This window comes from Apostichopus japonicus, chromosome 8, assembly GCF_037975245.1.
Source record: "Apostichopus japonicus isolate 1M-3 chromosome 8, ASM3797524v1, whole genome shotgun sequence".
NCBI classification, from domain to species: Eukaryota; Metazoa; Echinodermata; class Holothuroidea; order Aspidochirotida; family Stichopodidae; genus Apostichopus; species Apostichopus japonicus.
This window is the reverse complement of record NC_092568.1, coordinates 17,750,320-18,302,204: the sequence shown is the minus strand read 5'-3', so window position 1 is coordinate 18,302,204 and position 551,885 is coordinate 17,750,320. Positions and strand designations below refer to the sequence as shown.

General features: G+C 37.4%; 23 protein-coding genes, 1 long non-coding RNA gene and 1 pseudogene across 56 annotated transcripts; 10 read left to right on the top strand and 15 right to left on the bottom strand.

Moving 5' to 3' along the window:
* Positions 1 to 3,024: 3,024 nt before the first annotated feature.
* LOC139971338 (cation channel sperm-associated auxiliary subunit epsilon-like) lies at positions 3,025 to 24,024 on the top strand. Of its 3 annotated transcripts, none has more exons than XM_071977692.1 (30): positions 3,025 to 3,215; positions 4,259 to 4,313; positions 5,123 to 5,214; positions 5,845 to 5,926; positions 6,263 to 6,336; positions 6,503 to 6,605; positions 6,722 to 6,840; positions 6,989 to 7,084; positions 8,445 to 8,582; positions 8,907 to 8,979; positions 9,349 to 9,460; positions 9,779 to 9,846; positions 10,055 to 10,186; positions 10,679 to 10,829; positions 11,410 to 11,493; positions 11,774 to 11,943; positions 12,718 to 12,791; positions 15,701 to 15,788; positions 16,165 to 16,281; positions 17,321 to 17,404; positions 17,546 to 17,683; positions 17,993 to 18,087; positions 18,419 to 18,464; positions 18,627 to 18,706; positions 20,742 to 20,841; positions 21,162 to 21,245; positions 21,528 to 21,688; positions 22,368 to 22,552; positions 22,812 to 22,900; positions 23,240 to 24,024. In XM_071977692.1, exons 1-30 carry the CDS (start codon positions 3,130 to 3,132, stop codon positions 23,270 to 23,272), a joined length of 3,009 nt encoding a protein of 1,002 aa, XP_071833793.1. In that variant the 5' UTR covers positions 3,025 to 3,129; the 3' UTR covers positions 23,273 to 24,024. The 3 variants fall into 3 exon arrangements, with proteins under 3 accessions (XP_071833793.1, XP_071833792.1, XP_071833794.1); XM_071977691.1 differs by having other exon boundaries at positions 3,026 to 3,215; positions 11,407 to 11,493; positions 23,240 to 24,023; XM_071977693.1 differs by lacking the exon at positions 10,055 to 10,186 and having other exon boundaries at positions 3,026 to 3,215; positions 11,407 to 11,493; positions 23,240 to 24,023.
* LOC139971339 (cation channel sperm-associated protein 1-like) lies at positions 22,437 to 33,369 on the bottom strand. Its single transcript, XM_071977694.1, has 13 exons — positions 32,768 to 33,369; positions 31,366 to 31,607; positions 28,848 to 28,961; positions 28,281 to 28,419; positions 27,457 to 27,548; positions 26,793 to 26,942; positions 26,279 to 26,342; positions 25,817 to 25,895; positions 25,012 to 25,081; positions 24,745 to 24,823; positions 24,092 to 24,206; positions 23,576 to 23,611; positions 22,437 to 22,574 (listed from the first exon to the last, which is right to left on the bottom strand). The coding sequence occupies exons 1-12, from the start codon at positions 32,974 to 32,976 to the stop codon at positions 23,594 to 23,596; spliced, it is 1,371 nt and encodes a 456-aa protein (XP_071833795.1). The 5' UTR covers positions 32,977 to 33,369; the 3' UTR covers positions 22,437 to 22,574; positions 23,576 to 23,593.
* Positions 33,370 to 35,239: 1,870 nt separating this feature from the next.
* LOC139971058 (adenosine receptor A2b-like) lies at positions 35,240 to 41,434 on the bottom strand. Its single transcript, XM_071977224.1, has 2 exons — positions 40,809 to 41,434; positions 35,240 to 37,151 (listed from the first exon to the last, which is right to left on the bottom strand). Exons 1-2 carry the CDS (start codon positions 41,204 to 41,206, stop codon positions 36,518 to 36,520), a joined length of 1,032 nt encoding a protein of 343 aa, XP_071833325.1. The 5' UTR covers positions 41,207 to 41,434; the 3' UTR covers positions 35,240 to 36,517.
* A 10,694-nt stretch (positions 41,435 to 52,128) lies between these two features.
* LOC139971063 (trace amine-associated receptor 6-like) lies at positions 52,129 to 59,105 on the bottom strand. Its single transcript, XM_071977240.1, has 2 exons — positions 58,072 to 59,105; positions 52,129 to 52,734 (listed from the first exon to the last, which is right to left on the bottom strand). The coding sequence occupies exons 1-2, from the start codon at positions 58,488 to 58,490 to the stop codon at positions 52,143 to 52,145; spliced, it is 1,011 nt and encodes a 336-aa protein (XP_071833341.1). The 5' UTR covers positions 58,491 to 59,105; the 3' UTR covers positions 52,129 to 52,142.
* A 1,795-nt stretch (positions 59,106 to 60,900) lies between these two features.
* On the top strand, positions 60,901 to 146,994 carry LOC139970844 (uncharacterized). 3 transcript variants are annotated; one of them, XM_071976880.1, is made up of 17 exons: positions 60,902 to 61,075; positions 63,937 to 64,134; positions 64,804 to 65,046; positions 65,566 to 69,171; positions 70,020 to 70,294; positions 71,338 to 71,471; positions 73,178 to 73,345; positions 75,230 to 75,677; positions 76,110 to 76,332; positions 77,555 to 77,674; positions 79,687 to 79,863; positions 80,190 to 80,273; positions 81,900 to 81,983; positions 83,314 to 83,409; positions 99,655 to 99,703; positions 100,936 to 101,069; positions 101,656 to 102,719. In XM_071976880.1, the coding sequence occupies exons 1-17, from the start codon at positions 61,013 to 61,015 to the stop codon at positions 101,800 to 101,802; spliced, it is 6,249 nt and encodes a 2,082-aa protein (XP_071832981.1). In that variant the 5' UTR covers positions 60,902 to 61,012; the 3' UTR covers positions 101,803 to 102,719. The 3 variants fall into 3 exon arrangements, 2 of the variants coding, with proteins under 2 accessions (XP_071832981.1, XP_071832982.1); XM_071976881.1 differs by having other exon boundaries at positions 60,903 to 61,075; positions 73,181 to 73,345; XR_011794233.1 differs by lacking the exons at positions 99,655 to 99,703; positions 100,936 to 101,069; positions 101,656 to 102,719 and adding exons at positions 117,824 to 117,927; positions 146,961 to 146,994 and having other exon boundaries at positions 60,901 to 61,075.
* On the bottom strand, positions 114,338 to 140,791 carry LOC139970849 (uncharacterized). Its single transcript, XM_071976892.1, has 3 exons — positions 138,891 to 140,791; positions 117,134 to 117,549; positions 114,338 to 116,671 (listed from the first exon to the last, which is right to left on the bottom strand). Exons 1-3 carry the CDS (start codon positions 139,237 to 139,239, stop codon positions 116,561 to 116,563), a joined length of 876 nt encoding a protein of 291 aa, XP_071832993.1. The 5' UTR covers positions 139,240 to 140,791; the 3' UTR covers positions 114,338 to 116,560.
* A 7,695-nt stretch (positions 146,995 to 154,689) lies between the features above and the next one.
* Positions 154,690 to 169,179, bottom strand: LOC139970846 (uncharacterized). 5 transcript variants are annotated; one of them, XM_071976883.1, is made up of 14 exons: positions 169,041 to 169,179; positions 167,758 to 167,844; positions 167,124 to 167,228; positions 165,669 to 165,786; positions 164,751 to 164,792; positions 163,558 to 163,638; positions 161,464 to 162,983; positions 160,684 to 160,862; positions 160,061 to 160,128; positions 159,265 to 159,317; positions 158,312 to 158,467; positions 157,753 to 157,908; positions 156,659 to 156,820; positions 154,690 to 156,062 (listed from the first exon to the last, which is right to left on the bottom strand). In XM_071976883.1, exons 2-14 carry the CDS (start codon positions 167,836 to 167,838, stop codon positions 155,868 to 155,870), a joined length of 2,916 nt encoding a protein of 971 aa, XP_071832984.1. In that variant the 5' UTR covers positions 167,839 to 167,844; positions 169,041 to 169,179; the 3' UTR covers positions 154,690 to 155,867. The 5 variants fall into 5 exon arrangements, with proteins under 5 accessions (XP_071832984.1, XP_071832988.1, XP_071832985.1 ...); XM_071976887.1 differs by having other exon boundaries at positions 168,934 to 169,056; XM_071976884.1 differs by lacking the exon at positions 169,041 to 169,179 and adding an exon at positions 168,921 to 169,040.
* Position 169,180: 1 nt separating this feature from the next.
* On the top strand, positions 169,181 to 195,509 carry LOC139970847 (uncharacterized). 2 transcript variants are annotated; one of them, XM_071976889.1, is made up of 22 exons: positions 169,181 to 169,398; positions 170,690 to 170,775; positions 171,387 to 171,551; positions 172,561 to 172,643; positions 174,165 to 174,242; positions 175,399 to 175,453; positions 175,928 to 176,026; positions 176,784 to 176,903; positions 177,659 to 177,768; positions 178,158 to 178,239; positions 178,661 to 178,733; positions 179,614 to 179,677; positions 180,875 to 180,985; positions 183,281 to 183,488; positions 184,882 to 185,013; positions 185,400 to 185,538; positions 186,526 to 186,605; positions 188,678 to 188,710; positions 191,194 to 191,346; positions 191,830 to 191,932; positions 193,029 to 193,235; positions 194,664 to 195,509. In XM_071976889.1, exons 1-22 carry the CDS (start codon positions 169,326 to 169,328, stop codon positions 194,807 to 194,809), a joined length of 2,400 nt encoding a protein of 799 aa, XP_071832990.1. In that variant the 5' UTR covers positions 169,181 to 169,325; the 3' UTR covers positions 194,810 to 195,509. The 2 variants fall into 2 exon arrangements, with proteins under 2 accessions (XP_071832990.1, XP_071832991.1); XM_071976890.1 differs by lacking the exon at positions 188,678 to 188,710.
* Positions 195,510 to 196,142: 633 nt separating this feature from the next.
* On the bottom strand, positions 196,143 to 204,919 carry LOC139970848 (uncharacterized). The gene is made up of 6 exons (XM_071976891.1): positions 204,761 to 204,919; positions 202,697 to 203,655; positions 201,728 to 201,859; positions 200,133 to 200,349; positions 199,039 to 199,171; positions 196,143 to 197,957 (listed from the first exon to the last, which is right to left on the bottom strand). Exons 2-6 carry the CDS (start codon positions 203,457 to 203,459, stop codon positions 197,739 to 197,741), a joined length of 1,464 nt encoding a protein of 487 aa, XP_071832992.1. The 5' UTR covers positions 203,460 to 203,655; positions 204,761 to 204,919; the 3' UTR covers positions 196,143 to 197,738.
* Positions 204,920 to 205,575: 656 nt separating this feature from the next.
* LOC139970780 (citrate synthase-lysine N-methyltransferase CSKMT, mitochondrial-like) lies at positions 205,576 to 207,890 on the bottom strand. 4 transcript variants are annotated; one of them, XM_071976767.1, is made up of 3 exons: positions 207,559 to 207,888; positions 207,114 to 207,328; positions 205,581 to 206,380 (listed from the first exon to the last, which is right to left on the bottom strand). In XM_071976767.1, exons 2-3 carry the CDS (start codon positions 207,220 to 207,222, stop codon positions 205,692 to 205,694), a joined length of 798 nt encoding a protein of 265 aa, XP_071832868.1. In that variant the 5' UTR covers positions 207,223 to 207,328; positions 207,559 to 207,888; the 3' UTR covers positions 205,581 to 205,691. The 4 variants fall into 4 exon arrangements, with proteins under 4 accessions (XP_071832869.1, XP_071832870.1, XP_071832868.1 ...); XM_071976766.1 differs by having other exon boundaries at positions 207,681 to 207,888; XM_071976768.1 differs by lacking the exon at positions 207,114 to 207,328 and having other exon boundaries at positions 205,576 to 206,380; positions 207,559 to 207,692.
* Positions 207,891 to 211,697: 3,807 nt separating this feature from the next.
* Positions 211,698 to 298,972, top strand: LOC139970832 (uncharacterized). Of its 4 annotated transcripts, none has more exons than XM_071976856.1 (27): positions 211,698 to 211,877; positions 231,909 to 233,649; positions 234,908 to 235,199; positions 237,817 to 237,971; positions 251,326 to 251,514; positions 255,094 to 255,169; positions 256,720 to 256,818; positions 257,755 to 257,858; positions 264,117 to 264,274; positions 265,058 to 265,164; positions 269,541 to 269,761; positions 270,551 to 270,598; positions 274,396 to 274,541; positions 275,105 to 275,219; positions 276,160 to 276,297; positions 276,872 to 276,987; positions 277,879 to 278,009; positions 278,279 to 278,719; positions 279,327 to 279,469; positions 280,095 to 280,714; positions 281,544 to 281,718; positions 282,593 to 282,661; positions 285,905 to 286,139; positions 287,206 to 287,334; positions 292,395 to 292,575; positions 294,755 to 294,836; positions 295,451 to 298,972. In XM_071976856.1, the coding sequence occupies exons 2-27, from the start codon at positions 232,384 to 232,386 to the stop codon at positions 295,583 to 295,585; spliced, it is 5,571 nt and encodes a 1,856-aa protein (XP_071832957.1). In that variant the 5' UTR covers positions 211,698 to 211,877; positions 231,909 to 232,383; the 3' UTR covers positions 295,586 to 298,972. The 4 variants fall into 4 exon arrangements, with proteins under 4 accessions (XP_071832957.1, XP_071832958.1, XP_071832959.1 ...); XM_071976857.1 differs by having other exon boundaries at positions 211,699 to 211,877; positions 294,758 to 294,836; XM_071976858.1 differs by lacking the exon at positions 270,551 to 270,598 and having other exon boundaries at positions 211,699 to 211,877.
* LOC139970841 (uncharacterized) lies at positions 238,631 to 251,318 on the bottom strand. Its single transcript, XR_011794231.1, has 2 exons — positions 243,503 to 251,318; positions 238,631 to 243,386 (listed from the first exon to the last, which is right to left on the bottom strand). It is a non-coding gene; the product is annotated as an uncharacterized lncRNA (long non-coding RNA).
* A 1,347-nt stretch (positions 298,973 to 300,319) lies between the features above and the next one.
* Positions 300,320 to 300,715, bottom strand: LOC139970526 (ribonuclease P protein subunit p20-like). Its single transcript, XM_071976304.1, has one exon. It carries the CDS (start codon positions 300,713 to 300,715, stop codon positions 300,320 to 300,322), a length of 396 nt encoding a protein of 131 aa, XP_071832405.1.
* A 41-nt stretch (positions 300,716 to 300,756) lies between these two features.
* Positions 300,757 to 343,087, top strand: LOC139970833 (eIF-2-alpha kinase GCN2-like). Of its 4 annotated transcripts, none has more exons than XM_071976863.1 (38): positions 300,757 to 300,773; positions 301,977 to 302,128; positions 302,990 to 303,102; positions 308,619 to 308,721; positions 309,244 to 309,417; positions 309,999 to 310,186; positions 311,102 to 311,268; positions 312,462 to 312,613; positions 313,445 to 313,555; positions 314,063 to 314,280; positions 314,659 to 314,767; positions 315,521 to 315,621; positions 316,476 to 316,588; positions 316,813 to 316,952; positions 317,105 to 317,238; positions 317,779 to 317,939; positions 320,480 to 320,588; positions 321,533 to 321,617; positions 323,850 to 324,050; positions 324,461 to 324,626; positions 325,083 to 325,174; positions 325,831 to 325,932; positions 326,368 to 326,655; positions 327,165 to 327,359; positions 328,700 to 328,749; positions 329,000 to 329,168; positions 330,011 to 330,187; positions 331,272 to 331,442; positions 331,754 to 331,888; positions 332,174 to 332,287; positions 332,984 to 333,112; positions 333,649 to 333,738; positions 335,195 to 335,283; positions 335,477 to 335,627; positions 336,364 to 336,429; positions 339,132 to 339,179; positions 339,446 to 339,567; positions 341,946 to 343,087. In XM_071976863.1, the coding sequence occupies exons 2-38, from the start codon at positions 302,027 to 302,029 to the stop codon at positions 342,001 to 342,003; spliced, it is 4,893 nt and encodes a 1,630-aa protein (XP_071832964.1). In that variant the 5' UTR covers positions 300,757 to 300,773; positions 301,977 to 302,026; the 3' UTR covers positions 342,004 to 343,087. The 4 variants fall into 4 exon arrangements, with proteins under 4 accessions (XP_071832964.1, XP_071832962.1, XP_071832963.1 ...); XM_071976861.1 differs by lacking the exon at positions 300,757 to 300,773 and adding an exon at positions 300,911 to 301,061; XM_071976862.1 differs by lacking the exon at positions 300,757 to 300,773 and adding an exon at positions 300,942 to 301,061 and having other exon boundaries at positions 301,980 to 302,128.
* A 491-nt stretch (positions 343,088 to 343,578) lies between these two features.
* LOC139970834 (eIF-2-alpha kinase GCN2-like) lies at positions 343,579 to 415,545 on the top strand. Of its 5 annotated transcripts, XM_071976868.1 has the most exons (24): positions 347,524 to 348,149; positions 350,114 to 350,274; positions 386,420 to 386,532; positions 386,740 to 386,873; positions 387,321 to 387,454; positions 388,307 to 388,431; positions 390,099 to 390,204; positions 391,178 to 391,262; positions 391,841 to 392,041; positions 392,706 to 392,871; positions 393,328 to 393,419; positions 394,177 to 394,278; positions 394,713 to 395,000; positions 400,685 to 400,882; positions 401,838 to 401,887; positions 402,310 to 402,478; positions 405,508 to 405,681; positions 406,980 to 407,258; positions 407,934 to 408,062; positions 409,469 to 409,600; positions 410,871 to 410,999; positions 411,564 to 411,653; positions 412,855 to 412,943; positions 413,123 to 415,545. In XM_071976868.1, the coding sequence occupies exons 3-24, from the start codon at positions 386,499 to 386,501 to the stop codon at positions 413,175 to 413,177; spliced, it is 2,961 nt and encodes a 986-aa protein (XP_071832969.1). In that variant the 5' UTR covers positions 347,524 to 348,149; positions 350,114 to 350,274; positions 386,420 to 386,498; the 3' UTR covers positions 413,178 to 415,545. The 5 variants fall into 5 exon arrangements, with proteins under 5 accessions (XP_071832966.1, XP_071832969.1, XP_071832968.1 ...); XM_071976865.1 differs by lacking the exons at positions 347,524 to 348,149; positions 350,114 to 350,274 and adding an exon at positions 343,579 to 347,517; XM_071976867.1 differs by lacking the exon at positions 350,114 to 350,274.
* Positions 348,156 to 363,573, bottom strand: LOC139970840 (general transcription factor II-I repeat domain-containing protein 1-like). Of its 9 annotated transcripts, XR_011794225.1 has the most exons (6): positions 359,496 to 359,511; positions 357,652 to 357,826; positions 353,151 to 353,302; positions 351,879 to 351,956; positions 350,819 to 350,986; positions 348,156 to 349,632 (listed from the first exon to the last, which is right to left on the bottom strand). XR_011794225.1 is itself a non-coding variant. In XM_071976876.1 (4 exons), the coding sequence occupies exons 1-4, from the start codon at positions 362,834 to 362,836 to the stop codon at positions 349,600 to 349,602; spliced, it is 279 nt and encodes a 92-aa protein (XP_071832977.1). In that variant the 5' UTR covers positions 362,837 to 363,281; the 3' UTR covers positions 348,156 to 349,599. The 9 variants fall into 9 exon arrangements, 2 of the variants coding, with proteins under 2 accessions (XP_071832977.1, XP_071832976.1); XR_011794229.1 differs by lacking the exons at positions 357,652 to 357,826; positions 359,496 to 359,511 and adding an exon at positions 363,324 to 363,573 and having other exon boundaries at positions 351,922 to 351,956; XR_011794226.1 differs by lacking the exons at positions 357,652 to 357,826; positions 359,496 to 359,511 and adding an exon at positions 363,370 to 363,566.
* LOC139970837 (uncharacterized) lies at positions 359,954 to 362,273 on the top strand (annotated as a pseudogene).
* Positions 413,785 to 426,677, bottom strand: LOC139970838 (protein ZNRD2-like). The gene is made up of 4 exons (XM_071976873.1): positions 426,509 to 426,677; positions 424,582 to 424,739; positions 424,061 to 424,145; positions 413,785 to 422,492 (listed from the first exon to the last, which is right to left on the bottom strand). Exons 1-4 carry the CDS (start codon positions 426,525 to 426,527, stop codon positions 422,089 to 422,091), a joined length of 666 nt encoding a protein of 221 aa, XP_071832974.1. The 5' UTR covers positions 426,528 to 426,677; the 3' UTR covers positions 413,785 to 422,088.
* Positions 426,678 to 427,733: 1,056 nt separating this feature from the next.
* Positions 427,734 to 443,013, top strand: LOC139970839 (rho GTPase-activating protein 22-like). The gene is made up of 2 exons (XM_071976874.1): positions 427,734 to 428,402; positions 429,870 to 443,013. Exons 1-2 carry the CDS (start codon positions 428,184 to 428,186, stop codon positions 430,086 to 430,088), a joined length of 438 nt encoding a protein of 145 aa, XP_071832975.1. The 5' UTR covers positions 427,734 to 428,183; the 3' UTR covers positions 430,089 to 443,013.
* Positions 434,876 to 450,185, bottom strand: LOC139970836 (uncharacterized). Its single transcript, XM_071976872.1, has 6 exons — positions 449,377 to 450,185; positions 448,729 to 448,813; positions 447,907 to 448,064; positions 447,071 to 447,137; positions 445,179 to 445,240; positions 434,876 to 444,667 (listed from the first exon to the last, which is right to left on the bottom strand). The coding sequence occupies exons 1-6, from the start codon at positions 449,548 to 449,550 to the stop codon at positions 444,398 to 444,400; spliced, it is 816 nt and encodes a 271-aa protein (XP_071832973.1). The 5' UTR covers positions 449,551 to 450,185; the 3' UTR covers positions 434,876 to 444,397.
* An 867-nt stretch (positions 450,186 to 451,052) lies between these two features.
* Positions 451,053 to 461,523, bottom strand: LOC139970951 (kelch-like protein 28). Its single transcript, XM_071977036.1, has 5 exons — positions 461,321 to 461,523; positions 456,871 to 457,847; positions 455,639 to 456,082; positions 454,404 to 454,612; positions 451,053 to 453,835 (listed from the first exon to the last, which is right to left on the bottom strand). The coding sequence occupies exons 2-5, from the start codon at positions 457,791 to 457,793 to the stop codon at positions 453,672 to 453,674; spliced, it is 1,740 nt and encodes a 579-aa protein (XP_071833137.1). The 5' UTR covers positions 457,794 to 457,847; positions 461,321 to 461,523; the 3' UTR covers positions 451,053 to 453,671.
* A 7,336-nt stretch (positions 461,524 to 468,859) lies between these two features.
* On the top strand, positions 468,860 to 480,840 carry LOC139970957 (2-Hydroxyacid oxidase 1-like). 2 transcript variants are annotated; one of them, XR_011794268.1, is made up of 8 exons: positions 468,860 to 469,503; positions 470,724 to 470,875; positions 471,984 to 472,239; positions 474,730 to 474,878; positions 476,560 to 476,651; positions 477,396 to 477,525; positions 477,988 to 478,057; positions 478,999 to 479,067. XR_011794268.1 is itself a non-coding variant. In XM_071977047.1 (8 exons), exons 1-8 carry the CDS (start codon positions 469,370 to 469,372, stop codon positions 479,067 to 479,069), a joined length of 1,086 nt encoding a protein of 361 aa, XP_071833148.1. In that variant the 5' UTR covers positions 468,866 to 469,369; the 3' UTR covers positions 479,070 to 480,840. The 2 variants fall into 2 exon arrangements, 1 of the variants encoding a protein (XP_071833148.1); XM_071977047.1 differs by having other exon boundaries at positions 468,866 to 469,503; positions 477,396 to 477,557; positions 478,999 to 480,840.
* Positions 480,841 to 490,860: 10,020 nt separating this feature from the next.
* Positions 490,861 to 494,464, bottom strand: LOC139970865 (SAYSvFN domain-containing protein 1-like). Of its 2 annotated transcripts, none has more exons than XM_071976913.1 (3): positions 494,304 to 494,464; positions 493,392 to 493,546; positions 490,861 to 492,609 (listed from the first exon to the last, which is right to left on the bottom strand). In XM_071976913.1, the coding sequence occupies exons 2-3, from the start codon at positions 493,512 to 493,514 to the stop codon at positions 492,253 to 492,255; spliced, it is 480 nt and encodes a 159-aa protein (XP_071833014.1). In that variant the 5' UTR covers positions 493,515 to 493,546; positions 494,304 to 494,464; the 3' UTR covers positions 490,861 to 492,252. The 2 variants fall into 2 exon arrangements, with proteins under 2 accessions (XP_071833014.1, XP_071833015.1); XM_071976914.1 differs by having other exon boundaries at positions 494,230 to 494,462.
* A 3,550-nt stretch (positions 494,465 to 498,014) lies between these two features.
* On the top strand, positions 498,015 to 503,280 carry LOC139970864 (E3 ubiquitin-protein ligase TRIM56-like). The gene has a single exon (XM_071976912.1). It carries the CDS (start codon positions 498,789 to 498,791, stop codon positions 499,935 to 499,937), a length of 1,149 nt encoding a protein of 382 aa, XP_071833013.1. The 5' UTR covers positions 498,015 to 498,788; the 3' UTR covers positions 499,938 to 503,280.
* A 3,980-nt stretch (positions 503,281 to 507,260) lies between these two features.
* LOC139970835 (S-adenosylmethionine-dependent methyltransferase Rv2258c-like) lies at positions 507,261 to 538,785 on the bottom strand. The gene is made up of 4 exons (XM_071976871.1): positions 537,899 to 538,785; positions 517,656 to 517,864; positions 512,720 to 512,842; positions 507,261 to 510,063 (listed from the first exon to the last, which is right to left on the bottom strand). Exons 1-4 carry the CDS (start codon positions 538,243 to 538,245, stop codon positions 509,504 to 509,506), a joined length of 1,239 nt encoding a protein of 412 aa, XP_071832972.1. The 5' UTR covers positions 538,246 to 538,785; the 3' UTR covers positions 507,261 to 509,503.
* Between the last annotated feature and the right edge of the window lie 13,100 nt (positions 538,786 to 551,885).

Here is a 551,885-nt window from a genome sequence, read left to right as displayed (position 1 = left end):
ATAGGCTAGTCAATTCAGGGAGCATAAAGTCCCTGACAAGGATAAGTAAAGAATTATTCCCCTTGGACAATAAATTGAAAAGACTAACGATCCTACTGAATTTGTATTCAGCTGCTACCTACCGTTTTCGGAGATAATTCGAAGGTCAAACATTTATTGCTACAACAAGTGAACTACGTCGAAGCAAGCAGGAGGTATCTCATATTACCATGGGCGGCGATCCTGGGGGGGGGGGGGGAAGGGGGGATATATCCCCCCATGAAAATGGGTGGAGGGGATGTAATACACCATATCCCCCCCCCCCACCAAATGCCAGGGATAAGAATATTTTCATGCCTACATTTATGCATCATCGTTAATGTACGGCTCTTTTTTAGCTTCATTTCTCGCATACCATAAACGCAGTGCGATCGTTTCAAATAAAGCGTCTTTATAAAGCAAGAATAGTTGACTGTAGGCTTCATTGGCCCTATAACAACAAAATGTATTATTGCGCCCACGGTATTGTATAGTACATATATGCACCCTCATAGCATTCAGAGCAACGAGGTAAATGAATCTGGAGGATCCATGTCAATTGGGTGCGCGCGTACCATGTATGGAGGGTCATGTGATGTGTTCCAGGGTGGTACTATACTGATATTTCTCTGTAGCAGTTCGAGAACAGTGTTAGTGACTTCGTGAAAGATTGGTCGGTTCGGACATGGGAGCTAACGGCATAAGAAGGTACTGGTACTTCAGGCCTACGAAATAGTGCTAATATGCTAACGTTCAACCTTATTCTCTTGAATGAAGGCAGGCTTTCTACATAATCTTACTTATTAATACAGCTCTAGGGGCAAGCTTTGTCTCATATGGCCTAACGTTATTACTACACGCTATAAGTGAGTGTAGAAATGGGAAATGTGGGGAAATGTTTAGTTCAGTGCAACCACGGAATTCTCCATGGAACAGAGCCTAATGCTGTTCGACGGGAATATAGCTATCACGTTAGGCTACAGGCACGGTTATTGCTAGGTAACGGGTGTCGTCTGCTGCTCTAAGCGCGCAAACTCATTTACGTACTAGTTGGGTGAAATCATCATGCGTAATAGGGAGAGTAGTATATTAGTACCACCCTGGAACACATCACATGACCCTCCATACATGGTACGCGCGTACGCGCTTATTTACTGTGTGATAGTTTCTCCAGATTCATTTACCTCGTTGATTCAGAGTTTGTTAATCCCAAAATTTTCTTGTACGCTTCGCGCCAACTCATGGTGGCGCTACGCTTAGATAGTCAACAAGGTCATATCCCCCCCCCCCCCCCCACTCGGAAGTACGGATCGCCGCCCATGCATATTACGGATTACAAGCCAGAACACACACAAACAAGTTAAAAACATTAAACATGCTTTAGTATAGGTAATAAAACAGCGACACTGTCGATCGCATGGGTACAGATTCGATGAAGGGAAATATGGGTTGAGAAGGGATCAAATTGTTTGGTTTTCGTACCCATGCAGGCTCTATCTCGGCTGATTTAAAAACAAGGCAGTCTACAGCAAGCTACGGTATATGCTACGGTACACACCAGTGGCGTAGGAAGGTACTTTTGAGTGGGGGGGCTGAAGACTGATGGCCGGCCTGGGGGAGGGGTCTAAGGGGAGGGGGTGTCCCCCTCCCCTTTGGAATTTTTTGGCATTTCCAGGTGGCCTCAGATGCAATTTGGTGCAATATAGCACACTTCAACACCCACTCCATTTTGTAAAGAATTTTGCATTTTCACCTGGCCTTAGATGTAATTTGGTGCTTCAAATGAGATTTTTTTCTCATTTGGAAATGAAAAAGGGGTTTTCTGACTTGCGGAGCGGGGGGGCGGAACGATACTTCCGCCCCATATTTTTCACTGGGGGGGCTGGCGCCCCCCAGCCCCCCCCCCCCCGGTTCCTACGCCCTTGGTACACACGCGTGTATACACCGTGTGATAGCTTCTGTCTCTTCGTTCAGAATATGTCAAAGATATGTCAGCAACAACTTACGAAATTATTATCCAACCGTGATCTCGCTTGACTTATTTGTATGTGTAAAAGAAATAAGTAGGTTAATTGTAATAAATATTTACGTGTGATAAGATTTAAAAAAAAAGGATATATATACATTGACCTCTTTCTGATACAATTTTAAGAGGAGAAGAAATGGGCGACTTGTGTAACTTAGTCATTGAATTGGATTAAATCTTAACAGAGATCATTAATTGGGGGAGCACGGCAAACTGGTTTTATTTCGATCGCACTATATCTTTGCGTCAGACGACACAGAGACGGTTAGATTCACAAAGTTCATCAACATGTCATGTCTTTGGCTTCATGGTAAAAGTAATGGTGGCCTACTGCAAATAGTTTTCATAAATTATGACGTAGACCGTTGCCAAGACCGCACAAGGCATGCATGCTGGACGTACGTATGATATACACACGCGCACGCCTAAATTACAAGGCCTTGCGGTTGTTAATCCGTTCGCGCCGCCTATAGACTAGATGAAGAACTGTACATGTTGTTACGTGTAAGCTTCGTGCGTGCAGACTAGACATAAGCTAGACTATACACAGTGTTATGTATTTGGTCGGTGTAATTGTCACTATAATACGGCAGGGGAAAGCAATTTCTCTTCTTGGTCGTGAGTTACCTATATCTGATACAATTTTAAGAAGAAAAAAAATGTGCAACTTGTGTGTTAATAATTGAATTGGCTAAATCCTAACACTAACAGAGATCAGTACTAGTTGGGGAGCACCAAACTGCCATTCTTCATGTTGTATTTTGATTATACTATACTATATCTTTGCGTCAGACGACACAGAGAAGGTTAGATTCAAAAAGTTCATCAACGTGTCCTGTCTTTGCATCATGGTAAAAGTTATGGTGGCCTACTGCAAATAGTTTCATAAATTATGACGTATACCGTTGCCATGGCAGCACAAGGCATGCATGCTGGACGTACGTATGATATACACACGCCTAACATTACATGGCCTTGCGGTTGTTAACCCGTCCCTAACGTACTATACTAGACGACTAGATGTAGAAACTGTACATGTTGTTACTTGTAAGCTTCGTGTGTGCAGACTAGACATAAGGTAGACAATGATCTGCCACAAACTAAACAGTCTTATGTATTTGGTCGGTCTAATTGTCACTACGGCAGGGGGAAGCTATGTCTCTTCTTGGTCGTGAGTTACCTAGCGTTAATAATAATAATACTTTTAATAATAATAATTCTTAAGCGTACGTTTACCGTAGCATAACCTAACTTGGGCCTAGGCTACATAGGCCTAGGCTTATGTTAGTTCTATCTTTAGCCTAGGCTAACGCAAAACAATAAGTGGCAAGTTGATTGCCGCGATGAGCGTAGAACATTTCGTCTTGAGACGTAAAACTCTCAAGTAATATCAAATGAGATTACCATAAAAAATAACAGTACTTGATTCCAGGAACTGACAATTTGTTTTCCGTTAATAACATGCTATTTTATTTGACAAGAAACAGTTGTAACTCGTAGACCAGACTATATTGTATACTTAGCCTAGCCTAATTTGTTTGGTTTGCATTTCCAACGCATTTTGGCCAATGTGCTAAAAACTTTGCTGCACTAAGCAAAAAGTTTTTTCTTCTAATGTTAACATAATAATAATAATAAAAGTCTTTTCACCTTCTTGAAACCATATCGTGTATAGAAGCGCATAATTTAGTGTGACCATTGTATACACGTACATTATACAAACTCTTTAATATACTTCTCAACAGTTAAAAAGACCCCCCCCCCCCCCAAACAAAGAGTCGGTTTCGGGGAATAGATTAAGATACACATTTACTTTTGTGGCCAATAAACGGCCTAAAAACCGGATATACAACTGGTCTGTTGTTAGAAATACTTATTAACAACCATGCAGATAAAAAAGTCTAGAATTTCCAGCCAACCATAGATATTATTCAGAATGGAATTGAAACCTGACAAAGTTTTTGAGAAGTGTCGTTCGTATTGCTTTCTATATATCCAGTTATTGTAGGCTAGGCCTAAGATATATCTAAATAATAACGGTCCCCTCAAACCGACCTTGAAATCCCCGATCAAAATGTTACACGAACGAAATACCCGTTAGCTAGGTTAGATTCAGTTCATTTACTGTAAAACAAAATACAATAGCCTATATGGAATCGGGATTATTGATTTAAAGAAAGGTAAACTTGAAAGCTTTTCTTTCAATTTTTACAGAGTAAGTCAGGAAGGGTCATCGGATTCCCTTTTTGGGTTCGACACCCGTAGTAAAGTAAGTGTTAAACTTTTTAGTTGTGTTAATTTCTTTTAGAAAATGCAAATGTGAAGATAACAAAGTGCGTCGATATTATTTAAGTGGAGAAAAAAATCAATCTTTTTGCCGAAATCAACGCAAAAGCTCAAAGGGCTACAGCAAATAATGACTTTAGTATCAACAGTCATTTTAATATGATATGGAAATATATTGTACAAAGAAAGTATATGGCATTGGTACAGATGACATATTTACGAAATGGCTTGCACCCGCAATGATCATATTCCCAGCTCTTCAGAAAGGACGAAGTGGTCGGAAGGTAACTAGAGCATTTTATAGTTCCCAAGTCAATAAGTAAACATTTTATTTGATATCATTCTTTGGTGCTATCTTTCACAATCAATATAACTTTGAATGGATTAACATCAGCAACTAGGCCCGAACTGAATAGCCAACGTCCTCATTGACTTTTTGGTATTTAATGGGCACTGAATTCCACACTTTAAATTACATCAAGGAATATCTAAAAACCGGAATCAACAACGAAACCTTATCAACACTCCCTTTTTGGGGGCTAGATCATGATATATGAAACCTTAGTTCGATGTATTTCAACCCTATGTCATTCCTTTAGCGTACATTGTCTGTTACCTAAATATGTGTTGCAAAAACTTTGCATAACATATGACAATACATACAGTTAAAGCTGTCTTATTGTATTTCTGAAATAATTATTGGTGTATTGTGACTTTTAATAAAGTTAAGAATTTGTTTAGTGTTTGGAATTAAATATACAGAAACAAAAATCCCCGATTATTCTGTTCCAGGTGACTCTACGTTTCCATGAAAGGGGTGATGCCCAGTTGTTTGAATTTATCGAGTGGATCCCACCTTCATCGTGTGCATTTTCATCGACAAAGTAAACTAAAAATGGTTCAGTTACAAGTAGATTTGCAGTTTCTTTGGTTTATTTCATAATTATTCATTATTATTTTGTAGTAACGGAAACGTAACTGTTAGAATAAGATAAATTAAACGCTTTCTTCCATGCAACAATGAGCCCGGTGTTTAGAAGTTTCAATATCCTTCCTAATTTAGACTAAAGTGTGTATTTATATGTTTAACAGTCACGGAACACCTGCAGGTAAGTGTTGATGCTACAGTGTCATTCTGAAGGCCATTAACGTCCCTTTTAGTAAACCAACTTGTGTATCTCAGGTATTATACCATCAAAAGTATATCTGGCAACGCAGACTAGATTTGTGACATCATTAATGAGTAGCGTATTTTCGGATTCACTATTCGTCTTAGTTTAGGCACACGCACCTGCCGCTCCTCTTTTTTAGGACATAGGTCTACATAACGTTTAAAATTAAGTTGCAAAATTGTAGGCTAATGGAAGATATATAGTTATTACACTTATTTGATTCTTTGTGTATGTAACAGCCTCATCCCATATATGTATTGTATCTTTAATGTGTTACAATATAATCAAATTAAGTTATTTGTTCATCTTGCAAAGCTTTGCTTTAATATTCATTTAACACAGCAATACGGATTCTTATTTAACATGTCCAGAAGGAAGTTATGATATTTCTGTCAAAATGAGGAGAAAGGATTCCAACGACACCGTAAGTATCAAATCAAAAAGGTTGAGTCAAAGATCAAATATCGTAAAACTATTTGAAAATTTTAGTCTTTTGAATTAATATTAAAAAGAGAGAATTTTCATCAGTGGGATTTTTTATTCACTTCCTCTCCACCCCTGACGAGAAGGTTAATATAAGAAATTCTCTGAATCACGCGCTCCATTTGAAACGCTTGACACGTAAACATGTAAACTGGCTAAAGCAAATTGTCGTGAGATTAAATGGATTAAAAACTTCGAATGTATTAACAAAAGTAACCCAAGCTCTAGCATCACTCATTTCGTCATGGGCGTTTCCTTTTCATTCTTTTTGTTACAGATCACAGAATCTAAGTTTATTCGTTTCTTGGACCAGCCGTTTTGCTATAAGTGGAACACCTTTACAGATTTAAGGTAATCTAGCAGTCGGATAGTTTCTCTTTAAGTTTGCTGTGATGTGTACTTTCATTTTGCAAGTTCATATAAGTGGGGCGGCCTCTCATCTCAACACGTAGACATGGTTACAAAATGTTGGTATTGCATTAGATAAAATCGGTGTTGTTACATTTTTTCTTTTAAGTGAGTGGACCAATAGAGGCGAGGCCAGACTCAGAATATGGGTAACGGATCCAGTGTATCAAGGCAGTGCTGAAAGTAATAGTTTAGCCAAACATCCTTCACAAGTAAGTAACAATTGCCGCTGTGTGCTGTGTCTTTATCATCTCACAATGTTCACCCCGAAGTGAATACTGAAAGTAGTGTACTAATGGCATTGCATTTCATAATATATTTATCACAGCACTCTCGAAGACTAACAAATTTATTCCAAGACAGTGGACAAGAGCCAATTCCGTTGGAAGTCTTTCCGGAAACAAAGGACGAATTGCAGTGGAACAACGTTTCGTACAGTCTTAATGGGTAAGCTGTACTTTCAATACAAAGTCTATTATTGATGTTAACTGCTTCATCTCATCTTTACGAAATATCACATGCTCTTACCCCATTTTATGTTAGGTAAACCATGAGAGCAGTTTCATGTTATAGGCCTATTTACTTTTATCTAAAGGTATTGGACTGTTTCCATGAACATTGGCGAAAGACTACAGTATATTGTAAGGATCGAAGGCAAACCTGGCTTAACAGTGAATGCGTGTCTTATTCGGTAAGCATGTAACCACTTAAAGCATTATTTAAATAAAATAAAGCTTTAAATATTATTGTAATCCAGTCGCCACAAAACTTCTTTTCCCCAATATGTGCGCACAGCCTTCCATGAACGTCACGATAGGTGTTTGTAGTTAAATATGGAAGATGGAAGCAAAAACATATGAAGTACTAGTAAAAAACAACATACAAGAAGTACAGCTTTAAGAGAAATGAAGCTCAGTATGTCTGTGTATTTTAAACGAAATGTTAACTTTTTTTTGCAAGACGAAAACCCATCTATGATAATTAATTATTGACAAATATTACGCGTGAAGTAAAGGTCTAACACGTCATGTCTTACGGTATTACAATCAGAGAAGATGATCAATTACACTTCAAGGAAACGAACGTCTCAAAGGGGATTATTAACTTGTACGTGTTCTAAAAGAGATATAAGCGTATTTTGGGGTTCATCATACAACAAATATTTTGAAAATATAGTTAGATCTACTTCAACCAGGTAGAAAAGATTGATCAAATGAGCAACACGATGTACTTAGAAACGATAAATCAAATTTAACTATGGAATATCACGTTTCCTGATATACCATTTCCGACAAATTTATGTTGAGCTCACAATCGATGATCACACTATTTCTTCAGATAAGTTCCTTGGTGTAATAATCGATAATCACATTACCTGGAAACCTCATATTCAGAAAGTTAAAACTTTTGTTTCTAAGTATATAGATGTCATCCACAGAATCAAGTCTTTCGTTCCTAAGAGTGTTTTGCTGTTTTTGTATAAAACTATGATCTTACCCCACCTTCATTATTGTGCTATTTTCTGTTTATCCGTCTTCAGTAAATAGTCTCTTTCTGCTTCAGAAAAAAAGGGATAAGAATTATTTGCAACACTTCCTCTTATCACCATGCCCTTATTTAATGAATTAAAACTCTCCACAATTTTTTTTATATTTATAACTTCCAATTAGGAATGATCATATTTAAATGGCGTGAACATTTATAGCCTCGTAACTTTTCAAGTTTGTTTACCTTTACCGAAAATATCCATACATATCGTACACGAAATAATCAAACTTTATATGTACGCTCACCCACTCCTCCATGGCTTATTCTACTATAAGTTTCCATGGTCCCAGATTTTGGAATTCGCTTGACGCTAAAGTTGCTTCTACTAGGTCACTATTAAGTTTTAAGAATAAGTTAAAGAAATATTTACAAGAGTAAGATATTTTTTCTTAAGTAAGTCTGTGTTGTACTCTTCTCTTCTTCGCTTTCTCCTCCGCGGTTTTTGTTTCATAATGAAATGTCACGATGTAAATAATAGTTCCCTTTTTTTCTCTCGATTACAGACCTACCAAGGTTTCCATTTCAATTCCCAAATTCAAGACACAAATGCCCTCGGAAGGTAACTTAAAACTGACAGGGCTTCTTGACTTGAAAAAATCTATAAAGGACCCATGTGCAATACATGTGGTAGTATCAATACGGTTCGTATAATAAAACTCTGGATTCATTGTGATCAAAAAGTAGTTTCATACATATATGATTTGCAGACTTATATCCAAAGTAGTTCTATTCGCGCAAAGTAAACATTCAAAGGGTCGTGATAAATATCAGTCTTAAAAATATAAAAGATTGGCTGAAAAAGATAAATAATTTTACTGGTAAACATTATCATTTCGTTATTCAAGAGTTTCCACCGCATAGTCGTCCTATGCGAAATGTGATGAGATAGCATTTATATGCAATCAGCGAGTTATCCTATACCTACACAGCTGGAACGATCTTATTTTTTGTTCGTTCTTTCACAGAAATATCGTGCTCTTCACGCAAAACGGATTTCTTACGACGTCGGAGGTTTACGTAAACAATACATCCATGTCGGTAAGAAGTTGGCACAGCTTGCCTTGTCCTCTGAGAGTCTACTGAATGTCTCCACTGTTACTGTATGAATATCTTATCAAAGCTTTCTTGGTTTTATTAGATTAATGTCGGGCATAATGGAACGGAAATATTTTACTTTTATGTTATCTCCAACCCCGAAGGATAGATATTGACAAAACGACCTGTGGGGTGATAAGAAATTTCTTTTTTTCATCATATATTAGCAGTAGTATTTATTCCTCTCTGGAGTCACTGTCAAAGGCTACACCGAAATTGAAAACAAAAACAGCCAATATATATTTATCTGATTACTGAACTCTTATCCTAAACGTGGAAGCTTTCTTTTTCTGTGTTTTTTTCTCTCTACAGGAAGGCGACATGCTTGTTGATGTTGCATTCACCTTGGATAAATTGTACTTTCTCATGACGTCTGGTCAATTGCTTTATATGACAACAGATGGTACTTTCCGTTCTGTTAAAGGTAAGTATTTATAAATATAATGATATATAAATAAGTATATATATATAAATATATACACACACACACACACATATATATATATATATATATATATATATATATATATATATATATATTACATATATATATATATATATATATATATATATATTTATATATATATATATATATATATATATATATATATATACCCCATATAAATACCCCACAACACTAGCACAGAGTGTAAAAAACAGCATTGCATTTCTGATATATACCGTAATTAATGTATTGTTTTAAATCATGTTTTCTTCATTAATTGCTTTTTGTTTATTTTAGGTGTGAGGTCTCTTGGTTTGACATCAATTAGATCAATCGAAATATGTCTTCCGTCGAAGAATTTTCTTGTAAGTTAATCAACTTAATTTACCCTATTATTCATTTGAAGATCCTCTGGTTATAAGAACGGTGCCTATCTTTCGACTATTTGCTTCTCCAATTCGGAATGGAATTATCCTATTACCAGTATTACTGTTGAAAAAAAGTGTTCGTTTCCTCTTTTCTAACAAGCACCAAAGTTTGTGTCTTTATTATTTTACGCGTATGTCCTTTAAGCTCAAATCAAGAGAAATGCTACTGGCCTGGAACGAAATGCAAATTTACCTTCTAGAAGATGGAGATACATTTCATGAGCTTCTTGTTCCTGAGGACTTGACACAGATCTCTGCCACTGGCGAGCGAGTACAGGTTTGTGTAATGGTTCCCTTAATCCGATGAGATACAACTTGCCCATAAATTTATGTGACAGAATGTATCGAGTCATCATTCAAAAATAAATAAAACAAGCTGAACACAGAAGGCATGATATAAGCCAATGACATAAACACTCACATACGTTACAAAGCAACTTATCAGAGTTTTGTCGTGCTTAGCTAACGCCTGACTCTCGTGACATCTGTTAATCCTTGTGCCAAGTTACATAGGTTATTTTATAATACAATGTTAGATTCTGTACCAGTTTAACAACAGAATAAGAATGAAAACAAGAAATGGGCTCATAACATGTTTCATCTAATAAATGGCTGTCTAAATGTGCTGACAACTGTAAAGGAATTGTTCTAATTAATCGTTCTTATCCAATGACCATTAATTTACTTAAGACAATTAATATTGAGGTCAATAAATCATTGTGACTAGAAGATAATCGCATGTCATGTTATACGTCTTTCTCCTTTGAAGGTTTTGATTGTGGATGCAGATTTCAGTGCAAATATCGATACTGTAAATGTGATGCTTCGAATTGGCAACTCATCAATTGTTGTTCTTTGCTACAACTTAATCAGTCAGCAGTGGACACGCTTAGGATTTTGGATTACAGATTTATCACTTCGTAAGTAGCTACAAACAAAATTACGAATGAAATATAGAGCAATATGCTGTGACTATTTCTCTCTCTCTCCTGTAATATATCAAAACAAACTATGAATAATTTATTAACCTTAAAGATCTTCGCAGTTGTTATTGTATTAAGCTGTTCATTTATTACAAATATACTGCTTACATGATAAGTAGCTTCCAATCGAACGATGGTAAACTATCTTGTTCCGTTATTCGTTATAAACGTATTTTTGGGTTGTATTTATTGCAATAACGCGTAATATTTTCAGCACATGTACAGCAAATATGACATGTAATGTTTCTTAAGATGGCGAAACATGTGACAAAACTTGTTATACCTAAACGACATGAGGTTAGTAGGTTCTAAGTCTTATTTGTAAACTTTGTTTCCTAAATTGTGGTTAACCAAAACAAGAAAGTTTGCAAGATATTGGTGATGTTGTAAGATTCTTTGTAGAAATTTCCATGGTTCGATAGATCAGTCACGATGTTTCGCTTTTAATCAGTTTGTTAACGCATTTCAGTTGAGAATACATGATTAAAAGCTTCTATGACATTATACTTTACAGAAGACTTCCAAATGAAGACCTACAGTGGAACTGTTGAAAGCATCGTCTTTTGGAATGAAGAGATGTTGTTCCTTAGCGAACGTAAAGGTAATATACTCCATACCATAAAGTTAGGCCAATTCAATAGAGCAAACATTTGAACTGAGAGAAGTAATACAAATAAGGCTGCCTGTAATCATTGGAAAGTATTTTGATTGCCTGTCTGTCTGACAAAACAATTTCTAAATCCGAATTCTAAGAAAGTCAGATAGTTGCACATTAGAAGAATAATTCACACCACTCTACGTGACTGCACCTATAAACTATTATTATGGTAACCGATGACATTTGCATTCACAACATATTAATTTTGTTTTATTACTTTCAGGTGAAGGAAGTAGCAGCTTCACTTTTAAGGAACGACATGATGTAAATCACAGTAAAACTTATTTGGATAAAATAGAAAATGTTGAATTTTGCGACAATAGTCACGCGTTCGTCCAAATGATAACAGGGATCTTGTACTACGGTACCATGGAAGATAGGGCTCTGCTAGAGGTAATATTTTTTACGTGAATTATCGTAAAATAAAATAGCAAGCATAATGCATAGTTTTCCGTGTTCCAGCATTTGTCATTTAAGACTGAGTATGAGTGTTTACTATTATTAGAGGTGAACACATAGTACGTGTTTTATTAAAATCGAATCGCTTCTTTTCACATAGGATACGAAATGCTGGATTAAAAAAAAAACTAGTTTTAGTCCCTTGCATTGATTACAAATATGATGAACGAAATATTCAATTGATAACAAAGACTAACACTTTCTTTGCAAAGTGAATGGTAGCCTTTTATACACTTGTGAGTAAACTTTAAAGTGACAAATATAAATGGTGAGTCTTTTGAAATTATGTAGTTTCAAGGATACACGCATCAAATCTTTTCTGTAAATTGATCGATGTTACATTATTAAAATCAGTCACAAAATTCATTTTTAATCCAGACAATTTAAAATCACTGAATAAAGTATTCCATTAAATTGTGTTCTTCGGGCAACATTTTCCTCCACTCACGTCTACCCCCCACCAACCCTATCTTCACTGCAGCAAAAACGCTACTGCACCTTTTGGTTATGATACCTGCCTTTGCTATTTTATATACAGTCGATGGTCCGTCCGTTCATGTATATAATCTACATAAGTCTAGAGTCTTACCAAAATTCGTTCTTGTCTATTTATTACATGCCTTAATTCTATGTATTTAAATGTGTAAACACGTCTTTTTTGTATTCACCGAGCGTAATCCCTACAGATTTATCATAATACCCCCACAGATATCATCGTTGCCTCCAGATCGATTTCTTTATTGTGACGTGTTGGGATCAGTACACTCTATTTTTGCTCACAGGGAAGTAATTTCATCTTTCAAGCTTTGTTGCTACTAATCGTGTTGACCTGGTATACTTCATTTCGGAGCGTTTGCCAAGATGTTCAATTATATTGTGACGGAATGTTACAAGTTCGATACGTTTATGCTCTCTGTTATCGCAATTTTCTCCAGTTCCCAAGAGCGAAACAATAAATAAGGCGTAAATTTCGTGTTTGCAAGTGAAATTAATGAGATCGTGAAATGTGTCTGACACACAATTGCAGGGGCGTATCCAGGATTTTCCAATAGGGGGGCGCCAGGCATGAATGATCGCCGTCCTGGGGGATGGGTCTAAGGGGAGGGGTGTACAATTTTTGCTTTCAAAGAAGGGCTGAAATGCAAAATGGTGTCATATGCATGGGCGGCGATCCGTACTTCCGAGTGGGGGGGGGATATGACCTTGTTGACTATCTAAGCGTAGCGCCACCTTATGGCGCGAAGCGTACAAGAAAATTTTGGAATTAACAAACCCTCTAGATGGCCGGAAACGGCACTTCCCGAGGTTTCCAAGCGGCATATACCCAACTTTAAAATAGGGATGTCATGTCCGAAATATCTCATAATCAGGATCCAAAATACTTTTTTTTTTAATTTCGGGTGTTATTTTGGGAAACTTGCCCCTGTCAATCTTGTTTCAGGCGCAACGTTAGAATGTTCGAGAGCTCTGTTATATTATTCGATGAAGAAAATGGCCTCATGCAGGCTATTATAGGCCTATACACATGCAATACACAATTACACATAGTTACATTCCTAGGTACGATTGCTAGGGCATCCAGGTGAAACGTGTATTAAGCATTACCCTGGTTACATGAGATTCTCAGCTGTTCGAGGGAACATGTACGTGTGTAGGCCTACTATAGGGCCTATATGAATACTATGAAGGTGCATATATGTACTATATCAATACCGTGGGCGCAATAATACATTTTGTTGTTATAGGGCCAATGAAGCCTACAGTCAACTATTTTTGCTTTATAAAGACGCTTTATTTGAAAAGATCGCACTGCGTTTATGGTAGGCGAGAAATGAAGCTAAAAAAGAGCCGTACATTAACGAAGATGCATAAATGTAGGCATGAAAATATTCTTATCCCTGGCATTTGGTGGGGGGGGGGATATGGTGCATTACATCCCCTCCACCAATTTTCATGGGGGGGATATATCCCCCCTCCACCCAGGATCGCCGCCCATGGCCATATGTGATCCATTTTTCGACCTTAATAATAAGCAACATTTCCAGTAAATATGGACACAAAATGCACAATTTAGTATGGCTGGCATGTCATTTAGTGTTTATAGTGATAATACAAACACAATTACCATCTATGTTTCTAAAACTATTATGCCGCCGAACTTCGCCAGAACCTTTTTTTGGCAAACAAAAAATAAAGCATACGGGAGGGGGGGGGGGTTGAGCGATCACCGACATCTCACATAAAGGTCGTCATCAATTTTTTTTTTTTTTTTTTTTTGCTAAACTTTTTTTTTTTTTGGTGACGGCCAATAGGGGGGGCGCGCGCCTGTTGCGCCCCCCTGGATACGCCCCTGCAATTGTCTGTTCCGTTCCGTTTTTGGTTTTAAGGTTGTAGAATTCGCTAACAGGAACAGCCAATGGTTGTATCTGTTTATACCTCTCAGCCCTTAGATCGATGGGTAACTTATTTATGAATATTTCACGGCCGGATCAAGAGGCACACACTTACAAAACAACTAATCTAGCTTTCAAAACAACCAATCTACTACGTTTAAAAGCTCTTATTGTGGGTGAAATACTCAAAACATCTTGATATGTTGCTCATTTATGCATTGCAAATGTCTTAGGAAAAACGAACAAATAGACTGAAATTGAGGTTTGATTTGGAATTGTAACGACTTCATTCAATGCAAAGACCTTCTAGCCTGATATAATTTGGTTTTGGTTAAAAACGCAATTAAGGCAGTAGCCTGTGATCCTGTAAGTTAAGTCTGTATTTTAAATATACAAACGTCTACATATTTGGTGATTTCAAATATCAAAGCTTCATAATGGAGAGTAATCACTGCATGCAAAATTGTGAAAAATCTATAAAAAGTCTCGACTGTACTCCCATGTTTCTCCTGGAAACGTTTAAATGTTTTAATGCCCTCTGGAGGTACAATGTCACTATTTGTGTCTTACACAGGACGAATCGCTCTCAGTTACAAAAGCCACGGATTTTCTATATAAATAGCAACGTATTAACCTCCCTGATTTAGAGTATAGGCCTATGACTGCAAGGTTTAAACGGCAATCTAATAGACAAAACAGATACTGATTAGAAATTGCATTTTTACTGCTAAGAGTCTGTCTTCATAGAAATATACTATTTATGGTCAAACGTTTTGATTCTAATGCGATTTTTTACCCGAGGCAAACTGACGAAACATAAGAAACGGAATGACCTGGCGACTTGAACCGACAGCTATAACGGACTTGATAATCAACAACTTGAGCATAGGATTGGAAGTGAACATGCAAATGATTAGAGAACCTATTACTAATAATAGCCATATTTCATTATTGTCTTGCTTTTAATCGCGAATTTAATTGGGAATATACGCTGCTTCGAATTAATAAAAATACGGTTCTTCTGCTGTGAGAAATTAGACTATGAAGAATCGTCAGGGAAGTATTGGTTTAGTTCGTCGGCGAATACTCTGTCACTTTCTTTTATAATATACAACTTAGACAGTAATTTCAGTTTGGTTTCAAGATACAGAAAGTTAAGAGCTTTTTACTACTTTCGGTATGTATTGAACGCAACCTTGTTATTCATATAATATAACTGAAGCAGGAACACAGCATATAACTTTCGCAGTTTTTTAACATGCCTTTAATTTATTATCTCTTGCATTTCTATTCAATAGTGCCAACTGGACATCGAAGGAGCTCATCCTTAGAAATGCAGAATTGAATTCAGCTTTTCATTCGATCGACGGAGAGTTTTCCTGCCTAGTAAGTTGTTTACTGCTTGAATCTTATAAACGTTTCTTTGTGTGGTTATGTTCTTAATATATCCCTTGAACAATTTAAATTGAGATGAATGAATTTCAGTTTCATACAAACAAAATAAATACCTTTCATGGAGATAAAGTCACATTGTTATATAGCATCAACCTACTTTCAAAGACAACGGGACACGTTCATAACCAAATTATCTGGTTTTATACGTGACAAATTCTTAATGCAAGGAACACGAAACAAGAAAAAAGCTTTAAAACAATTTTACAAACTTCTTCTCCAAAAATAGAATAACGGAAGGCTGTATACGTATGAGATATATCCTTGAGATTCTGTTGTCTTCATTCTTTTTTTCTCTTCTTTCTTCTAGTTTATACATTTTGAAACGATGACGGGATTAAAAGCGCTTTACTACATTGACAGGAATGAATCCCTTTTTCTGTGGTCTCGACTCACTTACACGACAAGTGTGTATAATGACATTAATGTAAGTCATGAAATGACAGTCGATGAAACTATGCTGGAAATTCTACGTTTTCTTCATTTTCTTCATCGTTAAATAACAGATATGTAAGTCTAACGAAAACGCCACTATCATCCATGGTGAGTATCAAAACAAATATTCAGAGCATTGATACATAATATGTAACTGACAACAAGAAACATTTTACCAGTAATTGTTCCTGAAACATTAATGATCAACGTGAATTCGAGTAATAGATGCGAAACAAACAGACAATTGAGTTATCTTGATAGTCAATTTTCGGAAGGAGTGTTTTAGCTTTATCTTGGTCTCATGGGAGCGATTTTCTCGTGCTCAAGTTTTAATAAATAATGAAGGTGTAAATAGGAGTTCTATAGATTACAAACATTGGACGAGACATCACTAGGAAATCTTTTTAAATACGTATTACTCTTGTAAAGGTAGTTCAGGAGGAGTTTAAAAGGTAAAGATCATCAGTAGTGAATGAAAGGTATAGTCCTATATTGGAGAACTACAAAATGAAGCTTATGAATCAATCTGACTAACTCAACACTACATTACCAGTCATTCAATAGTAGTCCACGTTTAATGAATATTTATCGAGTCAGTTATATAGTTAGAAGTATTCAACATTTGTAAATGCCTTTCTGACTTTCGTAACAGACTAATACGGACTCAGTTGTTTTATAAAAAAAGTGTCATTTATGTGCATCAAACTATTACTGTTGAGAGTAGTGGTGGTGTGGGGGTGGTGGTAGGGCGGGGGTTGTCACCTTAACGTATTTTATGTAATATATTTGACATCTTTATTACCCTCACAAAGTTATACTATTTCATTGCTTGTGTTTAATTATATCCTTTACTAGTATTATGGAACAAGTTTATGTGGTGAAACCACGTTCACGTTTTATTCAATATTACTTTGTTCAATATGCTAGTTGTAATTTGTATTTCTTTGACAACTACAGCAGGTATTTAATCAAATTGCTTCGATTGACTATGATCGCACGTCTTTGGACGTAACATTCTGCTTGTGTTTCAGGTTTTCAATTCAAAAGCGAAATACATTTCTGTAAATGAACGTAGCACAGTTGATTACAACCATGGAAGAAAGACATTAAATAAGGTTCGTATATATAATTCTCCAAGATGTACACATCAAAGTGAGCGTGAATAAATTTTAATTTTTTGGGACAGTTTTTGAAATCGTCTCCGAATCGATAAATTCTTTGCAACGTTTACATTTCATGTTTGGACACTCCACTAGTCTATCGTCATCCAGAGTTCAGTAGATTTTTACCAGTCTAAGGATTATAACGACAGCTTACAAGACGCGACGGGTTTGTTAACTATTCAAATGAAACCACTGAAAGCTGGCGTTGGATGCTTAACAGAGCGATCGATGGTAAGATGAATTAAATAATTTAATTATAAATCTGTTGCTCTAGATCTTTTACCTAATTTCTCGTGAAATGCGGTTCAAGAGGTCGCAAAATGTAAATTACATACGTGATTTTTTTTACAATAACAAAATTGTATATTTTAACTTTTGGGATTGTTTTTAAACGGCATTTGCAACATAGCCTGTTTTTAATGGTTTATACAGTGTTTGAGCTAATTTGTCATCATTCTTGTAATTTGTATGAAGAATTTCGAGGAACAGATCTGTTCATTTCTGATATTAACATTTGCGAGATGTTGTTTTCTGCTATAGACAACGCATGTAGCAGTTGGTTGTCCACCTGGTAGACACGTAAGAGTTCATAAACCTGTCCAGTGCACGTCTTTTGGGACTTTCATTCTTCCCAGGTAAATTCACTGCTTTTATTGGTTTTGTTACGTTGTCTTTATTATTTGTAAGCTAAATGTTGACTATAAGAACATATCATACATCATTCAGATGGGTAAAAATTATGGTACAAATTAAATTTTTCATATGTACATGTTGTCATACTGTATGTGACTCAGAATGTTAAACATATGTGACTGGTCTTCGGTAGATTACTGGCGAACCGTTATAGTCTTACACACTGTATTAAAACATTTTTGAATAAAAGTCATCACATTTTGATCATTCACTTCTGCCATATTTTAGTAATAAATTCCACCAATGAAGTAAAACATTTAATTCCCTTTTCAGTGGTTCATCTATTGATGAAGACGGCAAAGCGGTTCTTGAAGCAAGGGTAAGCTAGTCATTTGTACACCTAACTCTGGACAAAATGCCCTCTACAAATAAAGGGATATGTACTGCATTTCACATATGTTCGAGATTTTTTTTTTCTTAGTTTACTGAAAATTATTAAATTGTATTTTGATGATGTTTGATACTACCTCTCTGTTTGCAGGAAGTGGAGCTAGACACGAATGAATATGGGTGTCCTTTGATGAGTTCTCATGACACAACTTTCAAACCTAATTTGCTTTTGTGAGTTCCCTTGGCACTTCTTCTTAAGTGTTTTTTTTTTACTCCTTTAAGTAAACCGTTTCATTTTCCCAAATATGTGTGTGTTTACTTGTTTTAGTTCTGGGTCAACAAACACATACAAGAATTAAACACAACGGTGGTACATATCTTGCTGTGTACGTATGTAAATCAAGGATAGGCATTTTGCACTTGACAAAATCATATTTTCGTTAAATGAATTTTCCAACTGCATATAGGACTTCATTGTCTTTAGGCTATATGTGACTAATGAAAATATGACAAGAAGAAGAACGTTGCATACGTAGACACTTCAAAACTTTATGTTACCTAGTAACAATGAAGGTATATCGAGTTTCGTGTATGTCTTGTTTTAAATTGTACGTGTTGTTGGGAATAATGGAACGGCGTATTGAGCGCTTGTTAATTTGCTGCGTGTAGTCATAATATAGTAGTATATCTATGAAAAATGTATTAATAGTTTAGTGAATTGAGAACCTTCAAATCTTTATCATGTTTCTAAATCCCTTACGGCAAAAGGAAAGAAGGTACTTTTTCAATAAATAATAATATGATGTATCACGGGAGATGCTTAATCATACCGTGTTTGTGAATTTTGGCATTTTGCGATCTTATCACACTTAAGAACATCGACGTGCGCAAACTGCGGAAGAAATAATGCTAATAAGACTGATATTTGTGGGCAGGATAACGCAACTGAAGCTTCCTTATACATCCGCGTCATTCAAAGCAATAAGTAAAGTTATTACTACTTTACCTTTGCCTATCCAAGTCATCACTCCATTTGAACCTGAAAAGTCATGGATCATAATATCAATTAAAGTGACAGTCCAGACTCCAGGCTTATATCATCAGAACATTAAATTGACATGGCAGTTTACTTTATGTCTCGTAAGGTTTTCTCTTGTCTGATATATTAGAAAAGAACATAACATATATTTTCTTACATATGAATTTCACACCTCTATATATTGTTCTTTTTTTAGTATTTGGAAGTTCTTATATCAAATAATAGCAACGTTGCTTGTAAACATTAATTTCTGAAAACATTTTTCGTACGCCGTTTCAAAATTCTTGTATGATCATCCATTGGGTACGATGACGAACAGTTAATTGAGATCAACAATTACGAGAGCACCATAAGTACACCGCTTCCATCTTCCTTTATAGGATCCTCAGTGGTAGCCTATACGACGGATTGTTCGTTGAGTTAATTAATTTTAGAAACACCATAAAGTCAACGTTTTCAATATTCCATTACGATCCTCGACGAAAAACAGTTTATTGTGATCATTAAGTTTGGCACCATTTAGTACGCCGTTCTACATTAACTCCTTGTGATCCTGTATAAAAGGTATAACGACGAACAGTTAATTGTGCTCATTAAGTTTGGCACCAACAAGTACGCCTTTCTACAGTTACTCCTTATGATCCTATATAGGTATAACGACGAACGGTTTGTTGACATTAATTTTGCAGGTACCATACGTACACCGTTTCTACGGATCTATATGATCCTCAATAGCATGATAAACAGTATAAGTACACCGTGTCTGCATTTCGGTGTATCCTTTACAGGTATAATGACGAACAGTGTACTGAGAATGTTAATTTTGAATTACCTAAGGTGCACCAAGTTTTCAGTATTCTTTTACACCGTTTTAATATTCATTGATGATCCTTTTATAGTTAAAATGACGAACAATGTAGTGAGATCATTAGTTTTCAGAGCAGTTTTACAGTCAGAGTTGATCTCTTGGTGGGAAACAACCCCCCGCCCCTACACACACATCATTTTCCCTTATATGATCCTCTATAGGTATGATGATCACGAACAGTTTATTGAGATCATTAATTTTGAAGGCACCTAAAGTGCACCTTTTCGGTATTCTTTGACACCGTTTCAGTATTCCTTTATGATCCTCAATTTGTTTGATGATGAAAAGTTTACTGAGAAAATTAATTTTAAAAGAACTTGAAGTACACCTTTTCAATATTCCTTAATGATTCTCTGTAGGTATGAAGACGACCAGTTTATTGAGATCGTGTCAGTCGATTACATCCTATACGAGCTTCAAAGAAGAACAGACTTTACGTACAACGCAACGCAAAAGGAGGTATTTTTTATGATGGGAATGTTGCGGTTGTGTACGTCAAGTATGTATCTTTGCATTATACCAATAAGGTCAATGCGGCAATAGCAGGGCGTAATGTTCTTCACAAAAAGCAAAGACTGATACATTGAATTTCAGTACCAGTCTAATTATAAGATAATAAATGGAATACTAGATAGATGTGTATAAACAAAATCAACGTAGGTCCTCAGCGTGTTAAATACAACTCGATCAACGCCATAAACGCCATGTGATTCATGATCCCGATAATCCAAATGTACTGTAGACAAAATTATGTTGTTTCCTTATTTCATCTCATCCAGGTTGGCTGTAGACGTCCTTGTCAGACATGGAGTCACATGAAAGATTCAGTTGGCGAAAATTCTCCTTTCATTTGGGGACCTAGTGTGAGTAAATCCTTCAGTAACAATATACAAGGTGATCTTGCGGATCTTATGTTGCGTACACACAGATATCCAACAGGGAATGGACGTTTAATTGTTTTTCTGTTGTTTAATTTATTCTTTAACTTCACGAATGTAAGCTAACATATATTTCATTTCTTGCTGTCTGGAGTGTTTTAATTCTGGCACATATAAATGTCGTACATTTAACAACTAGAGCTTGAAACACGAAATACGATGGATAGTCTGGTCTCTAAAAAATAACGGTCTTGTTAACCTAAACAGAATTATCGGCGATGTTTTGTTGACGATGGTACCTTGGAAGTGTCATTGGATTTACCTTACGAAATATTAAATCAAACAGGACTATCGGCTTTGGAATGGACGAAAAACGAACTAGATCAACTTTACATTTTCCATCTCACGGTCGTTGAACCAAATTACAGGTTAGTTAATTGTTTCCTGCAACGTCACTTGTTAACGCCATAAGGGGTTACTTCATTTTAGGGTTGAGGTAAAATTATGTTTTGGCAAATTATATAAGTTACAATTCCCACCGAGTTCTGTGTGTTACATGACCTTGTATAGTTATTACAAACATCAATTCAGGGCTATTTGCTTTACTCGGCTTTCGAGAACGACTTTTAGTCCTATAGGTTTGTACTCATACTTATCCTTCAGAGAAATTTTATTTTATCGTTTTCGTATTTCATGGCGTTATATCTTACTCGGAACATTACAAGTACGCGTATAAACGTCAGCCACATGCAATTGCATTGGTTTATGGAACAATCGGAACGATTCCTTAAAGTTTATTATATATAATAATGTCATAATATATATATTGTGCCGATCCTAACAAAGATCATTAGTTCTACCAAGGTTCAAGGGGGTGGACTCTGTTAAGATCTAGCGCGATGGAAAATGAAAAAGGAAAATGACAGGTTCAAGTTCGTTTTGATGGTTGTCCTTGGAAAGTATTTTTGTCGTAGTATACTGTAAAGTCCTTAAACTAACTCACATCTAAGACACCTGTCCAACCTCAAACAAGGTTCTAGAGTTCTCTTTCTCTCGTGTATGTAGCTGTACAGTATATCGCTATGCAGGATTATCATTTTCTTCCAGCTTCTGTTCACTAAACACACAATTTGCAGTGGTGGTCCAAGGGTCGTTGGTAGGCACCCAGTCAAGCAATGAGATGACGCTTTTCATCTTCGTATCATTTACTGCGATTACTCTTTCGTTGGGTATTGCTTCCTACGCATTTTTCCGGAAAGAGCACATGGCGGGATGGAAACGGAACCAAGCATGTAAGCACAACGTACATATTCTCTGTTTGAAATAAAAAGGAACGAACGAATAAAAAGTACTACTTAATATGCTCACAGCAAAATAAATTTGACAATTTCAAAATGAAATGTTTCTTGCAAGCAGAATTAAATGTTCTTCAGATTACAACCACCAAAACGAGATTATTTGTATCGATGTTGGTTACATCTAATGAAGATTCTTTGCTGACGGAATTAAAGGTGACATTTCAGACTGACGGAATTATTACGTTTATTACAGCCGAGCAAGAAGATACGGAAGGATTTGAAGACAAAGAAGACGAGGAGGAGATGAGCCAATCTGAAGAAGAGCATATGGCAGCCAGAAAGGTAGGGAAAATTACATAATTTATTTGCGTTTCTTAATATTTACATTACGCTTTTCGAAAGAGCAAACAAATGTATGTCTTTACTATCAACAACACCTGTGTTTATCATGCAGGTTATACTCTCAGTCGGTTTTATCTTTTCTTTCAAATTCCCTTGAACGAAAAACGTTTCATCCATTTACGAATGCGGCTGACAACCTTCAGAAATATATGATAAAACACTTTAATTACGGACTTACACATATCTCTTATTAAGTTATAAGAATCGGAGCTGAGACGCTGAGAGGGTGATATTGCTAATTCTTCTTTCCATTTTTTTTTTCAATTTTGCTTTGTGCAGCAACAACGAAGGCATACTGTTCTGGAAGGATAACTACAATATCTTGAAAGAAAGCTGAAAAACGAATACTTAACGGTATGCAACACACCCCTCGGCCCCACCCCGTGGAGCCTCTGCCTTGACCTGTGAGAGATTCCATGTGTGAATATAATTCACTTCGTTATGTTTAATGTATTCTTTTAAATTGTTTTAATCTATTACATGTTAAATATTCTATACATTATTAAAAGAAAAGGTTTCGTGGAAAGCCCATCAAGTTTGTTGTGACATTAGAATTCCGTTTAAGTTCATGTCTCCCAGAAACTCGACGAACGTTTTATATTCATTGAAACTCACCTATTCATAAAGAAACTGCTATGCATCATCGAAAGTCTGTGAAAACGAATATATGTTACAGTGACATAAATTTTCTGTCGATCAGTTACGCATCGCATCAGTTAATCGCTTGCGTGCAAACTACTGACTCGGCATACTGCATACATTTATCCATAATATGCATAATATTTAATAGCTTTTAAAAAAACAACCGCCATGGAAACCATCCTGTTTTTATAAGAAAGTACATATTTAAAGAAAAAACGTATGTTTGGAGGCCTGTTGATGTTTTGCAGTTTTGAGTCGTTAAGATTTTTCAGTTTGACACTCAAGTGTTAAGGAAAAAGAATCCGAGAGATTGTTTGTTTTTAAAATTGATTGCAAAAACAAATTTGGGGGGCATTGAGTCCTTTAGTACTTTCCGAAGATTAGTTCTCAAATTTCACTGACAATGTAATACCACCTTATGTACTACGTACACATGTGTTATTTGATCTATAAATAAAAAAGGAATAAATGATTATTAATCAGCTGTACCTCTTGGACTATGTCTATCATTTTGTTCAACGTGCCTTTCTGATTGCGTAGAACATGGCCGGTGTATTCCAACGAAGCAAGTAATCCCAGAAAGTGTGTTAGATACTCCCTCTCGCTGTGCAAAGAAAACGAATTTACATAAACGTTATACTGTAAAAGTTACACAGGATATGGTTTGAGTTGATGGGCTGAACGGTCAAGATGAAAAAGCAATCGCAACCGGCCTAATTAAAGTCGTGATGGAGATACTTGTGATTAACAAATAGCAAAACAGTAAGCTCAAAATGAAGCAAGCAATCTCAGAAAGTGTCAGGTATTCCCTTCTCGCTGTCCGAAGAAAACGAATTTACATAAATATTATACAGCAAAAGTAGCACACGAAAAGGTTCTATATTGTATAGCGCGCAGAAACTGGGGTAGATAATGTTGTTATCTTAAAACGAAGTTGATTTTGTGCTTTCCTACAATGTTAATAAGAAGGTATTTATCTGTTCCTGTTTAAAATAGGTATCGTATTTAGGTAACTTGTTAACATTGCATAGTAACTTTACATAACTTTTGGCATGAAATTATGAATGGGTTCATCTGTTGATTTAATCAATGTATCAACAGTTTTTAGGATAATTTTTCTTTTTAAATTTTACATCGCTCACCTGGTGGTGTATTTATCTTCAGGGTAGTAACTATCTATTGTTTTCTTTAATTTCGTTCCTTCGTAAGACGGTAAGCTTCCTGAAATAGACATTTAATTAGAAGATATGTGAAAGGTATTTGTATCAACGTTTATCTATAAGGTGTTGTCAAGTCAAGGATCTGTCAAGCAGTATAGGTTATGCATTAACTTACCTCTTTAAGTTTCATTCTATAAATAATATGCATACTTACAAGTCGAAGCAGTAAGTCAATATCGAGTTTCTCACCAATGCTGGTTTGTTCCAATTTGATATTCAGTAAATCAAAGCCTGGATCTTCCGGTTCGTCAATTGTTTTCTAATAGAGAAGAGATTAAAGACGAGACTACGAGATGGAACTGAGTAAGCCTCCAAATATAGATTAAATCGGCTAGCATCCCCTCCCGTAAGAGTTTGATTTTATTATGTACGTCTCAAGTTTACTATGCTTGAATACCTAACTATGGATTGCGATCTTTGAGCAGTTTGTTACAAAGTCAAAACCGGTGTAGTTAAGTATATGAATCCATTAGAAGAAATTTCAGCATGGATCTTCTCGAATTGACGTTAGCCATGAAGCTCTTGATAAGAATATAGAGTATTTGAAAACTCGATTAAACCTACCGTAGTCATAACTGAAGTCTAATACAGTATCAAACAAATGATAGTTTTTTGTTTTTTTTTAACACAGAAAACCCGAGCGCATGTCGTAAAAGAGATCGATTTAGACAAAACGATATAAAGTAACGAAAAATTAAGCAAAATACTGTATGTGAATATAATGACATAGCAAAAGTGAACCCATTTACACGTGAACACAACGTCACTCATATCACTCAATATTAAGTGCCACACGACAAGCGAGCGACAACAATTAGGCATAATGAATAATGTATAAAGAAATGATAACAATAACTTCCGTTGAGAACAATATAATTGCTGATACACCTTTATGGTTGGGCTATAATCTATACGGTAAGTCAATAAATTACAAAACGTATGCGTAGGTTATAGCAATTAAAACTGAAACGGATGTGAATGTGTGATACTTCACCTTCTTTCTGTCCGTTTCGCTTGCACTTGAGGCTTCTAATGTCAGTTGAAAATTATCAACCAGCACTGCAACAAACAAACTGTGGATACAGGAAATGCTATACCGTAATTGTCAATTCGTGGAGGGAGCTTGCTCTTTCCGGTTATGTTTTGAGGTAGAAAATGCTCTTCGAAAATATAATTTTGGAACTGTTTACTGTAGAGTATGTTTTTTTACGTCTTCATGTTAACATTAATAGTGAAAAAATAACTCTGACGGCCTCCGTCGAAAAGTTAAATTGTTCATAATTTGAAGAAACCAGAATATGTTTCGATGCATGCATACAGCAATATTATTAAAATAGACTCAACAATACTGAGATATTTAACCTGTATGGCTATAGTTTGTAGATTACGTTCTTTCTTTTAAATCTATAATATTAGCCTTATGAGTAATATAATGTCTTCCTTGACTTTGACTTACTTTAAGAAGATAAAGTACTCTGTCACGATGTACGTCAATAAGAATAGAAAGATGTGCTCATTCGCTATACGAAATATAAAAAAAAGGGGATTGTGGATCAATCACAATGTCGCCATTGTATACTCGCAGTTCAATGTTGAATTCATTCGCGCCTTACAAAATACATATACATTCTAATTGTTATACATAGAACACGTTGATTAAATTATTAGGATATCAGTCACGATCGATGATTCACTTTTGTGCAAAGTTAACGTGCCAGGCAGTACATCACTATTTTTACAAAAATAATTTGTGAATATACTCAATAAATGATAGTGTGAGTATACTGTGTTTGCAAATGTTAAGCTTCAAAGCGTAACAGGAAATTGCGGAATAATGATCAGAAAGTGTTAACCCATATATTTTGTTGTCTCATCCGATATGCATTATATTTTAAGGCCTAAGTGTGATTATCTGTTATAATGTCTACAATAAGTTTGCAGCGTCTGAAAGTCGACTGTAGTATATATACCTGGATCCTTAGCTACGGCATCGGTGTAAATGTAGAACCAATCGTCCAGTGTTAACAACTGGAATAGTGTCAGCATCGCTGATACGATATTTCCAAATCTCTTAGGGTCCACATCTGCGTACAATCCTCGGCCGATCACAGCAAACATGTCTTAAGCAAACATAAACGTTAAGGTCGTACTCCAAACCACTCACTTTACACGAAATAACGTACACGTTTACAACGTTGAGAGATTTAAAAGCACATCTTGAGTCGACGAGTAAAGAAACAGTTTAAAGTTTAGCGGTTCTACAGTTACATTTTAACCAATTTGAAGTACACGTTGATGGACTTGGAAAGATGAAGTTTCCCTCTCAAGTGTTAAGTGGTAGACGTCATATTGAATGTAGGCGAAGCGTTTCTATTATTTGGCCCGATGTGATAGCAAATGCTTCATGAAGACGTAAAGGCAATATGTACTTTACAGGCGAATCTGTCATGTTTTTAATTAATGGTCTACTGACTGTGAATTGACGGAGCATATATACCGTATCATGCTTGTGAGGACAGTTTTATTTTATCAAAGATGTCGTATGTAAGGAGGGCCATCTTTGCGACATGCATGGAGGTAGGCCTATGTAGGTGATGACAATAGTAATAGGATTGTGGTCGTGCAAAAGGATACATAAAAATAACATGCTGACCATAGTTATGGCTCCCATTGACTGCACTGATTCCAAACAGGTATTCATGATCACCTGAAGACTGCGAAGAAATCTGACAAATGGAAACAAAAATCTTCCAATAATTACCAATTTGTGTTATCAATTCGTTCGTCTTCGCCGTAATCTTTACCTTCACGATAATCATATTTAACATCTTCATCATCTTCATTATAATATTCCTCATCATCACCAAAACTATCAACACTTTCATCATCATCATCATCACCATGATCATCATCTTCATTATCATCATCATCATCACCATGATCATCATCTTCATCATCATCATCATCATGATTATCATCATGATCATCATAATCATTATGCTATCATCATCATCATCATCATCATCATCAACATCATCATCATCATCATCATCATCATAATCATTATGCCATCATCATCATCATTATGCCATCATCATCATCATTATGATCATCATCATCATTATGATGATCATCATCATCATCGTCATCGTCGTCGTCGTCATCATCATTATTATCATCATCATCATCATCATGATCATGATCATCATCATCATCATCATCGTCGTCGTCATCATCGTCGTCATCGTCGTCGTCGTCATCATCATTATTATTATCATCATCATCATCATCATCATTATTATCATCATCAGCATCATCATCATCATCAACATCATCATCATCATCATCATCATCATCATCATCATCATCATCATCATCATCATCATCATCATCATCATCATCATCATCATCATCATCATTTTTCACATTACGAGTCGCACAGACACGTTAATACTTACCTTACAGTTCGGAGAACTCTTAGAGCCCGCAGTGCTCTCATAGCTCGAATCATACCAAGTACGTTTAGGATGTTGACATCATTCCCTAAAATCGTTGACAAGCCAAAATCGATCAGATTCACCACAACTATCGTAAAATCTGAGAAATAATGAATGTAAATTTTTGAAAATTACGAAAGTGATAACGAAAAACCCAACCAGCTATGAAATCAAGGTGGGTCATACATAAATATCCGGTTTTGGTGAATCACAGCATTATACAAAGAGGATAGTATAACTATAAATCAATGTGATGCTTTTTGGAGTTACGATGTCCGTTTTTTATACATCATATTCTCTACTAGCAGATGAAGAAACTATCTTGGCAAAAAGTGTTTATTTTATAAAAGTGAGACGTATTCCTTGAATATAAAGATGGAAAATTTCCATACCATTCATATCTGTTCTTTTTTCAGAATTTTCTGTGCTTTACTTCCTAAAAGTTGTAACCTTCGCGTACTCTCACGTGTTTCCAAACGAGTGACTTTTGTCACATTATCTTTCGTACGCTAAATTTGTCTGGCTTACCCATTATATTCCATGATTCTTTGAAATATTCCTGTCTCCATACATAGACCTTCAGAACACACTCCATTAAGTAGATGACAAGAAATATGTAATCGAGAAACTCGAAATACCAGCCTATTGGGAATAATAAAATTGAAATATGGTTTACGACCGTCACTTAGGCATTGTGTCGAATACAGAATAACAATTCTATGATTATCGATAGAGACAAATTATATGGAAACCACATTTAAGTGCAATGTTAGTATCATTTATATGATAAAGTTTCTCTTCTTGCCAATTTTGTGATAGGCTACAAGGTTGTTGCGTTAATCTATTTATAACTACAAGAACGACGAAATAGGTGAAAGAAACCTTAAAGTCCGATTCTGGCAACGTGCCAAAAAAATGTTAACAAACAGGTGTTACACAGGGGATGAGCTCACAGTTGTTGGGAAGGTACCTGGGCAAATTCGCAGCACATGTACCGTGGTACAGTAGTTGGGTATAGGGTTAAACACTGCAGTTGTACAAATGTACGCATAGTGCACGCTATTCATTGTTAGGCAGTCTAGAAACGAGGCTTTGCTGAACGTTGTTTGTTTCATAATATCGGAAGTTTTGTAAGTTGCACTTTTTAAAGATTGAAAGACAGATTAAATCTCTTTTCATTTTATAACATAATATAGCTACTTTAACTTGTCATTTTAAAATTTTCATCAGTTTCGTGACAATTTTAATAAAAAAGTTGGCAGTATTTTGCATCCTCAACTGCGTTTTTTTTCATCGCCAGACATCGCAAAAAATGGCAACAATTTTCGGGGGCTTTCGCCCCCAGGATCCCCACGAGGGGTTCTACCCCATGACCCCACCATAGCCCTAAGACGGGCCCCTGGACACCACGCCTTAATGCTCGCACGTTACGCGTGCTAGGCAGGCGAACACCGGCGGGAAATCGGCAGTGTGTTCGCGTGAAATTGAACAAGGTTTTCCAACACTGCTGAAACTGTGCAGTTACTGTATGCATCATGTTCAAGGTTTTCACGGAGGCCTTTGAGGAAATGAGTGGTTAGTACAGTGTATATATATAATATATGCTGCACTAATGCTGTGTGTAGGCCAAGGTTCACGAAGGTCATTGGTTATATTCGCGCGCCGTAGACGTGTTTTTAGATGTTACGGAGAGTCAGGTTTCCATGGATATTAATCGAAAATGAATCTGAGTTTAACTGACGCTAAAGAAATGGATCGTCTTGGGCAGATTAACAAATCATTGCAAGTATAAATAAGTACAGGTAGCTCTGCTGTTAAAAAGAAAAGTTCAATATCGGTTTGCTGTTATCGGCAATTAGGCAAAATTTTACCGATACCGATATGCTGCCGATTTACCGATACCGATATGCTGCCGATATTGCAAATATCGGCCGACACCGATGTTGAAAACGGTTATGGTAGCAACACTAGTATAAATAATCATAATAAACAAACATTTTCTAGTTAATACATTGATCGCCAACATTTGGTCCGTTTTGTGGTAATTTTAAAACTGCTATTCAATATTGGGGAACTGCTATGCAACAAAAATATTGTATAGCAATTGTCAAAATTTGTTGCTATGCAATTTTTTGGCCATAAGTCGAACACTGCCTGTGTGTCTGGTTCTTTACTGTGTATTGTATATCAGCCCATACCGTGAAAACCAACATCCAACGTATACTTTTCTGTAAATTCTACCACTTCTTGAAGCTCGCATAATATAGCGTTTTTCGCAACATTTTCTTTCAGACCTTACATATTAGGTAAAGTCTTCATATGGACACGAGCTTCAGTACTGTTCAAATTGTTATCCCTGCAAGGGCACATAAGGCCTACAGAAATAGTCATATGCACCACAGACCTCACCATATGCAACATATGGCCAAAAAATGTTCCGGGATATAGTATAACATATAATCATTTGGTTACTGTCACTTCTTGACCCACGGAGTCAACACCCCCCCCCCCCTCCTTCATTTCCCAGACCCTAGCTTTGTCAATAAATACTTTGTTTAAAGGGTATGCAGCCTTTAAAAGTCATGTGTGATAGTTGGGTGTGTCTAAATGTTATAAAGACCAGACGCAGCTATGCCGAGTAACCACATTCTCATGAATTGGGTATAGTTTAAGGAGCTTACTTGTTTCAACTGATGCTTTTCATATATCGTTGTTAACCAGAAGCAAACCAATCCGTTATTACAAATACCCTGTATCTATATGAGTTTGCGTATCCAGTTTTCTCTCTTTCCTGAGTGCTACATCATAACCAATAATGTTACGATTTACGTCATGGCCCACTTTATGCACTATTCATACTTCTTTTAAAGCTAAACTCCTATAGCATACAAGAAAAAATAATGCTAGAAAGAAAACTTCACAACGATATGCAATAATTACACCACTAAGTGCTGCATTGCATTATCATAAAACTGTTTAGCATTTCAGGTAAATCGACCAACTCTGGATGAGATACTTCACGAATATATAGCTGATATATTATTACCTGCTCTCACGGCAACCACATCATATGTTAATGCACAAAGAATGGCCGTATTCAGGATAATAACCGTCAGAATGAAGCCATTAAAGCCAACAGACTCAGTCAGATTATAGAGATGTATTCGAAGAGGTCCCGCCGATTCTAGAAGGCGTTTACGACGATTCTCTTGTTCAATGCGTTCCTTTGCGTCCTTTTCATTGATGTTGCTGGCCTCATATGCATTCGAATTTATCATGGATGGTTTTCTGGAAGTAACGTGAATGTTACTACTTTTTTATTTTTGTACGAATTAAAACTTGTTCTACGTAGGTCATGTAGGCTAATATCGTTGGTTAAGGTCATGTATATCGCTTAACCAACGTAAAAGGCTGATGCATAAAATAATGTGCAACACCAGTTTGAAGAAACTGAACATGCTATAGATGCTAACTAATTCTGTCATTTTTCTTTTTTTACATGAATGAAAGGAAAATGTTCATTTCCGGGAATACTAAATACGGTTTTGGGGGGTTGCAAGCAAACATAGTATTTGATATTATCTGATTACTGGACGATTCAAGTCTCATGCATGCATATGGGGACAAACTATTTCAATCTATATAGTCTACCACTGCGCCGTTAAGTATATTTCTCGTAATTCTTTTAATACAACTTAACAAAGAATTGTAAATCCTTAACCCCCACCCATTGACCTCAGCCCGAAGATGTAGTCCCCTATATTATTGCACAAACTGCTTAGCCTATCTTAGGACTATAGACATAATTATAAAGCCCCTTCGCTACCCTAGAAGTTTAAAGCTTACCTCATGTGAGCATTGGTCCCATAAATATTTAGCCAGGATTAGGATTGCTCCTACATGAGATGGAGGAGCCCATAATATGTCCATAGGCCTATTTGAAACAAAACGTATACCTTTACAGCAGGGTTGTCCAACCTTTTGCAGAGGAGGGCCACATGGAATGATTATGATGAAGGAGGGGCCGCATGAACCCTACGCTCGATTTTTTGCCCGAAGCCTAAGGCAACAAAATATGAGCATTGCGCGCGTAGCGCACTGATTTATTTTCCTTCCTGTTAAAACAGATGAATAAAGTCTAGCCGCCCCCCCCCCCCGTCCGCTGAGAGTGTCACACAAACTGACCTGTATGCATTTTTTTTACCTAGAAGGTTTGATTGATTGCTGATATAGCTTCAAACTGTTATCAATAAATCTGGACACCAGAATTTCGCACCGTAGAGCATCTCTGGCGGGCCGGACGCAACCCTGCGGCGGGCCGGACTGTGGCCCGCGGGCCGTAGGTTGGACAACCCTGCTTTACAGAATATGTCCAAACTCACCGTCATACCGACAAAACCTTAAGTATTTAAGGTACGCCTATCCTACATCCTATATATAGCCTATACCTTTGACAGTAATCGTTTATTGACCCCACTGTTAGGTGCTGAGGACCAAACACTGTTTCCCTCCTGCCACGTTTGAATGAACTGCTCTTTTTATGGTGAGTGTTTCTCCGTTTTAACTCTGTCTTGAAACTTTGTAGTATAGCATCACTTTCGCCACGATTAATGAATTCATTATTTGAGGGCCGGTTATTTCTCTCGGTTGGTTCCATTTTACACGTTGTTGATAGAAAGGTAATGGTTACGATATGCAGAATGTTTGTTCTTACTTCATGTGTTTGTTTATAATATGCCTAGTTGACGCTTTACACTATGTTTCAACAGTTCAACATATGTATGTTCACTATTGCGTCAAAAAAAGAACGGCGCTGATGATACCTTGTTTTCAAAACGAGTGGCGCATTGCCTTTATATGCGTGCCTGCATTGCTTCATGGGGCAATATACGTTCGTGTCACGTCATCCGATAAGAGCGTTTACCTAGAACTGTAACAACTTGAAGCTTTCTTTCACTGACTTAATAAAGTTAACTTGGGCGTTTACACTGCGTAAATACACCAGTTTTGTTGCTCTTTTGAAGCTAAAAGTGTAACATAGCGCAACAACAATCTCTCTTAAACCTACACATTGCATGTTTGCACAGTAGATTTTGTATAACGCCGAATGCGCTGGATTGAAGACTCCGTCTTACGCACAATATGCGTGAAGCCAGCATACACGCGCGCGTCTGCAAACGTACTTTTGACAAACACGATTTCTTGCAGCGCGTTTGTATGAAGTCAACTTGCGCGTATACGCGCGGATATTCAAGTGACATGGCTGTTCGTTTCGTGAAACTGCTTTGTCGTATTTCTAAGATGGCGACCAAAACTATATTTTCCGCTTAGTACAGAAAACGAACTGTAAGATTAGGATAAAACAAGATCCCAGTCACAATTTAGATCTTAATTTCGATTTAATGGCAGGGAACTAGTGTTTCTAACAATATAGTGATGCATGTAGGAAAGAATGGTTGGGAAATCATTCCAGAATATCCCGATTTATTTGCAGTTACGGTGTACCTTATCAGTAGTGCATATAATAGTTCAGTTTCCCTTATTTATTTTGGTCTTTTTAATGGTTTTCTTAGTTTTGTATATTTTCATGTTTTTCTTAGATATATTTTGTAATTTGTATAGGTGACAACTTGAAAAGGATCGATATTTGAATAATACTGCTTGCCCGCTGTTTTATTAGCCATAAATATTTTAATGGGCATCATTTGCAAACAAGAAAATATTTAAGTAGGCCTACAACATCAACAAAGTAAATTCACAATAAAGAAAGAACCATAGCAAAATTCAGAACGTGTGGCGCGCATTGATGACATTATAAGACTTGCACGAATCTTCAGAATTGAGTGTGAAAAGAATCAATATTTAATCCAAACCCTCGCAGATTTTGCTGGTATAGGTCTTTGAGAGATTGAGAGAGAGGTTGAGCGCAACTTGTTATAGCCTATATGACATGATTCTGATATAACGTTGCATTATGAACGCACGTACTTGGCAATATTTTGAAGCCGGGGTTGATTGGTAAACTTCCTTACATTGAAAAGGAAAGGATGCCAGAAACAAACAAAGAAAATTGACTGACAAAAGAAAATGGCATTACAAGCAAAAATGAAGGACACCAAGTTAATAGTCGCGTTATGAAACAAATTATTCTCATGTTTTCTGATGAATGTATAATACATCATTTCAATGTATGTGCACAAATAAAGTTTTCGTGAAGCTGTTTACAATCTTTGTGAAACATGAATTTAATATCAAAATATGTAACAGGATGATACTCACATACAAAAAGAGCAAGTACTTTGAGCTATAGTTACAAACTTCCTTCCAGCTTCTCCGAATATTATAATACAAGCCCAAGATACCTAACATAGCCTTCCGTCTGTATAATAAAAAAAATGTTCAACTTCTAAGACCATTAGGCCAGATCCCAGTTCTAAAGGAACTGCTTTCTTTGGAGTGGGCTATAATTTAATTTTAATAACCAGGAGCGATCTATCGTAACCTGTGTGAAATGAATTCCAGTTATGACACGGAAATAAATTGCATTAACAATTGACAATAAAATAAGTTGCTTGGAATTTGGTGTAGAATCGACGAGATAAGAATTCAATGGATTTGTTGTGAGACTAGCTCTATACGGGACTTCTGACTCAAGGTTAAATTACCATAAACTCCGTTGAGGACACACTGTAGGTGAAATCTGCTCTCAAAGTACTGGTAATGCTTTGCAGCTGATCACTGATGGATGTTGTTAACTATGCTTGTTAACTAAAAGAAGGCGGATCATTTCCGACATCGCACGAATCATGAAGTGTGACGTCATTATTCAGTTACCAATCATAGTATTTGATCCGCGTGACGCAGGCGTGAAATACCGACCCGAGGGGTCGCTCGAAACTGTGCAAGGTAAGCAATAACTTTTCCAATACATTCAACGTTGATTAGTTTTTTTTTCTTCGCATTAATGAGGGAATATTACGTATAAATAGTTTACAGGCACTTACGTACTGACGGCATTCATGCATGCAGTTACATGAAGTTCAGCAAAACGTTTCACTGAACACTAGGTTTTTAAGGACTTTTTTGGGGGCGAGGGGGTAGTCTTAAATTGTCATAGTCCAAGAAATTGAGAAGAAACATTTTGGGTGCTGGTAATGCTTTTTATAACTATTTCAGGTATCACAATATTCACCTTTAACATATGTTAAATCTCTGGAATGCTCCGTTAAGACTAAATTGACGATTACTTTGGCTCCTCAGTGCTGCAGGCCTATATGTTTATGTTATAATCCCCATGTGTTGTAAAATCCAAATAACTCAGTCAAAAAATGTTTAACTTCATATGTAAACAACAGAAAACCCTTAGACACATTCAACACCATTGCAATTGAAAAATTTGTAATACACTTTACAACAAGTTATTTGAGGTTATTTTCGTCTTTTATTTATTTCCATATTAAGTTTTGGGTTGCATCCGACAAACTGACGTCATAGTCTGTGTGTTAGACTGAGGTATTCCAACCGCTTTAATTGATAAGCCTTAGATGTTTAAATTAGCAAATCTCATTTTTAAATCAAAAGTGACGTGGAAGTACACCTTGGACTTATAACATTTGTTTTAACGGTCTTCAATATACCGTATCGAACTTAATTTATGTGCCAACCGTTGTCCTTTAAAGAACAAACATACCACTTTATTTTTCGTACAGAAACGCTACAATATACAGTTTATAAAAAAAAAACTGAAAAAATTAACAATCGTTATGGCGTTACAGGAACGGCTATAAGTACAGGAGAGGTAAGCACATGAGCTTGTGAAATTTAGTTTTGTGGTAGCTTTGAAAGAATTATTCTTAAAGTTAGGTTAAAAATGTGCAACACAATGTTCGTCAAAAGTCTGTTTATCAAGCTAGGGTAATGCTTCAATGTGTGTCTTACATATCTGCATGTGATGATGTAAAGTTAATATTTCAACTTAAAGGCACACACCTTGCAATAGTTATTCCTTTGTCTTCATCGATATATACACAGCAATAATCAATTCTCTCAAAGCTGTCCTGAAACAAGCGGAGGGCCACAAGGAGACCTCTCCTGCACACACCGCTCCCAACAAGTTCATCCGTTTGAGTAATATCATAATAACGGTGTAAAATAATATTTAAAAAAAAAACAGGTCACAATGTCCTGAAATTATGATTTCATCGATCAGTTTTTGTTGCTTTTATAGCTAATACATGCAAGTACATCCCTCTTACAACCTTTCCGTATGCATGACTAAATTCTGGGTACCGCCAACCATATATGATTGGATTAACCATTGAATTCGCAAATAAGACCATTTCGCTGAATACTCCGAGTGCAAAGAGGGAATTAAAGTTTCCGTAAACTTCTAAAAATAGCTTCAAACTTGTTGGTATCCAGCAAATACCACAGACCCCTACTACGATCGCCGTGGTGGCCGTACTCCTTAACGCTCTCAGACGAATTCTACTTTCTTGCGCCCTTTCGACCCTCGTCGTTGGGTTACTAGTAGCTCGTTTTCGACCAAGATTCTGAGCGACGTAATATATTCGAATATAACAGAGGCTCATTAAACCAAAGTAGGTTATAACAGAAAAGCCCAAATACAGATAAAAGGAATCCTGCGTTTTGCTGTAATTATTGTTGGCACAAATGTTGTATGCTCTTTTATTATTCGTAAAGAAGACACTGAGTACAATTTGAGAGCAAAAGTTTCCAATGCAAAAGATCCAGACGATAATTAGTAACGACCGTACTCGCTTCCTTGTGACAATTACGGGATATGATAGCGGTTTAACAATTGCCATGAACCTGAAGGAAGAAAGGAATGAGAAATATATAGAGAATGTTATACAATATCGGGCAAAAACAAAATGTGTTAATACTCGGTAATAACCATATTTCAATATAAACGACACCTGTTAAACTAGGACAACTGTATTTGTATACAAACACTTGTCATTGTAGTGCGTGAGGGTCAAACTTAGTTGTTCATATTCAATGAGGGGCTTTGTTACTGCAACCCTTTTGAAGTTATTTCGGTCACGAAGAAGCAAGTTTGGCGTTTGGTCCTTAAACGTATAGACTAAAGCTAGGCTATATTATGTAATGTTAATAAACAGTACTCTAGCTAGCATGTGACTGCAATATAAACGAAGAAATGATGACTAAAATCACCAGAACTAAGCCGTCAATCACGAATCACGCCTGTTTCGGATGTGACAGAGAATACACAAGAGTCCTGGATACTGATTGGTCAAATTGAACAACATGTTAACGTTACTTTATCCTCTCCTAGTTATCGAAATTTGACGAACATACGGAACATCCGAAGGCCTAATGGACGATTAATCTAACGAAAACACGTTTGTCTATAGTCTATTGTTGCAAATGTAACACCCTCCGGTCTAAAAACTGCTTGGTCGATTTCCTGGCCCTGGTTTATCGTCATCCAAAACACTTAATATATGACATACACGATCATAGTATATAATGCTATGCCACAATAATAACGTTTCAAGTACCTATGTTGCAAGAGCTGAAGTTTTGCAGATAGCGCCGAGTCGCTGCGGACAAATACGATTAAGATTTGTTGCTTTGCAGCTTTTTTGCAGGATGCAAGTTAACTCAAATGCGTTCAAATGTCACCTGTCTTGTTCAATTCGAGAATAACGAACCAAAGTAGAGAATTTTACGTATTGTTTGAAGAAGTATGTTACGCAAGGAGATCTATATTATTTACGTGTGCAGAATTAACTGTTCGCCGCCACAATTCTTTGCAAATCTGATTCTGGATTTTTGCCTGCGTAGCCAACCTGTGAATTTGCTATGAGGAGTGTCTGTTCAGCTGGCATTCACCAGCCAGCCATGTAGACGATGGAGCGGTTTAGTAATCCCAATATTGTAGCGCACATGCGCACTACAATCATGATAAAAGGATAATTTAAAACTACAAAAATGAAAAAAGGGAACTTTTTGTAGTTTTTGCATTAAACTGGGGGCGGGGAGGGTGGACTGGGTGAGCAGTTTAGTTTCTCATGCATGTCAGTTTGGTTTTAAAAGCAAACCAATAGACATAATAAACGTTATACGCTGAGATATCGCATGCACTTATCACTGTATATGAGAAACGATCCATTTTGTCAGCACAGTATCTCAAGGATTAATCACTTAAAAATGTTGATTTTGGCAGATAATGCCCATTTTGTTGGATTTGCTAAGGTACCGTACCATTTTGAATTAAGCAACGTGCAATCGATGCATATCCTAACGTATATTGCGGCATACATGTGCGACTGTGGTAATTCGACTATACGAGCAAGCAAGGAGGCTGAAATTGCACAAGCAGTACAAATAGTTCCTTTGGTTGCTAGGCAAACCGATTAATCCGGATTATCGACCGGTATAAACAGTTATTTCTTTAATCCAGGTTTATCGTTCGATCATAAAGCTGGATTATCACTTAAGAAACTGCCGGTTTCATGTAGTGATAATCCTGGTTTATCACTCGCGAATCCAGCTTTCAGTGATTATCATTCGGTGAACTCTGCTTATCAGTGATAAACTAGGATTATCAGTGATAAACTAGGATTATCACTGAGACAAACCGGTTTCTCGAGTGAGATTTGCAACAAAATGAGTAATTGTTCATTTAAAATCATAACAATTTGCAACAGCTAGAAATATTCCTTGCATCTAATCAGTGAAGATTTGGTTGCAATATGACAAAATGAATATTTGTCGAATGACATCAATTTCACAATGTGCAGCAAAATTGCATCACTATAACATATTTCACCAATTCAACATTTTGCAACAAGATGATGAATTACCCTCAGAAAGATAACATTTTCAATCATTTGTAGCAAAATGATAAATCGATTACGTAAAAGTCGCGTCAATTCAACATTTTGTAACAAAGTGAGTAATTCTAAGTATCTCATCATTTCAATATTTCGCAACAAAGAGATGAATTGCAGCAAAATTGCACAAAAAGATCTCAATATTTTGCTAAGGATAAAGGATATCTCTTCCTCTTATTATATATCATTTCGACAACATGTAACATAATGTTTAAATACTCACTAATATAATAATGTGTGTTATTCATCACTTTGTAACAAAACGTTATATTGATCGAGACAAATATAGGACATAAATTAATCATTTTTCTACAGAATATCAAATCGCACAATTTCTCAATGAGCGGATACAAGTACATGCATGACAAGTGAGTATTCGTCAGTCAATTGTAAAATATTAAATATTTATGTCGACAAACATGTTGCCGAAATAGACATGAGTCGAATTCAACACTTTGCAGAAAATACCTGCGTTAATATTTGAACAATTCGACGGCACCATAAGGTATATATTTGTTATCATGAATGTGGGGACGGAGATCAACTGCAGTTAATCTCCGTCCCCATGGTTCAACCATGGTTCAACCTCAAAACGAGAATCATGCATGTAGCTGCAATACGTCAAATGAATAGTTTTTAATGTATACGTAGCCGTATATACTGAATAATAACCAGTTACTGCTGTGTTTGAATGTCAAATAGTATAACCACTCTTTGGTGAGCAAATTTTAATTTTAATCCACACAACCTCAACGGAAAACGGCTTAAACAATAATTTATTGTGTAATTTCGAGGCACTTTCATGAATTATTTCATCTAATTTAACTATTTATTGGAATTGTACGCCAAGCAGTCAACTTTAATGCATGCGCGACGTTGGGAAAATGATCAATTATTAATTTCAATTATTTTCTTCCAACATTTTGAGTCAAGAGTGTTACATTAAGGTTAATTGAGTTTATTCTTGCGGGAACTGATCAAGTCTGTACTGACGTAATGAAATAGTTGAAGGACAAACTTAAACCACAGAGCAAAATTAGAGAGATTGTCATTTACCGTTGTCCTGTATAAAAAGAACATTTGTGACTTTAGCATCGCGAAGTTACCGCATATACCATCCTACAATCTATATAGGCTTTCGAGACAAGAAGTTTGACATTTAATGCAAAAGCAGAGAAATATATAATGTACTAAAGTAAGCGTTGTCTATAGCAAGCGTTGCAAAATAATGTTGCATGTGAATAGGAATTCGCCCTGAAAACATCCCTTGTGCTGACTCCAAGATACAGGGTAAATGAATAGCAATGTTTCTGATAACTTTTTGGACTAGTGCTTGCCACGATACGCTAATCGTTCAGGTTGAAATAAATTCCTCTTATAATATTCATGTCTCCTTTCGCATTCCCTTTTACCGTACCCAACCAGCTTGCCCTCTCATGCTATATGTCCCTTTAACAATTGCAAGTTTATACTAACCCACTGACCCACAAATAGTGATATATAGGAATTAATTTAATACAAGAAAACAATTTATTTACCTACTTATATATCTCTCTCTACCGTTATAATTGGTTTACCCCGATTTGAATATATATTATTGACTTACCTATCAAGAGCTATCATGAGAAGATGAAGTAATGAACAACCTCCAAAGACAATGACTGGTAGAAAGAAATACCTCCTGGTTGTACTGTAACAGGTAGCGTTACTCAAGATAAGGCGAACTGTTAAATTCAAGGGTAAGGCTACCAATCCAGTCAGGAGATCGGCGATTGCTAAACTCAGTAAGAAATAGTTTGCAGGACATCTTCCCAATCTGGGTTCCTGAATGAATGCTAAAATGACCAGCACATTTAAGGCCAATATCGCAAGCCATATGCAAATATACAGTACCAAGTATAAACACGTTCCCCATATTTTCATAGCAAGCGCTAACTGGATGAACTCCGATTCGTTTGAAAACGCTGTAGCGCTGAATACGACTGCAGTAGTTGAATTTAACATTATACCTTAACATCGACATGCCGATCCTGTCCAATGATAAAACTGTACGGGTGTTAGTTCCATATCCCCTCCTTGGAGAAAATTAATCGAGCTATTAAGAAATATAGGTTTTGTGTTTATGAATACATAATATATACATATATATGTATATAGATAGATATAAATATTCGTATATGAGTGTTATCCGTTACGTACGTTGGAGAGAAATTTAATAGAGCAGATACTATTTATATGCGACTATATCTTACTGAACAACAGTTGCTGCGGTAAAAGAGGTGAATTATTGAGTTTCCATGACAACTTATGAATTGTTTGAACGTCATTACTTTCTCAAGTCTCAGTCTTGTGTCATGATTGGCTTATAGGATAACAGAACAACCGATTGTTCTGTTCATGTCTATTTTACTTTTACTAAAATAACATACCGGTACATGATGGATAAAATTTCCTAAAACGTTTTCACTGTTTTAATTTTTTTATTTTCTTTTATTGGCGAAAGTAATACACGTTTCAGATAACAATCGGAAATTGTGTAGGCGTGACGACAAAGACGGTGATTTTTACTCTCATATATGATATATATGCCTACTCCTGACACATGTGTATTTCGCTTATCGCCGACTTGTAAAACCATACTCTAAGAGATGTCAAGATTTTGAAGTTAATTATGAGAAAAAAAAACATAATTATAATTTTCACGACTAAAGGAGGTCGTTTTATTATGGGTCACGTAGCCACGTATACTTCTTGGGAAACTCCTCCCCCGTTAACCCAAAATGAAATTAGCATTACCAGCCCCCACCCCAACCCCCACCACCAATGGCAAACAGAAAATTACAGACATTCCTAGTGAAATGCAGTACATAAATATATTCTCGAAGGGGGAGTGACACCACTCCCCTTAGACCCCTCCCCTGAACGCCTTAAAATCTTAGCCCCCACCCCTACCCCATCAGTACAAAACCGGTGTAGCTGTGCCGCTGCCCATAATGTTTTCTTTGGATATGTAAACATGTTCGTGTAGCTCGAAGATATTATATATATATATATATATATATATATATATAGGTACTGAATAAGCTAAAAGCTTTTTGCGGTAAATATATGTCGACCATAACAAAGCTACTCTTAATTCCGACTCTAGTTACTTATCCACGGCCCAGTGCATTTCTGTTTGTCATGAGTCTAAAACCAAAGCAGTTTCAAAGGTTTTCTCAGTTTATTCGCATATGTAGAACAAAGTTGTCACTGCAAATTTCACCCGTTTCTTCGTTATTTTCCTAGTCAAGTGAATAAATTGTATTATTTTGAGTTTTCATTGTGAATATGAACATTTAACAACAGACCGGAGCAGGACGAGTTCGACTACCTCAGCCCCCCCCCCCCCCCCGCCACCCCACCCCACGTCCGTCCAATTGGTGTAATATTAAAGCTGAGGAAATAAGTATAACAGAGAGAGATGTCAATAACTCGCTATACAATTAAGTGAGGCATAGGTACTATTTAGGATGTGTATGTGTATATATCACACATGTCTGTTTATTGCACATTGAACATACCAAAAGAAGGAAACACTCCAATCATAAAATGTTATTATAATGAGATAAATGTCAGCCAACCAGTAAGGAATTAAATTACAGTATTCCATAAAAACAACTAAAATTATCTGATGGTAACAGAAAGAATTGGATGGGTCTTTCGTAACGTGCTATAGAACACATTTAATATTTATTTTGTTATTTTCATCTTACTTTGCTAATATAAATCATAGAGTCTGATATAGTACATAGCTGCGCTAGGCTGAGATTACATCTTTGTGATAAGCTCTGAAGCTCCCAAGGGTTTTGAAATGAGCGGGATAATGCCTCGCAGCCTGTATAGTAGCAAATAATTCAAACTTACTTCTTTCAAGGCTTTTGACTTCTAGTGACGTAAATGTCATGAGGGAAAGCGGAAGAAGAGATTTCTAAGAAAATACACAATTAGACGAGTTGTTTATGAGACAAAAAGACCAACCCTGCATGAGTGAGGGGGAAAAAACCCATTTGCAACACACTGACAAGCTGCGACGTTATATAGGGTTGTCTATATTCTTCTATATAAGAACTGATCAAGGAGCTCGAAGCCAACTTCTAATTGTGATCCACACGATGATATATATTCATACCCTTGTTTTTGCATCTCACCGAAAGGTAACGGGCATGTATTCATTAGAATATTGCACATAAAAGATCCTTGCCGGAGGAGTCTAAATAAGCAGCTTTCATGCAACCGAATAACAACGCGAATGCATGACATGGATTGGGGGGGGGGGGGGGGTTATAGAGTACGCTGACCGAATTACAACACTCCGGAATTCTATTGGTTTAATGGAATCTACTTTAACTTGACCAATGTCTAGTATAAATAGCAATCTACAAATATGGGATAAACATCCTTCTTCATGAAACTCAAAATTTGTAGTTATTAGTTTCTTCCAACTGTTCTTCTGGTTAGATGTTATTTTGTATTACATACATGAAAAGAATTTCCTGACATTTTTGACGGCCTTGTCAGTGCATTTCACAAGTTATCAAAACTAGTTGAATAAACACATTCCTATAAAATAATAATAAAATAAAATGAAAAGAAAAGAAAAATCTCATTTAGTGAGGGCGTTATATACTTTCTTCATGAGCCAAGATGGATCTTAACAATATGGGATTTACAAAGGATAGTCTAAACTCTAAAGGAATCAAAGGAGTTTTCTGAATCGTTAGGCGAAAAACCCATCCTCATAACATTTTGTATCCCGAAGTTATGAATTTATGAATTATTTTATAGGCCTATTTTGTTAATGCATCTGGCAACAGTAGAATGGATGATGTCATCAGGACATATATCCGTTATTATTTATCAATCATTCATCCACAGAGGGAAAGAATATTTCAAAAACAAACTGACATTTTAAAGAAATTCGAGGTACAGATAACTTACTGTGATCCAACTTCCTGGAGGAGTGGAAGGTTGCGCCAGTCAAAATAGCTTACGTTCAATCACCTATCACCAAGGAAGTGAGCGCAGCAGAGTTAGCAGCTATGATGCCCTTAATTAACTCTTTAACTGCCACACTCAACTTTAGTCGAATCCGAGACAGCAACAGAGACAACGACGCCATACGTTAAGTGTAATACAACTACATTTCTAATATAAATTTAGATCAGTATGTGAACATCAAAGTGAGATTTTTTAATATCAAAGTGAGAATTGTTAAATCATAGTGAAAACAAATATACAGACTAGACATGCATTTGTCTGCAAATACGCAGTATTGTAGTGCGCGTGGGGTGATTGCAGTTTTAGGAAGAATGTTTCGGTTGTTCATGGTGTTGGCTTTTTAGGGGCGGACAACACACCAGGGTGTATATAGTCATATTGTAGGGGCGCTCGTGAAAGCCGTGACATGCTCAGAATAAGTTGGCTTCTCATGTACATCATAGTGCAATATTCTCTACAGTACGAACAAATTGAAATATTCACCGTCACCTTGCAAGAACTTGTTTTGGTATAGATTTGAAACCATGAACTTGGGCGGGGTGGGGTTGGGAGGGGGGTAGCGACGTCGACATGTTTTTGCCATTATATGGGTATTTGCAACAAGTTAACGTACTAGTGTTAACGTATTTTAACTAGTGATTAGTAATTTACTCACGGGCATATTAGGCTTAACCCTATCGTCGGTTGCACTCGGCCTACGGTTTCGTGCGTCGCTTGGGATATACCCCCCCCCCCCGGTTCGTGCGTTTTCCTGCGATAAACTAAGGCACTTTATTAACCCTGTTTATTCATACAAAGCGCTAAATAAACATTACTATTCATCTCAGAGTGCATGTTCAATTTAAAAAAAGAAAAATTAAAAGAAACATAACCAACAATTATCTCGAAAGAGTATCTCGTTTTCTTTATTTTTATTATAGTTAAAAATCTCAAAACAGTGTACAAACGCAAATAAAATAACAAAAAAGACACTAATTAGGCTAGATACACTGAACAACACTATACGTTGTTCAAAATAAGGATCTGACGCACGGGCATATTGCGACTACACGAACCTGTGTGTTCCATAGAAATTTATACATAGAAGCCACTTCGGGCTTGTCGCTTGCAGCAAATTGAAGATCAACCGCTCACACAAAAGCGTCAACCTGCTACTGTACGTAGAGTCTTAACGTTAGGCAATGACTTGCCCCATTATTTTTTTCCAGATTGTAAGAAATTCTGATTTTTTTTTTTTAAATACACAGAACTGTGAGCCACTTCTAAGGGTTTACGTGTGCGGGAATGGAAAACGAAACGGAATCTTTATCATGTTTCTATTTTTAATAAAAACTTGGTTCACGAAACAGTTTCTTTCTGCTCGATCTGTACTTCTGGGACGTAACAGTGCCTACCTACGGAAGTCTATTGCACGTTTCAAGGTTCCAAGTTATTGAAATGTGACTTTTGTGTTCACATAACACATAAACAACTCATAGAATGTGACCGAAGTTTTCGTCGATCAGTATTGGATAACCGCAAGACTGCGTCTGTCCTTTGGCCTAGCTATAAGTTAACTAGTATACTGACGACTACAAGTCTAACCATAAAGTTATCGTTGTATTAAAGCTAGAGTAGTAACTAGGCCTATAGCCTAAGCTATATCCAATTGCTAGGATAGTAAAGTAGAATTCAACTCAAATAATGGTGATAAAAACTTTGTTGGAACTGAGATGACAGTCTGCTGTTGCTGTTTGCTTATGTAAGCTCCCCAACAAAGTCCTGCAACTTGGATCCTATACCTACCTGGCTATTGAAGCAATGTGTCGATGCACTCCTGCCAATTATAACCGCCATCATAAACCAATCACTGATTGAATCAAAGGTGCCGTCTTGTTTTAAGCGTTCTATTGTTAAACCACTGCTCAAAAAGCCTGGTATGAATAAAGAAGTGTTTAAAAACTACCGACCTGTATCAAATTTACCTTTTATATCCAAACTTTTAGAAAAAGTTGTTGCAATACGCCTTCAACATCACTTAAATGCCAATGCTTTGCATGATAATCTCCAATCTGCATATCGCCAGTACCATTCAACTGAGTCAGCTTTACTAAGAGTACATAACGATATTGCTGCAGCTCTTGACAAGAGGTCCCAAACAATGATGGTCATGTTGGACCTATCGGCAGCCTTCGATCTTATTGATCATGAGATCTTATTTAATCGTCTCCAACATACTTTTGGAATTGCGTCAAACTCATTAAAATGGTTTAAATCATATTTTAGGGACAGAATGCAATGTATACAAATTGATAATGTTATATCTGATGAGAAACAGCTAAGATTTGGGGTGCCACAAGGATCTGTACTTGGTCCTTTGATATATTGTATGTTTACCCGTCCAGTTGGAGAAATAATTCAGCGCCATAACATCAACCATCACTGTTATGCTGATGATACACAATTGTATTTGAATTTTGGTGCCCTTGAGTCCTGGAATGATGTATCTTTAAAGGTCCAAGCATGCCTTTCAGATATAGTCAGGTGGATGCGGGTTAATTGCTTGAAACTTAACCAGGACAAAACTGAGTTCATTGTATTTTCACCAAAATTTCAGGGTAATGCTTTTCAAGACTTGTATATAAATATGGGACCTAACACCATATGTTCAGTTCCTAAAGTAAAGAATTTAGGTGTATATCTTGATCACAATCTTACCATGGATAATCAAGTTGACTCTATCTGTAAGTCCTGTTATTGGCAGATCCGGAATATTGGCAAAATTAGAAGGTATATCTCAGATGATGCATGTAAGACTTTAATCCATGCCCTTGTGACATCAAAACTGGACTACTGCAATGCCCTGCTATATGGCCTGCCTCACAAGCTAACCGATCGCCTTCAGCGAGTTCAGAATCGCGCTGCACGGCTTGTGAGTCGCACTCGTAGACATGAGCATATTACACCCGTATTACGTGACTTACATTGGTTGCCGATTCATTGCAGGTTCAATTATAAGATTCTGTTATATACATATAAGTCACTTAATGGTTTAGCCCCTATCTACCTCTCTGAATTAATGCATAAATACAAGCCTACTCGATCTCTACGCTCAGAATCCAAGTCCTTACTTACCAAACCTGTCATTAAAACTTCTACATACGGAAACAGGCGTTTCGATTACTCATCTGCGACATTATGGAACAGTTTATCGGAGGAAGCTAAGTGTGCCAAAAATATAGATGAATTTAAAAAACTAGTCAAAACCTTTCTATTTAGATCTGCATTCCATTAACTGTGTTTTCTATACTATTTATTGTCACATTATTACTACGCATTTTCCATTTTGCGTTTTTGCGTTTATAGCGCTTTTAAATTTAAAATTGTTGTCAGATTTATATATATTTTAAATTTTAAGAATTTGTTTGTATCATTTTCGCTTTTACATTTGCAGTTTTTATACAATTTATTGTCAGTTGGTATTTAACAAATTTTCTACCCTTTTTATACCTTACATTATCGATTTATATATTTGTATATCATGATTGTTTGTATTTTACTGTAAAGCGCCTTAGAGCAATTTCTGATTGGATAAGGCGCTATAGAAATTTTGTATAATAATAATAATAAATAGTAGGCGTAACTGCTTATTAAGAAATTGCAAACTAAGAAGCCTATCATGCAACACGACAGAGTCCTTGTATCTTCCAAGCAAATGGCGATGAAGATAAAATGTTTGTGGTAATGGATGCATCCTTTTTTTGAGGTTAAGAAGTGATAAATTGTATTTCATGACAACTTAAAGTATGCACATGTGAGTCACCTTGCATCACAGAAGGCATCTCAGAGTCGCAATATGGAGATTAATTTACAACATGAAAACATATATTACAGAAGAAAGAGACTATACTTGTAAGCAGACAACAATGTACTGTGGCAGACTGCTCAAAATGCTGCAATTATAGGCCTACATCTATGATGGTGCCTTGTTCCATTGTAACTTTAATATTCTTCAATGAAAGCATGCACCTTGTAAAATCAGCATTGTTAAGTGACATATTTATAAAAATAAAAAAAACCTATATAACTCTTTTATTTTTGGTGGGGTGGATATTTTTAGAGAGGATATCTATTTTTTCTTACAAGTTAATCTTTTTATTGCAAGTATGTTTATACTGTACCAGTTTCCACTGGGACTATCTGATACGTCCACTGAAAATAATCAGAAAGTATACAGAGAAATACATTTTCGGACGTCTATCCAAATTCGTCTTGGGGGTTGACCTGTTTTCAAAGCACCTGCGTCATCAACAATATACACAGTGCTCAATAATTGCATCTTGGTTTTTTTCATTACTGCGAGGTACCTTTCAGTAAAGCAAGTTTTTAAAGATCTTCCACTGAGCTTCAGCTTATGTAGCCTTACATTGCCATAAAACTATTCAAGGAATTTTTTACCTCAACATGATCAAGTCGACTTGCAGTGTATATAAGTCTTTATCATTCACTAAGCATTTGTTTGAGGTGGCTATATGACTCCATTTGAATATGAGCCCCCGATCCCCAGCAGTCCCGTAGCCAAGCTTGGCCCAGGGCCATGCCCCTCTACTTTCAGACTCCCATCCAATTCCCGTAATTTGTCCCACCATCATGTGAACAATAGTCTCACAAGTAACAGCACATTAGTATTATGCAACTCCTTTAATTATTGGTGCCCTTCCATAAATTGACGGTGCCCCTCCAACTCGGAGTACCTTCTCCCGAGGGGTTCAAACATTTCTGCAAAGCCGTCTTCCCAACATTTCGGTCTAATCGAAACTAGCATGGTGAACGACTGATATAGACCCACGGTTTGGGCAATGTGCCTGTTTTGGGTGTACCAAGATGGCGCGAACGATCTTCCAAAAGCCGCAAAGTGTATTGTTTCAGCAGGTGCGATGTGGCTTCTATGTATAAATCTTTGTGGTGTGTTCATCGAAATAGTGAATTGACATAGGTCATTGTGTTCTACGGATACGTAGGCTATAGTACACTATATTCTGAGCTAAGCTATATGTTTACGACCGTAAAACACATGTGAACAAACCCATCAAGAACGTTCGTAAACAAGCAGTTGACCTTTTGCAGTAGGCTACAATGGCTTTGACATTTGATCGGACGGAAATATGTGAGAACCAGAACATGAAACATTACTTCCTTTGGAAAATGAAGTTTTCTGTTCCTTGAAACATGCATTTCTTGCTGTTGTATTCCCGATCAGTAACGGCAAGCCGTAGGCCTTGGCTATAGCAGTTAGACATAACGTAAGTGTTAAAATCGACAATGTTCAGACATTGGCTTGCAAACTTATAACTGTCTTTCGTTGGTTCGATTCCTTGGATCGCTGCTCTCAGAATATTTGAACATTGCTTCTTTTGTTTATTCGAAGCCTATACAATAACGTTTAATACTATTACTTACGTTAAGCCTTTTTGTTTTGTTCCGATGGGGCTGCTTAACGCCATCATATGACTAACATTAATGCCAACATTGCTAAATGAGGTTATCGTTGTTGCTCGCACCCTATATGGGTACACTTCGAGCTGAAAGTTAGCTTTCTTGGAAATTCTGGTCATCATTTGGTCAAGGAATATTTACACCGAGGAGTTATTTGTCATATACTATACTTGATCTTATTCGTTTCATGGAAGTCATTCGTTTGCTTTGAATTAGCCTAGGCAGCTTGAATGGATCGGGATTAGGCTTACCGAGATACTTCTTTTGTCTTGTTTCATGTCTATTGCTACTTATATTAATCCGCCGGTGAGTTTACAGTGCATTATCCATCACAGACTGTGTTATCCGTAGGTTAATGCACTGTCAGCTGACGACAACAGACCAATCAGAGTCGAGTATGAATGAACAGAGAAGATCTCTGAGAGTGCCACACCACGCAGCACTGATTGTTTGTCTCAAGCTATCCTCATTAATAAGGAAATTACCGCTTGGGAATTCCTCGTACATGATCGAAAAGCGATTTCAGAAAACGTTTGAATGCTTCATTTTATTGCCAATAAACGGACCGTATAGATATCAATCATAAAGCTGAGAGGCCTGTAAAGATATTAAAGCCATTATTAGGAAGCTATTTCTATCGCTTAAAAGCTTTTCTTTTTCTTACTTTCTCTTTGTTTTGGTGGGGGCGGGTGCTTTTGCTATATATATATTGTATAAACGTAAACAGTTACACTGTGAAATCCTTTAAAGCGGATATTCCGCATGGTAAACCCGAATTATCGACTTATGCAAAGAAATTTTCTTTTCAGTAAATTATCTACGCATTGTATTTTTCATGCACACACGGAGAGAGATCACAATATTATCAGAATAAAAAGTATTAACATATATTATCTCAGAAGGGGATAGAAAGTGATTTCCATTTAAATTACGACTTGTTTGTGATATAATGAGCGGAGACGTGCTTGTGGCAGCTTTGTCATCACAAATTACCGGTATAAAATCCAAGTATTATATATATCTGAGATATGGATAAGACAGAAGAAGTCATTTAATATGATGGTCTGTTTGTTCGCTTTTTTGCAGATAAGGATCTGAACTTGCAGCTAGGTCAGAGATTATAAGATACAGTGACAATGGCTCAATTTAGGATTATCACTGAAAATGACACGACTCGACTCGACTGTTTCTCAAGGCACGACCTCGGAACTCTGTCCTTGTAATGTAATCCCATGCGTGGAAGTGATGGTGGGGTGTGGGGTTGTCACATCCCTTGCCTCCAGTGAAAGCAATCAGTCTCAAATCGTTGCAAATTCCGTCTCAAAATTGGAGCCAAATTCAGCATGACCATACGTATACATCCATGAACGTGATGGTAATAAAACAAAACTGAAGAAGTGAAAATTTCGTTCTCTCTGTTTCTCTATTAATTTACGTCATGTACACATTTTCCAGATACTGATCATATAAAGGTTCAATTCTTCTTTGAAAGGGTTTTTTTTTTCCTATAAAATCGATTCAAGATAACAAAAACTATATTTTCAAATACTTCAACTGAAATCCTCATGATCTCCACAAGGGCCTAATTTTTTTAAATTCATTATTAACTAATTAATTAATTATTATTATTATTATTATTTTTTGCAGCTTCTGGGGAGTCCGCCCACCCCTTTCTGTCTCCTAGCCAATATCAGTGTGCAGATGTATAATTATTACAAAAGAAATTGCCTCTTTTGCCGATCTCGTTCTACGACCCCTTCAAAAAAGGTTAACGTATAGACCCTAGGGAACAGTGTTATGAGCATATTTATTAAACACCAAAGTGGCTTTACTGTACCATCTTCACTGACCATCGCTGTTATCTCAGAATACACTGTTTCCCTTTATATGCATTGATTAACCAGAGCCGTTGAATACGATGTTATGTTAGGGAGGTTTAACTTATACACAAGTATGTGTGGAATTCGAACCCTTGGACGTGTATGTCCTAAACATACTAACTAAGCCTGACCAATTTGTAGATTCGTATTCGAATTACCTTGTAGCAGAAAGCAGAAGCTTGCTCCTTGACTTATAAACATAACCTATATAGCCTACCACATTTCTCATCAATCAACTGCGGAGCTGATATACGTATTTTGGGCAACTCCTTGCTTACAATGAAATGGAGGTTAACGACAAAGGCAAATGAATATATATATAATTGAAATGGTTGTGAGTTGAAAAAAAATCCAGAACAGTGACAAAACTTCCAGCCTCCACCGGGATCGAACCCGGGCCTCCGCTTTATATGCGGACACCCTTATATATATATATATATATATACATATAGTGATATATATATATACATATAGTGATATATATATATAGTGATATATATATTTATATATATATTTATATATATATATATATATATATATATATATCACTCGGTTACCCGGCCTCTCAGTCTGGTGAGGACGATACCGTACGCCCGTCTGAATTCCGGTATACGGTATCCATAAATGACAGGATTTATCACCGAATTGAAATACAATACAATTTCACAGATCATGAATAATAGCAGAAAGCCTTCTTTGTTAAACGAAGAATAAGACCTACAAATATACTTAACAGTAGTCGGTAACCAACAAATACCGCACACCGAGACCACTATCGCGGTAGTTATTGTTGTTGAAAATACTTGCTTCCTTCTATCAACATCTTCACCTTGCCTTCTCTTCGCGAATTTTACAGCCACCACGTAAATACGGGCATAACATAACACCATAAGGAGGAAAAAACAAAGTATCAAGCATGCCACGAACAATTCATAGGCCTTGGCTGCGCTGCCTTCGCCTAATTGGAAGCTATCACATGTAAACGTTTGCGGGTCATCCTTCGTACTGAGAATCCTGGTCAGGAATGTAATGAAACAATTTACTAGGACGATGAGCCAGAGAGTTAGAAGTAGATTGTTGATACATCTCAATGAGATGAATCTGCGGTGTACGATTGGTTTACACACCGCGATATACCTGAGAAAGCAGACGAAAAGAATAATTATTATTATTGTTATTACCCCGTTATATAGCGCATAATCCGAAAGTTCTATGCGCTTGTATTTAACCCTGGTAACTTGTCACACCTACACACCAAAGTGTGCACAATTCAAACAACCTCTCCTGGGGCACCACAGTGCACCACAGCCACGTGTCCCCTGGGGGACTTCCCATAGGGTGCAGCCACAAACCGGCGCACGCAACTATATTTACAAGTCACCTCGCAAGTCCCCATTTATACACCTGGGTGAAGAGAGGCAATGGAGATAAAGTGCCTTGCTCAAGGCCACAACGCAATCATCTGGCCAGGGCTCGAACCTGTAATCCTTAGATCACAATTTCACTGCCTTAACCATTTGACCACAACGCCCTCTGAATAATAATAATAATAATGAATCTCAAACTTGATATTGTCCTTTGCAAAAGAGATTGTATCGCACATGAGATGACGTCATCACATTACGAAAGTCGTCATATTCATAAAAATGAAAATGGGATTAACTCGGTGAAATGCAGTAATCATGCATGGAAACTACTATACTACAGTGAAATGAAAATGATCTATTTGCTTTTATGCTTAATAGAGATAGCAAGCGAAAACAAATTAAGGTAACGCAACATTTCACGTTGATTTGTTTTCTAATAAATTTTTCATTATTATACCATACTAAAAATCCCATTATAATGCCGTTCATTAATACCTTGACTAGTAGAGTTTCATCTCAAATATTAAAGTTAACGTGCAATTTGTTTTCTTCAGCTTCCCTGTATACATTTGAAGTGTGATAAATATTAATGTGAACAGCGTCTTTGCCACGAAAATGTTGAAAGACTGACATGATATTAATAATGTGTAAAAGTAAGTTGCCCAGACTTTTCGATCCTAGCAGGATTTTCTTCAGAGGCTAAGTGAAAAGTCATTTGATGATATTAATATCATTTTAATGATATTAATAACCCGGAAGTGGTAAATTTTTAATTTTTTGTGGGGGTGGGGTGGGGGGTATAGCGTATACTTTAGAAAAAGAGCAAATAGACCCATTGAGTAAAGTAACGGTACACTCAAGTGAGTAACGTAATTTTTCTTTCTTAATAACAAATTAAGAGGATCACATCACCAAGTACCGTATCCTACAGTTGTTGTTGTTTTTTGTTTTTATATTTTTAAGCAGGAGCAATACGTTGTATACTAGACTATGCATGAACATGGATATATCGAAATCAATTAACCGCGTGACAACGAAAAATGCGATTCTCCGAAACCACATTCATTAATGAAAGACACAGAATGGCGCAAATGACAAATAATGCGTTAACCCTTACGTTTCTATAGCAACACACATTCGAGTGATCCTATTGCAGGTTTATTTAGCCACGACAACTCCGGAAATCCGCGTTTTAAGTGAGAATATATTGAAAGGTATAAAAACATATATTTAAATGTCTATGTAATTTATGATAGTGAAATTTCATGGATACTCATGTGAACGAGATCATCATAGAATAACAATAACATTTTTTTTATGTATAGGCATATATATGCCTAAAGGCACATATGTGGTTTATCTCCAGGAATTGTTGTGCGAGAAATGAGGTGACTTTCCTATAGATAAATAAATAAGCAGCTTGCGGACTATACCATATATAGCAGGAACTTCTTAAAAAGCGAATATTTGTCCATAAATAGATAAATAGTCATTTCCTTCCTGTTTTTCCTTTGTCTGAAATGTGGAAGAACCTCTGTCACATATCTCAAAAGTGAAGATCCAATATAAATGTCTTGAATTCAAATGGCAGACCCTCTAACTTCTTTATCTGATCATCCCACAATATATATTTTTTTTGGCAACTATAGATAAGTAAAGTCTTTTTCTTTCTGTGTTTCTTAAACGTGCTTAGGAGAACCTCCGTCACATTTCTTCAAGAGTAAATTATACAATGTTTGTTAGGCTTCTCCGTGTTGTAAACATATATCATTATAACGACAATAAGACGTATGAGCTTTACTATATAGTGTGTTATATACTGGGCTTTGTCTAAAGAACAAGACAGACCATATAAAGATATATGTTTACAACACGGAGTAGCCTAACATACATTGTATAATTTACTCTTGAAGAGATGTGACGAGTCTCTATCGACGATACCATATCCACCGACTTAGCTAGAACAAGAGTTGCTTGGTCAAATGAATTTGCATACGTGACTTGTGACTTATCTTAACTCCTCCATATTGCTAACACCGCTCTCTCCTTCCCTCCTCCTCCTCCTCCTCCTCCTCCTCCTCCTCCTCCTCCTCCTCCTCCTCCTCCTCCTCCTCCTCCTCCTCCTCCTCCTCCTCCTCCTCCTCCCCAACCATCGCCGTTTCCCGAGAAACAGAGTATACTACTGCAGGGTTTAATTTGTTGTATGTATTTTGTTTCCCTTCTTTTTTACTACATATTTTTATAACATTATTCAGTAACGACTAACAAAGCATTTGTAGAAACAGGACATATCGTTTATATCTTTGGTTTGAGTTTGTATATTTAATATTCATAAATTGCTATATATCAGATGATAAAGGTATTGTTACACAGTTGGTTCTTGTCGAAGAAAAGAATTTATAATAAGAATTGCAGCTTGCAGCATATGGTTGGATAGCTCACTTGACGGAGCACAGCAGGACTCGACGTCTCTGATGTTTCCAATCAGATCACGATATATCATATAATATTTAACTGGAAAAAAATTATCTCACACAATATTCTTGGCGACTAAACAACAAAGTAGTGTGAAACGCTTGAATTTTTTAGTTTCAACATCAGCTATACGACATGACTATAATTCAACTATAGCGATAAAATGTAAGTCCGATCACGCATTTTCCAAATCCGATCACACTTTAGTTAATAATTCAGTATATTGAATCAAATTCTGTTTGTAATTTCTCGTACGTGTTATATGCCAGAGAAAAAGCATAGAAGAACACATTGTAGACACATTGAAGGTGTCAAACCATATCAAGACACACCTAGAGAAGTATACATGACTAATATTAAACTATATATCACAAGATATTGAATTAAATATAGTTTTTGACATAAATTATACCAGATGATTACGATTCAACTATATATAATTTAAGACCATCCAATATCGAGCAGGCAATGTGGCTGATGATTTGACTATCTGATTTATCTCTATATTTTGAACCCTTCTCTCATGATCTTGGTTATGATTTGGTGTTCAAACTATAATCAAATTAATCGAGAGGGGGAGGAAGAAATAATAAACAAAATGTTCGTGTGGAGAATCAATTAGTTTTACGTAATTTACATCGCGGAACAAACATCGTAAATTTTTCGCAACTTATATAAATTTATCGAAGTAAATATAAATTTATCGCAATTTATATAAATTTATCGCAGTTAATATAAAATCCAATAAATTGCGATAAATTTATATTAACTGAGATAAATTTATATAAATTTAAATAAATCTATATAAATTTCGATAAATTTATCTTAACTGCGATAAATTTATCTCAATTTATATAATTTTTTTTTTGGTTCAGTGATCGTAATTTATCGCTTAAATCGAACTTACATTATAATTTACATCGCGGAACATATTGTACATGTGCGCGCAATATAGGCCTACTATACACCGTATCTTATTCACTGATGATAAAAAAGCAACGCAGATGGAACATGATCAGGAACGGAGATCGAATGCGCGCAACTGCATGATCACCAACTTGTGAACCGCAGATTACTGTATATGCCATAAAAGAGACCACACGTGATCATCGATCGGGGACGTGAACGCATCCTTTAGAAGCCACATGAGCACTGCCAGAGGTAACGGAAGAGATTTGAGGGGCAGTGAGACGTGAGGTAAAAGGGGTTGGGGGGGGGGCTGTTTAACAAGACTTTTACTCAGAATTGATGGAGCACGTGCACCTCGCCCCCTGTACGGCATTCGCTGTTATCAGCAAATAGCCATTGTACGTACAGGAGTAATGCACTTTTCATTTACTACAATTGTCACCTTTAAGGATAGTAAGGATAAGGGAACATTAAATTTAAGACAAGAGACCCATTTGGTAGGAGGGGAGGAGGATTTTAAGAACAAGGATGTAATTGGTAGATGTCTCATAAAAATGAGGGGAACGTGTCCCCGGCGATCACTCAGTATAGTACCTTACATGACTATGCCATTGTATTCTATCAATAAGGGAGCTCTAGTTCCCTGTTTCTAGGGTAGCCAATGCTATTTCAAATGAAAACGCTAGTGGGATACCCAATGCACATGGCTTTAGCAGTTTATACTGTTAATCAGTATTAACTGAAGTGTGTTATAACACCGTCTCCTATGTTAGACCAGTCAGCAGATGCTACTGTGCACCCAATGTACATAACTTGATCAGTTTGTACTGTGAATAAGAGACAATCGTTAATCAGTATTATAATACCGTAAGACATTTTAGACCTGTCAGCAGATGCTACTGTGCACCCAAATGTACATGGCTCGATTAGTTTGTACCTTGAATAAGAGACAACCCGTTAATCAGTATAAACTGAAGTGTGTTATAACACCGTAACTGTCGTAACACATTTTAGACCTGTCAGTAGATGCTACTGGAGATAACTTACTATAACAGACAAATTCATTACTCAAAGGCTGTTACAACTAATGGCTGAAAAGGAGTCTAAACAACTGTCCCTATGTTTTACTAGTAATTATACCTTGTAAAGATGGTTCAAATTGCAGATTTTAAGCGTTTTGCAGTTAAGTGTCACCCACTCCTGTTAAAATGTGGACGAAATTATCGGCGAAACCTTTAGAGTAACCTGGTTAGTCCAGTCAAACAGTATGTATATAGGATCGTGTGTTTGGTATTTCTGTTTGTAAGTCCTTCTCAGTAGAAGCTGACCATACTGTAACACGTGTTACGAAATTATTGCACACATCACACCTTACCTTTACTTCAACATGATAAACCCATGAGCATCGTCTGGTTTGGGAAAGAAAGAGGTTGGGTGAAGTACACTAGTTATTGTATCAAAGTTGACACTCAGGGCTGTTCATACGGATTTCTACTCCCCCCAAAAATTACTCAAATTCTTCAAACTAGACTACAAGTACGACAAAGGCCATACGGGAATTAAAAATATGCTATAAAGGAAATGCCTGATGTGTTAGGAGCTTCAAATGCCATGTCGTTGTGGTATTACGGTTCACCGGTCGACACAGTGTGCCTAATTTGTCGGAGGGTAAGGTCTTAGCCATCAGGATATATTTAACTTAACTTAATTGGATTGTACCTACCTTTCAACCGCAAGGAATAAAATATGTGCCAAGGAAAGACCACAGAAGAAAAACCCCGGAAGAAACATCAAAGCTCTGGTAGCGGATGAACAGGTCAGTGACGACTTAAGTATACGGCCGGTGACATGCAGAGGTAACCCTATCGCACCCGTAAGAAGATCAGTCACAGCCATGCTAAACAGTATCATATTTGTCCCTGACTTTCTAAGGGAATGTTCAGTTCGAAATGACTCCACGACTAAGAGATTACCTAAGATGATTGCGATCCAGATAACGAAATTTATCATCAGATAGGAAACTCCTGCAAAGATTGGTACATTAAGAGAGACAGAGATCTCGTTATCCGGACTTAATTGGCCCGCGATGGTTGAATTACCATGAGTGGAAACTAGAATCTTGTACCGCGTAACGTTTTCCATATTTTTATCTGTATAGGTTTGGTGTTACCCTGAGTGCAGGAGTAACCTATTTATATATAAACTTTTACTCTATATCAGATATGTATATAGTTATAAAAGTCCACCCAACAGCTGACGATGTAGAATAGTCCGACCTTTGAAGGTCTTGACCCCAAAATCAAATTAAACCTACCGAGTTGACTATACCTCGTCTCATAACTTGTTACTCAATGAAAACATAATTATTCGACTGGCTGCATGCATGGTGGAGGTCCAACTTGAATCAACAGCTATACAGATCCGATATACTGTACACAGAGAGTTGATATCATCTCTAATAGTCCGACTCACCCATGTTGCAGTGTGTGCTTGTAAATTATACCCACTGTCGATCCATCCCTGTAATTAGACGTATTATTGGATAACTCTAATTCCATGGATATCTATGATATGCACTCCACTTGATAGAACGATGGAACACGTGGAACAGATGGTGTTGTCAAATGCGATCAAAAATACCCGACAGACAGATAGGGTTACAGCATTCAAGAAGGATACACCCAGACATGTACGTGTCTATCTCCCTCTGATTCTCTCTGACTCTCTCTAAGAGATATAGTTATGAGTGTACTTCCGGCATCATTGTACAATGTGACGGATTGAAGTAATTGAGAAGCCTATTAAACTGCTGGCATTGTCAATCAGAATATACCGATATCGGTTTTGTGGCGTGACATGATTGGGCTCTGATTTCCAAACAATCAAGTAACAGTAGATTGAGGTATAATGATGATGATATGAGAAGCGTTTTATAATGGAAAAATGAAGTTTAAAAAAAAAAACAAGAAACCATATATAAGTGGAAGTAATACAGAATACTTTTTGATATTCTAGTGGTATATACGTGCCATGTAGCTATTGATTAAATTTGAGAGAATGAGGGTGTACATGTCGTTGTGAGTTTATGAGATTAGAATTACAGATGTAAATTAAGGGGACTTTTAAATGTTTTATGTATTTGCGGGTGAAATATTGGGAAATTACACGCATGAATTAAGAGAGTCGACAACTGACGATAAGCTTTCACCTAGGCTTCTAGCTCAAATTATAAACGGTCATGGTGTGGGTATAAAGTTGTAAGTGCCACGATAGTCCAGCCATCATTTAGTGCTGTATAGGACATGTCATTTGTAAAAGGTCTATATGTGACCTACAGCGACCATGAAAACTGGCAAATTTGCATAAGTCAATGGATCACGCATGGAGCAGTTCTTTTGGTACCGACACCTGGATCAAGGGCGGCGGAAGCACTTTTAATCTGGGGGGGGGGGGCACCGACATCAAAGGGTACTTTGCAGAAATTCGATTGGACTGATGCAGCCTTATATTTAGTACCCTTTATAACTCTTATTGTATTATCTTATTTGCGTATACACATCACTCCATCAAGCCCCCCCCCCCCCCCCCTCAAGGAAAATATGCATATATACTAGCACTGCAATATCCAATGTGCAAATTTTGAAACAAGGATTATGTTAATATCTTAACAAATTTTTCCCATTCGAAATAGCTTAGAGTTTGACCCACAGAAATTCATTAAAAGTTAGGTGCGTAGCCAGGATTTGCAAAGTTGTATGCACGACTATCTGAGCGGAGCGCCACCATTGGTTGGCGCGGAGCGTACAAGAAAATTTTTGGTTTTACAAACCCCTCAGATGCCCGGAAACGGCCCTTCCCGAGTATTCATTCTGGTTCCCTGGCCTCTTGCTAACTCGAGACACCTCAATTTTTATGTAGAAAAAGGGCACATTTTTAACCTGAGGAAAAGTGGGGGGGGGGGCACGTGCCCCCGGTTCCGCCGCCCTTGACCTGGATGAAGTAGGGAAAGCAACTTAGTTGGAGATTATGGCTTCAGCACTAGGCAGAACAGGGAGAAAAAAGAGTCGGAATTCTAAACGTAGATATTACACATACACGCATGTATATATAGGCAGACAGGTACACACCCACGGACACGCACACACACGCACACACACACTCAATATTAGTCATTCGACCCCTTTAAACTAGCATCCCCGCGTTAATGCGCAACTACCGTTTGGAATTACAGGAATTAACCTTATTATGTGTCAATTACATTAGTCAAATCTTAGACTTGTAGCACGTAGTAACTGACTTTTGTGTTTTCTTACTTTCATAGATGGTGCTGCCCCTGAATCCCGTAGCTTGTTGATATGGTGCAAGTTCACAGGATTAAAGGTGTGGGGGGGGGGGCTGGGGGCTTTGCTCAATTACTGGAGCGTGCTTCCACGAGCAAGCGTTGCGATCATAACACAATTTCTATGGATCATAATCACAACCTTAGGTAGAGCTCTTCTAATGTATTTGTGTACAACCCCCTCAAATTTCAGCATCATGATTTTTCTACTCGCAGAACTAGCCCATGTACATTTTAGCGAAGCAAGACAATCACGAGTGTAAGGCAACCCGAACCTGCTCCAAAATGCTGTGATACGTCCACATTGCTCGAAAAGAACGACAGAATGAGCACTGGTGGAAAGGGGAAGGCCCATAAAATATTAGCGGCGTTATCTGGAGAAGAAAAAGTACGTGATTATAGATACATTTCATTGTTGAGAACCGTCGTACTTTCACTAGTTTAGGCTGCAATAGCGTACGACTTACGGCCGACTCGCAGTAACGTTAGGCTAGTTCAGTTTTACACGTAGGATAGTTTCACTAAGACATGACATCGCGCAACATTACTAATAATGTCTACAAACGTCCACGAGATATTTTACATATATAAAACGCTACCGTATACACAAAAAGACTCACATGAGTCTTTGGCTCATAGGTTGATTGCAGGAAGTAGTTGTTGATGGTAGTGTGAGGAAGCATGGTGGGTTGAGTATAGTTGCAAAAATTTGCAACTCCTCCATCCATCTCTAGTCTAACTAAGCCTGCACAGAAATCACAGTTAAAACATGTTTCTTATGCATAGTTGACTTTATGAAGCTTTGATTCAGTATCACAGAGTCATTCAGGGTTGAAGAGATTGACCTTGGAATATTTGTCACATAAAACTAAGACCATTATTAATGTATCGTGGACTGAATCAAACAGACACGTTTTGTTATCGAAATAAAGTGAGCACAATCCTAGAGATTGCATATAACAATGCTTACTGCAAAGCCAGGTATTCCAGTTGAGGGGTATATTGCTATTGCTCCTATATTTATAGCCTGGCCCTAGTGCACTAAGTTCAAAGACCTAGGGGCCTAGCTAGGCCAAACTTCTTTCAAATTAATTCTGCATATTGTTATGCTTGTGGCTGTTTGCTCGATCTTTGGTGCAAAAGGGATGACATTCTTGCTTATTCAACTGACCTCGGTCACTTAGCTATACGATGCATAAAGTCATGAAGGAAAATTATTTTTCTCACAATCCAACGAGCAGATAGTGAAATTGCACAGGTTTTCAGGATGTAGCACTTGTACTAGAATAGTTTATAGTACTTAACCAATATTTGCTAATAATATTATGCTCAGTATAGGGCTACCTTATATGTTTGGTCGGAAAACAGGTCACTGCATCCTGGGAAGGGATATCCCCCTTTGTTTTCTTTGAATTTTTAAAGCGTGAGTTACATAGCAACTGGTGGCATACGTATTTACAACAAAATTGATCACCAGTTTAGTATAAAGTGTAAAAAAAATTCCATGCAAAAGGTAGTGAATTACTGTAATATGTTTTAGCCAAAATAGATTGACTATTAAATTTAGCAAAACCTACTTCGGTAGACTTTTTTTTGAGTGCCCTCAGTTGGTGATTGAGCTGTTGTGTTTATGTGTTTGAAAATGATCGTAAATATCAAGCTTTGGAGAAATTAAGTTTGAGGGTGGGATAATATATTTTGTTGCCAAAACTATATATTTTGTTGATAAATCAGTATATGGTAACCCTAGATCAGCATCTCTGAATAACTATTGTCTTTACATCAAAAATTATTGCAGAAGTGTAAAAAAAGAATGCTAGGAAATGTGGCCTGGCTTATGTAGACATGCTTGCCATCCTTAATTTCAAATATTCTGTTCAAGATAGTAAAAAAATTCTTTTTTTAACTTGAATGTCACAAATAATTTTGTCAGAAAGATAGCAAGTGAGCAATTTTTCTGGCTGTCTCTCTTCAATAACAAAGTTGTACCGTAATGCGCATTTTGGCAAGAATCGGTTAAACTACCGTAGCATTGCACTAAGTGTTCATTTACAAGACGATCAGAATTGATTATACACATGCAAGTATGCCATCCACATTTAACTGATGATCAGGTAACTAAGCAGAGCAAAATGGATAACCAAGGTTGGGTTAATAAGTACAAGAGTATTGCTTTATTTAAACCAACAGTCAAGTTGAATAAGAAAGAGTGCCATCCTTATTTGTAGGAACATCAAGTTAGTATATAGCAACCACCGTGTGTTATATGCAAGTTAGGCCCTATTACAGTTTTACCTAAATTCAGCAATGTGTTGGCTCCATCATATATACTGTAAATAATATATCATTTTATAGAAAGTTGACAAAACACTAACATCTGAATATCTGCTTTTGCAAGTATGCTATGACTGTCAATATTGGCTCTCAGTCGTGTAGTAGACCTACACCTATGTATTGTAGTCATGATTCTATAACCACAACTCATGGTACCCCTCATTGACTCATTAACCAATTGACTCAGCAAACGGAAGGTACTTAGCTCATGGAAGGTACTCAGGAAATGGTAGGTACTCAGGAAATGGTAGGTACTCAGCAGATTGAAGGTACTCACCTAACGGAAGGTGCTCAGCTGATTGTAGGTAATCAGCAAACATGTTACTCTGCTAACGGAAGGTACTCAGCAAACAGAAGGTACTCAGCAAACTAAAGGTACTCAGGAAATGGAAGGTACTCAGGAAACAGAAGGTACTCAGCTAATGAAAGGTACTCAGGAAACAGAAGGTACTCAGCAAACTAACAGTATTCAGGAATTGGAAGTACTCAGCAAACAAGGTACTCAGGTAACGGAAGGTACTCAGCAAACGAAAGGTACTCAGGAAATGGAAGGTACTCAGCAGATGGAAGGTACTCAGCTAACAAAAGGTACTCAACAGAAGGTACTCAGGTAACGGAAGGTACTCAGGAATTGGAAGGTACTCCGTAAACAAGGTACTCAGGTAAAGGAAGGTACTCAGCAAACAAGGTACTCCGCTAATGGAAGGTACTCAGCTGATTGAAGGTAGTCAGTACACAAGGTACTCTGCTAACGTAAGGCTCTCAGCAAAGGAAAGGTACTCGGGAAATGGAAGGTACTCAGCTAACAGAAGGTGCCTAACTTTACACGTCATACCTTTGACTGCAGTGTCCACTGTTTTAGTCACTCTCACACCAAACTTATCCATAAATACAAATATTTTCTGCTTCTTTCAGGCTGCCAACAAGAATCAAGAAGACGACAGATTGAGAAGTCTCCAGGCTCAGGCCGCTCAGTGGCAACACCAGAAGCAATGGGAGTCAGTATCTCAACAGCAGTGGACCGACTACTACCAACAGATGCAGTATTACCAGCAGACTTACTCCAGCTGGCAGCAACAGCAACAGACTTCACCGTATGCTAGCCTCACTCTGGTGAGCAGAATCTGTTTCTGGTCTACTAACTCTGACTACCACTGTACAATCAAACTTGTTAACAGGCATTAGAAGTAGCAGCAGTATGATATAGTGTGCAGTAGTACTGTAGTAGTACATGACGAATAAGAAATATTAACAAGATATGTCATATTTTTTGATAGTCTAGTTCAATATTGCAACAGCAACAGACTGCACCGTATGCTAGCCTCACTCTGGTTAGCATCCCACAGAATCAGTTTCTGGTGTACAGTACTAACTCTGACTACCACTGTATAATCAAACATGTATATTAACGGGCATTAGAAGTAGCAGCAGTATGATATAGTGCACAGTAGTAGTAGTACATGACGAATAAGAAATATTAACAAGATATGTCATCTTTTTTTTAGTCTAGTTCAATATTGTATCGATAAATGCAAGAAGTGGTTTGCTCATCTCTGAGCAATGTATAAGAGTCAAAAAAGAAATTTAAAAAAGCCATGCACTAAAGGTGTGTTTCCAAACCACAAGTTGACTTCATCTTCTCATGTTGTGTAACTTTTGTGTGATAGGATTCTGTCGTGGGTAGTATGTTTAGACTCGTTTTCTTTTGTTAATAAAACAGAAAAGTTACAAACAAAAAAAACGAAATGTTCTGTCATTTAACATTTTGGTCACCCTCTGTAGGACGAGCTCCAGTCAAAGAAAGATGTCTGTCAGAAGCAGCTAGACGATTGGCTCAAACAGTTCCAGAAGTGGAAGGATGATCACAAGAGCCATCCGAATCAGGATCAGTTTGTTCAATATGAGCAGCAGTGGTCGCAGTGGCAGAAACAGATGCAGACGATGCTACAGGAATTGGACAAACACATCAATGAATTGACCAAGCCTGCGTCGGCAGTCTCACAGGCTCTGTCAACCAGTGGCCCTGTAAGTAACACAAACATGCAAATCTCAAATAACTAGAAACCTGTCCTATCCGATCTTATGATGCTTCACTGGAGGTGGAGGAGGAGGGGGGGAGGGGTAAGGAGGGAGTAGATGCTGTGGAAAAGGTCTTTATTGAAAGTTTCATTTCATGAGCGAAATACAAATTTGCAGAAGGCATGTGTAGGATTAAAATCTTTGCGACTGTTTTTCGTAAACTGGAAACATATATTATAGATATTTTTCTTATGTTAATGGGGTATACCCATGGTGATGGTCGTTAAAAAAGAAATGTCAAATTATGTTAAAAAGCAAATTGCTTCTTAACAGAGTTTTCTTGCTCTTTACTCCCGCATTGGTGGCTCTTTGCATTGTTTACGAGAGAGTACAGTGTGTATGGTAAAGATAGAGTGAAACGAACCACCTCTGACGTGCATTGGAAATTTGAACGGGATATTGAAAAAATGCCCTTTTGAATGTTCATCAATATCAATGATGTGTGTTGTTCTTGTCATGTTACAGGGACATTTGGTTGGGGCTGCATCGATGACAAGACCAACATTTACAGGCAAAACGGGTGACGCTAGTCAGAGACCAGGTGCCCAACAATTGTCTGATCCCAGACTGAGGATGGCAGGAATAACTCCTGGGTCTGCTGAAAGGGAAGGTCCAGGCACTAGAGGGTTTGATGGCCCACACCCTCCAGGGTTTGATGTTTCAGGTCAAAGAGGCTTTAATGAGCCTAAAAATTTTGATGGCCCAGGACCAGGTGGCTTTGATGGACCAGGATCAAGAGGATTTGAAGGTCCAGGGCCTAGAGAATTGGATGCTCCCAGACCTAAAGGCTTTGATGGGCCTGGACCCAGGGGCTTTGAAGGTCCAAGACCAATGGGATTTGATGGTCCTGGTAGAGGCTTTGATGGCCCAGGTCCCATGGGTTTTGGCTTACCAGGTCCAAGAGGATTTGAGGGTCCAGGTCCAATGGGATTTGATGGACCAGGCCCAAGAGGATTTAATGGACCCGGTCCTAGGGGATTTAATGGTCCAGGACCCAGGGGTTTCAATGGACCAGGACCCAGGGGATTTGATGGACTGGGACCTAGGGGATTTGATGGACCAGGTCCTCAAGGTATTGGTGGACCAGGACCCAGAGGATTTGATGGACCAGGACCCAGAGGATTTGATGGCCCAGTTCCTCAAGGTATTGATGGTCCTGGACCCAGAGGATTTGATGGACCAGGACCCAGAGGATTTGATGGCCCAGTTCCTCAAGGTATTGATGGTCCTGGACCCAGAGGATTTGATGGACCAGGGCCCAGAGGATTTGATGGACCAGGGCCCAGAGGATTTGATGGACCAGGTCCCAGAGGAATGGATGGACCAGGTCCTAGGGGCATTGATGGACCAGAACCTAGAGGCATTGATGGACCAGTCCCTAAAGGCATTGATGGACCAGGCCCTGCAGAATTTGATGGTCCAGGCCCAATTGGCATTGAAGGACCTGACCCTAGAGGATTTGATGGACCAGGCCCAGGAAAATTTGACGGACCAGGTCCTAGAGGCAGTGATGGACCAGACCCTAGAGGATTGGATGGACCAGGACCCAGAGGATTTGATGGACCAGGTCCTAGGGATATTGATGGACCAGACCCTAGAGGAATGGATGGACCAGGACCAAGAGGATTTGATGGACCAGACCCAAGAGGATTTGATGGACCAGACCCAAGAGGATTTGATGGTCCAGGACCTAGAGGATTTAATGGTCCAGGACCTAGAGGATTCGATGGTCCAGGACCTAGAGGGTTTGATGGTCCAGGACCTAGAGGATTTAATGGTCCAGGACCAAGAGGATTTGGTGGTCCAGGACCTAGAGGGTTTGATGGTCCAGGACCTAGAGGGTTTGATGGTCCAGGACCTAGAGGATTTGATGGTCCAGGACCTAGAGGGTTTGATGGTCCTGGACCTAGAGGATTTGATGGTCCTGGACCTAGAGGATTTGATGGTCCTGGACCTAGAGGATTTGATGGTCCAGGACCAAGAGGGTTTGATGATCCTGGACCCGATGTTTCTCAGACAGACAGATCGGATAAACCCAATGTTGGAGGACGTGATCAGGGTAGAAATAAGAGGAACAATCCAGGAACAGCTCGCAGAGGGAAAAAACAGAAGGGTGGGGGCAAAAAGAAACTTCCGAGTCTTTTGGAGATGGATCCTGTAATTCCAAAACTGACAAACCAAGGAAAAGGGGAAGAAGCCTTGGAAACACCTAATTTGCTGGGAAAAGGTGAGACAGAAGCCAAGAAGTTAGAGGGTCTTAACAAGGATATGGTGGATGAACCTGGGCAAGGAGAATTAAAAAATGAAGGAACTAAAGATGTCGGAAATCCTCCACCGTCAGAATTTGTCGAACCAGATCCGAGAGGAGTTGATAGTCCAAGGCCAGATTTAGACTTAAGACAAGATCCAAATGGTAGTCCTAGACCTGAAGAATTTGATGGCCCCAGACCACATGGGTTCGATAGCCCAGGGCCAAGAGGATTTGATGGCCCTGGGTCAAGAGGATTTGATGGACCAGGACCACACTTTGATGGTCCAGGTCCTGGAGGCTTTGATGGTCCTGGTCCCAGAGGTTTTGATGGTCCTGGTCCCAGAGGCTTTGATGGTCCTGGTCCCAGAGGTTTTGATGGTCCTGGTCCCAGAGGATTTGATGGTCCTGGTCCCAGAGGATTTGATGGTCCTGGTCCCAGAGGCTTTGATGGTCCAGGCCCTATGGGCTTTGGTGGTCCTGGACCAATGGGTTTTGATGGCCCTGGACCAATGGGCTTTGATGGACCCGGGCCAATGGGCTTTGGACCAGGTCCAGGATTTGGTGGTCCTGGACCAAGAGGGTTTGATGGACCAGGACCAATGGGATTTGATGGACCAGGGCCTATGGGCTTTGGACCAGGTCCAGGATTTGGTGGACCTGGCCCAATGGGATTTGATGGCCCTGGCCCAATGGGATTTGATGGACCTGGACCAAGGGGCTTTGATGGACCTGGCCCAATGGGTTTTGATGGACCAGGACCTGGACCATTTGATAGGCCTGGTGGTTTTCATGGGCCTGGTATGAGACCTGGCCTTGATAGACCTGGTCCAGACCATTTTGAGGGCCCCAGACCTATGGATGGGGATGGCCCACATCCTGGAATGCGCGAAGGGGGAGACGGAATACCACCGGAGATGTCAATGGGTTACAGTGCCGCAGAGATGATGGCGATGAGTGCTGCAAATGCAGGCAGCAGTGTTCAGGTTTGGACGGCTGATTTTGATGCTCGACAGAATCAACCGTTATTCCCATCAGCAGTGGTAGCAGCAGCCTTTGACTCTGACGCCAAGTCTACTCCAGCGACTGTAAGCGATGCTGCCCCAATCAAGAAACCTGCATCCGAAGAAGAAGCCATGCAGTCGACTGTGGAACACGAAAAGGCCAAGCTCGAGGAAGCCAAGGAAAAGACCTTGAAGGAATTCAACAAGAAAGTAGCGGACGAGCTGAAGATGATCAGGGTACAGCAGCAGCAACTCCGAGAGCTGCAAAAGATGATATCAGTGACAAAGGCCAAAACGGACAGTCCGTCATCGGCAACGGTCACCCAGACCACGGCTAGTATCTCGACCGGTACGAGATTGACTCAAGCTGTCAATGCCCCGAAGACACCCGCAGCTAGACCGACCGGCAAGTTGATCAAATCTTTTAAACCAGCTCCCGTAAATGCTGCCAAGACTTTTCCCAAAGTATCTAATACACCGAAAGCCAAGCCGCCCGTGAAAGACTCTAAATCCGACGCCAAGGGTAAAAGTGAGAGGAGACGATCCCCCGAGAGACGGCGATCCCGGTCTCCGGAGAGAAGACGTTCCAGATCTCCGGATAGGCGGCGTTCCAGGTCTCCGGACAGGAGGCGCTCGCGATCCTCTGATAGAAAGAGATCGAGGTCCGTGGAGAGGCGCAGGTCCCGCTCAATCGATCGGTACGATGATAAAAGACCCAAGTACGATGACCACAGGCGATCTCGGCCAGAGAATCGTCGTAACGAGCGATCCGGTGACAGATTGCCATGGAAACAGCCAGACTACGGTAAAGATAATAAGGTAAGCCCTACTTTAACTTATATACATATATTTATATATAAGCATTTGCTTTCAACAAATGAATTTGTAATTCATTTAGTACTAGTTTATATCTAAAGGAATAAAAAAGTGACAAAAATGCTTGCAGAAACATTAGGATATCAGATGGTGGTCATTGTTCATTGCCATACCTACTTGGTACAACTATACATGAACACATACTGTGTTTATTTGCAGAACATTAATAATACCTTTTTTTAAGCTCAAAGCTTCAATTGATGAGGTCAATCTTCCTGACAGAAAATTGTATCAACACTGTCAAAAATTGATCCTGTTTGCTCAGTTTTTGATCTAAATTCTCAGGTATTTACTAGGTTCCTATGGGAACTGATAGATTGCGAGAATTTTTAGCTGTTTCTTCTATTGTCTGAAATATGCCAATTTCGAGATAAATGATTAATTTTGCTGTTGATTTTGGTCTATTTAGTGTTCAAAATTTTGTTGTTTAAAAGACCATTTGTCATTTGCATGCATGATTTGTCTGTATTGGGTTGTAATGACTGTATAACTACAACAGCTGAGCTTACAATAGTATGTTACACCGCTTGGATTGATTATCGCAGCTCTGTTAAATTTTCCCCCTCAACCCCCCCACCCCGAATGGCATTTTCATGTCTCATTTGTAAATCTATGATTCAAGTAAAACGGCAAACTGAATGTTTGACAGCATACGGTTGCCTCTGTTTCATAGTTGTGTGGACACCGTCAATGCAGCCAATCTTTGGTTGTTTTTGTATGTGCGTACGGTTCTTAATGGTAATTAGTCATTGACCACCTATTTTTACGTCTTCTTTACCACGCGGTTGCAGGACAACAGAGACAGGAGATCACTTAGTCGGGAGAGACGATCCAATTCTTTCAAGGAAGGCAGCTCCGACAGATCATCTCATCCAAGGTTCAGGGAGGAAGAGAGAGACAGAAAGGACAACTTCAGGAGAAACAACGGTCCGAGCAGAGAGCGAGAAATGCAGCCCAATCTACCACCGAAAGGAGACGGCAGACCTCGTGAAGAGCAGGCCGGTGCGTATTTCAAGGACACTTACACGAGGGTGGATCAGAGCCCCGTGGATAGGAAAGAGGACCCGTAAGTTCATTTTTTGTCTGTATATATTAAGTAAACTTTAGGTCAACTTTCTTCAAAGAAACATGATAGCTTGAAATTTGGACTAAAATATGAATTGACTTAAACTTAAATGTTAAATGATTAAATTGCAAGAATTGTCTTGTATTTATTTTATCCCCAAGAATGCAAAATCAAGTACCCACTCAGCAAACTTAACTATGTGATAATCTAATTTGGAGTTACAGAGAGCAAAGTCACATTTTGTCAATTTCTTTGAACGATATTAAAGGCATTGCAGACTGCGTGCCACGCTCTGAAAAAGTTAACTTTCCGTTTCTTGCAAGTGAAGTTTTCTGGTTGTCGCTACAAAATGCAGACAGTGGTGAAACTTGATACCTTGTTATCTTTAGCTGGACCTGAGATGTCTATAGCTGTATCGTTTGTAGACTGTGCTGTGGGTATTGACCGCAGCTGTATGTACTGACTGTACACTTGTGTCTAATTACCGAAGGTAGCAAGCTGTGTGCGTATTTTCTGGGATCGATAGTGGTGTCTAACACTTCTGTTATACCTCATTCGAAACTAGGTCAGATTACTGGCATTAGATGTTTCTTTTTGTGCGTGTCTTCACACCCTTTAAATATGTTGTAGTCAAGTCGCTGGGGAATATAATCATTGGTCATTTTACTCACTACCATTCCTTGGAATTGAAAAGAGCAAAGATATTCTTGACTAGGACCCTGATCGAAACTAGCGAATATTTACAGGGGAAAACTGCTTGTTCTATTTGTGATTTATTGGATAACATCGGTTGAAAGCTAGTGAGGTACCTTGTTTTGATCAATTGGTATCTCATTCTGCTCAAAATTTTCACAGAAACTGCTGTAAACATGTAAAAGGCTAGATTCCACTATATTTGATAGTTTTTAAGATCTATCAAAAGGAGCCATTTCTAATGCAGTATGAAATATTAAGTAACAGTTTGTTAAATTAATAATATTTTGTTTTAATTGAGATGGATTCCTATTTCTTCTTCTTCCATTTTTGGTTGACATTTCGAACAGGAAATTCACAGAAGATCCGCTATCGTCTCATTTAACGGTCCGGGAAGGGGCCACTGCCCCGGTGGTCTTTGATTACGGCCATGCACCTAATGCAGAGCACTTCAATAACAGTATTGCAGAGATGACTGCGATAGGTTCGTAGCAAATGAAGCATTTCAATTTCTGAAAGTATTTTGTGAAATGAAATGTAACCTACTGCTCCGTATGTATTGCGATAGGCCATCTAGATACGAACATAACAGTTTGATTAAGGTTGCTCACACAAGTTTAAACCTTTTCATCTTTAACTTTCTTGATGATGCAAATAATAATGACTGTGTATTATATATATATTTTTTAAATCAAAATTTGCATTATTAACCATATTCCCATTCATAAGACATAGATCTTTAAAAACAGTTTTTTTATCAGTGCAGATTGCATTTCTATAGCACTCTTAATTTTTGGAGAAATCACACTTTAAAAGAGCTTTGGGTCATTAATTTAAAGTGACTGGACTATGCAGTCTAATACACAGACAGTTAGGTCAGTTCCTCAAATGCAACACAAAAATCAATGTGGGGAAACAAGAGACTTTTATGGCCTAAAATGACATGTTTAGAATGTGTTACAACTTTTCAAGGACATATGTTGTTGAAATGGCATTCAAGGATCTGTTGTTTATATGAAGATGAACGAACATGTCTCTGTTGAGTTCTTAGAACAAATTATAAAACAAACAATTAAGCATTAAGGTCTACACTGAGGAGCTGATGTCATCAATGATTTAGCATTAAAGGAGCATTCCAGGGATTGAGCATATTTTAAAGGATAATATCTCCAAAACCATAATAGGTTTAGAAACATTAATATCGCTGAACAATTTGGATTTTCTTGCACTAATAACACATCACAACTAAAAATTCTGCCTTATGTGTCATCCTTTAATTGGAAGCTGGATTCTTCAAACTAAGATATGCATAGCTATATTCTTTGAGATACGGGTCTAAGTACATCATTAAGTTAGATATGTGAAAAGCGACAGACTACTATAAGGTATTATGCATCTGCTGTAACACCAATATAACAACTAGATACAAGAACACTCCTTTATTTATGAGGTGGTAGATGTTACACTGTTTGTTCTGTTTGTAGTAATTCTTTTGTCAGGTAATTTATACACACACACGTATATATATTGATAGATGAAATCCGGCCCGATAAAATCCGGCTAGGAACCTGATTTGCCACCACACACGAGAAATCAGCCACATAGTTAACATTATATGGTGGGTCATGTGAGGTGTCCTGGTGTGGCATATATATATATATATATATATATGTATATATATATATATATATATATATATATTTATATTGTTATATATATATATATGTATATATATATACATAGATATATATATATATACATACATATATATATATATATATATATATATATATACATATATATATATATATATATATATATATATATATATATATATACTATTATACATGTATATATATATACATATATATATATATATATATATACATACATATATATATATATATATATATATATATATATATATATATAGGTATTATTAATGGTTCATACATTCATCATTGGTATTAACACTTTTGAGGTTCCAATTTGATGTTCATGAACATTTGTTGATATGGGTAGAAAATATTTCTTTCCTTTCATTTGATATTGTTGTTGATATTGATATTTATCTTGTCATATAAATGAAGTATATAGACATTTTTGTAAATTTGTTTAATGAATAGAAAGAAATATTTTAGTAGATTCTGAATGATTTTCTTCTTGATTCATTTTACTCATTTGTTCTAGCAGGAGAAGATGAGGAAGAAGAAGCCAGCTGGTCCAAGTTTTCCGAGGCGGCAAAAATCGAAAGCTTTGATTACGGCCATGGGGCCCTGCTTGATCCGGTGGGGAGGGAGTTTGATATGATGACCTTTCTTCAGCAGAGAGACAAACAGTTTGGATTCGCACCTCCTGGTACGATATCTGATTTTATTCTGTCTTTGAAATACCTTCACACTGAAGGTTATTTTTGTTAATCGTGCAGTGTTTTCTTTTATATCAACTTGTTTTCTCCGGAGAAAAACAAAGCAGTCCTTTTGAGAGGTTTTATACCTTAAGTTTGGTGTAAATTGTTTTAAATGCTGCTGTTGAACTGTTGTGTTCCTTTTGGCTGAAATGGTGTTTAGACATTCTCTCATTAGACTGGCAGCTTATTTCAAAGAAATTGAGAGTCTCGTACAAAGAATTTTTATTTGGGTCATGGATGATTCTTTAAAATTAATGTCCAGAGATCACTTTTGTATGTTAGATTCAGTATATAACTTTGATATTTGTTCCATAATTGTGTGATAAGGAAGAGAATGTTTCTTTTTCTATTCTATGCTTCTAAAGGCTGCCAGAACCCATTCTTCTTCCCTGTGAATGTGAAAGAGAATAAATAACATCAGGAAAGGTAGTGTTATGGATAACAGCCAAAAAAATACAAAGCAAAACAAGAACTTAGATTGTAGTAATTGCAATAAGCAGAGAGTTTTTTGTTTTTCTTTGTCAAAAATAGCAGTAGTCATTAATAGTTAATAGTTTCCTTTATAGTCAAGGCTCATGCATGGTAGGCATAGCAGACAAATACCCAACCATCTTTTTCGATAAGACAAATATAACTCCATTAAAAAGATCACCTGTTTAAAAGTCATATGCACGACTTGGATATTAGTTGACAGATGTTGAATAGTTCACATATGAACTATGCACATAGGAAGATGTTGGTATAGGTCACATCTAAACCATATATATATAGAAACATGTTGACTTATGTCACACACATATGTATATATCTATATATTTAAAGAGGGGCTTATATTTGGCTTATATGTCACCTTTAAACCACACATACAGAAAGATGTGGACATGAATCATATATAAGTCAGGTGACGTAAACAGGTGACGTAGATCACAAGAATGAAGACTTGATCAAGTCTAACTATGACATCATCATCCAGCCAACTGTGTTTCAGTATATTTATATTTTCACGCTATTTATTACAACCTGTATTTTCCGTAATGTAGATGGATCTTGCAAATGTTGAGTCTAAAAACATTTGGACCTCTTTACATGACTTAATGATGATGATGATGATGATGGCATTGGTCACAGTGTCATCACTGTGAACATTTAACCTTCAAAATAATATGGAAAGAAAAACAAAGAGATATTAAAAGGTGTTCAGATCCAAGTGGAATTACGACTATCACAGATTTACAAGATGGCAGCTTCCAGGCATGACTTTTAAAGCAAGGATAATCTCGCAAACGGAAAAATATTTTTCTTATCTGTTTGGGAGCGTTGTTCTTCACAAAGATCTCTGGTGTGTTTGGATAACTGTTTGGTTAAGTTTCCCGGTTAATGTTTAAATGTCAGTCAGAATGTAGACGATATCAAGCCAAATCACCTTCTTTATAGCATTATTATCTTCTCAAAATACATGATGAAATTTCAGGCAAGCTATTTGATGGGATGGTTTAACATTTTAGTAATGTGAGTGAGCAAGAAATCCAAACAAGATTTTATCATTTTTATTCCTTCCATATTTGCATGAATCATTGGAACCCTAGAGATGGAAATGAAAAGACCTTAAAAGAGGAAACAAACTTAACAACATGACTTTGGGTTTTAAAATATGCTAGCCGTATTTTTCTAGTATTAAAAACGTTTTCGTGTGAGCAACTTTACGTGATGCATAATTCATAGTGAGAGACGTATGGATAGAGGACACAATTGCAGTTGAGGGAAACAGCAAGGGTTGGGAAATCAGTTTCATTTGTTATAACACTTTCTCTTCTCTTTTCATGATATAATAGAGTTTCCAAAAGAAGAGCCCGAGGAGATTAAACGAGAAAGAGAAATAACCGAAGCCTTGAAGGCCTCGAGAGCTCTCACAGCCAAACCACCACCTCCACCACCCCCGGAGCCATCCGATTCCCTCGATCGTTACGGGGGGAGAAGTATCTCGCAAGACAGGGATCGCAGGTCACTCGACCCTTACGACATCCAACGAGACAGGCGGCCGGCCCCGGAGAGGGATTACCAGAGGGAGCGAGACAGGCAGAAAGAGGAAGATTGGATGCGGGAGAAGGAACGCGAGAGGGGCAAGGATTGGGACAGGGAGCGAGAGAGGGATAGGGATAAGGAGCAAGACAGAGACAGGAATAGAGACTGGGATAGATCGAGAGATAAGGATAGAGGAGGAAGTCACAGAGATCGAAGAGAGGATAACCGAGACGGCAGAAAAGACGACAAGAATTCTGGGTAATTAAGAGACTACTGGTTGCTACAGAGAGGAATTGGGAAGAGAGGTGGGGGTGGGGCAGGGTTGGGGGGCGGGGTTGGGTATAGATCACGAGGGAGATTGGTACAGACAGGACAGAGAGTTTGAGATAGGGGAATAAGGAAGGAATGAAAGTGATGAAGAAGAGCACTGAGATGTCAGGAAAGATGACCAGAATTTGATGTTAATTTCTGCTAATTCATATATGACCAGGTCTGGCAGTCTTGAAAATATGAACATGACCGTTCTTTTGGGGTAGTTTTGGAAGAGGGAATGTTTCAATGAGATCTCATAATGCTGTGAAATATGTCTTATAAGTGCTCCTCACTTGATCTGTAGGGTTCCATTACGTGTATCTTTTAGACTCTCTATACCTTGTTTTTTTGTCTTCTTCTTCTTTTGTCTTCTCATAGAAGCAGACAAGGTCGAAGTAAAAGTCCTGAGGGGTCTAAAGGGAAGAAACCTCAACCGGTGCCGGCGGCGTTGTCAGATAAGGGAGGCAAATCAGCCAACGATTCGGTCAGCGTAAATGATATATTGGAGAAACCAGGTAGATTCAGCAGACCACAGAAGATCGCTATCATTCTGAGAGGTCCTCCGGGCTCGGGCAAAACATTTGTAGCTAAACTCATCAAGGTGAGATGCTGTTTTAATAGTATGTGCTAATTGTACTTAAAAGGTCTGGAAAATCATTTATAACTTAACTCATCAAGGTTAGGCTTTAACTATATGTTAAACATACTAAGAGGTTCGACTAGCTGTAAAAAAAGTATATATATATTTGTGGCTAAACTTATCAATGAAGGTATTAAGAATTCTGCCCTTGAATAAGATATCCTATCATAAGCAAGGTATAGTATCAACACTTAGATATCACACTTGAGCTACAAGTAAATGTGAGTCAGGGCAAATTTTGAATGGTCGTCCGGGGTCGGCCAATTTCTGTTCGGACAACCATAATCAGCTCTGGAGGTTGTCTGATGAACGACTGGCCGTTTACGTCAAGTTCAGATTGCAGTTGTACCTAAATACCCTCAGATAGGTCAACTGACATTCCAAGGTTGGCATTCTATTTACCAAGCTAACACATCTCTCCTACAGTGTGCATATTGGTCATTGTTATTTTCCTACATTATCTCAAACAACAAAATTTGCTGCTCAGACAACCGAAGAGTACGGCCCGGTTATCGGAGGGACGACCAGAAAAAAGAAGAAAAAAAAAACCGTTAAAATTTGCCCTGCAAGTGGTGGTGTATCAACATAATTCTAGCATAGGCTGTTGTCCCTTCATCATGTTTGTTATAAAAATTAACCAAACCACAGATCAGGGATGAGACCAGTATGAAGCTTTGCATAAATTACAGTACCTCTCATGTTAGTGTCTCTTGGTATCTATCGATCATGTTTATAAACCGACATAAAGTTTAGATACAAGATACAGTCAGAACTGTGCTGTAATGATACCAACCATCCTTGTGTCGTTCAAAGACGAAACCAATGAGAATCGAACAGAATCGTTTAGCTTGTTACTATTTATAAAGGATCAATTTGGTGAAAAATTCTGAAAGAGTTGATTTCATTTCAATTTAATCAATGGTACATTTAGTAAAACAGATGATCAAAGGCAAAACATCCACATTAAGTTTTCACTTTTTTAACCTTTATTTCGCTACCCCCCACCCCCCCCACCCCCAATAACTGAAATGCTTGTCTTTCCAGCGTTTCAACAGAAGGCACTGTCATAAAAGATCTTCTTTCGAGTATTACACTGGCTAGGTTAAGAGACTTGGCAGACAATTCGACAAGTTATTTTCCATTCTTTAATAAATAGTCTGTTTTTCTCCCTCTCTCCTCATAGGAGAGCGAAGCCAAACATGGCAGTCACACTCCCAGAATGCTCTGTATCGACGACTACTTCATGACGGAGGTCGAGAAATCAGTCAGAGATCCAGAGAGCGGCAAATTGAGCAAGAAAAAGGTATGTATGATCCTTCGACTTCGTAGCAAATATGACAAAGTTGTCACCAATTTCAGGTGGCATTTTTTTGTAAAATCTTCTTTTATGAAATAAATTGATCTGCTCTTTGCTAATTTCTCCGTACTGCGCCTTTTTTAAAATTTATTTAGTTAGTTTTTTTATTGCATGGAACGAAACAACTGACTTAATACGTTTATTTATTTTCAAATCTAGTTCATTGATGCATTATAGAGCACGACTCAAAAACAATTTATGTTCTGTGTCTTTGACTTGAGTTGCAGTTTGTTTCTTCGGCTAATGCGAAAGTATCAGTTTATAAAGATAAATTTGTAGCCAACTTCAGTTATGTTGTGATAGCTACCCCTCTGGTGTCTAAGGTAGCTACCCATCAGTGTGTAATAGGAGCTAACCACTGGCATGTGGCGGTAGCTAACCTCTGTTATGTGCTGGTAACTTACCTCTGGAGGGTACAGGTAGCTGCCCTCTGGTGTATAATGGTGGCTGCCCTGTGGTGTCTAAGGTAGCTACACATCTGTGTGTAATAGGAGCTAACCACTGGCATGTGGCGGTAGCTAACCTCTGTTTTGTGCTGGTTACTTACCTCTGGAGGGTACAGGTAGCTGCCCTCTGGTGTATAATGGTGGCTGCCCTGTGGTGTGTAAGGTTGCTACACATCTGTGTGTAATAGGAGCTAACCACTGGCGGTAGCTACCCTCTGTTATGTGCCGGTATTTACCCTCTGTAATGCAATTAGGGTAGGTGACACTAACGTAGAACCAACCTCCTCTGCGCGCAATCTGGGAGTTATTTTAGATAGTCAGCTAACTATGAGGGAACATGTTAATAACGTCTGTCGGAACGCAACTAACGCCATCAGAAGCATCGGAAGGATTAGACATTATCTCGATCAGGATACAACTGAGAAACTGGTTCACGCCTATGTCACCTCGCGTTTAGACAACTGCAATGCCCTTCTCTACGGCCTCCCGGACTCTGAAATCATGAAGCTGCAAAGAATCCAGAATACTGCAGCTAGACTGGTGACGCGCACTAAAAAGTATGACAGCATATCTGAGATCATGAGCGGTCTTCATTGGCTTTCCATCCGCCAAAGAATTGCATTTAAGATCAACCTGCTCACATTCAAGTGTCTCCATGGACTTGCTCCTCCATATTTAACTGACCTTATCACGCGATACAATCCTTGTCGGTCACTTCGCTCTTCATCTCAGAACCTAATCAAACCCCCTTCTCGCCGACCACGCACCGCCTATGGGCGCCGATCATTCGTAGAAGCCGCTCATACAGAATGGAACATTTTGCCACAACATATCAGGACTGCATCTTCTGTGGACAATTTTAAAACCAAACTGAAAACTCATCTCTTTACCCATTAATTCATTGTCTATATTTGTTAGTGCTTTTTTATCCATGGTTATTGCCTTTTGTGTGCTATTTTACTTTTTATCATTCGGTCATTTGCTTCTTTAGCTGTGTGTTTGACCTGTATTCTTTTTGTATTTTTTGACCTTTTTATTTGTAAAGCGCCCTGAGACTTCTGTTACGGGCGCTTAATAAGAACTGTTTATTATTATTATTATTAATGTGCCTGTAAATAACCTCTGGATTGTAGAGGTTGTTGACCTCTATTGTAATGTGGTAGCGACCTGCTTATTGTCTGGCACTTTATCCCAACTTCAGTAAAAAAAACAGAGGAGAAGAACCCTAGCCAAATGTCAGTTGAGTGCATAAATTCATTCATCTACTAGGTGGTAACAAACAACAGATTGTCCATTAACACACAAATACAAATCAATACACTAGTACAGTAATACACTAGTACATAATAAACTAATACAAAAACACAAATACAAAATAATATAAACTTTGGACATCCCTGTTGACACTCGCAGGTGCTAGAATACGAATACGAGGCACTAGTACAATAATACACTAATACAAACAAATACAAACCAATATAAACTTTGGACATTTCCTGTTGACACTTGCAGGTGCTAGAATACGAATACGAGGCCGAGATGGAATCAATCTACCAGGCCAGCCTCTACAAGAGCTTCAAGAAGACCATCGAGGACGGATTCTTCGATTTCATCATCGTAGACGCCGTCAACGATAAATGCTCACAATTTGAGCCCTTCTGGAGCTTTGCCAGATTAAAAGGATTTGAGGTTTGTGCAGTTTCGACCATTCCTCACCCACAAATATATAATTTTTTAAGTTTATTTTTCAGTTTAACATATTGGTGTTTTTTTTACATAATACAGCACCAGGGTGGGTGCTGGGAAAGGGTATTCTCTGCATAGGTAACCATGCAAAGGTACCAACAGTGTTGACAGTGTAGAAATTAGATGTTTGATAGGATGTGATGTTCTCTTTGCCTATGTTTAAAGCATGCCTGATAGAAGGAATTGTTTGAAGTGAGTTTGATCCCATCTTTTGTCAACAATTTGTCAGATTTTGATTCAGGATCTGTCTTTTGTCTCTGTCTCTTCAGGTGTTCATTGTCGAAATGAAGGTCGAAGCTGCAGTGTGTGCCCGAAGAAACGTCCACAACAGAACAAAAGAAGAAATCGAACAAGTGAGCCGCCCCCCCATTCCCCCCCCTGCCCTCCTCCTCCTTCCCTTGGCATAGATGTCAGTTATTGTTTACCAGATTTGCTATTTTCTTTTTTGCCCTTCTTCTGTTTTTTGTTCCTTAAAGAAGCTTTCTGTATTTGGTCTATTTTTTTTTTAAATATTTTTTCTTGCAAACGTGCCAAGTATTGCATAAATATGAGGCTCATAATTGATCACACTAAGACCACCCCCCCCCCCCCAATTTTTTTTTTCCACCAAGTGGATGTTTATGAGCCAGCGATTAATTCATTTGATTCCAATTCTCAAGATTTCTTCCTTGATACACATTTTCATATCAGCATTAATCACATGCAAACAGCAAATTCTGGAATTTTTCTTCATTGTCTAGTTTTTTCGTCCTTCTTTGATATAAAAACATGACTAGCCTAGCTAATACATCAGTACATTTTAATGGGAATTTTTTGAAGTATAGAACAATATAGTCCCAAAACAACCTGTCAACAAAAACCCCCCCAAAAAAGCTGCTATAAAGTATAATCTACCTTAGAAGAGTTTACCTGTCAGATAAACTGACTTACTTACATCTCCTTGTATGATGTCAGTAAAATGACAGGAAGACTCTGGATTAGTTGTATTCTGCAGAATTGAGGCTATTCTGGTAGGTGGAAGGGGGGGGGGGGAATTGTTCTGTGTATGATGACATTTCTATAAAGCAAATATGAAACTCAGTTGTCATATGGATTCGGCTGAAGGCATCGTCAGATTTAATAAACCGCTGCATTTCAATTGAATTATGATTATATTCAATATAGATGGTGAGATTAGATGCCCAAGTATCTGTTTGTGAGCTCCATACTTCCATATGTGACATGACCTTCTTTACAGATATGGAACACTGTATCCCCTTTAAAGAAGGTATAAAGGGTGGTGGGAAATTGTCACCAGATCGTACCAGTTTATCATGTTTTTTTGTCCTTTTCATTAACCCTCAAAGTCATTCCCCCCCCCCCCCCCATCTGCACAAAAGACGGATGTGTGAATATACAAGTGAGTTAAGTGTAGCTAAGTAAAGAAGATTTAAATTTATGTGGTCTGCAAGTTATTGTTGGTTGTCAATTCTGGATATACCTAAGAACCAACCACTGGCAGTAAGATTTGATAGCATTGTTTAAATTTAATTTAAACAATGCTACTTGCAGTGCTTTCAAAACATTACCCTCTGTGACTTCTAGGTGATGTTGTATGCCCTGCAAGCATTGTGCAATGGGGAATAATTGAGTGTTCATACTTTGAGAAACCTTTTCTTGAGGTTCGTGCATTTTGCTTTTGATAAAATACTGAAAATGACGTGGTTCCTCACACAGAAACCTATAGCGTTATTATAATTTCTCCACTAAACTTAACATTTGGCAATGCAAATACAAGGATTACCGCGTCCTTGATTAATTTTGGAGTTTGTACACTCGGAAATAACCATGGCTCAGTCTTATGAATATTCATTTTGAATATATTACCCCCAATTACCCATACCCTAACTAGGAAATATTCTTTCATTCATGAAAATTGCACTGTCTATCAGATATACCCTTACAGTTGCTCCTAATAAGGTGTACGATTCTCTTCACAGATCATAGATGAATTTGAAGAAGTTCCCAGTACCGTAAAGCGATTAGACGTCAGATCCATGTTACAAGATGCAGCTATAACCGACGTAAGTCTCTGATTAGCTCCTCTCTGTTGTCCTCCTTCTTCTCACTTCCCTTTGGCTCAGTAAAAACCACTGCCCCCCTTCCCCACCCTCCCCCGGCCCCATCCTCCCATGCTACATATGTCTACAACTGTTTTTGCGTAAGAAACATTGACGAAGTAGAAAGAGGAAAAGGTTGACATGTGCGATTACGTTCTCTTCACATGCAGAACTGTGAGACTTTCACACAATGTTTTAATACGTTACCTTTTCACTGAATTAGTTTTGTTACTTTTTTTCCGTTCCTTCTATCAGCCGTTTGCTGTTTTTAGTGAAATTTGGCATGAGTGTGTGTAATATCAATTTCCTCTCCTATTATTTCTCTATCAGAGTAAAATCTTTAGAATTACTTTGACTCGGAAATTTTTTCTTGCTACCGTTGTCATTTAACCACACGTTACATCGCAAATTGTTTTTTATTTTTGTTAATAAGCAAGACATGAGAGAGTTGACAACTGTTTCGAACGTTAAATTTCTGATGTATGACAAAAGGAAAACAACTTAAAAAAGGCTGTAATCCATTTGAGCGAAATGTATATCAATTTGATACGGTGAATATGCAATGTTGTTATTTTCTTCTTGTGAAACCAAGTCACATGTATATCTCACTAGGGTTCACTTGTAGGGGGTTAAATTTATGTAAAACATTCGATAAGAAATTGTTCTTTCCCAAACCACATTACAAAGTCAAAGTGAAGTGCAAGCTCAATGTTTGGCTGTCATTTTGTCATGTTTGCCCCTTCGGCAAAATGGTGAAGTTGTCAATATGAACATGGAGCCTAAGCCAAAGGATAAACTTAAAAAGTCATGTTTATATGTGATAATAGCTTGAACAACAACATTTTGAAATTTGTGTATTTGGGGGCAATGCCTAACAAAACAGAACTGTAATCAGTTTACTGTTTCCTGTGAAATTAAATGTAAATAAAATGATGGAAAAATTGACTGGAAATGTCAACAAAATTAAAACGAAAAAATTGAAAATTGCACAGAAGTTATGAGCTGGAACAGGATTGACCCTCAGCATTGTAACTTTGACAGTATTACAACTTTGACTTTAATTTTTCACAATTTTTTTTTTTTCTCAAAGTGTCTCATCTCAAGTTTTATTATTAATTTACTCATTTATCTTTCTGTGAGATTTTGTAGACTACTTATAAACTTTAAATGCAGTTCAGAAAAGACACAGACATTGGGAAAATTTTTTAAATAAACACAAACAAGGGGAAAAGGGGTCCAAAAAGTAGAAGAAACATCCAAAGTTAAATATCTTGATGGTTGTTATTATTTTCAGGTCGAGATGGAAGACTTTGATCCAGAGGCAGAAGAGGCTGCGAGAAAAGCCAAGGAGGAGGAAGAGAAGACCCGGAAAGAAGAAGAAGAACTAATGGTAAGATACGGAATTGTTTTATTTGGAGTGAGATCCATCTTTAATAGCATGTCGAGTGACTAAATCAGACATGGCGATAAAACAGATAGTCTCGCTTGCTCACCTAACCATCTTGGGATGTGACAGAACTAAGGATCTCTGCTGAGGTCATGTCACTCACTGCCTGCTCATACATATTAATGTAATCATGTTGTAAATATGTAATTTATCTGTAAATACTGCGGATTATTTGAGTCCTTGCGAGAGGAGCTCACTGGTACAGTTGGAATGAGTTTAAAATTTGACTGTAACTATGCAATTCTCTGGAAAACACAAATGCTTTGGTGATCCCAACTGCGAGACTTTGAACAGCAAGAAGATCTGATTGTAAGTATGTAATCATGTATAAACACAAGATGTTAATAATAATCCCTTTCTGGAGATCAGATCAAGAAGATCTGATTGTAAGTATGTAATCATCTATAAGCACAAGATGTTAATGATAATCCCTTTCCGAGGATCAGATCAAGAAGATCTGATTGTAAGTATGTAATCATCTATTAACACAAGATGGTAATAATAATCCCTTCCGGGATCAGATCAAGAAGATCTGATTGTAAGTATGTAATCATCTATAAACACAAGATGTTAATGATAATCCCTTCCGGAGATCAGATCACGAACATCTGATTGTAAGTATGTAATCATCTATAAACACAAGATGTTAATAATGATCCCTTCCGGGGATCAGATCAAGAAGATCTGATTGTAAGTATGTAATCATCTATAAACACAAGATGTTAATAATAATCCCTTCCGGGGATCAGATCCCTGGTGGCTGCAACGAGATCGAGAGTGTCTATCATAAGTGTGAAATCACGTGTATTAACACAACAAATTAATAATGATCCCTGTTGGGATCAGATCACTAGGCGCACTTACATCAGGGTTATTTGATTTAAGTGTGTAATGGTATGTCAACACAATATCAGGATTATTTGATGTAAGTGTGTAATCATATGTAAACACAATTATTTGATGTAAGTGTGTAATCATATGTAAAAACAATATCAGGATTATTTTATGTAAGTGTGTAATCATCTGTAGACATAAGAGGTTAATGAATATCACTTCGGGGAGGTTAATGAATATCACTTCGGGGAGTTCACTGGCTACAGTCAATTCGAGATTATTGGATTGTAAGTATGAAATCATCTGTAAAGTGAAGAGGTTAAAAATCGCTTCTACAGATCAGTTCAATGTCTGAACTTTTATCAAGAGTATCTGGAAAAGCAAAATGGCTACACTCACATTAAGAGTAGCTGTTGTAAGTGTGAAATCATCTGTAAACACAACAGATAAATAATCCCTTCTGGGATCAGATCACTGGCTTCACTTACATCAGGATTATATGATGTAAAGTGTGTAGTCATATGTGAACACAGTATCAGGATTATCTGTTGTGTGTAATCTAATGTAAACCCAACAGATTAATAGTGATCCCTTCTGGGATCAGATCACTTGCTGCACTTACATCAGGATTATATGATGTAAGTGTATAATCATCTGTAAACACAGTATCAGTATTATCTGTTGTAAGTGTGTCATCATCTGTAAACACAACAGATAATTGATCCCTTCTGGGATCAGATCACTGGCTGCACTTACATCAGGATTATATGATGTAAGTGTGTTATCATATGTAAACACGATATCAGGATTATCTGTTGTAAGTGTGTAAACCCAACAGATTAATAGTGATCCCTTCTGGGATCAGATCACTGGCTTCACTTACATCAGGATTATATGATGTAAAACCAGTGATAATATGTAAATACAGTATCAGGATTATCTGTTGTAAGTGTGTAATCTTATGAAAACCCAACAGGTTAATAGTGATCCCTTCTGGGATCAGATCACTGACTGCACTTACATCAGGATTATATGATGTAAGTGTGTCATCATATGTAAACACAGTATCAGGATTATCTGTTGTAAGTGTGTCATCATCTGTAAACACAACAGATAATTGATCCCTTCTGGGATCAGATCACTGGCTGCACTTACATCAGGATTATATGATGTAAGTGTGTTATCATATGTAAACACAATATCAGGATTATCTGTTGTAAGTGTGTAAACCCAACAGATTAATAGTGATCCCTTCTGGGATCAGATCACTGGCTTCACTTACATCAGGATTATATGATGTAAAGTCAGTGATAATATGTAAATACAGTATCAGGATTATCTGTTGTAAGTGTGTAATCTTATGAAAACCCAAAAGATTAATACTTGACTGCACTTACATCAGGATTATATGATGTAAGTGTGTAATCATCTGTAAACACAGTATCAGGATTATCTGTTGTAAGTGTGTAATCTTATGAAAAACCAAAAGATTAATAGTGATCCGTTCTGGGATCAGATCACTGACTGCACTTACATCAGGATTATATGATGTAAGTGTGTAATTATCTGTAAACACAGTATCAGGATTATCTGTTGTAAGTGTATAATCTTATGTAAACCCAACAGATTAATAGTGATCCCTTCTGGGATCAGATCACCGGATGCACTTACATCAGGATTATATGATGTAAGAGTGTGATCATCTCTAAGCAGGAACTATTGATTCCGTTCTGAGGTTGCTGCACGTAATAATACCATACGTAACTGTTGTATGAAAACCATATAGAAAGTCATCTGATTTGGATGTTATGCAAATCACAGCCTGTAGCTAACGTATGTTTCTGGATTGTAAGCATGATGGTACCTAGAACACACTGCGCTTTAGTGATCCAACGTGGGAGGAGATCACTGCCTGCATTTTGTTTCAAGAGTAATTGTAAGCACAGAATATTATTTATATCCCCTCTGGGATTAGATCACCAACCGCAGTGAGATCGAGAGTGTCTGATATAGGAACGAAAACCCTCCATAAACACAAACAGATTAACCGATCATTTCTGGGATCAGATCACTTGTCGCAGTGAGATCAAGAGTGTCTGATGTAAGAACGAAACCCTCGATAAATACAAAGAGATTAACCGAGCCCTTTTGGGATCAGATCACTGGCCGAACATGACCGGAGAATCTGCCGTTTGAAATCATCTGGAAATTCATTAGATACCCTTATCCGGATCAAATGAAAGATCCTTTGCTGCCCTAAGACTAAGATTTTGGGGGTTTTGTCAGTATTTATAATATAGTAACATAATTATTATTTGGGGAAAGCACAACAATTTTATGGACCCCACCTGGGGTCAGCTCACCGATTGCACTATGGTTATCTGTCAATGCAACAGATATGTGATCCCACCTGGGATCCACTCTCACCTGGGATCCACTCCCACCAATGCACTTACACTATTCGAGTGTGCTCGTTTGTAGTTTGCAAAATATCTGGAAGACCCAACAGAAGCATGATCCTACCCGGGTTTTTACCAGCGGTATCTATTGTATGACATAATCTTAAGAATCTCACTCTGAGAGAATCACATTATATTGTCACATGTGTTGTTCCCCATTACTGTGAAAAGCTTAAGTCCCAGTTTTATTACTTACGACACACTTTCAGTATTTCTTTAGGCAGTTGAGAAATATTCTGTTTGCAGTTTATTCTTATTTTTGGGATAGTGGTTGTGTTGTTTATTACAAGTTGTCATGGTGACATATTTAACTATGAATAAAGTAGTCTCTTCAGAGTTCACTCAATGTGATTCCATCAATATTTGCTTACACTCTTTGCTTCACTGTCAAATCCCCTTTAAGATGGGGGGAAAAAAGAGTAGTTTTCATAAAAATATATCAGTATTTTATTTATTTCTGAATGTAAGATTAATTGAGAGGCCTGCGTGCATTGGTTGGAGTCGTGGGTTTTCTGTTGTGGGCGGGGAATGGGATTGTGCAATAATTTGATTTTAAATTTCCAAGGTGTGTATTCAAGCTAGGTGTGCAGAGTACATATACTCAATTGAAATGGAAAGCAAACGTACTCAGTTAAAGTAGAAGAATGCTCAGTAATATTTAAAAAAATATATAAATTTAACAAGTATCAGACTTTATGAAGCTTTGTTTGATTTGGGTTATTTTGGGGGTAAATTAGGTAAAATGATAAATTGGTATAACCCCCCCCCCACCCAACCCCCATTCCCAACCCCAAAGCTGGTATTATATTCACCAGCCTAAACATCTCTCCTACAGTTTATATGTTGGTCATTGTTATTTTGCTCCATTTTTTGACAACCAAAGTTTGCTCTCCTCTCCGACAACCAAGATGTAAGGCCTGCTTTGTCCTAGTGAAAACCAGAAGAAATCCTTACAGAATTTGGTCTGATTAAGCCATTCCATTTATATTCTCAGGCCCAGACTTCACCATCAGTAATTATCCCAGGATTTTTATATTTGCTTTTAATTTTTTTTTCTTTGTTTTTCTCTGTTACGCTTTCTCTTTTTATCTATTCTAACCAAGTTTTACTCCCATTTTGCTTTCTTACACCTGCTGGTCATAACTCTAAAAATGGGATTTTTATGAGCAGACATTACCTTTGTCTCGTGTCTTCAGAGAAGATATTGGTTAGTGGTATAACCATTTAGAAGGCTGGTTTTGACCCCCCCGGGAAGCCCCAGGGTTTCAAGAAGAGAAACGGTTACTGGTACCTCTATATCCCTCTAATTAGGTTTATTAATTTAACTAACTTCTACTCGTTTGCAACTATCATAAGTCGAACTTCAGAGAATCAGGTCGTTGCTTTGTTAATCTCTTAGCCGTAAAATAAATTCGGACGAAACTCGGTTTGTCTTTAAGCCATGGTCTGGGAAAGTGGTTTTCAAGTGCTCATGCAGGATTATATGATCGACCATGAGTTATATTTGCAGAAATTGGTCATTTTCTGTACTTAATGGCATAGTTTCAATATCTTTTCATTGTATAAAATAGGTTGATAGCCTAAGGGAAAGTTGAATGATATTTAAACTTTTTAACTCGGGTCATTAGAAAAAATGGATTTATGAGACTGTTATTCGCTTTAGTTCATGATGTTGTCACTAGCCAACTTAAGGCCTGCTTGTGCTTCTTATTATCGGTTAAAGTATAATGCAGGCTCTTATAAGCATGTCTACCAATCATTACCTTGTATCTTTTTAAACCTGACTTGACATGGTCATAAATGAATATATATATAAATTTATTTCCTGACATCTGCTAAAGCATTTTAAAGTTTCTTTTTGATGTTATAAAATGAGTCAGAATGAGGTGTGTTTTTTCTTTCTCACAAGATTACAGTGATAACCCAGTGGTGAGTTCAAGTGTATAAATAAATGCAAGGTTGTAAATCAATGCCATTGTTTGTTACATTTCTAGTTATAATCTGTGATAGATACTTACTAAGCAGACCCTATAATAAGGTGTAAAGTCAGTCCTAACATTTATTTTGAGGTTGATAACAAATGTTAAAAAATGTTGTTTTATGGGAGGAAAGGACTGCATTATTTGTCACTTATCTGCTCAACCGTAGAGTGATCTCAACCAATTTGCCTGCCGAATAAGTGTAAAAGCAAGATGCCATGAAAAGTGTGACAGAGATTTGTAGCTCATTTTTCTTTCCTCACACCCCCCCAAGCCCTCCATCGGAGAGGGGGGGACATGTTTGACAGGGGCAATTGTCATTAATGCTTTGTTAGTGTGTAAGTGGTGCATGTAATAGTTTACACAATTTGTAAGTATTAATATTGTCTAGGCTTGTAAAAACTGCTAATGTTTGATTGTGAAATTTATGCAAATCATGTTAAATGGTGATATAGAATAAGGAGTAACTTCATATTAAATTGAATGGGTTGTCTTTGAAGCTCTGAATATTTTTTCTTGTTTGTTTGCTGCTCAAACAGCAAAGTAAGTCCGTTGTCCAGCAAGTTTACGAAGGGTACTTTGTAAGTAAAGGTACATACTGTGTAAAACATAGTGGTACATGGACTTTCCATATTGTTATCCAAATCGTAAAGTAGGCTGCCCAACCATGGTTCCTGTGCGCAAGTCGGTTGTACCTGGACTTCCATAATTTTAGCCAAACCTCAAGGAAGGATATCCAACCATGGCTCATAAAAGCCACTCGTAAACAGAGTTTATTTCCTGTGGGCAAGTTGGTAGTGCCTGGACTTCCATATGGTTGTCCGGACCGCAAAATAGGCTTTCCAACATTGCATCATAAAAGCCACATGTGTGTAAACACAGTGTATTTACTATGCATAAACTTGGACATGTCTGAGAAACGCACACTGGACTGTTGAGTATGATAAAAAAGTAAAAATTACTCAACGTTGACCGATGTATAGGAATAGGTATGACTGGTCGTTTCACAGTTAGCTTGGTTTTTTTGTCTGATATCACACGTCCCTCAAGGGCAGTTCTCATCGTCTGCTGCCAAAAATGTCTATGTCATCTCAGATCCCAGGAACATTCTTACAAATCGACCCCAGAGAAACTAGGATGAAAGTGAATCATGCTAGTGTCATCTGATTAGATGAGAATTTTTTTTTTTTTTTTGTAGTCTCTCTCACCCTCACCATAGACTGCAGTGAGTATCAAAGAAGGCCCAATGTTTTTTAACCAGTCATTTGTATGGTGTGAAAATTCTACAAGTTCTCTTATTTTTTAAGAAAATTTTTTTTTACTTAAAAGATGACTTATATTCATTATTAACAGCTTCACATCTCAACCCACTTCTGTCAATATTGAACAATGTTCAAGTTTTATTTATATCCAACGTACGATATATACCTTGTACGATATGTAATCAAACTCAATAGATACATCAGTGTATCCCAGATAGTTATTTGCTGCTGCTCATATTGTTTTAAGCTGCTTTTTTTTTCACTTCTTCTTTTTTAGTTCCAACTGCAAAGTTTTTCCAACTCTTGTACCGAAAATTAATCAAAATAGGATTAAAATGGATCTTGTTAAAAGCAATCGCCTGGATTTATTTTTTTCAACTTAATTATAGGTTAGTTAGTAAGTACTGTAATTAAAGAAATTGATTCAGTCGTAATTGTTTCCTTTTATATTTTTTTAATTTTTGTTCGTCCAGACACTTTTCATTAATGGCTTAGCAACGACAGTTTAAAAAAAATCATAGAAATTTTCAAATTTGCTCATTCATTCCCAAAAAAAAGAATTTTTTTTGTTTCTTTTTTTTAAATCAAACTTTGCTAGTAAAGCTAACACCGAGCTCTATTGATTATGAGATTTTAGTACAAGTCAGCATAAAAAAAAGTTATCAAGATCAACAGTAAGAGCTGCCCACATGTAGTTTAATACAGCAGTTTACATTGATGATTTGAATAGGCAAATAATGCATAATTTATCTCAACCATTCATTTAAATGGGATAATACAGGGAATATTTGAACCTGGATCAGTGTACGTACATACTGTAGTAAATAGCAAAAGACTTACATGTTTTAGAAGACAAACTTGATAACTCAAATAATAGGGAGGAAGTTTTTCTTTCACTATTTTATTGGTAAGGAGACTTCACATTATCTCTGGATTAAACTTTGGCGACATTTACGAAAACTATAAATTATTCTCTACGATGCTGAAGGCTGAAAGATATTGCCCTGATCAGACGTTATCCAATTGTCTCCTGCGGATTGTGTTCTGTAGAGCTTGAAGCTGATTGGTTGATCTGTATAATCACTTTGTCATGGAAGTTTGGAAACAGATACAGAAGTGGTAATTGGAACGCAGAGGCGTGTTCGATTTGTTTTACCCATTTAATACGATATAATGACCGTTTTTTTCTGAAATTAAAGAAATACTTAAAACATGATGAGTGCTTGTTTGTCTATGATACTGATTCATTACTGTATCAGTTTACCAACTCTCTACAGTATCCAAACGGCACTTTTCTGGAAATTAATATTTCACACAAAAAACAAGAAAACCTCATCTTGAAAATGTTCGTGAAGAGATGAGTAGGGATGTGCAACGTATCGTATAGCTCGTAAGAATCGACCTTTGTCCTAAATAATCGATCTATATAATTCTATGAGATTTAATTCAGCCGTCATTTTGTCAGAGAAACAAAGACAGATTGATAGATTGGTGAACTGGTAGGATCTCAGTTGATTCTTTGATATTGGACACCATAAAAGAGGAGATTGGAAACAAAAAAATTTCAGTTTTAGGTATCGAAGGGATGGGCCTCTCCGCCTATAAATCTGAGATGAGGGACAAAGTTGAAATAATTTTCATGACTTTCCTTTTTATAATTTATATATGTAAGACTCAAAACAAAAAAAATTCAAAACCATTGTATGATGCATCTCAGCATTTGTTCTTAGTGAAAGAAATAATTCCAAATTTATCATCAAAGGCTGTGTGACCTTTTTATTTTTCTTGCAAAATTTTTGAAAAGTAAAAGGAAAGGGCTTGCAACTAAAATTACAATATTAAATTGTTAGTTTGCACAGTTTTTTTAAGTATTATAGATTGCTACATGTTTATCTATTTGTGCATTCAGTCCTTCACTTTGGTGTTTGCTAGAATTGAAACACAGATTCCACTTTCAAACTGAAGATCGACAATCTATTCTTCCTTCATTTTAAATGTATAATTTCACATTTTAATATGTACATGATTACCTTCACTTATAGATTTAGATTCTAAAATGCCCCTAAAGTTTCAAACTTTATATCAAAAATATTTTTTTAGCTGTAGCATAATCCTCCAAAATGTAAGTCCTGTTTACTATTCAAATTGTCTGAATACCAATAGCCCATCTCCCGCCTGCAGTGTATAACCATAGTAAACGGCACCCTCGTGTAGCAGGTTTACCTACCACCCCCCTAATTTGCATTTAAAGTTCGGGCTGACAAAGTTGATTTTTTTGAGGTTATCAAGTGACGAGGTGCATTCTTAGCTGGTTTTTGTCTTTTATGAGTCAGAATGAGCTCTACATCATTGTCTTGTAAAGACCTCTGAAGAATGATGTTACATTCGGTTCTATAGTTTTGATGTAGAGTTAAAAACTAACTGTATTGGTATGAAAAATGGTCATATAAATTGTAATGAAATGCAACCGAGATGTTTAGACGTACATTATCTAAAACTCAGATCAAAACACAGAGCCATAATTACCTTTGTATCATTTTATACTGACCTTTGCACAGAACAATGCAGTAATAAAGATTAGTTGGTTAAGTTTAAAACACAAGTGCATCGGTTGGGGTGATGCACTAAGGTTCATTAGTAATGAACTGAGGTACATTATCTTAAACTCTGGTCAAAACACAGAGCCATAATTACCATTGTATCATTTTATACTGACCTTTGCACAGAACAATGCAGCAATAAAGATTAGTTGGTTAAGTTTAAAACACAAGTGCATCGGTTGGGGTGATGCACTAAGGTTCATTAGTAATGAACTGAGGTACATTATCTTAAACTCTGGTCAAAACACAGAGCCATAATTACCATTGTATCATTTTATACTGACCTTTGCACAGAACAATGCAGTAATAAAGATTAGTTGGTTACGTTAAAAACACAAGTGCATCGGTTTGGGGCGATGTACTAAGGTTCATTAGTAATGAAATGAGGTACATTATCTTAAACTCAGATCAAAACACAGAGCCATAATTTACTTTGTATCATTTTATACTGACCTTTGCACAGAACAATGCAGTAATAAAGATTAGTTGGTTAAGTTTAAAACACAAGTGTACCGGTTTGGGGCGATGCACTAAGGTTCATAATAGTAATTAACTGCAATGAGGTACATTATCTTAAACTCAGATCAAAACACAGAGCGTTAATTACCTTTGTATCATTTTATACTGACCTTTGCACAAAACAATGCAGCAATTAAGATTAGTTGGTTAAGTTTCAAGCACAAGTGTATCGGTTTGGGGCGATGCACTAAGGTTCATTAGTAATGAAATGAGGTACATTATCTGAAACTCGGGTCAAAACACAGAGCCATAATTTACTTTGTATCATTTTATACTGACCTTTGCACAGAACAATGCAGCAATAAAGATTAGTTGGTTAAGTTTAAAACACAAGTGCATCGGTTTGGGGCGATGCACTAAGGTTCATTAGTAATGAAATGAGGTACATTATCTTAAACTCAGGTCAAAACACAGAGCCATAATTTACTTTGTATCATTTTATACTGACCTCTGCACAGAACAATGCAGCAATAAAGATTAGTTGGTTAAGTTTAAAACACAAGTGCATCGGTTTGGGGTGGTGCACTAAGGTTCATTAGTAATGAAATGAGGTACATTATCTAACACTCAGGTCAAAACACAGAGCCATAATTTACTTTGTATCATTTTATACTGACCTCTGCACAGAACAATGCAGCAATAAAGATTAGTTGGTTAAGTTTAAAACACAAGTGCATCGGTTTGGGGCGGTGCACTAAGGTTCATTAGTAATGAAATGAGGTACATTATCTAACACTCAGGTCAAAACACAGAGCCATATTTTCTTTGTATCATTTTATACTGACCTTTGCACAGAACAATGCAGCAATAAAGATTAGTTGGTTAAGTTTAAAACACAAGTGCATCGGTTGGGGTGATGCACTAAGGTTCATTAGTAATGAACTAAGGTACATTATCTTAAACTCAGATCAAAACACAGAGCCATAATTTACTTTGTCTCTTTTTATACTGACCTCTGCAGAGAACAATGCAGCAATAGGGATAAGTTGCTTGAGTTAAAAAAAACAAAAAACTAGCATACTGTACTTGTTGGAGCGATGCACAAAGGTTTAATAAATGGGACTGAAATGCAACCAGACTGTTTAGTCTCACATTAATTCAAGACCCTCTAGGGCCAAAACACAGAGTGGTAGTTTACTGTACGTAGAGTAAAAAAGAGCTGCTTTTTTCCTATTTTTGTTTTGTTTTGTTTTCTATTCTATTCTTTTCTTTTCTTTTCTTTTATAAAATGTGTGAAACCCAGAGGTGAAAGTACAGGAAGTTTGTGGAAGGCTCAGCTTACACACATCTTTTTTTTTTTCTTTTTTTTTAATTCCCTCTTTTCGTCACATTTGGGACAAGTCAGATAGAATATCGTAGCCTATCCTATTGTAGTAGCAGAATATAGTAAACCAGCTATTTAACTTAATCAAAAGCGAGAGAAATGATAACATTTCTATCTCGAGTTATTCCTCCCCCTGTCAGTCCATTGTATCGTATTTTAAGTCACCTTTGCCTTACATACAGATGTCTGTAATGAAATCCTTTATTAAGTTCCTTTCTTTTCTTTTTTTTATTCCAATCTTAGGGCTATTTTTGTCATTTTCTTGCAATTCCGTTCTACTCTGCTATCAATCCTTCTCGATTCTCTTCTCTCCGTTTTTTTTTATTTTTACTATTATTATTTTTTTATTTCATCGGTATGATGACCAAAAAAAAAAAAAAATTGACTGTATCCGTAGACAAGATGGCACCAGCACATTGACATGATCACTCCATACAATCCCGTAACGATTGGCAATGTTATCGAAATAATATCCAAATGGAAGTCAGGAATAGGTCTTTTGTAAAAACAGAGGAAAAAGAAAACGCTCTCACGTTAAAAGACAATTCTAAAATTCGTCATTTGATGGGAGGCTTAGGGTAGGGAGAAACAATTAAAGGAGGAGTGTCTGGAGTGCCTTTCCATCTTGATTGATGAAGAGGGAACTAAACCACTTTACCTTTCTGGAGGACGGAGTTGGAGGAGCTATCAACAGTCGTCCTCAACGACTTGCATTACACAGCAATAAAGCCGGGGGGGGGGGGAGAAAAAGAAGAAGCAAAAACACATTAAAGTAATATCACGGAATTGGTTGTAATCGACAAAATTCCCTCCGATTTGGAACACTTGACACGTGTGTTTAAGAGGCCAAAAAAACTATCATCCTCTGATATTGGTTAATGATTTGAGATTAGAGCTATAAAAAAAGATAAAGATATAAAACAAATTTATAAAAGGGGGGGGGAAGCAAAAGGAGGTATGATGTGGCTATATGTCCCTCTTGTATCTATGAAGCCAGAGGTGTATGGTTGAAACATTTATGAATTGTTTCATGACTCTGTTATTTGGTATAAATCTAACAGTACATCTAATCTGTACAGTTACAATTATCAGGGTAGTAGTAAAACAAAAAACTCATCAAGTTTATTTCTTCCTTTGAAAAAAATTGTATCAGGAGTGGGAGAGTATAGCTAAAATTAGAATAATTTTGCTGACAAGGGTACAGTAGGAGAGAATTTTCCAGGGCTTGGCCACTTGTAGCTGCAGTACTAATCAAGTCAGTATTTCACCAGACAGTCCTAAAAATCCCTTTTCGTAAATTGAGTCCTTTTTTTTTTTGCTGTTTGTGATATCACATGATATCAAATTCAAATTTATTGTCCTATTCATTTCTTCATTGTCTATTATATCACTTAATGATTGATTAGTTTCCCTAAAGAATCATTAGTTACCATGCTTGTTTTTTTGGTCTTTGATACAGATTGATCACAAATGTAACCCAGCAATTCTTGTATTTGATATTTATCTCAATTTCTCTGTCTAGGCCATAAATATATTCCAAAGATTACCCTTTATTAATAGACAATGATTAGAGAATATTTTGATTTATTTTGGAGCCTCTCGTTTCTAAGATCACAGAGTCGTGGTCGTCGAGATAATCTCTTTAGTTATTTAGCTTTATTTGTCTTTTTCCCGAAAATAGACACTTTAAGCAATCAAATTTATGGTGCTCGGAATGAAACAATGTACTCTACCACACCACCGTTAAGTTTCGAGAAAGTGACAGCTGTTGATTTATATTTACCGGATCGCCCGACCCTCTCATAGGGTAGAATTTTTCTGCCGGTGCAGATACGGTTACATACAGCTTTCTCGGAGACGTACCCTCAACATTTGCGAAGGGTTCATTTTCCGAGTCTCTCTCTCGTTTAAACGATTCATAAATTCAAAGACAATAATTATAAATCAGACAAAAGACCGGGATTTTTAATCATCGTATGCCTTCTATCAAGTCCTCCTGGTCACTTGAAAGAATATTATGGGTATCGAATCGAAAAGAAAGGAGAAGAAGAATAAGAAAGAAGGGGAAAAACTTGAACAATAACTGAGTTATTTGTCAGCAGTAAATTATCGGGATAAGCATGGGTACCCAGATCAAGATTACAAAAATAAAGCAAGTTTTGCTGGTTTGATATCCCTATATAAGTGGAGCAATTCTCAAACATCCTGTCTGTGATTATTTACTTATAGAAATGTTGTTGTTGAGCACGAATTTTTGCTCCCCCCCCCCTCAAAAGAAAGGCATCCTTAAGAGAGATACACTACCAGACTTTGTATAAATTCATGAAGGGGGATGGTGGTGGGATAGGGCCATTCTGACACCTTCTTGGGGGGGGGGGTTGAAGTGGGGGGATTTCATGCTTCCACTATAGGACTGAAATCTTTTGGTTTTCCCATTGTTTGTTGTTTCATTTGGGGGGGGGGGGGATTTATCTCATATTTTCATTGTGAAAGAAGTCATATCCCGATTGAATTTGAAAACATTGCCAGTAGTATTAGATAGCATTAAAAATAACTTCATTATCTTATCAAACATTTATCTTAACATTTTTGTTCCACCACTACCAAAGAAAATTATCATGTTACATGAAAGGTAACATGTTTATCGTTTAAAAGTACATCGTATCTACGAACAACATGGTTTTTACTGGTTGTTTAGAGAAAGGTGTCAGACATCCTGATGACTGTAAGCAAAGCAACATGAGCAGATTGGTTGTTGAACATGTTGACTATTAGGACAACATCATAACCCTGGGCAAAACATGGGCAGATCGGTTATTGGACATGTTGACTATTAGGACAACATCATAACCCTGCGTAAAACGTGGGCAGTCAGTTGTTGGATATATTGCCTATAAGGTCAACATCATAACCCTGGGCAAAACTTGGGCAGATCGGTTGTTGAACATTTTTAATGTTTGGGCAACTATATAAACTATGAGCAACATGGTTATATTGGGTTATTTTTTAAGTTCTCAATCAACATGGTGATGTTGGAAGGTTAATGTGTTTGTTGTTTCTAATACAACTTTGTAACTATGTGCAACAGGGTTGTACTTGTTGCTTGCAGTAAGGTGTACTGTCAACCAACTTTGTAACTATGTGCAACAGGGTTGTAATCGTTGCTTGTAGTAAGGTGTACAGTCAACCAACTGCATGACTGTGATCAACATGGTCAGATTGGTCGTTTAGTGTGTTTACATTTAAAGCAACCTCATAATTATGGGCAACATGGTCAGGTTGGTTGTTTATTGTTTTCCTTACTGTTTAAGCAATGTCATAAGTGTGGGCAACATGGTTATACCGTGTTGTTTTGTCATTCGCTCATGGACAGTCTCTATGGCCGACATGATCGTTTAATATATAGTATGATTTCAGATTTAACCTCATGATTATGAGTAACATGGAAAGATTGGTTGTTCACAGTGTGCAAAGCAACTTAATATTGCAGGCAACATTCTGACATTGGTTGCTTATTAAGTATGAAGACTACATCTTTATTATAAAAGGTGGGTATTAACATGATAAGATTGGGAAAATTGGTCGTTAACAAATTATTGTTGGCAAGGTACAGAACAACATTTAGATTGGTTGCATGGGTGTAGAAAACACTAACTGCATGCATGGCTGGTCGGCACTCAAAATACAAAGGGTTTAGGTTTTTATCAGTAAAGTGATCATTCAGTTTGTATTTTATGGTTTTTTTTTTTTTAAAGTATTATTATAAGTAAAGAAACTAAAATTTGAGATGAAAGTATCTGATTGTTAGTATAACAGTTCAAATACTGTAGGTCTGGTAGCAGAACAACTATCAGGGGTTGCAGTGGTATTGGGATCAATTTGAATGTGGGTTAATCTACACAAAGCTACAGGTAGTATTAGAATAAAATAATCCATAGGAAACAACATTAGACCCTAGAACTGCATAAGCTTTACACTACAGTATGTATACTCTAGGCTAGAGCTTTCTCAAGATGCTCGCTGGAGTCACTTGCAAAGTTCTGAAGAAAACAAAGAGGGCCGTCCGGGAGCTTACCTTTTATGGATAGAGCCCCCCAATTAATGCCTTTAACGAAGAGATCCAAATTAATGAGATAACTATCCAGAAAATCACAAATATTCTGCTTGATTATCGGAGAGAAGGTCTTTTAGCCCAGCATCAAGGTAAACTTATTTTATGATACGGGTAGTGTTGAGGTCGTACCGATATTTAAGGATGAGGGCACCGTAGGTTGTTGACCCCCTAGAAACATCAGGGGGGCCATCTAGCATACTGTAGGTATAAACGAAGTTGTGGACAGATGAATAACAGTTGTTGTAAGTTTTGGTGTGATATATGGTTTGGGAGGGGTGGGGGGGGGGGGGTGGAGGAGTTGATAGTAGAGTTTGGGTTTGGTATAATTAGATCTTGTTCTATAGTGATATGTATTTGTAGATGTAAAATATGTGTTAGTTTTATATATGTTTACTTACTTATAAGGCTAATTTGTCTTAAGATAAGATCTTTAAGGGGATATCATTTTAGCTGCTTAGCAGTCATCCTCAGTATTCTCTGCTTTCATTGAAGCAGTTGGCTGCTGGGATTTTCTGCGGTAATATTAAGTAGGCTATCTTTTGTATTGGAGTTTGGGTATTATTATTTATGGGTATTATCAATCGGGTATCATCGCTTAAAACCAAAATAATAACTGATAAAGGCAGTAAGGAAGCCGGTCATTTCCCCCCGTTCCCACGCTCCTCTTGATAAACTCATCATATTTGGTGTACATAGATAGTCAATCGTGTATGTCAAAAGTACACAGAGGAGACCCGGGGCCCCACGGTGCGGGAAATGCCCAAGGTGACGGTAATTTATTCTAGGTCTTACAGTCATAATTGAGACAAAGTTCACTTCCTGCTGTGGTTAGGTCATGCGGCCTGTAAGTGCGATCTGCAGTGAGAATGGACTGATCACAACGGTACCGTCTGTGAGGAACTGCTGCATTAAACAGTTTGAGAAATTAGAGAATAATTCAGCAGAAATTAGCAGAATAACAACATAAACTGGTCGGAAAGACAAAGCAAAACAGAACAGGCTGAACATGACCTGACGTGAAAGTCTCGTAAAAGTAGAGTGTCCGTAGGCGACCGGACTGACTGTTTATCCTGACCTATCTTTTCATTTCCATGCAGGCATCGCTCACCAAGAGTAAATGGGAGAGTGCCTCAGAGGAAAAACTTGGTGAGTTTTGATCACGTTTTACCGAATAATTTGCAAACGTTGGGTCTTCCCTTCGTCTATGGGGACACTCGCTTTCGAGTACCCTTCATTGATGGGAGGGTGGACACTGGGGGTGGAGGACCCAGTGTGATAATTATACAAAGCCTGGTAAACACGCAGAGAAGGTGAAATAGTCTTGACATAGTCTTGATGTGATTCTGCGGTACTGTGTAGCTCATGTCAGAGTTTCAAATGTTACAGAGTTAAAACAATGAACCCCACCAGTGCTATTGTACAGGTCTATTCAAATCTGGCTTTATGCAAATTGAAAATATATTAATATCTCTGAACTGAAGTGTAGTAGCGAAATGATTGAAGAAAAAAAACATTCCATTCCTTGGATGTCAGTTTAATATGTAACATTTTATAAACTGGTGATCAGCATTCAGGTTGGGTAACATTTCATAATTTCTCATGGCCTTCATGAATAAATCTCTCTACATTACTGTGAGTATGGATGGATATTGCTAAAGATAAATAAAAAAATTACAAAAAAACATAGGAACATATGGGGGCCTTTGTTGACATTCTTAATATAAACATCAATCAAAACCACAAGGGATGTTTTAAAAAAGAAAATGTATTCTAAATCTAGTTGTACATGTCGTGATATAGAAAATCAAAGTGGGCCTCATACCTGGAAAGGACGACAGATGGGAATATGGTTTGATTTAGATCTCAACTCGAAACTTGAATTCAATTCTTAAAATAAAAAAAATTCAAGAAAGGACGCATAACACATCAGAAATTAACACCACTTCAAAGTCACCGGTAAAAGACCCAGCAGACTTAAATTTCCAGTTGAACTTTTGATCATTTTGGGGTCAGTTGGAAATGAAAACTTTCTAAAGAGGACTTACTGAAAGTAATTTTCAGTCGTGTCATCTCCTACAAGGTATCGCATCTCAAAATGCTATGCGAAATGATCAAACTGCTATACGAGTCCAGATATATGTGTAGCAGTTTGCTGTTTGCTTTTAAACAGGAACCGTAATAATTTATAGGAGACAAGAGTTCAGAGCCTTGAAATCTTCTACAGGAAATTTGAAGAGTAGATTTTTCCCTTTTACTATTCTTGAGAAATTCTGTTCATGTTCATTTTATATTGAACATACTATTGAAGACATTTTCAGAAAGGATGAGATTAAGAACAAAGTTCGTTCCTCTCTCTCTCCCTCTCTCTCTCTCTAAAGACAAACTGGACGGCATCCAGCAGTACAACAAACGCAAGAGATCAGAATCGGATACTCCCTCCCAAAGTCTGGAGGATTATTTAACTTTAGAAGATGACATCATATCTAGACCTTTAGAACCTGGCAAGAAAAGGGTAAGTTTTTTATTTAAGAATTAGAGCAATCATGAATCCATATGAACATTCAACCAATCCTTATGATTATTCATTCAATTGTTCAAACAAAGATAACTAACCATGCCGGGGGGTAACATTCAGCGAAAGTTCTAGATTGAAAGGTGACATCATTATGACTTGCATCTGGATAAATCGATTGATTATCGCTGATTAATTAATTTGCAAATCGGAATTCACTTAACTCACATTATGTTAGCATTAGTAGGTCTGCCTTTACTGATTTTGAAATAAGGTTTGTCTTTTGCCACATTTAAAACCAGAAAATCTGCCTTCAACTTAGGCAATATATTTTTAAGCCAAACATCTTATTCTCTATAGGTCATCTGTAATGGTTGTTTCAATACAACATATGTCAGTGATGCTTCTATATTTGAGGCTGTACATTCGATGGAAGGTCATTATTTCGACTAGGTACAAGCATTTTAGATAGCAGCCATTATGAAGGCAGTACATACAGAAATTATCTAATATTTGCTCTAAATAAAGTCCTTTTATTAAAATTAGTAACCAAGCTTGACCTTCTTTTTTTCTTGTAACCGTGCAGGTAAGGTGGGCCGACATAGAAGAGCGCAAAGACCAGGAACATAAGAGGGCGCTAGGTTTCGTCATCGGCCAGACCGCCTCAGATTGGGCCAAGATAACCGATGACAGTTATGCAGATAAAGCTCTTAACAGAACAAAGTACATTTGAAGGGTCCAAGACAAAAAAAAAAAAAAAAACCAAAGGCAGGTTTCACTATGCAGGAAGTTTTGAATGTCAATCTTTCTACACCAGTCACAGGTTTTGATAGTTATGCATCACTTCAGATCAACAGTGGATAGTAGGAGTATGCTGTTTGCTTTTAAACCATTAGAAACTGTATATACAGGAATGAGTTTGATACACCTGTTATAAAAGTTCATGAGAATGAATGTGAGTACATTCATTTCATGTGACTCCCCAGGAATGGATGGAAAAATTGAAATCATGAATATGGATGAGGAGGTGGTGGTACATCCAATGAAGTCTGTGAATTAATAAGTCAAAGAGAAAAACAAAATAATACAGCCGGTTGCGGTTTTCTTTCCTGCAAATAATCATCGCGGTATTGCAGGCTCGTGTCGGGTTTTTAATTGTATCCAACGACAGCATCCACGATGGAATGTGGATTTAAGTTAATTAGAAATGTCATTTGCTTGCATTTTATTGTTTTCTGTAAATATTCTAGTCAATTCCATTGCTTTCTTTTGTCCTCCTCTTTTGTTTCCCCCCCCCCCTCTCGTTTCGTGTTTTATCGATCTCATGCCGACGACACCAAGTTCTACTTTTTTTTTAAACATTCTTAAAGATTTCTGTTGCACTTATTTGTGATAGTTGTATTTCTCTAAACAGTGACTATTGTTGATGTAGCAGCTCATATTTCAATTAAATGTTACAATGAAACCCAACAGAAGAGAAAGTATGATCTATGTATTCGACATGACCTGCATCTACCTGTGTTGTAATTTGTCTACATTTTTCGACATTTTACAAAAAGAACGTGTCAGAGGTTTTTGTCGTCATATGCGTAGTTTACACTCTTAGACGTCACAAAGAAATGTATAGCATTCCACCAAATTCAGTTTACACATTTAAAATGATTTGATATTGTTAAATGACTTTTTCAATGGCCGTGGCAGTGATTTCCTCCTTCACTCAGAAAAAAAAGGGCTCCATCTGGAAAAATTCTTCCCCTCTCCCTCCCCTTTCCCCTCTCCCCTCTCCCCTCCGAGAAGGACCTTTGATGTACAGAAACTTTCAATAGAAGCTTCAGTAGTAAACTCTAAGCCTACTTAATAACAACAGTTGTTTAGTGTTGTATAAATGTTGTTCATTTTGTGTTTTGTAAAAGTTTTTAATGAAATGTGTTCAATTGATAATTGTGCAAGCATCAGTTTTTTTGTGAACAATAAATATCTTCACAGACAAAACAAATTTGTTGATATTTTGGTCTCCTTTTTTCTCTTTTGTTATTTTGTTGTGTTTCATAGTACTTAAATTCTATCCAATAAATTATTCTGTTAGGTCGTCTGGTGTTGAAATTTTCTTTGCCATGTTCCCTCCAGGTTCCATGGAGCACACCTTGTCTAAAGTAGTATGGATGTATGTATGTATGTTATGTATGTATGTATGTATGTATGTATGTATGTATGTATAAATTTTAGATCCTCCTGCAAGCAGGAACTCGTAAAGAAGCCATCATTGGCTTATCAAAGCCGAAGCTGACCGAAGTCAGTCTCTTACATTCATATTTAACTTCCATGATTATGAATTGTCAATTGTCAACAACTCTGTTACTGGACGACATACATTACTCTTGGAGTGACTTGAACTCGGGACCTTATGATTGAAATGCACCGGTGTTAACCACTGAGCTAACACTCCTAGTAGACTGGGGTAGTAGTAGTATTATCTCAAGCTTTGCAGTCCATGAGTCGTGATGTCCTTTTGCTGTCATTGCCTAACTAATAAACGAAATATTTGCCCCATTTATTTACAGTATCATTCATTACACAAGACAATGAAAGGGCACCAAAATAAATGTTAGACAAAACGAAAGAAGTTTCCTTTATTTTTTGGTAGTTTGTTGTTATTTATGGCTTATTTTATAATGGCATGTGTTTGTCATCTCTTCGTATTTTTATTTTTCCTTTTCAAAATTGCAATTCGAATAAGAATCAACAATTTAATATTATTTGGGCACAAAGGGGATAAATCCCAATATTTTTATTTTTATTTTGAAAATAATCAACCTTCAAAATGTACACCTCTTCGTGAGCTTCCAGTTCGATATCCATATTTATGTATGTACGCGCGGTGGGGGGGGGCGTATGCGGAGTGTGTCGAGATGTGTTACAGCGCCGAAGATGTGCGCGTGTACTTAACGTGTTTGTGTGTAAGAAGTATAAGAGTCATCAATCTAGCTCCCAGGCTCGGTTCACATGTTGGTTCACAGCTATACTGTATCACACAGTTACCGACTGTTTCGTGGGGCATGGTCAGAAAAGTGCAAGGACCCTCCACTTATGCACACAAGCGCCTTCTTTATTCGTATGAAAGTAAATCTCATCTCCCAGTTGTTCGTTCTACTTATTTTGCTCGCATTTATCTAAGTGAACTTACTGCATTACAGAATAAAGTTATACACTACAGTATATATCTATAAGTCTTCTGAACCGAAAAATGCGCGCCTTTTGTTATTTTCTGTCATTGAGTGTTGTTGTGTTTCCCTTCCCTTGTTAGTGCTAGCAGGTCTTTAAGAGGCAAACCCAAACAAGATTCTATAGTTAGAAAACTGGTGCGAGTTGATAATGTTTTGAAAAGGCAATCATTCCGTTTCCAGCTCATTAATTTGGTAGCGTCGTTACGATTTATTAACAGGCTGTAATTCATGGTACGTGGATGTCTTATCTTATGAAGATTAGCATTGGATTTATTCCTTAATGGACTATTGCCTATAGATACCCTCTCGATGGTGGTTCCACTTCATCTGAGGTGTCTACATAAACAACTGCTGCCCTCGCTTAAGGGTTTAATAATCTACTGCGATATATAACCATGATATAAACAGAGGCTGAAGTACGTATATGAAAATGGGCTTTATTGTGGCCTATCATTGTCGGCGGGGGTTGGGGGGGGGCAATATGTTGAACGTATCGGAGAACTAAGTGAAGGGGAATTGGGCAGCAAAAATGTGTAGGGAAGGATCAAGATCCTTCCGAAAAGATGAGTAAAATTGGGGAAGGGGGTAGGGGAGGGGGGTGTAAATTCTGTTAACCTCGGTCTTCAGAAAGTGATGGCATACGGTATCTCCTCCCCCCCACCTCCCCCCTCTCCCATACCGTACATTTCGTTGTCTCACCTGTGACAATAACTAATTCAGTTAGATTATACATGGTGTTACCTCTGTAGTAAATTTCTGATCGGCTTTTCAAAACCTTACAAACAAAATTGAGACAACCAGAGTTCCAGGGTTGTATTTTTTCCAACAATTGGTCCAGCCAATACTCACCTTGATTTATGTGACATGTTTTTAGGACTCGTTTGGACGAATGTGCGTCACTCATTACAAACTTTCGGTATCATATAGACCTTTTAAACAACCTCAGTTCCGAATAAGTTTCCCATTTTTGGAATGTTCCATCGCAGAACGGACAGTTTTCAAGTAACAGTAAAACAGAGCGCAAAATCGAAAGTTTCTCAAAGAGCATGTCTTAGGCCTATGATTGTAACATATAGAGACGTCTTGGTCCAACGTGCTTCAAGTATCCTATATATGTATTTAACATTATAAAAGTCCATCTGAGAATTACTGTGAAAATGAGAAGCACCAGACGGAGGTGAACGTTAAAAGCCAAATAAAATGTTACCAAAGAGAGGCTGAGTATATATTATCATGATTTAGGAAGGTAGCGGTAAGGTCGGTTGGGGGGGGGGGTGTTTAAGGGGTTCTTCGATATCAAATCAGCCGATCTAGATTCCGCATATACAGTACCAAAAACTGCATGAAAAGCTTATTTTCATCACTTACGTCGGTAGGGGGGTGGGGGGCTCATTAAAGATTTACACATCTTATTACTTCGATTGGTTTACTGTGCAGCCGTTCATACCCAATTGGGCCCCTGTACCTGTCGCGATACAAGTGCAGTATATAGTATATATGTTAAATCGGGTGTCTCGGATAACGAAAAATTCTTCTGTATTTTTATTGTTTGCCTTAACTGACAGACTTCAATACTCGTTCGTAATACCTTATACTTCCAAATCTCTTGCAGTCGCCCGTGCCTGCGCATAATTATTCTCACCTCGCAAAATATAGCCGATCGTTTACACACACAAAAAAGTGCAATGCGCAAAATCGATCCGATTGGTATATCCCCAGCGCTCGTGTTTCCTTCGTGACGATTCGGTCGCTTCCTCTCGGTACCAATCGGCCAAACCTATCAATAATCGTAATTTTCTTTTCTTCAGACGTGTCGTAAACGATACATTTATATCATATCATTATTCACCTTCAATTTTCCGCTCTAGTGCCCTCCGGTGTCTACACGTGCTGTCAAGTTTACATATACAGGGTGTAAATTACTTAGGACGTTAACGACAAGCATGCCTCATAATCCTGTCCATAAGAACCAAGACAAGACATATTTTCCGAATGTAATTTTCCTGTCAGTGGAGAACGTCATTTGTTTTGACGGCTGACGACGGGAAGTATCGGAGAATAACAAGAGAGGTGGGGCGGGGGGGGGAGGGGAGGCCGGCGAGATACCTCTACCTGACAAAAAATAGGAGTGGACAAAACCAAACATGAAAACGTGTTAAAGAAGGATATTATAGTTATTATACAGATAACAACTTCACCAAAAATATGTGTAAAATACGACTAGCCCATGATAATGGATGCTAAATAGAGGGCGCTCTAAACTTAAGAAGATAAATCGTGCTAGTGGTCAACCCATGCATATAAAAAAAACGTGAAGTTTAACCCCAATAAATAAATGAATGTTACCAAACTTCATGATGGAGTATGAAGGATATCGTTTTGAATTTCGAGGGCGGTATGCATGATTTTACTGATCCAAACAAAATAAGAGGAGACAACATTCAGTGTACTTCTGGTCGCTTTTATGTTTTAGTTTTTACTTGGGCTATAGTGCCAGAAATACGTTGCGCCATCATCACAAAAATAATTAAGTACAGAATTAAATATAGAATGGTACGTGAAATTGGTGTATGTTAGTCCAAAACGAAGTTGATGTAGTTAGCTTTAGTTGCACGTATTGCGTTGTTGATTTATTGATGTATTATTTGTTTCAAGAATGTTGTTTACAAATATAGCTTATTTAATAAAATTGCTCTACAAAAGTTTACGTTTATTGCATACACAAAAACAAACTTTTAACCTTTAGCATTGTTATGAGGTGTTGTCATGTTTATTTGTCACATTTACCGCTCCTCCAGCCCCCCCCCCCCGTCACCCCCTCCCCCCGAGGCTTACCGTACCCCCATCCGCTCAACTGCTCCAACATCACAATCACATATATCGTTCGACATCCGACACACGCGCCGTAAGAATCGATATCGTTTCGGACGGAATCTTATCGTGGAGCGGATCTTTCTTGATATCAATTGTTGACGTTTTGATTCTTCTTCTAGCCTTTTTGTCTAGGTTTGTCAGTCGTTTTCATCTGTTTTCCTGTCCAATTCAGATGAATATGTGACGTACGTGATTATTAAGGAGAGGCAGGCCCAACCGTCATCATCGGCTTATTGATCATAATAGAGATGAAAATTCCCGCCCACCCCACCCCCACCCCCCCCCCCAAAAAACAGCTAAAAAAGAGCAAGTCTTACGACTTGAGCTAGTCTTTCGACTTGAGCAAGACTAACAACTTGAGCAAGTCTAACTATGACATCATCAAGCGACTTAGATTGCTTACGATGACTTGGTGAATTCACATTTGTTTTTCTTTTCTATATATATGACTTAATATTGGCATTGTCTTCGTAAAAAAAAAAAACACTTGAAAATATGAACGAAAAAAAATCAAAGGTAAAGCGGAAAGGCTTTCTTTCCTATAGAGGCATTATGACGTCACGTGGTGACAAAATGGTATAACCCCCTGACACGACGTTTGAATCATGACGTCTCGAAATCGACCATGATTCTAATCAGCTATTGGGGCGATGTTTTTCACAAGGATCTTTTCATATCATATAACGTAAAAATGACGTTTGTGTTTGCTTCTCACTTGATCATAACTTCCTCTTAAACTTGTTAATGGTTGCGTCAGCCCTTGAGCCCGATCACAATGCACCTTATTTGCACTTAAACCAGTCATATCCTGACAATTCATTTAAAGACGCCTAATTATTGGGTTATATATAACAGCTGAGCTAGATAATTCCCAAGTCTTTTTTTTTTTCTTCGAGGCTTTTCCCTCGAATTCATTCCGATATCTCCACGGATTCCCAACGTTTCCCAACGTGTATTTGATCATACGCTCGTTAACATGAGAGCGTTCATGTGTCTTCACCGATTTGATTTCATGGAATTGTCCGATATACCGACATAAGATGAAACCGATTCAAACCATTATGGAACCTCTTGTGCAAATATCATTCCTGTTTTTATCTTGTATTACACCAGAACCTGTTAGTTGAGGGTGACTTTTTGGAGGGGTGTAGTTTTTGCTCTCTCTTTCTTTCTCCGTTCTCCGAAACAAGATGCTCAAATCCTCCATACAGAACTGTTTACTGCAGAGATTGGCCCCCCGAAGAATCGGTGAAATTATCCCGGCAAAGAAAAGCGATGATGAGAGCTATAGGATAGGATTCAAATATCCCTCGCTGGTTTGATAATTGGTGAAAGGACTTGCTTATAGCGGGGTTCTATGACTATATCGATGGGCAATCTCTCGCGTTAAATGGGACAATTGTGTGATTCTAAGGAGTATCACGAGGGATGATTATTTTTCGAATGGTGAAGGTTAGACAAGTGCAAGTGCTGACCTGGGAACTGGCAAAGCTTACATGCATCTAAAGAGACACTATAGACCCACAATTAGTAAAGATGACGGTAACGTACTGTAGTTATGGGGGGGCGGATCTGCTGAGATTGAGGAGGGGGTGGGGGTCTCCACTGTGTGGCCATGGAGCGCTCGTAGTAAGCTTAAATTTTTTCACCTCCACCAACGCCCCTCACCCCGCGCTAGAAGTGGCCATGTATATCAATAATATTAGCGATCTTAATATAAGAGATTCACTGCTTACATAATTATTTCTCTATACTGGCTACGCGAGCCGCTGAAAATTTGCCCGTGGGCTGTACTTTGCCCACCTGTGTTGCAGACGTTTCGTGCAACTCGTGTATTGACGTAACATGTGCACGCACGTGACAAAACATCGCGCCCGCGTAGTTTATACGATTCGCTGTTCTTTGATCAAATTTAAATGTTTCCTCGTATGTGCGTTTTCCTTTCTCCCACCTCGTGTCTGCAAGCCCCCCCCCCCCCTGCCTGCCCCTATTTTTTGTAAGGCGTTACTCTTTCAAAACCGTGTCTGTCATCACGTCTCGACTGGATTACATGTTTACAACATTCTCATCAATCGAATCCCGCCCGTCATCAGTATACTCTTACATTGCTTGTCATGTAATATACTAATTCAGTTAATCAAAGCCGCTATTTTATTAGACGCAATGCAGGGACGGCTATGGCTATCTAATCTCAGTTTGCTAGTATACCTGCACCCATTACATGCAATGCATGCTCCGTATACGGGCCCGCAGGCTTTCGCTGCATGATAGACTCGAGTGTAAATGAACAATGACTGAATATTTACATCGTTTTAGGCAATAATCATACTTGTTTACCTCATGACGGGAATAGCTTTTAGCGTATGTTCGAGACTGTAACGCAATCGTTTATAAGGTTTTACTAGTTTCGTATATTACTCCTATATTGCTTGCTTGCTTGACTAATTGGATGCATTAAAGGTACCATAAATAACGAATGTCGAACTTGTGCGTAGTTTCATTAACTTTGCAACGAAACACTTTTATGGAGGTAGTGATTAGAAAAACTTCGTTGACTCTATATACGGTGCGTCGCCTAAATATGCACTAGTATAACATCGCACGTACTTGCATCGTATATTGCTATATGTTTTGTTACTCGCCGTCGTTCGTTCATTTTCCATACCAGCTATTAAATCGCTCCTTCTCTCTCCGAAGTGTACAAGACACCAGTGGCGTCACCAGACTTTTCAGTCTGGGGGGCACAGGGGGGCACCAGCATTCAATAGGGGGGCACTTAGGTGGATACGGGTCGCCGTCCTGGGGAGGGGTCTAAGGGGAGGGAGTTCCCCCCTCCCCTTTGGAAAATTTTCGCATACGGAGGATGGGCTAGATGCAAAATGGGGCAACATTGATGCTAAATTCGATCTGAAGATATCTCCAGAAATTGCTATTTTTGAGGTAATGATTTTAACAACGCGCAGAATTTTGCAGAGGATATGAACCACATGCTGTCGATATTATGCCTAACCCTATCAATAGAACCTACATTTGTTGAATTAATGTGTGCATGACCCCCGAGGCCCCGACTCCTTTCTTGTCCTTCTCGTTTTCTCCCATTATCTATTAAGATGGCGCGGGTTACGACTTCGATACCCGACGGTCAAGGATAAACTTTTTCATTTTTTCGCAGCCCATTTGAAGAAAATACGAATTACTGTGCTTCTTTGTCCTTATGAAAAACCAACTCAGATGATGGGAGTTGAATATAACAAAATATATATATATTTTTTTACCAACCCAAATCTCAGATGGGGGGAACTCGGGGGGCACTAGGTTTTCCAGAGGGGCATGTGCCCCCCTGGCCCCCCCTTCCTGGCGACGCCACTGCAAGACACAATAGTGCTGTGTAATAGTTTTCATTTTGCCTCTCAACCAAATATTAGTGAAAAATGGCAAATTTTGCGTTTTTTCCCCTTCAAATTTCATTGCACGGAGGAAAATGAAAGGTCCTGCAAAAAGTATTTTGACCGGGGGGGGGGGGCGTATCTCTAATGGTCTTCCAATTTAAGATAAGTAGTAACTGAAATTTTTTCAATCCACCTCCCCCCCCCCCCATAAAAAAAAACATTGATTTCAACCATTTCATGTTATTCAGTCCGACTGAATGTTGAGTATAGGCCTACACATCGGTAAAACATTTGTGTTACCATGTTTTACTCCCTAATATTCGTCTCAGTATAAAAGACCCCAATTGTAACGCATTGCGAACCCACGTAATTCCTACCCGTACATATGATACAGGGTCAATTGTCAAAAACACCAAAAAAATTAACAGCAAGTTCGAATTTAGCTCATTTTCGTATTTATATTTTAACCGATTTTGGCCGCCAATTTGGCTGGTTGCGTCACACAAAAAAAACTGGCAACCCTGGTCAGGGAAATGGGAATTTAATCGAAACCGTATAAATAACAGGAGTTTTAAACAAAGACTTCAACAATAGGATAAACCGACTTCCCTGCTAATTGGCTATTCTGTGTGAATGCTTGTTCAAAGGTGTTGACCAATTAGAGCGGCACACACATCTTATCTATACTCGAGAAACATCGCGGTTTACCAACACCTGAACAGCGAGTATACCGTAGTCCGCTGCTCAATATTCCGCCGTACGGACTCTGGAACATAAATCTGCTACTTTAGGAAAATAAACAGTATAACAAAAGTGTGAATGATAAATAGATCTTAAAAGGACCTAAATTAACATTGTCACATTGTCTTATTTTGTTTGTTTTCGTTTCGATTTACATTGAGCAAGCTTCTGTTTTATGAGCAAAATTGTCAGAAGGTAACCTATTTTTATTCAAAAACAAATTTCAACGGAAGTTACCACTCTTCTTAGCCGAACATGTTTCCCTTTGTTTTCTTTTGTACCCCCTGCCCTTCATCCCTGCCTTCCTTCCATCCCTTTCTCCCCTCCCCTCCCCCATCTTCCCCTCCCCTCCCCTATCTTCCCCTCCCCCTCCTTTGGCACAATGAAAAGCCTGATACGTGCGTTGTCTATATATACCTCACACCTGCGATATACCATGTTATTATACTAGTTTGCTATCATGACCTCCTAGTTGTAGTAGCTTAGTGAGGCAGTCACGCTCGTATATCAACGCGTAATGTTTATACCTACCGTGGACCTTTGCTTATTGTCTCAAACACCATGCTATAATAAAAATGTCTCCGTTTGAAGGGGAGAAAAATGAGGATAAAAGCCGGAAATTTAACTTTTCTGAGGTTTTGTTGATTGGACATTTGTTTTCATTGGTGATATGCGTAGATTAGTTCAAATAATTATCAATTCCGATAGAAGCGGCTTTCATTTGTTTGCATAGTAGCTCGATATAGCGTCAGTATTCCGAAGCTGGAAAGTTCGTTTCCACTTAAAATACACAATGTTATAGACAGGGAGAAACCTAACAAATCTAATTTTTCATATATCTTCGTTTCCCTCGTTTTGTTGGTTTTGGTTTGTGTGTGTGTGTGTGGGGGGGGGTGGGGGGTAAATGGGGGGCGGGCTCCAAAAGTTAGTCACGGCTTGTGTCAGTTTTATGAGAGTGAAATCTAAAGACAGTGCGTAACAGCGTGGTGGAGGTATGTAATCCAGGATCATTTATACCGGGTGCATGGAGTTTGGACCCGAGTCATTCTACTTTATACATGTACATGTTATAGTGAACGTTTTGATTGAATGTGATTAAGTGATTTATGTCATTCTTAGGTTGTTATCGTTTCTGTGCTTTCCTTTCTAACGTATTAACTTGTATACTATGTCATGATGTCCAACTGAGAATGTTATGATCAAACAGTTTCCTATACGTGAACTCCCGGATGAAGGGGTATCAGCCTATTTTATATGATAGTGAACGGGCTTCATATACACCGCCCAGATTCGATTCCACGGGGTAGGTAGTCAAGATGCAGGTATTCAGTAAAGGCTAGATACAGGTTGTCCGTATAGACTAGGTGCAGGTAGTCTGTGTAGACTAGGTGCAGGTAGTCTGTATAGACTAGGTGCAGGTAGTCTGTATAAGGTTGAATATATTAACTTTTGCATGCATATGAGAACAATTTTCATTGGAAGAACGTATTGTACTCTCAAATTTGCAGTTTCGGGAAACATGAGAATCAAACAATGATTTTTTTTATCATGATCATAATGTATTCGATGCGCGTATAATATCCGAAGTCTGATTGAAAATCATGAAATTTGTAGAACTTAAGAAAAAAAGAAAACAAATGTCGTTTTACCAATGACGGGCCTGTATTTACCTATATATATTGTCGACAGCGTGTGACCACGTGACATGCGCGATCGTTTGTCACGATTCTTTATTAATTACGTTCAATTTTCCTTCAACATAAATCTTCCTTTCATTTTTGTTTTTTCTCCCTTCTTTAATTTTTGTTTATGTCAGTTCGTCTGGTCTGTGTTTTTCTTCTCGCTGCGTGCATTTATGTACATAAATATATCATAATCATAATATAAGAGGCAAAAGCCGTCCGTCGAAAACACGTAAGCGTTAACTGTTGTCCTGCTGTTTATATTTATCCGGGTCACGCATGCGCTGTCCTTAAACTGACCAATTTTAAATACGTAATAAACTTTTATTTTATTCGTCCATAAAACTCGACTGCATATCGCTACCCCATAAATGACCCAGTGGGAGCGATGTTTATTACGCTATCATTTTACCTGCTTCTTTTATGTGTCTATGTTGACACGTTACGAGTCTTTATTGGCAATTTTGTTTTGTTTTTATTTTTAGAAGTAAACATAGTTAACCTATATGTTCTCTATATATACTCACAACAACACATGACTTCACACTGCTCGCTTCAAACGGAATAACTACTACGCGTGGTAAAAGTCAGTTATATATCCGTGCATGATTCTAGAAATACAGCAGATATCAATGCGCAGGCGCATGCTCTTGCCAACGGCATATGAACACACACCTTAGCGCAAAGGAATTGTTTAGTCGAACATTTTTGTTGGATATAAAGTTAATATGATTTCTCATTTAAGCTTCATCCTAGTTTTACTCTTCTATAGTACATGTGCTGGCACACCCCCACAAAAAAAGAACATTTCATCATAAACTAAACTGATAAATAAAATTAAATCAGAGAAACAATTATTTTGATCAAAATAGTCACGTTTGACAAGAATGTGAAGGTTTTTGTCTACATTTTTTACCTTCAAAACAACTTCATTTTAACATTGAGTTATGTATAAATCTACCATATTTTGGAATACGATCTAGTAATAAATAAAGCGTTTCATTAGTTTGATAAATGAAAATTCATTTGAATTTAGAGAAAACAATGAAAATTTCGGTATATATTCTGCATGTGAAATATAATATTCATCCCTTTTTTTAAATCGAAGGAAATCCTTGAAGTATTAATTTATCTTCACTTGGGAAACACATCGATGTCTTCTAGTTGTTCATTAACAATACCATTGTTTAGTAACAATCGATTGGGTTGGTGAAAGTGCCAGATAGGAGGAACCTTTTGAGGTAGGGGGTGGGGGAAACAGGATTTTCTAAAAGATCACATGCATATATATCACATGTCAAACTGTTCCCGCGCTTGCATACAAATAGACATCAACAAAAATATCAAGAAATAACATACACCGTTTTCTGGAAGGCTATTGACTTTATTTTCTATATTTTTTTATTGGTTGTTAATATATTTTTACAATGGCCTGTATACCGTGTTGTAGACTATATATATATATTTCCACATCACGAATTGCCGTCACGATCGATAATTCATGCATGCATACCTAACGTATATTATGGTCCATAAACAACGTAAACCATACCACACAGTGTCATTATATCATACATATTTTCACATAAACCTAAATTTTGACATTTGTATTCGTTTGTCAAGCATCCATCAAAGATAGTTAACTGTCCAACAATACTTTTCAAGAAGGTTTTTTTTATCCGAAAAAAGAAAAGAAAAAAACGGTGCAAAAGAATTGCTTTTCCAAACAAGAGCACTTTACCGTTTCGGCTGTGGGATAACGTGCCCACTAAACAATACATGAAATATGTTATTAATGTCATTCGAACATAACACGTGGAAACAAAAGGGGGAGATGCTCGTGTTTACTTCATCTCGTATAATATGCTAAATCATTTACCCTTCACCATAAAACCTTCCTCTATAATTGTATTGTGTATTTCCATACACACAAATGGGTAAACGGATGAATTCTTTTTGTTTTGGGAGGGGAGGGGGTCACCCTTCCTTTCTTATTGTGCAACTTGTCACTTTTGTTCCTATATTTCGGCGACCCTTCCTTTCACATGGCGCAACTTGTAACTTATTTTTGGCCAACTATACCGTTAAGACACGACATTTGTCCGGTGAAACTCTTGCACACCGCCTCATTTCCCCCCTCCACCTCCCCCCCCCACCCCCTCACATACACACCATCCGCATCAAATAAAGAGAGAGATTAGTTTGAAGCGAAGATTATGCTCACTTCACAAATGAAAAACGCACATGAAAATATCTCGGTCTCCCAATGTATGAAATCTTCCGCAATTCGTCCGAAAACAGTTTCATCTACAACTTAGTGGTAGTGTCTTTTTGGTGGTATAGTGTCACGTGACCTTCTTTGCGTCGTAACCGACACTTTTGCGTTCGAGAACATGTTTGTATTTGTAGAAAGTATATGAATCGCGAGCTAATGTTTCATATATATTGCACATGTTGCTGTGAGTGTTTTATATAAGCTAAAAGCAATTATACTCATATATTCACTGTATAGGTATATGTTATCTTCTGGTATATGTTTATTACTTTTTTGTTGTCATTTGGGATGAAGTAAAAGAATAATATAGGGCATGACTACTACAGCGAATTTACGAACACCAGCAAGGTGTAGGCTGTTCTTTCTGCTGAACGGTCAAATGCATGATGCAAAACTTGAACACGAATACTGGCAGCTCCGGCCGGCACTAATTGACTCCGCCCAGTATGGTAATCCAGTCCTTCTATAAGAGGGATGTGACCATATGACCCTGAATGCACCTTCCCTCACCCCATTCCTATCACCAGTCCCTTTGATTTATCAAGATTCGAAAAAAAGATTTAAAACAAATTCAATATCGTAGCGATGCTTTCTTATGGTTTCCATGGTCCGTAGGTATGACACACCCAAATATGATGATTTTCATGGACCAAATTTTATTAATCATGTTAAATATTATCAACAGTGTAGGATTATAATGTCTGTAGAGATTGAATGTGTCTTCTTCGTATTATAAACAGTGGCTTCTTATGAACTATTTGTCTAACATCGCTGTGAGTTCTGTCTAGAAGCCTTAGTATATATATATATATATGCGCATGCGCAGGATTTTTTGGGGTCACCACCTTTAGAAATATTATTCAATTTTATCATAAAAAATAGTTAGTTGCGTCCATTAGAGTACTTGTAGTTTTCAAGAGGGTGACAATGGAATTGATAACTCGACCAATCTTGGAAGTTGTCAAAATATTGACAGTTTGTTTTTTGGTTGTTTTCTACCTGAATTGAGCGCATCTCTCTGATATCACAGATAATAGTCATCTCGGCTAACGATCTCTGCTAACTCTCATGTCAAAGGTCAGCATACATACATGGTCATTGTTTACTCATTATTTCATCCCCTGTGTTATCGCCGAAACGTCCATCTATATTTTTGCGTTGATAAATCGCGCGATCCAAATCAAACTTTGCCCACCGTTTGACGCGGTCACCCTTGCAAACATAATCTCTCCGAGTCCACTGCGAGTGCTTCGTATTTCAAGTATGGAAGCGTTTAAAGTCCACAAGTTGTAAATATACTCTGTGATTAATCGGGAAGCTCTGGATGTGGAGAATTTGGGAAAGCTTTTTCTTGCTGTTTTTTGATCCTCTGACTATGACGCCACTTCATCCGTCGGTTTTGGAACCAAACCTTTACCTGCAAAACCAAAAAAACCAGAGTAAACTTGTTTACCACGTGAAATAAGAAGTCCAGTCAGTATTGGCTGACAGCTACGAAAGATCAATACGGAAACTAGTACGGTGGTGCAATGTTGTCACAACCAACCCGTGCACCCTCACCCAGAGACATATAATAACGTGAGTTTGATGTATTATTAGCACAAAGATAATCTCATAATGATACAACGACACCCACCCCAACCCTTCCTATATCCAATGGCAAGAGGTGATTGCATCCCACTCCCCCAGCCAAATACAGGGTATCGCTGCGCCGTGCACATCGACAAACTAAACGTATGTCGAACTACAGTATATACGCGTTGCACGCGCCATTATACCTATTTCGGTGCAACAGTACGGTATGGCGTTATGAATGCGCATAGCGTGTCGCTAACTTTTAAGTTGACTGGACGTAAACAACAACGTAAAACGTACTAACCTGGGAGTCAGTTAGACCTAACGCCGACGCCAGTTGTTTCCGGTCCGGTTTATTGACGTATTTCTGTACCTCGAACCTCTTTTCAAGTCCTCTTCGCTGCAAACTAGTAAACACCGCTCTCGACCAGGTCTTCTTTCTCCTTGGGGCTCCCTTGTACCCAATCTCTTGCCCATTCATCATATCTGTCTGTTTGAGATGGCCGTATGATGACGTCATGTACCCGTAGCCGCATTTCTCAATGGCGTAGTGAGGGAGCACGGAACCGGGGGTGTCCATGTGGGCTGGTGTAATTATCGATGGGTAAGTGTAACTGGACTCGGCCGGTATATGGAGAGAAGGCGAATAACCAAGACCACCGCGTGATGCCGCCGCCGCAGCCAATAGTGATGGATTCGTCTGCTGCCACCAATAATTATCTGGTATAGAGAGAGATGAGGTGGAGTCGTTACATATCGTCACTGTCGTTTTTGGATCAAATGATGAACCATTGACCTCTAACCATACCGTGCGAAGAAAATATATGGCACGGTTGGTCGTATCCGACAAAATGATTGAATATGGACCATTCGGTCATGGACCGTACCGGTACTGTATGGCTTTAGTCACCCAGCATATATCTCTACCATTTACTACGGCTACCTTGACATTCACAACCATTTCCCTTCTTCAATCCTTTGCTTATTTTCTTAGGTAACCATGGTAAGGAAGGAAACGTGACGATAACCATGGAAACGAACGTGTTGCGATTGGTATTCTGTATATCGACCAAAGACATATACGTAGCCCAATGAGAGGTAATACATGCATTTTGAATATTTTGATTATAATTGTATGTGCAGTAAGTATGCATAGCTCCAGCAATTGATAGTCCTCATTCCCCTCCCCCTTGTCACAACATTTCCCATCAGTAAAACTATAGGGAGTCGCCCCAAAAATAGAACTTTTGCTTGCCCAAAATAGAATTTACCTATTATTGCTAGACGTTTTATCATATATACTGGACGATGAGAGATTTTCAGACATGATATGGGTACTTTACAGATGGCTGAGGTCTAAAGGTAGATAATATGTAACACTTGGACAGGATATGGTTTTACCCATATCATGGTATAGGACAAAGGACTGTAAATATTTGTGATTAATATTCTCTCCCCCCCCCCCCTCTCTCTCTCTCTCTCTATCTTGATGCATAACATATTTGTCTTTAATTTCGCAACTGTAAAAGTAGTAGACGTATTCTCTAAGCTAAGATATTATCGCATCAATTAGTTCGGAATTAAATTAGCTAGAGGCGGGAGTGATGAAAATCAGACACCTCCCTCCGTATCACAAAGTGACATATCCTGTGGGCATAGATTGGCTTTGAAGCACCTGGTTGAGCGTCCCAATCATCCAGCTTACACTTCCAACTGTGATTCATTAAGTTCACTAGTTCACTTTATGAAGTTGTTCTTCTTGTCCGAAGAAGGTTGGGATATTAGCTGAAACACTATACAACAGGGGCCCAACTACGTATACCATTATGTGTGCCGGGGGGGGGGGGGGTAAAGCCCCCGCCCTCACAATAATATCAGGTCCTCCCTCCCTGGCAGACAGAATATTACACGAATTCGTAGTGGACAGTGTAGAAATATATTGCCTAACTTGTATATGCGGTACAACCTCAACAGTCGAAAATTCTTCAACATTGTTGCTAAAGGTGGAAATATGTAGCACCGTTGTGTAACTCAGCACTCTCCATTTTACCAAAATTTATCAAAGGGTAATGACATCACTATAAGCTTCCTCCGAATCCTTATATGCAAAGTACCCTAGGTTAGGTATATGTTATAAAGGTATGATATAGGTCTAAGCTGTGATATTTGTTTGCCAAGCATGGAGGCGGTACGATTGAGAAATTGCTTGCTGATGAAGATGAATTCGCATATAGATTTTATACGGTAGTATAGTCCAGCCTAATCAATTTCCGTACTTAGTGCGAAATATTCTCTAATAAATGAAAAGTCGCTGGTTTAATTTAGTATTACACTGAAATTAACATATCACTAGATTCCGCTTTCCACAAATCACCGTAGTAAAGTAAAACAGATACAAAGATGCATTAGTTCCGTATACCAACCGTACAAGAAGTGGTTCTCCCCCCCCCCCCCCCCCCCCCGACAAAAATTGTTATATGGCAAAACGTTCTTGTCGTTTCTTACATGCAAAGTTGACTATAAGCCTACATATTCATACGTATGCAAAATGGATGTTTTGTATATGTATTAATGTTGGTACTGTTGGGAGGTATATATATATAGAATAATAACGTCTTGCTGGTTTGCATCGCAGTTAGTTTTTACCACGTTATAGCAAACGTGAGTGTTGAAAGAATCACATTTAGTTAGCCGAACAAAACTTCATACTCGATGGAACACTTTTGAAAAAATCAAGATACATGATAAATGGATTGAAATTGTTCTATGCTGTTTGGAGTGATATCGGTTCACCCTAAACATACCTAATACGTATTAACATGTTACTAAATTAAAGTGCACATATATCAAAAATTTACGAGCGCCACGACCGTTACTGCGGATGGTTGAGATTGCGTGTCCTTTAATGTGACTTTTTTGTTCTTTTCCTTTTATATTTACTTAGTTTTTCTTGCATATAGAGCCGTAAGGAATATGGCAAGTGGGTTCAACTCACATACCCTATATAAGTGGATTTTTTTTTATAAATTGAGTAACTTATGTTTCTACTCGAGACTTAACATTTCGTCGCCCAGCCTCCGTGTTTTTACTATTAGTCACATGCGAAAAATCAATCGGAAAATTTCCACAGTTTTTTTTTTAATTTGTCTTCCGTCTAGCGGATCAAATATCAAATAACATCGCAATTTAACCAAATGCTATACTCCATGAACGGCTTAACGTCTAATGATGGACAAGGTGATTATGCAGTCGTTGGTAATTAACACTCGATCGGGTGACATGAGGCTAACGAGAATAAAAAAAAATGTCCAGGAGTTGTAATTTTTTTATATTTTTTTTATCTCTCTTCATTCCACGTTATCACGTGTTTATATGATGGTAATCAAACATGACAGTTTCGACCGGGGGTCATCGTTGAATGTTACCAAGACGAAAAACTATATTGCCTAATGGCCGAAACAGGTGTAAGGTTTATTACCGAGTCGATCGGTTAGAGCGAGAGAGGAAGAAGATGAAGAAGAGGAAAGAAATCTCTTGAACATGCGAACAGCTCGCTTTTGAAGTTTTGGGTATAGGGTATGATGATGATGATGATGATGGACCGAGTAAATTGGTTTTCTGTCACAGCGTTTGTTACATACCTGTCATAAAATTGACAGGCGGACGTGGGCAGTTTGCCACCTCCCTAGGAAGGCATTTTCCTCATCTTCAAGGTGTTTATTGTTCAGTTGCATGCATTTGACCGGAGGGACAACGCCTCACCAGATTGCTTCAGCTTCTTTCCTTTTTTTTCTTTTTCTTTTTTATTTTCATCTTCTCCGGCTCCTTGATGATGACTTCTCTTGCTCTCTGTCTCTTAATGTCGATGGAGACATGAAAACAACATATATGTTTATATATAGATATATATATGTATGAGAGGTGATGATATGATCTCTCGCGGCAATCTTGACTATTACATATACTCGTTATATATTTTCTTCGATTACTCGATACATATAATTACTGCATCACTACCAGCATGTGTGATGTATGGGAGGTCTGAAAACAATCTCAATCATTTTGTTTTTATCTTGGAAGTTTGAAGAAAACGTCAATTTCCAATATTCAATCCATCGGTATATATAGATTTATGTATTTATATGATATATATATATATATATATAAACATATATTTATGTGTATATTTTTAATGAATAATTGTGAGAAAATGTGTTCTGAGAAATTAGATCAGAAAACTCCACGTCGTACATTTTTCCTACATTTCGAATTGCTGTGTTGTTTTGAGTTCTCATTTGGTACTTTTTCATTTAAATACAGGCTACCGCTTTTTGATGCCTTCTCTTGATGCCTTAAAGCTTTCTATTGAAGCCCCTTTAATGTATTCAGTGTTTGTATGATGCCTTATAGTTGATGCCTCTGGTGTCTTCTGTTTTATATCCGACATTCTTCTTTGGATGCCTTGCATTACTCTTAACGTTGGTTTATGTGGGTCTGTTGTGGATGTCTTATTTTGTACCGTAATTAATAAAGCCTTAGATTGTGAGACGGTCGTTTGATACCGTTGGTGGCTGCCCTAGTGTTTGGAACTCCTTGTTTATATTTGAAGGCAGATTTCTCAATGTATAATTCTTTGTCATAGGAACTTCAATCTTCCAAAAGAAGTATTAATTGATACCAAAGTTACCAAAACTCTACAAGTGCCATATCAAAGACTCGTTAAACCATGACCGCCCCCCCCCCTCCTTCCTCCCCATCTCGCCTCCGTGTTAGTGCAGAAACAACCATTTTCATTCATTCTTTGCAATCAATTCGCATTGACTGGTACGGTACCATTCGGATCTTTCTTACAACAAAAATTTGTCTCACTTATAATCATCCAGGTACTTATCTATTCCCGCAGTAAACGTAAAGGTGTTTCAATTGTACTTTGCGACACATGTAGTACCAATTCAATCCTTCTGTTCAATACTGCCGATAATAATAATTCATCGTAATTCCTGTTATTGATGGCATGGGGGGGGGGGGCAGTGCTCGGCTACAATGATTTGCACATGCGCAGATATATTACTATTATAAAGCTGACCGGTTGCCATGGTATACATAGAGAGCGCTATATATAACTCATGTAGTCTAAATCGGGGACATTGCCTATACACACATTTGAAAAATGTCACATGTTGTTTTTAAGGAAGTTGTTTAAAGTTTTGTTTCGTCGTCTATTAGATTTAGCTCTTCAAGTTAACTGAGTTATCAATTTGCTTTTACTTCTTCGGTGTGGTGTAAAGTTCTTTCAGCAAACTACTGGGCTACGTTCACAACAATACACTCACAAAGCACAAATACAAGTCGACAACCTATTAGATTACCATCAGGATTCGAATTAAGAATGTTTGTGTAAATATTATCGCCTCGGATTACAACATTATAAAATACCCCGGCGTATTTTCATTACATCCTATCTCCTCAAATATTGGTGATTATCCAATTAGGGCTCGGCAACAGTCAAGTTTCTTAGCTATAAATAGGCCGGAGGCTACGGAGAGAAAATAGAGAGAGAGACAGAGAGATTGAGAGGGGAAAGTCAGCGCTGAGGCTAACAGGTAAGCGAGTCGAGCGAGCGACACCCGCCCCGACGCGTGCCCGACGACTTGTCAACTCATTCGTAACCTGTCATATTTGTCAAGGACGGGAATGCGATATCGAGTAACTAAATCTGTACTTGAGCCCTCCCTCGGGACACCTAAAGTTTTGGCGATTAGTTCAATTGATTTCACAGATTCGGGAGAGAACGTCACTCTCAGCGCGGTCGTTAAGAGAGACATAGATTAAAACTGGCAAAATCATATATGCAAATATGTTATGATATATAGAGACGTAACAAAACAAAATTCCGTAACAAATAAAAAAAAAACTATAAAAAAAACTTGTCTCGTTGGGAAAGGTCTCGCGTATTAAATTTGTTATAATAGACAGAGCTATTCGATTTAGCTCGGCGATAATCAAGATTCCTTTTTAATTTACATTCCAACTGGCAAGTGTGCATGCAGCCTCCTTCCTTTGAATAATTCGTTAGGCTATCGGTGATGATATAACGACGATCCTAATTGGTTAATCAGATCGTTTAATAATAGGTAACAGTTGTTCGCGTTTGTATTACCAAACTCTCAACCTAAGTTTAACGGTTTTATTGTCAAATGTTGCTTGCCACGCTGTGATATAATGAATTCACGGTGTATATGACAATTGAAAATGATGTTGGTTTTCACAAAGTTACATCACTCATTCTCTCTTTTGAATAGAGGCGTCTTAATGAGCAGTACAAAATAAAAAGTGCCTTGGGTTATGAATGGAAGGCAATAGGGGGGGGGGGGGGATTCAATGGGTGAATACAGGGATATGTTGTTATGATAAACACGTCCCTAGTGTGTGGATGGACTTACCTCCTCGAATTATGCAGATCGAATGCAATTTTAGGAAGTTCAGATTCACCTAAACTGAAGCAGACGGTGACCGGGCGTAAGGATATATGAAGTATAGCCTATACCCTCATATCAAATAACTTAAGTTGGCATTAGACGTAACTATGTTGAATGAATGGGAAGAATGGTAGCTCCCTGATTTATCAAAGTGTGGACTTTAACTAAACCATCCTCGTGTGTAGGCTTATATGACAAAGATCTTTGTGAAGAAAAACTCTCTCAAAATTAGCCAAGAAATATCTTGTTAATCCATTTGGTCGATATTGTAATTTAAAAGTCACGCCTGACAACTGTCATTTTGTGAATCTGTGATGTCATAGTGTGACTAGATTCTCAATACCTTCTGTCAACAGTGTTGACACAGAACCATAAGTTCCATCATAAGACTGTGCATAAGAGGTTCAATATGTTACATTCAATGCTTGAAGAAGAAAAAAAAACAATCTTCATTTACAGAAAAAATAGACATTTTCAATAAATAAATATAAACAATTGAAGCACGTATGGCTCGATGATGTCATAATTATACTTGATCAAGTCTTCGTCCTTGTGTATAATGGCACATTAAATCTGGGATGTATCCCAAATGGAATGTTTCTTCAGCCTTCTGTGTGAAGGAACATTGAATATGATATATTTCCCAAATAAAATAAGACCTTTTCTTCTTAGCTGTTCGGGGGGGGGGGGGTAGGGGTTGGTGGGGGTTGTTGTTGATCACTATTACAAAGACTAATAATGATTTTTTGTTTTGTGTCTGCTTTTAAGAATAGATTTAAAGCTTGACATATGGGATCCATGTCCTATACGAACATGCTACTCTACGGTTTTCTTATATGAAAATGTATCGTATAATCAATGTTACATTTAAACCTTCAGAAGATGTCAGTGACGTCATTCTACCGTGTACGCGTCCACAACCAGCATCTATATGTAATGAGGAAGGGGGTATATCTGATTGGTGTATGTTACAGTGTTATTGCCAAGAGGTGTAGGCCTAAGGGTCGCCAGAGTATAGAAGGGTCGATAGTTGGGGGACTCCTGGTGGATAAGGATGCTTTCTCGTAGCGAAAATACAGAAAGAAGAGTTACTCTGATTTTTTTTATAGCAAAGCGTTGGGAGTAGATACCTCCATCCCTGCGGTTCATACGCCTCTGTTGAATGTTTTTCTCCAGTTTTGCATCAAGGATGTTATATTCAGACTACGCGTGAATATAATAGTCTTTTATTGGTTCTATGGTTTACGGTTGTTCATTTTTATCACGTCGTTGTGACACAAAATCCGTACAGTCGTAAAGTAGAACAGTAATTTAATGTTTAATGATGACCCAGAAACGGTAGCAATTTCCTTACGTTTCCCCTTACAAAGAAACTGTACACATGTTTAGACTTAGAAGAAAGGGGAGGGGGGGGGGGGAGAGACATTTTCTGGTTTGCTGTTGATCTATATATCCTCAGGTTGCGCACAAATGTTGATACATTAACCTAAACTATCTAACCAATAAAATTTTTAGAGCCTCGCAAAAATTTCTTCGTCGATAAATAACGTCTTCCAGTTATAATCGTTATACTAAATGTTTGTTGTCAACTCCCGAGGTGGATCCAGCGATCATTAATTTTCGTTAACCGTATGCACAACATTCCGCAATACAAATCAGTATATATATATATATATATATATATATATATATATATATATATATATATATATATATATATATATATATTTATATATATATACGCATATAAAGTAAGGTGGGTGAGGGGATGGAGATGGTTATTTGAGTGGTGCAAGTTTAATCGGAGGTAAAACAGAATACCCATAGATTGATTTTTTGCTTTAATAGAATACACGCACATGGATCCAACCATCTTTCGCATGCGTCTGGTGGCTCTTGAAAATATTTTCCAGGGTAACAGTTACTATATATTTAAGTCGAAATTTCTAACCCTCCATTTACAGACAATCCTGCAGGAGGTGAGGTAAATGCATTGGGGTAGTATGGGAAAGAATGTGTTACAGTTTCATCTGATATAGGTAACCCATTCCTTCCTCACAGCATATTTGTAGGTAATCCTTTGCTTCACTTTCGTAAACATCATTCACGTCACTTGTTTATCATAATAAACATTCCAAACGTACGTTTGAATTCTCTTTTTTTCTTTCCAAACTCTGTGACTTTTAACTTTGCGGTGGACAGAAATGTGTGAACTTGTTCATTACATATATAGATAGCATATCATCATATGTCTGGAACAAACACGAAAGCGGGTTCGGACTGCATATCGCATTCTGTGACCGAGGTCGTAAACTATGTTGGATCACCTACAGCGGATTCGCTCAAAGTTTACGGCCCCCAAATTTTACAACCTGGTTTTTATTACTGTAGGTGTAAATCATTCACACCTTAACTCTATGCTTTCTTACACAGAAAGCACGCATCTTTTTAATCGTTATTGTTTTGATCTGTAACTCATTTTACTTTATTATGCACGCATCTGAAGATCAAGACTCGAACGTCATGGAACACCATAAATCCTATAGTCTTCCAAGGCAGGCCAAACTTGCAACAAAAAAACACAAAAATGTCTTTCCCCGTCTGAGGCTCGACGCGTAAGTGCGCATGCAATGCAGGCTTTCCATTTTGTGTTCCTATACTATATAAACTAAATAGAAATTGTTATTGCTATACATCTGCTGAAGAGCAAATAATACTAACTACATTTTCAACCAATTTTTATAGCCCATATCCTATTTTTATGTTGTTATGGCTGGTCTTAAAGTCTGCGTTGAATTTATATCATGTACGTTATTATTGCAGGGATAAATAAAAAGGGGGGAAAAAAAGAAGATAGACCTTTTGAATAGTTGATCGTTAACTTAGATATAGCGCCTCTTTGACATTGTACCGTGCATATAATATTTCTACCAAGGTTTATAACTCTTCATCAACAATCAAATTATAATCAAAATAATACGCGTCATAAATATTTGGTTCTCTTGACACTTAATGTGTATAATATATTAAACATGCTTGTTATACTATATATTCTGCCAACCAGTCTTGATGTGAATTACATGCGTATTTAGCTGCAGCAGTCATATAAAGCCGAAACGCATTACGGAAATCGGGATCGGAGAGTATATAAAATGTTCCTGCTTGAACGATATAAGGGAACAACTTTACGTGGTCATGAGGCATATTTAAACACCTGTTTGAGAGGTGCCTGTATTACCAGGCCAGTGTTCGGAGTATATATGCACAAACAAGTTGTCATGTATCTTATGTGGCAATGAGAAAAATCTTGTTTGATTTGGGCGGTATATCCCCTGTATGGTTTAAAGCTCGCATCTGGGAGCTGTCACTTTGCAGATTGTGTGATGTCATAATACGAAACCTTTCAATTTCTCTTCGTTTTTTTTTTTGGCAAAGTTTCAAGGTATATAGATTGGTGACAATGTTGTTCGACACTGAAGCCACGTCCATCGTTAGATCATGCATAGAGGTTCAATATATTAGATTCAAAAGCCGTATCCATTACAGAAAATTAAAAGCAAAACATAATAATACACAAAGCAAAACATAAGAAATGGAAGCACCTGATGATGATGTCATAGTTAGACTTCACCAAGTCTTCATCCCTTACGCGAGGAGGAACATTTCAAGCTGTGAGATCTCACCGGTGCTGTGGATAAAAGCGGGGTGTTTTGAAGCAATGAGGCTTAGCAATCGGGAGGTTCGGGGTTCGATTCCCGGCCGGGTCATAATAAGGTGGGTTTTTCATCCCAAGAGCAATCTACGGTTTTCACATCTGAAATTACTTTCGTAATTTAAAAGATTCCAAATTTGAATGTTGAATTGGAAGCCACCGACGTATGAGTTGCAATCCATAAGCCTTTGCGTGTTTCTCCCACATTTGTGGTCGCCTTAGCGTCGTAAAATTACTATTATTATTATGATTATTATTATTATTATCACACATATATACAAGTAATGACTCTGTGTCCCCATATATAAGAAACCATTCATCTGTATTACACCTTGAAAATATCCTTCTTGTGATTTTTCAGTTCACTATGTGCCGTTGCCAAGCCATTTTGGAAGATTCCCTCAGAAGTTTGTTTTCGTTGTTGTTGTTGTTGTATTCTTATTATTGAAGTAATCGGAAAAGAACGCCACATTGTTGCCACAAAAATGCAAAGATTTCGCTATCTAATCTATTTTAGGTAAAAACGAAAACGATGAAAAAAATACATTCCTACACGAAGACCTTGGGGAAAGATTGCTTTTCGCAGAGAACTTGCGCGTTCCGATCTTTGATCGCTCAGTACTTCTTGGAAAATTTACGGAAAAAAGGGACAAATGCCCATTGCAATGTCTGAAGGCTACGGGCATTCCTAAAAGGACTGAAACAAGACGAAATTGAAATAAAGAAAGAAAGAAAGGAAAAAACAGCGTTTGTCTCTGAATTTTTTCAAGGTGCCAATCATTGTGAACATTCGCCCCTATGGACAGAAAAGAAAAGGTATTTTTGGACAAGTAATGTCCGGATAAATTACTGGTTTGTTATACCCAAGAGGTTATTCCATGACCTATAAGTAGATTATCTAATATATATATATATATATATACGGGTACAGGAAGAAAAAGCTCACGTACCCTTATCAGTGCATGAAAGGGAGGAAAAAAACGTTCTATCTGGTATTTTGACTACAAATATAAGTATCTTCAAAGCATGGAGATTTATAACAATGCCTCGGCTGATTTCGTCATCATTCATTTTCGATTCTACATGATCGACTCGTATGCTGCTTCCGATATTAAAAATCTATTTTACCCTCTATTCAAATGGAGATAATGGGGGGGGAGGGGGGAGGGGTGAAGTGCCATTAATTGTGTAGTACATGATATCTTTCATCTGCCTCTCTCCCCTCCCCCTCCCCCCTCAACATCAAAGAGTCACATTTAGGAAATATGATTGTATTATTCGTCAGATTTAAACCTATATAAATTTATTGTCTCAGGAAGTGAAAGACGTGTATAGGCCGGAAATATTACACCTCTTTTTAATAAGAGTCGGTATAAGTTTGAAATATGAGTGACGGGCTGTGCCGGTTTTGTTTTCAAGATGATGGTCAGTTCATATACATCAGTGAAACGAAACTAATACAAAAAAGAACGAAGAATTATTTGTTTTCCCAGCAGGATAAATTTACGATTCTTACCCCCTCCAAAAGAGAAGGTAAAAAAATGATAGGAACTTTGATTTATCGTCGTGTATTTGACTGGAACAATTGAAGTGTCAACTAAAGAGAGAAAATATGATATATTGTAATAAAATGTGTGGATTATTTGCGAAACCATGCCACGTTAGTTTACTATATGAAACAAGCACATCCATTTTGTGTCCTATTAGACTTGCTTCAAGCATATTAGCCTGTACGCTTTTTAACCTCAAATGTGGGTTACATTGAAATTGTCAAGTATTGTAAAGAAGGTTTTTTTTTTTTTTTTTTGAAAATGTAACAAACGTAATTCTGTTGAGACCAAACCACTATCAATATATAGTTTTTCACTATAAATTCGCAACTTTTTCGTTAGTGTAACATGAGATGGAAAAAAAGTAGAACATGAATTAAAACATAACCGTTCCTATTTATTAAACATGTTACAGATTTCTGCATTTCTCTTCTTTTTTTGGGGGGGGGGGGGTGAAATTTGTTTGTGGTTTAAAGTGCCGAAGTTGATGTGTTCGAGGAAATGATTCCCCATTCAAAAGCACTGGTTATATAAAACCTCTTAAAATGAAAAAGTACTTAAGTAACGCAAATATGGTGGAACGACCAAAACAATTGGGGAATATTATTTGTCATAGATATCAATCGAGGTTTTGGTTACAGCTGAGTGGTGGGTTCTGTGACCTTCGTCGATAATCATTCGTTAAGGATAATCGTCAACAGAGCACTTCTGGGAAGTTCCGGTAACTTGATATTATATTTAGAGGTAGAAGATGAGCTTTAAGTTCATCTAACAGTACAAAGAAAGACTGGTAGGTACATTAACGGTAAATGCAACAATTTTTGGCCCGTATCCGACCCATTCATTCATGCGCCGTTTATTGCCAGTATGTAATCACGCGCAAACTCAGTGATGACGTCAGCAAGTTCAGTGAACTTATCTTATCTGACTATACTAAGCCCATTTATGCTGTATATGCGGTACAAAATCCCTATACCTTGTATCTTATACATTGGGTACCTTAAAATGTGTGTTTTTGCGTTCGTTTGTCTTTTTGTTCGTTTGTCTGCATGCAACACACATTGAGGAAGACTTATACAGTAATGTTTTCATGATATGTGCAGTGTATTATTAAGGCTAGGCTATAGGCTATACTTGTAATTGTTGTCCTTGAAAAGAACGATGGTGCATTTGGAATGTTTTTACTTTTTGTAACTTGCTAGTAAAGCTGTGCGTGAATTATTAATTAATTAGTCTTTTCTCTTTTCTCATAAACAATTTCTGCCACCTTGACCACATTCTAATACAAAGCCACAACAGCATCAAAAACATCTTCAATACACATACATGCACGTGCTTTAATGTTTATTCTTCACCATGTCTAAATGTCTACATTGTTTTACATTCGAGGCGCTCAGTTGAATTTACAGACGATTTTGTGAGTTGAACGCGCACCAAGTTTATTTCATGGAGTTCAGATATTACTGACTGCAATCTTATTTGTTTGATTTTGTGAATTACCCTGGGCAAGAAAGATATTTTCCGAAAGCTATCAGTGTGATTCCTTTACGCTATCTCTATGTCTTTATCTCCTGAAGAGATATAAATGCCTTCAAAACGTCGAACGATTTTGTACCAATAAATTCCATCTTAGGGTTTTCTTAATATATATGTTTATATATATATATATATATATATATATATATATATATATATATATATGTAGCCTATATTTATAGCCTATATATAGCCTATATCTATATATAGCCTATCTGTAATTCTGTATCGTAAACGTTCTATTCGTCTGTAATTTTATTGCACATAATATACTCACTGTTCGTCATGAACCCCCCGTAGTATCGTTTTAATTTGTGCCAAAGTCGACAGGTCTTGTATTTTACGTCTTATATCACGAGTTAAGGGAAAACTTTATTATTTCCCCTTTTCTCTTATAAGTTTAATTGAATTTATGTTCTGAGATGGATAAAGTTTCATTGACCGATCAGATTTAGAGGACATCTGCAGATTTTTTTCCAATTAACTTCACCCCTAGTTTTATTATCCATTCAATGAGAAATCAATTTTAGTGTAGCAAAAAATAAATAAAATATAAAAACAAAACAAAGAATAGACATGAAAAAGTTGATTTAATTTCATGGAAGATGAGAGAGGAATGGTGGCGATGACTATTAGATGACGTCGGATTAAGATTGTCCTTGAAAGAGGTAATTTGAGGCACCGATCGGAAAGGAAATGTTAATTTTGCTAGTCCACCATTATTTGGTCACAAACCAATGACGTGGTCACCATTTGTGGATCAAAGCCTAACCTTGGATCCTCTTTACCTCCCCCCCCCTTCCTACCTCTCAAAAATAAACCACCCCTACCCTTGAATAAACTTTTTGACGGAACTATGCACTGCTTGTTGTACAGGTTCACCGGCTGGTCAGTCAGAGCTATGACTGTAAATATCGGTTGGTATACATATCATACAACATTCACTGTTGTGCGTGCACATTATCACAGCCCTTCCTTTGGTAGCGACGCGCGTATTTATTGTAACAGATTTAACCGTACAAAATGGTCATTTCCCCAAGATTTGTTGTATATATGTCTGGAGTCAGGTGCTCAGGTATATATAATAAATCGGATATAGGAAAGGGAATACGAGGCCTATTTATGTATATATATATATATATATCATAAATATATATCATATATATATATATATAATATAGAATATATGCAAGCCAGAAACAATCTCATCCTTAACGAATCATCCTTAACGAATCCCTCACGAATCTCTTTCGCCTCTCGTAGCTTAAAATATTCGGAACCGTATATCGTCATGCGGCGGGTATATATATATATATATATATAAATGACTAACACAATATTGACATAATGTGGCCCCACCCTTAAGTGCTCACGAACTTAGGCCATCGACAAATTGTGATTGATCACATGTACAATTTCATAGGCAGAACATGCAAAAGGAAATGTAAATTAGTCATGTGTTTCGCGGGTAATTTATATCCAATTATTTAAAGGTATGGGTTTGTCGTTCTTGTTTCTTATATAGGTTGCATGGTCGCTTTTTTCTTCCTCCTCTTGTCTTTTTTAATTATTATTATGATTATTATTTATAACAACGGATACATTTCTGTTCAGTGTTTGCTATGTGCTTATACTTAGCAACTATTTTTGTTTTATATATATATTTCTTATTCTTATTTGTTTTTGCCCAATTGTGCAAACCTTTTCTCGTCTTTTTGTATATACCTGTCCCTTCAGTAACACCGTACAAAATCATTCCTTTTATTTATCTATTTTACAATGTTTCATATCTTGCTCTATTGGTAGACAAACAGTTCATGGATCATAAATGCTGTTTTCACGTAATTGGTAGTGCAATTGTTGTTTTTGTTTTCGTTATTAGGATTTTCTTGTATATAGTTGCAAAGAAAGCAAAGTTACTGAAATACCGCGGAATTTGAGGTAAACATTTCTTCAGTAATATGCCAAAATAAAATACAGATATGTTGAAATTATATGAAATTATATTATATATTTTTTTAACTATTCAGAACCCTTTTATCCTGATTTTTTTTTTTGCCCCGTACTTGGTTGTTAATTTTTATCACGCACTTATGCTGCCAAAAGCAAACTCCGCCTATATGCAAATTGAGCTAGGCGTTTAAAGGAGCAGTCCTTAGGCCCAGGCTGTAGCGTTGGTATTTCCTTTGAAACCGTCAAGGTGGGCTCGAGGTGACGTGTGAGCTATACCAGTTTTGATCGAGTGCTGTGGGAAGTGGATAAAAGATGGTTGCTACAAACTCTGGCCATTAGAAATATAGAATATGTGAGGTCATAGGTTCGACCTCTAAAGTCGGCAAAAGTTAGGAATTATTCATGCAGAAGTCATTTACATATTTCAAGTCTGAAATCGTTTTCGGAACAAAACTAGGTTCAGAATGAGCTTAAATTGTTTAATCGGATAGTCACCCGACGCGATTCAAGCCCATATTGCTTTCGCACATACATACGTTGCTTTAGATATATAGCTTCGTATAATAACTGCCTTTGAGAACCCGTGGAGAATAAGACCTTTCATTGCATGTACAACACGCAAGCTTTTACGAAGGCCGTTTTGTGCTATTCTTTGATAATTAACACACTGTGGTGGCACCAGCCAAGGCAATCTGGTTGAGGGGGAGGGGGAGGGGAGGGGGAGCAACTAGGAGGCAAGGCATATTGAGGGGGGACAAAAACATAACACTGATATGGGGGAGAGGTCTAAGAGGAGGCAACTGGGGCAAGGGGAATCTGTGTGGTACCCCCCCCCCCCCCCGTAGCGCCGCCAAGAGATATACGGTATACACAATATTGATAGACAAGTTTTACAAGCTTATCAGCATTCTGTTGAAGCATGATCCGTTAAGAATTCTCTAAGAATGACATATAACTTCTCTTAAAGCATCTTGTGTTTTTGTTAAACAGTTTTAACAGAGCTATACACAGAGTATTCTAACCTGGTAATGATCAAAGTAAGATTATCCCCACCCCACTCTCTCCCCTTTTCCCCACCTCCCGTCTAGATCTTTTGCAAAAGTGAGGTTGAGAGAGAAGTCAGGAAATTGATTCGATTTTCAACATTTCGTCGCCCAGACAATTTTCATTTTATTTTATTTATTTTTATAAATGTTTCAAATATTTAGTCTCATTATGCAGAAGAATGAAGCTTGACAATAGCCAACCTAATGATATTCAAATAGCATTTTATAAAAAAAACAAAATGGCCAAAAATAACTTTAAAAATCTGTTTTAAATTAATTACGTTATTTTCCTTTCGTTTCCCTCTCCCCCCCCCTCCCCTTTTCCCCTTTCTTTTTTTCCATCCTTTTTTCCACGTATATATTTCCTAATATAAGGGGTCATTCTATAGTCATCGTGCCCTTTTTTCTTTCTGTTTTTTTTTTCTCAACCCGATACAACTAATTTCTGCGGTTCTTGCGGCGTCCCAATTATTTTGACACACAGAGAGTATAGCCTTTTTTATGCCTCATCCTACCCGATAACCTTTGATGGGAAATTGAACACCACTCGTGAATGACCACGGCGTTAAGTGATTTTAAAGAGCGCTACTAACTGCATCACCTTTACACAATTATAGACGAAATTATGAGGGGTACTCCGTGTCCAAAATACCTTTTTTTTTTTTTTCTAACACCCAGAAATACGTGAAGGATTCGTTCACTGTCTTCGTGTATTTCGTATTTTTTTTTTTTTTTTTTGGTGCTTGATATGACCCCAAACTTTATATCGCTATCGATTTCAGAGTCGCATGCATAAAGTTGAAACAGAAATAAAATAGAATATGCTCGTTAAAATGCGAGAAGTAAAGAAAAAGAAGGGAAAAAAAAGGAGAGATTGCAGTACAATCTCTTATGACCTTTGGATTTAGTTCGACTTGTTATTGTTATTATGATTATTATGATTAGTTAATTAATTATTATTACTCAGATTAAAGGAGATTGTGGAATGAAAAGTCATGAATTTTGAGGAATTTTCGTATTTATATCTATATACATATATATATATATATATATATATATATTTATTTCAATTATATATATATATATATATATATATATATAACATATATATAATATATAACATATATAATATATATTATCTCCATATGTATTATGTATTATCTCCATATGTATTATCTCCATATTTCAATTATATATATATATATAATATATAACATATATATATATATATATAATATAACATATACAATATGTATTATCTCCATATGTTAGTTTGTTAACGACTACTGTAAGTTTTTCTATATCCACCACATCTTTCCGGGAACTTTGAAGAGTGAAAAATCTGTCAGTAAGCCGTAGACATGTTTCGTAACAGAACGTCGTAAGTTTACAAAAGCACGTGAACGAGGACAAAATAGGAGAAATTCTCCCTTGGTACGAGTGCAAATTTCATGTACCTCGTGACAATGTTGTACTTGTTAGGATAACATACTCTGATGTAAAATATAAACTGGATATATATAAATATATATATATATATATATATATTATATATATATTATATATAATATATATATAATATGTAAAATATAAACTGGATATATATAAATATATATATATATACATATATATATATATATATATACATATATATATATATATATATATATATATATATATATAGGCCTTTATATATATATAAAATGTATATAATATTTTGCATGTAAATTGAAAAGAAAAAAAAGTTTAAAAGGATGTTTAATAAGTCCATTGAAAGCAAAGAAAATATCCTCGTAGTAAATATATTGTATAAATATAGTTAACCGGTGCGTGACCGTTACAACTCCAGGAAGTAAGAAATGGAGATATTTTCTTCAAAAGATTAGGACGTTTTACTCTCTAGTAAAGTGAGGTCGTGTTCGCAAAAGGAAAAAAGTCGTAGGGATTCATCCCACCCCTCTACCTTCCCTCTCCCAGAGGATTTTGGTCTTAAACAACAACAGAATAATACTAACTTAGAAATTATGAAGAAATCGATTTGAATAATTGGCTTTTACATTGCATGTCCGGCGTCAATATAGGCAAACTGAGTTATCCAACCAGTGACACATCCCTGACCCAACTCTCAGTTGATAGCGATCTCTAAATAACTGTTTCTTATGTATAAATAACCATTTCCCCCGTACCGTGACTGTAAGCAAAGATTTTATTCCCAAACTGGATTTTGTGAAACAAGTGGCGGTTTTCTTACAGTGAATATTTGGAGAAGAAACTTTTTTAAGATATAAGGAAAGGAAATCTACTTTCGTGTTAGATCCACCCCTGTTTTCGTTTTCGAATTTTGTTATTATTTTTTGGAGGAGGGGTGGTTCATTTTGTCACTTTTGCACCTTATGTCACCGAAAAGTGTCCAAATAAGATAGTGGGCTTGTTTACAAATATCATTCGACGTTTTTTTTTGGTCTTCATGAATGAATTTTCATGACATTGATTATTTCATATTGGTTAAATGTAACGTAGTTATAACATGAACGATACATTCTATAAAGTAGACACTCCAAAAAATAAAGAGGTGCATGGGTATATTTTTACCACCATTTCCTGGTAAAATGTGCCACGCTGCAGGCAAAATACCTCTTCAATGTCAATTACTATAAGTTTTGCATTCCTAAATTGCCCCAAAAAGATTATTTGTAGAAATGTTACCCCTCCCTATCCCCCTCCCCCTCTCACCCCAAGGAAATATAAATAGATGCACTGTTTAAACCCCACCTTTGACAAGTGCATAGCCGATGCTCAAGTTTTCTCAGGTGTAAAGAAATTGATGAACCAATAATTGTGGATCACGTAGGGGTGCTTTACACTGGCATGGGCACAATCACCAATTTTGTACTAAGGTGGGAATGGGGGTTGTGTAATCCAGATTTGGCCCCACCCACCCCACCCAGTAAAATGGAGGGTGCTAAGATTCCAAACGGTGCTATAGTTTGTTACTTTTTAAACATTGTTGAAGAATTTTCTACTGGTTAGGTTGTAATCGCACATAAAAATGTAATACATTTTATGTTTTTTAAACTATAGGATTTTATGTACCGTCACGTTCTGTCTCCTAGTGGGGGTGGGGTGGGGCTGAGCCCTCTCGAGTTTGGCCTTGGGGAGGGCTAAATTCCCCTAGAGGTATACGTGGTTGCGCCCGTGGTGCTCTCTCTCCCTGGGTCTCCAAGTTTGCCCTGTTGTCTTTACACTTTGGTATTATTCGGTCTATATATATATACTTGATCAAGATTACAAGACAGATGCACCATGCACTGACTGGCTAATTACGATATAGCCATTTGAATTCATAGTTAACATCCATTCGTCTATAATTTTTCCAAAAAAAAAAGAAAGAAATTCTGTAAACATATAGATTTCTGCTCGATCTGGACAATAATGGGCCGAAAACAATATAAAAAATAACCTATTAACTGCAACAGAACAATATCGAATAGGGACAGGTGCCATTTTGTTCAGAGAGGGATGGAGATTTGAAAAGGGGGGGGGGGGGTGGTGGGGAGGGATAAGAGGATTTTGAACGAAAAATCTCTTTCAAAGTGGAGTTATTACATTACCCGTTTACTTTTTCGTCTTATTCTTGTTTCATAATATTTTCCCAGTGGAAATAGTTAACATTTGTAAGTGTACATCATTTAATTAAATATTTATAGATAGGGTACAAAATAAAGTGAGGCCGCGGATTGCCGAAGTTGACAATCAAATCATGAAGTTTGGTGATATTTTAATGTTATCAAGGTTCGTCTATAGAAAACCTACCTTCGTCGATCTTTATCATCATATACCTTGGAAGACTTTTATTTAAATTGTGGATGAAAAGTCGATTCGGGGAAACTTTAATTCTGTTGCCATCAAGAACATTTTCAGTAAAAACAGAGGAATATTCGTCGTGGCATTGTTCATGAAAGAAAGTTGTTTTTTTTTTGTTTTTTGAAGAGTACACTTCTTTCTCCTCCTTTTGATTTACTGGATTTTTTTCCCTCGCTAGTCTAAAACTCATTTAAATGCTCATTTTAATCCTTTTTACGTCTCTCACCGGCTTTACCGGTTACTGTCAACTCTTCAAGGAGTCAAACGTGTTAAAAACTACACGTTGTACATGTTTGTCGTTGGTGTTCGGTTCACCACAAGTCCCACAAAAACCAATAAATTTTCTTGGATACCTATATATAATCAAAAAACGAACCCACAGATATTTCATTCTCCACTCAATTAAAAACCATTAAATTTGTGTATATAGATAGACATGTGTGTGTGTATATCGTGCATGTGTCCGTCCGTATATTTGTTTATGCTGTTAGTTGTAAATATTATATCTTCCCGGGAGTTTATAATTTGTAATTTTTTTTAGTTAGTTTCTTTTAATCTTTGTAACCTGTTCAATGACAAGAAGAACGAAGCAAAGTTCCTTTTTTTTCGCAATGGAAAGCATTTAAAAGTGCACCTGTCCGCGAAACCACAATGTTGGAAAACGATAACTCTCTATAACGCGTAAGGATTTCAAAACTTTCTAAATTAATCTCAACAGTATAACCCCGTACTTTCATCACTGCCAACTGAAGTCTATTGTCTCTCTCGAAGCAAATTTGTATGAAGTATATTTTCACGCTTGTATTTTGGTTGCATTTGGGTGTAATTTTTGCGCGATTCTAACGAAGCCATGCGTGATATTCACAGATATATACTTATCATATAGCCTTCGATTTATCTAAGAGGTCAAATAGGCATAGCTATAATTATTTAATCTATTATACCCCCCACCCCCCAAATAAGATTGTGTCTTATAAATTTCATGTATTTTATATGATTATTCGCAAATCTTTGCCAAATTAATTCCCATCACTTCATCGGTCGTATTTAACATATTATATTTTGTTTTATTTTTTAGTACTTAGAATCATATGTTTGTGTAGTAGAAAATCAGCATTCGAATATCTATAAGCACACCATTACAGTTACTAATTTACTTCGATTATTTTACCGTCTATATACCATAACTATGCATGACACCGTCTATGTACCATAACTTCGTGGGGGCTGTACATGACACAAATAAATCTTAATGAAAGACCGTCGGTCAGTGAAAAAATCAAAGTACGTGGCTTTCTGGGTATAGGTTTATATACATGTCATGTATGTATAATATGAGCATAACGATAATGAATAATGAAATAATGTTGCCACCGACAATGTGCATGCACGGGGCTTCTCACCGAATGTAACCTCGGCCAACACTGCTCACTCAGTTATTTTTGTTATCCTTCATGAGTGAGTATAGAAATGGATCTTAATAAAAAAAAATTAAAAAAATTGTTCTATTAGATGGGGTGAAACTAGTAGGTGCGCAACAAAAGTAAAAAAAATAATTTTAAAATGTAAAACGAAGATTCACGTTTTCTTATACTTATACGTGTATGGTAGCGATATTATATTAAAATATGTTTCGTAATGTTTATTATTTTTATTTAAATGCTCATGATTTATCATTATTTCGACACGATGGTTTCTCTCACCATCAGTAACTAAATTTGATGTTGTTTGTGTTTTTGTTTTGGTGTGCACGCCTATTTAAGATGTAAGTAGAAAACTTTTACGAATAACATTATTTACAACATAACATCTCTTATTTCTAAAACTAAGTTTTTAAATGAAAAGAAATATTACCCTATTAAATTGTACACTATGTTGTTCAGGCTGGTAAACTATTAATATTAATTAAATTCAAACTTACCACTCAGAAATTTTCTCTTCTGGTTTCCAAATTCGGAGGAAAGTATACTTTCGACCCCAAATTTAAGTTTCTGTTCTCCTTCGTGTTTGGACCTCTCAAGCCCCTCGTCGATGGCTACCGTGAGCTTTTTGCACCCGTAGGGTCCAAGAGATAAAGCCAGGGGACTATGTATCCATCCTCTATCCTCTAGAGCGCTTCTCCATCCTCGCTGAAGGGTAAGACAAGGCTGCAGGGAGAGGGCGGCAGCTCTTGGATAAGGCGTGAGAAGGGGTGGAGGGTTCGCCCCCTCGTGAACCCTTCCGCGAATTGAAGGGTTTACTTCCACGTGGTATGGATATGAAATTTCCATCTTTGAAAAGAATGCGTCGTATTCTATTATTTTTTTAGTATCGGTATCGCTTGAAGTATTTGGATCCTCGCTTTAAGTATATCTAACGTGAAGAGTTTCCGACACAACCTACCTAAGAAACTTCGTACTTGATAAAAGTTTGTTTTAATTTTAGACGGAAGAAGGTGAAGACAAAATTTCTAGTATGGCAGTTAGTACTGCTCAAGATTCCTTTTGAATTGCATTTTCGACAACGGAAAATAGCTCCTTTTTAAGTAAGTTACGAAACACAAAATGGGACCAAAAAGAGTTAGCAAGAATAGTCACAAAGTAGTACGTTACTATGACGTAGTAAAAATAATACAGATTAAAGGAGTTGTCTATTAAAGTCCAAAACCGATATAAACGTGTAATCGAAAAACCAAAACTTGTCTTTCTGAATACAATGACCGATATCTATTTAGTCGCTTGTTTTGCACCATATTAATTTTATATCAATTAAAAAAAAATACTTTTAGTAAAAGTGTGTTAACAAAACAGGAAAAAATCACTCAATTTTAACAGCTTCCGTGACAAGTTCCATAAGTTCGGCTTGCAGAACGAAAACTTATGTGGTCAATTAAATTCAAGATTTTATTTAAATAAAGCTTTCTGCGATCCAATTTATTCGCGATTTTTATGTCAAAACTTTTTAAAGTAAAGTCAAGCTTGCTCTAATTTTGTTTCAATCCTTTTTTTTCTTTCCCTTAAATTGTGTTAAAATCAACAACAAAAAATTGACGATTTTGTGCGCTAACTTCCAATAAGTCGACTCTTTTATGTTTGAAAATTTTCAGGAGAAATATCCCTATCAATATTTATCGTTTTTAATTAAGGGCGGTAAAATATTTTACTTCTGTAATTTTCCTTGCAATTACTGCAAATGCGTTCGATTATGTCAACATGGTCCAAAAAGAAACGCGAATTTCTTTAGCTGAAACGGTTACAAAGAACAGCAAAGAATAAAGCGGATTTCCAGCTTCATGAACATTTTTGAAAGCTTGTAAAAAAGGCTCTACTTACGACAACACAAAACGCTCGTACGATAACTTAATTATTCATGTTCACTACACTAATATAATTGAAAATTATAACCAGGTATTATTACAACTTGCTATGTAAAAAAAAAGTTAACTGCAATGAAGTTCCTCATCAGAAGCAAAACAAAGTCGATACCATTTACAGAGAAGAAATTCCGATTGTCAAATAGCAAATTGTGGTAACTTCACACTGTGCACTCGTCACTGCTTGGAAACAATTCGTGATCACCATGTTCGCTTTCTCGACTCTGTGAACGAGAAAATAATAATAATAAAAAAACAGAGCTCGGTATAGGCTATAGGCCGTTTTTTTTTTTCTTTCTTTGGGACACCCCCTTCAATTCATCCCGCCCATAATTCAAGTTTAAACGAGCCCGCCGCGCGGCTTGCAAACAGCACACAGTATCACATGTGTAAATCCGACGTGGCTTGAAGCGCTGTTGGCTTTTCCTAAGCTATGATTGGCGAAATTCTACAAGTCGGCGTGCCATTGACGGGTTGGAATACGTTACGTCATATTCGATAGGAACGGACGGATCAATTACATTCACAAGATGAAGAGAAATATAGGAAAAGTACCATCATTTTGTTTGGGCTTTCAAGTGGATGACGCCAATGATGTTGTAATTTTGCCTTCTTTCTTTCTGGTTTTTTTTTGTCTATTGTGTTTTTTTCGAATCGGGTTGGCATGTAAACCACAATGAAAGGTTATAATACAAGATTTAATAAAAAAAAAAGGATAGGCTATATAGGGGTGTCGAAGTTAGCGAACAAGGTCATCTCGGTCAGTACAGGTCAGTAGATATTGATTACACGGGATTTTTTTTTTTTTTTTCTATTCAGAAGAAAATTTCTCGGCCTGATTTCAGGAATTCACTATAAGTGGAAGAACAGAAGAGAAGGGAAATAAACGAGTGCAAAGTTCACCGAACAAACAACAGCGTATTATAGGACACAATGGACAATAAGTGATATTATTACACATTATTGGATTTAACAATGATTCAGGTGTGAAATTGTTTCGACCTGTGTCCTGTAGTAAAAAATTAGGACGCCATCTTTCTTTAGTCATGTTATACAGCTTTCTTTCTTCTGTTTCTGTGATATCGGAAACTTGGCGTATTTAATTTCCATTGAAGGTTCATAATGATACTATTCAATGATGCATGTTAGAGTCATCTCTTCTTATGATACTCTTCAAGTTATCGCGATATACCGTAATCGTGTAATAGTTATCTCTTCTTATGATACTCTTCAAGTTATCGCGATATATCGTAATCATGTTAGAGTTTTCTCTTCTTATGATACTCTTCAAGTTATCGCGATATACCGTAATCGTGTAATAGTTATCTCTTCTTATGATACTCTTCAAGTTATCGCGATATATCGTAATCATGTTAGAGTTATCTCTTCTTATGATACTCTTCAAGTTATCGCGATATACCGTAATCGTGTAATAGTTATCTCTTCTTATGATACTCTTCAAGTTATCGCGATATATCGTAATCATGTTAGAGTTATCTCTTCTTATGATACTCTTCAAGTTATCGCGATATATCGTAATCATGTTAGAGTTATCTCTTCTTATGATACTCTTCAAGTTATCGCGATATACCGTAATCGTGTAATAGTTATCTCTTCTTATGATACTCTTCAAGTTATCGCGATGCATGTTAGAGTCATCTCTTCTTATGATACTCTTCAAGTTATCGCGATATACCGTAATCGTGTAATAGTTATCTCTTCTTATGATACTCTTCAAGTTATCGCGATATACCGTAATCATGTTAGAGTTATCTCTTCTTATGATACTCTTCAAGTTATCGCGATATACCGTAATCGTGTAATAGTTATCTCTTCTTATGATACTCTTCAAGTTATCGCGATGCATGTTAGAGTCATCTCTTCTTATGATACTCTTCAAGTTATCGCGATATACCGTAATCGTGTAATAGTTATCTCTTCTTATGATACTCTTCAAGTTATCGCGATATACCGTAATCATGTTAGAGTTATCTCTTCTTATGATACTCTTCAAGTTATCGCGATATACCGTAATCGTGTAATAGTTATCTCTTCTTATGATACTCTTCAAGTTATCGCGATGCATGTTAGAGTCATATCTTCTTATGATACTCTTCAAGTTATCGCGATATACCGTAATCGTGTAATAGTTATCTCTTCTTATCATACTCTTCAAGTTATCGCGATATATCGTAATCATGTTAGAGTTATCTCTTCTTATGATACTCTTCAAGTTATCGCGATATACCGTAATCGTGTAATAGTTATCTCTTCTTATGATACTCTTCAAGTTATCGCGATATACCGTAATCATGTTAGAGTTATCTCTTCTTATGATACTCTTCAAGTTATCGCGATGCATGTTAGAGTCATCTCTTCTTATGATACTCTTCAAGTTATCGCGATATACCGTAATCGTGTAATAGTTATCTCTTCTTATCATACTCTTCAAGTTATCGCGATATACCGTAATCATGTTAGAGTTATCTCTTCTTATGATACTCTTCAAGTTATCGCGATATACCGTAATCGTGTAATAGTTATCTCTTCTTATGATACTCTTCAAGTTATCGCGATGCATGTTAGAGTCATCTCTTCTTATGATACTCTTCAAGTTATCGCGATATACCGTAATCGTGTAATAGTTATCTCTTCTTATCATACTCTTCAAGTTATCGCGATATACCGTAATCATGTTAGAGTTATCTCTTCTTATGATACTCTTCAAGTTATCGCGATATACCGTAATCGTGTAATAGTTATCTCTTCTTATGATACTCTTCAAGTTATCGCGATGCATGTTAGAGTCATATCTTCTTATGATACTCTTCAAGTTATCGCGATATACCGTAATCGTGTAATAGTTATCTCTTCTTATCATACTCTTCAAGTTATCGCGATATATCGTAATCATGTTAGAGTTATCTCTTCTTATGATACTCTTCAAGTTATCGCGATATACCGTAATCGTGTAATAGTTATCTCTTCTTATGATACTCTTCAAGTTATCGCGATATACCGTAATCATGTTAGAGTTATCTCTTCTTATGATACTCTTCAAGTTATCGCGATGCATGTTAGAGTCATCTCTTCTTATGATACTCTTCAAGTTATCGCGATATACCGTAATCGTGTAATAGTTATCTCTTCTTATCATACTCTTCAAGTTATCGCGATATACCGTAATCATGTTAGAGTTATCTCTTCTTATGATACTCTTCAAGTTATCGCGATATACCGTAATCGTGTAATAGTTATCTCTTCTCACATACTCGAGTACTACAATCGTGATAAGCATTTCCAGTCTCAACGGTTGTGATGGAATCGATTGATTGTTTCTATTGGGTTCAACTGATGGTCAGTGACGTCATCAACAAATGGTTTCGATATTCAGCCCCATCGATTAATCTTCATATCCTTGAAATGAAGGGTTTCCGTTTCCCACATTCCATCGATTTATCGTGATGTATTCGAATGAAGGGCTGTCAACGTTCAACCCCATCGATTAATATTGATATCATTGAAAATAAGGGTTTCTATTATCATGTCCCCCGATTTATTGTGATGTATTCGAATGTGGGGCTGTCATCGTTCAACCTCATCGATTAATCGTCATTGAAGTTAAGGGTTTCCATATCCATGCCCTTCCATTTATCGTAATATATATTTTCGAAAAAGAAGTGTTCCAATGTCCAGTTCAATCGCTTAATCGCGATATACGGTATTCAACCTAAGGTTTTCCATATCCTGCTCCATCGAACTATAGTAACGCATTAGAATTATGATTTTCACATGTTCAGGTCAAACGATTAATCGCGACGTAACAGAGTTAAAGCAATCTTTGTTAACATATTTATATTTATATTTATTTTCCGTCATAAACCGAAGCGTTATCATGCACCTTATACTATACATTTATATACTGGTAACCTCAATATACTGAATTAACTCAAGTGTGTTTTGTTGTTGAAATTTCAAATGATGTGGCGCGCGCTTAATTTACGACACCGATATTAAATTGCAGGCACAAATGAAAACATACCGTGGATGCCTGTTGTGAGAGCTTTACATTTTACAGTAGACATTCTTTCTTCCAGGTATGTGGACATGTACTGTCAACCAAAGCAAATGCCGCGCGGCTACAGATATAGTATAAATCACCTCGGATCATCCTGGTTTCAGATATTACGTCACTGTGACACATATTACGTCACTCTGACGTAATTTTGCAGTGTGTCGTTCAGTCAGAAATGAAGAGCAAGTTGTTGCGTTAATTTGTATTCGTTTCCATCATAGAAGATTCAACTTTATATTTAATAACGATCACGGCCTTGTTATAGCTTTACTGTATATTTAGCGTATATTTAGCAGTGTTTTTTCATATTTCTCGCTCCCCTTTACCGGCTGCACGGTGGATGAACTTACTCTTTCAGGAAATGTGTTGTTTATGCCTATAGCTTCGTACCCCCTGAAATCCTGCCTCGCACCTCAAAGGGGGGGGGGGGTGGATGTACAACTGGTTAAGAAACGCCGATACATAGAGATGTAGGCCTTGTCCCTATATAGTTACCGTATACCAACTTGTTCCTCATATTGATGCTGGTTCGTTTTTATTACAAATGTTGACAACAACCCTATAAAGTGACAAACAAGATGCAAAGTTTAAAGAGTTAATGATCTTGACATATTTTCAGCATTTCACCAAGTGCAGTATTAGCCTATTACCGAATATCGTGGATATGAGAACATCTTGCACTATATTAAAAAAAAATCATAACATTGCTTAACATTCCTTAACAAAAGCATAACAAGCAAAAGCATAACGTAAAGCATAACACTGATAATTACGTAGCAAATTTTCAAAATAGGTTTCGCCAAATTTGAAAGGAATAAGAAATACCCGTATAAACCTATCCATTTAACTATGTGGAAGTAGGTCTAAGGATAGGTCTAAGGATCCAAATAAAGCAAGCAATGGATTTGAGTTCAATGGTTCAGAAAGTATCGCTCTAATAGTCAACTATCATACGATTGCAGATTATTATGGCCTTACTATACTGTGACTTCATGAGGATAAGGGAGTTATTTTATACGTATAGCCCACCCTCTTTCCCCGGTCATCCGTCCCCTCCTACACCCCCATCCCTCTGCCCTTACCGAAAAAAGGTATAGCACATAGCAGTAGGTCAAGTTCCAGGGACAATTATGTCAACCCCCCTCCTTTCTGCAATCTTTATTTTTCCTGTCGTGTTTTATGAAAAGAGAATACATAATTCATTGTACCTTATTTCATCAAATTTCTTTAATTGATCCTCGGTAGCCCCACCGACCCACCGTCTCCCGACCGCAACCGACCCACTGTCTCCCGACCCCACTCTCGGCAGGCCTTTGTGATAGTAACAACCAACAGGAAATGTTTGAGGAGACTTAAGCGGAACCGGCCTGTTTCGTCTACAAGCTATGCAAGCCTAACAGTCATGTAATATATGATAGAAGCTGCCGATCGTTGCTATGTGTGACGTCACATGTGTGACGTCAAACTATCAACAGAAATGAACTCTTCTGAATAGCCTTTGTATTGTATTTTTCTCCTCCATATTCATTTTCTTGGACAAAGTGACAAAATGAAGGTTATGTTATAGAGGCAGGTATTGCTTATTTAATAAGCAAAGTATTTATATTTCAATAAACATGAATGATGGAGGGGGGAAATTAAAATTTAAAAAGTTAACAATGGTTGATTTATATCTTCTGAACTTAACATTAGTCCACACGCGGCGAGCGCTTGTGCAGGCCGGCACACTGCCGGTTTTTGTACAATATCACTTAAACGTTAAGCTTTTGTGTACTTTCTTCGCATCTACTTTACACGCGTAATTTAAGAAATTAATACCTCAAAGCTTGTTTCTAACACCGTGACTGCCACCAACAAATATCACATACGTGATCCGATCTTTTAGAACATTCTTCTTTTCTCTCCCCCTATCTCCACCTCTCTTTCTCTTTCCCTTTGCTAACTCCAACTGTCGGGTGATGATAGGTTTATCTTTCATTACATTTACGAAGAGCGCCACAATATCAAGACACGTGTTTAAATTTATCCTCCGTAATCACCGACTGATATTACATATCTATTCATTACATTAAACATGACAGTCTTGTTGTACCTTGTTTACGTTTATGTTGCCGTTAAAGATGTCATTTTAATGATTACGTTCGTAACAAGCATAACTTATAATCTACAAGGCCTTTTGCTATTTTTATGTTCCCCTTCTCTATATACTGGCGAAATAAGAAAAAAATCGTGAGTTAAATAATCCCAGTTTTTATCATTTGTTTAGAAATATCACTTTATTGCGACAATAAAAGTCTCATAAAATGAATTACCTGGGTTTTACGAACGACAAATTATACGCCGATGGGATATAGTTACTGTATCTTCGCTCTATGATTGGCTGTCAAAAATGAGACTGTGGCATTGTTCTTTATGAATATGCATATTCCCTACGCAGTCAATCAGATTTGATTCTATTTTTGTTGTTGTTATAATTTGCCCTTTGAGGGAAATATCATTGAAAGTTATTATTCGACATTTATAAATAAACAGACGACTGTTTTATGGTATGTTGTATTTTTCAGGTTCGAATTTGAGGCGCCCGGTCAACAGCCAATCACAGCTGTTCAACTGACACGTAAGTTCGTATAGCATTTTTCTTCTCTTTTTCCTTTCTTTCCTTACTTGGCTTTCTTTGTTTCCTTTTAGTCATGTACGCACGTCACGTGATTGTGCTTTATTTGTAATAAGCTTTCTTAAACGATAACAACAACATATAAAACCAACCGGTAGTAATTTTCCCGTTAGCTTGAATAGAAAAAGATTCTTAGTTCATAAACAGTTCGCCGTTAATAGACTCTGCTTGTATCACGCAACATCACAAACTTAGTTCGTCGAGCTGTTCATTTTCGTCAATGTCAACAAGTTGTCCAGGGGCCAACATACGGGGCGGTGTGGGGTTGGATATCATATACTACCCCCCCCCCATACACACACACATTGAAAATCAAAAGTCGTTCTCAAATTGATGCCACAGTCAGTCTCCAAATTGGAGCTTAATTCAAAACTGATCTTACACCCATGAAGGTATAAATTAATAATAAAAAAAAGATGATGAAACAGAAAACAAAAACCGTAATAAATAGTGGTATACATGTTTTTGTTCTTCTAAAATACTGCGGCTTCCGGGATTTTCGCCCCACCCTCTGTACTCCTAGCCAATCAAAAGTGTACAGTTGCAATTATAGAACGTATTGCAGCAGGCTGTTTCTTTTTTATTCCTCTCTTTTTGTTTCTTGTTTTGTAATATTTGAAACGTTTCTCGGGTAGTCAATACAGTCGGTCTCAAAAAATCTACTCAGTCGGTTTTGAATTCAATCTACACCCCCTTGAAAAATGGTGAATGTAGGCCCCTAATGTTAACCCCCAGGGACGGCGGAACATGGGGGGCACGTATTCCTCCCTCAGTTTTATGAAAGGCTACCTTTGGTTATGTCAAAGTGCCTTGCTGTTTAAAAACTGAAAGAAAAAAAAAGTGCCCGTTTGTTGAAACAGAAAAACATTCAAATGCTGGAATTTTTGGTACGGACAGTTCAAGAAGATTATGTTGAAAATTGTGGGTAACTTTGTGACAAATTCCCAGCAAATCAAAGTCACATGTCCTAATTCCCCTCGAGGTCTTGGGCATGTGATATCATCAGTGCTCAAATCAACGGACATTGGTTATATACATTCCTCATTAAGTTTCCAACTAAATAGGTTATACTTTGGCTTCATTTATCTTGATTCGGCGCCGTTTGTTGACCCCGCGAACCTGAAAGGAGCAAATCACGAATTTACGCGTTCTTAGATAAATGAATAAATTCTGTAAAATAAAATATGTTATTGGACAGACCGGTCATTCGAACCATCCGACCAAGTCGGTAAAAGACAATCTGTGGATGAGTGGGGTGGTGTTGGGGGTGACTATACGGTTTACCTTGATTCATTTTCCTCCCTGGGGTTCCGGGACGCAACCACCGTTTTCGTTATATATGTAAGATATTATGTTGGCCTTGGGATCACCCCCCCCCGTCCCACCCCTCCTCCCTTTAGGTAAAAGTAGAGGGTGCTTAGTTGCACTATGGTGATTTTTGCATGTTTTTAAAATGTTGAAGAATTGTCAACTATTATGCCCCCCCCTCCCGTTAAGAAGTTTTGGTAAAAAATAGAGGGTGCTTGAATGCAATGTCGTGCTATATTTTGCAACTTTGAAACAACGTTGAAGAATTTTCAGTTGTGAAGATTGTACAATGTACATACATGTGCTCTCTGTCAGTGGAGAGAGGGATGATAGCCATTTTCAGGGGTGGTTGAAGCCCCCTCCCTCCCTCCCTCCCTCCCCCGGTAGTTGCGTCCTTGTGGTGAGATAAATATGGACATTTATTGAATGATGAAACTGACGGACCAAATTAGTTTCAAAATTCCCCGCCCCCATCCCCAACCCCCCACCCCCCAAAAAAAGACGTTTCACGTGCAGACAGAGTTGCCAGTTTTAAGAAAGCGAAACTTAGCGTCGTGAATTGTGATTGTATATATCCTTACTGCCAAATTTTCGAGAGCCCGTGTGGGGGTGGGGGTGGGGGTTGAGGTGGGGTGAGGACGAAAAGTTTATTTGAAAATTTGGTTTGTCTTCTTCCCATGTTAATTTTTTTAACTGAAACTTTCACGCCAAAATGTTCAACAATAAACCATACCGCAACCCCTATATTGCCCTCCTCTCGAAACCTTTCAAGTTAACTTGTCATATGTCTGTTTGTTTTCAAGCACATGCAACATACTCTTGAAAACTAACATTTCGCGTCCCCATATTGTGTACACAAATTGTATACACACCGCTAGCGAGGACCGCAGTTACCGACGTTGTGATTCCATACGGTGGCAAAGCCGATATCTACATTGCAACCGTTAAATCATGGTAAAAAGTTACATCAGGATAGCATTGTGTGACGGGAAAAGTAGGATCTTGTAATTTTTGTGACGATTAATACTAGGTGAGACTTCATCCTGATCGTATATGTTTCAAATGGAAAGTATGAATTCTTCATACGGGTGAAAATTAATAAGTGTATCTGCAGGCAACGTCAGAATTAGTGACTCCACCAGCTTGTCTTTATGATGTCTTTGCAACTCATACGTCAAGTATGTGCGAGACATTACAGTGTATTTACCACATTGCTAATTTAGGTATTCCCGCCAAACAATCAATATGTAGTATGTTGGTATATTTCCAAGTGTTTCTCACCAACAACAAAAAAGGAAGAAGAATTGAAAAGATATGAAATGAAATGCGCCAATGATGCTCGTTACACTGTATGATACGAATAATACAGAATGAAAAAGACACTGAAATATCGTTGGGAATTGTGAGACAAACCTTGATCTCGCATGAAAATCAACCGTTGTTATCAATCAATCAATTGATCGATGAATCGAACAGGCCCATCATTTTTTCCCCCTTCCTTTTCCCTCATAACACATTCACATGTCACCGTCAGAAGACAGCGTCACTCGTGAAGATAAGAAGCATTAATGTCAGAGTATACTGGTATTTAATCAAGCATGATTTAAACTTTCATGATTCTTCGGACAAGAACATAATTTACACTCTCCCATCACAGAAAGTATTGTTGAAGAGAAAGTTTATTTGAGGTATACTGTATATCTATATGCATATATACATATACATATATATATATATATAAATGAAAATCGTAATGAGTTGGAAAATCAAGAACAGTGAAAAAACTTTCAGCCTCCACCGGGATTCGAACCACGGGCCTCCCGCTCTGTACGCGGACACCCTAACCACTAGGCTATGGACGCTGATTGTATGTCCAGAGGTTCGAAACCGGTAAGGAAGATCGTAATTCCACTGTAGGCGTTTGTCACCTATACCGAACAATACTAGTTCTGTTTTTGGTGACATATTTTGCCCTACTCTAGAGATCAAACATGATGCTATCCAACTCGAAAATCATTTGTGATTCCTAAAGCCGGATCTCGAAAGAGATACTTTGAACAGACTTTATGTTAATGCAATGGAGGTAAACGACAAAGGCAAATGAATATATATAAATGAAAATCGTAATGAGTTGGAAAATCAAGAACAGTGAAAAAACTTTCAGCCTCCACCGGGATTCGAACCACGGGCCTCCCGCTCTGTACGCGGACACCCTAACCACTAGGCTATGGACGCTGATTGTATGTCCAGAGGTTCGAAACCGGTAAGGAAGATCGTAATTCCACTGTAGGCGTTTGTCACCTATATCGAACAATACTAGTTCTGTTTTTGGTGACATATTTTGCCCTACTCTAGAGATCAAACATGATGCTATCCAACTCGAAAATCATTTGTGATTCCTAAAGCCGGATCTCGAAAGAGATCCGGCTTTAGGAATCACATTGCATTAACATAAAGTCTGTTCAAAGTATCTCTTTCGAGATCCGGCTTTAGGAATCACAAATGATTTTCGAGTTGGATAGCATCATGTTTGATCTCTAGAGTAGGGCAAAATATGTCACCAAAAACAGAACTAGTATTGTTCGATATAGGTGACAAACGCCTACAGTGGAATTACGATCTTCCTTACCGGTTTCGAACCTCTGGACATACAATCAGCGTCCATAGCCTAGTGGTTAGGGTGTCCGCGTACAGAGCGGGAGGCCCGTGGTTCGAATCCCGGTGGAGGCTGAAAGTTTTTTCACTGTTCTTGATTTTCCAACTCATTACGATTTTCATTTATATATATTCATTTGCCTTTGTCGTTTACCTCCATTGCATTAACATAAAGTCTGTTCAAAGTATCTCTTTCGAGATCCGGCTTTAGGAATCACAAATGATTTTCGAGTTGGATAGCATCATGTTTGATCTCTAGAGTAGGGCAAAATATGTCACCAAAAACAGAACTAGTATTGTTCGATATAGGTGACAAACGCCTACAGTGGAATTACGATCTTCCTTACCGGTTTCGAACCTCTGGACATACAATCAGCGTCCATAGCCTAGTGGTTAGGGTGTCCGCGTACAGAGCGGGAGGCCCGTGGTTCGAATCCCGGTGGAGGCTGAAAGTTTTTTCACTGTTCTTGATTTTCCAACTCATTACGATTTTCATTTATATATATTCATTTGCCTTTGTCGTTTACCTCCATTGCATATATATATATATATATATATATATACATATATATATTTATACATTTGGCGTGATGTCCTCATTATATTTTATTTGCCACCGTCTTATGTCTTTGTCACTTAAATTATTGTCCCACATATTGGCATCTTATAATCATGATGACATAAATAATGTTATTTGAAATATTCGTCCAGAACCTCATCCGGCCGTTATCCTATGTTATTACAGCTAAGTGAAATATACGACGCACAAGATGAAGACATTTTATGTATTAGATTGTATGATGAAAACGAAAACCGTGGTACAAAATATCATTCTAGCATTTTCTTGGATGTTACTAGTAGTCATAGTTCGACATTGTAGTATATATATCTATCTATCTATCTATCTATCTATCTATCTATCTATATCTATATAAATATATATATATATATATATATATATATATATATATATATATATATATATATATATATATATATATATATTCTATTTTTGGTCACTCCTGAGATCTGCTACGCGTCTAACGTGGTAAGTATACACGCATACGTAAAAAATGGCTTCGATAGTAATATTTTAATGACCACAAAACTATTCTTGTGACATTGATGTGATGTCAAAGATCATTTGGAATCAGAGAAACTGACATAGAATTCTCCCAGTGTTTATCAACTTTAATCCTATAAAAAGGATCATTTCTATATCATATTGCCCAATTTTCGTACGAAGAACCTCCAACATTTGGTCGAGCTCATACCAAGATATAAGATGAGTACTTCATGAAGGACGCAACAATTATCAAGTGTCTCTGGTCATTGGGTGATCATGCCCATCCCCACCTCCCTCGTTCCATTGTTCTTGTTGTTCTTATGTGTAGACATCCTTTCATATAGCTCCTTTCAATAATAGCTTAAACTGCCCCCAGTGTGTCAGCTAGCTCGTCCCTTCCGTCGCCCCTAGCCCCCCCCCCCCCACATCCACCTCTTCACCCACAACGCATTGTAATTAGGTGAAATTATTGAGGTATTGTAAGGTCGACGAAGTGAAATTCTCTTCTTGCAGCTCCATTAGTTGTTTCTAATATAACATAGATCCCTGTTTACACAGTATGCAAGGTATATACTGTATGCTTTCATTACTGGCGAAGAAATGGGTTCGAATCTAGCTAATTACTTCTTAAAATAATCCCTAAGAATTTTCCGTTACATTTGCTTCAAATTAGATCTATATATATTGTTGCGTTACCTATGTAGAGAAGCTTAATCTATAGACGGACGAAACCTTCAACCAATAACAGTAATGTTTGTCAAATGTAAATTATCCTCATGCATATTCATGACAAACTACTAGAATACTCTCACGTGATTGGCTGCCGTTTGATGTATGGCGGTGTTTCAGATGTACCGTCTCCTTGATGAAAGAACAGATGGATGAAGGGACACCATGATACGTTTGCGTCGTTTGGGGTTTGAAACGCAACCCACCAGATGCTTACAGATAGTTTTCCTGTTTTCATTTCCCCTCCTCTGTTTCATAATTGTGTCCGTTTCTAATTACGATCCTTGTATATATGGTAAACTATGTCAATGACTTATTACGTCTGCCCGTTCACCTGTTATATAAAGTACACGTTATCTTATTCTCTCCTTTCTAGCAAAGTTTCACAAATGGGAGAGGAATCCATTGCTGGACGCGACAGAAAATGTGAGAATTTTATTATCGATATTACAACTTGGATGGCAAGATTAGTTTACATGTATACGACCATTCAGACCTCTACTGTAGAATGCACGAAAAAAAAAACACCCAAAATATCGTCTGAAGTGAAATTAATCAATTGAGCAGTCGTCTGCACGATCAAATTTCTGTTGCAAGAGCAGTAAGACTGAGAAATGACCTGGGTCAAGATGTTGAAAGTAAGGAGGGGTACAGAATTTCTCGGAGGAGGCGGCCTGCCCCGAGACAATTAAGAAAACTGATAAAAAGCAAGAAAAGCCGGCACGCGTAGCACGCCAGATTGTTGAAACTTTGTATCTTGTTTTCAGCAAAACTGTGTTTGCAGCTAACATCCAGTGCCCCCTCCCGTTAAATATAATAATCACTGAGGAGAAGAGGAAGGGTCTGTTCTACTATTGACACTCTCTGGATCCGTCGGAAGGTGCTCTCCAGAGGCAGTTACTACGAGATGAGGAAGGTCGCTGCTATGAGGGTGAGTCTCCAGACAACTGTCTAGCTACAATTCCCTAAATTATTACTATAAAAATGTCAACTACTTTGCACCTTGCAATACATCCCATTCAGGGGGAGGGGCGGAGCCAGGACGGGTGGCAAAAGCTCCAGCTTTGTGAGAAACTCGTACTCGAAGTGCCGTTTTTTCCAAAGTTTCGCAATGAAAAAGTGTCGTTTTTATTGAATAACATTCAAAATGCTGAAACTTGTGGTACTGGGTAGAGATGGTCAAGTTTGTTGAGGCATTTGTAGGTGATATTTCGGTGTGTCCCCTCAAATCAAAATCACATGCCTACAACTGGGCTTTAAAGTATGTGCTCCACCCCCCCCCCACCCCCTCCAAGATTGAAAATTCTTCCAATGCCTCTGATTCGATGCTTCATGTGAGAAGTATCTACATGTTCTGATGCGTATACTGACTTAAGGCTTAATTTGTCGATCATATTCCCCTTGCTCACATGTTTGAGCAGGTTGGTTAACTAAAAAAGAAACAATATGAAATTAGAAAATGCAATAAAGCACCTGTTCCCATCCCCACCCATGATGGGAAAGGCTGAATATGCCACTACAAATAATTAATGAAAAACATTGTTAAGTGTCTGGGCAACAAATTACTCTGGATTGAATCATATAATTACATATAACTTGTGAATTTAGGACTACTATGAATAACCAAGAAAGGAGGGTGTGTGGTCTACTTTGAAGAATATTCATTTATTTTGGTAAAATTGATATATATATATATATATGTCAAGATATATTTTACATTAATGTTATACGAACAATATATACAATAGCAGGAATATGTTTGAAGAAATTCAAATGTACCAATCTCTTTTAAAAAATCAATCGAATGTTACTTCTTTCCCGTTATATACCGTAAATAAAGAATAACGGAGCATACTTGATGTTTGTTGCAGTTTCTTTTTTTATTCTTATTTTCTCATCATTTTTGCAAGTATTTGCTATATTACAGAGTCACTCCTCAGAAGAAATAAGATTACTACTTTTTTATTTCAGTTTATTGTTGGCCTGGGTTTCAAACCCCAAAATCGGCATTTTGCACTTTTCTTCCTTCCATTCTGAAGTTGAAATATTAGAAACGGTCATACTTTCTCAACATTTAATGTGTCACAAAGTACTTCATGACTACTTTCAGTTAACTTTCATTTAAAAAAAAAACCTTTTTCAAACGGGATAAGTAATTAATGTACATTTAACCTTAAGTAAACTTTCAGGTTATGGTAACTTTAAATGTACTCTGTCTTGAGTATGGATCAGACTTGCTCTAACAAATGCAAAAATTTCATCTTGTCTAAGTAATATTACTTTCAAAATAAAATAAAACTGTTAAGCAAACTACTTATATTACTTTCCTCAAATCTTTTTAATACTACACTGGATTGACAGTGTTTAGTAAGTGATGATTCTTAAAGTGCAAGTTGCTTTATCCACATTAAACTTTCATTCAGTTGCATGTGTTAAGAGCCCCTCCCCCCCTTCACCCCACCCTGCTAACCTCCATCACCTGATGGGATAAAGATGTTAAAGAAATTAATTATTAGCATTTAGACCTAAGAATATGATAATTTATAGTCTGACTATGCCTCAGATTGCACCGTTTGACGTCTTACAAGACAGCCACATTCAAATACGGCACAACCACACCCCTCATTTAAATATTTGTGATCCACCTAAAGCCCATCCATAAAGGTTCATGGCCCTAACAAACTCAGTTGGGGGAGTCTGGCCACCACCCCCCCCCCCACCTTTGAAATCCTGTGCAAGTCAACGCTGTCAATCAAACATATTTTGAGCTTTCCATATACATCACCACTATGATTATAGTTACAATCGACGTGATTTACACTCTCTCGCACCATTTTGCATCATAATTCATAATTTTGAGATAATATCCAATATATATATATAGTCAGTTAAACTTAGAAGCAAAATTCAGGAGCACAGACAATGCTTTTCTGTTCATTTAAAATGCCATCTTGTCTTTGGTTAAACGAATGAATTAGTTTACTAACATGCTCAAAATATGAAACGTCATCATGGGAATACTGACAGAAGAAATGATTTTTACAAGTTGTAACTGTTTGTAGTCACTTCTGCTGCTGTCTGTCTAATTATCACTTCAAATTCATGTCCAGGATGTACTTGCCTATCCCAGCAACATTCACAGAGCTTGTAGTCGATGCAGTCCTTGCATTTGAAGAGCTTTCCTCGAACGGGTCTTTCCCCACAGTTGTCACAACGGACAAAAAGGTGAGGAGGCTGAGAAAACCAAAGAAGAGTAAATGAAAAAAAAAAGTATTTATAGGAAATGCGTATCATGTAAGATTGCTAGCTTAGCTTCATAACATGCTGTTCGTGCAACAACTTAGGACGCATCATAGAAAGGATGAGAACGCTCTTTGTTGACGTCGTTGTGCAAATGGTTCGGGCCACTCCATCGAGTGCGGTTAGGTAGGCTATATGTATTTTATTACGCAGTGGCCAACTGTAGCCTTGTAAAAGGCTATAGGCTAAATTTAGCTAATTGCATCTGCCAAACTAAGTAGCTGAAACAGTAGGCCTGAATGTTACTACGATTATAATCGAGTTAGCGGAGCTGAGGAGTATTCAAGATCAAAAGAGCACTGACAAAATACCATGCAACAAAAACAACAATTTTCAGCAATTTTTCGATACTGAAAGGGGGAAGCAGTTGCTCCCACTGCTCCCCACCCCCCCCCCCCGGCTACATCCCTGACATTATAACCAATGGCTATTTAATCATCAATACGATGATGTCAGTTCTACTATAAATTTCCATCGCTCACTGTTAAAGCAAAAGCAAAAATGTTAATGGCACCATAAGAGCTCCTTACCTCTGACCCATTAAATTGGTAAACTCCATGATCGCTATGGCCTTCCCTCTGCATGCAACATTGACAGAAGTATAAACGACTTGCGCAAGTCTTACATCTGTAATAGCTTCCAACGATTGGATTCTCTTGGCACTCACTGCAGGTATATTGAGAGTTCCTTGCCTGAATTATAGTTGGGAAATAAAATTAAAAATTTAATACATAATAATACAAACATGATACATTAGGAGAAACAAACATACTTACATACATTACCAAATGTCACTAGGGATAAACAAGATAAAGTTTGATATGCATACTCCCCCTCCCCAACCCCCCACCCCCTACTCCTTACCTTTTATTTATTCAATTTATCCTATCAGAAAGGAAAAGTTGGAAGCGACTAACCTATAAACTTCAATTTTGGTGCCAGTTAATATTGTATTTAAAGTTTTGTTGGTTTTTTGCCCACCATTCTTAGAAGTATGTAGCTACTAAGTTAATATTAGATGTCACATCATGAGAATAGAATACTGAATTACATTCAGTCTTTAGGGGAATTACAGCAGCTGATTGGTGTCTGCAACAATCACACAGAAAAGGTCTACAGACACAGAAAGGTTGTCCTTGCTTGTTTTCCATTAGTGTTACTATACATGTTTGAATGCCTTTTAGAAGTTTTTATTTACTGACCTAAACAAAATATTAATAGCTTGACCATGTCCTAAAACTCCTTCATAGCCAGGTCTGATGAGAGGAAAGAGGGGGGGGGGGAAGAGGGGGCAGGTGGGTCAGTGTAATTGCAACTGTGGGGCCTGGGACCAGTTATTGGGCAATATGGCATAAGTATGTTCTCATTTTCATAATATTATATTAAACAAAGACTTCCAGAGGGGGGCCTTGTGACATGTCCCTATGGAATGACCTGGCCCTTAACACTCCTGTTCATAGCAGGTTTATGATGATATAGTTAAGATTAATAGTTTAACTATGGTTAACATTAACCCATAGATTTTAATAAATGGTACCAGTCTTCATACATTTAGAATCAGAGGAATGCACCTACGGGATTCATTCCCTCCGAGAAGAGATTTCAAAACGACCACTCTCATTACCTCTTCACCGCTGAATTCTTTAAACTGATGGTCGGAATGAATATTTCTGTCTTTACAAATTTCGCAGAGATTAAACTGAAGACAAGTCCAGCACCTGAACCTTGTTCCAATGATTGGGCTTTCTTTACACCCATCACACTTGTACTGATGTCTTCTCTGAAATAAACAGAAACAAGCATTGATTGCAAAAATTTCCAGATAACTCACATTTTGTAAAAGTCTTAGAAAACAAGCTATAACATTCTAGAAGCATCCATTCTATTCAAGTATACAATTTAGTGACCTTTAACAATGCTTATTACACAGTTATTTGAAATAAATAGTTTGCGGTTTGGAGTCAAACGGACCATGGAAAATATCACTGCCACCTCCAACAGTCAGAGTCAAAAGCTTGAATATGACAGCTGGCCGCAAGTATCAAATGCCAATCGAGGGATACCACAGATTAAGTATCAGGGTTTCTCTTTCATTGTCTCCATTCTCTTTCTCGAGATGTCTATTTTCCAGCTAAACAACTTAGCTCAAGCAACTTGAAGAGATTTCCGAACACCTCAAATACCTCAATTCCCGAAAATGTGGTGAAGGCATGGTCGGGATGCAGACCCTCCATTTTGCAGCTACGACAGAGATTATACCGCTGGCATTCCGTACATCTGAAACGATCCCCGAGGATGGACCCCCTGAGACACCCGTCGCAGGACCGATCATGATAAACCTGAAAGAAAAGAAGCAACAAGTTGGGAAAGAGACTACAGAATATTAAACCCGAGGCTGTTATTTTGCTCTCTCAACTTTAGCGATAAATACGATTCGATAGAACCAAAAGGGAGAACAAAAATTGCAACATGATCGGCCCAAGAAGATCAATATTTTGACTGATTGATTTGTTGGGATAATTTATTATTGATTAGGGTCAAAATATTTACACCACCAGGTATGTAGCAATGCCAATTGATTTGTTGGAGAGCTGTATATTTTCATACAATCACAACGCAAGATTTTTCATACCATTACCATAGAAATTTACATAATTTAAATAAAACACACTCGACTGCTCCTGTTTGTTAAAAAACATGCTAGTGAATAAATAACACACTCCATTTCTATTAATGGATGTCAAGTTCTCATGGTTTCCAAGTTTTTACCATTTTAAGCTCAAGTGTAAGGTTTGAATGCAATGGAAAGTTTTTGCAGTGTTTTAAGTCATCCATCTTAAGACCATTCTATGAAAAAACAATTTTGATAGCAATGTCAAATGACTGTCCAATTTAGTGCACTTCTTGCCATCAATAAGTGGCACCTATTTGAATGCAATATTTGACATTATTGGTAATACTCACCAAAGTATAGAATTTACAGCATTCACATTGTTCACAACATCTTTAAATCTGTTTTGAATTTGAACGTTTCAATACTACAACTTAGTGGAGACAGCATGCAGAGTTTGGCTTTTCTAGACCCTTAATACGATAGTACACTTGTTTTTTTATGTAGTAAATGAGAACAACCTACCATCCATTTTCCCTTGGCAAGTTCAAAGGTCATCCCATATGTAACCAACACCACTGGAAAGGAAATATAAAAAGAATATTAAAACTGTCACCAAATGAAGCTACAAAGAAGAGAGAGGTTAAAGAATGTGGTGCAAATATTAAATATGAAGCTTGAAAAACAAAAAAATGCAAAATTCTCACAAAACCAGGAATCGTACCCCATGGCTTCACCACAAAAATATGCCACTTTTGTCCACACAGCAAAAGATGGAGAGCTTCACCTAACCTCTTTCACAGGTTTCACAAAAAGCATGTACTCGCGGGGTCCCATTTTGTAGCATAACCATAGATATCGGTCCAGCGATTTGAAACCCCACTGTAAACTAGGATCGAGGAAGGATCGGACCCTGAGCTCCTTCTAAAATTTGTAATGGAGCTGAAGGTCGACCCAAGATCAAGGGTGACACTTGTTTTCCGTTGTTTTGGTAACATGAGTAAATCTGTCGCAATAGTAGCGGGTGATTATATCAACAGTGTTCTACCTCACACAGCTGATGATTTTGGGGCGTTTGGAGATCGCAAACAAACGGTCTGATACCGAAGCAGGCAGAGGTTCAAAATCAGATTATCTTGTTTTTACCGCCTAACACCGAGTGCAGGGATCTGATCCCTAAAGTAAATACAGCCTTACATCCCTGCTACATTGATATTAGAAAAACTGCATCCTTTTGACATGTTTACGAATCAAGAGCTTGTCATGTAACAACTTTTGGAAAAAAACCTTCAAAAGGTAAGCACTTAATCTGTGCAATTACCTTTGGTCTGTTTATCATGAAAAATTTCCCACAGGTCTTCAGCCGGAAACGGAGTATCGTTAACAATTCTGTAGAAATGGATAGAAAATAATGCATTCAGTTTGATAACCATTACCTTTTGTAAGAATGTACTCTACCTGGAGATTTTCAAGGATAAATTGGATTGAAGGTCCCCCACATTCTCTGCTTCTTCCAAGAATCCCTCCATTCCATCCCGCCCCCTCCCCCGCCCTCCTCCATCCCACTTCATACACACACACACACATACACACATGTTTGTATTACATTCAGACCGAGGACCCCATTGTGTTTTCCATTGTTCAAATCCACGTACCCTAACCTTAACAATACCCCATACAATAGAATTCTTCCGAGGACGTGGTGATTCTTTAGAAATCACAACCGAGGACCTGAAATTCTTTTGTACAACGCACCAAAATTCTCATAGTTTTCACATTCTTTTTGAAAAATACTACCTCTGGCTATTCACTACTGATATATTTTTCTTCTCCTCCTTCTCTATACTTAAGTTCTTTTTTCTTAAATTGATTAACTCTTCAGGGGTTAAAACTGAAAGCCAAGCTTCTGACCCACGAAAATGCCAAAAATAAATTGCCACTTACTTAAGGGTCTGAAGACTTGCACATCTCTTCAGCCACGGTAAGATTACTTTACCGGGCCAGTTGTTGAGTTTGATCTTCCTTGCCGTCGGAAGTGGTTGTAAGTGCACTCCGGACGGAAGAACCAAGTTGTCCGTTTCCTTGATGTGACGAGATCGGATAGTGACGCGATTTATCTCAATCTGTGGGAGCATATTTTTGCATGTTAAAAAGTTAGGTTATCTTTCTCCAAGTCTCTTGTATATGAACTGCACCTGTGCAAGAATCCCCATGAGACTGCCCCAAAATCAATCTTGGAAAGCGGGCTATGTATAATACTACTATATTTGCAGTGAAAAACAATACCAAACACCAACACCTCTCTTCCCCGGCCTCCATGAAACACAACTGAAAATCTTGCATCTTCCTTCTATCCACCACCAGGCGGTTAGACTGGGGCACAAGGGCGCTGTGCCTCATCACACCCCACCACTTAAGCCCCCCCTCCCCCAGGCTGCTGTTTCACTGCCATGCATGTGTACAAAACAAGTTATGTACACTTTATATTATCCCTACACCACCACCTCACCCAGCTCAGGATAACCGGCTAAATGCTCGTCTCCCACCCACCTCATATTATACCAAAAGACAACTCTGGTAAAGAAATGGGTAGAAAATATATAGAATGTGACTGCAAACTTAATCGATGTAACTTTAGCAATATTTGGAAGCCAACATGAACATCAGCAGCCTGTTTTCCTTTTTTTCTTTTTATTAAGTACAGGAAACCCAAAACGTAAAAACCTGTTGATCGGAGGCATATCGGAACAGTGACGCTGTGGCCTGATGCAGCATCCCGTGATGGGAGAGGGAGAAGTCAAACTTCTCGGCACAAATCATTTTGATCAAATCCATCAAAGGAGTCTTGTCTCCACTGTGTTCATGCAGACACAGGCAGAAGATGTCCACCAGTGGCTTCCCTTCGACCTGCTGCAGGCATTTTTCAAGTATCGGTCTGACTGTTGTCGGATTCAGACCGCACGTGAAGCGTAGAAGATGCTGAAGGCTGTTCGGGTCTATCTGCTCTAGTTTCTCCGCAAACAATTCTGGCTCGGATTCTGCTAACCCGGACAGGTACTTGGCTCCGAACCACTCCTGAAAACGATCCTTCATAAACCTGACGCTCATTGGTGTCGATTCCTCGTTGCCATGGAGATCGACCTCTTCCTCCTCCTCCTCCTCCTCGACTAGCACACCGTTCTCAATCAGACCTACGTAACCGGGGTCGTCGTGTAGCTCTTCTACGCGCCACGATCGACAATCAGTTACGAGACCCTCAAAGGCTCGTTCGCATATCAGAGAAGCGGATTCTTCACACGGACGTTTATTCGATGTCTTCGCTCTTCCAGGGTATCTCTTAACTTTTCTGCAGTGTGCGAGGCAGGGTTCAATGCATCTGAATGCTCCTGTGGCAGTGTCGAGTCTAAAATCGGCTAGACTTCCTGTCATATCCCTGATAACATGAGGAATACCCACAAAGAAGCGAGGAACAGCCATCAGACTCTCGAGGATATCGTTCTCGGATAACAGTTTCCAAAACTTCTGGATCGAACCGTCTTCGCCGTCGAGGACATTCCTGACGTAGGCGCAATGTTGATTCCACTGGAACCCGTCGAGTCTGACCCTCGCTACAGAGCAGTTGTAGAGATCGGAGACGCAAGATTTTCTGGTGGTGAGGAGAATCTTGACTCTACTTAGCGACCGACCTTTCATGAGATCCTTGACCACGTCCTCGTCCATGTAACGTTCGGCTGTCCTCCCCGAGTATTCGTCGAGTCCGTCTAGCGCCAAGACCTTGCACGATCCGTCCTTCAAGATGTCCTCGATGTCCTCCGCTTCTAACTTGCAATCTGTTGGGAGGAGAGTCTCCTTGATGGCCTTGTGTATCGACCAACCGGGCTTCATTTCATTCATGGACAGAAGTACAAATATATCGACCTTGTCCATGGGGGCCACCTTACTGCACCAGAGGTACGCTAACTGATGCATCAGGGTGGTCTTACCGCAGCCGGGATCTCCCTCGATGACGATTCTCTTGGCTTCGGCCAGATGTTCGCTAGTGAATAACGCCTTGTAAGTCTTCAGCGAATTCCAACTGCCGGCATGCCGGCTGCTCTTTGTCTGGTCCAGAATAGAGACTCCTATGTCTACGAATAGTTTCTTTATATGCCACCTCTGCGCACGTCTCCGTGGAACCGGTGTCATGCTGGAGTTGACGTCTTCATATTTCTTCCATAGATGTTCAATCAACAACATCCTGTTATCTGAAAAGCAGTAGAAAAAAACACAGTGTGGCTTTAATATTATCCTACTACTGTTTGTTCAGTGGTCTTATTGCTCAATGCTACTTACCATAGCAACAACATAGGTCAAAGGTTATCCAATGGAGCTCTTCGAGGTTTCTACAGATGGTGCTGTCATCTCAGTCCTATTGTGCGAGTACACTTGCACTGTAATTCAGATCTCTAAATCGATCGTGTGAAAGTGCCCATAAGTATGGGAACCGAGGGGTGAATTTGCATCAGACAGGTTATGATGAATGTTCCTTCATTAGATTCATGCTAGAGAGATTCAATGGGGTATAAGTGGTCAAAGTTGTCTTAAATAAGGGACCAGTTGTGGCATTTTTGCAATACATCTTTAGTACCTGATATATCTTTACGAATAAATCCTTCGTCTTATTGATAAGTATAAAACTGACTCAAAGTAGATTTATCGACTGACTGTATAAGCTATTTAATAGAATATTACAATATCATGTAGCATATGTTGTATAATTTGATCTAAAAAAATGACTATAGATATTGTTTTCTTTTTTTGCTTTATTTCTTAAAGTACCATTTTTGATCCTTTGTCTTTCAGCTGGTGAATCTGCAAAACTTTCTCGTGATCTCTTGAATTCGTTATCTTCCTGTGAGCCTTAAAAAGCAAGGACATAGAAAACTAGTAAGGACACTAAAAAAGCAAATAAATTCAACAATCTTCTCTCTCTCTCAAGATAAAAATGAACCAGAAGCAATAGAAAACTTTCATAATTTTATAAACTTCTATATGAAATGCTAAAAGAATTATGGAAAATTATATACATTTTTACAGTTTTAAAGAAAGGTGGATGCGCATTTCATTTGCCAAATTTTATCCAAATTTGTGATAATTTCTACATATTGTTCTTTCATATCCTCCTTTAAATCACTAACTAATGACAGTTTGTCAGTACTAGTGCTTTGAAACATGATATGGGAGGACAGTTTAGAGTGGTTTTAGCATTATCAAAAACCTCTCGCAAACTGATTGGTTTAGATAACCATCTCATGCATATTGTAACAAGCAACAAATAGGTAGAAGCTATTAGAGAGTTAGTTTAGTTTAGTAGAAAAAAAAAGGATCAGGAGGGACACTCAAGTCCCCATCAAGGACCCTATAAAGAGAGCAAAAAAACTGAAGACACAAACACTCAGACCCGATTACAATGCTTAAAGTGCTTGTCCAAAGCATTCTTAAACCCATTGACACTACTTGCAAGTCCAACTTTCTCGAGCAAACCGTTCCACTCATTCACAACGCTATTACAAAAAAAGTTATGCCGAATATTAATCTTACTTTGTGACTTTTGGAGTTTAAGACAAATGACCTCTGGTACAACTACTATTAGCAAACATGAACAAGTCGGTGAAGGATAAATTGTCAAAACCATACACAATCTTGAAAACCTGAATCAAGTCACCACGTAACCTCCTAAGTTCCAGTATGGTGAGATTCAACGGTTGTAAAATAAGGAACACTCTTTATGGAACGAATCATCCTTGTAGCCCTCCTCTGGACCTTTTCAAGTACTTCCTTTAGCAAAATATGGGTTCCAAGCCTGCACAGCATACTCCAGATGAGGCCTAACCAACTGCTTAATAAAGCCTAACTACGATGTCCTCTTTCAGAAAACTGAAGTTCCTCTTGATCATACCTAAAACCCTATTTACCTCTTTTAGCAGCTTCAAGACAGTTAATATTTCCAGCAGAAGGGGATCAAAACTCACCTCCAGGATGAGGTCTCTTCACAGGCGACTGTATCTCTGGCACTGAGTAAAGAATCACAAGAAATACAAAAAAAATAATACGAGAAATATATCTGAGGAGTAGTTATGTTCATGGTAGTCTAAACAGAACCATTAAAGGCATTGAAGACTCGCCCCAAACTGTGTGCCGCGCTCTGAAAAAGTTAACTTTCCGTTGCTTGCATATGAAGTTTTCTTCTTGTCTCTACATCTAGACCTGAGATGTCTATCGCTGCCGCTATGTTCACTGTGTTGTGGGTATTGACCGTAGCTCTATGTATTGACTGTACACTAGTATCTAATTACTGACGGTAGCAAGCTGTGTGTGAATTTTCTGGGATCGATGGTGGTGTCTAACACTTCTGTTACACCTCATTTGAAACTAGGTCAGATTACCAGCATGAGACGTTTCTTTGTGCGCGAGTCTTCACTCCCTTTAAAATTGAAACAACATACAATATAGACCTCAAGGAGGTTGAAAAGGAAAAAAGTATATTAAATTTGTTTATACCGCAAAATATTTTTTTCTTTCTTGGACTAAAAGATTGTCACCACATGCCTCTCTTTGTTTGAATGAGGACTTGTATGAAACAGATGAAAAGTTACAAACCAATTACAAAGTATGCTGCAACTTTGATAGTTTTTTTTTGTATTTAGAGCTTCATCAAATGGGCAACTTTCTCTTTTGGAGAAATTTTGTGATATTCAATTAAATCCACAATTCTAACTCCCAAAATCAATTTTTGTTGTTAAGTTTGAATTTTACGAAGAGCAGTGAAACCACTCGCTTCAAAACATTTCAAATTTCCTGACTTCAATTCATAAAATACCTGATGCTTATTTTTGCAATCAGTTATGAAAAAAATTGTAAGTTTATGACACATCATCCTACCTACGTACCATAAGAACTGTTTTGCTGATACATGTTATTCACAGTCACATTACAATCTTGATAGCAGCGATTTCTATCTCCGTTGATCTGTAATGTTGTAGGCTGGGATGATGATGGAAAATTCAACTGCAGGGTGGAAAAAAATGCAATGTATCATATCAAATTATAAAATGTATATGTAAAACACAAATTTTCAGGAATTATGCACACATCTGTGTGGTATATCAATAAGAACAAACTTCTGCCTCATATTGTGTGAATAGAACCTACTAGCAATCTATGACAGCAAGCCTTTCCTCAGTGAAGAGAGATAACTAAAATATATTTATTGTTTTTAGTTTTCATTTTGGCTACTTGGATGCCGACAGAGAGGAAAAGGATGGCTGTGGAAGAAATTGGCTCTTCTACTTGTATGATTTATGCAAAAAGGGCAAGTTTAATGTGCAACCAACATGATGCTCAAACATCCTGGATTTGAGCACAAGATGTACTGGACTGACAGAGAGAGACTTATCAAATATAAAAAAAAAAAGATATATAAGAATTTGATAGAAAAATGTTCTATTGTTTATTCTTGCTTGCTGTACTGTACACTAATACATAATAAAATGCCAGTCAACAAGACATTAAAACTATTTCTGAAATAAACTATCAACTAATATTCCTTAACGAATTCACAGTCCAAACTTTGTGATCTCATCAGCCGGTGAGATCAATTGTATAAACTGACGACTTCTACAACGCCATCACCCAACGACAGAGAATTTTATAAACCACATAAAGTGGAGCAATTTAGCAGATTTATATGCAACAATCACGATGCTACATTGATAAGATAATATTTATACAAGATATTATACAAAGTAGTGATACATAGCTACAGTTCATTTCATACAGAACAGGGAATCCTTTATCCAGGGTATCGCATCACAAAAAATATATTTAAAAAAAACCTATGCAAAATGGTCAAATTGCTTTGTAGTTGTGCAAAGATGCATAGAGCAGTTTTGTACACAGAAGCTTTAGTTGAAGATACCTTCAAAAGTGCTACACAAAATTTGAAATACTAAATTATCTCATGCAAAGGGAACACTCTGTAACGTCTGAAGGGTAACCACACAAGTTATTAAGTTGGAAGTGCCTGCAATCTTTCTCTGATACTATGAGTAGGATTTACTCTTACTGCTGATAAACTTTTCAAACTTAAGTGGCAGTTTTATGATTATTTCCGATGCTTAGAAGCTGTCTTACATTTGTGAAAAACATATTTCAATAGGATTTGCTATGTGTATCTCATATCTGTACTTGCTAGGTGTAAAAATAGGTAGAGGAGTATATAGAAATCCTCCATGATTCTCTAAGTACTTCTTTACTTCATTCTGCTTCTTGCAGTTTGAAAGCAACTTACTGTTTAGATCGTCAATATAATAAACCATAAAATTTAAAAACCAAAATTACTTTACCATTATGTTCTTGTCCTGGCAATCAATTTGTATATTTTTTGAATCTTCAAGGGAGAGCATTATACTGTTCGAATCTGGATTCTCATCTACTCTGTGTAGTTTCACCTGAAAGAAGAGTAGGCAAGAGATTCAGGCATTATACATACTTTTAAAATGAATGCACTATTGAACATCTCGACAAATCATAAGCCACTCTGCCCGCCTCCCTCTCCCCCTATGCCCCCACCCCCCCCATAATCGCAACAAAAAAATTAATGTACATACACACAAGTATTCAGTGAAATAATCATAAAATTCAATACAGTATGATATGATGAGCTTAACCTTCATAAACTGTAGCTGTGCTTATATATGTATAGTACAAGCTTATTTTCTTGTAAAGAGATTAACACAGCTGTATGAACCAGACAAAACTATCTTGAGGTAGTCTTTCTTTTTCGATCTTTCATTTGTGAGCCTTAATTTTAGTCTCCTAAGGAAGTATCTATTTTTGAGAGCTTTCCAGTATGTGCCTTATGAAAAGAACATTCAAGATTCACAACAGCACAAGGCTATTAATGTGACTGAGATAGGACTTTAATTCACTTAAAGTTCACCCAGTAATCTTCCTCTTCTGTATGACAACAATACATACCTCTCTTGTTTCTTCACTTGATTTCATCTGCCTGGATTCCGCTACGAGGACCAAAGCCTTTTCCTGATTGGATCCGTCCATCTTTGCCTGAGATGAAGTTTAACAGACATGACATGTAACTAGCAATAGAACAGCTTTCAATTAAACTTGCATAATTTTGAATGTCATGTAAACCAAGATAATTATCCTTCCTGCAAACCTCTGATGATCAATCTGCCCCAACACAGAATATAAATAAATGACACAATGTTAATAATTCTGTACAAAAGTAGGTTTTTTCTTGGATCTAGACTTTGCAAAGATTAAGGCTATACTGTAATACATATAACATATGTTTACCATGTTACACCTTTATAGTGATTTATAACATAAACTTTACATCTATATTCCATTTATCTATCTATATTATATTTTCAAGAAAGCTAGCTCAGTGGCTAACGCTGGTGCCTTTCAATCATAAGGTCCCAAGTTCGAGTAACTCCAAGATTAATGTATGTCGTCCAGTTACAGAGTTGTTAACAATTGACAATTCATAATCATGGTTGTTAAATATGAATCTAAGAGACTGACTTCGGCCAGTTTGCGGCTTTGATAAGCCAATGAGGCTTTTTCGCGAGTTCCTGCTTGCAGGAGGATCTAAAATATATACATATATACATCCATACATTATATTAATATAGTAACACATGTATTTTAATCAATTCATGAAATAATGTCAAAAAAGGCATCTCATACTGGTGGCTCCAGTTATGAGGCACTCCAGAATTCACACGGGCAAATTTTACTGATTGCTGAATATTTCTGAATTTTCCCTTATTCACACCTTGTTCACAACATGTAGATCAATAGTTTACATATTTTGACAAAAATTAGAAGAAACTGAGGCTGAGGGCAGTTTCCGTATCTTTATCTTTGTAAATAATGGGGCGGTATCAATCTTCTTACAATGAGTGGAACGATTCCGGAATGCACTAGGATGAGGTAAGATACAATACTTTGTGTTAATGCAGTCTATAATTTACACCTTAAAACCGATCACAGTTGGCCACTGCACTAGGCCTACTATAGGTCTTAACTTAGGCTAGACCTAAATATTCCTAATTGTGTTAGTGTTATGCCTAAATTTCCAATAGGACAAATTGCCTTAAACTAGTTAGATCTACCCAACTTAATTACACTGAGGAGCAGTCTAAACTGTGATCACTGACATCTTTCAAGAAAGCGGAAGCAGATATTATCTAAGTTGTACATTCATTATGACTCGTTCTCGTCCAACAGTATACCTTTGCCCGGATTTATCCCTCCTAACGTTAGTTCTTCTGAGTAGGTCTACTGGAACCGGAACTTGGAAGAAAAAAAGTAAACAAGCAAACGAAGGGTACATCGAGAAGAGGCTGTCTATATTAAAACACTACTACCACTTTCCAAGAGTTGTTGATTCGAGGGTTGTCGGTTGCTAGCTAGCCAGAGTTTCTAGAAACGAGAGCAAGTCCTTGGTATAATAAGTGGCCGAGCTAAATTTTGTATCATATATTGTCTTAATAAAATTTCTTTAGCAAAATATCACAATGAAGTCAAAGGATAACCAAAATAGTGACCATTTGAATGTCACCGTTACCTTACAGCATCTTCAAGAACTTGGTAGGTAACAGTCGTAAGCTTAAAACCCACACATGATCGCCCTTTATACCTGTTTCACGAAAGAGTGATAGCGAAAGAAGTTCTTTGTCACTCAAGCTTAACTATTCGTAGTGCTAGCTTTAGACAACAACGTTTATTGCTTAGGAACTATGTACATATCTTTGAAGGGTAAAGGGAAATCAAATGTGCAGTAATTGAAGGGACGGCAATTATCATTCAGCAGGACGGCTGTAGCCTAGATTAAACAAACCAAAAAAGCTTATTAGACACAGGCCTAGCCTTTGCCTGTAGATGTGTATAAAAAAGGAGAGCATAACTTAGTTTTACAATGTTGTGTAGCAATTCTGAATACTCTAAATATTGTTTATCTTATAAAATGCTTGGTTCCTGTCGACAAAAACTAGCTAACCTAAACTGTTCCTTGAAAAAACTTAAGGCTAGGCCTATGAAATTATGTAACTCCCAGGCCCAGTACTAGGAGTGGTGAATGGGGTGTAAGGGAAGAACGGCTGAAGGCCAAACTCCAGTCAGTACAAATTTACTAAAACATAAAATTTACTAAAACATACACACAAATGATAAGAGACAACGCGAGTTTTGGAGGCAGTACTTTCAACCTCAAATTTAATGTTTATATTATAGGGAACAAAAGATACGTATTACCTTGTAACAAAACAAATAGGAGGCCTCCAAAACCCCACCCTGAAGTCTTGAAAGCTACCCAACCAACAAAAGAAACTGGGACACAACCGCCCGGGATACCTCAACTATACCAACAGCACAGAGGTGGCCCAGAACCCTTGCAATAAACACTTCACTTAGTAAAGAAATCCTCTGCAGAAGTACTCACCCTGTCTGGAGCCTTGAAGGGCTGCTGTTGGACTTGCATGAACTTAAAACAAGTTACAGTACAGTAGAAATAATATTAAGTTTACCTTAAAGTCAACCAGTCGACCAAACCAAAACACACAAAAATATATAAAGAAAACAGAGTTGTTTCAACCAAACCAAAAAAGCAAGCGCCTCATAGCTCAACAGAGAGCCTACATCAACCGCAAAAACATTCCCTGCATGAACCCTAACAAAATTAGTTGAAAAGTAACAAAAAGAAATTACAGGGAGCTACGTTTGTAAACACAACAGAATACGAGGGCGCTACATAACGTTGAAAAAAATATTCAAAACTGTCAACTTATAATTTAATTACAATTTTGGCCAATTTAGAATGTCGATAAATTTTGAAATCTAGACTATTTCCTGAGTTAATTTTTGAAGTTTTCACACATAACAGGTGAACGAATGAAAAGTACAGAATTTGGTTTCAAAGATACTGATGTTGGAATGATCAATCAAGTGGGTGCTGCATTAAATTTGCTGGTAAGTTACATCTTTATTTTTTACTGTGGAATGAGTGTTTTAGCAATCTCAGCTAATGAGGTAAAATACTAAATTAAACAGATTTGTGTTCCTGCAGGAGTCACTAAGCTAATTGGTGTCAGACTTTCCTTTAAGTCTGTGTTCTTAGACAAAGGTAACATCCTTCTTATTTGTCACATAAATTGACATGAAAAATCTGGATCTCATGAAAAAATGGATACTTAAAATTCTTTCTGTAAATTGTGACAAAAAACAAAGTTGTGGTATTAATTGCTTTGTAACACGTTGATATTGTTGTCGTTTCTTTGACTACAGTAGATAATATAATATAACATTGTTGGTTGCAGTTTATAAGTTGATTTTTAAATTTTAGTTGATTCACTCAAGTTTCTATTAAACAAATGAAATGTTTTTAATTACAGTAACAGTAATATCACTAGCCCATTATTTATCCCATTTAAATTAGTTTTCTGCATTTTTCTTACTTTTCGTGTGCACTTAAGTGGTGTAAAGTAACGGTAAAGCAAATCGGAGGGGAAATTAAAACTCTTTCTATCCCTAAATCTTTGCTTTTTATGTAATTATTCTCTTTTATTAAATTGATTCGACAGGATGAGGAGAGAGTGAAGTTTCACACCTTGCTGGAAACTGAGACGATTCATGCAAGTTTGTTGCGGCACAAACTGCAGTTTTTTCCAGGAGAGATAGAGAAGGAGATAGTTGAAGCTCTGGAATCTGCTAGACATTCTAATGCAGAAGAACTGAAAAATTTACAGGCTAGTTCTTCAATTTTAACTTCTTTGTTCATATTTGAAACTTCCTTTTCCAAGCTGTTACTATGTTGAGTTTGAAACAACTTTATGGAACAAAAAGACAGCAGCAAAGTGTGAGTCTGGAAGACCTATGCCATAGTACCAGAGCAATTCCAACAAAGAAAGGGGGGGGGGAGTAGATGGTCTTGCACCAGCAGATAATATGCAAACACATATCTTTACTGAGTAAAAAGTAAAAAACTAAGAACAATTTTACTAAATTGCTTAGAAGTGATGAGATAAAAAAATTCCCAAGCAATATAAACATGGATAGAAATGGGGTTTTTTATGTTTTTTTTACAGTGTACATGTCAAAGTATTCACAGATATCTTAAGATGTATTCATCCCAGTCAGGCTATTATAGATTTATCTATAATAGCCTGACTGTTTTACTTTGGTTTGTGTTACTTTGGTTTCTTTTTTCTGCTTCTCTGAACGTAGAAAAACAAATAGGAAACAGAAAGTTTAAAGTAAGAATTTGTACTTTAGAGGTGTTCAAGCAAACACTGAAATAGGTAGTTTGTGTGTAATCCAAAAGTGGTTATATTTTGAAAAAACTAAATGTGTTCAAGATTTGATCGTTAACACAGAAGTAGTAGTATAGGCCTATATATAATCCTAATGTGCTACTTTGTTGCAAATAAATGTGTCAATTCTATGTATATACTGTTATACCAATAATGAAATTGACAGATATATTCATAAGTTTTAAATAATAGTTATGATGATGAACTGCAAAAGATTTGTTTTAGCAATTGGTGGCTATTTGTTAACTTGTCATTACTAAGCTAACAAGTCATTCTTAGCCAAAGTGCAGTTGTATGAAAAAATATGCTTGAAAAAATTCAAAAGGGTTAAATTTGCAAAAGTTGCATCGCCGTAAAAAATCGAATCCCCTCCACCTGTTGCACAATCTTGCTTCTTATAAATAAATCTTAAACCTTGTCGATATTTTTTTACTGATGTTTTCAGGAGAAACTTAAAGATCTGAACATTGAAATTGAATCACAAGAAGAAAAACAGAGGCAGTTGAACAAAGAGAATGCAGTCTTACAGTAAGTTTGGAATGTTTTAGCAAAAAAGTTGATTTTAGATCTTTAAAGGTAGACAGTGGAATCATACAGTCCTTCAGTAAAGTCTTCAACACCCACAATACACATTATGCTAAACCAGTGCTATGGGTCGAATGGATACATGTCCAGTGGATATAGGCTTGTGGCATTATAAGCAATGAGCATCTGGAAGGTCAAGGGTTTGACCTCTGGCTAGCCAAAGTATAATGGGTTTTTCCTCCAGGAGAAATCCACCTTTTTCCCCCATGTGAAATGGTCTTTAAAATTGTAAAACATCCAATAATGAGGTAAAACTATAACTTATATGTCCACCCGACATGAAGAAGCCATTCTGAAAAATAAGCCAGTTTTCTAACATACATGCACATGATGTGGCTGCTTGGCATCATCAAATAAACTGCCCTTTTAGGCCGATATTGTTATCAGAGTTAACAGACAGTCTAGTCAGACAGGTTTTCAGTTATAGTCTCTTAAATTGTCAGAAGATTTATCATTACTTTCCTTGATGTTTTGACCCTACAAATTATCACTTGGAAATGGAGGAGGGTTCAACTAAACAATTGAGTGCTTCAATGAGTTAAAAAGTCATTTGGGGTACTATGTATGATTGTCAAAGATCAAGCATGCGCAAGTGTTACTTTACTTTTTGTCATTTTTGGAAGCAATTACCAATGAAATTTACACACTTATGTTATACGTTTCGTTTATGATTTTATGTAATGTTAAACTGTCGAAGCTGAGATAGTTACAGTGCATTTTACTGAAAAAAAGGTATTAAATTATAACTTAATTGTCTGATGTAACATGTACAGTAATGCCTATGACTTAATTTGTTTTCTTAAAAGGTTACCCCTTAAAAATTACAAAACTCTTTTAAAACCAAAGCATATATTCATCTGTATATATATATACAGGTAATGAGAAAACGACACTTGGAAATAACCTTAACCCACCCCCACCCCCCCCCGCACCCCAAAATTTCAAGAGATACAAACATGATTGTGAAGTCATGGATTCTCATACATCTATATCTCCAACCTAGATCACATACCCCATAGCAAAATGTATACAGATGCATAATTTATAAAAAAAATAAAAATTGGTGTTGAAAGTAAAGATGAGCAAGTCTCTCAAATATATCGGTTACTTACTGGCTTTCAGCACCGATAATTCTCTTCCCTTAATAAATTATACTTCATTGGTCTTCTGTTAACTCTTTCATAAGGCATGATACTATAGACACTACATTGATGTGTGTAAATGGTTTGAAATATTGTTACAACGTGATGGCTAGGAAGCATTTTTCTGGAAACTGGACAAAGTGATAGAGGACCTTTCAAATATTTAGATAGTCTGGACAAAGTTAATATGTGCCTTCAAAGCAAAATTGAATACTTAGCCTAGGCTTAAAAGTACTTTCATACCAAGTCTTATGTCTGTAAATATAAAGTCTACGTTTGTTCCAGTTATGGTCATTAATACCTTTATGTTTTCACCTTTCAGTCCAGAGAGAGATTTAGTTCGTAGACAGCACGAAGAAGTGATAGCACAATTAAACCAACGGATGGCTGACAAAGCAGGGTATGTAATCCTTACATGTGCTCAACAGGGTATGTAATCCTTACATGTACACAGCAGGGTATGTAATACTTACAGATATTCAACAGGGTATGCAATCCCCACATGCACTCAGCAGGGTATGTAATACTTACATGCACTCAGCAGGGTATGTTATCCTTACATGTACTCAACAGGTTATGAAATCCTTACATGCACTCAGCAGGGTATGTAATCCCCACATGTACTCAGCAGGGTATGTAATCCTTACATGCACTCAGCAGGGTATGTTATCCTTACATGCACTCAGCAGGGTATGTAATACTTACATGCACTCAGCAGGGTATGTTATCCTTACATGTACTCAACAGGTTATGAAATCCTTACATGCACTCAGCAGGGTATGTAATCCCCACATGTACTCAGCAGGGTATGTAATCCTTACATGCACTCAGCAGGGTATGTTATCCTTACATGTACTCAACAGGTTATTTGATCATTACATGTACACAGCAGGGTATGTAATCCTTACATGCACTCAGCAGGGTATGTAATCCTTACATGTACTCAGCAGGGTATGTAATCCTTACATGTACTCAGCAGGGTTTGTTATCCTTACATGTACTCAACAGGGTATGTAATCCTTACATGTACACAGCAGGGTATGTTATACTTACATGTAGTCAACAGTATGTAATCCTCCCATGTACACAGCAGGTATCCTCACATGTACTCAACAGGGTACGTAATCCTCACATGTACTCAACAGGGTATGTAATCCTCACATGTACTCAACAGGGTACGTAATCCTCACATGTACTCCTAATCCTTACATGTAGTCAACAGTATGTAATCCTTACATGTACTCATTGGTGTGTGCATTCTTCATATGCAATCACATATTATGTATATATCATTTACATGCATCATGATTTGCTAACCCCTTAACTCATACCAAAGCTTTTTTGAAAGAGAGCTAAGAAATTTTATATAGGATTTACTATGCACCTACATTTTCTTAAGCTAGTTATTATCACAAAAATAATGATTTGCCTTTTAACACACATCAACAAAAGCCATCATTTGTATCAATACTGGATTTGAGGCCAAGCTTACAGGTTTTTCCAGACACACTTCTTTTCACTTTGAAATCTGTGAAAGCTTTCTTTTTTCTCTTTAGGAAGCAAATTACCTTGAATGAGACAAGAGATAAATTAAGGGAAACAAACCAAAAGGTCAGATCATTTTTACCAGTTGTGTTTGTCTTTCTTTACTACTTTCTGTCTTCCTTCTTTCTTACTTCTTTCTTTGAAATCCAAGAAGGGGTTGGCAATGAGTGGCATAACTCTCGTACCCTCTCATACCCCACCTCCTTTACTTTGAGGGGAAGGGGGAGGCTTTATTTTAAAGTTAAAGCTTGAGCCTAGTTACAAACTATTTTTCACCTCTCTTTGACAAGATTTACAACTCATACTTTGTCATTCATATTTTCTCTGTAAAGCTGTTAGTGGTATTTCTGTTTTATTCAAAGATGCAGTGTTTTCATTTTAATTAAAACACAAATTTCATTATTTATGATTTATATTAAATTAATGAATAATAAATCCTATAACCTGTAATTATAAATACCTTTTGATAGCACAGATAGAAATAACTGAAATTGTTTATCGATTTGTTTGATTCTCTCTGGTTTTTGATGTTTTTTATAGATTATAGATCTGGAGACGGGAATTGTGATCCTGAAGGAAGATATGATTCAGGAACGAGCTGATGCCAGGCAAGAGAAAAAAAGACTGAAACAAGCTGTGGTGAGTTTTTTCTTTAAACTTTGATTTGATTTGATTTCTCTTTTTCTATTCTTTTTTAATTTCCAAATCTCAAATGGCATGCCTTGCAACCGTACCATTCATGAAAAATAAATAAGGTCATACTTCAAATTGAAGTCAAATTTGGTGCGGCTTTAAAGTGTGTATCAATCAAAGAATCCAAAGGGAACATTAGAATTATTAGTTTCTATAGATGTTGTGCCTATTACTTTTATTCAAGATCTTTACTTTGGACGCAATAACCATGTGATGTTATTTAGTAATAGTGATAGGGTTCCTGCAGAACATGTAAAATTTGAGGAAGCTCTTGGTCACGAAAAACAAATCTGTCTGGTTTTTGTTACTTGTTATTGGTAGTGTTCTACAAAATCACTGAAAGGATTTACTAATACTGTCCCTTTAAGAATCTAGTGGATGTTTCTATAAAGGAAAAAATGATGTTGTTTAACAGACTAGTTTTAATTTTTCAATCAATCAATCAATTAATCAATTTTGTTAATTGGGGCAGTAGACGGTGTTGTTTTATTGGCCAAAAATTTTGCCGGGAGCACCACAGTATCTAAAAGGTTGTATGGAACTACAATGTATAGGTATTGTGCCGTAGCACACATCAGCATGCTTTCTATGTTTCAGTCCAACTAGGCACACGAAAGAACGGTGTAAACATGATGTTACCAATGACAACACATTGTACAATAATTAGTTATCGTTAGTTAAGTTACAAACCCTCTCTTTGCAGCATGAGACGACTAAAAAGATCAAAAGACAAAAGGAAGGAAATCTTGCCAAGAAGAAAGAAGTCGACACTCTGCAAGAGGAGGTCGTTGAGAGCGAAGATGTACTTTTAGAGATAAAACGAGTGAGTACTACATTTGTATTTTTATATATATATATATGTCATGCTCTTAAGTGTACCTGTATCAATGCAAATATCAGCTTTTCCTTTCCAACAAGGCCTTCAGCGATACCAGTTTAAGTATGAGCTAGAAAATATAATTCCAAAAACTTATCCAATTGAAGTAATCAGTATTCTTATAGTGAATCCTAAGGCTTAAAATGCCTTCAGAAGCTCACTTGTAACCCTTTGCTTGTGATGATTGTGGATGAAAACTGCATTTTAAGTATGAGCTAGAAATATAACTCCAAAAACTTAACCAATTGAAGTAATCAGTATTCTTATAGTGAATCCTAAGGCTTAAAATGCCTATAGAAGCTCACTTGTAACCCTTTGCTTGTGATGATTGTGGATGAAAACTGGTTTCTGCCATGCCGTATCGTTTTTATCCACCCATTCCCATTCCTGTTCTGGTGACAGACTAAGAGTGTTCCACAGCATCTGACCACTCTCTCAACTACTGAGGGAGGTGAAGCAATGGACCCAATTCGTCATCTATGCAGTACACTTTCTGGAAACCAGTAATTTTGAGAGAAAAGAGGGAAAGAGGAAACAGTTAATGTTTAATAAAATGGACTTTAAATATACTGATGAATTTTCCATATTAGGAACTCAGTTCCAAGAATTTTTGAAGCTGTGAGTGTTGGTTTGAAGTGTGTCTATCTGATAGGTTTTGTTGAAATTGTCATGAAACGTTTACATTTGCTTTATTTTCACAGAGTATTAAACGATACGATTCGTCCAAGGCACGCATGGAGGCGCAAAAGAAGTCATTGTTGGATCAACTAAACAAAGAGAACGACGAAAACGAAATTCTGAGAGAAAAGGGGTATGAAATGATCCGAGCAAATTATTGTTCCAATGTTGTTGTTTGTTTTTTAGGGTTTTTTTTCGATGCAAGAGGCAAGCTTTTAACACTACGGATTTTATGGCAACCTTTCCAAGTTGTTTATTGTCCAACGTTAGGGAAATAAAAGTGTTCAAATTCTGTGTAGAGGTCTTGAGGTTTATAGGTCATTCCTTTTTTAAGAAAATTATGATAATTGCTAAGATTCTGTGCACAAAATGTGCTATGCATCTTTGCACATGGGTAGCAATTTTCCATTCTGCTTTTGCAAGTTTGCTATCTGCAATACATGATAAATTATGCCCCAAGCTCACTGTTTGTATTTTTATGATTTATCCGTCATCTTTGTTGTTTTAATCCTCTTTTTGCAGGAAGGAACTTGAAGGAATCTATGTGAAGCTTGAGAGACAGTACGAAGAAGTTAAAGGTGAAATGGAATCTAACCTTAAACAGGTAACTGATAAATGAGACTTCTTTTTTACAAGTTGAAATTAATTGAACGTTTGGAAAAATATCCTCTTGCAGCTTACAGTAGGTAGTAGCCTGAGTTTGTTTGGCAATACTTAAAGATAGTACCATACCTGTGATAGTGTGACTTATAGAGTAAGCAATCATTCCATCTCCTCCCTCCCCACCCCCTCCACACCGCCCCTCCCCCCACCACCCCCCTCCCAAATGTGACTGAATGTGACCGTGATGATTAATAAATTTAAAATTCAGTGTATTTAGGGTTGAAAAGAAAATTGTCTTCATGTAATGAAATTGAAAAGGTGCAAAAGTCATGAAAGCAAGTATCTTTGTATTTTGCTTAGCACAAGTACCATGTAAATGATGCGCTGACTTTTCAAATGATCTTTTCACTTCTCTCCAAAAGCTGGATGGAGAAATAGTTAATACAAAGAAAAGTTACGAGAAGTTGGAGAAGGATTGGACCAAGATGAAACTTGGTGAGGATTTTGTTTTTGAGCGTCCAATGTTTGATTGATTGATGGATTGAAATAATCTAAAGATATGTAGTAAAACGCTACTCACTACAGATTGGTTTTTAGTATCTTAGCGAGCTATTATTTTCTTTATGTCTTGTTTTGTTTTTGTTTTGTTTATTCTTCAATTGATATCACAGAGCATATGTAAGGTAAACATCTATAGCAATGACAGTTAATATTCAACAAAACTAACTTAGCAACAAAACTAACTTAGCAACAAAAACTAACTTAGCAACAAAACTAACTTAGCGAGATACACCAGTAAAACGTTGGCAAGGATTTGACCTGGGGTCAAACTACTTCCACTTTCTTGAGTGATGACGATCCATTTGTCTCCAGTGTCTTTTGGAGTTGGAGTATTCATTCACAAGTATTCTCTGATTGAGATCATTAATTAAATGACATCAAAAATTTCAAACCTTCTTGCACATTCGCATTCTTGCATCATTTTTGAAAACAAAACTTTGGAGTGAATCAATAGGAATATATAAATCGTCACATCAGCACCATGCAACAACCTATAGGGTATGTTGTGAAATACTTACTGAGTTATCAAACTTCTAGCCTCAGGAAGGGGCAAATAATCACTTGAAAGAAGTGACAGTTGTGACAGTCAGGAAGGGGCAAATAATCACTTGAAAGAAGTGACAGTTGTAGCAAACAGAGTGAACCTTGAAAAGAAAAAAAAAACAAAGTGTAGGCTGCTACCTCTGATGCTTTTGCCAAATTTTTGAATTTTTGTATTGTTCTTGTTCATAGCAAGCAGTAAAGAAGAGATTGAATTAAATAAGTCGTTTATGTTTTGAAAATTCTCTTCTTTTTTCTTACCTCATCGAAACAGCTATCCATGAAGCAGATGGGGTCAGGGCTCACGATGAAGTCAAAGTGAAGGAACTTGATGACGTGTAGGTCAATTATAACTGTAAATTCTTGTTGAAAATCTTGTCTCAAATAGACATTACAGGGTTATTCTAGTGGAGGGAAAAAAGTGGAAAGTTTGTCAAAACCTTAAACAATTAGCAAAATAATATTAACTAACAACAAAAGTGATATTTTGGTGAAATTCTGACTGCAGTGAATGTCACACCAAGGATAATTAGCAAGGATAATCAGCAAGAAGCTTATAGTATGAAAGTGTAGCTTAATTGTTGAGCACATATGCTATGATGACATCACAGACCAGCCAATCTGGTCCACTACCCTGGAAGAATCCAGGGTTTAACCAGTCTAAATATATATATATATATATATATATATATATATATATATATATATATATATATATAAATATACAAATATATATAGATATATGTGTACATTCGATCAATAATATCTAGAGTTAGGATCAATTCATGTTCAGATTGGGTTTCAACAAAACTGTGGAATATTTTCCTCTTTGAATTTTTTTTTTAACATTGGGCAAGCTAATGAGCTGGTTTGCTATGAGATTTTAATATAAAATAAAGTAAACATTATTTACCAAATCAATATTTTTTGCTGCTTGAAGTTTCACATCTTCTTTGGATGGTATTAAATTAATATTTGACTGACATTTTATTACTCGAAATTAATGCTTCCAGAAATGGGCAATCTTCTTCTAAAAAAAAATTATTACAATCCCCAGGTTCAAAGGGTCTTCAGTAGCATCAGGGCCCTGGTGGGTGTTACCAGTTTGGCATTTCCTAACGTATCAGTTACACTCGTATTAATGTGTAGAGCTGTCGTGCAACAACAAGTTGTACGCATGTGATTTATTGTTATTGTTAACTTGTTGTTGATTTTCTGCTTTGAAAAACAAAATTACACCCGAATGGCTTAATGGCTGGATGCTACTAAGTGTCAGAAGAAAAGCTTGTGGCATATCATTTCAGGGATTCAAGGGGGACTGCTTGACAAGTTATGTATCGTAATGGACCCTTGATTATGTTCACCCTTATTTACATGACCACTCCATATCAATAAATTTAGTTGCAAAATCCCTAAAAACAGACAAAGTCTTTTCTGTGTAACATGTTTACCTTTCCATTGATAGGGTGATAACTATATACACATTATACATCTATAAATCGTAGTGAAAGTTTCCCGTTTTCCTCGCTTTTTAGACTTCAGGGTAAGAAAGGAGACTTGACGAATAAAGCAGACGAAACAGCCGTGATGAAGATAGAGAACGATTCAATGGAGAGGGAGATGAAACAGCTGGATGAAAACCATGTGTAAGAATATAAAAGAATTACGTCACTTTGATCTCTGCATCCCCCCTGCTCCATCACCTCCCTCCTCACATTCCTGATCCTTCATCCCAGTAGTATTCAATCAGCTTACCCCCACATGATTACCCCTCTCCCCCCCCTCTCACTTTCATAATATGTGTCAGTTGATAGTTGCCTCTATGTGGTTTAACACTACCTTTTTCGATACAAATTTTTAAGTACTCTGCTTGATTTTCTATATCCTCTAACGATCGTTAATAATTATCCATCTCTGCTAGTTTTTCCAGTGTCTACCAAGTTCAATTTCACAAAATTAAACAGTTTTGATTTTTGACTTAAAAAATACATTTTACTATTACACTGTCACTTTTGAATGCATTACAGGGAACAATTTATCCGGGGCACTGACTTGCCATACAAGTGCAAAGATGTAAAGCAGTCCTTGTCCACGGAAAACACAGTACAATTATGCCCTGCATTAGTGTTATGAACATGAAACCACTTTGTGTATTTAATACTTGACTTGTTATGAAGAATAGCTAAGTTAATAGTTTAGGAACTGGGCCAAAAGTAGGATGATGAGGGGGCTGCAGCTAAGCTGCGTTTGACATTATCTTTTGTTCTGTACAGTTTTGCACAATAGGCACTGCAGTTTCACACAATAGGCACTGCAGTTTCACACAATAGGCACTGCAGTTTCACACAATAGGCATTGTTGGTCTGTGTTCATTGTGTGATACTGATTCAGCCTTGCTGTAGGGTAGTTTGCAGCTGCTGTAGCTCTTCCATGTGACATGGTGCCTCACAGCTAGCTACCTCAGAAGTTTAAGATTATACTTTAGGGTAGCTGGTTGACATTCACTACACCATATTGCATTACGCAGATCTTGTCAATTCAGAAATCCGTCCTAGATATCCCACTTTTTAAGTAATGAGCCATTGGTCGGGTAGGGTTCCCCAGTTTTTAGGGAAAAAGTGGGATATCTAGAGCAGTTTTTCTTATAGGGAAGATCTGCGTAATGTCAACTTCTAACCCGGATTCTCTCTAGCTACTTGTTCAATGTTTCTGCAGTATTGAGTCTTTAATGAAATTCTTCTTTTCATCCAAAAATTTGTAATTAACCAGTAGTTTGCCTCAGCAGTTAAAGACGAGCACATCTTCATATCTTCATTTATATGCAAAGTAGGCTAGGCTAACTGTACTTTCTTATGAAAGTGTGGTAGGTCAAGACTAAGTGTTGATGGTTGTTTTGAGAAACTGAAAACTGATTTTAATGATTTAAAGCATTTGCTGTTACATTTATGCAACGAAAAAGCAAAACGGTTTCTTTCAAATTTATCAGATGCTGAGAAAGACTATATTTCAAAGATAACTAACCACTTCAAAATATGTTTAAGTCATATTTTGCAACAATGAAGACAGTTCTGACTTGCCAGGGCTTAAACCAGGGCTTACCACAGTGTAACAACCCCTGTGGTATATGGTATACCAAGTTAGATATCCATCTAAAAGTTGGTTAGACCTAAGTGACCATTGAGGGACCAGTGAGGAAGCATATATTACTTTGCAAACCCCTTCTACCTGGAATTTGTTATTCTTTAGAACAGGGTTTCCCTTACTGGGGTGCATGAACCCCCAGGGGGGGGGGGGTGAGTCTATCCAAGGGGTTTCGTGAGACGTTCTGAAAGTCAAAACTAGAGTACTTTTTGTTAAACTAAAATCTGATATATCATATAATTTAGTAATGTACAAAAGTCGTACCTATCGACAAACTCTTTTTGCGTTCCATAAGCATATGTTGCCATAGTAGTACCGTACAGTGCATGGGATAAACAATTGAATTATGAACAGTAACTGAAAGGTTGGCCAAAGTAATAATTATTATTTTGGAAATTCCATATGACCTCCATTTTGCCCTACATAAAGCAAAGTTAGCATTAATTCATGCTTGAAAATTGTTTTTGAGTGACAAGATGCAGTAACTAGCCTGTTTTAACATACCAGTTCAATATCACACTATGAACTTGATCTTTTACGAAGCACTGTTATGCGTATTATAGTATAATAATGACTCAGATCATGTCTCGAAAAGTTGGGGGTTCGTGGACAACTCTGACATCCACAGGGGGATTGTGGGGGGGGGGATAAAGTTAGGGAAACCCTGCTTCAGAGCCTTGATGCAAGTCTGACACAAAATTTTCTCTTTATTCTCTCAGAAGTTATTTGTAATTTTGTGGGTCAGTCATGATGTTTATTCCTTGCTTTTGCTTTATATTAATTCACCTTTTTTTCAATAGAGTGACTGTTCAATTGGGAGAAAAGAAGATCGCTGACCTCCAGCTAGCTCTAACAAAGGAGAGAAAAGAACGGTTTGATCTTCAGGAGCAAAGAGATGAGATTGGTCGAGAGACTGAAGACTTCAGGCAAGCATTCACCGAACATATGAACGGGATGAACGAAAGGATCACAAAGGCCAAGCAGGATCATGCTGATCTGACCAATGAGGTAAGAGTCAATCAGATTAGAGGTAGACTTTAGGCAAGCATTCACCGAACATATGAACGGGATGAATGAAAGGATCACAAAGGCCAAGCAGGATCATGCTGATCTGACCAATGAGGTAAGAGTCAATCGGATTAGAATTAGACTTTAGGCAAGCATTTCACTCTACATCTGAGTAAGACCAACGAAAGGAACACAAAAGACGGAACAAGGTCATGGTGATCTGATGAGAGTAGAGTGAAAAGCAAGGTGTTAGACTTTAGTCAAGGAATCAGTCAAGATTGCCCTCACTAATTTATCAACCAGTACCTAGGGACCATACATGAGCACAGGTAAAATTGAAAGAAAACACAGATGAATCAGTTGGGAAAGCTGCATATCCGGAGCCAATTTTCACACGTACAATGGCAGGTTTTCACGTATGCCTGTATTGTGTGAAAATTATGTGGATTGTGTGACATGTGACAAAGTAAGAAAATCTGTGCTTCTGGGAGCGTGTTGCCGACCAGAGATAATTCAATCGAAGAATTGATGAAATAGGTCAATAACTTATGCGTCACACAAAACCCTGCTAGTTCCATACATTGAATTTCTCGCACCAGTTGTCACAGATTTCTGTTTTCTATGTTCGGGGGTCTCTACACCTTTGCTCAACAATACCTGTGGTAATGTGTGACAAAGGGTGCATACTGACAAATCTGTGTCCATGTCTGTCAAACTCACACACATTTTGCACTCAAATTCCCATGGATTTTCAGAGATGGTTAAAGGTTTCCACACACACAGCTTTTCATTAAGGGTATTAAGAGTGAGATTGAACGAAAGTAGTAAAAGCCAAACAATGTCTGACAATTCTGACCGATTGGTTAACAGTCAGATCATAGATATTTTGTCTTAGAAAGGATACTTTTGTTCTCATATTTTAATTATGAAATGAACTAAACATATGTTGTAAATAAAGGTATGGGTGATAGTTCACTTTTTAAAGAAACCAAACTTTGTGGGATGGATTATTTTTCAATCTGATGGATAAAAGTGAAGCTTGCTTTTAATAATAATGTAAACCATAACCTTTCCTATTACAGCAGTTGATGATTATGGTTGTGATTCATTTCTCATTTTAAATATGTTTTGAAAATAGGTATCGCAAACAGGCAGGATGGGAGAGGAGGAGGGGAGATATGAAATAGACAGAGTTAAGGGATCTCTGTCCTTGGTATCGTTACAATTGAGAATTGATAATACACTTGAATATAATTAATTAATTAATTAATGAAATCACTTTGGTATTATATCTTTGGTTTGAATCAATTTAAGACACTTGTTTGTATTATGAAATTCAAAACACTTGTTTGTATTCTACATTTAATTCAAAACACTTGTTTGTATTCTGCAGGGCGCCCAGCTGACAAAGGTCATCGAAGAAAGCGACAAAGACATAAAGAAGTTGCAGAAGGAATCACATAAGGTGGAGAAAAAATTTAAAAAGATGAAGAGAGAAATGGAGGAGACCGTCAAGAAACTGGAGGTAAGGAGAGCGTGTGGTATTGTATAGGTAGTTACATTAGTTTCAATATATGGCGTTGGGAGGAGAAGGGGGAGGGGGGAGAGAGATATTAAGAAAGAAAAATTGATTAAAATTAAAAACCGTTTATGACAGACATGAAATATAGCAAAGGTTTGAAAGTGATCATTGAATAAAAAAATTGTAGTATTGTTTTTATCAGCTGTCTTTTGTCATTTTTTCAAAGGAACTGAATTTAGCAATAAAAATTTATCAACTACAACATTTTTGCTAATTTTTGCTCATTTTGCTCATTTTTGTTCATTTTTGCTCATTTTTGCTCATTTTTGCTCATTTTTGCTCATTTTTGCTCATATTTGCTCATTTTTGCTCATTTTTGCTTTTGGTAGAATGACATAGCTGATCTTGAAGGATCAGTGAATTCCAAACAGAGGGATATCGACGAGATGTTGCCGGCTTACGAGGAATTGGAAAAGCACTTTGACGAGAAGACTAAAGAATATGAGAGTAAGAAGAAAAACATTGTAGGTGAGTACATACGTACAATGGATAATCTGGTCAACTGAAAAACAACAACTCGATATCAGGGTAAAAGTTTTTTTTTCACTGCCGTTGACTCAATTGTTGTAAAGGATATTTAGGTAATCTCACACATATTAGTCACTATGAGCACAAGCGACCAGAATAACAATTAGTTAGTTAATTATTATACAGCTACAAAAATCGGAAAATGCGTGCCCTTAAGGAAAGTGCGTGCCCTTACTGTACTGAATTATTATGTTGATTTTGCTTGCAGCCTATTTTTGCTTGCATCACTTTGTCCAGAATGTGGCTGATATTTGTAAACTAATAATGTAACAAAAAACAGGAACTTGAATAAATTGTGGAAAGTAAAACAAAAGTGTATGTATGTGAGGTGATGATATCGCAGACTATAGTCGGAAACTTTTTTACTCATGGTTTTGGATGATATTGCTTAGGGATTACACCTTTGCGTGTCCTTTGTGACAGATCTTCATATGTCTGTCTGTCTGTCTGTCTGTCTGCCTGTCTGTCTGTCTGTCTGTCTGTGCATTGGTAGAGGAAGTTGCTTGATATCCTGTGTTCGAATGTCACTTGAATGCTCTTGTAGCAAATTCTTTCTGTCTTTTTTCAATTGGGTTTACCTCACATACGTTAGTGTATTTGAGGTGTAGGGGAAGGGGGCAAGTATATTACTCCTTGAAATTCCGAGAAGATGTTTTTAGAATAACCATTTTGGATATTTCCTTTTGGCATATCACTGATCTCAGTGTGATAGGCAGAGATGGATAGGAGAGTCTGTCAGTTGGAAGAGAAAATTACATTTTCTGAGATTACATGACATGTGGAAATGCTGTTGTGGCAATTTTTTTTTTTCTATTTCAATATTTCTTTATACTGTTTATTTGTTTGTATTTTATTACAAGTCACTTAATTATTTATTTATTAGTTTAATTAATTATTTATTGTCTATTAACATTTCTCTGCTGATAGAATTAAAGAATGAGAGAAGTAGTTTACAGGATTCTACCGTGAAGGTAAAAAGAGAAATACAACGTCTAAGTACACCAAAGGTAAGGCAGGCTATCTTCAAATATCCATATTAACGATAAAAATCATCCGTTTATAAGAAATATTTCTTTTCCATAAACCTAACAAATTGACCCCAAAAAAAAATGGATTTTGTATGGCTAATGAGAAAGAAATATCCAAACTTCACAAATATGTTAAAAAAGCATTATATCTAAAAGTGTGAGAGAATTTGTGGAAGAAAAAAAGAAGAAAGAAAGCAATTCATCATTTTTTTGGACAAGATAAATGATTGTAATGCTGAGAGACATATAACTTTAAAGTATAACATTGGACTGGAGATTGAACTATTGTTTCATGTTAACAGGCCTCAAATTTCCCGGCGGCCACGACGGCCATGGCCGACGGTGCCCTTCCAAATGGCCTTGGTGCCTTTAAGAAATCTGACGTTTTTACGGCCAAAATGGCCTGCCCTTTTTCTCCGATGGCCGCTGTGCCCTTTTTGAGATCAAAATTATATTTTATGTCAACGATAACAGCATTGTTACGAACGCAAATTCTTCAAATTGCTTGAGTCCCGTGGACGCAAACTTTTTTTTGAGAAACAAACCCCAAGTTCACCTTGACAACTAGGTCAACGGAAAACATAACAAAACACATTTTTGAATGAACATCTTTCATTATTTCTTTCAAAAAACCACAACTTCTTCTGACGAGAACCAAAATTCCTCCCAGTCCTACAGATAATAGAATTCGTTTGAAAATAAATATATCATAACAATCAACCGCAAGGTACAGGGTTTACCACACTCCATTACAGAGATTTTCATGCTAAAAATAGCTTTTCCAAAATTCCTGTGATTTGATTGGCTAATAGTCCCTATCCATTGTCTGAAAACATCTTTCCACCTGTACTGCTCAATGAACACGTAGTTGTTTAACAATAATAACTTGCAACGTTACTTTTCCCTGTGTAGAGATAACAAAGTTTGTTGTATAGGCTATCATATGTGTGGACGAAAAAGAGGAGGGGGTGGGGGAAAACATTGGTTGAAACGGCAGGGTGGGCAAAAGAAGTGGTTGGCCGGGCCGCGCCCCTGTCAAACAGCAAAGCTAAGGCACTGAGCCATCTGCCCTATCTATTGTGTATCCCATTCACTAAGTACAGGCAGTAACATGATCACATCTTTACAACTAAACTAGTAAAAGTAGTTCATGAAATAAACGCAATTGGTGTTCGATCCGGCGCAAGCGTTTTTTAACGTGACACAAACTTTTTGGGGGGCTTGCGTCCCTGAGACACAAACTTTTTTGTCTAGACACATTATTGGATAAATGGCACACAGCGGCAGCCGGAACAGGGAGTGTTTTGTGTGTAAATAAAATTTCCCCACAAAAAAAAGAACAGGAAAATAACTGAACACGTACATCACATGCTCCATGATCACACGCACAGAGCGCGTCGGTTGGACTTAACTTGCTGTTTTTTGAATAATTTTCAGCATCAATAAACAAGTTTAAAAGAACTTACTGTTGTTAGTTACATTTTCAGCATTAACCCTATAAGCATAACCACCCTATAGCAACCCATCAAACTCAAAAAGGCATTTTTGGTGGAATGTTATTCTGTTCAATTAGAGTTGGCATGGATTGAGGACTACTCCAGTAAACTGATAAGGTTTACAGTTTACATGAGATAACCCCCCATAATCAGAGTCTGTCCATAAATTTATGAGTTGAATTACCATAACGATGGTTGATTTTGCTTAGGGTGAGGAAGGATTCCAATAAGAGTAGGGGTATTTTATTGACAAAAAGGAAAGCAAAGTGGGAGAGACCACCTTCTACTGTTCTGCTTCATTAAAACAGCCGCCAGGACCTGGGACAGAAATTGTTTCATGATGTTTATTCTTTTTGGCCTTATTGCCCTTCGTAAGGATGCAAGTTGGCCTTGGTGCCTTACCTCATGGCCTTGGTGCCCTTTAAAATTTTGCCCCATTCAAGGCCAAAGTGGCCTTGCCCTAAAAATTGTGAAATTTAAGGCCTGAATGTTTATACCCTTTTTTTATTTTTGATGTTTTTCTTTTTTTTCTTCTTACTGCCATCCTCGGAAAAGACGTACGACAGGAAATATGCCCTGCCACCAAAGGTGCCTGATCACAGAGATAATTTCCGTTTATTTTATTGTTTCCAATGCACCGTATACTTCCTCTGCCTTTCTTGCACTCTTAAAAAATTATTTTATTTTTATATTCTTGAAGGTCATTTTGGCATTACCCCATAAAAATATGCTGAAGAGACAAGAATGAGTCCATTTTTGTTTTTAATACAACATGTTTTGCCAATAAAATGATTTTTATCATTGGATTTGACCAGCATTTTATAATGTCTGGCAATAATTTAAATAGTTAGACACTTTAGAAAACAGTTTTGAAAACTTTTTAGCAATTTTTCGCAAATATTTAGCTAAGCTTTTTGACTATATGCAAATGACCTTTAAGGCACTTTTTTGATGTAAGCAGCATGAGTGTGACCAGGCCTATATATATATATATATATGTATTTCATAAAAAAATAAATAAATAAACAATATTCAAAATTGCGAGAGGTATACAAACATTAATCCTTTTTCTATTTTTGCCAATATTAATATGATCCATATGACCTTATGTTTGAATGTTTAATATTACAAAAGTGGAAACAGCAGTTTTAATTTTTTTTTCATCAGAACAGAGCACTAATCATAGCTGCTGTGGCTAAAACTGCATGAAATTCATTTGTGTGATATTTCTGCTCTGTCACAAATCAATCTCTCTGTACTTGTCTTTGTGTCACATTTTTTTTCTTTATCTAAATACCTTTTCCTAAAGTAAAAGCATTTTACTTTCTTCCCTGAACAAAATGTCTTGATTGCTTTTAGCACCCTTCTTTCCCCCCCTTCTTCTTCTCCTTTTTCCTTTCTTTTTTCATAAATTATAATTCAGACATTGACTAACATTTTTGGGGGTTTCAACTGATATATTTCTTAATTATAACAATACCGCAAGTTAACTTGCACTTGCCTTTATCACTTGCCCATGACCGTGAAGTTTTAGTTACCATGGAAACAAAGTAATCAAATGTATCTTTAGCTATAGCAGATATAAAACTGAAATGTTAACAAATCTTTAGTAACTAAGTTTTTCTTACAATCTTCTCCTTCCTATTTTCTGAAGGATAGGGGAGGGGTGGGGGAAGGGGGATTGGAGGGGTAGCTCATGCCCCACAATCAAATAAAAAAGGAAACTGTTTGTATATCCAATGAAATTTAGTTTGGAAATTTTACTCGATGGTATTAATGCGTTATTACCCAGTGCCCAGACTTTTGAGCAAAATTAGTAGCTATGTTACCATAAAGTAAAGCAACAAGCATGAGAAAGATCTGTCCTTGAAATTTGGGCGATTTATGAGCTAAATGCCAGTAGATTTTTCCATTTGCCAGTAGATTAAACAGAATTCAAACACATGGTAAGTCTGTTAACAAACCATCAGCGAAAGAATCAGAAATTTCCATACCGATTAAGCCCAGTACTGCTTACTATCAGCAGATGTTACTGGGCTGCTCTTAAAATCCTGTACAGTAACAGATATGTGTTGTTAATTCAGGAGAATGCAAGTGAGAACTTAAATTTAGCCAGCAGATATATAAGTACTGGCAGTTTTGTAGTGAGTGGTTAAAATTGTGAAATTTGAAGCTTGAAGGATGTAATATCATATTTTACATTCACTGATTTTGATTATAATATGCACATAACAGTACCTCTATTGCACAAGTTATTAATAATTGTGGCTGTAAATGTCATTCCTATTTTCATCCTGTTATGTCAGTTGCAAACTATTTACCATTAAAAAAGGAACAAGATTTTCACATGTCAGTTAAATAATATTGAGTAAACAATATTTTAACCATTCATAAATGAATTTACTCATCTTCAAAGATGAAATTAAACAAGTTATGAAATATATTAAATGGGTTTATAAATGGGTTGACAAGGCTGAGAAGAGGTGCTAACTGGTAATAACTGTGACTTAACCGTAACATAGAGTGAACCTGACTTGATACAATTGACATACACTGTAGAAAATATCATTCGGCATACCCACTAGTAATTACTAGCAGCTGTTGTACTGTAGAGAATCGTTTGATGTGTCATTAGTAGCTATTACTAGTAGCAACAATACTGTAATGATGTCATTAAACATATGCATTTAGTAGTTACAAGTAACTACTATACTGTAATACTGTCATTAAACATATGCACTTAGTAGTTACTAGTAGCTGCAATACTGTAATAATGTCATTAAACATATGTACTTAGTAGTTACTAGTAGCTGCAATACTGTAATAATGTCATTAAACATATGTACTTAGTAGTTACTAGTAGCTACGATACTGTAATAATGTCATTAACAAATCCACTTAGTAGTTACTAGTAGCCACATTTATGTACTTATATTAACTTGAGGTATGAATGAGTAACTAGTAGTATTTGTATTCAAAGTAGCTGAACTACTTACATTGCTATCAATTCTACAGTGTGCAAGCCATAGTAGTTCCTTATATTTTTCTATTCTTTCTGTTGCTATGTAAAGGTTGCTATGAGACAGGAGTTACGCCAGCAGAGGACGAGGGCGATCAGTAAGATGAAGGAGCAACAGAAGGAGATTGCATCGTTGGAGGAGAGAATCTACCACGCAGGGAGGAAACTCAAAGCTGTAATGGAAGAAAATAGTCGATTTGATGAAGTAAGTTTGCTGTTGGATCAGTTCTACATACAAGTTGATTGATAATTGTGCATTTTTTTTCATTGCATGTAATGCGTTATATAACAGCTTGAATCATGTGTTGTATTCTTTGTATGCTATCATAAAGTTGGAAGCATCAAAACATGGTCTTTTTTGTCGGCCACCGTGTCAGGTTAGCAGACTACTATCTTCAGACTCCTCTTTACTCCTGAATATCACAGGTGTGAAGAATTGTTTCTTCTAAACAATATAGCGATATTCCTCGTGATCGAATCATTACAAAATTAGCCATTACATGAAATAAATTATGAGCAGTTAGCAACGAATTGGGCACCATTATAAAGTTATAAATAGAGAGAACATTTGCATGTAGTAACGTATTCTAGTTATCAATATGTCTTTTGTCTTTATCCAGTGAAAACTGTCCTTCTCTTTTGTACTACTATACAGTCTGTTTCAATCCCAACTTTTATATTTTAACAGGCACTTAAAAAACTAAATGAAGAGTCAGATGCAACACAGAAGAGTTTAGTATTGAATAAAATACTTCAAGAGAACCTGAGAAACCAGCTGAATGATCAACGAGGTGAGACTGTCCTCGACTTTTTCTTCAAATTTCATATCGAGTTGGGTTTGCTTGCGCTTCAGCTTGAAAGGATGACTTTTGTTGATAAAAACTTGTTCCCAAGTCAGGAAAGAATTGAGCGATAGATATATTGAATGATGAATTGATTAATGAACGACTGCGATGTGCAGTCAACATTCATAGCAATTATTTTATTAATAATATCTCATCAGTTTACCTCCACAGAAGTTCTTAAAGGCATTGAAGACTCACCGCCATCTGAAATAGTTAATTTTCTGTTGCTTGCAAGTGACGTTTTGTTCGTTTCGCTACAAAGTGCAGACAGTAATGAAGCGTGATACCTTGTTATCTTTTATCTGGACATGAGATGTCCATCGCTGCTATGTACACTGTGTTGTGGGTATTGACCGTAGCTGAATGTACTGACTGTACACTAGTGTCTAATTACCGACGGTAGCAAGCTGTGTGTGTATTTTCTGGGATCGATGGTGGTGTCTAACACTTCTGTTACACCTCATTCGAAACTAGGTCAGATTACCGGCATTAGACGTTTCTTTTTGCGCAAGTCTTTACACCCTTTAGGGCAGCTTTAAATCTCGTTATGGCTGCCAAATTTTTGCATCCATGTAGAAAACAGTAAAACTTCATACTGTTGTGCTGCTGCATTAGGCTTGATACAGATTTTAAAGTTCTTCTATACACGTGAATTGCGTGTACTCATAGCCAAGGTTTATGTCAAAGGCTACCCTTTTTTATGGGTTAAATACACTACAAGTACTTGAATACTGAAAAGTCTGAACCTCCCACCAGTTATGCCCAGATATTGAAAAGTGCTAAATGAGAGTAACATAAATTAACCATGGTATAAATAATAACTGCTTTTATTTTGATAGTAAATTGCTTATTGAATACCATAGCAACCATTACGTAATCTTTTACTTGCTGGAAGCAAGATGCAATGATGATATTTGGGCTGTTCTGTCCAGTTCTCACGGATGGCTTATAAAGTTGTGCCTTTTGAGAAATCGGTCACTGTACTGAACTGAAATTAATATTGATGGTGGGTAACCAACAGAGAGACGTATTTCCTACGCAGGTCAATTAAAGGCCGGATGGGGAAAGGACCGCCAGCTGCAAGACGAATTTGCAAAGAGGGACCAAGTTTTTCTGGATGACATCACCGACCTGTGCGAGAGGACGGACAAACGCGAACAGAAGATCTCTGGGATAACGGAGAGTCTCCACCGAGAGCTGGTCGTCCTGGCCGGGTTTCTAGAGAACGTAGCTTCCAGACGGCCAAAAGGTAGGACTGCCATACCATACCTCCCGATTCACCAGACATGTCATCTATTTACCTATCTTTACTTTTGTGGCTGGGTGGATTTATAAAAGTTCCAAAAATGTGTCTAGACGTTTAGGTGGTTCAGATAGAGTTGTGAAAAAAAGTAATTGATAATTTGATTAATTCTTGATTCTAATTTCAGCACAGAAAAGCAAATTGTCAGTTGTAATAGACCATTTCTGAATTTTTTTTTATTGAGATTGAGCTTTTTAACACTTCAAATCTGGTACCATCTTCATGAAGGTACACTTCAAAATCAATGTTTTCCCACAAATGGAGAGGTTGAACCTGTGAACCCTTCCCCCCAAGTCATGACAACTTGCCTTCCTTTTGTCAGATGAAATATAGTAACCCTGCATACAGGTACCTTTCCTTTCTAGAAAAACATAACTGACTGCATAATTGGTACTAAACTTAGACATAGTACACTGGTTTGTATAGAATCCACTACTCTTTCTTTCACATAAACTGGACTGTGCATTGTTCTGTGCAAACTATTTCTCTCAACCAAAATGTTGCAGATAACCAGTAATTTGTCTAATCTTTTCCTGACAATAACACCTTTAGCTTTGGGTCTTTTCTGTGAATCAGGTTCATCTGCAGTGAAAGGGTAGCTAGGACGTACAAAGATTCCTTGTCTTTTTCAAATAGTAATTTCATTTGTTTTCAAGATATTACACATACATTTGTTGATACATGAATGCAAGAAAGTTGATGATATATTTGGAGCTAATTACTTGACCATGACAGAAGAATTTAGCACATCCTTAACCACAGTCAGGTTCATGTAAGAAAAAATATCTTAAACTGAGATATCTGTTCTACTTGGACAGTTAATTGGGACAAACAGTCAGCTGCTGTACGAACAGAGATCTTAAAGTGAGATATCTGTATTCTGTTCTTCTTAGCCAATTAATTAGCAAACCTGAAAAACTCCAACAATGCTTTTATTGAAGATTAGTTGCTGTTTCCAAATCTGATCGTGTTCAAAATTTGGAAGAGTAACTTCTTGGAGTTTCTGATACTCCAAATTTATTACAAGACTTTGAGAAAGGAAAAACTTTGACAATTGACAATTTGATAGCGTTGTGGAAAAGTGGATAAGGCAGTGGACTCGTGATCTAAGGATTACAGGTTCGAGTCCTGGCCAGATCATTGCGTTGTGTCCTTGGGCAAGGCACTTTATCTCCATTGCCTCTCTTCACCCAGGTGTATAAATGGGGACCCTGTGAGATAAAACTGTCAGCAGTTTAGCTGCTGCCATGTGGAGGGATTGTCTCAATGTTTGACAGGTTATCCTTGACCAGGGTAATATTGTAAAGTGCTTCGAGCCTTTGGGAAAGGAGCTATATAAAAATATGAAATTATTGACTTTCATAAACTCCGTAGATACCAGACAAGGAAACCGGAGCCGACCGGCCACAGAGCATCGTCCACCTACGGTCCTGCGAAATTATTTAGATTCACGGACCGCTATCCAGACCAGGTCAACGACTAAGCCACCACCGACAGGAGGAACCAAAATAAACAGATAAAGTAGTCTTCTTGAGATCACCTTACATCAATAAACAGTGATACAGTCAATTGAAAGACCGAAAACACACAGTCAATTCATAACTCGGAGTAATACAGTAATAAAAATTGTAAACCAACAAATATTTTATAAATATCGGTATAATTCTGACTCTTGATGATCCAATAAGTAAAGTAGCTATTTTGAAGAAAACGTGATGAGGAATCTGCCGTCCAGTTGGGAGTGAAATTGGCGACAGGATTTGCCGTTAGCCTAGGTTAAGCAGGAAACCTTTAGGACGATTTATAGAAAGGTTTTATTAAAAGCATCGGATATTTAATAATGAGAGTAATATTTCTATCTAAAGTTAGAATTTAAAATAGGGAAATTAAAGAAAATAGTTTTATCTAATGTTTGAATATTGGTAGGGAGAAAAAAGGCTCATATATGTTTATGAGTGAGTTTGGACTGATAACACAGAATAAAAATACAGAATGTGATGTATCTCAGGAGTGGAATTTATGATATGAATGAAAATTAGGTATGTGAAAATGTCTAGTTTTGAAGCTTCCAGTATCACTTAATCAATATATATTCAAGCTCTTTAGTCCCGGACAATTTATCTACTAGATTTAAATTTATTTATCCAAATTTGTATTCAAGTTGTACAGTTTTTGTAAATTAAAGTTTGAACATTATTTACAGTAGTTACTTTAGACTTTTTGTTTTCTTTCGGCTATAACTTTCATTTGTTTGTTAATCCTATCGGTTATATTAATAACAAAACGTTTGCATTTGTACCAGGAATGTATGACAAATATGTCTGTGTTTGTTGTGTAATTCGTTAACATAAAGAGGTAATTGTCACTGGAAACACAACAAAGCTTCAAGTGACATATTGGTTGGCAACTTCCCTTTAAACTTTAAATGTAAATTTTGTTCCAAAATCAGAACCACCAAAAATGCAATCGACAACAGATTCATTTTCCAACATTTTAATAGACGAAATGATTTGGGGGAATATTGCAAGAACAACAAATACAATTCTTTCATGGTTCCAATGTCAAAAATATTAAAAGTTATGGTTACAGGGAGAATTTGGCAAAAATATTTCAGAATCAAAATAGTGATAGATCCTGATTTGAATGGTTTGCCCAGGGTCATCACTAAGTTTCCCTTGTCAAGGTCTGAAGCTTTTGGCTTGTATGAAGTTTAAGAATTTGATGTGATTTTTGTGTGTAGTACTCACCTATTTATAATAATTATCCAGTCAAACTTTTCCTTCAAGGTCACACCTATTAAAAATTTTAAATATTAAACTTCCAAACCAAAATACAAAACCAAAGACAAAGTGCTTACAGATCAGAATAATATATTTCAGAGTACAAAAAGGAATTTATAGTGCTGTTTATGGATCATTAAAATTACAGACTTATGAAGACTTGATACATTAAAAAAATTCATTCCTCCACTCCAGTATTAGTAATCTCGGTAATCTAGAACTGGTAATCTCGGGTTTTATCTGTAAAGTTGCAAGAACCATAACAGAATGTGACTGTTTGTAAACTTCCAAACCATCAATGTATGTCAGCAAATCACCTCTTAGATTTAATTAACCCATAACTACCAGCATATCTTTAACACTGCACATTTGCTTTGAATTTTTCCAAAATTTGGTGGTTACATCCTGGACGGTTCAAAGAAAGACAAAGATACCTGGTAACATAGCACCCTGTTTCTGCACTCTGTGAAAACAGTAATAATAATAATAATAATATTGGCCTGGAATGCAGTTATTTCATGATGTACAGTAGCAACGTGCATATGTGAGAGAAGATAAAATCCCTTACACTTCACTTCAGGTGGCTGTACAATTTACAGTTCTACTTCGTGTTTTGAATATTTCTTTTATACCATTTGGAAGACCATTTTATATGAAGGAATACTACAGATTGCTCCTGAATGAACTAGCCAACCAGGTCTCCAACCCACAACCTCCCAGATGCGAGGTTTCATTGTTTCTAATGCCACTACCTTTATTCACCATAATTCACAATAGCAATTGTCTGGTGGACGGGTGGAATGATTGGGCTGAAAACTTCAAATGTTGGTAAGTAAATGATATTCATCATTTTTAAATTTTCGAGTGACACAAACAGTTACTGTAATGTAAATTATAACTGAATAATGAGCAGCTTGGTCTATAAAATGAAAGTAAGACACTGTGTTAATAGTCAATTGCTGAGGGGGCTGCAACAGCATCACTGCAACAATGCTGCACAGAACAAAAACCCTTTTGTGCTCTGCATTTCACACACAATAGACACTGCTGGTCTGCATAGATACTCTCTATTGTTTGATATTTTGATTCAGCCTTGCTGCAGCATCACTGCAGCAAGGCTGCACAGGACAAAGACCCTTTTTGTACTCTGCATTGCACACACAATAGACACTGCTGGTCTGCAGAGACACCCTCTGTAGTTTGATATTTTGATTCAGCCTTGCTGCAGCATCACTGCAGCAAGGCTGCACAGAACAAAAACCCTTTTGTGCTCTGCATTTCACACATAATAGACACTGCTGGTCTGCGGAGATAATCTGTATTGTTTGATATTGATTCAGCCTTGCTGCAGCATCACTGCAACAAGGCTGCACAGAACAAAAACCCTTTTGTACTCTGCATTTCACACATAATAGACACTGCTGGTCTACAGATATACTCTCTATTGTTTGATTCAGCCTTGCTGCAGGGAAGTTTGCAGGAGCTGCAGCCTCTATTTTGACACCTTACGGGCCAAAGCAAGATACAGCTTTGAGGTAGCACACCACAACTAGGGCCCGATATCTGTCTTATTAGTCTCCCTTAGTTAATGACCAAATCGAGACACTATTATAGAGGCACCTGTTCGTGTCTACAATCCCCACAGACTGTCTATATTGATGAGGCCATTTCAGACAGGTTTCTCTTCTGCTTCCTCTTTAGCTTTGGTTTTACTCCAGGCAATGATCTTCCTCTTCACATAAGCTTTCTTCATATCTATAATCTCCTGGTACTCCAAGAGCCTACCCAACCATTTAATCCAGTAGTGGTTGCATGCTTCCTCGTCGAGGGTGTGGATTGTACCCTTCATTCCATCTTTGTATACGACCACTATCACAATTTGTTTGACCTGTCAAAAGATACAATAAGTTAGAGGCAAAGATATTTTGATAAGCCTTATTCCGAACCGAGCGTGGCCCTCATATTGCGATCACCAGCTACATACTAACAAAGCTGAAAACAATGTAAGGCAACTTCTCCCAGTGATTTAAATTATTATTTTTTTTTTATGCAGGATTCCTCCATTTTGTACCCACAAATTGACAAAGTCGGTTGGCAATCTCCTGCTTTCCTGATTTATGAGCTAATTTCCCTTCAAAATTATGAGTTTCAATTTTTTCTTCTACACTGCATCCAGAAATGTATAAATAGCTTCCACCTTTGCATTAGGAATGTGGAGAAAATTCACTTCGTTTTGGGGGAAATAATTGTATAACATCCTCACGCCACATTGCATTGTGCAGCCTTTACATTAGTGCGAGTGTTACTTGAAGTTGTAACTACAGTAGACTACATTTTTCCACATGTGACACGTAAAAATGCCAAAAATGTTACTTTTTATATCAAAATCCTTGTTTTTTATTTCCTCAACCTCCAGATTTTTGGGAGATGGAAAATTACAACTCTCCTTTATTACTTTTCTGAAGGAAATGTTGGCATTTCTGCTGCTCCTTTTGATACTTGCATTACAGCCATACAAATCTCTATTAAAAGTGAATAAGAATTCAAACATTATGAACAGTTTTAAATATCAATTCCAAGTTAATAAGTATTTCTAGAAATGGTATATCTTAGAAGCAGGAGTGAATTGTGGAGTAATCAAAACCTAATATCCCGATTAATTTAAAAAAAACATTGGTATAGTGTCTATTTGGGGCATGCTTGTCACATACCCATATATGTATGTTGTTGTGGCCACATTGATTGTCATTAGAAAATCCATTAATGTGTGACATGCCTAAAGATATTTTATTTTTTTTCATGAAAGACTTGCCAATTGCTGTGTCCCTTTAATAAGACAGACCCTAACGGAAAATATTGATTTTCTGCACAAAAGTTTCAAAACATGAATATTTGCATAATTTATTAGCATAATTTAAATGGACAATGTTTTTTTTCATATTAAATATTTAGCTCTGAATCTATAATACCTGAAAATTATGTTCAGGGTCAAAGTTTAAGGCCCCTAGATAAGCTGCTGCTTGCAATGCATAGTCTTCAATATACTCCAGTTTTAATTTGGGTTTTCTAGAGGTTTTCAACTCTATCAGAGCGAGCTTTCCACTGAAAAAAAAGAAAAAGGAATATTGATAAAGGCAATTATATTTAACATACTATTCTCCCAGGGAAGTTAGGATAAAAGGTGTCCCACAGTTCCCTTCCACAGCCCTTCCCCCAAGAAACTTACATTGACATGGAAGACCTTGGAATGAAGATTAAATATGCAAGAAACATTAACAAGAAACTATTAAAATTGTTGAAAGGCCTTGTTGATAAATCCCACTGCGAAGTCTCAATGCCATTTTACAAATATTGATGATAACATGTCAAAGATGCCCAAACTTTTCTTTGCTTTTTCTTGTTTCATATATCTTTTGTTTGTTTGTTTCGTTATAGTTTATTTCTTGCCTTTATGAAGGGGGTCTTCTCTACAGGCTTTGCTTCTCCGGTCCTCCTCCATCTGGAATTTTTCCATCTACCCTTACATTACCTATATTGTGGGGACTCTTTTTGAAATGACCTCACCTATAAACCTCAATATTTACAGCAATTCCTAAACACTGGCATCGCTCCCCAAACACCTACTCCACCCTCCACACCTACTCCCCCCTCCCCACACCTACTTCACCCTCCACACCTAATCCCCCACCCCTCCCCACATCTACTCCCCTTCCCAACCCTTTCCCATCCCCTCAAACCAGAAATGTAAAAGCAAAGCTTAATCTGAGAATACTTGTCAGGACCACAAACTATAATTTTGGCTAATGATACATGATATCCCCATGCATGTGCAGCATTCTACAGTGGATGGTAGAGAAAATTTCATGTACAAAAATGGTAACTTGAGATTGCCCAGAGGAAACTGAAGAAGATGGTAATCTCCTTGAAATCAAATACTTGGACTCTTTATCTGAATTTTTCTCTTTCACGCATCCAAATTTGCTGTGTTTCGGAACGCTACGGCACACCCATCCACACTCGTAACGAAATGAGTAACGATGCTAAATACCAAAAAAGAACCTACTCCACTTCTGCGATGCAGTCGACGTAGCCAGAGTATGACAGAGCTGGATGCTTCACTTTGATTTCAAACCCAGCTGGGTTTTGTATCCTTGGAAGTACTTCACTGGTGCTCTCCCAGAAACCCTCTGTGGCGGGCAACAGATCAAGCTCAACGGAGAAAGTCCCCTTTAAATACTGTTCAAAGTTCCTGTGAATGCTATGACCATGGGCAAACATTTCTGTCAAGTAGAGAGAGATATTCAATTTTGTGGTTGTTTCTGCTATGAAGAGGATGTTGTTGTCTGCTATTGGTTGATAATATGTGAACATTGTAGTAATTACAAACAAGGAAGTTTGGGCAATACTAGGGTCTTTCAGCAAGACCATCATTAATAAAGTGCTGTTATAATATATATATATATATATATATATATATATATATATATATATATATATATATATATATGTATATATATGTATATATATATATATATAAACATAAATATACTTACATACGTACACACATGAGTTGGAAAATCCTGATCAGTGAAAAACTTCCAGCCTTCACTGGGATTCGAACCCGGGCCTCCCGCTTTATATGCGAACACCTTAACCACTTGGCTATGGATGCTGATTATACAGACTCTATATAGACAATATCCTATACAAAACCAGTTTTAGACCACTTGCAGCATTCAATCAAGTAATAACTAGCCATTCATATGTAGTTGCAGATTTCTTCTTTATTGCACGGCTTCAGTTTCTTGCAAAGAACATATTGACCTACTGTAGATTGTCTAATTTTACCTTAGTAATTAGTAATAAGGAAAGGATTGGGAAGCTCCAGATAAAAGGACCCTGGGAACATTAGCTCTACCTGGAAACCTCACATCTCATTGCAAATTATGATTCAGTTGTCTAAGGTGGATATAGTCAAATTACCATGTTTTTTGTCAGCAGGACAGAACAGGGAATCCCACAGACTTAGGGGAAAAGATTGAAATTATTTTATCCATTGATTATACACAATATTTCTAGAGAAAAGTTCAGAAAATGACCACTCCTCTACCACTTATCAGTAAACGTCCAAAGAAATGTCCAAACAACATATTCTCAACCCCTTGAACAACTAAATTTTAAACCAGAATCAAACTTCTAGAATTATTGGGACTCATATTACTGATCCAGACCTGACTGATAAGAAAATGAGACAGCATATGGTTAAAATTTCCCAGTGATCTTTTTTGGGGCCCTCCAAATATTTTGGATAGATTGACATCATAAAGCTAAAACCACATTTTGAATTCATACAACATATTTACAGCAGGTGGAGAGATTTGTATCAATGTAAATGTGTACTGCTATTATTAAGATTTAATTTTGATGTTAAGCCCCCAACATGCTTTTCAGGCCTAGACTGTTGTTACTTTAAGGGCTAGGGTTAATGGCCTTTGTTTGGCCTTAGGCTTTCATATCTTCTTTTCTTATTTTAGAAAACAGAGAGGCGATGTTCTCTTGTTACATATATTTTATCGGCACCAAGCTAATCTTTAAATGTAGTGATGTTGCACTAATGAAAGGACCAACGATATGATAAAGGCACAGAGGTGGACTTACCTTGCTTCATCTGCTTGAAACCATCTTCTCCTAACTCTTTTATCATTCTGTTTTCCCATTTCATGAGAGCCAGGGCTTGTCTCATGGGTCTGGTCACATGTAGAATGGTGGTAACTGATGGAACTTTAATATCTGAAAGTATTTAATTCAGAATCTATTCTAAGTAAACACAGCATGATTTAGAATCAAGCTAAAACACAGTGCAGAGCAGTTACTGGAAATTTGAAAATAATATATATAAAAATTGTGTTTAGTAAGAAATTATCAAATGACAGATCTATATTGTATCTATATAAGTGAACTGGATAAAATTTACAGACACCCAAGTACAGTAGATTCAAGAAAATGCCTTGGGCAGGCTGTATGATATATGCTCTTCTGAGAAAGGATTAGCAATCAGACATATAATCTATGCAAGTGGGTTTGCTGGCTGTATGTACAACTTATCAAAAGGCTAAATTCATGTATATGCTATGACAATGATTTCATTACGAAAAGGTCCAACCCATGCAGACACAGACTGAAGATTTGAAACATCAATAACTATTGAAGAATACAGTAAGTCGTGCTTGGTATGTATGTATCGGTCACTGTGGACAGTGTAAAATACAGATCAAGTTCCATCTTTCACTGATTGGATTCTTCCATTCACTTAAAACTGTAACTATGGTATGTCGTTCTCAATAAAATATGAGAAATGACCCAAAACACCAGATTACTGTAGTTTTGTTACAAAAGACTCTCATAAGTAATTAATTCCTTATATAGTTAGTGTCGTCCTCAAAATAAATATCATAATTTAGAGAATGACAAAACAACTTTGTTGCTGTAAAAAAATAATAATCATAAATAAATGGAAGAATCTGACCAGTGAAAGATGGGAAATGCATGGTCCCTTTACTACTATTAATTAACAATATTAATGGTAACATGAAAAGTTTTGCATATAATTCAAGGCAAGTTCCTCACCTTCTGAGCTGCTTTCTGGAAGTTTGTCAGATGCAAAATCTGAATTTGTCAACGGGAACATCATAACTTTACCACTCTTACTAACAGCAAACTGATTCTCGCCATCCACATTCTCCAACGTTTCGTCTTGACGAGAAATGTATTCTAAAAGTTGATCTTTATAGCCAGTTCCTGTAGTAATAGTTGGTATTGCTGCACCAGCTGTTTTACCCTTCCTCCTCCTTTTACTAGTTACTCGGTATCGTTCCAACATCTTTTTGTCTCTGATGACTTTCATCATAGCAGACTCTGGTTTCTTCTTCTTCTTCTTTTCTGCTTTCTCGTCGATCGCATGTTCATCATCTTCAGAAGAAGGGATTGTAGAATTGAGTTGAGAATTTAAAGTTGTGACAGGTTCTTCAACGTGGAATGGATGCGATCCTGGTAAAATTATGTCTTCTTTGGAAAGATTGGGTTTGTGTGTCATACCTCCTGCGATTCTTTCATGTTCTGTATCTTTTGCGATGATAGTTGATGCTTCATCTGGCCGTTCCTTATCGCTTGTGTCATTTACATGAGTAAGAGTTTCATCGTCTGATGTATTCTTGCCATAGTTTGAAAACAGTCTTGTCACTGTGTGACATTCTTTTTGATTGCTGAATATCGAAGAAAGATGAAGGGATTCACAGAGGACAGGAGTTGAGGGGACGGGTGACCTTATAAAACTAAAGACCATCTGCTTAATCCTCCAAACACTCTTGAGATGACGACTATGAGATAACATGGCTACTTAGTTAGTAGGCAATGTCTGAACAGTAAATTGCTTCATATCAAGAAGTTGTTAAACTCAAGCCAAGTTTCTTCCTCTAAATAGCTTTGTGTCAGCAAACATGACACTTCCATATTCAGCATGGTGTAGCATTAGCTTTAGAATGTTCCAGCCCACTTCTCAAACTGCATTTTAACTACTGTAGTTAGATCTAAGTAGAAAGAAAGATATTAATGACAGAATTTTAAAGTAAGTCTTTGCAACTAAGAAAAAAGTGAGAACACTTTGACGGAACTATTTTATAAGCCTTAGGACACTCCTTTTTATAGACCTGTAAAAAGATGATCTTAACCCTATTAAGCACCTACACAAATAGGAACCATATGCTTAGACTTTCTCTGTCTGAGGTAAATTTCCTTATACTGTTGGAGACTGTGGTTAAATGTATAGCACATGTTGCCCAAATTAATTGTTGTACTAATCTCTATGCTAAAACAGGGGAGAGGAGAGAAAGTTGTAGGGTTATGACTTCTGTGAACCTTTGGAATGGTATCAATTGTACTTGTAACAAGCGTTAACATTATGTAATGTTATGTAACTTGCACTTGCACAGTGTGTGGAGAAGACAGTTGGTAAAACACAGGGAATCAACTGTGCACTTTCAGTCCATTTGTTTTATTTTGGCTATTCGTCAAAGAATGTTTAAGACTGAACTTGTGATGACAGGTTCCAAGTGTTGCATATTACAGTGATCGTTACCACATACTGTACAGTAATGTATGTAGAATTTAAAAAAAAAATATTTGGTGTTTCAGTCACTATCCAGTGTAGTTGGCAGGCATGGCAGATAAGAAAACAGCCAAAGCTTTGAAAATCTGACAGCATTCATGCACATGGCCTTATAGAAATAAAATATATTTATTAGGCCTATATTATTATTTGGGAGAATTTGAGATTGAGTTTAGAACATAAGTCATGACATGCTAGGTTAATTTTATGCAACAATTTGTCACAAGGAACTAACAGTTAGCAATTTCTTGGTTTACATGTACCACTGATATTTTTTTTAATTATCCTAGATATGTGACCATCATAAACGTTATTGCATAACATTGTCTGTGTGGAATACCAAAACTGGAAACACTAGTTAGAAACTGTGCTACTGTTCATTTTGTCTTTATCGCGTAGGCTTAGTATCGTGGAACAGGTACATGTGAATTAAACACATGTGAAAATGCGAAACGTTATTACTTGTTAGTTACTGGATTAAATAGTTCAATTGATTGGTTCATAAATAACATATTTGATAGACTAACGAGGAATTTGGTGAAATCTCTGGTCTGATTGAGTGAGCTCTTCGATCAGACGAACGTCTGTAATACTCTTCGACCTCACGGCTATGTTCGTTGTGCAGCTTGCATTTTAGATGTATTTGTAGTCCGGTGGCGCGCGAAAGATTTGAAAGTACAGTATATTGGCAGTACTCGAAATGTTCAATATGTCCATTAGATACGTATGGCACGTGATCCCAAGTTATGCAATATTAATATTTTTGATTGATACTGTTGAATGTGACACCCTTAGGATAAAGGAACGGAAAAAATTATGCCTGTCATAAACTTAGGCATGCACAAGCTAACATAACTTGGACAAAACTTGACAACCGAGAATAGTTCCAATCAACATTATGGAGGAATATTAACCATTTACAATAATCGGTGTCTTTACCGTCTGATTGCCCTCCCCCTTCCCCTACTCTCCTCCAGTTGTGCAGAATAATCCTTTCTCTTCATTAACAATATTAGATTGGATGGGATTTCCAGTAAATAAAATTGTATTCCTTTCTATTTGCAGTTAGTTTTGTTCATATTCAATAGTAAAAGACATACCTATAATGAATAAAAAATGTCATCGTTATCTTCACAGGTTAAGTATCATTCAACTGTTTAAGAAAAAGTGGAAGTTTTGATAACTGAATTCCATTCATTGGTATGCTAACTTTGGCTTCAAAATGAAAGTGATACAATATTACACATCTATATCAAGGATCATGCTGAATACCATCAAAAAGGCTGTGTGCACACTCAAGAGCAGGGGGATAGGCTTAAACAGACAAGCATAAAAAGACAAACAGTAAGAGGTTTATAATTATTACAAAAATGGATTTATTTTCTAATAGAATATGCAAAACCAAAAAAGCATAAATAACCAGAATTTATTGCAGCACAATATATACATTGCCAATTCTCATTTATGCTGTTCAAAGGACATGTAATACACAAAGTAACTCATGGATGAATCAGGCAAAATCTGCTTAAAACTGATCTTAATTCTTTCCATCAAGACCATCTCCAATTTTTGTTTTGCTTCCTCTAGCAGAGGTAAACGAAGGTCTGGATCTTCATCCGAAAACTGGCAGTAGAAACCATTCTTGCTTAGCAACCGCATCATCTCTGTCAAATACTTGTCAACTTTTAACTTCAATGCATTAGACTTGAGCAAAGAATCTAGAGTACCTTTCTCAAATATGATATCAAACGCTGCATTTGGAAACGGGAGATTGAATCCATCTGCAACGATATAGTCGACATTTGATAATGTTTCACTGTGACAGTGTTCATCTTGTGTCTTCTTCAATGAGACTAATGCCTCTTGAGAGAAATCGACACACCAAACGTTAATTTCACTCTTGTGTCGACCTGCGATTTCATGTGCAAATGATGATGTGCCACACCCGATGTCCAAAACTGTCAGGTACCTGGATGGAGTCTTTTTAACAGCTGATGATATGATCTCATCAACATCGTAACGGATCAAATCATATTCGAAAAACCAATCAAAGGAGCTCTCCTGTCTGGCTTTCTGTTGATAAAATTCATCCCAATAGCTTCTTTTGCCCATTTGCTTAACAAGTTCCTCAGTGGTTAGCTTGGTATCTGCACACACAAAAAGAGGATAAAATATAAGGAATTACAGGCTAAAAAAGAGGAAAACATCAATATAAGTGGCACAATTTGGGTATTCTTAGTTCAAACACTTGAAAATTTTAAATACTTTAACATCTCCAATGTAATATGATATCTTGAAGAGAAGTCAGGTCGGTTTATGGTCCAAGTAGAGCAAATCAATTGTAAAGTCAATTTGAAAAGGCACATTGTAAAGTCTCATACCAATTAAGTTTGAAAGAACAGTGTTTCAGTTAAGGGAAAGAGGAACAGCAGGATATATTGCAAGTCACAAATAATGCATGGCACATAGAATATGATAGTGCAGTTGGTGTGAGGAAACAGGTAAGTAAGGAACAATAGAACTAAATATATAAAAAATTCTCAGATAGTTGAAACAAATTCTTAAGAAAGTATATCTTGTTCAGTGAATAATTTATCTGGTATATGATAGCAAAATGGTAAAATTGTTATGTATACACATACAACAATGTATAGCAGTTTTTGTACACAAAACCATAGTGTTTCATATTAGAAAACATTACAGCCCTACAAAACTGGCATTTAATCTTCGCTTTTAGCAGAGTATGCACACCTCATGATTTGTGCATTTTTCATGCATATTGCAACTTAACACAATTTTACCAGTAAATATAATGCATTCAATGTCTATAAAAATGTGAAATTCAAACCAATTGATATGTAATTAATATATTTTCATTACCATAGCATCTGAATTGCTGTAACTTTGATCTATGCCAACAGTAGGAAAACCTTTTATGGATGTTTGGAATGCCTTTCCAAGCTACGAAATGGATGATTCTGATTGCCATACTGTAGATGCGAGTTCATTCTGATCTGTCCTGTACATGTTGCAACATCTTCCTGGCAGCCCTTGTACGACTGTTGCATGACTTACTTCTAATTCTCTTATGATTGCTATTTGCAGAAAAAAAGAGAACTGTCAGAAATACTTTTTTACTTCAAAAACAGTTTGATGTAGTCCTACAACCTACTATGGAGTGGTTTGTATTATGGCAAACTTTGGAAATTTTCATAATTATGATAGGCAACACAAAGTTAACCCATTTTCCTAAAATTATTATTTTTTTAATTATAGCATATATGAGTTAAGACACCATCACAAAAAGGTAAGTATGATAACTTACTTCTATAAATGACATGATTATGAAAGTATGATCCAAATTCCAAATGGACAAAGTGACACTTGATGCATAGGGAACCTGTTCCACGAAAAAGCATAATTTGGTTTAAACATAAACCAACTTACTCTGGAATGACAGTGAAGCGTACAGCTGACAAAGTTTCCGGCTTTTAAAGAGACATTACGAAAAGAATTGATGTTAGTCGTCAAATATTACATAAACTGTCTATGAAATTAATTTCAATTTGAGTCTTCGCACGATGTGTACGTTACTCATAATAGTTCGTACACTCCAACAGATGAAACGTGACCAAAGTAGAGCAGAATAGGTTATTTAAGCGTAGCGCCACCGAAAACCGTTTTGTTTGTGATTGATGTGTCTGACCTATCAATCGCAATAAGTTGAATCATCTCGCAGCACCACCCCACCCCCTCCCCCCCCCGTCTTTGTTTTCCCTTAACTTTCCTCGTCATTTTTTAAACGTTATTTCAGGGTGATGTACGTTCCTGAAACTCGGCAAGTGAATAGGGATTTATTTCTTAGCAATTGTTCTACATAGCAACAATTCCGAGAGGTAAGAATCTATGACCGATTCAGTCGGCGAGAGTTGGCTCATTCATCATGTGGGCCAGGCTGAAACTTTTTCACAAGCCTTCTAACGAGGGGAACAGTTTATGAGAAGTTAACCAGGGTGCCAAGTGAATACTCTGCCAAATGTGACTGACGAATTTCGAGTTTTGCACATTACCTTCCTGAAGGAAACATTTGCTCTATTCTTTAGGGTGTGTCGCTTGCCCAGTCTTTAATAAACACACCCAACATATCAGAGAAAACGAGCCCGTGCAGGGGAGAGGGGAATATTGGATGCATTAGAAAACCACTGTACGTCCGGGCAGGACTTTAAGAGACCGTTGCAAAATTAACACTACCCTCCGATAAACTGATTCTTACCGTTTGGGTTTCATATATAAGAAGATTTTATTGCAATAAGTCCCTCTGTGTTCCGGCGCAGTTACACCAGTCTTCGTCAGGATATTATGGTAGCATACGACCATTAAAAAGCCCCATTGACTTACACACTAAATCACAAAAGTAATGTGGTCTCTAAGTCTAGATAGAAGTTTTCACTAGCTAAACGCTACCCATCACCGGATAGCTGACAAGTTGGCCTTTCATGGCACCATCGATTTTCCGTATCATGACCATGTAGATGTTTTGCTATCCGAGCCGGAAGTTTTCGTCACTTGTAAACAAACCTCTTCACTCAGTGGTAAACAAATTTCCTACGCTGCTCATGGGAGGCCTAAAGGGGTCTAAAATTGCCTCAATTGACCCAATTTTCTCACCACATGTACTTCCATTCATGCTCTTCAACATGCAAGCCACAAAAAACTAGACTATGATTGATAACAGGTCACAAAAGATGTTCTCCTGCTGCTGGCACTTTTCCTGAAACAGGAGAACAATCGAGCGGATTGATATAGACTCTAATAGGAGTATGCCACCTTATATTCTTGAAACCGTGTATCTGCGATAGTACCTAACGCAAATAGTCGCTTGGATTTAAGAACACCACTGGATCTATTTTTTATGGTGATAGAAACATTGCTCGTCGTGGAGACATGTTATATCATTATATATATATTTTTTTGTAAGTTAACTCATATCATCCTATTATGCCTATATTGTGCTAATACAGCTGTTCGTATTTTGAGTATCAAAATTAGGTAGCGGTATCTCACTCTGTGCCAAATTCATTCACGCCGCGGCTATATTTTATCCATGACGATTAATGATATAAAGAATTCATCCCAACCATTATAATGAAATTATGTGGTAATAAAAATCTTTGCCTTTAGGCGTCGGACAATTTAACGCAAAGTGCACCTTCAACCACGAATAGTTTGTAGAATCATGCATGCACGTAAAGGAGGTCAGACCAATGTATGATCACCTATATATAGTTACACACACACACACACACACACACATATATATATATATATATATATATATATATACACATATATATACATATATATATATATATATATATATAGTTATATATATAGTTATATATATAGTTATATATATAGTTATATATATAGTTATATATATATAGTTATATAATTATATATATATATATATAGTTATAATTATGTTAAAAAGTGAAACAGACTCTTGGTTAGCTATTATAAGTTATCGTTGAACCCCATTGCAACAAAGTGTACATCACGTGACATGAAATGTTACCATAGAAACTACAGTAGATTTCTAAGACATGATAACTTGCTTGGTTTATGTTTAATATGACCGTCCTTGCTTTGATGATATTTAGTGACGTAGTAAGCTATACAAAATTGAGGGAGGGTTGGAGGCGAAAAATGCCGCTAGAGTTTGGGGTTTTCAACCAGAAGGTTTAGGTGCTCCGGTGGCCCTGATGAGACATTTGAAATTGCAAATTTCTATCTCAAATTTCGGCAATTATAAAATTTCTATTTTATTATCATCATTTCGACTATTTTCTCACTGTTGTAGGTGACTTCGCTTTTGAATGATCATCTCTTTACACCAACATTTTGCCTTTTTCTTAAAGTAAATTTCGACTTTTCATTAGCAAATTCGACTGTTTAATCGAAATACCGACTTTTGTTTAACTATTTCTCCTATGTGTTTTTTTCGATAAAAGAAGACGATACGAAATTTGATGAACAAGTCCAAATTTTCAACTGTTTATATTTCTGGATACATCTCAAAATCTCTACTATTTCATATTGACGGTTTTGACTTAAGGCTTTGAAATTTCGACTTCTTCTCATGTTGATCATAATTTTGACAATTTAATCTGTAAATTTTGGTGGTTAACGCATTGTTTCGACTTTCCGTTACTATGTTTGATTGACATGTCAACCTTTTCTTATCGAACTTTGGCCTTTTTCCTTCATCGCATGCACTTTCTCCTGTTTAGGTGAAAAATTCGGTAATTATTTCAAAATGTGGACTTATTTCTTTTGAATTGACGACTTCTATCTAATTGCTCAAATTTCTACTTCTTATTTCGGATTTTTAATTAAAACCCGACATATAGAACGCACTTTGGGGGGAGGGGTGGCGGTGGGAATTTGTATCTGGCAGACCCCTACCATCAATAAAAAAGTCTGGCACCCCTGTTTTCAAGACAAAGTACAGGGTAGTTTCAAGAGCCTACCTTTTGGGATGATCTATAGCTTATTATTCAGGGACCACTTCCTAGAAGGCCCATTACCACACCCACCGTAGGGGAAGCCCGGAAGTGGTTAGTTCTTTTCACTGGGATCCATACATCCTGGTCTAGTATCTGCTGCTGTCCTCTAGCTATATCGCCGGATGTCCTTTTTTGTACGAAACACCATTCATGGGAAATGAAATCTGAATGTGACGTTTCCATATCACCACATACGAAACCCCAGTTCATTTTAGGGAAAGGGCTTGTAAGATTTCCACGGAATGTCATTTCCGGGGCTGGGGCCGGACTATTTATCTGAAATTGTTTCAGTATTGTATTCTGTCAGTGGGGAGGATTTAATTCCGTCGTTAGAAAAATATCTGTCAGCCCCCCCCCCCCCCAAAATAAATCTTTAGAAAAATGTTTTAATTTTTAAGAAAATAGGTCATGCCTGCCCCCTTAGAAAGGCATTGTGGCCCCCTAAAAACATAAGTCTAGCTAAGCCCTTGCATTAGTGAACCCCAAAGGATGTGTAGACCATAAGTTTGAAGTTTTATTGGCTGCATGATTGAGTCCTTTAGTACTTTCGATCGTCTTAAACCTTTTATTTTGACATATAACGTGCATACTAGTGATAGACTGATGAATTACCCGAAGTAAACTTATTCAATACTAAATGGTGAGAGTTGCTAGGTGGGGTAACGTGGGTGGGGGTGAGGGGACCTCTGCTCACCTATGGACACCCTTTGATTCATGCGCACCTCCTTATCTCTGGTTCATCTGTTTGACTTCCTTTGAAAATTGAAAGATAACTATAGACTTACTATAAGTCGTTTTCTCCTTACTATTACACAGTAAAGTGTACACAAAAAGTACACTGCACTGTTCACTAACCCACCAATCCCCGTTACAGATATGATACGTGCAAAATACTGGGCATACATAGCCTATAGTGCTATACTCAATTACACTGCTGTTATTAGTAGTTACTAACGTTTGCGGAATGCGAGGGCGTTCGAACTTGAATAGAAAACCTGTTCTGTTAGTCGAAAACTGAAAGTCAGGAATCTTAGCATCATTTTCTATATTTTAAGGCATTTGGAGTGTTTCTGTAAGGGTAAGTGATTTTTTTCATCTCATATTTTGTTGTAAACTTCTAGATGGACATGTATTTTCTATACTTAGGCTAACTGAATCTCTATTCTGACGTTAACTGTTAGTGTTAGTCATCCGCCTGACTAGAGGTTTAACGTTACTCCATGCTCCTCTAGCTCTACCACAGCAATACTAATCATCAGTTATGCCTAGTACTACCAGTATACTACTATAAATATAACACCTGCACATTGCGTGAGCCTGTAACACAAGGTAACTAACTAGAATACTTAACTTAAACATCAATGATGGACTCGAACTGAAATGCAATCTTTGGTAACCTAAGCTAGAATGTAGCCTTGTAGAAATTGTAGGACTACTTACAATTGGATTATCATTAGGGTTACCCTACACTACAGTAGGAGCTTTATATGACTTGTACTTTGTACAATTGTAGGCCTAGTTGTACAGCCAGTTAGACCTCAGATAGGCTCTAACTGTAGTGTTGGGCTTCTTTTTTGCACAGTATGGAAATTGGAAAGCCTAAAGAGCATATATTTTACAATTCTACTTGTCACATTGAAAATATTGCTCCACTGTTATTTGGGTATATCCTACACAGGCTACAGTTGTCAGTATGACAAGTAATCCAATAGGCCTAGATTTATATCAGTACCATGGTCATGCTGAGCCTATGTGCTTGAAACTGATTATGATTGATACTATATATGCAGTCCTGATTCCTTAAAAGTAGACATTTTACAGAACAATCATTAATTGGTGATTCTACTGGGTAAAATTAGGCAAAAATGATCTTTGCTATTTTTTAAAAGTTATTGCAGCCTACTAATGTACTTATGTGGGATGTGAAATACCTTACAGTGCTTTCCATATGCTAAATATAGTTTTCCGAAATGTGATGGACTGTTCTACAGCACCCCATCAATGTCTCCATGAGAAAGACACAACGACTTTGTTTGATACTTGGTCATTGTAATTCTCCTAGTCTGAGATTTGTTTTCGACAGCGACACATCCAAAAATTCACACAACACATATATTAAATTGTTGAATTGAGTATATATTTAAAATCAGTTCTAGACAATCATTCTGCTAACCTGATTTGATCTGTTAATCTGATCTGTTATCTGATCTGTTATCTGTTAATCTGATCTGATATCTGGTGACTAATTAAATATGAACAATTGTAAGAAATGGTCACGAATAAGGAAACTGGAACAAATAATAAACAATAATGACAATAATCAATAACCTACACGAATACATAACTATACACAAAATTAATAATCATGGAAGTAAATTCTCAATGCAAATATCTTTAAACACATTTGATTATGTGACGTAAAATAAAACCGTACCTTTCATACACAAAATCATTCTTAAAGTACACATATGCTTTACATCAAAGAGGTTTAAGGAAAAACAACTTACATGAAACTTTTGGCTTTAATCCTATATAAAACAAATATACGTCAATCGTCATCAATCGTTACAAAACAAATATACGTCAATCGTCATCAAACGGAACTTATAATAAACAATAATGACAATAATCAGTTACCTACACGAATACATAACTTTACACAAAATCAATAATCATGGAACAGAATTCTCAATGCAAATATCTTCAAACACATTTGATTATGTGATGTAAAATAGAACCGTACCTTTCATACACAAAATCATTCTTAAAGTACACATGCGCTACATCAAAGGGGTTTAAGGAAAAACAACTTACATGAAACTTTTGGCTTTAATCCTATACAAAACAAATATACGTCAATCGTCATCAATCGTTATCGTTACTGTGAATCAATTAATTAGAATATACCAGAAGCAAACAGAATACAGGCTTATTTAAACCAAGGACGCAACTCACACGTACAACGATATACGCACCACTGACGCAAAACACAGCGACACATGCTTTCAAACAATTGGAAACTTATTTACAGTCATATGGTAACATCTTTAAGTGCATTGGATAGTGCAGTGTGTATTCAGTGGAATTGCCAGGGTTTTACTATTTTGCAGGGTAAGTGGAGATTTGAGAACAGGCATAAAAGTGTTTAAGGTCTCTCAAAAACATCCCACACGAGGACTTAAGATTCAGTTTTCCTTTATAAATTCTTGGACAGGAGACTGAGGACTAATAAAATGATACTCTTCATAGGTGGTTTGAATAAAACATTTACCAATTATATTTACCAATGTGTTAAATCTCCAGATGTTTCTTATATTAGAAATGACTGCATGAAGCAATTTACTATGATTTTGAACGTGTATATCACATAATTAATTTAGGCGTGGGCGCAGGCCTCGACAATTTGCACTCGCCAAAACTTGCCATTGGTTAGAAGAATTGAGACTTTGGTGAATAGGAAATGCCCATCGTTCAACAGTTTGGTGAGTGACTCCTCTGCTAGTCAAACCCCAATAATACCAAAACAATGGTTGCAACCATCTCACAGTTAACATGATTAAAGCTGTACTTTGGAAAACTTGAATCAGGTTAAAGTTGTAAACTGCTCAACGACCAATCTCAGTGGGAATTAACTGTGTAGAATAGTTCAGTATATGTATGTGCAATATAAAACAGGAATTTTTGGTGTGGAGGATTTCAGTCACATTTGTCAAATGGCGAGTAGTTAGGTGACTCCGAAGATTGTTGAGCTAACTTCTCACTGACCTAGGAGTTGGTGACTCAGATTAGCATCGTGATTCCTTTGTCATTCAAGATTATGACAATGCAGAGGTCACTGGTTGGAATCCAGTACTAGCCACGAACTTCTTTCCCATTGTTTGTAATATCCCAGTCTTTGGTTGTTTATTTACTGTATGTATGAATAATAATTCAGAAGTACTGTAGACCTATACACACTGTGTGAGTCCATATTACTCACACAGTGAGTCCATATGAGACATAGTACATTGGGCCTAATTGCTTTCAAAAATTCAAAGTAAAATACGATAGCGACAAAAGTTTGTGAATTTTAAATGCATCCATAGAACCTTCTTTGCATTTTATATTTGTAATAAAATTTCCCACATATATTTTCTTGGTCATTTATGAACAAATGAAGACCCAACAATTGCTAGCAAGAATGGTAAAATACACCAGTAAGCTTCTACATGCTCCTGCCACCTGCAGCAAAAGAATAAACCATGCAAACCCTTTAGTTGTAGCAAATTTCACCATAGAGAGGGCCTAGTGTAGTGTGAACGAATGGAAATCCCCTGCTGTATCTGTACAGACAAAATAGCGTTACATCACATAACTTTTCAATGAGTTGGAACCTGGATACATTATACCTGGATATTCCTGGAGTTTCGGCTATTTAGATTCCATGAAGTAGTGAGTCATTCTGAACATCTTTTATAGTTGTTGTTATAAAAAAATACATTCATTGTGTCATAATTTGTTGTTATTTTATTAGAATCTTTTTCAATCAGGAGGTAACATTCGACATACGCTAGCAATGTTAGGTGAGATAGCGTTTGTTTTGTAACACAGAAGATTAAAAACAATTTTTTTTGTCCAGCTCAACAATACACGTTCGTTGGAGCCAAACATTTCGGGATAGATTTGGTGTGGTCATTTTCTACAAGACATGTGTTATGCTTTGCACAATGTGCCAAATCTTAGGAGTTTTGAAAGATTTTTGTTGTCCCTTGAAGATGAGTGATCTTCTTCAAAGAGAAAGGTAAAACATTCAGATTCTCACTCTATGCACCTGTGGGGTACAGAAGACCATGTTTTTGTCAAACTTAGATTTGGATGATGTAACATATCGGCTTGATCTAAAAACATTGGTAATGGAAAAAGTGGATTTTTTTAAAAAAATCGGGATTTGCAACCCTAAATGAGCGTTGTTACTCGACTCCTAAGCGAGATTCACAACTCCGTACTATTCGAGTAACTTGCCCAAGCATATACAGAATACATATGGTCAGCAACTTCTTTTCTCAATATATTCTAAGGTATGAACTGTCCGGTGAATTTGCTAACTTTAGGATATGGCTGAATTAAATATAAAAAAAATTGTTCATCCTCAGTCCTGCTATTAAGAACAAACTATGTTACATACAAGTTTGTGACATACCAAGCAATATGATATGCCCTGTTCTAAACCATCATCTTCATATCGTGTTTCAAAATTATTGAAATATTGAAATCATTGAAAATTTGATACATGACATAGCTGCATTGAATTACTAACATATAGTTACAGTAATAGGGACACAGTTTAACAGAGAATAATTTTTTTCTCTAGTATAGGGATGCACCGGATTCCGGTCCGGCTGGACTATCTGGCCGGATAGTGAGCAATTATCCGGTTCCGGTTCCGGCCGGATATTTTTCAAAATCCGGCCGCATCTTTTTCAAAATCTGGCCTGAATTATTCCTTAAAAAGGTGTTGGTTTTAACTTAAATCAATGTAAACTATTTCCAAAAATTAATAAAAACATTCAAAGTAAGGAAAAATTTGGTTTAACATGTTTAATTTAATTTCTCAATGGTTTGACCCACTAAATGGGGTCATAATTTCCCCTTCTTTATAATATGCGTATACCTCACCTAACATTTGCTCCTTGTTTCATACTTCTACTTCTTATTAATGATTTTCTTTCGTGTAATGAAAAAATCCGGTCCGGCCGGATTTCATGTACTATCCGGCAAAATCCGGTTCCGGCCGGATCCAAAAATTTGGATCCGGTGCATCCCTAATCTAGTATCGTGTCTCAAATTGGCAAATATCAGATACAAAATGCTATTAAAGATGTATATTATGCAGTTTATGTACATGTACTGCAGTATATTATGAGATTAGTTCTAGAGCCCTCAAAACTAAAACAAACTGTGAACTCTTAAAGTCTTAATTATTCCCTGTTTGAACTGTAACACTAAATGTATGGAAAGTTCAACAACATCTTGGCAATTTTGTTGTAAATGTTATTGTTGATTCATGTAGCTCCTGCCACACAGAAATTTTGTACCAAACATGCTGGCCACAGCACTAAATGTGAGGATGCCACTCCATTGAAATGAGAATCTTTCATTAAATTTTCTAATAAAAGATCAGAAATTTTGACAGGCAAACTGTACTTGTGTAATGTTGAAATAACACAGTAGAGCTTTGTCCACAAACTTTCCAAAGTACAGTATGTATGTTTCATGCTATTCCTTGCCATAAGGTTTGGCTCGGCTACATTAACATTAACGGTTCACATAAAATTTGTCTTGGGGCAGCATATTGCCTGTGGGGCCCAGTTTGCCCACCTGTGGTTCTTTTAAGCATCAATTTACCTCTTGTGCTGTATGTTTAAAGGCTGTGTGATTGAAGTATACATGTACTGTACAAGTCAGTGTCATGTTGTACAAGGGATCGAGAATTCCCATCTTGCATTCCATGTAATATAGTCACTTTAATATCTTTCAGTCAGTTTAAAATGTGGGAGTGGACTAGAAAACTGTGAGAATTACAAATCAGGCGTGGATAAGAACAACGATTATTTAAATGTCATTTTACGTAAGGTGAGCTGAAGAAGTAGTGAGCCTGAATTTTTATACCGACTTTCACAGATTTGTATTCTTAAGGACCTTGTGATAAAAGTAAATTGCGTGGACCTTTAGGGTAAAACTCTTGAACCTGATAATTATCTTTGAACATGGCAACTGGCATTTCTGTGCACTACCGTAGCCCGTTCTAAACTAATGTTCTACTCAAAGGGTGTCAGTAATTATGCTTTATTGCTGTGTATTCTAATGGCTACAGACATGCTGTTGAAACAGGAAAAAAAAAATAGTACAGTACTTAACAATGCACTTTCTTTTATAAATCAATGAGTTGATAATTGGCCCAATACAGTACATCCCACAAGAGAGAAAGTGAAAGAAGTTTGTGTAGTACTGTAGTTAGCATAATTACTATTGTCACAAGGATGATGGAGATTGGCTTCTTTATCTCCATGTTGCATCATGTGGCAATGCTGCCCAAAGACTTAATTGTATTTGACACAGATGACTTTAGTACACCCCACAAGGACTGACCTGATATAAATGAGTTTCATAAACGTTTTTTGTTTTGATATTCTCTGGCGTCTCTTAATTTACTAAGGAAGTATTTAATATGTGAATGGGAACTCTATAATTAGAACTCTGTTACAGAGTCTGTTCTAAAGTTGTTACATGGCGATGAAAACACTGCTCTCTTAATTAGACACCGTAACAGAGTTCTGTGCCCCGAAGGGAAGCTGTTGCTACATTGTTGTTGTTTCCTCTCTCTCTCTACGAGGGTAACTAGCTGAAAGGTATTAAAGGTCTGTTTTTGAAATCAGAGAAAATCAGTGGCTTTACATTATTGGAAGTATTGATCTTCTGTAAACTGTGATTATATTGAGCCACACATGAAAGAAGCTTTTGCATACTTTTGTCAATCCCATGGAGTTGTTTCAGTGTTTAGTTTGCCTGTCTGAGAAGGAGAAAATGCTGTAGGGGTAGATATTCCACTGGTGGGTGGATATCGGCATGAAGAGCTGCCTTTAGAAGATTAAACAGCCAATTGAAAAGATCTGAAATTTGATTTTGTTATTGAAACAAGTGAATTGTTTTGTTTTTGTTACTTTTTCATTTTGTATCAAGTGGACCATTTTCTGTGAGTCTTATTCTTCGGTAAACAAAACCATCCAATGGTTGAAAGGATCTCAGTCATAACTACTGTAAGTGGTGGATTTAATCTCCTGGGTGAATATCTGAAACACTTTTATTGTCTGTGGGACAATAGCCTGAATCAAAAGGAGATAATGCTATAGATGCAGACCCACTACTACAATATGGAGAGGTATGATATATACTGTTGATAGTGTGAAGGTCTCACCCTGAGAGCCATTCACCTGTAAATTGCCCGCTACTCACAACAAGCAGGGACTGGTTCGTAAATAATCTCCTGCAGTGTGTACAATGTTGCAGGTTTGCTCTTAGCCTAATTGTTTCCCTGTATGCACCATTAGTGTACAAAGCTGAGTACCTGTGAGCACTGTAAGATTGACATTATGAGACCTGTTAGATGTCTAGTACAAATTGAAGGGTTAGCGTTTTATGCAGCACCCTGCACTGTTATTACTGTACAGTGTACAGGTATTGTTGTTATCCTGTTTGTTCCCTTATTTGGACCAAGAGTAGCCTTCTTAAATGATTCTTGTTTCTTGTGAAGTTTACATTTAACTTGAGATGGTTCATCTCCTTGAAGGAGGAATGCTGCACAAATGTATAGCTGACATTATGTGTTCTGTATGTGTCAACTTCGGTCAAGTGCTGTATGCATCAACAATGATGCAAACCCACTTTGTTTACATTCAAAGATTCAAGCAAACACTTGGTTTAATCTTGCCATTTGAGAGATCAAAATTGATACATTCTATAAGAAATTGAAGGAGAGAATACAGGTCTGTAAATGTTCTTTGAAGGGTGCTTGAGTTTGAAATTTACAAAAAAATATTGCAACCAAATATCCATTATTTTCTCCAACTTAATACTGATTATCAATAAGTGTGGGCCTTAGAAGATTATTAACTTATTATTTATCCCATATTTCACCCTAATTTTACCCCAGACCATGTGCTCTAGCCCCCCCCCCCACCTTCATTCATCCTTCTTCTTGTCACACATGAATGAAATGTTTAAACTCTTCTTAATAGGGAAACTGAAAAGTAGTTAAACTTATAGTTATTCCTGCATGGATTATTGGTTAATGAAATGAAATGACATTATTTGAAGAGCAAGTTGTTTGGAAATTTAGGGATCATGTAGGTATCGTTTACTTGGCCAGTCATGCCAATAATGAAGCGCGCACGCGCACTACAATAATTAGCATGAATCACTGTACAGGCCCGATGCCCTTTCTAGAGAAATATGATCGTGGTCATACGTATAGTTCACTGTTCTGCACTTGTACAGTAGGTAAAATTTACTGTACTTGGATAAGATATATGAGCTTGCCTCAAATGAGAACTTGGAAAGTCTGGTGTCTGTATTATTGAGAGGTCCTTATGTCGAACATGATCTTTACAACGCAGCCCAGTGAAACTACATTGGGCAACAAATAAGTGCCCCACAGGTAATTGTTGTGACATCTGTCTGCATGAATACCATTATATATTATTCTCTTTGATATCATATACAATTAGTCAGCCAGGTGTGCCTGTATGTGGGTGTCCCATTATGCACAAGCATTTTAAGAGTTCGTTAAGATCAAATAGATAGGGACAATGAACGTAGATCTCTATTTATATGGTATTGATCCTTGCAATAATCAATGAACCATAATTGTAAGATGAATCATGGTACTTTTTAGTGGGTTTTGACTGATATTGGTAGTATGTAAATAATATGATATAAATTTCTGTGTTACAAGGCAAGTCTTGTGGTTTCATTCAGATAAAAGAGAGTAGAACTCTGTGGAACAAATCTTAAATAACTGTGATAATTAATGATGTTAAAGCCATACATGTTTGTATCTAGAGGAATTTACTACGGTTGTAAAACTGGCATATAAATTTGCACCCGTGAGAGCAGTTTCTCCGAGGTCGTTTGGGAAATCATGTCAGTGTGACTGTTATTTATCTTACAATTTTGAATTTCTTGCTCGTTGTAAATCAAGCTCTCATAAGGTACAAATTTTTTGCAAACAGGAAGGTACTGCACATTTCACATGTTTTTGTGTTTTACTCTCACATTTAAAAAATTGATTTAAAATTGTCTAGTTTATATATAATAGCATAAGACGACTTAAATGTTGTCAATTGATCCCCATTGGTAAAATGCTTCTGACAGGTTCATGTTGCGTCTACACAGCGACGGACGATTGGGTGCGAAACACTCGGTAATTAGCACCGATGTTGATGTATTGTACAGCTGGCTTTCTCTAGGCCTATGGACATGAACTCTGGGTGGGGTTAGTCTGAACTCTAGGTGGCAACCATGGGTATAATTGTCATATGTGTATTTTGATGTCATCAGTGTTTTCACTTTTGCAGATTTTGCCTCTGGAATAAATTATTTGGCACAGAGAATTTGTAAACTGGTTAAAGGAGCTTGGCAGATTTTTCTGTCAAATTATACAGTACAATCTAGCTTTCTCATCATGTAGTCTCGACTCTGGAAAGAGATGTTAATTTAACTGCAAAATTTGTTTGGATTGTAACTTTGTGAAAATGTCAGCAACATGTTCAGTTTTTTTCTCTATAGATTATTTTCTCTGGTTGTGGGTTATAATTTGTAAAATAGTATTAAAGATGTCTGTCATTTGTTTGATTCAAATCAACTTTGTCCTGGGTAGTGAAGAAAATTCCAAAGTTTCTTCCAGATCTTTATATGCAATGCAGTAAGTTCAAAGTTGACACACAACAGCATACATGCAAACTTGTACTGTAAACAAGACGTTCAAAGTAAAGGGTGCATTGTTTAAGTGTGTAAATCTTCCTATCAGTAAATTTGTTTACCATGAGCTTGTAAGTGTTCACATAAATGCATATACGTTTGGTTGGTTGTCTACTATTTTAGCGCAGAGTGCTCTATGTTCGGTGGACAGAGCAATTGTTAGATATATTTATACTTTATGTTCCTATGTCTAGCTAGCATTATGCAAAGTTAGATGACAGTTATAATTATTGACCTTTGTGGCTATTATCACTATCTAGAATTCCCTTGAAGATTGCACTACCAATATTCCTTATCTGGCTTGATAGCTCACTGGTAGTGGCAATTATATTACAAAACGCCAGAACAAGAAGAAAAGGATTAAGCAAAGTTCATTTGCAAAAATTTTCCAAAGGGAAGGGGCACACCCCCACCCCTTAGAGACCCCTCCCAAAGGGATCTGGATCACACTACCGCATAAATCTGCCCAGCACTCAAATATTCCTGAGCACATCCCTGTATGAGGATGAGTACGAATGAGCAACCATTAGGGAAAACGAATAGAAGCACACAGAATCACTTCAAGTCGCACTGCATTGTGGGTGACAAAACATGGGTCAGAGTCTCAGAGAATGGAAAGGAATACTGCTTTAATATTACAATAAATAAGAATGATATGCATCATATAGAGACATACCCCAGCAGAATTACAGTATGTATTAAAGGTCCATAGGACAAATATCAACACATGTTAATACTTAACCTTTGCTGGCACCAGTACAGATGTGTAGATGTAGAGAATTTCCTTGAATTGTTTCCATAAACTTTGTAGTTTAAAAAGGATTTCATAGCTCTTTCGGTTCTTGTTGCCTTTCACAGCTGGTCGGTAAGAGAAACCCAGTGATTCAGGCCAAATACAGTGTTGTGAAGTATTCTAGTCAGACAAGTGAATCTATATAGTTAACCCTATGAAAAACATTTAAAGTGTACTGATTCTTAAACCTTCAGTGATGTAGACTTTGTAGTCAATCTGTTTTATCACTTCACTCTTCACCAGTGCTTTTAATCGTTTTTTCGATCTCTGTATATATCTGTATATGATGTATTTACTGTTTTATGTCATTGTATATCCTAGATTGTTTATAAAGGGCACAGATACATCGCGCGTAGTGCGCTATATAAGATTTTATTTACATTACATTACATGTGCAGTATAAAACATAAGTCATGTCTGACCATTCATAATACCTGACAAATACATAAACATCAGGTTTACTTTACATCAATATGGCATGATGTTGTCAGCCCGGAAGATGACAACTTTACCTTAGCTATATCAAATGAAGTTTTGCCTATTATGTCAGTCTATCATGCATGGTATTGGTGTCATATCTATTGTTAACTTGTTGCAATCATAATTTTGTCTCCCGGGGATATTATGTACTGTAACACACTCTGACATTTAAAATCACAATGTGGTTAGTACTTTTGCAGTATTCTTAAACTTGAACAAATTTATGTGTTATTTGATAACCTTTTGATAATGTTGTATCTTTATCCATGATTGGTTGACAGTACAGTACAGTTAGTTTCCACAGAGTACAGAAGTTAAGTTTGTGTTATGCTCATGAACGTAACAGGTGTATGGAAGGTAAAGTTGTAGCGAAAAATGAAGATAACATCATAATTTTGTCTCCCAGGGATATTATGTATTGTACAACACTCTGACAGTTAAAATCACAATGTGGTTAGTACTTTTGCAGTATTCTTAAACTTGAACAAATTTATGTGTTATTTAATAACCTTTTGATAATGTTGTATCTTTATCCATGATTGGTTGACAGTACAGTACAGTTAGTTCCCACAGAGTACAGAAGTTAAGTTTGTGTTATGCTCATGAACGTAACAGGTGTATGGAAGGTAAAGTTGTAGCGAAAAATGAAGATAACATCATAATTTTGTCTCCCAGGGATATTATGTATTGTACAACACTCTGACAGTTAAAATCACAATGTGGTTAGTACTTTTGCAGTATTCTTAAACTTGAACAAATTTATGTGTTATTTGATAACCTTTTGATAATGTATCTTTATCCATGATTGGTTGACAATACAGTACAGTTAGTTCCCACAGAATACAGAAGTTCAGTTTGTGGTATGCTCATGAACTAACAGGTGTATGGAAGGTAAAGTTGTAGCGAAAAATGAAGATAACATTGTAATGCCTAAATGTTCTTATATGTTTATATTTTAGAGATTGTTTGTGCTTGAGAATTTTGTGTATTTTGTCAGACTTGTGTTAATAAACATTCCTTCATTATCTTCACATCACAGTTCCAAACATTTTCAATAAGATTTTAGATTACAGTTGTATAAAGTGATGGTCTGTTTAGGTTGGTAATATATGACTCATGATGTATTTGAAGAGGTTGCCTGGTAATGAAGTTATATATACTGGTATAAAACTGATGTTGTATTACTTAACAAACTGATGACAGAATAGGTCAAATTCAGAGATTACCTGTCATAACTTGAGGGGATTTCCTTCATTTCTCAACATCAACAGAGCCTGCCAGGGATATACTAGCAATTACCTGTGAGGCTGTGACAATGTACATGCTTTCATATACTTCCATTACCTTCCTGGGAAAATATTGGATAAAATAGTCCAATCTTCCCAAAATGAAATCCATTGTTTGGATATGGTACGGGTGCACGTGTCAGAGGTAGAATATTAATGTATTGCAGTGTGTGCCTTTCCAAGGGTGCAGAGAAAACCTGTACAATTAATATAATTAGTTAACGAATAGAAGAAAACCATGTCTGCTGAAGAGTAAGTAAATTTAGAACCCCATCTGTTGTCTATTTTCTTAACTCGGTTGGGTATTATGAATGTAGCAAAAATTTGACCTTACAACAATGAAGCCATTTTTGCATATTAAACCAGAACTTCATCTGTTTTCCAAGGTTAAGAAACCATCTTGATTGAATAGAAAACAACTGAAAATTTGCAACAACATTGTGTGGCTTATAGAGGAGATTTGTGAGGTAATTTCATATCAATATTTCTTGATCCTTTTGCATATCATACAACATTGAACAGTGTACATTAATTGTTAAGGTTGATTAGTCAAGGTTCTTTGAAATTTGAAGTCACTGTTAAGGTTTTTAACCTTTTCTTTTAATATTGTTCATATATGTTGTTGAATACCAAGATGAAAATGTGTCATTTTCTGATGAAATGTTGAGGACTGTAGCAAATACATTAATAAGTGGCTTCTTCGGGTGGGCTTTCCATATCCTTGATCGATTTCAATGTTATTTTGAAGTAACGCTCAGTAGGTCTTGCAAATTTTTTACGATGCCCTAATGACCTCTTTGAAACAATATATGCCAATGGCAGAAGTTGATCGTTTTAAAATGTTTGCATTGAAAAGAGTGAACATGGTACCTCAGTACTATACGTGCTTTATGGTAAAGATTTGAAATTTTTGAGTTCTATCAAGTTTATGTATTAATTACTATTTTGCTGGTGTTATTTTCTCGGACATTGGGCTGAATATATATCATATGATGCAATGACAAAAAAAAACTAATTTTTATTCTACAGAGAACGATAATAGTGTTTACCCCCAAAACTGCTGTAAGTTCCAGGATGAAACCTTGAATTCATAGTACATTGTCACCTGAATTAAAGCAAACATTCCAAATGCGTCACATTTCTAAGCAGAAATCAATAACCAAACAAGATTATACATTGGAAACGTGTTAAAAGCTGTTGAAGAATATTAAATATGTACAGTAAACTGTAGCTGTGATGACATAACATCACAGAACACTTACTCACTGCTGCTCTGGTTTCATAGGAACTTAGGAAGGAAGAGTTTATCTGACGAAAATAACTTTACTTTCAGTTAGATTCAGACAACCTCAGCAATATCTGAATAAGTTACGTCCAGGGCATTATTGGTGGAATTGGAAATGCCTTTTTTATAGACTTTCAGTATCCCCATGGAAGTTTTTTTTGTTTTGTGTGTAGTCTGCTATAATAGCTGTAATGGCAGTTTGTAAATAATTTTTCATCTCGGAACAGCTACAGTAGGAAGCTGAAGGACAGCTCCCTCGTATTGTACGACATGGTGAAGTACCTAAGTTGCTGGTAGCTATGTAGTTTAAGTAATTTCTAAAACTGCACAGAATGATGAATCAGATCTGGTTTTACTATTGTTTCACGCATGCTAAGAACAAGTTCACCGTAGATTTATAATTCAAGGGCCCAATGGAATTTTTGTTATTGAATATTGTGTTGGTTTTTGAGTCTAATGATTGAGAAGCATCTTGTGATGGAGATGCTTCTGAGTGAATTATGCATTAGTGACCAGTATCAGTGGGGTGGAACCCCGTGGAGGGCAGATTAGAAATTACCTCCAGGAAATAGCTTTTTGAATATATGTCAAGAATTTTAAGGCTAGTTGATCTGCATTCCATTAAAAATTTGTGTAAAATCTTACTTGAGCTGGAAGGGAGAACTCACTGAATTTCAAATATGTAATGAAACGACCATGTGTACTGACAACGAATACAGCTTGTAGAAAAAACTGTGAACTTGGCTTGCACTGCTGGTACTTTAATGTTGACTGTAATTAAATACAACTGATGATGCAAGTACCCCGAAGACAATCTCTTTGTTTTAGTCGCAAGTGGTATAGTTAAGGTTCATAACAGTAACTACCGTATGTGGGGGACACACTGTTTCCGTATCAACTTGAATGGTTTGATAACTGACTAAAATGAGAGGCTGTTAAACTTCGATCCCTCCCTTCTCCTGTCTCCCTTCTTACCTGTCCATCCTCCAGCCTAAATCCAGCCTCTATCATCTTTTCTATCCACATTAACCGGTTTCGTTACTAATTCCCCCCTTTCTTCCTCTTCACATCCATTACAAATTAACTATCCTTTGTTGCACCCCTCACAGTTTATCTCTAAAGCCCTTAATCTTCTCATCGCTCTTTCCTTTCGTCTTACCCCTCTCTCCTTTGTTGTACGGTGTACTTTTCTTTATGCAATGCTCATAAATGTGTCCAATGTAACTGTCTGTCCATCTGTGTCTCTCAGTGCTGTACGTTCTTAGTTGTTTTTCCAGTTAGCTTCTGTTAGCCTCTATTAGCCTCTGTTAGCCTCTGATCCTGGTAGGCAACGTCAGGCCCTCTAACTTTTACATTAAAATTAGAGGTATTAAACAATTGGGGCACCATATCAGTAGAGCTCCTTTTATGTTTGAGTCTGGGTCATGTGTGCGAGCATGTGGTTTGGAACCTTGATCAGCATTTATATAGAAGTTTCAAATAAAAAGAAATATAATCATGAACTTCTCTGATATCACTTTTACAAATTTGTTTTTTTTCAAAACTAGTTTCCTCTGATAGTGAGTGTGGATATGCCTGGCTGCTACAAGTACTGCTTACTCTGTATTTATCGCACACTACTCCCAATGATTCAATAACAAGCTATCTTAAACAGAACTGTACAACGTAGACTAAAGTTCCTGGTTCTAAATCTACACGAGTTTGAAACAAATTATAACTACACAGGGCCGCCGAGACCAAAAATCATGTCAGACAACCTAAAACCTTGCTTAGGTTGTCTGACAGATGACTAGCTTATTTGCCGTAAGTGGTCAACAATTGGAAAATTCTTGTTGGTATCGCCCTCCATTTATGTTAGAAACAATGTAAGAAATAAATAACATCTTGGTACGTTCTGTAATGAGGGGAAAGTCCTACACTTTAGCTGTATGTGCATATTGTACATATGCACGAATGGTTACGTACAGCATCAATTATTTTGTACACAGTACTACAGAGTACAGACCCTGGTGGCTGCGACCACGCTTGCTTTCTACCTCACAGGCGCACGCACGTATGACAAGCTACTGTACTTGGAGTAAATCGAGTATGCAGTACTATACTGTGCATGTGGGCATACCGCATGCTCAAATTTATTTTGCAGCAATGTACATGCTGTATACCCTGGGCTTGGCCTCTGTCTCTGGAAGTGATCGGAAACGATTACAAATATCATTTTTCACTACCCAAGAACTCTTGCAACCCAACATGATTGATCATGAACAGTGTCATACATGTACACCACATAAAATGTCTATAACTCTACACTACAGTTCTATCCAAGATTTGTGGATCTCTGTAAGACTAGTCACTCAGGCTGATAGGCTAGGCCTGCGTAGCCTAATGTTACGGAAATAACCTACAAGGCTTAGTCGATTTCAGTATAACTTACGTATGGCTCTCGCAAGTTTTACATTTTCTAGAGCTGGGGTCGACCATAGTTTATTTCATTTACCAGATATGAAAGTAATGGAACCAACAATGGAATCAAGGTTTGAAGTAAAAACATAAGTGAAAGTAACTGAGCCTTTTGTATCGACTTCAAGGAAATTTGTATTGACATGCAGTAAACTCTTTCTTTGACAAAAGTACTGTAATTCTAGAAAGTTTGTCTGTCATTTTAACTTGTTTATCGGAAATGTAAGGTGAAAGTTGTGGTGTATCCTCGTGTGACCTGTCTCACTGTAAGAAGTAAACCAGCTCTTTTTGCCAAAGCTTCACAAGGGACTGCCCCGAAAATACTAACTTCATGGCAAATCGTGACATTAAAAATGAGGAGTAGCTTAATGAATGTTACCATGAAATTGTGCAATTAAAAAGAAACAATAACAATATTAATAATAAATAATAAGCCATAAAGTCATAATTATTTTGTTACTTGTGATAGAGTAGTTTTTGATGGGGTCTGACGCTGTTATTAGCAGCCAGATTAACCAATCAAAATTTTGAAAAATGTTTGAAGAAAAAGTCTGCTGTTATGGTACAGCACTCTACACAATCAATGCCAAGTCATCAAGGACTTGTATACATACTAAGAAATTCAGTGCACACTGTGCAGTAAGGTACCAAAGTTGCATACATACAGCTTTTGTAGAAAGCCTCGTGCCAAGGAGGTGAGGGGTGGGGGTGATGGTGGGGGAGTATAATTCTACTTTCAGTAGTAGTTCTGTTATTTATTCTGATAGTTTCAAACTTTTTTTCCAAACTTTTTTATCCATCTCACTTCAAGTCATTGATACACTGTAACATGATTACATATTTTTGGAGATCATTCAACATTTGGTGAGAAGTTCTTGTCTTGAAGTTGCATTTTGAGTAGAATTTACTACAATCTGGTGTTGTCATACTCCACCTAGAAATGAATATATGAGATCTGAAGAACATTTGCTATTTAAGATCTCTCACCAAAATTACAGTGGGGAGGACATTCGATGAAATTAGGTGTTTAACATGTCAAAGATTTGTAAATTTATACAAAATATTAGTTTAAATTTGTGGGACACATTCTGTGTCCAAACAGTTTGTAGCTTGATAATTAGGAGCCTATAGGTTGTAACCCGGTAGATCTCTTAGTTATATTGTCCTACATTAACTTCACTACACAAACACCTGTCTCCTCACAACCTGAACACTCCTGTACCTAGTACCTAAAGTTAACTAGTAACCATGTTAGCCTTTCAAGCCCTCTGTGACCAAGGGCGGCGGAACCGGGGGGGCACAGGGGGCACGTGCCCCCCCACTTTTCCTCAGATTAAAAATGTGCCCTTTTTCTACATAAAAATTGAGGTGTCTGAAGTTAGCAAGAGGCCAGGGAACCAGAATGAACACTCGGGAAGGGCCGTTTCCGGTCATTTGAGGGGTTTGTAAAACCAAAAATTTTCTTTTGCGCTCCGCGCCAACCGATGGTGGCGCTCCTCTCAGATAGTCGTGCATACAACTTTGCAAATCCTGGCTACGCCCTGACTTTCAATGAATTTCTGTGGGTCAAACTCAAAGCTATTTCGAATGGAAAATTTGTTAAGATAATAACAAGAAATAAACTCTTAATCGGAAGATTCCTACATTGGCAACTAGCATGATTTCACCTCATTTTGTCTCAAAAGAAAACTTGTTCCTTGTTTCCCAATTTGCACATTGGATATTGCAGTGCTAGTATGCATATTTTCCTTGAGGGGGGGGGGGCGTTGATGGAGTGATGTGTATATGCAAATAAGATAATACAATAAGAGTTATAAAGGGTACTAAATATAAGGCTGCATCAGTTCAATCGAATTTCTGAAAAGTGCCCTTTGATGTCGGTGCCCCCCCCAGATTAAAAGTGCTTCCGCCGCCCTTGTCTGTGACATTCCCATTCAATGATCTTCTCATTCTACCATCCGAAATGCTTAGAACGTTTCTTTTCAACTCAGATATCCTATCTGTTCAAATCTCACAGAACTGTTTTATATTCAAGATGACTTCCAGTTTCATGTTTGAATATATTACACGGTTAAGTCAGAGTGACAAGAATATTTAAAAAGCTAATAGATCCTAACAGTTCAAGCTATTTTTTCTATCCTTCAGGATGTAACAATATACCATCTCTTGGTGTCAAACAAAGTTAACATATATATTGCTTAATTTGCTCATTTCTGTTTGTAGTTATGAAACAATTGGACTCTTTCCAAATTTCTAAATGAAATGGAAGGGTACAATTTACACAGACAGACAGACATACAGATTAGCTGACTCTGCATTGACTTTCCTGTTGAGCTTCTGAGATCTGGGATTTTCTTGAAAATATCACATCCTTGTTAGAAGATAGGACTCCCACACTGGAAAGGATGTTATTATTTGTCGAAGATCTACCATCAGTCTGTAAAGATAACCGACCGATAGTGATGGTGATGAAACTGTTAATGTGTTTACTTCCTGTAAGGTATCCTTTTCAACCACTTTTTCCTAGACATATATCCTGCCAAGGGATTGTGCAGTACTGGGGTACATAGAAAGTGTGTTTTATGGGTCTTCCAAGAAAGAAAAGATATAGGGAGGACAGGTGACGTGAAATATCGACTGATGTCACTCAGTAACATTTCTTTTGCGATTGCTAATATTATTCCCTACCAGCCTACCAGGTCATCTCTTAAAATTTACGAGTGTGCTGTCACAACTTGGCGGAATAACATACCTTACTGTACACCTCTTAAAGTCCTCTTAGTGGCAGTGTTTTTGTTTTTGGCAGAATGGTGACTCATAATCTGCACTTGGAAGTCAAAAAAGGGGGTAGGAATGAGAAAGAAGATAGCACCATGGAAAACTGTATAAAAGTCATAATAGGAGTCATTAATGAAATATCTAATTGCTATTACCCAACATTTTAATTTCATTTTATTGCTCCTGACCTTTTGGATTCTTAAGAAAGTGAAACACAACTTACAAGCCATCAGAGTGTATTAGCTCATTGCGTGCCTGTCTATGCGTGCGTGTCTGTTGGGGGAAAGAGAAACGATATGCTGTATACATCTTTCAATATCTTTCATCGTTCCGAATTATGTTACAATTTTCCAGAAGAAAGAAACAAATACAATCAAACATAACTTTGGCTAGTTTTGGCCTGTTTCAAAGTGAAAAAAAGAGCAGTGTTGTAAAAAAAATATTCAGCATTTACACAGATCTGACTCTTTCTAAGAGTATCCTAAAACAATATGGGGTCACTGAGTTTGCCAAGCTAAACCACTACAGAACCCAATGGCATATAAAATGCCCAATAAAGCCATCATTGACTTTACTGTATGATGATGAATCATTCAGTACAACTCACTACTACTGTACAGTGAGTGAATCTGTAGTGATTGGTACACTGGATACATATTTCCCATTTGTTTTGTACAGTGTACCAGAGAGAGGTACTCCAGTGTGGAGGTCATGCTGAGAAGAGTGGTGGAAGCACTGTACTAATCATACTAACTTTGTACAGAGAAATAGCTGATATCATCAGGTGGCACTCTCTTATTCTGGGAATTTATTAATTCTGATTTTTAACAACAGAGATAAGAAGCTGTGGGGGATCGGGCCGAGGGGGGGGGTTAAAGTTTTGACGCTGAAGTTTGCATTTTAATTTGAATCTTGTCCAACCTGAAGTGAATTTAAATTACCACACTGGACAGATTTTATATTGGAGAGATACTAATCCACTGTAGTCACTCATTCCACCAAAATTGCATGTGATGTGATGAATCAGACTTTCTGTACATTTAAGACAAGGTTTGGAAGTGAAATAAATTTGTGGTCGGAAATTTTCTTTTTCTGGGACTGAAGTTGCTTATTAAGAGGATTCAAATGCAAATGACCACAAGGTGTCTCTCAGTTCCATTGTAAAATCCAGCTTTAAAACTGAAGATATACAAAATCAACTCTATCCAGGATAGTAAATTAATTACTGTGTTGTGACAGACAGAGCATTTAACCAGACAGTTCTCCTGAATCTTGGGCCACTGCTGAAGGAAAGTTTAACTTTGACAGAATAGTGATAATGTGTGAAAGAAAGGAATGAGAAAAAGTAATAACTGGAATGGGGGGGGGGGGGGGGTTGAAGTCAGTTGTTCAAATTAATAGTTGGGAGGTAGCAGATGTATATACTGTAAATCCAATACATAAAAAAGGTTAAAATCCCCATAAATTGATTTACTTCATCTTATGCCTTTTTTTCATTTTCTTATCTCATTTCAGATTCCTTCAGTATCTTCTTTCTGAAGAAAAAGACAAGCCTGTGCAGCTTCATGAAGATTTAGCGCCTTTCTACGCTTCTCCTTTTTAATCCGAAGATATTGACAGCATGTTGTTATAGGATACGAGAAATTCTTTTGGCTTTAAGCATTTTCTTTTTTGTCATAGCTGAAAAAATATAATCATGAGATTATTATGAAGCAGTCTTTTTTGTTGAAAATGTGAACTATACTACGAAAGTACAGGCGACATATAAAATAGGAAATAATCTGGTTGGTTTTACTCAGCAACTGAGCATGAGTCAATGGTATGGAGAAATGTGAAAGAGACAAAAAGCAGTATTGTGGGGGGGTTTGATTTGACCTGTGGTGGTGATCGATCTCTGGAAACAGGAAGTGAATAGGGAAGATAGTCGCCAATAGCCATTGTTACCGGAGGTTCTGCTTCCGGTGAAAGCAAAAGGTGGCCTAGAGCTATTATGGCGGCTGTAAACCGCAATGCTCATAGGGACTATGTGTATAGGACCCAAATGAAAAATGACTTCCCTGATAGAATGACTGAGTACCAGCACAGTGATAGAGAGACCAATGGGAACCTTACCCCCGGGGACAGTCGAAGGCCCCAGGGGGACTTCTCTCGTCCTCAGAGAGCGGAGGGCGGAGAACCATCGTTCAGGGTGGCAGTGACAATGAAAAAAGACAATGGACATACCAGCAAAGAATGGGAGCTGGTCGACACGGAAGGAAGGCCGCCTACTGGACAGTTTCGCGCAAAGCCGGTACAAGTAGATTACTTGGATAACCAGATTGGGATGGATCAAGTGGATGCGAAAATGGACGGTTACGAAAGGCAGCGACTGGAAGCGGAAACGAGAAAGCTGGCCAGAGAGCGGTCGGATCTCTATTGGAGGGAGGGGGAGCCTTCTGAGAAGAGGTCACCCCAACATCAACCACACAGGAGGCATAACACCAGTCCAGATCATCGGCACTTTGTCTCTGCCAAGGGTGTGATGATACAGGGGCAGACTGCCAAAACGGCTGCGCTCACGACCGAAAACTTGAAACGGTTCGAAAATAGCGAAAGGCAAAAAGAACTCCAGGCGAAGCAGATCCGGAGAAGTTTTAGCAATTCCTCATTAGATAAGAGGCAAGATGCCCCTGTGAATGTTGTCAGGGACTTTGGCAGTACATCGTCTATAGATGTGCACAGTATCGGGGGTGATAGCTTCTTCCAAATGGTTCAAGATTTCAGGACGGAAACCGACCAAAGAAGCCCCGCTCCCCCACATTTTGACAAACTCTTGCAGGGAAAGCTGACAAATGGCACTGAGGATGAGAGAACAAATACAATGTCATCCAACAAAAGTGATTACGCCAAAGAAGATAATAAAGTTTCAGAGAAGGGGAATGCCAGCCCTAGGTTACACAGGAGGATGCCCAGCAAGAGAGAGAAGAAGAACCGGTCCAAGACTTACTCCGGCGCCGAGGTCTCCTTGTTACGGAGACTGCGGAGCACCAAGGGCGACTCCGGGGCGAAGACTCCCGAAGGCAGAATGGACGACGATCTGCTGGAGGCTAGGATAGAGGAGGGTGTCAAGAGAAGAGCTTTCTTACATTACGATGTACAGAGTGTCTATTTTGACCTTCCCGATATAATAAGGATCGTCCAGAACCCCGAGAGGAAGAGAAGTACCCTGACTGGGGCCTCTGCTGCTTCCTCCAGACAACAACCAAACACTCCATCAGTGAGTATGCCAATCTCTAATTTGCGTTTCGTTTGAAAATGACATTGCTTGATCATATGATATAAGCTGTGATATAATGTAGATCATGAGAAAGAAAAGTGGTATGTAGGTACAGGTGACAGAAACTTACTTTAACAGGTTAGTTCATGGAAATATCAGTATGCAGTGTGCACATAATATACAATTTAATATGGTGAACTTGGATGTGAAATTGTTTGTATCTGTCTCATGTAGAAGTGGACTTCATGGAGGATTTAACTGCATGCGGATAGCTCCGGAGTGGTCTTTTTTGTATTTTCTTCTTTCCTTCCCTCCCTTACCTGTCTCCATTAAATATGTTATCCTACGTAGGTACCTCGCCTATAGCAACTGGTATTATTCTTGCACTAAGCCCCCAATGACTCTCTTCGAGTCATTGCCCTCTTCCAAATCAACCATTCCAACACAGATAGCAATGTTTTTTTTCTGGACTGGATTTTGAACCATTCGGAAACAATGCTCCTTACTGATTTGCTTGAAAGTTTTTGAAGGGTCATTGGAGGAGGAAGGGGGGGGAGGGGATGTAGTGCAAGAATTTTACTAGTTGTTATAGGTTAGGTAAATCAGAGTGCTGATGTAAAGGATACAGGTAAGTATGGTCATTTGCAAGTACCCAAACCTGTAAGTTTTGAGGTAGTCATGACATGCAAGAAGGTCAATAGGAACATATATGCCTCAGCTCTCAACATGGTCTCTTTCATGACTTTTGTGCATTGATTTTCACAGATATTTTGGTAAAATGTACCGTTGTTAAAGTTTGAATGCCTAAATCTAGTAAAAAGGTTACCAAGGTTAATGTGTGAAGTTGCATAAAGAAATTATGCTCTTCTGAAACAGCAAGTACTGTACACAAGTTTTGCATCTCTAGAACTGCATTCCTTTGATGAAGTTGTACACTAGTGAAATGGAATAAGTGTAGCACCATTTTCTACATATCATTTCTTTTGGTGAAGGGAGAGACGGGAGAGAAAAGGGGGGGGGGAAGAGGGTCGCAGAGAGGTAAGTCTTTCATTTAATGGCAGCACCTTTGCAAAAAGTACAGAACAAAGTTTGCTTTTTGAACTCCTTGATGTTGGTTTGCCAAAACCAACGTCTTCTCAGTACTCTTACTTCATCTTTTTTTTTGAGCAAAATTTAAAAAAACAAAGAAAAAGAAAGAAGAGAATAAACAGGAATTGAAAACCACTTTGTTCCTTCCTCTTTTTTTTATTCTTTCTAGGGAAGTATTGAAGATCTCACGGCTGAAGAACAAGATCTAGGGGATGGTCGCAGCAACGACCTTCTCCTAAGTTGTCCCTTCTTCCGGAATGAGTTAGGCGAAGAGGCCGAGCCGAGGGTTAGTCTTTCAAAGATGGGAACACTCAATACCAAAGTCATGAGGAAATTTAAGCACCGTGTAATCTTAGAGAGAATCGGAGACGGTCGAGGGATCGCTAACAATCCGAAAGGACCCATCCTAGAGTTGGTCGATCACGGTGCCTTGTACTACAGACAGTACTTTGAGAAACACGGTAAGAATAAATTTGAGCTGGTAAAAAGAACATCAAAAATAAAAATTTATTCAGTTGCACACACTCTGGCAGCCTAAACCTATCATCATATGTAATTCTATTCCACCTTTGCCTTACACTTATGGATTCTCCAATAATGTCATAATAGGATTTTTGATTCTCACGTCACCGACCATTGCTCTTCTTTAGTAGTGTTTTTCTCATTTGCACCGGTAATTGAAGGGTAATAGAGATACTCACAGGAACAATGTACACCGTATTGTATCGGACGAAGCGTGTTTGTATGTATACAGAAAGAGATATATGGGAACTGTACTCATAAAAATAACAGTCAGTGTATGCACAGCCTTGACATAATAAGTCTTGTGTTTATAGTTCACTTAAGTATGTAGCACTTTGTCGCATGTGGAAAAAATGTGTGAATGTACAAGGTAGTTTTCTGATTAAAAGGTAGTGTACTTGTGAGGTGCCATGAGAATATTAATGTTTCCATTTGTAATGTGTTTTGATGAAATATTACCTATACATCAATATCTAGATTGCTTGTACTGTCCTTTTGCCCAGAAGGACGTAAAAAGTAGAGGCCAGGGTGTGCATCCGGTTTTCCCATGAAAAATACGACCCTCTGCAATGATTCGTGTTAAGAGACTAAAATAATAAACAGCACTTTCGATTTTAAAGTGGGCGGTAATAAGAAGATTGTAAGGAAAATGAAACCAATTGTTGCATTCTTGCCAGCCAACTGGAATACGAAATTTAGCAATAAAATGAATGAAATGTCCAATTTGCATTGATAATTAATATTTCATACTCTTTGGCTATGAAACTCCTGTTTTGAGAATGTTATGATGTAGTTCAATAGTGATCAATGTTGTTTTGTGCCTTTTCAAAAGCATTTTTCAGTGATGTGTAAATACCTCTTGTTAAAGTTGCACCACATTTTGTTTTGTATGTGCCACTGATGTGTACAGTAAATATGTTTCTTAGCATTTTACCTTCAGTTAATCATGTGTGCCTCAATAGCACAATGTGCAGTATGCCTCTTCAGCATGGTTTACTTGCTGTATATATGCCAAAAAATGATCTTTGTGTCAAAGTTATGTATGCCTTTTAGCTATTAAACTGCAATTGTTGTATACTTGCATTTCATTAAAAAGCAATACAGTACCTCCTAGCATATATACTGTACTGTATGTAAATCAGGGCATGTGCCTTGTAGTATGTATTGTGGATGATGCGTATTCCTGCATGTGTGTGCTATTGTTTGGTTTTGCCTCTTATGCTCTTAGTATGCATTGAATTCTCATTGTCGTACATGTAAGAAGACTCTTAGCATTTGCCGTTGTTTAAAGGCTTTGTAGCTCATGATGTGTTAATGTTATATATGGCCTCTGAGTATGAGCCTTTTGTTGTACAGTATATGCTAAGATCTTATCATATGTGCCAATGTTGTATACTATTCCTATTGTCATGTCTCAATATTTGTGTATGTCTCCTAGACTCCTACCGTATGCAATGTTGGCTTTGTGGCCTGTGCAGCTGTTGTGTGTGCCTCTATGCGCAACTACAGTATGTACAAATATATATATATATATATATATATATATATATAGATATATATATATAGATATAGATAGATATATATAGATATATATATATATAGATGTATATAGATATATACATATATATAGATATATATAGATATATATAGATATATACGTTTGCTTGATTGGCGTCTATCATTGCGCAAAGTGCTGCATGTCTGATGGACAGAGCGAAGTATAGGAGAGAATTAGTTGAAACTAGTGTAACACTAGTAGTTGTTACTCAGGGTTTCACACGTAGAGCGATCATGTATTTATATGATTCTACCTGTAGTATGTGCCAAGTTTGTGCCTCCTGGCATGTACCAATGTTGTGTATGCCATGTAATATGTTTCATTAAAGCTAAAAGAAATCCTGAATGCTGCTGTCATAAGACAAAAACGACAGCTTATGAATGGATTATTTACCTAAAGCCCGGGTCACATCTGCGCGATTCAACACGCGATTCAACTCGCAATACAATTGAAAGTTGAATCGCGTAGTTAGACACAGGTATCAACTTGTTGCGCAATAAAAGTTGCGCCGTCGATTTGGGTTGATTTGCAATAGAGCAATGTCCTAATCAGCGCAACTTCTCAGAAGCAACTTTTCTCATTCGCGCGATTTTAGTTGCGAGTTGAATCGCGTGTTGAATCGCGCAGATGTGACCCAGGCTTTAAAATGGCTTAACTAAATTATGAATAGTGTCAAAAGAACAGGCAGAGTGATTTCTCTTAATAAAATTGTCATTAAACTAGTCATCCAAGTTAAAATACAGATTTAAAAAAAAAAAAAAAGACTGTCTGGCAGAAAGCTACCAAATTATTCACCAAAGTTTATGTAGACATTTCAAGTCATTGGCTTGCCTCTGAAATGTACTTCAGGTGCAAGGACATCCTTTTAAAAAACAATTCCTGATCCTGTAATGTGATTCTAAGATGTTACTCTGCCTTTCATCACAAGAGGAATCTCTAGCTATTCCATCTGACTGGATTATCTCACATTCTTAAATGTTTTCTGTTCCCTGCTGCAGAACATCAAAATTACTTTGGGATTGATAACATCCTTGGGCCTGTAGCACTCAGCGTAAGGAGGGAAAAGCTCAACTCTCCCGAAAATCCACTTAGTGACAATGGCAAGGACTCTACAGCTCGCTACCTGTACAGAATTATTTTGAGAACCAGTGAGGTAAGAAATTTCCCAGGGATTTCATTTACACTGAACTTGGTTGTCATTGGAATGGCATGCAGAGGAGACCAAGGCTTGGTTTATCTGCCCATCCATCCATCTATTTAAATATGATCTGTTGAAAAGAAGCTAGTTCTGAGTGGCTTCTGCTGAGATGCATTGAGTTTGCAAGGAGGTTTCATTCATATATATTTATAAAATAAATAGTTGATTTAACCTTTTTTGACCAACCATTTAAAGTTGTAAACAACCTCAGTCAGTAGTTCCCTTTCCAAAATTGAAAAATGTATACATGTGAGTAACATAAAGTTGTGCATTTTTGCAGGGTTGTTCCCTCCCCCCTCCCCCTCCTCCCTCCCACAGCCCAAGAAAAAAGGGGTTAGGTTCAGACAATTTGTTGAAACTCACTATGAATCATGCATCACCCTGACTTCAATTCCATTTACTTTATGCCTTACTTACCTGTCCCCACATATCGACTACACCCTTTTCTTCTACCATGTCTATAGCCATCTGATTACCTTCTAGAATTGACTGTTACCCTGGCAACTGGGCACATCCTGTATAAAGTCTTTACGTTTCGATGCAGAGAATAATTCAGTGTTCATGATTTGAGTGCTATTTCATAGATTGTTTCTTTGTATTTTGTTTGTCGTGAAGTACTGGAGATACCACCAACACTGTTAGAACTGTGCTCCCAAATCTGACATGTACATCTAAAAACAGGTCAATGATTACCTGATGGGCTTTGAAAGATTATCGAAACAAGTTATAATTCAGTATATTAATAATAATAATAATAATAAATTACCCTTATATAGCGCTTAATACAGCATTTCAAAGCGCTTTACAAAGTAGGAGAGAGACAAAAGAAACCAAGGAAAAACAAAGAACTAGGAATCAAACAGAACTGTTTTTAGTTGTCTCAAAAAACAAAGGGAGGGAGAGTCACAAACGTGAAATGGGAGTTTGTTCCAAAGAGAAGGCGCAGCTACAGAAAAGGCACGATCGCCATACCGAGTGCGGTTAGTGGACCAGGAGTTAAGTTAGTTCCTTTGTAGCACTTTTGATACTGTATGGGAAAAGCTTTTTTTTTGTTCTTGGAATTTTGGTTTGAAAAGGCCTGGTAGACTCTTCAGATGATATAGTAAGGACAAATTCCCAACCAGTCCTCAGGGAAACATTTATCCAGTATGGCATGTAGCAAAATGCTATGCAAAAATGGGCAATTTGCTATCAAAGTGCAAAGATGTATAGCCGTTTTTCCGTACAAAGGAACCACAGCATTTTATACGAGCTTTAAACTGCTACACAATATTTTAACGCTAAATGATTCCCTGGACATGTCTTCAAATCCAGCCTCTTGAAAATTTTCAGCAGAATTGAAGGTTACAGAAATTAAGCTAAAGGGTGTTTTAAGACAGCAATTGATATATATGTCCAAAAGAACATGTTCTTTAAAATTTCATGGTTATGAATCACGTGGAGGAAGTAGTAAAAATCAATGGTAATACAGACAAGGCTAGATCTAGGTCTAGATATGATCAATATCTACAGACTGGTAAAGACGAGACCAAATAGTGTTAATACTTAGCTTCTGGTTATTCAGGAAATTCTAGTGCACAATTTGAACCAATTGCTAAAGTATGCCAGTACATTAAAAAAAAAAATGTCTTACTGGCTAAAATCAATTTCCCACTTTTTTTCCTTGAATTATTATATTTACAGACCAGGAAAGTGGAGACTCAATACTATTAATACCTAGCTTCAGATTATTCAGGAATTTCTAGTGCACAATAATAACCACTTGCAAAAGTATGCCATGTACATAAAAAAATGTCTAACCGGCTAAAATCAAATTCCCACTAGTTTTTTCCTTTGAAAAAGATCCTGCTAGGATCGAAACGTCAGGCCAACTTACTTTTACACATTCTCCTACACAGTTTTTTCTTTGAATTATTACAAGCAACAAATGTTTTGCATTGGCATTTAACTGGTAAATAACCCAAATGGAAGGGCATGTTCTTTGGTATCGAAAACATCTACTGCTCTTGTCTCTTACCTGCCTCGACTCTACTATTGCACTTTTCCCATCTAGTTAACCTATTAACTGGTAAGGTTTTCAGAACTGCGCCCCCCTTTGACCCTTCCCCCTGATCAACACCTATCACCTTTTCCTTCCGAATAAAACATTCGTGCGAAGTAAAGAATATTACTCAATTCTGGTGAAAATTCCATTTGTGGGAAATCACGCTTATTTGCAAGATTTTCAGCTGTGTTTTGGAGTAGTTCATCTGGAGGAAGCTTACTCAACACCCCATTACAGTGCTGCGTTAAGCGATCCTCAGATTGGAAGTATTTTGTATAGATTTTATGCTCTTTCGAAAGTTGAGCCCGTGTGTCCACATTTAGAGGAAGACCAATGGACTGGCTGTTTGCAATTGAAATGTGTGTGATATTACTAGCATACATGTCAAACTTACTGTAGTACTCTGCACTGTTATCTTGAGTGATTTGGTATAAAAAAATAAAATAAGGAAAAGTTAATAGACATCTGCAGAAGATATGTTCTGAAAAACTCAATTCAGCAATTTTCAAAGGTTACAATAAAAAAAAAAAAACAGACAGAGGGGCAAAAAGAAAGTAAAACAAACAAAAAGGAAGAGATTAAACTGGAGCTCAAGTGACTGGTTGTTTGCAAACTAAAAATTGTGTTTCCTTAGCATACATGTCAAAATTACTGTCGTTCTCTGCACTGTTACCTTGAATGATTTGGCTTGACAAAACAAGGGAAACATACTGAAATCTGCAGACTATTATATTTGTTCTCAAAAAAAAAAATCAATTTTTCAGCAATTTTCAATGGTTAAAAAGAGACAAAAAAGAAACGGGAAAATAGCCAAGCCAAAAAGAAAAAGGCAGGTATAAAACTGACATAATTGTTAATGATCTGACCTGTAGTTTGGGGGAAATTGCCTGGATGTTGGCGTGAAACCTGTCAGTTCAAGCTAAATTTGTTGACACATATTTTTATTTATTACTTTTGTTTGAGTGACCTGGCCACATATCTCACGGCTCGATTTCATATCCATCGATATCGGTGTTTCTGAATCGTTGATGCTTATTTTTCGGTTTTTGATATTGATTTTGACTTATCATCAGTCGGGTCAAATCCCATTTGTAGAATAAATCTTATCGACTCGGAGAATTAGTGGAATGCAGATTAGGGTCAAGAGGGAGTGTATTACCCTACCTTCCATTATTTCTGCTAAATAGAACACATTATGTGTGGAATTTGAATGCATATTGAAATGGTCTAGTTGCAAACTGTATTAAAGTTGATCAATTCTTTGTTGCAATTTTGTGTTTTTTAACGAGTCATGTACTGTAATGTACAATTTTACTACCAAGCTTATTATTAATTGTAATGTTTAGTCGTCATTTAAGGCAAGCAAACAAACATATATATACATATGAATGGAGATTGCTTTTAAAAAGTTAGAACATTGGGATAATATAACTGGATAAAAACAATTTTGGATAAAAATTGGATAAAAATAAATAACCCAGCTGATGCTATTGTTTTTCCCATCTCCGGTCCATTGCATTTATCCCACCAACTTTATCCAGCCCATCAGGCATTGGCAGCATGGTAGCATACTGTAAATAATGCATATGAAAGCAGACCAGAGATGTGCGCATGACGGGCGGCTGCTCCCAGCAGTTCTGAATGCCACTCAGCACAAACAGTTTTATTAAACGTTTCCGCCCGTTTCCGCCCGGAACACATTTTACCAAAAAATTACCAAAATATGGGTAAATGCTTGGCACAGATGTTAGCACCACAATAGGAAAAAAGATTGCCATCTTTGCCATGTAAGCATGTATTTCGTTTGCAAAAAGTTTCCAATGGGGAGGGAGACCCCCACCTCTTAGAAACCCCTCCCCAAGGACGTGGTTCATACTGCCGCACAAATCCGCCCGGCACTCAATATTCCTGAGCACATCCTGGGCAACTTTAGGTAGAATAAATTTTGTCCTTTATATATCACAATTTCAGAAAAATAAGAGAAACATTTGCGACTTACAGTAGTGGTCATGTTTCTATTGCTATTTCTGTTTTCAAGAATTTACTTGGCTCTGCTCTTACCTGTCTCCCCCTCAACATCTGCACTTTTGTATCTACCTAAACTACACTATTGGAACGTTTTAGCATTGTGCCCTCCTAGGCTTGCACGGTAAACCGGTTTTAGTACCGAAACCGGTTTTTTCCAACCGAATTTCGGTACTATTTTTTATTTTAAGAAAACCGAAAAACCGAAAAAACCGGAAAAACCGAAATGTGAATTGCAAATACTGGAAAAAACCAAGTTTGTTGACTTTGGTTTCTCCTATTTACAGTTCTTTTTGCAATATGAAAGTAAATTGCAACAAGAGAAAGCTTTTCTGAAAGACGACATTGTCAGCTACGATCGGCACACGCCATAACCAGTGCTTGAGGGTGGATAGCTAGGCCTAACATTAGGCTATGCAGCCCTTATATGCGTGCATCAGTTAGGTACCTTGTAGTATTGAACTGACCTTGGTGGCCATCGTTAGTAGTTGTGAGAAGTACACACTCAAATGACGAGATGCAGTTGAAAATAAATTATATCCGACGTGTTTGTCCTCTTTGTGTTCTTCTTATTATTTAACTTCAATTTAATAGTAGAGGATATGGAGAAAATCTTTTCAAACACATTGATCACAGTTCGTGTTCAAAAAATGAACGTTAAAACTTGAAAGGTACATTGCGCAATCCACAATACCACACGACATGTACAGTCGAAGGAGGGGGGGGGCTCTGGGAGTTTAACAACTAAGATGCAACAAGTAACATTAGAACAATGAACAATCACGGGGGGGGGCTCTGAGTTTAACAACTAAGATGCAACAAGTAACTTTAGAACAATCACGGGGGGGGGGGGGGGGCTCTGAGTTTAACAACTAAGATGCAACAAGTAACATTAGAACAATCACAGTCCATTATTCACAAGACACACCTGGCGTCAGGCTTGAGTCAAGGAATATTAAAGGAGTAATAATGTTGCATACATGGCTGGAAATTACAGATGTTGCTGTTGGGACAATTCTCCTTTGTATGCTAATAGATTTTATTTTCTTTGTAAGTTTCCTTTAAACATTTCTTCTTATCAGTTATCAGACAAGGCGTCTCTCAGTTGGTTTCGTTTGCGTTGAAGAACACATGTTTCCAACTTAAACGTTAACAATTTATATTCTTTGCCGACCTAATCCCCGCTTTTGCCAGGGATATTTTTCAACTTGTACTTGAAAGTGTAGACGGTAAATTCTCTTCACTCCTTGAAGAGAAATTTATTTTACCGCCAAGATACCACCCGCGAACATGGCTAGAACCTCGTGCAATTTGGTACCTTCATTGGACCAATCATATTGTAAGGCATTTTTGTTTACGATCTCCAATTGGTCATAATGGGGGGTTTACGCTCGGCCCTCATCTCCGAAAATATAACATATAATATAACATTTAACATGAACGTGATAATTTTTTTCTGAACACGAATTTGAACTTCGTGAAGTACAGTAAACACAAGACAAAAGATAGGTGCACGTGATGTTAAAACTTTAAGAAAATTTTTTACTAACCTATTTCTTTTCGACATATTTACTTCAGTTTAGTTAACGTGGGTTATAAAATGAGAGTCAGAAGGCAGTAACATTTCTTGAATTTATTCTTCTTATTTTTAACAATTTACTGCGAACGAACATACTTGAACACGCTGTTGGTAAAGCTTCAAAAATACGCATCTTAGCGATCGAGATTTGGATGTTTTCAATGCAATTCGGGAGGGGGGAAAAAACCGGTTTTTGAGCCAGATTCGGTTTTTTGCTAGAGAAAAACCGGTTGTAAGTTTTCGCGAAACCGTGCAAGCTTATGCCCTCCCACTCTGGGCACCACCCACTTCCTCTTCCTTCCGAATATCCATTCAGAAGTCAACTATGAGACTTTTTCCCAGTGGATTATTTCCGACATTTTTGCTATCGCAATCTGTTTTTCTGGTGATTGTTTTGGATTTTCTTGCATCTGAAAGCAAGTTCTGTCACTGTTTGCAAAGTACTGTCTAAGTATCCTTTACATTTCCCATGACTGCATGTATGTCGAATGCTCTCATGTTACGTTCGTTTTCGTTATATTGCTTTGTAAGGGTATCGGTTGTGCTATACCTCCGTTTTTGTTGCTATTCGACCGTGTTACTAAGCCTGGAGGCGTGGCCTGTAAGCCCTTCCATCACCAGTGGTGTTTCTAGGTTACATTTACATTTAATAGTTTTTAGGACACCAGTAAGTTTTGGGGATTTGAAATAAATGCTAATTCTCAGGGTTGCTCATTTAAAGATTAAAGTGATGATGATATCAGCTTCTAAGTGCAGGTCTAAATGGTATTTAGTTAATCAATGGTTTAAAAAATTGGAATATCTCTCCCACAAAGGTTTCTTCATATAAACAGCAAGGTAACCTTGGATGTGATATTCAACACCAAATTGGAATGTTTTGTAAACATCTTATTTGCTGCATGAAATTTGCTGTATGCGAGGAACTGACCTAAAATGGTCTCTTTGTTAGACTAGGTAGTCCAGTCATTTTAGCCGATGAGCCTCAGCTCTGTTTAAAGGGGTCATTTCTCAAAACTTAAAAGTGGTATTAAAAACATAACTTGGACTAATAACAACTACATAAAGACCTTTTATGGTCATCAACATATCTAAGTAACATTTTTGTCATCCTGTTAAACTATTTTGCTGGGCTAATGTGCACTGTATGCTATTTGTTTTTTGCTGTAGTCATTTATCACTGTGACATTTTTATGAATGTAGTGGAAGCCATCTGCAGTAACCATCTGGGAATGTAATTACAGTGTGTAGCTAGGTTGTCTTATTTTAATTATTGTCATTTTATCACTTGTGTTGGACTGCATAGTTTAGTTTATCAGCTTATAAATGTTTGTAGCAGGCCCTGTGTAGTTCTGAACAGACTTGAAAGGGCTGGAATTTATGAGTGAGTGCAAAGAGAAGGAGGAATTAAAATTGATGATATAAGGTGTACTACATATACAGTAGGGTAAATTTTCAAGTTGAAAAGCATTAAATAACACAATTTTTGCATAAATTTCAAGTACATCAATATTTAATCTAAACGTTAGTTTCCAATTTTTCATTGCAAAAAATTATATTCAATTGTATTCTTTTCCTGGCTTCTAAATTATTCTCTAAAATGTTCTGGCACTGGAAAATGGAAGGTAAAGTGTAGCGACTAAAGGTTCAACACTAACATGAGTGACCATTACTTCACTTTCTAGCATATTTTGGGGCAGTACAATGAGCAATAGAATAATTACATCATGCTGAAATAAAACAATAAAACTAGTGCATTTATATAATTTATTCTGCACATCGCTCACACCGATATGGACTGCGAGGCCACTTAATGTGACAGAAACCAATGTGTTGAAAAGAAATCAAATTTTCTTTTGAACATCTGACGTTGATGCCGGATACCGCTTTGCCCTAATTTCTGCAAATACACGTTATTGAAAATTTACAGGTATTGTGTACCAAGGTGAAAGCTTTAGTATGTATGTAAGGATGTATGTAAGGATGTCTGTATGTATGTAAGGATGTACATGTATGTGTGTTTGTATATGTGGGTGTATGTATGTTTGTATGTATGTGCTTGGTTATGTATATATGTTAGGTGTACGTGTGGATGTATGCGTGTATGCATGTATGTACATTTCAACTTCATTTATCTCAGTCCATAAGATGCCATTATTGGATGTATATAGTATGTAGTGTTAGGACAAAAATATTTTGTTGCTCTTTGTACTGGTCACAGTGTGAATAGTTATGAAACTGCAGTTCATATTTTCTATTTGTGTTTTGATTTATTCCATTTATGCATCATCTTTACAAACCTTGAATTTGATCTCAGATTGGTTTAGGATGCTCTGATGCATGTACTGGTCAAAAGTTTGCCTTTTTGCCAGCTTGTGTACAGTTTATCCATTTAGGTAGAATAAGGTGCGGGTACACTGTTGAACAGTACTAGTTACCAGTAAATTGTTTTACTACAGTTGAGTGTGGTCGGTCATTGTAGTATTCTCTGTAGAATTGTTATCACAGCCTGTTGCCCCTGCCAAAAAAAACAAAACAAACCCAACAAACAAAGGGAGATAAAAACAACATAACTGAGATAGTTTGGAGCCTTAATACAGCATGCCATGTCTTGCAGTAGACCATTGCAAGTTCAAACATGTCTTTAACTGGTACAGAGAAATGTCAACAGGTCAAAATGTAAAGTTTAATTGAGGTGAAGATTTCAGGGATGTGTAGAAAGACTGGCTGGGATGGTATGGTGGTTTATTGACATCTCAAAAATTGGTGCTACTTTTAAAGGAGTGAGTATTCAGTGAAATTAGGGCTCCAGGAATAATCTATTCAAGTTGCAGTACTACCGTTCTTGTAACAGTATGTTCTGTTTAGTCGAAACTGCCAGTATATACCTGTAGTCAGAATTGACAAAATTAAATAACTGTGCACAGCTAGTGGTGCGACTAAAATGTAATTAGCTATTGCTGTAACGGACAGCTGAGTCTGATTGTGTAACACGATTTAATAGTCACATCCGTACTTGAAAAATAATACATACATGTATTATCTTGGATTGTGGCATCAGTTTTATCTACAACAATGGATGTTGTAAAATTGCTATACAGTTCATATATATATATGTAACAAACTGCAAATTGCTATTCAGTCAATAAAACAGTGGGTGGGTGATATTGTATTATGGTCTAATTGTGCAAGACTTTTTGTTATTGTACACTGTTCAGTTCTTTCTATGAAGCCCCAACGCCAGCGTTTTCCACCCAGCTGTCTTTCTGAGAATGAAAATGAAGCATATATACTGTGTTATGTGTTTAAAGGCATTGAAGACTTGCCCCAAATCGTGTGCCGCGCTCTAAAAAAGTTAACTTTCCGTTGCTTGCCGCTACAAAATGCAGACAGTAATGAAACGTGATACCTTGTTATCTTTAGCTTGACCTGAGATGTCCATCACGTATCGTGTGTGCACTGTGCCGTGGTTATTGACAGCCACTGTATGTACTGACTGAACACTAGTGTCTAATTACCGAAGGTAGCAAGCTGTTTGCGTATTTTCTGGGATCGATGGTGGTGTCTAACACTTCTGTTGCACCTCATTCGAAACTAGGTCAGATTACCGGCATTAGACTTTTCTTTTTGCGCGAGTCTTCACACCCTTTGAAATAAATATATTTGAAACTGGTGTGAAAAGATGTGAATGTGATTATGTGCACATATTTTGTTATTCAAGACACAAAATTATCCACAGGTCCTCCGTCTTACCTCCTTTGGAGAAGAGAAACACAGACAAAATGAAACCGGATATTTTAAGTTTAACAAATGTAAACTTTTAAGGTTGGATTCCCACCAGTTTCTGCAGTATGTTTGTTTGATTTAGGAATAGTTCTTTAAAGAAAAAAAATTGGAAAACTTCATGGGGTATCTCTTCGATTATTGCATTGTCAAACACGACATGCAATGTTCATTATTTGAAGGTCAACGTTCAACACAGCAGTCAGCTGTAGGGTGTACTGCTGGTTTTATTCATTGCTCCATACTGTAGCATGTATTACTAATGTAAGGGCGACTATGGTAATTTCAGGAGTTATGCGCTCCTCAAGGGGATAGCTTTTGAATTAAGAAGTGATGTCGACACGTAGTGGAAAATTCCTCACGTGAATATATCCCAAATTTTAATTGCAAGCAATATTACATTCTGTAAAATAGTTACATTTTGGGATGAAGTGATTAGATCATGCCAACACCAGACTTTAATAGCTAAATCAACATGTCTTGCTTCCTTTTGTTTTAAATTAATCTATGTTCGTTAAGGCTAATGAAAGTACTTATACACCTACGGTAGAAGTGTCAGAACTCGTTTCAACTATTCAGCTTCTTCCTTTTTTTTTAATTAATATTGTTCCTAGACATCAGTATTTATTTTAACCTTTTTTTTTTCATTGTGTGGAGACTGACAGAGATATGAGTCCATTGTAATTGATATCCAAACCAGCTTAACTTTGGAGAAAATTTTATTTGAAAAAATAGGAAACTACTGTACTGTACTGTACTGTAGTGTACTGTTACTGTACTGTACTGTAAGTTCTGTTTTTGTTTCATTTCAGGAATGAGTTGGCTTTAACTTTCTTTGTTAATATCTTCAGAGTTCCTTAAACTTCCTTCTTTGCTTTTTGATTCCTTGCCGAAGGCAAAAAGAATCTATGTGATGGTAATGGTAAAAGTACATCTTTGTTGAACTTTGTACATGGTATGCAGATTCAGCTTGTTGAGTACAAGAACCCTTTTGAAATTGGTGGAGGTCAAAGGTCATTTGCGGTCAACATTTAATTCTTGGACAAATGTATTACTCACTTGCTCTACATTAGTCAGATAGTTATTTTAATTTTGAACAAATTGTATGGCAAGGAATCGCAAAGCTAACTGGCTTTCTGGTCTTTCTATAAAATGATACGTACTGTGTACCTATCTACAAATCATATTCCTCCAATAAAGCAATTTTCATAAATTTGTGTCTTGTGAAGATACTATACAGAGCAGTATCTAACTTGCATGAAAACCCCACCTTACTATAAACCGGCCGGGTATCGAACCCGGAACCTCCCGATTACTAACCGTCATTGCTTCAAATGCCACCGCCTTTATCCACTTTTACAGCGCCAACAAAACAGTGTAGCATCACCATTTTGCTGGCATTTTAACGGAAAGAGGAAGCGAATGAAACCACAACTCCACGTACAACTAACATTGTTTCAATAACGTCAATGTTTTCTTGTTTACAGTGAAAACGTGAGACATACATATCATTGTGAAATTACAAATATGTCGCAGCATCCCATGGCATGAGTTTTAAAGCAGCCTTGCATTTGGTGGAAATTTGTATTAAACCTAGATGGAGTATTATTCAAGACAAGATTACAATTGATCAGACTGAAGACTTTAGTTTCTGTGTCAAAGTCAATGTTTATAGACTTAAAACAGTATAGTAACCAGATACCTGTTTGTGTTTATGCAAATTTTGTCACCCAGACAACACTTCCTATCTGAGTAATATTAGGAGAGATACAAAAGAAAATTAGCAGAAAAAGTTGGAAACCGTTCTTCATTATTGGGAATGAAAGGTTGTGCCTTGTCAAACTAGTGAACTTCATTATGAGGGATGTTGGTGATCAAGTTGTATTTATAAAAAAAATTACAAAAAAAACTCTCTCTAAAGCCACATCATTTCCCCAAATTTAGTGAGATTTTTTAAAGGAATGCTCCTGTTTATACCAACAACAACAGAAAATCAACAGTATTGTATGACACTACATTAGTTTGATTGAGGGAGATGATATTATGCTTGAATATTCCAGGCTTGAATTTAGTGACTAAAAGTTGTAACCTTCATACAAGGCAACTCTAACTACTCCCTTTCAGGACAAAAATGGTTTGCCTGCTTTAAAATTGGTTTAGAACTGTAGAGCAATCAAACCATGTTGTTTTAAAGGCAAACATTGTTGTACTGTAATGTACATTATATTACAATTTTCATTTCAGTAGCTGGGTGATATTGTTTTCATAGAAACTGAAAGAGTTTTACTGAACAAATGCTGTTAACAATTAAATATTAATAGGTGGAAGTGGAACTGACTGTATTTACCATGATTTCATAGATCTGATGTAATACTTTTGTCATGACCGAAAGGCCAATTATTCAGGGAAAGGTATCTAGGTATTATGATGATCCCAGTTGAAGAGTAGATATGGGAAGTTTGTTTTAGAAAATTTGACCTGGCTATGAAATACGAATTTGACAGACTATATAGTAAAAGTCTATATGACAGCTTTATGCGATTGTGATAAGACACACAGAATATGTCCCAATTTGTTAATTTCAGCAAGAAAAGATGTTTGATAACATCATTTATTTCAAGGAATAAACAGAATTCACATCCATTTCATTCTTGAGCAGGTGTGGCTCTTCCTTTCCCTTTAATTAAAAACTGGAAATATTTTTACCAGGCTGTAAAGACATCAAGGTATGTAATGTATGCTTGCAGTACCTGCAACTTCCTTGTTGATGTCTGTTGACTTACATGGTTTTCATTGTGATGGACAGCCATTACAGTACTTTGATTGCAACTGTGGATTTCAGTGCTGTGTAAATAAAGTTTGGTTATTATCCTTGGTAGAGTTTATGTTAGCTATTATGAAGCATCAAATCGTATCTTTCAGTATTAAATTAAACATACATGATTGAAACTTGAAGGCATAGGCTATGTGAATATTTGTTTCTTAAAGGTAATGTTCCAACTTCCTACAGTATATGAAATATTTGTGATGATACCATTTAAAAACAGAATTAAACTAATATTTACTTCTCTTCCTCCCTTGCCGTTCTCCTATAACTATTTACTTCTTTTTCTCCCTTACCTGTCTCCTCACTATTTACTTCTTCCTGCCTTACCTATCTCCTACTTACTTCTCTTACTCCTTACCTTTCTCCCTTAACTATTTACTTCTTTTTCTCCCTTACCTTTCTCCTCACTATTTACTTCTTCCTGCCTTACCTATCCCTTATTTACTTCTCTTCCTCCCTAACATCTCTCCTATAACTATTTACTCCATTTCTTCCTTTACCTATCTCCTGACAACATTAGCACCCTCCCTCAGTTATTTATGTCTAGAGTGACCTGGTGGTAACCATTGTTATCGACTGGCCGGTCAGTCCCTCTCCTCATTTCTACCACTCAGGTGTCTGGAAGGTTTTCCTCTATATTGGACTTTGTTATACACTCAAATCGATATTAAATGATTCCCATTGAGACAACTTTGTGGAGTTCACTTTCTTGATAATAAAGTCCAGAATTTACCTGCACTTGCAGACCAATCATTCATCTGTTTCATTTTTGGGAGGTTTTTCAGGTTAACTCTGATGGACTTTCTCGGTCTTCTCCTCACTTCACTTGCCGTCCTCATTCGCCATCCCTGAGTTAAAACAAGTACTTTTAGAAGATTCAAATGTAGCTGACTTAACTTAAAGGAAGTTTTAAAAGGATGTTTAACTATTGACAGGAAGTTAATTTTGTATTGATCATGTTCACCTCATATTTGGCCACCGTTGTGAGGAATGTAATATGACTCTCATTATGATCTATGGCATTGTTCTTTATATATATGTTATATTTCCTCAGCTTAACACATTGAGGGGCTACATCATGGAAGATTCTATACCGTCCAGTGCGAAACATAACACGTCCAGGGGTCTGCCGCTCAGAGATGTGTTGGAATATGTCGTACCTGATCTTCCGTTGACCTGTCTCAAAGTCGCTAATAACTCTGAGAAGACAAGGGAACATCTATGCAAACTAGATGAACAAGGGGTAGGTCCTGGATTTGTGGTTTACTTAATGTTATTAACAAGCAATTTCCTAATATTGTGGTCCATATATATAAATATATATGCAATTAAATGATGTGGTGAAACTGTCACAACTTCCTACTCATTAGAAGAGTGTTGGTCATTTGGGATAAATCCCTTCGGTGATCCATAATTGGTAATTTGCAACAGGAAGAGAACAATGGGAGGGGGTGAATTAAATGGGCGGGGGGGGGGGGGAAGGGTGAATTATATGTACTCCTATAAAAAATTTTCTACTATGTTTAGTCCAAAAAATCAGTAGGACCCTTGACTTGACCATTTACAATTTTTGGTTCCTTGCTGAAAGCAAAGGAACCTATGTATTCAGGTTGGCGTGTGTGTGTGTGTATGTGTGTGTGTGTGTGTGTGACGCTTAAGCTTGTATGCACGATAACTCAACAAGGGATTGACTGATCATTATCAAACTTGGTGGGTGGGTGGCCCATAGTGAGTAGATGAACCCTATTGTTTTTGGTGCCCACAAAGGTCACCAAAGGTCAGTTATGGTCCAAAAACCCAAAATACTAAAACTGCAATAACTCCCAGTGCCAATGTGCGACAAGGTTGATATTTTGGGACAAGTTGTAAACTGGTTAGGGCAATATTTTGAAACTTAACGGTCATGTGATCTGAGGTCACCAAAGGTCAATTAATGTTAAAAAACTAGTATTTTTGCGATAACTTGAAAACGAATTGTCCGTTAGGGTTGGGAGTTGCTTCAGTGTAATCCAATTGTCGACCCACATCTGAGTGACCCTTGACCTCAATTTGACCTCTGGTGACCTTTTCATGTTTTGGGGATTTTTACAGTTTCGATGCTATTTTCAGATGTCAAAGGTACCTTCCGATCATAAATATCGATAGGTTGACCCCCGTGTGACCTTTGTGTGCGAACTTATATGGGGTCAAAGTTTTTGGTCAGAGTTAGGATGGCTGTACAGACTTATCGTGTTGATTTTTGGAATCAGCAGATCAAACTACATTTGAAACCAAGGTCAAAAGGTCAAAGGTCACATTAGAAAAAATGTGCTTAGTTTGGGAGAAAACGGGCGAAAAAGAAAATGTTTGGTTTTGATGCTAGATTTGGATATCAAAGGTACCTTCCGATCAAAAATGTCAATGGGTTGACACCCGGGTGACCTTTGTGTGTAAAGTTATACAAGGTCAAAGTTAATTTTCAGACATTTAATTCAATAACTCCCAGGGCCAAGGTGTAACAAGGTTGATATTTTGGGACAAATTGCAAATGGTATAGAGGAATATTTTCAAACTTAATGGTCATGTGATCCGAGGTCATCAAAGGTCAATTAATGTTAAAAAACTAGTATTTTCGGTGAGAAAATGGGCAAAGAAAAAAATGTTTGAATTCTTACAGTTTTGATGCTATATTCACGTCTCAACAATCAAAAATGTCAATAGGTTTACCCCAGGTGACCTTTGTGTGTGAAGTTTTATGAGGTCAAAGTAAATTTTCAGACATTTAGTGCAATAATTCCCAGTTCCAAGGTGTGACACGGTTGATATTTTGGGACAAGTTGCAAATGGTATAGGGGAATATTTTCAAACTTAACGGTCATGTGATCCGAGGTCACCAAAGGTCAATTAATGATAAAAAACTAGTATTTTTGCGATAACTTGAGAACGAATTGTCTGTTAGGGTTGGGAGTTGCTTCAATTTAATCCAATTGTCGACCCACATCTGGGTGACCCTTGACCTCAATTTGACCTCTGGTGACCTTTTCATATTTTGGGGATTTTTACAGTTTCGATGCTATTTTCAGATGTCAAAGGTACCTTCTGATCATAAATGTCAATGGATTGACCCCCGTGTGACCTTCGTGTGCGGAGTTATACGAGGTCAAAGTTAATTTTCAGACATTTAATGCAATAACTCTCAGTTCCAAGGTGTGACATGGTTGATATTTTGGGACAAGTTGCAAATGGTATAGGGGAATATTTTCAAACATAACGGTCATGTGATCCGAGGTCACCAAAGGTCAATTAATGATAAAAAACTAGTATTTTTGTGATAACTTGAGAACGAACTGTCCGTTAAGGTTGGGAGTTGCTTCAATGTAATCCATTTGTCAACCCGCATCTGGGTGACCCTTGACCTCAATTTGACCTCTGGTGACCTTTTCGTGTTTTGGGGATTTTTACAGTTTTGATGCTATTTTCAGATGTCAAAGGTGCCTTCTGATCATAAATGTCAATAGGTTGACCCCAATGTGACCTTCGTGTGCGAAGTTATACGAGTTCAAAGTTAAATAATATTAATGAGGTCACAGGTCAAACGTGAAAAACTCCCAAAGTTGCAATAACTTAGCTACTATTTATTGGAATTTCGTCAAACTTGGTATGATGATATTGGTAGATAGTCTCCACACACTGATGTGTGTTGCAATTGATATCATGCATTTTATAAGGGGGGGGGGGGCTAGCATTATTTCGTTAGGAAAAGTTTGTATGCACAATAACTCAACAAGGGAATGACCAATCATTACCATACTTGGTGAGTGGGTGGCCCATAGTTAGTAGATTATCCCTGTTGATGTTGGTGCTCATTTCATGAATATTAATGAGGTCATGGGGTCAAACGTGAAATACTCCAAATTGCAATTACTTGGCTACTATTACTAGTCGGAATTTCGTCAAACTTGGTATGATGATAATGGTAGATAGTCTTCACACACTGATGTGTGTTGCAATTGATATCAGGGCTTAGCATTACTTTGGCAACAAAAGTTTGTGAGCATAAATTACTGTTGTTGTATTAGGGCTTTGTTAGAAATTTCCCTATGAATGGAACTAATGAACAGCAGCAAGGAACCATGAAATGTTTTCATTCTGGTTTTGTTTTGTTGTTCCATTGAAGATGATTGTGACATAGCTTTTGACCAAATAGCTGTGCAAGATTTAAGATCGGCAAATGGCATGGTTAAAAACAGCCACAGCATAACTCATAAAGGCTATTTAGTCATTTCTTTGCTTGCAATTCAAGATAACTTTTCACAAACGGTGTCGCCATTTAAATCTGCGAGCGAAACTTCTTCGTCTTGGTTACTTCCATCTCTTGGAATCCCAGATCTTCAAAGAAATTGAAATAAGAGGACCTTGACATTCACATCAACCTTAAGAAATCTATCAACAACTTGAACATTTGCTCAGGATGAAATGTTTGCACAAATGTTGAGCAGTTTTTGAGCTGCACATGCTTAAACTTTGACGAAACGATGACAGAGATGACAAAGGCCAGGCACAGTCGATGGTAGGAGGACAGATGTTTGGTACGGATCTTTCGACATAGTTTGAGATGTCGTCCGTCAGAGGGACAGGGTCGATGTGTGTGTGTGTTCAGTTTGTTGACTCTTACAACCTTTAATTCTCTGCTTGCTTGTTTATATTAGGCCAGAGGAAGAATTGTGGGTTAAAAATGATGATCTTTTAAAGACCTCTTGATATAGATCTTTGGGTTAATTCTGAGATGTCATGGTCTAGTTAATTCATCTTCTTTTTATTCCTTTCTCTTTCTCTTTGGCAGCTTTCAAATAAATACAAGATTGGCATCTTGTATTGTAGAGCTGGTCAGGGAACCGAAGAAGAGATGTACAATAATGGTTTGTGTTTGTTTTCATTTTCTTGTGAGGTCCTTTTAATCATTAGCTCTTTCAGTTTACAAAAGAAAAGGGAAAAGAGGCATGTCGATTGAAATATTAGTCGATGTATGGTGGGTGGGGGGGGGGCATTGTGGTCAAGTGGTATTTAGCAGTGGACTTGTGATCTGAGGATTGGTGTGTGGGTGTGACAAGTTACCAATGACCAGGGGTTAAGTTGTAAAGTTGTGTGAGGAGGCCTTAGCCTCATACAAGACTGTAAACCTTCAACTTTTAACTTTTGTGTAACTGAAATCATTTTTTTGAAGTATTCATTCATGGTTTTGTTAAGCATCTTCCTAAAACTGGTCGGGAGAATAGATGAAGTAATATGAATGATGGTGAGGACCACACCTACTGTATATAGTTGATTGATATGAGTCTGGTAGTTGTTAAGATTTCAACTTTATCAGATAATATAGTCACAAATGGAGAAAAAACATGGCATCGTGAAAATATCTTTAAAATTAATAAGCAAAATAACAAATAGGGAAAATCCTTTTCCGTACACTTATGTCCTGTCATTAAATAATCACCCAATCACGATGATTGCGTGATTATTTGATATGCTATAGTACCAAGAACAATTGCAGGGTGGGGGATCGGTCACTTAGTGTTTATAATGGCATTCATAATGGGGCTTTTATACGGATTTCCTGGTAACAAACAATGTGAATCATATATTGAAGAGAAAAATATTCCACACTGCTAGTTAAAGCCCCATCCCTCCCTCCCCCCCTATCATCTCAATATCATACACATTACTCAAGATATGGTTGATTTAATGAACCTTCTTTCACTGGCAAATCCTTCAACTACTCCAGGAACTTGGATCGCAGTAGGGGTTCTTTTATGTCATCTGGGCAACTGCTCTTCAAAAGCTTTACGTTAGGCTAATATAATTTTCTTAAACATTAATCTTTTCTAACTGATGCTTTTGTAATGTTTAGTTAGCTGTTGAAGTTCTCTGTACTTACAAATTTCATCAAAATCTTTCTTTTTGTAGAAATATTCTTTCCCTCTGTGGATATATGATCGACAAATAGTTAATAAAAGCAATTTGACAATTTCAGCTTAAGTTGCCTGATGACATCATCCATTCTGCCATTGCCAGATGCATTTTCAATATATCACAACATTTTTTTTTTAAATTAATATCTTGTTTGATGGATGTGATTTTCGCCTTGAGATTCAGAAATTTTTCAGCAATTTTGCTAAGCAATCTACTTCAGCTAACAGAAAATCCTTTTCTTGGCAACTTAATTGGAGCCAGGCAATGGTCAAAAGTAATGAAAACAAAGGAAAACGATGTAATTTTGTGATTAAGATTTGGGGTTTTAATAGTGAACCTACGCCCCTTCATATAAATTCACCCTACCATGTATTTAATACTATGACGGTAGCTTATGCATGCAATTATGGTTTTAAGGCTAGAAGAACAGATAATTCCGGCTAGTTGGCAATTAGAATATTGAGGGTTGTTCTATTGCTTTTGTCTTGTTTAATTTCAACAGAACATTCGGGACCCGCCTTTGATGAATTTTTAGAATGCGTCGGAGAGAAAGTGAAACTCAAAGGATTCGTGAAATACAGAGCTCAACTTGACAACAGAAGTAAGTTTTCTGTCTTCTAACTTTAAAAGATTGTAATATTCTTTGTTATTTGAAATTATTCTCTATGTCGTGATTTTCTGGTCTCCAAAAGCAAAAGTCGAAAACACAGCTGTATAGTAAAGCATGGTCGACGGTGTTCATGAATGCGACAAAAGAAAGCTTGGTTGTGATCGGACTTGCTGCCTTTTCGTTTTGGTTTTCTGTTTCAAGAATCATACATGAAGTACCATTGTCTTCAGTAGAGGTCTGTGGGATATGTCAAAGGCTTGAATTTTTTTTTTGTTTTTTTAGTATTTAGACAAATTGCAGTTTCATACTCATATTCCAAGAAGCACACCAGGGGTTCTGCGTTTCTTTCTTTACAAAACACGACACAGTGAACAGCGTTGATATATACTTATGTACGTCATTCTCAAGGGGCTGTACGGATACACTGCACTTACACATATTGGTACACCATGTTTGATCCTGGGATGGGATCCTTCTGGGGAAAATGACCAATAATAATATTATAAAGGGGAACAATCTGTTATAAAGTTTAAGTCAAAAATGTTTTCATTCGGTTGCAGGGGGTAATAGATGTTTCAAATGGGGGGAATTCCTGTTGAGTTGTCTGTTGTTTGTGAACTTTTAATATAACATGTCTATCTATCTATCTATTTGTCTGTCAGTCAGTCAGTCAGCCTGTCTGTCTGTCTGTCTGTCTGTCTATAAAGCACAAAACAAAGGCTTTCCCTTGTATGTCAAAGTGTACCAAAATTCATTACAAAAGTTTATTGGTGTATGAAGTTGACGCTCAAAAAAAATGAACTTTATAGCTGATAGTGTGATCTAGTGAGCTCGTATCGATTTACCTTGGATTGATTACATTAGCCGATAATGGATATCTAAATTGACAGGATTAATAACAGGTTTTGCGACCGATCTCTTCCACAGCTGACTCTACAGGACCGCACTCCATCTATGCTGTATACCAGGGTAATGAGATCATGTTCCATGTGTCCACAATGTTGCCTTACACACCCAACAACCGGCAACAGGTAAGTCTCCCTTCCACACGCCAGATAAAACTGTCCATAGTTTGGGAAGGATCCATAAGGATGTTTAGCATTTGGTACTTACCTTCACTTGTTCTGATGATACTTAAACAAATTTTTATCTAAACGTATTTTGATCTAAAAATGAAAAATGAAGTTTTAAACTATTATTAACTACAACAGGATCACTCGGTTTTTTATTCCAATGCAAGTTGTTAATCTTTCAAAGTTACAATGTCCTAGTTAAGTTTTCTGTGTATCTTTTTGGTCTTAAAATTTCTGTTTTTTGGGGATCTAGTAAAAAAATATGCTGTCTCACATGGCCATTGATGGTGGAGTTGGGGGTTGGATTGGGGGTGGGGGTGGGGTGGGGGAAGGAGGTGATGAATTCCATTTTACAAATCTTTTATTAGTATTTACATTCTTGTGGTTCTTTATGTTTGAATTATGTTAAGATATTTTTTTGAAGTTTGTGATGATGATTATGATGGTTATATGCACTTCCCTTCCTCATCTTGTGATAGTGTTTAGCTTTTCTCAGTATAGAGAATTTATTTGTGTTGTGATATTGCTGATGACACTTGATTCGACAACACAAATGGGTTATCAAACCCTACAGTATCTTGTTTTCTGTAGAATTGGCTTCAGGTTCCTGCCAGAAACAATTTTGAAGGACTAACCTCAACTTTGAGGAACCACATATAAGCAAACTCTAAAACTCAGTAACTGAGGACACTTCCAATTTTCATATGTCGAAATGGATATTTTCAGTAACGGTTGTCAAGTTTACAAATTCAAAAGTGTCAGCTTGAGGGTGGGGGAGGGGGTAGTGGTGAGGGAGTTCTCTTCATGGGTGTTAACATTTGTTACATTTGGTATTCTGTTTGTAGTAAGTGTGATGTAGTGATGTTGATAAAATGCTGAATGGAGTATTAAATCACTAACAGTTGAATACCAATTGACAATTTTTCAAAAATTGATATAACCAAGACTTCCTCCTCAAACTCTTATTGATATGTTTAAAACATAATGTGTAAAAGTAAGTTGGCCTGACATTCCGATCCTAGCTTTTCAGAGGCTAAATGACAAGTAACAGTAAAGCCCGGGTCATATCTGCGCGATTCAACTCGCAATACACTTGAAGGTTGAATCGCGTAGTTAGACACAGGTATCAACTTGTTACGCAATAAAAGTTGCGCCATCGATTTGGGTTGATTTGCAATAGAGCAATGTCCTAATCAGCGCAACTTCTCAGAAGCAACTTTTCTGATTTGCGTGATTTTAGTTGCGAGTTGAATCGCGTGTTGAATCGCGCAGATGTGACCCGGCCTTAACAGAAGGGACAAATACACACACAGACAGTATTCAGCATGGTGAACACAAAAGAGATAGATGTCAGAGGATTAGTAGACAAGGGATCTGAAGAAGATCCTGCTAGGATCCTGCTAGGATCAACATAATGTGTTAGTTAAAGTTATACTAGTGACAACATGAATGGTCTCCAAACTTGCTAGAAAACTCCAAACATTTGTTTGTCATCTCTCGAATAGTTGACTTGAACCTCTTCTTATGACAACCAATGAGAATTTTTTCCATCAATATTTATCACTTTAAATTTTCCCTCATTGTGTGTGAATCTGCAGTATCGGTCAGGTTTGAATAGTGTTGTAATACAGATAAGCTGAATGGTATGTTCTCCATCCTCACCCCCCCACCCCCTCCCCCTTTCAGTACCATTGGCATGAATCAGAAGAAATGAGATTCAAAGTTAAAAGTCACAAAGTGAATCATCAGAGAGCAAAACTAGGCTTGTTAAAGTGAAACATTACGTCAAACAGGGAGGATTCTAAGGTCTGTGCACCCTTCTCCCTGAATTTGTCCTTGCCATCCAAAGCACCCGCCGACCGAAGTCTCTCCTTCACCTGAGGCGGGATGTGGGGCGGTGTGAAAAGACTCTCCCAGTCTTCATCGCCTACATGAAAAGTGCGATGGGCTGTTCGCTGGAAGGCTGTCCAGCGTTTCGCCTGTGCCACTGCCTCGAACCCCTCCTGGGCACGCGCATCCACCTTTTCCTCAAAGCCGAGGACCCTGCGGAGGACTGCGGTTGCCTTCTCAAAGGCTTTCGCTGAAAATTCTGTGCCCTGTAGGGGTTCCTCGTCGTCCGCCACAGAATCTCTGCTGAGGAGGCGCGCACTAGCTGCGATCGACAGAGCGTCGTCGGTTCTCGAGGAGGCGTCGTCCCAGGGATATACCTGGGCCTCCTCCTGTGATCGTCCGTTACCGGCGCTGGCAGTGGCGCCAGTTGTTGTGGGATGGACGGTGCCACCTGCTGTTCCGGGTCCTGTTGACCCGGCTTTTGTAATAACTGCCACAGGAGGTCTTTTACCAGGGAAAGGAGAGCCTGTCCCGAGTCTGGGGACTGTCTCCTCTTGCTTTTCTTGGCTCTGTGCCGCCCAGAAGAATGTCCACTCGAGGACGAGGGCGACGAGCCAGACCGCGACCTGTGCCGAGGCCGCCGGTGTCTTTCTCGGCTTCTACCGCGACTTTGGCTGTGGGTATGGCTTCTACTCCGGCTTCAGCGCCGGTCCGTACTTTCCGGGGAGAACCCCGAGAAATCTCTCCGATTGTGGTCCCATGACCCCGGTGCAGATGCAAATAGGTCCGCCACCGCCTGCCTGCGGGGGCTTCTGGACTCCACATGACCCAATGTGGATGGCCCCTCTTGGGGCTGCGGCCGTGGCTGTGCCGACGCCGCACGGGAATTAATTCCATCTCGTATGGATACCCGTTCTTAGAGTGGGCTTGAGCCATCTCGTATGGCGCCCTTTGATCCCCCACGTTTAGGACTTATGCCATCTCGAATGGCAGCCTGGGGGTCCTTCGCCGGCGGTTTCTTCTTCCCCTGCTTTGAGGAAGCCGCCTTCTTTCTTTTCTCTGCGGCTTTATCCGCCAGCCAGGTACTGATCAAAACCCAGCGCTCCTGGGCCCAGTCCTGGCAAATGGAGCAAGTCTGTATGCTCCCGCACGGGCGACATTTCGGGCACTGATCGTGTTTGTCCTATGCCTTAAAAGGATGGAACTGCTTGCAGGAACAGCAGTTGTCCATCCTCCAAAAAATCTCGAATTTTGTTTGTTTGTTGAGAAGTCAAAGAAGCTCGAAGCTGTAAAACTAAAATTAGAAACAGCACGGAAAACCTAATGAAAATCGTATCTAGACCAGTACGAAAGAATAAACAAGGCAGTTACTTGACTGTAAAAATGTGATAACGTACACGATTGCTGTACTAGAACAGTACGAAAGACCTACACAAGGCAGTTACTTGACTGTCAAAGTGTAATAACGTACACGACTGCTGTATGTGAAAGTAAACAAACACTAGGACAACGCTACACTAAAGTGCGGGCCTAGCCACGCTTCGTGAACAACGTTCACGAGGCAACCAAAAAACGTTCGAAAATCATGAAAAATGAAACTTTTTAATAGACAAGAAGCAGTTCAAACGTGCAGGACGTTGAACAGATGAAATAGAATTACAAAAACAACGATAATAGTATACAAAATGATTGAAAACTTAAGCTTTATTAGGAGCAATGAAAGAGCGATACTTGCGCAAAAGGCTGGCAATTACGGAAGGGAGATGGCCACACTCACATACAGACAATTGCCAGATACTAGAGCGAGGTTAATACGGTAATGCATAGGTTATATGAGGTGAGTACGTCACTCGTTAATTCATAAACCAGGTAAGGTTTGGGGAATCTGTGGTATCGGTCAGGTTTGAATAGTGTTGTAATACAGATAAGCTGAATGGTATGTTCTCCATCCTCACCCCCCCACCCCCTCCCCCTTTCAGTACCATTGGCATGAATCAGAAGAAATGAGATTCAGAGTTAAAAGTCACAAAGTGAATCATCAGAGAGCAAAACTAGGCTTGTTAAAGTGAAACATGATTACTTTTAAGTTTATTACCATTGACTTCCAGTTTGTGCTATAGGTTGCAGACAAAGCAACTTTCGTATCTGCATACATGTTTTGATAACCAACAGATGTCGCTACGATTAGTCTAGTACAATTCGCTGATCTTCTCCCGGAACAAGAGCATGAAATTTGTGGGTCTGTTCATATTAGCTCTGAGAAGCGCTAGTTGACTAGACTAGATGTGTCTTTAGATTAGACTAGAAACGAAGGTTAACCAAGGTCGTAAACTCTGTAGATAACTGCTCTAACGATTTGAAGAGGATGATAGATTTATGATATGAGGGCTTATATACTAAATCTATAGCCATTTAATCTTGAGGTCAACTGATCTACTTAGCCAAGGTGTTAGAAGTAAATGCTGGTACCATACAGCTAAATACTATCTCTCGGCTTCCGTCAAAACAAAACAAACTTAGAAGAAATGATCTCTTATCTCAAATTACCAGGAAAGATGATAATCTTCATAAACATACACACACATATATATATATATATATATATAGATATATATGCTTATATATATATGCTTATATATATATATGCTATGCTTATGTATTTGCAGCATGTCAATATCCAGGAAGAGAACTTTAATTTGTGTAATAAATTTTGAAAGTTACGTTGAGTTCCACATATCGATGGGAGGGAGTGGGAGGGTTCGGGGAATATAAAATGACCTTAAATGGCTTGATACTTAAGGAGACATGAAGATAGTAAAAACAACATTACAAGGAGGAGTCCTCGCTTCTTAATTTGATGCGATCCATTGAATTAGCGCACAATATGTTGTAAGTCATTTACTTGATCTAGGCTGTTGCTACATAGACTGACAGTAGCAATAGTAGATTATCAGATTCAAACTATCCCTAATTGAAGTTGTTTTTGGAAATCTAGAAATGCAAGACATCAGAATAATCATTCAGGATTTTACCTTAACCTGACAAAAAGTATAAAAAGTATAAAAGATATAATTTCAAAGTAAACCACTAAATTGTTTCATCAACTTGAGCCAAAGAGAACATAAAATGTCAAAAGTGCATTTTAAAGATCCATTTTGTCCGATAGCGCATCAAAAAATTCTATGTCGAAATGGTCGTATTTTTATGCAGGACCAAAGATGTATAACAGTTTTTATTATTTTGGCACAGGAATCATAGTATATTTTAATGGAGACAAAGATCAAAGCCTTCAAAAGTACTACACAAACTTTGAACACCAAATTATTCCAATGCTTTAACAGATATTACTGAAACTATCAATGAAAGCCTGTTTGTTGTTCCATGTTGTTTCTTTCTACCCACTCAAAAGCAATAATGACGTCACACATTTCGAATGTTTACAAAATGCCTTCCTGAAGGGTATATGCTATTTCCTCTCATAAATATCATGATTGAGAAAACATTTTATCTGTCCACCTGTGATGCCAAAAGTGTGGTGGATGAAGCTATTTCCTCTCATTAATGTCATGATTGAGAATTTTTTTTTAGTCGTCCACCTGTGATGCTGAAGGTTTGGATGAAGATATTTGTTAATCTCATCAGTTGAGTCTATGTCAGGGGTGGGCAACCTTTTTGAATGAATGGGCCAGATATAAGGGGTGAAAAATTGACTGGGCCGCACCTAACCAGCGACCTGCTGTCGATTTCAAACCTTTGATTCCGAGGACTTTCAAGCAATAGGTGTGAGCACTTAATCTGTATTCACAAAAACATAAATGTCAATACAGTAACAGTTGATAATTAATGGGGATAGTAGGCCTACCTGACAGCATCATAAGTGCCGATAAATTCTTAGCAGCTAGCTCGTTTTTTGTGATGATGTAAAATTGTTGTTTTTTGTTTGTTTTTTCTTGAGACATCTTACGGGTCACAAAAAAATCACTGGCGGGCCGCATGAGGCCCGCGGGCCGTAGGTTGCCCACCCCTGGTCTATGTGATAATATTCAACTTTTTCCTTCTGAACAGCTTTAAAGCCAGTCAGTATTTATGAAATGTTAAATAATTCTTATGGCAAAAACCTAACACGCTTAAACGTGTGCTTCAGTCGTAACAATATCTCAATGCTCCATCGCAATGCTCACCTTGTGGGAAAGATCAACATAGTCAGATCTTAAGATAATTTGCAGTTGTTTATCTAACATATTCATTCATGAGTAATTTCAACAGTGCTGTTTTGATTTCCCAAGAATAACTGCTCTGAATTAACATCATTAAAAAAAAAATCTCATTTCCTGTCGAAAGGGAAATCAATCATAAAACTTGCAATATCTTCCTGTTTCCTCCCAGTTACCGAGGAAGAGGCACGTCGGCAACGACATCGTCACCATCATCTTTCAAGAGCCTGGTTCTCTTCCGTTTACTCCCAAGTCAGTGCGGTCGCACTTTCAACACATCTTCATCGTCATCAGAGCCCACGAACCCAACACCGACGATGTGCACTACTCGTAAGTCACTGAACGCTACGTATACACGAGATCGTACGGGAGATGGTTTATCTCGGGAGGGTCTGAGAATGTGAGAGACAGGATTTGGAATGACAGAAGGTCGGATATCCAATTCTGGATCTATATGTGGCATCCTGAAAATGGTGCTTACCCTAGATTCCCAGGGACCTGATAAGTGTTTGTGAATTGATGGCCCTGGGGATGGGGGGGGGGTTGTTTGTGTTCATGAGGTAACATGCATTTTGGAATTTTGAGTGGATTGCAGCCTTCATGAAATAGATGTTTGGATCCTCCAGAAAAACATCTGAGATAGGAGAGGATAAAACGAGAACGATGTAGTTGTGTTAATGGGATCCAGCAGGTAATACAACACCATGCTTGATTTGTGCAGATTGTCTATGGCAGTTGTACCAGGGAGCTGTTAGAGTCCAGCTCGCTGGTTGTACCAAGTTACCAACTTGACGTTTTGAGCAATGGCTCATAACTAAACCTGCACCTCTGATTGCTTGAATTCAAACCAGTGGGTTGGGGGAACTGTATGCGATTAATATTAAATGTGTAATTTGTCAGAGGACACTTTTTTCATTATCTGCAAATGTCCTTAATTACTTGCCAATTAACACTTTTGGCAGGAAAAAAAATTTGGCTAATATCTTAGTTTGCTGTTTTGTGATTGATATATGTAAAAAACTTGATGGACTTGTCAAAAAAGTGGAAAACGGCGACAAAATGCAAAATGCTGCTTTAAGAGACATTTATGATCTTATTTCTTTCTATTCTTAGAGTTGCTGTCAGTAGATCAAAGGATGTTCCAGTCTTTGGTCCTCCTCTCCCTCCAGATGCCATCTTTGCCAAGTCTTCAGCATTTGCAGATTTCATTATTGCCAAAGGTTTGTCCAATCTGACTCAAAAATCTTTTTAAACACAGCTGGTTTGCATTGCATTATAATCCATATATCTTAATTTCTGCCGATTTCACTTTCTTGACTACGACAAAGGTCTGCACGAAACTATAAATGCAATTAACCTTGCTCCTAGAGGTCAAGTTAGCTGTCGGTTATCTAGTTATCCTCAAAAAGGAATGAAAACAACCAAAATTATCAGCTCTGGCACTTACATGCGGAAAGTAAGCTAGACCAGACCAGGTATATATCTGCTTGAAGATCTAGTTTAAGCCTCATTCTGTATTCAATCTAAACAATCTCTTTTTGATGCTATTCTGTAGTATATAATCACAAAATCTTGATGATTTACCCTTTTTTTGCCAAAATTTTGGTTACATTCCGAGAGGTCCAGCCATTGCCAAATTTGACCTTTGCTTATTCATAGCATTCATTTGGACAAATGCACAGGTGGATGTATTGACCCTTTGGTTTATAGTTATATATCAGGCTTTGCATGTTGGTAACCATAGAAAGGGTCACGACCCCCCACTTTGAATTCCAGGGATTTGGTACACATTTGTGTCAAGAAAAACCATCTACATATTTTATGGTATCTGTTTGTCGCTGTTTATAATGGAAGGCTATAACGAGGCTTTAAAGTACTCACGTTGATTTTGATATTTACTGGCTTTGACTTAGCGTAAGCATCTCTTTGTAGCATCCTTGTAACACAGTAAGACTGTGTTATACATTGAAACATCATATTGATGACAGTGCAAGAGAAGTTAAGCTTCAAATGTAAACAGCTCCTTGACCACAAAAAATATCAAAACATGTATCACTACATATCAAGTTACTTTGGCACTTACAGTTCTTCAAGCATGGATGTTTTCTGGTTTCTAGGTATTGACATAAGAATGTGTAACACAAATCCTTACATCCTGACGGATATCCTTTAGATAATACAACTATCCAACCACGATGATACGAGGATACGGATAAATGGGATATCGCAGTGAAAGTTAATACTGTATACTGACAGATAGCTGTCCTTCATGTTTAAATTACACAATGACAATGTTAGAGAGAGTGTTGTGTTGTGGAATGAATGGTCAGGAGGTATGAGTATAAAGTGATAGGTGTCTCACTTAGACTGGTGTTTCATTTAGATGTCTGCATTAGATAGGTGTCTCACTTAGATAGGTGTCTCACTTAGATAGGTGTCTCACTTAGATAGGTGTCTCACTTAGATAGGTGTTTCATTTAGATGTCTGCATTAGATAGGTGTCTCACTTAGATAGGTGTCTCACTTAAATAGGTGTCTCATTTAGATGTCTGCATTATATAGGTGTCACACTTAGATAGGTGTCTCATTTAGGTGTCTCACTGGGATAGGTGTCTCACTTAGATAGGTGTCTAATTTAGATAGGTGTCTCACTTAGATAGGTGTCTCACTTAGATATGTGTCTCATTTAGGTGTCTGCATTAGATAGGGGTCTCACTTAGATTGCTGTCTGCATTAGATAGGTGTCTCATGTAGATAGGTGTCTCACTGAGATGTCTGCCTTAGATGGGTGTCTCATTTAGATAGGTGTCTCACTTAGATAGGTGTCTAACTTAGATAGGTGTCTCATTTAGGTGTCTGCATTAGAAAGGTGTCTGCATTAGATAGATGTCTCACTTAGATAGGTGTCTCACTTAGATAGGTGTCTCATTTAGATAGGTGTCTGCATTAGATAGGTGTCTCACTTAGATAGGTGTCTGTGTTAGATATGTGTCTCAGTTAGACTCATGCACAACGAGAGAGTATAGTGAAAATAGTGTACTGTAGGTTTCTTCCTTTGTCATGGAAGTTAATGAACACATTCATAACAATTAAGTAAACAAAAGCGATAGTGATGATTGTTAATCGTTTACTAATCAATAATAACTTGATACATTCTGGGGTTCACTTCCCATTGTCGAGAGATGCTTGTCAGCTCTTGGAACTTGATTGCTTTTGAAAACATCATTTTAAGTTTTCAAGCTTTTGTCTGCTATGTGTCCAGTAGTTAAAGGCATAGTCTCATCGAACAGAAGTATTTGAAGTAGCGTGGTAACGTTTTGACAGGAAAATCATATAACAATATAAATCTTTTTCGCTTGACTTGTTAAGTGCCATTTCAAGTGAATGAAGTGAAAGTGACAATTTGCTCCTTTACATGTGACTAACACCAACTTAAAAAAGTGATTGGGCAAGGAAATTTTGAGCACTGAATCCAACGCGAGTCAAAGGTCATTTGAGGTCAGCAGTGGAAAGTCTGTCTATTCCATTGTTTCTCAAACAACATGTATTTAATATTTACAATAATCAGATAGTAAGAAGAAAGTGGTAAAAAGAGACATGATATGAAGGAAGTAGAACACAATAAACCCTCCCAGGCTTGACGAATTGCCCTACTGTACTCCATATAATTAAAGTATTAGAAAAAATATGGATTTGTAATAGCAATATATATGTACAGTATGTCATAGCAATATAAAAAAAATCCACAAACGATGGGAGTTTACCATGAATGATAGATTGGTCCTATGGTGTGCAACATGTACAGGTGGAGGTCAAAGGTCATGTGAATCCAACAGAGGCTCTAACCTGAGAATGTTATAGATGGGATAGCTCAAGAATGGGGGTTGCTGGCAAGTGTCATGATTGTGTGTGGCTTATTCATAATGCGCCAACTTAGAATCTGCATGACCCCATTTGACCTTGCTAAATGGGAGTTTTCCACTATTAACAAAGGAGGTCATGACATTGTTTATTGATGTAGGCTCATCTAGAAGGGTCCAGGCAGGATAACCTACATATTGTTGTTTCCTCTAAATTCAATTCAATTTTTTCCTCTTTTTCTTTTTCTGTTTTAGTGGCATTTGCATAAGTACATTAGGAAAGACTTCCCTGGAGAAGTTTGTGTATTAATTTATGGTCGCCGGTACAAATAGGACGAGTTCAAGCGTCGCATCTTGTCCTTATTGTTATCAAGGAAATCCAAAAGCATCTGAAAGGAATTAATGACAGGAAGGAACGAAAAGTAGATCAGACCAGTGTGATTTGGTGGTTTAAGAGGAAGTTGGGATAAGATGGTTAGCCCATAAACAGCATGTAAAAAGGATACGATAGATTGGTTGAAGCAACAATCGATCACTTTGATGTTCTCCACATGGGCACAAAAAAATGTTTGATTGTTTGTCTGAGAGACCGGTCATAGTCACATGTATTTTTATCTCAGGTCAATATTTAGAACGTTCCTTCACATTATTCGGTAGAGTAATAATTAATGTTAAATTTTCAAGGAAGGAAAGTACAATTAACAGTGGGGGTGAAGAGGATGCCTGTGGTATCCGTCCCTATCTGCCAAAAAAACGGTTGTTTACGTAATATCATGAACTTGGAAACAGAAAGGTTTATCGATCAGGCCATAACAGATGAGAAATGATAACGAGTTGTATGAAAACTTTGTATTTGTTACTTTTTAGCTCTCAAGGCTTTATAGTAGTTAAACGGGTCTGTCAAAAAAAATTCTGCTGAAAATTATTCCGTATTAGTGGGTGAAACGTCACCCCGACAGCATTTGATTTCGTTGCATAGTATTAGATGGAGTTTTTGTAATTTTGTGAATGTATCTGAAAATAATAGAGGGAGGCAAAAATCCATGTAAAAATAAAATGTCACCCTGTGAAGGAAGTCTTAAATTAAGATAGTAGAAAATGGTAAAATTATACTGTTCATATATGTATCCAAATGCCAAGAGTCATACAATATCTGGATTTTAGAGGGAAAATGAAACTTCTGACCTTCATGGCATTACTGATGCACAATGTGATTTGAATGTGAATGTAATAATAGATGCCGAAGTTGCTTATCTGACAAGAACAAATGGACCATCAAAACAACTTTATCTAAATACATGATATAAAGACACTGAAGCAGTGGGTGGTGTCCACGAGCCAGTCTTGTCATATCGTATGTCAGATTGATATTGATAATAAAGAATTATCTCTCAAAATGGAAAGTGAGACTTAAACTAAGGAAGATACGTTTAAAAGCAATTATTATGCTAGAAAAATTGTTAGTAAAGATATACTGTACATCTGTGCTTCCTTATTTTTTTTTCCACTCTTTAGATGAGCTTTCAAGTATTATTATATATGATATAGATCATTAGCTCTTCAGCGGTGGAGTATTTATTATAAGTAAACCAAACATAGCAAACCAAAATAAACAAATAAACAAAAATAAACTAACAAGAAACAAAACGACATGAGTGAGTCTTAAAAGAAATGATTGGCTATGGGTTCTGCTCAAGACCAATCAGGCAAGTCATCTGTTCATTTTCTCATTGCAGCAATAAACGCCGAAAACGCAGTACACAAAACGGAAAAATTTGTCGCCATGGCAACCAGAACGAGGAAAGAATACCTCAAGGACCTAGCCATGAACCATGTGACCAACTCCACTATTGACCCTGGGGGAAAGTTCTCTCTGTTTAATAAGAAGAAAGAGAAGAGTTGCCCTCGGCCAGCTCCAGATTTCAGAGCCAAAGGAGCCTTAGTCTGGGATATCATGGTAAGTAAGGCCTTTAGTCCTTAGTGACGACTATCTAAAGTTAACATGCTGAAATGGCCGAATGGCTTTCGATACCAAGGAATTCGCTGTTATAGAGGGTTAGAAGTATTTCACAGATGTGCATATACTTTAAACTTGAAGCACATGGAGCAAAGAACCAGTACCATGTCATTCTTCCATCAGTCTTTTCTTTCCTTGTTAAAGCTATAAAATGATACAGAAGCCTTCCAGAGGAACTGTTTTTACTGATATGAAACTAGCATTCAATATATCATGAACCTCATTAAGTCACTGCTAGAGAAATCCCCTTAAGCTATAGATATAATAATTACATCAAGCACATTTTTTGGAAGGTTTTTCGTGCAAAATTTTTAACCATTTCATTGACCGTTTATATGTACGTCACATCATTTTCTTGAAATGCCAAACGACCCCAGATCTGTCAGAAGTTTGTGCATTTGTATATATGGATGTTACATAACGCTTTGTATCATTACCATGACAACAGTGGTCTCTTATCTTGCACCGCACTAGCACAGCTTCGTTGCTCTCCAGTTTTCAGTCATAGCGTTTTACATTTAGATGTTGGTTCCGCACTCTTCATGTCTGAAGTTTGCACTGTTGAATGTGGAGACACTCTAAAAGCACTCTCTCTCTACCCAAGCACTTTTCTCTTCAACTACTAAACCGAGGACTAACATGAGGTTGTTTGTCTTTTTCAATCTCAAATCTTTTTTTCAATTTCTTGTCCATCATTGTCATAGCTTCCCTACCTCTATCCCCCTCCAGGTCTATCTGTGGGCACCAATAACCAAAGGATCTCATCTACATCTACAGGTACCCCAACACTGTGTTGCCTGCTTGATTTTTACCGTTTTCGGTCATCCATCTTTGTTCTGTTAACTTGCATGATGACATCTTGTCTCGCATTTGTTCACAGCGTTTGCCACCATTCCTTCCCTCTTGATATTTTGAATACTTTGATTCCTTCAGGGAGATCAAATCCTCAAACCAACTCAGCATTTTCTTTTTGTTGTTCATAATTTTTACATTTTCATATTTTTCAAAGTAATCCATATTACATATTTTTGTCATTTAGATGCTTAAAAAGTAAAATGTCATTTGTAACCACAGAGAATATAAACTTTGCAGGCTTCTTGAATTTTGTTTCAACCCCCACTTTGCTGCCCCACTCTACTGCCCCACTTTACTATGCGCTCCCCCATTTTGACCTATGCAGTCAAGTTGACGTGTGTGTGTGTGTGAATGTGACACCCTAGCTTGTAAAACACAATATATGCATGGAGAGAAAGCCTTATGTAGTGTGAAGTTGTTACACAAATTGGTGTAGGTCAAAAGTTCATTTAAGGTCACCAGGGGTCAAAATTTGAAATCCTTGTAAACATGATATCCCCAGATAAGATATTTTATTTTGCTGTAATATTTTGCTTGTGGCTTCCCTACAATGAGTACAAGGACTTTGTTGTTTTAGTGGAGGTCAAAGTTCATTTGGGGTCATCAAAGGTCACAATCTGCAAAGCCTTATAAACACGATAAAAACGTTGTAAACACGATATCCCAGGATAGGTTACATCACATCGCTCATTTTGGGTATTTTGGGTATGTATCTTTCTTATAGTGAGCAAAAGAACTCTATTATTGTGGGTGGAGGTCAAAGGTCATTTGGGGTCACCAGAGGTCAAAATAGCAAAAGTACTTTATCTTGAGGACTTAACCTTCAAAAGAGATTATATATGCATGGTACAGTATCCAAATGATAAGTAAAATTACTCCATAATTTGTTATATAGGTGAAAGCTTATGTCAGGTTTGCAGAAGTCAAAACCCTATGAAATATCTCAAGGTCAGGTCTTATTCAAGATGTGAATCTCATGCTGATTTGACTTCCCCATGTGTGGTAGGAACCTCCTTGCCGTTTTAGGTGTAGGTCAAAGGTTGGCTTAGGTACATGCAGTTAGAACTTTAGTCAGGGTTTGCTTGCAAACTACTCTTTAACTCTTGTGCTGCAAATGTAATGTATATAAAGACAAGTAACCGCTGGGAGGGGGTGTCCCTCTGGTTATAGTTTATTCTAACTACTACTACACCATACTTTAAGTTGCCTTATTATTATCAACATTTTAATCGTTTTGATTTATAATTTGCTATGTATCAGCTAAAAGTTTACTGCATTAAATTTTATACCACATAGTTCGTTGACCTTTGCAGGCTAATTATTCATCCTAACTGTAATAAAACATTGCATATTAAACCTAGTGAACAATCATGAAAAGCTCTCCTTTTATGTTTAAAATGAGTAGTTCTCAGTTTTAGCAAAGTATTTACCGTTGTAGTTAACTGCTCATCTCTCTTCAGCAGTGGATTATGTGTGCAAACACGTCCAGTTCATTTTATCACTAACCTAGGCATATCTGTATCAATATCACATGTTCTTTTTCTTTTATCCCAGAAAATTTCAAGCATAAATCCACAAAAACAAGAAAAAGTTATCAATAACAGGAAATTTTTCAAATTCCCTATTGGTAAAATACATTGAATGGTGAAAAACGTTGAGTTGATCAAACTGCATGCCGGTTAAATTTACAACATAACATCTTAGGGCATCAAAAAATACTCTTGAACGCCTTAATTATTTCAATCTGTTGCATTAAATTGTGTTTTTTTGTCACTCTTTTAGAAAGCTTCTTTAGGTTTTATATGTGTAAAATCTGTACTCGGCAGGGATCCTGCCCCACAATTCACAGCACCCTTTGCATAGGCCTAGCATACTTTGGATATATAAGAAAATGGGGATTCAACTTTTCACTGTTATTCATTTTTTAAGATTAACTAATAGCTAATTGTGAATTTTTAGCAAAAAAAAAAAAAAAAAAATTAAATTAAAAAAAAAAAAATTAAATTAAATAAAAAAAAAATTAAAAAGAAAACTGAAAAAGAGAAAGAAAGTGAATCTGTTGAGAAGTGTAGTAAGGTGTTGAAATACTGCCATTATCCACTTTAATATGTGAAGGTATAGTATAAGGAAGAAGCAGTGTAGTAGTACACAAAGATTGTCTCACCAATGGATTGTCAGTCCAGGATCTAAAATGTTTTCTCGGTAATGAATATTTTAGCCAAAGAATCTTGCAAATGATAATCTAAATAAAATAAAACTGTTAGCAAACTGCTTATCCACTAGAGCCTGTGTAAGGGAATGTGTAAAAGTAAGTTGGCCTGACGTTTCAATCCTAGCAGGATCTTCTTCAGAGGCTAAAAAAATAATCTAGTCAGTACTTCAATACACATGTACATAAAAAGATTTGTATGTGTTATGTGTTATCACAAGTGCGTATGTGTGTAATCACATCTGTCACAACACGTAGTCAGTTATCTAACATTGAAGCTCCAATTACTACAACGGTGTTATTTTTGTTGACATAATACATCACACTCACCGTCCACATATTGCAGGCTGTGAAAATGTCTCTTTTTGATTATATCAGAAAATGTCTTGACAGAAAATACTCAAACAGAAAAAAAAATTGAAAAAGAAATCACCCCTGTTGACAGAGATCTTTCCATCGAGAAAGAGGTAAAGCATTTTTGAGAGGGTTGTGTGTCATGAATGTTACCAGCATGCTACGTATGGCGGTGAATTCATCATGTAGAAATAACCTTTGCCTGTTTCAGTAGAATTTCCTGTTATTTTTGAAATGATTTTGGTTAATATCAGTGAATGAATGACAGCGTGTTTTATTAAACAGAAGACTGACGCAAATGTTGAAAGATGAAGAGTAAACTTGGAGGGGAAATATTCCACAAAGATACAGACTAGCGTCATGAAAATGAGAGAAAGTGAAAGCCATTAATATTAGGATATAAACAGGATAGGCATAATATCGCAAATAAAATATGAGCTATGTTAAGGGACCGAAGGTGACTGTGTGGATATTTCACCTTCTGTGCAGTTTAATGTAATTTAAAACAAACAAAATAAAAAGAGAAAGAGATCAGCCTAGTGGTTCTACTGATGTTTAAGCTAGTCCTAAAATGTCCCTTGGGCTGAGAATACAGGCAAAAAGGATAATAGAGTCAGTTTAAAGGGATATTCCGGTAGCCTGAAGTCGAATGCTGTGAGCAAAAAAATGCCGACAATTTCCTCCATCTTTTAGGTGAAAACCACATGCTGATAGCATTTTCTTTGACAAAGATATGATTTTTTTTTGTTGAAATTTGGTACATAATTTTTTGTGAATGCATCTTGCAATCAGCTGAGTGAATGATATTGCCATGGGCAATTCAACTGAAGTTGTTTTTTGTGTCTCATTACAATATTGTTGATTCAGGATTTGGTTGTTGTTTTGCCTACTTCATAGATGTGTACACCTATTATGCCCTGTTACAGTAGTTATCAACACCCTTTAGTGCTGTGTTTGCATTCCCGTTTTACCCCTCTGGTATTTCAACGTTTTTGTTCACTTTGTTTTGAATATGAATGTATCAAAATATCTCTTACATCAATAAACTCTTTAAGAATGTCATCCATAATATTTACTTCTGTGATTTTTCTTCAACATTCATCAATCATCATTCCCATTTTTTTCCTCCCCCTTTTTTCATTGAACTATGATCCAGATGGAAGATTACAGTCTAGCCGATCCAGTCAGTTGCTTTCTGGGCATCTCTCCTGATATGATCGTACTCCTGAAGACCGAGAGCAGAGAAACTTTATTCAGTATTCCTTGTAAAGCTGTTATTGGTTGGACTCCACAGCCCCACAGGTGAATCATATGTTTTCATCATTAGTTCTGTTGATGTTGAGTCAAAGCAGAAAAGCTGTCAGAAAGTCTTCTAGAGTGCTAATGTTTACTAAAGTATGGGGTATGGTATCAGGTAGCCTGGAAATAGGCCAACTTTTTTAGTGGATGATTCTAGCCTCCAGCCTACCCTTGAGTCTATGGATTGAGGCAAATGTTCTTGTTGCTGAAATTAAAAGCGTCAACAGTCTCAATTTTATTTTGTGCTCCAGGGGAAAACAAAAGAGATGGCTTTTTCGTTTGGTCTCAACGATCTTTTCATTACTGATAGGCGGCTTGCTGTTGCATCACTTAGAGATCAGCTTCTTTCACAAAGACAGCACAGCACAAATATTTCTTCTGCTTTTTTTCTTCAAATTATGAGCAATTTTTTCACAAAGTCAATATGAATGATTTCCCAACTTTGTAAGCGAACATTGTGGCATTTTGAAAATATTTAGGTCTAGAGCGCAGCTTTGATAACATATCGTCGTTCCGTTGTTATGCTAAGTCATTTATTTTCTTTTGCTTGTTCTTTTGTTTATTAGTCTTAAGCTCTACTTTAACGAGGGCAACTGCATAAGGATGAGGATCAACGACCACGATTTAGATGAAATTCCAGAAATAGTCAAGAGGTTGGAAGCTGTGACTACAGGAACCAAGGTAACATTTCATCTGTTGAAAATGGATTTCGTGGTAAAAGATCCATTCTCACTTGTTTTTCTGTATGCATTCTTCATATGAGGAATTACCTATATTAGCTGGATATATCATCTTTGAAGTCAGCAATAGGAAGTACTCACAACTTAGGCTGGGATGTTCGATAACATAATTAAACTGAGTTTGTGTTGAAATTATTGTTGGTTAGATCATAATTTCTTACCAGATGTGATGACTGTTAGGTGAACACAAACTCGGAAAATGAAAGGCAGAATTTCTCGAATTTACAGTCATGGAGAAAGCAATTCACGAGATACTTAAAAACCATTAGCGCAATGGCCTAACTTTGTTTAGGCAATGCCAACTTAACCCCCCCCCCCACCCACAAGAGTCCTGGACAGAGTTTACCCGAAATGGTGTTATGTGTTTCTAGTAAGGATGAACAAATTAAGGTGAGGTTTTTTCCCCTCGCAGTGACTTATGTAGGATATGCTTAAACTAAATTTGAAGTGGGCACCTACTTGCTTGTAATTAATGTGTATTAGTGACTTACTCCATGAAGTCAATAGATGAAGATTTTCTGTCCATTTCTACAACTTCTATGAGATACGTCCGGATTTTAGTGGCTTTTTGCCATAACCGCATAAATATTAAATTAGTACAAATTTCTTTTTTTGCAAATCGCTGTTATCTTCTAAAACATACAAATGACGTTTTGTCTTCATTGCTTTGCAAAGCGGTTTCAATCAGTACTTTGAGCCCCAGTGAAAGATTCCTGTCATAGTTGTGACAATATTGTGTTAAAAAATATTTCAGAATATTTTTCTCCTTTAAGTCACCATTTGCTATGATTATTATCCCAACAATGTAATTAGAACATCTTGTACAAAGACAAGGGTAAACAACATCTCGTTATTATTATTTTTTCTCAATCTTCCCGTAGACTCAGGAGATCACCCTTCGTCGGAATGGATTAGGCCAGTTGGGATTTCACGTTCACTTCCAAGGTATCGTGGTGGAAGTAGACCCGTACGGATACACATGGCAAGCCGGCCTCAGGAAAGGTGCAAGACTGGTCGAGGTTAGCTCATCAAACTTCCAAGTATTTCTGTCTTTCTGACTTTTAGCGGCATTTAATATCAAATGTCTTGGAAATTTGAAACTGATGATGTACTATACCTGTCTCCACGCTAAAATTGCACTTTCCAACTAACTGGCCTATAGCAATTGTGTAATTGTTGAACAACTCCATCTCACCTGGAAGCAACAGCTTGAAAAAAGCTGGTTGCTGTTTCATTTCAGAAATAAGGAAAACGCTATCTTCTTTCCTCCCTTAGAATTGCTCTAGAAAGTAGCGTGAAACAAATTTACTGTTACATTTTGAAGTACTTTTCTCACTTGCCACCCCCATCAGTATTTCTTTCATGAATAGGGCTCAATTAGGTGACGATAAGCCTTGATATGTCATCAAATCATTTACAGCTTCGGCTTTCATTATTAGGTGCTTAGAAGGCTAGGTTCATCTTACTATGAAAGTGCCATAGGCCTAGGTTGTAGTTGGATCTGAGTTTCACATTTTAATGCTTTGGTTGTAGAGGAGGATCTCCCGGTCGGACATGCTTGATGATGTCGATAAATTCTATTTACTCTTTCAGATATGTGAGATTGCAGTTTGCACCCAAACGCACGAGGAGATGATAGACTTACTCAGGACATCCATGACGGTCAAGGTATCTGTGGTACCCCCGTATGCAGATGGAAGCCCTAGGAGGTAGGTTTAAATAGTCTGTAAAATCAAGGATTTATTCTTTATTTTAAGCATCAAGTTTTCACCCCATGTGGAGATGGAAGTCTTATGAGGTAGTTTAAATATCTGTTAAATCAAGTATTTATTCTTATTTTAAGCGTCAAGTTTTCACTTACCTTGAATCGCGATCTCTGTGCATCCTGAAAAAGGAATAAAGTAAGTCAGATTTTAGATTGGAGTTACGACCAATACCATTATAACGTATCAGAGGCAAACCCTTTTGCTGACTAAATGTATAAATGTTTTACTGAGAGGACTATGGAAAGGTAACTAACTGATACTAGAATGGAATGTATATTGGGAAAGAGAAAAGAAAAACATTTTTAGTCTTTTTAAGCACGACAGACGAAACTTTTCGAGAAATATGGCCATGTTGCAAAGTGTATGGTTTGATCTTTGACATTTTGTATTTGTAATAATAAAGATGAATCTGTTTATTCATATCAGGCATTGTCATTCACATTCAACTAGCCAGTGTTTCACTTTCGTCACATTTAAACATTCGACTTGTGTTCAAACTGTGTGAATTACGAACATATAATGCAAGGCAAAGTAGACAGACCTCACGTAATGGGTGCTCTCTTGTGTCAACCAGAGCACTGTAATAAAACATAATTGGACATTTTTCCAGACATGTCCAACAGTGGAAATTGCAAACAATTTCATATACCTCGATAAATGTTCAATCGACAATCTACTTGCTTTGGCGACTTCTCAATGGAGGGTGGGGGGGGGTGGGGGGTGCTTAACTATTCATGAATGAAAGGAGCAGAGCAAAAAAAAAGCAACTATTACACCACAATAAAATATACACTCTGTTAATCATCAAGTTTGTAATTCTGTTTTGATTCCCAGAGGGACAACCCCCATGGAATACATCTCGAGCGATGAAGACGTGCACAACATGAGACCGGCCTTCACACGATCCCGAAGCACCGGTAGAGGACCGACCAAAGTATACAATACATTCCATGCCACCTCCAGAGGTAACCATTTATATTATTCTCTTCAGTAGTCGATACCAGTCTCAAAAATATAGCCAGTACCCCAAAGTTTGTTTATGGTTGGACTTTCATCAAATATAAATGTTAAAAATTTATATAAAAAAAAGCATCCTTAAAATAGAATGTGAGTTTTTGATGCTCCTTGTAATATTCTTTTGCTGTTGACTTGTTTTGTATTAATATTCATTTTTATTTCACTTAACCTTTAGCTCTGCTATTTATTCTGGTCTGAAATTCTTATTTTCTTTCAGAGCCTGCGCCTTCAGGAACTGGCAAGTCGTCCCCCAGCAGTTATCCGTACCCACCGACTGTGAACGACGAAGGATTGCCGAACCCGGGGAACGTCAGGGTAGCCATACAGACCTTTGAAAGGAAGATAAGCATAGACGACCAGCCCGAGAATAGACAGAGGAAATATCGCCACGCGGTAAACTACTGGCAAAACCTCGACGACCAAGGCGACACAGGAGGCGTAAGGATGGAGAGCCACCTGGGAGGGCGAGCGGAAAACGTGGACCGTTCTTTAATGAGATTGGCTCAGGAGAGGAGGAGTGTAAGGGAGGGCCATCGGTCCCCCCAGCGACCCAAAGACTTGCCGCTACGTATGAGAAGCTCCCAAGAGGAATTGGACAAAATTGCGTCGAGAAATCACTCTCGTGAGAATTCGTTTGAGGGGGATTACAGGTCTAGAGGTTAGTGTCTTTGCAATTACATTTCTGAGGTGAATGACTGTGATGTTGTAATTAATTATATTATATTATATTAATATTATATTATATTAATTATGCGCTCAACTCCCCCATGCATGGTCATTTCTCTGTTAAGTCTCAGTCGAATGTTGCATTCGGCATAAACACATAGTATTCATTTAAGTCGCACATCATTTTTGTTTTGTATAAGGTTGATGTTGAGGATTCTGATGTCAAAGGTCATTCATTTTGAGGGTCTTCGGTTTGAATTCCTTCAATGCTGGCATCGAGCTTGTTAACAGTTATTGTCGATCAGTGGCTAAATTTTGGTGTTAAGGAACAAAAGGGTCAAAGGTTATCTATGAGGCAATCACTGTAGTAGAAACAAACTGCAGCAAGTTTGTTCACTTTCTTGCTTTGAATATTTTTCGATGGTTCTTTTTAATTATTTGCTCTTCTTGATATACATAAGGTAACCATTTTTTTCTTGACTGGTCTTTGAGTGTACTGTTACCACGGTTACTCATCTGTCGCCATGATTCGGTCACTCATCTGTCACCATGAATCTGTCTCCAGTTTTCATTTTACTCCGTTTTCATTTCTTGTACAGCGTTCACAGACAACAGTGCCCGTTCAGCGCCCAAGAAGGAGAAGAAGTATTATCACCAGTCTCAGAGTTCTGTGTCATCACAGTCATCTCAGAATCAGTTTGTCTCTACCACACCGCAATATAAAAGAGCAAATGTTGCACAGGTAAGAGGCTGTTGTCATGGTTACGCACTCTATGTTGATGTAAAAAAAGGTGTCTTCCTCAATTTCGAGAGGACAATCTTTCATCTTTTTATCTTGTAAATGTCATCTCAGCCATCATAGAATCAGTTTGTCTCTACTACACCGCAATATAAAAGAGAAAACATTGCACAGGTAAGAGGCTGTTGTCATGGTTACCCACTTCATTGCTAATGTTTGTTTTTTTGGGCTCGAATACAGAGGACACTTTTTAAACTTTTATATTGTCAATATATTAACACAAACAGACAATAAATTTGCCCAGTACTATTCTTTAAACTTTTAAGTACCTGTTTTTAATTCTTTCAATATTAGTTCTCTAATGATATAAGAAATTGTATGAGCCCCAATGGGAAGATGCTTGCGATGTGGTTTTTTGTTTCTGATTCAAACAAAAATTCTTCACTCGTACAAGCCCAGATCAAAGGAATTCCCCAAAAACATTTAGATAAAATGATATCTCCATTGACTAGTGGAAAGATGAAATTGCATTTTTCAATCTCCTCAGCAAAATAGTAATTTCTCGACGGGGGAAAAAAAAAAAAATTGTTAAGGACAAAAACAAAACCATATTTTTTTCACACAACAGGCAACAATCAAACTAACTGGAAGCAGGGATGCACTTCATCTTAACAATAGTAATGACAAATGGTACGATAGCAAAGATGATGACTATGAACGTTTCCATGACAACACTGTCTCAGTCTCCAAGGACATTCTACCTGAGAACTACATGCAGTCCAGCAATAAACAACAGAGTATGTCAGCACCACGTTCAAGTCACAAGGAAAGGACCAATTACGCCAGGGCGGAACGGTATAGCCCCACCGAGCACCTCTACAAACCCAAGACTTTGGACTACGAACACATGGCGCCATCTCATAGTCCAATGACAGAAACTCCGAAACCTCACCAACACGCCCACAGCAGCTCCAATCTGAGCGAACTGTCCCTAGCGACCATCTCCACTCACTCCAGTGGGTCCATTCCGAGGGATCTGGCCGGTGAGGTCAGATCTCAGCACGGCAGCACCAAGAGACATTCTCCCAGGACCACGCCCGTCTCGGATCCCAGAGGGAAGCACACCCCTAGTCCCACCACTCCCACGCCCGCTCCGGGCACAAAGGACTATCAGTACCCGAGACGGCCCGGTCCTTCCGTCTCCTCCAGCAGTAGTATGAGCGACAGCAGTCCAAGGAGTAGCAAGAGGTAAATGAAACCGGTGTAGTATTGTATGTAAGTCATGCAGGCTGTGGAGAGCATGTATGCAGTCAAACACAGAATTTAATCGAAATCAGTTATGTTGAGATTGAGTGCAAAGCTTTTAGTCTACTTATAATGCCAAGGGACGTCACGTTCACAGTCCACTGACTTGTGACCATGATCTGTATTGTGTCTTTAAGTATGTGATCTATCCAATAATACAAGCAGTGTTTTCACCGTCTTAATCCCAAAAGAATTTCTCTTGTTTCTTTGATGGAAGAAAAACCTACTTTCATTTCATGCATTGGAAGTGAAAATGTTCTTTTTGAGTTTGGGGTAAATCATGTGATATATATTGTAGTTATTATGGCTTAATGTTAAGATTGTGATGCTGGGTGATGTACATGCTTTCACTTTTTCACCCTTTGTTTCTTTTGAGTGATTTCTCTTTCTTGGGGAAGGGGGAGGGTGGGGGTGGGGGAGTGAGCGGGGATTAGCTTCTATGCTTACCATGAACATATCCTATTAAAGGTTGTAAGCAAAATAAGGCCAATTACAAATCAGACATTAATAATTAATGGTTGGAATTGTCCTATAATCTAATCGATCAGGTTGAAGGGATGCCCAAAATAGCAGAGAAGCATAGTATTAAAAAGGTAACATTTCCCCTGGTGATTAAAGTCTTTGAGAATTCCATAAATTTGTAATTTTGTATCCCATCAATGAAAATATTTTGCTTTATCATGACAATGTATTTTTGTCATCTTCTTTGTAAGATTCTCAACTTCAAAATAGGAATCAAAGTTTTTTAAATTTTTTATCTGCAACGCTGCAGGAGAGGAGCAGACGGTAGGAATGCTTCTAACGAGTCTCTGAACAGCAGATTGCGACCAGGAGTGACCGCAGCCGTGGTCAGTCCAGGACAGGGAACCAAGGTCCAGGAGGACCTCAAGAAGCTCATTGCCCCAGAGGACAATAGTGCTAGCCGGAGACACGACCCATACACAGCCGTGAGTAACCCAGACTATATCGTTTAATAAAACTTCTATATGGTGTTTGAAAAATTCAGGGCATAATTTATTTACCACGGTTCCCAGAGTGAACGGGTTGTGATCCAAAAATGGGTAACAAAACCCTTTTTTAAAATTTTTTGTGTTAGAAGCTTAGTAGTGGAAAAAAGTTTATCCTCGTTATTTGATTTTTAGAACTTGGTTGTTGAGCTTATGGAACTGTGCTTTAAATAGGACGTTAGTATTGTATAGCATCAAAAAAATTAAAAAAGTCATTTCTTGATTAAAATTGCCAGGGATTCTATGATTAAATTACAACTAATTACTTCAATATGTCTTCAGTCTTCTCAATGTTTGCAAAGAGTGTTGGTACTCGTTGGGCATTTCAAAGTACATTAGGGCTTAATGCAACCCTGTGCAAATGAAAAATTGTTGCCTTATCATCTATTCCCCCATTCTAGCAACATTAAAAAAAAAATCATTTATAGTTAACTCCGTTTCCAATGCCACTCCAGAAAATTTCTTTCTTAATCAGATTATTTGTATATGACATTTTTTAAATTGTTTTTATATATTTCTTTATCCTGCATCTTATGCCACATTTAGAGGGTAAACCACACTTTATAATTATTATTTTTACTTGTTTAAATTACACTTTGTGCAATTTTCGTGGAGTGTTTTATTGAAATCACTGCTTTGATGTTTGCTTTTTTCATTTACGAGTGCTTGAAAAAAATATGGATTTGTACCCTCATCAAAGTTGTCACATTTTTTAATCATTATATACACCCTCCTTTTCACGTGTGGTTTGAGAACACACTCGCAGGTGTTTGCTGTTTGTAGCATGTCATGAAATTGTGGTTTATTTGTGTAGGGCCAGTCGGAGGGTGGTCGCAGCGGTGGTTTAGCTCAGTACCGGGTCACTTTACCTCCTGAGTTATCGGTAACGACTTCCTTCACATTTCATAGAGCTCACATCGCATGTTCCGCCGATTAACCCTTCGAAAGCTTCTCTTAAATTTCAGTACAAGCTTTTCATTTGCATTGGTTTTTTTTTAAAGTTTTGTTTATCAATAAACTTCTCAATGTTTAATTAAAACTATAATTACATTATGAGAAATGGGTGATATATCTGTTGGGATTTATTTTAACAAATTAAAAAAAAAAGTCTTATCCAATTTTTTTTTACATTTCATCAGCCGCACTGGTATATTATTCGAATTGACATGGCAGCTTCTTATTCATATTCTTATTTATGTACTTAGTGTATGGTACATGCAATAATCAATGCATTAATTGTGTGCATTTATTATTCAATCAATCTATCATTCAAACCTTCAATTGGTTCAGTTCTCATTCAGTTCTCATTGCAACAGGAATGTATGCTGTATATTTTCTTGACCAACTTTTTATTCAGAAGAATTCATGATTTTTAATAGACTAGGCTAGTTCCTTGAGACATTCTGTAAAAAAGCTCTCATGTTTATAAAAGAATGCAAATTGAATTAGAGCTTCAATTTTTAAATTTTAGAGAGAGAGAAAGCTGCTGTAATATCTGCAAATAGAAAAGTCTTTGTAGGTAGATGCCAAAAAAAAAGTAGTTCTGAGACTTTATATTGATCCTGGCCAGGGCAAAACGATAAATGGTAAATTTTCACAGCTTTTCTGAAGCAAAAGTTTTTTTTCTTCTGAAAAGCTAAACATATGTTTACCCATATCTCTTTTCAAGGGTCAGTATGATGAATTAGTTTTAAAAAACAACAAATTAAATTAAAATTAATTAATTAAGAAAAATTTGAAACATGATAACGAGACGAGACATGCAAGAGAATTTGTACCAAATCTATTTGTGAAATTTGAACTGTTTTCTACAGGATCACTTGCGAAAGATTTCATAAACACTTAAGTAATGATTTACTTAACAAAACACATGATTATTTGGTGCTAGCTCATCTTCTTTGTATCCTGCTTATCTTCCTTCCATAACTGTTAATATTATTTTCATTTTATTTTTGCTTTTTTGATGGCTTAAAGTTACTTTGTGTTTAGCGTATTCTATCCCAATTTAACTTATACTCGTAAAATTCAATTATTTGGGGGTGGGGAGTTTGGTTTTACTTACTATTAAATTTACTACCTTATTAATTATATTTTTACCTTTGAACAATGATATGTGTGTGAGTTTTTTTGGTTGTTTTACCTACAAATTATTTACTCTCATATGAATTAGGAGAGTTTTACATTTGAACAGTGATATGTGTGTTTCTTGTTTGTCTTTAACCATACAAATTATTTACTCTCATATGAATTAGGGGAGTTTTTTACCTTTGAACACTGATATGTGTGTGAGTTTCGTGTATGTCTTACCTACGATTATTTACACTCAGCCATGAGCTAGGAGAATTAGTCTCACCCAGAGTCTTAACATGGAGTAATGTTGCCTGCCTAATTGCTTTCCCTCACCATTTTTCCAGTTACACTGTTCTTGATGTTATTTGTGGTTTTGTGTACTTTATGTGACATTTTACTAATGGAGCATCAACTAAAGTTGCATGGTATTCCATAGTTTCTATACCCTGGTCCAAATATAGAACAATACATGCCATGATTAAGGGAAAGATAATACCTTATTTGGTACTTTTATCAACTTTCTGATTACAGATTTTTTAGGAAGTATCAGTTTGTCCTATAAATTTTCATCAGTTATCAGTTCATCAGTTTGTCATGAACTTATAATGGCACCGGATTTCAGTGTCAAACATTCTACTTTGAAAACATGAAAAGAAAAGCTCCCCGAAACGACTTTTATAACAGCATGTCTCTCAAACGGAACAAGATTTTACTTAGCCGTTTGGGGGAGTAGTTTTTCACAACAATCTCTGTCATATAAGCCAAACTTGATGTTTGGGGTTTGTGTCCTTCTTTAATGCTCCTCATATTTCATATTCAAAAAGAACAATAATCCTTTTGAAGGATGACATTAGGTAGAAAATTAAAGTTTGAAAAGACGTTTGTCTTTAAACTCAAATTGCTAGCAGTAGTTGAACAGCAAAAAGCCACACCTAATATGATAGCACCCTGCTAATTTGAGGATTTAATATCGCCTGGTGGTATTTATCGTGATGGAATTTCATCTGCGGTATCCGACTAAATAGTGCCATACGTTAATGTAATTCTTAACAGTGAAGTTGGTTTTAGATTTCAGGATGGCAACAGGGGGGGTTTAAGATGAGGATATAAACTCAGTACTTTTGAATACAAATTAACCCTTATTATGTGTTTGATATAAAAGCATTTTAAACATTAAATCTATAGGTTTTTTTTGTCCCTGTTGGGTTCCATCATATTCCTTACATATGTCATTGTCAAAATATATGGTCAATTTCATCATCAGGATCAGTTACAAAATGTTACCCTGTACAATTTCTCTCCATTGCCCTGTTGATCATTTTGCACTTAACTGTTATGTGTCTCTGTAGACATTGCATGCTGTGTTTTTACAAAACTAACAAGTGTTTGAATTTTTGTTTATGATAATAATAATAATAATGGACATTTATAATGCGCCGGTATCATGTATGATTTAGAAATGATCATGTGACCTAGTTTGTAGTGAATTGGCCATATGTCTAAGTAGAAGGGGGGGGGGTTGAGGGGTGAGGGGTTGGGGGATGGGTCAAAAGTAACAATTGTGGAGAACAAACAGAAAGAAGGTGCATGTATGATGCCCGTTGCTAGCTGTTAGACAAAACAGGATCTGCAAGATAAACAAGCGAAGCAAATACAGTGAAGAGGGTGGATAGATTTGTTTGAGAGGGGGAAGGGAGAAGAGAAGCAGAGCCTGTCAGCTGTGGGTGGGGGGTGTACTGGTCATCACTTGGTCATCACAGTATCACATAGTCTAATGATGATGGCTTTTGGAGTTCTCCCTCCTGTTTATATTTTATGTTAAGAAGCATCTTTTGCTTTTTTAACATTCCTAAACATCGCCTGAACGGTAATTGCTGGATGTTGTCAACTATTTTCTCTGTTTATATTGTATGAGTTATTTATCTATTGTTAGTTGTGTATTGAAGACAGACCTGTAGACTTGATACCAGTTTTTAATGAGGGATTATTTTACTCATATTTAACAACCTCTACATTCTATCCTCAAGTTTTATGTATTTTTCTTGGGCACCGACAGGCTAGACCTCCTCCGTATCCTAGCAGCAGGAATGCCAACCTCTTGAATCGAACCTTGTCCGATGAGAGCATCTCTGCAGGAGGAGGGGGAGGAGTTGGTGGCTCTCATACTCAACCCATGAAGAAGGGTAACGGAGGATCCAACAGGGGGAGCGGGTACTCTGACAGCCGTAATTTTTCCAGTAGCCAGTCGTCTACCCTACCGTCAAAGACGATACCAGAATCAAGAAACAGAGGTGACTCACCGTGACAGTTATTTCAAACATTCTTCTTTTCAGTTTTTTGTTTCTGTATTTGCTAGCTTTTGCCAATTTTCCATTTTCAAGACTTTTGATCATTTTGTTGTGGTTTAGCGTACAGAAAGTCAAACATTACATGGGAAACAAGATTTGCATTCCGACAATTATCAGTCTATGCCATTGTGTAGCTTGTACTTCAACAATTTGTCCTGTATCAACTTGTCAATTTTTTCTTTTTCTTCAAGCAAAAGCATTTCTTATTTGGGTACAGTCATTTCATACATCCTGCTTACAATTGTTTTTAACAAATAAGTGGCAGCAAATTATTCCCTCCCCACCTCACCCCCAAGAAAAAAAAGTATAAGATAAAAATACTATCCCGTCGAGTTTAGAAAAATCTGATGGATGTGGTCAGAGCAAAGGAGTTTTCTGGTTTGGTGCACAATAGTGTCCATACCCGATTATGACTGTTTACTAAATAGCAACAAGAACCCCCCTCACCCTTGCCCCCCCCAAGAAGATAAAAAAGAAACAAATGAAACAGACTGTGCCATAGAAACTAAATGAAATCTAATAGACATTATTTTGAGCATGTAGGGGAAATACCTGATAGCACAGAATCACCTGATTTACATTGCTAATTTTCTTGAAACAGTTCCTGTCATATGAGATCATTTTCTCTCACAATTGTCTTGATTGATAAAGTGACATGCCTAACACTAGAGCGTGGTGGCCAATTGGCTAAAGCGTCGGACTTGTGATCCAAGGATTGCTGGTAAGATTCCTGCCTAGCTAATTACGTTGTGTCCTTGGGCAAGATGCTTTATCTCACTTGCCTCTCTCCACCCAGGGGTTAAATGGGTACATGTGAGGTTACTTGTCATTGGGCCCAGTATATAACTGCTGCCGACTGGAGGGATTGTCTCTTGGACAGGTTATCATTGACCAGGGGTAATGTAACGTCTGTAAAGCACTTTGAGACCTATCGCTGGTATGAAGCGCTATATAAAATGCAAATATTATTATTATTATTATGCCGTAATATTTTCCTCCCACTCCTCAGGTTCCAAATACTCAAGGATATCCCCCGAAGGAGCCGCAGCACCAGCTCTAGCCGCAACCTTCCCTCTTCCCGATAGCACCACGTCTCTAGATTGGAAGAACCTCGTAGAGACGGCACAAATGTTTGAAGGTAATGTCTGATTGGCTTTCAGTGTGGTTCTCCAGCGGTCTAACAGAGGAGGGGGCCGTCTTATCGGTCCGAACTTGCATCGTCTGTACTGTTTGACGATATGTGACCTGTAGTAACACGGTCACGTGACAGAGCTCTTGCAAGCTGCGAACTTGCCTGATATACTCGCATACCACCCTGCTGGGTGATCGACTAGTTCGTGGTTCCACTCATACGGTTTCGCCAAACTAAGAATATGCTTAAGTAACTAGAAGTTTAGCTACTTAAAACAGGTAGCTCAATTTTAAATTTTAAACATGTTTAAGAAGACCTCTACTTCAATAATTATGAATGTAATTGTATGTACTACTATCGATCGACTCACAGTACCGTTACAATCTTCGGTCAGAGACTGCAACCTGTCAAGTTTTGTGAAACTAGATAGGACTGAGTGACAGCACTCTTTTTTAATTTTTGGCTTGGGTGGAGAGCTCGATCTTCCCTCCCACACCCCCCCCCCACACCGTGATTCGAACGCAATTGTGCTCATCTTCGGAAGTCCTCAAGTTTCTTTTTTTCATATCGAAGTCGTTTTACATGTAATTCAAAATCAGTACACGGAAACAATAAGCTGATAAGAACATCATTTGTCTTGAAGTTGAGTTCTGGTTGGATTCAAGAATCTAGACAAGAGGCAGACAAAAAATGTTGACATTATGAATAAAAAATGTCATTTGATTCCCCACTGATGAAAAATTTGGCAACTTTGCAAAGGTACTCCGTTATCGATGAGGGTTGGTACAGCAGTATGCAAAGTGTTCTGCTGAGTTTAGAATGGCTGTCAGTCAAAAGAAAAGACATGTTGTTTCTTTTTCTTTTCTCTGTCTGAACTTTGTCACAGATAGTACCTTTGAGACTAAATGAAACGATTAACAGCATCGGTTTATACTTTATTAAATCTTAGCAGAAGATACAGAAACCTTCCATGCTCTTTGTCAAGTGTATCCTGCTCTTTATAATACTGTTAATTAACAGGAAGTGCACATATCAGTAGAGGATATGGGTGAAGGAATATTTAGCTCTCATGATTTTAATTACTAAGTAATTAATTAAGTCTTGCGGACCACGAGCTGCTATGATGGCGATGCCCCACTAATGAACCTGCTCAGACATTGATGGTTCAATTAGAGAGTATTTCCTCTTTTTGATAATTCTGGTTCAGCCTGTAAATGAGTTTTTAATGTGAATAATATTATAAATGATGTTATTTTATTAATATTTGGTGTTAGTCATATACCAGGTGGAGGTCGGATGTGAGTGATCATGCTTCCGTTCGTCTCCAAAAATAGGTGGGGAGACGATAGCGTCGACATTTTTAGATTGGGGATGAGTAAAGATAGGTACTTGATCATGGCTTAAGGTAGCATATGCCCATTAAAAGCCCCATTGACTTACACACTAAATCACAAAAGTAATGTGGTCTCTAAGTCTAGATAGAAGTTTTCATTAGCTAAACGCTACCCATCACCTGATGGCACCCATCAATTTTCCGTACCATGACCCCGCAGATTTTTTGCTATCCGAGCCGGAAGTTTTCGTCACTTGTAAACAAACCTCTTCACTCAGTAGTAAACAACTTTCCTACGCTGCTCCTAGGAGGCCTAAAGGGGTCTAAAACTACCTCAATTGACCCAATTTTCTCACCACATGTACTTCCATTCATGTTCTTCAACATGCAAGCCACAATAAACTAGACCATGATGGATAACAGGTCAAAAAAGATGTTCTCCTGCTTTTTGGCACTTTTCCTGAAGGAGAACAATTGAGCGGATGGATATAGACTCTAATAGGAGTATGCCACCTTGACTAGGCCTATTAAACAAACCTCATGTCTCCCTAGTGTGTGTGTGTATCTTTTTTATCTCTCTTTGACAACTTCTCATGTACTGAAGTTTTATTTTTTTCACGTCCTGACATTGACGGAATGTCATAATTGGCAAACGAGTGCAGTTGTATGAAATCATATCTGTTGTGAATGTAGTGTTGTTAACAACTGCTCTATGAGTCAGTGCAGTTGTATGCTTACACTGTGGTGCATTCTTTCCCCTTCAGTAACCACTATCGAAAGACCAATCTATCAGGTTTTCCTCAAAATGTGATTATGATCAGTCAAGCTAAGAGAGTTTCCTAGACTTTGTTTATCCTATTTTAGACTATCGTTTATGTGGAAGAGATTTAATCAGATTCATTCTCCCAGACTTTTTAAAAAAAATATTTACTAGTGCTAATCCTAACCAAAAAAGTGACACTCGGATGAAACTCTAAATACAAATAACATCGACAGCTATTAAAGCAGACATTCCAATGGGCCCCAGTTGAAGTATACATCAACAAGAAGATTATGGTAGGGAAAGTAAAGCTTTTGAAGAACATTTGCTGTCATGATATCAAAAACCACTACTGTGAGGAACCCCTTGAAAGAATCAAGTCAAAGTAGATTATGTTCAATCAACTATATCTCAAGTTAGGAGCAAGATATTGAGATGGAGGGGGGGGGGGGGGGACAACTAAGTGTGTGGAACAATTTTCTTTTTAAGATAAAATGTTCCATTGTCTGCCAATAGAATATCCCTATAAAAGGCAGTGTGTGATGCTGACATAGAGACTGTTCATTGCCACTTTGTAAATTAGAACAATTAAGCCTTTATCTGTCATTACCCGCTTATTGCAAGTTTCCTCAGGGCTTTGTTTTTGCAACCGTCTTAATTAGATCTTTTCGTGTCCTTCCTGTCCCGTTTAATAAAACACCCTCCGCAGAGCAAAGGCAGGGATAAGACAGCGTCACCAGTGAAACCGAGCAGATACTTGCGGCTCGACCCGATGGCACAAGGGGGTTTAGTCATCGGCAAGTTTCAGAAGCTGCATGCTGGGTACCGCCGTATCGTATGACACTTAAATGCTATCACATTACGAAACAGCATGGCACCCGGGAAATTAGCTGATTGCTATCGGGGTATCGCGGCGAGGTTTTCGAGATTCTGGCAGTTTTTAAAGGCAACTTTACGGGATAGTTCTTCTCAGTTTTGGGAATTATTTCTGGGGATCTTTCACAAGGGAACATACAATCTCTCCGGTGATAAGGATACCCTTCACGGTGATTTCCTCGTTCTTTTGCTTTAATTTCCTTTGGGAAGTAGGATTTGATTTATATGTTCAAGTTTGTGTGTACAGTTTTTTTTTGGCAGTGGAATCGTTGTTGTGTGTGTGTGTGTGAATATTGTCTGTGAAATCGGTATGTTCTGTGATTAGGCATGCACTGGAAATAATTTTATTGTTGCCATGGCAATTGTTTACTTTTGCATCATTTGTTTTTTCATCAAGTGTGCTTGAACGGTACACTGTGTAGTAAGGTTGCTACATTAATGTCACAGCTGCTTGAATGTCTTGGGGATAGCACTTTTATTCTCAAAACAAACTTTAATGATTAAGCCCTGACCTACCATGTTTTCCTAGCAGTTCTACCTAGCCTAGCTTAACTTTGAATATAGAAATCAGGGCTGAAGCTGTTTCTTTGAAGGTAAATTAATTACCACCTTCACTTTTATGGAAATAAATACTTTGAGAGAATTTGAAAAGACCCATTGAACCTGTCATTTAAGTTAATCTGGGTCGGAACAGAAATATTAGGAAATGAAACTATCCGTTTCTATTTTGAAATTTGCACAATAAAACAAATTATTATTCTTCAGCAATGGATTTGCTCAGCTTTTAATTACTGTCGAAAATTGATGAAATCTGCCCCAAGTAGATTATGCCAGATTCATAGGTCAGTTGCTCTGTTTTAAAAGTATTTAGAATGTACTGAATTTTTGGCAAGGTGTCTACAAATGACCTGTAGTTGTGATCATGAGGTACAAAGGATATCTATGCAGCTATTTAAGCTTGTCATGCTCTAAATTCTTCTGACAATTCTTATATTTACATCACTCCTGTGGTACATGTCTCCTCTACATACACACTCCGTATTACTGTAGCCTAAGAACTGTTAACTTGTGGCAAGGGTTTCTGTTGTTGGCTTAAGATTATGACATGCTGTAGGAAGTAATAAATTCATTGGAACCTTCCTCAACATACCCCCAAACATTAGATTTAGAGTTGAGGATAGCTTGAAATGAACACGTAAAAAATTAGTGTTGATGCAATATTTTCTAATGAGTTGTCACAGCAACCTATAACAAGTGTGCACAAAGATTCATTGACCCTCCACAAATTGAAAGAGGAAGGAAGGTGTTTGATAATAGGGTCATTTTTTGAAGAATGAAAACAAGAAAGAAGGAAAAAGCAACAAAAATGTTCTTTCCCATTTCCTCAATAAAGCAGAAATTGATCATAGGCAGGTAGCTTATAAATATTAGTGACAATGAGCTAAACGTTGATGTGTCATGCACAAAACGATTTCTGACAACAGCTCGATGCAAGCATAGGCAAAGATTAAATCAACCTTTAAGAAATTGTATTGCTGTAAGGACCAAATAAAATAAATAAGTAAATAAAAACTATTGAACAGAAGCAAAAATGTCAATAAAATTATATATAATTTTATTGACATAGTTTTTAAATATTTACTTATTATTTTAATTATTTGATGAATGTCATTTAGTATGTAGATGCCTCTTGATGAGATTCTTGTTTACTGTTGCTGACAAGGTGAAAGGTCATTTGGGGTCATCAGTAGTTTAAATTTGCATCAAAGCCAGTATGTGGATTTACTTCCTATTTATTACATAAATTATTAAACCTAAACCATAGATGTAACTTGATCTGCTTAAGGTAATTCTTATTGCTGTAAAAATGTATCCCCATGAATTAACCATTGTTACAGTTAATAGTATCCTTTACCTGTACATGAGTTAATCTCAGATCACCAGATAATGTTACCTGTTTACATCACCATGGTAACATTTCCTATGAAGTCAGAATATATTTCCTGATAGCATATCAAAAGGTTTACTTGCATGGATTGAGGAAGGATCAAGAGTTACAAGCTGTAGATTTAATACATCTGTACGATTGATTAACAGATCACCAGGCCTACAGATCGGTCTCCGCTGACACCCTAAACGAGCTGGACGACAACACACCCACCATATCTGGGCTCTCTCAGACGCCGGATAAACGGATGAGCAAGAGCAGCGGATCCATCAGTAGACCTCCGCAGCAGGGGCGGGCCAGGAGCATGAGTCAACGGGAACCAGACAAAGGGTAGGTAGTCATACAGGATGTCAATGATAAAGAAGTTAAGACACTCACACCCCTGATAACTAGTACACATTACTTGAGGTCACACTCAGAAAGCACTAACAGTATAGATATAATGCTGAAAACTATTTATGTGCTGAGTGATCTGAAAAGCAAACAGATTCTGATTAACTCAACTTACATTACTCGAGGTCACACTCAGAAAGCACTAACAGTATAGATATCATGCTGGAAACTATTTATGTGATGAGAGATCTGAAAGCGAATAGATTCTGATTAACTCGACTCACCGTGACTGAACATGACAGAGGTTGACTCATCTAAAGTAACAGCCTTTGAGATATTACCTTGTATCAAAAAATAAAATGAATTTTCCCTCATGGTCCAAGTTAAATTTTATTCCTGATCAAAACCTTGATAAGGAAAGCAACAGTTGGAGCAGTTACTGATTTATAGTACAAGTTTCGTGAGGTTGTCAAATTGGGTGATGTCACAATTATGCAAAGAAGAACCAACTGTGTTGGATTGTGCAAAAGAAATTTTTACCTTTCAAAGTCGATCTCCTGAGGAAGTTGTCTTTGGTTAACTAGAAGCCAGTTAACCTAATCACCTTGGCCTTGAGATCAAATTGTTTCCTCTATGTTCAATAAAAATGATGAGCTTTAAGTTCAATTCTCCCATTTCCGATTAACCTTTGATAAATGAAGTAACTGACCAGGAGCTTAAATTTGACTGAAAATTTTTGAGGTCTGCAGCCTTTTATGTGACAGTTATGAATAAAGACACCTAACAGTGTAAAACACTAACTGTGTAAAACACTTAACTGTGTCAAACACTTAACAGTGTAAAAAAATAAACTGCGTCAAACACTTAACTATGTAAAACACTTAACTGTGTAAAATAACTTACAGTGTAAAACACTTAACTGTGTAAAACACTTAACTGTGCCAAACACTTAACTGTGTAAAACACCTTACAGTGTAAAACACTTAACTGCGTAAAACACTTAACTGCGTAAAACACTTAACTGTGTAAAACACTTAACTGTGTAAAACACTTAACTGTGTAAAACACTTAACTGTGTAAAACACCTTACAGTGTAAAACACTTAACTGTGTCAAACACTTAACTGTGTCAAACACTTAACTGCGTAAAACACTAAACTGTGTCAAACACTTAACTGTGTCAAACACTTAACTATGTCAAACACTTAACTGTGTAAAACACTTAACTGTGTAAAACACCTTACAGTGTAAAACACTTAACTGCGTAAAACACTTAACTGTGTCAAACACTTAACTGCGTAAAACACTTAACTGTGTCAAACACTTAACTGTGTCAAACACTTAACTGTGTCAAACACTTAACTGCATAAAACACTTAACTGTGTCAAACACTTAACTGTGTCAAACACTTAACTATGTAAAACACTTAACTGTGTAAAACACCTTACAGTGTCAAACACTTAACTGCGTAAAACACTTAACTGTGTCAAACACGTAACTGTGTCAAACACTTAACTGTGTCAAACACTTAACTATGTAGCTTTTGAGCAAGTTTGTGTGGTGAGAGATGTTAACCTCTGAAACACAACAAGTGTTCTGAATTGTCACAACTGAAGATCTTGAAGAGCTAAGAACCTTTATCTTCCAAGATCAAAATATTCAAGTCTAAGATAATAATCTACTTTTCCTGATTCACTTGTGATTAAAGAGAGCATCAGATGTACCACCTAGCAATTACTGGAGGTTTGAAACATATCATGTGAAATCTCTAGCATGGCAAAAAATTCACTTCATTCTCAAAGCTGCAAGAGTAGCTGTTGAAGTGGACAAATATAACCATTTCCAGCCTTTTCCTACATATTTTTGTGTCAATATTTTTTTTCACATTTTAAATTCCTTACACTTTATTTGCATATCTTTACATTTTTCTTACATTTTCATATTCTTACATATTTTTGTATATCCTCACATATTTTTTTATAAATTTCTTACTCTTATTTATTACGGAGCAGGAGGAACGTTATGATTTTAATGTGTAATATTTTTATACATTGGCTGAATAAATAAATGAATTGATTGATTGACCGAGCATCTTTTTAGATCTTTTCAAAGTATTAACGTGGAGATTATTCAGCAACCGTCATAATTTGATGTTTTTTAATCGATTCTTTCTTCAGCAGGACAGCAGACAACCCGTCCGGAAAATCTAAACATGAATTAGAACAAGAATTACAGAAGTTGCAGGAAGAACTCCAACAGGTAAAAATAATACCAAGCTGATGACACTAATCTGACCTAATCTCATTATCATAATGGATCAAATCAAACCATTCCTTAAGTCATGAGAAATGGCTTCCATTGCTGTCATTTTCTACTATAAAACATGGAGATTAAAAATATTATGGGTCTGGAGGTGTAGTGACACGAACAGATGTAATGTAGCATATAGGAGGTCATGGTTTCATCGCATAGCATAGCAGAGCATGGAGGGTTTTTTTTTTCATCATCATCGCAGAATTAAAAAATGTCCAAATATCTGAAATAATCATCAATGAGTCTCAAAAAACAAGAGAAGAAAATAATTCCCCTAACTTGTCTTCAGCTGAAAATACCATTCAATGTGAGCATAAGCTGGATGCACTTTGCATTGCCGTATATGCATTTGTTGATCCTTAGTGTTTTGGGGTAACAAATTTGTCTTCCAGGCATTCTTTTACAAAAGTAGTCTTATCGTGTGTTAGGCTCACGATCATGCTGTTACTTTATCCTTACAATTTCACCTCTTGCAAAGAATCTGAATTGGATCTTTTGAGATGATATTTGTGATAGATTTTGTCAGATGTGCGATAGATTTTGTCTTTGGTTCTTTGCAGGAGAGACAGTTTAAGGATTCTATGCAACAGAAACTGCACAAGCTTTTTCAGGCTCAGGGAAGAGAGGCCGTGATAGGCTCGGCCGAAAACATCCAGGAATTCAAGGAATGGTACTTCTCTGGATACGATAAATGAGCAATAAGGATGACACAGGGATTAATTGTTTTTTTTGCGTTTTCTGAACGTTTGTGGCCTCATAGAGAAGGCAGCTATCTAGGGTTCTTGCTTAGATGATACTGTGGAAGGTAGTAGAGACTTGACCAAAAAACAACAGTACATCAGAATTTTTATTTGTTCTGGAGTGGAAATTTTCGTCTTCAATTTCAACCGGCCAATCGTGATCAAGATCTCTCCTTTTTGAATCGGTGTGGAGTCTCGGCCTGCAATTTCTCACAATCTTTAAGAAGTGACTCCAGGCATTACTCATTTTATATATTCCAGAAGCTTAAAAATCCTCAACGATAAACTTCCATGCAGCATAGTGAATTTGAAATCAAGCTACCAAAACATGTTTACATCTTGCTTGGCCCTCGTCACAACAAGGAGTAAACTATATTTCGTTAATAAGTGCTTCACAGTGTCACAAACCCTGCCATCATTATTGATCTATACGATAACTGTCCTGAACAACCCAAAATGGCTAAGAAATATCTTTTTCCAGTTATGAGATATCACAGATTTAATTTTTTTGCACACACATGGCAAAAGACTTGATCAAGTCCAAATTTGTCGTCATCAAACCACATGTGCTTCAATTTGTCATGTTTTGCATTATATATAATACAATGTTTATATTTTTCTGTGATGGAGATGGGGTTTGCAAATACTGAGTCTAAAATATTGAAAACCCTCAACATGAACAAATGATGGCATTGGTTTTCAGTGTCAAATATTTGATTTTCTACCTTAAAAAGTGAAAAGAAAAATGAAAAGTAAAAAAGGTTTCAGATGCTAGTGGCACTATGATGAAATTACAGCTGCCAGATGCAATGTTTGATCTGAGATATCTTTCAAATTGAAGAAGATTTTTTCTGAGCTGTTTTTGGGGTGTTTGTTCTGTACAAAGATATCTGTCATACAGGCCAACGATGATGGTTGAGTTTGTGTCCCCTTTAAAAACAGAATTTGCCTCAAATATTGTGTATATCGTCTCAATGCAATGCAGTTCAAAGGGGATTAGTTGGATATCATACTTTGTAAAAGACTCAACATGTTTGATAAACTTGTTGCAAGGAAGGCATGAAATGGAAAGTTTTGTTCCAAATGGTCCTGAAAGATTTTCAGTTTATCATGTCAAAATTTCAGAATTTGAATTGGACATCATAGTGAACCCTGTACTTGCCCTGTTCGTTATGTTTGTCAGATGTTGTAGCTCAAATCAGGATAAAGATCTACAGTTTAGATCTTTGTAACGAATTGAGATGTTGAAAAAATATGCTCTGCAGAATCAATGTTAAATTGGGAGTAACTAGATCGAAAGTAACAGCTTAGTTCAAATTAAGCCCACCCCATGCATCTTTTTTCCGATGGAGTTTGGATGGTCAATTAATGTTAAAATGTTAACCAAATTTTCAGACCCTGCCTAGTAATCCTCTGGATATCCCATCAGAAAGAGAAAAACCTTGATATCAGCCAGTAGTAATCCATAGGTAATAAAACAAGCTACTGTTGGGCTCCATATTAACCCTGTGAGGGTCACGTTCACTAAAGATGAAATTTTAATCTTTTAACAACTGATTGTGTTGTCTCTGTCAAGTTTGGGCAATCTTTCAGGGGATTGATAAAGCAAACTGCTGGCAGTTTGCAAATCCATTTCTTCTTCTTTTTTATCTGAGGTTGTCGATCGCTGGAAAGAAGCCAATGTACAATTTTTTTCCTTTAATCTAGCTTTATACTTAGTGCCTTGCTGCCTGTCCATCCATCAGTATAATGTAGATTAAACCAGTATCAATGAATGCACAGTGTAGTACATTTATACTTAACTCATAATCTGTATGCTAATTAGCAGGTTAATAGTTTTTTTTCGACATTGTAATTGTGTGTGTATCGTATAATCTGTCCACTCAATTTAGAGCAGCCGAAATAGTTTGGTTGATTTGATCAGATTTTTTCAAATTCTTTTAATTCACGCTCTTTTATTTCTTTCTTTTAGAAAGTGTGATAATATTATCAGCATTGAGCATTTCAGTGGAAGTCGATCTTCAGTGAATTTAAGGAATATACGTATCATTACCTAAGACATTGTATGATCTACTAATTCATTTTTAATTTGGCTATAATGTTTACAATGGACACTTTTATTTTGAAAATTTGATCATGAGTACTACAAGATTTTCTCTTTGATAGTAGAAAATTTGTCTCTTTTTTTCCCCCCATTTTTATATAATGCTTGACTATGTAGCAATGGTAAACAGTCATCTTGAAGATTGTAAGTATTTTTAGTCTGATTAAAACCTGTAAATGTATCTCCCAAATGGTTTTTGTTCATGTTAAGATAGGTCTCTAAGGTTGAGGGGGCATCCAGTTAATATAGCAGCCATGGTACAGTGTTGTTTGAATATGACATGGCTGCAGCTTTGTCAAAATGACACCCCAAGTTTATAACCCATGAATGGAATATTAAATGCAGTTTTCATCATTTCAAGGAGGTCGTCTGCAAAGGGGAAATCACTCAATTGTTCTGTCAAAATGAAAGTCAGTTAAAGATTGACACTTTCAGCTTCATGTGTTGACATGTTACAGCTATTTATTGGTTTAATGAACTACACTATTTTAAACTCTGAATGGTTTTATACTTTCTCCTACATAAGGGTTTAAAAATGTTGTTGTGACACTGGAACATTTTAATAGTCTGAAAACAAAGAGGGTTATGTAACTTTGTTCTCAAAAAATGTCGCAATGACTGTCTCTAAATATCTCTATAAATATGGCGACAGTGTTTGAAAAGGAAAAAAATAATACTTGTTAAAGTAAGATGAAAAGATGGTTTTGCTAGAGAATGAGTTTATTTAATAGGTTCTGTCTTGCTACCGTGATGGATAATTGTAACCTTGTTTAAATAACACTTGACCTTCAGGTACATCAGTTGCTTTTTTAAGTAGTAAGAACATATTGATGAATTTTTTCGGCCAGCTACATTTATTAATAATTTCACAAACTACTGTAGATATGGCTATTGTTGGTGATACCTGCGGTAAATATTTGTGCATCAGATCACAACAATACTGGATCATTTAAAAAAAAAAAAAATGTTTATACCTCTTAGGTAGTTATACCATCGAGGTTCACATGCAAAGGCCAACGTATTAAGTGATCTACAGGAACATATTTTCAGTAAATATTAATAACTTAGCAAATATTGATACATATGGTTTTATCTGAAGGAGAAAAATGTAAATAATCTCAGTGTAGTATTTATTCATTTTAAATCAAAGGAGTTAACTGTACATTACCACATTCACATATGCTCTTATGTAAAAACTTCTTCTTTTTTGTACTAAATAATAAATTAAGAGCACTTTATGTAGCGTGTCTTCTTTTATTTCATGTCTTTCTTGTCTTTTTAATTTGTCACACTTCCTTTACATTACTTTAAGCAACCTAATTTTGAGTACAGATAAGCTTTTTACGACTATTCTGGTATGGAAGAAATTCACCTGTAAAATTAAAGTATAGGCTAGAATGCTAATGGTTTGTTCGAAGCCAATTCAAAGCTAAACTTGCTTTGCAGTTAATTTATTCTTACTAGTTTCTGAACATAAGTTCATGTGAATATGGAATAATACAAATGAATGCGAATTGTTCTTCATCAATGTAAACATAACAAATGTTGGTCCTGAGTTTAACCCCTATGTTTCTTGACTAACTAAATCACAGACATCAATCTTCAGGGTACCTTTGCAGTATTCACATTAAACAGCTACCAACAATTCTAAATTTTCCATCACAACATTTCATTTCACTACATTTTGAAGAATAAGAGAAGTGATTCAGGAACCAAGTACAACATATACATAAAAGTAGATCTTATAGGACGTGCTATACCATGAATGTGTGCAAAGAAAAACAAACTATTGCAGAGCAACATGAAATTTAATCACTTAAAGGTTTTGCTTTATTAAAGTTATCAATGTTTTGAACTTAGAGGGCCACTCCTACATTTGGAAACTTCATTCCACAGAAACAAAGAGATTGAAGACAGACTAGGCTGTTCACTGTTACGATGACTAACATGGGCTAGACACCATCCAGTCTTGTGTCGAACCTCTTCTAGCCTAGTTTCCATGCAGGAGATCCAACTTTCTCTGATGTTAATGCAGTAGCCGACTTCTTTCCACGTTGGTAATAATAATGATGCAGGCATGGCAGGTTTGTAAGCATTTCCGAATGACACTGTCAGTGCATGGAAGTTGTGTTAAATGCGATCAAGAAATTCTCTTCATGGCGTCTCCCATCTCCAAATGTTGTACAATGATAATGAACCAGCTTATGGGCAGGCACATTTTAGTGTCATGATGATAGTTCCTACAATCTCTTTGACACTTGAGAGTGTGGTTTGTCATTGACATCCGAAGTAGCTGATAAGATTCTGCTCAACTAGTTTAGGGTACCGTACTAAAGTAGTCCTCTATTAGGCAGCAAGTGAACGAGTATGAACTCTGTAACAAAGACTGACGTCAGCGAAGCCTGTTTGCAGTCTGAACCAAGCTGGGCCCTCTTTCCCTGGTTAATCACTTTTCAAGTCCACTTGAGGGGCTGCACCTATGGTCTCGCAACTGTATTGATAATTTAGTTGTATGTTAGGCTTAGCCTATACTATAGGCTACAGTCGCCCAAGTTCAAAGTGACAATTGATTCATCGGTTGTCCATCATCGATCAACAGTTCTGTACAACCTGATGTGTATTGCTGAATTCTTCCTATCTTTCGTTTGAAAGGTGCGGGAATCCGTCAAGGGCTGTAAATCGTCTGTAAGTACTACGGTTGATGTCTTAGCAGACAGCTCTAATGACCATTCCCTTTGTAGTTGCAATGCAAGATTTATGGCGATATGAACGGCAACCCCTAGCCCGTGTATGAACAGCTCTGATTCGCCGGATTCTAAAAGTTTCTCGCATTTCTTGAGTTGGGCAACAAACTTTGACTTTGAATTAATGTAGATGTCATTATGGCGTCTTGGCAGCTGGGGAGGAAGCTTCTTAAGAACTGTAAAATCGCTTTCACTTGAGCCGTCTGTCGAAGTCTTCACTTCCATGGAGGCTGCCATTTTGAAGATTGTATTTTTCACAGAGGGGTCGTCTTATGTATGATACGTAATTATAGAGGTTCGTTAATCAGTACATCATTGATACATAACCTCTTAAATATTTGTCTGTTTTAAAAAAATATTTTGGCTGGATTCGATGTGGAAAATAGTCATATTTGTAAAAATTTGTATATACATTAAGCCTACTGTTACAACAAGTCAACTACCCACATAATGGATTTAAAGTTCACAACATGCCATGTCCTACTTGTGCAGTATACTGTTTATATATTGCATGTTGTGGACAACGAATGCTAAGTGAAGTAACGAAACATCAAATGGACAAGCTAACTGCCGTCCTTTTAAGGTTTGACTAAGAAACTTCGATTACAATGTTAATGGTTACAATACCCTCTAGTCTAACGCTAGGAGCTTACAAAAACGAAATAAAGAATGGAAATGTCACACAGTAGCCCTGGTTCAGGACAATCATTCAGAAACTGTTACTGTGTTAATCAGGCATAGACCTAACGTTAAATCGAACATATAATTTAAGTTTTAAGCAAGTTGCGCAAGGACATTGGCCAATCCTCGGTTGAATAAAGATGAATTTCTTGCTTATTCTCCGAAAATTAAATTCAGTGAGCTATTTAGATGCCTCAAGCCGTGAAAGAAAATATTTATGCCTAGGCCTATGTGTGACACGGCTGGGCAACTAGGGATGTGCCAGCAATGCTGTCGGATAAGAGAAGATCACTGAAACCGTAAATAAGTGCCAAAACAAATTTGTATGTAAATTAAGCAATATATAACTGAATTATATTCTGAAAATAACAAAATGACACAACCATAACCAGCCTAACGTAAACGTAATCATACAATTTCCCCAAAACACATCCTCATTAACTTAAGTAATGCAAGGCCCAAACGATTCTCCCAATTCAAATAAAGACTCGATAACACTCAGTCCTGACACTTCCAAAGACCATGTCATATTTACATCCTTAATCAAGTGCAGTCTAAATTAGGTATCTTGGGCTCACAGTGTTACAGCTCAATTCTCATAATTTTCGGTATGGTTCCGAGTCTATGTTTCTTGGTAGACCTAACATTTGGTCCAAAGACTACCTGTACAGTTAAATTGGTCCTCATTTTAGCTCATGCAGTCTTAAACTATGTGCACATGTGAGGTTGAAGGAGGGGTTCACCCCTTTGATGACCCTTTGCTGAAATTTAGGCAAAGTAGTAAGACTCTTTGATATTTCTTGTAACTATTTTCCAGAAGTTTGTAACAGTTTTGTTTGAGGCCCAAGGCAAAATACATATCAGAATATGGGAGACAAAGAGACGTATGAAGAGAGACAAGAGAATGAGAAAGTATGCCTCGCTGCTATCTACATGGATGACTTTAAAGATGAGAGCAAGAAGAACAAAGTAAGATATGGATCAGGAGCTCAAAGTGACTTCTGTTTGGTTGCACAGTTGTTTTAGCTGTTATATCTTGCTTTCAATCTCTACTTGTACTATTGTAGTATGCATTGCTGGTGAGCCTGCATGTATACTCTACTTACATGTGTATTTACAATGTTAGGATACATCATATTGATATGTTGTATAGGCTCTATATGGTAGTAGAACATTTTGGAAGTGTGAATGATAAACAAAGTTTGTAAGTGTCAGTCTTGCAGTGGAACATATAAGTAGGTCGAAGAACATGTAGTACAATGTGTATATCTCAGTCGTGAATGAAACAAACAAGGTGTATTAATGTATCATCTCAATTCAAATTAAGCATTCTCTGCTAGATTAGAGACAGAGAGATAAATATTAGATACTACTACAAATAATTCTCACCAATGATATCTTGGAGAAAAAAAAATGCTAGCAAACTGCTTATCTGATGTAAAAAACATTTGTAGGTAATTCTGTAAAAGTTATGAAGGCCTGGCATTTCAATACTAGCAGGATCTTCAAGGGCAAACTGAAATGGAAACAGATAATAGTATTTTTGTTTAAATAAAATGTCAATTTTCAGGATGTTATTCCTTTGAATAATGCTATAAGAGTGAATACAAAGCAAATAAATTTCAGTTTGCTTATGTTTTTCTGTTTTTTTTTACAATACTTTTTTCATCTACTCCTCGCAGTTGCAGCCTATTACATTACAATTATATTTCTTATATGACAATGCTAATGTTAAACTATTATCCTTTTCACAACTTTGGGATGCTTTCACCATTACCTCATTATCTTCTTTCACAAATCCATTGGTTTATTGTTGTTTTTCATTTTTAGAAGGGTATGACCATCTTATTGCATCTGATGCCTGAACGAGGGATGAGTGGGAGCAACAACATCCATGTAACTATTGACATGAGGGTGACCTGTCCACCAAAGTACCCCACCGTGTAAGTATTGAAGGGATTAATGCATGGGATTAATGCAAGGGGATGCAAAGGTATTAATGCAATTATTCACCCCAGTGGCAGAGAAACAGGGGGGTTGGGGGTTTTAACCCCCCCACTTTTTGAAGAGGGGGGTTGGCCCACACAATCAACCCCCCCTAGTATTTGCCAGTAATGTTCTGTTATAGCCTATGTTATGTGCTCCAAATGGCATAATAAATCAAATTATTAAATTTGAAATTGTTAAAGTCATTTCAACCTTTTACCTGGTAGGCTACATCAACAATTAACGACAGAAAACCGAGTTAGAATTGACCGACACATTATTTCTAGCCCCTTTCCCCCACCTTGCGCATTGGAACTTGTAGCTCATAGCGCCCCTTACTGAAATCCCAGATCTGGCTTTATATCTGGTTTAATCTGGCCAGATCAAGTTTTATCTGGCCATATAAAGCCAGATATAACTGGATATAGAGTCAATCCAGATATGCAGATAAAGTTTTATCTGGCCATATAAAGCCAGATATAACTGGATATAGAGTCAATCCAGATATGCAGATAAAGTTTTATCTGGCCATATAAAGCCAGATATAACTGGAAAAAGAGTCAATCCAGATATGCAGATAAAGTTTTATCTGGCCATATAAAGCCAGATATAACTGGATGTAGAGTCAATCCAGATATGCAGATAAAGTTTTATCTGGCCATATAAAGCCAGATATAACTGGATAAAGAGTCAATCCAGATATGCAGATAAAGTTTTATCTGGCCATATAAAGCCAGATATAACTGGATAAAGAATCATCCCAGATATGCAGATAAAGTTTTATCTGGCCATATAAAGCCAGATATAACTGGATAAAGAGTCAATCCAGATATGCAGATAAAGTTTTATCTGGCCATATAAAGCCAGATATAACTGGATTAAGAGTCAATCCAGATATGCAGATAAAGTTTTATCTGGCCATATAAAGCCAGATATAACTGGATATAGAGCCAATCCAGATATGCAGATAAAGTTTTATCTGGCCATATAAAGCCAGATATAACTGGATATAGAGCCAATCCAGATATGCAGATAAAGTTTTATCTGGCCATATGAAGCCAGATATGACTGAATATAGAGTCAATCCAGATATGCAGATAAAGTTTTATCTGGCCATATAAAGCCAGATATAACTGGATATAGAGTCAATCCAGATATGCAGATAACTGGATATACATCATGTATATCCAGTTATACCTGACTTTATATTGACAGATAAAACTTTAAGATTGTATGCTCTTACATAGTTCATTTTCATAGAGATTTACATTACACTATATTGTGGCACTGCACTATACATATATATTTCAATAGTAAATCACTTACACTACACACTAAGTCAAAGGGGGAGGGGGGGAATAACTATCTCTATCTGGGTTGCTAGGCAACCACAGGGTCTTAGCTTGAAACAGGATGACTCAGAGGTTGATTAAGTGTGAAGGCCGCTTTTGAACAATGGACATATGTGTATTGATACTCTAGGAGTGAGATAGGAAAGGGAGCTGTGTACACTAGTGTCCACATGGTAGGAGTAAAGAGCAGAAGGAAGTTTAACAGAAAGGATTGGTACATAAAGAAAATGTGATAGAGATTCGTGAATAATAACCTATCGATGTCTGGACATTGGCAAAGGTTTCTATAGTGAACTGAACAGTCAGAAATAAGGAAGAATTTTTTGGAACGGATGGCAACAAGGAATATATTTTGGGACTGAACTTCGGTTCTGAATGGACATAATGGAACATATATCGCCCTCCTGGAACTTATTTATTTAAGCAAATATATTAAATAAAAGAATAGCACAACGCAATTTAGTATCAACATCTACAGGACCACAGAAGAATAAAGAACTCAACCTTCAATTATTATGTTTAAGTGTACTAGTGGTACCGCGCGATGCCAGTTTATTTAAGTAAGTAATATGATTTACCTGGGCGAAAAATTTGAATGTACATGTATTCAATATCAGTTTTCAAATGTTTTGGTAAGGTATAGTAAAAGTGTGTAATGTGCATGCACTTTACATATTTCCACTTTGTTCCAATCCAGTTGAGTTCTGTGTTTATATTTTGTGTGTGTCTTGCTCTCTGTATGGGTCTCCGTACCAGAACAGAGATAACTGATCACGCTGGAAAGTTACTCTCAAGTCCAGTTTTGGCCACTTTTTCGGCCATATAAAAGTTTATCTGGATTTTCTTTATATCAACCAGATAAAGTTTTATCTGGCCCAGATATGGAAGCCATAAACTTCAACCATATAAAATTTTATATGGGCCATATAAAAGTTTATCTGGATTTTCTTTATATCAACCAGATAAAGTTTTATCTGGCCCAGATATGGATGCAATAAAATTTAACCATATAAAATTTTATATGGGCCATATAAAAGTTTATCTGGATTTTCTTTATATCAACCAGATAAAGTTTTATCTGGCCCAGATATGGATGCAATAAAATTTAACCAGATCAAATTTTATATGGGCCAAATAAAAGTTTATCTGGATTTTCTTTATATCAACCAGATAAAGTTTTATCTGGTCCAGATATGGATGCAATACAATTAAACCAGATCAAATTTTATATGGGCCATATAAAACTTGATTTTATATCAAGTTATATCTGCCCAATTTTTTATCTGGCCAGATATAAATTCCAGATCTGCAGCAGATCTGGCCCAGATTGAAATTCCAGCTCTGGGCCAGATCTGGATTTTTATATCTGGCCCAGATCTGGGATTTCGGTAAGGGGCTAACTTCACCCCACAACAGAAATACACAAAATAACGTTTTGTTGCTGTTGAATAGCTTTGGAACTGTATACACTTGCCAACTTCAACGAGGTGAAGAAAGGAAAAGAAAAAGAAGAAAGAGAGAAAAGGAGAAAAGGATGGAGTAGAAAATACGGCAAGAAAACGGGAAGAAGAAGAGGAACAGTGACAAAATTATTCGAATTTGTAAAGCAAACAGCAGATATCACATCATATCAGTGAGCATGAAAATGGCGTTCCACGATAAACAGCCTCCAAACCATGGGCGCAGATCCTGGTGAGGACAGCGGGACGCGTCCCCACCAAATTTTTCAGTAGTGGGGACATGATATACCGTGTCCCCACCAATTTGTCTTTGCATTTCAAGTTCCCCTGTATGGAACTTTGGCGCAGTTTGATCCAGCATTGTGCAAATGACATGCAGCAGTTCTCATTTTATTGTATTTTATCCACAGTTGTTAAATATAGGACGGAAATCGCATTTGCGGCAGTCTATATTTGTTTTCTGGGAGAGGACCCCAGACCCATCGTATATACAAAAGTCTACTTGGATTATTTGTCCCCTGATTTTCTTTCTGCAGACGGCCATGTATTTCTCCAAACTAAATTTCTAAGCAATGAGATCTAAAACTTAAGGAGGTTTAGGAGCATCATTAGGTCTGGGAAGTGTTATTTCCGGCGATCTGGGAGGTATATTTGCCCCAAAAAATCGTATGCTACGCGCGAACCCATGGTCGCGCTCCGCTTAGATAGTGTCATAGAACAGACACGCGTCCCCACCATTATCCAAGACTGATCTGCGCCCATGGTCAAAACTGTCGATGTGTGTAGTGTTCGGTTTCGGAAATAACTGGTATATTTTTATTTCCTTCAACGAAATTTTTTAGTAGCCGTCTGAATTTTCGAAAATTCCCTAACCAACATTCTTCATCATACTTCATCATACTCGTGCAATTTTGACCCGTCTGTTAGTGGTTTGAAGGAGGTTTTTCTATATCGGTTGTCCATAGATGATATTTTGTGCAACATTATGGGTATGTTTTGAAGTGAATTTATTCACGAGAATTGTGAATTTTCAAATTCTGAACAGTGGGGCTGACGGATATTGTGGGCCGCGATGAAGAATCACATACAAAAGCAATGATCCACAGGATATGTGATGAAGTCGAACATGATGTGTGACTGGTGACAATCTTCAAAAAGGTTATAGATGAGAAAAAAAGTATTTGGAAAAAACTTGGTTGTCAGGCAAAAGTGTACATATGGTTGGTCAGTTTCAAGCCATTTCAAGTGCCATTTCCGGTGATCTGTGGGTACCAAAACCAGAAATTTTCTTGTACGCTGCGCGCCAACCAATGGTGGCGCTCCGCTTAGATAGTAATATGCGCCCCCCGGGTTAGAAAATCCTGCATACACCCCTGGTTAAATCCAGCTTTTCAAGGCCTGGGCAGTGCCATTTACTGCAATCTGGGAGGCAATATTTGCCAAAAAATTCTTGTGCACTTCGCCCCAACTTATGGTGGCGCTCCACTTAGATAGTGAGCCAGCAGTTATGACTTTTTATTTCATCCATGGCCTGCAACCCCCCCACTTCTGACAAGAAATCTCCGCCACTGATTCACCCACATTGCTCAAGATTTTGCAAACATAAAAATTGAACTTTGGTGTAAATAAATGTCTGCTCACTATAAAGTCTACTAACAGATCCTTTGAGAAACTGCTGTTTTTGCATCTGCTGCCACACATCTTTGGATATCTCAATAAGTTATATCTCAATCCATAAAGCTCTCTCCTAGCTCTTTGTCTCCTTCAAACAAACCTGAAAACTCATCTATTTCTAGAACACAACGACTGAAAATAGACTTTCACCTATTTCCTCTGATACTTTGTCTGTTTTCTTGATTTTGTCCTTTCCGGTAACGGCTCAGTAAAAATTATTTATATTAGTATTATTTTGATTGTTGTTGTTATTATTATTATTACCGTGCCTAATGTATAATTTATATATATAACCTAATAACCTGTTTATTTATTCACATCATCCTAAATAAATTGAATATTGACACACAAGGTGACAGCTATTGCAGAAGTCAGCAGATATGTACACCACTATAAGTCAACCTTATTCAGTGTCTTGCAAGATTGAATATGAAGGTCTACATTCTCGATATTACTTTTGGAGCTAACTCATTGTAATCCTTCGTATTGTTCTTAAAAGGTATCTCAACCCTTTGCAATAAATTTGTTGATATAACTGTTCTGTTTTTTACTTTTATTTGTTTCTAAACTTTCTATAAAAAAAAAACTGTTGCACATGCATTTGGTACATTTTGATCAAAATTTACTTTTACATTCCTTAAAATTCACTCTAAAAAAGGAAGTTCAACCTTTTGCAGTTGATTAACCAGGTAATGTTGCAATTTGAGTTGCCAGGTAACTAATGTAAGCACTAGAAGGAAACATACATGATTTTGCAGCTGGTGTAAACTCATGATGTCACATACTTTGATATTGGAAATACACTAGTAAATGTAAAAACCAAACTGAAAAACAAACTTCACAATTACAACAAGCTACTGTTACTATTATGTATCCTCACCTAATTGTCACAGAATTATTTTCAGCCAAAGTTTTCAAAACAATTCAGTTCTACCACCAGATTATCCCTCTTATCAATATATTTTTGTATTTTTTTATTCACTGTAGGCTACCAGACATAAAGTTTATGAATGCTCGTGGCCTTTCAGATGAGAAAGTACAAAGTTTACAGAAAAAGACTGAAACATTAGCAAGAAGTCTTCTTGGAGAGGTATGTATGTCTCTATTTCAGACTCCTTGATGCTTAACAGTGGAACCTTTATTGTAGATATATGTGTTGTCTTAACTCGAAATTTAGATGAATTAAAAGTAGCATATCTTGGTTTCGTTTTGTAAGAAACTCAAAATACTAAGTATACTTTCATTGTTATATGAGCTCAATCACTGTTAAGTGTAGTTCTGTAGATAAAGCTATAGTATAGACCTATATAATCAACAACATGTATGCAGTAGTCAATAAAAGTGCAAGTTTTCTTAAATATACTAGACCCACCCTGTACTAGCAATGTAATAGTTTCTTTTTCTTTGAGAAATAAGTCTAGATGTGATTCAAGAAAGTACCCGGTTGTGATTTTGTGAAAGATCACAAATGAGGTAAATTTAGTAACAAAAAATTAATAACATTGGTATCCATTATTCCAATTTTTTTTAAATTTAATTTAATTGACCATTGGAAAGTTTAAGTAGTTTTATTTAAAAAGTTTAATATCATATTTTGATTCATCTTCCAAAGGAGATGATACTGCAACTGTCTATAGCCGTACAGCAATTTCTCCACTCACATAATATTCCTGGAATGAAGTCATTGTTTGATGAGATGCAGAAGAAAGAGAAAAGGGAGAAGGAGAAAGTGGCTCTCTTGAAGCAGCAGCAGTTAAAACGTGAAAAGGAGATGGCGGAACAAGAGGTATGCAGTCTTATGTCGTATAAATACTAAATGTTGTTATAGTAACTGGTTGCCTTTCAAAACCATATGGTAACTGGAATAGCTTTGTTAGCATAGAGTAGCTTGTTAGCTTTCTTAACCATATAGTAGCTGGTTACCTTCATAACCATATGGTAGCTGGTTAGCTTTTATAACAATATGGCACCTGGTCACCATCATAACCATATGGTCACTGGTTAGCTTCATAACCATACAGTTGCTTGTTAGCTTTCATAACCCTATATATAGAAGCTGGTGACTTTCATAACCATAGAGTACTCTACGTAGCTGATTAGCTTTTAATAACCATGTGGTACCCGGTTACCATGACCATATAGTGTGCTGGTTAGCTCTCATTTAAATATGGACGCTGGTTACCTTTCATGACCTGATGTGATAACTGGTTACCTTTCATAACCATAGAGTAGCTGGTTACCTTTCATAACAAAATTCCACTTCTCTCCAGACTAAATCTAATGGGAGCCAAAATATAAAAGGAAAACAACAAGAAAGACAGAGGAATTGTTTGTATGAATCTCTCACATTTGTTTTTACTTCTTCAGAGGAAAGAGCTGGAGAAGGAGATGAGCAAAAGACATGAAGCTCTGCTGGAGGAATCAAGGCAGAGGAGAGAAAAGAACAAGGAAGAAGATGAAGTGGTAGTGAAACACCAGAAACCGATTCAACAGAGAAGGAAACACCAACCAGACCCATTTGATATCTCTTCTAGTGACAACAGCAACAGATCCAGGTAAAGGAGTTACAGATTGTGACTGCAGAGGTTAAGGATAGAAATAGCAAGTGAACTAGAGGTGTCATGTGGCTACAGATTGTCACTATAGAGGTTAAGGGCAGAAACAGAAATTCAGATCAAGATACCATAGCTACAGATTATCACTGTAGAGGTGAAGGGTAGAATCAGAAATTTAACTGGAGGTGTCATGTGGCTACAGATTATCACTGTAGAGGTTATTAAAGGGTAGAAACAGAAATTCAGATCAAGATACCATAGCAACAGATTGTTACTAAAAAGGTTAAGGATAGAAATAGAAAGTTAACTGGAGGTGTCATTTACATACAGATTGTCACCATAGAGGTTAAGGGCAGAAACAGAAATTCAGATCAAGATACCATAGCTACAGATTATCACTGTAGAGGTGAAGGGTAGGAACAGAAATTTAACTGGAGGTGTCATGTGGCTACAGATTATCACTGTAGAGGTTATTAAAGGGTAGAAACAGAAATTCAGATCAAGATACCATAGCAACAGATTGTTACTGTAAAGGTTAAGGATAGAAATAGAAAGTTAACTGGAGCTGTCATTTAAATACAGATTGTCACCATAGAGGTTAAGGGTAGAAACAGAAATTCAGATCAAGATAACATAGCCACAGATTGGAAACTTCTACTTCCCTAAATGCAGTGCTTGATGGCAATTAGCTAATGCAACTTGAATGAACCTTTAATGAACAGACTGACACATGAAGAGAAGTTTGCCTTTGTCAGTATTAAAACTTCATCTAGACCTAGCTATTCCTGTATATGCTGATACCTACATAGAGTTCTCATGGCCTATGTAGTTCCTAAATTCAGCTCTCCTGAATTTGTCCATTTGTTGTTTGTAGTCAATATCTTCTCTGCTTTGTTTTTTTTTCTTCCCATGAAGGAGTTCCAGCTACAACAGTAACGTAAAGAAACCGTTGGACGTCACACCAACTGTCGGTGATAGGACAAGAACGGAGAGTTTTAACGAGCTCGCAGCAGATTCCGAAGTGATAACCGTAAAGTTTAATACAAAAGTGGAGAGGACGATACATAGAGGATGTATATTGGGTAAGTTGAGAGGACAGTTTAAATTGGGGAATGTAAAATGGGAAAGGGGGAGAGGGGTAAACTGCCCTTCAAAGGGTGTGTATTACATAAAGTTGGGAGGTTGGTGAGGTTGGGAGGTTGGTTCACACTGGATAAAAATGAGAGGACCATACACAGAGGGTGTATATTGGGTAAGTGGAGAGGACAGTTAAATTGGGGAATGAGAAAGGGGGGGGGAGGAAGGCTATACTGCCCTTCAAAGGGTGTGTGTATTACATAAAAAGTTAGAGGTTGGTGAGTGATGGTTGCACACTGGATATAAATGAGAGGACCATACACAGAGGGTGTATATTAGGTAATTGAGAGGACAATAAAATTAGGGAATGAGAAAGGGGAGGGGGGGGGGAAGGGTAAACTGCCCTTCAAAGGGTGTGTTTATTACATAAAAAGTTAGAGGTTGGTGAGTGATGGTTGCACACTGGATATAAATGAGAGGACCATACACAGAGGGTGTATATTGGATATTAAATTTGTGAGGATCATACACAGAGGGTTTATTCAAGGTAAGATGAGAGGACAGTAAGTAGAGGGTGTTATTGGGTTTTGTGGGGAGAGCCAGACACAGAGGGTTTATATTGCATAAGTGAAGAGAACCCTATACAGGGAATAAACTAGCTAACTTCAGAGGACCATACATAGCAGGGGTATACTGTGAAGGAACAGTGGTCTGTACCAAGTGAACTAGAGTGAGTAAATTATTATGCATTTTATTTCCCTCTGAAATTGATTCAAGACAACTTATTTTATAAATATTGAGAAACAATTTTGTAAAAAGTGAATGTTTGAAACATGCATAGCTGTTTAATTGAAATTTTGTGACAAAGTACTTACATAGGAAGAATGCATGTATAGTTAGATTGAGCTGAAAGGATCTTGTGTATATTGGTTGTCTAATTGAAGAATATGAGGCTGTGTTTGCTCTTGTAAGTTATTATACAATATGATGATTTAATGGAGGCGATTTTGAATGTGTTTTGTGTAATATACATCAATATGTTATGAAAATCCCATAAAGTTAAATTATTGTTACTTTTAGTAAATTGTGCCTTACATTATAATTATTTGTTTTGTTTTTTGGTGAAGTTTAGGAATGTGTGACTCCATTTCTCCAACGAGATTAACTATTACCCTGCTTATGTTTTTCACGGTTACAGACGATGTAGAGGGCGGTGTTGCTTATGTTGGTATGGATATCTCTAATGGTCATCTCAATTTTATAAGAGAGTGGAAGATGCAATGGAAGCACGGTAAAGGAAGGAAACCTCTCCCAGATGAAGAACAGTCAGCTGACAATTGCTTAAAATCGGTAAAGGTGCTTGGGTTTCGTCATTCATGAAAAAAAAAATCATCTCTACTCAAGCACAGAGTATTACAGAGTTTTACTGTGATAACTGAAAGATATATTTTGAACGAGAATTGTAAATTTGCATTTTTCTAGCTATGCCACTGAATATTCATACATGGTTGGATAACGCTCTATTTAACCAAGAAATCTGTTATTCGAACCAAAAATTCATTGAGTGGTTTTCACTGAAAGATTTTTATAAATGTCGGTGTCCATCATCATCATCATCATCTTCATAGTCATCATCATGGCCGTTGAGGTCATCCATGGGATGGAACTTTTCTTTTACCGGACCTTATGATCAATAAACAAAGGGGCGGGGGAGGGGTATTATAAAACTGGAAAAGCAAATCATTGTGTAGAGAAATTGAGAGCAAACCTATTTTGGAAATTTGCTGAAAGACACGTATTGTCAACTTTCTGAAAAATGGTGTTAAGGTATGTAACGAATGTATTTAAAGTTTAAGGAAACAAACATTGTGTATTGTTAACTTTTGTCTGTTTTTATTTTAATTTATATAAGTAAATGAACAATGGAAAACTGACTGGGCAATTAGAAACAATGGAAGAGACGGAAGAAACTTTGGTTAGAATCAGATTCAAACCACAGAGTTAAAAGTCCTGCTGGGGAGCCCAGTGAACGCCCGGATTGTAACCCTTAGGTCACTGGGTTCAAATCCTAATCTTGCTAGAAATTATTTTTCTCTCTTTCTTCCATCATTCCTTTATTTCTCACCAAATTTGAAATCTACTTTACATATTTGCTTGTTTTTCTGTTCAATCTTAAAACAGCTTGCCAGTGTGGAACAAGAGCTGCTGTCTCTTCTTAAATTATCCCATCCAAATTTGGTCCATTATCTTGCCATGAATTCCTCGCAAGGGAAGGATTCTACCACTGTTCAGGTAAGTCACACACACATGAATGTCATTATCAGTTTGGAAAAAGTGGGATTCGAATATTGGATTTTGTATTTTGTATTGAAATTGATTGGCAGACCCGATTTATGTCATAAAGGCAAACATGAAAATGAAATGAAATTCATGAAAGGATAAATTTCGAGATTAGGCTTGTCATAGGCGAGAGATATTGCAAACATATAGATCATTCAAAAAATCTTCCCCCTGACCACCCTCCCCCTCATGCATAAATAACCAAATGGAAAACAACTAGAGGCTTTGAAAGGTAATTGGTTGTTAATTATAAGTACTTTTTTTTACTGATATGGTATTTTGATAAAGTTTAGATATTCTTTTGCAACAAGTAGAGGGCTGGTAGGCTTGTCTCTTAGATCTGTTGAAATAATGACTGTAGTGTTTTTCTGATTTATTTTTGAGCTTCAAATCTAGTGTTGATAATACTTCTGTACTTATCCAACCATCAACTCAAAATTAATCCTTTAACCCGTCTAGCTTCTGATGGAGTTTGTGGGCAGCTCGACTTTACGACATAAGATACGCAGCGGCAGGCGTGTTCCATTCAGCATCTTGAGGCAATACGCAGTTGATCTGTTATCTGCGCTGTCCTACCTACATAAGAAAGCTGTGGTCCATAAGCAACTCTCACCGGGATCCGTTTTCTTGGATGTTAGTGGACAATTAAAACTGGCAAACTACAGCATCTGCAGAAGGTAGGTTATCTGTTTGAAAGGGGTTAAACACATCGACCAAATTTGAACTTGTTACCAAAGACAGGAAATGATTATTTGAAGCAAATTGTCTGTTATTCCAGCTAATAAGTTGCTTAGCATAGCAACATCTTGACTTGGATAGATTGTGAATTATAAAGATAAACTGGGCAAAGAAATGTCAAGTATAGAGAAATGTCACATCTGTTGTCTGCGTCAAAATTTGCTGTTATATGCATAATGAAAACAGTGTCTTTTTCTTTTGAAGTAATTCAGCATTGTTAAAGACGTCCATTGTAATTACATATCATCTTTGACGGCCATCCTATTTGACTTAAATCCATATTTGGTGCATTTTTTATTCTTTTACCTACAAAATAGATTAAATGACCTCTGCGAGGTCATGAGCGAAGGTAAACAATCTGTCCGATTTAGCGAGGAGAAGACATTTGGAGCCAGAGGTGGGAAGAAGGGTGATGTCTTAAAATATGTGAGTTGATACTGCGTAATTGTAGTCCATTATAAATACCTCTGTCCCTCTTGCTTTGATCTTTGTTGGTCATCTGTAGTTTTAACAGATTTGCCCTGTTGGCAATTTACAAATCTATCCACTTTGGGCAAAAAGTGCCATATTTCAAGTCTAACTTAGGCACGATTCCTCACTCAAATTCCAACCTATTCTCGTAGAACCTGTGAGAGTTCAGCAAGGTTTATTCATAGGCATGGAATAGTCTGAAAGTTAAATCAAAGAAGGTAACAATTAATGAAATGTTGGAAATATAGAACAATGAGAGTCTAAATGCCAGCTGAATAGCATAATCTGAATAGCATAAATCTACTTTTTGCACTTGCCAAAGAACCACCCTCTAACCTTCAGATTTGAAGTTGTTGGTGTCCACAAAGTTGTTGATATGATTGTGAAAAATTGTGAAATTAGTTTTTCATTTTTTAACTGTATAGAAGGTTTTTGATCCTTAAATGTAGCCGTAACGTGAAAAGTATCAGTAAACTTGAAGGATAATATCCAGTTTTTTGGTATACTTTATTCATCTACTTTTGGAATTTACCATGAAATACACATCTTGATCCCCCCGCCCCCCTCCTCCCCCCAAAAAAGGGGAAGAAAGGAACCTGAAGCATATTTCTGCGTTTGATGTAGTCTAGCAGTCGTATGCTGTGATAATCTGTCTATAATGCATTATGATGAATGTTAGTATTGATTGCATATTTTGCTTATTTTTAGGGTCTTATTTTACTGGGAGTTTTAAAGGAAGATCCAGATGTTCAGATGCCCTGCGAGATTCCTCAAGATCTTCCTCCCGAGCTAAAGGATTTCTTAGAAAGGTGCTCCCTTGTCTCTCTTTGTACTGGAGTGATTTTTGTTTCATACATTTATTCTTTCCAATGGTATTTTTGAATCAAAATAAAATAAAACTGTTAGCAAACTGCTTATCCACTAGAGAGCCTGTGTAAGAGATGTGTAGAAGTAAGTTGGCCTGCCGTTTCGATCCTAGCAGGACCGAACCTGAAAGGCTAAATGACAAGTAACCATAACAGAAGGGACAAAAACACACACATAATACAGACAGGTTAATGAGCATTGTGAACACAAAGAGATAGATGTAAGGGGCTTAGTAGACAAGGGATGGAGAGAAGAAAGAAAGAAACCAACAGGGGAAGAGGAGAGGTAAGGAGATAAACAGTGGAGGGACAAAGAGAGGATTAACGAAAGGGGGTAGGGAATAGACTGGAGAAGGACGTATATTTGACCTGACAGAAGTTAAGGGAAATAATAAAATGAAGAATGATATATTGATTTAATACTATTAATAAGGATATCCTAACTGTAGGAATGTTTGCTCTGTCTACAAGTGTTACAACGATATGGCGCATTTTTATCTCTTCCATCTTCAGTTATAGTATGCATGTTTTTAAGCTATTGAGATATATCCCACACCTTATAGCGATGAATGGTGAGGATGAATATTGACACGACCTATTTCACAGGTTGCTGACATTAAATCTCACAAACAGAATATTTTGCTCGGTGGGTCTGTTAGAGCTGACGGCACAAGGGGTACCTCTAAGAAAATGAAATCAGGATCTCTAATTTTACGGTTCTCACCGTCGATCTAACCTTGAAGTAGGAATCGGGGTTTGAGAGCTGATTGTACTTTCCATGATCACTTCTGTAACAGGTGCCTCGACACCGACGAGAGAAATCGTGCATCGGTCAACGTCCTGGAAGAACATCCTTTCGTGAAGCTTGGATTAGCAATGGACACTTGTCTCATGTCAGCAGAGAATAAAGGTCAGTATACATCCCCCCTCTGATGCTGTAGCTACCTAATATGCTTTGGCGAGGGGAAAACTTGGCAATACCCTCTGACCCACCTTGACCCTCTTCCCTTATGAGAAACTGCCTCACAGTAGGCCCCTCCCTTCCCCATTCCCATCCCCTTTCATGTTGCCCAAATTTGGAAATTGTGGCAATTGTGGATTTCATCATTGTTGTTGAGGTTTAACTTTTTACAGAGCAAAATGGAGATAGTCCATCAAGAGAAGTGGCTGAGGAGGAGACTAGTGAAGTCAGAGTTCTTGACAATTCCAGATTAAATATGGAGTTTGAAGTTCTTGGAAATATAGGGAAAGGTGGCTTTGGAAATGTGTTCAGGGTAAGCATTTTAACGGTTTTAAAATGTCTGTAGAATAACAACTGTTAGAAATTTCAAACATATGAACCTGTATCTACCAATAGTGGTAAATGAAAGCACTACATTCTCTCAGTTTTTTTCCCTTTCTTGCTCTGGGGCCATTTTCGTTACAGGTCCGAAACAGACTAGACGGCAACGCTTATGCTATCAAGAGAATCGTTTTGAACCCAAAGAGTAAAGAACTGAACAAGAAAATCACCAGAGAAGTGAAACTGCTGTCCAGACTTAACCATGAAAATGTGGTCAGGTAAGTCAAATGACTAAAATATCATAATATGGAATAAAGTAAGAATATGGAATAAAGTAAGAATGGAAGGTTTGATCAAATTCACAACCAGTAGAAAAGTTGAAGAATACCTTTGTGTAAAGTCCCTCTCTGTTGTAATCTGTGAAACAGGCAACACACCTATGTGGAAAACAATTAGTGCCAACAGGTGTGCAGTACATATATTCCACCCTGTTGGGACAGCTTTTGTTGTTTTTGTAAAGTGTACTTTCATCTCAAGCTTCAAAGTGCTTGTACTGAAAGTATGAGGAATAGGTATATCCAGTTTCTATTAGATAAAGGTAGGAATTGTTCATACACTCCCTTGCAGTGTGATATGAAGAAACTGTAATGGGAGTGGTATTTAGCATAAAAAAAAATATTAACTGAATAAATAATCGTTGGTCATGACATCACAGACCAGTTTGATTGTTTCCTCACCTGTTCTTCCTTGTTTCAATACTTGATATTAATTTAGTATTCTATAATTCTATATTGTGTTCCATTCTGGTTTCTCGACAGATATTTTAATTCTTGGATCGAAGTCTCCGACGACATCGCAACGACAGACTCCGAGTCGGATCCTTCCATATCCGGGAAATCCCCTAAGAAGGTGGACAGAGGGCGGGACAGTCTCAGTTTGGGAGTCGTTGACGATGTCGAGGACTTAGCTCCAGGATTAAGTAAGTTTTAGGTGGGACAGTCTCAGTTTGGGAGTTGTTGATGATGTCGAGGACTTAGCTCCAGGATTAAGTAAGTTTTAGGCAGGACAGTCTCAGTTTGGGAGTTGTTGATGATGTCTAGGACTTAGCTCCAGGATTAAGTAAGTTTTAAGCAGGACAGTCTCAGTTTGGGAGTAAGTAAGTTTTAGATGATCCCTGAGATGTTTCTTGAACAACTTTCAACCGAAGTTGCCCCGGTCTAGTGAAAAGTAAAACTACGATATCTTTTCATCAAATATAGATTACTTTATAACAGAAGGAAAATAAATAAAGGAAGTCCTTCTGTTTACAAAAACTCATTAGGTACTGGTGAGGGGACATTTGGAAGATACTGGCGTTTCCTATTGTGCTGCCTTCATGTAAGGAGCATGAGTTGGGTTACTAATTACGTCACTAGTTTAAATATTGGATGTATAGTATTAAATAGTAAAGCACATTTCTTCAAATTTACCAACTTTCTGACATCACTAAAAGCAGTGACTATAGCCTTACATTACATCACATTTGTAATAACACGGAAGAAACACAAAGAATGAATTTACCACAAAGTCATACTTTTAGTCCCGTTCTAGAAATTGCCACTGGTAAAGACATAAATTTATGAGACGGACAAGAAATCCCATAGACTTAAAAATGAGGTGTTGTGGATGGATATGATTTGAAATTTAGGTGGCAAGATACTTCACTAGCTTGCATATAACCCTGCATGTAGAAGGTATGCATGGTGTAAATGGAATCTCTCTCTGGCAGGAGTCACTGATCCCCAAAGCAAAGCCTTATCATGCCCAATATAGTCTTTATGAGTTGGCAGACAAATGAGAGAAAGAATAATTTTGAAATTGTCACAAATTATATTAGCAATAGAGATAGTGTAGGATATTAAGTAGATTCCCAGTGTTATCTAGATGCACAGTTTTGTTTTTGGTTTCGATGATAATCGTAACCTTTGCAATCATGCGTGTGTGTATGTGTGTGTGTATGTGTGTGTGTGCGTTTGTGACGCCCAGCTTGTAAACACGATATCTCAAGAAGGGAAGCTTGGACAGTTCTCATATTTGGTACATAGGAGTATCTTATTGAGTACAAGAAGCCTATTGTTTTTGGTGTAGGTCAAAGGTCACTTGGGGTCACCAGTGGTCAAATAGTGAAAAGCTTGTAAACATGATATCTCAAGAAGCAAAGCTTGTATTGATTTCATTTCTGGTATGTAGGTTGACCACATTAAGTACAAAAAGCCTATCGTTTTTGGTGGATATCGAAGGTCATTTAGGGTCACCAGGGGTTAACTTGTAAAAACCTTTTCATAATATACGGTATCTCCCATCGTCCAGCCTATAAGTATATGACATGGGCGATTCGCCTCATAAGAATAGGAGAGCCTACTGACAATTGAAAATGATCTTACGGGCATCCGTAGATTTGAATCTGAACTCGCGACAATATCCCCATTGACTTAAGTGTGTCGCTAGAAGTCCTGAATTGCTATGTACATATCTACATACATGTACAGTGTCTTCCAAGGCTTGCTTGCAGACCATAGATATATAAAAGTGCTAGAGCTACTTCAACACTTGTGACTCATCCGTATGGATATTTTTCTAAAGAGTTGATGTGATTTCGATGGAATAGTGCACTTGAATGGCGAAGCATGCCTTCTCTAGAAAATATTTGTAGATCATTGGTAGTTCTGGTTGGCTGTAAGTTGCACAGGTACCACGAATTTCAAAACATTTCTTGGCCAGCTGCCAAGGAGAAACTAGGTCAAGCACCTGTGAACTTGAGATTTGCTTTCACTCCATGGAGTTGGCTGTAATGTTGGCCTAGTTTTTCTCAATAACTTGTGAAACTACCATTGACAGGGTGTGACAAGGTTAATATTTTGGAACTAGTTGTGAATGGGGTAAGGGATTGTTTCAAAACATAACAGTCATGTGATCCAATGTCAACAAAGGTCAATCAGGGGTCAAAAACTAGTATTTTTGCAATAACTTGAGAACCAAATGTCCATTAAGGTTGGGAGTTAAGCTATTGTAATACGATAGTAGACCTGCATTTGGGTGACCTTTGACCTCAGGTTGACCTCCAGTGACCTGTATTAGCTTCTTTGAAGTTGATTCTTTGAAGTTTTGTGGGCATATTCCAATCTAAATTGTCCATAAGTGGACTCCTCTGCAACCTTAATGTGCGAAGTTATTAGAGATTTGGTTTGGTTTGTAATACTTGGTGTGCGGATTCATAACATTGAGTACAAGAACCCTACTGTTTTTGATGGAGGTGTGTATAACCACGTACAGACTGACCTGTGTTAGCATGCCATAGTGTTATTGTAACAGCTAGTTCTGGTTATACTAACAAGCAGAAGTCTAGTGCATTGAAGTCATCGAAACCTCAATGCATTTTGCATTCTGGTTAATAACTGCTGGAACAAACAGACTGTTCTGTGTTGTATGTAAAGGTTAACTGAGTGATTACAGAGGTATAACACTATTGTTTGTTTGCAGGTGCCTATGGGTCTGCCTCGTGGAGCATCTCTGCAGGAGGAAACCCTCTCTCGGAGGAAAGCACAGATTCCTTATCAGACGAAGAAGATGACTTTGGAACATCTTTTATGTAAGTCAATTTCAGAAAAGAAATCCTTTTTTCAAGCAGCGTTTGCAAAGATTTACTGTTTCGGTCGCTATGGAACTCTTGTTGCTATGCTGTGGGTTTGATAAATGGAAGTTGTAATGAAAGGTTTTGCTGTTGTCAGTGTCTATTATTATTATGGTAATTGCTGATGAGGTAGCCTGGCTGTTAAAGATATTAGAGTTGAAGAAAAATTCTTACGTTAAGGTGCAAATCGTGCAATATGATGAACTGTTTCTTATTGAGAGGTAAAGACAATATAGTCATTTTCTGCTTCATATAGGTACTAAATATTACAATGCACATCACTTTCTGTTGTCTGCATTAGTAATCATATGTGGGTCTATGATAGCTCATTAACAGTAAAGAGGAACTTGCTCAATACTAGATTAGAGGAATAATTCTCGTTTTAGTGTAATTAAAAAACTTGTCAAACTGGGTCAGAAACTTCAGAGGGTCAAAATAAGAAGACTGTCACATGTGGTTTTTAGTGACAGGTTTTACTTACAAGTCTTTTAAAGACACAGAATTGTCAACTTTTTTTGTTCAACCGAATTGTAAAACATACCTGGAATTTGAAATCAAAGTTTGAGATATCGTTGGACTTTACATATGAAACGATAACCCTGCGGGGACAAATTATTGTAGTTTGGGGGTGTTTAAGTGTTTGAAGAAGTGAAACAGCAATTTACCGTCCTCAGCAAAGTAACGTCATGAATTGAAATAAATACAATAATCTATGGAGAACGATACAGAAACAGTGCTTTACTTTAGAAGACAGAACTAACGTATCTGTGGCTGGTTTTTGTGCACTTGTATTACTATACAGGACAGACATGATAGGTTGCATGTTTGAGCCTGTATTGAGATAAAACAGGTATTCTATAACGGTATTGGCTCATTTTAATATTTCTTCTTCGCTTCCAAAGGCGGCGCTATAGCTCATCAAATTCTGACGGGATCGATTTTGAAGGTAGTGAGGACAACGAGACGGAGGAGCAAAGTCAAAGAGAGGTGAGATCCGTTGATGAATAAACTTACTGGATCTGATCCCTAGCTTTCATCTTCTGAAAACTATAGATCCAGATCCATCAAGGAATTGTAGCTTTCCTCAACAACCTTACTAGATCTGATCCCTAGCTTTCATCTTCTGAAAACTATAGATCCAGATCCAGCAAGGAATTGCAGCTTTCCTCAATAACCTTGCTGGATCTGATCCCTAGCTTTCATCTTCTGAAAACTATAGATCCAGATCCAGCAAGGAATTGCAGCTTTCCTCAATAACCTTGCTAGATCTGATCCCTAGCTTTCATCTTCTGAAAACTATAGATCCAGATCCATCAAGGAATTGTAGCTTTCCTCAATAACCTTGCTGGATCTGATCCCTAGCTTTCATCTTCTGAAAACTATAGATCCAGATCCAGCAAGGAATTGCAGCTTTCCTCAATAACCTTGCTGGATCTGATCCCTAGCTTTCATCTTCTGAAAACTATAGATCCAGATCCATCAAGGAATTGCAGCTTTCCTCAATAACCTTGCTAGATCTGATCCCTAGCTTTCATCTTCTGAAAACTATAGATCCAGATCCATCAAGGAATTGTAGCTTTCCTCAACAACCTTACTAGATCTGATCCTTAGCTTTCATCTTCTGAAAACTATAGATCCAGATCCATCAAGGAATTGTAGCTTTCCTCAATAACCTTGCTAGATCTGATCCCTAGCTTTCATCTTCTGAAAACTATAGATCCTGATCCATCAAGGAATTATAGCTTTCCTCAACAACCTTACTAGATCTGATCCCTAGCTTTCATCTTCTGAAAACTATAGATCCAGATCCAGCAAGGAATTGCAGCTTTCCTCAATAACCTTGCTGGATCTGATCCCTAGCTTTCATCTTCTGAAAACTATAGATCCAGATCCATCAAGGAATTGTAGCTTTCCTCAACAACCTTACTAGATCTGATCCCTAGCTTTCATCTTCTGAAAACTATAGATCCAGATCCATCAAGGAATTGTAGCTTTCCTCAATAACCTTACTGGATCTGATCCTTAGCTTTCATTTTCTGAAAACTATAGATCCAGATCCATCAAGGAATTGTAGCTTTCCTCAATAACCTTACTAGATCTGATCCCTAGCTTTCATCTTCTGAAAACTATAGATCCTGATCCATCAAGGAATTGTAGCTTTCCTCAAAGACCTTAAAGGAGATCTGATCCCTAGCTTTCATTTTCTGAAAACTATAGATCCAGATCCATCAAGGAATTGCAGCTTTCCTCAATAACCTTGCTAGATCTGATCCCTAGCTTTCATCTTCTGAAAACTATAGATCCTGATCCATCAAGGAATTGTAGCTTTCCTCAAAGACCTTAAAGGAGATCTGATCCCTAGCTTTCATCTTCTGAAAACTATAGATCCAGATCCATCAAGGAATTGCAGCTTTCCTCAATAACCTTGCTAGATCTGATCCCTAGCTTTCATCTTCTGAAAACTATAGATCCTGATCCATCAAGGAATTGTAGCTTTCCTCAAAGACCTTAAAGGAGATCTGATCCCTAGCTTTCATCTTCTGAAAACTATAGATCCAGATCCATCAAGGAATTGCAGCTTTCCTCAATAATCTTACTGGATCTGTTCCTTAGCTTTCATCTTCTGAAAACTATAGATCCAGATCCAGCAAGGAATTGTAGCTTTCCTCAACAACCTTACTAGATCTGATCCCTAGCTTTCATCTTCTGAAAACTATAGATCCAGATCCATCAAGGAATTGCAGCTTTCCTCAATAATCTTACTGGATCTGTTCCTTAGCTTTCATCTTCTGAAAACTATAGATCCAGATCCATAGAGGAATTGTAGCTTTCCTCAATAACCTTACTAGATCTGATCCCTAGCTTTCATCTTCTGAAAACTATAGATCTAAGAGGAGCATTTTTCACTGACCATGTATATCTCCTGTCATGAAAGGAGGGAAAACTTTCCTAATGAATAATTTAAAATCTGACATGGAATTATGGTTCATACATTCTTTGGGGGCTCATAGATGCAAAGATACATAGAAGTTTTTGTACACAGGAAACATAGTACTTTTATACGACCCAAAGCTGAGAGCCCTTCAAAACTGCAATGCAAAAATTTTCAACACTAAATTATTCTTGGCATGTCATCACCATCTTCCTTTAATAATTTTCCAGTCTTATACATCTGGAAGAACTTCCAAAAAATAATATTTGAAAATTTTTCTCGCCTAGAAATCTTCCCCTCTGTACGAGACGGAGGAGTCCTCCACAGATCTGGAGTTGTCACCGAAGAGGTACCTCTACATCCAGATGGAGTTTTGTGAGAAGAGCACTCTGAGGACCATCATAGCCGAGGGGATTTATAAAAACGAGAAACAACTCTGGAGTTTCTTCAGGCAGATTCTCGACGGACTGGTTCACATACATTCACAGGTAAAGACACTTTCCGCTCTCTTTTTAGCCGTTTTATTGTGAGCTGATGTTCTCATGTTATTGTTTTAAGTGTTACATTAAGAGTTGCAAAATACGGGAATGAGCAGAGACGGGCAGTGGGATCATTTAGAGAGGCGTAACGCTTATTGTAGTTAGAGTAGGGTCGATATTTTTTTTTAGTAAGTAGCAGTTCATAAGGGAGAAGCGAAGAGCCTCACAGTATTAATCATGAGTTCCTATCTTCATTTTGTATATGTGTTACAGTCTGTCTTATACTATGAGTACTAAGGTGTTTCAGCCTTGTTGAAGTTGCTGGATGACCATAAATTGTATAATGGTATATGTTATATGTCAACGGTTTCGTGGATTGTGTAATCTAATGTAAGTTTTTATTTATTGGTTTTCATCAGGGTATGATTCACAGAGATCTAAAACCAGACAATATATTCTTAGCCTACGATGACCTAGTCAAAATTGGTGACTTTGGATTGGCCACGTCAGAACGGAAAGCTGGCGAAGTACTGACAGAAATATCAAGCCATTCTCTTCTCCCAGAATCTTCACAGTCGCTGGAAGGTTAGTCAATGAAGGAAACTTACCCCATCTCATGATACCAACATTTTCACCCAGTATATTAATAAATTATATTCATATCATTGGATGTTGCTGGTATCAAACTTGATTTGTATGCAATGTTCTTAGTGCTGGTAAACAATTTAAAATCCAGAACTAAAATAGTTTAAAACTTGCCAATTTCTTCATTATTTGATATAACAATTTCAACCATGTTTCTATATCATTTCTTGTCATGTTCTGGCTCCTTCTGTGTCATAATAAACAACAAATATGTTGACCTTTTGAAGTAAGCAACAAGTTAACAGTTCTCTGTTGTTTGCTTTCATATCCCACAAACCTCTTTATCTTTATGCCATCTCTAATATTGGAGAGTTTAAATGGAACTGAATAAAGGTAAACATTTTCAACGCTAAGCGATATAACTAACAAACATTATCTTGCTTCTTTCCCCATTAGGTGATACCCAAGAATTCTTGACGGGTAAAGTCGGTACTGCCCTCTATGTAAGCCCTGAATTATGTAAAGCCAGGAGTGGATATTACAACCAGGTTAGTGAATAATTTCAGTGAACTTTGGCACTTTCAGTGAACTTTGTCACATTCAGTGAACTTTGAACTTTTCAGTAAACTTTCCAGTGAACTTTGAACTTTCAGTAAACTTTGACACTATCAGTGAACTTTGACACTTTCAGTGAATTTGTCACTTGGGTGAACTTTGACACTTTCAGTGAACTTTGACACTTTCAGTGAACCTGGACACTTTCAGTGAACTTTGACACTTTCAATGAACTTTGACACTTGGGTGAACTATAACACTTTCAGTGAACTTTGACACTTTCAATGAACTTTGACACATGGGTGAACTATAACACTTTCAGTGAACTTTGGCACTTTCAATGAACTTTGACACTTGGGTGAACTATAACACTTTCAGTGAACTTTGGCACTTTCTGTACCACTCTCTGCTGTGTGAGTTTTAGCATTCATGTAGCGATAAATAGTGTTTAGGAATTCTTATAATTTATTAGTTGCTATATCAGTTTGAAAAACCTGGATGGGTTTGGTGAATGTGCTGGAAGTTTGTTTCTGAAACACCAACCCCTGCTTTAGTAAGTTGAAGAAGCGATTAGTTCCTCTTTCGTTGCAAACCAAATTTGCCTTTGGTTCATTAATTTTTCAATTCTTTCCTGTTTTATCTCACACAGAAAGTTGATCTGTACAGCCTGGGAATCATTTTCTTTGAGATGTGTATCCCATGTCTGAAGACTGGAATGGAAAGAGTACAGACATTGGGTAAACTCAGACAGGTACGTCTAAATGTATTCCTTCAAATATGGTAAAGCATCTTTTAGTGTTGATATTTAAAAATGTTCCGATATTTGATATTAAAATCTGTCATAATACCTCTTGTGGCAATGTGGCCCATTCTCTTTATATGATAAGTGGATGCTACATAATGGGAAGATAAAACCTATTGTTTTTGGTCTTAGGTCAAATGCCCTTTGAGGTCAGCAGAGGGTAAATATGAATTCTAGTAAGCACGATATTTCAGAATGAAAAATTGGGACTGATCTCATGTTTCGATTGTGGATGCTCCATAACACTATTGGTATTAGTAGAGATGAAAAACAAACATTGTAGTCACTAGTGGTTAAAATGTGACATCTCTGTGAACTTGATACCTCATAAAATGTGATATCTTAAATATTGACTGTTTTGTTAATTTGTTTTCACATTTACAGGAAAATATTGAAATGCCAGAATTTTTTGATGCATATCAACACAGAGACAAAAAGTGTATCATCAGGTGGCTTCTGGACCACGACCCTGGCAAACGCCCCACCGCAAGGGAAGTCTTGGACAGTCAGCATCTACCCCCTCTGGAAATGGAAGAGGCCAGGTTCCAAGAGATGATACGAAAGACTGTTTCCAAAGACCAATCAAGAGGCTTCAAACACTTGATGAACGAACTCTTTTCGCAGACGACGAATGCAAAAGATGACATTTTGTATGATGTAGACAATCACAAGGTAACATGAAAGATATAAAATAAAAGATACTATCAAATTATATATATACGTGTACCCTGTCATTATGCAGTTGTGTTTCACATTCCATTTCAAACACGATACATGTGTATGTATATATAAATATCTATCTATATATATATATATATAAAATGAATGTGATGCAATTGGTATGATGCAGGATACATATACATATTAAATTAATTTAATATCAATTTAACATACAAGAATCCTATTATTTTTGATGAGGTCAAAGGTTATTTGAGGTCAATAGAAGTCAAAGACTCTTAATCTTGGAAACATAAAACTTATTACCCCTTGCAGTGAGCAATGTTAAAAACCTGAAAAAAAATCATGTCTGCAGTGTTTATATTAAATTATTCTCCTATAAAACATGTTGAGTCAGTTGGCCTTTCTAGTATAATGCAATGTCAGGTTTGACAGGCAACATGTACATACTGTTAGTCATGCAATGTTATGTATTTGTATCCTCCGTGGGTTCTTTCTTGCAGGGTTTCTCTCTCAAGCAGACTCTTGTACAGAAGACAGTCTTTGAATTATTGACCAACTTATTTGAGAAGCACGGAGCAGTGAAAGTGAGCTCACCTCTCCTTATGCCAAAGAATGCTCTGAGTGACTTCACAGAATCGGGGGCTTACTTCATGGACAGCAGCGGGAGCCTTGTGGTGCTGCCGTTTGATTTACGGGTCAGTGTCTCTCCCTGTTTTCAAATACCCACACCCCACCTCGTAGTTAAAATTGGAAACACCAGTTCTTCTAGGAACTTGCCACTTGCTCCCGTAACACCATCAAGAGGATTTGTAAAGTACCTGAGAACTTGATTGAGTCAAATAAGGAAAATGTGATAACCCCCCCCCCCCTAAAAAAAAAAAATGCCTTGGTAATACACTGTAAGTGACCATACTGGGATAGAGATCTCAAGCTATAAACGAGATTACAAGTACACAGAATCTCAATAAGTAAGTAAGTATAACTTTATTATATCTCAGAGGGAAATTGCATGCTCGCATAATAGTACATACTTAAAAGAGTAAGAATACAACATGTAAAAGGATAAATTTACAAGTAGAATAAAGGAAAGTTCAGAAATAAAGGGGTTAGCAAGTAAGATACTTAAAATTGTCAAACTTGAATATGCACAGCCCCAAGCCAAAACAGATATATACAAGAATAGAAAGAGCCTAGCGAACGAAAAGGTTGTTATAAAGCGTAATGCACTGTGGAATAAAAGATGACTTGTGTATGTTAGTGGCAGCATACGGGGAGTCATCCGACCATACGAGGAATTACAATAGAGAAAGAAACATCTTGGTTGGCTGTAAATCCATCCAAAAGTCACTAATATAATTGATGCATTTCTCTTCTCACCTTTGCTGACTGTACTTTATATCTTTTGGTGTCCAGTAACAATCAAAATGATCATTATTAGTTTCCTCTCCCTTCAGTAACTCTGTTGACTATGAATAATTCGTTAATGTAATTCATAATTAATTTATCACTTTGAAAAATGTCATTAGGGTTAAAAATGAATTGTATTAAAATATTGTAAACTGTAAACTCACCCTTGAGTAGTTTTGAAATATTCAGAGTGTAAATTGTATTAAATGTGTGCTTGATGAGTGACAAATTTATATATGCCGCCTTTACACTAATGACACTTACCAATCGTTTGGTTCTAGGGCAAAGGAAAGAATGCATGAACTATTTCTAGGATATAAATAAATCCATAGGAACTTATCGTGATCACTAAGAAAATTAAAAGATGAAACTTTGTGTTTAGCCTGAAAGTAATGGAAATCTCATGTTTCCTTTTATTTTATTTTTGAACTCTGATGACAAACAGGAAATTTGTCATAACAAAATATCCCCATTGTAAATTCCACACAAAACATGTTATAATTTGAGGTTATTGATACACATACAGCGTCTACCGTCCGAGTAAGTTTGTCGTCTAATTTCAGCAGCTTGGGAGATTTTACATGAATAATAAAGTAACTATTCAATTGATATCTTTTATTTTTTTTAGGTTCCATTTGCAAGGAATGTTGCCAGAAACTCAATTACAAGATTAAAAAGGTGAGTGTGTCAGGGTCGCCAGGTTTTTCTATTTAAATTTTTAAAAAAATAGGACCTTAACAATCTATTGACCAATAAAGGATGCCTGTAGCAAGTTTATTCCTTAAATATTTGATTTCCTCATTCAACATACATTACTGCATCTTTGTATATTAACCTGGAATAACTTTCTTCTCTGATGTTTCCTTTGGGATTTATTCGGATTAATTCCCCAGTTGCTGCTGTCTACATCTTCATCCATTCATTTCAGATACTCCATAGAGCGGGTCTACAGAGAGAGGAAGATCCATAGATGTCACCCGAGGGAGTTCACTGAGTGTGCCTTTGATATCATAACAAACATCACAGCAACGTTGTTACCCGATGCTGAAGTCATGTACATAGTATCGGAAATCATTGAAGAGTTTCCAGCATTGGAGGTGAAAATTTGTTTCCATTTTCTAGATTTTTGATTTGATGATTGTGAAATATCATGATGTGAGAAAAAATGTTCAAGGGTTAATTTTTTAGCAAATTTTCTGTGCAAATCAAACTGCAAAGAATAAAGTTCCACATGTGACAATGAAGATGTATAAGAACAGCATGTTGAACATGCTGACAAAGAAGAAGTGAGGTAATACTGCAATGTTGCTTTCAGTGAAGCCAAAGCAGGTAGCATAGACGTCTTTACAGTTTGATTGTGTAATCTTAGAGAAAGGAAGATAGCAACTGAGATTGTTAGGAGCCATGTAAAGGTTACACAAAGAAGGTTTAACTACAATTGTGCCAGATAGACATGAAGAAATTAGGGGTCCACATGGATACCACAGTATACCTTTGCCCACAGGACACCTTAGGGACCCACAGGACACTTTGGGGACCCACAGGTGACTTTGGGGACCCTCAGGACACTTTGGGGACCCACAGGACACATTGGGGACCTACAGGACAAGGGTCACACAGGACACCTTAGGGACCCACAGGACATCTTAGGGACCCACAGGACATCTTAGGGACCCACAGGACAGCTTTGGGACCCACAGGACACCTTAGGGACCCACAGGACACCTGAAGGGCCCATCGGACAACTGAGGGACCCACCGAACAACTTGGGGACCCTCATGACATCTTGGGGACCCACAGGACAATTTAGGGACCCACAGGACACAGGACTGTACTAAAGTTGAGCTCATATCTGGTAAATGACGTACAGTTGCTCTTTCATGATATCTAAATACCTCCATCATCTCATTGTTCTCTCCTATTTTAAATATCTCTGCAGGAGAAAAAGGTTTACTTTATTCGAGTAAACCACACCCTCCTCCTCACAGCCATCTTGAGCCACTGCGGTATCCCCGAAGAGAAGAGGGAGGATGTCATCAAGATACTCGCAGACACCAAGAATACAAAGGCTGAGATGCAGACCCAGCTGGAGGCTTTATCTCTCTCAGAACAAGAGGTATGATCAATCTATTACATTATATACTACAAAATAACAATAACAATAGAAAACAATAGGTCATTGTTGCCAATAAATTATCTCTGGACATGACATGCTTGTTATAGTAAATTAACCCCGCCTGATTTTCACAGTGGTTAATAAGGAATCAGTACACTGGATGGAAATGTAGAGCTGTGGTGGATCCAGGAATTCTTGGAAGTGGGTGGGAGTGGGTGACATATACTACCAAGATTGCTCTTCATATGAAAACAATGGTACACTCTAAGGCATGAACACATGCAAAACTGTGCTAAACACAATGGTACACTCTAAGGGATGAACACATGTAAAAATGTGCTAAACACAATGGTACACTCTAAGGGATGAACACATGCAAAAGTGTGCTTAACGCAATGTTACACTCTAAGGGATGAACACATGCAAAAATGTGCTAAAAATGTGTCCACTGTGTACCTTGTAATCACCAAAAGTATCTGTTCGTAGCTAATTTAAAAAAAAAAATTGGAACAGCCCCCCCATGCACTCACCCTGGCTCTGCCCATGGTGAGTATCAAGTGAGCTGGTTGATGATTCCAACTGATGTAGGTCAGGATCAGGTTAAAAAAAACAAGCAGGTATCACATATGTAGTGAAGTATCTTAAATCTAAATGAATGAAGGAGACAATTTGATCATTAGGCCTCACAGATAAATAATTAACTTTACCTATGTCAAGAGTGTAAGTGACTTACCAGATCTCTATAAAAATTCACCAAAATTTCACAAGTCAGAACAATTCAAGTCAACCCTGTAACGTTTTTGTCGTAGATGAGTTTGTTTTCAGTCTCACAATTTGCTCCACATTCTGCCTAAAACGATCTTACGTTTTTGTCATTTAGCCTTTGAAGAAGATCCTGCTAGGAATGGAAACATCAGGCCAACTTACTTTTACACATTCTATTACACAGGCTCTCTAGTGGATAAGCAGTTTGCTAACAGTTTTATATTATTTTGACTATAAATGATCTTCACAACAGAATGAAAATACTAGTCCTTGATCGTTTTCCTCACCGCCCATTTTAACCTTTCCTCACTCTCCATAGGTCCATAGTCTCTTTCAGCTTGTCGTCCTGGAATGCTCACTGAAGGAACTCTCTGCCAAACTGAAACCTGTGACCAGAGGTCGAGGACCAAATGCCTCCATGGCCAAGCAGGCACTTATTGAATTGGAAGGCATCATCTCTCGGGCAGAGGTATTTGGTGTCAAGCAAAAGGTGCACTTAATGTCTTAAGAATGCTGCATACATCGTTCCATGCATTACAAGTATTATTTTCAGACTCTTTTGGTATTCCTCAATAAACACATTTAACTTGTGGAAGAGAAACATTTCAATTTAATTGTAATAACTCATCTGAAATGACTCATTACATTCATGATTATAAAATTGGACAATCATGTTTAGATATACCTCGTCGCTGAGTTTGATATCCAATTTTAAGAGTTTCATGTACCAAGTCAAAGGAAGAGACTCGTTTACGTGAAAAATATCAAAGCAGCGATTCATTTTATGATATTTCTCTGCAGATTGTGGTGGCTCCAAGTCTGGTCCACAAGTATTACTCAGGCTACGTGTTTCAGTTCGTTGCTCAGTTTACTAAGAAGAACAAGAAGTACACGATGCAAGATATTTTAGCTGCCGGAGGAAGATACGACAACCTGGTAAGTCGCCATCTTTGTAAAGAGAACCTACTGGTCTGAGATCACTGGTTGACTATTTAAAGTACTTAAAAGTTACTTTAAAGTAATTTAGGACAAATCTTTATCGTTATGCATACTATTGACATCGGTAGGTCATGTAGTTTGATGCATCTGTAAGGCTATTATTCTATTTTATTTTCCAATTTTTTTCTTAAACATTCCTTTTCTTTATAGATGCTATGTCATGCATTCTACATAGTTTTCTTTCCTTTCCCTGTATCTCTGCTTGTTCCTCTCTCTCTCCAGATTCCTCAGCACAGAATCCCATCCGCTCAGGCCAATCCCTCGGTTCCCAAAGCTGTAGGAGTCAGCATCCACTTTGATAAGATAGTAACGGCATTAATGCACGATGAAGAAGCGGTCAGTATGAACTATGGAGGAGTATTATGAATATTTAGAGGATTAGCAGTCAGTATGAACTCTGGAATGAGTATTATGAATATTTTAGAGGATTAGAGATCCTTTAACAGTGTGTCATAGTAAATATATCAAACAACGTGAACAATATTTCATTAGAGTTCTGTCTTATCTTTAATATGCCACCGTGAAAGAGCAGACAAAACCAGAATAAAAAACAGGAACTAGGCAGAGCACATAGAAACTATTATCACAAACTAGAAATGATATCAGAAAAGCCTTATCTAGCAATGACTTTTAAAGAATGGTGATTGATCACATTAAAACATTTCATAGTTTTATCTCTGATAAATATAACAATGTATTAATGTTACATCTTTACCAAAATCGTACGGCATGTGGACAGAGCTTCTCTGTGTGCTGTGAAAACGAAAAAAGGAAAAAAAATAAATAAATAAATATGTGACGTGTTGAAGCCGTGCAAGACATCTTGTATCATAGATTTTGTTACTATCATTAACCTACAGTCGACTACAACAGTTACGAATTGTTATCGATTTTTTTGCGTAAATGATATCATACCTTGGGTATAAGTTAAGCCAATTGTGTGAGAAGTTGCTACACCGTGGCATTTTGATCAATAACGTTCGCAGCACATTTGTAGTTTCATTCATAGTTGTTTACTTCATATTTTTCCAGGTGGTTCCAGTGTGTGATGTCCTTGTTTGTGTGATGAGCAGTAGTTACTCCATTAAGGAATGCATTCAAGTCGTCCGAAGCCTGTGGGTGAATAACATCAAAGCCGATATACTCTACGATGCAAGCATGGTAAATCAGAGAGAGGGGGAGAGTGTTGTAGTGACCTTGACTGTATGACCTTCTCTTGCACTGTTCTGTTTTGTTTGTGAAAGGGGTTGAAATATTTATGCAGTTTGAATGTAACCAATATAAACCAAGATTGAATGCTGTTATTTGAATAAAGTAATATCCCTTTAATGTGATTTGTTTGATTTGAATATTCATATAGTCTACTAGCTTGACTGATGAAGTTTATTACCTCAAATAATGATTTCTAGAATCTATAGCGGACTCTGTTGTTGCTCACTAATTAATTTATGTGCTGAAGAAATCTTGATACTAATAATAATAATTCAAACGATATAGGTTTATCGGCGAAATTGCCAGGAACTGACAAATCAATTTAAAAGCTGTTTTAAAGTGATTTAACACATTATCCATTATTTGCTATTTGCTCCTGATGCATTCTGATTTTTGTTGTCGTACAACTTGTGTATAGTAATGATTGTCCAACACAGTAGTATCTCTGTATTACAAACCGTGTATTATTCTCCTCTTCTTGGCAGGGCTTAGAGGAGATTCAAGAATACTGTAGGGCTTTCAGAGTGTCTCATATCGTCATTTTGAAGGACCACCAAGAGACTGGTGTCGTCTGGGTAAGGAAAACTGTGATTTGTACACACTTGTACTCATCGGTACTCGTTTGTATCGAGTACCTACCAAATGCACAAAATAAGAGTAAAGTATTAAAGGACAACGTTTCTGATGAAATTTCAACCACAAAGACCAACAGGCAAAAATTAGACGTATGTTAGATGTTGAATAACCCTGGTGAGTCATGACAAAGAGAACTAAGGCACTATTTGTCTGCGGTGATGATATCTAGTGTCAATGTACGAATAAGAAAGATTTGGAAACGATTTAGAAAGATGCCTCTAATTGCGAGCTTTTCATTGGGGCTCCCCACCGTTACGCCAGAGGGCGCTGTCATGTCGGCTCTAATACGAGTGATCTTTAATGTTAACAGATCTCCTGATTCAAATTAAGACGATTGTTTTAAGAGCTCAATGTCAGCATGCGAACATGCTGGAAGAATTTGCGTACAGACACCCATAATGCTTGACTAGTTCAAGGTTCTACTTGTGCTGTTCGACCGAACAAAATAACAGTGCTATAGAGAAAGAAAAGTTAAAGTGCTTGATATAATTAATTTAATTTGAAACTTTGAAAATATGTATCAAAAAGATTCTTCAATAATTATGAAGGAAATTGTATATGTGATCAACTCATGGTACCCTTATAATCTGAGACTGCATGTTGTCAAGGTTGGTGGAGGTAGATAGGACCCATATACATTCTGTTGATTTGGACGTAGCTGGAGAACCCCAATAATAGTGTTTTATTGTTTTAACACCTCATCCATTTATCCACATTTGAGGTCAAAAGTGGCCCCTGATGGTGTGATCAGTGAAAATGTAATTATAATGACTATAAAACTTAAAATTTACCAGTTGTATATCTTCCTGTACACCTTATGATACCCTAACCATATCCCAGATACCGTCTAGATATAAACAACTAACGTAATCAAACGTTGATAAATAGGAATTGTCTGTTAAAACAAAAGATTGCTGTCAATAAATTTGCATTATTGGAATAATTCCCTGAAAGGAAACTCGGAAACCTCGGTACAAGTATTCCAACTGAGCTTAGACATTTTGAGTTGATTTTGATCAATTTTCCAATATTGTTGATCTTACCTAAAATCCCAACAACAGCTATGTTCAATAGCTTGAAAAGCAAGTTTCAATACATGTTAATCATGAAAAAAATCTGAAAATGTCTATTTTGCTCCTTTACATGTGATTATTGTTAACATCAAAACAAAACTGTCTGGGCCACAAAATAGTGAGAACCGATAGAAGACCTTAATTGCTTACTTGTTTATACACATTTGGTGGAAACAGATTGTTACAGGCAAGATTGGATCATCAGGCCAAGTAATGTCCGAGATATAAATATTGCTCTAGAAACAGTTTGTTTTCACATCATTCATCACGTCTGTACGTGTGTAAAATGTAAGATGCTGTAATTTGCCGCGTCTGTCCGCAGGTACGTTCTATCGACAGGGAGAAGAAGATTGTAGATTCCAAGGTGGCCTTCGTGAACCTGGTAGAGTCCCTGCAACAGAAACTTACAAGGTGAGAATGGAATACTACCTGTTTCTTTTTCTTTTTTATCCATATTTTGAATCAAAGAAGAGAAATAGAGAGAGAGAGAGAGAGAGACGAGCTAAATTTCTGTAAACACTTGTTCAATTAAATTTCCGTAAACTTTAGAGGACCACAAGCAACCGGTTTAAGCCATATGTTGTATTTTTTTCTTCCTTGCCAGTGATGTCGCAGAGCCTAAAGAGCCATTAGCCGCTCAGCGGAGCGCATCGTTAGATGTAGCCAGCAGTCAGCCACCGATATATGGCGTAACCCTCCTGTCGTTAGACAACCACAAACTAGAAAATAACACCAAGAAGAGAATAGACCGACAGGTATGTCTGTCGCCAGTGTATTCAAACTTAAAGTGTATGTATATATGTATATGTATATATATATATATATATATATATATATATATAGATATAAATATATACATGTATATGTATATATGTATATGTATATATATATATGTATATATATATATGTATATATATATAGATATATATATATATATCATATATATGTATATCGTATTGAAAGCACTCAAGAATCAATCGAGAAACAACCCACAATTTGGTTTGAACTACAGAAGGCTTTGCAGGTGTGTTAAGGCTGGGCTCATGTTGTATTAATTTAAGGCGTTATTGTAATGTGTAGCTGTGACCATGTAAAGCAAATTTATGGGAAATGTTAGAATATTGAATGTGTGATTGCAAAGTGCAAGAATACTACAGTAAATTGTCTTAGATTGGTATTAGTTGTTTACCTAAAGAGAAAAAATGGGCTTGTACAAGGATATTTGATGTACCTTCATGTAGATATAAGGTAGTTGTTGCCATAAAAGAAAGATTGCAGCAGGGAGTGGGGGATGGGTGGGAACTAAATTCTCATGAAGCGAAATGCTATAAGGACCTCAGTAATATACTGATTAATTAATATTGAAACAAATATTCCAAGAGGGAGTCTTTAACATTCATATTATTGTTTTTGCCATGTTATTCATAATTTCTATTATTCATATGTTTCCGCTTGTTTGCTTATCGTTAGTAATTCTTTGTTTTTCTACAGATCCAGCCACGTATTCAGCCTGTCCTGGAGCATCTATCCTACAAGGCTGTAGTAGAAGTATTGGCTGTAAGTATTCTGATCCCTTAAACATTAAAATGAAAGAGCCATTGTGTGTACTTGGCAATATATTTAATTATAGTAATGTAATGATATAAACGCGTTTGAAAATCTGAAGAACCTAAGGATGAAACTGTTTGAAAAACCACATTAAATTTGTCTAAAAAACTATCTTCCTTCCCTTCTCTCTTGGGTGTGAATCTTAGCATGAGTGGAGTGTACCATTTAAAAAATTAAAAAACAAGCAACACTTATTCTGGATTAAAAGGTTAGTCCAGGTGAACAATTATTCCGGATGAAAAGGATAGTCCAGGTGAACATTTATTCTTGATGGAAAGGATAGTCCAGGTGAACATTTATTCTTGATGGAAAGGATAGTCCAGGTGAACATTTATTCTTGATGGAAAGGATAGTCCAGGTGAACATTTATTCTTGATTAAAAGGATAGTCCAGGTGAACATTTATTCCCGATGAAAAGGATAGTCGAAGTAAACATTTATTCCGATTAAAAGGATAGTCCAGGTGAACATTAAGTCTTGATTAAAAGATAGTCAAGGTGAATATTTATACTGGATTAAAAGGATAGTCCAGGTGAACATTTATTCTCAATTTATTTGTGATGTCACAAAGAAGCTCAGTGACAATATCCTATTATGGTTTTCTTTAAAAATTTTATACATATGATTTCCTACTTCAAAATTGAGAAAAACCTCAATATGAATACACAGTCACTATGGTCATTGGTATGTTGTTAACTTCTCTCAAACGCTATCGAATCTGAGGTCAAAACTATTCAAAAACAAATAAAGCGTTCTGCTGCCATGGTGCAACTATGACATCATACCAGTAGGCTTCAAGTTTGCTTATGGATAGAAATTGACACAATTTCAATCATCGATATTTCATTTATATATTATACATTTCATTCTTAAAGATGAACAATAGTGATTTTTCACCATCGACGAAAAAATACGATTTTATTCATGAGTATTCTAGTTGGTTTCCATTTTACACATGTGAAAATTCAAGTCAATCCGATGTTGGGAAAGGCTTAAGAAAAATTCCTAAACTCGTTGATTTTTTAAACAGAAATTGGGCTTTTCGCGAAAAGCGATATGATGATCACGTGATCTACAGTGACATGTGACGTCATTATGATGATAACAACGTGAGCTCAGCGTAGTGTACTTCAGCAGTGTGCACTTAGTGTGTTAGTTTAGTTGCAACCTACTCAATATTGGACTCAACAAACAACGTAAACCACTAGCAAAATCCAAGAAATTGCCTTGTAGGGGTATGCAACAGAACGAATGTGGACTCTACAATAAGTTTTTTTTTTCAATTTTCCAAGCGGAAAATGTAGTGAGAGATATCGGAAACTCTGGATACGATTTGTGAGGGGAACCAGGAAAGACTTCATCGCACCAGGAGTTTCTCATGGCAAGAATGTGAAAGTTTGTTCTGCCCACTTCACAGAAGATGATTCTCGGGCCCAATTGAAATTTGCGTGTGGCAAGGTCACTAAAGTAATAAAAGTTGAAAGATTGATGCTTTTATGCCGCATTATTTATATATATCCCAATAAATGCAACAGTAAGTGTTGGAACTGGAAGACATGTCAGACGTTAACAACCTAATGACTATGTGAGGAGAGAATCCACGTGCAAATTTGAATTGGGGCATGGACGTCGCTTAGGCAGAGTTTTTTTGGGCAGAGATGTGTTCATACCCTCCAAACCACTTTATATGTAATACGAATAGGAAATGTGTGTATGCTTGAGCGAAACAAAACATCGTGTAAGTATTACTTACGGTAGCGCACACTGTCACTTATGTTTGCACAGTATGAAAGTACCGTTTGCGGACCTACGTGAAGTTGGGCTAGAATACGATTCCTCCTGAAGCCCAAACCGCGAGGCATGGAAATCGTTGCGAAATCGCCGCAAATTTCGTAAAAAAAAAACTTGTAAACACATGGTGAAGAAATCAAGACACTATGATATTCATTATCTATTTATGTCTTGAACATTACGCCGGAAAATAACAGTTATGCTGACACGAAATGCACGCACAGCTCCGTACTGAACAGTTCACAACAGAAAAGATCATCACAGTGACGTCATTCACTGACCTGAGGGCTGTTCAAGGTCGTTGTTGTGTTTGCAAATTCCTAAATTACGGAGGCGAAAAAATGATGTTTTAATTCCCTTTTTTATAACTTTCCGGTGTGCTATTTGGAAAATTAAAAATATATGTTGCTTGGTAACATATAAACATTATATATGAAAATGAGAGATTTTTTTTCTGTCACTATCGTTCTACTTTAATCCAGCAAATTATTTTGGCACTTATATGTACTAAATGACCACACAATCGTGATATATATATATATTTTTTTGCCCAAATTTTGGTCAATTTAAAGGAATTGAGAGAACGTAAAAAACATCACCTCTGTTTAACCAACAGAGTAACGATTCTACTTCAAAATATCAACGTGGGCGCATGCGCAAGCGAATATCTTGACATCAATATCTAACATTGAAAAACAATGTACGCTACACAGTGAAATATTCTCGCTAGGTAGTACAGTCATGCATGCAACTGCCAGCTAAGCTACCGACGACTCAAGAGGGTATTTGTGAAATGTGTCCCTTTACAGCCTTTAGTATTTATAAATTCCACTAAATCGTTTCTCTCATTTTTTCAAACAGGTGGATTTGCCGATGGACGTGGTGAAGAACATTGTGGCTATCTTGGATGTGAGTCTGAGAACACTGATCAAAATGTTGGTCTGTCTGCGATGTATCATTTGTGTGACTTTGTGAGGAACGTATTAGAGGTGTAGGTCTAAGTAGCTGTGGCAGTTTAGGTTTGATACCTAATCGGTGTGGTCAAATCATACGTGGATGAGTTTTCATCTCTCGTTTCGGAATAAATGTTTTAATTCAAAACCAATCTCATTGTAGTTGTACGATATTTAACAATTTAGAAGATCCATTTCATTTTGTTCTCTTTTTCTTTCTAGCTGGAAGGAGATGAGAGTGGTTTCGATGCCAGCGTCCAGGAACTCATTAATAAATATAATAAATATCGCAAGTATCTGCCACGGATTGCTGATTCGATCCAACAGATGAAGGAGAATGAACCGTGAGTATGAAAATGAAAGTTACATTAAAGAAAACATCTTCCCCTACCCCCCAACACCCTCCCCTCCCCACCCCACACCCTTCAAATTTTCTTATCTGTTCAACTGACTGATAACATTCTTCACTCCATGAATTCTAGGTTTGTTGTTTAAAACAAAAGATAAGCACCCACTGACAAGATATTTTCAACATGGGGGAAGTGATATCAACTAAGAGCATAATTTGGTTTAAAGGGTGTGAAGACTCACGCAAAAAGAAACGTCTAATGCCGGTAATCTGACCTAGTTTCGAATGAGGTGTAACAGAAGTGTTAGACACCACCATCAATCCCAGAAAATACACACACAGCTTGCTACTGTCGGTAATTAGACACTAGTGTACAGTCAGTACATACAGCTGCGGTCAATACTCACAGCACACTGTTCAAAGATACAAGGTATCATGTTTCATTACTGTCTGCATTTTGTAGCGACAAGAGAAAAACTTCACTTGCAAGCAACGGAAAGTTAACTTTTTCACAGGGCGGCATGCGGTTTGGGGCAAGTCTTCAATGCCTTTAACATATTTTTTATGTATTAGCAAATTTGTCTACTAACATAAGTAATGGCAGGTATTGTGTCCACTTACTTGTCAAATAGACAACCCAAATATGGAAATAGGGAAAAAAGAGCACCCTCCAGTCTGCAGATAAACTCAGTTTTGGGGAATGATTTATTTCATTGTTCAAATTTTATGTAGCAGTTTTGAAGGCTTCGAAATTTGCCTCTTATTTAGGAATAATTTATCGTTCCAATCTTGTGTCGCAATTTTGAAGTGTTTGTATTTGTCTCTTATAAAATGCTATGGTTCCTTTGTAAAGAGGGGGAAAAAAACCACTATACATCATTGCACTTGTGTAGCAACTTGACCATTTTGCATAGCATTTTTGTGATATGATACTGGATAAATATTTCCCTGAAAAATATGGCATCTGGCATCATATAAATGGATTTGTAGGCATTATTCCTTTCACGAGAATTAGTATCTCAAGTGTCATTAGTCATGACACTCATAGTATACCATTGAATGTGTAGTTTTTATTTCCTGTTCAACACGTCCCTTCATGGCGGTTTAGTTTAGCATTTACTTTATAAGTTCTTAATTACAGATTAAGGGTACTACTGTATATGACCTTCCATTGTGAAACAAAATCATACACTGCCATTAAAATGAATGACTTAATGCAATCTAGTTTTGTTTTCAAAGTAGTGTTTCAAGTCAGGCGAAAGCATTTACAGGATGTTCAATGCCTGGCACGAAAATAATTGTACTAAAAGGTCCTGTTACTTTGCTTTAAAGATATCATCACTTTCTCTAGGTTTGCAGCATTATCATAGCAAATGTACCTATCCCTAGCCTAATTTGCATGTAACACAAAGATGGACCCAGTCCTAGCCTAATTTGCATGTAACACAAAGATGGACCCAGTCCTAGCCTAATTTGCATGTAACACAAAGATGGACCCAGTCCTAGCCTAATTTGCATGTAACACAAAGATGGACCCAGTCCTAGCCTAATTTGCATGTAACACAAAGATGGACCCAGTCCTAGCCTAATTTGCATGTAACACTCAGATTGATCCAGTCCTAGCCTAATTTGCATGTAACACAAAGATGGACCCAGTCCTAGCCTAATTTGCATGTAACACAAAGATGGACCCAGTCCTAGCCTAATTTGCATGTAACACTCAGATGGATCCAGTCCTACCCTAATTTGCATGTAACACAAAGATGGACCCAGTCCTAGCCTAATTTGCATGTAACACAAAGATGGACCCAGTCCTAGCCTAATTTGCATGTAACACTCAGATGGATCCAGTCCTAGCCTAATTTGCATGTAACACTCAGATGGATCCAGTCCTAGCCTAATTTGCATGTAACACAAAGATGGATCCAGTCCTAGCCTAATTTGCATGTAACACTCAGATGGACCCAGTCCTAGCCTAATTTGCATGTAGCACAATGATGGATCCAGTCCTAGCCTAATTTGCATGTAACAATCAGATGGACCCATTCCTAGCCATGATGATGAAGATAATTGGGTTCACCAATCACAATAGTTAGAATACCAGGGGTGTAATAAAACATTAGTTTGGCTTTGAATCTCCTTACAATTTTGTGTTTTATTTTTACATACAATTGTGAAGATTGTTGCAACAACAGCACATAATACAGCTCTGATTGAAATGGAACTAATTGCCTCTAAGCTGCTGGTTACATTTCACTTACATAAACAACACTTGTGAATAAAAGTAAATGTGTAATTATAGTTATGTATTAAAGTAAACGTGTGTAACTATGGTAACCGACTGCATACGATCTGTTTGCCTCTCTTTTGTAGATCTGTGGTGATCATTCTGTACTCTTACAGAGAGGATGGATTTAAAGTGTACTTATAATCGAAAGAAAAATACTGACTTTATCGAGACTTTTTATAATTTTCAAGAAGAGGAGGGACAAGGACATTGTGAATGAAACATCTCCAGCTGAATTGAGAATACTAGTCAAGGAAGATGAGATTTTTTTCCAACTCAATTTTTATTATTTTTGTTTTCTTTTGTTATTATGTTATTAAATATTTGATTCTCCAGGTGCAATATTAATTGTGGTCTCCAGTTTTAATATCAGAGGACAAAATATCTCCAATCAAGTCAATCTTGTGAAGACAAACTACTTTTCTGACACAGGGGCAGGGACGGGGCGGTTTAAAAAGACTATGATTTTAATTGAGGCTGTTGATACCTCTGTTTCTTAAAGTGATGAGAAGTGCATGCACAAAACCATCAGTAAAAACTTTGGTCATTTGTAATCAAAATGTCACATTTATGAGGATCCTGCAACCGATAGGATGTTCAGCACATTTCTACAAGAGTTCTTGTCCATGTAATTAATAACAGGAATCGATTGTTGAACTACAACCACTCGTGACAGTTATTTTTAAGATGAAGTTATTTCCTTTGTTGACTGATCTGTTATGTGTTTGTTTTTATTCTTGTTTGTTTTGTATTTTTTTTGCTTTTATTGCAGCATTAATCAACTGTTTCATTTCCAGTTGTTTAGAAATCATTTCTCATCACCTTTGAAGCAACTCTTTTTTTTACGTTTGTTTGATCACCAAAAATTTTGGCAGTTTTGTCTCCCTTTATATGTGTGTAAAAGTAAGTTGGCCTGACATTTCGATCCTAGCAGGATCTTCTTCAGAGCCTCTGAAGATCCTGCTAGGATCGAAATGTCAGGCTCACTTACTTTTACACATTCTCTTACACAGGCTCTCTAGTGGATAAGCAGTTTGCTAACAGTTTTATTTTATTTTTATTCCCTTCATATGTGTTAGGCTCTTGAGGTCTGCTATCTGGAATACTGATTTTATTGTTTTTGAGCTCTCCTTTAGATCTACAAACTTTTGCATTATTTCTCAATTCTCTAGAGGTGCCTTGACTGTGCATTCTCTCCGAAAGCAAATGAAGTTCTAAATGTTAAATAGACCTACTTTAATTAATAATACATTCCAAGTATTTTCCAGAGTGACTAAAATTCATCATAAGATTTTTACGTTGGTTTTGTTTCAATTGGCGTGCTAATGTCAATCAGGAGATGCTCCATGGAGAAGAGAGAGAGAGAAGGATCAAAGGTCAAGTGTAAATGGCTGCCTTAAATTTATTATTCTGTTCGTGGGCTTACAGGGACTGCATACTACTGTAGGTGAAAATGTCACATAGTGACACAGTCAGCTAGGTGAACTCATATGTCAAGTAGCACTGACCTGCTGTTAAATTACAAGAAGGAAAAATACATTTTGCATTTTCCATGAGCAGTATAAATTATAAGTTCTCTTTTTCTTTAAAAAAAAAACTGGTGCTCACAGCCACAAGGTCCATTCAGTGTCATGTTTATTCGCATTGACTTTTTTTGTTACAATAGACATGTTTGATAGTATGCTTTGGGATCGGGATTCAAATCGATGGACTTGGGATTACAGGTCCTATGAAGTATGGACTGAGCTAGCCAGCTCTTAGTTGATGGTGATACCTATGTAGCTATTGCTTTAATGATAGGGAGGAAGTGGGGTAGCTGGTGGGAACCCACAATACCTTGCTAACCATGGACCCCAGTTTCATTTGTGATACAACTCAGAAAATCTGTAGGGAAGATATCTGGCTGTTTTTGGACATGTAGACAGTCGAAACTGACCGAGCAATGACAGACAAACTTGAAACTTTGAATTGCTTTATACTCTTTCCAAGCTGTAAAAATTAGCAGAGGAAATTTTTGTGAATCTGTGTGTATACATATTCATAACTGCAGGATCATGCCCCTCTAAATGCTATTTCACAATACACTCCACCTGAATTGAGGTATTATGCAGTGTAAATGCTCTCCTAGCCAAATGTTTGCAGATTTGATCTCTCCAAGGCTGCTGGAAATTGTCAGAATTGCGTTTACCTGATAATACTCACAGTAGTCAAAGGCAGTCAGGATAAAGGAATACCAGGAGTTTCAGTACTTTTTCTTTCTAATTCCAACCAATGTACAAGACTGAGTTTTTACCACAAATGTTTTCCTTTTATACTGTTCTGAATCGGTCACACCACCAAGTAGTGTTATTCTTATCAGTGTTAAATTTCATGGGAATTAAATGTATGAAATAATTTGCCACAGTGTTATTTCCTTTTGGAGGAGGTGTTTGTGTGGGGATAGGGGGAGGGAAATTGAAGAATTGATATCTACAAGATAGATCGAAGACAGACCAGGTTGTAGGCAATTGATTCAAGTAAAAGAAATATTAGGAACAAGTAATTCCACAAACCTTGCATGTTAGAACTAAGTCAGTCTCGCTTTACGTTTTTAAATGTCATGTTTAGATCTTCACACCCACCGTACGATATGTCTGCTAGCTTCAGTTTTCATCTGATAGAATAAGAAATTAAATTGTTCTGTCACAGTAAAGGGTAAATTTGACTGGAAAAAAGATATTTTAACATATGTCATTTCATCCCAGCTCTAGCATTACATGAAAAGTTATCTCTGCCAATACAAAGTTTGCATCATCTAGTCTCGAAAAAACAATTTTATGGCATAATTGCTGAAACACATTCCAGGTTGTTCAGAGGGCATTAAAGCAAAATCTATTAGATGATTTGTGGATTCTGTAAGGTCAGCCACCTTTTGGTTTATCAGTGTTATAAGTCTTATTTTGCAAGTTGTAAGCAGTATTGCCAACAGAATGTTCAGCTAGGCCACTTTAGTACAGAGGATGGGGGGGGGGGGGAATAGGGTGAGGAAAGCAGTGAACCTGGATAAAACCAGTGAAACAGGAGGAAAGTAGTGAAAGTTGGGTTTTACGGGCAATTTTCATAGTATTTTGGTGAAGAATATCTGGTTAGTAAGTTTAGTTTAATCTATTGCTCTTATTTTTAAGTAGTTCAAAAGTTTAGCACATACAGGGACTTGTTTCATTGCTGCTCATGATGCAAGTCCCAGCCCTTGGGCCAATGAACCTAGGCCTACTGGTTTTGAGAAGGAGAGGTGTGTTGTAGGGGGGGGGGGGTGGCATGGTGTCTGAAGACAACTGTGGCAGCTTTTTAAGCCAGTGGGCTTACATGAAAATTTATTGGGGCCTTGTCTGGTTCTGTATATGTACCATCTTTCAGCAAAATAAGGTTTATTGTGGGATATTTTTTTTAAATATGTCAATTGAATTCATAATGTGTATTAGAGCTAGTGAGTTTAATATTGAATTCATGTGTATCTAGCCATTTTAAGAAATGATCAGCAAATACAAGTTTTGTAACAGTAGGATATCAATATTCCATAGTTACATTTTATGCAACTGTTCTGTTCTTTTTGAAGTCACTTTTATCTGACTATATGAACTATTGCCTTCCATATTTATTTGAATACATTAATTATTGGTTTACTCTAGTACTTGCATGTTACTTGCACTGCCTCACAAAGTATGCATTGTTTTTTTATTGCTCATGTATCACATTTCTATTGTTTGCAATGATGTACCACCAAGCTTCTTTCAAGGGAATTGTTCTATAACTATGGAAATCGAATCGTCTGTATTATTTATTCTTTCATACTGCATCAGTTTTGCTCTCTGCTGTAAAACAATTGTTTACCATTTTCATTTTGAAGATTTCAATTAAAAACTATTTTGTATGTTTTGTCCCATGGAGCTTATATTAAAATACAAGTGGGATTGGATGTATGGCATGTCGAAAGGAAAACCAAGTTTGGGCCCTCAAAATTTGAGCCACGCACACAATCAATGCAGAGAAGATAGTTATGAATTTTTTTCTCCCACAGTGAGAAATGTTTCAACTTGACAAATAAAAGGGTTCATATTTTTAGTTTTTAATTTCAGCTTATTCCTGATTATCAAATTGTTGGATAATATTTTCCTACTCTTGGAATCTTTGGTCATTGTTATGCTTCTTGGAAAGCACTTGATACACTAGTCTGGAAATGGGCTTTATTCTTTCACTATTTTTGAAGAACATAAACAGAGTAACCACCAAAATAAATTCATTAGCAGGACAAATTATGGGAAAATATTATTCCCAATATGAAAAGGTTTGTCAATTGTTGTCATAATTAATGAGTTACAGTGCCACTCTGCAATCAACTAGGGCAAACATACTACAAACTCTCTCTCACGGTCATTTAATATGGGGTATGTAATTTAATGGCATCCCACACAAAAATAAAACCCATAAGGGAAATGATTTTACATGTTATTGATGAGTTTTGTTTACACACCGTTTTGTGTCAAGTGGATAGTTCTTCTGATCTGAAAGTGTCAAATATTCCTTGCTGATTTGTTTCCTACATGAATTGTGACTCTAATTACATCCCGACAAAAAAACAAATTCATTGTAGGGAGGGGTAGGGAGGGGAGGGTTTTCTTTATTGTCTTCTCTAGACTGACTGCAGAATCTTTTATATTTGACGCACTGCTTACATTCATTACGGAACATTCTGCTATCAAAATGTTGAAGCTGAAGGTCAGTTTCCTTCCAAGAAAATACTTTATTTTTGACAAATTTTTCATTAACCTTAAGAAGTTATTGTTTAAAAGGTTCAAAACCTATAAGTGATTAGGAAAAAATAAATATCACAGTCACAATTGAATGAATCTTTTCTTTATTATATCTCTCACAACCAGTCACAAAGAAAGAAGCAGCAGAGCCGTATATTTAAATATACGGCTCTGAGAAGCAGGAAGTTGTGCTGCCACCACAATGGGATATTTCTTCCAACCACAAATTTTAGTTTTCAACTTGTTTTGTTTTCCCCACTTTATCAGGAGACAATATTTTAATATTGGTTGATTGCAAGGTGTTGTAAAGGAGTCACTTTATATTCGGAGGTGGAGTCGAGTTATCGTCGGAAATCTTACTGACTTCACTTCTGGAGAGAGATAACTTTATGGACTATTACGAGCCACCGTATTTTGAAGATTTCATTGACAGGAATTGTGACTCTTTACCACAGAGTTTAATTTGTGGAAATTGAAAAAAAATCCACAAATCATAGCATTATAAAACATTCCTCCAAACGTATGATGAAGACCTAGGTACATTTCCTGAAGACAGTTTATAGCCTCGATTCAACTTTCTTACCAGATCACCAACATGATTCCACTAAGTTAATTTATCATTCAACACCAATCCTGATATTTGTATGTACTGTAGATACATGTTCCACCCACTACCCATCAATAATGACATTTTTTTAAAAGCAATAGCCATTTCATTCTACTTTTTCAGTACTCACAATGTTGAAATGTTTTGGAAACACTGAAATCTTATAAAGCGTGTAAGCCTAGGATACCATAAGCTTCCTTAGATGTTCAGTGGAACCAAACAAGCATGCAGATTTTTATTTATTGATGCGTTTAGTCTAAGGTAAGCAGCCTGTCTTTTGTATGTGTACATTTATGTATGTTTTGTGGGAATTTGAAGCACGCAAACTAGGCCAGTAGCCTAGTAGTATGCCTACTAGTACTATAGTGAAGGTTTCATAATTGACGCACCCCCGTAATTGGCGCACCTCAAAATATCTCGAGATATCACCTTGAAAACCGTACTGCAGGCAACCTAACCTTTTTGCACCTAAGGAGAGATATGTTTTTCATGAGTATGAATCCATTTCAAGTACAGAAAGTTCCGATGAAATTTGGTGTCTTTTAAAGCCTTTTACACACTCCCTCCAATGTTGCAAGTACTCTTTGCTTTTGAAAAGCTTACTCTCTAAAATAACCAAAATGACGCAACTTCTCCGTAAGAACAATCCACCTGCTACATCTAGGCATGCATAAAAAGACTCAGAGCATGGCAAACAGGGTACAAAGTCAATGGATGCACGAACACAGTAAACTTATGGACAAATGTGTCAATTAAGGAGTATTAACATACTTTACATGGCAGACTTTTTCGGGTCAGATTATTCTTAACTGTATGTTTTGTGGGAACAGAAGGAAACATATTTTGGGATCATTTTATTTCTGAGGTACTACACTTCTGGAAATCGCATACAGGTGAGTGTTTTGGGGTTTCCTTACTAGATATCGTTCATTAATTCCTTAAGTACTTAATTATAAGCCCACCATGCTAGTACTAGTTAAGTAGTAGTAAAGGCTTCAACATTGATGCACACCTGTCATTGACACACCTTTAATTATAACTAGATATCACATAGCGTTCATAGCAGGCAAACGTAGCAGAGTTACATATTTCAAGAGTTTGAAATGAATCCATTTCATGTCGGCCAATTAGTGGATCAAATTGTGGCTGTTTGTAAAGCTTTCAACTCTCTCTCCCAATTTTGTCAGTTTCAAACACTCTAAGTTTCACTTGTAAAAGCAGCCAACCCTTCACCACATATAGGTGCTTGTTTCATGTGTTGTTATCTTTAGTGATACATATACAATACCTAACTGTACATTTTTAAATTTTCATTGATTATCTTTGCATGGTATTATTTGTTGGGTTTTAATAAATATTTCTTACTTTAAAATCAAGTTTATAGACAAAATACCTTTCCTGACCAGATAATGACACGTAAATTGGTCAATATTAAAGACATGCGTCTCTTCTACTCCACCTGGAATTGGGAAGTCGATGGGTCTTTCAGAGGGGACAGGAGGAGGGGTCAAAGTGTTTATTTTTGCATAAGGAAGTGAGGGGCAAAACACATTGGGGGGGGCAGGGACCCAAGTAGGGGTGTCTCCAAAAGCGAACAAATTACACCTCATCAGGTACACTGTAAAAAAAAAAATCGTAAAGGTTTACTTGAAAATTGTTTAAAGTTGCTGCAACCAAAAGTCTGGTTTCCTCAGATTAATCCATGAGATGTTAACCATATCTTGGTTAAACGTTCATCCTGTTTTGCGTGTTTCATCATTATTGAGTTGCTGCAACCGAAAACAGTGTTTTCTCCTTAAAAGTGTTTCCTGAAATATTACCACTTTTGGAGTTACCTTCAACGGATTCAGTTTTAGTCTTCCTAATTTTAGAATTTAGAGATCATCTTTCAATTATCTGTTCAGAATACTATTTACACAGTACATATATATTTGTGAGGAAAATTATGTATATGATGGAATTCTCTGCCTTTAAGATTAATGTACAGAATAATAACAATGAATAGTAAGAGCTGTGAGACTGAAAATAGTAAGTGGCCAGGGGAGAAGATAGGTAACTGAGGTAGGTAATTGTTGAAGTAAATGTATATTTGTCTGCAGCTATAAAATTACACCTGTGTTCACAAGGTTTCATTAATTTGAGCCCTATTGATACCAAATGTCCAATGACCTCCACAAAAGCAATAGGCTTCTTGTAATTAACATCTACTTAATAAATATGGGATCTGTCCACGCTCCCCTTCTTGAGATATCATAATTATAGAATTATAGAACAATTAAAACTGATGGCTGAATTTCCATGGACCTTAAACATATACTGTATATCTCTGGTACGATAACACAATCAATAGGACCCTTTTCGGCTGTCCCTGGTGATCTGCACAGGTGGAGCAATAAAAATACAAATAAAAATTTTCAATAATTTTGTTTAAGTAAAGTACATCACATTGCAAGGGCCATGCATACTAATTTTCATTCCTTTTATGTTAACATTGATACTAAAGAAATAATTCTAAATAAATTGATGATATACAAAACACCCATAAATATTTGAATACAATGTAAAACAAAGAATGAATATTTTTTTTGCTAATTAGTTGCACTATTGTTTGATATTGAAATAATGTAAAAGCATGAGGTGGCCATAAGTCTTAATCATAAGACATACCTAACTGAAACAAAGCTGTGTACTTGTTTGTTGCAAATGTGTCCGAAATTATTTCCAATGAAACTCCATAGCATTAGCATATTATTAGAACATGGATTATTGTGGATATGCATAAAAAATGGCATACTGTGCTCTTGAACACCAGCTTGTTGAATGCAATCAATTTTATATGCTCCACATTTTCATACAGGAAACCAATGAAAAATCTCATATTATAGCCTATGACAGGGGTAGGCAACCTTTTTGAATGAATGGGCCAGATAGAAGGAGTAAACAATTGACTGGGCTGCACCTAACCAACGACCTGCTGTTGATTTCAAACCTTTGATTCCGAGGACTTTCAAGCAATAGGTGTGTGTACTTAATCTGTATTCACAAAAACTTAATGTCAATACAGTAATGTTGATACTTAATAGGGATAATAGGCATACTTAACAGCATCCTTATTGCCGATAAATTCTGAGCAGCTAGCTCTTTTTTTGTGATGATGTAACATAGATTTTTTTTTTTCTTGAGACATCTCACGGGCTGCAAAAAAATCACAGGTGGGCCACATGTGGCCCGCGTGCCGTAGGTTGCCCACTCCTGGCCTAGAAGGACACCACAACTTTTATTCAAATGGTTAACCAATATATATGCAGATCCAAAATATGTGTAGAAGTTGCCTATAAAATACATGCGATGGGAAAGATGTAAAGGAGCTTAGAATGAGGGTAAATATATTTGGGCTTTTTTTTGTTCACTCTCAGTCTTAGTACAATTACTTCCAATAAATTAATGACAGTTTGTCAGATCTTATGTTATGACATCACCACAACTTGCACATTATTTTTATGCAATTATGACTAGATATAACTTGAATCCTTACAGATCACACATAATAGCAGCAACTTACTAACACATGTAAGCTCATCTTTGGCAGCAAAAATTGCTCTTAGCTGCCTCGGTCCATAAGATGATGGATGTCTCAGTAAAATTCCTGGGGGCATCCCTTCCATTTTCACAATGCCTTGCTTCACCTTGGAGTAAGGCATCCTTCTGCCACTTACTCCACATGCATCAGCTTCAAATATTATAAAGGAAATGGTCATTATCAATTACAGTTCACATTGTGATGTTCAGCTTTAATGAATGCTAACTTTTCAGTGTGCTAGTGTAAAAGCTGGCTTGGAGTGGTGAAATACAAAACAGTTTGCTATGTACGATTCATGCATCAACAATTTCTGTACTGATTGATGTCATAAACTAATGGCAAAACAAAACTCAATTTTATCACATTTTAATACTTAGCTTCTATTGCTTGGTAACTTTACAATATTTCATGAATTAACAAAGAATATAATCAAAGACCAACTGTTAAGTGGTTAGAGAAATTCTGAGCAAGATTAAACGGTATGCAAGAAAATTAAAATCTCATAAACCTAGAACGTGGCACAAAGAAAATAAAACAAAGTTTCCATATTATGTGATAGTCATTTCATGCCATATTAAAATGTGTGCTGTAGCCATGTGCAAGTGATTTCAACAACCACACTTAATTTTACAATGTGATATCTGACTTTATTAATAAGGTTATTAACCTAAAGTACATCTGTCCATTATGCACTGATGTCATTTATGTAAAAAGCATTAAAAATCACGTTTTCTAGCACTCCTGTCTGCGACCTAGGAGTAGTCAGTGTCCTTTCTAAGGAATTCATCAAGAACATACAGTAGGTGGTACACCTAAACAAGACACCAGCTGAGCAAACACCTGTCTAATTATGCATAATTTTGTGACAGACATGAGTATAACACAATATAGCATATACTACTGACATGTCACTGTAACTCTCTTTGTTCAGAATTGAAACTATCATTTATTTAATTAACATATTTTGTTAAAAGTGAATGGCAAGATCACTTAGAAATAAGAATGTTCTAACAGTGTTTGTACAATCTCATAAGAAACTTACAAGATTTCTCATTAAAAATAGGTTGGATGACATTGATTGTCACCTTTTCTGTTCCAAGAGCACTGGATGGAAAACCCTCTGTTTGGTAAAGAAAATCAAGAAACATGTGGAAATAGTTAATGGAAACAGCTGCAAGGTCACTAATGAAAATTTAATTCTCTCGAAACACATCCACACAATACATGCATGTAAGGCAGCAACCCTTCTCATTAAGTTCAATAATTGTGAATTTATATATGTGACCAAGGACAGAGGTTAATGCATGGACATACAACTCCAGTTCATAGCAAGTTTTGTGGTTTAAATTTTACTACTAACAAAGTAATATTTTAGGAAATTGGTATGATTATGGCACAATTCCCAAGTATTATAAGCAGTATTATGTCTTTACTTCCAAATTGTTCTCAGACATTCTACATGCACACAGAAGATGACTGAATGCCCCGGTGTGGTAAATTTCATCAAGGGTGGTAAAAAAAAAACGGTTAAGGAATTTTGACTAAAGGTGACCATATTTGAAAGTCTAGCATATTTGGGGCCAATGCAGCATACCTTTGGGGCTTGCACACAGCATTACATTAAATTTGCTATAGACCCAAAAAATCATAAAATAAGAAAAACATCTCCAAGTACAGGTTACATTTCAATACTGTGGGGTCAAATGGAAAGGGGGGGGGGGTTGGAGGGGTTGCTTGTTAACTAAGTTGACTGGACTACCTTATTTTAAATGCATTACAATTTGTCACAAAAATGAATGGTTTTGGAATCCTTCATTCTTTAGTCTGTTCAATTAAAGCTAGAAGAAAACTTCCGGTATCAGTAATTAAAACGTATAGAATGGATTCATACTGAAAAATAATTCTGCACTAATGAAATGATATCATTATCATACTGGCAATATGACCCAGATTCCAACATATTCTAAAGTGAATGGTTTCAAACAAATCATGTTTAAAAATCATGCAAATTCAACATTTAAAGAAAATAAGTGATCCAAGACTGTCCTTTCAAACTGAATAACTATGTACAAATAGGTAGACTCTTGGATTTCACTGCATTTAATATTTATATTCGGTGGCATAATATGGTGCCAATTATATTTGGTATAATTGCATGTGTATATGCCAAAACAGTTACACTGCAAAGTTAATTTTCTTCCTTGTTCAATATCAATAGTGTACCTTGGTCCATCTGTACTCTTATCAAGCCTTCAAATATTGTGAGTGATGGACTTTGTCGCTACCCCAAATGCTTTCTCAATGTATCACTTACAATTAAGGAAGGCTCTGAATGACTCTTTGGCCAGTCCAGGGTACTTGTTAAGGAACATTGTTCCTTTTGATGTTCCGTAGGACAGTCTCACTTCCGGCACTCAGGACCAAATATCCCTCAGTGGTTGGTATTATTTCATTTTGTTTGTCAATCTGTAGTTCAATAAAATAATTGATATCTGATGTTCAATTTATGTTACATCACATGAGATCAAAAACTTAAGGAATTACTGCACAAAAATTGCAAGTAATATAAAAGGGAAAGTAAAAGGCAAAATGCTTAATACTGTAGGATGAGCCCACCAAAGTCTCTTTGGTAAGACTTCCATGAAATGCATTTGGCATACTTGCATGACTAATAAGTACCATAATTTTCTTTTCATTTTGATCAGGAAGCAGAGCTCAGATTAAAAAGTATCCTGTTAACATGTTACAACTATGCTTAATTATAATTATAATAACCCATCCAATAACACATCTGCCAGCAGGCTGTGGAGAAAGGCTAGCCAATAGGCTGTATGATGCTTGTTGAGTACGTTGATATATAAACAAAGCCAATGAACTGAGTGGATATTACCTTGAATTCTTATCTGACCTTATATTTATATTATATGTCATGTAAAGTATGTAAATAGACCTGTTTGACATTATCTGTATCAAGATGCAATATTTCCCTATGCATGCATACATACTATACTGTGGTCGTCGTACATTTTCCCATTTGGGCTAAAAGTTGAATGTATTGTATCCCACATTCTTGCCAAGGTGTTAAATACTTGAAGTTATCCAACAACTGTACAAGCCACAAATATAACATATTACGTGACACAGTTGCATTGCTTACAGGTATATGGATTTTTTTTAAGGGTACTGTATAATAGGTAAAATGGTAATGTGAAATGAAACAACAATTGTTTGGAACTTGATTGGCTAACTTTGAATTATCACATTTTCACCAAACATTTTTGATGCATTGGACACAGTACAGGGCCAAAGCCAAAATTACCATAATTGTGGTAGGACGGAATTTGATAGACCTTTTGAATAACACCACATGTAGCATAAATGAAGAAATCAGGATATCCATACAAACAGGTCAGTCACAGACTGCAACAAGTTGCGTTGTGCGGTAGTCGGATTTCACACAACCGGTAGTGTTGCAACATGAATCCCGGTATCGTAACTACAACCGGTATTTTCTTCAACTTTCATCGACGGTTCAAAGCACTTAGTTACGAGACTGTCAATGTCATTCATTCAATATACATAGCCTATAGGTTATGTACATACTCTTACACGCACGTTCATAAAAAAAAAATTAAAAAAATAACACGCTATATTAGGGCCTTTGTTTTTTAACATACACTTCCAAAAAGAAAAGCACAAACCTTAGAAAAAAGTAACCCACACCATCCTTCATTCATACTCGACGTACGATAATAGATTAACACGTTCGCACGTGGATTAAACTTGTAATCCGTACACAAACATAAATTGGGAGTTCCCCACTAATCCATGATATTGGAATAGGGCAACCCCTTCAAGTTCAAAAGTTCACAATGAAAAGTTTTTAACTATCAACAAGTCACAACGTGTTTGGAACTTCAGACAATAAGAATGTTACATAGGGGCTACGTAAATACGGGATTATAAACTACATACATAAGAATAGTACAGATTTATTTATATCGTTAATCGGCTTTTGTTTATTCCAGAAAATATACTTTCAATACGTACAATATCAATCTTTCGTACAAAAGATCTTAAAAATTAAAAAAGTAGCGAAAAATAAATATAAATGACACCGTGGAACCCCCCGCATTAATAAACGAATCCATTTCATTACATCATCAAATCTCAAGAACTGCTGTGTGTACCTGTACCGTACCCTAGGCTATAATAATATAGTCCCGTGCGAAGATGGATTTAAACTGGATATACTCCCTGCGGTTTTGGCTCAAAATTTATTAAATTGTTATAATTATTATAACAAAATGCGGTGAAATGCATAAGAGTAAGATTTTGTACACGGGAACCTTGACAATCATCGTTTGAAGGAAGAATAAATAACGAAAATTTCAGAATTTCTACCTAAGAAGTCACTTTTGACCATGCTCTTGTGCTTCCCCATCTCAACTATAGTCTTCTTGTCTGGGGCAATACACAGTCAACTCTACTTAACAGTTTATTTAAGTTACAGAAACGTGTTATCCGCAATATGAACCAGACTCATTACATCTCGCATACTGCTCCTCTCTTTATAGACTCCAATACATTAACTTTATATGATTTGTACAAGTACCAACTAGAGATATTTATGTACAAATTTCATCATGGTCTTCTCCCACCAGCTTTTAATAACTTTTATACTTGCAATTCTAGTTATCACACTTATAACACTCGTTCGATGAATATGCTACACCATCCTTACTCTAGAACTAGTCTTAACCATTCTCAAATTCGTAGCACAGGTGTACCCTTCTGGAATTCTCTTAATCATGCCATTAAAATTTCTCCAACACTCAATACTTTTAAGCAAAAACTAAAACAATACCTACTGCATAGCAATCCATCTTAGTTGTACTTCCTGTTTTTTTTCTCTTTTGCTTCTTTTTCTTTTTATAAGATTCTGACTTTGTTGGGGTTTTTTTTTTGGGGGGGGGAGGTGGGACTGGGGTTGGTGGGGTGGGTGTTGCATTTTGCACTTTCTTTGTTACAAAGGGACCAGACCAGAAAAGTATCCACTTATTTCTGGTTCCTCTACTTCCATCTCACATATATATTATTTCAATACTCTATATTTACTGTTTAATGTATTTGATACCATCTATATTCATCATTAATTGTTCAAAATGTAAAATAATGGAATGTAGAAATAAATTCAATTCAATTCAATAACTTTGAGGTCCTGTAACATGCTGAGCGCAAGTAACGTTCGATATTTGGTGTAGCCTAGGTGCAAATTACTATGTGAAAAGTTGATTCGTTAATATATAGGTCTAGGCCAGTACGTAAATTGGTCAGATATTATTCAAACTAAGAACACAGAAACCAGAAAAAATCGTGTTTTGTTTTCTTTATTTCAAATAGTAACACGTAGACATTTTTATTATGTCCGGGATTCCCGGGAATGATACCGAAACGAATGTAATAACCGGTTGTTTTCCCACTACCGGTAGTATTTACACATTGCTTTGTGATCGGGATTAGTCAATACCGGGATCGGGATACCGGGATTCACTTGACTACCGGGATCCTGCACAACCGTAGCAACAAGACACAAAAAAAACACAAATTTGAAGATGTTGCCATGGTAACACAAATATATTGACGTGGTGGGACGGAATGATAAATCTCATGAAATCATGTACATGTAACCTTTATGTAATTACAGTATTATCAAAAGTAGTACAATAACATAGTAATTAATTACACTGACATGGAGGTGAACTATTCTTCTAGGGGAACAACTAGGACTATTTAAATAGTGATGGGATTTAATTATGCATGATAAAAACCCATTCTCAATTTACCCAAAAATGTGTTGTTTTGACACATGAGGTTCAAAACTGATGTGATGCACGTACAGTATGAAGGAATATCCAGATACATAAAATTTTGAAGTATCATCAATTAATCACATTGTTGTAAGGTTGGGTGTTCAAGGAGTCTCAATAAGTTTGTAATCTTAAGTGACAGAGGTAAATTTTGGACCAGACATGCTGTTTGAAGATGCCTTCCATTTAAAATTCCGTCCCACCACACCTTGTTTCCGTCCCACCACGAAAATGTTGGACTATCCCTCTGTCTATCCAGGATAAAATATTTATTTTTTCTCCACTCAGAGGTGTCAGTTACACACATAGTTGATAGTTTGGAGTGTTAAAAAAATTTTTTTTTCCCCCTTGGAAATTAAAAAAATATGTTCAAAAATGTGGTGGGACGGAATTGAACACTTTCGTTTTATTTTTTTCTTCATTCAAGAACTACTATTGATACATTTTATAGTGCATAAAGTATCCTCACTAAAGGCCATTTATACTGTCAAAAACAGAAAAATTCAACTTTGTTCCCATATGTTATTACCTCATTTTTCTGAAATTCCGTCCCACCACATCAGGAGGGCGCTACCTGCATTTTGGAATGACCGCATTCCATTGTTATGCGAGTTATCGAAAAAAATTTTTATGATTACAGAACTTTGGTTAGTTGTTCTCATAACCATGGGTGAAATGAGCCTAAGTGGCAATGTTCTAATTCCAGGTAAAGTGATGACCATTAATGGCTTTGGCCCTAGAGGGATGTACTGATAAAGTTTTTATAGGGAGTGCAATGGTAGTACAGCTAACACTACAGCTGCTGACAGTATATATACCTTGGACACATTTCATCTATAAAGCAAACACAGTTTGAAGTACAAATCAGTAGTTTATCTCAATGGGATAAGATTTCTCATTTTAAAATCGAGAATTTTGTGGCATATTGAAAGCATGAATATTTACCATTGATAGTATTTTTTTGTGGTCCACGTCCATTCTTTCTTCCTCCATTTCTGGTCTGTGGGGATTGGGAGGCTTCTGGCCCTGGCTCTAAACAGCGCCCTCTGATCCTGACCTAAGGTCCTCCAGCTCTCTCCAAATCTCTGAAGCCTCTCGCTTCTGGTAAGGTGTTTGAACTCTTCAATAAATGTAAATGAAAAAGTGGACAAAATAAATTCAACCTTTAAAACAATGGTACCCAATTGTTGAATAAGTTTAAAGAACTTGATAAAATGACTGTATTGTATTTCACAATTTTGTGGTTTGAAATATTTCACAATTGATTCTGTAACAACAAAATTAAAGCTCTCTGATTATACCCATCAAAAATGACATTTGTTTAAAATCAATATTCCTTTCTTTCTACTTTTTCAGTACTCACAATGTTAAAATGTTTTGGAAACACTGAAATCTTATAAAGCGTGTAAGCCTAGGATACCATAACCTTCCTTTGATGTATGTTAACTGTTTGTTTTGTGGGAACAGAAGGAAAAATATTTTGGGGTCATTTTATTTCTCAGATATACACAGAGCTTAAGTATGATTAATTGTCATTGATTTGATACACAGAATAAACAGGACACAATAGTTGAGGTAGTCATGCAATGCATTCAGAAATAATGATGAATAGTGATTGGACAAGAAGTTGACTGCAGTGCTTCAAATTCTGCTTCTGCTTGCAAATCCATCAGGCTAGAACAGACCAGTCGTACTGCACAACTGGAACTATAGTTTAAGAATAGGTCTATTACTTAATGCAGACTTAACTAAAGAAAACTGGCCAATCTGGGCTACAAGATACAGAAGGCCTAGCCTAACATACTGGCATCGTGTTCATTCAATGTCAATATAGGTTCTGGCCTTCTTTTACTTTTCAAATTGAATGACGTTAAACCTGAAAATAATCAAAATACAATCCAATCTTTTCCTTCAGTCTTCACCAGCTCTTTGAACGGTTTGAGCAATGTAAATGTTGCACAAGCTCGTATTAATTTAACAATCAGGGAAGATACTTTGCGATTGGCCACAATCTGTCTAGAGTAGGCCCTAGCCACTCTCCTGGTTGTGAGAAGACACTCCAACCAAAGGGGTTTCCCTTCCTGAACATCTATGAACTTGCATCAAAGTTGATGAAGATCAGTGCCCAAGTCCAGATGCATATGCTTCGCCTCACCCATTACTCCTAGTCTTACTCTATAGGCCTAGGACCTAGGCCTAGAGTATAAAAAAGACTTGGGTTGAGTCATATGGCTCTAAAGGCCTAGCTGTTGCACTTTGCCAGTAAGGCTAGTGCATGACCTATAATTGGGCATATAATGCTGCTATAGCACGGACTAAAATTAGTCATTACAGTCAGTTAGATAGCCTATATATGGCTGCAAGTACAATTAACGTTATGAAGTTATACTAGGCCCAGGCTATACTGACATCTGTTGAACACTTATCGAAAACAGAAGGCATGAAATAACCCGATGCTACTTCATGATCTAACACGGATAGGGTTTCAAATAAGCTACGTAATTAGGGGTCCTTTCTTATCCTTGGGTCTCTAAACTATTATTCGCAGGCTTAGTATCTACTTAATAATAGAAGTAGCTCACAAAGCCGGCATATAGGCTGGGCTGTAAATGTAATGTAGACCTTAAGTTTAGTTAAACTAGTATTACTTATTAGTAAGTACTTTCCTTTTACATTGACGTACTTTGCTCTTCAGTTTCCTAAATGGATTCTACCTTAGTAATTACTTTTCAATAAAGTGATGGAACTATGTTGAAAAGCGTTATAAATTCAAACTATATCATGCTTACCTGGTTGTTTACATACGATATGGTTTTTGTACAACCTCCATACGCGTGATACCTCAAAAGTTCGCGGGGTTTTCCATATCTACAAGATACGTCATTCATTGGGCTGTGATAACATTTCTCGACATACTAAACTGTGTGCAAAACGGTTTTCTTGAGAAATACTGTCACGTGAGGACTGGGTGTCAATAAACATTCTTATTGATAACTAATTCCATTGAAACGTTATCTTTTGTGATGGTCTACTGCAGTAAGACTTAAGCAGATGCTTATACCCCAATAATCCTATCTTGTAGCAGCTCTGTTTAAAGACACACCTTAGTGTTAAAGTTCTAGCCAAGCTCCTAAGTAATAAAATGGCAGAAGTTCCATCCCCCTCTTGAAATCCAAGTTATATTAGTTCAATAGCAAATACAACCAAGCCAGTGACCTATGACAGACTCCACGAAGATGTATTGAAGGTCAAGCTGACGACTTTAACTTGGTTAATGTCCAAGAGAGTGATTATGAAAGATCCAGAATGCTCCACCTGTGGTGGCAAAAAGAAGTTGGAAGCCATCTCTGGGCAAAAGGCAACAAGTGACGGCTACAGGTAATAACAATTTGTCTTCATACGTTCTTATTATCTTAATTCCAGAGAGATAATTTCACCCTTGATAGTTATTTCTGTTTATCCATATCCCACTTATTATCTCTCTCCCACATTGATGTAATCACTCCCTATCTCCACCTCCCGTTCTTCTATCTCCTATAACCCTATTCTCTACTTCCTACCCCTACTTCCTAACCAAAACCCTATTCCCTACTTCTTAACCGTAATTCCTAACCCCTAACCATAGCTCCTAACTCTTGAGAAGGCAAATGCTGGTCCATGCCACGAATCCCCGTCCTGGGGGAGGGGTATAGGGGAGGGTCTCCCTCCCCATTTGATTTTTTTGGAATCCTGGTGATGCCTACATGTAAAATGGTGGCACTTAGGATGGCTTTTGTCACCCAAAATTTTCTGAGAAATATGCATTTTTTTTGTGTGTAACATCAATAAATTAAATAGTAGGTGATAATTCATTCTTTCCCGTGGCATGAAAATGTTCACTGCTCGCCCCAATGAAAAGAAATATAGGCTAATTTGAGGTTCAAATGATGCTGTAAAGGAGGTTTTATACTCTATTATTGTATCTCTTTTCAGGTCAATCAGAATCTACATGCAATAGAATCCAAGGGCGTAGGAACCGGGGGGGGCTGTGGAGGGGCGGAAGTATCATTCCGCCCCCCCCGCTCCGCAAGTCAGAAAACCCCTTTTTCATTTCCAAATGAGAAAAAAATCTCATTTGGAGCACCAAATTGCATCTAAGGCCAGGTGAAAATACAAAATTAAGTTTACAAAATGGAGTGGGTGTTGAAGTGTGCTATATTGCACCAAATTGCATCTGAGGCCACATGGAAATGCAAAAAATTCCAAAGGGGAGGGGGACACCCCCTCCCCTTAGACCCCTCCCCCAGGCCGGCCATCAGTCTTCAGCCCCCCCTACTCAAAAGTACCTTCCTACGCCACTGATAGAATCGGTTCAGAGTCAAACCCAAATGTCAAAAAATGAAACAACATTCCATGACAAATGAGAAACATTATCCATAATTCACTCCCAACCCAGATTTGGTTGTTGTTATCATATAAAAACTTTTAATTCTCGAGTTCTTTTGCCATAAATTATGCATTTATACACTGTAGGATGATATAATTACTTCGTCGAAATTATTCCCGTATGCAGTATGTACAGGTGTTGGTTTTGAGTTGTTTTGAGGGTAAAAACAATGAGGTAACACGGAGTAGAAAACAGATAAAGACAGTCTGTTTTGCGTAGGATGAATGCTAAAGAAATGATGGTTGCTAAGTCAAAATTTGATGCAATTTTTTTTATGTATACTTGACAATTACAATGCGGGTTTTTCAGACGCTTGCGCGGGTCAGCGGGTTTGGGTGTGAGAATGCGGGTCCATCCTGCGAAATGCGGGTCAGTTGGGAGCTCTGCCTAACCCTTACCCTATTCTTTGCCCCATATAGACCTTCTTCCTAACCTCTATTTAATTATGTTAATATCTCTCTTCACGTACATAGATGGAGATGTTCCAATGCACCATGTCCGTACGGAAAAACTCCTGGTTCAAGAAGGCTAATTAAACTCACTATTAAAGAGCTCCTCCAATTCACGTACTGGTGGAGTCGCAAAGTACCCCAGAATTTCCTGGAGCACGAGCTGGGGTTTTCTTCTGCCACATGTGTGGACTGGTCTTATTTTGCCAGAGAGGTCTGCGAAGCCGTAGCAATGAACACCAGTTCACAGATAGGTGGAAGTGGCATGCATCCATGTAGAGATCGATGAAAGCAAGTTTGGTAAACGAAAGTATAATCGGGGAAGAATGCAAGACGGACAGTGGGTTTTTGGAGGCAGAGAGGTGGAAGACAGGGGCAAAATGTTTATGGTGCCAGTTGAGAAAAGGGATGAGACCACCCTTCTTACACTCATAAAAGAAATGGATAAGGCCAGGTTCAGTCATCCACAGCGACTGCTGGAAGGCCTATGATTGCCTGAGTAAAGAGGGGTATACTCATCTGAAGGTCAATCATTCTGTTGAATTCGTCAACGCAGAAACAGGAGCCTGTGCGAACCACATAGAGAATGAATGGCTGCACGCCAAAAAAAGTTTACCAGCATATGGAACGAAACATTCACATATGAATGGCTACTTGGCAGAACATTTGTGGCATTAGAAAGTAAAGCGTGAAGGTCAGGACCATTTCATTCAGTTCCTGTATTCTGTTTCTTCAGTTTACAATAGCATGTGACACAGTCCGTCCGTTCAGAAGCCCATTTAGGAACCCTTTTATTCATTTGGCTCATTTATATTCATTTGGAACTCTACCCCTTTAATTCATTCAAGCGAATCATTCACACGACGCACCTATTCACTGACTGTTATTCTATTGATTTGGGAGGCCGCTATTGACAGAAACCAAGCCGATGTGAGCACACGTTCAGCCGGGTTATACAGATAATACAGTTGCTATACTGCTGATTCAAAGTAAGCTTTCCCATTCATATGGTAATTCAGGCCTAAATCGGTACTAATTTAGAATCCGTTCATTCAAGCGAATCATTCACATGACGCACCTATTCACTGAATGTTATTCTATTGATTTGGGAGGCCGCTATTGAGAGAAACCAAGCCGATGCGAGCACACGTTCAGCCGGGTTATACAGATAATACAGTTGCTATACTGCCGATTCAAAGTAAGCTTTCCTATTCATATGGGACAGATTCTAAAGTCAGGCCTAAATCTTACTCATATTTTTCAGAAAAGTTGTAACTCCCCGTAAAGTGTGATTTTTTGGTCAACGAAATAGGTGCCCCTATGTGGTTTTGGTTGCCTCAAATTTCTGTATCCTAACGTACATAATACAATATAACACGAAAACACCGTATCCTATAACGTACAGTCTTTCTTTAAAATGGTTACTATGTAGCGTGTGCTAGTGCTAGGTTTGCAACGTCTCGTATTTATTGTGAAGTTACTAGTCGGTATAGACCTAGATTCCCATCATTTTGTGCGTTAATATGGAAAAATCAGGTAGCTGACATGTTACGGTACTACTTAGGCCTACTTAATAGTTAAAACTTAGAGGGCATAGCGGACAGTAATAATATATTAGTAGGAAGTTAGGCGGCATTGTCGCACGCACTACCGTATTTTTCTCCATTTCGCGTAACTGTGCCGCCCAGCACCCACCCGCTGGGGAATTAATTTAAAAAAAAATCATTATTTGTCGAACTTACCATTAAATGTTATATTTTTGGTTTAAAATCATAAGAACACATTTACCCAACGTCAAATAGAAGTATCTTTGCAAACTGCCTCGAAATCTTTGGCAAATTCATAAATGAAAATGTGCCCCTTACTGTGAACAACAATGTAAAGTTGTATGTACTTGCATACAGCGATATGATCTTTGGTGACAACTTCCGGGTTGCCATTTTCTTTTCGTTCGATCGACGGCAGTCAAAGACTTAATCCCGCCCCCAACATCTATGAATACGTCATTTGAAAGAGAATAGAATTTTCTTTCAACAGTGGTATCGTCTAAGATGTATGTATTATATATGTATTATATATTTTCTTTAACATTTTAAACTTTCATTTCTTGTTTACAGGTAGGTAAAAATGAGAATTTTACTAGCTGTATATGACATTTTTTGCTTTTATTTGCTTTATTTGATATTTAAATGATTTTTCTTTCTTAAAACAACACTGAGCTGCCACCCCTACTTTTAGTAAAAAGGTCCGTTTGTGAATATTTAGCCCCGCCTCCCAGTCTGGTTTGTAGCAGATTGGCTATGACTCATGACAGCTACATGTTAGATATACGAAAATGGCCACCCTCGCGATCCCCGACCCGTGTGAAATTGTGAATTTAGATACTTATTCCCCGTTCCTCGTTCGATATTCGCGAATGAGTAACTGCTATTCAGTTACTTATTCGATGGTATCGACGTAACACCTATGGCAAGACGAAAGCTTTCTTACCAGATGTTCAACATTTGGTCGTGGTAAGAGGTTTATCTATGGGTCATATGTACTCTAATGACAATGTAGAAGGGTACCATATTGCGTCTTGCCGGTCCAAAGAGTTCTTGACCAATTTAAATGACCACTAAGTCAACAGTTTTTTTTTAAATGAATGTAACGGGAACTGAAAAAAAATTAGGCCCCAAGCACAATCAGCACGCCTTGGACCACCTAACCAATGGTTCATATGAACTCTAATGACAATGTAGAATAGTACCATGATGCGTCTTGCCCGGTCCAAAGAGTGCTTGACCAATTTAAATGACCATTGAATCTTGACTTCTTTAGTGAGTTTAACGGGAAACGGGACCACGAAAAAGCTTTGGAACCTAATCCATGCAGCACGCATTGGATCACATAACCGATGGGTAACATGAACTCTAAGGACATTGTAGAAGAGTACCATAATGCGTCTTGCCCGCTCCAAAAACGCTTGACCAATTTAAATGACCACTATATCATCACTTATTAAATTAATGTAACGGGATCATGAATAAAAAGCATTTGGGCCCTAATCCATGCAGCACGCCTTAGATCAACAAACCGATGGGTAACATGAACTCTAAGGACATTGTAGAAGAGTACCATGATGCGTCTTGCCCGGTCCAAAAAGTTCTTGACCAATTTAAATGACCACTAAATCATCTTTAATGAGTGAAACGGGACCACGAAAAAGCTTTGGGCCATAATCCATGCAGCACGCCTTGGATCACCAAACCAATGGGTAACATGAACTCTAAGGACAATGTAGAAGAGTACTGTAATGCGTCTTGCCTGGTCCAAATAGTGCTTGACCAATTTAAATGACCACTAAATCATCACTTCTTAAATGAATGTAACTTGACCACGCGAAAGCTTTGGGACCTAATCTATCCAGCACGCAATGTGAGCGTCACAAATACGTGCACGCTCACCATATACACATGCAGGCACACAAGGCAAACATGAATACAAATAGTAATATTTTATCACATCAAAAAGTAAAGTAGAGTTAGTAAATATTGCAACACGACAAGTACTAATTTAAATTGAATCTGCAATAATAAAATGCCCTTAAAGTGTTAACTTTGCATGGGTACATGGCTCCACCGTGGGCGTCAGGCTGTCTGTACCATCATATGCTACCTCAGGGGTATAAATACTTGCATAGCATACTTTGGATTTGTGCAAACATCGTATAAGAATGAACAAACTAGTTTCGTACTATTGTACCTAAAGTTGGGCAGATCACGTTTTGAAATGTGTTTACAATATATTCTTTGAACATAATGGAATGACCTTGATTTCTTACATCGCCAACTTAAGTGAAAGAATTTGATCAAAATATGCTGTTTCTGCCAACATAATGGAACTGTTTAAACTTCGAACTTCCAAGCAGGCACTTGTAGAAAGACAGGACGGAATTAAAATTTTGATTTGATCAAGTCTCCTACAGGTGGCATTTTGCCCAAATCACGGAAAATTTAACATTTACAACATTTTTTTACTTACGCCGATTTCCTTTAAACGCTACTAAGCTGGACGACAAAATTAACGACCATCTCCTATGTTAATTGTTACAGTATGTATCGTGCGCTTAGTGTCAACCGATAGCATTACAAATTGCACTTTGGACCCTCAATGAATGAAAAAAAGAGAAATTGTTTTCAGTGAATTCCAATTAAGTTAAATTTAACATTGATCACATTTTTTCACTGACGCCGATTTCCTTTAAACGCTACTAAGCTGGACAATAACATTAACGACCATCTCATATGTTATGTATCGTGCGTTTAGTGTCAACCGGTATCATTACAAATTGTATTTCGGTCCCTCAATGAATGAACAAAAGAGAAATTGTTTTCAGTGCATTCCAATTAATCGCCGCACGTCTATATATATGGCCAAATTCTGTATTAAGGAAAGTTTTTACAATTTCAGAAAGTTACCTCTAAATGACTTCCGAATTCATCGATATGTCAGCATATATGTATAACACTTTAACTTCTGAAAATCACTTACGAAATTTCAACCTAATCATAGGGGAAAATTGCAATTTGGCAGTTATTTGAACACAATGGCATCAAGCGACAGCATTTTTCTAGGGATGTAGCAAGGCAGTAGCAGGCTTGTAGCAGGCTTGTACTGTCATTAAAGCTCAACTGAAGCTTACAGCCGGACAAACAATGACAGAAATAAACCATCCCCTAGGCCTACCATGAATTCATATCACCTGTTGGTTTGGTGGTCCAAGGCGTGCTGGCCTTAATTAGGGCCCAGATGTTTTTTATTCGTTGTCCTGTTTCACTAATTTAAGAAGTGATGATTCAGTGGTCATTTTAATTGGTCAAGCACGAAGTGATGATGTGACTCTTTGGACCGGGTAAGACGCATTATGGTACCCTTCTACAATGTCTGTCAAGTGCATATGACCCATTGGTTTGGTGTTCTAAGGCATTCTGGTTTTGATTACCTGGGCAAATTTCTTTTTTTCGTTGTCCCGTTACATTCATTTAAGTAGTGATGATTTAGTGGTCATTTTAATGAGTCAAGCACTCTTTGGACCGGCATGACGCATTATGGTACTCTTCTACATTGTCATTAGAGTTCATATGACTCATTGGTTAGGTGGTCCAAGGCGTGCTGCATGGATTAGAGCCGAAAGCTTTTTCGTGGTCCCGTTACACTCATTGAAGAAGCAATGATTTAGTGGTCATTTAAATTGGTCAAGCACTATTTGGACCGGGCAAGACGCATCATGGTACTCTTCTACAATGTCCTTAGAGTTCATGTTAACCATCTGTTTGGTGATCCGAGGCGTTCTGCATGGATTAGGCCCCAAAGCTTTTTCGAGGTCCCGTTTCACTCATTTAAAGAAGTAATGATTTAGTGGTCATTTAAATGGTCAAGCACTCTTTGGACCGGGCAAGACCAACATGGTACCCTTCTACAATGTCTTTAGAGTTCATATGACCTATTGGTTAGGTGTTCCAAGTCGTGCTGCGTGGTCAAAGCTTTTTCGTGGTCCCGTTACACTCATTGAAGAATTATCGATTTAGTGGTCATTTAAATTGGTCAAGCACTCTTTGGACCGGGCAAGACGCATTATGGTACTCTTCTACAATGTCTTTAGAGTTCATATGACACATTGGTTGGGTGGTCTAAAGTGTGCTAGTTTTAATAGGGCCCTAATGTGTTTTTGAGGTCCCGATACTTTAATTTAAGAAGTGATGATGTGACTCTTTGGACCGGGTAAGACGCATTATGGTACTCTTCTACAATGTCCTTAGAGTTCATGTTAACCATCGGTTTGGTGATCCAAGGCATTCTGCATGGATTAGGGCCCAAAGCTTTTTCGAGGTCCCGTTACAGTCATTAAAGAAGTAATGATTTAGTGGTCATTTAAATGGTCAAGCACTCTTTTGACCGGGCAAGACACATCATGGTACCCTTCTACAATGTCTTTAGAGTTCATATGACCTATTGGTTCTAAAGGTGGTCCAAGGCGTGCTGCATGGATTAGGGGCCAAAGCTTTTTCGTGGTCCCGTTACACTCATTGAAGAAGTAATGATTTAGTGGTCATTTAAATTGGTCAAGCACTCTTTGGACCGGTCAAGACACATTATGGTACCCTTCTACAATGTCTTTAGAGTTCATATGACACATTGGTTGGGTGGTCTAAGGCGTGCTGGTTTTGATTAGGGCCCAAATGTTTTTATATCAGTTCCCGTTACATTCATTTAAAAAATTGTGGATTTAGCGGTCATTTTAATTGGTCAAGCACTCTTTGAACTGGGCATTATGGTATCCTTCTACAATGTGTTATGAATTCATATGACCCATCAGTTAGGTGGTCCAGGGCCTGCTAGTCTTGATTAGGGCCTAAAGTGATTTTTTCAGGTCCCGTTACATTAATGTAAGAACTGATGAAGTAGTGGTCATTTTAGTTGGTCAAGAACTCTTTGGACCGGCAACATGCATTATGGTACCCTTCGACATAGTCATTAGAGTTCATATGACCCATACAGTAGATAAACCTCTTTCCACGACCAAATGTTGAACATCTTGTACTGTAAGTTAGCTTTTGTCTTGCCAGGGGTGTTACGTCGACACCATTGTCGAATACGTAACTGAATAGGCAGCAGTTACTCATCGAACGAGGAACGGGGAATAAGGATCTAACTTCACACCGGTAAATTTGCTTCGCTCCTTGCTTACCTGTCTCCCCACAACCTTAGCACACTCATTCTACCGCGCCTAGAATGTCCTGGTAACCTTTTAACACTGTGCACCCTCTGTGACCCAGCTTCACGGGTCACTGCCCTTCCTTTTCATTCTACCAACCAAAGAGTCTAGATCGAAAATTTTCGAGCGGATTTTTTCCATCGGATTTCGTCCACTTTTGGTTCCTAGGATCGGAAATTTTTTCCCATCCACTGTTTTTGGAAGTATTTGAAGTCGTTGCAGCCCGATAAGTATCCTTTTCTTCTTATTCTAAGAGGGGTTTTTAGGGCTGTTTTAGTGGAGCGGCTTTCGCTCCATTTTTTCTGTGCAGAACACTAGTGCTGGTAGCAGTTCCGCGAATTGTTTACCGTAGTTACGCTAGTTCCCGCCTTTTTGGCTTCACACGCTATATGCGTTAGTTCGTTTCCCTCGTCCGTTCGTTTAGTTGTTAACTACTCGTTTTATTATCTTTATATAGTTGTCTCTTTCGTTGCTTGTTATACTATATATTTTGTCCCTTCTACTCTCTCCAGGCTCATTCCTGGTTTTTCCCCACCTTTCGTGGGCTGGCTTTAGGCCTAATTGTTTACCTTGTAAGCCGCGGGTCTCTAGCCGAGGCACGTTGTTAAGGTAATATTATAATTACATATTATATCTATCTCTTCCTTGTTAGCTGATTTCCTCCCCCCTCCCCCCCCCCCCATCTCCTATCATATTGTTAAGAAGTTGTTTCCTTAACTAGGGGTTATTCAGTCATGTCTAGGAGTCGGCTTAAATGCATTAATTGCTCCATGTTCCATCCAGGGAGGGCCTGGGATGAACATGACCTTTGTCCCAAGTGCCGTACGTGTACCAGGAGGGATCTGTGTCTGGTGTGTATCCAGTTCACCCCCAGTCAATGGCTAGATATCGATACCTGGCTAGCAGGAGAGAGAATGAAGCTACAGGACAAGCTAGACTTGCTCCCCAACCCCAGCGGCTCCCTAGTAGTAGGAGACCTAGTACAGATAGGAGAGGAAGAGGAAGGAGAGGTGGTGGAGAGGGGCCCAGAGGGGGCCGAGGAAGAGAGTGTGGACAGAGAAAGAGAGAGAGAAGGAGAGAGGTGGAGAAAGCGAAAGAGAAGAAGTGCCTCCCACGGTCCCGGCGACGTTCAGTTTGAATTTGGCCAATTGGAAAGGCAAGGAAAAGGGCAAGGCTCCGGCCAAGAAAAAATTGCCCAGGAAGAAAACCAGCATCGCCAGCCCCGAGAGAGCTTCCCGAGCCGGGGCGCAAAGGAACACCCCTACGGAGTGGCAGGTGCCACGGGCACCGGAAAGCCCAGTCCGAGCCCCATTCGGGACGCACAACAGAGAACCTGCGGCCGGAGGGTCGCTGACAAACCAGAGCCGGTCCCGGAGCGGGGACCGAGAGCGACAGCCGATACGACTTCTGCTGGGATCCCAGACCGGGACAGCAGAGGAGGACGGGAACGCACCAAACCACGGTCCCGATTTCCCAGGCGAGGCACTAGGAGGAGATGGTCACCAGCCTCAGACCAATCATCTGACTCCTCCGACGATGGCTACAGAAGGGCAAAGAGGAGGTACTGGCCCCACAAATAACGCCACGAGGAAGAACCAGCGTGGCTGGCCCAACTAACAGGCCTTCTGAAACCGCTCTTGGAGATTTCGAGTCCCTAGAGGACGAATTCACATGTAGCCTCGAGGAGGAAGAAATCCCCATGGCGGGAGGTACATTGCCTCCGGAACTCACGATGTGGGTGGTGGACATCTTCCGGAAACACCTGGGTTTGGAAGAGTCACCTGACATGCCATCCAAACTAACTCGGGTCTCAAAACTGACGGCTACAGGGGAGGTTACAAACCGACCAAGATCCACCATGCCAGTCGACGCCTCGTGCTATGATAGGTCCGAGGCAATCGCAGATAAGAAGAAATGGACTGCGTTCCCTGCCAAAGCAGAACGATCCATCAGGGTTCCAGGTGACGCTTGGAAAGCCCTCTTCAAATGCCCATCCATCCCACAGGAGGCTAAAGAAAAGCTGAGGTCGGAACAAGGATCCTCATCTGCAAATATCTTCAGAAACCCGAACCAGAAGAAGTTAGAGGAGCTACTGGTCGACGTGGACGTAGCTGTTCTCTCAGAACACCCGCAAGAGGGGCCCCACGGGGCAGGGGACGAGGAACAACCAGTCGTCCACATCGTCCATGGGGAACGAGAGGCACAGGCAGAGGCATGACGACGACTCGACGGGACAGCGACCGCTCCTCCGCTAGACCGCCGTTCGCCGCCCGGCCCTAGGGGTGCCCACCTCACCGCGGCAATTCCGCAGGTGGGGGGAGACTAACATACTTCACCCAGCAATGGGAAACTATGGGCGGGGACAAGTGGGTGTTGGAGATGATCTCACAAGGGTACCGAATAGAATTCAACTCCAGTCCACCTTTTGGGGATTGAGGAAGTCTGGCCCCAACACCCACGGACCCCATCCAAGAAGCGGCGCTAGAGGGGGAAATTTCAGCCCTGCTGGCAAAGCGGGCAATTGTAGAGATATCGGGAGAGGTGGGACCCCTCTTCCGGTCCTCTCTTTTTCTAACAAGAAAACGGGACGGATCTTGGCGTCCCATCCTAAACTTAAAACCCCTGAACAAGAATTGCATTGGAAACACTAAATTTAATCCTACCCCTACTCAGAAAGGGCATGTGGGCGGCAAGCGTGGACTTACAAGATGCCTACTTACACATACTGATACATCGACACCATCAACAGTACCTAGGCTTCCAATATGCAGGAATTCACATTCAGGGCACTCCCGTTCGGCCTGTCAACGGCACCAAGAGCCTTCACAAGAGTGGCGGGAACTGTAATCTCCCACCTCAGAAAAAGAGGAGTGACACTATACGCAAACCTCGACGACTGGCTAATAGTAGGAGAGTTGGAGTCGAACACGTCAGACAACGTACAAAAGACGGTACGAACCCTTCAGGAGCTGGGTTGGATAATCAACGAAACAAAGTCACAGCTGACCCCAACACAGACAATCCAGTTCCTGGGGGCAATACTATACTTTACAACAGGGATAGCCAGTCCCTCAGAACAGAGGATCGAGGCAGTCAGAATGACCACAGCCCAAATCCTATCACAACAAGATTCATCGACAGGGATGTGGCTCCGAGCCCCAGGGCTGATGGCCAGCCTGGTCGACGTGGTGAGATTATGCAGACTACACATGCGTCCGCTGCAACTTCACCTGCAAAAGGCGACCAACCTACAAAACCTAGACAAGACAGCGCCGATCCCCCGGTCGGAAGAGATCACACCTCACCTGCAATGGTGGCACGACACGGAGAACTGGGACCAAGGGGTGCCGTTTATCGTAAATCTGCCAATGACATTGGTCACGATGGACGCCTCACTGACAGGGTGGGGAGCCCACTGGAACAATCTAACAGCTTGGGGGACGTGGTCCCCAGTGGAGAAAACATGGCATATCAACTAACTAGAGATGTTGGCTGTCAAACAGGCCCTAGAGTCGTTCCACAAGAACGTGCAGAACACAGCGACCACCGTCTTCACAGACAATACCACCGTAGTAGCATACATAAACAGACAAGGGGCCCCCACTCCGAGAGACTATGTCAGCTGGCCTGGGAAGTCCTAATGACAGCCAAGGACTCCGGCATGACACTATGAGCATCCCATATCGCCGGCAAACTGAATGTGATGGCCGATGCCCTGTCCAGAGGACAGATCCCCAACGAGTGGGCACTATCCCAAGAAACGTGCAACGGCAGACCGATGGTGGACCTGTTTTCGACGGCGGAGAACGCCAAACTTCAGATCTTCTACTCCAGACGGTTCCACCCCAAGGCGCACTACATTGACGCCATGTCCTTCCCATGGGACTATCTGGAGGCCTACGCCTTCCCGCCGCTCTGCATGATCGGCCAGGTGCTGAGAAAAATCTGACACTCCAGGGGGAGAGTCATACTGGTAGCCCCATTCTGGCCTCGCAGATCATGGTTCAGGGAAATCCTACAACTCCTAATAGACACCCCAGCGATCCTACCGGACACAGCCCATCTGCTGTCCCAAAGACGGGGGACCCTCAACCACCCAGACATCAAGGGTCTACAATTAGTTGCTTGGAAGTTGTCAGGACTTCCCTCCGACAGAGGGGTTTTTCGGAGGTGGCTGCTGCTGTGGCAGCTGACGCCAGGAGAATATCAACCGTGGCAACTTACGATTCCCGACTACGAAAATTCGGGGAATGGTGCCAGAACAGACAGGTACTGCCAGCCGAGACCTCTCTGGCACAAGTGGTAAACTTCATTCACTCCCTCTTCGAGGAGGGCAAGCAAGTGTCAACCATCAAGAACTACAGGTCGGCAATTACCGCTATCCACCGCGGCTTTGCAGATGGGTCCACCCCGGGCAACAACGGGGACATCGCCCAGCTCATCAGGGGGATGGCAAACAGGCGTCCTCGGATGAGACGGCTCGCCCCTTCGTGGAGTCTATCAGCAGTACTGCAGGCACTCACTAAATCACCGTACGAACCTTTGGCTTCAGCCTCGCTGGCAGTCCTTACTAAGAACCCATTTCCTGATCGCCCTCGCGACAGAAAGAAGAAGGAGCTGTCTCCATGCTCTGTCTACGAAATAGAACCATATCAGGTTTGAGAACCATGGGGTGAGAATGGTCCCCGATCCGTCTTTAATAGCCAAGAACCAGGTCCTATCCTTTTTGCCGGGGGACATCTTTATCCCCGAAATAAAGACGCTCTCCTCAGTCGCAGAGGACAAACTGTGGTGCCCAGTCAGGGCTCTCAAGTGGTACTTAAACAAGACTCAACCGCTGAGAGGAACAACCATGTCCTTGTTCATACTACCCAGAGCACCTTACTCAGCGGCGTCTTAGGACACCCTTTCTCGGTGGCTGACAGAGATTATTCGCCCCTTCGCAGTTGGCACGACTACACCGAGAGCCCAAGACATTAGAGGAGTAGCGGCCTCGACAGCTCTCTTTGCAGGAGTCCCAATAGAGGACATCCTTAAGGCAGCAGCTTGGCGGACACCAACGACGTTCGTCGCCTGTTACCTTTCAGACTGAATTACAGGCCGAGGCGGCATTTTGTAGCGCGGTGATGCGAGGTCCGGCGGGTACTAGGTCCCACCCCTCAGGCCTCCCACCATCGTTCAGTGCCACTCGGTGCTAAGGTTGTGGGGAGACAGGTAAGCGAGGAGCGAAGTAAATATTCCAAAACTTACTGGTTTGGATATTTATGATTGACAAGCTTACCTGTCTCCATTCCCGCCTCCCTCCCCCGAAGGGGGTGGAACACAGCCGGACGGAGGAGCGGTCGCACTGACTTGGCAAAACACCTTCCAGCACAGGCCAAGAGACCTGAGGAAAGGAGGTGCCACTACTGAATGAGTCCTCGTGCGATCACCTAGTATTACCGGTGAGTTCATTGTAAAGATAGTTTTATCTTGACCGGTAGTAACCGGTAGTAACTTGTAGTAACTTGTAGTACTTGTAGTAACCGGTAGTAACTTGTAGTAACTCGTAGTAAATTAGGGCCACTATGAGTAACTTGGGGAAGAGTGTCTTAAAAGTATTTTATATATGAGAAGCGTTATATATTTATTTCTTTTATAATGTTGATACTTTATTTATTTTTGTCATTCTCCATTAAACACTACGGTGTTCAGGGCTTTGGGCCTAACTTGTAGAGTACCTTCTGCTACCTTAGGTCTCCTTTGTTAGAGCTAAGGGGTACAGGCGTGGACGGGGTCATAGAGGGTAAACCCCCCTCCACACAGGACGGGGAGTACTACCCCTCCCGTCGGAAGCGTCAGAAATTTGATGTTAGGCTAGGAGTCTGGGGGGGGGTAGCCCTCCCATTTGTCGGGAAGGACTACAACTCGACTCCAAGGCAGAGACCACTTTGGAGGGGCTTTGCTCTCATGAGAAGGAAGGGCAGTGACCCGTGAAGCCGGGTCACAGAGGGTGCACAGTGTTAAAAGATTACCAGGACATTCTAGGCACGGTAGAATGAGTGTGCTAAGGTTATGGGGAGACAGGTAAGCTTGTCACTCGTAAATATCCAAACCAGTAAGTTTTGGAATTTTCCCTCAGCAATTTTCTGTACTGTTGTTAGGTACGCGACGTGTAGTGTATTGCACGCTAATTGCATATACACATTGTTGTACTGCTGAATGCTACGTAGTGCATTTAATTTATATTAGGCTTTCAGTTTAGTAATATCCATTTAAGGATTGTACTGGTGTTCAGGTAGCTTTTCAGAGAAGGGCCATGATAAGTTTCTTTGATTGCCCGTCGGTTATTTTTATATAATTACGTATACACATTGTTGTACTGCTGAAGGCTACTTACTAACTTAGGCCTAGTGCATTTAAAAAAAATATGGGCCTTTACACAGTAAACCAACATGAAAATCAACACATGGAGTTTTCAGTATTGAAATTGGTATTTTCTTTGTTCTATTAGGATGAGTGTTAGTTATTTGAAGCAGAGGGATAGCATAGAAAGTTATCCTACTTGAATTTTGAAATTTTGGTCCATTGGAATCCTATGGGAAAAATAACGGGCGAAAATTGACATACTGTACACCAGAAATATAAAACGGTTGTAACACATTGACATACATCACATGGCAGGCAATTTTTTATAAAGTTTAAAACATATATAGTCTTAGACATTTTCCTATGATGGCATATATAGTCATACCTGCCACACAACCAAATGAGAGCAATAGGTGATGCATATCAGGCTTAGTAGCGCATGAAATGGGTAACGGTCGAACAGTGTGTCAAAAATGTTCGACTGTTATAAATGTACCACAAAAATTGCGAAACTCAAAAAGTATACAGTGCATGTAGTCCCTTTTGTGTATACAGATTCCTACCATGAAATAGTTTATAAAAACCCATGGAAACTTCATTTGATGATGCACGTGGGGGTATAGTGGTACGTTTGAAAAAGATTGACATACACATGAATAACATTTTTGTATGTCAAACTTCTTAAAATTTGCCACCTGTGCCCCATGTGCACCAAAAAAATGATGTTTACAGTGTTTATATAAACCACTACTGGCTAAGATTCTGAGTGCAGTAACATGGATCATTTAAATTTTAAATCTTTTGAGTAATGCCATTTTTTAACGTAAATTTATAACGGTCGAACATTTTTGACATGTTCGCCCGGTATCTATTTCATGCTGTACTGAGCGTGATATATACATCATATATTACTCTAATTTGGTTGTGAGTTAGACATGACTGTATGCCATCATAGGAAAAGGTCAAGGACTAAGTATGTTTCAAACTTTATGAAAAATGGCGAGCTATGTGATGTATGTCAATGTTTTGCAACGGTTGTATTTTCTTGCCGTATGTCGATGTTCAACCGTTATATTCCTATAGGATTCTAATGGGCCATTTTTTCAAAATTCAAGTAGGAAGTTGAAACTTTTTACTCTAGCTCTTTGCTTCAAATGAGTAATATTGAACATTACAGAACATTGGAAATATCAATTTTAGGGGTGGAAAACCTCTATGTTATCATTTCGTGTTGGTTTACTGTGTATTTGCCCATATCTTAGGCCTTCATTTACTAATAGCCACATTAGCATTGTACTGGTGTTCAGGCAGCATTTCCGAGCAAGGGCCAGGGTAAGTTTGTTTGAATACCTTACAGTGTGTTTTCATTCAGTTTAGTTTCCAACTTATATATGAACTGTGACTCCATACTTTAATGGGATAATACAACAACTATTCATTTGGAATAGAGTGTATATTGTGCATTTCTAGAATTAAGCATCATTATGAATTAACAACTTGTTTGGTATATTTCTATAACCCCCTCCCCCCCCCCAAAAGAATTTAAAACAAAAATAATAATCTATCACATTTTATTTTCATTGGGGTACGTATAAAAGAGGAGCCGGCCATAGCATCACAACTTTTATAAGACTATAAAAATTTTATAAGGTTATATGTTTTATAAAGGATATAAGATGTATAAGGTTATAAGAAGTATGTTTTCTTTTGAACCTGTGATGTTTGCCATCAAATATACAAAGAATTAAAAGAAAATACTAAAATGGAGAGGAACTGGGTGGCTATTAGGGGAGAGGAGGCCACCCATCACTTTCAATTAAAAACTTGTAATCTTCTTGCACATTATTTTTTCCTCAGTCATAAATCCATGAAATCTTCATGTCAGAAAAATTGAGATGGAGAAACATGGGTTGTTTTGATACTGTATTTGGAAGCGAACACAGTTTTGATGGAAGTCACAGCAATTTCAAGAGGAAGTTTTTATCGATAGTTGTAGTTTGTTGCTTGCTCCATTGTCAAAACAGTGAATTAAGGCAGATTTATTATTAGAGCAATGTGTGACGTTAGTTTGTTAACATAGCTCATAGTCAGTTGGGCAATTAATTCTAGAGCAGTGTCACAGTCACAAGCTTTATGAAGAGTTGTGAGTACATCTAGGCTATTGTGCATCATAGATAGTGCTGTCCTTATCGACTGGAATGTACCCAGTCAACCTGGAATACCTGGTTTAAATGAGAAAAAATTGCCATTTAAATCGCTCCATCCACAAAGAAATTACAGAGTAAATGAAGAATCATGCTCACAGGACTATTTTGGAAATAATGTTTTATTATCTCAATACATTACATGTATAGAGATATTGTAACAGTAAGTGGGACTCTCTCTTCTCTTAAAAATTTTTCAGCGTCTTCATATAAAGTTCTTTTTCTCTGGAATTTTCAGAGCAAGCATATATCATATAGGCCAACAAAAGTTACTATTTTTTATTCGAGAATTTTATCTCATTCTATGACTTTTTCACCGATTTATGTCCAAATCGGGCCAATTTGGACCGAAATACAGCTTAAACAACCCATTTTTGCACACGCTCCAAAACTTATGTTTTATGAAAGAGAATAGAATAGAATTGTCTGTCAACAGTGGTATCGTCTAAGATAGGGTCCTATGTATTATATATTTTATTAACATTTTAAACTTTCATTTGTTGTCTACAGGTAGGTATTAATAAGAATTTTACTAGCTGTATATGATATTTTATGGCTTTTATTTGCTTTATTTGATGTTTAAATGATTTTTCTTTCTTAAAACAATACTGAGCTGCCGCCCCTACTTTTAGTAAAAAGGTCTGTTTTTGATGATTAAGCCCCGCCCCCAAGTCTGTTTTGTAGCAGATTGGCTATGACTCATGGCAGCTACATGTTAGATATACGAAAATGGCTACCCTCGCGACCAATTGTCTGTACTGTAGTTAGGTACGCCAGGTGTAGTTTATTGCATGCTAATATTCTAATTAAACGAGCTTAAAGTGAAGTTTGATTTAGATTCTATCGAATCATATGCTTTGCATGAAGGAATCACGTGAGAAGCGCTGGCTGACTAAATACCGTCATTTTTCAAATCGGCAGTGGTTCCATATGAAAAAACTGCTAAGGGGTGGGGAAATCAACCCCTGGGTGGGACGTGATTCCTTCATAGCATATGATTCGATAGAATCTAAATCAAACTTCACTTTAAGCTCGTTTAATTAGAATATTCTATCTCATCATGCTTTGCATTCCAGAACCACGTGAGACTTCAAAGCTTCATATGGCACACTGCACCAAAAGAAACCTGAGCAAGTCTCAATAATATATAGAGGAAAACAATGATTCCTGTGACGTTCTGTGTAATTTTCCAGTTTCTGATATTATTCCAATAAAACATTGGCAAAAGAATTTTGCAAAACCTTCTTTTTATAAAAAATTAGCAAAAGTTAATGCATTACTCCAATCTGCAGTACTCAGTATCTGGGACGTTCTTTCCATAGGCTGCAGAAGTTGACGCTGCACGCGTACTACAGTATGAGCTGTAAATACAGATGTATCAACACCCGATGCTGTTAATACAGCTTTAATCCACCGACTTAAAGTCTCTCTTGTGATGGCGTCATGCGGTTTTCTATAACTAATAAATAACCTAGAGCTAGTTCGTAGGTTTTCTGTTTTCTCGATAAAAACCTTTAAAACAGAATATATGCACAAAAGTTCGTCCTCTGAAAACTTATTAAAACATATCTGCATCCCTACATGTCCTGGGCGAGTCTGCTTCAGCTTGTCATTAATATAAAACACAAATGATTGTTCTGTTATGTCCATAAAATCCAGATCGAGCAGATGAAGCGTTTGCACCCTTTGTGCCGAAATTATAGCAGCTAAAATAACCACATTGTACGTGAGATACTTTAGTGTTAACTCAGCATTTCCTCCAAGTGACTTTACATACTGGAAAACCATAGACACATCCCAAACATGACAACGTTGGGGACGAGGATTTTATAACTCAAAAACGCCTTTCATAAATCTTTTGATTAGATTGTTTTTCCCTATGTCCTTAGGGATCAGTACGAATGAAGATAACATGCTCCTTGCAGTGTTAATACCACTGTAACCTAGGCCGGCTTCTTAAAGTTCAACTAAGAAATTGAGGATCTCTTTGAGATCTGTTTGCATTGGATTAAGGTCCCTTTGACGACAAAACAATAGCCATTTGGATAGGTAAACAAAATATTGTTTTTGGGTACTTGGCCTCCAGGCCGCAAGTATAATTTCGGCTGGTTTTGGCGAAATTCCTTGTTCATATAATGCTTGCCGGAAATTAGACACGCTATAAGGCGCATTGTTTTCGAAAGAGGGTGCACCATACTCGTGCCTGATATGGATATTACCTCCTGTGAAGCTGGGAGAAGTAATGGTACCTCTATTAACAGTTCCATCAACTTGACAAACCATGCCTGCGTTGTCCATACAGGAGCGATAAAAAGGCCCGTCGCTTGCTCCTGCTCGACTTTCTGTAAACACCTCCCTATCAAGCTGAATGGAGGAAAGGCATAATAATTGTGGTCAGTCCACTTTATAGAAAATGCATCAACGGCATGGGCCAGTGGGTCAAAATGCCACGAAACAATGCTCGATACTTTAGCATTTTCCTTAGTCGCAAAAAGGTCAATATCTGGGGTACCAAAAACTGACGTTATATTCAAAATGTTTTGTTATTTAAAGCCCATTCCGTATTAATGTTGTCACGACGAGATAAACAATCTGCGATGGTGTTTTGCGTACCTGGAATATGAGCAGCAGATATCCATATATCATTATTTTTACACCAAAGCCAAATTAATTTGGTTACGTCATTACACTGATAAGATTTTGTACCCTCCATGTGATTTATATATGACACAGCAGTCATATTATCGGACCGTATACCAACATGGTGTCCTCTAAGAGATTTACATAGGGCTTTGTAGACCACAATAAATGGCCAATGACTCCAGTACATTAATGTGAAATTTTTGGTGTGAACAACTCCAGAGGCCATTAGCAGTGGGCTGGTCTGTTGTTTTTAAAACTGCACCCCACACTGAGGTGCAGGCATCACATTCTAATACCGCACCCATTGGTCCATGGTATATGTGGCAAAAAGCCTCATCTATATTCTTGAGCCACCACACCAAATGGAGACGACTCAACGAGGTTAAGGTAGTCTTTGCATTGAAATCACCTCTGGCAGATCTCAACGATTTTTTTTTATTACATTCCAAATGTCTGTAATATAAACGGCCATATGTTACCCCTGGTAAATTGGCCACTAGAATACCAATAACTTCTGCTAACCCTCGAATTGTAATAAACGGAGCATTTAACAACCCTTGAATTTTTTGTTTGGTTTTGCATTTTCTTTCTGGAGTTATCGAGACTGTCATAGTCACGGAATTGAGCGTGAAACCCAAGAAATGTATTTCCTGTTTGGGTAGAATTTCAGATTTTTCATTATGAACAACAAACCCTAGTTCTGAAAACAAAGAAACAGCCGCAAAGACTGCTGTTTGACACTCTGCGAAAGTGTCCCCTTGAAGAAATGTGTCATCAATATAACCAAGTACTGTATGACCGTTTTTTATCAAAGTAGAAAACACAGGTTTGAGTAATTTCGTAAACATTCGAGGTGCACATGCTAGGCCATTTGGCAGACACGTATACTCGTACAAAACACCATTCCAATAGAATCTCAGATATTTCCTGAAATTATTTTCAATAGAAAGAGAATAATACGCATCCTTTAAGTCTACCGATGCCATAAAACATCCTGGTCGCATTAATTGTAGGACTTTTGGCAAATGGTCCATTTTGAAGTGGCGATATTTCACAAACTTGTTAAGCGACTTCAGATTTAAAATCAATCGGTAACTCCCGTCTCTCTTGGGAATAAAGAAAATGGGTGACACAAAGTCACCTTTTGATCGAGAAGTATGTCTGAAAACTCCTTTCTCGAGTAATTTTTTAAGCTGTACTTCGTACAACACATTTGACGTAAAATGAGGAGAAACTACACTCTGGTATGGTGTTTCCTCAAACTCTATTGTAAGGCCTTTTACTGTTTGAATTACTTCTTGATCTGAAGTTAAAAGTAGCCAAGCAGGCAAAAACTTAGTTAATCGACCTGCTACTTGAAAATTAGGGTTCTGATTGAAAATTCCTAAATAAGAACCTACCTCACCCTGATTTGGTGAGGTGGACATGAATCCTATGTCCTCCTTCCACTTCTCCCGTATGGGCCTGGCGATCTGCCGGAACTCCGGCCTCTGGCTAAAAAATGGCCTCTTCCTCTGAAGCCTCCTCTGCCCCGACGAGAACTCTCCCCATACTTGGGCATTACTTTGGCAGCCATTTTATTAGCATTTACAATATCCATGAGCTCTTTAGAGATGTCATCTTCAAACAAAAACTTAGTCACTGGTACATTTTGGGAGCACAAGGTTGCAAAATCCCGACTTAGATCTGCTTTGATTAGCTCTCTCCGAGCAAGGTTGAGCTGTAAATTACCTTGTGCCAATAACGCCAAGGTGTCGAAGAGTCCATGAACCTCTTTTTGAGGCCTGACCTTCCAAAAAATCTTTGATAGTGACAACCAAGGCGGTCATACTTTTGACCAATACTGACTGCGCTTTTTGGACCTTTATGTCTTTAGACCTAGTCCCTGGCTTTATTTTGTCCCAAATAATTTGGTTTATGCGTGTCGGTTGTAAGATATCACAATTCTCAGGTTGCTTGTAGGCTCGAACTTTCTCGTTAAGTTTATCGTCAGACAGCTTTTCTGTCATCATTCTAGCAATAAAATCCGCAATTTTAGGCGGCAGAGCAGGACCTGTATCACCTGCTAAGAAAGGCTCCACAACCGAATCCAGGAGGGTTTCCTCCTCCGGTGTATCTATCACGGACCCAGAATAACACGCATTAAAAATACTCGATATGTCATCGTCAATAGTATCAAGCCTTGCCCGTTTGGCTTCTGGCTAGTCCAAATTACCTTCGTTTTGAGGCCTATGTTGAACTACCTCGGATACCATTTTCTTTATGTAATCCGATATTTCAGGTGTTATTCCCGCTGGTCGGGATTCATCAGCCTTTTGCTGTAAAGTGTCTGCATTTTCAGACTCACAAAGTAACTCTTCTGAGAAATCAAGTTCCCCAGAATCCATGATCAGAATTTTTGAGGCTCGTCGCAATTATGCCTGTCCTCTTTACACTAGCTTTCTGCAATTATGCCTAACCAGTTTAACAGACTTGTACAGAGCAATATAAGAGATCCTTATATCGTTCTACTATACACACGTTGGCTATTACCGTAATGAAAATTAGAGAGCTGCTATCTAACCAGCAACTCAGAGACAAAAGAGCTATTATCTGCTGTGAACAAAGTCGTCCACGTACAGCAGACACACAATAGCGTAGTACTCTGGCTTAACCAAACCAGTCAATGATGTTGACGGTTCGAAGTCAATCAGCACAATGACGGTATTTAGTCAGCCAGCGCTTCTCACGTGGTTCTGGAATGCAAAGCATGATGAGATAGAATTACATATACCAATTCTGTACTGCTGAATTCTACGTAGGCCTAGTGCATTTAATTTATATTAGGCCTTCGTTTTTGTAACATTCATTTAAGGATAGTACTGGTGTTCAGGTAGCTTTTCAGAGCAAGGGCCATGATAAGTTTGTTTGATAGCCACATTAGCATTGTACTGGTGTTCAGACAGCTTTTCCTAGGAAGGACCAGGGTAAGTTTGTTGATGGGTACGTATAAAAGAGGAGCCGGCCATAGCATCACAACTTTTATAAGACTATAAAAAATTGTATAAGGTTATGTTTTATTTATAAGGATATAAGATGTATAAGGTTATAAGAAGTATGTTTAGCTTTCTTTTGAACCTGTAATGTTTGACATCAAATGTATAAAGAATTAAAATAAAATAACAAAATGGAGAGGAACTGAGGTGGCTATTAGGGGAGGAGGAGGCCACCCATCACTTGCATAAAAAAACTTGTAATCTTCTTTTACATTATTGTTTTCCAAGTCACAAATCCATGAAATCTTCATGTCCGAAAAATTGAGATGGAAAAACGTGGGTTGTTTTGATATCTAGAAGTGGACACAGTTTTGATGGTAGTCACCACTACAGTCTACAGTAACATACAGTAGGTCAATAGGCCTAGCTCTCAAGGCAGGCATCAAAAATATGGTCGAGTTGTTCGCCTCTTCTAATTTGGCCGTTGTAATTGACGTCAAACTATATGACCAAAAAGTCCAACAGAGACTGACCCAAGATGAAGGATACCACATAAAAAACAAGTTCATAAATATTCTATGACATTACTAAACCTTGCAACGTCGTTCTTTTGACTAACAGGCAATGAGCGCTAAAGGCAAGACTAGCAGGATAAAGTGTAACCTGCAGAGACTATTCGTGGCAAAGAAGCAAAAATGCAAGTTACATATTTGTTGTACCATGATTGATATTGATAATTGTAGGGACAGAGCAAAGATTTGAAATTAGGAATCAAAATAAAAACTTCCAGTATTGAGATACTGCGTCATTGATGCTCTTGTATTTGTAGCGAGCATTAGGTTGTAAAATGTAAGAAGTGATGTTTATGATAAATTGGAAATTCTAATGAAGTTGTCATACACTTTTTATTGGTTCCTTGCTTTAGCAAAAGGAACCTATGCAGTCAGGTTGGCGTGTGTGTGTGTATGTGTGCGTGTGTGTGTGTGTGTGTGTGTGTGTGTGTGTGTGTGTGTGTGTCTGTGACACTTGCTTGGGTACGCTCTATCTCAATAAGGGAATGTTGGATTGAGGCCAAACTTGGACTATAGATCCGCCATATGGAGGTGTGCGCTATTGTTTTTGGTGCCCACAAAGGTCACCAAAGGTCAGTTATGGTCCAAAAACCGAACAAATTAAAACTGCAATAACTCCCAGTGCCAATGTGCGACAAGGTTGATATTTTGGGACAAGTTGTGAACTGGTTAGGGGAACATTTTCAAACTAAACGGTCATGTGATCCGAGGTCACCAAAGGTCAATTAATGATAAAAAACTAGTATTTTTGCGATAACTTGAGAACCAATTGTCCATTAGGGTTGAGAATTGCCTCAATGTAATCCATATGTCGACCCGCATCTGGGTGACCCTTGACCTCAATTTGACCTCTGGTGACCTTTACATGTTTTTGGGGATTTTTGCAGTTTTGATGCTATTTTCAGATGTCAAAGGTACCTTCTGATCATAAATGTCATCAGGTTGACCCCGTGTGACCTTTATGTGGGAAGTTATATGGGGTCAAAGTTTTTCGGTCGGAATTAGGATGGTTGTACAGACTTGTCGTTTTGTTTTTTGGAATCAGGAGATTAAACTACATCTGAAACCAAGGTCAAAAGGTCAAAGGTCACATTAGAAAAAATGTGCTTATTTTGGGAGGAAACGAGCAAAAAAGAAAATGTTTGGTTTTGATGCTAGATTTGGATATCAAAGGTACCTTCCGATCAAAAATGTCAATTGGTTGACCCCGTGTGACCTTCGTGTGCGAAGTTACATGAGGTCAAAGTTAATTTTCAGACATTTAATGCAACAACTCCCAGTGCCAAGGTGTGACATGGTTGATATTATTGGAGTAGTTGCAAATGGTATAGGGGAATATTTTCAAATTTAAAGGTCATGTGATACAAGGTCACCAAAGGTCAATTAATGATAAAAAACTAGTATTTTTGCGATAACTTGAGAACAAATTGTCCGTTAGGGTTGGGAGTTTCTTCAATATAATCCAATTGTCGACCCGCATCTGGGTGACCCTTGACCTCAATTTGACCTTTTCATGTTTTGTGGATTTTTACAGTTTCGATGCTATTTTCAGATGTTAAAGGTACCTTCTGATCATAAATGTCAATGGGTTGGTCCCCGTTTGACCTTCGTGTGCGAAGTTATTTGAGGTCAAAGTTAATTTTCAGACATTTAATGCAGTAACTCCCAGTGCCAAGGTGTGACAAGGTTGATTTTTTTGGACAAGTTGCAAATGGTATAGGGGTATATTTTCAAACTTAACGGTCATGTGATCCAACGTCACCAAAGGTCAGCTAATGTTAAAAAAGTAGTATTTGGGGGGGAGAAAATGGGCAAAGAAAAAATGTTTGAATTTTTACAGTCATGCTCTATTTAGGTCTCACCGATCAAAATTGTCAATTGGTTGACCTCCAGGTGACCTTTGTGTGTGAAGTTATGTTTACAAGTTCAAAGTTAATTTTTTGACATTTAATGCAATTAAATCTCAATGCCAAGGTGTGACATGGTTGATATTTTGGGACAAGTTGTGAATGGGGTGGTGGAACATTTTGAAACTTAAAGGTCATGTCATCTGAGGTCACCAATGTTATCATATCTGTTGACACGCTTGTAGGTCTCTTATATTTCTTACATTTTCGACGCCATATTTAGATCTCAAAAGTGCCTTTTGATCAAAAATCCGATCACATTTTGTGATCACAAAAGTGTTGGCTATAGTGTTGGTTACTTTATGGGAACATGTAGGACCACAATTACTTGGACTATTTGAGCCCAATCTTGCTTGATAATATTATGTGTATTGTCATATACTGTACCCCAAGCAAGGAACCACATGTAGTGCCCTTGGGCTCTTGTTGTTGCACATATTTTCCCAGACACATGTCTTTTGTAAAGGTAACCAGCATGCAACAAAACATTACTTGCCTACTATAGTAAAATGAGTTCTTTTGTTTGAATGACTATGAAATATCCATACCCATTGTAATTAAGGATTAAAAAACATTACTGCTGACCACCCTAGTCTGATAGTATATTCTGAGGAACGCAGAATACCTTTGCAAGAGCATGTGTGTGAAGTCATATATGACAAGCATGGAAAGGAACACATGACCATCCCTCTTCATTCCCCACTGTGACTACCTGCCCCGGGCACACCTGCCACCCAACCCCATCCACTCTGAACCCTTCAAATTCCTGTGAAAATAAAGGGTCATCCACACTGTTGTGAAAAAGCTATTGTAGAGAACTTAATTGAAACTGTCCATCAACACCCCCCCCTCCCCCCCCCACTCAAAACCTTCCCCAAATAATTTGAAGAAAAAAAAACATTTCGAAATAATGTTTATACTGTAATATGATCGTAAAAGACCATTGTTTCAACAAGATCTACAGAGAGAAAAACAAGCTGTGAACCCCACGGCTAACAGTAAATGCCTTGCGTTCCAAAATATCAATATAGGAATCCAGCTCAATTGAAATACTTTACTTTCTGCATGCATGTGGAAAAAAAATCCATAGACTTTGTGTGTGAAGGTAAATTGCATATCATTTCAATACAACTAGGCAAGTTTGAGACGACAATAGTCAAACAGCGCTTCCATTAGGACAAGATTGCATTGTACAACGTAATTATTTTTATTGGGAGCTTTGCCAAAATGTGAAATTATTTTGTGGTAGTTTAGTTAAAACCGCTTGTTTTTTGACGGATATATTTTCCCCATGAACGTTGTGTACAATATTATGCTCAAACTGCGCATGTTCAAACTTTTTGGTTTTACGGTTCTCACCATCGATCTAACCTTGAAGTAAAAATTGGGATTTGACTATTGATCGTACTCTCCATTATCACCTCTGTAACAGGTGCCTGGACACTGACGAGAGAAATCGTGTCTCGGTCAACGTCCTGGAAGAACATCCTTTTGTGAAGCTTGGATTAGCAATGGACACTTGTCTCATGTCAGCAGAGAATAAAGGTCAGTATACAGCCCTCCTGATATGCTGTAGCTACCTGATATGCTTTGGCGGGGGAAAACATTGTAATACCCTCTGACCCACCTTGACCCTCTACCCTTATGAGAAACTGCCTCACGGTAGTTCCCTCCCATCCCCATCCCCTTTCATGTTGCCCAAATTTAAAATTGTGGATTTCATCATTGTTGTTGATGTTTAACATTTTACAGAGCAAAGTGGAGATAGTCCATCAAGAGAAGTGGCTGAGGAGGAGACTAGTGAAGTTCTTGACAATTCCAGATTAAATAGCAATTTTAAAGTTCTTGGAAATATAGGGGAAGGTGGCTTTGGAACTGTGATCAAGGTAAGCATTTTAACGGATTTAAAATGTCGGTAGTATAACAAATGTTAGAAATTTCAAACATTGGGAACTTGTATCTACTACAAGTTGTGGTTAAGGCAGTTGACTTGTGATCTAAGGATTGCAGGGTCGAGTCATGGCCAGATTCATTTCGTTGTGTCCTTGGGCAAGGCACTTTATCTCCATTGCCTCTCCTCACCCAGGTGTATAAATGGGGACTTCTGAGGTAACTTGTAAATATAGTTGTGTGGGCAGGTTTGTGGCTGCACCCTATTGCTGCACTCCACATGTCTCCGGGGACACATGGATGTGGTGCACTGTGGTGCCCCAAGCCTTAGCCTTGAACAAGACTGTAAACCTTCAACTTTTAAACTTTACAAGTGGTAAACGAAAACGCTACATTCTCACAGTTTCTTTCCCTTTCTTGCTCTTGTGCCGTTTCCGCTACAGGTCCAAAACAGACTAGACCGCAACACTTACGCTATCAAGAAAATCGGGTTGAACCCAAAGAGTAAAGAACTGAACAAGAAAATCACCAGAGAAGTGAAACTGCTGTCCAGACTTAACCATGAAAATGTTGTCAGGTATTAAAAAGATTAAAATATATTAATATGGAATAAGGTAAGAATGGAAGGTTTGATCAAATTCACAACCAGCAGAAAAATTGAAAGAATATTTTTTTGTAAAGTCCCTCTTTGCTGTAATCTATGAAACAGTCCACACACCTATGTGAAAAACAAGTAGTGACAACAGGTGTGCATTACATATATTCTACCCTGTTGGGACCTTTTGTGTTGTTGTCGTAAAGTGTACTTTCATCATAAGCTTCAAAGTACTTGTACTGAAAGTATGAGCAGTAGGAGTATCAAGTTTCTATTAGATAAAGGTAGGGATTGTATATACTTTCAATAAAATCCCCTTGCAGCATGATATGCAAGTACTTTAATAGGAGTGGTATTTAGCATAAAAAAAAATAACTGAATAATTAATTTCATTTCATTTTCATTTATTTTTTCATTTCCTCACAATGTTTATATAATGATAAGACGGTGAAGACAATACCATGCAAAGAAAATAATAAGTAATAAATCATATAAAGGAAAAAAGATGGAAATTACGGAGAGAAAATGGTGGAAGGGCTTGGAAGCCGTAGCTTGTACAAGAAGCCCACCAAAAATAAATATAACATGTATAAAGGATATGGGCATGATAATAAAGCCCCTTACCAAGAAGACCTATACCCCCCACACCCCTAAACTAAACAAAAAAGGCATTGTGATATGTGGAAAATACTATAAGTCAGAGACAAATGTAGATCTATAGATGGCCATGACATCAAAGATTGGTTTGATTGTTCCCTCACCTGTTTTTCCTTGTTTCAAATCTTGATGTTAATTTAGTATTCTATATTGTGTTCCATTCTGATTTCTCAACAGATATTTTAATTCTTGGATTGAAGTCTCTGAAGACATCGCAACGACAGACTCCGAGTCGGATCCTTCCATATCCTGGCAGGGCAGTCTCAGTTTTGACGATGTCCAGGACTTACCTCCAGGATTAAGTAAGTTTTAGACAGGATAATCTCAGTTTGGGAGACAATGTCGAGGACTAAGCTCCAGGATTAAGTAAGTTTCAGGCGGGGCAGTGTCAGTTTGGAAGTTGTTGATGATGTCAACACTTAGCTCCAGGATTAAGTAAGTTTTAGGCAGGACAGTCTCAGTTTGGGAGTTGTTGATGATGTCAAGGACTTAGCTCCAGGATTAAGTAAGTTTTAGTGGGGACAGTCTCAGTTTGGGAGTTGTTGATGATGTCTAGGACTTAGCTCCAGGATTAAGTCAGTTTTAGGCGGGACATTCTCAGTTTGGGAGTTGTTGACGATGTCTAGGACTTAGCTCCAAGATTAAGTCAGTTTTAGGCGGGACATTCTCAGTTTGGGAGTTGTTGACGATGTCTAGGACTTAGCTCCAAGATTAAGTCAGTTTTAGGCGGGACAGTCTCAGTTTGGGAGTTGTTGATGATGTCTAGGACTTAGCTTCAAAATTTAAATAAGTTAGATGATCCCTGAGATGTTTCTTGAACAACTTTCAACTGAAGTTGCCTCGGTCTAGTGAATAGTAAAACTACGATATCTTCTCACCAAAATTACATTACTTTATAACAGAAGGAAAATAAATAAAGGAAATCCTTCTGTAAACAAAACCTCATTAGGTACTGGTGAGGGGACATTTGGAAGATGCTGATGTTTTCTATTGTGCTGCCTTCATGTAAGGAGCATGAGTTGGGTTACTAATTACAAAACTAGTTTAAATATTGGATGTATAGTGATAGTAAAGCAAATTTCTTCCAATTTATCATTTTCTTACATCACTACAATGCAATGAATATAGCCTTATATTACATCACATCTGTAATAACACGGAAGAAACACAAAGCAGGAATTTACCACAAAGTCATACTTTTAGTCCTGTCCTAGAAATTGTAAAGACATAAATTTATGACTGTCTTTCATGAGACGGACAAGAAATCCCATAGACCTAAAAATGATATGTCGTGGATAGATATGATTTGAAATTAAGGTGGCAAGATACTTCACTAGCCTGCATATAACCTGTACATGAAAGGTATGCATGGTTTAAATGGAATCTCTCTCTGGCAGGAGTCACTGATTCCCAAAACAAAGCCTACACATGCACAATATAGTCTTTATGAGCTGGCAGACAAACGAAAGAAGTATATTCTCAGTGTGAGCTAGATTCACAGTTTTGTTTTTAATAACTGCAGGAACAAACAGACTGTTCTGTGCTGTATATGAAGGTAAAAGGCATTGAAGACTCGCCCCAAACCGCGTGCGGCCATCTGAAAAAGTTAACTTTCTGTTGCTTGCAAGTGACGTTTTGTTTGTGTCGCTACAAAATGCAGACAGTAATGAAACGTGATACCTTGTTATCTTTAGCTGGACCTGATATGTCCATTGCTGTATCCTGTGTACACTTACTGTGCTGTGGGTATTGACCGCAGCTGTATGTACTGACTGTACACTAGTGTCTAATTACCGACCGTAGCAAGCTGTGTGTGTATTTTCTGGGATTGATGGTGGTGCCTAAAACTTCTGATACACCTCATTCGAAACTAGGTCAGATTACCGGCATTAGACGTTTCTTTTTGCGCTAGTCTTCACACCCTTTAACTGAGTGATTACAGGGGTATAACACTATTGTTTGTTTGCAGATGCCTATGGGTCTGCCTTGTGGAACAGCTCTGCCGGAGGAAACCCTCCCTCGGAGGGACGCACCGATTCCTCAGATGAAGAAGATGACTCAAGAACATCTTCTAAGTAAGTCAATTTCAGGAAAGAAATCCTTTTTTTCAATCAGCTCTTGCAAAGATTTACTGTTTCGGTTGCTATGGAATTCTTGTTGCTATGCTGTGGATTGATAAATGGAAGTTATAATGAAAGGTTTTGCTGTTGTCAGTGTCTACTATGGTAATCGCTGATGAGATAGTCTGGATGTTAAAAAAGTTAGAGTTGAAGAGAAACGTCTGCAAAACGGTCCGGTTCAGTTCTTACGTTAAGGTGCAAATCGTGCAATATGATGAACTGTTATTTATTGAGAGGTACAGACAATAGTAATTTCCTGCTTCGTATATGTACTAAATGCACATCACTTTCTGTTGTCCACAGCAATCGTTATCATATGTGGGTCTATAATAGTTAATAGGCCTCATCATTCACAGTAAAGAGGAACTTTCTCTATACTAGATTAGAGGAACTATTATCGTTTTAGTGTAATTTAAGAAATTTGTCAAACTGGTTCGAAAACTTCAGAGGGTTGAAAAAAAAGACTGTCACATGTGGTTTTTTAGTGACAGGTTTACTAACAGGTCTTTTAAAGACACAGAATAGCCAACTTTTGTGTTCAACCGCATTGTAAAACATACCTGGAATTTGAAATCAAAGTGTTAATATTGTTGGACTTTACGTATGAAACGGTAACCCTGCGGAGACAAATTAATGTAGTTTGGGGGTGTCTAAGTGTTTGAAGAAGTGAAACAGCAATTTACCCTCCTCAGCAAAGTTACGTCATGAATTGAAATAAATACAATGGAGAACGATACAGAAATATATGGAGAACGACACAGAAACAGTCCTTCACTTTCTCACGTATCTGTGGCTGGTTTTTTTGTGAACTTGTATTACTAAACAGGACAGACATGAATAATTGCATCTTTGAGCCTGTATTGAGGTAAAACATAGGTATTCTATAACAGTATTGGGCTCATTTAATTTTTCCTCTTCTCTTCCGAAGGCGGTGCGATAGCTCATCAAACTCGGACGGGACCAATTCAGAAGTTAATGAGGACAATGAGACGGAGGAGCAAAGTCAAATAGAAGTGAGATCCAACGAGGAATTGTAGCTTAAATTTCCTTAATAACCTTACTGGATCTATTCCCTAGCTTTCAACTTCTGAAAACTATAGATACTGATCCATCGAGGAATTGTAGCTTTCCTCAATTACCTTACTGGATCTGTTCTCTGGTTTTCAGCTTCTGAAAACTATAGATCCAGATCCATCGAGGAATTGTAGCTTTCCTCAATTACCTTACTGGATCTGTTCTCTGGTTTCTTCTTCTGAAAAACTATAGATCCAAGAGGAGCATTTTTCACTGACCATGTATATCTCCTGTCATGAAAGGAGGGAAAACTTTCCTAATGAATAATTTAAAGTCTGATGTGGAATTATGGTTCATACATTCTCATAGATGCAAAGATGCATAGCAGTTTTTGTACACAGGAACCATAGTACTTTTATACGACCCAAAGCTGAGAGCCCCTCAAAACTGCTACGCAAAAATTGTTTACACTAACTTATTCTCGGCATGTCATCACCATCTCCCTTTAATAATTTTCCAGTTGTATACATCTGGAAGAACTTCCAAAAGATAATATTTGTAAATTTTCCTCGCCTAGAAATCTTCCTCTCTGTACGAGACAGAGGATTCCTCCACTGATCTGGAGGTGTCACCCAAGAGGTACCTCTACATCCAGATGGAGTTTTGTGAGAAGAGCACTCTGAGGACCATCATAGCCGAGGGGATTTATCAAAACGAGAATCAACTCTGGAGTTTCTTCAGGCAGATTCTCGACGGACTGGTGCACATACATTCACAGGTAAAGACGCTTTCCGCTCTCTTTTCAGTCGTTTCATTGTGATCTGATGTTCTCATGTTATTGTTTTAAGTGTTACATTAAGAGTTACAAAATACGGGCATGAGCAGAGACGGGCAGTGTTATCATTTAGAGAGAAGTAACACTTATTGTAGTTAGAGTAGTGTGTATGAATTTTAGATCCTCCTGCAAGCAGGAACTTGTGAAGAAGCCGGCATTGGCTTATCAAAGCCGCAAGCTGACCGAAGTCAGTCTCTCAGATTCATATTTAACGTCCATGAGTATGAATTGTCAATTGTCAACAACTCTGTAACTGGACGACATACATTAATCTTGGAATGACTCAAACCGAGGACCTTATGATTGGAAGGCACCAGCGTTAACCACTGAGCTAGAGTAGTGTCAATTTGTGTCAATAGTGTCAATTTGATTTTTAGTAAGTAACAGTCCATGAGGGCAGAAGCGAAGAGCCTCGCAGTATTAATCACAAATTCTTATCTGAATTTTGTGTATGTGTTACTGTCTGTCGATACTATGAGTTTTAAGGTGTTTCAGCCTTGTTAAAGTTGCTGGCTGACCATAAATTGTATAATGGTATATGTTATATGTCAACGGTTTCGTGGATTGTGTAATCTAATGTAAGTTATTATTTATTGGTTTTCATCAGGGTATGATTCACAGAGATCTAAAACCAGACAATATATTCCTGGCCTACGATGACCTAGTCAAAATTGGTGACTTTGGATTGGCCACGTCAGAACTGAACGCTGGCGAAGTACTGACAGAAATATCAAGCCATTCTCTTCTCCCAGAATCTTCACAGTCGCTGGAAGGTCAGTCAATAAAGGGAACTTTCCCGATCACATGATACAAAATTTTCACCCAGTATATGAATAAATTATATTCATATCATTGGATGTTGCTGGTATCAAACTTGATTTGTATGCAATGTTCATAGTGCTGGTAAACAATTTAAAATCCAGAACTAAAATAGTTTAAAACTTGCCAATTTCTTCATTATTTCATATAGCAACTTCAACCATGTTTCTATATTATTTCTTGTCATGTTCTGGCTCCCTCTGTGTCATAATAAACAACAAATATGTTGACCTTTTGAAGTAAGCAACAAGTTAACAGTTCTCTGTTGTTGGCTTTTCATATCCCACAAACCTCTTTATCTTTATGCCATCTCTAATATTGAAGAGTTTTAATGAAACTGAATAAAGGTAAACATTTTCAACGCTTAGCGATATAACTAACAAACATTATCTTGCTTCTTTCCCCATTAGGTGATACCCAAGAATTCTTGACGGGTATAGTCGGTACTGCCCTCTATATGAGCCCTGAATTATGTAAAGCCAGGCGTGGATATTACAACCAGGTTAGTGAATCATTTCAGTGAACTTTGGCACTTTCAGTGAACTTTGACACTTTCAGTGAACTTTGGCCCTCTCAGTGAACTTTGGCACTTTCAGTGAACTTTGGCAATTTCAGTGAACTTTGACACTTTCAGTGAACTTTGACACTTTCAGTTAACTTTGACACTTTCATTGAACTTTGACACTTTCATTGAACTTTGACACTTGTAGTGAACTTTTGACACTTTCAGTGAACTTTTGGCACTTTCAGTGAACTTTGACACTTTCAGTGAACTTTGACACTTTCAGTAAACTTTGACACTTTCAGTGAACTTTGACACTTTCAGTGAGCTTTGGCACTTTCAGTGAACTTTGACATTTTCAGTGAACTTTGGCACTTTCGGTGAACTTTGGTACTTTCAGTGAACTTTGATACTTTCGGTGAACTTTGGCACTTTCAGTGAACTTTGACACTTTCAGTGAACTTTGGCACTTTCAGTGAACTTTGGTACATTCTGCACCGCTCTCTGCTGTGTGAGTTTTAAAGTTCATGTACTTGTAGCAATAAATAGTGTTTGGGAATTCTTATGTTTTATCAGTTACTATATCAGTTTGAATAATCCTGGAAGGGTATGGTAAATGTGCTGGAAGTTTTTCTCTGAAACACGTACCCCTGCTTTCAGTAAGTTGAAGAAGCTGGCTTGGTTCCTCTTTGTTTGCAAATTAATTTGCCTTTGGTTCATTAAATTTTTCAATTCTTTCCTGTATTATCTCCCACAGAAAGTTGATCTGTACAGCCTGGGGATCATTTTCTTTGAGATGTGTATCCCGTGTATGGAGACCGGAATGGAAAGAGTACAGACATTGGGTAAACTCAGACAGGTATGTATAATTGTATTCCTTTAAATGTCGTAAAGCATCTTTTTATGTTGATATTTAATAATGTTCCGATATTTGATATTAAAATCTGTCATAATACCTCTTGTGGCAATGTGGCCCATTCTCTTTATATGATAAGTGGATGCTACATAATGGGAAGATAGAACCTATTGTTTTTGGTCTTAGGTCAAATGCCCTTTGAGGTCAGCAGAGGGTAAATATGAATTCTAATAAGCACGATATTTCAGAATGGAAAATTGGGACTGATCTCATGTTTCGATTGTGGATGTTCCATAACACTATTGGTATTAGTAGAGATGAAAAACAAACATTGTAGTCACTAGTGGTTAAAATGTGACATCTATGTGAACTTGATACCTCGTAAAATGTGATATCTTAGATATTGACTGTTTTGTAATTTGTTTTCACATTTACAGGAAAATATTGAAATGCCAGAATTTTTCGATGCATATCAATACAGAGACAAAAAGTGTATCATCAGGTGGCTACTGGACCACGACCCTGGCAAACGCCCCACCGCAAGGGAAGTCTTGGACAGTCAGCATCTACCCCCTCTGGAAGTGGAAGAGGCCAGGTTCCGAGAGATGATACGAAAGACTGTTTCCAATGACCAATCAAGACGCTACAAACACTTGATGAACGAACTCTTTTGGCAGAGAAAGAATGCAAAAGATGACATTCTTTACGATGTAGACAATCACAAGGTAACATGAAAGATATAAAATAAAGTATAACATCAACGTTTATATGCATATATCATAAAATGTGTGCACCCAGCTGTCATCAGTCATTATGCAGTTGCGTTTCACATTCCATTTTAAGCAGGATACATGTGTATGTATATATAAATATCTATCTATATATATAATGAATGTGTTGCAAGTGGTATGACAGATATTCAGTTAAGTTAATATCAATTTAATATACATGTCTGTCACACCACTTGCGACACACTCATTTCATAAATACCGCTTGGCTTGCCTCTAATATTGGTAATACTGTGTACATTGTCAGATTCAAAAGCACCAGGGGTGCACTCTGTGCAGTCGTGCATAATACACTCACATTGACAGTGTAGAAAGGCTGCAATGCGCATTCACACCAGTAGAATCACTGTGGCTTAGTGGTACGGACTTTGGTCTGTGACACAAAAGTCGGGGGTTCGAGGGGAAGTACGAAACCAGTTCGTGATTTCAGACACATGAAAAATGAGTGCTCTGTAGTTGACGGTGTTGTCCTGAGAGACATGCCAAAATCACTTCGCGAACAAGCCGTTGACTTAGCACACGCGTCGCACCAGGGAATCGTCAAAACAAAGCAACTCCTACGAGAAAAAGTTTGGTTCCCTGGTATTGATAGATCCGTTGAACACAAAGTAAAAGGCTGTCTAACATGCCAAATCGTGACCCCATCTCCAACCCCACCAGAGCCCTTGCGAATGACAGAACTCCCCAGCACCCCATGGGAGTCGGTCTCCATGGATTTCAAAGGGCCATTCGCAGGAGGAGAATATGTAATGGTAGTTATCGATGATTACAGCCGTTATCCAGAAGCTATAATAATACCATCACTACAAGCGAAAACTGTGATCCCGGAATTAGACAAAATATTTTCACGACACGGAATTCCAAAGGTGGTACGTACCGACAATGGGCCACCTATGAACTCGGAGGACTTTGCCAAGTTTGCAAACTATCTTGGTTTCACTCATAGGAAGTGCACCCCGCTGTGGCCCCATGCCAATGGTGAAGCCAAGCGTTTCATCCGCACGCTTGTCAAGTCTATTCGAGCGTCTGTATCGCAAAACAAAAACTGGAAGCAAGAACTTTGTAAGTTTCTGCACCAATACAGAGCTACACCACTCAGCACTACGAATGTATCCCCGTTTGAACTCCTGTATGGGAGAAAAATGTCCATCATGCTCCCAGACGCAAAACGCGAGCTACGCGACTTCGCTGGTCTTCGCGAAGGTGATGCTCAGATGAAGCGGAAAATGAAAGTGATTGCCGACAAATCTCTTCACGCACGCAAGTGCAACATAGCTATCGGTGATACAGTCCTTGTGAAACAGAAAAAGCGGAACATGTTGTCTACCCCCTATGATCCTAACCCGATGACAGTAACGAAACGCAAGGGAAATTGCATAGACGCGGAGGTGGGAAATGGTTCGGTAATCACTTCATTCTTCAAACGCTTGGAAGGTGAACCTAGCGAACCTGAGCAACCACCGGAGGAGATCACAGAGGAGGAAAGTGCTGAAAACGACTAATTAAGACGTTCTCAGTGAAGTACGAAACCGCCACGGAGACTAATATCGGAAATATAAACTGTGAACTTTCTAAACACACAGCCACATAAAAGTATTGTATGTTTGTAAAATACGTAACGTCAGATATATTTTGAGCATCATCTTTTCTTTTATTATCGCCTGCATTATTTTCATGTTTTACCATAATAGAAAAAAAATGTTATTGTTTCTTATTTCACAAGACATGAAGTTTCGATATTATCACTCTAAGAGGATTGTTCTGTTTTAACTAAAAGGGGAGGGATGTAATGTTTACATCAATCTAAAAGTAAATACTGCCCTCTGCAATATGAAGTAAATAAAGGTCATGCATCACAAACAAGAAACAGAATGGTTGACAACAAAAAGTAACAGAATAAATCCATCGTTATCATAACCATCGCTTGTCTGTTTACTATTTAAAAACATCACAGTTGCATATGTACATATATATACATATATATATATGTATATATATATATATATATATATATATATATAGATATATATATATATATAGATATATATATATATATATATATATATATATATATATATATATTTTTATAGGAATAATGGGGGGGAGGAACTGTTAAACAACTATGCTGCATTTAGAGAATGGCTATATATATAAATATACATAAAGATTTCACCAAAGCAGAACTAGCTTTGTTCCATACAGATGGCCGAAACCTACAGTAGAAGGAAGACCTTCCTTACCCGTTTCAAACCTCAGGATATACAATCAGTGTCCATGACCTAGTTGATTAGGGTGTCCACATTAAAAGCAGGAGGTCTGGGCTTGACTACTTGTGGAGGCTGGAAGTTTTTTCACTGTTCTGGATTTCCAAATCATTACAATTTTATCCATTCTTTATGTGGTTAAAAGAATTAGGGCAATACATGCTGAAATCAAACAGACTGCCAGCATCCATAGCAAGTTGTATGTTAAATCCCATTTTGTCTTTGATGAGGTCAAAGGTTCTGTGACAGGTGCGTATCCAGGGGGGGCGTTGGGGGTGCGCGCCCCCCGGGTAAGAAAAAGAGGAGAGAAAAAAAGAGAAGAAAAAGGAAAAAAGAGGGGGAAAAAAGAGGAGGAGGAGAGGAAGGAAGGGAAAAGAAAAAGAAGAAAGAGAGAAAAAGGAGAACAGGAGGGAGAAAAAGAAAACGCCAAGACACCGGGAAGAGAAAGAGGAACAGTGACATCATTACAGCGCTGATCCCTATTATAAACACAGGGTAGCCAGTGACGGATCAAGGATTTCAAAATAGAAAATGCTTAGATGCAACTTATAAGGCCTGGGAAGTGTCATTTCCAGCGAGCGATCTGGGAGACATTTTTGCCAAAATTTGCTTGTACGCTTCGCGCCAACAAATAGTCCTGGGTCAAGGGCGTAGGAACCGGGGGGCTGGGGGGCGACAGCCCCCCAGTGAAAAATGTGGAGGGGCGGAAGTATCATTCTGCCCCCCCCCCCGCTTCGCAAGTCAGAAAACCCCTTTTTAATTTCCAAATGAGAAAAAAATCTCATTTAGAGCACTAACTTGCATCTAGGCCAGGTGAAAATACAAAATTAAGTTTACAAAATGGAGTGGGTGTTGAAGTGTGCTTATATTGCACCAAATTGCATCTGAGGCCACCTGGAAATGCAAAAAAATTCCAGAGGGGAGTGGGACACTCCCTCCCCTTAGACCCCTCCCCTAGGCCGGCCATCAGTCTTCAGCCCCCCACTCAAAAGTACCTTCCTACGCCTCTGTCCTGGGTAGTACCATTTCCAGCGATCTTGGAGGCATTTTCGGCCAAAATTTTCTTGTACGCTTCGCGCCAACTCATGGTGGAGCTACGCTTAGATAATTTGCCTACAGGCTTCGCTCCTCCCTTGGCAAATTCCTCGCTACGCGCCTGTTCGAATTTCTAAAGCAAACAGCAGATATCACATCATATCAGTGAGCATGAAAATGGCGTTCCAGGATGAACAGCCTCAAAACTGCCCGACTTGCCCGAAAAAAATAACCAAAAATTTTCGCGCGCGTTCAACATGTCAATGTCATATAAGTAAGCATCGGTTATTACAGCGCTTGCCATCGTGTACCACACGGTTCATGAAAGTTGCGCAGTATACCGCGGGATGCTAATGTAAACAACGAAGTGTCTTATGCAGATGGAGAAAAAGCATGGAGGTCTAATTATTTAAAAACTCTCTTTTACAGTAGACATGGCGAATTAGGGCTGCAGCCCCCCCCCCCCCCCCGCCTCTTACGCCTATGTGTGTAGTGTTCGGCTTTGGAAATGTATCTGCTATTTTTTCATTTCCCTCAACCAGGTTTATAATAGCCGTTATAAGAAGTTTTAATATTTGTACACCAATAAATTAACTGTATCTGAATTTTCGAAACTTTCCTGACCAACATTCTTCATCATACATCCCTCTATACTCGTGCAATTTTGACCGGTCTGCATGTTAGGGGTTGAAGGAGGTTTTTCTATATCGGTTGTCCATAGATAAAATTTTGTGCAACATTATGGGTATGTTTTGAAGTGAGTTTATTCACGAGAAATGTGAATTTACAAATTCTCAACAAATAATTGGCTTAAAACCTTGAAAAGTGGGGCTGACGGGTATTGTGGGCCGCCACGTAGAATCACCTACAAAAGCAATGATCCACAGGACATGCTATGAGGTCGAACATGATTTGTGACTGGTGACAATCTTCAAAAAGGTGATGGGTGGAAAAAAAAAACTATTGGGAAATACTTGGTTCTCAGGCAAAAAGTGTACATCTGGTTGGTCATTTTCAAGCCCGAGAAGTGCCATTTCCGGTGACCTGGGGGGTATCAAAACCAGAAATTTTCTTGTACGCTGCGCGCCAACCGATGGTGGCGCTCCGCTTAGATAGTAATTCCCGCCCCCCGGGTTAGAAAATCCTGGATACGCCCCTGTTTGAGGTCAATAGAAGTCAAAGACTCTTAATTTTGGACACATAAAGCTTTTGATCCCTTGCAGTGATCTAGGGCCTTTGTTTGGGAGGGGCCAAAGTGGCATTAGAGTGATATGGGGGAGGGGTCTAAGGGGAGGGGGTTACCCCCTCCCCTTTGGAAAATTTTCTATTGCTGAATGCCCTCAGATGCAATTTGGTGCGACAAAAGTTTACAATGGTGATGTTAATTTACTTCCAAAAAAAAATGTTTCCCAGGTGTAATTTTCTAAAATATTTATAAAACAAAGTTGGGATCATCTTTCTCAAGAAATTTTATTTCTCATAGGTTATAAATTTCTTACAACCAGCCTGTAACTGCAAAATGGTGTTAAACTGTAAATCCTCATGCTCATACATTTACATAGTTCCCAACTCTTGAGAAGGCAAATGCTGGTCCATGCCACGAATTGCTGTCCTGGGGGAGGGGTATAAGGGGAGGGGGTGTCCCCCTCCCCTTTTGAATTTTTTTGGAATCCTGGTGATGCCTACATGTAAAATGGTGGCACTTAGAAAGGCTTTTGTCACCCAAAATTTTCAGGGAAATATGCATTTTTTTGTGTGTAACATCAATAAATTGAATAGTAGGTGATAATTCATTGTTTCCCGTGGCATGAAAATGTTCGCTGCTCGCCCCAATGAAAAGAAATATAGGCTAATTGAGGTTCAAGTGAGGCTGTAAAGCAGGTTTTATACTCTATTATGCTAAATGCTAAAGAAATGATGGTTGCTAAGTCAAAATTTGATGCAAATTTTTTTATGTATACTTGACAATTACAATGCGGTTTTTTTCGGACGCTTGGGCAGGTCAGCGGCTTTGGGTGTTAGAATGCGGGTCTAATTCCCGCAAATTGCGGGTCAGTTGGGAGCTCTGCATTTAATTTTAAACCAGAAAACGAAAAGGTTTAGACTAGTCTACCACTGCTATTCCTCTCGATTTTTTTAATTTTAATTTTTTAATTTAGCGGATGTTCGGAAACACTTTTTGGCTCACCTTTGGGGGGCCATGGCCCCCCTTGGCCCCCCCCTGGATCCGCCAGTGATGCATGGTCAGTTCTGACATGCGACAGGTACGTACTATTAGACATGCAATGTTTTATATGTGTATCCTCGTTGGGTTTCTTGCAGGATTTCTTTCTCAAGGAGACTCTCATACAGAAGACTGTCTTTGATTCATTGACCAACTTATTTGAGAAGCACGGGGCAGTGAGAGTGAGCTCCCCTCTCCTTATGCCAAAGAATGCTCTCCACAGTGACTCCACAGAATCGGGTGCTTACTTCATGGACAGCAGCGGAAGCCTGGTGGTGCTGCCGTTTGATTTACGGGTCAGTGTCTCTCCCTGTTTTCAAATACCCCCACCCCATAATTAAACTTGGAAATGCCAGTTCTTCTAGGAACTGGGTACTTGAAAAGTAAAATGAGAACTTGATTGATTCAAATAAGGAAAATGTGATAAAATCTTTAAAAAAAAAAGGCCCTGGTAATACACTGTACGTGACCATATTGGGATAGAGATCTCAACAAGAGTACAAGTACAAGTACACAGAATCTCAATAGAGAAAGAAACATCTTGGTTGGCCTTAAATCCATCCAAAAGTCTCTAATATATTTGTTGTTTTTCTCTTCTCACCTCTGCTGACTGTTCTTTATATCTCTTGGTGTCCAGTAACAATCGAAGGGATCATTATTTAGTTTCCTCTTCCTTCTGTAACTCTGTTGACAATTAACTTCTTGTTAATTAATTTATCACTTTAAAATATGTTGTTAGGGTTAAAAAGCAATTGTTTTAAAATACCATAAACTGTACACTCACCCTTTAGTAGTTTTGAAAATATTTAAAAGTGTAAGATTGTATTAAATGAGGGCTTGATGGGTGATGAATTCATATATGCTGCCATCATTCCTCTAATGATACTTACCAATCGTTTTGTTCTAGGGCAAGGAAAGAACGCATTAAAAATTTTGAGGATATTAATAATTCCGTAGGAACTTGTTGTGATCACTAAGAAAATTAAAACATGAAACTTTGTGTCAAGCCTGAAAGTAATGCAAATCTCATGTTTCTTTTCTTTCTTTTTTAAATTCTGATGACAAACAGGAAATTTGTCATAACAAAATATCCCCATTGTACATGCCGCACAAAACATTTTATAAATTTAGGTTATTGATACACATACAGCGTCTACTGTTCAAGTAAGTTTGTCGTCTAATTTTCAGCATCTTGGAAAATCTTATTTCAATAATTAAGTATTTATTCAATTCATATCTTTTATTTTGTAGGTTCCATTTGCAAGGACTGTTGCCAGAAACTCAATTCCAAGATTAAAAAGGTAAGTGTCTCAGGGTTGCCAGGTTTTCCTGTGATGCAACTGGCCAAACTTTGTAGCCAAATGCTTACAAATCCCTTTTTTTACCTGTAAATTTTGCAGAACTTTATTGAATTCCTTTAATAAATAGAAACTGTTTTAGGCTGCCTTTGGTTGGTATATCAATCATTTTGGGCAATAACAGACTCATGTGGACCTTGCCCATTACATTCCCAAATTTAAAAGAAAATAGGGTATTGACAGTCTATTAACCAATAAAGGATGCCTGAAGCAAATTTATTCCTTAAATATTGATTCCCTCATACAACATACATTACTGCATTTTGTATAACCTGGAAGAACATTCTTTTCTTATGTTTCCTGTGGGATTTATTTGGATTAATTCCTCAGTTGCTGCTATTTACTTCATCGTCCGTTCTTTTCAGATACTCCATAGAGCGGGTCTATGGAGAGAGGAAGATCCCTAGAAGTCACCTGAGGGAGTTCACTGAATGTGCCTTTGATATCATAACAAACATCACAGCAACGTTGTTACCCGATGCTGAAGTCATGTACATAGTATCGGAAATCATTGAAGAGTTTCCAGCGTTGGAGGTGAAAATTTGTTTCCATTTTCTAGATTTTTTAGTTAATGACTGTGAAAATATTGTGATGTGAGAAAAAATGTTCAAGGGTTAATTTTTTAGCAAATTTTATGTGCAAATCAAACTTCAAAGAATATATTTCCCATGTGACGATGGAGATGTATAAGAACACCATGTTGAACATGCTGACAAAGAAGAAGTGAGATAATAGAGCAATGTTGCTTTCAGTGAAGCAAAAGCAGGTAGCATAGACATCTTTATAGTGTGATTGTGTAAACTTAGAGAAAGGAAGATAGCAAATGAGATGGTTAGGAGCCATGAAAAGGCTGCACAAGAAGGTTAAACTACAATTGTGCCAGATAGACATGAAGAAATTAGGAGTCCACATGGATACCACAGTATACAGTACCGCTCACGTATAACTGGACATGTGTACCCGCACAGAATCGTTTAAAGACGTATAAACATGTACAATCGCGTATAAACACGTTGACAAACAAATTGCCCCGTAGACACCTCGTATAATCCCTGTACGAGTTTATATGCAGGAAATGATATTGTGCTCAATGAATAGGGATTAATGTCGCTGAAAGAACTAGTGAGATGTTTAAAACAGCCGTTTCTTAAATCGTAGTTTAAGACGTGATATTCACCTAGCAGCGAAGAGGACGCAGGTAAAGTGTTTTCCGGCATAGAACTTATAACTGTTTTTCGTTAAATGGGTTTCTATTCAGTGTTTCTTTTCCCGACTTTTTTTTTCAGTTGTCGAGGTTATGTTCCACGGAGTATAAGTTTACTTTGAATAGTTGACAACATTTTGAAGAAATAATGAAGTATTACTAAGCGTTTCTTGTGTCAACTTTTTACATAATTTACCGTTGGTTCCAACAGAATGAAAAGAAAAAAAACTTCCACCCAACAACTTAGAAGCAGGGCAAGTTAAAAAAAAAAACATGTGTCTCATCCTCGCAAGGGGCCTCCTTTATCCTGATTCCCAAGTTTCTATTCGGATTACAAGAAATCTAAGCTATCCTTAAAAAATTATTTTGTAAAGGTTGCCACATATTCCAAACTAGTATTAGTGCATGAAAAGAAGAAAAATGGCCACCCGTTTTTTTTCAGATCTCAGTACGAGAAACATGTATTTTATTTGGATAGAACAACTTTCGTTAATGTGGTTAAGTTAATATTTTCCTACCCTAGCTATATGTCGATTTTATAAAACCTTCATGAAAACATACTTTTTTGAAAATGGATTTTGAAGCTCAGTCAACAATATAAGAAATGCTTGCCGTTAAATACTGGCGTCAAACAATACATTTCGTATTTATTCCAATAAAGATCCACAAAAGATAAAAATGCTAAGTAGAGCTTACTTAAAGAGAAATAGAAACTGCATGTACATGGTCATTTTAAGTATCCAAATACTGTACAAAGAGATTGAGTTCACCGAAACACCCCTTTGCCTTACCATGTGAAGGAAACCGTCTTTTATAAATTAAAGTACCTTACAGTACTTTACATTTGATACAAAATTTACTTCTACAACAGCTTCCCAAAATTTGTGTGTGTCGCAATAGGTTAAGTTTTAACCACACAGCACAGTACCATTAATAATTTGCATATTACACCAAAATTTACACTTTTCGTCCAGATGGCGGGAACATGTACCATCATGTTCAATGTATTGTGTCGCTCCCAGGGTGCGATGAACTTGGGCAAGTTCGAATGTCGATGACCTACTTATGTTCCGTGACCAATGTCAATGGGAATTATGTGTGTAAAAACTCAGGTTTTTCAACGTGTTATATATATAGAAGTTTTACGTAAGCGGAGCGAATTTCGGGGCGGCTCGTTGATTGTGAGGAAGCACTTATCTAAGCATCAATATTTGTGAAAAATATTGTAAGGTTTTTCTTCAGAAAATATTTGTGACTAGTAATTGGAATCTCAATGTATTAAGAAGTACTGGGTCTAAACCTTATTAATTGCATTTTGGGGGAAGTCAGATCTTCAAGTGCAAAATATTGTTTTTTCATTTAAGGTTATCGTGGTTTTCTTGCGAGGTGTATACGGCGTATCTTTCGATGTAGGCAAAGAGGTAGGATCGGCCAAGGCCTACCTAGTTCTCATAAATTGTTACCTACATTCAATTTAATGCCTAATGAGAGGAACACGTATAAATAGTAACAGACTGGGGCACATTGTCGTAATTAATATAGTTTCCTAGCTAAAGTTTTAACACTGATTGTATCGATGGTTTGTGCTCCTACTAGCGCTGTTTTCTCTGTTACTCTTATTCTTATCGGCTTGAGTATATGCTTACTCTGTGGTTGAATACTTTGGAAAGTCATTTATTGGGCTTGGTGCGATACTGAGTTTACCGACTCTTGTCTTCATCACAGTTTATTCTAACCCATAGAGGCTCTGCTATATAAAGCAACTGAGAATACCCTACGTTTTATACGAGATTGTACGTCTTCACGCGCGTATAATCCCTATTCAGGGGCACTAGAGCGAAGCCCTAAGCCTTGTAGACACCGCGTAGAAAGTTGCGTACAGAAACTTATAACATCGTATAATCGTGATCGCGTAGATAAACGTAGAGTATACGTCTACGCGGAGTTATACGTGAGCGGTACTGTACCTCTGCCCACAGGACACCTTAGTGACCCACAGGACATCTTAGGGACCCACAGGACACTTTGGGGCCCATAGGACACCTTAGGGACCCACAGGACACCTTAAGGACCCACAGGACACATTGGGGACCCACAGGACATCTTAGGGGACCCATAGGACATCTTAGGGACCCACAGGACACCTTAGGGACCCACAGGACACCTTAGGGACCCACACGATACATTGGGGACCCACATGACATCTAAGGGACCCACAGGACAACTTGAGGACCCATAAGACATCATAAACTGTAACAAAGTTGGGCTCATATCTTGTTAATGATCTACATTTGTTCTTTGATGGTATATAAATACCTCCATCATCTCATCTTCTGCCCTATTTCACTTATCTCTGCAGGAGAAGAAGGTTTACTTTATTCGAGTAAACCACACCACCCTTCTCCCAGCCATCTTGAGCCTCTGCGGTATCCCCAAAAACAAGAGGGAGGACGTCATCAAGATACTCACAGACACCAAGAAGAGAAAGGCTGATAAAGTCTCCGATCTTTTTTCTTTTTGTTCATATTCTCAAGTTTGTACATTTTTACGTCTTTTATGTATCATTTCCTATGTGTCCTATTTATAAATTTTAGAATTTATACTGGAATAAAGAAATTGAAAATTAAAACTGAGATGGAGACCCAGCTGGAGGTTTTATCTCGCTCAGAACAAGAGGTATGATCAATCCATTATAGTATATAACACTAGAAAACACTAGAAAACAATAGGTCATTGTTGCCAATGAATTATCTATGGACATGACATGCTTTAATAATAAATTAACCCGCCTGAATTTCACAGTGGGTAATAAGGAACCAGTACACTGGAGGGAAATGAAGAGCTGTGGTGGATCCAGGAAGTCTTGAAAGTGGGAGGGAGTGGGTGACAAATAGTGCCAAGATTGCTGTTCGTAAGATAACAATGGTACACTCTAAGGGATGAACACACGCAAAAGTGTGCTCAACACAATGGTACACTCTAAGGATGAACACATGCAAAAGTGTGCTCAACACAATGGTACACTCTAAGGCATGAACACATGCAAAAGTGTGCTAAACACAATGGTACACTCTAAGGATGAACACATGCAAAAGTGTGCTCAACACAATGGTACACTCTAAGGGATGAACACATGCAAAAGTGTGCTAAGAACAATGGTACACTCTAAGGCATGAACACATGCAAAAGTGTGCTAAACACAATGGTACACTCTAAGGAATGAACACATGCAAAGTGTGCTAAACACAATGGTACACTCACATGCCAAAGTGTGGTAAACATAATGGTACACTCTAAGGAGTGCACGAACACATGTAAAAGATGTGTCCATTGTGTAGCTTGTTATCACCAAAAGTATCTGTTTGTAACTAATTTTTAAAAACAAATTGGAAGGGCTCCCTCTCAGGCACTCTCCCGCACTGGCTCTGCCCATGGTGAGTATCAAGTGAGCTGGTTGATTATTCCAACTGACGTAGGTCAGGATCAGGTTAAAAAAATAAAACAAGCATTTATCACATATTTAGTGAAGTATCTTAAATCTAAATGAATGAAGGAGAGAATTTGATCATTAGGCTACACATATAAATAATTGAATTGACCTATGTCAAGAATGTAAGTGACTTACAAGATCTCTATAAAAACTCCCCAAAATTTCACAAATCAGAACAAGTCAAGTCAACCTTGTAACATTTCTGTCGTAGATGAGTTTGTTTTCCAGTCTCACAGTTTTCTCCACGTTCTGCCTAAAATGATCTTCACGACAGATTGAAAATACTAGTCCTTGATTGTTTCACCTCACCGCCCGTTTTGACTTTTCCTCCCTCTCCATAGGCAAATAGTCTCTATAAGTTTGTCATCTTGGAGGGCTCACTGAAGGAACTATCCGCCAAACTGGAACCTGTGATCAGAGCCGCACTGGAACCTGTGACCAGAGCCGAACTGAAACAAAGAAAAAAAGACCAAAGAACAAAAGACCAAAGAAAAAAAGACCAAAGAAAAGAAGACCAAAGAAAAAAAGACCAAAAAAAAAATGCCTCCATTGCCAAGCAGGCACTTATTGAATTGGAAGGCATCATCTCTCGAGCAGAGATATTTGGTGTCAAGCAAAAGGTACACTTAATGTCTTAAGAATGCTGCATACATCATTCCACGCATTAAAAATTTTATGTTCAGACTCTTTTGGTGTTCCTCTATAAACACATTTAACTTGTGGAAGAAATATTTCATTTTAATCGTAATTACTTTCAATGAAAGTAAAGAAGCTGTAAGGAATGAATGTTTGTGAATGCAGGAGACACTGTATACACAGCTGCTAAAATTTGCCTTACATTCTGTATCAGGGACATGAAATATGACAAAAGCAGACCCTAACATGCTCATTGTACTGTTTCTAACAGGTATATCAAATATCTATTCCCTGTTTCACTTCATGTCTCCAGGAGGGGCGATCTACTACAATAAACACACATATATATACACATATATATATATATATATATAAATATATATATATATCAATATATATATATATACATATACATATGTATATACATATACAGTCAGTAAGAGTACTGTTTGCTGAGAGTTTTATTGAAACCAGATTTGTGTCATATGACAAGACTCATTACATTAATGATTATAAAATGGGACAATCATGTTTAGATATACCTCGTGGCTTAGTTAAATATCCATTTTGAAGAGTTTCATTTACCAAGTCAGAGGAAGGAACTCATTTACGTGAAAAATATCAAAACAGGGATTAAATTTTCTGTTATTTCTCTGCAGTTTGTGGTCGCTCCAAGTCTGGTCCACAAATATTACTCCGGCTATGTGTTTCAGTTCGTCGCTCAGTTTAAGAACAAGAAGTACACGAAGCAAGATATTTTAGCCGCTGGAGGAAGATACGACAACCTGGTAAGTCGCCATCTATGTAAAGAGGACCAAACGGTCTGAGATCGCTGGTTGCTATTTAAAGTAAAGTCGCAACCTATGTAAAGAGAACTTAACAGTTTGAGATCGCTGGTTGACTACTTAAAGTAAAGACGCCATCTATGTAAAGAGGTCCAGGTTGAGATCGCTGGTTGACTATTTAAAGTAAAGTCCTGATCTATTTAAAGAGGACCTACCAGTTTGAGATTGCTGATTGACTTTAAAGTAGCTGGACTTTCACCAGATTCACTCAAAAGTACTTGAGTCATGTTTTGTAACAAATCTAAGAAGTTCTTGTTATCCGTTTTAGCCATGAGACATCTTTGTTCTTTTCCACCTTGTTTATAGTAATTTCTCAGTCAGTGTCCCATTGTCCATATATTGGTATATACAGTTGAAAAGCTGGATTTCTCTTGAATCGCTTCTCTTCTGCTTCCGTGGGACTTCCTGCTTACACTTTGTGCCAGATAATATGGTTTCTCTCACTGGTATATTCTACACCCTCCCCACATTACAGTAGCAAAGAATGGTTACATAATGGATCACCACCAACTAAATGTTAGATAGCTTAGTTGCTTGCGGCAGGGCTCGTAAGAGTTAGTTCCCTGGTTCAAATTCTCCTCCAACCAAAAATGTATTTGCTCTTTTCAAATAAAATGTTAAAGAAAAAACGGGAGGTGGGCAAAAATTCAAAAGTAGCGACAAAATTCTCTACCTTCACTAAAGAATGTAGAGAAAGCCTTGACAGCCATGATTCTTGTATGCAAAGTAGGTAAGATTAGAATGTTCAGTTTATGGAAGGTGTGGTAAGTCTAGAGCAGGTGATGTTTTGTTTTGAAATGCAACATTTCTCAATGTAGCATTCTCAACATCTCTTTAATAGGACATTAAATATAGCAACAAGAAATAGGATATTAAATGTAGCAACTAGAAATAGGATATTAAATGTAACAAACTAGAAATAGGATATTAAATGTAACAAACTAGAAATAAGATATTAAATGTAACCACGTGTAGTTTCTGTTCAGGTGTAACCTGTCAAGGACATGAATAAAAATACGTCAAAAATTTCATTTGCTAAACTTTTCCCTTTCTTGTGATCAGTGGTGGTTGTACTTAATATTTCTCCCTTCCACATATATTTCAAATTTGTCAATGTTTTCTTATTTAATTCTGCTGTAATTCTTCTGCTGTAATTTAGGATGAATCTTTATCACTATGCATACTTTTTTAGTTAGTAGGTCCTGTTGTTGATGCAACTGCAAGGCTTTTATTCTATTATATGAATTCTTACTTAAATATTCCTTTTCTTTATAGATGCTACCTCATGCATTTTTACATTGTTTTCTTTCCTTCTCCCTGTATCTCTGTTTGGTCTTCTTTCTCTCCAGATTCCACAGCACAGAAACCCATCTGCTCAGACCAATCCATCTGCTCAGACCAATCCATCGGACCCCAAAGCTGTAGGAGTCAGCATCCACTTTGATAAGATAGTAACGGCATTAATGCACGATGAAGAAGCGGTCAGTATGAACTCTGGAATGAGTATTATAAACATTTTAGAGGATTAGCAGTCAGTATGAACTCGGGAATGAGTATTATGAATATTTTAGTGGATTAGTGGTCAGTATGAACTCTGGAAATGAGTATTATGAATACTTTAGAAAATTATCGGTTAGTATGAACTCTGGAATGAGTATTATGAATATTTTAGAGGATTAACGAGCAGTCAGTATGAACCCTGGAATGAGTATTATGAACATTTTAGAGGATTAGCAGTCAGTATGAACTTTGGAATGAGTATTATGAATACTTTAGAAGATTAGCAGTCAGTATGAACTCTGGAATGAGTATTATGAATATTTTAGAGGATTAGCAGTCAGTATGAACTCTGGAATGAGAATTATGAACCTTTTAGAAGTATTAGGGGTCAGTGTGAACTCTGGAATGAGTATTATGAATAATTTAGAGGTTTAGACATCCTTTGACAGTGGTGATAGTAAATATATAAAACAAAGAGAAGAATATTTCATTGAAGTTCTCTCTTATCTTTAATGTTACATAGTGAATTATCAAAACAGACAAAACCAGAATAAAAGACAGAGTTTTGACAGAGTTCATTGGAACTATGATCACAAACTAGAAAAGATGTCAGAAAAGCCTTATCTAGCGATGATCACATCATAGTGAGACAACCAAGGGGTGAATTAAATAGCAATCATGAAATCAAAACAGTCAATCAATAAATAAATAATCAATAGATTATCTCTACAATTAGCACAAACAGAATCAAACAAAGCAAAGAGGCTTGTTCTCAACATAACCAGCTTTCATAATGTGCAGTACAGTTATGGCGTAGTGTATCGTTCCCATGAAAACCTAGAGCCATCAACTATTATTAAAATGGTGATTGATCACATTAACACATATCATAATTTTATCTTTGATAAACTTAACAATGTATTAAGGTTACGTCTTCACGCAAAATCGTTCAAGATGTGGACAGAGCTTCTCTGTGCGCTGTGAAAATGGAAAAAAAAATATATATGTATATATGTTATGTTTTGATAGCCTGCAAGACTTCTTGTATCGTAGATTTTGTTACTATCATTAACCTACCGACGACTACAACAGTTATGAATCATTATCGATTTCATTACATAAATGATATCATACCTTGGTTTTAAGTTTAGCCGATTGTGTGAGAACTTGCTGCACCATGTCATTTTGATCAACAATATTTGCAGCACGTCTGTATTTTCATTCATAGTTGTTTACTTAATATTTTCCCAGGTGGCTCCAATGTGTGATGTCCTTGTTTGTTTGATGAACAGTAGTTACTCCATTGAGGAATGCATTCAAGTCGTCCGAAACTTGTGGGTGAATAATATCAAAGCCGATATACTCTACGATGCAAGCATGGTAAGACAGAGAGAGAGGGAGAGAGGGAGAGAGAGGGGTGGAGAGAGAGGGGTGGAGAGAGTGTTGCAGTGACCTTGACTGTATAACCTTCTGTTGCAATGTTCTTTGTTGTTTGTTATATGTGATGAAATATTGAAGTAGTTCAAATGTAACCAATAAACGAAGATTGAATGCTGTAAATTTGAATAAAGTGATATCCCTTTAATATGATTTGTTCAATTTGAATATTCATATAGTCTACTGGCTTGACTGATGAAGTTTACTACCTCAAATAATGTTTACAGAATCTATTGGATTCTGTCGTTGTTCAGTATTAAATTAATTTGATGTGATGAAGAAACCTAGATGATATTAACAATAATATTTCAAGCAATATACGCTTATCGGCGAAATTGCCAGGAACTGACAAATCAATTTAAAAGCTGTTTTTAAAGTGATTTAACACAGTATCTATTATTTGCTATTTGCTTCGCATTCTGATTTTTGTTGTCGTACAACTTGTATGATTGTCCAGCACAGTAGTATCTCCATTGTACAAACCATGTATTATTCTCTTCTTGGCAGGGTTTAGAGGAGATAGACCAACAATGTTGGTCTATCAGAGCGTCTCATGTCGTCATTTTGAAGGACCACCTAGAGACCGGTGTCGTCTGGGTAAGAATTAAAACTGTGATTTGTACTCATCAGTACTCGTTTGTATCGAGTACCTACCAAATGCACAAAATAAGAGTAACGTATTAAAGGACAATGTTTCTGATGAAATTTCAACCATAAAGACCAAAAGGCAAAAAATGAGATGTGTGTAAGACTTTTTTCTAACCCTGGTGAGTCATGGCAAAGAGAACTAAGGCACCATTTGTCTGCCATGGTATCTAGTGTTAATGTACGAATAAGAAAGATTTGGAAACGATTTGGAAAGACGACTCTACTTGAGAGCTTTTCGTTGGTGCTCCTCAGCGTTACTCTAGAGGGCGCTGTCATGTCGGTCCTAATACGAGTGATCTATGATGTTAACAGATCTCCAGATTCAAATTAAGATGATTGTTTAATGAGCTCATCAGCATGCGAACATGCTGGACGAATTTGCATACATGTACGCATAATGCTTGACTAGTTCAAGGTCCCACTTGTGCAGTTTGACCGAACAAAATAAAAGTGCTATTGAGTAAGAAAGTTAAAGCGCTTGATATAATTAATTTAATTTGAAACTTTGAAAATATGTATCAAAAAGTCTCTTCAATAATTATGAAGGAAATTGTATATGTGATCAACTCATGGTACCCTTATAATCTGAGACTGCATGTTGTCGAGGTTGGTGGAGGTAGATAGGACCCATATACATTCTGTTGATTTGGATGTACAGCTGGAGAATCCCAATAAAAGTGTTTTATTGTTTTAACACCTCATCCATCTTTCCACATTGGGGGGTCAAAAGTGGCCCCTGATGATGTGAACAGTGAAAATGTAGTTATTGAATTACTAAATAACATACATTAAATTTGTTGGTTGTATTTCATCTTGTTCACCTTATGATACCCTTACCATATCACAGATAGCATCTGGATATAAAGAACTAATGTTGTCTGTTAAAACAAAAGGTTGCTGTCAATAAATTTGCATTGGAATAATTCCCCGAAAGGAAACTCGGAAACCTCGGTACATGTGTTCCAACTAGCTTAAAGCAACATTATGGGTTGATCTTGATAAATTTCTCGATAATTCTGATCTTGGCTAAACAACAACAACTCAGTTCATTAACCTGCATTGCTCTAAAAACAGTTTGATTTTGCATCATTCGTCTCGTCTGTACGTGTGTAAAATGTAAGATGCTGTGATTTGCCGCGTCTGTCCGCAGGTACGTTCTATCAACAGGGAGAAGAAGTTTGTAGATTCCAAGGTAGCCTTAGTGAACCTGGTAGAGTCCCTGCAACAGAAACTTACAAGGTGAGAATGGAATACTACCTTTTTCTTTTGTTTTTTACCCATATTTTGAATCAAAGAAGAGAAATAGAGAGAGAGACGAGTTAAATTTCTGTAAACACTTGTTCAATTAAATACCCAAAACTTAAGAGGACCACAAGCAACCAGTTTAAGCCATATGTTGTATTTTTCTTCCTTGCCAGTGATATTGCAGAGCCTAAACAGCCATTAGCCGCTCAGCGCCGAAAGAGCTATTAGCCACATCACATTTGAAGCGACTATGTTTGTTCTTTTTTTACGTTTGTTTGATCACCAAAATTTTTGTAAGTTTTGTCTCCCTTTATATGTATTAGGACATTGAGGTCTGCTATCTGGAATTCTGAGTTTATGTTTTTGAGCTCTCCTATAGATCTACAAACTTTTGCATGATTTCTCAAGTCTCTGAAGGTGCCTTGACTATGCATTCTCTCCAAAAGCAATGAAGTTCTGAATGTTAAATAGACCTACTTTAATTTATAATACATTCCAAGTATTTTCCAGAGTGACTAAAATTCATTATAAGATTTATACGTTGGTTTTGTTTGAATCGGAGTGCTAATGTCAATCAGGAGATGCTCCCGTGGAGGAGAAGAGAGAGAGAGATAGAAAGGTCAAGGATAAATTGTTGCCTTAAATTTATTATTCTGTTCGTGGGCTTACAGGGACTGCATACTACTGTAGGTGAAAATGTCACATAGTGACACAGTCAGCTAGGTGAACTCATATGTCAAGTAGCACTGACCTGCTGTTAAATTACAAGAAGGAAAAATACATTTTGCAGTTTTCCATGAGCAGTATAAATTATAAGTTCTCTTTTTCTTTAAAAAAAAAAACTGGTGCTCACAGCCACAAGGTCCATTCAGTGTCATGTTTATTTGCCTTGAATTTGTTTGTTACAATTGACATGTTTTATAGTATGCTTTGGGATCGGGATTCAAATCGGGATTACAGGTCCTATGAAGTATGGACTGAGCTAGCCAGCCCGTAGTTAATGGTGATACCTATGTAGCTATTGCTCTTATGATAGGGAGAAAGTGGGGTTTGCTGTTATGATAGGGAGAAAGTGGGGTTGTAGGTGGGAACCCACAATACTATCACATAGATTCAGACCACTCGTTTATTTTCTCCTGGAAAACATAGTTGCTGCTAGGGAAAAACAAAAAGCCCTGTATGATCAGAGCACACGTGTACCAGAGGTTTACCATTGGGGACAGAGTATGGCTTTATTGTAGGAAAGTTCCTCAAGGAACTTCAGCAAAATTGTTTTGTAAATGGACTGGTCCTTATTATATTTGTGCCTCTGGTCCAAATTTCACTTTCAAGCTTCGTAATTGCAAAGACAACAAAGAAGTCAAGTCTTTGGTACATTCTAATAGGTTAAAAATTTACTTTGACCCTCAAGACAGGCCCAATTTCACTCCAGACCCACTACCAGATACTGAGGAGCTGTGTCCTGAAGAGATTCAGGACAGTACAGACAATGCACCTCAGTCTACCACTGAGCTTACACCCCCTTCTAGTGCAGTCAGTAACAAAGGCTCAGGGAATACTGAGAGTCCCATCCAAATAACAAACGTTCCTTCCAAAATTGCTGAGCGTTTGTTGAAATGTCAAAGGTATAATGGGAAGTTGTATTATAAAGTTAAATGGGAAGACCACTCTGATACTACTTGCGAAATTGAGGAAAATATCTCTAATTTCCTGAAACGGGAATTTCATATCAACAAAACACTAGACGGTAAAAAGCGAAAAAGGCCCTTGCTGCAAAAACATAAGTATTTCACAGCTGTTTAAGTATCTGTAAGTCGATTAATTGCCACATCTCTTAAGTTCTTATATTCCTGTACACTTTATGTTTCTGTACAATTTATTTTCATCTTAAGTTCTTATATTCGGGTGTACTTTATTTTCCTATATAATTTACTTTTCAAATTTGTTATCATGTTATTGGCTTCTTATCACATTTCCTGTATTATTCAGTCTGCCATGTATATAGCTCATGTTTATACTGTATTCTGGATTGTTTTCATTACTTGCATTAATTTTCAATTGCTTCTCATTTTGCTTTTTAGTAATTCCACAATTTACATTGTTCTCATTTAATTATTTTGGTGTATTCTTCAGTTTGGGGATCAAACTTATATCGGTCGGGGGCATATTATCACATAGATTCAGACCCCTCGTTTATTTTCTCCTGGTCATCTTGAAATAAACTATCAACACAATAGGGTAGGTCCTTCCTGTTTATCTGGTCTTGGGGTTAGCGTTCAGGTTCAGCTGACAAGAATCACTACTTTAGCTTTTTCCCACTGGTGCTTCTTTTGTTGGCTGTTTTGTGTGGTCAGGGATGTATCTTAAGCTTTGTTTGCTGGAGAGTATAAATTGATGCATGGAAGCTTTCTGAACAGTTTTACTCCAGCTTCCTCTTCATAACATACTTGCTTCACATTTTACTCATATATACTGTACTTTACTTCATTACTTTGCATTTTTACTTTATTACTAATTACTGTTCTGTTATTCATCTATTCGGATTACATTATTGTACTATTGGATCTTTACAATAATAATACTACTGGAAATCTTACTCTACTTGTGTTGTGTTTATTATATGCATCCCCTGTTATAATACCTTGCTAATCATGTAACCATGGACCCCAGTTTCATTTGATACAACTCAGAAAGGGACTACAAAGTAATATCTGGGCTAGCCAGCTCTAAGTTGATGGTGATACCTATGTAGCTATTGCTCTTATGATAGGGAGGAAGTGGGGTAGCTGGTGGGAACCCACAATACCTTGCTAACCATGTAACCATGGACCTTAGTTTCATTTCATACAACTCAGAAAACCTGTAGGGAAGATATCTGGCTGTTTTTGGACATGTAGACAGTCGAAACTGACCGAGCAATGACAGACACACTCGAAACTTTGAATTGCTTGATACTCTTTCCAAGCTGTAAAAATTAGCAGTGGAAATTTTTGTGAATCTGTGTGTATCTGGTATTCATTACTGCCGGATCGTACCCCTTTAAGTGCTGTTTGGTTTCCATGTAATCGTGTAAAGGGCCATGGAAGCAGGGGCGTAGCGAAGGGGTTTTTGTTGGGGGGTGTGGAGAATTTGATTTGCCGACGGATCTGGAAGTGGTGACTGAAATGGGGGAGGGGTCTAAGAGGAAGGGGGTATCCCCCTCCCCTTTGGCAATTTTTTAGTTTTGAAACGTCCTTAGATGCAATCTGGTGCATATTTTAAGTCAAATTTGATTTGCCGACGGATCTGGAAGTGGTGACTGAAATGGGGGAGGGGTCTAAGAGGAAGGGGGTGTCACCTTCCCCTTTGGCAATTTTTTAGTTTTGAAACGTCCTTAGATGCAATCTGGTGCATATTTTAAGTCAAATTTGATTTGCCGACGGATCTGGAAGTGGTGACTGAAATGGGGGAGGGGTCTAAGGGGAGGGGGTCCCCCCTCCCCTTTGGAAAATTTTTAGTTTTGAAACGTCCTTAGATGCAATATGGTGTATATTTTAAGTCAAATTTGATTTGCCGACGGATCTGGAAGTGGTGACTGAAATGGGGGAGGGGTCTAAGAGGAAGGGGGTGTCACCCTCCCCTTTGGCAATTTTTTAGTTTTGAAACGTCCTTAGATGCAATCTGGTGCTTATTTTAAGTCAAATTTGATTTGCCGACGGATCTGGAAGTGGTGACTGAAATGGGGGAGGGGTCTCATTTTTAGTTTTGAAACGTCCTTAGATGCAATCTGATGTATATTTTAAGTCAAATTTGATTTGCCGACGGATCTGGAAGTGGTGACTGAAATGGGGGAGGGGTCTAATGGGAGGGGTGTCCCCCCTCCCCTTTGGAAAATTTTTAGTTTTGAAACGTCCTTAGATGCAATCTGGTGCATATTTTAAGTAAAATTTGATTTGCCGACGGATCTGGAAGTGGTGACTGAAATGGGGGAGGGGTCTAAGGGTAGGGGGTCTACCCCTCCCCTTTGAAAAAATTAGTTTGAACGTCCTTAGATGCAATCTGGTGCATATTTTAAGTCAAATTTGGCACGGAAGAAGCTCCCGTTCTCCTTTTTCTATTCAGCTTTCCTTCTTTCTTCCCCTTCCGCTCTCTTCACCTTTTCTCCTTTTGCCGACAGACCCAAAATTTGCCGACAGCGACCAAATTATTGGGGGTGGTGTGACACCCCCCCACACCCCCCCCCGCTCGCTACGCCCCTGCATGGAAGTACACTCCACCAGAATTAGGGAATTCTGCAGTGTAAATGCTCTCCTAGCCACATGTTTGCAAATTTGATCTCTCCAAGGCTGCTGGAAATTTGTCAGAATTCTGTTTATCTGACAATACTCAAAGTAGTCAAAGGCAAGTTAGGATAAAGGAATACTAGGAGTTTCAGTACTTTTTCTTCCTAATTCCAACAAATTTGGAAGACTGAGTTTCTACCACAAATGTTGTCCTTCTATTCTGTTCTGAATCAGTCACATCACCAGTATTGTTATTCATATCAGTGTTTAATTTCATGGGAATTAATAAATGTATGAAATAATTTGCCAGTGTTATTTGCTTTTGGAGGAGGTGTTTTGCGTGGGCCCTGTGGGAAGTGGGGGGGGGGGACAGATGGATGGTTGAGCAGATCTTCAAGAGAATTGATATCTACAAGATAGATTGTAGACAGACTAGGTTGTAGGAAACTGATTCAAGAAAAAGAAATATTAGGAACAAGTAATTCCACAAACCTTGCATGTTAGAACTAAGTTAGTCTTGCATTACCTTATTCTAAATATTTTTGTTTTGTTAGTCATGTTAGATCTTCACACCCACCGTACAATATGTCCACAAGCTTCAGTTTTCATCTGATGGAATCAGAAATTAAATTGTCCTGGATGTATCACAATTAAGGGTAAATGTGACTGGAAGAAATATATTTTAACATATGTCATTTCATTCCAGCTCTAGCATTACATGAAAAGTTATCTCAGCCAATACAAAGTTTGCATCATCTAGTCTCTGAAAAACAATTTTATGGCATAATTGCTGAAACACATTCCAGGTTGTTCAGAGGGCATTAAAGCAAAATCTATTAGATAATTTGTGGATCCTGTAAGGTCAGCCACCTTTTGTTTATATATCTCTCTCTTTTCTCTTTTATACGGAAGACTAATGCGGCCATGGCCAAAACAAAAAAAACACACACGGATATATATAGAAGAAAAAAAAATTAAAACGAAAAACAACATTTTTAAAAAACGAAAAACAACATTTTTAATATGAAAAACAAAATTTTACTACGAAAAACAATTTTTTTTTTTTTCGTTTTCAATTTTTTTTTTTCGTTTTAAAATTTTCTTTTTCGTTTTAAAAAATTAGTTTTTCGTTTTAAAAATTTTGTCTTTCATAGATATCCTTTTTTTTTTTGGTTAATTTGTCATGGCTGCACTAGTCTTCCGTACTTTTATGTGTAATGAGTCTAAATATTTATTGTGCAAGTTGTAAGCAGTATTGCCAACGGAATGTTTAGCTAGTGCACTTTAGCACAGAGGATGGGGGGGATAGTTGAGGAAAGCAGTGAACCTGGGGGGTGGGGGATAGGGTGAGGAAAGCAGTGAACCTGAATGAAACCAGTGAAACAGGAGGAAAGAAGTGAAATGGGAGGAAAGCAGTGTAACAGGAGAAAGTAGTGAAAGTTGGGTTTTACGGGCAAGTTTCATGGTATGTTCGTGAAGAATATCTGGTTAGTAAGTTTAGTTTCATCTATTGCTCTTATATTGAGTAGTTCAAAAGTTTAGCACTTACAGGGACTTGTTTCATTGCTGCTCATGATGCAAGTCCCAGCCCTTGGGCCAATGAACCTAGGCCTACTGGTTTTGGGAGGGAGAGGTGGGGTGAGGGGGTGTCATGGTGTCTGAAGACATCTGTGGTAGCTGTTAAGGCTAGTGGGCTTACATGAAAATTTATTGGGGCCTTACCTGGTTCTGTATATTTACCATTTTTCAGCAAAATAAGGTTTATTGTGGGATAATATTATCAATTGAATTCATAATGTGTATTAGAGCTTGTTAGTTTAATATTGAATTCATAATGTGTATTAGAGCTAGCCATTTTAAGAAATGATCAGCAAATACAAGAATTTTGTAACAGTAGGATATCAATATTCCATAGTTACTTTTTATGCAACTGTTCTGTTCTTTTTGAAGTCATTTTGATCTGACTATCTGAACTATTTTCTTCCATATTTATTTGAATACATTTATTATTGGTTTACATAGTAATTGCATGTTACTTGCACTGCCTCACAAAGTATGCATTGTCTTCTTATTGCTCATGTATCACATTTCTATTGTTTGCAATGATGTACCACCAAGCTTCTTTCAAGGGAATTGTTCTATAACTATGGAAATTGAATTGAATCGTCTGTAATATTTATTCTTTCATACTGCATCAGTTTTTGCTCTCTGCTGTAGAAAAATTGCTTCCCATTTTCATTTTGAAGATTTCAATTAAAAACACAACTATTTTGTATGTTTTGTCCCGCTGAGCTTATATTAAAATACAAGTGGGATTGGATGTATGGCATGTCGAAAGGAAAACCAAGTTTGGGCCCTCAAAATTTCAAGCCACACACACAATCAATGTAGAGAAGATAGTTATGAAAGCTTTTCTCCAAAAGTGAGAAAGGTTTCCACTTGACAATCAAAAGGGTTCATATTTTTAGTTTTAAATTTCAGCCTATTCCTGATGATCAAATAGTTGGACAATATTTTCCTACTCTTGGAATCTTTGGTCATTGTTATGCTTCTTGGAAAACATTTAAATTTAAACACTAGTCTGGAATGGGCTTTATTCTTTCACTATTTTTAAAGTAGATAAACATAATAAACACCAAAATAAATTCACTAGCAGGACAAATTGTGGGAAAAGATTATTCCCAATATGAAATGGTTTGTCGTTTTTTGTCATAGTAATGTGTTACAGTGCCATTCCACAATCAACTAGGGCAAACATACTACAAACTCTCTTAAGGTCATTTAATATGGGGTATGTAATTTAATGGCATCCCACACAAAAATAAAACCCATAAGGGAAATGATTGTTTTCTTGTTATTGATGAGTTTTGCTTACACACTGTTTTGTGTCAGTCTGCGTCAAGCCGACAAGTTCTTCCGATCTGAAACTGTCAAATATTCCTTGTTGATTTGTTTCGTACATGAATTGTGACTCTAATTACATCCCAACAAAAAAAACAAATTCATTGTATGGGAGGGGGAGGGAGGTGGACGGACAGGATGGAGAGGGAGGTGGAGGGAGAGGGAGGGAGGGGGAGGGAAATGGAGGGAGGGGAGGGTTTTCTTTATTGTCTATTCTAAACTGACTGCAGAATCTTTTTTATTTGATGCACTGCTAACATTCTTTACGGAACATTCTGCTTTCAAAATGTTGAAGCTGAAGGTCAGTTTCCTTCCAAGAAAATACTTTATTTTTGACAAATTTTTCATTAACCTTAAGAATTTATTGTGTAAAAGGTTCAAAACCAATAAGAGATAAAAAACAATAAATATCACTGTCACAATTGAATGAATCTTTTGTTTATTATTTCTCTCACATGTCACCAAGAATGAAGCAGGAAGTTGTGCTGCTATCACAATGGGATTTTTCTTCCAACCACATCAGTTTTGATTTTCAACCTGTTTTGTTTTTCCCACTTTATCAGGAGACAACATTTTAAAATTGGTTGATTGCAAGGGGCTGTAAAGGAGCCACTTTACATTAGAAGGTCAGGCGCGTAGCCGAGGGGGCAGCCGCCCCCCCCCCCCCCCTTGAGCATATTTTTTTTTTTTTTTTAATGTTTTTATGATATCGCTAGTAATTTCCAAAGAGAAAATGCTAAGATGCAACTTACAAGGCCTGGGAAGTGCCATTTCCAGCGATCTGCGAGGCATTTTCAGCCAAACTTTTCTTGTACGCTTCGCGCCAACTCATGGTGGCGTAACGCTGAGATAGTGTGCAGTGCCATATCTAAGGCTCTGATAGTTTGCCTACATTTTCACCCCTCCCTTGGCAAATTCCTGGCTACGCGCCTGTCGAAGGTGGAGTCGAATATTTTTGTCAATAATTTCATTCCTGTAAAATGGTTACGAGCCACCATTTTTGGAAGATTTCATTGTCAGGAATCGCGACTCTTTACTGCAGTGTTCAACTTGTGGAAATGATTCAAACAGATAAGAGAATAAATGCTGTCATAGAAACACACAAAGTACTTTTCTGTGCAGAGTGCATTTATGACAGTAATATCGACTATAGAATATCAATTTTCGAGTTTCTCTATTTTTGGTATTTCAAAGAGAACATTGTGCACACTGTGAGGTTCTGTCACTTGTATTAAGTGAAATTTTCTTCCAACCACATGATTTTTTTTCATAACTTGAAAGTTACTATGAGCGTGTGCAAACGTTCAAATGGATGGATGAACCAAATAAATATCACTACCGTCGCTGAAATATCATGTGTCCAATGTCTTGTAATTTACTGATCTCACTTCCTGTCAAGACAATTGCAATTATGGCTTTTCAAAAATTATAGACTGCTACATTATACTTGGCAGGGTTTAATTGTTTTCAGTATAGTGTCAAGCATAAATCCATATCTATATTAGCTTACAGGTTGCTCAATATACTTATTAAAGAGCCTTTGTACAAGTAGTACTCTGGCTTTTTTACTTTAGATGTTTATATTTATAAATAATTAAGTTGAACTTCCCTTGCCTGAGATACACAATAATCTTTGCAACACCACTACACAAGCAAGAGAACAAAAGGGGCTTTTTTGTCAATAAAGGTTACTTTTTTCAGGTGTCCTTGAAGAAGCATTTACATATCAGATCATATCAGATGTTATTGCTAGGACGACTCATACTGTGAACTGACCGACTTCTTTCTACACATCGCAAACATAAACGTTGGACCAAAAGCACATATGCCGACATTCTGGAACAGAATCTACACTCCAACAGAATGCGATCTTCGCTTTGAACTAATTAAGCCAAGCAACATGCTCGAACGACATCAGACGACTTTACTGCACCATGATTGGTTGATGAAACAGCGTTTGCAGTCTCTCAGATTACTCAATTCCCATCTTTTGCTAAGCTTCTTACGCTCCTCAACGCATCCGCGCAAGCTTTTATGAGTTCACACAATGGAATGCTGCCTTCTACAGTATCTATTTCTTTTAACTGTTGTGTAGCCCAATTCAGTTTGCCCTGGAGAATACTCTCGGATTCCAACAGGAATTCTCGCTCTTGAGATGTAAATTTTCTGCCACGTTCCTTTGGCATGTCCTGTCTCGTCAAGTGCGGGGCGTGTTGTTGTGACCGATGGGGTGAGGACGAAGCACTGGCACCATTAGCCGTTTCTATGTCCATCTCAACAATTGGAAATACTGCCCTCTGTGCCTCCTGGTTGTTTGCCGATGAAGACTGGTTAAATTCGCCCTCTTGGACTTGAGAATTGGCAGCTCTTGTGCTGAGAGCTGTGAATACGAGGAGAATGTCAAAATGTCCTTTAATGATTCTCAAGTTACAATAACGGAAAAATATTGACGAATTCTTTCAAGATTTAACTTTAATAGTGAACACGCTTTTATTTTCTGATCAGTTTCTAAGACTCTCCAACCTGAAATATCAGGTAGGAGTTTTGAAATAATAACTTGCGGAAGTATGTTTATACTATTCTTTAAAATAAGGAGATGGTGTCAAATATATCTTTAAACCAGGATAGAAGTGTATATTTGCAAGTCAAAAAATAAATAAGATCCATCAAACAGGAAGAGCATTGTCAAATATCCTTAACAACATTACTTGAAAACTACAAACCAAGCATCTGATATTTATGCTGATTTGCTAGAGTTACTACATGGCTTGAAATCTGATCCAAATCTAAATAAATAAATTGGATTACCAATATGAATATGAAACCTACAACAATAAAGTTACTTGGTCATAGACTGAATGGCAATTTAATGTTATGACAAGGATCTGGCTCAAGGGCGGCGGAAGCACTTTTAATCTGGGGGGGGGGGGGACCGACATCAAAGGGCACTTTGCAGAAATTCGATTGGACTGATGCAGCCTTATATTTAGTACCCTTTATAACTCTTATTGTATTATCTTATTTGAGTATACACATCACTCCATCAACGCCCCTCCCCCCACCCCTCAAGGAAAATATGCATACTAGCACTGCAATATCCAATGTGCAAATTGGGAAACAAGGAACAAGTTTCTTTTGAGACAAAATGAGGTGAAATCATGCTAGTTGCTAATGTAGGAATCTTCCGAATTAGAGTTTATTTCTTGTCAATATCTTAACAAATTTTTCCATTCGAAATAGCTTTGAGTTTGACCCACAGAAATTCATTAAAAGTCAGGGGCGTAGCCAGGATTTGCAAAGTTGTATGCACGACTATCTGAGCGGAGCGCCACCATCAAGAAAATTTTTGGTTTTACAAACCCCTCAGATGGCTGGAAACGGCCTTTCCCGAGTGTTCATTCTGGTTCCCTGGCCTCTTGCTAACTTGAGACACCTCAGTTTTTATGTAGAAAAAGGGCACATTTTTAACCTGAGGAAAAGTGGGGGGGGCACATGCCCCCTGTGCCCCCCCCCCCCGGTTCCGCCGCCCTTGATCTGGCTAAAATATTTTGGGAGTACATGTACATATTGTGACATATTTGTGGGGAGAAGTTGATGCACAGACTTCAGTTGTGGGAACAAAATTGCAAATCTAAAACATGTACAGAACCGAGGCAATGATGGTGGAAAGGTTCCACCCCCCCCCCCCCCGGGCCCCCTCCTCCTTAGCTCAAACGTTTTACTACCACTTGTATCAATCACTTTTGATTGAAGTAGAGCGGAGTCCAATCACTACCAGTAATTATTCTGACTCAAATCAGCACAAAGTCTGGCAAAAAGTATGTTACAAATCTCTGTGTCTTATTGTGTTGGAGAATCGGTGGCTATGACTCATAACAACACTTCTTGCACAACTACCCACATCTCTCATACTCCAACCTGTAATAACTATTAAATGACTGTTCATACCTGGGTCATCCTTGGCAAGATCTGTGTCCAGTTCACTACAGGCAACACAGTAATTGCTACCATGTTTATCTTTCAGAAGAATAGTCTGTATTAAAAAATGTAAGAAAAGTTGAAAAGGTTGACATATGACCTAATTAGCATATTAGTTGAATGACTGAGCTGGCCTGCAATGAAGTTGAAATAGTGACAGCAACGAAGAAAGAAGGCATACATACTTAACATTTAGATTTGTATTCATGTTCTTGTTCTGTTGTAACATTATGCAAGCATTTACCAAAACTGGACAAGAAAACAAACAACAGGTTCCCAAAAACAAACAAAAATGCTGGAATGTTGACATATGATTTAAAATAACATCTACTTATTCGGTTGCTTTTATTGGAAAACAAGTGATAACCTTTTTTGAATTTTGTCTTCGGATCTCATTTATTTCTTTAAACTTTACTGTTTCGTTCTTAAAGATTTAATGCCACTACAAATTTAGAAAAGAAAAGTCAACAATTGTATTATGTTAAACTCACCCCACAAACTTCACAGGATATACCCAGCATCGTGTAACCTTTTAACAGATACTCTCCCATCAATTTACTAATCTTGTCAGCCCTTTCTCTTCTAGCCACAATAACTTTCATTTCAGCTTCAGTTGGTGGAGTCCAACCATCGTCCTCATCAGTTTCATCTGTTATTTAAAAGAACATTGACAAGAAACAAGGATTTTGTATTGGGCTGTTTATGAACTGAGTGAAATGTTGGCTTTGTTAAAGGTCTACAGACACCTACAGTATGAACAACATTGTCCTAATCACTCTAATATACTGTACATTAGAAAGCATGAAAATAGCTGCAATTCCCATTAAAATCCATCAAAGATTGACCATTTTACAAGTATTTTTGTAAATCTAGTTTTATATATGATTAAACAATTGCTAAATATATATATTTTATTGTCTTCTTTGAAAAGAGGAACATCATATTATTGAAATGATATATGTGGGCTTTTAATTACAGTAGGGGTTAACTAATTATTAAGGCCTAAAATCAGAAGTTTTGATGAGCCCAATACTCTATGTCATAGTTTAAATATATTTAAAATATTACCCAGATTTATCAAAGCTTCAAACGTGTACCCTGGAAGTGAAAGAGCTTTTCGAAAAATTTCAAAACTGATTTTGAATGTGATTATCACACACATAAAATGTAGGCCTACTGAGCATTGGGCAAATTGGCTAGGCGTACATGGTGCTTTAGAGCGATTTAAGACTCGCGCATCAAAATAAACGTCTGGGGCCGGTAATCTGACCTAAATCAAACGAGGTGTAACAGCACTGTTAGACACCACCATCGATCCCTGTCAATACTCCAGTGTACAGTATACAACAGTGCTAGTTGCAGAATGTATAAAGTACTGCATTGCCGCTACAGTAGGAGCCTATGGCGTGTGTTGTTATTTCGCAACTCAGGTTTACTGAACACTGTTGTACACACTGATACACAGAAAACATATTTGTATGCTCTTATGGGCGTACCGATACCGCTTGATTTAGGCAGTCAATGATTCCATCAGTGGGCATCACATTTGTTTTCAAAATTTTTTGCAATTACATATCAGAGGATCTCTACCGTTCATGATTTTGTATTTCTACACCGGGCGCACGCATACTTGGGTAGCACTGCAAGCTTACAGCGAAATTACACACCGTTCGTACAGTAATTAGGCACTAGTGTACAGTCAATGCATACAGCTTCGGTCAATACCCACAGAAGTGTGTATGTATAGCAGCGATGGACATCTCAGGTCCAGCTACAAATAACATGGTGTCATGTTTCATTACTGTCTGCATAATTGTCTAGCTACAAAAAATTATCTACTTGCAGGAAATAGAAAGTTAACTTTTTTTAGAGGACGGCATGCAGTTTTGGGCGAGTCTTATTTACAAATATTTTCATATGTGCTTATCTTAACTCAGTTTTTGGGTGGTTTTGATATTTCTACTATAGCCCAACGTATAAATATCATTCATACCTAATGCATGATCATACTGATTAAAGGAACTTGAGTCAAAGCCCAAACAAATTATTACAGGAGGCCTGACTATACATAAAGGGGTGAGCATAAGACCTGTGTCATTTTACTCCCCCAAGAACATTGCTGCCACAGTATCAACCATGTTTTAGGCTTGAAGGCCAACAAAGTTTCATGGATATGACGTGCCAATAAGGATGTTAAAATGTAACATTTTAACACACATGTACGTGATTCGGTGAAATTGGTGAATCACTTAGAAGTGGAAACTGGTTCTAAGATGAGTCAGAATCATAATGTGGTTACTGATTAGCCTAGATTAGAATTTCGTGATTCTGGTACATGCAATAAAAGTACTATTAAAACAATTATTGAAGAGCAATATCTTATGTTGTACATTACTTTCAAGATTCAGTAAGAATTACCTTGGATGTTCATTTTCATTCCCTGACGATAGTACGCTCAGTATTTTGTTTCGCTAAACTGATTCAAGTACAGTTGACACTAACAGTGCGCTCGTGGTTCGGTCTGGACCTGTGGCCAACGAGTTTTGTGGCGTGTTGTAGTCAGTCAAGGTTTACCTTACCTAATACGGCATCGAGTGTTCCAAGCTTGTCTACACCATACACCACGGTGTATGCAAAGCAGAGAATGAAAGCCTCATGTTAGACCGATTGCAGGATCAACCGTGACTAATCATTTACTCACAAATCGTTAAGAAAGATTGACAGAGAAAACTAAAACAAGAAACTCATTAAGGTTCAACCAACAAACCAAAACATTGTATGCAAATAAACATTTTTTCGATTTGCTGTGCAAGTTATTAATTTTATAACAAAGTTATTTGCAACTTTATTACCTGCAGTAATGCTGGCAAAATATATTTTGTCATAGCAATATATATCATTATCAGTTTGTTGTTACAACATTGACAACTTATAGCACATTATTTAAATGTTTGTTTATAGCAAACATGGAACCTGCATATATTTGGCGTGTAAATTATCAACACATCTTTTCATAACCCATAATTAATTCTTTATTACAAATCATTCGACATGCAATAGTTTATTTCTTATTACCGTGATTTATTATTGACCATTCATGCATTGCTCTGATAACATGCAGATTTGGCCTATGCTATTCCTGCACTATATAATAATTCAAAGAGTAGATTTAAGTTTTCTATGCAAGTTAAATAGTGGACTGTCTCGAATAACTTAACGTGATTTGCGCATCGTTCTACTTTATGCGTTGTTATATTAGGCATCCAACGTATACTTACTTCGATAGTTAAATTAGTTCTCTGCACACATATGCATGTTGTCTTACATGATTGTTGTTTAAGGTATTGTCATGTTTTCACTTCATATGTGAACAAAGTCCAGCTACAATCAACGTGAAACGTAGTCATATTAATCCGAGAAATATATCACTTCTACTTTGGTAGACAAATGAGTGATTTCTAACTAAACTTAGACTAACAATGCATTTTTTGCATTTGCATGGTGTCATTGTGGTTTCCGCATGACAGATCTAATTTTGTTCAGATTCATATCAAAAGCACGCGACTTGTGCATACGGAAAGCTGTAACGAATCAGAGAGCTGCAATTATATCATGTATAAATATCATTTCAAAGCAGCTCTTACATGTTTCTAACTCTACCGTAAAAGCAATAAAAAGGACTCAAACAGACAGAACCATTCATTAATGAATAAATTATGCTCCCGTTTTTGTTTAATCATTTATCGAAGTTGGTGCTCTTATAGCATGGCCAATGGTACTAGACACGGACTTTAATCTGAAAGGACAATTTATCGATCGACCGATGTTTACAAAGTTAGCACTAGCCTGCGTTGCTAGTCTTCGTTTTATAATTTTGTACCCGATTTTATAGTTCGTTCATGATTGAAAGGTAGCCAAGCAGAGTGAGGATTCTGCGTCACAATAACGCTACTACAGTACTCATTGTCACACCATATAAACACATACCACAGCGATATTCACTAATTCACTATAACTGTAACCCTGCGGCATCTGTTGTACGATATTACACAGGGCCTGGTATAAATTGTTTACAATCAAAATTGGAAGTAAAATGGCAGACGCGGAGTCACTTGTCGAAGGCGGAACATCATCGTCGAACTCCTCGGAATGTAGATGTAATTCTCACAGCGATGGATCTAGTAGATTAACCGAAGACTTTGATTTAAAAAAGTCAGGATGGCTGATGAAGAAAAGTATGTTTTCGAGAAAGTGGAAAAAGAAATGGTTTAGCCTCGACGGCACTGAGCTCGTTTATGGAGAAACAGCTGAGGTACAGTACTTACAGTACATATTACTTAGGGATATTATTAGCTTAGGCTTTCGTACATTTAATAGTTATTCACATACTGTTTCTTTACGTTCGTGTTTTTTGTCAGTAACCTACACATTAAACTAATTGTAAGGCATATAACATTTAATCCGGCATAAAGCAGCTTCAGTCATAACAGAAATGTGCACAAAATTGTATCGTGGGCTACGTTTGTAATGTATACATGTCATATGCTAATCTTATATTATAACAAGAAAGCTTACTCTAACTTTAGAGCCACTTGTATTCAAAGTTTTTTGCTTGACCCTAGTCTACACTTTCATTATGATGCGACCTTCCAGCCTGCCTGCCCATATCCTCCTCTTAATACTCTCTTTAATTTAAAGCAGGGGGTTAGAAGCCGGGGGATTGGGGGTACGTGTCCCCCCCCCCCTTTTTCCAAAGTAGCAAATGTGCCAAACTGACAAATAAAATGTGCCCCATTGATGAAGAACTGTCTTTTGGATGTGTTAAGCCTTTATTTTAATATTTTACTTTAATTATTTATTTTTATTCCTTTCCTTATTTTTAAAATGGCATTCCATATTTTTTTTTGTAGCATCCGGGTTAACAATATAAACAATCTCAATAAATAGTATTGATAGCATACTAACACATATATATTTCAGTGTTGTGGCCAGTGTGTATCAGTTTATAGCATAACGAGTGGTGGTTGTGGAATGAGAAAGTGCTCCTCTGATGTTGTGCCCCCCCCCCCACTTTTTGGAAGCTAGTAGTAAAGAAATAAATTAGTGTTTGAATTCGGGGGAATGCCATTGATAATTTGTGTATTTTGTTTATCATTTATAAGCTTATCATATTGAACTTTAGTAAGGTTCTGTTCATAAAAAAAACAGAGTTTACTATATACAGTATGAATCTTAATAAATTTGTCTAGATAGCAACATGACCATTTTGCACATGTATGCATGATTTTGTTATACAATATCAGCTTCGCTCTTCCCATATTTGCAGTTTGTTAATCAGTTTGTTGTACTAATTATAAACAAAGACCATTTAGTGCAATTTTTTGTCATGGCTTTGTATAATTTAAAAGCAAAATGAAAGAATATATTAACAGAGCAAATAGTTATGCATCCCATTCTAAAGGTGCTTAAATTGATGCCTTCATAATGGCCTAAAAAAATATCTCTTACAGTTTAAGCAAGTTTCCTAAGTACTGTCAAATTATTGTGACAATGTACACCTTACCCCTAGCCCTTTTCCAAAAAACAAAACAAAAATGAGCAAATTGATGTTTAATTTATCAACTAGTCGATACTTGACGGAAGCTGGTTTTGAAATAATTCTAAGTATATTCCTTTAAGAATAAGTTTGCTAAATAACATCAAAAACTAAGTAAGTCAAATGTCATGTAGTCGTCGTTATCTCAAAACTATTTAGTCTCTCCTATTTTTAATCAAACAGATGAACAAGAAATTTAAGGTTCCACTGAGTGGCACAGGAATCGCCAACTGCCAGATTGATGAGAAGACAAATACATTCAAATTGAAACCAAGAGGGAGAAGGAGAACATTGATTGTACAAGCAGGCAGCCAATCGGATCAACAGGAGTGGATGGAGGCCATCTGCTTCGCCAAAGCAGCCAGTCACGACAAGGGTAACAGTCTTTGCGTTGTTCAGTGACACTCAACGGTGCCCGTACAGCAGCACTCTTTTTGTCCACAACAAAATATTACGTGTTGCTAATTTAGCACTGATTGTTTGATACGTCTAATTAAGCATTCTGAATGAGTGCAGTTTGATATCAAGATCTCAAATTTTAGTTCAGAGGTAGTCGGTGTTACTACATGTATGTTAGATATATGTACTTGTCAGCTGCAATATATTTCTTCTCACTTTTGAAACTCGGCATTGCCCCATTTTTTTGCCAACTGCCAGGGATATTGTATACTGTATATATATATATATATATGTGTGTTTTCTTTTTGTTTTTTTTAAATGTCGGTGAAGAAGGTTTAAATATGTAAATCAATCTACTCCTTTGTGTATGCATGCATGAATAATTATAAGTAATTAATATTTTCTTACAATTGCAGTATATGCAGTTAAGCTGAAATCGTATTTAAAGTTGCGTCAAAATGTGAGCGAGAGATAGTTTTTCGCATCGAGTCAAAATTTAAGTGCCTGATCGTTTGATACGTATTGAATATTTTTTGTCTCCAAATTCCTTTCTTCTTATGTGTTAAATTATATATAACCTGTACCCTTCTGTTAGCATGTGCCTAAGATTGCAACTAAATGAAATTTGTGTGCTATCTTTTCTATTGATTATTTTGAATCTAGTACGTAACAAGAATATATGTTGAAATGTTTTTATTGGGGGGTGGGGGGGGGGCCTTAGGAAGATCTCAGGCTCTGACCAAGTACTTGCAAACTAAAGTGAGTATCACCAGACACTAGACAAGCATCGTCAATCCTCTCCTTTGACACACCCCTGTAAAACAACCCATTCAATTTACATGGAGGAGGCTTCCTACCATAATGGGAGCATTTGAGGTGGAGCTTATCAGTTCAGGTATTAAACTCTGTAGAGATTATAGACTCATCAGACCTGCTGAGGCTGTGTTTGTAGAAACCCTTTATCAAGATAATCTTTGATATTGGGGGATAGCATGTGCAGTTCTGTTCAAGTTGTAAATCAAGTGGCAACTGGAGAACTTTTTTCGTTTTCTGAGGCATAAAATCCTCCTCCTTTTTAAAATGCAGAATCTGTACATGTATGTAAAGTCTATAAAGTGGAATTTATAGCTTTCGGTTTAAGCTCCAGTGTTGCCTACAAGTTCTGTACTGTGATGCTAAGTTACATAGCATTGTAATGCTGTCTCTCGTTGGCATCAATGCACAAGGACACAAGCTGTGGCCAGAAACCTACTGTAAAGTTCCTAAAGAAACCTAAAGTTCTGGATTTAAAAGGTACTTTTGTTATTGTAAACCGTACCCAAAGGCTTAGTTTCAATACAGTGTGCTTGACAATGACTCTCCTACTCTGTGGTAGCCAATGACAATTACTGTACCATAAGATTTATGATCCAAGTTTGGCATGCAGTGTGGAATGCTATCAATGCTTGTGCAAACTTGCCCAATAACTTGTCAATACTGGACTCTGTGTACATTGTACTGTTGGAATGTTAGCCAATCATCCTTAGGCTGTTTAGTGTTTACACTGTACAGTCAATGAGAGGTTACTAGATACACAACCATTGACAACACAGGTAATTCTAAACTGTCAGTAGCTAGATCTATCTAGTTTACGGTGTACTTAACAAATGAATGTAATAATGATGTACAAAGGATAATTTGATAGCTGATGGCAGATTTGTCAGATTTACCACTATACTTAAAGGAAACAGGAACCCAAATATCGTCTTTATTGTGTATGAAAGGTATGAAAGGGATTTTTGAGAAGAACAAACTTCCCCAAAACAGGGTAATACAGCTGACAAAAATCTTGTTCCCTAAATGAGAGATATCCTAATGTAACAGTCCATTCTGGGAGCTTTCATTTTGTAACTTTCTGTGATGTCATAGAGCCGCAAGGATCTAAAACCGTCTTCATACTTTGAAGGTAAAAAGCTAACAGCGGTGACACGATTGACACCTGTGATAAGGTTAGGTTATGTTAACAGCCTGTACAATATAATACATTCAGCAATGGCAAAACCTCCATTCTACAGATAATAAACATTGTAAAAAAATAAAGGAAAAATAAATACAGCACAAGTTGTATTTAGACTTGATCAAGCCTTCAATCGTGTTTGTGTGAAAGGACATTGAAATGTGATATTTTCCCAAATGGAATATGTTTTTTCATAGCTGTATTGGTGAAGCTGTCAATGACAGAACTACCTCTATCACATTGACAAATGAAAGATGGTTAGGTTTGTGTCGCCTTTGAAGCTCATTTCAAGTTAAAAATGGGTGGGGTTGCAAGGATGTTTACCTCTTTTGGATGTATGTAAAAGATTTCAAGCTTACATGATAGAGAAAAAGTTATGTTGTTACTTCTTATGCAATTTGATAATCTCATTGCACTCTGTTGCCAGATTATACATTTGATAAGATTCCACCAAACTTTTTCATACATTCCCATTTGAAACCATTGATATCAGGACGTGGCTTCAACCATGAGGTTCCAAGAAAAAATGAACAATAAACTGTTTACATAACTAATTTCTGCCATAGGAAACACAATCCATTTCCTCTTTACAACCATAATAATGCAACTAAAGGGGTTTTTAATTTTGTCAGAGCCGCATATATGTAAGCTGATGTCACATATAGTAAAGATATTTCATTTCCTTTTTCAATTTCATAGATTATAAAGGTTTTATGTTTAACCTCCCTTTATGTATTGGTTTTTTAAAAAATTGAATTTAAAATTGAGCAAATCCAATGTCTAATATATTTAGTGCTTTATATCATCAGATCAGAACAGTTTGAAATCTCATCATCAAATACTATAATCTTCGTTTTGTAGATTGGATCTTAACGCAGGGTATAATGTAGTGTTTTCACATTTTGCAGTTACCAGGTAACAGTTTGGGGCAATTTCTGAATAGTTCTCGTCATAAGATACCAAAATTTATTCCAATTTTCCTCTTCGTAAGAATACGGAAAAATTCCAAGGTTTTGTGTATCAAAGCTACTGCATGCCTTTTTTCTTGGCATAGCATTCTGCTACTTGATCAGATGTAAGATAAAATCATCGTTGAAATAAAGTAAGTCAAGCCTTTATCAAAGATCAGAAGCAGGTCTAGTTTGGTGATAAATTTGGCTTTATATAGTGCACCTTTGATGTGCCTCTAGAGTACAAAGTCCCTCAATTTCACATGTTCATCATTCTGTGATCACACACAGTGGACAAGTTTGTCTTATTAAAATTTTCCCCATAACTATTATATATCGCTGGGATATGTCTGACAAGTTCGTTGGTGAGTGATGGCAACGTCACGTAATTACGCAAAGTAGGTGAAAGTACGCTGGATTCGTTAAAGATTGGCTATAGTGACCATAAGATGCACTATTCTGAGATGTACATACAGAAGTTAACCCTAGAGTGATGAAGTTTCCTTTTCCATGTGTTTCAGTCGTTTATATATATATTCTTTTCATATTGTTATAATCATCAAAATATACATTTTTATTAATATTGCTTTGTAGAAATAATATTATAGGATGGAACATTATAATTTGTTACTAGTTTGGCGCCATCTATAACTGAAAAAGTGTTTTTGAACTTGATAAAAGACTTTTGTAAATTACAAAGAGCTTTTTCAAATGACTCCTAAGGTGGTTGCATCTGTTAGGTTTTGTTTCTATAGAATTTCAAACTCTACACCTTGTAAAGTGTTGATAGGTGAGAGTCGGCCTTCAAATATTTTACTAAGAGCCATTAGGTACCGCTCCTTTCATTCCAAGCCATCATGTTTCTTTGTGAATGTAGTTTTAAATGTGTCATAATCTCTAATTCAAACACACACAAAGGCGGTGATTATCTGCCCATAAACAGACCTAAAAAATATTCCCAAAATTTTGCCAAAATGTCAAGTAATTTACAACTCAGCCTGAGTGAGTGAGTGAGTGAGTTAGTGTAAATTCTGGTTTGGACAGAATCGCGACTGGCATGAGAAACATGAACTTATAGTACAGTTTATCTAAGTTTTACAGCAGCAATTCACTCGCTGTTCGTTAAAATGTCTCCCTGAGCCGAGGGTAACATACAGGATATTGCATCCTGGTTTGCTAAACTATTTCAATGAAGGGATTTGTGACGCAGAGCTGAAGTCAAATTATTTGAGCATATTTTTCTCTTATATGGTGAGCGCCTGAATGCAAAATATAAAGCATAGCTGATTTTTTGACGGGTCCCATTACTATTTGAACTACAGTACTAACAAGTAATAATAATAATCAGGCAAGTTTTTTTTTTATGATACTTAAGCGACCACGAATGTGGGAGAAACCCACAAGGGCTTATGGATTACCACTTTCATGTCGGGTGGCTTCCAATTCAAGATTTTATAACTCAAATTTGGAATCTTTTCCAATTTAGAAAGTTATTTCAGATGTGAAAACTGTAGATTGCTCTTGAATGAAAAACCCAGCTTAGCACTCAATAGGAAAAACATAATACTTAACTGTAATGATGACATTTGAAGTTGAACAGAACATGTTTTGGTTTAGCTACTAAACTTTTTTAAACAATGGATTAACATTAATTAACACTTTAGGCCTGTCTCTCAGGAGCTGTCATAATATTAGTTAATATTAGTTATGATATTATAAAAACATTACATGAGCATTCCAGAGTTGTGGGACAAGAAGTTCAGTCCGTTTCAGATTACAGAGTGACTGGTTGAAATCAGTGGTTAACATTCACTTAACTATACTGTCATTATTTTTTACCAGAATACCAGGAGAGAACTTTTAGATTGTATTTGATTTTGTAAAACAGAAATTCAGAGCAAAACTTGAGCTTTTATGAAGTGTGGTATAAAATACTGGAATGTTCATATTTTGTTTGGATCAAACTCCTGCATATATACACATTTAGCAAGTTAGCAATTTCACTCTCTGTAATGTCAAGTAAAATTTTTACCAGATTTTATGGGAAGAGGAATTTTTGGTGACAGGACAGCCACTCAAGCTTGACAAACATATTAATTGCACTCTCATTATTGAGCAGTAGTTAGCAGGACCAACGATTGATTGACCACTTGTGAGATTCAAGTTTGGCAGTGGACAAAACCACTCATCTTACTGTATGTGTTATCCATTAAGTGACCAAATTAAAAACCCTCATTCCTCTCCATATTTACTGTATCTAATTATCACACTATATCATATTTGCATTTGTGCTGTAAGTCTGTACACCATTAGAACTGAGAAGACATTTGAATTAATTTAAATCATTTTTCGCGGTATTTACGGTATGCATGTTAAAATCCATGGTACAAGGAAATAATGTATTATCAACAAAGGCCATGTATAAAGTTAACCCTTTCAGTACTAAAAGCAGTAACAAATAATTAACGTTGTATCCTGTTTAACTAATTATGCTATATAGTTGGTTTTGAATTTAATCATAGCAAAAGATGGAAATTTAGAGAGTTAAAAATCATCACTCCCTTCAATATAGTCTTTCTTAATTAAGTGAAGGATTTTTTTTTTTTTTTGAAATATTCTTTAAGCTCATTACACTTGAACTTTAATGGATGTTTAGCAAAGAGAGGTGGATGGAAGAGTGTACGATTGCTTCCTTTTGGGAACGCCCACTACATGTTTTTAAAATATACATGTATGAAAACTAAAACGTTTTCTAGGAGTGCATGTGTTACAGAGATGTTTCCTTGTTATCTCTGCACACAAAACAAAGAGGAACTATTTTTCGGTATGTTGTTGCAAAGTAGAGAGGGAAGGGAAGTTTTGAGAAATGTTGAACTGTAAAGTAATGAAAGGTTGCCAACACTGTATCTTGTGCCATCCCTTACAGAGTAAGGCTAAGAAAGGTTTCTCTACACGGTAACATTGAGATTGCCGTACTTGAATCGAATATTTTGCCAAATATATTCGCACAAAGTCTCTGCAAAATAGAAATGTTCTTTAATTGAATGAAAGATATAACTTTGTCAAGTGAAAGATTGAGGGTAGGATAGTAGGTGTTTATTGAAGGAAACAGGAACAGAAAGGAAAAGTCTTTAGCTGGATTTATGACATCTAATCTTGTGATCATTAGGCAAAGTTTACACAGAAGTCATGGGGTCAGACAGTAAAAGGTCTGATAAACTTTGGAGGAAAGGTCACTTGGTGTTGGAGATTAAACGGTTTCGAGTTCTATAACGGTATTGGGGGTTTTCCATCGATAGGTATTAAGCTGCAGGAAAAATCTTTAATGTTAAGGATATTCCAGTGATAACATCAACATTTTGAATGAAAAGAGTGTAAACACATTAGAAAAGATGACCAATGCTCGTAACTAACCAGATGGTTAGCTCAGTTTGACTCGGAAAAGGCAAATCAAATACAAACGATTCTTAAATTTTTCCTCAAAATTGACAAAGTTTCTTGAAAGAGAACAGACATGAGGAGGGGAAAGAAGGAGGGAGGGGGGGGGGGGGGTAATTGTTACTCAATGCTTCTATGTAGTTCACAACCAGTTGGATCTCTTTAATGTACCGATGTGAATTGGCACTAATGGGCAAATGAAATGCCAACAGTGCATTTTTTTTTTTACTTTCAGGAAACATTCAACATAGTTGCTTGGCCTCACATTTCCTAATTTGGCCCCTAGATCTGGTGGGCTTTAGGTTTAGCTTCCTTCTGAGTCACGAAGGCTTGTTTCTAACGCCCCGTAGGGCAAGAATGGTACTGTCATTATTTTCTTTTTTTGTTTATTTTGATTCCTTGCCAGATGAAAAAGGAATCTATGCAGTTGTGATGGCGTGTGCATGTATGTATGTAGGTGACACTTGCTTGTAAACACCGTAACTCAAAAAGGTAATTGTGGATTAATTTCATATATACTTGGTATGTGGATCCGTTTTATAGAGTACAAGAAACGTTTTATTTTCTGTAAAGTTCAACGGTCATTTGGGGTCAACAGAGGTCAGAGCCTGAAAACTTTGTGAACAAGATAACTCGATAGTACATGTTTGTTAAACTCAGACATGGTATGCAGATTCAGCTTGTTGAGTACAAGAACCCAAATTGAAATTGGTGCAGGTCAAAGTTCAAATGCGGTGAATGCAATGCAGTGAATGCAAATTCAAATGCGGTTCAAATGCAAAGTTCAAATGCGTTAATATATGAAAGTCTGAAATCTTGTAAACACAAGAACACAAGAATTACATCTTACTAGAACTTAATTTTAAGTATGTAGATCCAGCTTGGTGAGTGCAAGAATCCTATAGAAGGAAAAAATCAAAGGTTACATAATGTCAACAGGCATCAAAGTCTGAAAACCTTTACACATGGTGTTTTCTCCCTTAATTCTTGGACCAGTTTAAATCACTTGCTCTCCATTAGTCAGATAGTAATAGTATTTTGAAATTTGAGCAATTTGTATGGCAAGAATCAAAAAGTTAACTGGCTTCCTGTTTTTTTTTTAATAGTTTTTTTGCTCATTTCCTTTTATGTACTGCTGGTGTAAATGTGCAGTTGAGCTGAATAGGGTTGTTCAAAAGCACATTCAAGGCTGTAAAAGAACTTGTAAATGCAGAATCTTTGGTTGATTACATCTGTATATATACAAACTTTTATTCAATGTTCCTTTACCAAATGTATACTTTTATTCACATTATTAAACATTTATTGATAGTTGGATTTTTGGTTTGAGTGCTGTACTTTACAAAAAGTAATCCATTCTGCTGTGAAATGAAATGCTGCCTTTTGTTCACTTAAAAAAAGGGAATTGATTTATTCCACTAAACAATGTACAACGACGTGTGAAATTGTTCTCTATTCCTCGCGGAGGCAGTCTATTCAAGAGTTGTTGAAATTTGTCGTATTTTCAGCTTCGTCAATGTTCAAAGCTTTTCACTCGTTTACCGACAGAAAAGTAGTTATTGCATGGGTAGGGTTTATCGACAGAAATGTGTTGCAAAAGTACACGACAAGTTTTTTCATTCTGTATGATTTGTAAACAGTATCACTGTTATCAGTGATGTGATGATCAGTGATATCGGTGATGTTGTGAAAGTTATCTCAATTGAGATGTTCTTTTTTACTTCAATTCCATTATTTATTTGCAGATGACTTATGACTGGGTGTCTTCAAGTTTCTGTGTCATTTTCGTGTATGTTCTTGGCAGAATTTGAAAAATTGAATTTTCCATTCTCTCAGTAACAGTTTGTCATTCTGCTTGGAGGAGGGAGGGATGGGGTGGGGAGGGGGGGGTAAGGAGGGAGGGAGGCAGGCAATTGATTACTATTAGTGTAGATGGCTAAGCCATGGCACTAAGCTTGAATTTGATGGTTGTTTGTATATTTTCCCTTCACCATGCTCCAGTGGTAATGGAGTTGAGACTGACTTGTTAGTATGACGTTCAACTTTAATTTCCTTTATACAGATCATTTATTATGTCATTCCATTGTTCTCTTTGATTTCACTCATTTAGAGATAAAAAAAAATTTAAAAAAATTAAGAATGATGATAACTGCTTCAACATTGGGATTTTTACAGCCAATTTCAACTCAATTGTGACTCAAAAAAACTTTTCTATTACAAAAAGGATATTTTTGGAAATCATTGTTGAACTGAGGAAAAGCGAGTAAAATTTCTATCGTATTTTTTTTTAAAAAGCGTTAAGATGTTAAAACGAACATCAGTGCAGTTGAAACAGGAATGTACAAATATTTTTAATGATTATATATGATGCTGGAGTAATTTTGTACAGTATCTATAAACAAGAATTTTATCAATATGAAACAATAAATTGTAATCAACAAGATAATTGAATTTTGTTTGTATTTATTGTTGATCAATCCCTTCAAGCATACAGAGAACCAACATACAGTGTAATACACACATATGAACACTATAGTGTATTCACAAGTTGCTCAATACACAAGCTTTATAGAGTATATTTGTACACAAGCTGTATGGAGTATATTGTACACAAGCTTGTACATATTGTATACAAGCTATTCTACACATATATACTCAATGGAGTATATGTACGCTTATACAAGCAACATATGTACTCCAGTGTACTCACAAGTTTTAACCTCAATACACAAGCGCTATGGAGTATATTTGTTAACAATTTCTATGGAGTATATTGTACACAAGCTTGTACATATTGTATACAAGCTATTGTACACTATGGAGTATATGTGTATACTCTATGGAGTATATATGTGTATACAATCAACATATGTACTCCAATGTACTCACAATTTAATACCTCAATACACAAGCTGTATTGTGCTCTGTGGAGCATATTTGTATACAAGCTCTATGGAGTATATTTGTATACAAGTAAAATATGTACTCCAGTGTACTCACAAGTTAATACCTCAATACACAAGCTCTATGGAGTATATTGTTCACAAGCTCGTTAGAGTATATTTGCATACAAAGCATTATATGAACTGGAAGGCTATTACAAGTTTATACCCCAACAAACAAGTTCTATGGAGCATACTTGTATATGTTGAATGTGCAGAGAATTAGCATACAGGGTTATAAAAATCGTATGTACTCTTGTGTTTATACCGCAATATAAACACACAATTTGCATAGAGTATATTTGCCAACGAAACAATGGAGCATGTGACAAGTGGTGTAATTTAATTTTCCTTTCATATTCGATACCGAAGAGGTATCTAGTTTTAATTTCCTTGAATATTCTAGTGCCTGTGATATAGTGTTGCCAAATGTGACTCGGTGTGATATTTAAATGAATGCTGTTAGTTTCAACCAGTATGTCCTCATTACAGAAAGTCTACAATGATTCGAGCCCTGTAATCGAGTGATGAACATGTTATAACTCTGCAGAGATACTAGTTCTTACCATACAACTCTTTGGCAAAGATAAACAAACTTGGGGTTTGCTTCTAAATGTGGATTTTAACAATCAAATGTTGAAAAGTTCTAAAAATAATATGCTAGAAACTCAAATTAATGGTCATCATTTGCAAATTTATACAAATATTTTATGGGAAACTTCAACACATTTCATGCCACTATGATAACTTAATTATTTTAATGAGTATTAAATTAAACTTACTACTCAATGTGTGGGAATAACTTGAATTTCAATGAAAAGTCAAAAATCACTCAAAACGTCATTTCCCAGGTATGCGTACACCTAAATGATATAAAAATTGCCCTAAAATAAATTGCCTTATATAGAAAATAACCCTCAAACTGCCATAGATTTTAAAGTTCCTGATCAGTTGCTACTTTTAGCACTTAATGAAATATGAATACCAATTCTGCTGCAGGTAAGATCGGAGGCTTCCTTTTGTAGTAATAATGACAATAATAATCAGCAGTTATTTTAACGACGGTAAAGCGACCACAAATGTGGGAGAAATCATGATCCTGGTTGCCTTTGTCTTCCAAGTGGTGAATGTTTCCAGTTGTAAATAATCACACCTTACGTTCAGGCATACTTATGTCTCTACGCACAAAGGCCAACCCAGGTTTCAAATTTAATTTATTCAGGGCATTTAAATTTTAAACAAAGTTTGGATATCTCCTGAGGTACTTGTAAAGATTCAGGTAACAGTACATGTAATTCTAGGACATTTCTGGGGACATCTTTAATACAGGGACAGGACATGAAATCCAGAGGGGGGAGGGTGGGGAAGGGGGTTGTCTGTCCTGGAAAATCAGGGACCTCTGATCATCACCTTATGGAAGGGCAAGACGGATATGAGATAATCTACTCACAATTTAACCTCAACTCTTTCTTGATCAAATGTTTTAAGAAACCACTAGATGACTTCAATATCTCTTGCCAAAAATTTGGGAAGAGGTTTGCCAACCTTTACCAATTCTCCTTCCGCAAACATTACTATTTTGACATTTTGAATGCGCAGTTCTTGGCTCGATAAGCTTGTCTCAGCAGGCAGGTTTGCCGTTGTGTACACAAGAAGCAAAAAGTAGTAAAAAAGAAAAAGAAAAGGAGAATTGAGCTACGAACTAGAAGCAGGATATTAAATGTTAGCTTTGATAATGAACAAGTAATTGGAAAATTACAATTTAAACTGTTCGATTCATGTGACTTGCAGTCTGTTTCATAAAGGAATCATGGCAGAAGATTAAAAATCTTGAAAGGCTCAAAATTGCAAGTATCGTATGAGCGATCATTTTAATTTTAAATACAAAATCCATTCTCCCTTGAATACCTACAGTACCCTAAAAATATCATTTATACCGTTGGCATAAATTTCCAGATTTTCTTGGCAGAGAATATAAATTTTGATCCTGTGTGGAAGGCAGGTTACTTGAAAGTCACATGTTTTTGATTGCTTCATAGACAGGAAGCATTTCAACCATACAAACTACACACGCCTTACTTTCGTAAGCATGATCAAAACACTGACTGTATGTAGCCTACAGATAAAGGTGTGCTATTTTCTTTTGGGGGAGGCTTGTACTACAGCTCAGTGAACAACTATCAGGACTCTTCCGACAACTTTACCTTGTAAAGTGACTGTCTTTTTTTAACACAAAAAAAATACTATTGTTAGCAAAACAATACATTTTCAATACATTTTGAATATAGATAAGCAGATAAGTAGTAATATCATTCACAAAGTAATCCACTGAAATCAAGTACAAATTGGGCATCATACGAATAAAAGATATAAAAATTATACAAAATTTTATCTTGCAATGCAATAGTGAATAAAATACTGGAGACTTCAAAGGCTACATTTGACATTGCCACAATGTGGTAGGCTGCCATCCCCCACCATTAATAGAGAAAATGCTGCAATTCACCTCACATAAAGACATGTTTCTTTAAGACTCAAGGTTAGTCTTCTAAACTTAACTTGGTCAGAAAAAATGACAAATCAACTGGAATAAAAAGAACGGGCTTTCAGTTTAACCCTGTGTCTTTCATAACTAGCTTCATACAGGTGATATAGACACCAACCATCAACACCGACACCAGATGCTAGGTATGAATATCTGCTGTTATTCAATCCAGCTTCCTCTGTGTGGCAAACCACTTTTCTGTTATCATTTCGTTCTCAGGGCAGTGGTTATCTCTCACCATACTGTTGAAATTACATTACCATGAACGGCTATGAAAACCTATCTGCGACATTCGGCAACTGCTCGAAAATTCTGAACAGCGTCTTCACATGCCAATTCCGTTTCCTGATAGACTGCCCTTTGATCAATTAGGTCTACTAGAAACAAATCAAAGTCTTAGAGAAATATTTCAAAACTACTTCCTGCATTGGCAGGTTAGTTTGCTGGCTAATGTTCTCATGTTTCTGGCATTCTCCCTCAAATGATTTCTCAGGCAACAATTAAATTTGTGTGCACAAACTATGAATGGTTTTGTTCCCCATTAAAAGTGATTTGGGTCAAGTTAAATTCCCATAGCAATTTTTATGTTATAGGTGTGGTAGCTGCCACTTACTTTACCCACAGTGGAAATGGTGTGACCCAGTAGTAAAACTATCGCTAAGTGCTGCATGTCATTAAGCATAGTTATACTTACTCATAGTCCAAAAGCAAATGTGTGGATTTTATTCTCATCCTGCCCCACTATGCCAAATCATCACAGCCTGCTATTTATTTACCTTCTTTTAGTTTCATTCGATCAGCTCATTAGATCCCAAATGCAATTGACTAAGGTATCAATCCTCCATGATTCCCTAATGTTTAATTCAACAGCGAACCTACTCTCGAACCGTGCTGATTCAAACAGAAACATGTCATTTCTGTGAAACTGAGAAATACTAGACAAAACTAGCTACAACCATCTACATCTGTATCCTGTATAGTGTGCTCACTGATAGATACATTATCAGAAACAAGTCTTAAAGGGATACTCCAGTGATGGACAACGTGACTCTTATATTAATAGAAAAGATAAACATTCCACACTGTGAGTTGGATACCCCCATCTTGATATCTTGACCCTAAACTCAAGTAATGGTTGATTGATTGATTGCATAGAACTTATTTTGACTGAAATATTGTGCTTACAAGGTTTTCAGGGTTTGACTTCTGATGACCTTTGACCTACACCAAATTGTGCAAAATCTTTACACTAAATAAGGTGATCATACCACACGTATATGAGCTCCTTTGTTGTTCCGAATCTGGAGATACAGCATTTTTGAGATTTCCACAGTTTTCCCTCTGCTGACCCCTAATGACCTTAGACCTCCCATCCATCTTGTGCTCATTACATGGAAGCCACATGCAAAATATGAGAGTCAATGAAGTTCCCATTTGGAGGTATCATATTTACAAGGATTTCAAGTTTTGACCCCTCGTGACCTTAAATGAACTCTTCACTAAATCGTGCAAGACTTGTACACTACATCAAGCTATCCTACCATGCATACATGAGCTCCTTTGATATTCAGGTCCTGGAGATAGCTTGTTTACAGGCTAGGCCATCACACACACACATGCACCTGCCAACTTGACTGCATAGGTTACTTCCCTGCCTATGGAAGTAACCAAAATTCATATCTTCAACGTACAATATGCTATGAGGAAGTGGTTTGAATCTAAAGATGCATAAAATCGACAGCATTTTAATAATGGAACATCATCAGCTATCCGACTGTCCCTTTAATCACAAATTCTTGATGATCGACTAGTTTTGGAAGACTGCCAGCATTTCTGGATATTTGATTTGATGTAATTTAATGTACAAGATATTACATGTTACCATGCTTCATATCACTCACACGTGCCTTGTTGTCACATTAACAGCAGCTAGTTATGTTTCACTCCCTGTCCAGAGCAGCCTCATTAATATGACCTGTGGGATGACATGTACTTTCCAATATGAGCATCAGCACGGGTATACCCCAGGCCTACAGCAATTTAATGACACATGTAAGATGCAAGAAACTAGTCCACACGATTTACATTTTGGAATATATGAAATGTACAGGAAATAAACAAGCCTAGCCGATTTATCTATACGTGAATATGCATGAGTACCATATACTGAACTTGGGTGTACAATTTGAGATATGTAGGTCAAAAGTTCACACAGCAGAAGTCCTCAACTTCATAAAACAGTAGAAGATAAACGGAATACAGGCTTGCAGTTTTGTAAGCATTCCTTTATAGTCAATAATACTCAAACCTGGAGCAAACTGGATCCAACTTCAAGAGGTGTAACAAAACAAGATCTTATGTCCAGTTTGAAATGACCTTAACAGATTATCAGACTACTGTCAAGCCATATTTCATATCTCTGTCCCAATGTTTGGCTTTATCTAGTCTTTGCTTGGAGTCGCTGACCTCAGATGGTACCTGTTGATGGGATGTCCACGTCTTACTTTCTCTGCGACTTCTGGGTTTTTGGTCGTCCTCGATTCTGGCGTCTCTTCTAATCTCTTCTTGAGAGGAGTCAGCGAAGTTGCCAGTAAGGCTTCATCCGGGAGAGGTTTTTGCAAGACTCTGTATGTGTAGCTACTGGCCATTGAGTTTGACAATGACAGAGCATCCTTAAGTCTGGACACTTTGTCCTCCATTGCTGGTAAAGACTGGAATAATAAAAAAAAAATACTAAATGAACCAGTGTGAGATCCATACAGGATATACATACATCAACTTGCATTTCAAGGACACAACCAGAAAGGAAATTTCTCATTGCATGGGAAAGGTATTACATGTTTTCATGTTCACTTATAAGTTAAAAGACTTCAGCAAGTCAAATTACACGTGACAGCAAAAATCGCAACTTCGGCAATTTTTTATATCTCTTTTGAACATTACTTCTTAGGGACGATGTTTGCAATGCTGTTTAACAAAACCTCCCGCCTGCCGCAGACAAGCATTCTTTTCAAATTTTGTGATACACCTAAGAAATACACATTTCATGGAGCTATGCAATTTTAGAATTTTTAGGCTAGTTTACCTGAAATTGATCATGGACACAGGTGTGTGTCTAATAGCACAAATCCTTACAATGGAATAGAAAACTGTGGGATTTTACATACTGTAGGAATTACAGTTGATATCTTGTAGATGCTGTTACATCACAGCAACACTCACCTTAGAAGATGATTCAAATCCTTTACAGGAGGCTTCTAGTTTTTCCCTGTGCCTCACCAGTTCTACGAGAAATAAAACGACATGATAATATATCACTTAATTTCAAAATTGAAGAAAGGAAGACAATACAACCATATATCAATTAAAAACGAAATAAATACTGACTAGGATCAAGCAAATGGGAACCTCAAAATAAATGCCTTTCAGTTACATTGCAACTTATCATTTCTCTTGCCAAACGGTACACTACAAGATAAGAGTTTTGTTTTCCCCCTTGGTGTTGTGATGACCAAGGAGACAATGTTGTCTGCACGGTCCCCACACATTTCAACAAACTGAAATACCAAACATTTTTGCCACCAGAACGTGTCTAACAGTTTTACTGTAGACAGGGATGAGACTGAGACGGGGACAAAAAAAATCTGAAATTTATAGATCGCCGTCCTGGGGGAGGGGTTTAAGGGGAGGGGGAGTCCCCCTCCCCTTTAGAATTTTTTTGTCAGGTAAGGAGGGCTTAGATGCAAAATGGTGGAATCTATCACATCACGTAACTCGCCAAAAAAGTGTGGAATTTCTGCTTGTATAATTTATCCATTAGCATTTTTTGAACCAAAAAAAGGCTTTTTTCCTTGCTTTGTGCTACTTGATTCCACCACTGGTCAAATTCGGTGTTCCTTCCTTTCACAGTACAGCATGTTCGGCAAAAAAAATAAATAAATAAAAAAATTTAAAAAATAAAAAAATAAGAAAAAACGCGAATTACAAGAAAAAACGCGAAAATGAAAAAAAAAAAAAATCGGAAATCCGCGTTTCCGCGGAAGAGTCTCATGCCTGTGTAGAGTCTACACCCTAGAATGATGACCAACTGCTTAGATATTTATAGTAAGCCTAACAATTGTAACTCTTGCAATTTTGTAGCCTAGCCACTTTTGTTCATTTTTTTGTTCGATGAGGGATACTTGAAGAGCCATGAACACCCAAGATGACATGCTGAAGCCCAGTAGAGAGGTTTTTCCTTTTCCATACTTTATCCATTTTCCATTCCCTGTGTGAACCATGGGTCTGTTGCTTCTCAAATTTCCAACACTTAGCATTGACCCTACATTATTTCAAAGATGATAGATCTTATCTAATTAGCATATATTATAATTGGGACACTTTATTTCCTATTGTCGTTAATCTTAAGGGAAACTACTGGCTGCTTGAGACTTTTTGGATGAACAGGAAAGCTTGAAAATTATTTGCAAGAATGTGATTCCAACCAGTGACTGGCATACAAGGCCTAGGCTCCATCAACCGAGCTATCCAGCTCTTAGCTGCTGGGGATCCAAAGTTTTAACCATGGTGGGGAGGCAGATACCAGGGCAGATTTCATGGTATTCACGCAATAACGTGTAACCAGGGATTACAATACAGTTCTACTGTACACCAGAAAGTAGTAGGTAAGTGATTACTCAAGCGACATTTCTGAGTTTTGTGTATATCTTTTGAATGGTGACTTAACGACAGGCGACCGACAAGGAAATCATAGACAAAGTTGACAGAGCAGCGAAATTATCGGCCAAGAATAGGATTCTATCTAGCGCCCTCAGAGATAGAACAACTCAGTGTTACTATCTGGATTGTATTGTTCAGGTCACTGATATAAATTCTCCAGGATATTCATATGTTTTATCCTAGAGGTTTCTAACCTTCAGTATTATTCCAACTGAAGGGAGCAAAAATATCATATGGAAATATCTCGGGGAGGAAGAATTTGTTGTGTACTTCCAAACGTTAAGGTGGTACCGTTTGTATTCGGACCGTTCATGTACCATATGTCGTAGGGTTAAACAATAAGAATTTTAGATGAGAGTGATGCCAGAGAAGTCTGTATCACCACAATTACTTACCCTTCTCATCTAAAGGTAACCTCTGGGTCAACGATGGCTTGTTATCAGGAGCCTGCATCGAAAATACCTAAAATAAATTTAAAAATAATAATAAGAAGAAAATGTTTTTCACTTCTAACATGTTATTCATATATTTTTAGAGGGCTGAATTAAAGATTGGATGGATGGAGGGAGGGGTGGAGGGGGCAGCATATTATATTTGTAAGGTAACTAAGATGAGTGGTCTGCAAACTTTTAGGACTGACACTGGACAAATACTGGACAAATACTGGACAAATAGTAATTATTGCCATATAATGATAATAGGCTGTAGTTATATGTATATGGTGGTGAAACCTCAAATGGCCATATTTACAGAATGACAGTGAGGTGATTATTTGTCTAGAAAAAGAAATGAGAAAGAGAATATACCTAACAATGAAATTGTTAATTTAAATTTCCCCGATGTGGGAATCGCTATCATGTTAGGACTGAGGCACTACCCACCAGACCCCAACCCCTCAGAAACGATGCTCAGAATGCACGGGAGCTAAGTTGGACAAAGGACTTGATGTTATAAACATAATGAACTCCTTCATTGAACTACTTTGGCAAGTTTCCAAGAAACTGCCGAAAAATCAATTTGTGAACTTTTGGAAAAATCCTGTAAAACCTGACACAAATTATTTTTTGTGACCCAACTTTGTGTCGCAGACTCGCAACCCACAGTTTGAGGACCTTCCAGTCAGTTGACATAAAGGCTTGTTTATCCTATCACATAAAAACATTGTATAAGAGCCTTTACTTGTTTACCATACACCTTTGTCAAGTTCTTACGTAACCTCTGCGAAACTTACGCTTGATTTCCGCTTGGCTTTCATCAACTTTGCTAACTGCCTGGCTGTCTGCGGTGGTATCATCTTCCTCTTGCCACTCGTCTCTACGATCAGATCGTCCAACTCAACGATCTTCTCATCCATCTTCTCCTTCAGGCTCGAATCCACCGGATCAAAATCTGGCAGCGAGAGAGGATATATAATAATAATAATGATAATAATCATGATAATAATAATAATAATCATAATAATAATGTAAAAAAATGTATAGTGCAATATGCAAAAGCTTCAAAGCGCTTTACAGAGAAAAAACCCTAAAAACAGCCAAAAACAATTAAATAAAAATAAATAAATAAATAATCTAAAACAATAAACTAAAAATACAATTTAAAACAGTTGTTAACAAAACCAATTTAAAACAGTTACAAAAAAAATATACAATTTAATAAATATATGTAGTGAAATGTATGTAGTGAAATGTGGAAGCACGATAGAATTTGTTTTTGGAGTATTAAAATTTAGTTAGTGTGCATGTGGCCAAGATTAATGAACATGATGCATGTTGGCAACACTAATGAACATAATGCATGTTGAAAATAATAGCTGAGAAATTTTGCTATAAAACTTTGCAAATCTTGACAAGTGTCACTATTTCTTCAGCAAAGATACCGAATACTTTAATGACAAAATTGAGAGAAACTTTCATCAGTACTGGCCACCAAAAATGTAACAAAGTTCAAATATTGGTCACTCATTTAAACACTCTAAAGTCATTCCATACTAGGATGATCAGGATTTCATGTAATTGTTCCTGGTCAGACCACATTCCTTCTGTACACATACCTATGGTAGAATTATCCTCTTCCGCAACTTCACTCCAAGTCTTTTGATTGATGGAAACATTCTCATGAATTGCACTACTATAAATCTGTTAAGACAAAGGATAGAAATAAGATGATAGTTGACACAAGCTCATCTTTTCTAAATTCATAACAATAGATTTTAAAATAGCCTACATTCATACATTTAAAATTAAATCATTTGTTAATAAATGTTATTCTTCAGAGTTCAATACAGCCTTCATATCTGTTTGACTCAAATATACTGAGCCATGGCCTTTGTGGGCACATTTGTTGCATAGCGTTCATTGCTCTTTCTGCAAACTTTTTTGCACATTTGGCTATAAAGGTGAAAGTTAAGGACAACCAGAAGTATATCAAACATTTAAGTACTTCATTTTCAAATGGGCACTGGTGTAATATGGCAAAGAACAACAGTGCTAGGCCTAGTATTTGGTTGTTTATGCTTTGTTCAGGATAAAGTAATTAGGCCCCAGGGCTAACATCAATTCAAGGCTAAAGGATGCACTTTTAAAGTTACATTAAGGTCTTGTTCTGTGTTACAGCATTTACCAAGTATAGGCTAGGCACAACTACAAAACTGCCTCGCCTAAAATAGACCTAGTTTATCGCTGCATTATCGAAACCTTACCTCTTCAAACCTTTTTCGCAACCGTTCACCCAGCTCATCATCATTGACATCTGTGAAAACTGTTTTCAGGCAGACCCTTCTGTTAGCCTGTTCAATGTTAGATTTACTACAGCAGCAAATTATGGTGTTACTCTTCTTCAGTTCATCACTATTTTCACTTTCCATACTTGACATATTAACGTTTGTCTAGTCTTAAACTGGTAATCTAGTAGGTTAACGTAACTAATACTATTACTAGTCTAGTACTTGACTATACTGTAGCTTGGTGACCTCAGTACTAGTAGTACTACTACTAGCGTAACTTTGTCATTAGACCAGCTGGTTATTGTGTGTCACTTGCAACACCATCTAGTATTTACATTTTCCCAAGGTAGAGGCTACATTGATATTTATTGGTAAAAGTAGGAGACGATATAATGGACAGTGACAGGTTAGGCTAAGTTAGACCATATCCTACATAGCTGTCTGTAAAGTAAGTTAGGCTTAACGTTGGTTGAACCTAACGAAGCAACTGTCTTGAAGTTGAAGTTGAAGTTGAACAGCGCATCCGAATAAGAATATTACAAATTTCAGTTTCAAAATTAGCGGTCACTGCGCTTAGTATTGTGTTACAAATTTAATAATATCGAAGTCTTATACGATGGAACTTGCAACGGCAAACCGAGGACAGACACGGTGAAATTAATTGGATAGTTGAATAGGTTGTTGGGCGATACGCATTAGCCAATGATATAGACCATAAGCTTAGGCGGCCGATAGGCGGGTTGTTTACCATTCAGTAAACCATATTACAATGTTCCCGCCACCTGTACCGTCGATGAAATATACGGTGTAGCATACACACCATACAAGTCGAATAATTTGAGTAATATAATGTTCAGATCTAAGTGAGAACATGTTGTCCTACCCTATCAAGACTTGTAATTAGTCCTAATTTATTTTGACAATAAATATTAACTGACACAAGCAGCAAATATATTCTCGGGGTGTCAGAAAGTGACGGCACTTGTTATTTATGATTATAATTAATTAGGCTTACATTGAAATATGTAGTGACACTTTATCAGGCGAAATGCCTAGTATGAAGCATTTCCTGTCTCAAACTTCATTGTGTTGAAATTAACAATTATTTCTGCATACAGTGACGTGTGCAAGGAGGTGGGGGGGGGGGGGGAGTTAGAAAAAATAACTAACCGTCTTACTGTGATTTCCTGGTTGTCTTATTCATGACTGCAGTCATTGAGCTTTTGTCAACTATTATACTTATTTTTCTCCTGTCTTCATCAGAATGTTTCCATCGATCAGATGACTTACAGTGAAGTTGCTGAAGAGGATAATTCTACCATTGATTTGTGTTACTAGGAATGTGGTCTGACCAGAAACGGTTACGTAAAACCCTGAGCATCCTAATATGGAATGACCTTGAATGTATAGTGTACCTGGAGTGCCATAAGTCATGGACCGACCAATGTCGAATTAAATTAACAGATGCGGATTAATTTTGATACGTGTCGATTTCTGTCACACATCAGAGTGTCTTCCAATCATGATTTCACGAGTTTGTCATTATCATCAAATGATCGAAATTGAGAAAAGAGATGGTAATTCAAGGTTGTATTCATGCACAAAGCACACAGAATAAAATAAGGAGAAATAAGAGAAAAATAAGTTTGTCATTTGTGTTAACTTGAATTATTTGCTGTTTTCATCAAATAAATATGGTTATTTGTGTCTATATTCCACATGAGTTATTACATCAATTTCAATTGGTACAAATACAAAAGACATATAAAATCATGTATTAATAGTCACTACAAAAACATCTGAAAAAAAAAATTAAATTTCATCTTCTCCAGTGTTGCATTTCACCACTTACAAATAATTACAGTAAGAACAATTGCACAAACATTACACTTAACTTAGCCACACACTTCCTATAGTCGTACAGGGGTGGGGAGGGCAGGAGTAAGGTGGAGACTGAATAAGGAATATAGAAGGCAAAGCCAATCTTGTAAAGAATATCTGCCATGACTTAATGATTTGTACCATCCAAGGTGATACATTTTGTGAAGTGATGCGTGGGAAAAAATGATAACCAGAGGGCACCATCAGAATCGTGATTGTAAACAAGGGCGTTAATAAATAGTTTATGTAAAAGTAAGTTGGCCTGCCGTTTTGATCCTAGCGTTTTGATCCATCAGAGGCTAACCCCCCCGCCCCCCCGAAGAAGATCCTGCTAGGATCGAAACGTCTGGCCAACTTACTTCTACACATTCTCCTACACAGGCTCTTTAGTAGGATAAGAAGTTTACTAACAGTTTTATTTTATTTAGAATAAATAGTTTAAACATCAATGTCAGTCTCCTGTAATACTTTGGACCAATAGAGAGAAGCCAAAGTTAGGGAGTCACATCCTGACACAACATGATGAATATTCATCTAGCTAAACCAAAATTATCTTCAAACAATCATATTTTACCTCAACTTGGATCAAGATTGAGAAGTGGTTTCAAATAGCAGTGAACAAAATTTGGTCTGCCTTGTTTGTGTCACAGAGTATGTCACCAGAATCTCTCTTTGTATACTAGAAATATTTCTAGAGTTTATGACATGTTCACTAGTTGCTGTATGCAACCCATGTAATACAGGTTCTTTTCTTAGATGCTTCTATGGTAAGTAACACAGACTGGAAGAATACACCGCCAACCTGCGCTGCATCAACAAGTAAAAGTTGTTTGTGCTCCACATTTGATTTTTGCCATTCCTTTCAAATAGCAGCAGGGACATGCCCCCCCCCCACCCCTCCAAAGGTTTGAGACTGAGAAAGGAAGCACAGGAAGGGGAGGGGGTAGCAGAGCCAGATTAAATCATTGTTGTGAAAATTATTAGGAGGGTCATGTGACAACACCTTTCAAGTTCCTAATGAAGAAAAGTAAAGTTTAGGCAACAGATTTCAACAAGTAAATATTTTCTTAACTCTACGCATATAGTCACTTTCTCTTATGGGTATTTCAGATACATTTCTATCAGTGAGTTTATCCCTTCTAGAATTCGCATCAGGAGTGGCTTATATGAAATTAAATCAGTGAAGATAACATTTGTAATAACAAGCACATTTCTTCAGAAAAGCAGGAACAATTTTCCTATCAGTTTTAAACTTCATAGAATTTTTCTGGTGTGTTGATCTTTATTAATTTATTAGATATATATATATATGATGGAATACATTTAGTGCTTCTGATATCTTCTATGTGGTTCTATGTGGAAAAACTACTACACACCATTGCATATGTGCAACAATCTGAACACATTGCATAGCATTTTACTATGCTATGTAACATATAAATAATTACCTACACATACATCCAAAAGGCAAAACTGGTTTATTAAAGAAAAGTGTTGTGGTATTATCAAACAAATATTGAATGAATTATGGCAAGATACTTGGGAAGACTAGTCTCAAAGAAGCTCAAACAAAGACAAGAGTCAAATAGCGACACATTTTCTGGATTATGATAAATGAAATTTTCGACAAGCAAGGTAAATAGTGAACTACTGTACATTTTTAACAGGATTATGATATGGATGAATATTGATGCACATATACTGTTGTAGCTTAGACAAAGAGACCTCCAATCAATCTAATCAGAAGGCATAGTAAAATATGACCCTTTGTGCATTAAGGATATTAAATATCTGCTCATAAAGGGCATGTCCAAATTCAATGCTGGGATAAAGAATATCATCACATTTATATGAATCTATAGTCATGGTGTGATTTTGTGTATTGATATTTTAAACATCTATCTGCATAACAAGGAATCAGTTTTCGAGTTGAATACAAAGACTAAGTTAACTTAATCGAGCCACAGTCGATGGGAATACTTATCTTTGCTTTCGGCTAACATTGCGTTTGCTTCCACTATACGCTTGCCACACTCTGTGGGTTGAGAAAGGCACTTCATCGTAATATAGCTCAGTGTCTTGTTTCAACTACTAGTAGAGTTCTTTTTGATATTCCAAGCCTAGACCCTTTGTTTACAAACTTTCTCACACCATTGGCCCTGTGTCTTGTGGCAACTATAAGCAATAACTTTCACCCAAGCTGCCAGTTGTCTGCTGCCACGGCAAGAACAATGAGGTGTTATATAACTTGTTAACAGTTCCATTGTAGGAGCTCTAAAGAATCTCTTAAACTGATTTCTGAAGTCATATTCTATAAAGCACAAACAGACAGTAGGCATGCTTCTCTGTCTGTTTAAATTTTAAAAACATATTAAATTCTTGTAAAATTGTTACAAAGATGTAAATGCAAAGTTACACCTGCAGTTGTTCATGCTGGTCGCGAGGGTCCACGAGTTGTAAACTGGGTTGTAGCATTCAACTTCGTTGAGATAAACTGACCCAGAGTGGCCGCCCGCTGCATAGATGCATCCATCCAAGACCGCTACGCCGAGACCTACGAAGAGATAAGAATTCAACGAGAAACGTTGACTAAAAAAACAGCTTGAAAGTGGCAGACAGAATAATTTCCTAACTATAGACTTACATCCAAGAAATTTTTACAACGTTGTTACAAATGTCCAAAGTTCATTGCACGATATGAGGTACACTGCTGAGTATTTCCTCCAGTATTTCAAAGGGCATTTTTACCAAGTATTAATGAAATTAACATTGCAATCAAAACTTCTTCTTAATTTTCTTCTTAATTCTTCACTTCTTAATTCTTCTTAATTTTCACCAAATAAACATTGTATTTAATCGTTATTTTCTGCATGCCACTGTAAACGTACGTCACCCAGACGCTTTTTTATGTTTACGACTGATCACAGACAAAGGCCAATCAGAAAACTTGGAAACATTCTCCTTCATGGTATTAGATGGAAATTTCAACGGCCTTGGCTAATGAACAGCACTATTTTGGGCCTCATGTGAATAACACTGAGAAAATCATCAAAATATACCGAATGAACACGACTAGCTTTTATAATGGGAGCCCTAAGAGGGGTCCTGTGGTCCTGACGTACCTGTTCTTGCTTGTGTCATGGGTGTCACTGGGTACCACTTATCCTGGTGAGGGTCATACTTCTCCACACTCTTGAGGTGAGTAGCTCCATCATGGCCTCCTACAACGTAGATAAAGTTGTCCACTACCGCTGCTCCAAAGTTTATTCTTGGGTGGGTCATAGCAGAAACCAATTGCCATAAATTTTTCTCTGGGATGTATTTCTCCACACTGTAAAACAAAAAAATATATGATCAATAGAAAATTTGAGGAAAAAGATTCATGAGAAGATTCATTAATAGTAAGACCAACTGCTTAAAAGTTAGACATTCAACCGTTCTAGTCATCCTGAAAATTCAAACTTTATCGTCTACTTGAGCATGCGTCTGTGGGATAAGCATTTCTGATCTGGGGAGATAAACTCAAATGTCATGCATTTTTGTTATCAGGACATGTGTCCATAGTAGCATTAAAAACATATCCATAGTTGCATAATCAAATGCTTACTAGTAGCGTTGCTGTTGTTCTTGTTGTTTCATGCTGCAGTTGTTGAAATGTGGTGTAAACAAGCTAAGAAAGTGTCACATGCATACAAATGCATTCATTCACTTCATTTATTTATTCAGCCAATCTATAAAAATATTACACATTAAAATCATAACGTTCCTCCTGCTCTGTATTAAATATGAGTAAGGAATTTATGATAAATATGTTAAGATATGCAAAAAAATGTAAGAAATCTAAAAAGTAAAAAAATATTGATATAAAAATATGTAGGAAATGGCTGAAAAGTGTCAAAATTGTGCAAACTAAAAAAGAAAAAAAAAACTACAAAGAAAAAGTATGCATTGTAAAACACACACTTGAATATACACACACACATGTGCACACATGTTTGTGTTTCACTCAGACCGAGGACCCCATTGTATTTTCCATTGTTCAAATCCACGTACCCTAAACTTAACAATACCCCATACAATAGAATTCTTCCGAGGACGTGGTGATTCTTTAGAAATCACAACCGAGGACCTGAAATTCTTTTGTTCAAGTCCTCGGTCGGATAGAAAAACAAACGCACACACACACACACACATATATATATTTATATATATATATATATATATATATATATCTATCAACCCCAGGTTCCAAACCAGAAATTAATCAAAACTGGAGCAAGGAGGATGTTACATCTATACTCATATTTGGATTCGGTGTTGTTTTCTTCTAACCATTTTGAACAATTCATGACATTACCTGCTAAGGTAATTAGGTCCGTAGCCCCCCAGAGCAAAGATCTTCCCATCCAGGGATGCGGCGCTAAAGATACTTCTACTCTTCGTCATGGATGCCACTGGAGTCCACACGTCCTTAGAGGGTGAATACATTTCAACACTCTTTAGATAAAACTGTCCGTCATAACCACCCATTGCATAGATGTTTCCATTCAGCACGGCTACTCCGTGGTTACTTCTGCATTTGCTCATCTTGGCCACCGAAATCCATGACTTGGATTTCGAAGTCCATTTCTCGACGCTGTTATCGTGCCGGCGGAAAGTGGTGCCATTTCTGGTGTAGCATTTGATGCCACCAATGATGTAGAGACACTTATTGACGACCGCTGCCGCACATTCTTGCCGTCGACAGTTCAGTGGTGTCGCCTCTTTCCATTCGGTGTGCTCTGAACTACATATTTCAAAACTGAAGGGAAAAAAAACAAAGGAGGAGGAAGAGGAAAACAAACCATATCGGGGAGCGTTAATTTATTCGTGAAGAAAAGAAGGCTATATAATTATGCATGTATAGTCCTTCTTTTAAAGAAACTTATCTATTATTAACATCAAGGAAACACAAGTCTCTTAGAAAAGAATTAAATTCTAAGGTACAGTCACATTCCTACTCCACAGCCTTGAACTCATGAATAATTCCTTTAATTTGCCTCAGCCCAGTTCTGTTCCTTAGATTTTAATCTTCAAATGTTTACCACAATCTGTGATCTTTGGCTTGTGATGTACATGGTGAACGATGCAAACAGAGTTTCAATTACAATATAAACAAACTGGTGAGAAATTCCTTTCTGTTCTTCAGTGGGGAATGGGGGCGGGGGTAATGGGGCACTGGGGAAAGAGGGATAAGGAAATGAAGCAGGATAGCAAGAGATCGCCACAATATAAATTTAAGCAAGGTATTTGTTTGACGGAACAAGGGAGACAACCTGTCAAAAGAACATGTTTCCACACGTATAAGGATCTACTGTTATGACAGTATTTATTATAAAACAGTCTACAGTACCTACCAATTTAGACAGTACAGTTGCAGGTTACTATCTATTTTATTGTGAATGAGGTGAAAAACCAACTTCAAATGCAGGGAGAAGAACCGGCTATGACTGTATCTCAGTCTTTAAGATCAACAGTATCGTACTTAAAAAAACCCACAATTAACCATTATGGGCTCTGCTACCGGCAGACGACACAACACTACTGTACCTTTTTAAAGTTGCAAACAGACCATTCTTGCCACCGACAGCACACATCCTCTTTGGAGGCTCCCTTGGTACAAACATATACGGAGAACTGACTCGCCACTGAATCCTCTCCTCTGGATTCAGATGGTAGTGAATTGCTTTACATAACTGTTCTAAGCATGCACCGTTGCTTTGAAGGTATTTGTTTGACTCTAACTGTTTCTGTAAAGACGATAATGTCATCAGAGGTAATTTGATACACCGTAGAAGTTCCTCTAGGTGCTCCACCCTCTGTCTTTGATCAAATTCGACCCAAACGAGAAGCGTTGCCAGAACAGATTCTTCGCAGGGCACGGCTAGGTCTTCCTGTAGAAGCAGAGATTTCAGGTTGTCGCTTTCCAGTTGGAGGAATTCGTCGGCATATTTCAGGGCCTCAAAATGTTGGGCGCAGAATTTCCTTGCCGTGACGGCCCACTGATCACAGGCATGCGTCTCAGCGAAATGGGTTATCCCAAGGCAATTGGTTGTGTCAAGGTGTTGCTCCAAAAAGTCACAGCAGAGTTGTTTCACATCTTTCATTTGAATTAAATTAGCAGCAGCAAGGAGAGCTTGAACGTTACGGTGTGATATATGAATCCTTCCCGTGTAAATGTACTTGACCAGAGCCTCGAGCGCATCTTTCTCGACAGATTTCAGTTCCACCTCTTCCTGTTGAGTTTCACAGAGATTTCCTACGAACATAGCAAAGAAATAGGGACTGCCACTGGAGAGGACCGCTCGATGAGCATTGATGGTGTGTCCCTGGACTTTCAAAACAACGTCACAGAGTTGCCTGTTTTGCCATAAGCTGTGTAAACCGTTTGTTATTTTATTCGAATGTTCCGAGATCTCGTAGCATGAGTCGTGGACCCCTTCGTCAGGAGCTGTGTTCCTCTGGTAATCCATATTCCCCCACCCAATGACAATGAAGATGGAATATGACCACGAGTTCAAATTTAGCTGAAATGGAAATAGAACGAGACACTTAAATGGAAATCATAGAAAGTAAATCTAACAATTTTTCTCATACAGTTACACCAATTCATCATCATAATCATACTTTAAAAAATCATTCAAATTGTATATATGAACTGAACAGCTTTGAAGAACATTATTAAGGCCTCAAAATTTAGGCTATTTACTGGCCAAATGCCAGTTAAGCTTGCCATTTGCTAGGAGGAAAAAAGGTCAAACAAATCCTGACACAGAAGAGACATTTATCAAAGATATGGATGAGTTGAAAGCTTACAAGGTTTTCAGACTTTGACCTCTGTTGACTTCAAATGACCTTCAATCAGAATCATATTTGGGCAAATAGTTGCCACTTAATGTGCTTGTTGAAATAACAAGCACTAATATGGGCAACTGTAATGGAATAAGGTGGAGTGTTCTGTGTCAAGGTAAATCCCTGAGGTCTTTAATATTGAGAATTCCGAGCAGTTTAAAGATATTGTGCAGTAATTTCTGACTCAAGTTGACAAATGACATCTTAAATAGCATCTTATACCTATACCAATTAAGTATGGTGGGAACATGAATGTGTACCAAGATAGTGAGAGCAATGAAATAATACCCTGACATGGTGTAAACCTTCAGGAATTACCAACTAGGTTCTTAAGAATACAAATCATTCTCAGTTTTGTAACAACAATATCATTAAAAGGCACAAAATGCCATGCTGAAACCAAACGCTAGTTACTGACAACATCGCTAACTAAGAAGAAAGGTTTTCAGGGATTGAATTCTGCTAGCCTTAAACCAACCATGATTTGAAAACAAATTTATCCAGCCACAGCACTTTTCAGGTTTTAACACTTTCCACTTGCTGACCTCAAATGACCTTTGACCTTCACAACGTATTACTGGGCTCTTGCACTCATTATAGGAAAGTCATATGCCAATATGACATCTGATGAGACTGCCCATCTTATGATGCCATGTTTAAAATGTACAGAGTATAACCTCTGATGAACCTATGACCTATGAAAAAAAACAATAGGGTTCTTGTACTCATTATAGAGAAGCCTTAGCCATACACAGCAGCTACTGCAGTTTTCTATCTGGAAAAATCGTATAAATTTACATAGTGTTCATGTTTTTGACACCTGGTGCCTTAAATGAACTCTGACCTACATCAAATTTTGTTCAAACTATACAATACACAAGGCTATCATACCATGCAAATATGAGCTGCTTTCATGTTCTTGTGCTGAGGATATAGCTCTTTCAATATTTTCACATTTTCTCCAGTGCTGACCCCAAGTGACCTTTGAACTCCACCACAATCAATAGGGTTCCCTGAACTAATTACAGGAAATCCACATGCCAAATATATTTATATTCCTTGCTCTATCATGTTTACAAGATTTTCACATTTTCCCCCTCTGTTGACCTCAAATGACCTTCAACATTCATATAAAACACTACATGTCTTCTTCTCACCAATGACAAGCTACACACCAAGTTTGAACTTTCTGCACCTTTTACTTCTTGTGATATTTTGTTTTCAGACTTTGACTTGTGCTGACCTCAAATGACATTTGACCAATACCAACAACAATTCCAAGCTACCTAAGGGGAACCTAAGTACCAAAATGAAATGTACCCCAGTTATCCTTCTGAAAGGTAGAGCATTTATGTGTTACACACATGGCCTTCACCATCGCATAGATTCCTTCTGCCTTCGGCAAGGAATCAGAAAGGTTTCAATCGTTTGGTTGCCCGTAATAAGCAAGTTTTCAACTATTTAATTCAATACAGAAATTAAGACCCCCACAAAAGTAAGGTACTGTTTTGTTCATTTGCAAACCTCAGACCCAATTTCAGTAGGTGGGGTGTATTCACTACAGAAATTACGGACTGCACAAAGCAAGGTCCTGTTAAGTTCATTTGCAACCTCACACCCAATTTCAGTAGGTGGGAGCTATTCACAGTCTGATTGTCTGTTCAGCAAGGATGGTACTCTTGTGTTTTTTACTCGATCATTGCTCTGGTGCTTATTTACCTGATCGTTGGTTCATTTAGCGTTGTACTGATGTTTACTAACACGATCATCAGTTACATATGCCTGATGTAACGCTTATTTTACCGACCGTCACGGAACAACAACAGGTTAATAGGCTCGGATTCCCTTTTTAACTCTCTTTTCCCCCACAACCCCCCCCCCCCAACCCAACACCCGCACACACAAAAATTAAACTAGTTTTATAGCCCAACCTTGTATGTGATCTAAGAATGAAAGTAATTTGTAGCCTAAATATGCCTAAGAATGCACCATTTCACATCTAACCATTTTTTTATGGGGTGGGGGTGTCACCATAACCCCCTACTACACTGGAGTCAGCTTTAACAACCTTGCCATATCCCCTCCAAGTTTTTACAAGTATATTTGACAAATACATGTTTATCTTTTTGTGCAATACACTACAATAAGATAGTATAATGCATCTCATTATTTTGCACAATTTGATTGTTAAGGTGGGATGTATGGAGATGTGGTGAACTTTATATACCTTTATGCCCCCTTATGCAAATTACACTTTACGTCATATTAAGCTTCCATCTTCTATTGTTGTCGTCTGCTCAGAGATATGCACCCACTACTTAGCTTCTTCAACACGTGCTGGTCATTTAGAAACAGCACAGTTCTAGTTCTGCTATGTTAGCGAGAGCGAACCGCGGTGTTCTTCTACTGTACTGGACTTTTGTTGTGCGTCCAATTATTTGCTAATTCCTACCTAAATTTACTTGGTACGGATACAGTACAGCATCTAAAACTAATACCACCAAATTACCACTAGTTTTATAGCATAGCCATTACATAATCGTGGAACGCAGCTACTCTGACATCCTGCAATAATTACCAGTTTATACAATGTTTCAATTCACAGAGTTGTCACACAAGAACACCTATGTACACAGTCGTACAGGCAGTTGCCACACTTGTTCCAACCTACACGACAACCCAGGGAGAAACAACTACATAGCCTATGCTATGGGACAGGGTCCCGCCACCATTCTGTTGAGGGTAGTGCAACGTCCGTTAAGGAGTACATTAGAGAAATCAAGGTTAGCTTTTGTCAATATACTATCCCTTCAGACACACATATTTCATCTATGGCTTGATGAGTCTCTCAGGCTCAAGTCTCTCAGCACTTAGTCCAAAATATAGTCAAACAGTTCTCCATCTTGCACGACATATTTTCTTTTGCATTGACTGTATGGAGATAAGACGTTTACTTTTAACATTGGTTGCACTGCAACTGTGCCGTTAAACACACTTAGACTACTGCTTGGTACTGGTAAGTGGTAGGCCTATGTACTGCTAGTAGTGTACTGCTAACTATGTAGTATGTTAGGCCTAATATTAGTCAAGGTTAGGTTCGTCGGTAGGCTACTGTAGATCTACATCATTTTAAATGTATATTTTTTACCAGTTCAGAATCCACTTAGGCTGATTTATAGCTCTGTGGTGCTTCTACAAGCAGTGGTGTTGTTAAGTTTAGGTCACCTTGGTCAGTAACTTACTGACAAGGTCCAAGAGCACTAGCACCAAAATTTGAGGAGAAGACAATCTGCAGCAAAACGATGTTTTGTATACACCATAGAACTTGAACTGGGAAGAACGTTGACACAGTGTACCACCGTCATTGACAGCATTGAAGCAGGGAGTTGTTAACAGAGCCGTATATTTAGTTCATCATGAGAAAGGAACCCTATCCTTTATACTCTATAAAGGAACTCTGTACGGCAAAATGACAGATCAATTGTTCGTCTTCATACATACATTGTGCATTCAACTTTGAAAATGAATTTTTACCCGTTTTTACGAAAGAGTATGTGTACTTTTCATAACAACCTAGTCATGTTATGGCAACCAGCTGAGTAGCTATAAATGTACTAACTTTGAAAACATTTTTTTCGCCTCTAATCACTCGAGCAATCGGAGTGTTTTATGCAACTTTAAGTTTCCGGTTTCTGAGTGGCACATAGCAAACATTTTCTTGATTGCATTATTTTAGTGCTCCACTCAGATAGTGTCATATAGTTGTCCCTGGAAATGCCGTGAAAAAGCAACCCTCGCCCCCTCGCCCCCTCGCCCCCCCCCCCTGCCATCCCCTTCCTTCGTACACACAACTATATACTTTTGTGTAATACTTCCATATTAGTCAGTGCATGCAGTTCTCGGTTTAAGTTTAATATTGCACAGTGGATGGTAGTTTATGCAGAATAACAGATCCCACCTTATGAAGTGGTCGAGAGTCCAAAATGTTTTATGTATGTCTGACAATCATGCAGTTATAGTCATCAAAGGATGAGATGTTAGCAAGAGTAGTGGCTTGAGCGTGTCGTTTGCCTACAAAGCTTTGTCCGAACATGGTTAGTGAATATCATTAGGCCTTAAAATCAAAGTTGAGTAAACTTACCGTCCAGAAGTTACATACCATACTTACTAACCTAACTTAGACCAAGGGCTACATAAATATGCCTAAGTTAGGCTAAGCCTATTTTCCTAGTATTGAATTGTTAGCCCAGGACATCAAACCCGTCATCTAATGTTATTCTGGCATGTGGATCTATCATTGGGGATACAGTTTTAAGTAAAACGAGGTAGTTATAATTGTTGTCATTAGGCTTTAGTCATATCGCATCCGAAAGGACCGTCATACGAAGCCGGTTTAGGGACCTAGGTTAACTATATCCAGGGTCCAGTGAATACCAATACAGCAGCAGCTGAGCAGACGACACTAGTTAAGTACTAAAATTCCTATGCTGCTTCTATCGCATGACGTCATTGGTCTTGGTCTTGGTGTAATACTGCACAAATCGCCCCTGATGTGGCTGTTGACGTGCAGTCCTCAAGTTGGCTAATGGTGCTGCTGACTTCCCAGCATTAACTTGAAGGAGGCGGTGTTTGGTGCTGATTTCAGATCAGGTGGGAGTGCGTTCCACTGAGGAATGGTGCGAGGAAAAAGCGAATATTTATAACAGTTCTTTTGAGCTTGAGGAATTTTATAATTCAAACTGTGAGATTGACATGTAGTTGGCTTTTCTTTGTCTTCAAGAAGGTCGTTCTTCCTACTTCAATGTCTATGGGTTCGCCAAAATTAGCCAATGTTGAACCAACTGTTACATAGTTTCACGTAATAGACCTACATATTTAATGTATGTGGAAATGAGAATTTGTTAGTACAATGACAGTGAAAACCCTGACTAACATTCACGGTGAACGGTAACTCTGCACTACGGTGGCTCTGACGGTACGAACAAGTTACAGTATGTACCTGAAAATGAAATAATCTACATTGGTCTCCCAAAAATGCGCTCGATCATCCCAAAAGGTTAAGACCAATACTTGAAATTGTTTGGAATAGGCAAGATGATTAGGATAAATGTAAACAATGTAATTGTTATGATAATTTGAATAGTCTGTGTCAAATTATATCCTTTGCATTATATATGCATTAGCCATGTGCTATCCCAATTAAATTAAATTTTTGTTGCATATATCCCATAATCCGTCTACCTTTTCATATCACGAATTTTATAAATAAAAAATAAATAAAAAATAAGCAGAGATATCGATGATAGCGACATAACAAGTCATATGTCGACATAACAAGTCAAAATTGCGCCGCAGATGATGCACCAAACTAATTTGTAGAGTTGGACGGAACCTTCATGTGTCCTACTTGTCAGATATACCCTACGTACCCAGTTATATACTAATATTTGGTACACAAAAACTTAATTTATTTTTTATTTATTTTATTTAAACTTTATTTTAAGAGGGTAGCTCGTTTAGCAATAGCTAATCTTCCACGAGGCCCTCTATAATAAGACATATAATAATATAAAATGTATGGAAATTTAACTTAGTCATTAATACAGTAATAATGCTTAATAAATTAGTTAAAACGTGTACAGAGTAAAACAAATTAAGATATTTGGTAAAAATAAAAGTCACGTAGACCTAAACAATATCAGATACTATAGGCGTTTAAACTAGATTTATTGCTGATTATACTCTTTGATCTAGTTTGTTCCAGTCTTTTGCGGCACATGATGCATATGAAAAACGGTTGTTACAAAAACTAGTGTGTCCGCCTGTAATGTACAGGTTTCTTGCAGTAGACGATCTTGGATTGTGATTATGAATGTTTGTAACTGGTTTAAACATCTCATTCATGTAATCCGGTCCTTGATCATTAATTGATTTGAATACCATATAGTTAACCTTCTATACATTACGTGTCTGTCAAAAGTCTTCCACCCCAGCGTGGCAAATACATCACTTGAACAATCTTCATATGTAGCATTTAAAATAATTCGTGCAGCACTTTTCTGTAATTTAATAATTCTATCAGTATTATGGGCAGTGGTAGATCCCCAAACGTACTAGACAGCAGTAGTCAAGTATTGGAAGAATGTATCCATTATAATACAGAATGCACATGGGAGTGTCTATATACTGTTTAATCCTTCGCAAAAGAGCTAAACTTGTACTAATAGTATTACTTATATAATCAATCTGAGCTTGCCATGTCAGGTGCAGCATCAATTCTGACTCTTAAAAGTTTTTTTTGTATCAGAAGTCTCTAATACGATATCATTTATCTTCACGGAAATATTTGTTTGTCTCCGTAGATTATCATAGCGTTGTCTGGAACATATTAACATTGATTTGGTTTTATTAGTAGGCTATTGATTGCCATTTTATTATTCTTGCACCAATTGGAAACATTTTTAGCATCAATGTTCAACTTGCTTTGAAGAGATTCAACATTTGAGCGTCATTTGAAGGATTACGATGAGTTTAAGTGAATCAGGTGCGTATCCAGGGGGGGCGTTGGGGGCGCGCGCCCCCCGGGTAAGAAAAAGAGGAGAGAAAAAAAAAGAGAAGAAAAAAGGAAAAAAGAGGGGGAAAAGAGGAGGAGGAGAGGAAGGAAGGGAAAAGAAAAAGAAGAAAGAGAGAAGAAGGAGAAAAGGAGGGAGTAAAAGAAAAACGCGAAGACACCGGGAAGAGAAAGAGGAACAGTGACATCATTACAGCGCTGAAGGGTAGCCAGTGACGGATCAATGATTTCGTAAAAGTGTGCCTCACCCTACCCCTTACACCGACAACTCCATTTTTTTGACGTTTCCATTTTCCTCTCTCACTAATGATCTATATACACTGGCGGATCCAAGGGGGGGCCAAGGGGGGCCATGGCCCCCCCAAAGGTGAGCCAAAAAGTGTTTCCGAACATCCGCTAAATCATATGATTGGAAATTTAAAAAATCGAGAGGAATAGCAGTGGTAGACTAGTCCAGTGGCGGCGGAACCGGGGGGGGGGGGGGCTCTAGCCCCCCCAATGCAAAAGTTGAGGGGACAAATGCATGATAAGCCCCCCCCCCCCAATATTTACCAAGGCTCCGAAACGTGCATCTGCCCATTTTTCAATGCATACTTGTCGATCTGTCCGATGCACACGTATACTATATAGGTGTAATAATTTAAGTAAATGCTGGGGGACCCTCGGCCCGTCCCCTGGCTATAGACCACATTTTCACCCCAACCGCGTCTTCACGCCCCGTGAAAAGTGGAAGCAGTGAGTGTGAGTATACCGGTAAGCGCAACACAACTTCGTCTTAGGACAATGACTTGCCTTATTTCAGCCAGTTCTCCAACATCCACTTACTCAGTGGCGGAGCGTCCATACGATCAGGGGGCGGATGCAACCCCTCTCCCCCTGACGGACTCAAAGGGACTGCTGGCGCCCTTTTCAGCTTTTCACTACTTTTTACTTATTCGCGATTATTGACTTTTTTATTGCGCTCTCATCTACCTATTGACATTTGTCATATTCTGTTGGTGTAATTTTCCGACAAAATGGCAATGACACCTATTTATTCTCCGTTTATCTGTAAATTAGCAAGGCCCGGAATGGGTCATTTCCTGCAATCTATAGAGTATCTTTACTCAAAAATTTTCTGTACGCTCCGCGCCAACCACATGTGGTGGCGCTCCGCTTAGATAGTGTCGAAAGTGCCCCCCCCCCCCCGACCAATACCCCTAGCTCCGCCACTGCCCTTACTATACACTCAAAAACGTCTTTGCGAGTACACTACGAGTAATAGCTACTCTCTTAAAACACCATCGAATATACAAATTACAATGTTTTTACAGACTTTCTCATGCAATCTGAGAAATTGCAGGCTTGAGACCCATATTTTAGGGCTAGGTATTCGCAGCATAAAACACTCAGGAAGTGCCGTTTCCGGCCATCTGGGGGTTTGAAAAAACCTAAAATTTTATTGTACGCTCCGCGCCAACCGATGGTGGCGCTCCGCTTAGATAGTCTCCACACATTAGCCGCCCCCCCCCATAATTTTCCCGTTCCGCCGCGCCTGGAATAGTCTAAACCTTTTCGTTTTCTGGTTTAAAATTAAATGCAGAGCTCACAACTGACCCGCGATTCGCGGGAATTAGACCCGCATTCCAACACCCAAACCCGCTGACCCGCACAAGCGTCCGAAAAAAAACCGCATTGTAATTGTCAAGTATACATAAAAAAATTGCCATCAAATTTTGACTTAGCAACCATCATTTCTTTAGCATTTAGCATAATAGAGTATAAAACCTCCTTTACAGCATCATTTGAACCTCAAATTAGCCTATATTTCTTTTCATTGGGGCGAGCAGCGAACATTTTCATGTCAAGGGAAAGAATGAATTATCACCTACTATTCAAAACCCCCTCCCCTTATACCCATCCCCCAGGACGGCGATTCGTGGCATGGACCAGCATTTGCCTTCTCAAGAGTTGGGAGCTATGTAAATGTATGAGCATGAGGATTTACAGTTTAACACCATTTTGCAGTTACAGGCTGGTTGTAAGAAACCTATAACCTATGAGAAATAAAATTTTTGAGAAAGATGATCCCAACTTTGTTTTATAAATATTTTAAAAAATTACACCTGGGAAACATTTTTTTAGAAGTAAATTAACATCACTATTGTACACTTTTGTCGCACCAAATTGCATCTGAGGGCATTCAGCAATAGAAAATTTTCCAAAGGGGAGGGGGCACCCCTCCCCTTAGACCAATCCCCCATATCACTCTAATGCCACTTTGGCCCCTCCCAAACAAAGGTCCTGGATCCGCCAGTGTCTATATATATACTATATATGGTCTATCATAACGCGTGTGTAGAATTGTGCTATGAAACCAACTGTGGCTGGTCTCGAACTCGACCGTGTCGTCGGGGAACATGACGCATTTTGGGATGGGGGCGACCGCCCCCCCCCCCCCCCATTCAGCATTTTTTTTAAATGATATCGCTAAGTAATTTCAAAATAGAAAGTGCTTAGATAAAACTTACAAGGCCTGGGAAGTGTCATTTCCGGGGATCTGGGAGACATTTTCGGCCAAAATTTGCTTGTACGCTTCGCGCCAACCTATGGTGGCGCTACGCTTAGATAATTTGCCTACAGGCTTCGCCCCTCCCTTGGCAAATTCCTCGCTACGCGCCTGTTTGAATTTGTAACGCAAACAGCAGATATCACATCATATCAGTGAGCATGAAAATGGCGTTCCAGGATGAAAATCCTCAAAACTGTCCGACTTGCCTGAAAAAATAACCAAAAATTTTCGCGCGCAAAGCGCGTTCAACGTGTCATTGTCAATATCATATAAGCAAGCATCGGTTATTACATCGCATGCCATCATGTACCGTACGGTCCGTTCAAATTGCGCAGTATACCGCGGGATGCTAATGTAAACAACGACATGTCTCATGTAGATGTATAAAAAGCATGGAGGTCCAATTATGTCAAAAGTTTCTTTTACATTAGTAATGGCGAATTAGGGGCTGCACCCCCGCCGCGCAGTGGCGGAGCGTCCATACGGTCAGGGGGGCGGATGCCCCCCCTGACGGACTCAAATGGACTGCTGGCGCCTTTTTCAGCTCTTTACCACTTTTTACTTATTCTAGATTATTGACTTTTTTATTGCGCTCTCATCTACTTATTGACATTTCTCACATTTTGTTGGTGTCATTTGGCGATGACACCCTATTCTTCGTTTATCTGCAAATTAGCCAGGCCCTGAAAGGGTCATTTCCGGCGATCTAGGGAGTACCTTTACTCAAAAATTGTCTGTGCGCTACGCGCCAACCAGTGGTGGCGCTCCGCTTAGTGTCGAAAGCGCCCCTACAGACCATTCTCGCCCCTCCTGACCAATACCCCTAGCTCCGCCACTGCCGCCGCGCCTCCTACGCCTATGTGTGTAGTGTTCGGTTGAAGGAAATATCTGCTATTTTTTCATTTCCTTCAACCAAGTTTTATAATAGCCGTTATAAGAGGTTTAATATTTCTACAGCAATAAATTAACTGTGTCTGAATTTTCGAAAATTCCTTCACCAACATTCTGCATCACACTTCCCTCTACTCGTGCAATTTTGACCGGTCTGTTAGGGGTTCAAGGAAGTTTTTCTATATTGGTTGTCCATAGATGACATTTTGTACAACATTATGGGTATGTTTTCAAGTGAGTTTATTCACGAGAAATGTGAATTTTCAAATTCTGAACAAATTTGGGGCCTCAAACCTTGAAAAGTGGGGCTGACGGGTATTGTGGGCCGCGACGTAGAATCACCTACAAAAGCAAAGACCCACAGGAGATGCGATCAGGTCGAACATGACGTGTGCCGGGTTGACAATCTTCAAAAAGGTTATGGATGGAAAAAAAAACTATTAGGAAATACTTGGTTCTCAGGCAAAAAGTGTACATCTGGTTGGTCATTTCAAGCCCGAGAAGTGCCGTTTCCGGTGATCTGGGGGGTATCAAAACCAGAAATTTTCTTGTACGCTGCGCGCCAACCGATGGTGGCGCTCCGCTTAGATAGTAATTCGCGCCCCCCCCCCCCCCCGGGTTAGAAAATCCTGGATACGCGCCTGTGAATAGTAGGCCTACAACTTCGGATTGTTATTGTTGTGGACCGGTGCACCGATTGCAATGGATCTATGTAGGCCTTATTGTGAATGCAACTCTACGACGGACCAGTTCCCTAGTTCGCTAGCGTTTATTGATTACCTTATAATATAACGCCTAAAAATGTGCGACATTTGTGATTGTGAACAAAAGTATTTTGTGTTCTAGAACACTTAGCAGCCATATATCAACTTTCACTTCCTCCCTCGATGGTGGTGAAGAAAGTAAAAAACTCAGCACATTTTTTACGGTACCGTCACTGGCTTATCAGCGCAAATGTTTCGGCGACGGTGTTAGCAGATTTCCGCTTATTGTCATGGTCACTTCATTGTATTGACATCGCGACTAAGTCACATAGTCCAAGGTCCATATCCATGATCACCGAAAAAGCTCTGCAGATAACTTGCATCCAGCTAAATTGATTTACTATTTGTTACGTTGTTACACCAGTCCACGTCTACGGTTGGCGTATATCTAACGTTAAAAATCTCAGAGACAGTTCCAACATGAACTCCATTGTGTGCCTTGATGACCTGGAAAAGTATTCTAAACGGATGTTAGGGAAGTCAGTTTATGATTACTATGCCACAGGTGCAAATTCAGAGCAGACTCTGCATGAAAACGTTGAATCATTTCAAAGGTAGAGAAACTGCAGAACTAAACAATGTTTTCCCTAGGCCTTACAAAGAAAGATTAAGAAGTTATAAAGTCTAGTAGTGACTACACAGCCCTTGCAAAAAACGGAACTAATTTAGAATCAGTGACCGGATATGTATACCAACTGTTTAAACAACATTATGCTAAAACCCCTGGCATTGGCATATAATTCAATATTTCTAAACCAGGACTAGCTATAGGCCTAGACTATATCATGTTTTCAAACTTAGGCCTGAATAATATGGAACGGCAAAACCGACAAGCATTAAAATATTAAACCTAAGTTATCGCCACATAATGACCAAGAACAATTTAAGTCCTTACGTGGCACTAATACCAGTAACAGCACCTCCGCATTATGACCAAGAACATTTTACTTATCATGCAATCCTAACACTGCCACATAATGACGCCAATACCGACAATATTCACAAGTCCTTATGTGGGGATCTCGCATGTCGCCACATAAGGACCAACGAACCGCATAAGCCCTTATGTGGTGATATGAGAGCTGTATCCACATAATGACCAACGAACCACTTGGTCCTTATGTGGATACTCTCATATCACCACATAAGGACTAACACAGTTCGTTGGTTATTATGTGGATATCGCCACATAAGGAATAACGCGGTTCGTTGGTCATTATGTGGATACTCTCATATCGCCACATAAGGACTAACGCAGTTCTTTGGTCATTATGTGGATACTCTCATATCGCCACATAAGGACTAACGCAGTTCTTTGGTCATTATGTGGATACTCTCATATCGCCACGTAAGGACTAACGCAGTTTGTGGTCCTTATGTGGATACTCTCGTATCGCCACATAAGGACTTTGTTGGTCCTTATGTGGATACTCGAACCTTATATGCACACTTAAATGACAGCTCATACAAAATCTGGCAAGGATCACTAAGCCCCCTTTCCTTTCTAGTTTTCTGGTTCTTGTTTGGCAAGTTACCACTGGGAGGTTTGTCATGGCTTTAAAGTCCAGGTAGGCCATAATCAGGCTGTGCACCAACTTGACCACAGTTATATATGGATGGATGGACTGTAGTGCAGGAGGCAATGCTGTTTTAATGCAGACTATCAAAAATCGTCCAGTTCTGATAACGGATTGTGACTAAATGGTGCACCTAATATCATGATACGACCTAGATGCTGGTTCAATTGCCCAATTTATACCATCTTTACTTTTAGGATAAGACTGTGTCCACAGTTATTGAAAGATGTGTCGGAGAGACATTTGTCTACCACAATTCTTGGTAGGAAATTATCATTCCCTGTGGCAATCGCTCCAACAGCGATGCATTCACTTGCTCATCCAGAGGGTGAAATAGCTACTGCTAAAGGTGAGTGATACCTGATAGGACTTTGTTTCTCGTTTTAATTTCATATGAGAGCCACCCAAGAAAGATTGGTTGTTGCAGAGGGGCAAGGTAGGGTCAGCCTTGAGCCTAAGGTCATAAGGGGTGTGCATACCTGACGAGTGCAAGGTTGTGTGTCTGATATTTTATTGAAAGCTGGATTGAAGTCTTTTGTGGGCTGATATGGCTCAAAGGCCTCCTATCTAAGTACCCTTTCTGTCGGAGTGTCAGAATCCCGGCTCAGTACAGGGTGAGACATAATAATAAAACACATTCAATATGCGTGAGAGAGAATATACTTCTCTCCTACTTGGTGGTTTGGGTATATCTCAAATGACATAGGTGACCTCGGGGAAGTTGTATGTTATGGAAAATATATACAAGTGACCTGAATGAGTATAGAATATATGCCAGTCGTTTAATTAACTTATTATACTGAGCTGCCTCAAATAGTTTGTTAATCCATGCAGTAGTCTATGAACTAGACACTAAACGTTGTTAAGGAGTGCACAGTGAGTTGCTGGTTTATTTGGCACTGAGAAAAACTGCACATTAGATCAGCAGAGCGCCAGCCTGCTGGTTAACAGAACATGATTAGTTTCGTTTTGCCTTGGTTGCTATACCTGCATCTTTCCCAGTATTATATTGATTTAACTCTGAAAAAGTACATTTGTTCATCAGAAACTTCTCACTTACACCATGGAGCTATAAACAGAGTAAAAATATGAAAAAGAGAGCAAGGAATTTTTTCTTGGCTAGAGTGGGATTTGAATCGGTGACCTCATTTTTACAAACCCCTGAGGTCACGGATCTAAGTCCCATTCTAGCCAAAAAATTTATTGTTCTTTTCCAAATGTAGTTCTACTTACATAGTAAATTACTGTCAGGGAATAATTCATTGGGAATCGCATCGCAAAATGCTATGCAAAATGGGCAAATTGCTAGTATACAAGTGCAAAGATGTACAGCATTTTTTTGGTACAAATGAATGATAGTATTTTGTAAGGGAACTTTCAGAGCCTACGAGACCACTATATTACAAAATTCGAGCACTAAATTCCCCGTTCGTTCTTGTTTCTCTCGAAATGTTTAGCTGCTGCCTCTTTGCAGTCGGGCATGATATTGAGTTCTTGGTCCACCACAAGCATGGAGGATGTGATTTCTGCTTCTCCCAACTGCTTGCACTGGTTTCAACTCTACATCGTTAAAGATAGAAGGCTGACGGAGACCATTGTCAGGCGTGCCGAGAAAGCCGGATACAAAGCGTTGGTCGTGACGGTCGATACTCCCGTCGTCGGGATAAGATTGGCAGATTTAAGAAATGGATTCAAAGTTGACAGCAGTATCAGGTCTGGGTGGTTTCCTTTGATCATGATTTGTCATTTCAATAGTTATAATTGTGACATTACTGAACTACATACTGTATGACATCAAAATTGGGATTAACGTTTTATGCATGGTTTCAAAATATTATGATTCATGTAATAAATCGTTGTACTGGGAGATCTGACATAAAGGCATTGAAGACTCGCTCCAAACCGTGTGCCGCCGTCTGAAAAAGTTAACTTTCCGTTGCTTGCAAGTGAAATTTTTGTTCGTGTCGCTACAAAATGCAGACAGTAATGAAAGGTGATACCTTGTTATCTTTTTTGTAGATGGACTGCTATGTACACTGTTGTGGGTATTGACCCTATCTGCATGTATTGACTGTGCACTAGTGTCTAATTACTGACGGTAGCAAGCTGTGTGTGTATTTTCTGGGATTGATGGTGGTGTCTAACTGTCACTTCTGTTACACCTCATTCGAAACTAGGTCAGATTACCGCCATGAGACGTTTCTTTGTGCGCGAGTCTTCAATGCCTTTAAGGTTTAGATGAACCTCATGTTATGATATGGCTAGGTCCAAATTAGTGCAAAACATTGCTGGTCACTTGTATGCTACAATGGTCTAACTGTCATAAACTAGTTCATAAAAATGTATTAATTAATGTAAAATGTTTCAAGGAATCACCAAACCTATCATGTCTGCGTTCTCTTTTCTGTAAAAACCAAATTAAAAACGCGTAGTAAGTCATTGAAGATTTCATTCAGTTCTCGACATCTTCTACGCTGAGACACTTTTGTAAATTCATAGCAGTATTAACCGTATGTAAAGGCAAACTGGGAAATTTTGAAAAAATTCGACTTTGTTTTTGTTTATTTGAAATGATAACAACCAGATTTGCCATGTGAACTGCATACATACATATACAAACTCAAAAAGTGATTTAAAGGCATTGAAGACTCGCCCCAAACCGCGTGCGGCCATCTGAAAAAGTTAACTTTCTGTTGCTTGCAAGTGACGTTTTGTTTGTGTCGCTACAAAATGCAGACAGTAATGAAACCTGATACCTTAATTGTTATCTTTAGCTGGACCTGAGATGTCCATCGCTGTATCGTTTGTATACTGTGCTGTGGGTATTGACCGCATCTGTATGTACTGACTGTACACTAGTGTCTAATTACCAAGGGTAGCAAGCTGTGTGTGTATTTTCTGGGATCGATGGTAGTTTTTAACACTGTTACACCTCATACGAAACTAGGTCAAATTACCGGCATTAGACGTTTCTTTTTGCGCGAGTCACCCTTTGAGGTTTATCCAGTGGTCTGAGATGACTAAACATATGGTTGGACAAATCAAAACTGTACATGTTGTTGAGTAGCGTATAAACAGTACAGCCTTTCAAGGCAAATTAACCACGTAGAGCCAAATACTGAATAAGTATAATTCCAGCTTGTGAGAGTTACTACAAGCAACCTCAGTCCTGTATTATGAGGTACTACTGTGTATTTGTTTGAATTGAGTTCAAAGTAATATCAATCTCATATTGGATATTCTTATGTAAATAGATTTAAGCATGTATGATCAGTAGGTGTGACCAGACACTTCCATTTATGTATTGGATATCTTTCACTCTATACACACACACACACACACATGTGACATTCAAATAAATACACTGTTGAATAAAAAATATACCAAGATCTCAAACATAAGTATGAGCATTTTTGTAAACAACTCAAATCATTGATCTTTTCCAATGTCTGGACTATTGGGAACAACCAGAAATTGTTATCCACTCAGTTTGGTTACTTGCAGTGCATGCTTGTGCGTGTGAGAATGTGAATGTGTTGTAACCCTATTTTTTGACCACGATATCTCAAGAATGGGAATGTTGTACTTGGCGTATGGCTTGCCCGTAATGTGTACACGTTTGGTGTTCTTGATGAGCAGGCCAACATTAGCAGGGGTCAACAGAGCAATCCCTACAAGAAAGTATGTACCTACATCATAGTTCAGCCTTGTAATACGCAACAAGTCTTTGATAGACATCAGAGGTCAACCGAGGTCAAAATGTGAAAACCTGATACACATTACATCTGAACAAGGGGAATGTTGTTATGAAGAGAGTATGTGGCTTTCCCCATTAGTGAGATCCTTAGGGTGCCTATTATTTTTGGTGGGGACCAAAGGTCAACAAAGGTCATCAAGTACAAATGGTTAATGCCATATATCTCAACTTGAAATTTGCACTGACATGGGTGGATTGCATTGATGATATGCAACAAATCAGTGAGTTGCCAAAATCAATGCCTACAGCTGCAATTAAGAAATTCAGCTTTTCTGATATTGTTCAGAAACCACCGGGAGGGAATAGTCACTATAGTTCACTTTATGAAAATTTTAATATAGATGGAAGTGTATGCACAACTTAATATGAAGGGATGATGCTAGAAAAAAGTTGATTATATTGGAGTCATATAGCCTAAAATGTACTTGTTGTTTTCCATGTTTCAGACTTCCAAATTTGGAGCATGAAAATTCTTCTAACACAAAGGGGGACCTGTATGGACCTATTCAGATTTCTCCGGCAGTAACATGGAAAGATGTAGGTTGGCTGAAAACTATCACAAAGCTTCCAATTGTCCTTAAGGGCATTCTCTCAGGTAAAGAACAATAGAGTAGGTAGTTTCCTTCTGTGACCCCCCAAAAAATGGTGTTAGAATGGTATTGACTGAAGTGGTGTTGGTTGGAATGGTGTTTGGTGATATCTAATAACCATACCACGTAGGAGTTCAAGTAAATAAGGATAAGTGAGGTGTATGTTTGTGTCTGTTTAGATTTCCCACAAACATCAAGATGCACTGCCTCTGTTTGGGCAAAGCAGGGGAAATGGAGTCATGTTGCTAATGAAAAAAGGTTAGAATTTTCTACAAATTATCATTTAAAGCATTAAAAATGTCTAGTCAGAATGATTGTCTTTCTTTTAATTTTTCTACTTGTGGGAAAGCATTCTCATACACTAGTTAGCGTTATAGCTGCCTGTACCTATTAGTATGGATTCATACTCATACACTAGCATTATAGCTGCCTGTACTTGTAGTATGGATCCATACTCATTCTCATACACTAGCGTTATAGCTGCCTGTACCTATTAGTATGAATCAGTACTCATATGCTAGCGTTATAGCTGCCTGTAATTGTAGTATGGATCCATACTCATTCTCATACACTAGCGTTATAGCTGCCTGTACCTATTAGTATGAATCAGTACTCATATGCTAGCGTTATAGCTGCCTGTAATTGTAGTATGGATCCATACTCATTCTCATACACTAGCGTTTTAGCTGCCTCTACCTATTAGCATGAATTCGTACTCATATGGTAGCATTATAGCTGCCTGTACCTTGTAGTATGGATCCGTACTCATACGCTAGGGTTATAGCTGCCTGTACCTTGTAGTATGGATCCATACTCATACACTAGCGTTATAGCTGCCTGTACCTATTAGTATGAATCTGTACTCATACGCTAGGGTTATAGCTGCCTGTACTTGTAGTATGGATCCAATACTCATTCTCATACACTAGCGTTATAGCTGCCTGTACCTATTAGTATAAATCAGTACTCATATGCTAGCATTATAGCTGCCTGTACCTTGTAGTATGGATCCATACTCATATGCTAGCGTTATAGCTTCCTGTACCTTGTACAGTATGATGGATCCATACTCATACGCTAGCATTATAGCTGCCTGCATGTACCATGTAGTATGGATCTGTACTCATACGCTAGGGTTATAGATGCCTGTACTTGTAGTATGGATCCATACTTATTCTCTACACTAGCATTATAGCTGCCTCTACCTATTAGTATGAATCCATACTCATACGCTAGCATGATAGCTTCCTGTACCATGTAGTATGGATTCTTACTCATACGCTAGGGTTATAGCTGCCTGTACTTGTAGTATGGATTCGTTACTCATACCATATATGCTAGTGTTATACCTGCCTGTACTTTGTAGTATGGAATGGATTTGTACTTATAGGTGGTATATATTGGAATCTAGCATAGATACTTGCAAAATGAAGTATTTGTGCTCAGGCTTGGAGCCGTGTACTGGTACTCATAAATTATATGATAAGTGTATTCTCCTTTTACTCACGCTCATGCTGTTGTACTCGTACCACAAAGTCTGCCTTTAACCAGAACTATCTTGGTTAGAGATAATTATCACAGCCCACAATGTCCCTACCACAACACGTCTCAAACATCAACACTCCCATAAATTCACTACATCTAAGATAGATCCTATCCTCAGTCTTGATTGTCTCTCTCTTACAGGCAGTGATGCTGAGCTTGCCGTTGAAAACGGTGTCGCTGGCATAATTGTTTCCAATCACGGAGGAAGGCAGCTAGATGGCGTACTGGGTACAGTAAGTCTCTTTGCATATTAGAAAACTATTAATTGTGCGTTACTAGATCTACACTGTGGTCTGTTGCATATTGATATGTGTTCTACTGGTTGAATCATTCAGCAGGGGTGCGAGAGGGAGGGGCGGTGAGGAGGTGTGGTGTGAATGTACCTGTCACATCCCTCTGCGTACTGGCCTGTGTATCGTTACCTGCAACTTGTGAACACTGTCACTCATAACTCTTGTCAACCATCCACATTGAATAAACACTGTACCCCATTAGCATAACGTTTGCGAGACAGCTTTAAGAATATTCTTGCTGCTGTAACAATGTTTGATTTCAACATATTAAAAGAGGTGAACAGAAGCTTTGTTGATTGTTTGTGTGCTTGTTGCATTAGTGTTAATACTGTACTTCATGGAGTCACATGAATGATAAACTCCTTTGAGAGGTCAGATGAAGTTTTCAGAATGAAAGATTTCTACATAATGATTGAAAACAACCATATTTTTCAACTTAATTGTGATGAAAATATCAACTCACCTTCCCAAAAAATCATACATTTGTAGTAAAACATTTACTTATGATGTTCCTCCTACCTAAAAGTGTGAAAAATATTGTATTTCAGACATTGCCAGCTCAATTTTGATGAATTATCAACTCACTCATAGAATATTCATATCTTTGTAAATTGTCATAAACAGTTTTTTACCAAGGTGCTCTTTCCCACCTAATAATTTAAAAACATTGTGTTTGTTGTTTAGATTGATGCTCTTCCAGAGGTCGTAGAGGCTGTGAAAGGGTCTGATGTTGAAGTTTACCTAGACGGTGGGGTACGGAAGGGAACTGACGTCCTGAAGGCCCTGGCTCTCGGAGCGAGGGCGGTGTTTATCGGTAGGCCGGTACTTTGGGGATTGGCATACAAGGTGCATTCAAAACTTGGTTTTGTTCTTTTATATGAGCTTCACTGTTGCATTAAGTTTAAATTGAAAAGAAATCATTGATAGCATTACATATTCCCCCAATGTTTCCCTGTACTTGCAAACCTTTTAAATTGAAACATCTGATAACCATGAATCCATTAAACAGCTTGCTTTTTGTATATGAAAAAAAAAGAACATACAAGCATCTGCCATGTCAGTGAATATTTCTATTCGCACTATGCTCTGTTCAGAAGCCTCTAATGAGTATGGTGTACCCCCCTCCCTTTGGTTATACCCAATTAACCGAAAATATGTGAAGGAGTGAACATTAATTTCGACAGCTTTGCCAAAAATTTTAGAAATTGGTACATGAAGAAGTTAAAACTTCTTTATACTTTTGTATTGTGAATTGTTTGTTTTCTTCTCGTTTTAGGGTGAGGAAGGAGTGAAGATGGTCTTAGAAATGCTCAAAAATGAATTCAGTACTGCCATGGCTCTATCAGGTTAGTTTTGTTTAGCAGACTAATTAAGCCCTTCATGGCGTTAGCAGGTATGGAATGGATATGTGTATTCGGAACTGTTCAATAGATTAATTCAGTGTCACCATTGAGCTATTATCCTTGGTTAGTTTATTCAGCAGATGAATTCAATACATCTATGGTGTTATGTGGTTAATTTGTTCAACAGATGATCGCAGTACTGCCATGGTGTTAGCCGGTTAGTTTTTTTAAAATATTAGCAGATAAATATAGTACTGCCATGGCACTATCCCATTGGTTGGTTCAATAGATAAATTCAGTGTCACCATTGAACTATTATCCTTGGTTAGTTTTATTCAGCAGATGAATTCAATACATGTATGGTGCTATGTGGTTAATTTGTTCAACAGATGATTGCAGTACTGCCATGGTGTTAGCCGGTTAGGTTTTTTTTAAATAATAGCAGATAAATATAGTACTGCCATGGTAATCTCCCATTGGTTGGTTCAATAGATAAATTCAGTGTCACCATTGAACTATTATCCTTGGTTTAATAGTTTTATTCAGCAGATGATGCTACTTGGTTAATTTGTTCAACAGATGATTGCAGTACTGCCATGCTGCTGGCCGGTTAGTTTTGTTGATCAGATGATATCAACTTCAACAAAGTTTCAGGGAATGTTAGTTAGGAAGTACAGTAGTCAGGGGAATTTGATTCAATATTCAACATTTCTTCACCCAGACACTTTTACATATCCATATTAATAACTATAAAAAACTTCAAATTCGAAATCTTCAAATTTTTATACTTTTTATTACGGGATATTATTGTCTAGTAGCACAGAAAACTTTATCAAGATCCAACTTGCTCTGGTGGCATGTAACTCAACTCACTGATGACATTACCGATCGAGTCATTGGAACTGCGTATATAACTCAGTTAAATATTTCCATTTTGCCCACAGGTTGTACCAATGCACAGGAAATACCGAAATCAGTGATAAGATATTTACCAAACCATGCATCAAAGTTATAAGATGTTACTTTGCGAAAGATGGAGAATGATGATCATTATTGGCCCTGTCAAGCATCTTCTAAATCTCACTTGATCCTATACGCAAACTTAACAGCTACACACCGTCAAATTCTCCTGATCTTCTCGTTGGAGATGCCTTCTGGTGCTACTTGCTGAAAATGGACCTGATGAAGTTTGAATCCCTCAGTTGGATTTATATAACACTTTTCATTTTGAGAAATGACTTTTTAGACAAGTGGTGGTCATTAACTTAAGTGACTGGACTATAAAGGCTAATATACAGACATTTAGGTCAGTTCATCAGATGCAACACAAAACACAGTGGGAAAACATAAGACTTTCGCGGCCTCAAGACATGTAAATTTGTCGAGGGAAAATGGTTGTTGAATGTCACTCAATGGTGCTCTCTTGTTTATGTAAAGTTAAAAGAATGGATTTACATTAATATTTAGTCCTGAACTGAGGATCCCACATCCTAATCTTTATAAAAAGCCTTAAGGAGCATTCCAGAGTTTAGCATATTTTAAGAGTGAATATCTTGAAAGCCGGAAGAGCAAACATTTTTACTTGCACTCAATATTTTCTTTTTTCATGAACTATAAAATATCATGCAAGATTAAAATTTTACCTCTAGCCATGGTTTAGTGAGCCAGGTGGTTGAATTTCTTGCCACGTAACATAGAATATGATTATTATTATATATTAAAAGATCAATCAATGCATATTGTGTAACGGTAACATATAAATTTGTTGAAACTACTCACAAGGTTCGATGTACTTCTTCATTAAAACCTTAACCCCATTTCGGTGTTTTGCTTGTAATGGTCTACAGACATAGGCAGCTGTGTTATTAATACATAAATATGAAAGTTTGTTAAACTATGCACTGTGTTACATATACATGTAGCTTGTAAACAAATGCACCATGTTAATAGTGCATTTCATTTATTGAAACACAAGTTGGCCCATTCATGTACAGGAAGTGGAATATGTTTGATATAAAGTGGTACATATGGGAATTGTTACATAGTAGCAGAAGAGCTAAAACACAACAGAACAAATAAACAAAACAAAAGAAGGAAGACTTGTTTTCTTGAGGGCTTTATTAAATGAACTGGTTGCACGGATCAGTGACTCCCGGGTTTTTGGTTACTCGGACCTTGACTGGGTGCTTGAGCCTCTGGTGACTGGTAGGATAGCAGACGGGGTTGGCTTGCTTCAGGTAAACGCGAGTAATCCCATCCGTATAGGCCGAAATGTTTTTTTCAAATTAACGCGATCAAGTCCAGGTGCGAATCTGATGAGGTCAAGAATTGGCAGGTCCGAAGTACCACAGAGTCTCACAGTTTTTGATAATCCAGGTAATATGATGAGTAGGAGGTTATAATGCCTGACCTTGCAGATTTAAAAATCAAAGAGAGTCAGAATATGAAATGTGAAGGCCTTCATGAGGATTACGGAGAAAAAGTATGTTCCTTCACGGAACGGATGTGGAGAGTGGACCAAGATTAATGTAGCCACCAGGATGATAACTAGATATGACCGTGATTCTAGATAGAATTAACAAGTGAGCTGGGTACAGTTGCTATTACACAGGTCTTACTCTGGTGGTGTCCCTATGTCAATTGACCCTTCTGAACTCTGCAAACTGGGGTCATTAACAGCATGGGTCAAGTTGATACCCTGGGAGATGGTAGTCTTCAAGCAAAGGGCAGCTGGTGATCCAGCTCATACTTATAAACTGCAAAGTTGACTCAAATGGGTCAGCTTGCTGGGGTAACAGAATGAATTAAACGTAAGCATACAAGGTTTGTTTCCTTTAAGATGGCTGAATACAGTGTTCATTGGATTTACATAACCACCAAGAGAATTATGGAATTCCACAAACAGAAAATACTTGCGCCAGAAAAAAACATGGGTCATGTGTAAGGCGGAATTATGATGGCAAATATGTTCTGTTTCATGCTCAATCCCACTTATATCTGTTATATGGTGTGGACAGTGTCAAATGAACACCCACCCTCTGGGGCCGTGCGGTACCAATTACTTTGTTCTCCCTCCCCTGACCCCCCCACCCGACCCCCTCCTGTATATTTATTAAGTTTCGTGGGACCAACTCAGAATAGAATGCTCGTATTTCTGGCCAGGAAGTGTTCACAGGGACCCCTTGAATGTGGGTCAGCTTCACCTTTGGGGCATTGCATTGACCTCACCTAAGTGTTGGATAATAATTTGGCTCTGGATATAGCAATGTTAGAAGTTCAGTACTATCACTCAGCGTAGATGTATCTTTACAATGGAGCTTAGAAAATAAACCATGCAATGAGTATTTGTCTTTAATTATGAATTTTGTGAAATTATATTACTGTCAAGTGTTGTGCATTGAAGTGAAACAATTGGACACCAAAAATATCGTTGTCTATTTCCTCAGTCTAAATGGTGTTGCATATATCTTCCATGGGGGTGTTACTAAAACGAATGACAATTGCGTTACACATAACGAATGACAATATGTTGTACACACTAAAAAATTGCGTTGACTAAAACGAATGACAGTAATGACAGCACAGACATTTGCTTCAACCGGATATCACAGTTCAGACTTCGTGGATATCTAGATCTAGTAAAGTACGGACAAGATAAAAACGCACCTTATAGTAAGCGAAATTGTAAGTCTGATTTTAAAAAGTAAATTTAACGTCATTTTTCCGATATTAATTGTTAGAAACTAACAATACTATAATCTTGAAACGGCTTCAGTTATCTTTCTATATAAATCTACAGAGGTAAAAAGCACAGCACTCAAGCGCATTCTCACACAAAAACTTTCCCTGTGGTTTCAAATTACACCAAAACCCTGCAACCACGTAACATGCGATTTTCCTCAAATCATTTTTGCGCAGAAAACCAATAACCGCATTTACTCCACTCCGTTGATCATTCTATCTCCACTCAACACTGTCCTTCGTTGTCATTCGCTGTCATTCGCTGTCATTCGCTGTCATTCGCAAGTGATAATTAACCCTGTACAAAGTCAATTGTCATTCGGTCATTCGCTGTCATTCGTTTTAGTTTGTCCCCTTCCATGGGTGCTCTTTTCTTTATATTATGATTAAAGAACATGGTTAGATCGCGTTATTAGAATTTATAAACAATGGAATAACATTTAGGCATTCACTGCAGCCGTGAAAATCAGTTCAAGCTTTAACGAGCATTTCCTAGATTTAGTGACGGTCGAATATCATGGAAAGTTGGAACAGCTATATAGAAGACATAATTAGCACGCAAACATTTCTTAGACGGCAGCATTTCATAAGTAACTTCTACTGTATGTCATCTTCAAAAATATCTCACTCACAAAAAGATGACATAACGTTACATCCTTCCGCTTACCCAGTAGAGTGTGCTTGCTTTAACTGGGGAGGTTTGCTGCTACTCAAAGCGTTCGGGTAGTTAACTTCCGAGTTTAGGCTCCAACCCACACACAACCTTAATTCTCGTAAAAGATTTCGAAATGGTTACCAGAAAGTCAGAAGAGAGTACATCATGCCGTCACGCTGTGATGCCTCAGTGATGTAATCATGTTGGTGATCATGGCATCTCTTCATCATTCTTTATCAGACTCCCGAAGGAGCTGACAGGATAATAAAATCCCCTCTGATAACAATCATTGATACGTTTTAACGGCGTTCATATAAGATTTGCAGTACCTATTACAATTAGTTGTCAAACTTAAGCATCACTGTACCCTGAGTACGCATTTAGTACAATTGTCAGTAAACCCAAGCAATACTTAGCAAAAATTAATGACAACTTTACATTTTCTAGCTCAAGAAATATATAGTTTGTCTGTTATTGCTCATAAACTATGTTTCATTGCTAAAAGTCACGGTACAACCTCCTTATGAATATGTATATGTTTCAGGAAAACACCTACCTTGTTTGATATAGTTTTTTTGTCCTGAATATCAAGTGAAAAATTAAATGTTTCTGTTCAAACACTAAAGATATGTTATAGAAACAGGAAAACATTCGAAAAGGTAAAAAAACGAACATTTGACACCCTTTGATTACATGTGACGTAGTTGTAATGTACAACTGGGAAAATATTTACCATAACACGTGGTTAAATTCATTGCGCAATAACGTACACTGAGCGTGTGAGTCACACTGTGCATTACAACGTGCAAACGATATTGTGTATGTGTACACAACAGGAAAAGATAGAAATTACGGAAGCTCTTAGCGAGCATTTAGGTATGATGCTTCCTCCAGCGTGTACAGTGTATGTTCAGTAACAGTGCTTTTGTTCAATACCACGTGATTTTCTGCTTATCGACTATAAAGCGAATTGGGATATTAAGGGTGGAAGGCAAAAGTCATTTGAAAAAGAAAAGTTTTCAAGATCGATATTAGCCGTTTGGTTGGCTACTTACAATGACTTATAAGTGATTCATTTCTTGTACAACATATTTTGAAAGGCACTAAATTTGCGACTGAAAATATTTGGCTCTCAAACTTCACCTACCAGTAGGGAAGGGTTAGAGAGGTGGGGATGGCGATTTGAATGGGTGTCCAATGTTCAAGCAATGTTTTTTTTATAATACCTACGTATAACCCAATTCAAATAGAAATAACAACCGTGGGTTATTAGATACGAAAAAGGGAGAGAAAAAAATGGAATTGCATACTACATCTATCGTTATTCCGGATTCACCTTTAAACTATGCTTAATCTCTGGAATGCTCCTTTAAGGATAAATTAACGAAGACGTAACTGAAGTGCAGTCCATTGACATAAATTTTATGAAAGATCAAACTTTTCATTTTAACTCCATATAAACAACAGAACACCTTTTATGACATTCAACACTATTTGTTACTGACAAATTTATAATGGATTGTAAACATTTTTGTTAAGCCATCAAAGTCTCATGTCTAATCCTATCGAGTTTCGTAATGCATCTGAGCAACTGACCTGTAATGACATGTGTGCTCTTAGAAGTATTCCAGCCACTATACGAGGCTCACATGAAGCTTAAAGGGACCTTTCTCAAATGTAAAAGTGGTATAGAAATACTGGCAAACTGTATAGAAGTGTTTTCTAATAGTCTGCAACAAATCAAAATTAATTTATACCTACAGTTATCCTTTACCCTTTCACTTGAGTTTGTTATGTGGTATTCATGGACATAAATTCCAAATTTCGACATCAGTGTCGTCACTAAAAATGTTTGACTAGCGGAGGGGGGGGGGGGCGGGGGCAGGGGTGGCAGCTTGTCATCGGATATTGCTTGATACAAAAGAGCTGGCGTTTTCACGGGCACTGTGTAATGCCAGCCATTATAGGCTACATTTGGACTTTTGTTTTTGGATCTTTTAAAGTCCAAATTTTGAAGGAATAAAAAGAGGCAATATTTTGAGATGAAAAGTCAACATTGTGAGATTTGGGGACACAGTTTTTCTTTCCTTTGTCCCTGTTAAGCCACCGTACCATGCTGACATATTGTCACGGCACTCAAAACTAAACTGCCGCATGCAACCAACACAGTAGTCTTCTGCTGTACACATTAAGTAAAGTAAAATTTTGGGTCTGTCGGCAAAAGGAGAAAAGGTGAAGAGAGCGGAAGGGGAAGAAAGAAGGAAAGCTGAATAGAAAAAGGAGAACGGGAGCTTCTTCCGTGCCAAATTTGACTTAAAATATGCACCAGATTGCATCTAAGGACGTTCAAACTAATTTTTCCAAAGGGGGAGGGGTAGACCCCCTACCCTTAGACCCCTCCCCCATTTCAGTCACCACTTCCAGATCCGTCGGCAAATCAAATTCTCCACACCCCCAACAAAAACCCCTTCGCTACGCCCCTGCGTACCTGTTTGTATCACACTGTCTTTCAAACGCCTGCCTCAGTAAATCAGCATTTAAGAATTGTGAAGTTGTTCTAACAGGAGCATAGCTGTTTCCACACTTAACGGTTTATAATATAAAGGCTAAGTAATGACACAGCATTCCCGAAGAACAAATATCATCAAGCTTGTCAGAAAAGAAGTCGCGGTGGCCTTACACTGTACAAAAGAAGCATTTCTTTTGCAGGTACAGTTTTCGTCCTTATGTATACTTTCATTAAAATTTCAAGTGAAAGGCGACGAGCGAGACAGAAATCAAATTTACTACTCAGGTCTTAAGTTCCGATCGGTTTCTATTGACAAGTTGTGCAAAATATTGCAATGACCTACTGTGTTTACGTGAAACAAAATACCAAATAGAAACAACCCCCCCCCCCCTTACAAAAAACAGACAAACAAACAAAGCGAAACAAACTTAAAACACCATGTATAGACATGCAGATATTAACAACAACCCAATAAATAAATAATAATGATAACAAAATAAAATAAAATAAAATAGTGCTTCGGCGGGGAATCGAACCTAGGCAGACATGAGCATAAATTTAATCTTAAATAAATTGTGATTACTTAGCGAGAAAAAGATGAATGAAAAAGGCAATAATTAATTTGAATTATTGTATTATAAAATTGAAGACAGAAAGCTAAAATTAACAAGAGATTACGCCTTATCGAGGCCATGGTTTCACTGAACGTTGAACAGTGGCGTCGCCAAGGGGGGGGGGGGGGGGCCAGGGGGGCACGTGCCCCCCTGGAAAACCCAGTGCCCCCCCGAGTGCCCCCCCCATCTGAGATTTGGGTTGGTAAAAAAATATATATATATTTTGTTATATTCAACTCCCATCATCTGAGTTGGTTTTTCATAAGGACAAAGAAGCACAGTAATTCGTATTTTCTTCAAATGAGCTGCGAAAAAATGAAAAAGTTTATCCTTGAACGTCGGGTATCGAAGTCGTGACCTGCGCCATCACAACAGGTGTCGATATTTACATTGAATGTGTCAGTGCTCACGCCATACCAGCGGATATACACGTCCGGTTCGCGAGCTACATGACTGTGAGAAGGGAGGGTACTGCAATATGTTGCCTTCGTCTGAGGTTGACAGGTTAGGAGCTGACGAAATGTGAGAATGTGAGGGTCCGCAGGCACCATACTTGCCTATATTTGTGGACCCATATATTAACCCTGTTGTGTAGGGGGTGCAGAGGTCATTTGAGGTTAGATGCTTGTAGGAACAAATGACGAATGTTCACACCTGCATACTGAGCCATACTCGATGTGTGATCAAACTTTGGATTGCATGGTGAGATCCCTGATAGGAGCCAATAACGATGCTGGAACCTGTTACATCTTAACAGATAATGGGCGAAAACGAGAAAGACAAGAAAGGAGTCGGGGGTCATGCACACATTACTTCAACAAATGTAGGTTCTATTGATATAGGGTTAGGCATAATATCGACAGCATGTGGTTCATATCCTCTGCAAAATTCTGCCCCTTGTTAAAATCATTACCTCAAAAATAGCAATTTCTGGAGATATCTTCAGATCGAATTTAGCATCAAATGTGGCAGCATTTTGCATCTAGCCCATCCTCCGTAAGCGAAAATTTTCCAAAGGGGAGGGGGCAGTGGCGGCGGAACCGGGGGGCTTCCCCCAATGAAAAAGTTGAGGGGGCAAATGCATGATAAGCCCCCCCCCCCCTATATCTACCAAGGCTCCGAAACGTGCATCTGCCCATTTTTCAATGCATACTTGTCGATCTGTCCGATGCACACGTATACTATATAGGTGTAATAATTTTAGTAAATGCTGGGGGGACCCTCGGCCCGTCCCCTGGCTATAGACCACATTGTCACCCCAACCGCGTCTTCACGCCCCGTGAAAAGTGGAAGCAGTGAGTGTGAGTACCGGTAAGGGCAACACAACTTCGTCTTAGGCCAATGACTTGCTTCATTTCAGCCAGTTCTCCAACAACCCCTTACTACACTCAAAAACGTCTTTGCGAGTACACTACGAGTAATAGCTACTCTCTTAAAACACCATCGAATATACAAATTACAATGTTTTTACAGACTTTTACGTGCAATCTGAGAAATTGCAGGCTTGAGACCCATATTTTAGGGCTAGGTATTCGTAGCATAAAACACTCGGGAAGTGCCGTTTCCGGCCATCTGGGGGTTTGAAAAACCCAAAAATTTCTTGTACGCTCCGCGCCAACCGATGGTGGCGCTCCGCTTAGATAGTCTCTACACATTAGCCCCCCCCCCAATAATTTTCCCGTTCTGCCTCGCCTGGAGGGGGCACCCCCTCCCCTTAGACCCCTCCCCCAGGACGGCGATCCGTATCCACCTAAGTGCCCCCCATCAAATGCTGGTGCCCCCTGTGCCCCCCCCCCAAACTGAAAAGTCTGGTGACGCCACTGACGTTGAATATCAACCCAGTCCGAAATCGACGTGAGCCCTCCATTGCAAGTCAGCTGGCTCACTTCTGGCCCGAAGGCCGGACTCTCAACGTAATCTCCCGGATGCTTTTGCGAACTGATGGAGGATATGGAATTGGGATCCTAGGCCCATATAAAAATTCCACCTTGGCGATGCCATTGTAAACAAAGCAGTGTCTGTCATCCGATCGGCGCGATTCACACAGCCTGACAACAAACACCGACGTGCAGTGCTGTCTTCCTACCGTTCAGGCCACCACGCCAGCCTGGTTATTCTTGGGTCGAAATAATACTTAAGAGTTCAAGATTGTTCCAAAACAATGTGATATGAATGCATAAAGATACCATGCCCCAATTGGAGTATTGTACGTTCGCACAAAAGTTTAATTGAATTCTCATTTTGCAGTGCTGTGTTGTATTGCATTTATTAACATTATAGAAAGGAGTTCCTTTCTAAACACACAAGAGAAAAACAAAATGTTTATGTTTATGAAACTGTCAGTCCTTTCAGACATAAGATAAGCAATCACAATACATCAATAATGTTCAATATTAACGGTTTTACCACAGCAGGGCATTATACTTTATAGGTAATGCTTCCATTCAAAATTTGAGATTTATTTTAATCATATCAACCTTCCCTTCTGTCTTAAGTCGATGATCATTTCTTTTGTTTTAGAGACATCAACATCAACAAAGGTGTTTGAGCATCAACAACGGCTCGCCGGTGCCTTTCAATCATAAGGTCCCGAGTTCGAGTGACTCCAAAATGAACGTATGTCGTCCAGTTACAGAGTTGTTGACAATTGACAATTCATAATCATGGACGTTAAATATGCATGCAAGAGACTGACTTCTGTCAGCTTGCGGCTTTGATAAGCCAATAATGGCTCCTTCGCGAGTTCCTGCTTGCAGGAGGATCTAAACTACATACATACATACCTACATTTAATTGTCTCACTTGATATTCAGGACATAAAACGATATAAAAAAAGGTAGGTGTTTTCCTGAAATATATACATATTCATAAGGAGGTTGTACCGTGACTTTTAGCAATGAAACATAGTTTATGAGCAATCACAGAAAAACGCTATATCTCTTGAGCTAGAAAATGAATATTTTACATTAATTTTTGCTAAATATTGCTAAGGTTTACTGACAATTGTACTAAATGCGTACTCAGGGTACAGTGATGCTTAAGTTTTACAACTAATTGTAAAAGGTACTGCAAACCTTATATCAACGCCGTCAACCGATTACCTAATGTTATCAGAGGGGATTTTATTATCCTGTCAGCTCCTTCGGGAGTCTGATAAAGAATGATGAAGAGATGCCATGATCACCAACATGATTACATCACTGAGGCATCACAGCGTGACGGCATGATGTTCTCTCTTCTGACTTTCTGGTAACCATCTCGTAAGATTTTACGAGCATTAACGCTGTAAGTACGTTTGAGCATAAAGATTAACGTACACGTAACTATTCGAACGGTAGCAGCCTCCTCCCTAGTTCAAGCAAACATACTTTACTGAGTAAGCGGAAGGACGTAGCCGTTGCATCATCTTTTTTTGTGAGGGAAATATTATTGAAGACGACATAGAAGTTACTTATGATATGCTGCCGTCTAAGAAATGTTTGCGTGCTAATAATGTCTTCTATAGCTGTTCCAACTTTCCAAGATATTCGACACTATAGATCTATGAAATGCTCTTTAAAGCTTGAACTGATGTTCACGGCTCGGTGAGTGCCCCCAGTGACCCAAAATGACCTTTGACCTCCACAAAAAAACTAAAGGCTTTTGCTTCTAAATGTGGTCCATCTCCTTCATCCAAGCTTACTTCATTGAGATATCGTGTTCACAAGGTTTTCACTATTCGGCCCCTGGTAACTTCAAATGACCTTTGACCTCCCCACAAAACAATAGCGTTTTTTCTACTCAATGTGGTTCTCATGTACACCAAATATTAGATTGGTCTAAGCTTTCCTTCTTGAAATATCGTGCTTACAAGCGAGGCGACACACACACGCACACATACGCCATCATGAATGCATAGGTTACGATTATCATCGAAACCAAAAACGCTACCATGTGGGTTTTCATCTTCATCGTATTATTCATAGACCTCGAGTTGAATGGTCAAATTAGAAGCTATATCTTCAAAGCTACCCCCCCCCCTCCTCCCTCTCTCCTTTCCTCATCCCTCCTCTTCCCTAACCCCCAACTCAACCGACCTCAACCATCCCCGTTCCTTATTAATTTATTGCACCCGCCAACAGGCCAGTCACTTGAATGGCCAAATTAGATAACCATGTCTTAAATACACTCACCTCTTCTCTCCTCTCCTTTCCTAACCCCCTCCCGCTAAACCATCCTCGGCCCTGACTGACTAATTTTTCCACCAACAGACCAGTCATATACGTATTTCACCCATCCTCAGTCAAGTTTGTAGTACGTACATGTGCAGTCCAAGGATACGTATCATAATATGTAAATATATCAGGACAGGTTTCATGGTTTGACAGAAAAAGCCTTTGTGAAACATTGAATGAATAAAAGAACGAATGTTTTGCCAGAAGAAGCCTTAATGAAACATTGAATGGAACGAAAGATCGACGGAACGAACGTATGCATATTCAGTTTTGTTTGTTTGGTGTTACAGGTGATAACTGAATGGTAGACCTATATACCAGTCATCAGTCAAAAGAAGATACAGGAGAATGAGACATGACTTACAGCAAGAGAGAGAAAAGATTGGAAGGATTTCAACGCGCAAATTGATATCACGGTGATAGCAGGGTACAGTAGCAGATCCCTGGTGAGAGGTGCCACTTGAATAATACTTCAATAGATCAACAAGCTTCCTCCCCCTGGAGAAGAAAGACCAGGGCTCTAGAAGCCTACAGGGCCCATTCCAGCTTCCACGAATCCTTCCTAGCTGTTTACAATGGATATTTCCCTGGCGGTAGAGGCAGGTTTATAAGTATGACAATAATGACATACTCCTGACAATAGAGCGAACATGAGCTAGGACAGCTCACTATTAATACCATCCTAGCGACAGTAACAAAACGTGTGTAACCTGATCTAAACTAACTGTGCATGATGGTGATTCAATCAGGTACCTTCGCCAGAAGAGTTGTTTCGTAAGAATACTACAGCGTTACGTTATTTCTAGTTGTTTCATAATGACCACCTTTGGCCTTCATTGGCCATCTTCTTCCTTAGTACTATTTTGAGCATAATATTACCAAAAATATATAACTTATGCATGAACAGTATAAAAGGCAATGAATACTGATTAAACTATAAATATTGTTTGCGAAGGCTTAATTAAAATTAAAAAAACTCGGTAGAGAAGGTCATTCTCATTTCAGATTTAACCCAAAACTGTTATGTTTGACATTTTACTATTGAATAGAATAAAAGAAACCGAACAATATCATAAATTTAATAATTTTATTGCTTCGAAAATTAGGTATAATCTGACTGTAGTATACAGTAAAGTTGTACATTTGAATAAGAAACTTCTTTAAGACCTATGGTCTTCTGGTTGTGGTTAGTAGAAAAAAACTGGAACAAATATAGTGAATTGCACTTAAATTCTTATCTTTACCATCCTCTCTTATAGCTGGCGCAAAGCTTCCACTGGCGCACAACAAGCTTCCCCTCTCGCGAGAAAATATTCCCCCCACTTTCACCCCTTACCCATTCCCCAGTAGGGAAAAAGATCCTTGTCATGCTTGCAATTTCTGCAATTTAAAACAATGTTGTCTAAAATTGAAAAAAAAAAATATTGACCTACAGACTTGAAGAAAGTCTGTACTCATATTCTATGGGTGTGTTGCCTATACTCATTCTCATGGACAATTTGGAATGTAGTGTAGACACTAGTGTAGCCTTGTTTGTTCTCATGATTGTATCAAGGGAACTCTACTTGTACTCGTATTCATGCTGTTGTACTTGTTCTACAAGTCTGCCATCTTGATTTCTATGTCTGAAAGGACTGACAGTTTCATCAACATAAACATTTTGTTTTGTTTTTAGTCTTGTGTGTTTAGAAAGGAACTCCTTTTTATAATGTTAATAAATGCAATACAACACAGCACTGCAAAATGAGAATTCAGTCCATCCTACATTAAAGCAGCTGGTTGTGTTTGTCACTAACACTACACATAGGTACTCCTATTTCCCTTTCCACCAGATGCCCTCAAGTACCTAGTGAAATGTTTGATACCAACACTATACTAACACTATATTAAGTACTTCTGCTTGTGACGAAAAGTGCAAATTATACTCAACCAGTTAAAGAAACCATTCTTCAGCCCGATTCTATAATTTAAAGCAGAAGTAGCATTAGGTCCATCACAATGGAAACATTTTGTAAGCCTACTCTGTATGTTGATGATTTTCTCATGAAAAATGACAGCTTGTGTCTATTGTTAACCATCAGTTGTGACATAAGTGCAACAAGCTACAGTAGCATTAATGTTTGTAGTACCCAAGTGTACTTTGAGCAGTTGCACAACCAGAGACGTGACACAATGCCAATGCAACCAGCTGCTTCATAAGTGTACATCAGCAGACTAAACAGAGTTAATGAGGAGGTTTCAGCTTCTTCACATCCCTCCCGATCCGTATTTGAGTTCCCACTTCCCATTCGAATTGTTCTGCTGTCAGTTGTCGTTGTAATCAACAAGCTAGCACTAACGTCCGTACCCAAGTGTACTTTGAGCAGTTGCACAACCAGAGACGTCACACTGCCAATGCAACCAGCCGCTTCATAAGTGTATAACAGCAGACTAAACAGAGTTAATGAGGAGTTGTTTCAGCTTCTTCACATCCCTCCCGATCCGTATTTGAGTTCCCTTTCGAATTGTTCCGCTGTCAGTTGTCCTTGTAATCTTTCGCAGTTGGGATTAAAAACTGAGTAAGCACTCAGCTCACCTTTCTCCCTCTTCTTGGATCCCATGGATAAATAAATCACAACAAATATGGAAACGAGGATGAAAACACCTCCCAGTCCTAAAAATACAAATGCTCCGAGCAAACATAACCATAGAAGCAGTTTTAGTAGTCTGTCGACACTGAAATAGGATTGGTCTGCGTTTAAGCAGTCCATTTCTGGATGAACTTTGTGTCCTTCATCGTCACTTTCAGTACTTGCTGTATTGTCCAGTCTTTCTGGGAAGCTCTGTAAGAAAAAAGGATGTGAGACAAATTTTACATACTACTACATAACACAAATATCAGTGCTTTTAGCAGTCGCTTAACATTTAGCAGTCGCTTAACTTTTAGCAGTCACTTAACTTAAGGTAAATGATGGAAATTTGCTGTGGGTTCCTTATGTTATACTAACACTTATAATCTGCTGAAGAAAATAAATATAACATCATAGCCATCACAAATGTCACCCTTGAAGAAAAGAGACCAAAATTGGGATGGTAGGAGGATATGAGGAAATTCCAAACTTTAAAGTTCACTTTAAATGGTGCTATGTGCAGATACAGAGTACATTAAAAGGAATGTGAATATAGAGTCACAACGGAAGGCAATTCTGAAACAAGCATAACAGAATAGGGAATGCATCCTAAATTGTTACTGCAATGTTCCAGAAATATGGCAGATGATGACTTCATCAGTTAAAGTAGGGGGGAGGGGGAAATGGCATGAGGAAGGGACAGGGGGAATTTCAGCGAAAGAATTGATGTTGGATGCCATAACTTTTCTGAAGGAAAACACCAACCCCTACCCCTCCCTCAAATAACAAGTCATGGTTATTGAACAGTGCCAATGAAAGGTGTCTCAATAATGCCAATTAAAATTAATAAAATAATCCACAAAAGATGGGGTGGAGGGGGGGGGGTGGGTGTGAGATGGGTTGATTTCTGAATTGGATTAGAGTAATATATTTATGCATGAATTTCATTGGTAGATGCTCTTGTACTTTGCAGAACAAATTTAGAGGTTCATTACCCTATTAACTTTCGATGTCTGAGAGGCTGGCCTTCGTCGGAATGCTGACAGCCAAGAGCCTTGAGCTGCTGCTGCTTTCTCTTTGGCTTTACGGGCTCTGTATGCAGCGAGCTGAGCTTCCATGCCTTGTGGGATTAAAGACTAGTCTGATTCCTCTGATAAAAGAGAAACAAGTATACTGATTACTAAATGGAACAATTAAATTGAAGAGACTGAATTAGGCTTGGCTGATACCACATATAAGAAAAGTACTTGAAAGAGCAAGTATACTACCCCTTCCACCAATTCATCCTTCCGGCCCTCTCTCTTACCCCTCCCATTAAAGGCTTTATGACATTACTCTCCCTTTGACTGTGTTATGCACCTCCATCATACTCCTACATTTCTTTCATCTAAAACCCCAGATAACCTAACCATAGCCAAACGATTTAAGTAAAGACATCTGATATGGCTGACGCTAAAACAAGCTACAGGACAGCTTTCTGACTTCTGAGGGTATCTAGGCTTATCATTGTCACACAAACACTACAGTAACAGACTAACACACTACATACATACTGTAGACCACTCTTTTGTGTTCTGCATCTTGAACGTCATTTTGCTGGTGAGACACACAAGTTCACCACTTCCTGTACAACAAGGGTGTAACATAACACTGCTATGCATTGACGGAAAATAATTTTTAGGACAGAGAGTAGCATAATACTATAATTGTGAGGCCAAACAATAACACATAGTGAGAGAGTACGGTACGGTTAGCGTTAGGCTTTTTGTGTCGGTATCTATTCTTATCAGAGTATCAACACTAACTTGGAAATAGTTCTAGTAATACACTCACACTGTCACAGTTGATAACGTTATCTACTAAGTAACAACGTAAGTTTACTGAATTCTCCAGATCCAATAAATTACCTGATAAATCCCTGATGTCAACAGGTTTATATGGACTGGTCATCACAAAGGAAATTTAAGCTAAGTTGGTTAGGTTCAACATGCAACAGGCTTTCACTAAACTTTCACGGAACTTGCCCACGTAGTATCAGTAATTTACACTACTTGCATATTACGTTATTTCGTTAAACTGTTGAAGCTTACATGACTTCCCACAGCCTGTCATCCAACAGCTCATTGGTCCAATAGTGAGTCTACAGAGCTGCTTACAAGCCATATGGGAATACATATTGTTGATGAAAACAGGCTGTAAAGTTGCATGGAGTTATAATATCTCTTAAAAAGTGTTACAATTTCCACAGCAGTGCTGGATGATCCAAATGGATCATTTCCATTATTAAAAAGAATGCCAGGTAATAAAACGAATTTTCCCCTTTTCGTATACTAATAATCGGCCGAATTTTCAACAGTGTGTAGACCTTTCGTACTAGGCCTAGAGTTACTATGCCTTGTTTAGTTTATCAACCTTATATAGTAACACCCTAATCCTAAATTTCAAGAAAATTGATATTTTTATATTAAACTGCGGAAAGTATGAAACAAAAAGTCTCAGTTTGTTTTTTAAATCCTTAACTGATGTTTATAGTATAGACAAGAACATTTATGAAAGGGAATACATAACTTTAACAAGGGACCGAGGAGCTATGTGGTGGTGGGATGGCGATGGTGTCGTTGAAGCCGACTCCCGTGTAAAGAGGTTTTGGGTACTCGCCCAGGAATGATTAAAAGCTAAGTAAGTATGAAAAATGTTGCAATCTGAGGCATATTTAGACTATACAAGTTAGGTCTATAATTAGGTGTTGATGCATCACATCCCGGAGTAGTGGTCTAATTCTTCCTTGACTGAATGGATGTAAGAAGCCACCTCCCCCCCCCCCTCCTCGACTGACTGACTGACGACCCTTACCGAAATCCCAGATCTGGGCCAGATATAAAAATCCAGATCTGGACCAGATCTGGAATTTCAATCTGGGCCAGATCTGGAATTTATATCTGGTCATGCAGATAACAAATTGGGCAGATATAACTTGATATAAAATGAAATTTTTTATGTCCCATATAAATTTTTATATCTGGTTAAATTTTATTGAATCCATATCCAAGCCAGATAAAACTTAAACTGTATATCTGGATTGACTCTATATCCAGTTATATCTGGCTTTATATGGCCAGATAAAGGCTTGATATGGCCAGAATAAACCAGATATAAAGCCATATCTGGGATTTCGGTAAGGGGATGGAGATATGGTCACAGCCCTAATAAGCCCCTACCCCACCTGTACCCCTTGTGTGTGGTTAACACGCCACTGCAGTACATCAATTACCGTCAAAGTTTGGTTATTTTTTTAAATATTGAACAAACTGAATGAGCTGCACTGACACTATAAGTCTTATTTATTTTGTAATACTGTTACCATACTACCGCTATGTGGAATAAATTAAAGATTATTAGTATTAGACCTAAATTGTAGCACAGTACAAATTGTTAGAAGTTATCAAAAGCGATCTCCTTGCAGTTCAATAGTGCTGCAAATTATTCCCAGATAAGTGCTAAACTAGACAAATAAATATCTCAGGACGTGTGGTTATATCTACCGCATTAGAGTGGCAACTAAATGCACACTAATGACACACTAATGCGTTGTTATATATTAATAATAATAAGCAAATATTTATAGAGCGCTTTATGCAAAGGCCTCAAAGTGCTTAATACAAGTACACAAATATGCAAGTCAAATCACCGTAAAAGTTGGGAATAAATGAGTTTTTAAGAGACGCTTAAAACAGTCAACCGATGGTGCATTGCGAATTGAAGATGGTAGATTGTTCCAGAGATGAGGTGCAGCAGAGATGAAGGCTCTTTCTCCATAAAACTTTGTGTTTGGGATATGGCTGGTGGCAAGAAGACACATATATAGTCTTATTTATTTTGTAATACTGTTACCATATATGGTAACAGTATTACAAAATAAATAAGACTATATATGTGTCTTCTTGCCACCAGCCATATTTCACATATCGGTAGTATACTACCGATATGTGAAATATTTTAAACATCATGTATGAGTGCTAAAGTTTAGCACAGTAAAGATTGTTATAAGTTATCAAATGTGCTTTCCTTTAGGTTCTATAGTGCTCCAAATTATTCCCAGATATCAAGTAGATCTAAACTATAGACAAATAATGTCTCAGGACGTGTGGTTATAACTATACCGCATTAGCATGAGTGGCAGTTTAAATGCTTGTTGAAATTTTGAGCATGAGTGACCATAATGCGACTTTCTAGCTTTTTTTTTGAACAATTTAATAGATATGTAAGGTTTCATCGGTGTTTGAACTGGTTAATTCTATATAAGTCTATACATTATGTATAGTTCTCATGCATGTCAAAATTGGATGGAAAGGGGTTTATGATATGTCATGGGTCATGGGAGTATGAGATATATGACCAGTGTACAAGGCTGACAAGTGGTTGTTGCCATTACTAAGGTCAATAGAATTGCAGGGTCTGAAAAATATTGTCCAGTTCAGAAGAAATAAACAAAAAAACTTTACTCTCCTAGCTTGTAAATAAATTTGATATTTGTTAAATCTTTTATCCACGGTTTTGTTTCATCCTGAAGAAAAACTAAACCAACCATGGGCATTCTCTGGAGTGGTTTCACCCGGTGCGCAAGGGCCTGGTCAACAATATTGCGATCTAGCCCGCGGCGCAATGCATGAGAAATAGTTCCGGCCCTGGGGTTCTCCATCTAGCCTTCGATGTCAACTAAGTTTTACCAAACCCCATTCGATCTTAGTTTTAAACGTTAGCGATGTAGTGACTGGTCCGGAACATGTCTCCTATCTTTGTCGCACTTGCTACTAAATAAATATCATATCGGGGGGGGGGGGGGGGGGAAGGGGAGACAATTGGAACCAATTCAAGAAAGAGGGTCTGTAGATGGTTTGACCCACGGCGAACAGCATCGGATTCGTAATCCGGTCCGCGATATGAACAAGGTTGCCCATTGGTGAACTAAATTACTGGTGGATCGATCTAAATTCCTAAGTACAGGGCACGCATACTCAGAGAATAGGTCGAAGATTGAAAAAAGACAGTCCAGAGAAAATGTTACATTTGACAGATGATGAAAAGAGCCCCTTCTAAGCATCCTGCTGAAGGTTGCAGTCAAGTCATATTTGACCCGTTTTCGAGATAACAGCACTTGTAGTTGACATGTTTTTGCAACAGAAGTGAGTGAAGCAAACAATTGTGATGTCATAGAAGTATACTAACATTTTTTTTTTTTTTAATGTTTTTCTTCCAATTAAATAACACTTTTCTACTTGAATATTGTTATGCCTCTCAGTATGAATACACTACCGATATTTGAATATTGTTATAACTTCATATCCAATTGTATAGGATAAGCTGGAACCTTATCCAATCCAAGGTCAAAACCCAAAAAAAAAGGAAACACAAAGAAAAAACAAAGCATTTTGATGTAAGTGTAGAATCGGCCATGTAAACCTTGTAAAATCGAAACCTTGAACTCATCAATGCTCCCTGCTCAGTTAACTCCTCGACATGTGCACGCTCTGCGGCGACGCATAAATTAAGTCATCTTGACACTTGTACTAAACCAGAGCTATCACAGACAGTACAGTACACACGTCGTGTACTAATGAAATTTGTTCACATAAAATGCCCAACACACCGCCGTAGAATTTAATGAAAAGGGCTGTGTCTGCCAGTGTAATAGACGCAGTGGATGACTATTGCATACGCACCAGAGTCGATATACACTACTAATAGGGAGAGCAGATTTTGGTTCATCCGTTCTCTTCATTAACGAATAATGAATGCATGACCAGGATTCATATATTTTGTCTGAAAAACGTGTGTGTGTATGATTCATTCTTTGCGATCTAGATTTCATGGTGTCTTACACACGAGCCTAGACGTGTTTGTTACACCGTTGTCTGTGCTGCCCATGCAGTTTATTATGCGATACTGTGCTTTTTTTGTGCTGGTAATAACTGTTTTATTGCTTCAATCGGATATAGTCATCACATGTTGATGAAACGAAAGGGGAAGCGTTTGAAGAAGCAAAACGCACGTAAGTGTTGCTACAATGTATAATATAGGCGTATAGACGGAAGACAGTTTTAACTTACAGCAGCTAAAGTTGGATTGTAGGAAAACGAGGTACATAAGCAAACATAAGATTCGTTTTCTATCGATTTAAGCCGTGTAGTTCGTATTTAATGAGACTGAAGATACCTGTGCATTTCGCAGTTTCTTCTGTTTGGTTTATTTCTTCAGCGCTTTGTATAAATCATCAGCGTTAAAGGACTTCCGGTTAACAACAGCACGAGCTCCATGCAGGGAAAACCCTCACCGTACATCTGAAGGTAAATATACTAACAACATCATTCGGTGTCAGGACAAAAAATAGCAAAATGGCTTCCTCTAACCTACTTGAAAAAATTGGTGATTTTCTCGAGTGTACCATATGCTTGGATAATTACAGACGGCCGAAAGTGTTACAGTGTCTTCATACATTTTGTGAAGAGTGTCTCTTTAAAATTGCCCCACGTGGAACGAACAAAGTGCTATGCCCAACCTGTAGAGAAGAGACTAACCTCGAGCAAGAGGGTGTGTCAAATTTAAGGAATAATTTCGTTTTCTCGAATTTGTTGGATTTGGTGACTTCGATTCAAAAGCCACTAGATGATCACCCAACGAACGTAACTGCAGCAGGTAATCATTCGCAGTACGGATGTACAAACTGTGAATCTGGAGCTAACGCAGCAACGAGGTGTCTCAACTGTTGTGAATTCTTATGCCTGGATTGTACAGACGCACACAGGAGGATCAAAGCGATACGTCATCACGTGATGCGGGATATAGAAGACTGGTTGGCTGCGGGTAGACATATTATCGAAGCAGACAAGGCGGAAAAGAGAAGTCAGAAAACGAACTTTTGTCCTAATCACGAGGAGGAAATAGTTGTTGTCGTGTATTGCGAAGCATGTGAACAATCTCTTTGCGAAGAGTGCTCCCAGCATGACCACGCTAAATCACCCCATCGTATCGTCCCCATGAAAGACGCAGCTGAAAGAGGCAGGCAACAAATCAAAAACGTTCTTTCAGAATGCAAGAGAAAATTGTGCGTATTTTCTACCGCTATAGAAGCCACCGTTCAAATTGCCAAAGATTTGCAGCGTCGGTCTGACCGCGCCCAAAAGGACTTGCAGCAAACAGCGAAAGAATATACCTTACGAATACAAAAAGAACAGAGCGAATTGATGGCATTATTGCACAAGCGCAGAGAGGTCAAGGAGGGCGAAATGGCTGCTCATATCAACAGCCTACAGAGGGCTGTGGATGTTCTTCGTGGTATGTGTTCCTTAGCTGAGACTGCTCTCGGTGACGACGCGTCTGCTGTGGATGTACTTCGCTCTAAGGTGAAATTATCTGGTGAAAGGCGCGTCTTGAATCAAGTAGCCATTGTTAACGTCCCGTCTGACCTTAGTGCGCTCAAGTTTGAGAGAAATCATCACTTTAGATTCCCACCGGATTATGTACTAGGTAAGATAAGTGAGTGAGGCGCGGACTAGGGTATAGTGAGTCCTTACTTGTTACTCGTGTTCCAGGCATAATTACATATATGCAAGTTGTATACCCAACCTACTCGGAGCAAAACTTGGACATCCGTATTAGTATGGGGTCATGTCGTATAAACATTAGTTAAACGAGTTATCGCAAATTGGCATTGTATGCTAACCAATTATATCTTACATCAAGGGCGGCGGAAACACTTTTAATCTGGGGGGGGGGGGCACCGATATCAAAGTGCACTTTGCAGAAATTCGATTGGACTGATGCAGCCTGATATTTAGTACCCTTTATTACTCTCATTGTATTATCTTATTTGCACCCCCCCCCCCCCTCAAGGAAAATATGCACACTAGCACTGCAATATCCAATGTGCAAATTGGGAAACAAGGAACAATTAGTTTTCTTTTGAGAAAATTAGGTGAAATCATGCTAGTTGCTAATGTAGGAACCATCCGAATTAGAGTTTATTTCTCGTTAATATTTTTTCCACTCGAAATAGCTTTAATTTGACCCACAGAAGTTCATTAAAAGTCAGGGCGTAGCCAGGATTTGCAAAGTTGTATGCACGACTATCTGAGCGGAGCGCCACCATCGGTTGGCGCGGAGCGTACAAGAAAATTTTTGGTTTTACAAACCCCTCAGATGGCCGGAAACGGCCCTTCCCGAGTGTTCATTCTGGTTCCCTTGCCTCTTGCTAACTTGAGACACCTCAATTTTTATGTAGAAAAAGGGCACATTTTTAACCTGAGGAAAAGTGGGGGGCACGTGCCCCCTGTGCCCCACCCCCGGTTCCGCCGCCCTTGTCTTACATATGTGTTTACTTGTAATATGGTGCTGAAAACTACATGGATTTGCCTTTTATTACGTTAAACTTACGTTAAACTTTAAAGATTTTGCGTAATCGGAAAAGGGACGGGATAGTCCTGTCCTTGGCAAACTTTCCTTTCGCTAAATAAGTGAGATTTTCAGTAAAGAAATTCTAGATGAACAGCAAACTTAGTGAGGAGGAAGAGCGAATTAGAATTAGACGGCTCCTCCCTGCGTCACCCCAAATTGCGTAAATAAATAGTGCTGATTTGCGAATGGGTGGGGAGTTATAATGGGAACGAAAGATAAGACTGGCCGGTAGTATATATGAAATTATATTTATGCTGTAAAATTAAACGTATGCTTGATCCCACCGGGTTTTGATTTTAGATGCAAGAAAACCAACTTCAAAAGTTACATTACTAGCATATGCCTATAGCCTGTCATTACATAACTAATGAAGCATGGTGATGGGCGTGCATTGTTTCAACAGCATGTATGTAGTAACCATTCCTTTCTTTGTAGGCTACGTCATCATTGCTGGTTTTCAAGTTAGTATACATTTATACGGTTCTTCATCACGCGTACAACCATAATTTGTATTCGTTCATGATATTTGATTTTCAATGAATACTCTGAGAATTCCTTGTCATCATTCTGCAGGTAACAAAGTGAATGACCTCAAAACATAATAGGAATGATTGTAATTTGCAGAAAAGTCTAAAAGAGTATGAGTGGGAAAAATCTTCAATTTCAAAATATTAACAATTTATCTATATTCTTGTTTAACTATATCATGAAGTTAAAATAACTGATTCTGGACCTTCTATGAAACCAGCAGCGTCAATAAATCTCATTATGTCAAGAATGGATGTCTTTCCCTCAGGCCAACTGAGTATAGCTAAGTATAGGCTTGAATCATTCGATTGATTTGAAGCAATGTGTTATTTTAAGACAAGTGTTACTCATGTTAGATGTTTGCCTGTAGCTATGGGCACTTTAGCAATTATATTTCAACATTAAAACCGAATCGAATTAGATTAAGGAGAAGACGCGCTTATTTAATAAACGTAGCAGTATGACCAGAAAAGACGAAAAGAACGACATCTTCAGATTGTCTCATTATTTGCTAAAAAGAGATGTTGAAGGCTTCCTTACATTTTCACTATTGTACGTGCTTGTGACCTTTGACACGGTGGCCTTGGATTATTAATGATCGGCTATTAGTATAAACATTCATGTTGTTAAATGTACAAGCTGATATAGCTAAATTAGGCTATATATGTTATTTATAATGCATGCTGTTGTGAAGTCTATTCTTTCAGTGAGTATAAACAAAAGGACCATAATATAATTCCACTATAAAAATGTTGTTGTCTATCTTATATCGCATAAAACTACTTTAATTATATCTTTAATTATACAGACTCCTTTGCATGCTTGAATGGATTTTAATCAGGCTCAGTATTTCAATTGTGCATTCATTATGAATCATATCATATTTAACCAAAAAAAAAATTAAATTCATCCCGGGCAAGTTGTCTTTTCACATTGTCAAAAACATTCCAAGTGATTCATTGCATGGCGCAATAATAGTGCATGACTCATTCAATGTGGAAAACGTTATCAGTATAACAGTAACATAAACATACATATATCAGCATCATCGATATTGGGATCCAAGTTATGATTTGATAAAATCATTTTGTTCGAAATTTGTTTCAAATTATGGAATTTATTTTCTCGTTATTGATCTGCTTCCTCGCAAGTTATCTTTTCATTATCCCTTTCTCGCATAATTACAATTAAAGGAATATTCGGGTGACAGACAATGGAGGAGAAAAGGACTCCATTTTGTTAGTTGAAAACTCCATCTCTCAATATTGTTCCCAAAAACTCAACTCGGGAGAGATGTGGTTGACTGAATGTAAACTTTATTTTGACAGGCTAAATCATTCCACACTCCATCAAGTGGATCACAGTAGGTGGTATGTTACGTCATCATGGTAGAGTTTCTTCAAAGTCTTTGAGTTTGTATTTAAACTCTTCCTGTTTATTTATCCTTGAAATGTGATACATTTGGGAAATATTTGTTTAACTGTCAATGAATAATGCATTTTGAAACTTTCTTTGGACAAATTTTGTTTTTCGCTTGTGGAGAAATGATTAAAATATTATGAAGAGAAACATAAACAATTTTTAGCTCAATCGTCACGGTAGGGTCATTCACTGTGTTGTTGCCAGGTGCATTAACAAAATATCACAAAATTTGACAAATGAATATCGTCGCTTTATAAAATGCTATGAGGACGTGGATATGACCTATAAACAGATGCAGAAAATGTCCGGCTTTTTTTTCAATCAATCAACTTCAGCCACGGGAATATTCCTATAAATACATTTTGTAATGTTTTCAAAGAAGCTTCTCCCCATTACATAAATTTATGAGTTCAAATTGTCATACATTTATTCGGTAATAACCTCTGATGTACTATGGATGAACAAGACCATGATGTTTTATTATCTTTGTCTTTCTCTTGTACTTTTTAACTGTATGTTACATTTTTAAGCTCTAACTAATTAGTTAACCCAGGGACCCTGACAAATATTAGAAATCGGGAGTTGGGCATGGAATCGAACCAATGTTAAATTAAGCTGAAATTGTAGTAGAACCACGCCACCACAAAGATATATGCTGTGAAATTTACTGCAACGCCCGCCCCGCCCCATCCCCCGCCGGGGTGTGATACCCTGTAACATGAGTTATATAGACCTTGTATAGCCTATACATGTTATCATGGTCTAACTATATAGTCTTGATACAGTCAAACAATTTGAATGTGGTTACATTCAGCCCAGTCACCTTGGACTAATACAAAGACAGTAAAAAAAAAAGATGACAAAGGGAGGAATAAAATAAGAGAAAAGAATGAAATGATAGCGACAGAAAATGATGTAATCATGTTGTATGCATGGCTTTAGCTTTATTTAATTTGTTTCCTTTGAAGGCGAGGAGAGGACTGAAGGGGGGGGGGGTGGCACACTCTTTCCCTCAAGCCCCATGTTTACAAGGAGGGCATTTACTACTTGCAGGAAGCCTATGGCGATGGAGCATATCATGAGCCAAGGATTACACTTGTTAAGTCAAGTCAGCTATTTCGGTTGATGATGGCAGAGGGGGGGGGGGGGGTCTAGCAATTATGTAGAACTATTAAGAACTACACTAACTGTTCTTAGAAATTCTTCTCTATAAAATATCGTGAGACGACCGACTTTTGTTCTCTATTCAGGGTCTCTGTCTGTCTGTCTGTCTGTCTGTCTGTAAGTGTGTCTGTCTGTTTGTGTATATTATATTTGAATCAATGGTCTCCACACAACTTGACATAAGGTAGCTCACACTGCTGCCAGGATATTCTTAGTTCTCCCATCTCCTGTTGTCTTCATATAGGTGTATATGTTAGCTGTATTAGTCTGCATGAAAACAGAACTCAGATTTTTGCAACATCTGGGGTCTGATCACATCTGTGTTGAGCCTTCAGTTTAACTAAGGGATTTAATTAATCTTTTCACTTTTGGGGTTATAAATTCATCAAATATTCATCCAGTTCAACTATTTATGGACGATGTCTCCACTTATCGTGACACACTCTCCTCTATCACTGGCGGCAGGTTACAACTTTGGAGAGGATTTTCAAGATGTCGGGTTCCCATGGTAACTGTGAAGTCATCATATATCGGATGTCTGTTATCTCGACTCACCACATATAAATAAATTTACTTTAAAGATGTTAACAATAAACAGAAGCGTACGCCCAGCGTAGCTTAAAGGCAGTGAAGACTCGCGCACAAAGAAACGTCTGATGCCGGTAATCTGACCTATAGTTTCGAATGAGGTGTAACAGAAGTGTTAGACACCACCATCGATCCCATAAAATACACACACAGCTTGCTACGGTCGGTAATTAGACACTAGTGTACAGTCAATATATGCAGCTACGGTCAATACCCACAACACAGTGTATATAGCAGCGCTGGACATTTCAAGTTTATAGATAAAGATAACAATGTATCAGGTTTCATTACTGTCTGCATTTTGTAGCGACACAAACAGAACTTCACTTGCAAGTAACGGAAACTTTTTCAGACAGCGGCACGAGGTTTGGGGCGAGTCTTCAATGCTATTAAGGTAACATTAATCTATATAAAGTTTTACAAGACACTATTCTCAGAAAAGGCTGTATGTTTTCTAAAAGGCTAATTTGAAGAGTGAATTAAGAAAGAAAAGAAAAAGAAAGAATCAGAAAAGCAAGAGATTTTCGTTTGTATCTAAAGGTCTCTCCATCCCCTTCTTTTGCTTGTAAATTTCAAAGCTGATTATACCACAATTCTATAGCGTAGGAATTTCGCATCACTGTTACGGTTCAATCTTTTTTGTAAATATGATAGAATTTGAGCATACTGCCCTCTAATACTCTGGTCAAACTTGCATGCACTAATAACCTCTAGAGATGACTCGTGGTAACAAATTCCAATTTAAATTTGGAACTTTATTATTTTTCTTTGTATAGTTGATCTTGTTCAGAATTTTGTCGCCGTTTTTTATGTCACTCTAAGTCCAAATTAGTCTTCAAAACTTACTCTTAGTCCAATGATTCCGAGTCATTCTTAGTCCAAATGAGTCGTCTTACGTTACTTCTGAGTGTAATGAGTCTTCTTAAGTTTTTTTCTGAATCCAATGATTCCGCATCACTTTTAGTCCAATGAGTCTCATTACGTCACTCTGAGTCTAATTACGTCACTCTGAGTCCAATGACTCTAATTACGTCACTCTGAGTCTAATTACGTCAGTGTAAGTCCAATGACTCTAATTACGTCACTCTGAGTCCAATGAGTCTAATTACGTCACTCTGAGTCCAATGAGTCTAATTACGTCACCCTTAGTCCAATGAGTCTAATTACGTCACTCTAAGTCCAATATGTCGTCGTTATTCTGAGTCCAATAAGTCTTCTTAAGTTTTTCTGAATCCAATGATTCCGCATCACTCTGAGTCCAATGAGTATAATTACATCACTCTTAGTCCAATGAGTCTAATTATGTCACTCTTAGTCCAATGAGTCTAATTACGTCACTCTAAGTCCAATAAGTCGTCGTTATTCTTAGTCCAATAAGTCTTGTTAAGTTTTTCTGAATCCAATGATTCCGCATCACTCTGAGTCCAATGAGTATAATTACATCACTCTTAGTCCAATGAGTCTAATTATGTCACTCTTAGTCCAATGAGTCTAATTACGTCACTCTAAGTCCAATAAGTCGTCGTTATTCTGAGCCCAATAAGTCTTGTTAAGTTTTTCTGAATCCAATGATTCCGCATCACTCTGAGTCCAATGAGTATAATTACATCACTCTAAGTCCAATGAGTCTAATTATGTCACTCTTAGTCCAATGAGTCTAATTACGTCACTCTAAGTCCAATAAGTCGTCGTTATTCTGAGCCCAATAAGTCTTGTTAAGTTTTTCTGAATCCAATGATTCCGCATCACTCTGAGTCCAATGAGTATAATTACATCACTCTAAGTCCAATGAGTCTAATTATGTCACTCTTAGTCCAATGAGTCGTCTTACGTTAATTTAAGTCCAATGATTCCGAGTCACTCTTAGTTTAATGTGTCTAATCACGCCAATTTGATTCCAATAAGCCTCATTACTTTACTCTGAGTCAAATGAGTCTAGTTACACTATTTTGAGTCCAGTGACTCTGAGTCACTCTGAGTCTGAATGAGTTGTTTTACGTTACTAAGAATCCTGGCTTCCGCGTCATTTCGAGTCCAAAGATTCCAAGTCACTTTGAGTCCAGGGAATCTAATAATTACTTACAATGATTTCGACTCAAATTTAGTCCAATGCTTTTTATTATGCTACTCTGTGTACAAAGATCTCGAGCCCCTGTAAGTGTAATATAAGTAAATCTAATTACGTAACCGCATAGTCCAATAATTCCGAGACTGTGAGTCCAGTGAGTGTAACTTAGTTTCTCTGCGTACAGTCATTTATAACTCACTATGAATCCAAATTACGGGTGAGTGTGAGTCTCTCTGTGTATTTCTGCGGCCCACAATACCCAGTCACATATCACGTCGTTTCATTTGATATTCAGAACAAAACCCATGAGCGGCGTAACGCAAGGAGGTCGAGCCGGGGTGAGGCCCGGAGCCCATTACCTTAAGGGGGGGTTCAATCGCTTTCGGAGAGCCTCATGTAATCATTTCCATTCGGAAGACCCCAATGTAATCGTTTCGCGGCTCAAGTCCGTAGAGCTGGGTATAGCTAAACCGCTTTTTTGTTTTGCCTTAACATTAAAATCATTTTGAAATATAATACATAACAGCCTTAACAACCACGCACCCCATCCCTTCCTCCTATACGGCTGGATATATAAACTAATCGGCGAGGAAGATAGCTCAACGAGAGGGAAGCAACAAATAGACAAAACTGCTACAATATATTTCTTTTCAATGTTATATAATGTATTCTTTTAAATATTCCCTAAACAAAAAATAATTTTAACAAAGCAAATGATACCGTCTCCGATATATACCCAAATTCAAAGTGAAGTGAGAACGTAATATTTATTACTATATACATGAAATTATATATATACAGCATAAAAACCGATTTTCTTTCTTTTTTTCAAATGCTTTTGCAGGAGAACTCTGCACCTGTATGTTATCAATGGAAATTCAGAGTTTGCGTGGTTTATACCTCACGCTCACCATGAACTTTAATTTACATTGTAATTAATTTTGTTCAATTTTACAAGAAATTTTCGAGTTTTCAATTGTATTAAACATCATGTGCAAAACCTCGTAAAAGTAAAAATTAATATTTTTCGTCGATATCATTTTTTTTTGTCACTGGAATACATTATTGCTGTTAAGTTATATGCAAATATGGAGAATGATCAATTTGTTCGTAAAAGTCTGCAAATTTAATTACGGTAAGTCTTCGAACATTGATACTTCTTTGATATAATCAAATCCATTACAGAGTTAAATCTTATTTTCTCACATAGTTGTCTGCACGCACACTCGCTCGCATGGACTTGTACTCGTTTCCATGACATTTTTTAATCCATTAGTACGCACGCGTACTAGAGCTTGAGCCTTGTATTGGTTCATACTTCGTACTCTTTCACGTGCTGTTCTACTCGTACTACAGTTACGCCATTTCATGATTCCAACTGCACATGTGCGTGACGTCGTCCCCTCACGTCAATTTGAATGTGCAGTCCACGTACATTTCGACAGCCAGTTTGGGAAGTTTCCCAGCGCTAATACCACTCTGTACTGTCCTCCCATATCATGTTTTAAAGCACCCATAGTAACAGTAGGAACAGTTCGTAACCTTGATCGGACAGACACATGATACCATGCTGCTCAAACTGCCAGTACAGGTGCTTTGGGTGCGTGACATGAACATGATGATTAGCGTTAACAGTATCTTGGTGCGTGAGTAAAGTCGACTGGAAAGTGGCTGTGATCATAAAGAAATTACTATGACCAGCGAGCTGACACGGAGTTCACCACAGGTGATGCGAATACTGCGCAAGCGTTCTTGTTTTCAAATGAATCCTTGCCCATTTTTCTCGTCTGATTGTTAAGTAAAACTATATAGTAGGTGGTCCGAAATTTCTAACCCCCTCCCCCAATCCCACCCTCCCGTGTGATCGACAAATAGTTACCATTTGATGTATGTTTGCTATTCTTCTGTTACTAGAAGGGCTGTTATTTGGCTTTCACTGAGCGGGTCTATTGGCAACTAATAGGGAAGACAAAATGACACCTGTTCCGCGATATAAAGTACCGTACGAATAATGCATCACTTCAGACCGCAGACGAAACTCGGACACTCAATGATAATAAATGATGTCATTTTCTTAACGTTTTTATAGAAACCAGCCGGATTGTCTTTCTCCCACGCCCCACAACTAAACCCCACACCCACGCCCCACACCCATATAAACCCCAGACCCAACTTTGCATCTCCTCTTTATACACTTCGTTGTGTTAAATACAGTTGCTCTTCTCCGCCGTGAGCAACCCAACCACCACCCCCCCCCCCACTCCATCTTTCCTAGAAATGCCACATCGCATATAGATTCAAACCTTAAGTTGAAGCATAAGTCGTTTGATTTCGCTATAACAAGTTTCAAACTCGAGAATAACGGACAATTCTTTTAGTTTCTACTGTTATGATATAATGGTAATATAGATGAGGTGAATTGTTAAATTAATTATTTCTGTTTTCTCGAATAATTTATATCGCTCTTTTAAAGTATCATAAATATGCTATGTTCCAGTTGTACACAAATACATATACACAATCTTTATTACCTAACGTCGTCGCTAATAGTATCCTCTCCATTCTGATAGTAACAATTACGATACATTTCAATCTATTCGTTGAAATCGATTATCGATTAAAACTATTATGACTAATTGAATATCAAATCTATACCATCGATTTATCGGTCACTTACACTTTCGGAAAGTTAGCATCCCTACTATATTCAACTTCATGAATTGAGACGTTTTAGAACGTTGGCGCTGTTTAAAAAATGATAAAAGTTTAAAACTGAAAAAGAGATATATATCCTTTCATATAATAAATTAAAATTTTGGGGATTCAAAAAATTTCAATCTATAGAACTGACTTTTAATTAAGGAAGAAATTTACCCAACATTTGTACTATTTCTTGCAGAGAAAGTGAACGTTGAACCATCCATCTGGAGCGTGGACAGACAGAAGCGTAAGCCCGCCCTCTTTTAATGCGGTTTCTGTGTCTTCCCGACCCCACATGTTTCCCTTCCCTTCTCCACCCTCTGCGTGGAGGGAAACAGTCATGCAATGAAATAGGCTGTTCGTATAAAACGTAGAGGCGTAGGGCATCATTTTATTCTGACTAATCTGAGAGTGCGCGTTGACCTCCAGTACAGAAAATTTCCCTTCCGGGGTCAATATACGTTTGATGATTTTGATGACGTCGACCGGATGTGCCATATCGTGAAGAGAGTCACTTGCCATTACGAATTGGAAAGAAGAATCCCATGCTTCAGGAATATCATGAGCATCCATCACTTCAAAGCGGATGTTATCTAAGTTCTTCTCCCGCAGAGCACTATTTGCATACTTGATTGGATCCTCTACCAGATCGATACCGACGAATTTACTGTTCGGGAAATGCTCAGCCAATAATATCGATGCACCGCCCTCACCACAACCGACATCTAAAACAGATATTCCGGCTTCTGTTAACAAAGAGTAAAAAAAAAATGTCAGTAATTATTAAAACAGAAAATGTTACCGCAGTCGAAAGATATTCCGGAAGAAGAATAAAACAAAATAGAAGAACAGATACACACAAACAAACACACTAAGATTGTAGAAGCAACGTTAGTATATATTATGGAAAGCGTTATTCCTCGAAGGCCTTCGAAAAAAATTATCGAATTTAGTTTCCAGGAAAAGGCATAATACGGTAAGTTTTAACCTACATTTTTGTTTATATACTGTAAAAACAAAAGTATATTGAGGGTGGGCGGGGCGAGTGAGTCTTCAATCGAGTGAAACTTTGGACGGGCGAATGACATCCTGGCATTTCAGCGGCTTTATGTATATGAAAAATGAAATAAACAAAGGAGACTTTTACAGCTTTGCAATCAATTGACTCCAAATTTGAAGGGCGATTAACAGAAGCTTCTTTTAATATTTCCCCTAGATTACCCCCTCCCCTCTTACCCCTTTCCGACTCTCCTCTATACTTCCACAATACCTGGACTGAAAATTAAAACAGACTAACATTTGTTACTAAGAGTTGTGCTAGCTGTTTCAGTTAGGTTGCAATTTCAACCGTCTGTAAATTCATATCCTAATTAATACCCCTGCTACCCCTCTCCCTATACGCACACACACAGACATGACACCCCCCACAAGACCAACATAAATGCCTGGTTGGCACTTTGTCCACCCCACCAGCCCTCCCCGCCTTCACTATTCACTTTTGAGGATCACTGTTCAAGCCTTACATAAATTATATCTTCATGGACTGAGTCTAAATATCACTTGATGGAAAAAGAAGAACAACAACACGACTAGGTTATCTTATATTATCATCTCTTTTATCCTTCATAAGAACTGCTTTCATACGATATTGGCAAATATTTTGAGTCGGAACTTTTCAAACAAAAAACTTACCATTAATCCTTGCATAGCAACCATTGCCTTTCCTGTGATATATATTCCACACATTTATTAAGGCCTATACCTTACGCGAACCGCGCCAATAGAATGTTTCGGCTTATTTGAAATACGGCGGTCTTAATCTATTGTGACGTCACACGTAGAAATGTTTGAATCATCCATAAAATGTTAGTCAAAAAGCCAAAATGCAATATTTTCATAGGTTTACATCAAAATTTGCCGCTAAAAAAGCGCAGAAAAACAAAATGTTCCTATTTATTACAATTCGGTGAAACGTTTCTTGTGTAACAAACCATGTGGAAAGGTCAATGCATGTGCATAGACACACAACACACGTCAGGCACGACAGTTCTTACTATTTCATGAGTAATTTTACAACGTCTGATGACGTCATAGATTACCATGTAAGCTAATGAACGAATGGATTCGCACGATTACCAATGAATTCATCCGACGTATTATGATAGATCGAACAGGAAGTAAACAAATTAATGTGCAAATTTAAAAAATAAAATCCAGGAGAAAATATACATATGATATATATGCAGTATTGTGTAGAAGTATACGCTGCCTAATAATAAACTGAAAATGAATTTCTAAAAAATCTTTGTCACGATTTAGGCGAAAATGTGTTAAATGTCTTCTGATATCAAGCAGCGCCTTTTTCTTATAGTCTTTTTAGAACCAAACATATTTTTATGATACGTTACTATGTTTTGTACGAACATTGGCCGTTTTCCTCTAGACTTAAGCAATGTCCACATTTTATAATTACAAATACAGCTTCAGTTCAACTGTTGTAATGTCACAATTTATTGTTGCCAGATACTTTCATAAAATATTGGTCTAATGAAGCTTTAAAGAGAGTCATATAAATTTGCTTTGCCAAGCAAAATTTACCGGTACAAATTCGTTTAACATATCCAACCTTTGACGATGCAATGCTATACCTTTCCTGGTTTTTTATTCTCTCTTTCTCTTTCTTCTTGTTCTTTCCTGTTTGTATTCTTCATTTTGACCTCGCTGTGCACCCATTAGATAAAAAATAAATCCTTGTCCTTAATGAAAGGACAAAAATCTCTCCATTCCGAAGGTTCTTTTGAAAGGAATTGTACCCACTAAGATTACACTCACATCGACTATAATGAAATGTCTAATTTAACCGACAAGTCTCGCGCGTGGGTGACAACGAAAAACAGTCGTTTAAATATCTATACGGTAACCATTTTTGGCATTTTGGGGGCACATTATCATGTTTAATCAAACTATTGTATATGCATTCAGAATGTGTGTTGATTACATACTTGTTTCAAATGGTTTCAAAGTTGGTTTCTACAATAATATGCTTATAGTATGTATCTCACTATACACAGCTGACTATATATATACATATGCTCTGACTTATATACTGTGATATATATATGCATAATGGTAATTAATTCATTTTAATAATGCATATTCAATATTAATATGAATATTCAATCTTCAAGCACGAAACGATTACTGCCACTAAACAATAAGTGATATAAAAGACAAATACCTAGACTATATATACGTATGCTCTGACTTATTTACTGTGATATATTTGCAAGATGCTAATTAATTCATTTTAATAATGAATATTTAATATCAATATGAATTTTCAATCTTCAAGCACGAAACGATTACTGCCACTAAACAATAAGTGATATAAAAGACAAATACCTAGTTGTTCTCTCAATCCGGGGACACTGGGTACGAAAGAGGCAATTAGGTGCCTCCCCCACCATACGTTTGACATCAAACTCATAAAGTGGTGGAATTCCGTGTAGTGTTTATAAGAGACACCTGAAGAAAGAAAAAAAAGGACAGAAAATAATAACTGGGAATGATAATGATTTTTCCAGATTCGTCAATGGACTCATAAAAGCAAGAATTCCGGATGATATAAACTTGAGTGAAAAGGCCGCAGTTCAAAGCGGTCTAGCCGGAAGTTAATATTTTGTTATTGTGAGGGAGGAAGAAATATGATAACCAAGGGATACATTTGCGAAATAATAAATTTAACAGAATTTGGCTTAATTGATGGATCAGAAAAGGAAATAACTAACTATGGAACCAATTGGTCTTCCTTTGAGAACAAAACAATTCAATTCAATCATTTCTTTATTAAATCATCTAAAACTATAATAACAAAGGTTGACACAAAGAGGAATGGAGAAACCATAATTTGATCGAAAATAATCATCGTTAGAAAAAGACCTTCCCTCCTTTAATAGAACGGATGGATTTGTCTCAACATGCACATATGTATCTATAGTCAGGTTTTGTATATAGATAATTGACATAATGACCTAGGATATTTAAAGGGAGTGAAGACTCGCGCACAAAGAAACGTCTGATGCCGGTAATCTGACCTAGTTTATACTGAGGTGTAACAGAAGTGTAAAACACCACCGTCGATCCCAGAAAGTACACACACAGCTTGCTACCGTCGGTAATTATAGACACTAGTGTACAGTCTACATGCAGCTACGGTCAATACCCACAACACAGTGTACATAGCAGCAATGGACATCTCAGGTCCAGATAAAAGATAACAAGGTATCACGTTTCATTACTGTCTGCATTTTGTAGCGACGCGAAAAAAAACGTCACTTTTAAGCAACGGAAAGTTAACTTTTTTAGAGCGCGGCACGCGGTTTGGGGCGAGTCGTCAATGCCTTTAAAGCAGCTATAGGTGGTATAGACAATTATGTCCAGACAATTTTCTAAACATCTTCCATGTTCCTTAAAAATGGTATTATCGATTCAGGGCCACTTCAAGCTAAGTCATCTTAATCAGATCTGGTCATACTAATCCCTCGGGTAAATTAGGAACAAAATTTAGTGGTCACTAGTAATGTGATCCGCGACAATTTTTGGTTGCAAAAACTTTAACTTCCTTACAAAAAGCCGAGCTTTCAGTTGAAATTGTTAATGCTTCAATGCTAGATTAGTATATAAGGTAAGGGTAGGGGGCGCGGGAAAATTGTGTGAACCGATTACATAAATATGACTTAGACTGTATGCAAATATGCAAAGAGTAAGGCACATACATACAAATGGATTAATACAGTTATACTCAGGAGAGGGCTAAAAACAATTAGAAAGCAAAGAGAATAAGAAGAAAATTTAAAATTACAAGAAGAACCAGGGGACTATGCTGAGAGAGGAGCGATTAAGTTCAGCCTGGGGGATGCCATAGACCTAGCCCCACCCTTTTTTCTATATTAATATCCCCACAGTTGACTGTGATACCCCCCCCCCCTCCCCTCACCGTGGACGGGTTTAACTCACAAGCACTCTATATAGCCACTGAGATCCTATAGAACAGGAGGACACTCACTCCCCCCTCACAAGACCCGAGGCCTCCTCCCATCAGATTTAGTGAAGTCAAGTGATTCTTAAGAAGATTTAATTTAAACATAAGAATGAAGATGTGTAACCAGAAACCAGAAGGGAGGGCCTTTGGATATAAGGTCATGATATGCGCCTATATATAGCTTTAACTATACGTTATCATTTTTATAGAGCGAATGATAACATTTGACAATTTCCCCAGGATCCCCAAATTGTTTCCCTTAATTTGTCTTACTTTCTCCTTTGTTTGATCATATTTTTGTTAACATACATATATTATAAATAAGTTTTGCAATAATCAGTGATTTCACACATTCTCAGTTGTTTTTGGCAATGATAATTTTTATTGAAGAAACCTAAGTAAGAATAAAACAAAGGGGGAAATCTCAGAGGCTTCTGGGGGTTTTCTGTAATTATGGTTGCGCCTACCCCCTTACGAGCCCGGTGCTGCAATGAGTAAAAGAATATGTTTGCATTTCGTATCAGCCTTGTAGAATTTGTCAAAGTGTTTTGCCTTTATTAAAAACACTATAAACTAGTAAACTTCTATGGTAATTACCGATGCAGTTGGACAACCATGCCTGGACTTAAAACTTAAAGAAAAGAGACTAGTAAAAGGTAAAAATGTAGGTCATAAGGACACTTCATAATTTCATGTTGTTTTTTTTAGCTCTCTCTTTCTATCATTTGATTTTAGAGGAGACCCCAAGAATAAACCTGCTGCTCTAACGGTCATATCTCTGTTTGGAAATTTATACTCCATGCACCCTTGAGAATTAAAAATAGCGCGCCAAAGGGGAACCACTTTCGCGCGCGAAATCAGATTGACTAATGCGCTGTCCTGTCACTGAACACGTCTCCATTTTTTATTTGTTCTCTCTCTCTCTCTCTCATTCTGTCTCTCTTTATTCATAACTAACCGCCAACCGCAACATCCAACTTACTCATTTTTAACCCAATAACTTCGTTGTCACAAGATCTCATTGGTTCAAAATCAGAGGGCCAATGAATTTGGTGATGGTTTCTGGTTACACTGTCATTTTTCAAATAATAATAATACAAAAAAAAAAACCAGAAAAAAAAAACGACTAGTCTGAACGAAGAGACTTAAATTTCCAAAATGGGTCAAGTTGAATAGGGCCCCTGTTAGATTATTGTGATACCCGAAAACTTAATAAAGATTCATATCACACATGTAGACAGAAAAAAAGGGGTGGGTTTATGAAAAAAGGAGAAGAAGGAAAAAAATCTAACTCTGTTTACCATTCAGCTGGAAAATAGAGACCACGCTTGCCTTTTGTATGTGAATAATGAAGCTAACTTTTCGAATCCCGGGTGAAGGAAACCGATTAGTGAAATGTAGGTTCAGGGGCCAACCTTTTGAATCTTCTTCTATAGTTGAAAGGGGACAAGGCTTGCCAAAACAAGGGTTACAAGGACGTAGCAATGAAAAGAGGGAAGCACTTCACTTTGAAAAGAGGCAGTAAATTAACAACAATTTTCGTTGATCTTATAATAGTGGCAAGTAGATCATACTCACAAGGGTTTTGACCCTATGGTATACAACCATCAAAATGAGACCTACTTAAGAAACATGAAGGAATTTTGACATGACGGTCAGAGGAATACAACCAAAGGAAGAAAAAAAGGAAAGAAAAGACGTTCCATCTTTCTGTAGTTATCAGACATGATGTCTTAGCCAGTACAGAGATATGTTGGTTACCTTAGATACATAAAGTGGTTATTTATGGACAGATGTGTAACAAAGAAACAACATTCTTGTTAACAAATATATAATGTACTGCGATCAAAAAAGTGTTTCTAAGTATGTAGATATCTGATTTTGTATATGTTTGTATTCAGGCGCGAATTCAGGGTGTTTGGGGACTTGATACACCCACCCCCCACCACCACCACCCCTGTTCAACCCCACACAAAAAAAGTTTAAAGTAGACCTACCTAAAGTTATAAACATAAGAGTTAATTATGGACCTAATTTATAGCCTAAATATGCCTCAGAATGCAGGCCCCAGACCCCTACATGAGAGTCAGCCTCAACGAATCCCAGTGCCACAACCTATTCCTTTTAAAATTCTGGATCCGCTTCTGTTTCAGGTGAAGATTCTTGTTACAAATAGCCACATTTTGCTCTCATCTTTGCTACATTTCTCACCTGACCTATCTCCTGTGTCGTCTTGCAGGCCTAACAAGAAGGCTGCCTATAACCATCCCATTCCCCACCCCCATGCACCCCTGATCTAGAATCTACCCATCGCTCCCCCTCCCTCCCCCTTCCAACAACCACGCAACACCTCAACCACCAGTTTTCCTATATCTTTTTGCGTGCAAAAATAAAATAATTTTAAATACAACTTCCATATTCAATGGCACATAATCAGGATCGACTCCAAATATTGCACTTGTTATATGTGAGCCATGCTTTATTTTTTTTAAAGCAGAATAACCTATACATATACATAAACAAGGGAATGGTTTAGCCGTCAGTTTTATGTTGGTATTTGTTCGTATATAAAACAAACCAATAGTTTGTATTTTGAACCTATATATATAACGTTGCCTCATTTACAACTTCAAAGTCGATGACTTTATCAGAAATGTCAAGTGGTCTACGAAAGAGTTTGATAGCAGACTCACAAAGATCGTTAAAATTTCCCTTCCATTTGCTAATGCTTAAGAGCAACTCTTTGGAAGATGATAAACGAAATTGTAACGCTTCACAAAATCTATTTTGACCAAAACATAAGACACCTAAGACAAATGAAAATATGAAATATTTCCCTGCCATGTCGGCTAACCTACATAGTGCATTATTTGTTCTGTTTTCAAGGGAATGGTAATACTGTATCTATATAAGACAATACGACGTCGTCATGGTTACATAATGGCCACAGTCAAAGTGTAAGGGGACTGAGGTTAACTTAAGAATGTATCAGCCATTTTGTTTCTTTTAAAAATTCAAAAAAGAGTTGAGCGTGCTGTATCTACTGCACTGTTTTTTGTTTTTTTTAATTGAGAAAGTAAAATAAAAATTTCGAAATATTTGTTATCCCTGTAACTTCATTCTTTGATAATTCATATGAAGAACAAATGAAATAGCCACAAAAAAGGGGGCGGGAAAACGAGAACAAAAAGATATAACGTCGAAACATTATGTAGGCTATATCTGTTGGACCCAAATTAGACAACAATTACAACAAACTGAAAGGTTTTTTTTTTCGCCTTTGTACATGATTCTTACCGTTTGGGCCATCTTTGTCGAAGCATGCCATAACTTTGTTGAATACCTGACTCTGCATGGGCAGTGCAGAGGCTAGGATCAGAAGTTCTGTACCAAATCCGTTCTCTCCAAGGAACGCCGCACGATGAGGCGGTAAAACGAATTTACCATCCTGGCACTGATCAACGATATTTCCCGTTACCATGGCACCCAACCACTCGCGAACATATCTGTAATAAATAAATAATAAAAACTAAATAAATAAATCATAAAATGATGAACAAAGAGTTTAAACGAAAACGGAATCGTTCTTATTGTAGTCATATAGTGGAAGGTATATGATTTACAATCGGTTTCCTGAAGTTTTTTTTTTTATGAGAAACCTGAAAATACATAACAGTTTTCGTGTACCGAGTATTTGCATATAGTTTGAGACACTTGGTTCAACGAATTTGTGTTATATGTTTGACGCAAATTTAACATAAGCTAGTCAACAAACAAACATGGACAGTTGCTTAAAATCTCTTCTTTTGCTCTTAATCAAATCTGTGTTTGTTTTTTTAAATTTCTCAGTCAGTTTTCCTTTGTTCATTTATTAAATAATTTCTACTTAAGAAAAAAATCTTTTCGGAAATCCCCTTCCATGCAATCCTCTAGTCAGTATCGAAAGAAATTAGCACGTGAAGCCTTCTTGCACGGTATGCTTCTGATTGGCACCCTCCACGCCCCCTCCCCCACCCACCCAAAAGAGGCACGGAATTAACCGTATAAGGATGCCCATCAGATAACAGCTGGACAGCTCTGGTAGAGTGGAAGCCTTGAGTTGTAACCTTGTTGTCAAGCTGGTAAAATCAGCAGTTTTTGCAAACAAAATAAATTTAGTTATGAAAAGCAAAGAAATGCATCAACATACATGACTGCACGTAACCATTATGTGATCTTTAAAAAAAGCACATACTGCATGCTACAGCATTGCAAGTAACACTGGAATATGCTATGACTAGATAGGAAATGGTCACCAAAGAGTATACGCATGCAGATCTAGTCACAATATTGAAGTCCCTCTTATATATTGAATACTTTCAAAAGTTTAACTCAAAATATGTAGGAATAACTCAACCGGAAAGGTGATAAAACGAAATATGAAAATTCTTATTGAAAACTTGGCAGATTCAACCATCTTCAATATTTTTGGCGAGTACATTGATGAACCCCCCCCCCCCCAATATAGGGGTATCTATTAATATGTATAATTTCTTTAATACCAACCAAAGAGAACTATTAAAAGAAGGAAAGGAATAATGATCTCACTTTGGCATTTTGATTAGAGTTAGAAGTAATATATAAGATGAAAGGATGTAAGGAGGAGGTGAGGGGGGGGGGGTATTGGTGGAGGCTGGTACAAAACTCAATGAGTACTTCTCATACGACGTAAAGGGGGGAGGGCGTGGATGGGTGGTGGCGGTGACAAGAAGTATTTTCATTCACAATACATACGGTACATGTTTAATGTGAATTAGTACACACATTATATTAGATACTATAAGGTTGGGAGAGGGTGGACACATGTTTGTTGAGGGTTTTTTCACCCTCTTACCGCGTCTCTGTGAGGCGGAGGGGGGGGGGGGACTTGACTCGAGATTGAAAAACTTGTTAAGTTATAACAATGAATAAATAGTATCAATAAGGCATGGTGCTGGGTACCCCGCCCAGAAAGCAAACAAACTATTATTATTCGACTTTTGACGTCTTTAAGATTACCATCAGGATAACAGCTAACAGTGACAAAGGCAAGATTGTTTTTTGTTTTTATACCAATTATATACCGCGAATCGGTTCATTTAAAGTTTACACAATAGGGCAGAGAGGCTTAATAACACCTTTCGAAATACCAAACACACGACCAACCTCAAGCTCACCGACTACCGAACAAAAGAAACTGTCCTATAATATTTCACGCCTCTGATTGAGAAAGCCCATTGACATACAGCGGCTTGTGCATCGACAAGCCTACAATCCCGGTTAACACTCAGTCATCGCGCTTCCGTACACGAATCGGTCTGAAAGGAATATTTCAAGCGTTACAGTGAATCTGGATTTTTTTGCATTATGACTTTTAAATGGCGGCTACAGAAGAACTGTTTAATCCTTTAGCCCGTTTTCGCCTTTAGAATTCTACCGACAGGCTGTGATATACCAAGCGTTAAGTCGATTGACACCAGCTAAATTGTTTCCACTTTTGTTATATATATTTGCTATTTCTCCCCCTTTTTTTATTCAGAGAAAAAGTAGCAATAGACCAAGGAGAATAGAAAAACAAACAATGGTTGAACAATAAAATTGGAAACAATACGAAATAATATGGCATTGCTAATGCAAGCAGAAATATCGCTCACCTTTTTTTTTTCTTGCATAGTTATTTGTCTCTCTTTCATTATTCAAATATACAACAATTGTGTTTTAAGTTAGACAATGCATACTTCAAAGTAATAATTTTACGCATGTTTGGTTATAAATTTTAGTTTCCGTTGTTAGTTGTTTTTCTGCGGTGAATTGTTGTAACCTTAATCATGGTAGGGTTATCCGATGTTAAGTTGCTTTAAAGCGACATAGCATAGATGCTGGTACTATTTTCATGAACAAAAACATAACAGAATATGACTCTATGTATCGTATATTTCTGTGGTATCATCAATTTTTGACAACGCAAAAACCAATCTTTAAATATTTCATCTACACTTTCTCACACCTGCGAGAAGGCAATGTTTCCTTAACAAAGTTTTGTATTGCCAGGTGAGTTTTGCAAACGTATTATATGAGAATTATGGCTGAAAATTGAATTAAATTATCCTTCTGTGATAAAAAATGATCTGTAGCAGATTTGTTTTATAAATATTTTATACTTCCATACATAAATGTAAAAGAACAACGGCCTTTTTTTTATACGATAGATCCTCGGTGCAGTTATGAATATTGTTACAGTAACTATTATCCAAATTTTAAATACTAACAGTTTGCCTGTGGCAAACGGCGTCAAATGAAAGAATCACTAAAATAACGCTGTTGGGTTTTTGTTGTTACTTCAATGTATTTTCTTGAAGTTTTATTTTCTTTGAATAAGTTTTGTCGTCAATAAGTGTTTCCTTTCTTTCTTTCATATTTTTCTCTTTTCTTATATTCAACCAGGGAGATTTTTACGACGAAAATGTCGGTGAAGTTTCGTTTGAAACTTGAAGAAAAAAAACTTTTGATCGTCTGCTCGGAACTTCTTTCATGTGGTTCTGAATTTGAGTTTGAGTCTTCTCTAAACTAACAAAATGATTGTTTTCAAGTCATGGAAGGTAAAATAAAGCTTCTAATGATAATAGAATTAAAGGATAATACACCGTATATGTCTCATGTTAAGCCGGATTTTCTCTCTCTTTCATTATTTACAATCCCCTCAAAACTTCCGACTTAGCGATCGCTAGTGGTTTCGGTTGAGTTTTAGTTTAAGCATGGAATAATAGAAAATAGAAAATACTTCATATTACACAGGATAATGGTTGTTAAAAACATAGATCTATGTGAAGAGAAAGAAATCTATCTATCTATCTATCTATCTATCTATCTATCTATCTATCTATCTATCTATCTATCTATCTATCTATCTATCTATCTATCTATCTATCTATCTATCTATCTATCTATCTATCTATCTATCTATCTATCTATCTATCTATCTATCTATCTATCTATCTATCTATCTATCTATCTATCTATCTATCTATCTATCTATCTATCTATCTATCTATCTATCTATCTATCTATCTATCTATCTATCTATCTATCTATCTATCTATCTATCTATCTATCTATCTATCTATCTATCTATCTATCTATCTATCTATCTATCTATCTATCTATCTATCTATCTATCTATCTATCTATCTATCTATCTATCTATCTATCTATCTATCTATCTATCTATCTATCTATCTATCTATCTATCTATCTATCTATCTATCTATCTATCTATCTATCTATCTATCTATCTATCTATCTATCTATCTATCTATCTATCTATCTATCTATCTATCTATCTATCTATCTATCTATCTATCTATCTATCTATCTATCTATCTATCTATCTATCTATCTATCTATCTATCTATCTATCTATCTATCTATCTATCTATCTATCTATCTATCTATCTATCTATCTATCTATCTATCTATCTATCTATCTATCTATCTATCTATCTATCTATCTATCTATCTATCTATCTATCTATCTATCTATCTATCTATCTATCTATCTATCTATCTATCTATCTATCTATCTATCTATCTATCTATCTATCTATCTATCTATCTATCTATCTATCTATCTATCTATCTATCTATCTATCTATCTATCTATCTATCTATCTATCTATCTATCTATCTATCTATCTATCTATCTATCTATCTATCTATCTATCTATCTATCTATCTATCTATCTATCTATCTATCTATCTATCTATCTATCTATCTATCTATCTATCTATCTATCTATCTATCTATCTATCTATCTATCTATCTATCTATCTATCTATCTATCTATCTATCTATCTATCTATCTATCTATCTATCTATCTATCTATCTATCTATCTATCTATCTATCTATCTATCTATCTATCTATCTATCTATCTATCTATCTATCTATCTATCTATCTATCTATCTATCTATCTATCTATCTATCTATCTATCTATCTATCTATCTATCTATCTGTCTGTCTGTCTGTCTATCTGTCTGTCTGTCTGTCTGTCTGTCTGTCTGTCTGTCTGTCTGTCTGTCTGTCTGTCTGTCTGTCTGTCTGTCTGTCTGTCTATCTATCTATCATTTCACGTACAGCTTTATCGGAGCTGTTACACATTTACATATACAATATACAGTTATTTGTCTTGTGGTGTGGGTTGGAGGGGGAGGGGGGGGGGTGGGGCAGAAACGTGAAAATGGAACTATATGCTAAAATGAGCCATTACGACATGCTCACCAAACACACAGGCACACAAACAATATGATCCATCATGCAGTCTGGATATACAATTTAAAACCGACAGAAGAACAATTTGACCTAAAGAATTAACCGAGGTTTGTCGTAAAACTGTTATGTCAGGAGACTGGTCATTTAGTTGTTCCATTCAGCAGGTATCTTCACGACTGGGCACCTCGCTCTTGCTTGCTTTATTAGAGTTATTATCCCAAACCACAGTGTGTGTCACAGTGACTTCTTTGAAGATTATGGGTTTGTTGTGTCGCTTTGACAATTCATTTCGTCCAAAAGTGGGTCGCAATTCACGTTCGAATATGTGGCAAAATTGGTTCCGCATTTTTTTTTAATGAAAAGAATAGAAAAAAAAAGGTAGTGTTATTTGTTTCTATTGGATATGGTACTTAAAGTGAACTAACTGATCATCCGGAGATAAACCTTGGGGCGGGGAGGGGGGAGGGGGAGGACGGGTTCACGGCATACAACCTGGTTTTCATATACCACTATACATGTATGATATTCCTCGTTGATAAACATTTCATATTCCATATTTGTTTATATACACTATCATATATAAATGTTATCAACCCTGCCATGCGGACTTGTGCGAGACACTGTATATGACTTGCTTGGTTTTAGGGTTAAATGTCAATGTGGTAACGTTGGTGATTATGTTAAGAAGCACTTCAATAATGTTCAAGTCTTAATATACAAAGAAGTCATATAGGCTATTTGCTTTTTAAAATGAATGATTATATAGGCTCATTTGTAGGCTCAGCCATGCGCAAAGTGGAAATTCAAGGGGTTGCTGTTTTTGTTCATTTACATAAATTCGAATTCGCTTAACTTTTATACAAAACGATACAACAGTTATGATGTTCATCTTGGACATCGTGTAAGGTGATCTAATAACCCCCTTCACTCTGACAATGATTAGAAATCCACGCAAGATGTTTGTATAGGTCAACTATATCATGATTTAGAGAGAAGAGGCGGTTGGGGAGGGGGTTGTTGGGTGACCTAAGGAACGCCGTCGACTAACCATTTTTCATTTATTCTACGATTTGCTTGCAGTCTATACTGACCTTTTTTCCCCTTCTTAATAGACGTTTAACACACCTGTTTTTGACATTGATGAGGCCAAGTCACAGGATATTTTAGCCTCGGGGTAACAATCGCTTTAAGGGCTAGGAAAATTTAAACATGGACTATTGAAAGGTATAATGTATAAAACTTGGCGAGAGAACAATAGGATTACAATAGTCGGTTAGATTGAAAGAGTTACCCCACAGGCACGGCACTGTGCTTCTGTTTGCTCCCATAACCAAACCTAACCTTGAATTACTGTTGTTTTACATGCCAAACAATTCATGTCCCCTAGGGCAAATCACTTTGCGGAGGAATATAGCCTATTGTTCCCATTGTTCTTGCAAACAAAGTTGAAAATATCACCTATTATCCGACGCAAAATGACCGACTTTTCCACCACAAAAAGACAAAATTCTTTGCGCTGAAAGAGTCAACCTATCGGATTTTTTTTGTGTGTGCGTGTGTGTGTGTGTGTGTATTGAAAATACTAAATGATTCGATGTTTTTGATGTGAGTCTGGTTCCTATGTACAAAGGGGATCATAGCTTTTTTGTCGTGTGAATGATAGAAAAGAAACCTTATGAAAGTTAATAGGTTTTGAAGTAAAGAGAGAGAGAGAGAGAGAAAGAGAAACCAAACTGAAAAAAGCTATTGATATTCCATAACCATATGAATACAGTAATTTTTAACTCTTCAGACGTGATCAGTCATCATAATTTGCCAGTCATTGCGCTTGTACCTCCCCTATTATTGTGTGAAAGAACCAAACAACAGGTTCCATCGGACCAGTCATATAGTGATGTGTGTTATAGAAGCCCGTATCCTTGTACTCATCGAAAAGTGATCAAATCTTAGAATAGTTAGGAAGACGAGACGAGTAAACAATACACTAAGGTGATGGGCCTTTTTCACGAATAATCAACTGTAGTAGTATTAATGATTATGTAAAGACAATTGAAATGACGCTGTACAAGCTTTATTATATTATAATTAGACACAAGAAATCCCGTCAAAAATGAGAATAGTTAAGAAGAAGAGACAAATAATAGAGTATACATTAATTATCTTATCCCTCTGCTTTTGACCAACTTCCTAACCCATCCCCCAAAACTTATTGAAATAAACCTATTTAAATAAGGAAACTGGAAATGGTCGTGGCTGCAAAGAAGTTTAGGGAGAGCAAGCTCTTAATAAAACATAACGGAAAGTTGACCACATGCCCCTCTTTCATCTCTCCCGGAGGATTTGAGATCGATTGTTGATAAAAAAAAATATAGAAAACGACAACTTGTATAGCCTCAAAGTGGATCATAGCATCGCAATCGGATAACAACATATATCTGATTGGTTTATAATGTCTTTACTCGATTTTTGGTTTGCCTTATACGATCTTAAAATCAGAAACGAAGGTATTATATATGTTAAACAACATTCTCAAAAAAAATACGGTTAACAAAAGGAAAGAAATGTTTGAGACTAAAATCATTTCAGCCAGTAGAATCGGAACAAACCTGGTTAAGGCTTATCCATTTAATAGGATGAATATACCTTTCACTTCCGTTCAATAGTTAAGGTCGTTTCTTTCTTAATTACTCATCTATCGATACCCTTTTCTACCACAAAACGTCTGTTGGGACATAGACAGGCTGAGACTGAGTTTGAGACGCAAAGAGGATTGTCCACTAATCCTCGTAACATCCCAGGAGACATAAATCGACCCAATCATAAATCTCTTAAATGTGATTACATGTGGTTTCTGACTGGACGGTACCCCCAGCAAAGAAAGTGTATGGTTAGGTATTGTCACCAAACTAAGAGCTGAATAGCAAAGTTCCGTTCCGTTAACTAACAAAATTACTTGCTCTCTTTAAGCTGATTATCCGATGCATCATGCATGCTTAACACTTCTTATCACAATTGCCAAACTATCTTGACCAACGAAGAAAAACTCAGAAGAGAGGTGGGGTGGGGGTGGGGGATCAAGCTCCAACCAATCATTGTATCTGATATATATTCGGTAAAACCGTCGGCCACAGGAACTGAATATAATCATTTAAGCAGCAGATTGTTTCTTAAATTTTAAAAATTTAAGCATATTTATGCATTGCCGCATCCTCTATCATATTCGATCAAGTAAAAGTTAAGTGTGTTTTAGTGCCTTTACACATACGGTGTTAGCTTATCTCCGGTGACCCCAAAACGTATATAAGTACCGTTTTGGTTCTTATATGCAAATTATTTTAATTAGGATAGGTTTACTTTGTAACCAATATAATGTAAACTTAGTCTACTCTACGTAGTACAGTTAATCAGGCTAGGTATGTATCATGAAAGTTAGAACAGATTTCCTTTATATGTGATACACATGTCTTGTAAAATCATTTTTTTAAAGAAAGTAACAATATCCTTATTATATGGACAGATATGTTTCTAATTAATACGTCATTAACTGCTTCAAAAATTTGTAACAACATTTTCCTTGACAAAACAACCAAGATTTTTTTAAATAATAAAAGTAAAGTTCTCCAACAATTTCCTGGTTCACTAAGTTAATTACTTCTTATCATATTTATTTGAGGTAAGAAGTTAAAGATGTTAATTGTATTTTGTTCTGCAACTTAGGTCACCATTAACTCGGTCAGTTGCTTTAACTCAAGATTTAAAGCATGTTTGTATAGTTACTTGTTCACGAAATTTCATTATGGTTAAACGGTCGGGCTGTTCCATTATGAAACAGACATCGGTTTCCACGGATGTGTCAGAGCTGGTATAGTGATCGATGAATGTTGGAAGTGTAGTTGTCAATAGAATAAATTCTTAATTCTTTTTTATGTCTGTAGCGTAGGCTATATACATATATACTTTCGCAGGGGAAGGTTGGAAATCAAATCCTTACAGTTGACTTAACCTATTAAAATGTCTCTTCAAACGATAACAATGGATTAAGACTTTCCCGTCAATATATGGCTTACCAATTCATGGTAACACAAAGCACAGGAAATTGTAATCAATGACTGAGCAGGTACAGGAATTGTCGTCCAATGTATAGTTTCTCCTTATTCTCACTTCCATCCATTATATAGGTTGTCTTTCAAATGGTCAAAAAGTGATAGCTCAGGGATCAATCAAATAAATTCTCGTCAGTATATATATATCTATATATATATATATATATATATATATGTGTGTGTGTGTGTATATATTTGTGAGAAAATATGAAAATGCCTCTCAAAATTTTAGCAGCGATTTTGAGCTCATTTTGTAATCACATTTTTTACATAAATGTCGGTAGCAATAAGTTCTTCATTCTGAAATTTTAACCTCAAATTTTAAAATTAACTTAAGATTATGGAGAGCAAAATTAGCAATTTTGAAAGTTATACTCTAATATATGAAATAGTCTGGACGATATTTTCCCCTTCTTTAGTGAACAAATATATTATTATATATATTCGCTATAGATAAATGTCCCGTTGTTATATAACATTGTAGTATTTGTATCTTAGTTTGATAAATCGCAGCTTGGAAAGACAGCCACTTATTAGTTTCAATGTTACTCATCACATCGTTTATAACGTTTGGCCGCTTGTTATCATGTTATCATGTATCAACCTCCTATTGAAGAACTTCACATCATTCCTACACGTTACATCTGAATATTGTGAATAAACAGTATACCTTATATCGATTGCAATCTTGATCAGGAAATATACTCAATAGGATATGTAAACTTGCTAGAAATTGACAACCCAATATAAAAAGCGCCATTTATTGAACTTTAACTTGTTAAATATCATTCTTTTTGTGGCAAGTAACCGTTAAATGACGCTGTTCTCTAAGCCACGAAATTAACAACAATACCTGCTGTCATAAAATTCATGAAAATGACAGTGCGAGACTATATTCTTTAAAATTTGAAAGACATCGCCTTTTACAGCTTAAATGTTACTTATCACATCGTTTATAAAGTGTGGCTGCTTCCTATGTTGTCATGTATCAACCTCCAATTGAAGAAATTCACATCCTCCCTACTTTACATCTAAATATTGTAACAGAACAATATGCCTGTGAGTTTTTAGTGTTAACAATTTTTGAAAGTGGAAATCACGAGTTCACACTCGTGTTTATTTCTTGTATGGAGGTAAACAGCCTATATATCATTATACTTTAAAATTGACAATCATAACTTAATAAATGTGCAAAAAGCCGTAGTAGTGATACTATATATTAAACTAAAGTTTACTATGAAAGAGATATTTCCTTTCTGGTTTGTAATTTCATAAATCCCTCTCAATATCTGAAGCACATCTAAACATCAATTGATAACAGGTCCTTATGCTTTCAAATTCAGTTGTGTATATAAAAAAAAAATGAGTATTTGCTCTCATGGCCCTGGCATTCACAAGGAATTTTACAAGATATAAGATGGATAATGACATTAATTAATGTTCGCTTCAAGTAAAATCTTACTTTAATATAACCGTATATTGCTGTTACCGTAACCATGTCAAATTCCTTTATACTGCAGATACTATTTCAAATGTCTAAGTTTTAGTTTCATGATTGAGATCTCAGAACTTGAATTCATTACATAATATTCAGTCCGAAGCTTTCATGAAAGGTTATGTAACGGTTTCTTCTTTCATGCAGTTGCATTTGAATAATGTATCTGAACGTCTTTTCAACATAGGATTTAAAAGGGGGGAAATGGTTACTTTTAACTTCGCTGGAGCAGTTTTTAAAAGAAGCCCACTATGAAAAGCTTGACTTTTTCACCCATTACGTCTATTAAGAGACTGTATGCCGCAAGATTTCGAGAGGATTTGTTCAAGATAAGACACCCCTGTGGCGTGAAAATCTGATTCCATTTCTCTTACTTCCGATTCGTTCTTCTAACACTTCAAATTCTTTGCCTCTTACCAAGCGAGAGGATAACTGTACAGCATGTAAATAGGTAAAGCTTGTTTTCATGCCTCGGGAGGGATTGGCGAAGCATTTAAACGTTACAGCATGGACGCTATTATACTATATAATGTATATGTAAGAGCATAGCTGGTGTATACATATAGTCTTAGCAATTCATTGGTCATAACTTAAAAAAAGAAATGGGCTGTCAAGAGCAGAGATTTTCTGTTTTTAAGCTGTCGAGAGGTTTACAGAAACATGATGGAGTACCTCTCGTTTCTCTCCTGAAGTAGGCTTACATTGTTTATTCAGTATTACCCGTATAGTTTGACCACATATACTCATTGAGGATTGTTCAAACGATCATGACAATTGAAACAAAAAGTATTTAAACAACCTTCCCAGTTTCGGTCTTCATCCAGCAATGGTTACATATAGAGATATAAAGAAAGTTGCAAAAGACGTATTCCTTTAGCACTGAATCATTATGTACAACATTCACGCTCACTACATGATGAATAAATTGAGATTTACCGTGTTGTTGAACTCAAAGAACGTAAAAAGATTACAATATAATTGGAAATTGATGAAATAGGCTAAGTTGTATGTAATTAATGAACTATCATATAAAGAACTTTATAGGACATGAACATATTGACTATATTTGTATAAGACAGAACGAAGAGTAACGTCAAATTAATTACCATGATTGGTCTATATAAACTACATACTAATATTTTAACTATGAGTACGTTTAAAGATAAGCCAATAACACAGAACATGAAAGAATCGAAAATGAAGACAAATCTTTCAAAAAGAAAACTGTGTGCTAATATATAGGCATGATGAATCTATAACAAAAGGTTGGTCAGCCTAAACTGTTGAAATAAGAATAAGTTTTCAGTTTCTTTTCGTCAAATATTTTTTCAAACAGTTTGTACACACATAATTGCACTATATTTATTGATAAAGTCGCAATGTATTGCAGTTCAACGTAATTAGGCAGCTGCTGCTATGATTATTTTATCACTTAAGCAATTATTATAAGCGAAAGACGATTAGTGATTGGACTTAGGCCCTGGAAAGCGTACGGTCAACGCTCTCATTTAAATCATTTCAAGCCAAGTTCATTTGGAAAACTTTAATAACGAAGAGAAGCTATGCAAAATGTTAGTAGAGTGTAGTTGTTGGCTATACTTCATGTTATCTCTTTATGAAAATATCAGTGAAATATCAGAATCTTGATGAAAAACAAAATTGATGATTGAATACGTTCTCAGTGGTCATAATCAAGTTAACAAACTAACTTTTGTCCAACCTTGCACTTTCTTTCCTTTTTTTAGTTGTTTAGGTTCTGTTTCGGACCATCGGGATCTTCCGGTACCGAGCAAAGTTTCATTACAACGTGAACAAGGTAATTAATTCACGCTAAGCTACATCAATATGTTTATATAGCATCTAACGATCATTAATTACTGAGCACAATTATCTCATTAAGGCGTTCGATTAATCGAAATAGTTATCTCGGACGAAGTCAACGTTATCTTAAATATATATTAAATATTTGAAATGAAAACTAAATCTGGTGAATCAATGACGGGCGTATGTGATGCGGCCAGTAGCATTTTCCAAAAATAGCCCATGCCAGAAAGACCAAAAATAGTCACCAAAGAACCAAAAAAGAAATTGAAACTTATCAATTCCTTTACTACAGTACCCACAGAATTATGTTTTCATACTACAGTACTCACAGAATTATGTTTTCATATTACAGTATACTCACAGAATTATGTGTTCATACTACAGTACTCACAGAATTATGTTCATACTACAGTACTCATAGAATTATGTTTTCATACTACAGTACTCACATAATTATGTTTTCATACTACAGAACTCACATAATTATGTTTTCATACTACAGTACTCACAGAATTATGTTTTCACATTCATCGGGGCCTCTAGTTTAATTTGACTCACTTTAAAATCAGGTAATATTTCAGAATGCTAACACACTGCAGTACAATATTTAATCTCAGCAAATTTTCAGCTCTGTTATAGCAAGGTCATTGTCAATGATGTTCACAGGTGACTTTCAGCATTGAAAACATATACCATTACTGTTTTTTTATCAATATCTTGCCTTTAGATTGGCTCAATATCTTCAACAAACATCAAGACGGGGGAAATTGTTAATGTATCAGTATCGTATAAAAATGAGTAAGTTCTGCATATCAGTACTTTTCAAAATGTTCTACACCTTCATATATAATAAGAAACCAATAAAAAATAATCATAGAATCCAATATCAATGTCTCTACATTGAAAGGTGAAGTCGGTGTGTTGCCCCTCTTGTATGTTGCCTTATATGATATTTTCGTTGTATAATGTGCGGTATAGCTATAGGTTGTACACCTTTTAAGGAAAATGAGGCTGTCGAAAACTGAAAAATATACATGACAATGTATACAAATGTAAACTACTTAATAATATTGGACTAAGCCTTTTCGTGACTGCATTTGTACAGTTACAAAAAAAATGTTTAGCTATCACAAGGTAGATAGAATATACGGTATTTGTAAAGCCCATCTTCTATCTCTGATCTATGTGACATAGATATGTACAAGTGGACTGGTAAGACCCACGCAAATACGAACAAAAATAAACTCACATATTAACCTTCTTATAAAATTCAACGCTATAAAGATAAAGCAATAGCGACATAAACACTTAATAAATAGCAAGAAATATAACTAAAATATAAATTACATGGATTTATGTTTTTGAAAGAAGCATTATAGTAGAAACATTTGCTGATATTTCTTCTTCTTTTTTTTAATAAAAAGGAACGTTTATTGGAGGATATTTATAGTGTTTCCATGTGAGCTATTTCTGAAGCTGATTACTAGTAAAGTGCAATAGAAAAATCAGAACAGTTTAAAGCTGTCAATTATTTCTTTATCCTTTGAAATGAATCTTGACTCGTCGAGTTACCGCTGACGTGCATTTGTGTTGGATTTTATTACCGAGAATTTAAAAAAACTTAGCATAAAAACCTCGTTTAACCGTAGGAAGCGAAATCGTACATGGTATAAACAACTGATAAAAATTGTCAAAGTGGTAATTATGGTAGTTATCTTAAACGTTGATAAACTACGGTCTTGTGAATTGTAAATGTGCCTTTCTTCATTTTATTCTCCCATCCCTTTTTTTGTTGTTGCAATTTTCTCAATGGACTCATATCTTTTGCATTCGTGGAAATATAAAGTTTGATACAAGTGAATATTAAGTCATATACTGATGTCACAAATTAACTTTAAGTAATTAACTTTAAGTAATTAACTTCAAAGTAATTTAAGTTGTTTCATTATACAAAACATACCAAATCGCTTCATGTGAGCTGAACTGATAACCAGGCTTTTACTGTGTGCAATAGGCCTATACAGTACACTGCGAATGACCCCGTGAAAGTACACATATTCAATAGGATAACATATTTTGAAAACTTTACGAAACATTGCTACTTTCAGTAAGTTCAAATGTCAAATTATTGTTGCTATACACTTCCTAACTTGAGGTAAAACAAACGTAGAATGTTCCAATCACACTTTTTGCATATGTTATGTCTCATTATACCAGCGTGTGTACAACAGATATGTAAAAAATCACGTATATGTTCTACCTTCAATTAATAATGCGCAAAACGGCTTTCAATCATGTAACCTGTGTAAGGAACAAGCTCTCAGTTTTGAGGCTTTTTGATGAGTGCAGAATATGTACGAATTGCTGTAAGGTTGATGAATTCAAAAAAGGCCTAGATACTCCGTTTTATTACATGCACATAAATTTTTGGCCAAAGCTATGCATAAATATAAAACGTACTGCTCTTCTTCCAGATAGTATCACAGTTTTCCATATTGCACTTGAAAGGCACTTAAACTGCACTTCAGAGTACAAAAGGCAAATTTGAAAATACCCCCTTCAGTTCAATATAAGTTTAAATATTTCTAATATATATCCTCTTTTCTATGAGTGGTTGTAAATATTATCTTAATTGAAGTACAGTAGTGTTTTGTTTGTTTTTAATATCGTCACTCTTATACACTGTTGTGACTGTTGTGCTAAACAATTTGACAACCTTTCTTGACAACGTATACATGCACAGACCATACATACATTCGGCCGTACCATATACAAAGGGTTATTCTCTTTGTAAAATCATTTGAATTCTAATCCCCGATTTGAAAATATCAATAAACTTGGTACTTGTGAATGATTTATTTCATGTCTCTTCTCATTTTTATGAATGCAGTATATTTTGTTAACTATTTAAAATATGTACATATAGCTTATCCCTTTAAATTTGAACGTTGCTTATCTAATATATCAATACCTTATGAAATTTCTGATATATTGCTTTAAATCTCCACCTTCCAGATCTGGTCTTATCTGATCTATCTCTTATGTAGTTTCACAGCTCTACATCTCTCTCTTTATTTCTTTCTCTCTCTCTTCATTTTCACTCTCCAGCCTTCTCTTCAATAACAGGCTTGTAAGTTTATAATAATGGCAGCGAGAGACTAAGATACTCCTGGGATACCTCGAGAGTGATTAGTGATTTCTGCAGATGACATTTACTACATAATACCGATACATCTGTCCCCTTTATACCTAACAACAGCTGTTTTGCATTTTACCATAGCTTGTATTTACAATCCATTTATATTTTTGGCTGCTACTGACGAGATAAAATTGGGTTTTGACTTAGAAAACAAGAAAAAAGAGAGAAAAGAAAATGGTTAGCGTTTTTGCCCTCCTATTGCTTCTCTTTGCTTTTTGTTTTATGTTTTTGGCGTTTTGGTGATTTCAATGCTATAGTAAGATATGAAAATAAAGTTAAAGCTGAAATGGAGGCTAGGTAATGAATCATTTGTTATACATCGGTTTGTACCATCGAAGAAAGTTAATCCAATCGTTGGAAGAAAAAAAACTTAAGCAATACTCTCTTGGAGAATGTCATGATCACTAAAGTTCAAATTTAAAATCAAAGTGAGGATGGAACTGCTTGCAAGAAAGTGTCTTCTCTAAGATAAATATTAAAATACAAATTTGTCTTTCTGTTTCCAGCGGTTACATGAACGACTTAAAAAAGCATAGATTGTTTATGTGGTGGTGCTCTTAATTCATAAATATCAGATAGTTTCTTTCATAAAAATAAAGAAACGTATGACTCAATGTCATTAATAAACGTTGTAGTAGATATTGATTCTGGAACGTAATTCTTTCACTTTTCTTAAAGTATAATATAGTTTAAGAAAATCAAGCGTTTAATGGTCCCTTATTTCTCTTAGAATTTATAGGCAAGGCATACCATGAAAAGTTCTTCAATTTACAAGTGTATAAATTAATTGCTTTACAAAACAGTTAATGAAAAGTTAAGTCTGGAGGGATTGTTGAGGCTATTGTTCGTAAAATAACTATCTTCGCAATTTCTTTCACAATTCTTTATTTTTTATTTTTTTTTTTGCTTTTTATGTGTTATTAATTGTCAATCGTTCATCGTAATGTTGAAAATAAAATCCTTGTTGAAACAATACATGTCTACAATTTGAGGAACTCGATATGATCAGAAGATAAACTTTCTGTCCAAATGCATTGTCTCTTATTTACTTATTTATTTAGTTATGATAAGCAAATGTTTCAGCTTGCCTGTATGAACCTTGTTTTGAAGTACAATTTGCCATTGTTTGGCTAACTAAACTGGAAAGAAAATTGAATAGATTCTACCTTGTATATATTATTTCTAATAAACAAAAGATAAAATTAGGTCATCGGAAATACAAATTATGTCGGTACTTATATCTAACCGATTAAATCTAAAGCGAAATTCCTCCATAAAACCACAAACCAGCTATGAGAAAGCCTTGTAAAGCTAGTGGACAATGTGTCCGTAAGCGCTTCTGACTTCCAAAAGGTAATTTTCATTTTTAAGGGTAAGGCGTAAATTACAGAGTGAAAAGGCACTCTATGATGGTGGATTCGAAATATATTTGAATTCCACGAGAAATTAATCTCAGTTTTACCAAGCGAGGATTTTTTGAAACTGTTGTGATTATTTTCACTCAGCACGAGCTAGACTTGAAAGCTTCATGCACTTTACAAACGGAATCCAGTTGTTGATAGAGTCGTTATTTCGGGACATTCTCATAGAATGAGAATAAGATGATAAAAATGTCTCTCAAATGATTAATGAATTTTATAAATTCTGTAAAAAAATTGTTTTATTTTTCTTTACACGCTGCCAAACTTGAATCAGTGCATGGGGGAACAAAAGCAGAGAAAGAAACGGATCCTGTTCTAGCCAACCAAAATATTTATTTCTCCGTTCTTTTCCATTGTTTATAATTTCCCAGTCAGTTTTCATTTGTTCAATAACGTATCAAAAAAAGATTCATGAAAAACTATTTGAAAAATTGTCATTTGATGAATATTCATTTTGTTCAAGTTTACAACCTCACGTTAATTAGGTCTGCCATCTTAATGAGAGTCTTCATAACCATGATATCTTTATAGCGCATGGTGGTTTGCAGGTAGAAAATAAAAAGTGATCTTGATTGATATTATGTCACCCCCCCCCCCCCCTCCCCCCTATTTGGTGAATCACGCAAGATGCTAATAGGTCTTTGATTGTTTTATCAAACACAATTGAATTGACTTATATAATCATAGTATTTACCGGTATACGTTCTATTGTTAGAAATATTTATCAAGGATAGTATGAAATACAAAGAGAACCTTAGTCCTATCGCCTTAGACCTATATTATGCTAAGTGGGTTCACTGTGCTCTGTCCTATTTACTGTGATATGTATATGTATAATGGTAATTAATTAATCTGATAATTACAGCTTATCGAAAATTTCGTTATAATTATGCTAACAATACTTTGATCCGAAGACTACCTATTCATAAATGATACACAATAGTATTGAGGCGTATATATATATATATATATATATATATATATATATGTATATGCCTGTGTATAATTGACTGTTAGGATATACGGTATACCGTACTAGCCACGCAATTTTCGTGACCTTCACGCAGTTTGCACCTATATCTATCTATAAGGAAAAAACATGAACGGGAAACAGATTATCTGCTGCAAAACTTGTGTAAATATATAAAAATTGAAAAAGACGTTTTATCAATGCTTGAGAGATTACTGTCGGGGTAACAACCAGACAGTAGAATTGATACTAGAATCAACCTCAAAAACCTTGCAAACAATATTGTGGTTTCAATACTATTTCTTTCTTCTTTTTTTTTAAAGCTTTTACGCACGTACAAAGTTCAAATGGTGCTAAGAATGTACATTTACTGTAGGCTATGTATTGTATGTGTAACAAATCCGACGATGTGCATGTTGTAGGCCAACGGTTTCGATCTTGTTCAAAGAAGGATTTTCTTTTATGTTTATGACAATAATTCTATGCTGATCCTAATTTTTATTTTTATATGTTATTTCCTTATCATGAATTATTCCCTGAAGAACCGAGACGAACTTGTATGACGAAGTATAACTTGGAATAGAATTTAATGTAGAATTCAAATGGAAATAGATATATAGGCCTATATAAAGTTTCGTGGCTGTTTGAAGAAATGTTGATCTCAATTCCATAGCGTAATATAGAAAAATCTGCTGGCGATCAAATTCAAGATAAATCCAAAAAAGGGAAGGGGATAAAATTAATACCATAATCTCATTTCATGTTTTCATATACTTAAGTATATTGTTACTTACTTATGTACATCGTAACTGAATTGCTGTTGATTGGTATTTATATATCACAGCGACAAGCTATACTTTCAAATCTTAGTATGCCAAAAAAACTTGAATCATGTTGTGAGAAATGACATGATGATTAATTTTGGATGCGAGAATGTAAATGAATTCAGAAGTTTTGGATGGCATGTATAATGTTGGTATATACTAACGGTTATTGAGTAGTAGCTCAATAACCATAATCTCATTTCATGTTTTCATATACTTAAGTATATTGTTACTTACTTATGTACATTGTAACTGAATTGCTGTTAATTGGTATTGATATATCACAGCGACAAGCTATACTTTTAAATCTTATGCCAAGAAAACTTGAATCAAGTTGTGAGAAATGACATGATGATAAATTTTGGATGCGAGAATGTAAATGAATTCAGAAGTTTTGGATGGCATGTATAATGTTGGTATATACTAACGGTTATTGAGTAGTAGATACGCGATTCCTTTTGATTGGCAATTAACCATTTACATGCTTATATATACTTATGTACAACAATTTGGATAAAAATGATAAAAAGTGAAACTTTTGTTAAATGTTGCCTCGATTTGGGTAAGCCTTATTATATCCCTCTAAAAGAACTAAAGACAAGTTACCTGAAAACATAATTGTTTTTTTTTTACTTAGTCCACCAAACTTGAACTTATGAACTTCGGGGCTTTTCAAGTAAGAGATGAAACGATAAATTTGTAGGACACAAATTGTTCTGTATCAGATGAAACGGTTAATAGAAGGAGGCAACTTGTTGTAACTACACAGAGATCTAACTTGAACTCAAGGGGAATCCCATGGCGTGTGTACATCACATGACTTGGCCAAACGTTACAATCCACCGTAAAATAGTCCATGCAATGTTTTAACACAGCTTGGTGCCAAGTAGCTATAAATGTGAACAAAATTGATCAACGCTATGTGTATATTCAAGGTATATTGTTGAAATTATTGACAGTGGTGTAACATGTCACAATGAAAGTAAATAAAGGGAATGATGGTAAAGCCATTGACCGATATATGTATACATTATTCGACTATGTAGCTACATATTCAAGCGATGCAATGATAATGGACTGTCTATATGCTTCGTGCACCTGTACCGACGTACAAATGATCACATTGTAAACCATGTATTATGATACTATATGATATATGTACGTGCATATTTGGACTATGATGGAACAGCCTGTATAGAGTATAGACCTGTAAATATATATATATATATGTATATAAATATATATATATATATATATATATATATATATAATTACTAAACCCTTTTCCAGTTTACTAACTATAAAACTCAGCGAAGAGTGACGACGAATAATGCTTAACCTTAGGCATTTATATTGCCGTTTGTATATACACTAGATATGGTTTAAGACCTATATGTGTAAAATATTTAACCTACCGTTCTTTTAATCCTGCATCCGTGGCTATTTCTTGAGACGTTTTTGCAACTCCTTCGTATCGACCAAGTGTTGTAAATAATCCTGTCTGGTGCCCTGCCGCTATAGAAAGAGTTAAAAACCCTCCATTGATCGTCTGTGCGATTCTCTGTCCGAACATTGGAAGGGTTTCATTTCCAGACGCTTCCATACCAGGCATTATCATCGGTCCACCTCCAGGTGGTCCTAACATAGGTCCATTGACCGACGGTGCCGCCATACCCAGTGGTGCTACCCCTGGTGGTGGTCCCGGAGTTATACCTCCGGTAGCCATCTTCGGAGGTACCAGTGGTGGTTTGTTGGTATCCATTTTCTGCTACTTTGAGTCAAGCTTTAACAATGTGTAAGGCCTATAGCGTTTGACTACTTCGTTTTCCGAATAAATAAATAAAAAATTGTTTTACTACCCCGCTCTACGTTGGTGTTTGATCTTTGCACAAACACTCTGGATTCTATTAAATACCGCCGAGCTACATACTTCAAGCTTTTATAACACACTGTCAGTGTGTCCTTTCAGCCGTGGGGGAGGGGTTTCACTACGACTGAATATGCAATACCTGTTGAAAAGTCTACCCATAACGGTCTACTGCGTATATATAAAAGCATAAAGGTATTGCCTATCGGCTTAGACGTTACTTCAGTGCACAGTAACCGAGTTCCTTTCATAACTTTATAGTAACAAATTCAAATGATGATGATGAATTTTGCTTGACATAAAAGGAGGCCATATTTCGGCCCACGCATTTACGACTGGGAAAAAAGATATGAAAAAAACCACCTCCAGTTGAACATACAGGTAAACATGAATATCGTCTGAAAGTTAACCGCAATTCTCGAAGAGCTGAAAATGAGTCGATTCCGTTCAACTCTTAACAATCTCAACACAGGAATCCCACGTTGGACTTTGCTCGGCGCTTGTTCACTGTTATAACGATACAGATCGACCAATGCGGTGTGTGTTGTTTAATAATATTCATATAAAGATTAATATTGAAGAGAAAAGAGAAAGATGAAAGAATTGGAAAAGAACACACGTGTATAGTTCATGGGGTGGAAGGGAGGGGTCAGTGGGACAAAAGGGGACGAGAAGGTTTCGATACGTTTAATGTCACAATATGTATACTTCATATTATGAAGTAGGCTACGAGTTATTTGCATTTGCGAGTTAGTGATATGCTATACGAGAGAAATGTACCAATGTGTGTGTTTTTGTTTTTAGTCTAACTGGAGGACGTTATAGCCAAAATCCTCACAGTAACTGGGTTAATGTTACATGTTATCATTTCTGGAGATTTATCTGACTGTGGAAAGTTAAACCACGATTAAGTTATTTTGCCAATTTTGAGAGATGTTTAGGGTTATCCAAAGTATAGAATTAGTCTCATGGTCTCGTATATATATGTTCTAGTATAATGTGTGTGTGTGTGTGTGGTGATGTGCAGGGGATTGCCATGTAACTAATAATAGTGAGGCATTGAACTCAGTTCAGGGAATGACAAACAATGCTTCACTTGGTTAGACTTCCATGGCTAAACTTAATAAAAGGTTCATTTTGGTGACAGACAATGTAACTTGTATGAAGAAGGATTTTCCCCCCGTATTGTTAGTCGAACCCTGTATCCCAGTATTGAGAATATCTTTAAAATGCAGCAGCTTTGTGTTGTTACTTTCCTCTGCAGTGGACTAACGATATATGGGTATTAATAACAGAAGAAGAAAAACAATCAGCATAATTGTCATAATGACAATATTCACTCTGCTGTTTCCAGATGCATTAAGACCTGTCACCAAAATGAAAACAAAAATAATAACTTTGCCATGCAAAATGCTATGAGGCTGTAGTTTTGACTGACAGATTGAGAAGGTGTCCAGCAATTTGTTTAAGAAATCTATTTCAGCAACCGGGATATTCCTTGACGAGTTTACGATGTAATGGGGGTTACGTCTGAGGAGTGGTATTGTCATATTTGGTATACTCGGAAGACGATGAGCTGTTGATAAGTTCCATGTGGGGGGGGGGGGGGGTTCCCCTGTCATGTTTTTTATGTGAGGGCAAATTTAAATGTATCATATTTGTATCAGTTATATGTTCGTGATCCTTATGAAAAAAATAATTTGGAATACTCATTAAAAGAAGATGAGCTACGGATTAAATTATTATTGTTTCTAATGTATATTCATCAACTTATAATCTAAACCCGTGCGAAATTGTTCAGAAAAGCACAAACGTGGGAGATTATTATTGAAACGACCCACCCAAGTGTGGTTTGTTACATCATGGCGAGGTCATCTGGTGTTGGGGTTTGTTGATATTTATGCAATCATCAAGAGCGGAAGTACCATGTTGACAACAAGTGAGAAAGTTAATCATCTTTTTCTTTATGCAATGAATTTGTTATATATTTAAAATTTCAGGAAACCAGAACAAGTAAAAGAAAGAGCAAACAATCATGGGCTCTCCGCCCCTTCTGCCCTCTGCCCCCTCCACCCCTCCATTCCCCTCTACCCTCTCGGTAGTAACAGAAGTTGTAAAATGAATGAAAACGAGTATATTGGGTCAGATCACGGAGCGTGTCAAATACGATTTGGTGTTGGGGGGGGGGGGGGTAATTTTCATACAGAGAATAAAATAGAGGGCGCATGTAAGTCGTGATACACAGAGCCATATACGGCTCTGGTGATACACACCCAAAATTCACAGTGACATTATATGATGTGATGGAGATTGAAATACAAAATGATATAATAGAGGGCGCATTTAAGGTATTAATGAAGTTGTGAAACACATCCAAATATCATTGTGACCTTTTGTGATAGAGCTTATAAATAATTTGCCCCAATCTGGATACACCATTTAGTTAAAAAAAAACTCACTTCTGGTTGGAGGAGGGTGTCATGTTGTCGACAGTGCAATCTTGAAGGAGGTTTAATTCTTTTGTGTTCATTTTTTTGTTGTTGCATGTTCGTAGTTTCACGATGAAAGTAAGCAGAATATGCTGCTACGATACAATTTTAAGGTAACATTACATATGTCTGCATTTAAGAAACAACCTTTAGAAATACCACCTATACCAAAGAAATAAAGGAAAAGTAATTAATAAGGAAAAACATTCAGTAAAAAACAAATTAAACAATAGTGACTATGTGATCTCATTTTCAGACTTGCTGTCAAGTCTTCACATACAGTTTGACTGTTGTTGGGGTTACGTGCATTCAAAGGCCAACACTTGGATTGTTTCGTGTAAATAAGTCAAAATTCAACTTATCCCCCAAATGATAATCCCCGCCCATTTCGTCTCTGATTAGTTGCAGGAAATGAAAGAGGAGGGGTATAAATATGGCAGGATTGATATTGTTGTCAAAGAAATATCGTTTGCAAATGATTCTGAAGTCTGGTAAAAACAAAATATTGCGTTCCAAAACAATTTTCACCTGCACGTTTGCTTTGCTTGCCAATCAGACAAGTTACTATGACGATAAGAATATTATTGACTACAGAAGGAACTAGGCTACATCATGGTTATAATTATGAATCAACAAGACCATTTCACACACAATTTAGGTCAACATAAGGATTCCGTTGACTTGGACAAAATCGATACGTCCAAAGTCCAATTAGGTGAATATTGTTACGTTAAATGCAAGACTGCGTCCGTACATATCTATAATGGTCTGGAACTATTCACAGACCGAAAGGCATGGTACTTATATGGGACCCTATCTAGCAAATTTCGAGAGAAAGTTCTGCAGTCTTCGGGCGGACCGGAGTGTTAATGTTTTTTACCTAATTAATAATTCAGTCAAACTTCAATTCTGATCATATAATATCAAACAACCATGGAATATAAATTATGGATGATGTATAACAATATTTGTGATTGGTTTACTACGAGCATCACATAATAAGGCAAATCTTTTTATGTTTTTTCTTGGTAATTGTAGGGCCTTTATGATTGGGAATTGGCTTAATTTTTCGTACACCTCTCATAGCTCCTGTCTTGCAATAGGAGTATTGAGTCCTATGACTCTCTCTCTCTCCCCGGTAATAGATAAATGATAATCAGTATAACTCCGATGTTCTCGTATTGTTAGGGAATACTTGGCAATAGCCCAGTATACTGAATAAATAAACTAATTCCAACACTATGGCCGCTATATAAAGTAGGTTACGCAATGTTGTCCACACAAAGCGTATAAAACAATATACTTTATGAGCATGTCCAATTCAGGTGCGTATTACGCAATCTCCTTAATGAACATGACCCCACAGTACATATAGCCTCAAATACTTGTATGTTTCTGTCCACACATAGCGTTTTACCCATTACTTTATGTGCATGACCACGCAGTACGTAGTCTCATATACCTTGCATGTATGACCCCACATCGTGTATCTAAACCAATGTATATGTGTCTGCATTTTCCGAAACAATGCATAATCCCATATACTGTATTTACATGTCCACACAGTGATTATAGCCCAAGTTACTTTAACAAATGTCTCCACAGTACGTCAATTACTATACAACGTCCAGTCCTTTATGTAATCTCTGTTAAACGCTGATATGCACAGCTTTAAGACGAACTCGTCATTCTTTTCGAATTGTCTGAATATTCTTCATTTTACCGGAATACTTCGAAAAGGTATATACACTGGAATTGACGCTACATATATATATATATATATTATTGAAAAGCTTCTAAGTACACTAAGCAGGATACTGAAGAATCGTTTGTCAAACACCTGAATAGTTCCCTTTCTTATGCAAATGGACCTTTTTGTAACCACAACTGTTTGTGAAATCTTTTATTTTCATTTTTCTTGACGTCAAAACCTTTTTTCATTTTGTGTATTTAGAACCTACTCGTTAAAAATGTATACTGCATGCAGTTTTTTCTTCATTGTTCATATTTCTTAATACAAAAGGTAAAAGGTGAATGAACACCAGACACTTACGTGTAACCCTTGACGGCATCCGGTTACTCAGTCTCATTCAAATATTTGGAATATATAATAAGTGTGAGTAAATAATGTATACTTCAATATTTGAGAGCATATATAACTATACTCGATCGCCATTGACTGTTGTATATAGGTTTATTATATGATGACGTATTTGCTGAAGGAGTGGTATTTGGCTTAATAAGTCAGTTAGAACGAATGTGTTTCCAGGAACCGTTGAGTATCAGAACAGATATTACTACCGGCGTCGTTGGTATTTAAATGTGGTTAAGTTAACGTAATCTTCGTACTATATCAAACATTACTAGAACACATGTGATGGTGATGGGGCGGACGTCCGGAAAGGGGGAGACTCTATAATCACATTCTAATCTGTACAAGGATATACGTATATAAGTTATCATATATTATAAACTTTTCTCTCTATTTTATCGTTCAAAAAGCATACGTCGGATGTGTTATTTGTTAAAGAACAAACGTTATTAAAAGATTTCATGTTTACACTCTGTCAAGTAGACATTTTGTTAATTTCTGAATGAATGTTTAGAAAAAAATGTATGTATGGATGACATTCCAGCCAATCATGTTTGCTGTTTGTGCTCACGTGTGCAACTAAACTGTCTGGAAGATGAGAGATTTTTGTGCATATTATACTTCCACATCTCTCTGATGTATTGACATTGCATATAGCCCAGAGATTTAAATAGGAGGCCCTGCAGGGTGACATTGAAGCCGATTCCCATGTAGAAAGGGAGGGCAGATTGGCCTCATATCCCCTATGGATTCCACATCTCCCTGATGTTTTGAAAATGCATATAGCCCAGACGTGGATCCAGGGATGTCAATAGGACGTCCTGCAGGGGTACGTTGAAGCCGATTCCCATGTAGAACGGGTGAGGTGGGGGGGGGGGATCGGACCACATATCCCCTTGATGCACGACCATAACCTGCGTTAATAATGTATTTCTCACATTTACCTCAACACTTTGTTGCTTATTGTTATGAAATCCTCTTTCCACCGTTGGTTTCGGAAACAGGTGTACTTCGAAATGACTTCTGTATATATATGTAGACGGGTATATGTATTTACTATCAGGAACAGATTCGTCCCTTACAAACTACTCAAGGTATGTGAATAAGAAAAACATCGAATTATGAAAAGACCTTATTAAGGACTAAAGAAAAAAGAGAAAAAAAAAGGAAGAAAAACAGAAGAAGAAGACAAATCGGCCAGTATTGTCTCGTTGCCCTGGGTGATACTGACTTATCACACCCACGCATCGTGTAGTCCTCAATAATTCTGCGACGTCTCTCACCATAAACCTTTGTATTTTAATATTTTGTAACTTATAGTAAGTCAAAGTAATAATTCCTTTATAATTATTGTTACTCAGCTCTCCTTCAGTAAAAAACTTTTTATATGTTAACTTTGTTCCTAAATTTGATCTATTTGTTAAATTTAGCCTAAGGTATCTCTAAGTTTTTTTTTATCTATGTGAAAGAGAGGCAGCACAAATTGTGAGGGCGTTTTTTTATCCAGACATCTGCCGCGCTCTTATTTATCTCTTCATGTACGTTTTGATAGGATTTATTAGTTAAAAAGGATACAATCTGAGTGTTTTGAGTGATAAAAACACGACGTGTCCTGATATAATGTACACACAATAGCCAAATAACTTTCGAAATCATCAAAAATTGATTGAAATTGTCACAACTTTACCCTAAGTGAACATTACGCTAACAGGTATGATTTAGTTGTACACTGAGGACAAAAGATCTGGTTTTGATTTGCTCCCCCCCCCGACCCCCCGCACCCACTACCAAAAAAGAAAACAAAACATGATAAGAGAGAGAATGTTTCGTCAATGTTAATCTATAACATCACACCTGTTTGTTTTAAGTTTCTAATTTGGTACGAATATATCAACTTCTAATGTTAATATCTGAAAATAACATCCACTTCGCCATCTTTAATCGAAGGAAGAAGAATAAGAGCATTTATTAGTACAACATTGTGTTTATTACTTGCAAATTATAGACCCCCCCCCCCCGCCAGCCCTCTAAAGACAACATGGTCGTCTACTTCAACGACCCACCCCCTGCAGCGCTACACCCTCTCCTTGAAAACAATCATATTTTTTTCATTCGTCCATAACAGTTCATGCCTCTATCTAAACCAGTAGGGGTAATTCTCCAACTCCGCCCCAACCCCCCCCCCCCCGCCCCACTCACACACATTGTTGAATCATCGTAATAGTAAACTGGCCATCCATTAGTGAGAGGAGGCACACTGTGAGGGAATGGGTGGAGTGAAACTGGGGAGGAAACGTGACGAGATGGAAGGAGAGGTAATGAGGACCCATTTCTATACATGTGTTTCCAACATACATATAGAACATTGATTACTGATTAATTGAACACTGATTAATTTACGTGAGTGGGGAAGGGGGGCTGTAAGTCACAAAAGGTACGATACTACATTACAAGATAAGCATCCAAATGTATGAAAAAACGGATTTCGTTTATCGTTCATTTCATAGTTAAGCTTAAGTAAGAAAGTTTGCTGGATATCTCTTTTTGTTTGAGCGTTTTTAAGAAACTGGTAAATGAACAACGAAATTCTAAACAAAGTTTGAAGACAAAAATTAGGCGATCTCTTTATGAATAAAGTCATTTCTTTTACGTGGGGCGTGGGCCTGTCTGTAACAAGGGAGGACTCCCGACCAAGAGTTCGGTATCTCAGTTTGTAAAGCACAGGACTTGTAACCCTGAGGTCACTTGTTCGAGTCACTTTTTAGCAACAAACAAAAAAAGAAGAAAAATCTGTGCTACTTTCAAATTTGTGTTCCAAGTTGCTCAGGCAAAAAAATGAAAAATTGCTTTTCCTAGAGCTTGTAGCCCTTCAAGTTATTCTCGTACCTTGAGGAGTGTAAAATTGGAAAATATTTATCCGTGAGTGGTAATATCGGATGTTTGGTATTAAAATAATTAATTGTAAAAATCTGAACATGAGTGACCATTATTTGACTTCATAGCATATTTAGAGCCAAAACTAATGACCCTTTTTTTTTTTTTTTACTTTTTTTTATCTCGACCGATCGGCAAAGTTAGCTCTCAGCTATGATTATTGTCTCAATTGTTGATTTGTGGGTATGACTGAAATGGGTTTACTCCATACAAAAACAAAACACAAAAACTACAATCGACAAGAACAATTTTGATGGTTCGATAAGAAATTTAGATTGCAACAGATTATTGGGGAAAAAATGAAAAATCAACAATGCGGAAAGAAGCATGTACCTTATCAATATGCTACTGCGTTCTGTATAAAGCTACAGTGTTATAACAGTGAGCTGGTAAATAGCATGCTTCCAGGTCATAACTTGAAACTCAATACACACATTGATATCTGTTCTATAGGGAGTGCGGCGGAATATTAACATGTTCTTGTTATCACAGTGCAAAGTCAAACTGTTATGAAAACGATGTAATCCTTCATTTGTCGAGTTTGGGTATAATTCGAAGTAATCAAGCAGAAACGACCCAGTAATTGTTGCATTTTAATAATAATATCCTGAGAGGTTATCTCAAAAAAGGGCAATTCAGAAAATCTTTAGAAGTGCGGACATTTGAAAACCGCCCCGAACATGTTTGTGTTTGCTTTTCACGTAGAGGCATGTCAAAATAGCGTGGGAATAATATCTGCGGTTTTTCTTCTATTACATGCACGCACGCGCAGTTTCGAAATGTATATATGCATATTCAAAGTTGGAATAGTATAGTCATTATTATTATTCTCCGAGTATTGGAACTGTCACGACAGGGACAGGATTATCAACTGTAGCTGTTTTTCTTTTCTGGTTAAATTTGCAGAGGGTAAACAATGAATATACAATTATGCTAGGCGATTTCCCGGTGGCTTTTGATGTCATAGTTAGCGGTACTGATATTTGCCCAAAATCGTTAGAGGGCTCAGATATCATAACTAGGATGTTGCCATGACAACCATCTAAGCCAAGAAAAGGAGAGGGAAAATGTAGTTCAAGTAAAGTGACAGAACATAACTTAGAATAAATTATTCCCGGGCACCACTACATTACCAAGGTAATATCGCAGTGTAGACAATATATACAGCGAAGAATAAAGCAATATGATGTAATATTATGTCGTTAACTCGATCGGGTAGGCGGCGAAGTGCGCATCACCTACAATAGTATTGTAGCGTTCAATAAATTTGGGGCATAAAAATGCGGTGCGAGAGAACTTATACAAAACGCGAATAGCAGAGCAACTTGCATTTTAATACTACCTCGATATCAGCATTGTCTTTTTTACTTATTGAACAACGAGTGCGACACCACGGCCGCATATTTTGTTTTGTAATGATCCATGAATGCAGTTTTACGTGGGAGCTGTACAAGTGCAAACAAAGATGCACATCATAGTATTAGGTGTTTTTAATCAAACGGTTGCTCAACAAGCAGCTTCAATAATGTAACAATCTAAAAGAGATGAAATGGTCATTTTGTCCATCCATAACATTTCCATTAAATATTAGACTAATTATAATTGCAGACAAGCTCACAAATCTTGATATTGTACGCCGTGGAGGATGATAGAAGACACAACGATATAAGAAAAAATAATAAGAAATCGTTTTTCAATGCCGGGTGGAGGGGGGGGGGGGTAGAGAGGAGAGGGAACTTAAACTGATGGAAGTTAATAGTGTGTAGTTGTGCTGCATTCTATTCGGCCCTATCATACAGTATAGCAGTATCAACGCTTAATCCATCACAGAGATCTAAAGGCAATACTTGATTACGTGACCTATACTGTTGTAAGAAGCATCTCCAAAATTCACGAATCTAGACTTCTGGTATTCATGGATGCATTGGGACTCCTAACAAAATTGGATCACTGATGCATCATAACTGTAATATTGTCGCCGTATTAGCATATCTAGCCATTTTTGGATCACTACCTCATTACGCCCCTATACAGTATAGCATAAGTATGAAGCTAGTCACAGCCCCGAGTGTAGGCTACGTGCTTTGTTACCATAATGGGTGATCCATAGATATTAATCTACCAGATATACATATAAATACAAAACGTCAATCAGCGAAAATATTGCCAAGATTGAATACTTAGTAAAGGAATATATTACAATGGGAGGGTTGCTTTCACCTATCTGAATAAAAACCAATATAAAAACCAATCCGGCCATTACCTACTCTTTGTTTGTTGGGTATGCCCCCCTGCCGATCGTTTATTTCTGAGTCAATTCAATACCCAAAACCGTAATGGACTCCCACCCCCTGCCCACACAAAGTTAACATACAACAATGCCTTCAAGGACAACAAGAACTGCAGAATAACTCAAAAATGCTTTTGCGTTTGGTTTTGCTATGCTTGTTTTATCTGCTTTTTAAGAATCTTGTTTAACACTCTTTGCTTTGTAAAGTTAAACCACGCTTTATTGGATTTAATTACTTCTTGAGTGTTGCTTACTTTAAGAGTATCATTGTAAATAAGTAGAGTGCTAAGTTGAGTGATGATCTGTCTTAATGGTGTCTAACGAGACCTTGGCAGGAGTCAAAATGGCATACCATAACCATCTAGGGTTGTGTAATATTAAAGGAATTCGCATGCAGGGACGGAGCACAGCAGCACGCCCTCTGTCAGTCAAAAAAGTCAAATAGTGCCAATTTAAAGGAGACAAAAAAACTAAGTGAACCATTATCTCTGGCATATCTGACAGAGATTTATGTGAAGAACAACTCCCCCACCTCCCAAACAGCACAGCAAAATCTTGTCCAATTTGGTAGATTTCCTTGTTTAAAAGCAGTGTCTTGAAGATGTCATTTTGTAAATTTGTGATGTCATAGTGCCACTAGGATCTCACTCCTACGACTTTCTCTTCTTTGGTCTTCTTTTCAGATTTTCAAGGTAGGAATGTTAACAGTGTTACCAGTGAAACCAATGACGTCACAAGGTCTATGTTAAAAGTTTCAATAGTTTTGTTACGGTATATCATAGTGCCACTAGGACCCTATACACATATGACTTTCTCTTCTTTGGTCTTCTTTTCAGATTTTCAAGCTGAGAATGTTAACAGTGTTGACACTGAAACCAATGACGTCATTAGGTCAATGTTAAAAGTTTCAATAGTTTTGTGATGTCATAGTGCCACTAGGATCTGACACTTATGACTTTCTCTTCTTTGGTCTTCTTTTCAGATTTTCAAGCTAAGAATGTTAACAGTTTTGACACTGAAACCAATGACGTCATTAGGTCAATGTTAAGAGTTTCAATAGTGTCGATTCAACATTTTTACAAAATCTGAACTCCATTACAGAAAATAAAACATTGTAATAAATAGAAAGATTTTAGAAAAGATTGAAGCACACGTGGCTTGATGATGTCATATTTGGACTTGTTCAAGTCTTAGGCCTCTGTGTGTGAACCCCCGCACCCCCACCTTTCCCCTCCCAATTAATACTGTGATATTTCCCCGATGGAATAACATTTTTCGTAGCTGTTTGGATGGCTTTTCATGACAGTTATCTCTATCGCATAGACCAATAATGATGGTTGGTTAATTGTGGCCTCTGTAATATAGAATATTCCAGTCAGCTTAACAACGATTGGCGAAAGAGGAACATCTTCTTAGGATATTGGTGAAGTCTTCGTGCATTGTTTTTTCTTTTAACAAAGCGTTATCAAGATATTTATAGTTGAAATTTTCACTGTTGAAATCCTCCACTTGAAAGTGAACTTGAACCAAACAGATGTGACGTCATAGTTGTATACACTGAGAGTAAAATGTTTGGTTTCGTGTTTTTCACCTTATTTTCTGTTAACCTTGAACTGGATTTATAGGGTTCCAACTTTACCTAAGGGCACTGTGAAGTTGACAATATATACCAATGGTTGTAGTTTATCCATATTGAGATGCATCCAAGTTTTGAGTTACAAAGTTGGGATGTAAATGTGAAAGAAAAAAAATATATTACAACAAATTTGTTAGTGTGCTTCTTTGACGTCACAACCGTTTGTCGTAAGTTCACATTTGGTAAAAGCTGTGTTAACCTAAATAAGGAAAGAAACAGAGAACCGTAGGAATTGAATACAAATGTGGCAAGATGCTTTAAATATGTTCCTTCTTCCTTTAGTACAAAGGTAAATAATTATCAATTGGACTTTCCCTTCACAGAAATATGGGCAAATTTAATTTGGATTGGAAATACAATACAATACAAATACAAAACGACTGATAGAAGTTTGTAGAGAATTAAGTTGATACGGTAGACACCGTTATAGCCTTCTTATGATACAGCAACATATTGCGTAATGTAATCTTAATATGAAGAGAAACGAAACATTTTATGATTGTACAGAGGCACCCCTGGTTCTTTGAATATGTCCCAAAAGGACGAAACCGGTCGTGAAGTGGAATTTTTCTGGTGCGTTATTCTTTATTTATTTACTATATATATATCTGTCATACCACTTGCTTCACATTCATTATATATTATATATATATATATATATATATATATAATTTTGTAATTTTTCTGTTATATCGACTTTTGTGCGACTCACTCTATCTGTCTATAGATGGTTGTTTTCTTTCACTCCGGTTGTAAAGAAAAAAAGTTGTTTTTTCAACAGGGCTGACTTTTATCAAACGAACCAATTTGGGCGGGCAAACTCTATTAACAAGAAGACTATACCAAACTTTGTGCGTATATACAAAGTAAAACGGACAATTCCATCGAGCCTTTTTTTGTTGTTCAAGTTTGGAAAAGTTAATGAGCGAGAAAGATTGCCGGGATATAGACTTGAGAATTGTGTCAAAGTTATCATCCTAGGGGCAAAGTAAATATGCGACACTTTGTGAAATATCTCACTTGTTAGGTGGAACAAATAATAAAAGAAAGAACCCTGTCCTTGACCTGGTGTTTTTATACATGTTTTCTTTCATCCATTTTGGGTTTCACAGAGTTCAAAAGGAGAAACGAAATCTATGGACAACTGGAGAAAATAATCTTACACACAATGAGTCTGCGTAACTTGGAGGAAAGTTACTAACTTTAGAACTTTCTCTATATTCCAGTGATGACAAAAACGGTTGACGATGATTATACAGGCCTAAGTTTAGACTAACGTTATCTTTAACCGCGATAAACAATTTTGGGTAGTATGTGGGCCTGTAACTTTTTGTCATGTTTTGTTTCTTCTCGGAAATCATGTGCGATAAAATCGTGAATCATCAATAGAACAAAGAATTGAAACTTGGAAAAAAGTTAAAAAAGAAGTGGAAAAAATGGGGAGGAATATAGTATTGTTTTGATTACCAAAAATTGAGAGACTTATATTCCCTTGCTATAGGTGGTAGCGAACAATGTACATAAGTCCGGTGGGAACCGAACGGCTCTGGGTTGGGAAGACACTGGACGTGAACAAAGAATACTTTCTATTCGTTGAGAAAAACTTGACAAACAAAGAAATAAACAATAATTGTTTTTATCCCCGATTAGGATTGAATCTAAAAAAAGAATATGACTAAAGCAAATTTATGAAAGTAAAGAAACCAGTATAAAATATAGTAAAGAAAAAACGATTAGGTCTATGCCTTTCTTTACTAACCTCGTGACGAACTTTCACGGTCTTTTTTTTTTTCAAACGTCGCTCAGACAATCAAGATGCACATTTCCTGATTCCAAAACAGAGGTAGTTCCGGGAAATTACAGGGAACAAATAACTATCCCATCATTTTTTTGTTAGGTAACTAAACTGATTTTTCTTGGGGGAGGGGGGGGGCTATGTTTTGTAATATGTGACCCAGGCTCAGCTAGAGTAGCATGCCCCGTACCTCTGTGACAATTCATAGCCATTTAAATTAGTTCCGGTAAAATTAAAGTATTGGAAAGATAATTTCAGGACTCAAACAACAACTAGGCCAATATTCTGCAGAGAAATCC

Coding starts and splice junctions, on each gene's coding strand:
- LOC139970839 (XM_071976874.1), top strand. CDS start 428,184: ATGGCAGACGCGGAGTCACTTGTCGAAGGCGGAACATCATCGTCGAAC. Junction 428,403..429,869: donor TTTATGGAGAAACAGCTGAG/GTACAGTACTTA, acceptor TTAATCAAACAG/ATGAACAAGAAATTTAAGGT.
- LOC139971338 (XM_071977691.1), top strand. CDS start 3,130: ATGATCTGCCACAAACTAAACAGTCTTATGTATTTGGTCGGTCTAATT. Junction 12,792..15,700: donor CACTCTATTTTTGCTCACAG/GGAAGTAATTTC, acceptor TCTATTCAATAG/TGCCAACTGGACATCGAAGG. Junction 22,901..23,239: donor AGCATATGGCAGCCAGAAAG/GTAGGGAAAATT, acceptor TGCTTTGTGCAG/CAACAACGAAGGCATACTGT.
- LOC139970864 (XM_071976912.1), top strand. CDS start 498,789: ATGGCTTCCTCTAACCTACTTGAAAAAATTGGTGATTTTCTCGAGTGT.
- LOC139970835 (XM_071976871.1), bottom strand. CDS start 538,245: ATGGATACCAACAAACCACCACTGGTACCTCCGAAGATGGCTACCGGA. Junction 517,865..537,898: donor GATGCAGGATTAAAAGAACG/GTAGGTTAAATA, acceptor TATTTATTACAG/ATATGTTCGCGAGTGGTTGG. Junction 510,064..512,719: donor CGGATTGAGAGAACAACTAG/GTATTTGTCTTT, acceptor CTTTGTTAACAG/AAGCCGGAATATCTGTTTTA.
- LOC139971058 (XM_071977224.1), bottom strand. CDS start 41,206: ATGTTAAATTCAACTACTGCAGTCGTATTCAGCGCTACAGCGTTTTCA. Junction 37,152..40,808: donor CTCATGATAGCTCTTGATAG/GTAAGTCAATAA, acceptor TTCTTCCTTCAG/GTTCATGGCAATTGTTAAAC.
- LOC139971063 (XM_071977240.1), bottom strand. CDS start 58,490: ATGGAAAACGTTACGCGGTACAAGATTCTAGTTTCCACTCATGGTAAT. Junction 52,735..58,071: donor TTATTCCTTGCGGTTGAAAG/GTAGGTACAATC, acceptor CTGCTTTCTCAG/GTATATCGCGGTGTGTAAAC.
- LOC139970832 (XM_071976856.1), top strand. CDS start 232,384: ATGGCGGCTGTAAACCGCAATGCTCATAGGGACTATGTGTATAGGACC. Junction 278,010..278,278: donor ATTCCATGCCACCTCCAGAG/GTAACCATTTAT, acceptor ATTTTCTTTCAG/AGCCTGCGCCTTCAGGAACT. Junction 282,662..285,904: donor CTTTACCTCCTGAGTTATCG/GTAACGACTTCC, acceptor GGGCACCGACAG/GCTAGACCTCCTCCGTATCC.
- LOC139970780 (XM_071976767.1), bottom strand. CDS start 207,222: ATGGCAATCAGAATCATCCATTTCGTAGCTTGGAAAGGCATTCCAAAC. Junction 206,381..207,113: donor ACAGCAATTCAGATGCTATG/GTAATGAAAATA, acceptor TTGTGTGTGCAG/ATACCAAGCTAACCACTGAG.
- LOC139970836 (XM_071976872.1), bottom strand. CDS start 449,550: ATGTCAAGTATGGAAAGTGAAAATAGTGATGAACTGAAGAAGAGTAAC. Junction 448,814..449,376: donor TGCGAAAAAGGTTTGAAGAG/GTAAGGTTTCGA, acceptor TTGTCTTAACAG/ATTTATAGTAGTGCAATTCA. Junction 447,138..447,906: donor AAGCCAAGCGGAAATCAAGC/GTAAGTTTCGCA, acceptor AATTTATTTTAG/GTATTTTCGATGCAGGCTCC.
- LOC139970834 (XM_071976865.1), top strand. CDS start 347,459: ATGTTCAGTGGAACCAAACAAGCATGCAGATTTTTATTTATTGATGCG. Junction 405,682..406,979: donor CTTTTTGTTCATATTCTCAA/GTTTGTACATTT, acceptor CCCTCTCCATAG/GCAAATAGTCTCTATAAGTT. Junction 407,259..407,933: donor TATTTGGTGTCAAGCAAAAG/GTACACTTAATG, acceptor ATTTCTCTGCAG/TTTGTGGTCGCTCCAAGTCT.
- LOC139970838 (XM_071976873.1), bottom strand. Junction 424,146..424,581: donor TATCCTGTGAAGTTTGTGGG/GTGAGTTTAACA, acceptor TTTTTAATACAG/ACTATTCTTCTGAAAGATAA. Junction 422,493..424,060: donor TCTTGCCAAGGATGACCCAG/GTATGAACAGTC, acceptor TCGTATTCACAG/CTCTCAGCACAAGAGCTGCC.
- LOC139970849 (XM_071976892.1), bottom strand. CDS start 139,239: ATGGAAATTTCATATCCATACCACGTGGAAGTAAACCCTTCAATTCGC. Junction 117,550..138,890: donor GAAGAGAAAATTTCTGAGTG/GTAAGTTTGAAT, acceptor TCTCTATACCAG/ATAATTATTGGTGGCAGCAG. Junction 116,672..117,133: donor TAGGTCTAACTGACTCCCAG/GTTAGTACGTTT, acceptor TTGGTTTTGCAG/GTAAAGGTTTGGTTCCAAAA.
- LOC139970526 (XM_071976304.1), bottom strand. CDS start 300,715: ATGGCAGCCTCCATGGAAGTGAAGACTTCGACAGACGGCTCAAGTGAA.
- LOC139970865 (XM_071976913.1), bottom strand. CDS start 493,514: ATGGAAGCTCAGCTCGCTGCATACAGAGCCCGTAAAGCCAAAGAGAAA. Junction 492,610..493,391: donor AGACATCGAAAGTTAATAGG/GTAATGAACCTC, acceptor TTTTTCTTACAG/AGCTTCCCAGAAAGACTGGA.
- LOC139970833 (XM_071976863.1), top strand. CDS start 302,027: ATGGGAGACAAAGAGACGTATGAAGAGAGACAAGAGAATGAGAAAGTA. Junction 311,269..312,461: donor ACATAGAGGATGTATATTGG/GTAAGTTGAGAG, acceptor TCACGGTTACAG/ACGATGTAGAGGGCGGTGTT. Junction 314,281..314,658: donor AACTACAGCATCTGCAGAAG/GTAGGTTATCTG, acceptor CCTACAAAATAG/ATTAAATGACCTCTGCGAGG.
- LOC139970844 (XM_071976880.1), top strand. CDS start 61,013: ATGAGCACTGGTGGAAAGGGGAAGGCCCATAAAATATTAGCGGCGTTA. Junction 81,984..83,313: donor AAGATGCAGCTATAACCGAC/GTAAGTCTCTGA, acceptor TATTATTTTCAG/GTCGAGATGGAAGACTTTGA. Junction 99,704..100,935: donor TGCCTCAGAGGAAAAACTTG/GTGAGTTTTGAT, acceptor CTCTCTCTAAAG/ACAAACTGGACGGCATCCAG.
- LOC139970847 (XM_071976889.1), top strand. CDS start 169,326: ATGAAGTCAAAGGATAACCAAAATAGTGACCATTTGAATGTCACCGTT. Junction 170,776..171,386: donor GTGCTGCATTAAATTTGCTG/GTAAGTTACATC, acceptor TTGATTCGACAG/GATGAGGAGAGAGTGAAGTT. Junction 193,236..194,663: donor AGCTTCCAGACGGCCAAAAG/GTAGGACTGCCA, acceptor TAAACTCCGTAG/ATACCAGACAAGGAAACCGG.
- LOC139970846 (XM_071976882.1), bottom strand. Junction 157,909..158,311: donor CCACATTTTCGGGAATTGAG/GTATTTGAGGTG, acceptor TGTTTATTTCAG/AGAAGACATCAGTACAAGTG. Junction 156,063..156,658: donor ACCAATTTAATGGGTCAGAG/GTAAGGAGCTCT, acceptor TGGTTTTCTCAG/CCTCCTCACCTTTTTGTCCG.
- LOC139970957 (XM_071977047.1), top strand. CDS start 469,370: ATGAACTCCATTGTGTGCCTTGATGACCTGGAAAAGTATTCTAAACGG. Junction 469,504..470,723: donor AACGTTGAATCATTTCAAAG/GTAGAGAAACTG, acceptor CTTTACTTTTAG/GATAAGACTGTGTCCACAGT. Junction 470,876..471,983: donor TGAAATAGCTACTGCTAAAG/GTGAGTGATACC, acceptor CGAAATGTTTAG/CTGCTGCCTCTTTGCAGTCG.
- LOC139970951 (XM_071977036.1), bottom strand. CDS start 457,793: ATGGATTACCAGAGGAACACAGCTCCTGACGAAGGGGTCCACGACTCA. Junction 456,083..456,870: donor CTGTTTGCAACTTTAAAAAG/GTACAGTAGTGT, acceptor TTTTCCCTTCAG/TTTTGAAATATGTAGTTCAG. Junction 454,613..455,638: donor GGACCTAATTACCTTAGCAG/GTAATGTCATGA, acceptor TTTGTTTTACAG/TGTGGAGAAATACATCCCAG.
- LOC139970840 (XM_071976875.1), bottom strand. Junction 350,987..351,878: donor TATTTTTAATGAGAAATCTT/GTAAGTTTCTTA, acceptor TAATATTTGAAG/CTGATGCATGTGGAGTAAGT. Junction 349,633..350,818: donor AGATGAGCTTACATGTGTTA/GTAAGTTGCTGC, acceptor CCACCTGTGCAG/ATCACCAGGGACAGCCGAAA.
- LOC139970848 (XM_071976891.1), bottom strand. CDS start 203,459: ATGTTATCTCATAGTCGTCATCTCAAGAGTGTTTGGAGGATTAAGCAG. Junction 200,350..201,727: donor TTTCAAGCAGATGAAGCAAG/GTAAGTCCACCT, acceptor TCTACTTGACAG/AAATGTTTGCCCATGGTCAT. Junction 199,172..200,132: donor GACTGCATCGCAGAAGTGGA/GTAGGTTCTTTT, acceptor CTTTTTTTTCAG/TGGAAAGCTCGCTCTGATAG.
- LOC139971339 (XM_071977694.1), bottom strand. CDS start 32,976: ATGGAACCAACCGAGAGAAATAACCGGCCCTCAAATAATGAATTCATT. Junction 25,082..25,816: donor GCGAAACGGACAGAAAGAAG/GTGAAGTATCAC, acceptor CTTCTCTATTAG/AAAACAATTGACGAACCGGA. Junction 24,207..24,744: donor GAAGATAAATACACCACCAG/GTGAGCGATGTA, acceptor TTCTTTGCACAG/CGAGAGGGAGTATCTAACAC.